A 576,716-nucleotide genomic window follows, 5' to 3' on the forward strand; every position below is an offset into this window, starting at 1 on the left:
TAAACCTGGGTATGAAAGAAAGGTTAGCCAAACAAGGTCAATATTGACAGTAATATTAAGTTATTAAATTCAAATGGGAAGTCAAGAAAGTAGAGAAACTACCTGTATTAGATAGTTAAAATTTTAGAAATGTATTGTACCAATTAAGGCATTTTTGTACCAAAGTTGAAATTTTGTAAATGAGTTGTTTTTAATAATAATAGAACAAATAAACTTCAATATATTAATAAAAAAAGGAATTTCCACAGACTTCTGAGGGAGGGAAATCCCAACCACTCCATGATAACTGCTTTTTCTTTCCCAAGCCTTTTCTCACCCCACAATGTCAATCATAATCTCTGAAGATGTCAGTTAGCATTCTTTGGTCTCTCTCTTTCTGCGAGTAATAAAACATGAATTAAAATAATTGGGGATTTTTTTTGTCTCCCCCTCTGTCTTTTGCCCAATTATGCAAACTTTTTGATATGCCCTGTAAGGCCAAGTTCAGACATTATTTGCTAAAACTAACTCCAGTGAAGATTTTTCATATTATTCTAGTAGCTTCTGGTAAGCCTTGAAAAAACACATCATCTCAAATGAAAGTCAGTCACATATTACTTAACTGCCAAATGGTTGCTGCAAGCTGTGACCAACTCTCAAATCATTGTTGTGGCAACCTGTGCTTAAAAATTTCATAACAGTGCTTCCAGTAGCCTTCGGCTTAATTCTAGTAGCTAAAATATACCAGTAGCAGTTTTCCTGCTCCAATGGGAAACAGCAAGTGATAAAAGCTATTCATATTGTGCTTAATTTATCTGCAGCTCCAACAATGTCCGTTTAATATGTCCCACACGCCTACTCTTTGTATCAAAAGTTTAAACTTTTACTTGTAAGTTAACCTCTAGTGCAATGTTTTGTATCGGTCTCTTCTATTTTGCTTAAACTTTGTGGAAAATGGAAATACAAACTTTTCTTTTGGCTGTTAACAGAAATGAAGGTAACTATGGAGAGAAAAAAACCTGGAAGTCCAGCAGTTACTCTTCAAATTGAAGACCCAACCTCCCTTATATCAGTAGATATCATTCTTGCTTTGGAAATGGAGGGTACAACCTTGTGGGACCATAAAGTGAATAGACAAGATATTAAAAATTGGCTTGGAATCCACGAATATGACAAGCTACGGATGCAGCGACGGTGTCTTGTGCCCAAGAATGCTAAAGTGGAAGGACACTTCAAAGGTATTACAAAAAATTTTTTTAAAAAAAATTTGGCTTAGTACGCAATCACCCCTTATACAATTTTCCATCTTAAAGGGCTTGAAATTTGATCACAGCAAGTTTTGGAGGTAGTCAAATCCCTTCCAGCTTGTGAACTAAATATTCCAAAAATTTTGAAATCAAGGGGTATGTTTTTCAGCCTCCCCCACCTCCTGCAACTGAGGTCTTGGAAAAAAGTGAAATATGCAATAATTCTTTTCTTCTCAAACCTAAATTCATTTTACTGTTTTAACAACGCAAAAGGAATATTTAGAACAGGGGTAGGGAACCTGAGGCTCGAGAGCCGCATGCGGCTCTTCTGCCCTTGCACTGTGGCTCCACGAGCCGAGCCGCCGGCCCCATCCTTGCCCGCCCTGCAGGCAGCAGGACGGGCGCACCAACTGCCCATGGCCGGCTGGGCTGCGCCACGGGCTTCCCCTCTCGCCCGCCCCGTTGGAGGCCTGGCTACGCTTTTCCTCGAGGGGCGGCAAAGGTCGAGAGCAGCCGGCTTCATCCTTGCCCGCCCTGCAGGCAGCAGGGCAGGCACATCCATGCGCTTCTCAGAATGAGCGGAGTAAAAGGTAAACCCCCCCCCCCCCAATATATATAGTGTTATCTTTATTTTAAATGTCAAAAATTATTTGCGGCTCCAAGTGTTTTCTTTTCCCGTGGAAAACGGGTCCAAATGGCTCTTTGAGTGTTAAAGGTTCCCTACCCCTGATTTAGAAGTTTGTAAGCTTTTTCTGTGCTCGTGGCATATTTATAGAACGTAACATCTAAATTACTTGAAATGCCATCCTAACAGTTACACCCATCAAAGTTCATACTAGATAGAAAGTTGAAGACGTCATATATTGTTTTTCAAATTGTTTTTAATTCTACTGACAGGACCAGGTAGACAGGCACAGAGTAGGGGGTCTCAATGAGTGAATGAGAAAGTGGTGCTGAAAGGGTTCAGATTGGTTATACACAACTTGGACCGCATTTTGAGCCCCACTCAGAAGATTACTGTTTGGCTCAGTGACTAAACCCTTGATCTCACTCTTCATATTTCACGGCACCCCATGGGCCTCTGCCACTTCCACCTTCCCCTCCCAGTGCCCCTGCTTGCCACCTCCCCAGAGGCGCATCTAAGGAAAATGGAACCTGGAGCAAAATCTGAGTGCCCCCCAGAACGATGGGCTTTAGTGGGGCTGTAGCAGATCCTACATCCCTTTCTCATGGCACAACACTTACCTGGTTCTATGTCTGTGGCTCGGGGGTCAGAGAAGTGTGGTTTCAGGTAAGTTGGAATGTGAGGATAGGGGAGAGTGGGGAGGAGGGACTGGGGATGGCAGGAGGGTGGAAAGGGAAGGCTTGGGAAGGCAGACTGGGAGAGGGTAGAACAGAGAGGGGGAGGGTGGGGGAGGGTGGAAAGGTGAGGGGTTTGGTAGGGCAGGGTGGCAAGGTGAGGCTTGGGATGGGGGAGAAAAAAGGTAAAGGTTTAAATGGGATGGGGAGGGTTGGCAGGTGAGAATTAGGGCGGGAGGAGGATTAGAAGGTGTGGGTAGGAGTGAGGAAGGGTGAAATTTAGATGATTGGGGTGGGAGGGAGAGGCAGGGAGGCTTTGCCAGGCCTATGGATGACCTGACTGGAGTTTTGGGGGTGGGGGAAGGGGCTTGCTGGGTATCCGGGGGTGGAGGCCAGCCCTGAACCCTCATCATTGCTGGATGCCAGCAGGATGCAGGGGGGCGGGGCCATCTGGAGCCATTGGGGGAGACCTGGGCACAATTTCGAGGAGGCTGTGAACCCACCAACCTCTGAGGATGGGGCTGGATGGTCAAGTTAGCCAGGAAGTGCCACAGCCACCACGGAATGGCATGGAGCTGGCCCAGGGGCAAAGTCGTGGAGCTGGCCCAGGGGATAGACATAAGAACATAAGAACATGAGAACAAGCCAGCTGGATCAGACCAGAGTCCATCTAGTCCAGCTCAGCTCTCTGCTACTTGCAGTGGCCCACCAGGTGCCATTGGGAGCTCACATGCAGGATGTGAAAGTCATATATTGTGAAAGTCATATAGACCCTGCCACAAGGTCATCAGCCACTTCCCCTTGAACCTCAAATAGGAGATTGTTGACCTACTATCTTGAATATTTAACTCGCCACTAAAATCATCCACTGTACCAGAAGACTGGAGAGCAACAACTGTTAAAACTGATTTTTATAAAGGGATCCAGAGGGGAATCCTGAAATTACAGGACAGTTAGTGTAAAATCTGTCCCAAACCCATTGGTAGAAACTGCAATCACAGACAGAATTATTAGATACATAGAGGAATAAAGCCCGCTGAGAGAAAATCAGCATGACCTCTGCAAAAGGAAGTCCTGCCTCACCAACCTTTAGGAGTTTTTTGAGAAATGAACAATCATGTAGATAACCAATGACCCAGTGGACATTGTACACTTGGATTTTCAAAAGGCTTTTGATGAGGTACCTCACCAAAAACTCCCGAGCAAGCTTAACAGTCATGGGACAAGAGAATGGTCCCTCTTTCCCAAGGAAAAAAAAGTCTTCCCCTGAAATCTTGCAGCTTTTTTCTGCAGCCCTTTATCACTTTTCTTCACCATGTCAGAGAGCTAGAATAATTGGACGAAGGTGCTTGTGTGCTCACCCTACCCTCAAAAGGTGAGAAGGGCAGATTAAAAAGCAGAGAAACTCAAATAATGCATTAGATATTCCAACAATATATGATTAATTATCACAAGGAATAATAATACCATGCAATTCCCCCTTTCAAAACTGATAACTTTTTATTAAAAATAAAAGCATTGGGAAACCCAGAGTAGATTTCGTTCTAGTTGCTTAGGGGTAAAATAATGTAAAATACTATAACTGGGGGATATAGTCTGTGGTGTGAACTTTACATCACAGTAGGCAAAACGGTAGACAATTAAGAAAGGAAATAGTGAACTAGGCAATCATCCTGGCTTCATATCTACTTCAATATGCCTTAGGGTGCCTTAGCATCCTTTGTATTGTCAACTTGGAAGCACACCTGTGAGGAATGGCAGAATCAAGGTTAATGGTAGCATGAGGGGCAGTAATGGCATCTTTTCACTCCAGTTCCTTACTCGGTAGTTCTAGGGAGTTGTCCCCTAAGCTGCCAATGTCAGATATTTAATCTATGATTTAAAAAAAAACACCGGATGCAAGAATGAGTTCTGCAATAAAAGGCTGTGCCTTTTCTTATTTTTCAAACTTAGATACATGGAGATTCTCTCTTTTTCACTTGCTGAGAAAAACTATCATCAAAGTATCATGGCAAATCAACAAAAGACATTGCTGTGAAACTTCGTGGAAAACAATGCTGCAGGTTTGTATTTTAAAATTAGTTTTCCGTTTTCCAAGTTTTCTGTAGCGATTGTATAGTCTAAAAAATAGAGCAAGAATGTACTGGTTACATAATTCAGCCTATTTCTGCTACTACACTAAAATGGAAGAATAAAGTTAGTGAGATGCCAAAAATGTAGATCGTGCAGAGGTGCAAATCAAGAATGGCTCCTCTCTGATACAATCTTGTATTTCTAACACTAGCCAAATTCTTCCCAGAAAGCTTAGTGAAATGTGCATAAAATAGGGATCTTTCATAATTTGTAATCACCAATAAATGCATGTTTTAACAGTGAAAGTTTTAACTCATGGCTCCCTGATGACAGTCCACAGAAAGGGGTGGGGAAAACAGGCACCTTCCATGAATTCAAGGCAGAGGCATAGCTCCAAGAGAGGCGGAGGACGCACCAGTGCATCGGGCGCTTTCCCCCCTTGCTACGCCTCTGATCCCAGGCTTCACAGTGAGTCAACAACTCCAGCAACACTCACCAATCAGGGAGCAGTGCCCCGTTGACATTCCTGTGAGTTGCAGCCACTGGTCATCAGTGTGGCCATGGCATCCTCATATAACAGGCAGAGTTCCAGAAAAGACCTAGCAACAGCCCAAGTGCATCAGTGGCCTGTGGGAGGAGCCCCAGGTGCATGTATGTTTCCCAAGTGGGGGAGGGGGAACTCCAGACATCAGGTGACAACCTTGCACAGTACCTCCAGTGAGAGCTTCTCCATCCACCGCACAGCTCACCAGACAAAGGTCTCCATGTATTAAATGGGTCGGAGGGGTTTGAGGGGAGGCAAAGTCCACACTTTGTGTTGCAAGACAAGGCAAAGGCCATGCTCAAACATGCCTCTTGCAGTATAGATTAGTGCCCTAAGCATTCCACTACAGTTCTGATGCCACCACTGGCTATATGGAGCCAGACAGGGAATAAAGCAAACAAAGAGGTGGCCCAGGGAGAGCAAGCAGGGCAAGGTCCCCGTGTTTGAGCCCCACATGGAGCATAGCCCAAGGTAGTCCAGCCATACAGTCAGAGTTTTGCCACTACAAACCACATCATCAGGAACAGGATGACCCTGCTAATGGACCTCCCCAGGTAAGCATTATTTTAACTGGTAGCCAAAATGGAAAGTGTCCCTGAGTGAGAGAGCCCTGTGTTGCATTCCCTATCATCTGCGTGATGTTTCAGGAAGCAGCTGATCTGTTGCTTCACCATAAGAAACATTTGTATGTTCTGAAAGTTGTTCGTTTGAATCTGTCAAGCTCATTAGTCATAGGCAAGCCACTCCTGCAAAACAGGTATAATACAAGCAAGACACAAATGAGGTGCTGAATTTGTATTGATCAAGGAATCAATACAGGGATCTTTCAGGAGCGGGGGTTTCTTTTTTTTTTTGGTTATTGCTCAGGGAAGAGATCAGGGACATAGGTATTTTTTATGGGGGGGTTCGGGGGCAGGACCATGCCCCCACCCACCACTGGGGGTGTGGCCACGCCTCCCCAAGCCCTGCCCTTGACCTCAGTACTTATAAAAGCAGCTCTCTGAAGCCGGGGACAGTAGACTCCCCTGCCATGCCCTGCCTCGCCCCCCACCAGCTGGGCTCCCAGCCAGCAGTCGGCAGCCCCTTCTGCCCTTCCCTCTGGGCAGAGGCGTAGCTAGGGAAAATGGAGCCTGGAATCCATGCCCAAACAGCATCACTTTCAATGGTGTTTAAGCTAGGGAGCCCAAATTCTCCTTTTAAATCCACCTTAAAGAGAGAATCTGGGGTCCCCAGTTAAAACAACATTGAAAGTGGATGCTGTTTTGGGGTGGATTATCCCCCACCCTGAAACAGCATCACGTTCAATGTTTCAACTGGGGACTTCAGATGCTCCCTTTAAATCCATGCCGAAGGGGGTGGGTTTAAAAGGAGAATCTGGGGAAATTTGGGGTGTGTGTGCCTGCTGTCAGGGGTGCAATTGTTAAGCTAGCAGCACCAAACTTTCACGGCATCGTTAGGAGGCTCTCCTAATGATACCACCCAGGTTTGGTGAAGTTTGGTTCAGGGGGTCCAACGTTATGGACCTTCAAAGGTGTAGCCCCCATCTTCTATTAGCTCCAATTGGAAACAATAGGGGATGGGGCACCCCTTATGGGAGTCCATAGCTTTGAACCCCCTGGACCAAACTTCACAAAACCTGGGTGGTATCAGTAAGATAATAAACTGATGATACCTCCCAGGTTTGGTGAAGTTTGGTTCAGGGGGTCCAAAGTTATGGAACCCTCAAAGGTGTAGCCCCTATTTTCTGTTAGCTCCCATTGGAAACAATGGAGGATGGGGGCACCCTCTTTGGTAGTCCATAGCTTTGGACCCCCTGAACTAAACTTCACAAAACCTGGGTGGTATCAGTAAGTGACTAACCTGATGATACCCCCCCCCCCCCAGGTTTGGTGAAGTTTGGTTCAGGGGGTCAAAGTTATGGACCCGCAAAGGTGTAGCCCCCATCTTCTATTTGCTCCCATTGGAATCTGGACTCCCCTTTGGGTAAAAAACAGGACTTCCCTTTGGGAGTCCATAACTTTGGACCCCCTGAATCAAACCTCACCAATCCTGGGTAGTATCATAAGGAGAGTCTCTCAAAATATTCCTGAAATTTTGGTGCTTCTAGAATCTAGCCTAAAAACTGCGCCCCCTGCAGGCCAAAAACCAGAAAACACTAAAAATTACAAAAAAACCCACAAACGGGGGGCAGAGCTTTGGAGATGTAATGGGGGGGGGTTGAACCCAAGAACCCCCCTTACCTATGTCCTTGGAAGAGATACCTTAGAATTACACGCAGAGTGCACAGAGGCAAAGCACAGTGGAACATCCCCCAAGCATGCATGTGTGATTGGCATAAAGAAAAGTCGGAGTCATTCTTAGTTTCTAAACTAATAAGAGGAGTATTTATTAGTGAACTCCATTAAGGATAGAAAAGTGGAGAGATAGGTTCTCTAACCTAATCTATCTGACTAGATGGGGATGGATGCACATGGCATCCCTCTGCATGCATGATGCAAGATGGATGGGGTTCAGGAAAAGAAGGGTGAACAGGAAGAAGGATAGAAGTACCTTGAGAGTATCTGTCTACATATCAAAGGGATAGTGTCAGCATGATAGAGAAAAGGTGTCAGTGTCTTGACCTTCTCTAGCTATCTGATTCAGTGGTAAAAAAAACCCTCTATGTTTGAGGCAGGAAACAGCATATGGTCCTTCAGCTACAACATTTTTTAGAACAGGCCGAAGTCAGATCCTAGACAAAAGACTAACAGAGGTGTCCCTTGGTAGGGGCGGGAACACATTACCCACCACCACAGCTGCACTACTGACATCATGTCTGGATTCAGAGGTGTCCCTTGGATTCAGAGGTGTCCCACCAAAGTACTAACCAGCTTAGCTTCTGAGTTCTGGCAAGATCATGCTAGTCGGGCCACCCAGGCCAGAGTGTGCACACTAGATCCTGGAATATAACCATCCTCTAAAACTAAAGATGGCAGAAGAGAGTGAGAGCAGAGAGAGAGTGAGAGCTTTTATGCACATCTCTATTGACAAAGAGCTGCTTTCTACAGTTGTATAAATCAAACATTCCACTTAATTTAACTTCTTGTAAGGATTTTCTGATACAAAGTTATGAATTTCACACTGTTTGCATTATTTCCCAACAGGAAAGACTGCCTTAAGCTTTTGAAGTTTCTTCTGGAGCAGCTTAAAACAAAACATAATGAACTGAACAAATTCTGTTCTTACCATGCCAAAACTGCCTTTTTCCATACATGTACCATGTGGCCCACTGATGAAGAATGGCAGCCTAAACATTTGGAAGAATGTTTTGAAAGACTTTTGGGTTACTTTGTAGACTGCCTCAAAAAGGCTGAGCTGAAACATTTTTTTATTCCTGAATGCAACTTGTTCGGCCCTGATTTCAAATGTAGTAAACTTGTCGAAGCAATTGAAAGAGAACGAGATAGATTCCCAATATTGAGATCCACAGGTGTGGCTACCAGGGGGCTGGTGTGTGCGCGTTACACTGGGCACACGCCTGCAGGAGGGTGCAAAAAATTCAGGTTGGTTTGTATTTTTTGTGTGTTTTGTTGTGTTTTTTCAGTTTTTGGCCTGCAGGGGGTGCAGTTTTTTGGCTAGCAGCACCAAAATTGCAGGTATTTTTAAGAAGACTCTCATGATACCACTCAGGTTTGGTTCAGGGGGTCCAAAGTTATGGACTCCCAAAGGGGGTGCCCCATCCCCCATTGTTTCCAATGGGAGCTAATATGAAATGGGGGCTACACCTTTGAGGGTCCATAACTTTGGACCCCCTGAACCAAACTTCACCAAACCTGTGTGGCATCATCAGGAGAGTCTCCAAAAAATACCCTGAAAGTTTGGTGCTGCTAGCTTAACAATTGCACCCCTGACAGCAGGCACCCCCTAAATTTCCCCAGTCTCTCCTTTTAAATCCAACCCTTTGGCATGGATTTAAAGGGAGAATCTGGGTTCCCCAGTTTAAACACCATTGAAAGTTATGCTGTTTGGGGTGGATTCCAGCATCACAGTGGCCGCCCAATGGGGCCGCCCCCCTGCAAAACTCAGATTTTGCACCGGGCTCCATTTTCCCCAGCTATGCCTCTGTTCAAATCAACATGATCTAGCTCCGTGATGGTGAACCTATGGCACGGGTGCCCAAGGCAGCACTCAAAGCCCTCTCTGTGGGCACGTGTGCCATCATCTCCCCCTCCCCCTTTGCCCAGCCAGAGGTGGCTGCCAGCAAATGCATAAGGAGTCACGCTGCACAGGGTGGCCGTGCACAAGGCACTCTGCCGGCTGGGGCTGAGCTTCAGGGAGGTCCTCTTGAGTCGACCTGATTTGCTGTAAGTACCATCTATCGCCCCACAAGTACCCCCCTCCCCCACAAAGCTTGGGAGACTGGAGGCTGGCACGCTTTTCTTGGTGTGTAACTTTTGGGACCAAACTAAAACTTTGTGGATAGGATTAAAAAGCAGCCCTCTGGGTGAGGGGCTTCTGTTGGGAGGAGTGTGTCTGCCAAGAGCAGGGCAGGCACAGTGGTGGGATTCAGGCGTTCGCCCCGATTGGACTGAACTGTTTGTTAGGGGACCCCCTCCCCTGGGAGAGAGAGTGATGAGGCTTTTAGTGCCTGGGAGCCCAGGGCTGGGAGGAGAGATCTTGCAAGGTCCCTAGGCTCACAACGACAATCCCGTTCCCACAGGATCAAAGCAAAAGTACAAAAGACAAAAGGCATTTCACACCAATAAAGAATTGACTAGCAGGAAAGGGAAAGGAGCATCCTTTACCGTCCTGAGAATCCCTTCCCCACCCCCTTGTCAGAATTAGGGCCATTCTAACAGAGGCAAATGTGGGACAGAGAGGTCCATTTCAAAATATTCTCCATGCTTTTACTTTTCTGTTCCTGTTGCATTTTGTGGGAAGTCAAGTGCTGTGATGACATGTGAAGGAAAAACGACAGATCAGATGGCTGCTCCACCAATTTAGCTTTCCTGAAGTTATCCCACCCCTCTCCTGATGCTGTCACCCAGGTTTGGTGAGGTTTGGCTCAGGGAGTCCAAATTTATGGACTTCCAAAGGGGGTGCCCCATCCCCCATTGTTTCCAATAGGAGCTAATAGGAGATGGGGGCTACACCTTTGAGGGTCCATAACTTTGGACCCCCTAAACCAAACTTCACCAAACCTGGGAGGTATTATCAGGAGAGTATCCACTGCAGGGGTCAGCCACCTCATCACACCCTCAGTTCTCTTACATGTGTGAACCAAATCTTGGAGATCAATGGATTATTTTCTATTGAGCCAACATGGTGTAGTGGTTAAGAACTGGGTTAGATTCTTAATTCTTCCATATGAAACTTGCTGGTTGACCTTGGACCAGTAACAGTTCTCTCAGAACTCTCTCAGTCCCACCTGCCTCTCAAAGTGCCTTTTGTGGGGAGAGTAAGGGAAGGTGATTGTAAGTCACTTTGAAACTCCTTAGGGTGAAGAAAAACACGGTATAAAAACCAACTCTTCCTCAGAATCAGGTGCAGCCAAACAGAAAGACAAGCTATTTTCCTGTTCTCTAACATCTTCTACTTACATAACCATAGTGCAGTGTTACTGGCAAAGTTCCTCCACTAATGGAACAATTATGACTTTGGCACATGTGATGGCTTCTATATAAGAGGGTGCCACAGAAGCTGTTCTTTCCCTCTTTTCTCTTAAGCTTTACTGCCTGCTAAGGATGCCTAGAGGCCTGGAGAAAAGGCTTAATGTGTAGAAATGGGCAGCTGGAGCTTTTTTATGACATGGAAATAATTAATGGTGAATAATATCCTATGAAGCCTTTATTAAAGGGGCAGGCCTTTTTTTTAAAGGCAGTTGGTAACTACTCTGTGCCTTCCGCTGATACCAATGGACTGCTACTGTAAGTGCTGCAGGTGAAACAAGAGAGCCATAGTGGTGTAATGTTTAAGAGCAGGTGGATTCTAATCTGGAGAACCAGGTTTGATTCCCCACTCCTCCACCTGAGTGGCAGAGGCTTATCTGATGAACCAGATGTGTTTCTGCACTCCTACATTCCTCCTGGGTGACCTTAGGTTAGTCACAGTTCTTCGGAACTCTCTCAGCCCCACCTACCTCACAGGGTGTTTGTTGGGGGGGGGGAAGGGAAAGGAGATTGTAAGTCACCTTGAGTCTCCTTACAGGAGAGAAAGGTGGGGTATAAATCCAAACTCCTCCTCCTCCTTCTGCTCCTCTTCCTCTTTAGACTGAGGTAGGAGAAGAAAGATCGAACTTATAAACCGTTAGTTATACTGGAGTTTGATCCATTGAGGCACTGCCAGATAGAGCTCCCAACTGTCTAGAGAAAAACAAATGTCTTGCTGCTTTAATAGAAACTTAATTGATTGTATTTACTTTTATGGGGGTGTTACCATACCGCCCTGGCATAGCAGAGGGGGGGAATGCTTATTCATAGGCCCTCTTGCCAGCGTAAAGGTGATGCTGGTGTTGCAGAGATCAGGAGCCCATTATCTGGCAATAGCCAGGTCTACCTAAAAGAAATATCCAGGAATTGTTTTCCTGTTGTCATGCTTTCAGGTTGCTTGTCATATCGGCACATGTTCAGCTCCACAGCCCAAGAAGAATGTGTTCTCAATACGATACAGTATCCCTGCTGAATGGATACTCATTTCCAGCCACAAGAAACTCCTGATGTCATTGCATCCCCAGATACTCCCTTCTATAACTAACTTCTTCTGACCACCTTGCCATGCACTCTATTGTTTCTCAAATAACCCATCTGGACACCTCCCAGAGGTTGTACTAACATCCTCCAAAGGTTGTCCTGATACCGCCTTCACCCTATAAATATCCTGCCCTCCAAAGGGCCAATTGCTCAGTGCCACTGTTGCCCCCTGGAACCAAGCGCTGGTTGTTTGGCTCTGAACCCTGGATCTTCTTCACATTGTGATCAGGTTTTATTACCCATATATCCCTTACCCTTTTCTATTTTCCAACCAATCTGTATCTTAGGAACTTTGTGTGTGTGTGTGTGCTGCATTGAACCAAGTGACTGTAAAAACCTTATCCATACAATAAAGATTGTTAAATTTGCATTACATTCCTCCCTGTGGATTTTCTTCTAAGAGCTGATCTTCGAATAAAGATTCCTTACACAGCCTCTCGCAACATTAATAAGCAGTCTGCTCTAAGCTAATATTCCCCACATTATTGAGAGACTGTGTCTCCATCATGTAAGGGGGGGGGGGGGTTTCCTCAGATTTTCAATGGGAGCCAATAGAAGATGAAGGCTACATCTTTGAGGGTCCATAACTTTGGACATCCTGAACCAAACTTCACCAAACCTGGGATGTACTATCAGGAGAGTCTCTTATTGATACCACCCAGGTTTTGTGAAGTTTGGTCCAGGGAGTCCAAAGCTATGGACTCCCAAAGGGGGTGCCCCCATCCCCCATTGTTTCCAATGGGAGCTAATAGGAGATGGGGGCTACACCTTTGAGGGTCCATAATTTTGGACCCCCTGAACCAAACTTCACCAAACCTGGGTGGTATCATTAGGAGAGACTCCTAAAGATACCCTGAAAGTTTGGTGCTTCTAGCTTAACAATTGCACCCCTGACAGCAGGCACCCCACCAAATTTCCCCAAATTCTCCTTTTAAATCCACCCCCTTTGGCATGGATTTAAAGGGAGAATCTGAGGTCCTCAGTTTAGAAGAAGAAGAGTTTGGATTTATATCCCCCCTTTCTCTCCTATAGGAGACTCAAAGGGGCTTATAATCTCCTTGCCCTTGCTCCCTCACAACAAACACCCTGTAAGGTGGGTGGGGCTGAGAGAGCTCCGAAAAGCTGTGACTAGCCCAAGGTCACCCAGCTGGCATGTGTGGGAGTGCACAGGCTAATCTGAATTCCCCAGATAAGCCTCCACAGCTCAAGTGGCAGAGCAGGGAATCAAACCCTGTTCCTCCAGATTAGAATGCACCTGCTCTTAACCACTACGCCACACTGGGGGATAATCCACCCCAAAACAGCATCACTTTCAATGTTGTTTAACTAGAGACCCCAGATTCTCCCTTTAAGGTGAATTTAAAAGGAGAATTTGGGCTCTCTAGTTTAAACACCATTGAAAGTGATGCTGTTTGGGGATGGATTCCAGCATCACAGCAGCTCACTGGCAGACCTGCCTAGGGACAAAGGGTACTCTTTGTCCCCGGGCGCACCAATTTTTGTCACGTGTTTGGTCACGTGGGGGCGCCAGCAAACCTGTGCAGAGAAAGCAGCAGATCTTTGCAGAGAAAGCAGTGGACCAGATTGTTTTCCTGTTTCCTGCCTTATCCCCGCCCACTTCAGACGGTGGCCCACTGGGCCAGTTCCACCTCTCAGCCCAAGCAAGCAAGCAAGCCACCAGAGCAGGACGGGGAGCTCCGCCTCCCTTTGCCCCAGCATGCTTGCCTCCTCCCCTGCTGACTTGGGGCAAGGAGGGAAGGGAAGAGCAGGCCTGGGAGGAAGCAGCAGCAGGCAGGCAGCACAGGCACGTGGGGAAAGAAGCGGGCTCCGGCTTTTGCCTCCAAATCCTGCTGCCAGCAGCCCTGTCCCTCGCAGCCGCCTCGTCACAAGAGGAGAGAGAGAGGTTTGTTTTCGCCGGCCCTGCCCATTGCTCCCCTTCCCTCCTTGCCCCAAGTTGAGCCATCGCTGCTCAGTGGCTTGAAAAGGTTTTTTTTAAAACCCTTCCTGAGACGAGACTCCCGAGTCCCAGTCTCCCTCCATGGCTGGCACACTGCAGCTTGAAAAAGTAAAAAAGTTAAAAGGGGGGGGGTTTGCAAGATTTCCTCTCCCTAAGCAGCTTGAAAAAGAAAAAAAAAACCAAACCGGAGACGTCAGGATACTCTCTGCTGCAGCATGAGGCTTGAAAAGGTTGTTGTTTTTTTTTTAAAAAGGGAAGGGGGAAACCCAAGATCTCCGCTCTCTGCTGGATGCAGAGCAGCTTGAAAAAGTTTTTAAAAGGAGGAACAAAATGAGATCCCAATTCCCAAACACCCCCACCCAAAGGAAAATAGAAAAAACCCCGCCCCTGGGATTCTCTTCCCTTACCCCCTGGGGTTGCCTCCCCCCCTTGCATTTCTGCCTCTGTTGGGGGGGGGGGCTCTGTTGTGATGGGGGAAGCAGGAAAGATGTGTGGGAGTAAAGGAAAAGGACCTTTCGCCCACCTTGATTTTCCCGCACCTAGATCCTCCTTACAGGAGAGAAAGGAGGGGAGGAGGCATTACAAACTGCTTAACCAACAGACTGTCTCCCTCTGAAGGAGCCCAGGCCTTGGATCAGCAAGCATCAGCAAAGACAGGTTCCCTCTGCATAGGTTGAGATAAAATTCTTTAGTTTTAAAAACTAAAGAATCCTACCCCAAGAATCCCCTCTCCCCCCCAATGCTAGTATTTACCCTGCATTGCCGTATGTGCTTGGCAGCCTCTCTGATGTTGGGGGGCCAGCAAAGGTGTGGGGGAGGAAAGGAAAGGAGCTTTTAGCCACCTTACAAGAGAGAATGTGATTGGGGGTAGAGAGCCATTCCAAATCTTCTTGTTCTGTTTGTTTGAGTTGGCTTCAGGTCTGATTCCATTGTTTTGTAAATTTGTGGCCAGCCCAGAAGGACAGAGGAGGAGGGAACAAACTAAATTAAACCGTTATTTGCATCTTTCCAGAGAGGTTTGTTCCTTTTAAGTATATGAGAGCTGAAAACAGGCATTCCTGCCTTTTGCAGCGAAGGCCAACGGGGGTGGGGTGGGATCCAGAGGTGGGATCCAGCAGGTTCTCACCAGTTCCCGAGAGTGGGTTACTAATTATTTGTGTGTGCCGAGAGGGGGTTACTAATTGGGTCCGCTTTTCCATCTCCCCGAGAGGCATACTGCCTTTGAATGTGAAGGTTCCATATAGCAATTGCGACTAATAATGTAACTCCCTGAACTGGGTTAATCCCTTTCAGGTACTGCAGTTCATTGATTCTCAGCCTTTCGTACCTTTTATCTCACCAGTCTCTATCAAAGAACCGGTGTGTTTCACCATTGCTGTGTTCAGATTTGTGAGTTGGGGCATTTTCTATAATGTGATGATGATTTAGAAATGACCTGGTGCAAAAAATATTTTGGGGTCGTGGTGGGGTGGGTGCCCATGGGGGGGCATCCAACTCAGGTTTTGCCCAGGGCTCAGGTTTGCCTAGGTATGCCTCTGCCCCCTTTGCTGAGGGGGAGCTGGCGAGGGAACCTGTTACTAAAAATTTTGGATCCCACCACTGGTGGGATCTCTTTATATTATTCAATTATTCTTAAAACTAAAATCCTTAATAAAGAGGATGTAAAATCTTAGCTAAGGTATAACTCAGTAGACTTAAAACTACTTTCTGAACTATGTGTTCACATAACTTCAGAACTTTTCTTATTGCAAGGAAAATTTACCATTGACATCTTATTTTACAAAACAAAATTTATTTTGTATTGTCAAAGGCTTCCTGGTTGGATTCAACTGGTTGTTGTGGGTTTTCCGGACTGTGTGGCCGTGGTCTGGTAGATCTTGTTCCTAACGTTTCACCTGCATCTGTGGCTGGCATCTTCAGAGAGAGAAGTGTGTTACACACTGCGCCCAGTATTGTGGTTTCATAATTTTACCTTCTTCTGTTAGTTTAGGTTTGAAATTTCTATATAGGTGTCTCCCAGTTTGTCCCCCCACCCCTGCTTTGTGGCTAGGCTAACTAACTTGCTAACTTGCTTTGGTTCTACTTTTAAGTTTGTTGTCTTAGCTTTTTAAAAAAGAAAACAACCTTTTCTTTAGAAGTGGTTTGTTTTCCTGTAGTTCTTGCTGTGCCCTGGGCAGATCTGTGGGTCTCCCCACTTCAGTTTTTTTTTGGGGGGGGGGTTGTGTTTCTGCAGCTGTGAAGTAGTGCTGTGTGGCTTTGGTAGGAGATTCAGGGCTTGCAAATGTGCCCCCCCCCCCTTGATGTGCGTAGTTCATTAGGTGTTGTTGTAGAGTGGCTTCATTTTAAAAGGGAGGTGTGTGGAAGGCAGTAGGGAAGGGTGTGTGTGCCTCTGTTCTTCTGGAGGGGAAAATGCTGCTATTCTCCTCTATTTGAAGCAGTGAGAGGTGTGGGATTGGGTGAGGCTTGCTGTTATGCCAAGCTGTCTCTGTGGTAGAGATTTCAATGGCAGTGCTCTGCTGGGGGTCTTGCTCTGCGTAGAGGCACCAAATTTACTTCAGGGCTGCTGCTGAGTGTCCTGAAAGGAACCAGTCAACTTTACTGAAGTGTGCTTTGGAGGGGCAAATGCTAAGGGGGCACCCAGTTGAAGGTGAAGCTGCTGCCCACAGAATGAGTGCCCAGACATCCAAACTTCAGCAAAGCTGGCTGGTTCTATCTCTACAATGGAATAGTTCTGAACTGAGCTTCTTAGATAATCTGGGGTGCCTTCTTAGTGTCATAGATGAGTTTCTTACCTTCTAGGTTTTAAACATATTTCAGAGGAAAAAGCAGTTGTTCAAGGTTATTCCAAGACTATGTTTTCTAAGTTAAGTTATTTTCAGAAGACTGTGAGTTCATGTCAGTAAGTGCCTTTGTCAGTATTAAAATCCAATGTGTGCAACTACTGTGGAAAACATGACTTGAAATTTGTCTCTGTCCTCTCCCTCTCTCTCTTCCTCCCAGCACTATGCTGTGTTTCCAATGCTGGGGTCAATTGGGGGTGCTGGATATAACAGCGTAAACGTTTTCACAGCAGTGATAAAACATTTTGAAAGCATTTTGAAAAAAAAATGCCTAAATGTTTGATTTCTGCTGAGAGTGGTATGGACTATTGCTGTTGAGGCATGTCTCTATAAATGTGATGGTGATTAGAAATGACCTGGTGCAAAAAGCAATCACTTCATTTGGTCGCGGAAGTGATGGGAGGGGGGTCACTTCCATGGGGGGGGGGGGAGCTTCAAGCTCAAGATTTTGTCCCTGGGCTAAGCAGCTTCTCTGTTTGCCTATAGGTGTAGCCCCTGCAGCAGCTTTGCCGGGGGGGGGCGAAAACTCAGATTTCCTGCACCAGGCTCCATTCTTCCCTATGCACTCTGCCCAGAGGGGCAGGGGATGCAGGATGGTAACGGAGCAGGGGAGTGTCGCTATCCCCAACCTCAGAGAGCTGCTTTTATAAGCTTATGTGAGGGGCGGGCCTGGGGAGGCATTGTACATGCCACAGGGGCTTCCAGTGGGGTGTGTGGCCCCCCCGAACCCTCCCATAAAAATCTATACCTACGTCCCTGGTCTCCATCCTGAGTAACGGGGTGGGGTTCAGATGCTCATCTGTCCTTATTAAATCTATTAAATATGAAAGATTGGGAGTGTTCTTAACTCCTGTGTATTAATATCATATTTTTATATGTTTGTAAGCCACCCCAAGCCCAACTGCGGTCAAGAATCGGGCTGATATCAATGCAATAAAATAAATAGATAGCACTTTTTCCCCCTGGCAGTGGCAGCCCTAATTATTGCAAGCTAGGTTCATTAAAATGATGCTGTAATCTTTAAAGTGCCATAAGACTGGCTGCTACAAACTAGTAAGGCTACCACTTTTTTCATTTCCCTCACAGATATATGGTCATAAAAATAACAAGATCGGTCCAGTAGCCAAGCCTAAACCTGCCTTTGGGGAAGGAGAGAGTGGCTATAGAAGGATTTCCACGAACTTACTTCTCCTTATGCAGTGGTTTCGTTTCTCTTAGAGAAAAGCCCCCTCCCGCAGTTCAGTGCATTTAAGCGAGACGGGAAGCGCTTAGGCCAGCTATCCGGGGTGGGATTTTCAAGGCAAGAGAGAGAGAGAGACATTCAGGAGCTTGTTTGCCGTCGCCTGCCTTTGGGTGGAGCCACCGGACCTCGGTGGCAGGTCTGCCAGCAGCCGGGATTAAAGCCATCACGATCGGACCCTGCCCAGTTTTCCCCAAGAAGATCAGGGCTGGCCTGCCAGGGTCGTTCAGGTTGTAGTCATTTATTTTTTGTCGAGAAAAAGTTACTCCCATGGAGCGGAGAGCAGCCGGGAGAGGAAAAAGCGCGAGGAAAACCATCGCGGCACCACCAGCCCCGGAGGAAGAGGCGGCCAAGGCTGCTCCAGCCCCCAGGGTGCAAAACCCTTCTTGCAAGCGCCCCGTCAAAGCCAAGGCGTCGCTCTCGGAGGGAGGGAGCAGATCCGGTCAAGCGGGGAAAGAAACTGCCCCGAGACCAAAAACGTCCCTGGAGAAAAGCACCCCCAACGCCCAGAAACGCGACCTGGCAGGAAAAAGCGACGGGCCTTCGCCAGAGAAGGAGGAGCTTCACGTCGAGGCGAAGGCGGCTGTGGAGGAGACGGCAAAATCTCCCCCTCGAGGGCGAAAGGCGTCCCAGAAGAAATGCGACCCCAAAGCGAAGGAGCCCGACCAGAAAAAAGCCTCCGAAGCGCTCCCCCCGCGAGTGCCGCCCCCTGCCCGGAGGAGCTTCCTGAGGGAGGTCGTGGAAAACCTCAAGCTGCCCAAGAGGAAGATTTCGGAAGCGTCTCAGCGGGTGAACTGGGTGAGAACCCGGCTGGTAAACGCGATCCGAAAGAAGACGTGCTTCAGCACTGTTGAGATATTAGGCACCGGCAGCTACTACGAGCAGCTCAAGGTAAAGGGCGGGGGGGGGGGGGGCGGGGGCGCACCGCGGATTTCCTTCAGCCGTTTAGCTGCGTCCTTCGCTGCTTAGTGCAGTTGCTGTGGCGGAGTGACCTTCCCCTAAATCTATTGCTAAATCCTGACTCCTGACAGCGAACTATGACTGGCAGCCCTTTGCCTTTCTGTTCCCAGCGGAATTAATAACACCTTAGGCGGGGCAGGCTTTGTATACTTCAAATAGCCCATCAATTTTTTGTCTCTAAAGTAGCTCATGGATTTTCATCTGCTAAATTGGAGCCTCCGACGCACAGCCTGCCAACTCTAAAATTTACTTTAATAGTTATTTCATCCCAGATGCTGAGATTAAGGACTGATTCCCACTCCTTCAGCAAATACTTCTGCACAGTAGGGTTTGTTTAATTAATGACACATTTACACTACACCTCTCCAAATTGGTTTACAGTTATTTTTACACACAGTGAAATGTTTTCAATTAAACAAGCATCATTCTCAGTAATACACATTAAGATAACAAAAAGCAGTGGAGAAACTGGGTATCTTGTTGTCAGGATGGTGATGCTGGACACATTTCTAGTGTTCTTGGAAAGAGACTCTGGTACACCACTACGCACACATCTTTAGTCATCTCCACAGAAAGACACTAGTACAGGGTTCACCAGTGTGATTTCCATGGGTGCTAGTTGGGGCACCAGCCAGTACTACTCCCGACACCCAGCCAGTTTTTCTAAAAGTGCGTGAAGCCATTGGAAGGCAGGGCAGTTACCAGCAGCTGTAATTCAAATAAAAGAGTTTTCTAGGGTTGCAATAGCAGCTGCAAACACTGGAGGATCAGGAGAACTAGTAAGTACAGAGGCTTCTGGTTCTATTCCTCCTTCAGAGTTTCCATCTGTTTATCCCTCTGCTTTTTGTGTGTCCCCTTCCAGCTTTCTTTCTTCCTTTTTTAAAAAAAATCCCCTTTCCATGATTAATTTGCAAAATAAAGATGTTGTCATGTTTGACTCTGCATCCTGTAGCAGCCATTTGGGGTTGATGCTGACCATCCCCTCTTAGAATTCCAAAGGTGCCTGCAAGCTCAGTAAGGCTGAAGGCCTTAGTAGACTGGAGTCAGAAAAGGTGAAATCATGAACATATTCTTGGTTTTAGTGATTGTCCTGGGTTTCAAGGTTCTTAATAATCAATGCTGTTCGTAGTAAAACATCTCTTTCAGCCTTTAATGCTCAAGCAGATTTTGAGGACTGTCATGCCCCCACAGAGCCTTTGTTTATTTCCCCTTTAGTTTCCCCAACAGATAGTATGGGTTTAGCTATGTTTTGTACAGTATTCAGTGGGAGGGAACCGAATTTAGTTCTGTCCCTTTAAGAAGCCCTAGGGCTGGTGTTCTACGGCAGTTATTACCCAGCAACCTGTCTGATTTGGCAGTTAGGGGCCAACGGAAGCTGGGTGACAGTGGCAGTTAGGTGCCAACGGAAGCTGGGTGACAGCAACAAGTTAGACAGTCCAAGATGTTTTAGACTCTCAGTATTTAACAGTCAAAGATGTTATAGATTCACAGTATTTAAGTTAAACAGTTATAGATGTTATAGTCTCACAGTATTTACAATAAATTCCAGACTCCAGAAAGTTTCTGCAACAAAGTAACCTTTATTTAGATTAGAAGCCCGGGAGGATCCTCAGGGGTCTGTCAACATTGTTACAATTAAAGCTTTAAGTATTGAACTGTTAACTGAGTCAGTGAGTCTTACATTCTGCTTTGGCCGGGTGCAGGCACCTAAATAACCACCTGGGGAGCAGAACAAGGACCAGATGTACTCACACAGTCCATTCTATCCCATCTAGAGAGCTAGTTGTGTATAGTACCTTCTCTGTCCTAGATTGACAGGGACAGGACTAGGTGGACCTCTTACATGGGTAATTTTTGTGCTTTGGGCTTAGAAATGAGGAGATCTGCAAGATAACCATGTTTTTTCCAAGGTCTTTCCCCCACCCCAATTTTTTCCTCAATATAAACATGAGGAACTTTTGGGAAGTTCTAGAAGGATCTATGATATATTGGAATGAATGAATGTTATAAGATAGCATGGTTGCAGCAGTTGGCCATTCTCTATAATTTTGTATTAGGTACATTTAAAATTTTGTTAGTAGAAAATGAACTTTTTAACTTACGTGTTTAAATTCCATGAATATACAAAGTAATATAATTTCATATGCTAATCAATGACTTTCCCGCATTCTCATTTTCCTCATAAATTCTTGCTTCTGTTTTTTCCCCATTTTGCATGTCTCTTGCTCCCTCTAGTGATTGATTTGATATCACACAGGCTAATGTTTGGCATAAAAACCGTCTGCTTAAATCTCTAGGGCTGTGATGGCGAACCTTTTTGAGACCGAGTGCCCAAATTGGAACCCAAAACCCACTTATTTATCGCAAAGTGCCAACACGGCAATTTAACTTGAATACTTAGGTTTTAGTTTAGAAAAAATGGTTGGCTCCGAGGCACGCATTACTCAGGAGTAAGCTTGGTGGTAGTTGGTGGCTTTGCTTTGAAGCAACCGTGCAACTCTTCCAACGGGTGAATCATGACCCTAGGAGGGTTTACTCAGAAGCAAGCCCCATTGCCAGCAACCGAGCTTACTCCCAGGTAAAGGATTGTGCTTTAGTTCTTCGCATGAAAATCAGTGGGGTGCTTAACAGTGTTTAACAGGGTTACCTACACTGCTTTCCCAAAACTAGGTCTTAGGTTAAAAGCTAATAATCGAGCCCAGTGGCCCAGGCCAGCCTATAGGTGTGGAGGGGCACTCTGTTTGCACGTGCCCACAGAAAGGGCTCTGAGTGCCACCTCTGGCACCCGTGCCATAGGTTCGCCACCACTGCTCTAGGGAGACAGGTCACATATAAACCTGTGTGATACTGAATCAACTACTAAAGGGAGCAAAACACATGTGGAACTAACCCCCCTCCTCAGGAGAAAAAGGAATTGCCAACCAGGAAAATGAGAATGCAGAAAAACCCTAACAGCACAATCAAAGGGGTGTGTGTTTCCAAACATGCTCAGAGAGCAGACTGAGCATTACACAGGTGTACATATGAGATAACAGTTACACTGGTGCAGGACCCAGCACTGCTTGGCTGGGGCACTGGTACAGCTCCATAGCAGTAGCTTACCAGCACAACTGAGATGCAGTTGTGAGGCATGGCCAGCAGAGTTGGCTCCTTAAGTACTTTCAATCCAGAAACATCCTCTGATAGAGGCACAAAGTTCTGCTTTCCAAAAACACGAGTAGCTCTTCAAGAATTTATCAGCTTGTCAGCATGGCCAATTGGCCATGCTGGTAGGGGCTGATGGGAATTGTAGTTCCTGAACATCTGGAGAGCCGCAGGTTCCCTACCCCTGCCATAGGTAAATGGAAGAAGCTAACATGTAGTGTGTTTCTTCAAAATGAGAGGTAAGTTGTAGAAGGATGTGGGGTGAAAGGGGGTGAGAGATCGAGGTGATTGGTTGACACTGAAGAGTGACTTTGAAGAGACTGTGCTGAAATGAAAAAGAGTCAGAGTGTGTATGAAACCTGGGGGAGAGACTGCTGTGCTGGAGATTGATAGGGAGTCAGTCTGAGCTAAACTGAGTCAGATTGTGTAGAAACACTGAGAGACCAGAACTAGAGTCAAATCCTAGTAAGGTCTAAGATATGTAAAGGAGTGAGAGAGTGGATTAATGTAAAGTCAAATTCACCTGCAGATGTTGTTGCTTCAGTTTGCTTTATTTATTGTAAATTATTTCTTGAAATGTTTCAGCTAAAGAACATACATAAATAAAATTTTAATGTTTTAAATGTGAGCTGGAATCCCACATTAGTAATTTCCCCCCAAATCATGTAGCCCTTCAAAACTGCTTTAAAGCTTGGACACACTACTTCAGGAGAAATTATAAAGGATTTTGGAATTTAATTCCTAGTGGCAGCAAAATTTAGATTGAGAAAGAGAGAAATAAATAAACATTATTTTGCACTATTATATTTATTTATAAAGAAATAAGTGGGCATCACACTCTTTCTGCAGTGGCCATGCACATGAGGCACAGGTAGTTCAAGGTAACAACTTATGACACAACCAATTTTCTCTCCACTGTGGCAGCCAAGCCTCCTCCCCAGCAACCAATCGCAATTCCTCCCAAGCCTGGAAACAAAACCCCATCAGGATTCCTCACAACTCTCAAGCTCAGGCACTTACTACAGGATGCCGTCTAATAGCTCTTCGGTGTGTGGACTTAGAGCAAGTAGCAAGGCATTCTGAAGATGGGGAAAGCACAGAACAGGCCACCTAGCAGTATTAGATGAGCACTTTGCACCCACACCTAAAGGGAAGAACAAGTCCACACTCTGTGGTTGACCTCTCCCATTCCAGAACTTAATAGGTACCCGATCTCCTAAAGGAATGACCACACACTAACAGATAAGAACAGGTGTCTTTCCCGAACCTTATTCCCTGTTCCTCTTGCTTGTGGCCAGAACACAGGCTACACATAAAAAAATTAGTGAACTGTTCCAAAGATCTCAGACACTGGTGATAACAATCTTTGTTAATGATCAACACAGGACTGTGGGCCTATCAACCTATGTGGCCCTCCTTAGTGGTCATATATACACGACAAAATTATTAAAGAAATACATCCAGAAATACACCTTACAGGTATTTTTATTTTGAAGCTGGAAACACTTTGATCTTATGTGGCCTGATGTTGGCTGTTAACATATTACTAATGGCTTTGGGTGCATGTAACATCAACCAGTGATAAAACTTACTGGCTGATGTTAGACGTGTCCTGAAACATTGATAATTATACATCAGATATCAGTGTGAGCTAATTTTGGTGGTAAAAGACCCATGTTTTGTGTTTATAGGTAACATCAGGCCACATAAAAGGATTTCCCATTTTCTGGTAAAATACCTGTAAGGTGAATTTCTGAATGTGTATTAATTCTGAAGGTGTCTTAATTTTCATTAATTATTTTGTTTTCTATATGCGGCCACTGAGTATGTGCTTTCTGTAATAATATAAGCACTGATTACATTTCAATTTTTTCCTAAACCTACCAGGCCCCACTCACCCCCCCCCCAAAACACTTGGGGTGCACCATAAAAAGTGTAGGAGGGTGCCGTGGCACCCATGGCAGCACATTCGGGTCTCCTGGTGTAGTTTGTTCAGTAGTTCATGTTGGTTGCGCTGGTGAAGTTCCAGAGTTGAGATAGCTGAGCCACTGGCACTTCCTGGATGTCACTTCATGTGAGATTGTGTGAAAGGAAAAAATGGCTCACCATTATCTGCGGGGCACCCGTTCACTGCCATCTGATCCAGAGTATAAGCATCAGGGAGCTGCCATCTGCCTTTCCCATGTGCATATAAAGGGGTTGTAAAAGTGTTTACTGCCACACAGGTAAAGCAGGCAGGAACAGATTCCTTGTTCATAGCTTGGGCTGTCAACTCACTTGGAAAATTCCTAGTCATTTAGGCCTAGAGCCTGAGGAGGTTGGGGCTAGGGGTTGTGAGGAACCTCAGCTGGTTATAATCCAAGTCCACCCTCCAAAGCAGCCATTTTGCCTAGAGTAACTTGTCTATTTTCCTTGGAGAGACCCTGTGTCACCTGGGTACTAGCCCTGAGGAGAAGAGGTCTCCTGGGTACTAGGAAGCAAGTCCAGACAAGTGAATCCATGTGTAGGGTCTGGCCCCCACTACTCAACCAAAAAGTGTTGAAACTCAGTGGATAGGTCTTTGAAAAGGTGCTGTATTGTGTCTCAAAGTGTCTTTCAACATACTCTTTGGGGGAATTGCAACAGTTAAACTGCAAAACAGCCATACAGATTTCTCTTTCTCATCCATAAAGCAGTATCTTGTCTCAGTCAGAACTGAAAAAGCAGGTTCTGAGTTTTTTGCTAGGTTCCCCACTCATTTTGAGAAGTGAGGAAAACAGAAAAAAAATTAAATGTGTAGTTTCTTGCCCCCTCCCCAAATTCCCTTCATACTCTTCCCAGGTGCTTCTGCTTGGGAGTAAAACAAGACAAAGGATGGGGGTCAAAGAAGTTAAAGAAGAAGTTTGGATTTATATCCCACCTTTCTCTCCTGTAAGGAGACCCAAGGTGGCTTTCAAGCTCCTTTCCCTTCCTCTCCCCACAACAGACACATTGTGAGGCAGGTGGGGCTGAGAGAGTTCCGAAGAACTGTGACTCGCTCAAGGTCACCCATCAGGAATGTAGGAGTGAGGAAACAAATGCAGTTCAACAGATAAGAGTCTGCTGTTCATGTGGAAGAGTGGGGAATCAAGCCTGGTTCTCCAGATTAGAATCCACCTGCTCTTAATCATTATACCACGCTGGCTCTCCAGGTCAGCCAGACAGAAAAGGCTCTCTTTCATGTGCCGAAACAAACACCAAGTAAAAATCCACATTAAAAGAAACACCAAGTCCAATATGCCACATGAAGTGAGTTTTGGTGCATGCAAAAGTGTGTCCTCTTGGGGTATGTTTTGGGGGTCCCGTTCTAGATCCTTTCCTTCTTGGCGAACAGGGTGACAGAACAGAGACTTGTTACCAGAAGTGTTTGAGGTATGAACTCTCTATCTCCACAGAAAATTATACTTTTGTAACTTCTAATGGTTGTCTTACAGATAAATAAACCAGATGAATTTGACATTATGCTTAAAGTGCCATCTGCAAGACTTCAGCTGGTGCCCGAGAATGACAGTGATTACAACGGTGCTCATTATTTTGTAATACTGAAAAGGAATCCTAAATTAAAGCAACTAGAAGAATTTGTAGATGGGGAATATCTTTCTGCTTCCAAAATGCTTTCTGAAATGAGGACCATTATAACAGATGAAGTAAAGACTATAAAGGGTAGGTATTAATTTCTTGTGGATAAAAAAGATACTACTCATAACCAGTTCTCAAGTCCTATTTTAATCAACAGGCTCAAAGTACAAGTTAAAATCACATAACTCTTTATAACAGTGTTGGTCCCACAGAACAGAAACTGCAAGGCTTGAGTGATCAGAAATTTTAAAAATTAACTAGTGCTCCAAATAGTATGTGAGCATCTGAATTAGTATGCATTCAGACATTAAAATAAAATAGTTTATAAACCATGGCTGGTTCAGTGTGATGACAGAATGCAGGTTTTCTGCTTGAGTCAGAAAAGAGACAAACAACAGACTATATACTCTGTTCCACAAAAAGATGACAGTAGGGTTGTATATTCATTCCCTACCTGCTGGACCTCCTGTTGTAGAATGCTCTACCTGGGTCCTAGTGCCTACCTAGCCCTGTTGTCTCTCTCCCCTCCCTCGTTTGACAGTAAAAATACATTTTGGCAGTGGCGTTCCTGCCTAGGGACAGGGGGTACCCTATACAATGTCTGAAGCCTTCCCCCATTTGGTCATGTGGAAGGCAGCATTCAGGTGCGTTTGTGTGTTTTAAACGTTTTAAGTGTTTTTTTTCACGTTCGGCCTGCAGGGGGGGCGCATTTTTTAAGGCTAGCGGCACCAAGAATTTCAGGATACCATCCAGAGACTGTCCTGATGATTCCACCCAGGTTTGGTGATGTTTGGTTCAGGGGGAGCAAGTTATATGGACCCCCAAAGAGGGTGCCCCATCCCCATTGTTTTCAATGGGAGCTAACAGGAGATGGGGGCTACCCATTTGAGGGACCATAACGATGGTCCCCCCCCTGAACCTCTCAACACTTGGAGATCGATCATCAGAATAGTTAACAGATGATACACTGAAATTTTGGTGTCACTGCCATCACCCCTTCGACACCACTAAGGAAATTTGCCCTTAAGATTCTTTGTTTTGCAGTGATTTTATGCTCCATTGCTTGGCAATAGAGTCAACGTTTTAAGTGTTTTTTTCACGTTCCCGGCCTGCAGGGGCGCATTTTTTTAAGAGCTAGCGGCGCAAAGTTCAGGGTACCATCCAGGGCATATGCGATGATACCACCCAAGGTTGTTGAAGTTATGTTCAGGGGACCAAAGTTATGGTCCCTCAAATGGGTAGCCCCATCACCAGGTTAGCTCCCTTTGAAAACGAAAATGAGGGATGGGGGCGTTCCATTTGAGGAGTCCATGGCTTTGGCTACCTGAACCTGGCTTTATCCTGAAATTTGGGTAGTATCCTCAAGGCAGTCTCTGGATGATGCTCTGAAATCATGGTGCCACTAACTTTAAAAGCAGCTCCTGCAAACGCTTTCTAAAAACACCAAATACCCCAAAACCCAAATACCTTGCATTAGCATTTGTTCATGTTTGGGCAGGACATGGTGGACATTTTTGTCGAATGTCAGATATTGCCCAATTTACTTTAGAAATCACTGTTTGTTTTCATCTGAGATCTCAACCCTCAAAAGTGATGCTGTTTCCAGGGTGAGGGAGAATCTGCCCAAACAGCATCACTTTTCAATTTTGTTTTAACGAGGATTTAAAGAAGAATCTGAGCTCTAGTTTAAACACCATTGAAAGTGATGCTGTTGAAGTGGAGGTGTTTTGTGAGAGATGATGCTGACATTTGTTTTGGTAAATGTTTGCTGGAGGTGATTTGTAGAGAGATTTACATGCTTAATACCCACTTGCACTGGCTTAAGGTTGTTTCTCAGGCTAACAACCTACCTCATAGGGTTGTTGTGACTAGGAGAAATTAGGAAAGGGTTGGTGGGGAGAGAGCCATGTATGTTTGATAGAGTGGGAGGTGTTTTGTGAGCTGGTACAAAAAATCATTGTTTGGTCATGGTGGGGTGGCTTCCCATAAGCTGGTGAGGGGGGGGGGGGGGGGCAAAAGCGCGGGTTTTGTCCCCAGGCGCCAGTTTGCCTAGAGTACACCCTGCATTTTGGCATTCCGGTTTAATTATATAATCACCCAATGGTGCCCAAACACTTACACCATAATCCTGGTCTCCTGCTGAACAGCTGCCAAAGAGCAGTGAGCTGCAAACCTCCTTATCCAGATCCCATTTGCGGCCATTGAGCAGCTGCCATACAGACCCACAACCAGCTGCACCAGGCAGGGGCCTACCTGTCTGCTTCCCCCACAACTTGTTGGTAAGAAAAGCTGTCACCTTGGTGTTTTTCATAACTCTCTTCACTCTCAGAGGAATCACTGTCAGAATCTGACCCCAAATAGATCTTTAGTGGGGACATTTCATTGTTTTCTTGGAGGAAGTCAAGATCCCAAAATTGCCTCTCCTTTTTGATCAGATGTTGGACAAAACTGGTCCATATCTTGGGAGTTGCTGCACACACCCCTTCCTTGAATATTTTCAATGTCATCCAGTTTAAAGGTGGCATTATTTATTGTCGCATGTCCTTTTATCTGACTCCATACTAACTCAGTAGAGGTTTAGTGCATGTGGGGGGAGAAGCGCGATACTTAGTGACAGCTGCCATTTCTTCTGTTTGAAATCGAATAAATCTGTGCTTTTGAACCAGAAGAACAAGCTCAGGCTTAACTGGCTCTGGCTACCCAGAGATCCTTTTTGGATGCAGTTGTTGGGATCTTCTCAGACCTCACAGAGTGATAAGAGGCATTATCCATGATGATTACACTTTTGGCAGCAACTTAGTGTTTTGAAGTTGTCTCCCTCATTTCCTGATGGTAATGGCCTGTTGTTTTAGGCTGAAAAAGCAATGCATTCTCCACAAACCCTTACTTGCTCCCACAGTGAGCAAATCAAATAATTCCCTTTCGACTGCAGGAAGCCAGTGTAGCCATAGTGGTTAAGAGTAGGTGCACTCTAATCTGGAGAACTGGGTTTGATTCCCTATATTGCCCACTTGAACTGTGGAGGCTTATCTGGTGAACTAGACTAGCTTGTGCACTCCAGCATTCCAGGTGGGTGACCTTGGGCTAGCCACAGTTCTTTGGAGCTCTCTCAGCCACAACCATCAGTGTGTGGGGGGGGGAGGGAAGGTGTAATCCCGTTGAGTCTCCTTACTGGGACAGAAGGGGAGATATAAATCAAGCTCTTCTTCCCAGATGGCCCCTCAAGAATGCCTCCTTAACGGTAGAATGACATGCTTTCAAGCAGCATCAAGGTTAAGAAAAAAAAGAGTTAAAAGTGACAGGAGGTACTTGAGAGAAATGTCAGAATTTGAGGAGAATCACTCATGAAACAACATATATTAATGGGTGAGGTAGGAAATAATCACTTAGACACAGTTCAGTGACAGAACAGGTTAAAAAGTGTGTGCCAAAATGGATGCAACCCGTTCAAGGGGAACTGACCTTCCAGTAGTGGGAAACATTACACATTATGGATAAAAAACATAAATTTACTACATGCCAACTGTTGAAAGAAAACTGGTATAAGATGCTTTACAAATGGTACATAATTCCAGAAGATATTAGAAGAATGGATAAAAAAAAAAGGTAAGGGGTATGTTCACGATATCTGGAAAAAAAATTGGATCTATTACATGTGGTGGTTTTGCAAAAAGGCAAAAAAAAGGATAACAATCCCCACAGAAATGCAAAAAATACTAAAAATTAAATTTCAAATGGACTCAAAAATTACGTTGTTCAGAATTGTCCCGGTAAACCTACCAAAACAATATCATGAATTATTTCTATATTTATTATTGCATCTAACTGGAAAAATAGAATATCCTGTTCAAGAAAACTGGGAAGATGAGAGAATACTTTATTATGACCAAACTGACAAACCTTGTTAATAGAAAGCCAGAGTGTGAATTTAAAGAAAAATGAAAGCCTTATTCGATTACGGTATATATTGTGAAATTTTATTTAAGCATATGTGTTGATATCAGGACACCAAAGTTTGTGTTTATCTAAGTGGAAGTTTTCCTTCAATATACTGATTATTGCAGATCCAGTCATTTTTCTTCTTCTAAATCTGTTCCTTTTCTTATTTTTTTGTGAAAAAAAAATATATATATAAAGGAGAAAAGGTGTGGAAGGGGGCCAAAAACCATCACCCACCTTCTCAGTCAGAGAGCAGCCATGCTGCTGAAGAAGGGATGAAGGCATGTCCTCTCACAGTCCTGCTTTCTCATTTTTCTCAAGTTTTTCTTTTGACAATATTAATGTTAACATAATATATTATAAATAAAGGAAACCAAAGGGCAGAAAACTTCTAAACCTTTCACTTAAAAAAAGAAAAAAAGAAAAACTCCTTAACCAACTTGACAATAATTTGAATTGCACAGCAAGAAAAACTGCAACAGTTTGCATTGCTTTTTTTTTTTTTTTGCCTTAAATATGTGAGGTCATTTCTTGCCTGGCTTCCCAAGAATTCTGCCTACTGTGTGCCATTGCTTCCTTGCCCTGTGGATGGGCATAGGAGACACGCTGGTCAACCTTGAGGTTTCTGCAACAGCTTAGGCTCAGCTGATCTTCCCGAATGTGTGAATATACGTTCAGGACAAGTTGTTGGGTCTGATTTCAAATTGTCTGCTCTTTGCGATTGGATTTAAAATAACAGTGAAGAGAATTCTCTCCAGAAGTAGACGTCCACGCAGTTTGCAAAAGGCAACTATTGGTGATAGTTGTTCAATAAACTATAAGTACTCTTGTATCAAAGAACCATGTTCAATAATGCACAAAATAATGGTTTTGACAAAGGCAGCACAGAAATTGAATAATAACTCTCCTATTCATTCAATACTATATTCTAATGCAGAAGCAGACTATATTATCGACCGCAGCACCTCATCTGACTGCACTATCTTTCTGTGGAACAGAGTATAATAGGGAGTTATGAACAAACTATGTTCTGTTAAGTATGCCTGGAAGAATAACCAAAGTTTTTGCAACCAGCTGTGGTTTAAGCCTTAATTTATTATATCTTGTTTCTGCATGTTCTAGCTTTTAGAAGATCATGAAATATTGCTATTTTAAAATGTTTTCACACTATTTACTTTGTACACGTAAGGAGACACAATTTGGAATTTCCACAGAAACAGCTGTATTCCAAGTTTGAGCAATGGATTAATAGATCTAGATAAAAGATAAGAGATAAGGAGAAGGTAAATATGGAAAGAGGAAGATTGGAGATTTAATCCATTATTTATTTAAACCTGGGTATGAAAGAAAGGTTAGCCAAACAAGGTCAATATTGACAGTAATATTAAGTTATTAAATTCAAATGGGAAGTCAAGAAAGTAGAGAAACTACCTGTATTAGATAGTTAAAATTTTAGAAATGTATTGTACCAATTAAGGCATTTTTGTACCAAAGTTGAAATTTTGTAAATGAGTTGTTTTTAATAATAATAGAACAAATAAACTTCAATATATTAATAAAAAAAGGAATTTCCACAGACTGCAATTTAACCACTCCATGATAACTGCTTTTTCTTTCCCAAGCCTTTTCTCACCCCACAATGTCAATCATAATCTCTGAAGATGTCAGTTAGCATTCTTTGGTCTCTCTCTTTCTGTGAGTAATAAAACATGAATTAAAATAATTGGGGATTTTTTTTGTCTCCCCCTCTGTCTTTTGCCCAATTATGCAAACTTTTTGATATGCCCTGTAAGGCCAAGTTCAGACATTATTTGCTAAAACTAACTCCAGTGAAGATTTTTCATATTATTCTAGTAGTTTGGTAAGCCTTGAAAAACACATCTCAAATGAAAGTCAGTCACATATTACTTAACTGAAATGGTTGCTGCAAGCTGTGACCAACTCTCAAATCATTGTTGGCAACCTGTGCTTAAAAATTTCATACAGTGCTTCCAGTAGCCTTCGCTTAATTCTGTAGCTAAAATATACCAGTAGCAGTTTTCTGCTCCAATGAAACAGCAAGTGATAAAGCTATTATTGTGCTTAATTTATCTGCAGCTCAACAATGTCAGTTGAATATGTCCCACAAGCCTACTCTTTGTATCAAAAGTTTAAACTTTTACTTGTAAGTTAACCTCTAGTGCAATGTTTTGTATCGGTCTCTTCTATTTTGCTTAAACTTTGTGGAAAATGGAAATACAAACTTTTCTTTTGGCTGTTAACAGAAATGAAGGTAACTATGGAGAGAAAAAAACCTGGAAGTCCAGCAGTTACTCTTCAAATTGAAGACCCAACCTCCCTTATATCAGTAGATATCATTCTTGCTTTGGAAATGGAGGGTACAACCTTGTGGGACCATAAAGTGAATAGACAAGATATTAAAAATTGGCTTGGAATCCACGAACATAACAAGCTACGGATGCAGCGACGGTGTCTTGTGCCCAAGAATGCTAAAGTGGAAGCACACTTCAAAGGTATTACAAATAAAAATAACTTTTAAGAAATTTGGCTTAGTACGCAAATAAAAATTTTCACCTTAGAAGGCTTGAAATTTGATCACAGCAAGTTTTGGAGGTAGTCAAATCCCTTCCAGCTGGTGAGCTAAATATTCTAGAAATTTTGAAATCACGGGTTGTGTTTTTCAGCCCCCCCGGCAGTTTTGGAAAAAACAGAAATATGGAATAATTATTTTCCTCTCAAATCTAAATTCATTTTACTGGTTTAACAACACAAAAGGAATATTTAGAAGTTTGTAAGCTTTTCTATGCTTTCGGCATACTTAAGGAACGTAACATATAAATTACTTGAAATGCAATCCTGGGACAAGCAGAACCTGTACATTATAGAGAGGCTTCACTTGGACAAAAGAGGAGACATACTGCGCTACTTGTGCTCAATATCAAAAAGGTGGCAGAATTCAAACTAATACTGGGGAAAGGTGACAAGAGCTGGGAAGTTTCCAGTTCAGCACAACTCAATCCAAATGACTGTTCAGAATGAAATTGGCTGGAGCACAACAGAAACAGGGTAGGATGAGAAGGTGTTGTATATCAGAGGGCATAGAGTCAAATAATTTAGAAAACACTAGGAACTGAGATATTGGGCTTTGGGGTTCAAGATGAAGTCCAAGATGTAGATGTACTAGCTGGGAGAAGTCACCACTGCATCCATATTAATGGGAAGTTACCCCTAAAGTCCAAAACAGTAATGTTTGATTTAAGAAGAGGGGACTTTTTTTCATAAAAATCAAGAGGACTAATTAGATGAAAATGAAACACAGGAGATTCAGACCTGCAGAAGATACTTTGGAAGGTATTTAAAAACATCCTAATTGAACCAGTTTCCCAGATTAGGAGAGGTACTGCTAAGTCTGAAAGGATGTTGCATGGTTAACTACCCATGTCCAGAAAGCAGGGACGTAGGTATAGATTTTTTATGGGAGGGGTTCGAGATGGGGCCACACCCCACCCGCCCCTAGGGCATGGCCACACCTCCTCACGCCCCGCCCCTGGCCTAGCACTTATAAAAACAACTCTCCAAGGCTGGGGACGGCAGACTCTCCTGACCTGCCCTCCCCTGCCCCCACCAGCTGGGCTCCCAGCTGGCAGCCATCAGTTCCTTCTGCCCTCCCCTCTGTGCAGAGGCATAGAGGGAAAATGAAGCCTGGTGCAAAATCTGAGTTTTGTGCCCCCCTCCCCCCCGGGAAGTCACTGTGATGCTGGAATCCACCCCCAAACAGCATCACTTTCAATGGTATTTAAACTAGAGAGACCAAATTCTCCTTTTAAATCCATCTTAAAGGGAGAATCTGGGGTCCCCAGTTAAACAACATTGCAAGTGATGCTGTTTTGGGGTGGATTATCCCCCACCCAGAAACAGCATCACTTTCAATGTGGTGTAGTGGTTAAGAGCAGGTGCATTCTAATCGGGAGGAACCGGGTTTGATTCCCTGCTCTGCCACTTGAGCTGTGGAGGCTTATCTGGGGAATTCAGATTAGCCTGTGCACTCCCACACACGCCAGCTGGGTGACCTTGGGCTAGTCACAGCTTTTCGGAGCTCTCTCAGCCCCAACCACCTCACAGTGTGTTTGTTGTGCGGGAGGAAGGGCAAGGAGATTGTAAGCTCCTTTGAGTCTGGTACAGGAGAGAAAGGGGGGATATAAATCCAAACTCTTCTTCTTCTAAACTGAGGACCTCAGATTCTCCCTTTAAATCCATGCTGAAGGGGGTGGATTTAAAAGGAGAATCTGGGGAAATTTAGTGCCCTGCCGTCAGGGGTGCTATTGTTAAGCTTTAGAAGCATTTCATTCAGGGTATCTTTTAGGAGACTCTCCTAATGATACTACCACCCAGGTTTGGTGAAGTTTATCTTAGGGTCCAAAGTTATGGACCCTCAAAGCCGTAGTTCGCCGATCTTCCTATTGGCTCCCATTGGAAACAATGGGGGATGGGGGCACCCTGTTTGGAAGTCCATAGCTTTGGACCCCCTGGATCAAACTTCAAAAACCTGGGTGGTATCAATAAGAGACTCTCCTGATGATACATTCCAGGTTTGGTGAAGTTTGGTTCAGGGTGTCCAAAGTTATGGGCCCTCAAAGATGTAGCCCCCATCTTCTATTAGCTCCCGTTGGAAACAATGGAGGATGGGGGCACTCCCTTTGGGAGTCCATAGCTTTGGACCCCCTGAACCAAACCTCACCGAAAATGGGTAGTGTCATCAGGAGAGTCCCCCAAACAATCCCTGAAAGTTTGGTGCTGCTAGCCCAAACAATGTGCCCCCTGCAGACCAAAAACAAAAAAAACACTAAACATGTTTTTAAAATCCACAAACGGAGGGACGGAGCTTCGGACACGAATGGGGAGGTTTGAACCCGAGAAATCCCCCTTACCTACGTCCTTGCCAGAAAGCCATAAAAGGCTAAAAAGCATCTTTTTTTAACAAAATGCAAGGTTTGCCCCAGTGAAGTGAACAGAAGCAAACATGCATAAATTATTTGGGGAGTGCCTTGCTAAAAGCATCAAGACAAAAAAAAAGCATTTCTTTAAATGCATCATCAGCAGGAAACCAACCAGAAAAGCATTTTGACGTTTGCTTGCTAAAGAAAGGGCGATAGAGACGCTAAACAAATTGTTAGAAGAAGAGCTGGATTTATATCCCCCCTTTCTCTTCTGTAAGGAGACTCAAAGAGGCCGACAATCTCCCCCCCACAACAAACACCCTGAGAAGTAGGTGGGGCTGAGAGAGCTAAGAACTGTGACTAGCCTAAGGTCACCCAGCTGGCATGTGTTGGAGTGCACAGGCTAATCTGAATTCCCCAGGTAAGCCTCCACAGCTCAAGAAGCAGAGTGGGGGATCAAACCTGGTTCCTCCAGATTAGAGTACACCCGTTCTTAACCACTACACCACTGCAGCATCTAGGAGCTATTAGGAGCTGTGGTCACAGGTAGATAATTCAAGGTTTTAAAATTTGTGGGATATGTTTCTACTATTTTCAGGAAGAGTATCAGAAGAACTAAATCAATTGTGATGAGAGATGAAGTTCTAGACCCATTGGGGAAATCAAAAATCAAGAACGTTCTTAGGGAACTCAAATAAGAGATTGTTGACTACTATCTTGAATATTTAACTCGCCACTAAAATCATCCACTGTACCAGAAGACTGGAGAGCAACAACTGTTAAAACTGATTTTTATAAAGGGATCCAGAGGGGAATCCTGAAATTACAGGACAGTTAGTGTAAAATCTGTCCCAAACCCATTGGTAGAAACTGCAATCACAGACAGAATTATTAGGATAAAGCATGCCAGAGGAATAAAGCCCGGGCTTGAGAGAAAATCCAAAGTATGACTCCTGCAAAAGCAAGTCCCTGCCTCACCAACCTTTAGGAGTTTTTTGGAGAAATGAAATAATCATGTAGATAAATTCAAATGACCCAGAGTGACATTGTACACTTCCGATTTTCAAAAGGCTTTCGATGAGGTACCTCCACCAAAAACTCCCTTGCAAGTTTTAACAGTCAAGTGGGATTAAGAGAATGGACCCTCTTTCCCCAGGAAAAAAAGTCTTCCCCTGAAATCTTGCAGCTTTTTTCTGCAGCCCTTTATCACTTTTCTTCACCATGTCAGAGAGCTAGAATAATTGGACGAAGGTGCTTGTGTGCTCACCCTACCCTCAAAAGGTGAGAAGGGCAGATTAAAAAGCAGAGAAACTCAAATAATGCATTAGATATTCCAACAATATATGATTAATTATCACAAGGAATAATAAATACCATGCAATTCCCCCTTTCAAAACTGATAACTTTTTATTAAAAATAAAAGCATTGGGAAACCCAGAGTAGATTTCGTTCTAGTTGCTTAGGGTAAAATAATGTAAAATACTATAACTGGGAGATATAGTCTGTAGTGTGAACTTTACATCACAGTAGGCAAAACGGTAGACAATTAAGAAAGGAAATAGTGAACTAGGCAATCATCCTGGCTTCATATCTACTTCAATATGCCTTAGGGTGCCTTAGCATCCTTGTATTGTCCAGCACACCTGTGAGGAATGGCAGAATCAAGGTTAATGGTAGCATGAGGGCAGTAATGGCATCTTTTCACTCCAGTTCTTACTGCAGTTCTAGGGAGTTGTCCCCTAAGCTGCCAATGTCAGATATTTAATCTATGATTTAAAAAAAAACACCGGATGCAAGAATGAGTTCTGCAATAAAAGGCTGTGCCTTTTCTTATTTTTCAAACTTAGATACATGGAGACTCTCTTTTTCACTTGCTGAGAAAACTATCATCAAGTATCATGGCAACACAAAGACATGCTGTGAAACTCGTGGAAAACAATGCTGCAGGTTTGTATTTTAAAATTAGTTTTCCGTTTTCCAAGTTTTCTGTAGCGATTGTATAGTCTAAAAAATAGAGCAAGAATGTACTGGTTACATAATTCAGCCTATTTCTGCTACTACACTAAAATGGAAGAATAAAGTTAGTGAGATGCCAAAAATGTAGATCGTGCAGAGGTGCAAATCAAGAATGGCTCCTCTCTGATACAATCTTGTATTTCTAACACTAGCCCAATTCTTCCCAGAAAGCTTAGTGAAATGTGCATAAAATAGGGATCTTTCATAATTTGTAATCACCAATAAATGCAAGTTTTAACAGTGAATGTTTTAACTTCTGGATAGTGAAATCCTGAAACTCCCCTGCTGCAATATAGCTACACTGAGGGGACTCTTTTGACATTGGCTCCCTAATGACATTCCACAGAAAGGGGTGGGGAAAACAGGCACCCTCCATGAATCCCAGGTTTCACAGTGAGTGTGCTGGAGTTTTCAGCAACTCCAGCAACACGCACCAATCAGGGAGCAGTGCCCCGTTGACATTCCTGTGAGTTGCAGCCACTGGTCATCAGTGTGGCCATGGCATCCTCATCTCCTCATAACAGGCAGAGTTCCAGAAAAGACCTAGCAACAGCCCAAGTGGCCTGTGGGAGGAACCCCAGGTGCATGTATGTTTCCCAAGTGAGGGAGGGGGGAACTCCAGACATCAGGTGACAACCTTGCAGAGCACCTCCAGTGAGAGCTTCTCCATCCACCCCACAGCTCACCAGACAAAGGTCTCCATGTATTAAATGGGTCGGAGGGGTTTGAGGGGAGGCAAAATCCACACTTTGTGTTGCAAGACAAGGCAAAGGCCATGCTCAAACATGCCTCTTGCAGTATAGATTAGTGCCCTAAGCATTCCACTGCGGTTCTGATGCCACCACTGGCTATATGGAGCCAGATAGGGAATAAAGCAAACAAAGAGGTGGCCCAGGGAGAGCAAGCAGAGCAAGGTCCCCTGGTTTGAGCCCTACATGGAGAATAGCCCAAGGTAGTCCAGCCATACAGTCAGAGTTTTGCCACTACAAACCACATCATCAGGAACAGGATGACCCTGCTAATGGACCTCCCCAGGTAAGCATTATTTTAACTGGCAGCCAAAATGAAAAGTGTCCCTGAGTGAGAGAACCCTGTGTTGCATTCCCTATCAACTGAGTCATGTTTCAGGAAGCAACCAATCTGTTACTTCACAAGAAGAAGAGGAAGAAAAAAAGGAAGAGGAAGAAGAAGAGTAGTAGTAGTTTGGATTTATATCCCCCCTTTCTCTCCTGTAGGAGACTCAAAGGGTCTTACAATCTCCTTGCCCTTCCCCCCTCACAACAAACACCCTGTGAGGTGGGTGGGGCTGAGAGAGCTCCGAAAAGCTGTGACTAGCCCAAGGTCACCCAGTTGGTGTGTGTGGTTGTGCATAGGCTAATCTGAACTCCCCAGATAAGTCTCCACAGTTTAGGTGGCAGAGCGGGGAATCAAACCCGGTTCATCCAGATTAGAATGCACCTGCTCTTAACCTACCACGCCACATTCGTGTGTTCAGAAAGTTGGTTTGAATCTGTCAAGCTCATTAGCCATAGGCAAGGCACTCCTGCAAAACAGGTATAATACAAGCAAGACACAAATGAGGAGTTGAATTTATATTGATCAAGGAATACGTACAGGGATCTTTCAGGAGCTGGGTTTTTTTTGAAGAACAGGCCAAAGTCAGATCCTAGACAAAAGACTAACAGAGGTGGTGTCCCTTGGTAATCTCCAACCTTACTAACCAGGGTTGACCCAGCTTAGCTTCTGAGATCTGACAAGATCATGCTAGTCTGGCCATCCAGGCCAGAGTATGCACACTAGATCCTGGAATATACCGGTAACCATCCTCTAAAACTAAAGAAGGCAGAAGAGAGTGAGAGCAGGTATTGCTTTTATGCACATCTCTATTGACAAAGAGCTGCTTTCTACAGTTGTATAAATCAAACATTCCACTTAAATTAACTTCTTGTAAGGATTTTCTGATACAAAGTTATGAATTTCACACTGTTTGCATTATTTCCCAACAGGAAAGACTGCCTTAAGCTTTTGAAGTTTCTTCTGGAGCAGCTTAAAACAAAACATAATCAACTGAACAAATTCTGTTCTTACCATGCCAAAACTGCCTTTTTCCATACATGTACCATGTGGCCCACTGATGAAGAATGGCAGCCTATAAATTTGGAAGAATGTTTTGAAAGACTTTTGGGTTACTTTATTCATTGCCTCAAAAAGGCTGAGCTGAAACATTTTTTTATTCCTGAATGCAACTTGTTCGGCCCCGATTTGAAATGTAGTATACTTGTAAAAATAATTGAAAGTGAACGAACCCATGGATTCCCAATATTGAAGTCAGCATGATCTAGGTAAATTCATAAAAGGATGTAAACCTCATTGGAAGCTTTCTTCAAAACTTAACAAACAGTAAACTAAAATAACAAACAAAATGGATATTTGTAAAAGGGTGAGGGGCTACAGCAGCAGGAAAAACGTTTTTGATTCCTCTTTTTGTCTCCTACCTTCACTGTACAAGTCACCAGTTTTTGTGTTGTGAACAAAAGGAAAGGCAGAATGCATCTTTCCTCTCTCTCCTGACACCATTGATGCATGTGTATACACATGCTTCAATCATCTTTTAGCAGGTCCCAGAAGCCACTGCAGGGGCATACCTAGGCAAACTGGAGCCCTGAGCAAAACCTGAGTTTGATGCCCCTCCCCCATGGGCGGCCAACCTCTCCCACAGTAACCAAACAATGATTTTTCCACCAGGTTGTTTCAAAAGTCACCATCACATTATAGAACATGTCCCACCTCACAAATCTGAACACAGCAGAAATATTTTTTGAAAACATTTTCAAAATGCTTTCGAAATGTTTTATTACTGCTATGAAAACATTTTATGGTGTTGTATCCAGTCCCCCCAATTGGGGGAAACAGCATAACTTTCAATGTTATTTAAACAGGGGACCCCAGATTCTCCCTTTAAGGTGGATTTAAAAGGAGAATCTGGGCTCCCTAGTTTAAACAAGTGATGCTGGAATCCACCCCCAAACAGAATTATTTTCAATGGTGTTTAAACTAGGGAGCCCAGATTCTCCTTTTAAATCCACCTTAAAGGGAGAATCTGGGGTCCCCAGTTTAAGCGACATTGAAAGTGATGCTGTTTTGGGGTGGATTCTCCCCCACCCTGAAACAGCATCACTTTCAATGTTTAAACTGGAGAATCTGGGGAAATTTAGGGGGTGCCTGCTGTCAGGGGTGCAATTATTAAGATACAGCACCAAAATTTCTGAGTATCTTCGTGAGACCCTACTGATGATACCACCCAGGTTTGGTGAAGTTTGGTTCAGGGGGTCCAAAGTTATGGACCCTCAAAGGTGTAGCCCCCATCTATTAGCTCCCATTGGAAACAATGGGGGTTGGGGGCACTCCCTTTGGGAGTCCATAACTTTGGATTCCCTAAACCAAACCACACCAAACCTGGGTGATATCATCAGGAGAGTCTCCTGAAGAATCCCTGAAATGTTGGTGCTGCTAGTTTAAAACTGCGCCCCCTGCAGGCCAAAAACAGAAAACACTGAAAATACAAAAAATCCCACAAACGAACCTACATCCCCCCACAAGGCTGCGCCCTGGGCAACTGCCCACTTTTCCCAATGGGAGGAACGCCTCTGCGCCACTGTTCCAGTAGCACCAATGAAGCTAAGAAATCTGGGTCTTTAGCAGGTGGGATAGTAAGCAGTCCAGCATCTGGACATGGCCCACCCACTGTAGCTGAGAGGGGAGGGAGGGGTGGCATGCAAGGGAGGGGAGGCAGGAGGCCCGGCATTTGGACATGGCCCACCCACCCTAGTGGAGGGAGGGGGGCATGCAAGGGAAGGGAGTGAGGGGTGGTCCCCCTCCCCTTCCCTCTGTTGGTCAAAATGGAACTTTCATTTTTTTAATGGTGGCTGCAGCCTTTGCACAGGTTCCCCATTGAGAAAGAAAATGCCAGTTCCCACCCTAGGAAAAAAACTAGCCAAAGCTATTCAAGGACTACCCTGTAGGCTTCGACAAAGCTCAGCTATCAGAGAAGTCGAATTCACCTCTGCTCATCACAGCAGCAAAGGAAAATCTGGAGGAAGAAAGTGCGCCAGCGTGGTGTAGTGGTTAAGAGCAGGTGGATTCTAATCTGGAGAACTGGGTTTGATTCCCACTCCTCCACCTGAGTGGTGGAGGCTTATCTGGTGAACCAGATGTGTTTCTGCACTCCTGCAGGAGCCTGAATAAATGCAATGAGAAGTTTAGCAATCTCAGGTAGGGGTGGGAACACATTACCCACCACCAAAGTTGTGCTACTGACATCATGTCTGGATTCAGAAGTGTACAAAGCCCACAATGAGACCAGCTGTGCTTCTCTTGAAGCATTTTTCTAAAAACCGTTTTATGAAGAGTTTAACAGCTTACTGCCTGTTAATTCAGCTAGGAACTAGACTACCAACTAATTAGAATAGACTTGAATAGGATAAGCTCAGTTTATTCCAATGCAAGAAATCAGAACTGAGCTTCAGACAGTTGAATGTTGATGGCTCCCTCCTTTCCTGCTGAATTTGTAGGTTCCTAATATGAAAGCCAATTTGTTTTATTGTTCCTTGCTCCAAACTGCTGTGATTTTTTTGGTTTCTGGGCTTAGCTTTAATGTACTCCTCTCTCTCTATATATATATGTGTGTGTATGTATAAATTTGTATAAAGACTCTTAACATTGGTATAACATAGATCTTCCTTGCTGGCTGCTATTTAAATTATAGTTTTTTTCATATTAATTTGCCATTAATTTATTGCAAGGTGCCCTGAGCATTTAAAAGAATAAAATACAAGAAGCACTGTGATTCATATTTGATTTCTTAGTAAGCTGGAAGTGTGTTTCATTGGTGATACTGATAATTTGCTTTGCTCCCAATCAACCCTACTCCTACCTGCAACCTGGAAATTTCATACCTAATCTAATCGAGCACAGCAGAGAGAATGCTCAGATGTTGTGTGTAAAGTGCCATCAAGTTGCAACTGACTCATGGCAGTCTGTAAGGTTTTCAAAGCAAGAGACTGACAGTGGTTTGCCACTGCTGCCTTCTGCATAGGCAGGATCTCCAGGATTCCTTGGTGGTCTCCCATCCCATCCTTCATCAGAGCAGACCCTGCTTAGCTTCCGAGGTTTGATGAGATTGTGCTAGCCTAGGGAATCCAGATCAGGGATTCCAGAAGTTAGTTATGAAAAATGTTAACTTGAATGAAAAAGCATTCATAAAAATGTCATAGAGATGCAAACCTATCTCTACAGCTCACCATTTTAATAAGTATAAAGAAAAGACACAGAAAGGGGAATGTTACTGAAAACACTTCCTTCATCAAAACGTGTATTGTCAGACAGGATACTGTTACAAACAATCTACTCTATAGAGTTTATTTGGCATGGTAATAATTATGTTTGGACATTCTACCAATGAAAACACAATAAGGCTAATTGTAAAATAAAATGAGGGTGGAGAAACCTGTTATTTCTTTTGAATTCGACAGAACTTTTGTTGACATTCTGTGAAACATATTTCTCCCTTAAAACTACAAATCAGGAAACAAGAATTAACATTCTTTCTTTACAACAGTGAAAATTACTAGTTTTTTAAATCTTAACCAAAGCCTGAAACGAAACAATACGTCTGTTATAGTACTATATTAAAATATTCTAATGTAAATCGAGACATTTCAAAAATAATTAGAAGCAGGCATAATTTTGAATATTTCTGAACTTTGCTGATCAAGATGTTAATGGAAAGCTGACAAACTATCAAATTGTATACAAGTTTCCTCCCTGAACATGAGAAGACATAATCCACGTATTGTCTGTCAATCAGCCCTATTCTATATTCTACTGAGGCCCTTATTCTCAAACTACTTAGAGAAGTTGCAATTGGCACTTTACTGTGCATATATAATATGCATTCATGTCAAATCTGGAAATATGTTTAGTTTCTGCAAATTGTGGAGTTTCAAAATGTAAGCTTTATGAAAATTTTACTGAAAATATAGCCTTTACTGAAGTTGTTACTAACATTTCTAAAGACACAGTGCTTACGATCTCCAGCTGCATTACATATTTTTCCATGATCTCCCACGAGGCTTTCCACAATCCTTTTCCATTTCTTTTTTCAACTGAAATTGCTTGTATCTCTGAGCCATTGAAATTAGCTCTTCGGGAATTACCTGATAATTGGACAACCATGTAAAAAAACCCATTCAGTCATCCATTCAATGCTATTTAAATTTATATCATAAACATTTCATCTCAGTATACTGTAAACTACTAGCTAATGATTTTGTATTAGAGTATATTAGGCTCAGCTCTGAAAACTGCTAACAAAAATATGCAGGATGTCTACTTTTAAAATCTGATTTAGCTACATTATTTACATCCCATATTACAGTGATGGCGAACCTATGGCACGGGTGCCAGAGGTGGCACTCAGAGCCCTCTCTGTGGGCACGCACACACAGAGCCCCCCCCCCCCACACATCTAGGCTGGCCTGGGCCGCTGAGCTCAATTATTAGCATTAAACCGAAGACCTAATTTTGGGGAAGCAGTGTAGGTAACCCTGTTAAGCGCTGTTAAACCCCACTGATTTTCATGCGAAGAATTAAAGCGCAATCCTTTACCTGGGAGTAAGCTCGCTTGCTGGCAACGGGGCTTGCTTCTGAGTAAACCCTCCTAGGGTCGTGATTCACCCATCGGAAGAGTTGCACAGTTGTTTCAAAGCAAAGCCACTGACTACCACCAAGTTTACTCCCGAGTAACGCACGCCTCGGAGCCAAACACTTTTTCTAAACTAAAACCTCAGTATTCAGGTTAAATTGCCGTATCGGCACTTTGCAATAAATAAATGGGTTTTGGGTTGCAATTTGGGCACCCGGTCTCAAAAAGGTTCGCCATCACTGCCATATTATCTCCAAAGATGGCTAGGCATTATTAAAACAGAACAGTTAAAAAGTGATGCCACATACCATTTTAATATTTTTCCATAAACTCATATTTGGAGAACTTATATTGCATAATTAATAGTCACTTTAGTTGATTACACTATGTTTATGTTTAAGTTATTCATCATAACATTATTACATCATAAAGCTTAAACGTAGAAGAGGGAATGCATGAAGACTTGTGGGGAGGGGAAATTCCATTCACTTTGCCAGTCTACTATTGCTCTGGTTCTACTTTCCCCTTCAGCAGTCTGGATCCACTCCCCACATTCTCTCACTCTTTTCTTTCCCTCCTTGCCTAATTGTCCCACTTATTTGTTGGTTGAGTATGCAATATATAAGCTGTGGTACTAGGGCTTATACCACTTCACCCTTTTCCATGCTTTCAAAGCATACACCTTGAAATTCAACCACCACTTATTACATTGGATAGCTCAGAGAACTCAGAAGAACAATTTAGGTGCCACTTGACAAGCAAGGGACAGAATGATCACTTATCACTCTCCCACACATCAAAAATTAAGCTATCTATGATTACAACACACTTGTTTTCTCCTCCTCCTCTATATATATACATAGAAGGATGTATTAAATGGAGCCCCTTCTCCTGAATTCTATATCTGGGACAAATCTTATTACTAGGAGGGAGATATACTATCTGGTAAAGCAGCCGGAAAAGGAGATTATTCAGCAGCTGAGATTTACCTTGGCCGCCACTGCTGCCCAGGGGTAGGCAGTGGTGTAACTAGGCAAACTGGAGTCCTGGGCAAAACCTGAGTTTGATGCCCCCCCCGGCGCGTGCCCCCCCGGCCCCCCTGTAGCTACGCCCAGTGGTGCATATAGGCAAATTGGAGTTTGCCCCCCTCCCCCATGGGCAGCCGCCCTCCCCCACCGTGACCAAGCAATTATTTTTTCCACCAGGTCGTTTCAAAGTCACCATCACATTATAGAACATGCCCCAACTCACAAATCTGAACACAGCAATAAGCCATGCCACACAGCAGAACTAATTTTTTGAAAACATTTTCAAAATGCTTTCAAAATGTTTTATTACTGCTATGAAAACATTTTATGGTGTTGTATCCAGTCCCCCCAATTGGGGGAAACAGCATCACTTTCATAAGAACATAAGAACTAGCCTGCTAGATCAGACCAGAGTCCATCTAGTCCACCAGGTGCCTTTGGGAGTTCACAGGCAGGATGTGAAAGCAATGGCCTGCTGCTGCTGCTGCTCCTGAGCACCTGGTCTGCTAAGGCATTTGAGATCAAGGAGGATCAAGATTGGTAGCCATAGATCGACTTCTCCTCCATAAATCTGTCCAAGCCCTTTTTAAAGCTATCCAGGTTAGTGACCATCACCACCGTTTGAGGCAGCATATTCCAAACACCAATCACACGTTGCGTGAAGAAGTGTTTCCTTTTATTAGTCCTAATTCTTCCCCCCAGCATTTTCAATGAATGCCCCCTGGTTCTAGTATTGTGAGAAAGAGAGAAAAATTTCTCTCTGTCAACATTTTCTACCCCATGCATAATTTTATAGACGTCAATCATATCCCCCCTCAGACGTCTCCTCTCCAAACTAAAGCTTCCTGCACACTATCCTCCTCATCTTTGAGAAATTTCCCTTTCTGAAGGCAAATGTGACTACATTAGTAGTTGTCACTTGTTCGCATGCAGAGATACTGAATCTGACAGAATAGTAGTCGCTGTTCTCTATCGGCTCAACAACACTGACTTCCCGCACCAGGCCCTGGGTCCCACATAGAATTAGATCTAGGATCACATCTCCCCTGGTTGGTTCTACAACCATCTGCTGCAAGCCACAGTCATTTAGCATATCCAAGAATGTTCTCTCCTTACTATGACCTGAACATGCATTTTTCCAGTTTATATGGGGATATTTAAAATCGCCCATTACCACTACATTTTTGCTGTTGTTGGCCTCTTTAATTTCTTTTTTCATCTCAGAATCCTCTTGTGCGCTTTGGTCAGGGGGACGATAATATATTCCTAATGTTAAACTATGCTTCACTCCTGGTATTGATATCCACAGTGCTTCTGTAGAGGAATCAGCTCCCCCTGCATTTAAACAAGTGATGCTGGAATCCACCCCCAAACAGCATCATTTTCAATGGTGTTTAAACTAGGGAGCCCAGATTCTCCTTCTAAATCTACCTTAAGGGGAGAATCTGGGGGTTCCCAGTTTAAACAACATTAAAAGTGATGCTATTTTGGGGTTGATTCTCCCTCACCCTGAAACAGCATCACTTTCAATGTTTAAATTAGGGACCTCAGATTCTCCCTTTAAATCCATGCCAAAAGGAGGGGGATTTAAAGGAAAATCTGGAGAAATTTGGGAGGGTTGCCTACTGTCAGGGGTGCAATTGTTAAGCTAGCAGCACCAAACTTTCAGGATATCTTTAGGAGACTCTCCTAATGATACCACCCAGGTATAGTGAAGTTTGGTTCAGGGGGTCCAAAATTATCGACCCTCAAATGTGTAGCCCCCATCTCCTATTAGCTCCCATTGGAAACAATGGGGGATGGGGCATCCCCTTTGGGAGTCCATAACTTTGAACTCCCGGAACCAAACCTCACCACACCTGGGTGATAGCATCAGGAGAGCCTCCTGAAACATCCCTGAAATTTTGGTGCTGCTAGCCTAAAAACCGCGCCCCCTGCAGGCCAAAAACTTAAAACCCACTAAAATATCAAAAAACCCACAAACAAACCTGCATTTTTGGTGCCCGCCTCAAGGGGGCGCCCTGGCAACTGTCCACTCTGCCCAATGGGCATTACGCCACTGGGGGTAGGGCAGGGAGAGGGGCAGGCTCAGCGCCGACATCCAGCTCAGCATGGGGCTTGGCTGCCCAGCTTCCAGCATGTGATGTGCCTGGAGGAGGCAGGGCCGTGGCCTTATATGGGCCGGCTGGGCCTTCCCGCGGCTCTTCTCACCCAAGCGCCAACCACTCAATAGGTTTACCTGGGTGTTTTGTTAGATATCGTTCAGGGCATTCCTTGCCTGCCAAGGGATAAGTTGGATACCGTACATTCGCTCCTCCAGGACCTCTTGGGCAAGAAAAAATTAATTCTTTGGGAGTTGAGGGTGGTCTTCCAGCATCTGAACTTTGCGGCTAGGGTTGTGGCACCTGGGTGGGCATTCTGTGCGTGATTGTCCAGGGCTACCTCAGGGGCCTCCTCCCTACACAATTTCATCAGATTGGGCAAGGGTTTAAAATTGCATTTGGCTGTGTGGCTGGAATTCCTCAACCATTACGATGGCGTCTCACTTTGGCAGACGCTGCTCAACACTGCAGCATACCTGGATTTGCCTGAGGAGCAGATCTGCACCATCAGGTGCTGGAGCTCCCTGGCATACAAGGGATATGTTCGCCCCTGTCTTGAGAACGAATGTTTCTTCTCTTTCAGTCCTTTCTGGCCATCGCAAGACTATCTGGTTTGTTGGCCACAGCACTGTTCATTAGACTGCCTAGTATGTCTCATCTTCTGGTTGGGGGAAACCTTAGCCTTGCCAGCTGCGCAACCATATTTTATAATGGACAGAGAGGGATGCGTTGGGAAGCCTTGCTGCCAATACTGGATGGAGCAGTTGCAAGGGACGGACCTCATGCCTTGATCATCCAGCTGGGAAAAAATGATCTGCTCACAGAAAAGTGTGAGTTGCTGGCTCGCCGCCTGGTGTTGGACTTGGAATTCATGGTGCGCTGGTTGCCAGGAACTATTTTCTGGTCACGCCTATTGGAGAGTCAAATATGGCATGGGGCATTGGCCCCGGAGAAAGTGGACCTGGCCAGACACAGGACCAATAGGGCAGTGGCACGCCTTGTGCAATCACTGGGGGGCAGGTGCGTCACCCACCTAGACATTTTGTTTTCCCTTCCAGTGCTGTATTGGAATGACGGGATCCATCTGTCGGAACGGAGTATGGACCTTTGGCTGCACAACATCAGATCTGATTTGTGTGATTGGTGAGGTGGCCTTGCTCTTTGGTGGGTTGCGCATGGGGATTGATCCATTCAGGGGAGGAGAAGCCTGTGTGCCGGCCCTCCCCATTTGGTGGGGGCCTCCATAAGAGGCCTGGGGAGTGGAGCAAGCCGTGAACCACATGCCCAGGCAGGGACTGCTGGGGGCTTGCGCCCCTGGAAGCAAGGGGAGTTCATTCAGAGGCCAGCATCCAGATGGCTTCCACTATCTTGCTGCTCTGGGGGTTGGTGCTTTTGCCATGCATCGGGCTGGGGAAAAGTTATTACTGGGGGACTGCAGACATGCTGCCCAGTGCTGGGTCCATTCCCTATGCTGCACATCTGCTTCTTTTTGCCAGCACACCAATAAAATGGCTATGGCCAAATTTTATCCACACAATGGGGTTTCTGTGTCTCCTTCTGCACCCTCAGACTGCTTCCTCCCCTCCTCAAGGGGCAACTAATGTTAAAGGGAATGACAGTGACAGCTAGTAACTTTGTTATGAAATAATGGTTTTCACATACAGATCTCTTTTTGTAGGTGTCATCTCATACAGGGTACCAAGATTCCCAAAGGGACATACTAATACTTAATTCTGGAAGAGATAAAATCCAGTCCCATCTTTGACATATATAGCATTTAGACTGTATTTGGTAGTTTTGAAGTGAAGGAAATGTCTTTTGAACAGATACTATATTAATCTGGTCTTGTTGAACCTTGATGAAGTGCTTGAAAAGGTCTGAGACAGTGTATTGTAAGTTGGGCTATGAGCAACGAAGATTCCTGGAAGCATTCTTCCAATGTGACAGTAACAGTTCAAAAAGGCAAAAAACAGTGATGGCAGAACAAATCCAACAACAAAAAAGAAAAGATACTGGATCTCTTCTAGATGGAGAGCAAAGGAAAATGCTAAAAACAAAGTTGAACTTATCTATAACTATTGTTCATTGAGTGTCTTCACAGGACTGAGCAGGCAGGTTGGTCACAGCGAAGTGACCAGAAGGCTTCCAGAAGCTTCAGAGCATTCCTCCCTCCCATCTGGAGCTGAGAGCTGGTTGGTTTCCTGCCCAAATGATCATGAGAAGGGGGCAGGGAGAGCATTCCTCCCTCTGTTCTCCCAGCCTCTGTGAAAGAGCACCAACCAAGCAAACTGCAGCTCATAGTGGGGAAAAGAGAGAGGGATGCGTGCCAGCACAGAACACATTTGAACAACAGTTACAAGTAACTGCAACTTTGCTGCCATTGCTGTGTCTTCAGTGCAGTCCCTGCATAGGAAAGCAGCAAGTAGGTAGGTGTGGGCTTCCATGAAGGTAGGTGTGGGCTTGTCAATGAAACATTGACTGTAAAACTTCTCTTCCAACAGCTACAGAGTGGGCCAGGTTTCTCCCATATTGATGTCTAAGAGATTATCCCTGTCACAGAAAACAGCTGAAGGGCTTGGGCCCTGGTGAAATGAGCCCTAACTGGAAGTGAACAATGCACTTTGGCACTGCTATGTGTTAGCTTAACGGCAAAAACTACCCACCAAGAAATAATGGTTTGGAAAGAAGCTTTGTCTGTTAAGACACTTAAAGCAAACAAAACTACTTAAATAAAAACTTTCTGATACCAAATGTGTAGAGTGATTGATGAGGGCTGAGGATTGGGAAAAATACAGGCAATATGTCTTGTGACATATAGACCTGGGGATACCATTTAGGCTTAAATTCTAAACTGGGACATAGGACTACTTTATCAGGATGGAATCTGGTGAAAGGGGAGTCAATCCAGAAATATGACAGCACTTCTACTCTCCTGGCTGAGAAAGGGATCAGAAAGGCAACCATATATGACAAAAATGACAAATCAGACCTTAGTGGCTCAAAGGTTTAGGCATAATTTGAAAGTTTACAACATTTGGAATCCATATTAGACCTTATTTTCCTAAGAAACCTATTTTGCAAACATCTGACGGTAAACTTCGCTTGGGGGACTACTGAAGTAATGGAAGCCATCAACCCAAGGAGTTTCTGGATGTGGTTGGCCTTCAAAACCTGTTAAAAATAGTGAACAAGGACTGAATGCCCTTAAACTATTTGTAAAATGGCATTAAAAACTGCCCCAATAAACTGTAAGCAGGACTTTTCTAAGGCTCATTCCGCACATGCAAAATAATGCACTTTCAAGCTGCTTTCAGGGCTCTTTGAAGCTGTGCGGAATGGCAAAAACAGTTGTGAAAGCAGCTTGAAAGTGCATTATTTTGCGTGTGCGGAATGAGCCTATGTTAATTACCAGCCCCAGATTGCTTAATGTCTCAGAAACGAAAGCCAGGATTTACTCCACAGTTTGGAAGGAGTGACAGCCAGTGGTGTAGGTAGGGATACATTACATAGCCTTTTGATATTAGGAAGGCAATTTTAGCTGACATGCATTTTGTGAAAATATAAGGAGTGGTAGCCAAATCAAATAGTAGCACCTTATATTCATACAGGTTACCTCCATACTGAATTCTTAAAAACTTCTTATAGGATTTGTGGATGGAAATATGATAATACACATCCTTCAGGTCTAGGACTGCAATCCAGATGTCTCCAAATAACAAGGGAATTATGTCAAAAAGAGACAGCATTCTAAATCTGGGTATGTTTAAATACTTCTTGAGAAGCCTGAGGTCCAGTTTGGGCCTCTTACCACCACCCTTCTTATCAATGAGGAAATCCCTAGAGCAGGGGTAGGGAACCTGCGGCTCTCCAGATGTTCAGGAACTACAATTCCCATCAGCCCCTTCCTGCATGGCCAATTGGCCATGCAGGAAGGGGCTGATGGGAATTGTAGTTCCTGAACATCTGGAGAGCCGCAGGTTCCCTCCCCCTGCCCTAGAGTAAAAACCCCTTCCACAGAAAGGCAGACATAGTTGACTAATGGCACCAGCTACTATTAGAGGTGAATGCAGAAGAACAGTGGTGGAGATAGACAGGTAGGAATAGATTTAAAGTGTAAACAGTAAACATACTTTATTACAGAAAGGACCCAGTGGCCTTGGGTAATCAACCATTGTAAAACTCTGTCAAGAAAAGGGCATTCAGTCTCCTGTAGTCATGTCACCTGTTTCTCTCTGGATGGTGGGTCCCTAGGGGACTGCCCCCCCCCCCCCCCCCAATCTACCCTTTGCCTGTACTGGGAATGCCACGCTGTTGTTGGAGAACAGATTGAGACTTGAACCCCTGGAGATGAAAGGATTCTTGGTAGCAATATGATTTGTCAGAATAAGTCTGATCAGAATAATGAGGGAAGTACCTCTTTTAAACCCTCAGTGTATTATGTTCTTTAAATTCAACTAAAGTATTGCTTCAATGTAAGTGTAAATAAGAGCATATGTCAGATTAACAGATATACATTAATCATCTAGAATGTATAAAAATGGCATCTGGCAGACATCCAGTCTCAGAAGGGGCATATTCCTTATCTATCTCGAGACAGAATACTTCTATGGCACCTGCTGTACAGATGCATCAACTAAACCACAGTATTTTTTCCCTTAAAAACTGTTTATTCATATGAAACTATAATAAATTAAAGTACACAAGTAGACCAAGATTTCTTTAGACAACTGCTTTGATACCCAAGCCATAAAAAAATCACCATCTTCAAGCAAAAACGTATTCATATTGAATATAAATTAGCATTAATATAAAAGCCTTTGTCACTAAGGTGCTTTTCTGTAAAGCCAAAATTTTTGGGGAAAAACAAGAAAAAAATAGAACATATACTTACTTGGCTTCCTCTTTCTAAAATTTCAATCAGTTCAGATGCAATTCGCCAATCATTCCTAGTCACTAGAGTTACAGCTTCACCTGTGCGGCTATAAAGAAGGTGGGTGGTTGAGATAACATATTTTGAAACTGTACGAAACAGCATTTTGTTCCAGTGGTCTGCTTGTGCAAGATCACAGATCTTCGCTATTTTCCCCACCTCCAGCCCCTATTTTTGATCCCTAAGAAGTTCTGAGACTTGTGTAGAATAACAACCATGTGGGTCAGATAGGAGAGACAATGAGGTGAAATTGTTTTTTCCTCCACATCAGTCAACATGGCTCTAATGACCCAAAAGGTGGGAAGAACAAGCATCATCTTCTTTCTTCATTCCATTGACCTGTTTGATTATAATTCCACAAAGGTACCATGACTCTGGGAACATTCTGAATGCAAGTAAAAACCTTTGCATTACACTCTAAAGCAGCTTTTACTATTTTGGACGCTCCTACTAATTGGTCCAACTGAAACAAGGTGAGTAATTCAGTGAGCTGGTATATTATGCTGTGCTGAAGAAAGTGATCTGTGTTTCATAAGCTATGGTAAAAAAACTTTCTATACAAATTCCTAGCAAGTGTTAGCTTTCTCAAGGACAATTAAGTCTGAAATTATGGAGAAAATACAATTTGTAACCCAACAAAGTGGCAATTCCAAATAACTGTACGTAAACTTGACTTCTCTTGTATTTGTTCCAATTCACTATTCAATATGTAAGTTTAGACGTAATACCAAACCACAATTCGGGGCTACATGATCAAGTCTTGTGCTCACATATTCGTTCCCCTTTGAATGTCGCTATTCCCCTTCCTCCAAAATCATAAGGAGTGGAGAAGAAGAGTGAAGGATCTGGGAGGATCCTGAAATAGGGACGTGAAACCAGTAGTTCTTCTATGAAGGAAACAGCTCCTAGGAAAGAGGAGTGATTTCTGTCAATGTCAAAGATGCAAAATTGGGACCCATGTGAATAGTTCAGCCTTCATGGACTTCAGCAATTTTGTGTCAGAAAAGTTTGTGCCTGTCTACCTAAAAAGTGACAGTCAAGTGATCTTTCCCAATAGTTATGAACACCTGTCTGTAGAACAAAACAGTTACACTTTTAATGACAAACTATCTATTGCATATGGTTGTACAGAATTTCCCTGATTCCTGTTGCCTTTTCACCTGCCAAGTTTAAAACTGAAACTTCTCCGACAGTCTGATTTGACCAGTTCTCTGTAAAAGTGAAATAAAACAGTTTGTGTAATGAATTTTTATCAGCCTGATGTGTACTATATTCAGGCATATACCAAAAAGGGTTTTCAGTGCCTCAGCATGTTGAGCTGAGTCAGAATATATATAAAGATTTTAACATTTGGCCCTGCCATATTTTGTCATCCCTGGCAGTGCCCCATATTGGTTCTATCTTGGGCGCTGCCAGCCCCTTCTGGCCTGAAGACCAGGTGCCACCAACATGGGGTTCAGACTGTTGTTATTTGATTTGTTATGCTGCACTTTGAATTTTAAATGTTTAGAAGTGTTTTTAAGTATTTATTGGATGTTTCAGTGTATTGTGAACCACCTAGAGCCTGTTGGGGATGAGGTGGTATATGAAATAAAATAAATAAATAAAATAAGTGACTCTAAGTATATGAGTAAAGGCCATGACTGGTCATGTAGTGCTAAATCATATTTGGCATTACACCTAAACCAATTTAATAGATCCATCTTTCAGAAGCTGTCCATGTAGGATTTGCTGGAAAACAGTGTTCAACTCAATAGCATGGTAACATCCTAGAACTCAATGCAATATGTAATATTTACCATATATACTTGTGTATAAGTCGACCTGCATATAAGTCGAGGCACCTAATTTTACCACAAAAACTGGGAAAACTTATTGACTCAAGGTGACAAGTTGAGGGTGTTAAATGCAGCAGCTTACTGATAAACTTCAAAAATAAAAATAGATATCAATAACATTACATTAATTGAGGCATCAGTAGGTTAAATGTTTTTGAATATTTATTTCAAAGAAAAACAGTAAACTATTCCTATAGTTTCTCCTGATTCTCCCTTCCACTCGGGTAGGTGGGGTGATTTAAAGGGAGAATCTGGGGAAAATCTGAGGGTGCCTGTCAGGGGAGTAATGTTTATGTTAGCAGTACCCAAACATTTCAGAGTATCTTTAGGAGACCCTCCTGATGATAAATACCAGCCAGGTTTGCGAGTTTGGTTCTAGGGGGGTCCAAAAGTTATGGACCCTCAAAAGAGCAGCCCCATCTACTATTACCCTCCATTGGTTAACACTGGGGATGGGAGCACTCCATCTCTTGGGATCCATAACTTTGGACCTCTGAATCCAACATCACCAAACCTGGCTGGTAATTTCAGCAAGAGATTATCCTGATGCTATCACCCAGGTTTAGTGAAGTTTGGTTCAAGGGTCCAAAGTTATGGACCCTCAAAATGTAGTCCCATCTACTATTAGCTCCCATTGGAAACAATGGGGGATGGGGGCACCCCCTTTGGGTATAAATTCCCCTTGGGGGGGTTTATGCAATTTTGGATCCCCTTGAACCAAACTTCAATTAAATCCTGGCTGGCATCACTGTGGAGTGTCACCTTGATAATACCCTGAAATTTTGGTGTCGCTTAACTGATTTCACTCTGGGGCCTACAAAGTAAAAAAACTCCTAAAATATTTTTTTTTTTTGTAATATTACCTCACTCAAGCAGATAAGTTCGATGTAGGGCTTTTTCCAGCACAAAAAATGTGCTGGAAAATTCAACTTATATGCGAGTATATACTAATCTCTACTCCAGCTCTCTAATTGTGCACGGGCTCCACTCCTATGAACATATTCTCTTCAATGTCATGTAGGGAAGCCTCAAAATTAAACACACATGAGTGATGTCAGTACATCTAACCCTAATTTTAGAGGCTAAGTCTGTTGCTATCAGTATACGAACTCTTCCTAAAATTAACACATGGAAAAATAAGAAGCAACTCAGAAAAATGTATAAAAATTATTTACTTCACTAGAATTTATTTAAAATATTTATGCTGCCTTTCCATCCAACCTAGGGTCTACAAAGGGAATTTAATGGAATATACATTCTAGGAAATACATCGTAACTGTATGATTAAGCGGATTTTTCTGTGAAGCATTTCAATATTGGCTGAAATACAGGCAGACAATTCAGCATTCTAGATGCTGTCTTTCCAGTATTTTACAGGATGCTTGAAACAATACTATCTTGCATCTGCCCATTTCCAACAGCATCCTATATCCACCTATCCAAATAAACAGTTTTCTAACTTTATTTACATTTGAGTGCAACTACATACTCTCCCTACAAAGATATTACAATTAGTAAGGTTAATACAACGTCTTATGCTGCAACTCCAACCTATCACAAGCTTACCTTTCTTGAAGTCGTCCAAAGCTTGTTCACGATCACACTGTTCTCTATTGCCATGTAAAGACTGAACCGGAATTCCTTGAAGACCAAAATCACTGGATAGGTCATCAGCACTGATTTTAAAAAAGTTACATAAAAATAGTTGGGTTTTTACAACAACAGTTAATTAACAATGATCTTTACATACACTTAATAATATAAACCCAATGTCTGGCACTCTCCTATGTATATCCAAGGATGCTCATTTCCAAATAAATGTATTTCTCCACATTAAAGAAAACTTATCTTATGGTAGAAGAAAATATCCACACTTCACACACTGAGGGAAGCTGAACCTCTATAAAGACACATAATGTGTATGGTTCAACTGGTATATAATTCTGATCTCAATGTCTGAACAAAAAAGTCATTCCTGGACTGATGTCTCAACATATGCACAATACTTAAGTTCTTCCAGCTCTAAACCTAAAGCTTCAACAGAAGATTATGAAAAATAATGGTTATGAAGGACAGAGCAGAACAAGACTCTGGGAGAACTCTTTCACTATAGATCTAGTGAACAATTTGTGATGTCCATTTCCACTCACAGTACTGTCTGATGACTTCCTGGCATTAACCAAGACCTCAATCAGTGCCTTTGATTGGTTGGATCCTCCAAGTCACAAGGCACAGGGTGGAACGATAGTAGGCAGGTAGACATAAGTTTGGACAGCTGAAAGGCCTTCGAGAACCATGGCTAGAATGGCTAATATGGTGTGAACAGGAGGTCTCCAAATAACTCATTTTTATCTTATAACCTCCACTACAAAAGAGATAGGAAGGAAATCACAGAACAGACAATCCAACTATGTCTGCTAGAAAGCATCTCCTAGGGACAGGCAAACAGCACCTACTGACAAGCAGCATCAACAACACTGGAGTTGTCGAATGCAGCAAAGAGGTTGACCTCTAGGTAGTCCCAATACCAAAGCATCAGATTCAGTTAGGTGTCTATGCTTCACAGTGCCCTAACAACTGACAGCATTCATTTGGATGTTATCTTCCCCTGTAAAATGCAGTGACTGAAGCAGTGTTGTACTTATCCATCTTCCCCACAGATAGCACACAAGGCTGTTCAGGGTATAAGCTGCTGTACCATGCTGCTTGTTGACAGTACATAGCAGTTGTGTTGTCAGTGGCAACCTGTACCACCAGACAGAGAAAGACAAAATACTTGTGCACTGCTGGAGGCTCCAGATGACTGATGCAGAACTTCTACTCTTGGATACACAGAGCTTGCTGATTGAATCTGTGTTGCAGTGGGTAATCCAAATGGAAAAGATGTTGCTATTGTAAAATTAGAAAATTAGATACAAAGTAGGAGATGTAAAAGGATCAGTCCCGTCTAGATTGTCCATCATCTACAATCTGTAATACTCTTCCTCATGCAAGAAGCAGTCACAGGATGGAAAGGATAGAAAAATCAAAGTTGCAGAGGATTCATATGCAGTCTGGCAAAATAGATCATAGAGATGGTGGCTGCCCCAAGACCCAGAAGGCACTGGATATGGAGAGCTAGTTGCAAGGTGCAAAAGATGACAATCAAAGTAACGCTCATGAGGACAGTTCTACCTGGAGGCAGGCATGCCATCCAGGGATTATGCAGAATAGCAGCACAACGTCTCCCCAGTCACCACGAGATCCAAGGAGTTCATTTTACGCAATGGAATAGGGAAAAACAAGAGGATGCTTTTCAGGACTTTCATTTTATACATACACACACATTTTCTATGCCCTCCTCTGCTCCTTCAAACAATAATAGTTGATAATGACTTAGAATATTTTGGAATATTTAACATTGCAATAAAGTTGCTTTCATAATTTGCTCCAAAGTCACAGAAAGTAATAAACACCAAGCTTACTCACTACAATTTTTATAAGGTGTGGATCAAGTGAACAACTTGGTTAACAATTGTAGCACTGTATCAACCAGGATGGATAAAAACTAATAATTTTTAATAATAAATAAAAATTTAAAATTTAAACTGGATTTTTTAAAAATAAAAGGCCTTTTGAGGGAAAAAATCTAGCTGAAGATAATTTAAATAACTTTCAATTTAAGATATATTATTTAAATCAAATCCACCCTAGTATCAACTGTTAACATTTATGCATTTCTTACTTAGGATGGCATCTTAAAACAAGTTGAAAGTAGCAACTCCACTTTATCCCCTTTTAGAAGAACTTTCCTCTACTGATGCCATCAAATTTACCTGTCCAAGTCTACTCCATTGCCCTCAGAAAGCAACTACTTCCAGTCTTCAGTTTGTGGACACTCAGTGCTTGTGTTCAAGATCAAATGATAGCTCTGTGATCAGGTCTAATGAAGGAATTCCTGAGTATGCCTTCAAGCTTATTGGAAGAGCAGAATGAGAAGTACTAGCTTTTTGTAGCTTTTGCTTCGGCTTCACCAGTGTCTGAGACTTATTTTTTGTATGTATGTTTGTTTTGCCTTTGGAAAGATGCCTTTGAGTTTAAGGGAAGTTCTTCAGGACAGAAATAAGGGTCAGGAAAAGTATGCTGATGAAGATACCTCCACTGTATTCTGAAATGATGCAGCACAGCCCAAAAACATAATTCCTTCTCATTGATTAGTAATAATTTGGTGGTGTCTGCAGGAATTACCTCTGTGAAATTCTCCAAGACACAACAAACATCATACCCATACCCATTCAAAGAAGAAACTTCCCCTCAATGTGACCCACACCTTTTAAATATGGTGTGTGCCTTAGTGGTCTGGACATTTATTCTATTGGTTCTAAACTGTTAGTGTGTTAACTGAGATGTGCAAGCCACCTTAAGCCAGAAGGAAAGGTGGGACAGAAATATTTAATAAAAATATTACTCATGTACAGTCTAAGGCTGCATCTTCTAAGGCTACATTTCTGAGGCATTTCATGCCTAAAAGTTCTTTCTATACATTTCTGAATTCCAATGCTGAGCAGCTGCTAAACCCTGTATGATGCACACAGACGCTATATCCTAAGAATAATTAAGGTCCTAAATTCCAGTGTTGGGCTGTCACAACCCACGTTACTTTGTTCAAATTGTGTAGACTAAATAAGAATTGACCAGTCCCTGTAGACCCGAACATGCCAGATAGGACAGTCAGCTGCACACAGGTTCATAACTGCTTCCAGTAAGATCTTTATACGTTTCTTGGCTCACAAGGGATCCTGGTTTTGGAATTCACTTCAAGCTGACTTCTAGGATATTGGGATGGGGGGTTACTGTCACCTTGAAGGCAACGTAATAACCAAGACCTTTAGTCAATAACCAGTGGTGACTAAGGGCGGTGGTATCACTTTTCAGAACACCAGATGAACATCTGGTTATATCCACATACCTTAGTGGAATCATCAACAGATTTAGGGACAATGTCCGTGCAAGGTCTGAAAATCAGTATTTTCTTTCTGAGTATGGGAAAGACTAAAATTTTGTACCAAGTCTCTATTACTTTGTGCCAATTAGGTGAAGTACTTGATTTCTGTGAGCAGGTAGCCTCTGCCAAATTGGCAGAACTCCTGTAGCTCTATAATTTCTAGATTCTTTTATCTATGTGCTTGGCAAAAAAACTTATCTGTATAGTATAAAAATTGGTAGGATAGTTAACCTTCAATGAGGGAAGATGGGCTCCTAGAGTAAGGAATTTACTTTAGAGTAAGTTCAGTTCACATCTACTGTTTATATACTGCTCTGAGCATTTGGTTCAACCTTTAGCATTCTTAACACAAATATGAGTCTCTTTGTTAATTAAAGGTGGGAACTTCTTGTGGCTGTGCATGCCATAGACACAGGAGCGACCTATATCTCCAGAGGGGTTAGGAATTGTTAATTCTCCCATCAGCCCCTGCTGATTGGCCATGCTGGCAGGGGCTGATGGGAATTGTAGTCCATAACATCTGGAGTGCCAAAGGTTCGCCACCATGGCCGTAGTAGGAGGGAGGAGGCAATTATGCTTAAGAATGACATTGATTCCCAGATTACTACTGTAAGGAGAGAAAAGCAAAGCAAAGAGGAAGATATTTGCTGATGATACTTTAGGAAAAAAGTATTAAGATCACAGCTTAAAGCCAGGAGACTTTAGACATATTTTGCTACATGCCTCTGATTTGTATTCTGTATTTTAGTTATAAATGTGGTAAAAAAGTTAAGCAAAGCTCAACTTATCAGTACCACATGGACTGAATGTGTTTTAATTAAAGGTGATTAACAAGTATTAAGCCAAGTATTTGTATTAGATTTCAGCTACATACGTAACCTTCTTTCCCACAAAAATGAGGACCTTGTCTTCAGACTTCATAGAATCAATGAAGTAACGTGTAAAAGCTCTTTTTTCTTCTTCTGGAATAACAACCACCTTCTGCTCCACTGTATTTACTGCCTGTAAGATCAAGTTCAGCAAGATCTTTTATTTCACAACACCTTCAAAGACTAACATGAGTATAACATGCAGTGAGTTATTAACAGGATGTATTCAACCATTGCCATGTGCCTAGAAGCAGTGGTGAGATGGTTAAAGCAAAGTAGTTTGAAACTGAATCCATCAAAGAAAGAGGTCCTGGGATGGGTCAGGAAGGTTTAGGCAAAGGAGGCTGACTCCTGATTCTTGTTGGAGTTCAACATACACCAGCTTCTTCAGTCAGGAGTCTGGGGATGATTTGAATGCCTCCCTTTTGTTGGAGGCCTAAATCACAAATAAAGGCAGGAGGGCATTTTTCCATCTTCACCAAGCTTGGCACTTGGCATCCTACTTGTCCTACCAGATCCAGCAACAGTGATCCACACAATAGTCAACTCCAGATTAGGCTAATGAAAATGGCTGTATGCAGAACTGCCCCTGAGGATTCTCTGGAAATTACAACCGATCAAAAATGCACCACAAACCCATGGAAAGCACATTCATAACTTTTGCTACGCCAGCTGCACATTACAGAGGATGAAATGTGGAGCATGACTACAGATCATTGGCTGGTGGGAGCAGCTTCCTCTATGACTAGCTTACTAGATTCCTGTAAGGGACACTGGAAACTCATTTCTTCTTGAAAATGCAAATTAGAACAGGTAAGGCCTGCCTAACCTCCTGGTGACAACACTATAGATTCTAGAGTTCAGGATCCATTGCCCCAGGTCCTGATGACTGAGCCACATGCCCTTAAAAGTAGAAAGCAATGTGGTATGGGACTTCGCTTAGAGGAGTGGTTAGGAAAGCTTTTGCTGAACTGTTTGTGACTGTGTTCTCTTAAAATGTGTTATGTGTCTGTCCAGCCTTAGCAGAGGATTGCCAAGTGGATGGCTTCCTGCTCCAAGTGATATATGGAGACTATCTAGCATTCTCCTTTGAATTAATAACTACTAGAACATTCCTTAGACCATCAGCAGTGACTCATGACATACTGGAACTTGAGGAGGGTGAACGATGGCTGATCATCTGAGTTGGGCTAAAGTATATGGGTTACACACTTCAGGTGCATGGACTGTTTCAATACCATGTCCAAGCATGGGGGTCTGACAAGTCTCAAACACTGGGCAGGCATGCCCAGTGAGTGCAATGGCATCATTACTCTCTCACCATACATATGGAAAAGGTAGGAGAAATTACTGATTTTTCCATTCAAGAAAGATAGTCACTTTTCTTTGCAGCCACAATATTTTAAAAGTCTTTATTTCCAGAAAAAATGTACTAAGAAACTAAAAATAACCGTACTGATAATCTCATTATGCTTAAAACTTCGATGGAATAGGAAGAAACAAATTTACCATGATGTAAGTTAAACTTAAATAAATGCTTGCTTCAGGACTTATATAACTTGTGTATTTTGCACTTTATAGAAAAATCTCCATTTTAACACATTAGTGGCTGATGTAGCCTGATCATGTCAGATCACAGAAGCTGTGAAAAATATTAGAGGTGTATTACCCAGTCTGTGGAAATAAATATATTCTGTGGGAAGAAAACAAATTTATTTTTCGTTTTCAAAGCCACATTTTAGGGCTTAATGAGGAACTTGATTTCAGCTGCTCATTTCTTGTGAGTATGAACTGTGTTAATATATAAGAAGAAGAAGAAGAAGAGAAGAAGAGTTTTGGATTTATATCCCCCCTTTCTCTCCTGCAGGAGACTCAAAGGGGCTTACAATCTCCTTGCCCTTCCCCCCTCACAACAAACACCCTGTGAGGTGGGTGGGGCTGAGAGAGCTCCGAGAAGCTGTGACTAGCCCAAGGTCACCCAGCTGGCGTGTGTGGGAGTGCACAGGCTAATCTGAATTCCCCAGATAAGCCTCCACAGCTCAGGCGGCAGAGCTGGGAATCAAACCCGGTTCCTCCAGATTAGATACACAAGCTCTTAACCTCCTACGCCACTGCTGCTCCCACAATAAGAACATTGTTGTTTAATTTATAAAATTGTTCTGATGACAAATATATATTACTATAGGAAAACTTCAAACATGGCAGTTAAAAATTATTCCTTGAAGAAGACTTACATTGAAAATGCTATTACGCGAAGGCGTTTGGATTCCTTGACAGGACATTGACGGAGATTCCCCTTTGAAGCGGAGCGCATTTTTACGGGAACTCTGTTCTGTGCCCATTTACTACAAATCTATTTACTTGTGGAGATTGTCCATGTATGAGCTTTTTGCTGTGCTCATTCATTCATGAACTCCAGAAAAATTTCATTAAAAGCTGTATAATGAAATGTTATGAAATGTGTACATAAAAAAAGTTTTTTGATTTATGAATGACTGAACATCAGGATGTGAACAACACGAATGTGTTTTTGATTTTGTGAATGAAACTATCATTAGATATATATAGAAACTGTTTAAGCAATTATTGTCCATTGAGATATTATATTTTGTGACTTATTTTGCCAGTCTGTGTACTATGCGTTCTCTTTCATATCAGATCACAGAAGCTAAAAAGGTTTGGTAATTGGAAGGGAAACACCACCACCCCAGAAAAACTCTGCAAAGGGAGACAACAGCAAACCACCACTGCTTCTTTCTTGTCTTGAAAGCCCCTTGCTGGGGTCACCATAAGTTGGCTGCAAATTGGCACACATACTTTTATATTATGCCTATATTTTCAAATATAGTATAGTGTCCTATATAAATGGACTAGACTGCTGTCACATGTGTCTATTAAGTGCCATCAAGTTATATGAATCCTATGAATTAATGACCTCCAAAACGTCCTATCCTTAACAGTCTTGTTCAGGTACTGCAAACTGAGGGCAGTGGCTCCCTTCTTGGAGTCAATTCATTTCATATTGGGTGTTTTTCTTTTCTTGTTGCTTTCAACTTTTCCTAGCGTTATTGTCTTTTCCAGTGATTTATCTTTTCATAATGTGACCAAAGTACAATAATCTCAGTTTAGTCATTTTGCCTTTTAGGGACAGTTCCGGCTTGATTTAATCCAGAACACACTTATTTGTCTATTTGATGATCTATACAGTTTCTGTAAAACTCTCCTCCAACATCACATTTCAAAGGAATCTACTTTCTTCCTGTCAACTTTATTCACTGTCCAACTTTCAACCCATACATAGTAATGGGGAATACTATGGCATGAATTAACTTGGTCACAAGTTCTAAACCTTTTCTAGCTCCTTCATGGCTGCCCTTTCCAGTTTTAATCTCCTTCTGGTTTCTTTTGGTTGATAATGATGCCAAGGAATAGAAAATCTTGAACAATTCCCATTTCTTCATCAGCTTGAATTCTGCCTTGGCACCTTTAACCTACATCAATCTTCATTACTTTCTGCCAGTAATGTGATATCATCTGCATATTATTAATGATCATTCCACCAATTTTCACTCTACCTTCATCTAAATTTAATCCATGTTTCCTTATTATATGTTCTGTGTACAGATCAAAGACACAGGGAAATAAAATACATCCTTGTCTGACACCCTTGCCAACTGGAAACCATTCTGCTTCTCCATACTCTGTACTAGCAGTAACTTCTTGTCCAGAGTACAAGTTGCACATCAAAACAATGTTACAGCACAGTCACTTTTAAAACCAACCATAGCCTTTGATGATACACCCAGGCAAAAGCTTTACTCTCACATATATTGACTGATTATTGTAAAACACAACCACCCTTAAAATTACAATAGCCCAAACATGTACAAAAAACGTACTGCTAAATCAAGAGTACCAACATAAACGATCATTGGATCTTTCAAATATGATTTTGCAAGGCGACGGACACCATCTGGCCATGTAGCACTGGTGGGAACAAAAGGAAGAAATAATTTTGAAAAACTTAAATCCAATTCTCTTCCAACCGTCTAGTAGTTTCCATTTTCTGCATCAATATGGTGAGTAGTTTGGAACAACAAAAACGGCATCTTTTAGCAACTGTTTAATTATGTTTGTTGGTCAGCTATCAGTATAAGGATGCCCAGAGCAGCACACAATCAAAACCCATACACATGTAAAAATGAGGTATAGTATCGAAATACTGTATTTTTCTACAAAATGTCTTTATGTGAAACTAAAAATCACTGAAAGATACACTTACCTAGTCATAATTGTTTGTCTATCAGGACGCACATCTAATAAAATCTTCATTATTTGAGGCTCAAATCCCATATCTAGCATCCGATCAGCTTCATCCAACACCTGTGAAAAGCAACCAACTTCAAAGTTATACATAGCAGGTTCCCAAACCATGACAAAATATTACATTTTTACTGTGCACTTATCTCAAGTGTGTGTGTTTATAATTATATTCTTATTGATATGGCTCTCAGAGTTTCAACATTATACCTCTAGTACTATCATTCCACTCTTAATTCAGCTATCTTAATTCTGTAGATAGGCACATTAACCCTATGTATGAACCAAAACAAGATATTATGTGAGGACATGTTTTTGTTTTAGAGGGCAATGGTTCATGCTTATCCAGAAACAAGGACTACAATCCAAAGCGCTATGCCTCCCCCAAAATAAATTTCACCATCTTTCTTCATGTGCAATCAAAAGCACCATCTGTTCATACACAGATGCTGGGCTAGATCCCAATAGTGAACAGAGCTCTTTTCTCAATGACTGCTTAGAAAGGTAACACACTAAATGTTCAAATATGCATTCCAGTAAAAGATACCAGATTTGAACAAAATCTTGTTGTTAAATACAAGGACTGCGGCTAACAAGCAACTTTTCTGTTAGGGCACCCATTAACATGTTTTTCTTTTCCATCTTCTAACAAACCATTTAATAGCTTTCAAACAAATGGGTATGTATGTGCCATCGAGTTGCAACTGATTTTAGCAAGATACTTTCCATCCCAGCCAAGATGCTTTCAAAACAAATGAGAACCAAAGGTGGTTTACCACTGCCTGCCTTCTTCTGCAGTCTTCCTTCCATCTAAGTACCAATGTCCTTAGCTTTTGAGATCTGACAAGATGGAGATGCATCATATCACCTTCCTCCAGCTTTTAAATGTGGTGGGGGAAAGTGCTATCAAGTCCCAGCTAACTTATGGCGACCCTGAAGTGTTTGCAAGGCAAGAGATGTTCAGAGGTGGTTTGTCACTGACCACCTCCAGCTCACAACCCTGATATTCCTTGGAGGTCTCCCATCCAAATACCAGCCTGGGCTGACCCTGCTTAGCTTCTAAGATCTGATGAGACTAGGCTAGCATTGGTTATCCAAGTCAGGGCAGTTTTCAAATACAGCTATATATTTTTGACAGTGGCTTCTCGTACTCATAACAGATCAGTGGGCTAATTCTTATCAGCTGCCGGGGGGTGGGTGGTTGTCATTTGCTCTACTTATTGAGATGGACTATCCCATCTATCCCACCTCTGGGCCTGCTAGATAGCAAAGACTGGTTTGTTTAAGTGTTGCTATGAAAAAAATCTAAAGCTCATACACAAACTATATAAAATCACCCTACATCTCTGATAAGTCGTCAGAACTAGTCACTACCGGACATAGCTTCACATTCAAATTATTCTCATTTGCCTCTGTAAAATTTTATCTCCAACAGCTGGGAACAGGACTGGAAATTTACTACTACTCCCTCCCCACACACACATATACTTAAACATAATTAAATTTCACAAGACATTCCCAGACTTATACAATATGTTAACTACTTGCCAAGTATGTTATGCTCCTCAAGTTTATGAAGTTGTTCATTTGAAGATCATTCAGTCTACCAGGAGTAGCAATAACGATGTCTACACCTTTCGTAACCACACTGATTTGCCCCTTCCGATCTCCACCGCCATATATGCAAATACTAAAGACAGTTTTTGCTCAGTATTTAGTTTTTGTAATTGAAACTATAACATACAGCAGGTTTTGCACATGCCATACAGATGCCAACTGCATATAAACTTATTTTCAAATATCAGGAAACCTTTTACAGAAACTTACATGTACATCTGTCACCCTGTTATATTTTTGTCATAAAGTATACTTTATGGGTTTTTTAAATTATTCTATTTATTTGCTAGCTTTTGAAGGTTTTCTCCTTACAGTTTTCTCCTGTTTTTTGGAAGAAAAAAAGAAAATATTACCTTTTAATTCCTTTATAAGAATATTTTGAGCATTCAGCCTCAACCTGAAGAGCCAGTTCTCGAGTTGGAGTGAGAACTAACATGCCTGGTCCACCACGTTTTTCTCTAGGACTGAAAAGAATGTCAGCATCATTTTAAATAGTAATTCTACAGAAAACAAATAATATAACGATTTGGCTACAAGAAGGCTTTCTAGAATTAGCCATCTGTAAGAGATGTTTTGTTCTTGTAGAAAGTTTGTAAGAAAATGATATGTTTTTATTTTCTTAAGAAAATATGTAGGGATTTCTTTAAATATGGTGAGGATTGAGTTTTCCAACGTTAGTCTTTGATTGAGGTGTTTCCTTAAGATCGCGTTAGACATGGTTTTTCTCAGACATTTCATCACTATATCCCTTAGTGTCTTGTGCGGTTTGGCGTAACTTGAATTAATTATATAAATTTGATCAATTTCTTTAGATATTTCATGGTAGGGGATGTCCCAAAATGTTTGATAAAAGTGGAGTAAGTCTTCGTAGGTTTTCGTTTGATGTTTCATGAAGTCCTCTTATTCATTTTTAGTTCTTAACAGCAGCCTGCAGATCTCACTTCAAAACCACAGTAATTCATATACATATCACAGGTGGTTAGAGGCCATTCTAAGAAAAGATTACACCTCTTGGATGTGGAAAAGCATCTGATATTGGATGCCATCTGCTAATTTGCCCTCCTGATAGTAGACAATAAATATCATGCATGGGACTTCATACTAGTGCATCATGTTAACAAATCCCTGGGAAGACATTAAAAAAGAACAAATCTAAACTGTTCCAGCTCTCAAAGACATCACAGACTTGTAATGTGTTTTGATCACAATACATTGCATATTAGAAATAACTGCTTCTTATTGTTGACTGTGGCCCTTTCCGCACATGCACAATAATACACTTTCAATCCACTTTCACAATTGTTTGCAACTGGATTTTGCTATTCCGCACAGTAAAATCCATCTGCAAAGTGCATTGAAAGTGGATTGAAAGTGCATCATTCTGCATGTGCGGAAGGGGCCGTCAAGTTTCTTACATTGACAGACACCCATGCAGTAATTTGTACCAGGATTACAGAAGTCAAAGCTGCACAAACTAGCCCAGGCCTGAGGACTGGAAGTTTTAATGCATGGGGTAGGGTAACTTCCACACTGACTGTTTGTAGAGACTCCCACATTGATGCCCATTATTAGTTAATATATTTGCATAACATGTGCAATATGCTAGATCTAAGAATGTGAACCATCAGAGAAACAGTGGAAGAGGACAAAAAGCATAGTGAAAGAATTGCCTACAACTCTCATGGACTTACAGCCCACGCTGAATTCTATAATCTTCTTTCTAACTCAACTTTAATTAAATAAACATGAACCCTATCACACAGACTCCAAGTTTTATACCATCTAGTTCTTACATTGGCTGTAAATCCAAGTGAATGAATCCTGGCATCAGATAAGCCAATGTTTTTCCCGTACCAGTCTGTGCTATTCCAATGAGATCGAATCCTTTAAGTATTATTGGCCAGGCCTGTGACTAAAATAAGCAATAAAAAGCATTTTAAAGTTCTGTTTGATTTCCATGCTAGTTCATAAATATTGATTAGAAATTAAACAGACAAGTTTTGATTTTTTAACAAATAAAACTGATACCTGAATAGGTGTAGGCTTCTGAAAGCCAACTTTCCTTATATTTGCCATAATATCAGGATAGTGCTGAAAAGCATCTTCAAATTCACAGACAGGATTGGGAATATGACGTTTTTCACCATTTTTCAAGTCATCACATGTGATATTATTGTTCTCTTTTCTTTAAAGAGCATCAAGAAATAACATTATACCATCTATTTTAGAATTATACAAAATATCCAGCAAAATTAACCACTCATTTTAGTAGTTCCATACCTAACCTGATACTGTGGTAGACCAAAAAAAAAAAAAAGCTTCAGCAAATTCTACACATGTATGCCACACAATAATTTGTAACTTTACAGCTTAATATTAAATCACTGACAGGGTGCACTGTGCTGAGGTATTTCAGAAAGTCATCAAAAAGGTTCTTGATTTGGCAATAATTTCATAATATCAGTTATGACAACAAGTCCCACAAGCATAACACCACTATAGACCAATTAAGGACTTTTAAACATATTACCTGACAGCAGATCTGGACATCCAACAATCAACAATTTTATCAAAATGCATTTGCACAATAAATTTGCTTCCCAACACACACACCTGAAAATACAGCATGTGAATGACAGGGAATTTACATTTATGAAAATTTCCTGAACTAGTCCCAAGTTTGTAGGAGCTTCTGTATCTTGCAAGCTATGCAGCTGTGCATTCTAATACCCCACAATGAATCAGGTTCAGTGTCCATACATATACCACTTGACCCAATATTCCTGTGTGAAGGATTCAGTATGGTTTTATGGTATTCATTTTAGTTACTTATAGGAAGTGTGACTGGAACACACTTATGCTCTTAAAAGATTACAGTGTCAAAGCTTGGGTATGCAATCCATCCTACCCGACTTCACAATATTACTTAGTTTACTTTATATTATTACGTATTATGTAGTAGACATCACCAAATCCGACTGCAAATATATATACAACCGTAGCCATAGCACTACTAACCAAACTTACTACAGAGCTAAAAAATTATAATTCTCACCTGTTCCTATCGATTTCCTCCTGTGACATAGAAGCAATCTTTGTTGACTCTTTGTAAAATATTTTTTCAATTGGAGGTAAATCTGGCAAAATTAAAAGGAAGATTAGAAAGCAAATCATTGTCAAAATGAGAATACAAATGAGTATTCATTTAGAATGAAAACAGCAATAAAGATTTTGAAAGAAAGCCCAAATCTGTTCCTTTCCCACCCAAGGGTGCTGAGTACATTTAGCAACCATGTAATCATTTTAAATAGGATTGCCAGGGATTGAAGCCAAAACAAATGCTTCACCATGATCCCACACCTGAATCTTACACCTTGACTCCACGTGGACTTTCCCCCTAGGGCTGAGTAAGCAGTTCTGCGATGTAGAGCTCATTTTCTCTTGAAGTAGGCAGTTCTGTTAGTGCAATTCCACTAGCTAAAAATGACTGGTTAAAGAGGAAGTGAGCAAAGGTATAGGATCCAAACCAATACCTTTAGAAAAATCAAGAGGTGGTCACTTGTTCCCCATACAATTAGAAGAATAATTTTCAAGAAATTAGACAGCTTTTATAGACAGAAAAATATTTATGCTGTGAAGGTCAACAACCTATTATTTCCTTAATAATCTGTTATACTAACCGGCCCATTTCATAGCTTCATATTTAGCTTTATTTTCTCGGAGAGAAGTCCAATTAATGGCCTGCTTCGGATTATTATTTACTGATGTCAAAGCTCCAGTATGATTGGCATGGTAATGACTGATCCCAATATGCTGATGCTTGAAGGAATCTGTTAAAACAAGAATAAGCTATGAAATGTTCTAGTAACTTATCAAATTACTGTGAAGTTTAAGCCAGTTTTTTATGTATGGGTGGTGGTGGTATTGAGGTAAAAATATTAAGTCTCAATAGTGTCACTAGCTAATTTTAGCTAAACATCTCACTCTAAACAGAACTCCAAGAAGTGGTTCAAAAAGCCACATCAAGGGCATATACACAGAGGTGGGGAATTCATCTGCAAATCCAGCATACCCCATGACTGAAGAAAAATCTGAAGGTTTTAAAGAAGTTTGTTCTTCAAACTAGAGAGCTAATGTATGTACTGTACAGACCTCAGAACTCCAATGAAAAATCCAGATCATGATCACAGTCAGCATTATACCAGAGATTAAAAAAAAAACCTTGAAGAAGAAAGAAAGAGGGACAGAAGAAGGACAAGGACAGGGAATGGCTAAAGGCTGGCGGGGGAGGAATGTGAAGGACATGGCAGAAGCCGCAACACATGGAGTAATTTACTGAATCAGCTAGACATGGATGGGAACCACTTCCAGCTGTTCCGGGGGTGGGGTGGGGGGCTCAGAAGGCCTAACCTACCCCCTTTCCTTATATATGATTAATGATGACAGCAGAGGCTTAAAGGAAAAAGAACAGAATATTTTCAGCTTCAACACTCCTCCTCTTAGATGCCCAGTTGATTTGGGGCTGATCTGATCTGGCAGAAAGGATGGAGAGGGAGAAATAGGGGATGCAGGACCTCAGTGGGAAAGTGACAAGTGGGGAGTAGGAGTAAAGACAGTATAAATTGGAATTTCTACTCCCCCAGAGTCTCCTGGGCTCCTGCTTGCAGTATCCCATGTCTCTGAACGCATGCCGTTTCGTCACGTGGGGGGTCCTGGGAACGGCAGGAGCTGGCCTGCAGGGAGGCGGGGCTTGGCGGTGGGCAGCCCAGGAGCCGGCCTGCTGCTGCGGCACCAGTCCGAGCTCTGCCCCCCCCCCCGCTGGCTTCCCGGCTCCCGTAAGTGGGGTGGGGGGCATGTGGGGAAGCTGTCATGACCCCGGGTGCAGTTTAGCCCCAGTATGGCACTTATTCTTGTAACTATCTACAGAAAAACTATGTTTATATATTCTCATTTTTAAACACTTTACAAAGTGGGGGTTGGGCGGTATATAAGTTGAAAAAATAAATAAATATAAAACAGATCTGAAGTTTTAATTTGTTACCTTTTCCATACTTTTCTTCTGCATTGCTTTGACCACACCTCTCAATAAGGTCATCAATCAACATTTTGGCTTTTGTCTGCTTATCATTACCACCAAATATCTTTACTTCAGCTTCACAATTTCCTCTTACAACCTAAAGATAATATTTTATTTATTTATTTATTTAAACTTAATACCCCGCTCTTCCTAGTCTAATGGCCAGGCTCAGAGCGGCTAACAAATCATAACATATCAATAAAACAATTAACAAGTTAAAACAATATCCAAACATTAAAATTCTATATCAATTAAGATCCTTCTATCCCACTTTAGTTATATTTGTACCAGATTGAAGGTGAGGAGGAGAATTTATGACTTATAACTAGCTACTTATAACTAGTTTCTCTCCCTGAAAATGGCTCGCAGAGGAGTGGAAAATGCTCTACAACAACAGCCCTGTGAAGTAGGCTAAAACCAGGGAGGGAATTAGCCCAAGGTCAAGCAGCGGGGATTCAAATCCGGTTCTTAGTGAAGGCCAGCATTCTAACCACTTGGCAGCACAGCCTGCCTCATTTGGGCAAGGGCTGAGGGCCGCCAAAGATTAGACCAGCATGTGATACTGTAATGACCTCGAGTTTTGCTTTTTGATCTATTAACATTTCTTAGCTCATTTCTGTACTTTCCTCAGATAACTCAAAATCCACATCCCAGACTTCTACTCTTCACTGGCTAATTATGTATGTGTTTGCTGCTCTGTGGGGGTGAATGTTCGTCGCAGCGAGATTTCTTGTATGGATGTATTTCTTTAAGCCCCGCTTTCACTTTTCATTGTAACAAGCAAGATGACTTCTAGCACAAATTTAATTTTGCCTCACTGCCAGAGCAGGAAATTTTGCCAGCGAGTACAGCTTTGCCCCAGACATGTTCTCTCCACCCACAACCAGACCTCCCATAACCTCATACAGCTTTGCATGCCTTCCCCTTGCCCCCCCCCCCCTCCATGCTGCTGGCTACTTCCCGCCTCTCTAAATGTGCCTAAGTGCACATATACAAAGAATGATATCTGGATCTCTTGATATAAAATAACAACAGAGAAGGCTTTTGAGAGGCACAGTACGAGCACCCCAGCTCTGCTTCTGCCCTCCTAATGATCGGGAGGGTTTTAAAACCCTGCTCTTAACCACTGAGTGAGTGAAAGATGTAGAAGGTGCAGGTTCAAATCTCCATTATGCTATGAAGCTTGTGGATATCTTTGGTTCATCTCTCTCCCAGCCCAACATACCTCACAGGGTGATTGTATGGGTACAAAAACATTTAATGTATTTTATTTATTTACAAATTATTACCTCGCCTTTCTGCTCCCATAGGGCTATCAAAGAGGCTAACAAATTCATTCATTCATTCATTTTTAGATTTATACCCCGCCATCTTAAAACCAACATGAAAGTAAGTCATTATAAGTTAAAATCGAACCTTAAAATAAATACAAAAGATAAAAAAACATAAGAAAGGGGGGATCACTATAGGAATGCCAAGGAAAACAAAAAAGTCTTTTCCTGGCAACAGAAGGGCACAGGCAAATCTCTCTAAGGAATGGGTTCCAGAGTTTAGTATCATGACTGAGAAGGCCTCTCCTGGGCTGTCACTTGATTAGTCTCAAAAAGTGTGTGAGGCACCCAAAGTGAGACCTCTGAAAAACATTGCAGTGGTAAGGTAGGTTCTAAGGGAGTAGGCAGTCGTTCAGGTATTTGTTCCCAAATTATACAGGACTTTAAATGTCAGCACAGCACCTTGAATTGTGCCTGGTAACAAGTGGAGGGAAGAGAACAGGAGACCAACATATGTTACCCTGAGCTCCTTGAAGGAACTATTATAAACTAATACAGACTTGGGCATTTGGATGATGCTTATCAAGGGCTACACCAGCACATTGATGTCTAACTATAAATATTTGGGGCTGAAACATTAATTATTTTAGGAAAATCTCTATTTTGAAATTATAAATATGCAGCAATATTTTTGTTTAAAATTCAGGGAAATGTTAATAAATTGAAAAAACTACACAAGAATGATAGAAGTTCCCTTTCCAAGTTCTATGAAATGACTTCTGTAGATACAAAAAAATAGAGATCTCACAAATAGGCAATCTTTTGTAACAGAATAAATCATAAATTTGAGGAAAGCATTACATATAAAATATTTTAAAATAAACAATTCACCTGTATTTTACAACCTGAAGATTCTTCAAGTTCTTTTATTTTAGCTCCACCTCGACCTGTTGTAAAAGTTAGCACATTTGCATACATCACCACTTTTGCAAAAGTAGCTGCAAAATTATAACTATTTACGTCACAAATCTAGCTAATGACTGCTATCAATATGCTGCTAAACAGGTCACTTGACCATATCAAATCAGTCAATTGTACAATCTGCACATGACAGATGTTATCTTTGTACAGCAAAAATGTCACAACGCACAAGCGAAGCTTTCCTAACTAAAATACTTGAATTGTTAGCTCTATTTATGTTATTCTGGTGATTTGTTTATATTCTTTTGCTGCCTCTTTTTACGAATTTCGACTACAGACCAGCAGCCCCATATTTCAATATTGTAAGATGCCTCCGATGAGCAGAGTCTGGAAGAGCAGACACAAATCTGCAGCCAAGCGCTCTCCTGCGCTTGCCTTCATAATAGCTGAGAAGAGTGTGTGAGTGTGCGTCCCGATGTATATGGGCGTCTCAAACTCATGCCAAGCGGCGCCTCCAGTTGCTTTCCTTTGAATTACTGGCAGCGGAATGCAGGAACAGAGAGGGCAGGAGAGTTCGAATGATTCCGCACAGCCTGTTTATAACGAGTTGCACTCAAAAATGAGTTCATCTATAATGAATGCAACTCGTTATAAACATGCTGTGAGGAATCACCCGAAGACAGCCTTCGAAACTGCATCAGTGCGCTTAGAAGGGCGTGGTCCGTTCCACGCCCACCAGAGACCCCCACGCCAGTGCTACCTATGAGGGTGCCGACCAGGGCGTTATCCAGGTGGAAGCAGAGCGGAGTCGCTCTTCCTGCAGGGGAGCCGCGAGCCCGATACTCCGAGGGCCCCGACTGCCACGGCTCACGACTGTCAGGAACCTTCCGCGAGCCCCCTTGCCAACCGTCGCCCCTTTCCTTTTTGTCTCCGACTGAGGAGCGCTTCTCACAGATAGCCGGAGGAGCTGTTTCTGTAACCGGACACCATGAAGGTAACGCCCGAGAAGGTTTAGGGGTGGCTCTGCAGGGTCCCTCTTCCTCCTCGTCGTCCGCCTCCCAGTCAGACATGACCAAGACGCGATAACTCCGCGAAGAAAGCCCTCCGCAAGCCTATAAAGAACTGACGGAACTAATACCCAACGGCCACCCTCGCGCGAGCGAACTGCCTGGCGCGTGCTGCGCTAAAACCGCCAGATCGTGGCAGCCTCTCTGATTGGCTGGCGCGTTCCTTCGGTGTCTAGGAGGTGATTGGTTGAAAGGCTTATTGGGCTCCGTTGGAACGCTGAAGAAAAAAGGAGACATTAGTAAGAGTTAAATGTACTCGTCGTTCAAGTTTTTTCCCTCCAGTCGCCGTTTCAACTCATAACTCGTGTGTTTTTTTTTTTAAAGAGACATATTTATCGCGATGTGAAATTAACAAAAGGCGTATGTTTGGAGAAGAAAACTAGTGCCGCCCTTACAGGCATGCTTCAGGACAGCTAAACGGCCGTTTTAGGATGGGCAGTTCTTAAAAAAGGACTAAGTAGTTGAAGCTCAACATAGCCCTTCCAAACGCTATTCATTTTCAGTGTGTACTACAGGGGGTAGTGCAAGTGGTCTTCGGTTTTAGTAGATTTCTAGAAAAGTGGTCATTTTAAGGCGGTAGCGCTTTTTGTGTCTGACCCGAGTGGCATTTAATCCCGAATAATTATTCATAAAAAGAGTTCCCTTGCTTGAGGAGAAGCCATGACTGTTAGGTGACCCGTTCCTGATTTTTGGCTTGTTCTTTCCTCAGGGTGATATATATGCTCATGCCCACCCCCTTTTTTCACAACATCCAAAAGGAAAGAATGGGCCGGAGTAATTGGGGCTTTAGTGCTGAAAGGGAATTTGAATCCGGATCCAACAGGCCACTCGCCACTGCAACACCTTTGTGAAATGACAAGTGAACGCAAGTCGTTCTGGACTGAAATGGTAAAAAAATATATCAGGCAGGAATTCTGATACCGCCCCCCCTCCACACCCATCCCTGTTTGTTTCAGTCAAATGCATTCATCAGAGAAAGTAGGATTTTAAAAAACTTGTTAAAGCTTCCCCCTCCTTTAACAGAAGAATAATTAGCAAATGGTATAGGAGATTAATTCAAAAGTAGTGTCGAATGACAACTTTCTTAATCACATTTGCTAAACCTCAGATAAGCAGACATTACAGGTTTAAATATTTTCAGATACTCAGTGGAATTATGCACAAGATTGTTCCTGTTGCAGTTCTGCATAAAGGCTTCTTAAATCCCTTAAGTTTTATGGACTGCTGTGCTCTGAGGGTTTATTTTTCCTTTTATGAAAAACCTTTGCTCAACCAGCTGCTATCATGAAAACCAAACTCAGGTGGTAAAAATATACATAAATTTTAACATACACAATTCTGCAGTGCATTTTAAGCACATGCTCATAATATATAATACACAAGCAAGTTTCCTGTCTTAACATGTGAGAGTATGTGTTCTGCACGCTTAACCCTAGCCCCTGTGAATATTTCCTAGAGCCTGACAGATGGTTTCCGGATCTCCAGTGAAGATGCAGAGTATATGATGGGCTCAATTTTGCAAGACCTCCGAGTTTGTCCATATTATTAGAGGGGACAAAACCTGGTAGGAGAGTAGATAGAAAAGGAGAACTTTAAATGTAAAGGGAAGGTTCTAGGGTGGGGAGCCTGTTTTGCTTAGTCTACAGGTACATTTTTAATTTTGAAAAAGGGTAGTGGATGCCACTAAAAAAGGCTGACACAGGGCCAATCATAAAACTACTGCCAATGGTAAAAAAATATATCACAAAATATAGGGAGGGTACCCGCCTGTGATGGATGGACCTGTTTCTGAATGGGTGCTCTCAAAGGTGATATCTCCTGGGGGTCTTCCTGCTCCAGTGAGGTGGAAGAAAGTGAAAACTTGATCTTTGCTTTGGGGAATAAGGAGGTGGTGCCAGGAAACTGGCAGGCACCATGGCACCCATGGATAGCAGGCCTCAGTGATGTATGGCCAATAAAGGATACTCCAGCACAGGTACCAGATGCAGAGGAAAGTGGATGTTACATAAAACCTGTTGTGCTGAATCCTTGTTGTTCAGAGGTTGTTCAGGTTTTTCAGATTGACATAATATTGACTTTTGTAACACACTGCACAAATATTTCTTCAGGTAAAAAAACATGTCACAGTTATTTTAAACAATTTTATTAACAACAATATGGATTAAATTTAGCATGAAATTACAATTAACATTTAGTGTCACTGGAAATGTCCCTTATATTTTTCCTTTATTGTCATACATCCAATGTTTCAGCATTTCTCTCTCCAATTTGGGCCAGCACTAAGATTGTATAACGCTCCCATTGGCAGAAGATGTTTTTGTTCATGGAAGTATCCCATATCTATCTGAAAGACTGGAAGGTTTACAAAACCTATTAAAACAATTCAAATACTATAGCAATCCAGACATTTCGATCAGTTTGTACAATGGTTGATAGTGGGGAGAGTAAAGCAAAAATATGAACCATTTTCCTTCTAAAATTTGTTTTATTTAGCCCTACTGAAATAAGAAAACATTCCGTTAAGGAGAATAAAAAAATGGCTCAGAAGAGCAAATTAAGTTCTTCTGTTGGCAAGTCTAGTGAAATCAGTAGAAACATAAGGGAAAGATTTGGTCTCTTATGCTAATTTAACCAGTCCTAAACATGGTCAGTCTATCAACATCCAAAATGTTTTTAGAAAGACAAGGACTGCAATTCTAACCACACATAGAGCCCAAAGTACACATTAACACAAGTATGTGTAATGCAGACCCTGGAACTCTTCCTTTTAAAATGAAAACTATTTTGAGAGTGGTGAAGATCGACCCCATCCAAAGAGGGAGAATCACTGTTGACATGTCATATGGCCTTGCACTGACGTCTTTGCCCCCTCTGCTGGAATAAGGGACATCCCTGTTGGCAGAGAGGGCAAGGATGCCAGCATCTGGCTGCCCCTCAGCTCTATGGTGGCAAAAGCCAGAAATAGTTGCTGCTACAGAGCTATGCTGGCATCTGATTGAACATCAGCATGGGCGATGCAGGCCAGGTCATTCATTGGTGGAGCTGATGTTAGTCAGCTTCCACCCAGGCTTTGCAGACCAGTATGTTTCAACCCAGGGCTTGGAGTTATGCATAACTCCATTTAGCTCTATGTAGGACTTTTTGGTGGTGAGGTTTTTCATTTTCTCTGCTTTCTGTGCCACTGAAAAGCCATCTGGAGGCAGGGGGGTGGCACAAAAGCAGCACCATCCCTGGCTGCCCTGGGCTGTGGATCGGCTTTCTGGCAGTGCAAGGAAGCAGAAAATGCAACCCCCACCCCCTACTGCCAAAAAGCCTTCCATGGAGCTAAATGGACTTTGGTGTAATGCTTTCCAAGCATTACAGCCCTGGGCCACACGTAACTGCCTGTGAACCCAGGGTGGAAGCCAATTAATGTCAGCTCCTCCATCCCTGGAAACACCCCATCCTCTCCCCGCCCCCCTGCGCTGGCGTCTAATCAGATGCTAGTGCAGCTCCACAGCGGCCCAAACTTCCAGGTGTCACTGTGTGAAGCTGAGGGACAGCCAGCTGCCAGCTTTGCCCCCTTCGCTGGCAGGAGTGCCCTTCGGCCAATGGAGGGAGCAAACGCATTGGCGCAGCCCCATGCTGGTTCCATGATACAATTTGGCTCCCCCATAGTATTGGGCTGTAAGACTGGAAAACAGGTAGGCAAATTTATATGCTACCTCTTCTCTTCCCTGTTGCTTCTGCTTACAAAACAGTTTTTTCCTTAAATAGGTGGGTGGAGGGGATGGGTTTCCAATACATGTCTTTACATATATGTGGTTTGAGATTTATGAGGATTAAGTCCCATTGGATTCTGGTTTAATTTTGAGTAAACATGCTTTGGATTGCACTGCACATTGCTTTTGTAACGTTTGTTTTATGTATTTTCTGCTAATTCTTTGTTCTGTGCTTTATAAAAACATCCCTTTTTCTTTTAGCATTTTGTGCATTAATTTTTAGAGTCAATGTGACAAAAAGATTACTTTATCCTAAGCATTAATGTAATCTGGAAAAAATGGAGTCATGTCACTTCAAACAAATGTCTAGTAACAGTGCACACTTGTGCAGTTTAACTTGGAGGACACTTCTGTTGAGGTAAGTTAACAGGAGTTTGTATTAAGTAAGGACTGCAAGCCCAACCCTGTGGACAATGCAGTTTATAAAATGTTCAAAATGACCTGACTGGTTCAGAAGTATAAAAGTATCTGTCACTCTATTTAATGACAGCAGTCAATTTTAAGTAAGTTTATCTCATACAAGATATGTAAGATTTTTGGGCATTGTGAGAAATTGTATGTTCTTTACCATACTGAATTCTAGGTTACAACATTATATTCATATTTAAATATAAATATATCTTTTGAGCCAAATGAAATATATATATTTCTAAATATACTATCATTACATTTTTTCTTTTCTGTTCTTTCTTCATCCAAGCATTACAGACATTCAGGTCACAAACTAATGATTTGTTTCATCCCTCAAAACTGTTCAGAAGAGTCAAATTATTTCCTGTTTTTTATGGCTTTCATAAGTTTTAATACAAAGTAAATAATAACTTCAATAAATAACTATCATAATATCTACTTTGTTCCCCACCATACCACACATTCATTGTGATGAATTCAGTAGTATTAAACATAAAAATAAACTACCCATGCAAATGGTGATATAATTGGGGGCTCAAGAGAGATTGGGTATGAACATTTAATTTTACTAATGACTTTAGTAAGAAAAACCATGATCCACAGCTTATGTTGTGGTATAAGAATTCCCATTGAGGCAATGTGGAAAACACCATTCTTAAACATTCAAACCAGATTTTAAAACCTTTACATACACATTCTTTAAAAATAAACATGTTTTATAGTAAGAAAAATCTTAATTCTTGTTTAATCTTTGTAAATGTGCACCATTACAAAGAAGGAAGGGCATACAATTTTAACTATAATTTTGAAAAAGTATTTCTAATTTGTCTGAAGTTTTTAATGTAACTTTCTTTTACATCATTATGTGCATAAGTAACATTTTGAGGACTCAAAGCGTATCCTTTAATTAAGGCAAAAATAGCAATTTCTGGTAGGTAAATCATGTAAGCTAAGAGAAGTAACTTGCTGCCTTGTAGTAGCAACTTGTTCTGCCTACAGTTTGAAATTGAGCTTAGCTTCAGTGCCATTGTTCAAAAAGACATTTGACAGGATGATACCTTGTGTTCATATTTTATAGGAAAATATGTCTCCTTTTGGTATAGTTGTTGTGGGTCCTGTACCTTGTTTTAGCTCCTCTATAGGCTTAAATGCAGAGTTAAGAGGTTTCACATAAAGCAAAAAAGGCACTATAAAACATTCAATAAATAAAAGATAGGAATATCTTTTGTAGGCAATGTACATTTTTTTTAATTTATAAAAAACAAATTGGATAATCTGGACAAATTGCTGAGATCCAGATAAGCAAATGTGTAAGTCTCTGACCAGGAACCAGTATTGTCAGAGAGCAGCTTTTACATGGACTGAGTAGTTGCTCCAAATCACATTTCCCCCTTCTGCCATGGCCTGCCATGGATGCAGTTCATCTGCACTCCTTTTGGGTTGGCAGCTGGATAACAGATATCATTTGTTGGGTATTCAGAACAGGAGTCTCTAAATGGTGTACCTAATGTGAATTCTGAGCTATACAGGGGGAAAAAAACTGTTTAACTTCACAAAAGATACCGTAGCAGTCGGCTTTCAGCAAAATTATACAGCACGCTACAGAAGATTGTAAAAAATATAATGCACAAGTTTAAATGGCAAGTGAAAGACAGCCATATGTTTGAAGGTGCTTCGTCTCAGAATGTTTCACTTGAGCTTTGACCAAGCAAAAGGTAGAGAAGAATATTGGTCATCTGCAGGTTTCATGTGAATGACAAAGTATAAACACTGCACAGTTTCTGTGTACTTTCACATAATGTTATAATGTAACATCCAGAAAATTCTTCTGTGTAAAAAAGAACGATGGCAGAAATTACTATGAATGTACAGTTCAAACTGCTTGCAGTACAATCTGCAGCATTTAAGGATGCTTAAGACTGTTGTACTTTAAATATATAACATTCTCAGCACAGCTGGCTCATAATCATGCTCCAAGTGAGCTTGGCATGGCACTCTTTAATATGTGGAATGCATTTAGAATCTTTAATGGACAGGTTTGAGCTCAGAACATCCTGGTTATTAACAAACGCAGGGGAGATATTTTGGGGAGACATCATAATTGCAATATTGGTTACTGATAGGAAGTGGGATTGGAATGTGCTTATGCTTTTAAACTATTTCATCGGCAAAGCTTGGATATGGAAGTATTTACTGGTATTGTTGAACAAGTCACTCCTAATGAAAATAAGAGGAGCTATTATAGAAAAAAAAATCCTGAAGGTTGCATATTACAAACAACTCATTTTTTGTTGACAAGATGTGGAGACACACACCATCCTGAAACATATCCTCAAATGAGATATGAGTTTCCAGGTTCCTATTTTCAAAACAGTTAGGAGTGGGTACCTGCAGCTTTGCCATCTGGTGGCTGCTTTTTAACAATTTGATTAGGTGTATATCCTTGGAAATATGGTACTAGGGGAGAATCTCTCTGTTTCCACTGTTTTTTACCTCCTGTTCTTGTGCACACTCCTTTGAAAAAATATTTTCTTTATGTCTTTTTATTCAATTTCCTGTACATTCTTTTCCTCTTAATTTGTGGGATTTGATCTTTACTACTTTACCTGATATTGTCTTTTCTCAGACTTCTGATTGTGCTATCATTCAACTTCAGAATATAGTTATAAAAACTGATTAAGGGAAAAAATTCTAAATTTACAACCAAGTTTTTTTGTTTTTTCCTTGCAGAGATTGCTGCCAAAACATTTCTGATCTACAAGGAGACCAACAACGAATTAGGACACTTTGAGATAGAAGGGGAAAATCAGATCAACCCTAATATTGTGGAATATTGGACATGTTTATAGCAAATGAAATAAAATGAAAATAAAAAGTTCTGTTAGTTACCTAAAAGTACTGTGCAAAATATTTTGTCTCAATCTTGTATCTCTGATACAGAATTCAACAAAAATAGCTGATGATAGCTTGCAACTAGCAGCCATTTCTAATCTCATATTATGGGTTTCCTTGCTAGCAGCTGTAGATAATTTTTTGTTGTTGTGAACATATATAATCTAATTTAGGAAATATATAATCTGAAGCAAAGTGCTTTTCTTTACCATAGATTTGCTTCTAAATGTTCAGATCGTTTCTTGTTTAATGAACCTGCAGCATCAGTTTTGTAGATTGCTCATTTATACCTATTATACTAAACAAAACTACAGATGTACTGTAGGTATAACTTTGAATTTTATCCATCACCTAAACATGCATTTTCATGCAGTTAAAAGATATGGGCTCATATAACTGCCTTTCTTATTGATTCATTTAATTTTTAAAAAATTCATCAAAAGGGTTTTAAAAATAGTCCATGCTCTGATATGAAGATTGAAGTGATTACTTAATATGAGAACAAAAATTATGCTATTTAAGTTTGACATGAGGCAGGTTGAGAGCATCTGTACCGTCTCCTGGTTTGCAAATGCTTTGAGATGATTTTGACATTCCAGTCCTCAGAGAGTTGGTAGAGAGAGTTGTTTCCACTAGCGGGTGGGAAATGGCTTCAAAAGTCTCTGTTTCTCTCTCTGCTTCCAAATCTTCATCGGTTATAAATAATTTTGATTCCCTCCATTTGCCATATAATTCTTGGCTACCTCTTGAGCTACTTGTGTCACTACCAGAAATCTGAACATTCAGTTCTTCTGCTGTTGACTGTATAAGATTTTGTACAGATAGCGATTTCCCTAAATCCATTTGCACTATCGGTTTCACTGAGACCAGGGGTTCCCCTTCAGTATCAAGGCTTTTCCCCCATGAAAGATCCTTTGTCACATTGGACTGTGCAATTTTTCCATTATCCTTTGAAGTAACAAGGCAAGCGGTGACCTCAGAAGTATTTTCTTGCGTGCTCACAGGAATAATATGAATAGGTTCCAATCTATTGATATGCTTTATTGATGAAAAGGGGGGTATTTGTAATGTTGTAGGTGTTGTTGGTTTAGATGCCTGATTTATTTGGTTTAGTGCATTGTTAGCTGTTAGTGTTGTAGTTCCATCATTTTGCACCTGTGCGGCTTGACTATGCACAGTTGGACTAAAAGCATAGTAAGCTTGAGGGCTAAATTCATTTGGTGACAGGATAAGTTGCAGGCCACACGGCATGTTGACACTGGCTGATCTGGATATACATCCACTAGTCTGGGCAGAACTAGTAAAATCTTTACTATCTACAGGACTTTGATAATCAGAAGTCTGATCACATTCAAAAGGTGGCATTTGAAATGAAGCCAAAGTCAATGCAGATACAGATCCTTTCTTCAAGACTTGTTGGTAGATATCTAGCAATGAGTCTAATTTCGACTCTATAGATTGGACCTGGGGGGGGGGGAAATGTAAAAAACAGTCTTAAGTGAAAATTAATTATTAGAAAGAATAATGCTGTTAACAGACATACATTATACAAATTATATGCAAAGTGAGCTATTTGACACATATTTTCAAAGACTAAGAGAGTAGGTCTTCTCAGAAGCCTAACCTGGTGTATAGAATGGGCTTTACTCCTAGGAATAATGTTCCTAGGGTTGTACTGTTAATGTCTTAAACCTTTGTTGAGAAACAAACATGTTGTTAATTAAAGGTACAACATTCAGGCAGCAAGCCACTAAGTATCCCCAGTGGAGTTCCACTGAAATCAATGGAAATATTTCTTGAAGCAACAAAGCTGTGGCTTGCAGCTTTCCAGACAGACTCTCTTTACATAGATCCACTGACAAAGTGGCTTAACAAAAATGTAAGTGGCAGTATACACCCCAAGCCACATCCTAATTTTGTAGGAAAAAATGGTCTTTGTATAGACACTGAAGAAAATTATTTTAATCTTATAAGTATCAAATATTTGTCATTACGTACTAACCAATAACAAGGAAGAAAACATGACATAAATAATGTTACCTGTTTTTCCACTTTGACTACACGTCCTAACATGCTGAAGTCATCAGCTGTTTCATTCTCTACCATATTCTTGTCTCGATTTTTTTTATCAGATGTTATTTGTCCTCTTCCAAGAATTTGGTCAACCCTGAAAAATACAAAATAGACTGGTTTTACTGGTAATAAGTATAATATTTTATAAGTGTCATCAACTTGTATACAAGCTTTCAAAAGTGAAATTTACAAGAAAGTTAAATATCTTATATTTCTAGGAAACATATTTCCTTTCTTTGTCTTTCTTCCATCCTTTCCCACTTTTATTCTCCTCTGTCTTGAGTTGGGAGGAAGCCTTGGCTTCTGGCTGGGTTGTTAGAGCATCTCAAAATGTCATCCAAAGTCTTCAAGGTGACCTTCAGAGACTTTTGACACCAATATGGGCTGTTGTAGCAACCTAACAGATGTCGAGGAATGTAATTTTTTGCTGTGCCATTAGAGAACAGTGCCATTGGCCAAGCCTCCCATGATGCCAAGTATTTAGCAAAAAACACTGTGTTGCACAATGAAATCTTATAGCATAACTGAAACACAAGGGGGAATCAGATGACATCTTCCTTCCTTGGTCTTCTACTGGCTCAGTTTCTGATGATACAAAAGTCTCTTTCAACCCATGAGGGAAGTGTATGTGGGATTTAATACTACCTGATACCTCTTCTTCACAGCAGCCTCTTGTGTCCTGCTGTCATTTTCTCCATGGAGTTTCCATGACATGAAGCACCAGCTGTTTGAGGGTCTCAGGAACATAAAAGCCCTGCTGGATCAGACCAGTGGTCCATCTAGTCCAGCATCCCATCTCACAGTGGTCAACCAGTTATTCTGGAGGGCCAACAACAGAACATAGTGGCTAAGAGTTTACCCTGATGTTGCCTCTTGGCACTGGTATTTAGAGGCTTACACCTCAGAATGTGAAATTTCTCTTGAGTCACCATGGCTAGCAACCATAAACCGACCTATCCTCCATAACAGGAGGCTAATTGGGAAAGGCAATGGCATATCTAGGGGAGCCAGGGGCAGATGACCCAGACGCCATTCACCTGAGTCACATGGGGGTGCATTTTGACCAACTGCCCGTGCCCTCCCTCATGCAACCAGCCCTCAGCCAAACTCCCCCCACTGTGCCCCCACAAAATTCAACAAACCACTGGTTCCAGGTTCTGCTCATTTGGCCCTTCTGCTCCAACTGCTCTGTTCCCAACAGGAGTCCCGCTGCTTGGCCAAGGCATCCAGAACTCACTGGAGCTCTGGATCCCAAAAGGCATGCTCCAAAGGGCCACCAGCACTGCGCCTGCCCGGCAGAGGCCATACCTTCTGCACCCATGCGCAGGAGTCCCGGTACCACATGAGAATTGGACAGTGTGCACACCAGCACCTGGACTCCTGCGAACTGCAGTGGAAGGTTCCACTTCTGGCATGTGTGGGGCCGGGATAGTGGTATGCCACTGGGGAAAGGGAGAGATCCCTGGCCATTAGCTCCTTCCATTTGCAGTTCAGCCCTGTGTCTGTATCTAAGAAATAAAATGAAAAATGAGGTTTCTTTACTGTTGTTTAAGAAACTTGCTGAACTATATCCTTCCAGAAATGTAAAAGCTTCATGTTTTGGCAGTGAAAACTCAGATTCCAAAATGGGAACAGTGGCGTTCAGCCCTAGGGACATGGGGTAACTCATATCCCTGGGTGAACACCTTTTGGTCATGTGGGGGCACCAAACGTCCCCCCCACATGACCAAACGGTTTGAGACTTTTGCCGGAGGTGAGGAGCTGAGCTTGGCACACAGCCTGCAGCCGGCTCCCCATCCCTAGGAGCTGGCTGAAGACAGCGGTACCTGGTGCCATGCTCAGCTCCTTGCCTCCATCCAGAGGCGCAAAACTGAGCTGGTTGCTGGAGCACCCAGTCCTGCCTTCCCCAGCTGCAGAGAGAAAGACTGGGAACCCCTTTCTCCCTGACAGGCGTGCTGGTGGGGAAGAGGCCTCACGCACTGCAGGAGGTCTCTCCTCACTGGTGCAACGGGCCGCGGACGGGGGGCCTCTGATGGGTGGAGGTAGGGGAAGTCTTGCCTCCCCAGTCCTGCCTTCACCGGCTGGGGAGGGAAGGATTGGGAGCCCCTGCAGCCCCGGTGGCTGGCTCAGCTTCTTGCCTTCAGCCAGAGGTGAGAAGATGAGCCGGCCACTGGAGCGCCCAGTCCTGTCTTCCCCTGCTGGGGAGGGAAGGACTGGGAGCCCCTGCAGCCCAGGCGGCTGGCTCAGCTTCTTGCCTCTGGGTGCAGCGGTATGCAGAGACGGGGAGAGAAGCCTGCAGGCTTCTCTTCCCCTCACCCGCAGCTTCTCTGGCACCACGGGTGCAGGGACGAGCTTCTCTTCCCATCCCTGCACCTGAAGTGCCAGGGAAGCCGCGGGTGCAGCGGTGTGCAGAGCTAACAGAGAGAAAAGTCTGCAGACTTCTCTTCCCCTCACCCGTAGCTTCCCAGGTGCCATGGGTGCAGGGACAGATTGCATGGGGGGAGGGAGCCTGGGGGAAGTTTTGCCTCCAGGCACAATCTGGGCCCCGTACGCCTCTGAATGGGAATTATTTGCATCTGTTCTTTTAATTAATTGGGGGAACAGCCCAGCAATACAAGATAGACGCCACCAGTGTATACAGCGACCTTTCTCCTAAGAAATCCACTCAAAGACCAGAATTGAGGCAAGAAAGGGTACAACTTTATTAGAGGATGAAAAATAGTAAAAAAAAATACACAGACTTTAAGAACCCTAGGAAATAAAGAGATGAGAGATAGCAAGAACAGGTGAGAGTATTGAGAAGGCTATATTTGCCATTCCAGAAATGAAGAGGTCCAATGGGAGCAAGAGAGGAATGGAGGATGTTTTTCACAGAGAACAACGTTGGGAGGAAATTCAAATGCAAAGAGCCATGGATTTTGGGGGTCCAGTTATAGGAAAAATTTACCCTCTGGCAATGATAAGGACAATTCTCCTGGGACAATGCAAAGTTCCATTCCCAGGCAAGGACAATGAAATTGGAAATGATTTGATGGGATTAAAACCTGGGAGAACCCAAGGCTGGATAAGTTTTGGGCAGTGCTAATTAAATTAAAACAGGGACATTCCAAGTCTTGATGAACTTGGACTGTTGTGATGAAATTAAAACGAAGAAACTCTGGGTGTATGACAACCCTTAATAGTTAGACAGGAGGTTTCTGAGATTAAGTTAATGTTAGGGGAAAAGGGCGCAGGGCAATACAGCAGGTTCACTCATGAGATCAGGGTGGACATTTGCAAATTCACTGTGGAACCTGAGCCAGGTGTGCCATCTCAAGGCTGGGCTGTTGTTAACCAGATCCGTGTGGCTGTGCCCTTAGGAGGGCCATAGTCTGAAGTTCTACATACCTAATTAGTACTAGCAGTAATGTCTGTTTGATGAATGATATGCAGACTTGTCAGGTGAAAAAAATAGATGTGTGTAGCATGGATGGTTTAAGGTTCATCCATAGGAACTTCACATGCAGCAAGCAGCGTGTCCTTCTTAGTTCAGCAGAGTATTCTTGGCTGAAGTGATATTCTTATAGAGTGTGGTTTGAAAGCTCCGTGTGTGTGTGTGTGTGTGTGCGTGTGTGTGTGCGTGCGTGTGTGTGTGTGTGCGCCGTCAAGTTGCAACCAACTTATGGTGATCCCAGCAAGGGGGTTTCAAGGCAAGATAAAAGCAGAAGTGGTTTGCTCTTGCTTTCATCTTCAGGATTTTCTATCCATGTACTGACCCAGTTTTAGCTTCAAAAATCTGACAAGATCGAGCTACCTTTCCCCCAAAGCTTCAAATACTTCAGACAAATAGATTTTTCCCAGAGTTAGAGAATGAAGTAGGAAAATTATGGGAAAGTTATAGAACCATAAAGTGAGATAATGGCAACATGGGATCTCTTGGGAACCATGAATGGTAGAGACATGTATTCAGAAGGATTTTATTGTTAAAGGAATTTCTTTTCCTTACCGTGACTGAAGGCTTTTAATTCTGCACAACATATCCAGATGACCAGCTGAATACTGTTCAATGACATCTTTAACATCATAAGGGCGCAAAGTTTCTTTAAATTTTCTCTTGGCAACATGAAATTTCATGATTCTGTGCAAGAAATATTATCCCAATTAATTAATCTGTATACATGTGGTATAATAAAATGAAACTTTAATATTGAATCACAATAGCAGTACCACTAAATCAGTTTAATTTAAAATTGATAAACAGTTACAATGTACTTTTTTTTGCTGTGATGCATGAACTATTAAGATGAAATTGGGCCTTTTAAAATGGAAACTATGATGTAACAAAAACAAAAATGTGTTTATTCAAATTAAAATCAAAATAGCCTAGTTAAAGGCCCTAAATAGGCTTCCAAACATCCAAAAATCACAACACATAAAGTCTTATGCAACACATTTAGATCCAAATGCGTTTTAGCCCATTGGCTTTCTTCAATGGTAAAAAATAATGTTACAGAATATATCTGACAAAAATGTAATAATATTGACAAAAAATGTCTTATAAATGACTGCGGTAAGTATCTGGAAAGCAGAAAATGATTAACTAATTGTATATGTCAGTGATGGCGAACCTTTTCGAGACCGAGTGCCCAAATTAAAACCCAAAACCCACTTATTTATCGCAAAGTGCCAACACGGCAATTTATCCTGAATACTGAGGTTTTAGTTTAGAAAAAACAGTTGGCTCCAAGGCGCACGTTACTCGGTCGTAAGCTTGGTGAAGCAACTGTACAACACTTCGAATGGGTGAATCACGACCCTGGGAGGGTTTACTCAGAAGCAAGCCCCATTGCCAGCAACCGAGTTTACTCCCAGGTAAAGGATTGTGACCAGGCTAGCCTAAATGTATGTGTGTGTGTGTGTGTGGGGGGATTTTCTGCCCCCCACATGATGAACTCTGTGCACGTGTGCCCACAGAAAGGGCTCTGAGTGCCACCTCTGGCACCTGTGCCATAGGTTCGCCACCACTGGTATATGTAATCATAAAAACAAATGAGTAATAATAATTTTTACAATTACTGAAAAGTTTAACATCATTTATTCGCTATGGAACCATTGTTCACTCAAGAGGTATGAAATGGTGTGCCAATATTTTCAATCAGGCTCAATTCTTTAAAAAAAAGACATTCGAATAAACTATAAAACTATTTTGTTTAAATCTTTCCTGAAAAACCTAAATGTTAAAATAAATACCTGGTATACAGGTGTCCTATAGTACCTCAACCATGTAGAGTTTTAAGGCAGAAATAATGATTGTAGGTGTAATACAATTAGCTGCTTGCTGAATAAAATTTTCAAAAAAGAAAAAAGGGTTGCTGACTCACAGCAATGATGCAATTTGGCAAATGCCCGAATGTGAGGGAGAGATCAGTTAAAAACTTACAGGAACATCTGGATAGCTGTGGCAAAAAACGTAAAAGAGAACTACAGAGCAAAGATGGTGTCAATGAAATAAGAAATTAGATATTTATCCTGTACAGAACCAGTCTATTTCTTCATTCAATCCAGAAGGAACTAACGTTCCTAATGTGTGGATCCAAAAGATTATCTAGTCTTCAGCTTTTGTAGCATATTGGCAGAGATAGCAGTAACTTTCTTAATAATCAAAAAACACAGATCTGTGTCTTTATGGTTCAAGGCTGAGAAGTGGTTAACTAGTAGAATTTTCTTTCTGCCCAGCCTTATGCAACTTCTGTGTTCACGAGTTCTGCATTTGGCTACTCTAGTCATAACACCAATATACAGAAACCCAAAGGGACATTGAATTGCATAGATAACACTTTCTGAACTGCAATTAACAAATGATTTAATAGAGTAACTCTGTTGTCTCTGTGCATCCTGCAAGTTATCAGTGCGAAGACTATGAGGGCACACTACACATCTAACAAAAGGAAAATTCCCAACAGGCCTCTCATGCCCAAGATTATATCTGAAGATGGTCTCAGTCTACTTTTAACCAATACATCTCTGAGGTTCTTAAAATTTTGTGTGTGTGAATAATGGGGTCTCCTGACATCTGGGAATATTGGACAAGAGATGACAATGTTTCACTATACTGGTTTTAATTTGTGTATACTTAGGTCAGTTCTGCATGGGCCCCCTCACATGAATATGCCCTCAAGCACATTCATATATGTTGAGGTGGTTCTCGGCCCTTCAAGTATCACTGAGAGGTGCTTAGTGGTCTCAGAGCTGCCAAGAGTTCACGGAAGCACCTCCACACAGAGGCGCCTTCATTAAGTTTCCCCACACTTACCTTCTCTCCCTGCGGACCTCTGCAGGGAGAGAAGGTAGGTGTGGGAAAACAAAACAGAGGGGCCTAAAAGTGGCGCCTCCAACCCGGTTTTTCACAGTGCCATTTGCACAGCGCTGGCTGGGAAATGCTATTTCCCAGGAAAATAGCGTTTCTCCGCCGGTTGCGGGGGGAAAGCACGGCACTGCCTTGTTGCAGAGGTGGCAGCTGTGCGAACAGCTCTCTTGGAACGGTGTTTTTACTGTTCCAAGGGCGCTGTTTTTGGCCCTTTCAGAGTGGACCTTAGTGCCATAAGTTAACAGAATCACCGTCCTGTTATGAGTTGTCTTTGTAGCCTTTGGAACTAATAGAGAATGTCAGTGTTTCTGGCTTTTTTTAAAAAAGCATTTTTCACCATTCTAGGTAAATATCCTCTTTTTAAAAAACTGCCTCATCAAACTGTTGGCTTGATATAGAAAATTGTTGTCCATTACAGTTCCTATGAATTCTCAACATCTGAGAATATGGAAAATTCATTTTTAGATTTGGGGGTTCGAAGCTAGCAGATCTAAAAAGAAATTAACATCAGTGGTTTTCTGTGAGTATCTTTTTGAATAAGTGTGCCAACTCTTTTAACTTCAATATCCAATAAATAAACACATTTGTATTTTTGTTACATAGCAGTTTCCATTTTAAAAGGCCCATTTTCATCTTGATCTGTTGGTTCTTTTCTCTGGTATTGAGATTCAGCTTTTGTCCCTTTTTTTGTGTCGGCATTTTGCACAAATTGTTACCATAGTGTCCTATTCACTATTGCAAAATACCTGTTTTGAAGGATGAATATGTTCAGCTGACTGATTATGTAATTGTATGTAATTTTTGAAATCAGATTTTTTTTATTGAAGTCAGAAAGTTCACAAATGCCTCACAACTAATGGGCAAATCACTATTATTTGAAACTCCCTGCATAAGGGCTGTTAAAGACTGAATCACCCTTAACAATTGTGCTAGGCAAGAGCTAGCAGATGCAATATTGGCCACATAAAAATCTTTTTTAGCAGCCTTCATTGCCATTTCATAGGCTTTCATAAATGTCCTATAACAGTGGTGGTGAACCTATGGCACAGGTGCCAGAGGTGGCACTCAGAGCCCTCTCTGTGGGCACTTGCAAGCAGAGTGCCCCCCCCCTCCCCCACATCTAGGCTGGCCTGGGCCACTGGGCTCAATTATTAGCATTAAACCTAAGAGCTAGTTTTGGGGAAGCAGTGTAGGTAACCCTGTTAAGCGCTGTTAAACCCCACTGATTTTCATGTGAACTAAAGCGCGATCTTTTACCTGGGAGTAAGCTCAGTTGCTGGCAATGGACCTTGCTTCTGAGTAAACCCTCCTAGGTTGGAAGAGTTGCACGGTTGCTTCAAAGCAAAGCCACCGACTACCACCAAGCTTACTCCTGAGTAATGCACGCCTCGGAGCTAACCGTTTTTTCTAAACTAAAACCTCAGTATTCAGGTTAAATTGCCGTGTTGGCACTTTGCGATAAATAAGTGGGTTTTGGGTTGCAATTTGGGCACTCAGTCTCGAAAAGGTTCACCATCACTGCCCTATAAGATGTTCTTACTCCTTTGTCATCAGTTATTTGTCAGACTCGCTTTAGTTGTCTTAGCTCCCACTTCATCCTCTGTAGCTCCCAGGTATACCAAAGAGCTAGTGTGGGACTGGAGGAAAGAGGTTATTGGGGGGGGGGGGTGATGATCTTGCCAATGGCTTCAAAAAGATGGCTATGCCAATCTTTCACCAGCTCATCTCATGAGTCACCTGAAGACATCAGATGCTGCAGAGCATTCTGGAAACCAATTAGATCCACGAGTCTCCCGGGTGAGTATAAATGTGCTTACTGGCTCTATAGGGAAGGGTCTGGATACCTAACTGGGCATTCAGGGCATGATGGTCCAACAATGGCAGTCTATCACTAGAGATTGGCCCAATCTCCACCTCAATCCCAAAGATCAAATCTAGGGTGTGAGCTGCATGGTGTGTGGTATGTGAAACAACTTGGGAGAGTCCCAGTGTTGCCATGGTTGACACTAGGTCCATAACCCGACTGGACACAGCATCATCAGCATGGATGTTAAAATCCCTAGCACAATCAGCCTAGAAAACACCAAGGCCCAGCCTGCCACCACATCTGGGCCAGGCTGATTTATTCGGTGGACAATGCTGATGGTAAAATTATACCCGAAAACTCTTTATTTCTTGGCTGATACCCAAGAGTTTATTGACAATTAACTGAGTTCTCAGAGTTGTGGTCCATAAGTGGCTTAGTGGGTCATGAACTGCATAAACCTGATATAGATTAAGACACAAAATAAAAAATGAACATAAGGGTTTGCAGATTTATAAAAATGTAGCTGTCTTATTACCTTCTGAGTAAAACTATTCATTTAATTGCTTTTATATAACAGCTTTCCCAACAATGGATAGCTGCAAATCTCTAAGATAAATGTTGAGTACATTGGAGAACAAGTAGCTGATATCACAGTGACTCAAGGGCACTGTCACTCTTTTTGCAAGATTATTGCTTCCTGTACTCTCTGTACTGATCTTGTTTGCACTAAGTATTGCAGGTCAGTGCAGTCAATGTTAGGCTTGTAGATATTTGATATGATGAGCTGGTGTCAGCATGTTGATTAGCCACAAAAGTATTGCAGTTGTTAGGAAGGTTAGCTTCTGAAACTTACCACAGAAACCTGCTCAATCAAAAATATTAGAATCTGATAACAGGACACAGTGCTAGGTTTTTGACAAATGTAAAAGTAACATATACTAGTAAATGTATGTTTCATTTTTCTGCTATACATATATTCCTGTGTGTCATCAGAACCCACCCCTCAGAGGATTAATAAAAGATCTCAATGGATGTGAGGGACTTGATATTGATGGCTTGTACCATTTAGATCTGAATGAATGCTACTCCACATTTGCTTCCCAATCTGAAGCTGGTCCAAGAGAATAGGGAACTCCATTATAATTGTATGGCCTATCATTCTCTGAGAGTTAATTATACATGCTTTCAAGTAAAGGCATTACATGCCCATTTCTTTTCAAAGTTCAGTACTGTCCTCATTTGAGTAACACACATTCCTTCTTTGTCTTATAGATTATAATACTGGTAATCAACTAATGGAGCATTCCATCACCTTTTGAAGGGCAAGAAAATCCAAACTTAGTTCAAGCATAACATCCTTCAACTTGTGATGTAATAAAGCTGTCTTTAGGCAGACCATCTGTCCAGAAAGTTTCAAGAGGTGTTTTTTTCCCCTACTAGTATATTTTTCATTTACCTGATTGCTCGGATAACCGTTTTAAGTGCTGGGGTGAGATCTTCTATGGATACATCACACTGGCATCCTCTTTCATCATAAATCTCATCTGTACCAATGCTGGCATCAGCTGTAAGAGAGAAACATCAAATAAATCCAAATCCATCCTGTAAGTTTAATAACTCACTGTAATTGTTTGATAAATGCAAATTTAAGGTTTTAAGTGCAGCACTAAAGCATGAAAAGGTTTCATCATAGTTGTGTTGTTGTATAGTTCTGTTTCAGTTCAATGCTTTTAACATTTTCTGGATCAAATCCAACTATTTCAGAAATGGGGAATTGTCCCTGTGCATGTTCCTTTAGGAATAGTAGACTAAATCAATTTGCTCATGGGACTAAACTACACATTCAGCAACAGTAGACTGCTGCTGAGCAACTAAGTGTGATGTTGAAAGATGGGTAGATGAATAATTTCAAGCAGGTTGAGTCCCTCCTCTGCTTAACATTTCTTTTCTGCCTAATTTTTTCCTAGCTGGACTCAAACCCAGAAGTTACCTCAGAAGGATAGAAATTTTAATATATTCAGCAACTACCCGGGGTGTATATATTCATTTCCTTTTATGGTTGTTCTGTGCAGCCTGGTTAAATGGAAGAGTGTGGAGCCTTACACGTAGCAGGCACATGTAATGAAGGGGCAAGGTGAAAGCAAGGGTCACCATCTGGAATTTGGTTTCTTGGTTTCTATGTAAAAGTTGATGCCCCTGAGATAGAGCATGGGGCAGGAACTTCCATCCCATGGGCAATATCAAGAATATAAATCAAGGCCCTTTGGGAGATAGATATGAGTTCTTTTTGCCTCTTTTTAAAGGAGGGAGTTCATCTGATGGAGAACGGGGACAGGTGGAGTAGACAGAAATACTCTGGATGAAGGAAGATAGTGAACTTGATTGCATATCCTAGGCTTATGATGGCCAAGATCCAGTAGTTGGATGTCATTGCTCCCCCCTCCCAAGCTAGAGTATGTTGATGCAGATAGATGAATGGAGAGAAGACACACACATACAACGGTGCGTTTTGTCTAGTTCAGGAGTCGGCAACCTTTACCACCCAAAGAGCCATTTGGATCCGTTTTCCATGGCCCCGAAGATCTACCGAGCTGGAGAGTTCAGCCCCTCCAGCGCTGGGAGGCGGAGGCGCCGGGCAGGGAAACGGCCTCTGCCAAATGCAGCAGGCAGCCGCCTGCTCCGTGGGGCAGAGAGGAGATTGTGGCTGCGGCCCGCCCAGTGCTGCTGCCTCTCAAACTGCGGGAGGCAGCAGTGCCGGGCAGGGAAACCCCCTCTGTCCGACGGAGCAGGCAGCCACCTGCTCCGTGGGGTAGAGAGGGGATGGCGGCTGTGGCCTGCCCAGTGCCCCCGCCTCTCGCGCTGCGGGAGGCAGTGGCGCCGGGCAGGGAAACCCCTTCTGCCCGACAGAGCAGGCAGCCGCCTGCTCCGTGGGGCAGAGTGGGGGATGGCGGCTGGGGGGATGGCAGAGGGGGGATGGCGGCTGCTCTGGAGGGACACGCCCATGCTACCCTCCAACCTCCAGGGGTTTGAGGGCAGCGTGGGCGTGTTCCCCCAGCCCTCCAGATCAGTGCTGAAAGGAGAGGTGAGTGGAGGGGACGCAAAAAGCAGTGCCCTCACGCACGGAGCCGCCTCCGGTTCGGCCCCTCCACTCACATTTCCTTCCAGTGGTGCTCTGGAGGGCTGGAGGGACATGCCCATGCTACCCTCCAACCTCCAGGCCACGCGGAGCTGCAGTATAAGGGTGAAAGAGCTGTATGCAGCTCTGGAGCCATGGGTTGCCGACCCCTGGTCTAGTTAGATGACAGCTGTGGCCTGCCCACTGCCATTTCGGTGCCACTGCCTCTCGTGCTGCGGGATGCAGCGGCGCTGGGCAGAGAAACCCCCTCAGCCCCACGGAGCAGGCAACCCTCCGACCTACCTTTCTAAAATTACCTCCTAATGCTACCCTCCGACCTCCAGGCCACGCAGAGCCGCAGTATAAGCCTGAAAGAGCCACATGCAGCTCCATAATTACAATGGAGAATCTGATGAGGAAGAGATTGCTACTGAGGATGTCAGGCAGATAGAAACCAAATGATGGATCTTGCTGTCGAGGAGACTGAGATAGGTGCTGAGAAGAGATATTGTAGAACTGGCTGGTCACATTGGGGCACTGGCATCAAAAAGAGACCTCCAGTCAACAAACTGGGGAATTGGACTGTGGATTCGATGGTGACTAGTGCCAGGGTTGGAAAACCAGGAGCTTGATCCGAGAGGTAATTTTAACCTTGTTTTTGGCTTTTTTAACAGGCAATTCTAAAGCAGCCCTTGAGCCCAGTAAAGCCACATCAGATGTCTGCCCAGATGGAATGGTATTGTCATGGCCCAGGCTCCCAGAAAGCAGAAGTCAAGAAAGCAGTCCAGTGCTTCATTGTTTACTGGAGTTTAGTCCAAGGCAAGGATCAACATAAGCAAAGGCTCAAAACAACATTGCTGCCATACTGCAGCCTTATTCCTACAGCCTTATATACAGAATGGTCTTCCCACTAATTGCCAACCTCCCCTAGCTGCACTCCCTTAGCTTGGCTCCAGCAAGGACTCTGTGTTTCTCCTTGCTTGCTCTAAAGCTGCCAACCTGCTGCTGTGCCTCCGCTCCTGTAGGTGGCCCTGCAGCTGCCTTTGTTGTTGTTCCCAGGGTTCAGGTTACCTGGGGGTGTAGGAGTTGACAGGCTGTCCCCTGACTAAACTTATTTTCAATAATATTTTCTCTTATTTATTTTAGACACCTCCAACTCTGCCCCACTGACTTCACACCCCTGCCTACTCTAGTAATGGTTATCAGATTTGCTACAGAACCCCAAATATGACACCCAGAATCTGGTGATGTTGCATCATAAGATCTTGAGGTACTTGCGGAGAGTACTCCTCCATTGGAAGGGATTTTAACTCCCTTCTTATTTAACTTGGGAATTTTCTGCAACCTTTGGTGTTTCCCAGGCCATTTCATGTTATTAGCTCAGAAGTGGGTCACCAGATGCTGGATCTGTGTCCTGTACTTGCACTGGTGCTCCTACAATTGTATGCAGTAAAAGCTCTAGCCTCTTCTCCAAATCACTGTGGTCTGTTGTTTATTTTTTCCCTTCACCCTCTCTCTTGCAAAACCATTCTTGCTTTGGTCCAACAGCCATGGTGTCTCCTGGGTTTCGCATGCCACAGTGTTACCAGACAAACCCATGGAGAGGAAGGGGCTGTCTGTACGACTACAGTGCCTCTACGTATCCTGAAAACCAGTGGAGTATTTGCCTAGGGACAATGGGTACCCCTTGTCTCTGGGTGCCACTCTTCTGGTCACATGGGGGATGCAAAATTGGCCCCCCACATGATCAGGAGATAGCAGTGGGGGGCGGAGCTGGGTGCCCTCAATCCTGCCCATGTTGATGACACATGGGTGGGATCAAGGGCACTTGGAGACGAGGCAGCAGGACTTCCTGCTGCCTCATCATCTCCGGGTGCCCCTGACCCCACTCCTGCTGATGACACATGGGCGGGGTCAAGGGTGCTCAAAGATGCCGAGGCAGCAGGGGGGAGGGCGTCTGGAGACAATTTGTCTCTTGGCGCCATTTACCTGCGGTGCGCCTCTGCCGCCAATCTTAGGGATGGCCTGGGAATGCAGTGCCAAGATGGATGCTATCCTCTGCACTGGCTCCGTAACAGCCATAAAGACAAAAAACCTGCCTGGACAAGCCTTCCACCAACATTAACTTGCAGAACAACTCACCCCACCATTTCCTAAAGTGATTAGGAAAAGACAACGCCTTAAGCCTGGCAAGACAGCTTCCCTCCCAGCCTCAACTTATCTGCTCCCATGAAACAAAGGGTATGCTAAAATGATGTCATCAAGAATTCCTGCCAGCTACTCTTATACACACGCATCTCATTTTCTAGTTTCTGACTAATCCTTCACAAAGACCACCCTCATTTACATTGGCATTATCCTGTTATTGTTATTGAATCACTTTTTGCACTTTGCTTGACTCCAAATTGACTCCAAATTGAATTATTTATTGGAAAGGCTGGAAGAAGTGCGAACAACAGCAGTAGAAACATTTCATTTAGCAACAACTAATAAGGGTGCCTTAACCACTATGAAAATTGGAGGATTTGGAAAATAAAAATGTGATGATAAAAATAAACTGATGGAATTACAGAACAAAGATGTAATAATATTCACATCTTTGGAATAGAGGAGCAGGAAGGGAAAGATGGTTTGTCTGACTTCACAGCTGAATGGTTTATCTTCCCAATTACCAAATACTCCTGGTCTTGTAGCTGATTTTGAAGACGTCCACAGAGCTATAGGATAAAAAACCTTTAAAAATGAAAATACAAGTCGTCGAAATATTATTTTTTAAATGGTCTTACTTTCTGGCATTGGCTTTGGCTGTGAACTCTTCAAACGCAGGGAAGGTCTGAAGCGAGTTCTGTCATTGAAACTCCAGCTCTTCTGCACTTTTGTTGGGCTGCCCTCTGCAGTAATGTCCGTACTTGGAGATCTTCGGTCTCCAACTGAAGGTTGTCGATTCTTGATACTTTGTCCTCTTGGGCTAGCCATTCGCACACGTTCCTTAAAGCTCAATTTCTGACTGTGAAAGGAAAACGAGTATTTTATTTCAGTCCAACCCACCGTCATCTTTGTATCATGTCAGCCAGGTACACATAGCGGCCCTGATTGACAGATCAGCGTGCAATCAAATATGCACTGTGTATAATTTTGAGTCCCTCCATTAAAATCAGAATACTCCTGAGTGGCACTAGAAGCTTCTATGCCTGGAATGAATCCCTAGATCAAGTGATGTGCCCAAAGCATATACATGGCTCTCTGTGTGCATTCTCCAACTTTATAGATCGACTCTGAAGAAAGAAAACACATGGCTATCTTTCTCTTGCTATTGCCTCTCATAGCAAGATGTACTCTGCAAGGAGATTTGGCCTTTAAGGAATCATGCCTGCACTTTTCTGTCACAAGGACAATGGCTCTCCTGTAGTTCCTACTGCCTACATCAGCTGCTGAGAAATTTTTTTTGTTATGCACTGTATTACAATAAAAATAAAACAAAATGCAATTGAACATAACCTTAGCAAAGCTTAGATTTTAACAGATTGTTATATCTTATGTTTTCAGGCTGCACAGCATAGGTCAGTGAGTTTCTAATAATCTGTATAGGAATAATATTTCTGAGGTGCTATTATTTTTGCATGCTACTTGCTAGAGTTAAGCAGGCAAGATTAATGTTGTTACTCATGCATTTTCCAAGTCATGACATCTTTAAACAATTCACAAACAGTATTGGCAGACAGTAGACTTCAGATTCCTTGTTACTCACAACACTCATTTGGGCATGACAAAAAACCAAAGAAGTCTAAAGAAATTTTAAACAATTAATAGAATATCCAACAAATATTGTCAGTGAAATGAGAAATTAACAGAAATGTGACATAACACTGAGTGACTTTCTGGTCCTGATTAGCAGCAGAACACACTGGGATTGAAAACCTAGTTTGTGATTGTATTGTCGATGTTTGTTATTGCTTGGTGGATCACATGGCACAGAACTTGAAATTTCAGACACAAACTGAAAACATCAAAGATGCAGACTGCTTATCTGTGGATGATATTTCCAGATTGATTGTTAACATATAAGTTGTTTAGAAATTCATAAAGTACAGCATGCTTAATAGGTTTTGTTAACATTTTTAAGCTTTCTGTAACTACTTACTCACCAAGAAAAATTGTATATTACAATATTAGCAGTATTCATAATTACTATTATATGGATATGATAGAAATAGAGATTATATGTTTGAGTATTTATAGTAAGGAGGAGGGAATTGTCTTGAGGTTTATGGATTAAACTTTTGTCATTGCACTGGAAAGATTTTCTTGCATGGAGAGAAGGTATTCAGATATTTAACTTACAAATATCTAATACTAGACTCGATGTTACTGGTTCCTGTGCTGGAGAGACAGTGTTTTTGTAGGAGCAAATCTTTTGGGACCATTAAATTGCACGTGACAAAGATTATCTGCCAGTTGCTATAGCCGCTAATCAAGTTGATGCCTTGTTTGTTCCACTTCTGTCATGGTCCTTGTATTTTAGTGCAGCATGACAATACGAAACATTTAAAATGGAAATGTATTCTACAATTATTACGAAACTAATAAAAATGTTCTGTTCCCTGCCTAACTGCCTAACCAGCTGCAATCTAAAAAGAAAATTTTACTCTTATACAATTATATGAAATGGAATGAAAAAAATAGGACGCTGTGGTTATGAAACATTTTGATAATCAGAAGACCTTTGTACATGCAGCCTAGTACATATTATTCAAATTCAAGCATAGCTCAGGCAGGGTACAGGATACCATACAGAGTAAATCAAGCACATGCTGAGCAGCTTCTAATGGTCATCTTAAACATAATAGCAAATCAAATAAACTATCAGAGAAATTATGTTTGAAGACATAAGTACAGAAAGTACCTGTTTGTGTAATATTCTCAATTTAATCTTCCTTAATCACAAAAAGTATGCATTTATGTATGCAATAGGTCTTTAAATGTTTATTTCTATATTTAGCAATCTTTTTCCTACATGTGAAGCATTTATTCAAAGAATTAGACTAGTTTTTCTACTGGTGAATAGGGGGAAAGTGTGTCCATTTTGACATTAAAATGTTACTGTATGATTGTATATGTTTTGTATGATATGAATGCGAGTGTAACATATATATGTTTTCCTCACATTTCCTAGCCAGTAAAAGCACTCATTGTTAAAGGTTAAATGATTGGGGATCTTTTGGGGGAATGTATTTAATTCTTGTGTTAACTGAAATGCAGTCAGGAAGAACAAACTGCTGCCTAATGGATTACAGTCTGATTATCTTAATATGCATATGAGCTACCGGTATATTTTAATTAATACAGTAGATGCAACAAAAAAAATATGGAATTGTGTATAACATTCCTACTAAATATGCAACCACATTTACAAATGAAAACAACTATTTTATTTACTTGTAGGGGTTTCCACATACTCCGCCAGCTCCCACCAGGTGTGCTGTCCATCCTTTCCTTCTCCCAGCAGTGGGCAATCTGTTCTGGCTCTTGATGGCTGGGGAGTTGCTGTTTAAGTGGCCTGGGACACGGGTTTGGGTCCTGGCAGCTAGCAGTCCCTGAATGTAGCCCACAGGCCTCTGGCAAGAGTAGGCAGCTAGGGCCTTGGTACGTGCCTTCCTCTCCAATCCTCTAAATCCTCTCTGCTCTGTCTGTCTTCGGAGATGTCTCCTTTTTCTCTGTCCCTCTCTCTCTTATTTGTGATTTCTCTTCTCCTGCTTCTCTTTTATCCTTTCCTCCATCCTACTCCTTTCTGCTGTGAACAGCACTGGGGCCTTGGGCCTGTGTGGAGGAGAGAATTCTCACCAAGAAGGGCAACCTTGGTGTGCTGAAGGCCTGTACGCCTTCCGATCCCCTGGCACTGTCACATTCTGCTCTTCCCTGACAGCCTCTTGACCCACCCAGCCTTCCCTCCCCCCAGTGGTGAATGGGTCTCTGCTGGGCCCATGGCTTGGTGTCTCTGAACTGGGCTGCCTAGGAGCTTGCAGTTAGTGAGGATGTGTGTGTGTATGGAGAAGCCGCAGGTGGTGGTGGCAAACCCCAAGGCTGCAGTGGAGTCCAGAGTGGCAGTTCAGCCATCCCTGAACATTACTGATTGTACTGTGACTTAATTTTAATTAGAGAAGGATGAATTTTATCATATTGAGGTATATGGGGCAAAGGTTTACAATAGGGAGAACAGTGGACACTGAGAGCTGTTTACAGGTTTCTTGAATCATGTCAAAATGGGAGACGTATAAACCAAGATGTTAAGAATGTTGAAGTTCCCCTGGAGATTCTGGAGAAAGCTGTAGGCAAGCACATAGGGAAACCAGAGATGTCGACTACCGGCACTCTGCTTATGTCCGCTTATTTTATCTGTCTTTTATTGACTTATTGATCTTTTGCCTGAATTATCAGGGACAACTGTACGAAGGCAGCCAGTGGTTCCTGCTTCCCTGTAGGCTTACTTATAACACCCTTCAGAGCTCCAGAATGTTCAACAAGCAGAGTCTGACTAGGGCCAATAAACCCGGGCTAACCAAGGTATAAAATTCATGTGGGGGTGGGGGAACTTTGCACGGATCCTGCTCCTAATGCAAGTCCACCCCGTGTTCCCCCCAACCTGTTTTTTTCAAGAATCGCACTATCAGCAATTCTTCAGTTGTAATGCAGATTTTTAAAGGTCTTCCCCACACAGCTGCACAGCATGAGAGATGAGAGGTTTTTCTTTTTAAAAAAGATGCTCCTGCGTGCGTAGGTGCGAAGCTCTGTTTCTTGCCTGCACAGAGGCATTTGAATGGGACAGCAGGAGAGCGGGCTACTTTATCCTGCCTGCTCTCCCAGTGCTGTGTAGAAGGGGCCTGACACATGACTATATTTGACATGTGACTAGTTTGAATTGTCACATTCAATTGATCCTTTCTAGACTGGATTATATCTACAACAGGGTGCAATGAGAAACAAGATTCTCATATCAAAGGCCAAGTGAACAGTACTGTTTCCTAAATCAGTATGTATATTTAGCTCTGAATAGATAGCATAGAATTCTTTGGTATGCTCTTAAATATGCAATTGCTTTGGTATGCTCTTAAATATGATAGATATTTATTATTACGGCCTTTTGGCCAGCCAATAGTTTAAAATCAGAGTACATGTGAATACATAGCACTCCACTTATACAAAAATATAATATAAATTAAAATCCATTATAAAATCTATTAATAAATAACATTCGCTTTTGGCTCTTAAATATGCAATTGCTTGTCACAGTTAAATTTTAACCCTTACTCAGGCCATTTTTGCTGGGAATAAGGAAAGAGGAAATGTTGTTACAGTTGCTAGGCAAATATGGGACAAGCTTCTGACTCAGCGGAATTTACAGGTGGGCAGGGACTGAAGCTTATACAAGTGAAGTAATGCTGACAATCAGAAATTAAAGTTGATAAGTGCCTATGATTAAGTTCATGGAATGTCAAAGCTGAGTCAGATCCCTTCTCCAGATCCCTTCAATGCCATGGTCCATGGTACACGTTTCACTCATTACAAGGATGCAGTGATGGCAGCCAGGATTCATGGATCACTTCCCATCCAGGGTAAGCTCTAACAGAACAGCACCTGCCCGTAGATCAGCAACAGAGCATCCATCAGGTGATGGCAGGGGCTTGCTCCCAGACATGCCCTACTAAGCTGAGGGAGGTATATAGCCCATCTAGAACCAGTAGATGGATTATGATTTCAGAGTGCCTAAATGACAAAAGTAACGTTTTCTAAACTCTGTACAACAACAATTCTAGCAGACTGTGTAAAATGATGTAATATATGCCTATATTATTAAGGATGCATAGTTATAGCCCTCTGTCTAATGGAAGCAAAGTCAAGGAAACCAGGCTAGATATTTAATATAAACATTTATTCAGATTCCAATTTTAAATGAACAAGAAAAACAAAACCATTTAGTATACTTCATATCCCATGCTTTAAGCTTGAAGAGTACACTAGAGGATTGTTTTGTAAACAGTAAAATATATATCAAATGTATGCATTTGCTAATTAGTACATGTGCGAAAGAACTAAGGAGTTCATTAAATTATCTGATAAATGTGAGCAGCCAAATAATTCTTTTCAATTTTCAGCTAATCAAGAAAGATCAACATTCAAACATGGCATAGACTGGAAAAAGATGGAGGATTTGAGAAGTCAGATGACTTAGAATTTGGGTTGAAATTAACTGAGTAAGAATGAGCTCAAAACTCTTCTAATAAGGCATTTGTTTCTTATCTTTTATAAGATAGGTACATCATAGGTATATATACACTTTTCTTTAGTGATTGTATTTTTCTGACTTGTTTATATCTCCTTGATGCACTAGATGTCACTGTGGAACCATTTCAGGGCTACAAAGAAAAATTTCCCTGACACCATTAGTTTCTTGGAATTATAACCCATATTTGAGGAATATGAGGTTGACGAAAGAAGTAGCCTTAGATCTGATTCCCACACTGAAAAGGCAACTTTATGAACGTTTCACAGTAATTCTATCAACCTTTTCACCTGTGATTCACAGACTGGAAAAAAGGAAGAAAGAGATTGACTACAATGGCATGGGGAAAACTACTGGCACCAAATGGGGACCTCTTTCACACCATTGGTTTGCTATGTGGAGCATCACCCACAAAATTGTTTTTTGGAGTACATGTGATCATCATTACATTTCAGGATGGAATCTGTTGAGTGTTCATCATGTTCAGAGCATATTCATGGGCCTAACAGAGGAATATCAGAGAGCAACTTTTGTCTTTAATCACTTCATTCTTATACATTTTTACCCATGGTAACTAATGTGCCTATATTAAGGCTGTAAAGAATTAGAATATCCCACATTATTTTTGCTTAACGTTAAAAAGGTAACAGTACAGTTTTATGAATTAAAAATACATTTTGTTTTGTTTTTCAGACTCAGAAAATTTGATGCAACTACTTTTGTGCAGAAAACAAGGAATTTTCCCCAGGAGATTCCACATAGTGGAATTAATATTTTTAGAAAATGACAAAGAGGTCAATATATTCCAACTGAAGAAAATAATTGTTTTAGCATATGCAGTTCTATACACTAAAACTGGCCTACTACAATTCTCACAAAGTGGGGAAGTGCAATAGTTCATTACTGTCTTCATATGTAGCATATAATTCTGCATAATTTAAGAGGCAAATATCATAAACATCATTACTGCAACTATCTTCCTGAACTTAGGAAAATATAGTTATTTAAAACCTCTGTATCTCTTTCTTAGCTTAAGCATTTCAGTCAGAACAACACAGCTAATATCAAACAAACCAAGGTGCACTAAAACATTGCAATTATGCCACTGCATGGATAGTTTAGGTACTGACACAAAATTCGTAAGAACTTTTTTTTTCTATTTTGGTATAAAATTGCAGGCAGCAAGCACAAAGGAAAATTACAAGCACTTGTGGCAAAGAAGGGTAGGGGATCCAGCCCAAATCATGAAAGGGCCCTTTGAGGAGTAAAAACTGTAAAGCATTAGGAAGGGAAATAAACTCTTCATGCACCTTATGTTAGTTGGCATTCCCAAATATCATGTGTTAGACAGGATGCTGGATACCTATGTTTCCGAGAGGTGTACATCCTGAAGAGCTTCTGTTTATTACTATAAAGCTTACTAGGAGTGAGGGGAAATAGAGGATCATATTACTAAGCATTATATAAGGAAAGGGTTAGGTTTTCCACGTAAGCCAAGAGAGGCCTCTACCAATTTTCTACAATGGTTCACTCATATAAAACAGAAAGCCAATTGTTAAAATTGAGGTTTTCCTTGACAAACAGAAGTCAACTGAGACTATGATAACCTTTATCTGGAAAAGAGAGTCAAAGCACTGGCCTTTCCCTTACATTTATCTTAGACAAAATCCCTGCAATTTGTAATAGGAGCTTCTGGAGTACAACATCAGGATAAAAAAGTATTACTTTATTGTAAGTGGATGGTGAAAGCCTACTTCACTAAAATTCATTTCTCTACTGTAGATCTTGAATTACAACCTCAGCATTAATCTTAAATGTGATATATCATACTAGATTCCTGTGAAGAATTAATTTTACCCAGGATGTTTAGAAATAGGACATAAAATACAAGAAATATACAGAAATTTGGTTTCATCGAAAGAAGTTTTAAACCTGTTCTCTCAGTCCTATTTTTCAAATAAACAACTAAGTGGAGGAAAGCTAAAACATTTTTTGTTATGGACATCACCGTGGACATCTGAACAAGCTGTTCATGTTTCAGTTTAATGAAAGTGACTTTTGTTCATACTGTGCATTGTTTGACTATGACAAACTTCTCAAGACATAGCTGCTATTGTAACGGGTGTATTAAAAGCAAGCTGCTGTGTGTAAAAGGTCTTCCCATGAGAATGTTCCTTCCGCATGATTTTCCTCTATACTACAAGAAGCCAACATCAGCAGGAATGCCAAAGGGTGACATGGGTATGTATCACACGCAAGGGACTTAAAGTTTAATCCTAAGTCTAAGGCCACTGATTTCAATGTGCTCAGAATGGAGTAACTCTTCTTAGGATTGCACTGTCAGTCACATGGACTGCTGATATACAGGAAAGAAATCTGCAGCTGCCCTGCAAACCCCCTATGCATCCCAATGGCTGCCGTTTTGCCAGAGTAAGCCCATGCCAGCAAAAGTGGGTGCTACTGGGCCAAAAGGCCACAGGAAGCTGACTAAAGTCAACTCCACTCCTGGGAATGCCCAGAGGAGTGCCAGCATTGAGGTTTCCACTGGGCGTTGTGCTGCCGCTTGCCTCCTCTATGCCAGCTGAAGTGCCCCTGTGTTGGCATCCATTTCTGTTTTGCCAGAGCAAGTGAAACTGATGCTGGCACATGGGTCACGCGGCTTCAAGTGTGGCTTTGCACCCCCTCCCCCTTTGGATTGTACTTTAAGTCACGAGCCACTGTATGATGGACCTGTTGAGAAAAGCAGCTTTGTCCATTGTAATTGAAAAAGTAAAGAGAGAGTGTATTTAAATAATTAAATCATCTACATTAGATATTGATCTCCTCAATGAAATTAGAAAAAAGGACAATATAAATAAAAATACAGCCTTTAATAGATTCCTTGTCCTTTTGGAGGTTTCAACTGCTTGGCTGGTTAATGTAAATTTCACATTTTAAATAAACAATGAACAACCCAGCCTTAGCATAAAAATAGTACAAAAACAGTCTTCATAATCTACTTTTTGGGCTAGAAATAGGTTGTAAATTTTTTAAAGAGATTAATCTTAGTTAAAAGTCTGGTTAAAAAGATGTATTTTGGCAGAGCACCTAAAGGAGAGTATGACAGACATCAGCCAAACTTCACCTCTGCAGGCTGGGACACAGAAAGCAAGACTGGTGTAAAAGATCTTAATTGGTGGAATGGAGACAGGTAGAACAACTAACAAATATGGTCTCCTGCTTTTCACAAACACAAGTTAGTTTTGTTCAGCATATCAAATATTTGATTTCATTCTGAGTACTAAATTAAATTTCCCATTTATACTCACTATGCAGCTTTGGGTAAATGATAGTTCCTGGACTAACCCCACAAGATTGTTGTAAGTATAAATGAGAAAATAAGTGTGAGGAATTTACATGCTGAAATGCTCTTTACAAGAGATAAATAATATTAAAGTCCAATATACTGATTTTAAAAAGAGTGTTTAAAAAGTTTGAAATTGAATTTGGAGTATAGCCTGAAGCTGCACTGGTTTTAAACAATGACAAATCATGCAAATTAGGCAAGACTAGTGGATGCAGCATAAGTGTTAAGTTAGACTATCACGTATGAAAAACAGCAATTTATACGGATGTTAGAAGGAAGAGGCGAAACTCCAGTTCCAAACTCATTTTCAGCCCCATCAAACAGGCTGGCCACCCACCTGTGGCATTGCAGCCTCACTGGCCTTCAGCTCCCAAGAAGGCTTCCTGATGGCGTGTGGAGGCTACCAACACAAAAAAGCCTGCTCACCACCAGAAACCCCCCTTGGGCTTAATAGACTTCTGCTCTTCAAAAGGTGGCATAAGTCCACAACCCCGACCACCAGTGCAGCAGGGGCGATGGCTAGCTGGGAGCCAACTAGTGTCACTTCTCCCCTGTCCACGCCCTGGACTACCCCCACTAAACTGGCGGCGGGGAGCACAGGAACACTGGTGTGGCTCTAAGTGCCGTATCCACTGCCGGGCAGATCTGCTGTGGCTTCCCACCAGCAAATCCACCCCTTTGCTAGTGCAAGTGCCCCAGGGAGGGAAATTCCACCATTGTGGCCTCACACTGCTCCCAACAGCAGATTCCCCCCTCCTTTGGATGGGGCTGTAACTGTAATACAGGGTACTGATAGGATTCCTATTGCTGGAGATGGAACAACTGGAAGGTTTTTTTTTCTTTTTTTTGAGCAAGCCATGTTATCCTGCTATATCATCTACCTTCTGGCTTTTCTTCTGCTTCACTTCACTGCAGTCCCTTAGAGCCTCTATTTTCCCTGCCATACCACTGGAAGACTTGTTTTTGTTTTGTTTTGTTTTGATAATTGTAACATCAGTATGCTTATAAAGTTTTATTGCCAATATGCTGCAATTTAAATCTGCTGGAGATGGGCTGGACTTAAGCAAGTGTGATATCAAATTGGCCACTAGCAGAAGAAAAATACATGCAGAACTGAAAAAAATCCTGAAGAAACATGAATGAGTGAGAAAAGTGAGAAAAAAGAGAATGAGAAAAAGGCCCAGGTCCATAAGTGTTGCTAAGCTATAAAACCATAACGCTTCTGGTGATTCCTAGAGCTACCCTACATCACAACTCGGTTTCCTCTGGTGACAAAATAGCTGGAAAGACAGTGCTGGCATTTTTTTTCTCCAGCTGCCACTTGGACTGTTGATGGACTGAAAGGGCAGCTGCTATGAGGTCTCCTGCCCTAGAGGGAGTCCTAGCAACCCTATGGCAGAGGCAGAGCAAGGGGAAACTGTGCTCGGGGCACGCATTTGCCCACCCCAGAATGCCCCTGCCATGTCCCCCCCACGCCTCCTCTGTGGCTCCACCCGGGGCATTGTGCCCCCCACCCTGTGGGCACTATGCCACTGCCCTAAGGTCTCCTTTATTGGCTAACTCATGTAAGAGGGATGGAGTGACTTGGCTCCCTCCTTCCCTGCAGCCTTCTGCCCCTTCATGAGGGTCCTGAAACCCTGGGAATAATGTTTCCCAGAGATGGAAATACCTGCTTCCTGGAGAAAAGAACTAGTATCCAATTCAATGGGTGTTCTCTTTTTTGAGCTGTCATGTCACAGCTGACTTATGATGACCCTATAAGGTTTTCAAGGCAGGAGAGTTTGCAGATGGTTTGGCACTCCCTGCCTCTATGTTTCAGCACTGGTGTTCCTTGGAGGTTGCCCATCCAAATACTCACTATGGTCAATCCTGCTTAGCTTCTGAGATCTCATTAGATCAGGGGTCTGCAACCTGCAGCTCTCCAGATGTTCATGGACTACAATTCCCATCAGCCCCTGCCACCATGGCCAATTGGAGAGCCGCAGGTTGCAGACCCCCTGCGTTAGATCAAGCTAGCCTGACGCTATCCAGGTCAGAACTCTCTTATCATTCCAAGGGTAATTGTGTGCTTAAAATGAAGGTACTGTAGGGTTGCCAACTCATGGTTGGGAAATCCTTAGAAATTTAAGGATGGAGCCTGGGGAGGGTGAGAACCTAAGATGGATATAATGCCAAAGAAGTCACCCTTCAAAGCAGACATTTTCTCCAGGTAAGTTGATGTCTGTCCTCTGGAGTTCAGTTGTAATCTGGGGAGATCTCCAGGCTCCACTGACAGAATGGCAACCCTCTTTAGCCAAAATGAGACAGTATGACTGTTCTTTCTAAGGAATTCGGTTTCAGGTAAGGGATGGTATGATAGTCATAATATACTTCCTCTGCGAGTTTAGATAGGAATCAATGTACAAAGCATAGAATGCACATGTATCATAGAGGAAGGCACAAGTTAATCATGTGCTAGAAAAATAGAAACTATAAGATGAAGATTTAACCAAGATGAAGATTTAACCTATTTTCAGTCAACCACGATTCAGTCAGCTACAGTCTCAATGATTTCAAAGTTCTTATATACCACTGAAATGTAAGGATATTATAAAGTTGTAACAACTCTTGTCTGTAGCTATGCTTTGGATGGCTAATTCTTAGTTTAGATTATAATTCAATTCCCACAGTTGCCTTCTAAGTAGGAAGAATTCTGTTCTTTTTTTCATTTTCATTGAAGTAGTTATAGTTACCTGGTTTCTGAGGAGCAAACGAAGGGTTATCAAATCATCTCAGAAATGTATATTAAAAACACTAAAACTAGCACATCAATGGGAGAGAGACTGTACTATGAGTTCTTTCAAACAATCTTACTTTTCCTAGACCCCCATATCTGTCCTTTCCAGTACAGAAAATGTAATTTGGGGTAGGATGTGGTTGTGGAAACAAATGTAGAAAAATAACAGAATAGTTATTGTAGCAGTGGAATCAAGTATCATATTCTTGGTGGTGATAGAAAGCAGTGGCGTATCTGTCCAGGGACAAGGGGTACCCCTTGTCCTCAGGTGCCACTAATCTGGTCACGTGGGGGGTGCAAAATTAGCCCCCCAAGTGACTAGGTCCGGTGCAAAGACAACGAGGCAGCAGGAAGTCCTGCTGCTTTGTTGTCTTCAGGTTTCCTCGGCACTGCCCAAGTTGTCATTGACATGGGTGAGGTAAAGGACACTCGAGGACTCCACCCCATCCCCCGGCCCTCCCCCGGGAGCCTGGCTTTTGCCCTCCCCTTTGGGAGCTTGGGGGCATGGCCCTACCCTGGGTGCGGGGAGGGGGGCATTGCCACACACCCCTGAGCTCTGCCTCCAGCCTCAGTGCTTATAAAAGTACCTCTCAGAGGATGGCAGTCTCTTCTGCTCTCCCCAGAGGGGAGGGCAGAAGCTGGGCTGCCAGCTGCCAGGCTCTGGGAGCCTGGGGGAGGGGAGGTGCAGCTAGAGGGAGGGGGGTGGAGCCCTGCCCCCTGGCACAGTGTGGGGGATGCCTGGAGACAATTTGTCTCTTGCTGCCATTTCCCCCGATACGCCTCTGATAGAAAGTGCCATCAAAACAAAGCTGACTTATGACAACCCTATACGGTTGTGAGGAACAAGACATTCAGAGACGGTCTGCCATTGCCTGCCTCTGTGTCAGTACTGTGGAATTTCTGGGAGGTCTCCAACCCAAAACTAGCCAGGGCCAACTCTGTTGAGCTTTCAAGATTGGGCTAGTCTGAGTTATCCAGGTTTTAGGCTGCTTTAAAAGAATTTTCACCTGCAATATTACAGTTTCCATTAACACTGATTAGCAAGTATGTCATATCTGTAATATCTGTGCCCTTTCCAAATCTAACAAGACACTCTCTAAATGTAATTAGCATATATTGAACTAGATACTGATCTTATTTTTGAACATAAAAGCATACCTTATTTTAAAAAGGGGGCCAGAATTCATGGTGATACATTTTTAAAAAGATGGCATTCTGTAATTTGGGGACAGCACATCCAGGAATTTCAATTTATGAACTCTGTAATACATGTGGGAAGACCAGTTCATTTATCTCATGAATAAAATGTTAATTTAAACATCTCAGTTGCCTGTAATGAGGAAGAATAAGCCTTGAAAGCTGCATCTCGTGTTCAACTGGCTGCCGTTTTATTTATCATAAGAAAAGACTTCAATAGCCAAAGGCTTAATCAAATCCTTATATAAGTAACTACCAGTATTTAGTGGTAGGCTACAAGTTGTTTTAGAATGCAATGTATAAATGATATTGAATAGAATTCTGTTTCCCTGACAATAAGAATTTTATACAAATCAGAATCCCAATGATTTTTCCCCTTTCCTGTAATTGTACTAAGCGTGACCTTTATTCATGCAGCACTGTGTGAGTATATTTTGATCCTGCACTACCAAATACGAACACATATTTCCAAATAATATTTTAGTGTTGTTTTTTAAAAATGAAACAAACATCACAAACCTGCTGGATGCGTCCCCTTGTTCTTTCCTTCAGATGTCAAAGAATGGGAGAAGGGGATGTGGAGGAAAAGAAATTTGTTATGCTAGCCGTCATCATCACATGGTTACAAAGTTAGATCAATATTAAATTACGGATGGATGTGTTAATTAAATTAATATGATTAATCATTAATATTCTATGAAGCAAATACAAAACATTCAAGCGGAAACTGATAATTACTGTGATATTAGGAAAAAAAAAAACCAAATGGTATCTCAAATGTTCAAGATGCTTAGTACATACCACCACAGAGTAAGTTGGCAAAGCATTCATTTAAGCAAAATGCAGTGCTTAAACAGATAACAGAAAGCTGTAGGCTTGTTATTAGATCAGTGTATAAAAAATAATGAATAAGGTTTGATTTGATTTTTAGGACTAGAATTTTCACATCAAAAGTTTGATGCCACATAATTTTACATAGTTTAAAACAGCATTATAATTTCTTTTCAATAGACTGTGGTTGTTTACATAACCAAAATAATTTATGAATAAAATATACTGAAGTATAAATGTCTGTTTGGGAAGACAACAATATAAATAAATGAATTTTTATACAATAAATCATGTTTACAATAAAATACTTGTTATCTTGGAGTTTGACATTTGCTCGCAGCAAAGTGCCATTATGAACTTGTTTGGGTCACCTTTTGAAATGTACTAGTCAGCTTTTGGTATCTGCCGAAATAGAGGGATGCTGATTGGAAAGAATGAGGTTTTGGAGAGACCTGTGCTGCCCATCTTTTATCACTATTAGTCACAGTTACTTAGGAGTTTTGTTAGATCCAGCTCTTTTTCTTGACAAAAACAGTTAAACAGGGTGGTAGAAGGGCCTTTTTTCAGTTTCCTAGAAGTTATCTCCCTTTTTAGACGATGGGCGATTCCTCACGGGTGATTTTGTGTGATATTCACGTGATCAATCACGCTTTTAATAAGAACTCCCCACCGCTCAAGTGCCAAACACAGATTCATCAAGATTCTGGTGCACGTTCCCCCCCTCATCACACGTTTTTTCAGAACCTGGATTGAAGTGCACCTTTTAGCCAATCAAGCGCCAAAGCTGTTTCGGTAGAGAGAAATGGGACAGATGTGTCTTACTGTTCCTGCCCTTGGAGCCTTCCAGCCAATCAGAGTGCAATGGGCTGTGCGCCAAGCGTGCACAGCTTTTTTTTTTTGCTGGGTGCTGGGCGTAATAACGTTGCTACGAGACGATTTGTAAAATTGTTCATATGGGCCTACTTAGCAACATAAAAACAAAAATAAGAATACGCATTTTCAATCAGGGGCAGAGTAATGTTCCTGCTCTGACCCAATAGCCAATCAAATTCCACCAACACAGCTACGTAGTGATGTAGTTATGTAGATGCGCATGAAAAAACAAAGCAAAAATAGGTCTCACCCCAATGCGACAGCCAATCAGAATGAGGAACAACACACCCACTGAGCAGATCACGTGTTCGTGGGGAGTGTTACAATGCTTGAATCCTTAATAAACATCAAAGTCTTCAGTGGAGTGGGGAGGGAGAATGTGTGATGAAAAGGTACTGTTTCTTTTGAAACCTGGATGTATCCGCCTTTAATTTCTCAGTCGGGACTCGCCCATAGTGAGATAGACCTACTAATCCAATTTGCACTACTGTAATGCCCTGTACATAGGACTGCCCATGAAGACAATGTAGAAGCTTCTGTTGGTGCAGAATGTATATCAAGATTGCTGCCTGATTAAGCATTCCATGTGTTACCCCAAGTTTATGATCACTGTACTGGCTTACAACTTGCTTCTGTGTTCAACTCAAGATGGTGGTCATCCACTTAGGGAAGTTCCAGTCACTAGACCAGGGATTATTATCTGTACTGGCTTACAATTTGCTTCTGTGTTCAACTCAAGATGGTGGTCATCCACTTAGGGAAGTTCCAGTCACTAGACCAGGGATTATTATCTGTACCTTCGCTTAGAGAAATAACAACTGTATCTGCATTGGCTTAATCCTTCTTGGCAAATGTTCCTGTTCTAGGAACTGTCTTCCTGAGGATACAAGAAAGGTGACAGTCTTGCGAAGGTGTAAGCAGAGCTCTTAGAAAATACTTGCAGTGGCTTGTATTTTCTGTCTTTTCCAAAGCAATTGACAACAGGGGCTGAAAGTGCTATGGAAATGGGGCGACCATGGTGCCAGAACATTTGCACTGATGCAGGGGCCTCCTTTGGGGGCACATTAGGGTCACCCCTCCCTTCACCCTTTGCCTAGCCCTGGCCGTTCCCTGATCCTGGGCTGCCTCTGCATTTAGCTTCTCCCCTGTTCTTCCATGTCCCTGCTGTCTGTTATTTGTCAATAAAGATCCCTGTCCCACCCGCTCTATGCGGGTGCTCCTGAGCCACACCCCCTTTCCTCATCTCTGCCTTTTTTTGGTTCTTTTCTGGTGCTTGGCGTGGTGCAGTGGCCCTCTTAGGAGACATCCCTGGGTATGGCACAGTTCCCTCCCCCTGGATTGCACTGCTCAACTAAATTGTATTTCTGTACCTATGCACAGATAACTGGCCCGCTCATCTCAGATGAATACCTTGCTTCCGTGTACTGATTTATATTAATAGTAATGACCATCTTTTGTTGACAATAGTATCCTCCCCCATGCAGAAGTGTTCTGATATTTTCTGTGAGAAGTAATATTGTTTTTTGCAGCACAACCCCCACCCCCCAAAATTTCTAAGCATGAAAACCTCCAGCTCAGAATCTATTCATTTTTTAGCCTTTCCTGTTTTTTTAGCCTTTCCATGTGGGTAGGTGACATTTTAAAAAAAATATGGCAATGGTTATGATGTATTAAAAATTAGAATGTTTCACTTCTGGCAAATTGCTCAGGTTACCAGGCAAGAAATCACTCACTCTATCCCTCTATCTATCCCTCTATCTATCCCTCTATCTATCCCCCTATCCCTCCCTCCCTCCCTCCCTCCCTCCCTCTCTCTCTCTCTCTCTCTATCCATCTATCTATCACTCTATCCTACCCACCCTAGACAGAGCTAGGATTACAGCAGCTAACATACATATTAAAATCACAATAAATATATAATTTTCATAAACGTAATTTAAAACAAGCACTTTCTCCAGTTGGCAGTAAATCAACATTGGCCTTAAAACTCATACTAGCACCTAAGGGGGAAATTATCAGAGCCAGCATGTCTCTACAAATCTTGTATGGCTTTAATTGTAAGCCTGGTGGAACACTTTGGTCTTTACATACTCTCTGGAACTGATGTCCTGGAGAGCTTTGATGTCTTCCAGCAAGGCAGGTACCATGTAGGAGCCAGGGCCAAAAAAGCCCTGGCTGTAGTAGAAGTCAGCCATATGTCTCTGGGGCCAGGGACCACTAATCGGCTACTATTGGAGGAACGTAGGTTCCTTGGCGGGCAGTATGAGGAGATGCGGTCCAGAAGATAAAAGTGGTCCCAGACCACTCAAGGCCTTAAAGGTTAACACCAAAACATTGAAAATGATCTGGAACTCAACTGGTAACCAGTGCAGGCAGTGAGGATAGATCTTACATGTCCCTTCACCAATGTTCTGAGTACTCCCGCCACCACAATCTGGACCAATTGCAGTTTCTGGAGAAGTCTCAGGGGTAGGCCAACGTAGAGCAAGTTACAGTAATCTAGCCTGGAGGTGACCGACACATGGATCACTGTGGCTTGGTCTGAGAAAGACAAATAAGGGCCAACTGGCTAGCCTGGTAGGGTTGGAAGAAAGTCAGTGTGGTTGTATGTGTGACCTGGGCCTCCATAGACAAGGAGGACTCCAGGATCACACCCAGGCTTTCTGCAGAGGAGGCAAGTGTTAAAGTTTCACCATCTAAATTTGGCAGTTGGAACCCCTGTTCTAGTATACCTCATCCCTGCTACTGTGGGGCAGCTATATAGAACAGTTCTTGATGTCTTGATGTCCTACTTTAATATGTATTTCTTTCCAATTTTATTGTTGACATAACCTGTACAAGCAAGCCTAACTTATTATATGCATTTTAAATTGAAATTTGATTATACTTAATGTGAAATTTTGATAAAATCCTGTGGGATCTGCTCAACTAGGGCAATGAGCTTGTTTACTTTGATCAAATTCTGCTCTCAGATGTGTAGGGGCTGCCTCTTTGTTGAGGATACATGTTTACAGTTAAGTATATCTGAAGTGATATTAGGGACCGAAAACAAGCATTATTTAGAATATTTTGTTTTGCTGGCTGGATTTCCAAGTGTTCTGCTTCTTTACTTCAGAGCAGTCATAGAAAGTTACTAATTTGACTGGAGAAACAGAACTGATATATGTGTGTGTGTGTGTATTTGACCCCCCCCCCCCCCCCCGGATGTTGTTTACTTGTGGAAAAAAATAGGTACTTGTAGGATGCCTATAAGTTTTTCCTCAGAGTGGGACAGTAGCAAATTTGGTGTAGGCAGGTGGAGAGATTTCAATTGGGAAATCACAGGGAGAAATATTAATCCTCCCCCAGCACAACTGCTCTAATAAAGAGGAATGCCGCCATTACTACTTTTAAATTAAAAAGAATGGGAAATCCAAACATAGTCTCCTGTCTTGGCTGTTTTCCTAAAATATATGCATTTTCAATAGCATAATCGTTTCACTACAACATCCCCTCTCACTGAAAAGGGATGTTTTTCCATGAATCATATCGGTACAACATCGCTAATGAGAATAAAGTGTTGTCCCTGCATGATGTTTATTGCTAGCATTTGCTTACTCAGGTTTCTTTCATGAAGAGAAATACATATGGCTCCAACTGACGATAAGGACAACAAGCTTCTATAGAAAATAGATTTCTGTATTGAGAACTAAAAGCACCAGTAACTTGTTTGTAGTGAATTAACCAACTGTTTGTGTTTTCTAATCTCAGGGCCCTATGTCTTTTCTGGTCTTAAGGCCATTGTTAATAAAATTATTTTAGTCCATTGATCTGAGTGTTCAAAGTACTAATTTATACAGCCAAGGATTCTTAAGTTCCAAGATTGAGGGAAACTTTTTATTCTCTCCATAAGCATTATTAGTATGAATTATGAAACAAAGATCCAATGAAATCAGCAGGTGTAAGCTTCTATAAATGTACAATGACTGTGCTCCAAACCGTGTGAAATAGAATGAATTAGCATTAATTGAGTCAAACAGGTGATATTTTGCCTAGATGGTATTAGAAGATGAATTTTTGGCAGGTTTTTGAGGTCTTGGTGGGGGGGGGGGACATTTTATGTCTTTACTGTTACATTGTCTGAGAAGCACAGAACCTAGGAATTATATTGGTCCTATGTTTGAATGAGTATAATAATGAAGGGAATTAAATGGAAACAGGCAGGGGCTGGAGAAAAAGAGAGAAAGAAAGCAACAGAACAAGACACACCAAACACTGATTTTAATAAGTTCAAACAGACATTGAGAACAGCACCAGCTGCCAATTTTTTTTACCTACTTTGTAGGGCTACAGGTATGCAAGGCCTTCAAATGAGGCTTCCAGGTAGCAATGGAAACCGATTTCTCATCAGCCGCATAACTACGCCATACACACTACGTGCAGGATATATGATAAAGAAAAAAGGCAAGAGGGAGCAGGGGATAAAACAAAAATGGAAAAGCATATTAGTAACCCAATACAAGTCATGGCTTTTTGTATCATTCATAGCACTGATACATGCCTGAGGGATGGAAGGATACTTTCATAATATCGCCAGGTGGCTGTCAGGTTTGTTCGTCTGGAATCAGTAGAATAAAACCGCCAAGCTGCCTGGTGTAAGAAAACAACAGAAAGCACAAAGGAACCAACAATATATGAAATGAAAGGAGCACTAATACTACTGTGGAAAATTTGGATTTTGTTCTAGGTGGAAGCAATACATGTTATGCTGGTTCAAATATTTAGTTCAATAAGTGTTATGCCAGCAATGAACAATGAAGATTGGGTTGTATTAAACTAAAAATTAAACTAATTTGAAAATAAACTGGGTTATCATATATCATTTATGGGGAGCAGGTTACTCATTAATATGAAGTAACACAACTGTGATGACTTTAAGGAAGCATTTTGCCATTCTGTCATTGATGCATGCAACTGGCTCTAGGTGTTTCTGTTCATGTACGCAATACATGTGTGGGGAGAAAATTTGAACTGGGGACTTCTCTCTGCTTGCTCTTAATCATCACAGTATACCGATTAGCATATTATAGAATCCACAATAATAAGTAATAGCATGAACATTCCATTCTCACATCTATCATGAGTTTGGCTAATCCTACAGTTCTACAATATAAAGCAAGACCCAAGTTCAGAAACCCTCCCCTGCTGTTTCATCAGTGGATGTCTTATGCAGTTGTATTAAGATAAGCACTAATGAATATTAATGAGTGCTCTAATGATCCTTCCATATGACCGTGCCTGTTACAGTTAAAAACCTCTTAGGGAACTTTCTCTTTGCATTCATCTACCAAGAATCCTGAGCTATAGTCACTCTAGTGGGTAACTCTAGTGTGCATACTCTACTTTTTACATATTCTAGGATGTCTGCATTATGTACAGTACATGTACCTCCTGGCTTCTAGTTGGAAGTACTAATTACAAATTAGTGGAGACAAAGTGAATTTGTGTCCTTTATTCTTATATCTGGCTATCAAACGATGATTAAAAAAACTCCTCTGCACACGGGTACAACTACACCTAGAATAAAGTCTTCTTCATATGCAAGGGAACTGCCAGCTTTGCAGAAAAATCTGTTTTTAGGGGTAAATGGGTTTCAAGAGCAATGTCTGAGTATGCTCAGATATAATAAAAAATCTTACTTTGGGCTGCCATAGCCACTTAAAATGGTGACTGTTATGGGAGCAATCTGGCCACAACTAGAAGGAGAGGAGTGCTGCAGAAGAGGAACTTTGATAGGGGATGAAAGAAGAGATTACCTGGGGTGGAGGAGTGGAAAAGCAGAAGCCACGAAAACCAGACAAGAAGGAAGTAGATCAAGAGACAGTAGAAAGAGAGGGAGAAAAATAGGAGTTTAAGACTTTGGGGGATATGGAGGCAGGGGCAGGGCTCGACAGTGGGCACCCGTGACACCTGCCTGGGCCACCCGCCGCTGCCAAGCCCCACCCCTGCCCCCTATGCAGGCCAGCTTTTGGCCGCCCCAGGCCCTGCTGGCCTGCATGGAGGCTGGGGGTGGCGCTTGGCCTATACGAAGGCCAGAGGTGGGGCTCAGGGGTGGGTGGCCCTGCCTCCTGCATGCCTCCAGCCTCCATGCAGGCCAGCAGGGCCTGGGGAGGCCAAAAGCTGGCCTTCATGGAAACCGGGGGGACAGGGCTTGGCCTGCATGGAGGCCTGGGGGCAGGGCTCAGGGGTGGGCACGCCTTGGAGCATGTGGTACACAGGGACGCTTGGAGAATGGGATGTCTCTGGGCACCATTTTCCCTGGATCAGAGCAAGAAAAAAAGAGTTGGGCAAGTGTGAGGGGAAACGCGTGAGACAGCAGCAGGGGGACAGAAGAGCCAGTGTGAAAATGCCACAAGGGGAGTGGGATTACCTATTCCCACAAGTCTTCTGGGAGGAGTTTACCCTTGTAGATTTTTAGAGAACAATATATGTTTCTTCTTTGAATTAATGCTAGTAATCTAAAAAAGATTCTTAAAATGGTCCAAGTTTGTACACTGCAACTGTCAATGTTAAGCTTGTTCAGTGGCCCTGTGACGGTTTGTTCTGCCATGCTTGCTTTTTTCCCAGCTATCATTCTGTTTTGTGAGTGGGGATACTCTGACTGCTCAATTCTTCCCTTCAAGACAAGCATAAATGACAAGTTGGGGAGTATGCACATGCTCTTCCATGTGTCACATGAACCCAGGTTAATGGGTTACTCACTAGCGTGACTATAGCTCAGGATACATTTTGCAGTTGAACAAGAGTATAATCCAGAATAATTCTGGAATACTGCTGCTAGAACACTTTAGAGAAGATTTGATTTAGTTTTCCTATCCATAAAAGAGGGAAGCATAATAAAAACCATGAGAATAATTTTGGGTCCATATAAATATATATAGAATAGAGCTCTTCGGGCAACATACAGGATGTTCATATTTTAACCACATGTACAAAGTCTAGAGAATTGCACAGATAACATTTCATTCACATTAACATGGTCTAATCGACTGCACTGAAATAAAAGGTAATTAAACAATTTAAAATTTCAAACAAGTTAGCAGTCTGATTTACTTTGATTCCTTCTACACATTGGTGTCACCATTATTTTTCATCCTTCAAGCTGTTGTATTCAATTGTATTAAAAACATTCTTTGGACATAGCTCTCTTCATTTGACATGGAAATATTAGCCTTGACACACTGTCAGAGTTCTATTGCTAAAAATTAATTGAATGTGGGCGAGTATGTTATGCTGTCATTTCTGTCATTTTTTGTATGAGTTTTGTGTTTTTTTTTAGAAAACTGTATTGTAAAGTGTGCCATACAAATATCCTGCAATCTATAGTCATCTAGTTCTTTTGGAATGATTACTTGCTGAAAGTATATCAATGCATCAACCAAACACTGGAGTACTGAGCAGAAAACTGATCAAACATGGTCTTCATTATTACTATGAATGCAGAGGCATGTCTGTTGGCAATGGAGCTTGTGGGAGGTTCTGGGCATTAGCTTCTGTCTTTTCCTCTACCTCTTTGTCCCACTCATGCTCCAGAGCAAATCAGAGTACTAGAGTACTGTCTCATTGCTGCCTTTTTTGTTCTTTTCTTCATATATGTGCTATAATGGTTTTAAGTTACTATAGCACTATAATGCCGTGGCAATTACCTATTTTTTAACAAAAACCCTCAAAAAACCTTTGATGGTACAGCAGGGGAAAAAACATTAGGAAAGTGGTATCTGAGAGGGGCTGACAAAAGAACAGAGCTGATATGGGCAGGGTTTTTGCAGCAGGAAAATACATATGTATTGTTGAAGGCTTTCACATCCGGAATCACTGGGGTATAGTGTGGTTTCCAGGTTGTATGGCTGTGTTCTAATAGCATTTTCTCCTGACGTTTCGCCTGCATCTGTGGCTGGCATCCTCAGAGGATCTGATGGTAGATCCTCTGAAGATCCTACCATCAGATCCTCTGAAGTTGCCCGCCACAGATGCAGGCGAAACATCAGGAGAAAATGCTACTAGAACATGACCATACAGCCCAGAAATCACACAACACCCCAAAATACATATGATTTCTTCCAGATTATATATCAGCATACTTGGACTGTGTTATTTCAAATACGATCACAGTAAAACTAGTTTGGGAAAGATCATATTAAGGATGAGGAAAACTGTGCAACGGGACAATTGCAAAATGACATTGTGTGGAAGGTTTGAAAAGTGTTCCTGTTGGGAAGGAAAATCACCACATGGAAGCAGGAAAATACGTGTAATTCAGTTCTGTTGAAATCAATAGAGGTTTTTAATACTTATGTTAGTTGGAATATACCCAAAGGCCACAATCCAATAAAACACATCTAGATTTTGGGCCACAAGTACTTTGTGAAAAAAATAGAAATTACATAAGTCAATTGTATAGTGATAAGGTAGGAACACAATGGAAAAAAACCCAGTCCCCAATAGCTGAATGGCATAAGTTCAACTTTTTAAAATAATGGGACATGTGTTTATTTAGAACATTTTTATTCAGTCCTTCCTCTAAGGAGATTACAGTTGAATACATTGGTTTGTATCATTGTTGGATACATTTTATGGTCACAACAACCCTGTGAGATAGATTAGGCTGAGAGTGACTATCCCTTGAATCATAAACAAGTTTGAGTAAAAAAAGAGGTAGATGCATAATGAAATTAAAGTGGTAAGCTGCCACCTAAACATCACATTCTTAGCCCCATGGAATATTAGATAATATTTGGCCAGTTGACTAGCATGCCAACCATTGTATTTCCTGAACATGCTGTATCATGAAAAATCTTGCAAATTATTTCTATATTCCCCTTAATCTCTACATGACAGAAGTTGTAAAAATTCCCTAAAGTTATTTTTTGGTTTACTACTTACTTGAATTAAACTGGCAGCAGGATTCCTTCTTTTCTCAAAATGTTTCTGACGATGCTGTTCTTGTACTTTTAATGCAAATCCTGACCCAAGAATGCCCTGAAAGAACAGGGTGGCAGATGGTCATGGGTCAGGACAATCATTTTGGTAAAGGCTAAAAATACTGAGTTCCAGAATTATGACAAAAATGTAGTTTCATCTGTGACTATAAGTAATACAGTAAGTATAATTATATGGGAAATATAATTTTGCAGTTATTTACATGTAATGACACACTGATACAATTTGAAGAGAAACAATCACATTTAAGGGTCAAAGAAGAAATGGCCCATGCTGACTCCTGTGGTTTTGTTTCCTATGAAGCATGGATAAGAACATAAGAACTAGCCTGCTGGATCAGACCAGAGTCCATCTAGTCCAGCATTCTGCTACTCGCAGTGGCCCACCAGGTGCCTTTGGGAGCTCACATGCAGGATGTGAAAGCAATGGCCTGCTGCTGCTGCTGCTCCTGAGCACCTGGTCTGCTAAGGCATTTGCAATCTGAGATCAAGGAGGATCAAGATTGGTAGCCATAGATCGACTTCTCCTCCATAAATCTGTCCAAGCCCTTTTTAAAGCTATCCAGGTTAAAGTGGCCATCACCACCTCCTGTGGCAGCATATTCCAAACAATTCAATCAACAGCCGCTATGTGAAGCAAGTGTTTCCTTTTATTAGTCCTGAATTCTTTCCCCCAGCATTTCTTTCAATGAATGCCCCTGGTTCCTAGTGTATTGTGAGAAAGAGAAGAAAAATTTCTCTCTGTCAACATTTTCTACCCCATGCACTTAATTTTATAGACTTCAATCATATCCCCCCTCAGCCGTCCTCCTCTCCAAACTAAAGAGTCCCAAATGCTGCAGCTCTCTCCTCATATAAGTAAGGAAGGCTCCAATCCTTCAATCATCCTCGTTGGGTTCTCTTCTCTGTAATCACTTTTTCTATCTCTTCGATATCCTTTTTGGAGATGTGGCGCACCAGAACTGGACACTAGTACTCCAAGTCGCGCGCTCGCTTTCACCACTGCTTTATATAAGGAGCTAAGACAATCCCGTTGCAGTTTTATTATCCCAACTCACTTTCCTAATTATCCCCAGCATAGAGTTTGCCTTTTTCACAGTTGCTGCCATGCATTGAGTTGACATTCCCATGGAACTATCAACTAAGACGCCCAAATCCCGTTTCCTGGTCTGTGACTGATAGCACTGGACCCCTGTAGCGTGTATGTGAAGTTTGGATTTTTTGCCCCTATGTGCACTTTCAATTTTTACATTTTGCTACATTGAACTGGATTTGCCATTTCCTGGGCTCCACACTCCAATGGCTTAATTTATCAAGGGTCATTGCTTTGGAGCTCTTCAGAATCCTTTGTGGTTCTCTACCCACCCTACATAATTTGGGCTATCATCTGCAAACTTGGCCACCACGCTTACCCACCCCTACTTCCAGGTCATTTTATGAATAAGTTAAAGAGCACTGGTCCCAATCCCCGGATCCTTGGGGACAATTCCACTCCCTACATCTCTCCATTGTGAGAACTTCCCATTTATACCCACCTCTTTGTTTCCTGTTCCTCAACCAGTTTTTTAATCCATAGGGAGGACTTCCTCTTATTCCTTCTTTCATTGCTGAGTTTTCTCTAACAGTTCTCTGGATGAGTGAACTTTGTCAAAAAAGCCTTTTTTTTGAAATCCAAGAGTAGACAGTGTCCACTGGATTCCCCCCTTATCCATGCATGCTCTGCTTCATTACACCCTCAAAGAACTCTAGTAAGTTTGTAAGACAGGACTTGCCTCTACAAAAGCCATGCTGAGCTTTCTTCCTCAAGCAGGTCTTGCTTTTCTACATGTTTAATAATTTCTTATCTTTAATGATAGATTCTACTAATTCTACCAGGAACAGGATGTCAAACTGACTGGCCTGTAATTTCCTGGATCCCCCCTAGACCCTTTCTTTTAAAGATTGCGTGTGACATTGGCCATCTTCCAGTCTTCAGGGATGGAGCCTGATTTCTGTGTGGGATAAGTTGCATATTAAAGTGAGAGAAGATCAGCAATTTCATAGCTTGGAGCTCTTTAAGAACTCTTTGGATGAATGCAATCTGGGCCAGGGATTTGAAGTAGCATTTAGTTTATCAATGGCTGCCAGAACTTCTTCGCTTTGTCTACCACTATCTTCGCTAGTTCTCTCTGGATTCACCTCCTAAGAAGCTTGGTTCAGGTGCAGGAATTTTCCTCACCTCCTCTTGGGTGAAGACAGATGCAAAGAATTCATTCAGCTTCTCTGCAATCTCCCTGTCATCTTTTAGCACACCTTTTGTTCCTTCATCATCTAACGGGCCTACCGCTTCCCTAGCTGGCTTCCTACTTTTGATGTACTTGAAAAACTGTTTGTTGCTAGTCTTGATGTTCGCAGCCATGCGTTCCTCATAATCCTTTTTTGCTTCCCTTACAGCTAACTTGCTTCTCTTTTGCCACCATACAATTTAAAGCACAGTCAGGCTGGACAGCAAGAGTCATACCGTAGTAAACCCTTTACCACACTCACTTCACTGAATCCTGTTTTCCCAGTCATTTTTTTTCTCATGGGGGTTTCTTCTGGTCAGAGTTTCCCACTGGGAGGAAAACAACTCTGAAAAGCCAAGCTAGCATCATAGGAATTTTCAAACCATCCAATTCTAACACAGAAGTCTACAGCAGTTTTTTAAATACCTAATTTTTTAATTGTGATTGATTTTCTTAGAGCAGTGAACAATATTATGTTTCATACATCATTGTGATGTACTAGATCATGACCTTTTGGTCCACCGCCTCACCAATATCTGAGTTAGGGGGTCAGCCTTGTGCTGGCTGGCCTCATTCCTCCGAGACTGGGGACAGCAGGTGTCATTGAGGGGAGAGAACTCCAGGCGTCACCCCATAACATGTGGGGTGCCACAGGGGGCAATCCTCTCCCCTATGGTTTTTAATATCTACATGCTCCCCCTGGCAAGCTTGGTCCAGAGTTTTGGGCTATATCACTTAGATCTTCACTGAAGGTACTCTTATACAGTCAGCCTATATAGAATGTTCCTGGACACAACAGGGCTAAAATAGAGTCTGACTTCAATTTTCCTCCATATATACCACATAAGATTTTTTTCCCTTTCTGTTGGTATTTGGCAAGTGCCAGTCACACAATCCAGTAATGGAGCTAATGTTGTGCATGCTAATTAGTGAGGTCAGAAGTCATGATATGGCCCGGAGTTGCTGTGGCTGGGTCACGGGGAGCGACTGGTAGACTTTTGCCTGCCTACACTGGACGGCGAGGCATTGCACTGTCAAAAGCCTGGGCATGATCCTGGACCCGGTGTTGTCCCTTGAGGCCCAGGTCGCTCAAACAGCTTGGGTTGTGTTCCATCATTTACAGCAGGCGTGGCAACTGGCCCTGTACCTATCTTCCAACCTATTTATATCTTAGGAATTTTGTGTGTGTGTGTGTTTGCTGCATCGAACCAAGTGCTTGTGAACCTATTATCCCTACAGTAAAGATTGTCAAATTTGCCTTTTACTCCTCTCTGTGGATCTTCTTCCAAGAGCTGACCTTCGTATACCCTGGTATTAAAGATTCCCTACCCAGCCTCTAGGGGCTGTGATTCCCTACCCAGCTCTAGGGGCTGTGAACCCTCCCCTTCCTTCTTGTGATTACCCACACTGAAATGGACCTTTAATGGGGCAGGATGTTAGAAAGTGTCGCTGATGTTGAAGACAACTGTGGCTCTTAGTTTTGTTGCTGTTTGATCAAATGTTTTGTGTATTTTGTAATATATTTATTTATTTATTTATTTATTGTTTCGATTTATAAACCGCCCCATCCCCTGGGGGCTCTGGGCGGTGAACAACATTCACATATACAATTAATTAAATCGATAACAACAATATAATACTAAAAACCATTAAAAGCTACTTAAAAACAGCGGTTAGCATCATAATAGGTGCCCTATTATGGCCAATTCAATTTAGATCACCCCAGTAAAAGAAAAGGGAGGGGTCAGGTTCCTCTCTGGGAGGATAATAGGTGGTAAAGTGCAACAGATGGTATGTGCAAGAAGATGCGGGGGAAGGAGAGGAGGCGCCACTCAGCGACTGGACACTCCAAAGGCCCGGTGGAACAACTCGGTCTTACAGGCCCTGCGGAACTCATCAAGGTCCCGCAGGGCCCGGACAGCTGGAGGAAGAGTGTTCCACCAGGCTGGGGCCAGGGCCGTAAAGGTCCTGGCCCGTGTGGAGGCCAGCCGCATCATCGAGGGGCCAGGAACCACCAGTAAATTGGCCTCTGCTGATTGCAGAGGCCGAGTAGGGGCATATGGGGTAATGCGGTCTCTCAGATACAAGGGTCCCAGGCCGCGTAAGGCCTTAAAGGTTAAAACCCACACCTTGAAGATGATTCGGAATTCCACTGGAAGCCAGTGCAGCTGGCGCAGCACAGGTTGAATATGATCACAGAAGGCGCCCCCTGTGAGCAAACGCGCCGCTGCATGTTGGACCAGTTTCAGTTTCCGAATCAGGCGCAAGGGAAGGCCCGCGTAGAGCGAGTTACAATAGTCAAGCCTGGAGGTGACCGTTGCATGTATCACAGTGGCCAGGTCTGCCTGAGCGTCAGCAAGAAAAGCAGGTTATCAAAAAAGAAAATAAATAAGTAACTATTTTTGAGTTTCTCACCTTTATTGATGATGCCATCCTGGGAAAAACTGCTATTCAATAAGTCAGTAATCCTGAATCAGAAATTATGACACATATTTTAAAAGCCTTCTGCTTTTGACGGAATCGGATATCCTAATTAAACTTTGCAATATAAAATGTATAGATAAATAATTCTAGAAATCAGTAATGTTGATGGTCTTTATGTCCCATAAGTGTGAGACATTTCTTAGGTTTAAAAAACTGTAAAAATACTCACAGCAGGTAGTGCAAAGAACGAAATGCCAAGCAGTGCAAATCCCGCAGAAAGCAGCCTTCCTAGCCATGTGAGGGGAGTTTTATCTCCATAGCCAATTGTAGTCAATGTGATCTGAAAGAAATGAATACAAGTCAACATAAGCAAAAAGCAGACAGGTAAGTGTTAAAAAACAATGAAAAGATGACATGAACTGGTATTTGAACAACCTGGGCTGTAAATCTGCATTTGGCAGGTTGAGTAAAACTGGACAGTCACAGGTACAAAATGATTACACTGCAGCAAAGCAGTGATTAATTTCTGCTAGGTATATGCAAAGTAAGTGTCACATACATGACTGTAGCCTTATGACAGAATTACATTCTAAGAAGAAAACATGGGATTCCCAATTTCCTATGTCATAGTTCATGAGGTAGGACACTTGAATTGAGAATTAATGAGTGAGAAGTTGCTTAACCCGTCCCCTTCTCAGCAATTCTTCTCTATAAATCCCATCTTGCTGATTTTAATTGTTTTTATATCAACTATGCTCCAAAACTGGAAGCAAGTCTTACAGGCAGAAATATTTGCATGTGGAATTTGCAAAAATCAGTCAGTTTAGGCAGATGACTCTTCTGCCAGCTTGTTTCCTCCCACTTGCATTTACTTTACTTCAGCAAACATGGATTCGGAAATTCATACTTGCTTAAGTAACATGCAGCTTACCAATTCTTTAAACAACAGACTAAGAAACCTTTGAAACAACTACTGTGTAAACCTTGAGATATTAGTCACATTTAGGTTAGAATTCATTGAGAAATTGAAATTGAAACAAGTAGAGGGGGAGTAATAAAATGTTATCACTTGGAGGGATTTGAACATTAGATTGGGAAATTAAGGTGACCTGGACAGCCCTCCCTTTAGTTTGACACACTGTTATCAAATATTTATGCAAGGCAAATTCATGAACAAGGGATCTTTGCTTTATGCACATTCACCTGAAACGGCCTAAAAACATATAAAACGAAACCATGACTTAATAGTTATAGCTTATAAATATAGCAAGACAGATTGTTAGGCATATTCTGCCAACCAAGTGAAGAATACTCATTTTGGAAGTAATGAGGGGACATTAAAACGCGGCCTAGTTACAGTTCAGGGGAAAAACTGCCTGAGGAACTACAGTTCCCAGGAGATCTTGGGGCTCACAAGGTCTCCTGGGAAGTATAGTTCGTCAGGCAACTTTCTCCTTGAACTGTAAATAGGCAGCGTTTTTCAGCCTTAAAAAGTACTACAAAAAGAAAAGGAACGTAGGTAAGTATGGGAAGGGTGGTGGTGGTGTGTGTGTGTGCTGCGGGGGGGGGGGGGGCCACAGGGGGGGCAGAGGGGCAGAAAAAACACTCTGCACACCAGGCGCAGTTTGGCCCAGCTACTCCTCTGCCTTGGGGCGGAGTCATAGGGGGAATGGGACAAGGTGCCACTTGAGGAGGCAGGTTGGAAGATCCCAAGGGATTTGGCTATGAGCCTGTCCTGACAAAGGCCCTGTATTGAGACAGGGTGAAAGGAGTGAAGCCATGTATTGTGCCGCATGACCATACTGGATGCTACTGCTCTAGCAGAGCCATCTGCAATATGTTTGGCTGCATTCATTTGAGTTTTAGCTAATTTTAAACCCTTTTGCCTACAGTGGTGAATGACTCGGGGACACATGCTAGAAAAGGTGCCAACATTATGCCATCATTACAGAGTAATTCACAACCTGGAGCATTATTGCTCCTGAGAATAAATACGATGCCCCAGAGCATCCTATTTCCTCTCTTCCTTGCCCAAAGGTGCCAGCACCATTACAGACTTGGACATAGCAGGCATCGCCTTCACCAGCATGAGTTGGGGAAGGATGGAGGTAGATAAAATCGGAGTTCAAATCATGTAGCTTGTACAGATTTTCAGTCTCTTTGGTGGACGGTGACCCCAAAGCAGTCTTCTCCCAGATATCTGGTGCTATTCACAGGATACCATTTACGATCAGTATCTGGCCCTGATCTACCTTGCTGATAATGTCCATGACAGGGTCTATAGCCTTTGGGACATTGTGGATATAGGTAATGTTCAGTGCCTTCACCATACAGCTCAGTTGATCCACTTAGTTTTTGAGGGCTTTGGTTGAGGCTGATTGCCCCAGGGAGTCACCATGCATTGTACTGGAATCAGAGTCCCTGGAACATCTTTCTGATTGGATGAAATACAGAGTGGCTGCAGGTGCAGATCTTGAGTAGGGTGAGTGAGATCAGTTGGGCTTCCAAGCTGCACTGAAGGCCACCACTTCCCCTTGTGGAATTGAGAAAGGCCTTCAACTGTCAGCTATGTGGCATAGTGTATTGCCAAGGAACCCCCTGCGACAGACACCCCCCCCCCCCATTTAACCTTCTGCATCACAAAGGCAGGGAAACCACTCACTCTTATACTTCCCACCTTTTCCCTTTAGGGACTGAGGTATTTCAGAAATAAGGAAGCATTAGTTTGAAAGCACTTTCCCTCAACCCTGTTGTCATACACCAGAAGGTGAAGGACATCGCCAAGTCATGCCAAGTGAGAGCATGGTCATTTTCCACTCCTCCCCTGCAAGGAGGAGGCTAAATGAGCTGTTGTGCCTGAGGAATGGTGGGATTGCTGCACAAGCTAGTGTCCCCATTAGCCCTCCTAAGCTGATCCTTCTCCGGGAAAGGTGACCTTCAATGATGAGTAGGCATTGAAACCCTACTGGGTGAAGGTGATTTAGCCTGCCTTGAGGAAGTCTTTTCCTCTGGTGGAGATGACCATCAGGTGTCTAGGTGAGCAAGGTCCCTGATGAGGAGAAGGGCCTCTTCCAGAAGGGGAGAAATACAATTCTTAGAGGCAGCCACCAAATGTTATGCCTTTAATGTAGACTCGTTAGAGAGAAGTGCTCTCAAAAAAGTAGTAAGAGGTGGTTACTCAGCTGCCATGTCCCAGGACAAACTTTCCCCATCATTAATTCCACACCATAGATGGCTGTCCTGAGGTTGGCAGCCTGATTCTGTCTTGCCATAAGAGAGAAAAGGGCACAAACCTGGCAGGAGGAAATAGCACATCCTTTGCACAGGCAAAGTAAACAGTCAGAATGCTAATTCAGATGAGACATTTTCGTGCTACAAAAAAAGGCAAAACTTAAAGTGCGCCATTTTATATAGATGCAGCAGCAGTCTTTCAAGTACTGAACTAACCCCAAAAATAAAATAAATTATAAAAACCAAGTTTAAGTTAGCTAAACTGGAAAGAAATAATACTGACTAATATTAGAAAAAGGCTAACTAGAAACAAAAACATGGCAATGAAAGTCTGAGGTAAAAAAACAAGCTCAGCTAACTAGACATGCTTCTGTTCAATGAGGAAGTAAAGAGAAAGTTGGAGGGATAGTATACCCCTTCCCCCTAGTCACGTGACCCTGGGCAGGAAGAGCAGCTAGCCCAGGGTCACGTGACTGGAGGGAGGGGAGCACTTGCTTCATGGCTAACACTCTTTTAAAGCTAACTAAAATGCTCCCCATGTGGGACTGCAGAGAGGTCATGACTCTGAACAAATACTGTTATTTTGCCAGTTTCTCAAACTTTTTTCCTCAGTAAATTGGCATCGGCCTGTTTTATCAAGAAAGAACCTGACTAATCTGATCTTCATCCAGATTGCTACTACTGCCAGACACTGGAGAATATGGTAATGAAAAGAAGAGGAATTTATTAGCAGAATAGAGTCAACTGTCATTTATCTTTAACAACAGTGAAGGCTCATAGTCACTGCAGCAAAAAAAAAAAAGTACTAGAAGCCCTGTAGATGTTTTTATAATTGAGAGCCTTAGAAAGAAAGAACAGGAACACCTCTCAAAAAACAACATTCAAACTGTTATTTCACACACTGCAAAGGTTCTCAAACCCCAGTAAGAACATTGCACTCAGTGTGTCAGAGACTCTTTACTTCCTTTTAATTATGTTACTTTTCAGCAGTACAGTAGACAATACAAAGACATCACATATCTACTTTCCAAGAGTACTAAGGATGCTTTCCCCTTGGCATTTTAATGTTTTGTGCATCCAGAGCTAATTTAGGTGGTAAACTTTTAATTGAGGGCCAAACTGAAACACTAGTTGCTTTAATACTACTGTTACAGTTTGATGTGACTGTAAATATGTAGCAGGTTTTTCTCCTGCTTCCATAAAACATTGCAGCATTTGTTCACTTTCCAGCATTTCCATATCTTTGCTGCAATCTTTTCAAAATCTGATGTATAAGGCAAGATTATAGCAAAGTTGTGTGAACAGGAAAGTGTGGGTCTTTCCCAGCTATGCCTATGTTTGTACTATTTTCCCTGCCCTACTCCCCCACACCTGCCATCTGAACTACCAGAGAGTTTTTCCCTTAATCCAATTAGCTAGTTATACCTAAAAGGACTCTTTTAAAATTTGTGCTGAAGTGGGTATGACTATGGAATAGGGACAAATTCAGGGTTTTTGTTTTGTGTGTGCCAGAACTGTGTGTGCTTTGACCTCTATCAAATCAGTAGCTGTGGAGAAAGGTGGAACAGAACACATGACCCTCAGTTCTTTAAAAATGACAATATCCCTTTGACTCTAGCACAGACTTGTGCTGCATGATTATTACTGAATAGCATTAGAAAGACTAATGGGCTGGAGATGGACAATCTTGTTCTGCTTGCCTCATATAGGATGCCACTGATGATGTTTCATGAAAACAGAAATTTCTGCCTAAGAAGCTACCGGAGAAATTAGATACAAAACTTTGATTTTACATATTCATGTTGTGTACTCAGATGCTCAAAGGCTGAATTATGAGTGCATTCTTGCAGTGGTAATATCTTATGTATAGACTTTATCACAACAGTATGTATAGACTTTATCACAACAGTTTCATATGGGGAGGCTATGAAGCTTCCCCAGATGTGTAGCTGCCACAAGGCGGGGGGCACTGGGCCCAGGTGTGCACCATTGGGGTCATGTGGGGGGGTGGAAAATCACCCCATGCCCCTCCCTCTTCCCCCCTCATCCTGCCTCGCCAGGCCTGGTAGAAGCCGCTGCTGGGCCAGCCTTGCTCTTGCAGCTGGCTGAACTAAGGTAAGTGGGATTGTTGGGGAAAGGTGCCCTGTGGGGGAGCGTGGGGGACTGTCTCCCACCCTGCCCCCCACTTACCTTAGTTCAGCCAGCGGCCTTGTCATGCTGTTTCTTCAGCTGGCTGCTCTTTGCAGTGGGGTGGAGGTGGGGGTGGGGAGCACAAGGGGGCTGTGGGGGCAGGGCCCCACGGGGGGGAGGGTGCCATTTTGCCCCGGGCACCATTCCTCCCCTATGTCACTGCGCTCCCCCCTTTTTACTTTGCAGAATGGCTCCTTTTTCTTCTTTTTTCTGTCTGTCCCTAAGATATTAAACTGGACATAGATATTTCCTTCCTCAGTCTAAGATACTGTGAACTGAAAAAACCCTTTGTCAGTATATGCTTTGAATATGGCACACAACAGATTGATAAGAATTCACAACACATAAACTGTTTTTATTCCACTGTTATGAGAAATAAGTCAGCTTGTCAGGGTGGTTTTCAGTTTTAAACTTGGCAGGTAAAAAGGCAGCAGGAATAATGGAAACTTCATATAGCTTATATACAGTAGATAGTTTGATGCAAAAATGTTGCAGCTTTTATCTCCTTTCATAGAAGTTATTTATCTCAGGGAAGGACGGGAAGTTCCACTTCTCTATTTCAGGATATTCTCCGATCCTTCACTGCTCTCAGCTCCTCCCACCTTCCATACCAACTGACACTATCAACTGACTCCCTCAGATCAACTGTAGAATTCTTTTGAATCCACTGTCAAGGTTCTCGAACCGGTATAATGCACTGGCAGTTAGCTGTCTATCACAGAGGCATTTAACTGAAATTGTTCTCAAGTGAACATTGCACAATTATCTTCTGATAAAGGTGACTCTAGATACCAATACATGTGCAATGAAATGGCATGGTAATTGCTTTCCTGTGGTTGCATCTCATGCAGCTCTAATAATATTTTGAAAAAGTGAATCACATGGGATAGTACATCATATACCGGCTCGCTGAGGAACTGAAATGGAAATGCCCATGTGTTTTCCCATAGTTTACCAGAGTACTGTGAGACACAGCCATAGGGAAATTTGAGTAACATCTGCATAGAGATAAACAACCATGATTAAACATTTTGGGAACCTCACTAATTACTTTTCTTCACTGAAAAGAACTCTTTTCTTATCTTTGTGGATTTGCCTGTCTTTATGTATGTCAATGTATATATGGCGGCAGCTATATAGCTATGGCAAAAATAACAAGCGGATCAAAATATTGTGCATGTGAATAATTCTGAAGAATTTTAAACGTTTCTTCTTTATTAAACGTCTCTTCTTTATTATCACTAATGGTTACATCTGAAACTACTGTAGTCAATGAGCTATTCATTCCCTAGATATATTATTTAATGAAGCAATGCATTATAATTATTTCTTGATGAAGCAGACATTTCAAAAATTATTTAAATATAATATATGAAATTTATACATTTTTATTACAATATGGTCAACATTTTATTTTATTACAATGCAGCTGAAATCCAATTCTTAATGAAACCATTAAAAAGAGGTGTCTCTGGTATCCAAGTACCCTTCTACCTTGCAGAAGTTTTAGAATTTCAAAACTTAATTCACCTGCCACTATATGTGTAATGATTTTAATGTGCGTGTATGTGTGTGACTTTAAACTTAGAGCTGTTGGAGAGAAAAAGGGGGGGAGTTAGAAGAAGAAGAAGAGGGTGATATGATTGGTTGGTTCTAGAGTGTGCATGTAGGAGGGCTGTGCTGGATTGGCAGAAGGTATCAGAGAGTCAGAGAGGACAGAAGGTGACGGGTTTTCAGAGTGAAAGGACTGGGAGAATCAAAACTCTAGTCAGTTATAGCTCTGTGTGAGCATGGCAGACTGTGTTAGGGCTTCCAAGTGAAAAGGCCCAGTGTTGATAGAATTAGTGTGTCAAGATTATACAGAGAAAGTCAGAGCCTCAAGAAACTATTGGGCAAAATAAAGACAAAGAGTATGAGAGAACTATGAGAGAGAAGCTGTCAGAACATGTCAGAGTGAATTTATGTTTAGTAAAGTCCTCAAAGTATTTGTTGCCTCAGTTTTATTTTATTTTGTAAATATTTTGCTTGAAGCCTTGAAGTTACCTATCAGTTATAAATAAAATCTTACTTTGTTTGAAGAAACATTGGAATCCTACCCCATTTCCCTTTGCATGTACACCCTACCAGAAGGAGATAAAGTTTTTATTTATAGGTGAATTTATATTCCTGGTACCAGCTCCTATATGGGGAAGAATTAAGGGAAAAAATATTAGTTGGTGCTTTATATTTATTTATAAAGAAAAAAAGAGTGGACATAGCTTTTGGTGGCTATGGGTGGAAGCGTCATCGCCATACGACTCGAGACCTAATCTTATGGCTGTCTCTATCATCACCTGAGATGCAGTCAAGATGGGTCACTATTATGGCAATGCCAGCATATCACTACCTGATATCATGCACTGAAGTTGGAAGTCCTTTCACATAACAGTTTGAAGAATTACATTATGCTGGTAAAAGACACGATTGCCATGAGCTACAGAGCTATAAAGTGGCATCTGAGGGAGTATGAGGGGTGTAACTTGATTTAGGATGGCACAGTTAATTGTCTTGTGACAATTAGATAATTAGATATTTGTGCAACTGCCTTAAGATAAACAACAGTAGTTCCAACAATTATTAAAAGGGCATATGTATTAGTTTTGTGAGTGTAATTTATAAAATACTGTACAGTGTAAGTATAAATGACATAGGTATAGATTTTTTTATGGGGTGGGTTTGGTGTCCCCAGTAGTCATTAGGGAGGAAAGTGAAAGGGAAACCACTCGCACCGCTATTCTGGTCAAGAGGGGCTGCCAAATCGGCCCCCCATGTGACCAGGAAGATAGCAGGGGGTGGAGCTGGGTGTCCTCGACCCTGCCCATGTCGATGATGACAAGGGCGGAGTCAAGGGAGCTCGAAGACTACGAGGCAGCAGGACTTCCTGCTGCCTCGTTGTCTTCAAGTACCCTCGACCCCGCCCATGTCATCGTCATCGACATGGGTAGGGTCGAGGGCACCTGGCTTTGCCCCCTAGCTGCCACTGCCCCCTGCCAGCTGGGTTGGCAGCCGGCAGTCCTTTCTGCCCTCCCCTCTGGGGAGTTCAAAAGAGACTGCCATCCCAGCCTCGAAGACCTGCTTTTATAATCACAGAGGTTGGGGGTGGGGCTTGGGGAGGCATGGCCATGCCCCCAGGGGCAGGTGGGGGCATGGCCCTGCTCCCTGAGCCCCATTCCCAGCCTTTGTGCTTATAAAGGCAGCTCTCCAAGGTTGGGGACGGCAGCCTCTTCTGAACTTTCTGGAGGGGAGGGCAGAAGGGACTGGCTGCCAGCTGGGAGGGGAAGGAAGGGGAGGGGGGCAGAGCCCCATCTCCAGGCAGGTGCTGGTGGGGGCAGAGCCTTGCTCTACCCAGGGGGGCGCCTGGAGATAATTTGTCTCTGGGCATCATTTACCCCCCCAACACCTCTGCTTTCAAGCACGCCCGACATGTAATGGGGGTGTGTGGTTTGAACTCGGGAACCCACCCCTTACCTACATCCTTGAAAAGTATGATGTTAATTTCTTGAACAGTAATAAACTAATACTATTAAAAATACAAGCCTAAAGTCACTGAATATGATATAAACATTAAATCATACATGGTGTACTTACTGTGCCCCACCACAGAGCATCTGCATATGTAGAAAATTGATTATTTTCATCTTTTTCCACCAGGTAGACGAGGAAAGATGAAAAAATGAGCACTAAAAATCCTATGTACCAGGCTGTGATTAATTCCTATAGGACAAAAATAAGAATTAAAAAGTCAGTATGGCAGCTTAGGTAGAAATCAGTAGTACATTTACAGGAATATTTACACGGTATGTTTTATAAACATTTTATCAGTTAAAACATAAAAAACCTCCTTGAGTGCTCAAATTCAAAAGAATCATGCTGCTTCAGGGCTTACATTTTAAAATCCTACATTTTAAAGCCCTCATCAAAGTTCTACTTTAGGCATGCCCTAGAGCTTGGATGGGCCCAGTGAAAATGTATAACTTTTTAATCCAAACAGTAAACAAACCTCAATGCCAGGCCAGAAACCTCTTCTGAAACTCTTTTCAGCGCCCAAAGAGACTTACTTTGCAGCATGGGAGCTGCTATTCAAAAAAACACAAGGTCAAAACCTCCAGGCGGAGGAAAGATGGCATGGTATAACCTGATCTCATCAAGTCTTGGACGTTTAGTGGGGGTGGTATGTAGGAGACCACCAAAGAAGAATCTGCGGAAGAAGGGAATGGCAAACCTCTCACTTGCCTTGAAAGTCCCTTGCTGGGGTTGCCATACGTCAGCTGTGACTTGACAACACTTACATATGTAAAGCTCCCTGGAGTGTGCATAAGCAGTTGAATAGTTCTTTTACTCCTGGTCTTAGAATAGTTAAAATATATATAACCAATTATGAAAGTTCTAAGTAATGTTCTGAATAATTTTAAAAAGTGTAGGAAATTTTAACTCTTCATTGGAATCGTCTGTTTTCTATCTTAGTATAAATCACAATGCGAGACATTCAAATGGACAACACATGGATGGGTACCTACTTTGCTATGTGCATAAACCACTGAACCTAACAATTTCCAAGTTCCTCCTCTTCGGTCCATGCGCACCATACGAAGGATCTGTAGGAAACGAAGACTTCTCAGTGCTGATGTTGCAAAAATGTTACCCTGAGTTTTTGCAGAAACAACTGCTATTGAAGCGATGAGTACAATTATGTCTGAAAGAAATACATTACAAAATATATTAATGTAAAACTGATCAGTAATATACTGTGTGAAGACACTTAAAATTCTGAAAACACACAAATCTGTGTTTATTTGGAATGCATGTCTAGCACTAAAGGAAGAAAGCAGGTCACTTTCTAAGGACTCGAGCAAGTTTTGTACCTAATCCGGGAAAATAAACTGTAATACTGAATCGTGGAATTAACATTTAAGCGATGCAGTTAAAACACTTTTTAAAGTTTTTTTTAAAAAACCCAAAGAACCTTGAAAAACAATAATGCCATAAGAAGTATCCTGTATGGATAAAGCTTTCAAGAGAAATGGAAAAATTTAAGTATCTGAAAAGCAAAGCAAATGGATTTAAGAATATCCTTACATGTTAGGAAAAAAGTATCAGTTAACCAACACTAAACCCTGTCAAAGCAAATGCCCTTCCATCCAATGTTGGTAGAATAGTTTGCCTGCAAAAGGACTTCTATTAAGCACTGTTTAACATGCATTTAAAGACTTGTACAATAGGGCACTCATCTGATTTGTATATGCCAGCTTCCAGAGACCAAACTGGAAACAATTGTTTAAATCAAAATTATAGGCAATTCAGGCTATTGTCATATATATATTCTTGGGGTGTGGGGAAGATTAAGTACAGAGTGTGATTCTTGGTTGGTCTTTCTGTTTCTCCCCCACATCACTATTTCTATGGTTCTCCCTCTCCAAAACACCTCCTGTTACTCTTCCCCTCCAGTGTTATACTGCCACAAAACGCCACCCCCAAATTCCTCTGCCCCCACCACCACGCCGCAGCTCCTGCAACCCCCACAACAAATCTTTTCCTCCTCAGAGGCCCCTTCTGCACAGTACATGTACAGCGGGTCGCAGTTGGAATAAAGTAACCCACTTTCCTGTCTACGCATTCACGTGTCTCCGTGCCGTGGGCTCTGTGCACATCGGAGCCCACGGAATCAATGCGCGCTGCCATCGTGCCTTTGCATGGAAGGCAAATATATTTTTTAATTTACCTCCCACAGATGCGTAGCTATGCAGGCATGCATGAGTGAACCCCCGCAGCCATGCTGTCTCATGATACGACCCTTTGCTCCTGCGTGGCTATGCTGATGTAATCCGGGAAATAATTTTTTAAAAGGAACGCGCAGCCAAATAAAGCATCTCCCTGCCTGGCTTTCTGTTTTGATCTATGAAAGTACAGCAAACAACAATTATAATAATAAAAAGTATCAGTTAATGATTCAAACCTTAAATTAACAGCAGACAAAAATACCCACTGACTTTGAAAAAAGATAAAAATAGCAAATTATACTTTAATATAAATTATAATAGCAAAATATAATTTAATCTTTAACATTCTCAAGAGAGAATCTTATCTAGACACAATTGCGTACAACATAAAAATTGAAAACCTGACAGAAATGTTTTCATCTGGCACCTGAAACACAGATACCAGAATGATAAACAGTTTCACAGACAGCATGTTACCATTAAAAGGGGCCTATCCTTTATGATTGATCACCCACCTCACCTCTGCAAAAGATGACATCCTCAACAAGGCCACTAATTTAATTGGCATGATTACATATATTTGATAGTAGAATTGAGTTAATTTTATGCCTATTAAAGGTTAATAAAGATAAAGATAAAGAATTGAGTTAATATTATTACTGAGATTTTCCAGATTTTCCTTGCTGCTGGTGTAGATGACAAAAGATGACATTAATACATCATTAGTGGATGCCTGGCCAATTCATCTTGGTTTTGAAAAAAAGAAGCACACATACGCATATCCCTTGATAAATGAGCTAATGTCTGAAGTGGTAAAAACATATCGTTTGGGATAAGAAAAGGTTTGTTCAGCTCACAAACTGTTTCTGCACACAGACAGGCAAGTTTTCCCCCACCTACTGATAAACTCTTATGATTCTTTTGTAACCAGTCCTATTTAAGGCAACCTTTTTGGCTGAAGTACTGAAACACATGCAACATCTACCTATGATGATGTTGGTGGGCTGGCAAACAAAGGCAGGGAGAAGGATTGTACTTGACCAGATATGCTTGGAGCAAGCCACTGCTGCCAGTATCTCAGGGATTCGCCTTGCATTTGACTGGCGATGGTGCAGTTCTTGGACAGGCAGAAGGCATGCCTGCTGTTTATTCAGCACTGCTGGCTGAAACAGTGCTGCCAAAGTGTTGGTTGCTTGAGTGGAGATCTGACCTTGAGTGTCAAACAATATGGTGTAATATAGTGCTAGGATGCGTCCTGGGGATTGCCTGTCTGCTGTAAGATTCAGCAGACTTCCACTGCATCAAATGGAAATTTGTGTGACTGAAAGATTTAAATACTCCTACAATATGAAAAGTTGGTCTAATAAAGGATATGTTTTTGTGTTACTTTGCATCTTGTATTCGCTGAGACTGATATAATCTTATTCCAACCAAATACTGAATTGATTTTGAGCCATATAATGGAATTTATGCAAATGTTCACACCATTCTTGGTAACAAGTCAGGAATCCCTCTTTTATTAACCAGAAATAACCACATAATTTTTAATAAACAAGTGAGAAGAATGTGAACTTTTACAAACCACCTTTAAACTTTTCACATACAAGTGCGTATACAAATCAGTTTAACTCTCTTCCTCACTCAACTGTTGCCATTAAACCACCATTCTATTGACCTTTCTACCTTTCTGTTTTGGCAGCCATCTTTTCTCTACCAATCATATGAGACTCAGCCAGTAAGTCATCCCTAAAATAAGACAGCCAGAACAAAAGGGGGAAGATCAGTTGTAATGCCACAAAATCTCATTATGCTCACTGGTAACAATGGTAGAGAGAAATGTACTCTCTATTTAGCTCCCAGACTATTAATAAGAGCTTTTCAGTAATTAATCAAAGGGGTACTTTAGTACAAAAGTTCTGGCAGCCTTAATGTTCAAGCCGTAAAATCAAGTTACCATCATAAATCTCAGTTCAATTGTCTCCAACGCACCTCCTCCCCCAGTCGTCCCTTATTTGGAAATGTTCCAGTTCTTAACAATTTTTTCTTTTCACCTATAGAAAATCAAGGAGCAGCCTGGTAAATAAGAATTCTGTGTTCCTTCGAATAGCTAGCTCTACAATGAAAGTTAGAATGAAACTCCAAGTTGAACCTTTGCCCACCAAAGACTAACACTGGCCTTTTCCACACATGTTGTTTATCTTGCACCAGATGCTACATTTTTTCTTTTAAACCTTTGTTTAGTTCTGAAAACACTTTCCTTTCATTTTGCCTCTGTTGTTTTCTGGAGCACTTTTACCACAATGTTTTTTTTTAATCTGTTTGTGAGCCAGCTTCCCTCATTAAACCAGTCTTTATTTCTTCACCATCAATCATCTGGCCCTTAGCCATGCCCCTGTGTAGTCCCAACCTCCCCTTCACCCATTTCCTCCTCCCCCTTGTCCTCCGTTTTCAAAGGAATTTTTGCGTGTGTGTCTTTGTCATATCACATTAGCAATGTAATGTCAGGGCATAGACACAAGCCAGATTGACAGTGTGTATCAGTTTTTCCAATTTCATCTCAAATTAGTAATGTAACATTAACAATGCAATCCACTTGGTAGGGAGTGCTGGGCGGCTGGAGATGGCATGACAAAGGCAACCCTATGCTTCCTGCAAAGGGGCTTTGGGTGGTGCAGAAAGGAGGGAAAACATAAAAACCTCCCACTTCCCAAACTGCCCCATGGGCAACATGGGCTTACACTGCACTTTTGTGTGGCATAAGTCTGTAGCTCCTGGGGTCAACATTCCCAGGCTGGAACACTGATGAAAGCCAATTAAACATTGGCTCCACCCCCAGGAACATCCTGGCCCATGTTCCCCCATTCTGACTTCCAAGCAGATGCCTCCACTGCTCTGCGATGGTCCCGACTTCCGGGTTTCACTGCCATAGAGCTAAGGGACAGTCAGCCACTGATGCCTTTGCTCCGTCCACCAGTGGGGTTGTCCATTGTGGCTGTGGATGGGACAAATGTGTTGATGTGACCCTTCGCTGCTCCCCTATGTGCCTTCTGACGGAACCAATACAGTTGTCGAAGGGGGTTAAGAAGGGATGCCTGCTAGCCCCTTTCTTGTTCAACTTCTTTATAAGCTATTGTGTGCAGTGGTTGGAAGACCCAGCTTTTTTCCCACCAGTTCTTGAAGGGAGGTAGATCCCAATACTCCTGTATGCCGATGACATGGCTGTGATGTCTATAACAAAAATTGATGAAAAGAATGCTATCTAGTTTAGCAGAGTATTGTAAGACCAACAAATTAAAAATTAACTGCAGCAACAAAAATCATTGTCTTTGGCAGTAGGAGAAAGAAATATAATTGGCATATAGTGGACCTAGATAGCGTATAAATCTTTTGCCTTTTATACGAATATAGTGTATAAATCTTTCGCCTTTTACTATTTAAATATTTAGGAGTAATACTTCAGGATACTTTATCATGGAAGGCCCAAATAAATTTAACAATGACGCTTTACAAGACGAAAAAAACGTGGTCACCCTGAAATACTCCCCATGGTTTTCTAAGGTTAAAAAGAACAAAAGTTTTGCTTGATACCTCACAAATCTTACAAATGCTAACTTAAGAAAATCATTTACAAGCCTGAGATTTCAAACATTTAAGTCAGAATATTTATTGGGGAGATATGTTAAAAGTTCAAACAAGTCACAATTATGTAGCTTAAATCAGAGTGAGGATTTAATGCACATTGTCCCTTCTATACATTGTCCCTACATTGTCCCTTCTATACATTTATTCAAGCCGAATATCTCAATGACATCTTGATGGGCCTGACAGGCAGTGATGGGGACAAAGTTGGCTTCCTTATGGCTGATGTGTTTGCTGAGGTTACAACCAAAGTAGCCACTTTTATGTTTCTAGCAGCAAAAGTCAGAAATAACTTAACTAAAGCTCCTATTTAAAAAGCGAAGCTGTAAAACTGTCGGTCAATACATACCCATTTGGGTATGCATAATTTTATTTATTTATTTATTTATTGTTTCAGCTTTTATACCGCCCCATCCCCGAGGGGCTCTGGGAATAATAGGATTTTATGCCCGGTTTTGGTAATTGTGATTTTTTTTTGGATTACATGTTTTCAGAGAGTCTTATGTTATTAATTTTAAGAAATTATAATAGCATCCCCTCCTACAAAACATAAGTGAAATAAGGTTGATTTTCATAGTCCCTTTTTGTATGAATAATTGGATTTTAAATCAGGTATATGTAATTTTATTTTTCAAATTCTAGCTTTCAGGTTTTTAATGTGTTATATGTTGTTATAAATACTAACAGTTAAATGAATTACTATTTTAAAAGTAAAATTGTGATTAGATTTAGATTATATCATGTGCTTATGTATTTAGCATTTTAAACCTTTTAGGTCAAATGTTTCTTGGGCTATCGTATGCGTATAAGGCTTTAAGCTAATAAACAATATTGGACTGGTATATTGGTTTGGTATATTGCTATGTGCATTCGCTGTAAGGCAAAGATGCACTATGTCTATTATTAGGAGCAAGTGAAATTGACAAGGAAACTTGTCTTTGCAGGATGAAATAGACAAGGGACTACAATATATTATTGCAGCACTAATTTGGCCAAAAATTTTGGTTCTTTTGTGTGCGTGAGTGCGTGAGTGCGTGAGTGTGTGTGTGTGCGTGTGCGTGTATGTACTAGGTGTTTCTCCTCCTTCAAGTAATGGTGCCTTCTCTAGTTGTTTTAGCTCCCATTTTGGGTTGGTAGTTTTCATTAGTAGAAATGGAGGTTGAGACATTTTTGAATTGCTGCTTTAAAATGAAACTGTGCAGTAACACTAGAGCACCTGCACAAAATTTTTAAAAAGTTGGGGAGGGTTGTTCTTCTGTGTCACAGATCAGGAATAATATGATTTCAGTAGAGTGAATGCAACTGAAGAGACAGGAGGGAAAATGACGAAAGGAATGGAGGTGTGTGGAATGATTTCACAGGAAACATTTCTAAGACAGAAGGGCCCATTATGAATGGAACACTTGTCTCTGGCCCTCTCTGCTCAGTGGGCTTGTAGTGGGCTCTCCTCATGTTTGTCTGTTGATATGCAAGGAGGCACCTAGGACTCCTTCCCCCTCTCTGGCCCCCCTCATGACGCCTATGTTTGTCATACAAATCTGTATTACACCTATGTTGGTCATACAAATCTTTATTACAGTTGTATTTCCATTATGTAATCCCATGTGGCTGCAGGTTAATGATTTGACCTTGTGGCATGGGTCTCTGCTATGTAATTGACAGTCTAGGTACCAACTTCATGAGAGAAATCCATGTGATTATGTCACTCATATACAGGCATCAATTACTTGGGACTGCATTGTGGAAAATGGGATCCAACATGACTGCAGCTCCTGGGAAGCAGAGCTGTAGGGAATTGCGCCCACGGCACGTGTGTGCCTGTGCCCCTGCCACACCTACACCCGCTCCCGCCCGCCACACCACGTCCCCGCACCAGCATACCCCCTGGGCAAGATGCCCCCTGTCCCCTGGGTGCTACACCACTGCTGGGAAACTTTCTGGAGACAGAGAAACTGAACTGAAGTTGCCTGAGAGTCACAATCTAGGACCACCAGAACAATCTGAGAAAAGGGTGCCGACCATAAACAATTGTGCAAATCTATCCTAAGTTCAACTTTAGCAGATCCAAAACACTTCTTTTCCCTTACTGGTAACATTAAGTTGTAAAAAAACAACAATTATATTGGGGAAAAATTATAATTTCTCTCATTTTTCCTCCTTCATGAGAATGCTAATATAGCTAACATGGCGGCTTTGCTGGGTTTGGGAAATGTTTACATTGGTATTCACTAAGGATATGATATATGCTAGTCCACAATTAATCTTATGGCACTTAAAGGAGAAAATCGTCAGTCTTTTTTTTTGATGGCTTATTTTTAAAATGTTTTGCAAGAGATCTAATTTTAACTCTGCTGGTTTGTGTGCCAGCTTTTCATCCTTTAGAAATGCTGTTTGCTTGAAAATATGATGGCATGTTCTAAGTGAGGCTATTTGATACACTTTTTTAAAAGTAGGGTTTTTAATACACCATTATTAAGTTTTATTTTTTGTGGTTTCATTCTACCTTCTGTTCAGCATGAAGTCTACAAAACATGGACAGGCATTTTAATCAGTTTCATAAAAGGTATGTAGGTGGGTAGCAGACCTAGCATCCTTGTTCCTGCTCCACATATATTTGAGTTGTTTTCACTCTGGATACATCATCTGAACATGGCTACAATGTGATAATGTTAGGTCTCATGAATTATGCTTGATCAGGATTCATCAATGTGGCACCCTCCAGTGCTTCCCTTGGCAGCTAGCCAAGCTTTTCAGAACGTGAGTGGGATATCTGCAAAGCTGGACTTGTTATTAGCAGTTCTCATTCAAATGAGAGGATCTTCCATGGTTGCAATAGTAGCAGCAACCAGTGGAGGATCAAATGAACTTGGAAACATCCAGGTTTGTCCTTTCATTTCCTCTGTAGGTTTTCCTTTTATTCCCCTTCTCTTTGTCCCTTCCTTCCCACAATTATTTTGAAAAATAAAGAGGGAAATATTACATTTGGTGCTACCCAGAGGCGGAGCTTCCATGGGGACATCTGGGGACAAATGCCCCGGGCGGCCATTGTTCCATCACGTGGGGGGGGCAGAAAATTGCCCCCACACCCCTCCTCCTTGACTTGGGGTGCTTAGCACAACCTGGACTAGCAGTAAATGGCAAGTGAGGAAAAAAGTAAGTCTCAGCTTGCCCCATGCCTTTTAGGCCCTGCTCTCTGCCTTCCGCCCTTGTCACTGCCTGGAGAGCCCCACACTGCGCCCTGCCAGGCAAGCCCTCCCCACCTTCCCCCACCCCTGCAAGCCCTCTCTGCCTCTCCACCACTCTCAGCAAGCCAGCAGGCCCTTCCCTGCCTCCCCCCACCCCTGCGAAGAAGCCTGGGCCCTCCCACCCCCACCCTAACCTACAGCTTCCCACCCTGCCACCCCCAAGTCTCATTTTCTAACCTTCCCCACCCTTAACCTCACTTTGCCTCCCCCACCCCAATACTAACTCCTCACCCTCATACACATCTACCAACTCCCCAGTCACTTTCTACCCTTCCCACCCAATCCTAATCTTTCCACCCTTCCCCACCCCTAGTCACACCTTCCAATCCTCCCCACCCAAGCCTTACCTTGTCAACCCTCCTACCCCCAGCCCTCACTTTGCCACTCTCCCCCACCCCAATACTAACCTGACAACCCTCCCTACCTTCATACTCATCTACCAACCCTCCCCTCCCCTAGCCACACCTTCCAATCCTCCCACCAACCAATGCCTTACCTTTCAACTCTTCCCCACCCCAACACTAACCTGCTAACCCTACCCACCTTCATGCTCTCCTACAACCATCCCTCACTCCTAGTCACACCTGCTTGCTGTGCCAGCAATTTGGGAGTGGGGCTCACCACCAGCTCTCAACATTCCAAAGGTACTAGATGGCTGTCAATGGTTAAATGTTACTTGGAAAAAAGGAGAACGGGACAGATGACACTTGCTTGGTGTAAAAATTCCACAGTATTTAAGGAGTTTAGTTTTATTACAGGTTTAGTGCAAATAGCTATACTGTGTAGGAACATTGTCTCATACTGGAAGATCAGTCTTTCATACTGACTAAGTTAAACTGGAGGACAATAAGGCTACACTGAATCTGGATTAGAACTGCTCCAATCTTTGATGTACAAGAATTATTAGAAAACATGCAGCAGACTTTTAAACTTTGCATTCCATGTATTTAATATAATCTACTATCAGCCCTACTATAATATAGAAGATCACTAACTGTTACTAGAGAGCTTAAAAATGCTAAAGTAGATTATTTTGCAACCATTTTTACAATTAAAACATTTGTTACTATTTTTTATATAATTTTATGGCATAATTATTGCCACAGCTGTTCATTAAGAACTGTAGTTTGCATTCGCTTGCTCAATGAGCTGATATTATTTATTTTTCTATTACAATAACCAGCAAGATGTGCAAGATCAGCAGTGACATCATAATAAAGCATTGAAGTAAAATTCTTTACTAGAATTTTGTGATGTACCAGACTTAAGTTGATTTTTTTTCGTCTGACCTTCACTTGAATTAACCCTGCTGAAATACAACAGTTCCTAAAAAAGAGAGTTCTCATAATGGGAAAGTAAGAAGATGAAAGGTCAAAAAAATGCTCTTGCCTTGGTTACCTGACCTGTCTGCATTTATTTCAGAGAAGAAAAAAGGAAAATGCTTGGCCGTGCTGCAAAACATATCGCCGAACTAGCACACCTTTACAAGCCTTTCTTCACAGGTCGCTATCTTATCATTACCAATACAGTGAGCGCTGGTTTTTTACTTGGAACTGCAGATGTACTTCGGCAATGTTTGGAGAGAAGAGAAAAGCCCAAAAAAACCTGGGACGCTGTCCGTACAGCTCACATGTTTATAACAGGATGTTCTATAGGCCCACTGTTTCATTACTGGTATTCCTGGATAGACAAAATAAACCCTGGAAGAGGAGCTAAAGGTATTAAAGTTGTCATCATAAAGGTAGTAATTGATCAGGCCTTTGCTCCGTTTTTTGCATGTTGGTATTTCATGGAAATGGGGTTGCTCCAAGGTCAAGGTGTGACCAAAAGCTGGAATGAATTCAAAGAGAAATTCTGGGACTATTATTCGGCAGAACTCTGTTTGTGGCCAGCAGCTCAGATGATCAACTTTCTGTTTCTCCATCCCAAATACCGAGTTTTATTTGTGAATGTAGTAACATTGGGATGGAATGTCTATCTTTCATACCTCAAACACAGAACCAAAGAAGACTGAAGAAGTGAAAGACAGATCAATTTAATTTAAATAATTAGGATGGATGCAAATATATATGGAACTGAAGATATATCCATCAAATTCTTTCTTCCATTCTCTTTGGATTAATAATCTCCTGATTCTCCTGATTAATAATAATTGAATATGAAGTATCTCCTGCCCTGAGGGATGCTGTACTATTAGACAAGATGAGGTACATGATCGCAAAAGAATAGTAAACGATATACATTATTTAAGTTATTATTGAATTTTTACTGTTTTGGTGTGCCATTTGGAGTTTTCTATTTCTGTTTAGATATAATTAGTGGGGCCCGGCCACACGTTGCTGTGGCAACTGTCCTTCTCATCACAGTCCGCAACCCACACAGATGTCCATGCAGGTCCAATGATCCACAGCATAGCCTTTTGGGGTGGTCAAATGGAATCCCTCTTTCCCTTTTCAATTCACATTATTATATAGTGGTGTCTTGGTTTTTTTGTATAAGGTAAACCCTTCCCATTCCGCTGTCCATGAGGCTGGTTGACACGCACAGTCCTGACTTGGGTAAGGCAGAACTGGGGCCAGGAGGCTATCCCAGTCAGGCAGCAGAGGCAGGGTGGTGAGGCACTCAGATCGAGGCCAGCTCCCTGGGTTCTTAAAGGGCCATGTGCAAAAGAAGCGGAGCCAGTAGTGTTGGTTCACCCCCACCCCGTGGATTTTCTTAGAAGAAAAAGGCAAACTCCAGCTTGCTTTTAGTAAAAGAGAGCTGTGGCGAATATGGGTGATGAAGTGGATAAGTGGTGGTTGAATGTGAGGGAGGGCAGAGTGAAGTGTGTGAGGATGAGCTGGATGTGTATGAGAGTATGTGTGTTGTGTGGTAGCAGTGGGTGAGGCACAAAGAGTGAAAGGTACCTGTGTATGGGGGGGAACCCCACCTGATGTCTCACACAGCAAAGTGTGTATGTGTTTCACTTCCACACATATTACCTAACAGTATTACCTATTTACTGTTTTCAATGCTCATCTCTGGCCATCTGCACGAACATTCTAAGGGCATACCAACCCCTCAGGCCACAGACATGCTGCACGAACAGTCGAAGGGTGACGGTTAAATACAGCCAGCTTCATGGCCTGGTGTGCCAGGAAAAAGATGCTTTACCTGGCTCAGGTATGGACTTTCAGGGATTTGAAGGTCCGATTACCTACCCACAACAGGGAGGACCGTCATGTGAAAATTTGGGGGCAATCCGTTCAGCCGTTTCAGCATTAGGGCATGACTAACAAAGTCACTGTTATCTTTTTATATATATAGATTAATCAATTAAGAGAAATTTTATGCCATCTCTCCAGCAAATTGCCTATGTGGTTTACAATTTTTTTAAAAAAAGAATTAATTAACATATAGCAATAAAAACATAGATCACAGTCTCATGGAATAGCTTAAAATAATATCCAGACTAAAATAGTATTAAAAGATTAAACTCTTGATTAGTAGCCTGGGTGACCATTTTGACCTGGCACCTTAAAGAAAGCATATGCACCTCAAGTGAAGGGCATTCCATTAGCAATCATCCACTATTGAAAAATTCCAGTCTCTGGTTCCCATCTGCCTCACCTCTGATTGTGAGATAGATCTTAACCAGTGGGTTGGACAACATGGGAGGAAGCAATCTTTGCTCATATCATAAGGAAAACAAACAATCCACGATTTCTTCAAGATGAGAACAGATTTTGGAATTCCTTAGGTTTCCATACTTTCACCCTATTCCCCTTATGTGCTGACTGAAGGCTCTTGATTTAGAACTAACCACAATTTCTTATGACAACTGAATTAAACATTTGAACAAACTGCAGTTTATTTTACAGATATAAACCATGATTCCAAACTATTTCTTAATCTTAATTTCAGACCCCAGTTTGTAGGCAAGAAACAAACTGCAGATTGAAAAAGCACTGGATTTGGATATCACAACAAACTGCAATTACCGGTAGTTCTAAATTAGAAAGGCTTCCATGGAATACAAGTAAAATGGGGACAGGGAATGTGAGCTAGAGGACTTTATGGCTTTTGTTGTTGTTATAAGCAAATAATGACTTGTTTATGACTTCTGAATGCAGTCTCAGGCTGTTTCCGCACGGGTGGAATACAGCGTCCCAGGGACGCTAAAAACAGCGTCCCTGGGGAGGGGTTTGCACAGCCGTCGGCCTCGCAACCCCCGAGTGGTGCGAAGCCACTGTTTCCGAACTTCGCTACCTGAGCAAGGTATTTTGGAAACAGCAGCTTCCAACCGCTGCCGTGCGAACAGCAGCGGCTGGAAGGCGCCATTTCCTCCCCCCCTTTCCCGAACACCTACCTTGTCTCCTGGCTTCCGACTTGTCGCAGAGGCCAGGGGACACGCCCCCCTGGCCTGTGACTCCAGAGCCATCACTCCAGGCTGCGGGTGTGTGTCCCCTGGCTTCTGCGACGAGCTGGAAGCCAGGAGACAAGGTAGGCGTTCGGCGACAGCGCAGCCTGTGCGAAAGCTGTGCTACTACCTGCCGCCCTCCCGGGACTGTCCATGTGAACGGTCCTGGGGTGTGTGTGTGTGTTGCATTGTTTATGCCGACACCCCCCCCCCCCACACACACACACACCGTTGCAGTGTGGAAAGGGCCTCTGCTTCAACATCAAAATACTTTAGACCATTTTGTCTATGCCTGTTTAATGCGTTATTATAAGCTGGTGAGAGCAATGTAGTTGCTTGTGATCTTCTCCAGTTCACTACCCGGCCATTTTAGTAGAACTTGCTCTGTGTTTGTTCTTTCCAACTGGAATATTAATGAAATGTAGGGAACTTATGCATGGTGTACATAATAATATTATTTTTATTTATTTAAAATATTGATATGCCTTACTGTCTAACTTGGGCCCTCCACAAGACAAAAAGTTAAAAGACATTAAATATCAACTTTTTAAATGGTGCATAAGTAAAAACACAATTAATACAAACAGCAGAGTCAGTAAGTGAATTACACATTTTGTACACATTTTTATTAATCCAATGCTGTTTAATAATTTACCCATCAAAAACAGTCAAGAAAAGTATTTATTTTAAAGCAGAACCTTCGTATGTCTTCCCTCCCACATTGTGGGAGTTAGGGGTGCAGCACTCCCTGCAATGAGGAAAACCACAATAAATTGTTTTTGCCATCTCCAATCCTTTTCCCTGCTTCCAGCTCAAGCCCTACCCCTGGGGCTGGGCTCTTCCTCCCTCTGGCCCTCCCTTACACCCTTTGACCCCTTAATGACACTAGGTTGCATCACACCTGCCTCTGGTGGCTCCTGATGGCAGCCTGCTGCCTCCTCCGCCTCTCTCCTGCCCTGGGTCTCCAGGTAAATGTAGTTCAGGAGTTGTATTGGGCAGCAACTTCTGCAGTCAGTCAAAATCATGATGTGGCAAGTGACGATGTGGGAGGCATGACTGTATGTTCCCCCTATGCTCCGTCATGGCAGTTTTACTCCTCTGAAGAGGGCCTTCTGCAGGTGCCATTGCTTTGGCTTCTATCATATGGAATGGGATGCATGAAAAGGTCAGGAAGGCTCACATTCTCCTGGCTTTTCATAAACTATGAAAAACCGAATGATTAAAGAATGCTTTTCTATGTGTGTAATAAGGTTGCACTTTAGGATCAGACTATATAATTTTGAATCATTTAATGCATCATGTTAATATTTATGCTGTGCCTCCATTCAGGTTTTGGATTTCTAGTTGGTCTACCAGCCTAATCCTATTGCATTATTTATTGAATGTCCCACCCTATTGATTGTATTGACTCACTCTGTGTAATCCACCTTCAATCCCAGTGAGAAAGGCAGACTATAAACAAACAAACAAACATTAATTAGCAGGGAATGAGTTGCTTTGAAAATGTCACTGCTATATTTTCCTACAGCACATGCCCCATTGATTTTCCTAATTTCAAATATTGTCACAGCTGGTATGTGGATAGGAAGCAATTCTTTTATCCCATACTCATAATCCAGAAACAAACTACAGGCCTTTTCCACACAGGTTATTTCCAACACATCTTGCAGCCAAATGATATATTTTTATTTTAATTCCATATCCCCCCTCCCCCATTTGGGTCAGGAAATTTTTTCCCTTCATTTTTTCCCTATTGAGCACTTTTACCACAATGTTTTTTTTATCTGTTTCCAACTCATATTAAAACAGTCTTTATTTCTCCACTCTACCAAACACCTGGCCCTTATCCACTCCCCTGTGTAATTGCCCAACCTCCCCTACAGCCATTTTCTCCTTGCCCTCCATTTTCAAAAGTAAATTTTATTTTTTTTCTCTATTGCATTAGTGATGCAATGTCAGAGCATAGACACAAGCCAGCTCAATAGTCTGTATCTGCTTTGTTAATTTCATCCTGAAGGAGTGATGTCATAGTAAGGTGAAGATACAATATGTCCAAAGTTAGGATCAAGTGAAATTGAATGGCAAGTTGTTTCTGCAGGAGGAAATTGACAAGAGACAAATGCAGTAAAGCGCCATTGTTACTGTGGCAGTTCCTTGTCAATTTCCCTCTGCAAAAGCAACTTTCCCTGTCAATTTCACTTGCTCCTAACTGAAGACACATTGTATCTTTGCCTTATTGTGATTTTATTCATTTGGGATGAAACTAACAAAGCTGATATAATTGACCTGGCCCATGCTTGTGCCCTTATGTTACATTGATAATACAATAGATCTTTTAAAAATAACCTTTCAAAAAAGGAGGATTAGGGAGAGGAGGAAATGGCTGTATGGTAGGGTTATTCTTTTGTGTCACAGATGACATCTCACCACCATTGGGAATAATAGGTTTTCAGCAGTAGAACGTAGAATAAATTCAACTGAAGTGACAAAGGGAAAATAACAGAGGGAACAGAGGAGTGCAGAATGATTTCACAGAAAACATTTCCAAGACACAAGGGCCCATTCTACACAGCAAATTTAAAATGGGTTGCAGTCATGATAAAGGAACCTGTTTTCCTATTTTCACGTTCACATACGTGAAATTGAAGGCCACGGAAACAATCTGGGTTGCTGTTGTGTCTTCCCACAGAGATTATTCTCTTTTTAAAAATTACTTGCCACAAATGCGTAGCTATGCAGGCATGCACGAACGAACCCCCACAGCATGATATCCCATGATACGACCAGCTGCACCTGCATAGCTGTACAGATGCAAACCACAAATTTTTTTAAGAGGAAAAGGGGCCTCCTTGCCAGGCCATTTGCTAGGGAGTGGCTCCAACTTGGGATTTTTCAAAAGGATTGCTTGTTTAGTGATTTTCAAAAAAATCAGGAATGGGGAAAACACGGGCAGACTTGTTTTGGGGGCGAGACCTGTGCAAAGTCTCCCCCCACCCCAACGGGTTATATAGTGCCCTGCACTCTTGTTTCTTGGCCTGTGCAGAATGGGCCATGGTCCGACCACTGGGAAAGTCTGTGATAAGTTGTGCATGTAGAAAAGGCCATAGTAAGAGATTAACAGGCTTTTCCAGACCAGGCAAGAATTAAGTTGTAGACCTCTCCTTCCTTGCCAGTTCTGGACTACTAATCCAATCTCTTGCCTCTACCCCATGCACATAGCTGTTTTAAAAGTAAATTTAAAGAGATGCCAGATCTGATCATGGATCTCCAAAGTCTCATAAAGTTTGAATCTGAAACTTAAAGATGACAGTTAGAATTTATCTAACATATCAATATTATAGGGGTGAACTGAGTTTTGTTATACTGGACAACTGAGTTTTGTTATATTGTTATACTGTTATCCTCTGCCATGTTTCAATCTAAAGTCCACCTTCATTACTCAATCACATTGTATATTGCAGACAAACAACCAAAAAAAGAGCCTTCACACAACCTGACTGCTCACAAAAATATCCAATTTCCTTGAAATTCCTCCCTAAATCTGCACTCACAGGTCTCAACAGAATCTCTTTTCCACTATGCCCTTTAGGATTCCCCCCCCCCCCTCCTTAAAGGTGAGCAAGGATTCTTTTTCACTGTTGTTCTCATCAAAGTCCTAATGGGCCTAAGAAATCCTTATAAAACTAACACCTCTTTTAGGTCTAGATGTGAGAGGCCTACAGAAGGGGAAGCATGCTTCTGGAAGATTAAAGCCAGGGTAAAATAAAATGCTACAAGGGATGCTAGTATAGAAAAACCATCAATCATTCTGATGAAAAACAGCAACAAGTAGACATTCAGGTAAACAGAAGCTACAACAAGGACACAGGCTCTCAATCTCACCTTTAAAAAGGAAAAGACATGCAACCTTCTTTGCCATCAGTGGCATTTTCTAGTCAGTAAATCAGATGCATATGATATATTCTAGACAAGTATAAATCTTTTCCTTTCTAGAAAGATTATGGAAAATCCATGTACTTATCAAGATCATAGCCATTTACAGTTGATTTCTGACACATACAATAATGATGGCAGGTAGAATTTTACTCTTCAGGTTTTCACCCAAGCATGAGACAGATGATTTTGTTGTCATTTATAATGAAGTTAGCCTCAGCTGAATACTTACCAATTACACAGAATGGTTTCCTTGCAAATCGCAGCCTTCCTTGCCATCCACGGTATCGACAACAGCAACCAGCAGACCAGATGCGTATGATAAATTCGAATCCAAAGACAACAATCATGACAGACTCCTAAAAGGGACAAATAAGAAACACAGCTGGTGAAGTCAACAGCGTAAAAAACAGAAGCAAATGCTTGTCAGTACTGGCTAATTAATCTCAAGCAGCTGGAATGTAAATGGCACACTGTAATAAAAATGAAATGACATACAATCAGAACTTAAAAACCTACATCTCCACATAATATTTATGTAGTGTACAAGACTGCAGGTGTCAAAAATTTTAGAGTCTCCCTTGATATAAAAAATAAGAATATCAGAAAAAGAGATAGATTTGAACCTTAGTCCTTGACAAGCTTTAATTTTTAATTGGCAGTCTTTTACGGCAGTAAAGGTAACAGTTTATGTGAGAAAATATTAATAAATGTCATCCCATATTCAATCTATAATGGTATATTCTAGAATATCCTCTATCATTCATGTATAATTTAGTTCCGAGTTATGGAAATTTCAAATTATCTTAGTCTATAACCTGAATTCAGGCAGCTTGTGCTTCAAAACAGATTCTTTTAGAGCAATAAATATTGCATGATTCTAAGCCATCATTACTAGCACTATGATCACACCTTTTTTGTCCTCCTGTCTCCAACAGTGTAACCCGGAGGGAGGAGGGAAGGGAACTGCTGAGGGGGCAGCATGACCCCTGTGCCAACATAAATACTATTTATGCCAGCATAAGGAGTATTTACACTGGCTCAGGGGCATTTATCTGATTCTGGGGAGCCGCATGGCAGGACAACACCAGGTGCAAACACAGTCATGGCACCAGCACTCCTCCAGTATAGGAGCTTGTGCCAGTGCCAAAGGGGGCATTCCCCAGGGGTGGAGTCAGCTTTAGTCATCTTCTTGTGCCCTTTTGGCCCAAGAACCACAACCCAACACCCCCCCCCCCCATTGCCTGCTCAGAGTTATTCTGGCAAAAACATAGGCACATTGTGCTACATAGAGGAATTTCACAGAAGTCAAGAACCGTCTTTGGAGGCATCCACAACCACACCACAACTACCATCCCTTTGCATTGCACTGCCCATTTTGCAAGTTTTGGAATGTTTTCAAAAACTTGAAAAATTGTTTGACCAAAGAGATTAGTTGGACAAATTCACTAGTGTTGTTTCGACTCTATCATTCCGCAGAATGAGGGAGTCAAGCATCAGATCTTGGGACACCACTGAATGTTGATATGGTTCACTATTTTGTTCATTATGTTTTTGTTGCATAGAAAACGAAAATTGGATTTTCTGCATTAGAAACACAAAACATCTTGGGTCATCCAGGAAGTAATACACATCTTCAAGGATCAACATTATGCACCATTTGAATCATTCTAAAGCTCTCTTCAATCCCAGTGTCTATTTTTTTTAATGATTTGTCTTTCTCTGAGGTTTCTCAATAGACATCCAAATAATAGAAATCAAACTAGTAACCAAGACAAGAATAGGTGGGGTGTCTCAATACCACAGAAAATCAACTTTCAAGGAATTGCTGTTATGTGTATTATTTTGAAATGAATAAGAACCCATAAGCTAAATGCAGCACAGACTAAATTGCTAGTAAAAATCCTATTAAGTAGTCTATCAAATAAAAATTAACTTTTTATTTGGCAGGTAATAAAAATATTTTCCAGTCCAAGAAAAAGCTGCTCTGTGTCAGATGACTAATCTATTATCCTTACAGGATGGTATGAAATTTGTAAGACAGTGTTAAAAATAAATTAAACACATGATCCACTTTTGATTTTTTGCTAATAAATCACTCATGTTTTTACTCTGTAAGAAACCATACTTCCTAAACAAGTTAATTTTACAGAATACCTGTAGATTAATAATCTACTGTTCACCAGCATGCTATAATTGCCTATTTGTTGTTTTAGACTGCAATAATGCTCTACTAATTTATTTAATAATACCTCAGCTCCAAGTATAGCACTGTTCATTGTATGCAAGTTAGTGCAGAATGCTGTATCAGTGGCCAGCTACAGGGAGCATATATACCCAAGGTCGGACACATGCTGCTGCACGGTACCTTCTATAATGACCTTAGATACATATTTATTACTTCTACCCTCCAAAAAAATCTAGGGAACATCAGAGGAATTTTATACTTTCTTTCTTCTTATTTCTTTTAACATTTAATCTGAAACCTTAGATAAAGTTGCCAGATTCTGTGCAACTCCCAGAATCTTGCTGAGATTCAGGGATGTGTACTGGCTTTTTAATATAGATTTTAATGTGTATGTATATATGTGTGTGTGTGTGAGTGCATGTATGTGTGTGTGTGACTGTGCATGTTCATGCCTATGCACATGTGTGTGCGCATACACACAAACAGAAGTCTTGTAGCCACTTGGTTCACATATGTTTTATTTGGCTAGTCTATGGTTGTAATAAATGACTGACTGTCTTACATATGTCCTCAGTAATTACACTGATCCAATTTTGAGCCCAGTTCATGGTGTTGATGTTGACTTGAAAGCTCTACAGGGTTGGGAACCAGAGTATTTGAGAAATCATCTTCTCCCATATGTTCCTGCCAGGAATCAAGATTGCAGAGACATGCTATCCTGACTGTCCCATTAATTAAAGATGCTCAGTTGGTGGATAAATGAGAGAGGGCCTTTTCCATGGCAGCTCCACAATTAAGTAATAGCCTCCCCAGGCAGGAGTCCCTTTCCACCTCACTATTGATCTTCAGGAGGCAGTTGAAGACAGTTTTATATAGAACTGCATTTTATTATTGGTTCATTATTGGTTTTATAATTGGTCCTTGAGTTCTGCAAAGGATAAAGTGGCTAATAAATGTTTTAAATAAATAAGCCTACTTTATATATTTTATGACTCTGACAGTGAAGTCACATTGGTTGGATACATTGCCATGAACAATCAAGTTCATCAACTTCCAAACTACCTAGAAAGCAGTGTTTGTGTAGGAGATGTACCTGTGCAAGACAGGTTTTAAGGACTGGGAAGGACTGTATGCTAGGGAGAGACAGGAGTTCGAAGGAGTCTGGCCAATTAAAGGGATAACAGAAAGAAGGAAATAAAAGCAGATAACAAGAACTGGGGTGATGGAGAGATAGGCAAAGAAAGGCAAAGCTGAGGGGAAAATAGGAATAAGAAGGAAGTTCACATGAAGAGGAGGTTGGAGTGGGATCTATTGGCAAAAAGAAGACTGGAGGTTTAGGAGAGTGCCAGGATGCCAGCAGTTTATGCTAGGGCTGGGTCTAGTGGATATCAAAGGGGAGCAGCTGCCCCAGGCACCGGGCAGAGAAGGGGCAGCAGACAGCCTAACTGCTGGGCATACTGCTGCTCAGGCCACAGCAAACTTTTCCTTGCATCTTGCTGTCAGCCAGCACCACCCCAAATCTCACATCTATCATTCTCCTTCTGGCATTCTGCAACCTGGTTCAGAGAATGTAATGGGACACGCCAGTGGGAGTGTGGAGCAAGGAGAGGGCAGAATGGCCTTGCAGCTGAGAGCTCCTTGGATATTCCTCCTGTTCCTCTCATAACTGAGGATGGAAGGATAAGCTTGAGCCACATGCACAGGGAGGAGGAGGAGGAGGAGGAGGAGGAAGAGACATGTGAAAGAAGCTTTGGTGAATTGCAAGAGGCATTCCAACAAAGTGCCGGGCAGCCCAGCCTAGCCCTTCCCTTTCACCAGCATGCCTACAGTAAGTTGGGAATATGGCATAGTGAGCAAACAAGGCTAGCCCGCCAGGCAATAAAGCTTCCATATTTCCCCTGAGCCACTACCTGGTTACGACCTTGTCTTGGCTGCTGTTCAGAGGAGCCTCTGGCTTGCTTGACCCAGGTGCTGCCACATTCCTTCTTAGCAGCTCTGCCTTGCTGGAGCATGTGAGCCACTTGAGACTCATCCCCACATAGGGCAGCCTGGTCTTGCACCAGCTGGGAGAAAACGTCCAGCCAGGTGCAGGGGGCTATAAGTACTGAAATCCTGGGGCAGTGACTGCCAGCTTGTCATGTGCTGGGGGACCAACCTTTAGTGAAGTATTCATCCATAGATGATATGGAATCAAAGAATTCCAATTCACATCCACAACGCATGATTGAGGCAAGTGAAATAGTGATACAGTATTAGTCCACTGATGAAGGCTTCAGTTGAAAATACCAGCTAGTACCGTGAAGCATGTTTTGGATTTTTTGTGGATGTGGCAGTAAATTGGAATTCTTTGTTTCCATATCATCTCTTCTCAACTGGAGAGTCACCACAACAATCTCATTGGGGAGAACGTATACATCAGGATTGTGCTTTAGGAAACTCTACTGGCTGAATTAAAAGACAGCAGCAGTGGAGAGGTGGAAAGGATTCAACCACAGATTGAAAGTATATGTATTCTGATTATACCTCAAGTGGACTAATTTATATATGTGTTATCTGTGCTTCTATCATTATCATGATATAGTAATTTGGTATATATCTTTGGTATTTATAAATAAAACACCTTTGTACTTTTGCGCATTTTTTTGTACTTTATAATTATTTTTAAATTGCACTATCAACAGTTCGGTATGTGGTTCAGTACATCACATTTTAGTGCACCAGCAATTACTAAAATTGATCTTTATCTAATGACTTAATCAATGTTAAGCTTATTTAACACTGATTTAAAATAGGAAACACCTCTACTGAAATAGTAATTAAAACTTCAACTTTGGCAGGAATATGTAGGAAAGGATATTAAAAACAAGGCATATAATCCAGTGGCAGTGAAATGCACCAAACAACAAAACTGACACAAGATATTTTACTGGAGTCCTAACACAGCACAGTTGCTGTCCGAGGGCAGGATCACCCTTGGTCGGAGTGTTTGATCCAATAATCACACTACACTCCTAGCTGGGGTAAATATTTGACCATAGTCATAAATTTATTATACAATCAGAAGCGTGAGGCGCAGCATGGGATTTGATCTGTTCTGTGATATGGCCCTGGAGCTCCAGCGGGCGGGCAGCCTCTTACTAGAGCTATGTTCTGCTGTGAAGCTCCACTGGGTGGTTGGCCACTTGCAAGAGCATCCCGCTGACGTAATGCTCAGCTGGGCAGTTGGCCTCTTGCCACAGCATTCCCCTTCAGCAGGGGTACTCCCAAGCTCCCCCCCTTCGGCCCTTTCATGCGCCAAACCGCAAATGGTTATGACAAGAATCATGCATTAACAGAAATCCAAAGTATTATAGGGAGAGGCGGGCGGGCAAGTCGCTGGCCGGCCTGAGCACATGACCAGCACAAAGGTTGACCTGTGCCTTTATAGGCTTGGTCCAATATCTTTTTTGGTGACGTTGTGGGACAAGCGCCCCAACACCTGTCTGTCCCTTTCCGCCCTTACTGGGACTGGGCTTTGGGACTTTTTCCTGCCCCCACCCCGAGCAGCAACTTCAGTCGTGCGGATTCCCAACCGCTCTTTGGTTCTTAAAGCAAAGAGTTCCAGAGAATAATACAAGTATCATCTTAGCAGCAAGAGGTGGGGGGCAAGGAGGAAAGGGAAAAGATTCCTCTCTCTAACTATACTTATAGAAAATTTCTGGCCATAAACTCCTTGATCAATCATTGAGAAACTTTCCAGGGAGAGTGAGTTCTTCATCCCATACCAGAGTCGCAGCTGAACTGTGTGAGTTAATTAACAGACCTGAGAAGACAGCCTTGATGATAAATCCACCAGTTGGTGTGTGTGTGTGTGTGTGTGCGTGCGTGCGCCTAACACCTTCAGAAAATCAGAGAATAGTGAGTTTAGCTGGAACCAACTGGAAAATTCCTCTGCTGTTATCTTGATAATAGTATCTCCTTATCTGTTCAATCAATTTGTGGAATTTATTGTAAGGATAGCTGAATTAGATTTAGATGAAGGTGGATTGAAGATTGGTGGAAGGATCATTAATTTGAGATATGTAGATGGCCCCACATTACTGGCCGAAAACACAGAAAACACAGAAACAATCACTGGTGGAGATTAAAACAGAAAAGCAGGATTATGGCAGAAAATCAAGGGGAAAAAAGGTATGACTACTGGAGAATTGCACAACTTTAAGCTGACAAAGAAATGGAAATTTTACATGATTTTCTGTTCCTTGGCTCCATCATCCGAAAGGGAAGCTGTAACCAACAAACCAGAAAGGATCTTGAGACTATAAAGGATAGCCATAAAGGAATTAGTAAAGATTCTTAAGTGTAAGGATGTGTCACTGGTGACTACAATCAAGATAATTCATACCATAATATTCTCCATTACTATGTATGTGTGTGAAAGTTGGATAAAGAAGAAGAGTGATAGGAAAAAAGTTGATTCATTTGAAATGTGGTGGTGGAGGAAAGTTTTCTGGATACGTTGGACCACCAGAAAAACAAATCTGTGGGTTCTAGGCTAAATCATCCTGAACTCTCCCTAGAAGCTAAAATGACCAAATTGAGATAATCATACTTTTGACATCCTACAAGAAGACAAGAGTCACTGGAAAAGACAATAATGCTAGGAAATGTTGAAGACTGACAGCAGGAAAAGAGGAAAACACCAACAGAAGATGGAATGATTCGGTGAAGGAAACTATGACCCTCAGTTTGCAAGACTTGAGCAAGGCAGCTAACAATAGGACATTAGGAGATCATTAAGTCATAGTCACTATAAATTGGAAGTGACTTGACACTTAACACACACTTGTTAATGGTGGTGCTCATGTAATTTGTTAAATTACTTAAAAAAAACAATAGCGATCATTTTAGGTGGCAGGTTCATGATATAGGGGGGAAAACATGTCCACAAAAAGCTTTTGTTGCTATATCATGAATTCAATAGAATTTAGAATTCATTTTGGTTAAGAAACCAAAATGAATTCTAAAAAACAATGGACACAATAGATTATGATTTTTTTTAAGAGTTCCACCAGTTTAGCAGTTACTAAAACACATCAAGAAGATTCCTACTTAGGTTCTGGAGAATATGGCACCTTGACTGGTTTGAGTTTCTGCTAGCTCCCTGCAGCACTTTACTGAAAGGGGCAATAAGCCAACATTAATGAAGACTGTCCAGCGCTTGCTTCTCCAGAAGCTCTGGAGACATTCAATTCAACAAGTACACTAATTTGAGTTCATTTTTAACCCACTAGTCTTGGTAAGATTGAGGATCAGAAAGTGAAAGCTTGCCTTTGGCAAAAAAAGCTCCTTGTCCACCTCTCTTCCCCCCCCCCCCCCCCGCCTTTCAGTATATTACTTTTGTTTTCTTTGTCTGTCTTACTGGCTCTGCAACAAGATTTCTAAAGCACTGAAGGATTATTAAAACAACTTTATCAGAACTATTCTTTGGATTGGATTTGAACAATGTGAAGTTGACAATGAGACTTTTAGTATTCTAAATGGATTACAGATTACAAAACTCTTTTCTTGGATTTATAAACACTCAGGATGGACAATAATCTCATTAGAAGGCTGACAATAAACAAGTTGATTTACTCACATGGCAGAGAAAGGTATGTGGAACTCTTTCTGACTTTGAGCTGTGGTGATAAGAGGATCTCAGGCGGATTCCGTACGGGCCAAAAACAGTGGTCTGAAAACGGCGTAAAATGGTTTAAAACGGTGTTAAAGGGTTTACACTGTTTTCACACCGTTTTCACACTGCTGTTTTTGGCCCATGCGGAATCCACCTTAGTGTGATTTATGGGCAGCCAAAGGACCTTCTGTAAAAGTATATGACTGTGGAAAAATCTGCAAGTGAAACTTCATACCATTTTAATAAGTACATTTTCTATGGACTGTGGGAATAAAAGTCTGTCCTGATCTCAAATTCCACTTCTTAACATAATCAAAAAAATTTCTCAGCCTTCTTGGAATCCTGCATGTTTATTCTATATACTGCTGCCACCTTGTGGAACTTTAGAACTCTAGAAATTGCATCTGGATACAAACTGCATCAGTTAAAAAGGTCAAAGAACTGGGAATTATTTAATATTCTGCCTTTATTATTGGGATTAAGTACTACTCTGGTCCCGCCCCCCTCTTTTTGATCTCCTTATTTTGGGGCAAAAATTTCTAAAATGTTTTAATTGATTATGCAACTTCAGTGTTACATACATACATATGCTAAAATGGGTGGCTTCAAAATACACTTGCAAATTGCACCCCATGCAAAATGCAAATGGTTCTTTCTCCCACCCTGAACATTCCACAGGTATATATACTCCACTTGCTTTACTACCGTCAGATCCTCTGAAGATGCCAGCCACAGATGCAGTTGAAATGTTAGGAGAAAATGCTACTGGAACATAGCCATACAACCCAGAAAACCAGCAACACTCTAGATGAATTAGTTATATGAGTATGATAATGTGAAGGAGTCATCAGACCCATTTACTAAGCTTTTTAAAAAACTATATTATGGCTGTGTCTGCACGGGCCAAAAACAGCACCCTAGGGATGGTAAAAACACTATCCCTGGGGCACTGTTCACACAGATGCCGCTGCTGCAGTGCAGCAGCACTGTGCTCTCCCCCCACAAACGGTGGGAAAACGCTGCTTTCAAAACTTGCCCAATGAGTGAGTTTTTTTGGAAAGTGGCATCTGCCCGCAAGTGCTGTGCGAAGGGCACTGACGTGAGGGCACCGCTTCCAGGCGCTGCCTGTTTTGTGTGGTTTGTTTACCTTGTCTTCCCTTTGAGGCTCTGGAGGGAGAAAGGACACGCCCACGCTGCCCTCTGACCCCCGTGGGTTAGAGGGCAGCGTGGGCATATCACTTCCTCCTTCCAGAGCCTCGGAGGGAAGAAAAGGTAAATAAACCACGCAGACTGGAGGTGGCTCCATGCAGAGCCACCTCTGCGGTTTGAAGCAGCTTCGTGGCCATCCTCACGGGACCGTGCGAACGGTCCCGTGGCTCCACTGGCATAAATTATACTGGTGGCTAGCCGCTTCTGCCACAGTGCAGAAACAGTCTTTGAATTGTAATTGGTACTTCTTTAGCAAGGGTAGGGAACCTGTGGCTCTCCAGATGTTCAGGAACTACAATTCCCATCAGTCCCTACCAGCATGGCCAATTGGCCATGCTGACAGAGGCTGATGGGAATTGTAGTTCCTGAACATCTGGAGAGCCGCAGGTTCCCTACCCCTGTTCTTTAGTATAATTAGTAAAACCTTAAAGATCTATCAACTAGAAGATATCAAGGGAATGGAGTAAAAACACAAGAGTATATGTAGGAAATGTTAAGAAAAATGTTTTTTCTTTTTTCACACACATGCACAAACATGATTTGTAAAGAGATGAAAATTTCTGGATATTAATTTAGGCTGAAATGCAAAAAAAAATCAACAAAGATCAAATTTTAAATGGGTCCTAAATTAATTGGTGTTATGGTGTAATTAGACTACCAGGTATTTTCTTCCAAAGAAGAAAACTTATCAAAACAACAAATAAGAATTAATTCAATACTTATCAACTAATGCAAAGGTTAATGGAAATTAAAAAGAGTTCCTATGTAGAAGAACTGAGAAAATACTTTTGTAGGGTAGAATCAATTATTTCTTTAAATGGAAGACCAGAATATAAATGTAAAGCTATCTGGAACTTTTATTTCAATTATATGTTTTGTTAACATGATTTTAAAGTATAACAGCATTAATCAATGTTTACTTTCTTAATATATATACATAATGACAAACAATTCTGCATGAATCAATTATGTGAGCATGATAATATGAAGTTGTTAAAATTATGCTTTAAGCTTTCTACTTCTTTTTCTTTTCTCTTGTTATCACACTGAATTGTAATCAGTGTCTCTTTAGTATAACCAGATATGAATGTAGATCCAAATATTGCTTTCTTTTTTCCTCTTTTTCTGTATTATGTTATTTTTTGTAGAAAATTAATAAAATTTAATTTAAGTTAACTAAAAAAGAAAGAAGATTCCAAATTATAAACTAAACAAAAAAATGGAATAACATTTGCAATGGAATCTTTTTAAAGGAATGACTCAGCAGTTTATGACCTGCCAAATGATCTTCCCAGAAATATGATGGATAATGATGAAAAAGAAACAAATATGTTATCATTGGGAAAGTGACAATTAATGATGCATTTTCTGTTTAGAGTCAACCTCTATAATATCAAAACAGAAAGACCTTCTAAATTAAAATGCTCTTAACTCCAAGTAAACTATTTGTTGTTAAAATTGATATTAGCAAAGAATACCTGAATTACCACTGCAAACCAAGTTCTCACTGTCAACGTGTACCCGTTGATTCAGAACCACATGTGCATTGTGATATATGTGTAAGGTTCCCATATCAACAAATTTTCCTATTGATGTCAGTGGAAAAGGCAGCTTTGAATAGTTATAACTTTGCATAAGCAAAGTGGGTTCTCCCTTGAGAAAAGGAATCAGGAAGCTCTTGCAAAGAAAGGACCTTTGGGTATGTATTGGAGTGCCTGTATCTCCCAAGAAACAGCTGGAAGAAGGAGATGGAGTGTGAAGCTGCATGTAAAAGACTGAGGCTGTTTCTGCACGGGTGCTTGGTGCTCGTGCAGAAAGGGCCTGAGATTGAGTATGAAGCTGCATGTAAAAGACTCCTCCATATCACTTTGGCTTAAATTATCACACTAATACCTTCTTCTTGTAAATATGTTTATTAATACACTCTTTTTGTAAATATATATTTTGTAGCCTGAGTTTTTATATTTAGAACTTTATTAAAACTCCTTTTTATATAACTCTGCTGCGTTGTCTCTGCTAAAGAACTGGGTAGTTTCAGTTCTTCTATCAGATATGATAGTAACGTTAGCACCTTCTTTCTTGCTAAGTACCATTCCTTGTCTGTCTTCAGATTGCTATACTTAGGGCAATATGCTGCTTTTTAGCAGAGGTTCCACAGGCAGCCTTTCTGCTTCCACAGTCAGATATATCTCTGTTTAGGATTGCAGTGGTAGAACTGTAGTTTTTATCTTGTCTTGAGCATCATGGCTTGGGGGAAGATGAAATAAAGTATGGACTTTAAAATATCAAGTATAGCTTCTGAAGTGACAAAACTTAGCACTGTCCCCCCTTGTATCAACTCAGGTGTAAGGGAACATGAAATATCTTGTCCCACATCAAATACTTCAGGTCCTGCATGTGCCCAAATAAGATCTGGAAGAGCAGACCATAAAACAGCTGGCCGAACACATCTCCGGAGATAGAATTTTCATGAGCAGTAGGTATGATATAATGGAATTATTTTAACTTCTTTACTGAGACCAATAATGGATAAATATACTTTCTTTACACATGACACAAGAGTCACAATGTGAAAATATGGGGAAGACATGAGTGGAAGCTTAGAAGAGTATTTCAGGAATAGCACAATCACTTTGTATCTCCTTCTGAATCATAGGTGACACAACATCTAGATCAGGGGTAGGGAACCTGCGGCTCTCCAGATGTTCAGGAACTACAATTCCCATCAGCCCCTACCAGCATGGCCAATGCTGACAGAGGCTGATGGGAATTGTAGTTCCTGAACATCTGGAGAGCCGCAGGTTCCCTACCCCTGATCTAGATGAAAATTTGTCAACTTGATCTCATATTCAGCATCAACTTTTCAGATTTAAATGTTTCCTATTCAGAGATTCTGTTTATTTATGCTGAAGGTGTGCTAACTTACGTAAGGCCAATAGTTAAATAGTATGCATATGAACAATTTGACACCTACTGATTTCAGGAAACAAAAAGCGTATTTCTAATGTTCCTGTGGCTCTTTTATACATGAATAAGTCATACTTGCAGTGCTAAAGGAAGCTGTGAGATTGCAAATAGTGGGAAAAGTTTGCTTTAATTATGATGGCAAGTAATGTGGTAATTGCAATTAAAGAGATGGTCCAAGATCTTGCAGAACAGAGGCACTGAAGAATGTGCTTTTACTCTTCTACTGAAATCCATGGAACTTTAAACTGCTAACTTCGGCTGAATTGTGACATTGTTTTTATTATTTTTGTTAGATTCTACTAGGACTTGGCGTATTTAAATTGCCTTGCTTCTTTGTTGGTTTCAGCAATAAGTGGTTTCTTTTACTAGAGCATTAAAATGACTAAAACTGTTGTTATTGTAGTTTACTCATTAATTAACACCAGTAATCATTAAAACTCTAAATAACCTTTGGGTAATTTGCAGAGTACATGCTGTGGCCATCAAATTCCCATGGTTCTAGTCTGTTATTGTAAAGAATCAAACAGCATTTCAGTAAAAGGAGAAAACAAGAACATACATTCTGGGTAAGTCTCAAAAGAATCAGATCTAATTTGCTATGCAAAAATAAACCTAGCAATGGGATGGAAAAAAGATTAAAGCAATCAATCTTCTGTTATCTTACTTACATTCTTTGCTTTTATTATAGGGCATTTAGGGTTGCCAACTAGTTTAAACACATCTAGCTGATGAATCATATTGGTCTGAATAACTAATGTATTAATTAATCGATTACGTTTAAGTAAATCTACATATTACCAAAATCGATCCTTTATAGGTACTTGCAGAAAGAAGTATGAACCAACAGACAATTTTATAAAGCCAAAGACATTATCCAAGAAATATATTCTATTTAATATTTTCCCAACTTTTCTAAATTTAATTTAATTTTTATTTTCAAAGAGGAACATTCCAAAAGTCAATTCTTATGTATTTAAATGGGTGTTGCTTACAGGGTTCTCAACATTACATCTTTGAACCCACCATTCATACCTGTGTAGGTGCCAATACCTTGTTTATGCGGAAAGGGTTGCATACATCCATCAGGTTTAGCCCACCATCATTTCCAGGTGATTATCACTGCCAAAAGTGACCATGTTGATAATCCCTTGGTCAATTATTTATTTACTTTATGAAACCATTTATATCCTTGTGGTTAAATTTAAAACCAAAAATAAAATAAAAAAAATATATTCTCCCATTCAGTCCCCATAAAAACCCTGGCAAACAGGCAGTCCCTGCAGAGCTCTTGAAGATCTTCAAGGAGGGGGCCTCTCACATCTTCAGGGAACCCATACCGCAAAGCTGGAGCCACAGTGTAAAAAGGCCCTGGCTCTGGTTGATACCAGATGGGTCACCTTAAGGTAGCCAACAGATGGCTGCATGACAATTGCAGTTGATACACGGGAACCTATAAAAGATGGTCCTTCAACTTAGATATGCGTATAAGCACACCAACAGCCCTTGTTTCCTACGTGTCTCTGGATTGGATTCTCTGATTCTTTGGATGTTTTATGTGAAGATAATTGTTGGATTCATTTATACAGACACTGAGCTCGTATAGTAGGCCAAAGGAAGGATTCCAGCTCCCACCACTGAGCACTGCTGAAAAAGGAAGGTGATGAGGTGCTGTGATGGACAGGGGAATGTCCTGACCCTGAAGGGAACAAATCAGCCACTCAGATGATCAGAAAGTTTCACAGACTATTATCCAAGTGTGTGTGGAGGAGGATATAAAAATATAGGCCTCACCAGTGTTGGTGAGTTTCCAAAAGAGGATCATGTGACAGACAAGAGGCTATCCCGCCCTGTGGCTTGCTGTTGTAATAAATTGTGACAAATGGGTTTTGTACATAAAATATGTACTTTTCAAGGCCAAGATAAAGTGATCCTCAGATATCAGAGTACATTCTTATTTTTTTTGCTCCCACCACAACCTACAAAATTTATCTGATATGAAAAACGAAAGGGCTGAAAAAAGAAATGTACACACCATGATTAACAAATAGTTCTACAAATACCTCTGACTTGACCCCTACCACTTATAATCGGTCTGTAGCCAGTTTCTAATCAAATATTTACACCTATATAAATTGATGAATTTGCATACTCAATAGCATTGGAAAAGCTTAAAAAGAAAAATAAAGTTGCAAAGGAAAGCAGAATATTTTATCTATGGGGAAGATCCCAAAATAAAGAACTCTCTTCTCATATATATGCCAATAGTCTTTCTTGCAGTGAGTTTAGATGCTCCACTGTGTACTGAACAATGTTATCACAGATATTTTCATTTGCTTGGTTTTAAAAGTCTTTATTAAAAAGTTCAGAATACCAGTGAGGTTTTACCTGTTTCCTGTTCATTAAGAGGGTGATTAATATGCTGTATTATATACACTTCACATGACAACTTTAAAACTTACAAAATAAATGTTGAATCCTTTCCAACTGGATTTGTAACAGTAGGAAAACTGAGTAATAAATTTAAAAGGAGATTTTTTAAATGGAATATAAATCACTACCAATGAATTCCAGAACCTCGCAATAAAATACTTCATAAATGGTTGCAATCTGATCTTGTGTTTATACTCAAAAGTAAGTCCATTGGGTTTTTCAGTGGGAAAACCTCCAAATAAGTTAGCTTTGGTTTTTAGCCTGCAAAACAAACACCACACAGGACAACATACTCATTCTCAATCTGCAATCCTTTTCCGCAGTTCTTGCATTTCCTGCATTTAACAGCCACTGAAAGATTCAGTAGAAATGCAGGGAATGAATTGAATCAGTCAAAGGAATGTTGCTTATTTCAATCTTATCCCCTCCTTTGCATAAGGTGACCAGATGGTCACCTTTGTGAACCGGGACGGGAGAGTAGGCAGCTGTGTGTGCGCGCGCGCAGCCGCAGGAGCGCACTGCCTTCTGGGGCTTGCCGTTTCCTGCCCTGTGACAGAGGCGGGACAACGGCAAACTAATCTTGCTCCTAATGGCGGCGATGCGAGATCGGCTACGCCGCACTATGAAACCCCCCAGAAGGCAGTCGCGGCAGCCTCTCCAATCAGAGACGAATTTGGTTAAGAAGACCCGCGGAGACTGGCGGGACAAAAATTGTTTAAAGGCGGGACTGTCCCACCAAAAGTGGAATGTCTGGTCAGCCTACCTTTGCAGCATGTCACCAACATTTCTTTATTATGTTATGCGTTATTTTTCTAACCTCTTTCACTCTGATGAGTTGGAAACCCAGAGCTTAGTGTTAGACTCTCTTGAATTGACTGACTGGCCTCGTGTCTCAGTACCGGAAATTGCTGTTTTGACCAATTTATGGCTACCAATTTTTGACAAAGTTCCTCACCAGAGACTGTTGAGAAAACTCAGCAATGAAGGAATAAGAGGGGAAGTCCTCCTATGGATTAAAAACTGGTTGAGAAACAGGAAACAAAGAGTGGGTGTAAATGGGAAGTTCTCACAATGGAGAGATGTCGGGAGTGGTGTCCCCAGAGGATCCGTTTGGGACCAGTGCTCTTTAACCTATTCATAAATGACCTGGAAGTAGGGGTGGGTAAGCGTGGTGAAAGCCAAGATTTGCAGATGATACCAAATTATGTAGCAGGTGGTGAGAGAACCACAAAGGGATTCTTGAAGAGCTCCAAGCGGACCTTGATAAATTAAGGTGAGTGGGCTCCAGAAATGGCAAATGCAGTTCAATGTAGCAAAATGTAAGAAGTGATGCACATGGGGCAAAAAATCCAAACTTCACATACATGCTACAGGGGGCAGTGCTATCAGTCACAGACCAGGAAAGGGATTTAAGGCATCTTAGTTGATAGTTCCATGGGAATGTCAACTCAATGCATGGCAGCTGTGAAAAAGGCAAGCTACTATGCTGGGGATCATTAGAAAAGTAATGGAGAATAAAGCTGCAAAGATTGTCATGCCCTTATATATAAAAGCAGTGAAGTAGCGGCGCGCGCTTGGAGTACTGTGTCCAGTTCTGGTGCCGCATCTCAAAAGGATATTGAGGAGATAAGAAAAGAGAGAGGTGCAGAGAGAGAAGGGCAGCAAAACAAGGATGATTGAGGGACTGGAGCACCTTCCCTATGAGGAGGCTGCAGCGTTTGGGACTCTTTAGTTTGGAGAGGAAGTGGCTGAGGGGGGATATGATTGAAGTCACTACAAAAATTATGCATGGGGTAGAAAATGTTGACGAGAGAGAAATTTTTCTCTCTTTCTCCTGGCACAATACTAGAACCAGGGGCATTCATTGAAAATGCTGGGGGAAGACTTAGGACTAATAAAAGGAAACACTTCTTCACGCAACATGTGATTGGTGTTTGGAATATGCTGCCACAGGAGGTGGTGATGGCCACTAACCTGGATAGCTTTAAAAGGGGCTTGGACAGATTTATGGAGGAGAAGTCGATTTATGGCTACCAATCTTGATCCTCTTTGATCTGAGATTGCAAATGCCTTAACAGACCAGGTGATCAGGAGCAACAGCCGCAGAAGGCCATTGCGTTCACATCCTACATGTGAGCTCCCAAAGGCACCTGGTGGGCCACTGCGAGTAGCAGAGAGCTGGACTAGATGGACTTTGGTCTGATCCAGCTGGCTTGTTCTTATGTTCTTATGTTCTTATGATAGCTAGTTTAAAAAATGGAAAAGCAACTGGATCATTTTGGCCCAACTTTTTCCCCACAGAAGATACCAAACCAGCTTACATTATTCTTCTCTCCTCCTTTTTATCCTCACAACAGGCCTGTGAAATAGGTAAGGCTAAGTGTGAGTGACCTGCTGAAGATCAGCCAGTGAGCACCATGGCAGAGTGAGAATTTGAATCCAGATTTCCCTGACCCTATTATGAAGCTCTAATCACTATACCACACTGGTGTAGATGTTGAATAGTATCAAGCAGCCAGGCCTAGATGAACTATGCATCAGAGGTTTTCAAGTCATCCAGTGATTACTGACCTGCCTGGTCCTTCCTCAGAAGACTAAATAGCTCTGAAAAGGACTCTTGACTGTTCCCCCTGCCTTTCACTGACAGAAATCAAAACCAGAATTCTGTAGTTGCCAAGTGCAACACATTGCACTCCTGTACAAAGACAAAGACCCAGCAAGGGGGAGTGTGAAGTGGGTGGATGTTTGATAGCACACACACAAGCCCTTTAGGAAAAAATCCTATCAGAAAAATAAGCTGCCACCAATTCTGAGGAAAAAATGGAGGCTTTTAAGAGATAAAACAAAACTAAATTTTATTTACAACCTTTCTTCTCAATTTGATGTCACAGAGAGGTTTTTAAGCGTTTCTGGTTCTTTAGGCAGATATTACTAGTTGTTACAGATCAAATGCAATTTCACTTAAATGGCTGTTTCTGTTTCAAGACAGAGCTTCATACACACACAGGTATCTCTGTTTAGGGTAAACCTTTCCAACACGATCCTGAACACTCTCCTAAAACACCCACCCTTAACTCACACTGGCTTGGGACAGAGTAAGTTCTGAGGTTTCTCTAAACCCTCACTTAACGCTGCCCGTTAAGCTAGCACACTCTCATGAACTCTCCGATCCAGTATCTTGGTGTGGTCTCCTCATGAGACAATAGCCAAGCCCTCTGTGTGGTGTTAGAAGTGTCCCGTGAAACAAGTTTTCCTCTAGTCTTCCACCAACACCAAGCCTCCTACCTGCTGGTGAAAACAAGGATCTTTCCTCTCAGTCTTTGAGATTTCTGACCTGATTTTTGCATTCCCTAATCACCCTCCCTTAGTCTCTGTGGTTCTCTCTGTCTTTAGACAATATCTCTTGGCTGGATCTGTGGACTAACACAATCTGTGTCACACTCTCTCTGTGACAGGCTCAATTTCTGTGTCACATAATCTTCCAAAACTCCCGATTTCCTAATCTGAAAGGCTGTCTTTGCTTTTTATATTAAGGCGAGCACACCCTCTCCGTGGCTTCTAGCTACTGGATCTCAGGATCTGGTTAACTGTTTTGTTGAAGGTTTTCACGGCCGGATTCAACAGGTTGTTGTGGGCTTTCCGGGTTCCGGGCTATTTGGCCATGGTCTGGTGGATTTTGTTCCTAATGTTTCGCCTGCATCTGTGGCTGGCATCTTCAGAGATGTATCACAGAGAGAAGTGTGTTAAACACTGTGTCCAGTGAGAAGGGAATGTTTAATGGGGTATATTGTATGTATCCCAGGGTGGAGAATCAATCAGTAAGTATTTGTGTGGAACTTGCTATGCAAAGGTGTGGTTGACTGCATTGTAATGCGGGTGGGGTTTTCAGTCCATTTACATTCGTATTCACATTTGCATTCCCTGCAGCAGCAACAGTGTTAGTAAATGCAGATCCTATGTCTGGGTGGAGTTCATTGTCCATGAACCTAGCATGCCCTTGGCCTTTGATTCTGGTGTTTTTAAGTACTGGTAGCCAAGTTTTCTTAATTCTCAGAGTCTCTTCCTTCTTGTTGAAATTGTCTTGGTGTTTGTGGATTTCAATAGCCTCTCTATGTAGTCTGACATAGTAACCATCCGAGTTGTCCAGAATTTCAGTGTTTTCAAATAAAATGTTATGTCCAGTTTTGTTTAGAGCATGCTCTGCTACTACAGATTTTTCGGGATGGTTAAGCCAACAGTGTCTTTCATGCTCTTTAATACAAGTCTGAATGCTGCATTTTGTAGTTTCTCTGTAGACCTTTCGAAAGCTGCAGAGTATGCAATAGATTCCTTTGCTGAGCATAGCATTTGCTGAATTTTCCTAGTAGATTTGAAGATTGTTTGTAGGTTATGTTTTTTCATCGGTGTCCCTATTTGACTTGTGATTTCCTTGATGTATGGTAGAAATATTCCCCAAGGTTCCAGTGAAGGACACACTCATACACATCAACTGGATTTTTCCCAACAATATCACAGCTTTGTTTCAACACTGCCTAACAGCCAGCAACTTACAAAGGGACAATTATTATGATGAACAGACAGATGGGGTAGCCGTGGGAAAACCCCTCAGTCCAGTGATAGCCAATTTTTACATGGAACGTTTCAAGAAATAAGCCCTATAACCAGCACCCAGAAAACCCACAACTTGGTTCCAATTTGTGGATGATACTTTTACAATCTGTAACCATGGCAACAAAGAACTGCTGAATTTTCTGGACCACTTTAACGGCATCCATCCAAACATCCAATTTACCATGGAAATGGAAAAAGAACTGCCTTTTTTCGATGTCTTGATCTTTCGCAAAACCCAATCATCAACTGGGCCACACATTATACAGAAAACCAACACACACAGACCAGTATCTACATAAAAATTCCAACCACCACCCACACCAAAAAAGGGGTATAATCAAAACTTTGACAGATCGTGCAAAACGAATCTGTGAACCTCACCTCCTCCCTGATGAAATCAATAATCTAGACTGGGTTCTGCAGGAAAATGGCTACTCCACAACAGAAATCAAAAGAGCTTTAAGACCAAGAAAAACTCAGAGGACTGAGGAGAAACAGCCCCCCAAAGGAAAGCCCAGAAAGCCCACAACAACCACTTTGGTTAACTCTTGGTGCTTCTGCTCAAGCTGAACTGCACCTTTTAAAATTAACCATTTTAAACCCTAATCCATCACACCAAGCAACTCCCGCTGAGGGCTTCCCCTTTCATAAAATACTGCAGGTGTTCTTTTTATAATAGGTGTATTCTACATAGCACAAATATGACATCTTTAAGATGTTATATAAAGCATTTTGGAGAGGAACTTCTCATAGGCCTCTTCCTCAAAATGAGTTCATCCTGTTACATTTCTCTCAACTCAGGTTTTTCAAAATCACAAAACTAGCAACCTCTCCCCCCACCCCCAACAGAGGTTGAAAATGATTCTGGCCCGCTGAGTGCTAGCTGACAGAAACACTTTATTCCCACCCCCCAAACCTCATACTTTCATTTTCACTGCCCTTACCCAGCATTTTGTGTGCTGCAGTAGATTCTCCATGGAGATCCCCCAAGGAGCTTTCCTGTGCTTGCAGCTCATCCATTTGCTATTTCGATTTCAAAAGTAGATGAATAAAGTTTGTTTAGCCTAGCGATCCCATGCACTTGTAATTTTTGCTCTTTTTTGGTTTGAGGGGGACATCTGCAAAGCTGTGTCAATATGATTAGAGAAGCTGCAATATGTGCACATTTGTGTTGACACAGCTTTGCAGAAATCCCCCTTAAACCAACAAAAAAGCAAAAAAATTGTTTTATCTTTTAATATCTTTTGATTTCTCTTTTGCTCTCACCAGTAGGTTTTGCTCTTTGCCTTCTTTGGTGGATTCCATGCAGGGCAAATATAAAAGATGGAGGATGCAATTCAAACTTGGGGGGGGGGGGAGACTTCAAACAGGTCCCATCATCCAAATGAGTCTGCCCCGCTTTTTTTGCCTCAACCTGGGATTTCGGAAAATTGCTAAACCAGCGATTCTTTTGCAAAATCCTGCATTGGAGCCTCTCCCACGTGAACAGCCAGGCAGGAGGCACGTTATTTCCCTCCCTTCCACCGTGCCATCCATAGTTGGAAGGAATCCATCTGCCACAGTAATACGTTCATTAGTGCCCTACCATTGCAGACAGGCCCCTTTTTCTTTTTACATTTTGTGTGTTGCACATTCGCAGTTATGCAGGTTCAGCTGATCGTATTTTGTGGGTTCAGTACTATGTCTGTGGGGGTTCATTTCCCAGCATTCATTTCCCAGCTTGGCTGTGGGGGTTCATTTCTGTATGGCTTTGCAGCTATGCGTGTGTTGTAGGAAATTAAAAAAAGAGAGAAGTGTCTCTGTGCAAAAGAGCAAAAGTAACCCTGATTGTTTCCATGGGCTCCAATAGCGGCCTGCACAGCACGCATGTGAATGGGGAAAAGAAAAATGGTTTCCTTTTTAATGACTGCAACATTTGCTGTGCGGAATTTACCCTTATACAAAGGAGCCTGTACCTCTAAAAATGTTCATACCAAGCTCATTTTCAAATGAAAATCAAGAGATGTTATTTCTTTTAAGATTTCCTGCCTTGTCTTAACTTTGGATTATGTAACTACCCTTGGCTGAAGATAAAGAAGTGCAGAAAATTTGGTGGAAAATTTCTGCTTATGATTTCAGGAGTGTTACAGAGATGGCAGTAAGAAACCAACAGAAGTAAATGTGAAGAGAAAAACCACTCATCTGCGCAAATACTGCTGATGCTTGCAGGTTCTGGAAAGGGTTTTCATTCTTGCCATCTCAGCAATTGTCTTGCTGCTGTATGGAAGTGTTCTCTTTTGATATTTTACCTCAGAATCTTGGGGGTTAGTGCAAATTGTGAATTCTCTCCCTTTACAATAATTTGACTGTGTACCCAATCTGTTGATGCTTCTGTTCTGTGACTGATGCCATCTGTCACAATGCTTTGCAATTCTCTCTGTGACTTTATGTGTTTAGGCTTCACAGAAAACTCACTCCCCAAAATTAATTGACATAGTACTTTCCTTTGAAAATTATAAGCATACAAGGTACTTTGCTCACTTAAGTGGGTAGCTAACAGTGTCAAGGCTGTATGTGGACTGTGTGGAAGGATACCAGCCTGTTAGAACCCAAAGTCATCATGAATCCATTAGCCAGTAACATCTAACTGAACCATCTTAATGTAAAAATGGAACCACCTTAAAGTAAAGAACTTTATTAAGCTTGAATTAAGAACTGTGCCTGTGCCAAAACTGATATGTGTATATGGTTATCTCTTGCTTGAATAGTTATCTCTTGCCTGATTTCCATCCCTTTGAAATATCTCTTGGTCCCACCTTGTTTGTTCAATAAATTTTACTTCTTTTTGTTGAACTTGCTTCAGTTCTCTGGTGCCTTGAAAAGGGAAATTTACAATTAGGGAAAAAACAAGCTCCCTTCACCTTTCTGGAGTTCTTACGGCTAAGCAGATCAATTTTAAACACCTCATATGCTACCATCCAAACAGCTCAGCCAGAAAAAAATGCGGGAAAAGCTGCCCCAAATAATTTGGAGGCTGTCTGAGTCTGCCACAAATAGTTAGGAGGGTGTAGGGGACTGTCACAGCCTCAGTTATGTATTTTAGCTTGTAGGGATAGTTCAGACTTGATTTGATCTAGAACCCATAGATGTATCTTTTTGTTGATCAATGGTATCTGCAAAACTCTTCTCCAAGACCACATTTCAAAGGAATCTTTCTTCCTGCCAGCTTTCTTCATTGGTCAACTTTCACAATCATACATAGTTATAGAGAATACAGTGGCATGAATTAAAAATTGATCTTTGTTGTCAGTGACACAACCCTACAATTTTTTTCTATCTTCTTCATGGCTGCTCTTCTCCGCCTCAGTCTCTGATTTCTTGGCTGAAATCTCCCTTTTGGTTGCTGCTGCTGCTGCCAAGGAACAATGTCAATTTCTTTATCAACCTTAAAGTTATGTAATTCTCCAGTAATCATTTTCAGCTGTAATCCTGATTTGGCACTTTCTGCTTTAAATTTCACCAGCAGTTGTTTCAAGTCTTTGCTATTTTCTGCTAGAAATGTAGTTGCTATATCTCAAATTGTTAATAGTTAATGAATGCCTTTTACTTTTGCTTCTATCTTTAGCAACTTTAAGTTTCCGCAGTTATCCATTAAAGTTTTACATTTCTTTTGGCTATGTAAATAATATTAGCACATGACTTGATTGTAAACACTGTAAGATTGAAAATTATCAGAATGAGGTTCTTGGAATTTAGAGACCGTCCGTGTTGGTTTTAATGATCCCTGCTTAGAGTGTTGGCCAGGGTGTTGTCTTGACTAGTGATATGAATGACCAAGAAGGACATGAGATGTTGTATTGCCCAATGCGAAATGCTGCAAGCCCCCTTGCAGAGAGTAACAGAGTGGGAAGATTCTCTAGCTCCAAGTTGTAGACATTTCTGGAAGCTTCGAAAATCAGATCTCCATGGCTGGCCAGTGTCTGTGTTGTCCCCATGTGGGACTACACAGGGACCACAAAGATGAAATGGTGGTTTTACTAAGGGAAGAAAGGAATTGGCAGAGACTAAGTGGTGGTTGGATTGTTAGCTGAGATTTAATGGCATGTTTTCTTTTCCATCGATTTGTATCTGGACTTTAGAGATAAGAGAAGTAAGAGTGTGTCCCTGTCCTTTTGGTAGCATGCAGAGATATATATAACAATATTAGAATGACTGGAGCTCTGTATTTTTATTTATTTAAAACATTTGTATGCCACCTTTCCCACCAAAATAGAGTTGCCAAGGCAGTGAACATCAAAACATGTCAAATATTAGAACAGCATTTAAAATGTATATCATTACATATAAAACGTATTGATAAAATAGTTAAACTTAAAATATTCAGCAATTTAATGACCATCTTTATTTATTTATTGATTTAGATATTTAGATCGCACTTTTCTATACAGTTCAAGATATTTTATATTCTTGTGGGTGTCAATTCTGGTGATCCTAGCAAGGGGCTTTCAAGGTACCAGTAAGTGAAAAGCAGAGATGATTTGCCATTGCCTTCCTCAGCACAGTCTTCCTTGGTGGTCTCCCTTCCGAGTACTCATTATAATAACAGCAAAAGACTATGCAAACCCACAATCATAACAACAAAGAATGCATACTAGTGAAAATATAGCAAAATAGGCAAATAAGCCATTCAGAGAAAACCACTTCTACCCCCCCACCCCCACCCCCACCCCCACCCCCCAATCAAGTGACAGAAGACTTGTTGGAAAAGGACTATCTTGCAAACTTTTCTACAAGCTATTTGCAAAGCTACTCTGCAATCTGCAAAATGTAGGCAGATTGCCAGTTACACAGAGAAGTGGCATACTCACTGATTAAAAATAAAGTTAAATGTTTATTAGGAAAATGCTTTTCAGATCGGAAAGCTGAGAGACAGGGATTGCCTTCCGCTACCTTGCTAGCTAGGGAAGGAGGGGGAAGACACTTCTGAGAAAGAGGAAATTCAACCTGAGATTATCAATCTAAAGACTGACAAGATGGGACACAAATGAATGGAAGGTTCTCTTTTGCCTTATAGCCCTATCCAGCTGACCATCTGCCCACCCTTTTCTGGGTCTTCTTCTCATTTCCTTCACATGCTAGATATTGTCCCACAAAGTTGCCATGGCTCTGAAGGACCATCTCAAAAAAGCAAACTCAGTTTTTTGGTTTACTGAAGAGCTGGGAGCAATGAAATAGATAATAAGACAATTTGAGCTCAAGTGTGAGAAAGCTTCCATGAACATAGTACGTTATGACTTGAAGGACATTTTCATGTTTATTCTGTGACACACACTGATGGTTGTGAAAGGAGGTCACTTCTATGCCAACACTTTGTCTGCATGAAAGAGCCGGCTGAGATATTCTGGGTTGGTGAGGGGGCTTTTACTGATGATTTTGACACAGAACTTGCTGTAACTCACTGTGACATTTTTGCAAGGCATTTTGCAGATTAAAATCACTCACATCTGCCATGAATTAGACTCCATAGTTCTATGTCAGAATGTTCTATAGTTCTATCTAAAAATGTTTCCAGGAGCCCATCTAAATTTTGATTGCTGGGACTGATTTCAGTTATTGTGGCCTGAGGATGCAGAAAAGCTTCTTAGAAGACTCTGATCAACACCTTCAGTGTTTAATTTTTGCCTATTTTAGCTTATTAATGCTGGACAGGATTAATCTGATGGAATCAGGAGACAGTGAATGTTTCCTTAAAGGGGATGTAATGCCAACGGCAATGGAAAAGGCAATTGTAAAACTCCTTCTGGAAAAAAAAATCATTCCTGGATCCTAAATAACTATCACTTTAACATTTTTTTAAAAAAGGTGATTGAGTGAGTGGAAGCTGGACATGTCCAGGGTTTCAGCAAACATGGTTTCATTCAACAAGGTATCTTTCTATATTGATTGGCAGAAATAAACACCATGGTAATTGTGCTTCAATGATTCCATACTGTCTGGCTGCTAACCTATACTAAAAGATAATACTGGAAGATAACTGCTCAGGTCTGTAACACTTGTGCTGTGGGATTCAGATTGTTCTGTCTTATCCCTTGTGGTTTTTATAAGAAACAACTGAGCATGCATGAACTGGAGTGATGTATCATCAATATTTGGATGACACCCAATTTATTTACCCATTTCAGCTGATTTAGATCAGGCATTGAATATTCTGAACTATGTTCTGGAGAGCTAATAAACTGAAACTAAATCCTGATAAAACAAAAATACTGTTGGTCAGTAATAGGATTCATGACTTGGAGTGCTGTCTTTGTCTGCAAATCTCCTACCTAGAACATAGCTCATTTCACCAGATTGGGAGGTGCAATGACTGTGGACCTTCCTTGAGAGGCAACATTCTTTGATCACATAACATTGATTACTGTAGGACACTATCTCTGCGCCTATGACAGCTTGGAAGCTTCAGCTGGATCCAACTGGAGCGGCTACACCGCTAACCAGCACTTCCTCTAGATATCTTATGAATCGTTAAACAACTGAATTGGTGGTTGATTCACTTCTGGACCTGATATAAAGTGTTGTTAATTACTCCAAACACTTAAATTTCTTTGTATCAGGATATCTGAGGAACTCCTTGCTACCATTCATATCTGCTTATCAGTTTTGTTCTTTGGAGGCCCTTCTCTGTTTCCATTCTTTATCTATGGTAATGCAGACTGATCCTAAAAGCAGAGTCTTTTTAGTTGTAGCACCTCAAACATGAAAACTCTCTCCTTCAGCTGTTTGCTTGGCACTGAGTCTTCTGTTTGACTACCTATGTCTTTTGCCAATGTTCTTCTCCCTCTAGGAAAGTATGCTGATTTGCTTTTAGTATTTTAAGTGTCTTATTTTTATGAAATACTATATTATCTAATGTTTTAAACCATTTTGTTTATGTAATTATTTAATTTTATGTTATAATTTGGTTTACAATTGTTTTTCTGTACTATTATTTTTGCTTATTTCTTGTAAGCAGCCACAAAAACCTATTAGTTGAGGTGCCAAGGTAAAATTTATTAAAATAAAATATTATAATATTACAATATTAATGGCCCAATCCTATGAGGGGTCAAATTGAGTCATGGAGCTGGTGAGGAGGGGCACCTCTGCTGGTAGTCAGCCACCTCTCAGCTTGATGGTGGTGAAACCTGGAAATTGGAGCTGACATGGAGTTGCACTGGTGTCCAATTTGATGCCAATTGGACACAAGGGAAAGGGGTCAGGTGTCCAGGGCATTCCCAGGGGTGGAGATACCACTGCCTAACCTTGACAGTCCATGACTGATGACTACAATGGCCCCTCCCTGGCCTACCCCATCCCCTGACACTGTCATCTTTGTAAACTGCCTTTCAGCAATAGCTCATAGAGGGGGATTGTGAGTAGCTGGAGTCAACTACCTGGAGAAATCACTGGAGGGTCTGTCTTTTACCATCAGTAGGGCCTCTGGTTTCATGGAGGATTTGTTCAACATTACATGGGGTGTCACCAGTGGTGGGATCCAGCAGGTTTGCACCACTTTGGCAGAGCTGGTTGTTAAAATGGTGCTTGTAAACAACCAGTTGTTAAATTATTTGAATCCCGCCACTGGGTGTCACTGAGGAAAAAGTATAGATGGAGAGGATCTTGGATGAGTTGTTTTGCTCCCTGTGGGATTCTACTGCTGGGGCAACTGTAATCCTGTTGACATCAATCCTTGTCCTGTCCACAGGGGCCACCCTTGCCAATATGTGTGCTCCCTGGGCTGTTGGGGTCACAATTGACACCATTTCAATCCCCCTACGTCCCCCAGTGTTTTGGGGCTGGCTGCCCACTCCTGAGTGCTCTCCTACCCTGCATTCTGCTGCCTTCTTTCAGGAACAAATGGGAGCAACCTCTCCCACCTTGGCCTCATCCCATCCCTCCCTTCATGGCCATGCTCCTGTGCCACTGTCCCTTTTATCCAGCCTCTCTTTTTTAAGTGTCACCTCAGGGCAGGACGCAACATGGCACTCTGCTTAGGAGACAGCTCAGCTGTGCCGATGCTATGCCATGCCAGCTACAGAGCAGCTACTCCTCTGGATTGTTCTGCCCAGAATAAATACACAACTATCTATGGATTAAGAAATCACTAAAAACAATTCAGACTCAAAATGGAAGACATATTTTGAGAGATAGTTTGTTAAGAGTATAGTTGCAGAAGTAGAACAAGCCCACCAACTTAACCATTGATATCTCCAGTTGATATTTACTAGGTTAACAGCACAAAGGAGACAATTAATTACATAATTTATGAAAATATGATAGACAATCTAGGAAATCTGAAACCCTGGCAAACAGTAAAAGATGAAGAAAACAATATTCTGCGGCTATTATATCACCAAATGGTATCAAAATTGAGTCACAAATAGCCAATTAAGAAGAAAGATGTTTTCCAAACAATTAATCATTGGAGGTTCGAGACATTTATTAGGTAAAAATATAGACTGTTATTGCAATAAGATACTGAAACAGAGCAAGTAAAAGATTGCATAATAAAATGGATGTAAAATTTTGGAGAAAACATACACATAAGTCAATGGGAAAATCTCTTAAGAAATTAAGTTTATAGAATGTTAAATATTAAGAAATAATTGGTATACAATGTTCTTCAGACAATATATCACAGCTAAAGATATAGCTAAAGCTAACAAAGATTGTAATGGAAAATGTTGGAAATATCAGACTACAATATTTTGTCAAGTGTGGCAAACATGTAAGAATGCATGAATATACTGAATAGAAATTTATGATGAAATGCAAAAGATGAATCTGAAAAACATGCTACTAAATATTGTGCCAAATAATATTCCAAAAATATATAGTAAATTATTCAAGTACATGGTGATGGTGGCAAGAGTAAGATATGCATCAAAACGGAACTTAATTTTTATTGAAATATTTTAAATTCCATTTCAGCAATAAAAGCAAACTTAAAAGCCCTTCTTATATGGTGAGAGAAGGATTATCTTTCCAATAAATAATTAAAATTAAATTCCATGTTGTAGGTGGGGTTAGTTCTTAGGCTGAATGTTTGAGAAAAACTGTAGCCAATACTCTAGATAATTTGAGTGCCCTTTTGATTATGCCAGTGGTATAATAAGTTTGAATGACAAGGGCACACGGCAAAGTGTCCCCTACCTGATCATTGCTCCCCAGTTATGGAAATGCTTTCTTGTTATGAATTTGTCAAAAGTTGAATTTTTCAGATTATGCCAGAAACTCCAAAGAAAAGCTCAATATTTTAGGGGGTATCAGAGTTAGAAGGTAGTATTTAGTGATACATCTTATTAGACTTGCCACTTTGTGGCTGTGATTCAGTAACAAGGGTGTGGTTTATGTTTATATAAATATTTTTTACATGACTCCCCAGGAAAAGCCAGGACAGATGTTTAAAACAAATTAATCAATAATATAAGGTTGTCCATATGTCTTATTAGCTGCTATTTAGCTGCTATTATTAGCTGCTATTTAGCTGTCGGTTGTTATTCTAGCAACTTTTAATAACTGGCAAATAGCAGTACATAATTTTGAAATATAGAGCTCAGTGCAAGATATAAAAATGAGGAGATGAATACAGACTAGCAAAAACTCTTAAATTCAGTCTTGGCAGAAATTGGTTTTAATATCCTATGCTTCATACAATATAAACTTACTCATCCTTCACACATCACCATCCTTTCCCACATAGTTCCACATTTCACTTGCTGATCATTTTATTTACTGCAATGTCATATCCTTTTTTCTGTTAGCCAGGCTTCTTCTGGTGCAGAGGTGGTCCTCCTCCACAAACACTTATGCCACAATAAATCTGTTAACCCTCCTTGTTGTTGTTTTCTGCAACAGGCTAACATAGCTACTGCTTTGGAATCTGGTCTCCAGATCCAACAATTCATCAAAAAATATTATCTCCACTTGCTCTTCTAAAATTAAGAAACATTTCTATAAGAGAGAGCTTCTCTTCTTGATTTCCAAACCAGTACCACTGCTATAGGGAACCAGTGTTATGGGACTTCCAAAGACAGAAGCATCATGACAGTCTATGTAAAGCAGAGAATCTAAAAGAATCCAGGCATCAAACCAGCCAATAGCATTTGCCTGCCTAAGGAACACTTAAAAAGAGCAGGATATGAATTACCTCCGACAGCTCTTTTGGGGTACAGAGGAGAGATGCAATGACTGCACAAGATAGTGCTACCTTCCACCATTTCATGTCTCTTGCCTCTTCGAAGAGCAAATCCATTATTACACAACAGATCACGAGAAAGAGAGAGCACTCAGGCACTTCTTAGGTGCTTTACAGCACAATCCAGAGCTGAGACAGATGGGGATGGCACCAACTGAACTGTTCCACCCACTCCACAGAGTTTTCTCATGGTGTGAGGAAACCCCCCAAAGTTTTTTTTTAATCCTCCAACTCCTCCATAGGGGAGAATAGAGATATGCCTGGAAAAAATAGCGGCATATCTCCACCAGCACCTCCACCGGTATATCAGGGTCGAGAGGAGTTTCCATCCCTGGAACACTGGCATAGGTGGGGCAGTGTGCAAGTGCCAGCTTGAGGTGAGATGTTGTGGCTGTGTGTTGCAGAACGCCCCAGCTGCTGGACACTAGTGCATTTGCCCCTCCACAAGTGTAAGTGCCCCGGATAGGGCATTTATGTCAGCAGAATCCTGTGCTGCATCCAGAGGGAGATTCATACCTCCTGGATTGTGTTGCCCGCCAAGTCCCCCAAAGTGTCTCCATTGGCAATTTCCACTTTTTCTCCCTTCCCCTTCTATTGATTCTCACTTTCCACTGTAGACCTTCCTCATTTCAAGTTCCATTCTGCCAGTGGAAAATTTAGCTTGGATCCAACACTCCCTCCCTTTCAATATTTCAATTGCACCTTCTTGCTACACAGTTCACCTCTTTTAAGGTCTGGTGGGCAGCTGAATGAAATCAATCAGCATTCAAGACACATTAAAAGGGATGTCCTGTGGTTACGACACATTCCTTGATCATGAGCCCCAATGATTAGATACCAAACCCAAAATAATACACACAGTAAAATGACAGGAACATAATTTGACCTGTTTTGGAATTTATGAAGCATACTTGACAATCTCAGAAATTTTATTTTGTTAATAAAATCCACTTACCAGAATGAAGAGGCAATTAGTGGCAAGCCACGTATGCTCAGGAATTGTAGAAAATACTGACAAAATCAAGCAACCAAACACAAGGAGAAAACTGAAAAACAAAAGAATATTAAAAATAGTGAGGTCACACAAAAATGTAGAACTTCAAATATTTGAACTTCAAGTTATCTGGATACTTCTTGTTCCAAAAGCAGCATGATATTAATGGCACCTTACATACCGTATGTAGTAAAAGGTCCCATTCACTTAAATGTATAGTATCTTTATAAAAATAGGTTATATCATGTAAAAAATCAATAGGTACAACTTAGAGCCATGCATATCAATAAACTGGGAGTTAACTTCTTTTCAATGAGAACTTCATATGTTCACAACAAACAGCAGTACAAAACTGCATAATTTCATAGCTTTTATCTAACACTATTTTTCCAATGAAAACTACTTGTATGAGATAATGAAATAAGAACTCTTTGGTTTTTCCTATCATAGATGTTAGATGATGGGTAACAAATCCTTTTAAAAACACATGTAGACACAGTAATTTTGACCTTTTCAATGTGCAGTTCTTTGCTCTTGCAGTTTTCAAAATTGTTTCTTTTGAAGCTGCTCTGAAATGCTATAAATCGTTTTTGATTTCTCATTTTAAATGCTTTTTAATTAACTATTTGTATTCAGCAATTAATTACTGTTGCAGAATAAACTCATACAAGCACAAAAGGCTCTTGACATGGTTCTCTGGCAGGTATTACAAATGTTCAAGACAGAGGCAATTTGTTGTAGTGCCAGTGCTAAATACAGGGAGGAACTGATTGATAGCATTACTATACCGCCCTGGCATAGAGGGGGCAGTGCTTATTCACAGGTATCCCTGCCTGCGTGCCAGTCTAAAGGGTGATGCTGGCATTGAAGAGATGGGGGGCCAATCTCTGGCAATAGCCAGGTCTACAAGGAACTTCCAGGAATTTTTTTCATGCTCTCAGCTTGCCTGCTTTAGCAGCACATTTTCAGCTCCACAGCCAAAGAAGAATGTGTCCTTGATACAATAGCCCTGCTGAATGGATACTCATTCCAGCCACAAGAAGACCCCTGATGACATTGCCCCTCGTTATGTTAACCCAGATACTCCCTTCTGTAACTAACTTCTCCTGACCACCTTATAATGCACTCTATTGTTTCTCAAACAATCTATCCGAACACCTCCCAGACGTTGTCCTAGCACCTCCCAAAGGTTGTCCTGGCACCCACCAAAGGTGGTCCTTTACCCTATAAATATCCTATCCTCCAAAGGGCCAATCATCCAGTGCCACTGACACCTTTCCATCTTTGTCACTGTGCCCAAAGCATTGCCGTGTGGAACTAGATGCTGGCCATTTGGTTCTGAACCATGGATCTTCTTCATGTCACAATCAGATTGTATTACCCATATATATATCCCATATCCAGAGATGCAGCTCCAGGGTGGCCGTGACGCACCAGGCACATGCCCTGTGGGGGTATGGTGAGGGTCTGGCAGGGGCATGGTGTTCCAGGGCATGACGGGGGCATAGGACGCACCAGTGCACCAGGCACTTCCCCCCCTTGCCACACCTCTGCCCATACCCCTTTCTATTCCTAACCTATTTTCCAACCTATTTATATCTTAGGAACTCTGCGTGTTTGTGTGGTCATTGTATTGAATCAAGTGCTTGTGAACCCCTTATCCCTATAATAAAGACTGTCAAATTTGCATTATAGTCCTCTCTGTCCATTATAGTCCATTGGTATTAAAGTTTCCCTACCCAGCCTCTTGCAATATTAATAAGCAGTCTGCTCTGAGCTAATTTCCCCCCACATCATTGAGACGCTGTGTCTCCATCCCGGGTAACAATAGGAGATGTTACAACAGATTTGTTGAATGTTGGGCCAAAACCTTGCAAGTAGAGCTGTCTGTAACATGCCACTTATACTGTGGGCAACTACACAATATGCCAGTGCTTTGTGAAGCACAATATCTAGAGTTTCAGTTAAGTTTGAATAAAAGGTCTAAAATCAAAATGCCAGGCTCAGTTTTGTTTCAAGATGAGGTAGCACCAAGATGCTCAAAGGAAGTAGTGGTTTAAGTGGTACACTATGATTAGGAAGATCTGGATTCAAATTCCCACTCAGCTATGAAGTTCACTGGGTGACCTTGGGCTAATCACTGTCTCTCAGAGTTGTTACCTGGATAGAACAGGATAAGAGACCTGTTGAATCTATCAAATGTTTATCTTCTCCTCCCTGCAAGAAGCTGAGGGTAGACTACATGGTTTTCCATGTAGTTTGCCATCAGCTTCTTGCAGGCAGAAGATAAAAATTTGATATGTTCAACAGGTCTTCCATTATTACTCAAGTTTGGTTCAAGGGGTCCAAAGTTATGGACCCTCAAAATGTAGCCCCATCTACTATAAGCTCCTATTGGAAACAGTGGGGGATAGGGGCATCCCCTTTGGGGGTCCATAACCTTGGGCCCCTGAACCAAACTTTACCAAACCTGGCTGGTATCATCAGGAGTGTCACCTGATGATAGCCTGAAATTCTGGTGCTGCTAGCCTAAAAACTGTGCTCCTTGGAGGCCGACAAAGTAAAAAACCTAAAATATTTTTTAAAATACACCTCACTCACGTATAAGTCGATGGGGGCTTCTTCAGCACAAAAAATGTCGACTATAGTCGACTTATATGCGACTATATATGGTAGTAGTCGAGAAGAGAAAAATTAAATTGTGATGCATTCTCTAATAATGTTTTTCTAACTTTGGAACTGTTGATTATTTTCTTGAAGATTTTCAAACACAATGTCACAAATAGTCCAGTGCTTGTCTTTAATTAGTGGATATACTGTTTTACTACTGATCATTAACATGGTCACTTGCTTATCAAATAAATACCGGATAGGTGACAATCCCAATTAGTTTCAGTTTAGAAATGTTCTGTACTGCGACATGTCCCTTTAAAAGGAATTTTCAAAGATAATGCTCTGGTGACACGGTGGAAAATAATACAGTTTTGATAATGAAAGCCATGTGGATTAAATTTTACATCATTTATAGCTTCTATGTGACTTGTTTATGCAAGGAAAATGAGATATGACAAAAGTTATTACAATGTGTTTAAAATGTCTGACAAAAACTGTATAGAGCAGAAGCATTCTTCCATTGAAGGAGGACTGTAAATTTATACTGTAAACATTCATATGAAATGACTTGCTATTTAGCCCTTTCTATGAATTTAGCAGCATGACCTTCAAGGTCAAGACCTGATGAAAGCAAGCAACGTCCACATTAGGAAGTTTAGTAAGAACAGTCTCTTTAAACATTGGAAGAGTACAACCACTGAAGAGTTCTCAAGATTGTAGCAGTTGTCTTTAACAGTTTATTTTTCTTATTAACTGACCTTTGCAGTTGGAAAAATAAACATCTGAGAGCATTCAACCGTTTTCAAATCACAAGATTTTGTTCCCGTTTTAATTCAGTGTTATGCATATGGTAAATGCTGATGCTTTTATTTTGTTAGCCTCTACACTTTTGTGTATTGTGTCTTTTCTGGTATATCAATATTAGCCTGGTTTCAAAGAACTGCAGGAATAGTTCCACATAACTAAAAGAACTTTGGAGTTCTAATTCTTAAATGACAGACTTTTCCTAACCTTTTTTGAAACCAAGCACAGTTTCAAAAGCAATTTTTGATATGACATAAGGATCTGCTGTTCAAAGATGTTTTTAAAAATTCATGCTGTATGCCTGCCTGAACTCTTCAGCACATCAAAGTTGTTCTTTAGATCTCAGCCATAATTATTAAATGTTGGACTCTAAACATAAAATAGCATAACTCATACAAGATAAAAGACTGATGTTAGTGATTTCCTCTTCTGTATAAAACCTGGTATCAGTTAAGAGGAGGAAAACTGATTTTGTTGTGTGTGTGTGTGTGTGTGTGGGGATTATAGGAAACATATGACCTTTTAGGAAGGACAGCTCAATGCAAATTGGGGTAGGCAGAATGGCCATAGGAGGTGCTGTGGGTTTGCACCAATGCGTTTGCCCTCCTAGCCTGCATACGTCACACTAACTTGTAGGTCTGCACATCTGGGGGCATCCCAGGGGCATTCCCAGAGGCAGAACAAAAATTATTCGGCTCCCACCAGGCTTTCACTCCAGGAATGTCGATGGTGGGGAAGACAGACTTGTGTCACCTTTTGGGTAGTGTAACTTTGTTTTCCCCTATGGAGGGCTTTTGGGCTGCCAGGGAGGCTTTTTTCCTACCTCACTGTGCCATCTAAAAGGCCTCTGGAGGAGATGGGGCACAGTGGGAGTGGCCCCATCCTCACCTGCATCCAGGATCTGGATTGCGCTGTAAGACATTTAAAATTTTATTGATTGATTGATTGATTGATTGATTGATTGATTGATTGATTGATTGATTGATTGTTTAAACTTTTATACCGCCCCATCCCCTAGGGGCTCTGGGCGGTGTACAACATAAAACATAATAAATAAATTATTAAAATCATTAAAACAGCGGTTACATAACACTAATAATAATAATAATGGGAAGGCGTCCGACCAACCCCGTTTTTCGTTAAAATTCTCCTGACGTTTTGCCTACATCTGTGGCTGGCATCTTCAGAAGATCTGATGTTAGTAAAGCAAGTGGAGTATATATACCTGTAGAATGTCCAAGGTGGGAGAAAGAACCATTTGCCTGTTATGGGCACCATGTCGATGGTGGGGAAGACAGACTTGTGTCACCTTTTGGGTAGTGTAACTTTGTTTTCCCCTATGGAGGGCTTTTGGGCTGCCAGGGAGGCTTTTTTCCTACCTCACTGTGCCATCTAAAAGGCCTCTGGAGGAGATGGGGCACAGTGGGAGTGGAGTGGGAGTGGGAGTGGGAGTGGAGGGTGGCGAGCCACATTAGATGGTAGCCGAGATGACAGGCCGGCTGGGGCACCATTTCAGCGGCTGGTCCCTCCAAAGGCCCGGCGGAACAACTCCGTTTTACAGGCCCTGCGGAACTCGTTAAGGTCCCGCAGGGCCCAAACAGCCGGAGGAAGGGTGTTCCACCAGGCCGGGGCCAGAGCCGTAAAGGCCGGGGCCAGAGCCGTAAAATTAATCTTTGAGAGTAAAAGGCTTGCACCATGTCATCACATGCAAACAAAAATTAAAATATAGTAAAAAACAGTAAACAGTAAAACCCACAGCACTCCAGTCTTCAGTTTCTGTTAGTAACAGGCAAATGGTTCTTTCTCCCACCTTGGACATTCTACAGGTATATATACTCCACTTGCTTTACTAACATCAGATCTTCTGAAGATGCCAGCCACAGATGTAGGCAAAACGTCAGGAGAAAATGTTACTAGAATATGGCTATACAGCCCGGAAACCACACAATGCCCAAGTGATTCCGGCTATGAAAGCCTTCGACAATACATTGATACAGCGCATAGTGTGCTAAGCCACAAAGTGCTAGCAGGTGGTACTCTTTCAGACATATGTGCCATAGGTTTGAGAACTGTTTCCCAAATTGTAAGCAATGAAGTCATACATGTATTCTGTTTCCTTTCAGTTAAAACTATGTTCCAAGGTTCCTTGGCTCCAGCCTGGTCAAACACTCTGCTTCCAACCATCCGGGCCCTGCAGGACCTGGAGCAGTTCCACAGGGCCTGTAAAACAGAGCTGTTCTGTTGGACGTTCGGGGGAGACAACTGCTGATGTGTGTGCCATTCCCTATATTGTGGGGAATGTGGTTTTTGACTGCCCCTGGGAAGTAGAACTGTTTTGCGATCTGAAAATTTGTTTTAGGTTTATATGATTTGTTTTTAAGGTTTTTATGATGTATTTTATTTGATATATTTGATTGTAAACCGCCCAGAGCCCTTTGGGGCTGGGCAGTTTAATAAATCTGAAGTATAAATAAATAAACTATATTCTAAGCCTGGAAACACAAATCTATACATATTTATTTAGTGGTAACTATCACTGAAGGACCATTCACATACACACATAACTTTGAGTACAGGAGCCACATCCCCATGATGAAATCCTGGGCTTTCTGGGAGTATATGTGAATAACTTCAGAGTTATGCCTGTTACACTCAAACAGCATCTTCCTGGCAGATTGCTGGAAAGACCCTTAGAGTTGGGCCCAACTATGTGACTGATTTTAATTTTTTTTTTTACATATACTGCCCATCAACAAAGGACTGAACAATTTAGAAATTGTCTCTGTGCTGCTGTATATAAATATGTGTACATTATGAAGGATGAATGAATTAAACAGGACTTACTCCCAAACAAGCATAAAGCCTTTATGGAATTTAAGAAAGCTCAGGGCAGGCAGTAAGATTATTGCCATTAATCTGTATTTTCTTTTCACATAGTCATTTATTATGATATTTGTTATCATGCGTTTCCAGGTTTGATGTGGCTTACAAAATTAAAAACATCATAAAATAAGACAACATGTCACAGTTAAAAATAATAAAATTGTAACAGTCCAGTCAAGAAGATGAGAAAATGAGCAGGCCTTAGAGTTCTTTTCCAAATGTTAAAGGAAAGGCCTCTCCTCTGGCAGCTGTGAGGAATCTGCTGTAAAAGCCCTGCTACCTTTTCCAACTGTTGCGATTTCTTTGCTGAAGTATTTCTAAGAATGGACCCCTCAACACAATTTTCTATGCTTTTTACATTTGAAAGCAATAAAAACTTAGCAATATAACTTATGAAATTTTTCACATGTACTTTTTATTCACTGTAGTGCCACATTTAACTTTTCCATGCCAGCATACTCTGTCACAGGAATTTAAATTTATTATCTAATTAATGAAAATTTATCTTTAAGATCTGATGTGACATCATAACATTAGTCCATTAACCAGGCATGCCTCAGTTGCCATCTGGCCTGGAGAAAAATGTCCTGTCCCTTTACTTACTGTTAAGAACATATGGACTTTTAAGAGAGAATTTTTGCTCAGCCCTTTAATAAATCCTTAATGTGTGGGGACAAACATTTTCCTGACAGCCTCTCCAGGTCAGTTGGCAACTGCTTTGCAGTCACAATACTTGACACACACTATGTTTAATTGGCTTAACCCCATTTAAGCTTCTAAATGTGCAACGAAAACATGTTTTAGTTTGCCAAGTTAAGCACAGTTCCAATGAATATACATAACAAGACCAGAAAGAACAAAACAAAGAGACTAGATAAGCTGCCTTAATATTTTGCAGTGGCATCTGCAGAATGCCCTTCATGTAGAATTAAGCAATGAAATCATTGTGTATACACTTTATCAACAAAGTTAAGAAATATTTATTTAGCTATTCATATTCCACTTTTCTCCCCCAATGGGAACCCAAAATATATTACATTCTCTCTTCCTCCATGTTACCTCACAACAACCTGGTAAGGTAGGTTAGGCTGATTATCCCAAGGTCACCTAGTGAACTCCACGGCAGAAACTGAGCTTTGAACACAGTGAAGATATTATTTCCCATGCAGATTAAAGCCTTGGCCCTGCTCTATTTACAAACTACCCATTGATATATTGTCGAAAGCTTTCACGGCCGGAATCACTGGGGTGCTGTGTGGTTTCCAGGCTGTATGGCCGTGTTCTAGCAGCATTCTCTCCTGACATTTCGCCTGCATCAGTGGCTGGCATCTTCAGAGGATCATCTGAAGATGCCAGCTACACATTGATAGCCCTCGCCTTTGCTGCAACCAGAAAACTGCAACCTAGAACTTTTATTCTCCTCCACAATATGAACTACTCCAAGTTTCCCCTTTATCTTTCCTGCAGCTATTCAAAACACAAGGGATTTTTTGTAATAAAGTTGATGGAGTAGAGTGAAGGATATAAATCTTTCAAAATAAATGCCAGGAGTTATTTTTTTAAAAGGAAAGGGTTACGGGTCCTTATGCAGAAATCCCTGGGCTCAGCATGTGCTTGGAGAGAACCTGCTCCTGAATTCTCTGTGTGCAGAGTGGCAGGAGACTGTGGGCAATCTCTAGGGATGAAGGAAAAGCTATTATATTCTCAGAAATGCTTTGCTTTACCATATCGTGGGACTGAAGTATGGTACTAAAAGAAGACTGTTGGGCTCAGCCCAAATGAGTCTTAGCACAGATTAGAACCTTGGGGACAGAGGATGGATATCTTGCTTATTCTAGCAGGGCACAGTTTTTCTTTATAAAAACAACTTATTAGTTTGGTAGACAGTGGTGGATTCCGCACAGGGAAAATATAATGGATGTAGGATGGAATGCAAACTGTTTTTTGGGTGAGACTTTGCACAGGTTCCGACTCCAAATGTGTCTACCTTGTTTTATATCCCTCAACTTGGGATTTTTGAAAATTGCTAAGCCAGCAATCCTTTTGCAAAATCCTGGGTTGGAGCCACTCTCCCACGAAAAGCCAGACAGGAGGCACTTTATTGCCCTCCCTTCCACCGCACTGTCCACAGTCAGGGAGACTCCGCCTGCCACTGCCCTGCCATTGAAGGGAGGCCCCTGTTTTTATTTATTTATTTATTTATTTATTTATTTATTTATTTATTATTAGATTTTTATACCGCCCTATCCCCGAGGGGCTCCGGGCGGTGCACAACAATAAACATAATATAACATAAAATGGCTAAATCTTTAAAAGCAGTGATAAAACAGTAAAAGCTAAATCTTATAAATACAATACAATAAAATACAATAAAAATACAATAATAAATATAAATGGCGTCCAGCAGCTCCATATTCAAAATCCTCTCCCCAAGAGGGAGGATTTCTTTTATGTTGCGTGTTGCACGTGCACAGCTATGTAAGTGCAGCCAATTGTATTGAGGGACGATCAGCATGGTTGCAGTGGTTCATTTCTATATGCCTGTGGTTCATTTCTATATGCAGCTACACATGTGTTGCAGGAAATTTCTATAAGTGGTTCATTTCTATATGCAGCTACACATGTGTTGCAGGAAATAATAAAAAAGAGAAGCATCTCTATGAGAAGGTGCAAAAGCAACCCAGATTGTGTTTATGGGCTTCAATCGCTGCCTGCCCAGCATGCATGTGAACGGGAAAAAGGAAAATGGGATCCTTTATAAAGTCTGCAACCTGTTATACATTTGCTGTACAGAATCAACCAGTGACAGTTTTTCATTTTTTAATGTTTGCCATTAGCTGGTGTAATTAACCAGTACTGAAGGACTGGACCTGTCTACCATTTCCTCTAGTTTTAAAATACAGTGGAATACTTTAAATAAATATCAAGAAAGCAGAACTATATATATGTCTTTTGTGATTCATCATTTCTAGGCTTTGCCAATGGAGATAGATACAGAGGTGGTATCCAACCAGTTCTCACCACTTCTCTAGAAGTGGTTACTAATTTTTTCTGAGTGCCGAGAAGGGGTTACTAAAGCAACCTCCCTGCCCAATAGGAACTGGAGGTGCGTGTGTGCGGCAACGGCACTGTTTGAATCCCACCACCATTGGAATCTGTTATTAAAATTTTTTGATCCCACCACTGGATAGATAACATAGGCGGCAACCATTGGGAGATGCTCTCTCTGTGTGTGTGTGTTTGTGTGTGTGTGTGTGTTGATATCAGAATGCTGGGACAATACTCTAGGAATCACCTGAAACTTTGTGGTTTTACCACCACAAAGCTGTGAGAATGGCAGAGCCTGGGAGAGGTGGCCACCCTAAATATAGTATATATGCAAAAGAAACAGAAATGCAAACTACAGTGACTGGAACACGTAGTTTTCAATGGTACAGGTTTGTGAAAGCAGTGAACATGGGCAGAAATTGGGACAGTTGGGGGGTAAGACATCCATACAAAGAATGACTAGCACATTGTCATGCAGCATGCTATCATTAAAATACATTTAACAAAACCTTTTGGCACCTACTTAACTGCTTACACTTTAAAGTCATTAGGCAATTATTGTTGCTCATCCAGGCAATACTTTCACTTGAAAGTTCATTTTCTAAAGGAAAAAATAAATAAAACTACTCTCTTGTACCACAAAGCCTATCTATTTATTCAGGAAATGGAGACAAATTAGAGGAAATGGAATGAGTGCCTGACAAGAACACTAGCAAATGTTCTCGCTTCTGCTTGTGCTAAAAGCTGAAAGATAAGTTTAGGAAATTAGACAACAGGTAGTATTTGCTGTAATAGCTATAATGCATCATTTTACATTATGTAAAAATGGCTCTATGCAAAGAGGTGTTTTACTAGTGCCTTCAAGTTTAACAAATAGCAAGCAATTTATATAATCTCTAGTTTCAGAATGATTAGAGGGAAGCATATGATCTTGTACAAAGTCTTTAAACTTAATAAAATAATAAAAATCCAGTTTTCTTACATGTGTTGTATTCATGTATTCAGTATTTCAGTTTAAAGGAACTTTTTCTCCCAAGCGCTGCAGTTTTTTCCAAATACAATGCAATTGTTTCTCCCAAGAATCTAATCCATGTTTTCCTTCTTGCCACAATACTGATTTCCCCCTTCCAAGCTCGATAAGTACTACCAGTTTAAACTGGCTATATCATTTGAAAGGAATGGGAGGAGACTCAAAGAATCAGGAATCTTCTACTACCATTTCTTGCTTCCCCATGAAATTGCTGTCTATGAATACTGCATCAGTAATGATATTTCTGTTTCAGTAATGAGTTACCTTATTAAATGTTAAGTTGATTAGTAAACATGTTCTTGATAAATGGGCATGTTAATTTTAATTATTATAAATCAATGACAGTTGCTGTAAGTCTTAAACCTAAAAAGGAAGATCCAACTTCTGTGATCAAAATTAATTTATACAGCCATTTGGATGTGATGAAAGATTAGATGGAAAGATGCGGTAGATGAAGAACTAAAGGAAATATTTGCCAGCCACCAAGAACACAATAATGGAGGCAATAAGATCCTTAAAGAATCCTCGGATGTGGGTGGATACTAGCACCAAAGATAACAGCAAAGAAGTACTTAACTTGTCCAGTAGTACCACGGCATGGCAATACTGTGGCATATAAGTTGTGTCTTGGTGGCCTTTATCTGTAGATGAAGGTCAAAAAGGAGGAAAAGGAAGACATGGCAGGAAAAATGCCTCAAGGGTTTCAGTAAAAGGCAAAGCTGAGAGATGAGACCAAAATTTTCTAGATTTGCATTATCCTGAATGGTCTATCTGTTCTACACACATAGTACACCTCTGTGGTCCATTCAATATATTAATGCAAGCAATGTGTTTGGTTTATGAATAATTAGATGTCATGCTTAAAAGGTTAACGAAAAACAAAGGAGAACAATATCCTATTACAACATAAGAACATAAGAACAAGCCAGCTGAATCAGACCAGAGTCCATCTAGTCCAGCTCTCTGCTACTCACAGTGGCCCACCAGGTGCCTTTGGGAACTCACATGCAGGATGTGAAAGCAATGGCCTTCTGCGGCTGTTGCTCCTGAGCACCTGGGCTGTTAAGGCATTTGCAATCTCAGATCAAAGAGGAACAAGATTGGTAGCCATAAATCAACTTCTCCTCCATAAATCTGTCCAAGCCCCTTTTAAAGCTATCCAGGTTAGTGGCCATCACCACCTCCTGTTAAGGCATTTGCAATCTCAGATCAAAGAGGAACAAGATTGGTAGCCATAAATCAACTTCTCCTCCATAAATCTGTCCAAGCCCCTTTTAAAGCTATCCAGGTTAGCGGCCATCACCACCTCCTGTGGCAGCATATTCCAAACACCAATCACACATTGCGTGAAGAAGTGTTTCCTTTTATTAGTCCTAATTCTTCTCGCCAACATGGTTCTAGTATTGTGAGAAAGAGAGAAAAATTTCTCTCTGTCAACATTTTCTACCCCATGCATAATTTTATAGACTTCAATCATATCCCCCCTCAGAAGTCTCCTCTCCAAACTAAAGAGTCCCAAACGCTGCAGCCTCTCCTCGTAAGGAAGGTGGTCCAATCCTTCAATCATCCTCGTTGCCCTTCTCTGCACTTTTTCTATCTCTTCAATATCCTTTTTGAGATGTGGCGACCAGAACTGAGCACAGTACTCCAAGTGCAGTCACACCACTGCTTTATATAAGGGCATGACAATCTTTGCAGTTTTATTATCAATTCCTTTCCTAATGATCCCCAGCATAGAGTTTGCCTTTTTCACAGCTGCCATGCATTGAGTTGACATTTCCATGGAACTATCAACTACTTATCCCTTTTTAAATAGCTGTCTTTAAGCCCAAATTTCTATGATTTTATTGTTGTCAAAGGCATAAGCTAAGAGACTTTTCATAGGAAAATAGGGAAAAGAAATCCAGTTCTTCCCAAATTGATACAAATATTAAGTTAGCAGGATCCCGATTAAAATATTGTAATATTTGCATTGACAAAAAGTTTCCTTCAGTGTTGATTTGCAGATAACACATGCCACTTAAAAGCTCAACATAATGTTCTCTTAAACAAACATGTATAACAATATTACTATGATAGTGAAGTCAACTGTCAAAACATTTTTTGTACTGCCTTTTTATGCAGGGATATGCAATTTATATATATAAAAATCTAACAGTGTGTTTGTCCCTGATGGTCTCCCTCAGAAGCTGCTGGACGGATCACCCCCAAATTTTCACAGGATGTCCCTCCCTGTTGCGGGCAGGTAATCGGACCTTCACATCGCCAAAAGTCCATACCTGAGCCAGGTAAAATGTCTTTTTCCTGGTGCACCAGGCCATGAAGCTGTTTGTGTTCAACTGTCACCCTTAGAATGTTTGTGCAGCATGTCTGTCTGTGGCCTGAGTGCTTAGAATGTTCGCGCAGATGGGCAGAGATGAGCAGTGAAAACAGTAAATAGGTAATACTGTTAGGTAATACGAGTGGAAGTGAAACACATACACACTTTGCCATGTGAGACGTCAGGTGGGGTCCCCCCCCCATACACATGCAGGTAACTTTCACTCTCTGTGCCTCACCCACTACCACACAACACACATCCAGCTCATCCTCACACACCTCACTCTGCCCTCCCTCACATCCAACCACTTCTTACCCACTTCCTCACCCATATTCGCCACAGCTCTCTTTTACTAAAAGCGAGCTGGAGTTTGCCTTTTTCTTCTAAGAAAATCCGCGCCGGGGGGGGGGGGGGGAACCAACACTACCGGCTCCGCTTCTTTTGCACATGGCTCTTTAAGAACCCAGAGAGCTAGTCTCGATCTGAGCGCCTCACCACCCTGCCTCTGCTGCCTGACTGGGATAGCCTCCTTGCCCCAGTTCTGCCTTACCCAAGCCAGGACTGTGCATGGCAACTAGCCTCATGGACAGTGGGATTCGCACTCTGGACAGTTCCGCTGTGGAATGGAAATGGTTACCTTATACTAAAAAAACAAGACAGCACCATATAATGATGTGCATTGAAAAGGGAAAGAGGGATTCCATTTGACCACCCCAAAAGGCTATGCTGGGGATCATTGGACCTGCATGGACATCTGTGTGGGTTGCGGACTGTGATGAGAAGGACAATTGCCACAGCAAAGCGTGGCCGGGCCCGCTAGTACTTTTAATAAAATATACTTTTTAGCAGGTTTAAACAGTGGTACCTTCTATATGGGTTTGCAGTCTTGCTAAACAGAAATGTTTTGAGATTTTTGTCCTCTGGAAGAAGGTTAAACAAAGAAAACTTTGAACAATGGAGATGAGTTTATAATAGTGGAGCTGCAATAATGCAACCATAATATGAATTCTCTTTCTTTTCAATTGAAGACACTATTCTAAATTGGCCCTGGCTGATCTTTCCTATTTAAAACTTTAAGGACATGTACTTAGCCAAACCAAACCAAAGAAGGAGGAAAAACAGCCCTGACTACTCCATAAAAAAGGCTCTTCTACTGTTAATAAACTATAAAGTGATGCTCTCATAAGTTACAAGTTATTGTTATTCATAGTTTAAACAATTTTTCAGTCATTCCTTTCCATAAAAAGTCCTAAATAGCACCACATTGTATTTTCAGTATGAATTCTTCCAAGTGTTGTTCAGATCAGAAGGATTGTATTGCAAACTTTCAAACTTAGTTATTCTCAAGGATTTTATAGAGTTATCAGCGGACATGAAGAAATATTAATACGTTATATTTAAGTGCTGCCTTCTTCCTTTCTGCCATTGAGAAAATCATGGTGGTTTATATTAAATATTGAGAACATTTTCCATCCAAGCACTGGACAAAGACATTCCTGCTGAGCTTCAGAAGGGTTGCTGGATTTCTCCAACCACAATCACACAGCCAACGGGCACAGTAGTTTGGGAAGTATTTCCCGATAGAACCTTCTGTATGGGATTCACAGCTCTATCCAAAGTGGACTGGCGGTGCCCGGTCTTCTCCAAAGGGCTTTCCACAGTGCGGGAAGCCCAAAAAACCAAACACCCCCCCCCCCAGAATTCCCTGTGGGGGATAACAGACATATGCCACAGGAAACATGGCGTATCTCTGCAGCTGACTTCGCTGGTGCACAGGGGCTGGGTGAGCAATGGACAAAGGTTGCCTCCATCCCCTGGCCTATCCCTGGTAACACCAGTGCAGCTTTCTGTGCTGGTGGGTCTGGGCAGCCTAGCTATATAAGATAGGACCATATCTACACCTGCCCCAATTATCAAATCCAGAGTGTGGTTTCCTTGATGAGTGGGGCCCTTGATGTTCATAAGGGAGAGATCTAGCATTGCCATGGATGACACTAGATCCACTAGACCCTACTAGATCCACAGCCACTGAAGATGAAGTCAACATGGACATTGAAGTCCCGCAATACAATAAGTTTGGGAAACCTCAATGCCCATTCTGACACAACCTCCAGGAGCTGTGGTAGGCTGTCAGTTGATACCGACAAGACAGCCAGTCTCCCCTCCAAGTTCCAATGGAGGCCTATACATTCTATACTGGTGATCGGAGGGTCGCTCGAAAGGGGATGGAATCCCATATGAGTATCACCATACCCCTAGCCCTGTGTTCATGAAGTGGGGGATGAGTTCACTGAGGGCAACAGTTTCCCCTTCCCTCACCCAGGTCTCCATGATACATGGCAGGTCCATCTGCTGTTCCTCGAGGAAATCCTGGAAAACAGCGGTTTTATTATTGACGGACCTGGCATTTATCAACACCAGTGATGGAGAAGGTTATTAAGTCCCATTCTGCCACCCACATGCTGTGCGATAGGGTGCAGGTCAGACAGAGAGCAAGCATTACCACATCTCACTCTCTGTTTACAATCTGGCCTGACCCTACTGTTATATCTACCCTGACCTATAATCACTGAGATCACAGATCCCATCCTGGCCTCCATGTGGGGAATATACATAGCTCAAACCAATATTACAGATGTCCCTCTGCGCACACTCTGATGATTTAAAACCTATTATTTAAATCCCTGGAGCAGCTCATTCACCCCACTCCCACCTGCTCCACCTGCAGCACACAGTCTTTACTAGATCCCTCTGCTAACAACAAGAAAAGATACCCTTCCCCAAACCCTGCTGTTGTGACTGAAGTAGCTGCCAGGCCCCATCCCTCGCAGGTGTTTCCACTGAGGTGGGACGGACTGCTGCTCCCTCTGGCTGCAGACTCCAGCTCACCAGGTGCTGCTCTCAGTTCTCCTGGTAGCACAAGGCAGAGTGGTCTAGCAGGCAAACTGGCTTCACTCCAGGCAGGACTGATACATTAGCAGCAGTGGCTTGCCCACCCCTACCTCTTTTGCTGTTGCAGTGACAGTTCATCTCCTTCTCCCTGCAGCTTTGCCCTTTGAAGCTTTACTGGCTTCTCCACTGGTCTTTTCAATGGTTTACCTGGTGACCTCTCCCACTAATGCTGCCAGGCACACTCTGGCTCCCAGCCACTCCTCCTTCACTAATGCTAATACTGCGGGACATGCTGCAGCTCCTGACCACTAACACCAATGCTGCTGGGTATGCCTCAGTTCCTGACCCCACCCACTCGCACTAACACCAATTCTGCCAGGCCTGCTGCAGCTCCTGGCAACTCCCCCAATAACACTGATGCTGCTGGCCCTACCGCAACTTCTCCGTTTCCCCTCCATGACAGTAGCAGTTGCTGGGACTGCAGCAGCTCTAGCCCGCCTTCCACACATTGTTCCCACTAACGATGTTGACCCCAGGAGCAGGAAAAGGTATAGGTGTTATCTGCACATGCTTAGATGACACTTTAATTTTGGGGGGATTTAACACGCACACAACCTGAAAATTTTTCAGATTTTCCTGGAAACTTGGGGAGTTTCCCAAGTTTGGATAAAAATATTCCTTCTTTCCAAGTGGGCTCAATCAGCAGATATAAGCATCCCTAGATTAACTTATATGTGGCTACTAAATATATAGATGTTGGGCAGCAGGACTCCACCTGACCTTACCAGCTGCAGCAATGCAAGCCCCTCTGGGACTTATCCATAGAGAATGATTTAAAGCATTTTACAGTACAACCCTTGATAACTATCTCTGCCTCCAGACATCTCAGCAGAATGGCATTGCCACCATACCCAAGCTGCTGATAGATCCAATAAAAATAACAAAGAAACACAACAATTGTCTACATACAAAACACCAATTCCATCTCCACCACATAGTTCAGTTTGAAACTCAGTTAAAAGATATCTGAAGCAGATATGTCACCCCAGGAGACCTGGAGCTGCTTTGCTACCACTCTTGTAGTTATCTTGTCTAGGAAGGGTAGATTAGAGACTGAACGATAAGAGACAAAGTCAAATAATTTCATTTAGCCAATGAGGAAAAATGCCATCATGGGCTCACAAATCTGCTTCTTAAAGGATTTCAGTAACCAGGGCCGGTTTTGCGCGGCACAATTACATTGGGGTTGAACCGGGATCATATATACTGGAGCTATTTTATCCCAGTTTCTGCCTACGCATGGCTCCCTGCTTCTGCCCAGGAACAGATCTAGGGCCAGTAGGAAATGCTCTAATTTACTCTGCATGACGCGGACTTCTGTATTTACTTCGGAAGCATGTCTGAGCTTGGCCAGCATACTGCATTCTGATTTGCTGTTGTTTTTGAGTGGCAGCTTGAATGAACATGAGGTGGGAAATCAGGCAGCTGGGTGGGGAAATTAACTTGGTCTGCTCCCAATTAGTGTTGTTGTGTATGTGCTGTGGGAACAGAAGAAATTGATCCGTGTTTTTAATGGTTCAAAATAAGATTTTGCTGTCAGAAGGAGAAAACTAGTGAATAGTGAATAGTTTGTACTGAGGAAAACAGACCAAGTGATTGTTCTGATTGGCTGTTGCTTTTGAGTGGCAGCTTGAATGAACATCAGGCGGGGAGATCAGGCACTGGGCTGGAAAAATAAACTAGTCCTGCTCATGATTGGTTTTTGCACGGTACAGGCACAAGCAGGGTCACACTGGGACTTTTTAAAAGAATCTCCAAAGTGGTGATTTTTGAAAATCTCGGACTAAGGTAAATATCGCGGGACAACTCTGGGGCAGACCCTGTGCAGCTTTGGGAACCATGCAGAATTCCCAGCTGCACAGGGATATTTTCCGTGCTCACCCTGGGATATTTTGACCATGCAAAAACGGCCCAGGATGGACAGGAGCCAAACTACATGATGGCTTTTACAATCCTGAAGATCAACATACCTCATGGTAACCAAGCTGAAATGATCCATAAACAGATCTGATGGTACAACCAGTGCCCAAGTGGGAGTGTATTATTCTGTTGGGAAAAAACTTTGTAAAAGTGTCACAATTAATAGTTAATACCTAAAAAAATTAGGGACTCAGATATACAAATCAGCAGGTTCCAAATTACTATCCTTCCAAGGCTCAGTGCAAAAGATAAGTCCAAGATAAGTCCTTTTTACTGGCTTGGACCTTCTGCAGCCTGAGTGAAACCCATGAAGGACATGGAGGCTATGAAATCCTGAACCAGCCTTGGAATGAGCGTTGAGGTTGTGCAGAACAATCAACAGGGGTGTCCAGAGTGAAGCCCAAGAGCATGTTTGCCAATTCAGAGACAGTGTCTACTGATGAACTAGGTGACTGGTGAACCGGTAAAATACCTAGTTTGTTCCTGCAACCTGACTATATATGATTAATGTTGTTAAAAGAAAGCTTCATGGAAATTGATAGGCACTCCCCTTCATATTCCACCCATTCAGGGCTGATGGTGGACCTCATAATCAGGTGGAGTTAACTGAGGCAGATTCTCCACATCTGAATCTCAGTCACACAAGCCAGATTAATCTTGTTCTCCTTCAATAACCTAGACAGAAGTACAGTCTTATTCCTCACCAGTAGCAGTGCACAACATTGTGGACGAAACAGATGAAACAGAGACACTGAGCACTTCATCACTGGCCATGCCTGGAAGATTCCCACCTCCTGCTGTATCTCTCAGATTATACCTACATTGATGAAGCAGCCTTACCTAGTATCCTGCCCCAATCATAAGCCAAAGAGACAGAGAACCTGACATCCTGCCAGACCCAAAGTCACCAGGACAGCATTCTGGAGGTTTAATGGGGGACACTGAGGTCGATGTTGTCCAGAGAGTGTGACCATGGGGCATTCACAGACTAGTGCTGTACCGGGCATTCAGGTGTACAATGGATGTTTCTGTCTCACTTTACCAGCAGGTTTTCTTCTCAGCTACTATAGCAGCCCCGGAGACCCAGGTTATGAGCTCCAGGCCAAAAATCCTTTGACTCCTGCCTCTGGTCCCAGCATTGGATTTAGAAGGGGAAGTTAGAATCATGAAATGTGGGAGCATTTGGAAAGTAGAGGAGGACGGGGGGAACCAGGCAGACATTCAGCAACACAAATCCTAATCCACAAAACTGTATGGAGTTTGAAGCTTGGCTAGCCACTAACAAGCTTCCCCCCACCCCGCCCTGCTCCCCAGCCACAGCCTTGGATTTTAAAGTACTTTCTCACACGGTTATTTTGTATATTAATGGCGTGATTCATTGTTAATGCACTTCTTTATATTTTCAAAATGAGACAGTCAGATTTAAACAGCCAGATTCTTCCAATTATAGCCTAAGGTTCAAAAGAAATTAAAAAGTGCTGAATTAAAAAAAACACACCTCTATGTACAGCAGTGAAAATACATATTGTGTCAAGGCAGTCAGGAGGTTTCTAGGAATCTCGTACAAAGTTTCTGAAATATTAGTATTTTGCCAGAATATATTTTGGGATGAGTGCTGGAAAAATGAATATATTACAAGCTGAAGCATTAATATTTATATTTTGGCACCATGTTTGACAATTATAGTGGAGATTAATGTTAGAGTTTAGAAGTTGTACAAGGATGTTTGCCCTTGTCCTATTCTTTTTATTTTAAACTTCTAGGAAAACAATAGATAAGCAGGCTTAAATTCTATAAAAGGAAAGAAATGCAACTATCAAAGCAAGCTTCCCAGCTGTAACAATGAAAGACTTTAGATGATCATTCCTGACTGTCAAGTCACAAAACAATGAGACAAATTGATTTCATAGCCATGAACTTAAACAATACAAAAGGCTCCTGGGTCAGAATTACATGTGGGCAGAAGCCTGGTTTTGTTCCTTCATCCCCAGCTTAGTTACCATCCCAGGCTGCAAACGTATTCATGTGAGTTCACTCATTCACACATTACAAGCCCTTCTGCAGGACTGCCTCAAAGTTTTTTGTCACTTCAAACATGGCACATTTCCCTCTTCCCTATGGGTTAGTTCAAAAGCAGCAACATTGCTTTCATAGTTTCTTCTCCCTTGTGTGTGTGTGTGTGTGTGTGTGTGTGTATTAAATATACGGACATCAATCTACCAGAGTTTTCTGTGGTTGCAAGGATTTTTCTACACAGAGCATCTTTCTCATCTTAGTTTTCCTGTGGCAGTTCCAAATGCTCTCACATTTCATGATTCTAAATTGTGTTAGTATCATCATGAAGGCCTAACATTAAAGGGGTATATAGAGTTCCCACTTGGGAACTACAGTTATGAAGTTCTTGGCTTCAGTTGTACTCACAGAAGAATTGTCTACAACTGTCCAGATAGTCATTCCATGGTGTGTATGTGTGTTTGTGTGTGTGTGGGGGGGGGAGGGAAACATGAGCAATGATGAAAGACAGATCTGCCCCTGTTGCTATGGCACCCCAAATGGTTTTTTGTGAACACAGCCAGCACTGCAACTGAGACCTTCTGGGTACAAGGGTTTTTTTTTTTAATGGTCTGCTCTCCTCTGAGGTCTGTTTTATGGATAGTGTTATACTGTGTATATCCCATGGCTTCTTTTAATGGTTTTTAAAAATATTGTCAGCTTATTGATTTTAACTGAAAGCTGCATCAAGCAGGACTCTGATGAGGTGGCATACAAATGTGTGTGTGTGTGTATTTATTTCAATGGAATTTAAACACAGAATCTTTGTCCTTCATTTTGTTTTGTGTTTGTTACACAGTTTGTATATGGATTGTGCTTATTTGTGTTAGGCTGGTATAATATATGTATGTCAAAAGAGAGGAAAATGGATGGTGCTTCATCATTCAAAAAAGAGAGGGGAAGGCTTCATCTGTGGAAGAGAGAAAGAAATACAAAAGGATTTGGTATAGAATCTGAGATCACTCAGTCATATTTTTTTCTGCATGCCTAACATTTTAACACTGCAGTTCAAGGATCCTCACAATGGTCCCAATGGGCACCATGGTGCACACTGCCACCTTTTTGTGGTGCCTGCCAAGTGTTTTTCAGAAGTGTGTGGGGCCAGGTAGCAAGATTTCTGATTGACTACTGGAGATTTGATTGGCTGTGCACATTTTTTAAAAAATGTTATTTTGGCAGAAGCTGCCACTACAGCACAAGAATTTACATTGTGTTACTGAAGTTGAACTGCAGCAATCATTTTGTGGCTGGCTTCACCTCCTGCAGCAGTCATTTTAGGCAGCCATTTTATTGCTGTGCCCACCATACTGTATCAGAATTCCAAATGCGCCCATAGGTTCTAAAAGATTGGGGGACCTCTGACCTAATCTTTCCCAATTAATCTGTTCTTTGTAGTGCTGCACCAGAACATTTTTCTGAAGAGGAATGTGCTATTTCAGGTTTTTTCTGAGCCGTACTCAGTTGCAATATTCAATATTATCTTGGTTCATAAATGCCACAAGATGTTATTGTTATGATGCTGTTGAGAAATGTCCGTCATTAACTATTCCATTAATATGGAAGTTACTCTTTCTGACTGAGAATGTGTGTGAGACTGATAGAGTTGGCTCACTTTCTAAAGTAATCTACTTTCCATGTCTTTTGTTTTCTGTGCTACAGATTCTCAGATCGGCTTGTAATTGTGCTCAGCTATTTGTAGTTCTTGCTTTCTGTTTGTGCATGTATTTGATGCTAAGGGAACTTAAATGGTATGCCCAACTAAGGAGCAGAGTTGGCAGTCATGTGAAATCCCTAGGTCTCATCCCATGAGGCTTTTGGATACCAGAAGTCTGACAACTTGGTATGTTGGAAAGCAGAGATGGAAAGAAAGGGAGAACTGGTGAGACGCAAGAGGCACATGGATGGCTAAAGTGCCACAATCATTTTGGCTGAGGAGCTGCCAATTTATCTCCTATAAATGTGGTTAGGAGATGGGAATAGAGGGAGTGGGTACACATGTCATTGGTTCTACCCTTTTACAGCATCTATATCAGATTCAGAACAACAGGAAGGAACCAACATAAGAACATAAGAACATAAGAACTAGCCTGCTGGATCAGACCAGAGTCCATCTAGTCCAGCATTCTGCTACTCGCAGTGGCCCACCAGGTGCCTTTGGGAGCTCACATGCAGGATGTGAACGCAATGGCCTTCTGCTGCTGCTGCTCCTGAGCACCTGGTCTGCTAAGGCATTAGCAATCTGGGAGATCAAGGAGGGATCAAGATTGAGTAGCCATAGATTGACTTCTCACTCCATAAATCTGTCCAAAGCCCTTTTTAAAGCTATCCAGGTTAGTGGCCATCACCACCCACTCCTGTGGCAGCAGCATATTCCAAACACCAATCACCACGTTAGCGTGAAGGAAGTGTTTCCTTTTATTGAGTCCTAATTCTTCCCCAGCATTTTTCAATGAATGCCCCTGGTTCTGCGTATTGGCGTGAGAAAGAGAAAAATTTCTCTCTGTCAACATTTTCACTACCCCATGCATGAATTTTATAGACTTCAATCATATCCCCCCCTCAGGCGTCTCCTCTCCAAACTAAAAGAGTCCCAAAGCGCTGCAGCCTCTCCTCACTAAGGAAGGTGCTTAATCCAATCCTTCAATCATCCTGCGTTGCCCTTCTCTGCACTTTTTTCTATCCTCTTCCGATATCCTTTTTTTTGAAGAGATGTGGCGACCAGAACTGAACACAGTACTCCAAGTGCGGTCGCACCACGGCTTTATATAAGGGCATGACAATCTTTGCAGTTTTATTCTCAATTCCTTTCCTAATTATCAACCATCATGCAAAGAGACTTCCTCCAGCCAAAGGAGCCTTCCTCCAACTGAAGACCCAGATAATTTGGAGGAAGCCTGCTTATATTGGCAGCGCCAAAAGAAAAGGTGGAGTACAAATTTTTCAATAAATAATTCAGTGGAATGGAAGGAAAGGTAGGATGCAGCCAACTAAACATAGCACATTTACTTAAAATGTAAGATGAAACCCTCTTTAAAAATGTTAGGTACACAGAAAAATATGGCTGCATGTAACTTAAGCTTGTATGTAAATATTTCGATAACTCTCTCTGTGTGTCTCTTTGATGGCATACCTGGAAGAAAACCTAGTCTTGCATGCAAGTAAAAACTGTATTCTTCTTTTGACATTTCCTGGCAAAAGCATTTTCACAATGTGATGTACAGCTTGCTTTATGGTCTATATCAGGGGTAGGGAACCTGCGGCTCTCCAGATGTTCAGGAACTACAATTCCCATCAGCCCCTACCAGCATGGCCAATTGGCCATGCTGACAGAGGCTGATGGGAATTGTAGTTCCTGAACATCTGGAGAGCCGCAGGTTCCCTACCCCTGGTCTATATAAACTCTTAATTATTGCAGCCATATTCATCAACATAGTATCCAGCCTTTCAGTTAAAACTTGTTTGTATAAGCAGTTTCTTTTCTCATACACTCTGTATTAATTGCCCTGTTAGAATAGGTTCAGGTACAGTTTAGTCAAGCACTGTTGAAGCTGAAGATACTTTCTTCTTATACCACAAGTAAGCCTTCTGTTCCCTGCTGGAGTGACTGAAAAAAATACAGAGGATTTAATACTTTAAGTACCATGGCCCCAAGCTGTTGAAAGCCTTAAAGGTAAGAATCAGCACTTTGGTATCCAGAAACAGATGAGCAACTGGTGCAGTTCTTTCAGCACTGGGGTAGTATGATCCCTGTATACTATCTCTGATAGTACTTTGGCTACCTCATTGTAAACCAAGTGACATTTCTGGACCATTTTCAAAGGAAATTTATTTTAAAAATGCATCCTTTTGCCCTAATTCAATAACAGCAATAACAGTTGAGGAACTCTCTATCAGTTTCATCAGTTCCACATACCCAACACAGTTCTGCAATGACCTGAACAACAGAACATCTCCCAATGGATGCTGAATTGTGGAAAGTTATGCCATAATAAATTCAGTAAGCCTTTAAGGTACCACAAGATGTTAACATTCATGAAAATTATGTTAAAAATATGTTGCTATTGCCTGGTGTTTCAAGTATGATTTGCAAGCATTGTATCAAGGTCAAGGAGAAAATAGCTTGTGCCAATTACTGCCTCTGATGTGGAGGCATAAAACAGTTTCCATTGTGCTTTAATAAACAGACTTTTTATATACTGTTATATAGTTATATACTGATGCAGTATTATTGCAAAGATTGCAATGCAATCTTAGCCAATTGAAAACAATGCAAACTGAAGTGATCCTGCAAAGTTTCACCTCATTTTGTACAATTATGCTATCCAACAGCATGCTCACAATATTATTTTTATTAATACCAGAGCTATGAACAACAATTTTGAACTTCAGATGTCAGTTCCACAACAAGGACAAAAGTTTTAATATTCCACTCACATCAATGTTCCAACATCTGAGGATGTCAAATCAAGAGAGAAAATTGATTCATGTATAAAACAGCTTAAGATAGTGACATCTGTCGTTACTGTTTCAAATGAGCTGAGACAGCACTGAATGTATGCTACATGTAATGCACCCTCCCAGAAGATTTTTAAAAGGAAAAAAAACTACGTTCAAATAGCAACCTTGGCTAGTGTCTCAGTAAAAATTAAGCAGTGCTTGTCTTACCGCTTCTGACTCTCTTGAATATAAAGGTAAGAATTTAAAATAAATGTTCAATGTGATGTGACATTACCCTTTGGGTCACTAATAACCCAGAGTTTGTACAGGAGGCTACCTTTATCTTTTATAAATGTAAATTAAAGCAATAAAACTTTCATCTAATTTATTAAGAGAAATGATTTGTCACGTTTGAAATTGTACAATCATGTTATCTCACTTATTTTAGTTGCTGAAGAAGAAGAAGAAGAAGAAGAAGAAGAAGAAGAAGAAGAAGAAGAAGAAGAAGAAGAAGAAGAAGAAGAAGAAAGTAGCACCTTTACTTCAAAATGTAATACACTGTAACTATGGAAGACAGCAAATAGGAAATTTGCAAATTTTATTTTGCAAATTTATATCAATTTATATGCAATTTTATTTGCAATTTTATTTATTTATATCAAATTATATGCACATTTTATATGCAAATTTTATTTTCAAATTTAATTTGCAAATTTATATCAAAAGGTCTATGTTTTCATCTAAGCAGAATATTCCATAGAACATCTTTACGGTGCTCATCAGAATTATAATTGCAAGTGAAGAAACTGCTCTAAAAGACTATTAGTTAAATGTACACCTAGCCACAGCTTCACACTTTGCAGCAGTTGAAGGAAGCACCTGGGTAACCCTGGAGTTTGTCTGCAATACGTAATGTATGGATATCCCAAAGATCTTTAAATACTATGATCTCTGGGAAATCTGTCTGGGCTTTAAGACTCTCTTGTAGTTAGAAGTGGAACAAAAAAATGCTTCCACAAATGTATAGTCCTAGCTTGTTGACAATTAATCAATACAAAATATTTGTGTCTATATATTAATCCACAACAGATTTCTATGGAGACAGATTTACTCTTAATATGACACACAGTCCAGCTCAAAACAGTTCCTGAACTGGAAGACTGACTAAATGTTCCTTCCCTCCACGTGATTCTCCATCTGCAGTCTAATGCTTGTGAAAATTAGGCCTTTAAGTCACTGTAAACTTCCATCTATCCTCTTACAGAATTTTAGCTCAGTTTAATAGAACAGATTTCATTTTTAAAAAAACAAATAGCTATCAGATTATGGGTCAGTCCTTCCATCAAATAACAGAACAGAAACTCTACTTATTGCAGGTCCATTTGTGCAAGGCATTGCTCAAGAGCTACTCTAAGATCTGGTGCTGATTTCTGATCAGTGCTGCTGTGAACAAAAATCAAATAGCTGTTCAACTGACTCATTACAGACCAATTTGGAAGTGCAATATAATTAGGGATGCCAGCCTCCATGTGGGGATTGGGGATCTCCTGGAATTACAGCTCACCTCTAGACTACAGAGTTCAGTTCCCCTCGAAAAAATGGTTGCTTTGGAGGGTGGACTCTAAGGCATTGTGTCCCACTGAAATCCCTGCCCTCCCCAGGCCCCATCGCCAAATCTCCAGGACTTTCTCAACCTGGATCTGGCTACCCTACCCCTCATCCCTTGTCAGTGACCGAGGAGCCTAAATGTGATTAGATCAAAGAAGGCGGGATATATACCCCATACTATGTCTTGAACAAGTGCAAATCAAGCTGAGTTCAAGGGCTACTTTGTTATGTTTAGGGTTGCCAACTAGGTAGGGCCTGGAGATTTTCAGGTATTACAACTGAACGCCAGATGACAGAGATCAGTTCCTCTGGAGAAAATGGCTGGTATGGAAAGTGGATCCTGTGGCACTGTACCCCTCTTCCCCTCCCCAAATCTCACCCTCCCCAGGCTGCACCCCACATCTCAAACCAGAGTTGGCAACCCTAGATGTATTACAGCTTGCACAAGAGCTCTTGAGTGAGTAGCAGTGTTTAGTAGAATCCAACCCCATGTAAAACAATTTTTAATTATTGATTATTATACAGAGTCAGTCATAAAATATTCTGGGTTTAAAAATATTATATGTTCCTCTTTTTCCTTGATAACCTAATCGGGTAACGATTGTTCAGTATTGTAGCATAACTGATCCACAGTTTCCTATTATCAAAGATATCTAGAAGCTTCCTATTTATTTTTAATGATGCCATGATTATAAGCTTGTCCAACATTATTGTCTTAAATCTCACTCCAGCTCCAATACCACAGAAGCAAAATAATTTAAGCAGGAAATATGCTCGTAATGACCAACTTGGCACATAGCACATTGATACTCCAGAGATAAAACATAGCTTAGTATGGCAGGTCTAGAACTTGCATTATCTGGGCTGCACCCATTTTTGCCACCATGGCACTATTTACATAAACACAAACCACTGCACCTTATAACTGATTTTATACTCTGACAATAAGAAAACAATTAACCTAGGATAATGATAATGCAAACTGAACACACCTGTATTTGAACTATGATAAAAATCTTAAAGTGCTCTTGCTATTCTCCAATCTGCTATAAATATATATTCTAAAAGTAATCCACAAATGTCTAAAATTTTATTTTTATAAAATTAATTTTTAGCTGTCAAAGTTGTGGAGAAAATCTGAAAACGGGAAGACTATGTATTGTCGAAGGCTTTCACGGCCGGAATCACTTGGGTGCTGTGTGGTTTCTGGGCTGTATGGCCGTGTTCTAGCAGCATTCTCTCCTGACGTTTCGCCTGCATCTGTGGCTGGCATCTTCAGAGGATCTGGATCTGGATCTTCAGAGGATCTGGATCTTCAGATCCTCTGAAGATGCCAGCCACAAATGGCAAGCCAGCAACGTCAGGAGCCTGCTTAAGCCATACAACCCTTAATACAACAGAAGCTCCACAACGGAAGACTATGGCTGGAAATGCTGACAAGATCAGGACAGGTCGCAGCGTTACAACTTTCTTTATCACCTTGCTTCCTGCCTCCTTCACTAGGCAGATGTGACAGAATCAATTTTCTCTTCTGCCAGTCCTTTTGTTTCACTAGTCAACTTGGATAGGTAAGGCTAGTAGGCATTCAGGGATCCCACCTAGCAAGTACTGCTTGGCGTTTTATAAATTTGTGACTGAACTAGAAGATAGTATGTATAAATTTACATAATATAACCCATGAATATTCAAACTAATATATGTAATAATAGCTTAAGATGAAGCAGCCCTGTGTTTAATTAGGACATATTTCTAGCAGTCCATATGCACAAAAATCTTTATGTGATTTTAGAAAGTTCAGGTAGAAATCATGAATCCCACAAGCCTTTGTCTGCTTGGTCATTTTTTAAATGTACAACAGGCCCCTTCTGCACATGCAGAATAATGCACTTTCAATCCACTTTCACAATTGTTTGCAAGTGGATTTTGCTATTTTACACTGTAAAATCCAATGGCAAAGTACATTGAAAGTGGATTGAAAGTGCATTATTCTGCATGTGTGGAAGGAGCTAAGTGGCAACACCTCACTGTCAACTCAGGAGTAGTTTCCTCCTGACAGGCTCCCAACTGTCTGCAGAAGTGGAGGTTCTCCAAATAATGGGACCACTTTTCCACAGGAAAATGGGGGCCGTGTCAAGGAATTTATCATGCACAGCCATTGTAGGGTAAATGCTCTACCTTTACTCCCAATAGTATTACTGTCAGTCATCCTCAACAGCTAGTTGCATGTGCCTGCATTGCTTGCTGAAGGCAAAAGCACTGCTTGCTTCCACCAGTCCACCCAGTATGGATGGCTCATCCAGCACTGTCAGCATACAGCCCTTGCTAGAGGCTAGTCTTGGTTCAGCCCCATTCCCACTCTCTGTGGAGGCATTCACCTCCTTTGTGAGTGCTGAGCCAGGCCAAGGAGGACCCACTGTCTCATAGGAGTCCCTGAATGCTGCCTGGATAGGATATAAGAAAGCCTATAAGATTAATTCTATCATCTAGCACGAATGCATTCCCCCCTCTTTCCTTCCACAGTTGTTTCAGATTCATCACTCACCTGTTGCTAAAACATTCTCCAGTGCTTCTGGGGGGAAACATCCCATTACCTCGATAGGCCCTGCGGATTCCAGACAGCCATATGTTGTGTGGCATAAGAGAACTGGCTTCCAGAATCTCCATATCTGTTGACTCTGTTCATCTTCTATAGCTGCTAGGATGGAACATGGAGGGCTTTTTATTTTTACATTGCTAATTTCCAATGCTTGGTAAATAAAATGTTTATTCTGGACTTCTCACTTATGTGTCTACTGAAGGGGGTAGCACACCAAACTCATAGTTCACCTAGGATGCCAACAAAACTTGGGCTGGCCCAGAAAAAAAAATTAAAGCATGGTCTCTTGTACAAACAAGCCTGCATTTCTTTTCATCAGTTGATTACAGTTGCATACAATACCAACTTAGAATTTGGGGCTGGTGGAACTTTCCATTTTAGGGTATCACTAAGTTTTGAAAAAAATTAGATAATATTTTAATTAAAATAAATTCACTTTTTAATAATAAAAGGTATTAGCAATAATTTAAATGATGCTATAAAAATGTCTTGTTATAATGTATTTACTTTACATAACATATTATATTGGCTATTTTTTTAATTAGATGATTAGAAGACTTACATATTTCATTTGCGGCAGTGAAGAATGAAAACAAGATTTCACTAACTATAGCCAAGAGGAACGATGATCTGTGCAATTCGATTATTAGAAGACTGACATATTGACAAGTCGAAAGTTATGATTTTTGCAAAATCTAGATGTAAACATAGTTGGAAAGTGAACAATCATGTTTTGGAGCAAGTAAACCAATTTAGATACTTAGGGCTCCTATTCCACTACAATCTATCTGGGCTCCCCATTGTAAACTAATGAAGAACAAAGCTAAGGTGAACGCGGAGGTGATTCTCCGATTTTTCTATTCTAAAGGGCATCAGTGTAAGGCTGAACACACTCAAACGAACTGAGAATTTTTAATGCTAAGTTCACACCTCAGTTATTACATGGGGCTCTAATATGGATCACCCAAATCAAGTCATCTTTCGAGTCTGCACAGTCATATTTCTTATGAAGAATTCTGGGGTTGCCACCTTATGTCGAGAAACTGGGCAAAATAATATGGAACTGATGGCATGGACAAGAGCTTTCAGATACTGGTCTCGAATTCATTTCAAGACCAGTCCTACTAGCCTTTTATATCAACTTTTGTCAGAATCTGTGTCTGTAAAATGGCTAGCAGACATAGACAAGAAGCTCAACAACATCGGTCTAACAACTGACCAATTCTAAAACATGTCTGCCACCAGAATCTATAATGAAATCAAATCTGCATTAATAGAACAAGGGAAACAGGGAATGATGCGGGGGGGGGGGGGGAACTGCTCTCCACAGTCTTCGGGAATTGACTGGACAGATTATTGTGCCAATTATTTATATATCCTGAGCGATCCCAAACAATGCAGAGCATACTCACTAGCTCGTTTCAATTATATGCCTAATGCTATGACATTTGGCAGATATAATAATATCCCCTATGAGAATAGACTATGCCAGTGAAAAATGATTGTTGCTGAGACTGTCCAACATGTACTTTTAGAGTGTCCTATATATGATTTCTACACTCAATGTATATTCATCCCTTGATAGAGAGGTTAACTATTGACATGTCATCATCTGTTATGAACTTTCTACTCAATGGTCCTTGTGACCTTATCTGTGAAAATGTTGCGAGCTTTCTGAAGCATTACCTGGCTAAGCGTAATTATTTTCTACAAAGCAGTCATGGTTAATTTATTTTTCTACGTGTTTTATATATAGGGTCTGTATGTAGATACTTAATGCATATTTTAATGTATTTCAACGGGTTCAGTTAATGGATAAACGTTCCTTTTTGAATACTGTAATTTATAATGCTCAATAAAGGCTTCTGTCTGTCACTGACTTACATATTTAGTTTATGGCAGTGAAAAATGAAAACAAGATTTCACTAACTACAGCCAAGAAGAAAGATGATCTGTGCAATGCTTTAAAACCCAGAACCCAGCAGTATAGGTGCCAGAGAAACAATGTATTCTTAATGCTGAAAGAAAACAAAATTAAAACCTGAAGTCAGCCACTAGTCCCATTTTATTTTACCTGGCCCAGAACACCCTGGTGAAAATTACATATTTCAAAGGAGGATATTTCTATCATATGAAACATTAATGGTAGCTGTTAGAGATGTGATTCTCAAACTTTAGCCACCTGAGACCTATTTAAGCTAAAAAGAAAAGCAGATTCTTCACCAGCACACATCACGTATTGGAAAGCTCCTTTACAAAGCCACATATGCCTCAGGTTGCCAAACTCCAGATAGGGCCTGGAGATCTTCCAGAATTACAACTTTTTTCCTGGTTTCTGAGGAAATGGCTGCTTTGGAAGGTGGACTCTATGGTATTGTATCTCCCCAAGGTTCATCCCCTGCCCAGCCCTGCTCTTCCCAGGCTCTACCCCCACCCCCCAAACCTCCAGGAGTTTCCTAGCACAGATTTTTTTTTTAAGAATTGGGAACCCTGCATATGCCCCACAGAATTTTACTTCTCATATAATCAAAACAATACAGTGAAACCTTTTCAACTAAATGTTAGAAGCCAGTTTAAGGAAAAAAAGGTTTTATTCTGTCTCTCTCTTACTTTCTTCCCTCCTCCCCTAAAATAAATTGCTTTAAAAACAGAGCAAAATCCAGTTTAATTTTATACCTTATATTAAGTATAACGACTATATTTGCACTGTATCTTTTTGGTGCTATGCAACCAGTTAGAATTCCTAGGGTTGAGCTACTGGTTCCCAGCAGCCAGTCAATAAATTTCCTGGTTCGTGTTCTGGAAGGCGAAAACAGCTCTATGAGCTCCCAATCTTTTGAAAGTGTAGGGAATCCATTCTTTCTCCAGCCTCACCATAACTAGCCTGTACTTCCTTTCTTTGGAAAGAAAGCTAAACACGATTTAGGCTGGAATGGGTCATGGTCCTTTTCTCTGATCACTGATTCATGCCCCAGAGCACAAACACATTGGGCACATAGGGAACCCACTACCTCACCAATTCCTTTGGCTGCCCAAATTAATATCCTACTGCTCCACACTGCCTCTGGTAAGCATCTGCACTATGTTTCTGGAGACACCTGACATTGGCCTCATCTATCTCCCATGCTGGGCTGTGGTGAGCAGAACGTGCAGTACACACCATTGGGATTTTTGTGCTATGAACCAGCCTTTGTGTCCTACCAAGCCTTGCCCCTGGCTCTTTTTGTTGTTGTTCTACAACTTTGTCAGTGTGTCCCTTCCAACAAAAACAGAACAAAGACAAAGTGGCAATAATGAAAGATTTATTCTGAGAACAGGAAAGTAATGCCAATAGCATCAAGCAAATATGAATATAATGAAGAGGACTGGGCTGGGTTTAGCAGATACACATTTAAAGGGACAGCTTGGCAATAATAAAAATCCTTCATAAGGCTTTTCTTTGAGATCATTTGACTGAATGAGAGAATTACCTGTACTGTGTAAAATGAAGAGCTCATTTTAACCAATTCAAGTGCTGATTGTGTAACTATGTACTGCATGGTTGCTGTTAAAGAAACCGGTAACCAGTGCCTGGAGGCAGTTTTCAAGTGATTGTGGGCTAATGAACAGAAGCTTAATCCCAACAGATGCAAGCGCTGCTGCTGAACATAAACTCTGACAAGGGAATTTTGTTGGGGAAATTGCTTCCCTGTTTGGAAAAATTAGCAGAGTAAAATAAGAGACCAAGAGACTTCTGCTGTGATTATAAAAAGAAGATAAAACTTTACTTAACTAAATCAGGGTAGGGATACATGGAGTTTAAAACAATAAATCTTCACTATTCTAGCACAAACTTGGTTACAGGACTTAGGCCCAGGTGAACTCACATGTGGCCTAGGCATTCACCTCTTAAGGTGAATCCATGTTACAGATACAAAAGAAAAACATCAAGTGCTCTCTGGCTGTGTGCTCTCTCTGAGTGAGACAAAGAAGATCAATTAACTTTATAACCTCTGACCCACATGCTCTGTCTCACACAGGTGATGTCGGACTAACTGCCCAATGACTAATCAATGAACTGGTCGCAAGACACTGACCTCACTAGCTAATTAACATGCACACAGTTAACCCTTTCTTGTCAGGATTGTGACAGACACTTACAATTCCTAACAAATTTGAGTGTCACTTCTTCTGTATGGGGTTGCAGAATTTGTGTTTGAATATGATGCCTACTACCATGTGATGCCACCCTTGATTTTGTACATACTGATGCCTAACAAACTAAGGGGCCTTCTGAACTGCTCAAAATGTTTTAAATCAATTAATCTAAACAACTGACCAACTAAACACTGCAGCCCTAGAATAAAAATGATACAACTTTGCAATGGAGACATGTCCTATGTATTTTAGCTACCAGAATCTTTTCTGAATCAATAAGTTAAAAGCATTGTATAAAACAGATAGTTCTGAATTAGATAGTTCTGAAAATGTAACATCCAGACAGTTATTAGCACACACGTATTGTCAAAATAATCACTTCCAAGGTGCTTTTGAAAGTGGTCAGACATGTTACTCCTTCCTTAAATAGTGACTGGCTTCGGGTTTCATCTGGATAAGAATAAACTGAAAGCCACTTCAAGTAGATTGCATTGCTTCAAACGTAATAGATCTCCTGCTCAGTCTAAGGCAGATTGAAATTAATCACCTTCCTGAATTGTACAATTGTTTTGATCCATTGCAAAGTTCTAGACATTCATCAGTAGGATGAAGTGAAACAGCTGGTTGACCAGCTTCCTGTCAAGCACTTGGAGACCTTTGAAAGGCCTTGAGGAAATTAAATTAAGGTGATTGTTGTTTATGGATCCCAGGCTGTATCAACAACATCTATCTAGACAAGAGCTGATTAATTTTACTGAGAAGACTTTGGAAATAGACTTTTTGGTTTTCAATTAAGTAGCTCGAATGGTTTTTGTTGTTGATGCTGCTGCATATGTCCCCACTACAAATTGCAAATAACTCTCTCTCAATCTCTTCCTGTTTGACTTTCTCTGTTATTTTAACAATCAGATCCTAGAGCAGAATCGAATACCTTTTTTGGGGGGATTATTACTGAAACTGCTGCCTAGACTCCAACTTGGTAATCTTACCAAAAGATCCCTTCTACAACACTTAACCTTTGGGTTTGTGTAGGTCAGATTGGATCTTTAGAGCTCAGAACGCTATAAACTATCCTAGATGATATCCCCAGACAGAAAAATATAATTAATAACCCCCTTCATACTCTTGGCTGTCCCTTCTCTTTGCTCAGCATCTTTCATACTTTTCTCTCTCAGATAAGCTTTTCAAAGTGTGCATAAATATATTGCATACGCTTGAATTGGAAATGATGTCAATGGTTTAGTATTACTGTATACAGTTATATTACTGAGACTCAGAGTTGCCAAGTTCAGATTGGGCAAATTCCAGGAGATTTGAAGGCGGAACCTAGGAAGGAGAGGAAACTCAACGGGGGACAATATCAGAGAATCCCTCCCCCAAAGATGCCATTTTTTCAGGTGCCATTTTCAGGTGCCATTTTAGCTGCCATTTTCCTATCCTTGGAGCTGATCTCCAGGCGCCACCTGAAGGTTGGCAACCCTACCATGACTGTGTGCTTGTATCTTGGTATGAGTCTTCTCCATCACTGGTCCCACCCCCTGCCTTCAGTCATCACACTCTTTCACTCCTCAGGGTCTTCTTAGGCCGGGGTCAGAATGGAAAAGGGGGGAAGGTTGTATCACCCAAGTCCACCCTCTCTCTCTTGGAGTGTTGCCCTTATCCAGGTAGTACAATGCTTTATCTCTGGTTGTGGTTCTGCCTGGTCTGGTTGTGGTGCTGCCATTTAAGTTCCTTCTTTGCCCTCAACCAATCAGCCTCAAATTGCAAGTCCTTCCCCTTTCTCTCACTGGTTGGTTCCTATGGAAGACTTTCAGCCAAGCCCACCCTGTCTAGATTCTTCCAGGATCTTATATGGCTGGGTGCCTTCCATGCTCCACCCAGGACACTACGGTTGGACATCTCTTGGCTGCTGCCTTTGTTGTCCTGGTGCTGGGAGATGATGTCATCAGATGGTGCTGAGGTCCAGGAAGGAGATGGTGAGGCCTACTCCGGTTTCTGTGGCTACCTGCCTCCCAGGGCCTCATCCTGGGAATTCTGACTGAGTCAATAAAAGCTACCTAAGATATGAGCATGGGTTCTGCTTGGTTCCTGCAGTGTTGGGGAAGTTCCCAACTTTGCTGCAGGAATCTCAGCCAAGAATGGGCCAGGCACTTGCCCTAGACACCTGATTTCTCTCAGTAAACTTGGTCTGATCATTCCACTAAATTCCCAGCTATCATTGTTTCAAGTTTACATTGGAGCCTGACACTATGTCAAAATGATTTATAGAGTGTGGTGGTATGACTATGTTTTGAGGCATATTTCCCTCTAGTCAGGAAGCTTCTCCTAAGGAAAGAAGCAACAGACAATGACTCTGGGAAGCAGACTATGGTGATTTCTACACAGTAGAAATAAAATGTCCTGCAGATGTTTTAAAATGTTCTGCAGATGTTTGCAGGTCATCCACGTGGATTTCTGTGTAAAAGTAAATGATTAAAGTTTGTTTTGCCTAGCATCCCATGCACATGTTGTTTTTCCTTTTTTTTGCTTTGAGGGGATGCCTGCGAAGCTATGGTGACACAAGTAGCAACATATTGAAGCTTCTCTAATTGTGTCGCAGTAGTTTCACAGGCATCCCCCTCAAAACAAAAAAAGAAGAAAAACAACATGTATGGGATTGCTAGGCAAAACAAACTTTATTCATCTACTTTTTTACATGGAAAAAGTAGATAAGTTGCAAGCAGAGGAAACCTCGGTGTGGAACCTTCAGAGAATCTTGGCTGCAGCTTAGAAAATGGCAGGCATGAGCAGCATAAATGAAAGTAAGAGATTTGGGGGGGAGAAATAAAGCATTTCCTGCCTGCTTTTGTTCATTGAGCAGGCAGAAACCCAGGTTGAGAGAAACAGAACATTTTGAAGATGTTTTGGGGAAGAGAGCTGTGAATGTTTCCTCAAAGTGGGTTTTAAAACATCCTAAAGATGTTTTATTTCTGCTGTGCAGACTTCACCTTTGTGACAGACAAAATAAGATGTTGCTTCCTTTCCTCCCCTTTCAACACATACTAGTCAGATTTGAAATGCTGAATGGAATGCTAACATGGGGAAAATAAAGCTGAGGTGGTTTAACATCCAGCAACAAACTGGAAAAGTGAGGTTGGATTTTGGAGGGAGAATGGACAAGAGTTATCCTGTAATAGGCAGAGAGTCCAATAGGACTCTCCTTTTCTCACCCCTTTTGTTACCAGAAATGGTGGGAGTCTGTACCTTTTAGAGTGGGGAATTAGTGAGAGCAGACTCATGGCTTAGCAAAAGGTCAGTCAAGATCAAGACCTTTGTTGCCTAGGGTCAATTCCCCACTCACAGAGTTGCCCAAGGTTCACCCTAGGTACTCCCCACAGCTGCTGAGTTCGACGTGGGTTCGTCCCAGCTTCGCTCCCTCTCACCGTCAAATTTCCAAATCCACCAGGGAGGGACAACTTTTTCGGCGAACCTAGGTAGAACTCACGTCGAAGCCAGTAAAGTGGGGAGTCATCCTTGTTGCGACTCTGCAGCCAATCATAGTTCAGTATTTTGGGCATGCGCAGAACGGGAGACTCATGGTGGGAAAAAGTGCGCCTTTTCAAAAATCCTTCTTGTATACGAAGCGACTACCATACATATAAACAGCGCACATTTACATGCTACTTTTAGCTACGTAGAGCACTGCTTTGTGGCTATGTTGCTGTTATGTTAAAAACAAAAAACAAAAAAGAACGCACATACACATTCCCCCCTGTAGAACAGCAGTCAATCGGGAACAAGCAGCGAAGAGGCGGTGAGGTGATCCTGCCCTCTGTACACAATAATCAAAGCAACGGAATACACACACACACACACACAGTTCTAGGATGTAAGCAATGTTGGGGAAAAGATTTGGAATATCTAGCTGAAACACATACAGACCACAAGTGGTCAGAATGGTGGGGTTTTGTTGTAGGTCTTAATAAGAATATAATAAAGGCAACAGTGATAATATAACACTGTATTATATACTTCACATATTTCCTGCAATGCTAAATTCTGGATTGATGCCATGTTGCAGTTTGAAAAAATGTGTGGCTTGGTATATCTCTTCACATAAATTGCAACAGACTCTCCCAGAGAATGAACCAAAGTTGGCAGAAGATCATGTTCTGCACTTAAGCAAAATATATTCTTTATTATCCATTTTCCAAAGTTCCAGCCAAGAATGTTGGGAAGCCCTCTTCTCTATTTCAGTTCCCTTCCCCCTTCCCCCTTATACATTGCTACTTTTGCTCTTTCTTTTCTTTCTGTCTCACTGTAGATCTTATCTCTTCTGACTCCTGAAACTGCTGTTGCACAAATGCCCCCTTAGTCCCCTATTAGTTTTCGTATACTAACTCTTAACCGCATAATCTTTTAATTTATTTCTTCCTTCCTTACTGGGCAGGCTGACTTTAGTCAAATACTTTCCAAAACTCTTTACTGTCTGTAAAGTTTGTAGTCAACACAATCCTTGACTTTCAACGTCAACTTGTCTTACCTTAAACACAGCAAAAGTAGTGATAAAAGCCATAAATTACTGGCTTACATCCAAGTCTGTCATGATAATTTCCCCCAAAATAGCCATGGCTCATTCCGCACATGCAGAATAATGCACTTTCAAACTGCTTTCAATGCTCTTTGAAGCTGTGCGGAATGGCAAGATCAACTTGCAAACAGTTGTGAAAGTAGTTTGAAAATGCATTATTTTGCGTGTGCGGAAGGGGCCCATGTTGCATTAAGTACAAACCCTGAGAATTTCTGGATGAAACCATATTTCATTGGACTTCACCAATTTAGTTTAAAATAAATGATAGGAAACATTTTATTTTGAAATGTATGTTGTCAGTAAGAACATGCATGCAGAACTTTATCCGTGCCTCTACAATTTCTTATTATGACATATGTCAGAATATTTTATCATGTCAGTTTGAGTCACCCAAAAGAAAACCATCCATTCTACCTTTCCAACTATTTTGGACATTTCTTCTGTGATTCTTATTTGCATTCCCTTATACTCCTATCAACAAACAGGTTCCCAAATTTTTAAAAGCAATTTTGTTTGCATACTTACTTAAGCATCTTTAATGATGACTCGCAGTGCACATAAGTAGATACTCTGAAGATATTGTAAATAAATAAGGTTTATTTACAAAGATATTATAAATAAATAAGGTAAATAAATAAGGATCAATCAGAACAATTGTTGAAAGAGATGATGATCGGAGAAAAAATGGTTCTGAACACAACTGAGGTACCCCCTTTCATTTTGCTCTTAATAATAATATAATTCTATTGGCTTCTTGGAGAGTCAGGAATTATAATGGTAATATCAAGAAATTGGCCCTGCATTTCTGACAGGCTAACTTTATATTGCAGTACAGAAAAAAGCTCAAATCACTGTCCAAATGATGACATTCTAAAAGCTGTAAGGCAATGCTGCAAGTAGAGTTATGGCATGAAATAGCTGAGTCAGTGCCAGCATTCCATCGGCCTCAGCAAAATGAAACTCTTGAAGCCAAGAACTGTCATGATGTGCTGCTTTAAATAGATCATCATGAAAGCTTTTAAGGATATCTAGCCAAAAATAATATTATAAGAAAACTCATGGAGACCCTTGTACAGGAGGCTCACCTAAAAAACAAACAAACCCCTTTCTCCACAGTAGTCTGTGCTTACTGATCCCTTGATAACAAGCTTGGAAAGAAGAAAGATGTCTAGGAACACAAATCCAAGGTATATTTTTATCAATGTGTTGGGAGGGGAGAAGGGACAAAGTGAAAAAGGGAAGTTTGGGGAAATCAAGAGTTAGGGTCCAGGAAGGCTTTTTCAAAAGTGCCTTATGGCTGCCTCCTTCAAGGTGGTCAGAACTGCCTCCTGGATGATCCTGTCTCTCCCCTCCGGCAAGCTGTAACAAGTCAAGATGGACCAAAAACCTAGTAAGACAAACCAGGCAACATTTTACAGGTCTCATCCACTGGAATCACTCTGTACTTTAAAAATATTCTGATGTTTGAACAAAATCTATGGACTCTACTTTTTTTCATTTTTCCCATTCTTGTTCTTCTGTTTCCTTTCATGCTACTATGAATATCTTGAAAAGGGTCAGAATTAGCATTATGACCTATGGATGGAACAAGTTAGGAATACTCACTCTACTGTGGGGTATAATAGTCTATTCTGCACAGCACAAATAAGAGTCTGGGGGATGCTTTAAAAAGACGCTACTTTTTTTTTGTTTGGACAGCATAAATAAGACATCCTGGAAACACCTTTAAAAAGTCACCTATCATCTTTTGTCTGGACACCACATGTGATTGTTAAGCTCTTTGGTCAGTTTCCTCTTCTGTCTGTGCCTGACATTTCGTGTGCTGTTGAACGGATTCTCCCTACTCCATTTGTTGAAGTTTGCCCAGGATGTTTGCTCTCCAGGCTGATACTGGGCACCATTTCAACCTGAAAAGTGTTCAGTTTGTCCTGCCAATTAAAAATTTTTTTCAATGAGTTGTCTGCGAAGCAATGCAGACATGCTATGAGAATCTCAGCCACTTGAAGGACTGGTTTACACCCCAGAGATACATTGGATATACCTGCCTTTTGTGGTCCCAATGCTTTTCAATGAACAGTAGACCAGTCCTCCGAGTGGCTAAGATTCTAATAGTCTGTGGCCCTTTCCGCACGGACCTTTAACAGCGCCCTGGGGACGGCAAAAACGCCATCCCCAGGGAGCTGTTCACATGGGGGGCGCAGCTGCATCGCAGCCGTGCCGCCCTCGCACCTCCCCAGTGGTGTGAAGCCACTGTTTCCCGAGCTTGCTTCCCCAGCGAGGTTTTTGGGAAACAGCAGCTTTCAGCTGCTGTCGTGTGAATGGCAGCGGCTGGAAGGCGCCATTCCCCCTCCCGTTTCCCAGATGCCTTACTGTGTCCTCCAGCCCTCCCGGTGTTTCGCATTGTGCCAGGGGACTGCCTCTGTGATGCCTTGCATTGTAATCCGCAGCTTCCCGGAAGCCAGACAGGCCAGGGGGGGACGTGTCCCCTGCGCTCCGCTGCTGACTTGCGCCAGGGCAGGCTCCCCAACACGCCTTCTTACGGCATCCCTGGGGACGGCGCAGCCTGTGCAGATGCTGCACCGTCCTCCCTGTCGCAACCGGGACCGTTTGTCGGAATGGTCCCGGGGGGGTTGAGTAGGCGTCATGTACACCGGCCCAACTCCCATCGTGGCCGTGCGGAAGCGGCCTGCATTGCTTTGCAGACAACTCATCCAAAATAAAATAATAGGAAAACTATATATTGCTGGAATTGGCAGGATGAGCTGCATACAACTATGTATGTTTCAGGATAAAACAGCTCCCAGGATCAGAGTCTGCAGAGCGAATGTCCTGGGACAACTTTTAACAAATGGAGGCAGGGAGAATCTCTTCAGCAGCCCACAAACTGTCAAGTATAAGCTGAGGAGGAGACTGATCAAAGAACTTAATGGTTGGTCGTAAAAAATAAGATGCCTCCTGAACTCCTGATGTCTGCACAACCAGGCAGGAGACACCTTGCAGACAACTTGAGGGAGAAAAAATCCACCTTTTAGCTTCTTGAAAATAAGATGGCCTAGGCTGAAATAAGACATCTTGAGGAAGTCTTTTTTAAAAATTAAGTATCTTTACTTATACAAAAAAAGAAAAAATAAGATAAGAAATAAGTATTACAAATCAGTAATTATTTAAAATAGAAAAATTACAATTCAGAACCATATTATTATTACATCATCAAAAACCTCTTTTTTCTTTAAACATTAAAAAATTAAAATACAGAGACTATCTCTGTAAAGAAGAAAGACAGAAAGACAGAAAAATACAGAGAGAAATTATTTATATAAAGAATAATGTTTCTTTATATCTTAGATACTTTTATGTTATGTTTTATGTTATTTTCTTATATCTAACTTCCAGCTGACTACAGCATTAATTCTATCTATTACAACTTATAATATATACTCTAATACTCGTCTTATTATTCTATATTACTGATTTATCACTTATACTATATTCTGAAGATGACTTATCCTCTGTTTACTTTTTAGTTTATAATTTACATATATTCCAAATCTGTTCCAATTTATTTTCACTTGAGGAAGTCTTGAGGGAAAAGGCTGTGGAGTTCCTTCCCAAGATGCTTTTTTTTTGCATCCTCAGGATTTTTGCATGCAGAGGATTTGCTCTTGTTTGCTGTGGCTTTAAAGCAAAACATTGAATACTGGCAAACATTTAGAGATGAAACAAATGTGCTATGCAGTGTATTAGCAAAACATCTTATTATACCAATGCATAGCACTTAATAGGAATGTCAGACTCTAGGTGTCAGACTCTAGGGATCCCCCAGAATCTTATCTCCAGACTACAGTCAATTTCAATAACCTTAACCTTACGTTCAACAAAAATTCTACTGACAGGGTTCCTTCCTCATTTGCAAAGTGCTACAGTACCTATTCAACCCCTTGACTAAATTATTGCAATCAGCAGGATAGTAATCCCACCCCAGAGGCGCATTTGACTAGGGATGAGGGGTACCCTCTGTCCCCGGGCGCCACTAATCTGGTCACGTGGAAGGTGCAAAATCGTCCCTCCATGTGACCAGGAAGACGGAGTCTTTGGGTGCCCTTGACCAAGCTCATGTCATCATCAACATGGGTGGGGCCAAGGAAGCCCAAGGACAATGATCCACCAGCACTGCCCCCCTTCCAGCTCACAGCTGGCAGTCACTTCTGCCCTCCCCTCTGGGGACAGCAGAAGTGACTGCCATCTCCTGTCAGTTGCTTTTATAAGCACTTAGGCTGAGGGCAGGGCTGGGGCGCATGGCCATGCCCCTGAGGTGGGTTGCATGGCCACACCCCAAGCTCCCACCCCCTGGCCTCAGTGCTTATAAAAACAGCTGACGGGGGATGGCAATCACTTCTGCTCTCCCCAGAGTACTGATGTGCTACTGGTGATGGTTCAAGGCTAGGACAACTACAGGAATGAGGATAAATCCACTTTTAGATTCTTAGAAAGACCGTCAGTTTACGGAAATTGAATAATCCCAGGACATCATTTTATTTGAAGGTCTACAACTTGTTCTTTTTAACAATATTATTGAGAGTGTTAAGCTGACCTGAAAGAAACCCCAAGGCAGGAAAACAGCAAAATAATGTTGAAGATCTTAGAAGATCAATATAAACAACAGAATAGGTAGCCATAAAACAAAAATAGCTCATGAGACTCATAAAATACTCTCTCAGGTCACTGAGATGTAACTAAAAGAATGATGAATGTACAACTTCAGCTTCAGAACAAGAATTTTTACTAGTTCAGTGTTTCAAAGGAAATACCTCAGAAAAACTGTTTCCATTAAGGACAGAGCTATTTCCACCAGCTCTGTACCTCCTCTCCAATATGCGGATTAGTTTCTGGAAGGCAGGAAGAGTTGTTGTTTAACTGTTGTTGTATTTCTGTTGGTTATTGTTTGACACTATACACTTGATTTGAGTCCTTGTTAAGTGAAAAAAGGGCGGGCAGGCGGGCGAATTAAAATTGGCCGAATAAATAAACAACTTACATTAAATTACCTATCAAATGAGGGTGAGGAAAATTAAAAAATAAGACTGGGACAGCAGACTAACATAAAAATATGCACAGTTGACATAATACTATCCCTCAACCTAGAGCTCCAGAATTGTAATCTAAATCAATATATGTGGCCAAATTTAAGAATACTTAAACCCAGAGGCTAGGACCATGAACAGACAAGACAGAGCTTTCTACAAACCTGAGGAAAAAAAAACAGATTTGTAGAAAAACTTGAAATGTTAAAAAAGATACTGGGGGGTTTGGAATGTACCAAAAAACCAGAAACAGCACCTGTAAGTTTAAGTAAAAAACTCATTTGTGGTTGTTGCTAGGGAACCACAACTGTATTGCCAGTTGAAGTTCTAGTTTATGTCAGTAAAAGTCAGGGGGATAGAGATGGGTCTTTTGAAGGGCTGCTTTGGTCTTGAAGGAAGACTCATGGGGGCCAGGGCTGGCAGCAACTACAGGGCACCTTGATACTGTGCAACTTCTATGACTTATTCAGGCCCAGCTGCTCACTACTGTTCAACAGCAACAACCACAAAAAAAAAAACCCAAGTGTTGCATAGTAGAGTTTCAAACTAGGATCAGGGAAACCCAGGTTCAGATCCTCATTCTGACATAGAAGCTCAGTCATTTTGTACCAGTCACTCTCATTTAGCCCAGTGGTGGGAAGAGTGAAAAATGAGAGTATAGGGGTTTGCCATGAGGTGGGAACGGGAGGGAGAACCAGCATGGTGTAACTGTTAAGAACAGGTGAATTCTAATCTGGAGAACCGAGTTTGATTCCCTATTCCTCCACATGAGTGGCGGATTCTTACCTGGTGAACCAGACTTGTTTACCCACTCCTACATTTCTGCTGGGTGACCTTGGGCTAGTCATAGTTCACTCAGAACTCTCTTAGCCACACCTACCTCAGAACATTTATATTGCAGAGAAAGGAAGGGATGGAGTTTGTAAGCTGCCTTGTATATCAATCCAAACTCTTCTTCTACCTCACGGGGTTGTTTGTAAGGATAAAATGAGTTGAATTATATAAGCTGCTTTGGGTCTGCATTGTTGAGGAAGGTGGGAATTAATTGAATAAGTAATAAATATAGCTGAAGCTGAAGGTGGTGGCAGATAAAAGGTTGATTGATTGGTTGATTGGAAAGGTGAAAAGTGACACTAAAGGGGTTTGTCACGAGGAAGGAAAGGGATACAGGGGGGAAATATGGTGCCCAACAAGTCTCCGTAGAACCCCAACTGCAAACTGGCTTAGCCTTGAGGCTAGTACCTTGCAACTGGATCTTAGGCCCTTTCCGCACGGGCCTAATACAGCACCCTGGGGACGGCAAAAACGGCGTCCCCAGGGAGCTGTTCGCATGGGGGGCGCAGTTGCTTCACAGCGGTGCGAAGCCGCCGGTTTTCCCACCTCACTTCCCAAGCGAGGTTTACGGAAAACGGAGGCTTCCAGCTGCTGCCGTGCGAACGGCAGCGGCTGGAAGGCGCCTTCCCTCCCCCCCGTGCTTGGTCGACCTACCTGCTCTGTGACTGTCCGGCGTGTCGCTGAGGCCTGGGGACACGCCCCCTGCCCTGCGACGCCGGAGCGGTCGCGCAGGGCAGGGGGCGTGTCTTCTGGCCTCGGCGACGTGCCAGATGGTCACAGAGCAGGTAGGTTGATCGGACGATGGCACTCTGCGGCGCCGTCTTCCCCACCGCAACCGGGACCGTTTGTGCGAACGGTCCCGGGGGGGTTGGGTTGGCATGTACGCCGACCCAACCCCTATCGTGGCCATGCAGAAATGGCCTTCGTTTTCCTGGACAGAGTCACCATGGGAAGGGAAAAGGGGAAAGCTGAAGATGGGGCTGGGGGCAGATAAAGGTAAGTTGGCTGGTTGGTGTGAAGGAGAGAAGAAGCAGGAAAAGAGGAACAGATACAGGGACTTTCAGGGAAGGGAAAGGAGGAAATAATGGGGAAGGGGGAAATGAGATGTCCCTGCAAATCCTTTTCGGTCATCTGCTTTTATAACTCCTTGGTCACAGTAGGCTGTTATGGGGAACTGGTGAATGATGGTGCAAAGGATGAGCTAATAGAAGAGTGATACTTGATTAATGAAAGCCCAGTAGAGTGTGCAAGACAGATAAGGAGGGGCAGAGTTAGTGCAGTTACAAAACTTTTTGTGCTAAAAAACTCAACTTGTTTTGTCCAATATGCAAGAAATTGCCATAATACGTGCATGGACTTTAGTCTGACATACCTCCTAATGTAATGCATAGTACCCTCTAAATAATTTGTTCTTTTTTGTGATGTTCAGTTCAAAAATAAGAGTCAAATTGAGTCATTGTTTAATTCCAAGAGAACCGAATATAGTGTAACCCAGTATACCTATTAGCTTTTATCTGCTAGGCAAATTGAAACACAGTGTCATATAATAGGATTGCTATCCCTGAGATTTAGAATAACAAGGAAACACACCATTTTAAAACTATATAATATATGCAATATATGCTTATTAAGTCCTTCAGATGCTCAATGATACTGAAAATAGTTGTATTTGCTAGAGACATAATTGTTCAAGCCAATACCTTGTGTCTGCACTCTGAAGTTCTGTGCATGAGAAGGAGGATGACCTGAATTTTTCAGGTTCATTTAAAATGCAGTAAGCTAACAATGCAACTCCCACTAAGATCATTGGAAATGTAATTACACACTAAAATGGCTGCTAATATGGATGAAGCAGAAAATGCATTTAGGCTATTACCAAGCCTGTTAAAGACACTGCACACACTGCCACGTTTAGTAATAAATCACATCTTAATTTTGGAGAAGTATGATGTAAGTAGTTCTTTTGGAAGAATCTATACAGACACACAGACCATTGAAATGATGACTGCTACAAAGGACTGATTAGATGGACATGAAATACTTATACAGTAGAACATATAGAAGTGAAATTGAGATTTCCAGTACTTTAGATATTTATTTACTTAATTTATCTCCTTCTGCCCAGGGGGACCCAAGGCAGCTTATGTAATTCTCCTTTCCTCCATTTTATCCTCAGAGCATTCATGTGAGGTTTGTTAGGATGAGTGTGTGTGCGACTAAGTTCACCCAGAACTAAGTTCACCCAGAACTTGCCTAAGTTCACCCAGAAAGTATCCATGGCAGCATAGGGATTTCAATCTGGATCTCCCAGTCCCTAGTCCAATGCTCTACCCCACTATACCCCACTGGCTTTTAATAAGACATGCAGAACCAAATATCCTGATTTATTTAAATCCCCATCATAAATCCTAGTTCTAAAGCCCTATTGTAGCACATCCCAGAGTTATTCTGGTGTCACTGTTGAAGTGATACTGGCATGTATGAGAATGTGCCAGCAGTGAGTCTGTTACACTGATGAAGAATGGGGCAGTGTTGAGGGAACAATAAAGGCAGAACAGGATTTAGTTGTATTTAAATGCTGGTACAAAATTATGCCAGAAAGAACACTGCTGTAGCATATACAGTCCCAAGTAAGGGAAAGAAAAAGGATACTCCATACACTTCCCTTCCCCTTCCTCTAGCACTAGAGCAGTTTAAGATGCTAAGTCTATAGCCATTCATAGCCCTCCCCAGCAGACAGTCATGTGTCTCCATAGTAGTCAGCCCTAGTCAGGACACCCACAGCTCAGATGACAGGGCATATGGCAAACAGTTACATCTTTCTTGTCATCATGTGCACACTTTAGAGCAAGAGCCTTGTCTGCCATGTTGCTGGCCAAACTCTAATGATATCTATTACATGAGGCTGCCTCAGCGGTTATCCTGCAACTCTGCAAGGGATGGATAAGTGTAGGATCAATGTCTTCCAACAGCCCAGCATCATATACGGAACTCTGGAGGTCACCTGCTCCTTGCTAACATTGCCCTTGTGTCTTTTTGGTCTCTGTGCATCAAGAGAAGAGAAGATTTTGGAATATGATGCCAATCATACCTGCCAACAGGGTAGGAACAAGGGGGAAATGCACCCGGGGCATGTGTGCCCAGTGCATCGTGCATCCCTCTCCCTTGGAACTACGCCACTGCCTGCCAAGCCTATAGAACAATCTAAATCTACAGTGACCAGTGTGGATCCTGCTGTGGAGTTACCAAATCTCTTGTTCCAGCCCAATTATCACACTATTCAGAGCTTCTCAGACAGCTGTTTGACCACAGTAGGCATCCATCTCATTGGCATACAGTAATTTGGACAGTTCTATCTGTGGTCTGTCAGTGAAGCTTACAAAGTCCCAGTAGATTTACTAGACGAAACTTGGCAATCTCATTTTTGGCTCCAGTTTTTCATATGCAGTTATGTATGATGGAAAAAGCAATGAGGCCTGTGTGGAGGCAGCCAATTAGCATGAGTGGCCCATTCTACATAATTTAGTTCCATGCAGTAAAATATTAGCAGGGATTAGGACTCTGGCCAGACTATCTCAGGCTATACCCATCAGAGGCCTGAAACAGGGCCCTTGGACATGCTACACTTGTGCCTTTTTTCCAGTACACCCTACCCTATTCAGGCAATGGCTTTTTCCACAAGTCAATGAAAATGTTTGCAAAATGTTTTCAATTTCCCCCCTCTCCCGTTTGTTTGTACTCACTCCCTCAAAATGATTCCTGGCCACTATTTTGTGCTTGTTCCATTATTTTTTAAACTTCTCCATGGATCTTGATGCTTCAAAGCCTCATACTGCAATTCCTCATAGGTCATGCACCTGAAGCTTCAAAGATATCACCCCCCACCCCAAATAAAAAATCTGAAAAAAAAAATAAACAGGTGAGATGGTGGAACAAGCTCAGAAAATGGCACCGAGGAGGAAATCCAGGGACTGCAGAGAGGCATGGGAAATGTTTTAAAGAGAAAAATATACAAGGCAAGCGAAATGTTTTGAAAATGTTTCAACAAAAGAATTGCTAAAATCGAGGTTGTATTTAAAATGTTTTCAAGTTGGAAATAAAAACGTTTTGGGCTAAAAATGCTGCAGAACTCCTTGGAGTTTTAATTTCCTGCCTCAAAACGTTTTATTTTGGTTGTGTGGAAAAGACCTATGTCAAGTTTTCAGAGGTATTCTTAATGTTCTCTGCTTTGCCTTGTTTCTTCGTGTCCAGTTGAGTGAATGGGTAGAGATTTTTTTCTCTCCTGGCCGCAGGACAGGAATCCAACCAACAAAACTCCCTGACCTCTGGAAGTATAGGAGTTGTCTTCCCTATCTTCTGGTGATCTGTGTCTGGGCAGTGGCAGCCCACATCAGGGAGACATGGCAGAATTGGCAGCTGATGGATGGCTGCCATTCATGAAAGCATTAATGGCACATATCACACCCTGATTGGTGGGTGTCACCAGGGTTTGGAACATTCACTTTATAGCTGATACCTAGGAAAAAGTGTGATGTTGAATATAGTGTGAGAATCAGAAGAAAAGAACAGACTATATACTTTCATAGAAAGTAAAGTTTAAATTTTCATACTTAATAGCTGATCATTTAACTTGGTACTCAGATGCATCAAAATGAATGGAAGTTTTGCAAGTAATTCCAACATAGTTCCATTCATTATGTAATAGGCCAATAACCCCACTTAGTTTAGTTTAGTCCCAAAATGTCTTAGCTTGGATTCTGGGCAGAGTTTATTACTAAATAGCAATTGAATGTTATTATATGAACAATAGTGCTTTGAATGTACATCTACAAATCTCATGCTGCTTTGTAAATGTGAATAAACTTAATCTTAAATGAAAACATGATAAATTGATATGCTTTCTGTGCTTAAACCTCTGAATACAACCATTTTTAATGAAAAATAGTTCTTTGCTTCATTAGATTGTTCTAATCTACTTTTCCTTTCATTTTCTTTGGTCTATGTTTATTTATGCAGGATAACTAGCATGGATAGAACTATTACCATAGAAAAGGTAGTGGTGCAAAACACAGGGATTTTGAAGTGTAGGTGGAGGGAAGGTGGCATGCTGTAGATCGATCTTGTCATATCTTGGAAGTCAAACAGGATAAGTACCTGGACAGGAGACCACCAGGGTGGGTTCTGCAGTGAAAGACACTGGTAAACTGCCTCAGCTTTTCACTTGCCTTGAAAGCCCTGTAACCCTGCCCTGTATATCCTGGCTTAGGAAATATTGGATTTCATATTTCTCATATTGTTTCTTATGCTATATGCTGCAACATGCCAGTTTCCTTGTTTGTATGGGTGTTAGCAGAGTGTCCAAGCTGAAAGCAGGCCACAGGCAAAAAGTCTGCTTTACAAAATCTAATCAAGTGGATGAGTTACTTCTGCATAACCTTTCGGAGGTCTCTATTCTTTGTTTTTGGGCATGATCTTGGATTACCACAATCTTTGCAAAAGATACTGTTAAGACAAAGAATATGGAAAGCCACTTTTAGCTATCAAATACTGCATTTCCTATCTCTTCCGGGAACCCAGGTCAGCAAACAAATAGTTACTTCTCTGCATTTCCTTCCCTTTGTAATGACTCTCCTAAAACCACTTATCCCATCCTGAATCAATCAGCCTCATTCAAATCTGAATGCTGAAGGCAGAGACTGTAAGAGTTACTGTGCATAAAGCCATTAAGAGCAATTGGCCCCATTGTCATGGGTTTAGCAGTAGATGAGATGACTAACGACCTCAGCACCCCCAAACACAGCATGGGAAATTCCAGAGAATTTAGAAAAAGGAAACGCCTTAAAACTCACACTTGAAGGTTCCGCCTTCTTCCCTGGGCAAAAGAGTATAAGAGGTCAGTTCACCCCAACACATGTGCTCATTAGCTAGCCTGTACTCTCTCTTGGTCTGGTCAATAGTTTGAGACATCGAGTATCGTCCTTCGCTTTGGATTCAGATGCTGGTCATTTGAAATCCTCCTTTTTGGCCTTCTACAAGATCTCTTCTTCTAGCTGAATTTCTAGGTAACGATTTCCCCTTGAAAACCCTCCATTTCTATCATCCAAATCTATCTTTTAAAACCTTTTTTATATCTTAGGAACTTGAATGTATGTGCTCTTGTGTCTCACTGTGTGTTTGTATTTTTAAACAAATTTATATAAATATTTTAAACTCAATTTGGACTCTTGCTTCTCTGTGGAATATCAATTGCCAGAATTCCTTCCCCGTAGATACAGTCTAAAAGATCCCCTCTCGGCCCCTCTCGCTGCCAACGTGAGAGCTCATTCCCCTTTGCTACTTTTGTGCTGTTATATTTTTAGCAGCTGGTGGAGAATCCCTTTAATAAAATCCTTACCCCTGTTAAGGCCGTAACAGCCCCTTGCTGGGGTTGCCAAAAGTCAATTGTAACTTGGTGACACTTTAAAATGTATGTTTCTTCCATTTATGTTTAGTACTAAAAAAAAAAAACCCCTGCCATATGTAAAGATCTCAGCGGTGCTGATTCTCTTCACAGTCGTTTGGCCTTGACTGAATTCCTTGGCACGGGCGACGGGCCAGAATCCGCTGCAACCACACTGTTAGAGGGCTTATCTTATGGTGCAAGATGAGCATTCCATTCCGTTCCCATGAGAATGAGACTGGGACTGGAGACACCGGGAGGGGGATGGACAGGGATGTTATAACCTTTCGTAGTTTAGGCGCGGGAGGTCCCATTCTGTCATGTCGCGGTGTGTGTGTTTTCCAGGATGTGTCTGAATAAACGGACTTTATAATCAAAAGCCTTTTTATTTCTAGCTCTTTGGGAATTCTCTTTACATTATGACAGGAATCAATCTTTAATACTCTCTTTAAAACCAGTGGATCTCTTCTCGTGGGTGTTTTAACATGCAGAGATTGAACATTCTTGAAACTGTGGAAGGCACGGGTAGCTCCCCATATGAGTGGGTCTTCCTCCGGTGCCTTCCTCCCAGAATCTGAGGAACCGAGTGGGGAAAACGGGTCTCACTCCTTGGTAACTCTCTCCCGCCCCGTCGCCCAGCACGAAGCCTTCTCCCTACTCCGCTGGGATGAGCGATGCGATGCGATCATGTGGAGTTGCATGAATCGCTTTGGGGGGCGCTGGCTATGGATCGAAGCTGCCTGTTGATCGGATCTCTACCCGCTTCTCCGTGGTGGATTATAAAACCCCAAATGCAACCAGTCTCTGAGGAAATGGGTCTGGACTCACGCTTCATGCTGATACCTCGTGGAGTCAATTGAACGCATTCCTTGACTCGTACTTCGGATGATGCTCCTGGGCTGATCAACAGTGGCATAGTACTGGGGCCCGGCCCCAAATCCACAGCTGAAAAAAAAAAACCGGGACTATGACGAGATTGGGATCGATGATCGGAAGGGTTTCCGTGCCAGTTCCCGATCCGGGATTCCAGCCCCCGGACAGGGAGTTTTGGATGAAAGGCGGAGACACTTCTGAGCCATCGGGGACAAGAGGAGTTGCTCTTCCTCGGAGAGGAGTGAACTGGTGAAGATCTGACTCCCCATCCAAATTCGCTTCCGCTTCCGTCCAAAAGAAAGTTGGGGACGACGAGCAGTGGCTTGAAGCTGCGCCGATGCCAAAGAAGCTATGGGACCGTGGAGCCGCAGGCTCTGGGAAGAGATGAAGCCGCTGCAGGGTCTGCAAAGGGACCGTGAACAACAACGCGAAAGACGCCCAACTCGAAGCTGGAACCGGGCCAAGTGAAGCTACTGCAACGGGCAGTAGTCAGCAGCGAATTTGAACGCATCCATGACAAAGTACTGGATCACTTCAAGATGGATTTGGAACGCCAGCGCCAAAGCATTAGGGGCCATACAAAACGCAGAGTGAGCTGACTGCGCCATACAACCGGGATGAGTTTCTGAAGCTAAATTGATCGCGGATAGGCGCTGCTTTGCATGCGCATCTTCAGGACGCCTTTTAACACGCTAAGGAAAGGGAGTTGGCTTCGCACCTGGAACAGGATTTGGAAAAAGGCATGCTGATACAACGGCATCTAACTCCAGGTCGCGTGCGCCCACACCTTTTGTAGCCACACGCACCTACTACCGCTTCCCCTTGCCGCGCGAGGGCCAGCACTGTGCAAAGCGTCCTTACTTCAACTCCCTCTCCTCGGGCACCTCCGCTGCTGCCTTCCTTTCTCGCCACGTGGAGGGATTCGACGGCAAAAGTGCGAGGTCTCCGCTTCCACCCCTCAACCTGGGGAGCACTCCTCAACCGTCCCTGGCTCCCCCAGCCCCCGCCGCCCTCACCCGCTGGGTAACCTCAAATCCCCAACGGGTTCCAAGAGCTGCTTGAGAGAGGATATTACAGACCCCCCATTCCAGCCTTCGCTTTTGACGCGGGACCGCCTCTAAGCTCCCCTACTTCATCCTGCAACTTGATGCGCATATGCAGTGGACTTCGATGATTTTATATCGCTCTGAATCCTGAAAAAAATATACGGGACATAGGGTCAGTTCCTTTGGATGGGGTGGCTGCCGAATGGTTTTGTAAACCTCTCTACCTTAATTACAAGCTGACGAATAACTCGCACAGTGGCAGGATTTTCTCCAAGCTTTGGCGCGGTCCGGGCTTCCAGGATCCGATGTCGAAAACGCAGGCCATTCTGCATAATAAAACCTTCATTCAGCAGTGGCAACCGCTCTTTTGCCGAATTTGCCTGCGTGGAATTTTGTATGCGCTGCTAGGTAAACTCTCTCCCGACTGGCCTTTGAACGCGATGAAGTGTGAATACTTCTTCGAGGCTATGGATGTCAAAACTTCGTGAAACAGTGATCCTTTCATCCCCGCGATCCCGCCAAGCGACCATCGCAGGAGAATGGATCGATCTGGGATCGCAAGTGGCGGCCCGCCTTTGACTACGCTGTGCTGGGGGATCGCCCATCGGCCCGGCCCAAAACCCACTACCACGCCACCCCAGCTACTGCGCAAATCAAGCCCGGCCGCCTCCACCGAAACCATCATCCGGTCGTCAGCCGCTTAGGATTATGCCTTTATTGCGGGTGGTCCTGGCCATTCTGGCTGCCAATTGCCCGTTCAAAAAACAGAAACTCCACTGCTCCGCCCCATACCGCACTCTCTGCCAAGCCTCTCCACGGAAGTCCGGGTCCCTCCTCCATCAGGTTCGCCCAAAGCTGCTATCGGCAAGCGGGACTTCGAGGAGAGGGAAGTGGCAGTTTGTTCCTCTCTTCAGCGCCCATGGACATTATGGGTCCTGCTCCAGATTCGGTGAGTGAAGGCAGCGCCGCCCATTACTATTCAAGCTCTCTTTAGCCAACCCCTGCTAAGCATACGCAAGACAGATTCCTCGCTTCACTGCTGGACCTCGCTGCTCCCACTGCTTCTAATGCGGCCGCGAGGTGGCTGAGGAGCTTGGCTTAGACCGAGTCCCCTAGTGAAGCCCATCCCGCTCACTCAAATGGATGGCAGCCCACTCAGAGCTGAAGGCCCGGCCCGATTTAAAACGCAACCCGTTAGCTTCTCCGCTGCGCTGACCATGGGGAGAAGATTAGCTTCATACTTGCTTCCGTAGCCAAACCCTCCATTGTCCTCGGCATGCCATGGTTGTTATTACACGAGCCAAGCATCCTTGGGAGCGAGCGAAGTCTAGAAGGCACTGAGCCCCCCTGCGGGGAGCACATGAAGTGGGGGGAAATCCCTCCTCCAAATGACACTGAACCACTAGTTTCCACAGCTTTGCACACCTCAGTGAATTCCAATTCCACAAATATTCCGCAAGCTTACCGAGACTTGGCCAGGGTGTTTCAGGAACAGGAGTGTGATCAATTACCCCCCCCCCCATAGGGATACCGATTGCAAAATCATACTCCAGCCCGGAGCTCGGCTGCCCAAGGGTAGAATCTCCCGCATGAGCCCCACCGAAGAGAAGGAGCTCCGTGCCTTCTTAGATAAGAACCTGGCTCGCGGATTCATACGGCGAGCCACCAAGCACACCCACGCCGCCCCTGTTCTGTTTGTAAAAAAGAAAGACGGCTCCTTGAGACTTTGTACTGATTACCGTGGATTAAATGCTGTTTCCATGTCCAATAAATACCCTTTGCCCTTAATCAAAGATCTTTTGGATGCACTAGGCAAGGGACGGATTTTTACCAAGTTAGATTTGAGAGAGGCTTATTACAGGGTCCGGATTGCAGAGGGCTACGAACATTTAACAGCATTTAATACTAAATTCGGACAATATGAATACTTAATAATGCCATTCGGATTAGCTGGAGCGCCCGGAGCTTTCATGGCCTTTATCAACGAAATTTTGCAAGATTTATTGTATAAGGGGGTAGTCGTGTACTTGGATGATGTGTTGATTTATTCGCAAACGATGGAGGAGCATGAAAGCCTGGTTCGGGAGGTATTGCAACGCTTACTTGACAACTCCCTCTTCGCAAAATTATCAAAATGCTGTTTTCATCAGTCCTCCGTAGACTATCTAGGCTATCGGATCTCACCCGATGGCTTGGAGATGGATCCAGCAAAAATAGCCGCAGTCCTTCAATGGCCTGCTCCCACCAATAGAAAAGAATTGCAATCCTTCCTTGGTTTTGCTAATTTCTACCGTGACTTTATACCCCAATTTGCTGAACTGGCCCTTCCACTCACAGACCTCTTACGCACCAAAGGCAAGGATTTACAAGCCACCAAGCCCGGAGCTCCCCTCCCTTGGTCTCAGGAATGCCAATCGGCGTTCCAACGTTTGAAATCAGCTTTCACTACCGAACCCATTTTGAAACACCCCGACCTCCCTTTCGTTGTTCACGTGGATGCGTCGGACAAGGCGCTCGGCGCAGCCCTCTTGCAGAAAAATAAAGATGGTAGACTTGTTCCGTGTGCTTACTTATCCAAAAAGTTTCTGGCCCTGAGCTCAACTGGACCGTGGGGGATAAGGAGACTGCTGCTATCAAGGTGGCTCTATGCACCTGGCGCCACTGGCTTGAGGGGGCCAAACACCCCTTCCAGGTTTGGTCGGATCACAAGAACTTGGCCGCCCTTCCACCCCCCTCAAAATGTCCGCTAAACAACTACGCTGGGCTGATTTTTTTCTCCGCTTCTCCTTCACAGTTCATTTTTTCCCTGGAAAAACCAATAAACTGGCTGATGCGCTGTCTCGCCTTCCCGGGGAGGGGATGTTTCTTCGCTATGCAGTGGATATCCCGCCGCACCGCGTTTCCCTCCCAGCTGGGTTTGTCTGTCACCGGTCTCAGACCTCCGCGATCTCCTCCCCTTCGCCTGCTCAGAGTATTGTCTCCCCTTCCTACGGGAACTCGGGGAGGCGGCTCCGGAGAACTGCCTGGCGGAGGAAGGAGATCCCCAGCTACGCTTGGAGGGTGGCGTTTGGAAACGTGGGGGGTGTTGGTACGTGCCTCCCCCCCTTCGCAGGCAGGTTCTCGAAGCCTGCCATGATGCCCGGTCGGCAGGACATTTTGGCTTCCTCAAGACGCTACATCTGGCCCGTCGCCAGTTCTGGTGGCGCTCCATGCGCAAAGACATTGAGGCTTATATCAAGGGGTGTTCCGTCTGCGCAGAGGCCAAATCCATTCCGAAAACCCCTTGGACTTTTAAAACCTCTCCCAGTTGCTTCCCGGCCCTGGGAGGTTATTTCGATGGATTTTATTACAGACTTGCCGGACAGTCAGGGGAACACAGTTTTATGGGTGGTGGTGGACCTGTTCTCCAAACAAGCACATTTTATTCCCTGCACCACCATTCCATCGGCTCCTAAATTGGCACGAATGTTTATCCAACATATCTATCGCCTACACTCCTCCCCCGACAAGGTGGTATCCGTAATCATGGGGCCCCAATTCATCTCTAAATTTTGGAAGGCTTCTGGACTTGTTGGGAACCACCCCGGCGGTTAAGCCTACCACGTTCAAAGTGACGGTGAATCAGAGAGGACGAACAGAACACTAGAGCAGTACTTACGTTGTTACACTAATTACCATCAAGACAATTGGTGCGAATTAATCCCATTTGCGGAGTACGCTTACAACAATGCCGTTCATAGTAGCACACAGAAGACCCCCTTTGAAATTGTGTCTGGGCGTTCTTTCCCACCACTGCCCCAACTGCCCACAGAGGCGCTACATCCTCCAGAATTCCAGCAGTGGATTTCATCCCTGGCTGAGGGGTGGAAGACAGTCCAGACTGCCTTAAAGCAAGCCAAGGACTCACAAAAGTTTCAGGCGGATAAACATCGTTCTGATTTCCCTTTACGTGTGGGGGCTTGGGTTTATTTGTCTACTAAAAACCTTAGAGACGTACACAAATATTCAAAACTGGGCAAGAAATTCGTGGGTCCTTTTAGGATTACAAAAGTGATCAATGATGTTACTGCCCGTTTAGAACTGCCTAACTCCTTAAGTAATATTCATCCCGTCTTTCATTCCAGTTTGCTCAAGGAGGCTCCCGTTTCCGATGCCTGGCACGACCCTCCGGAGATACCCCCACCGACTATAATTGATGGACACAAGCACTATGAAATAGACGCTATTCTGGACTCTCGCTTTAATCGCAATCGTTTGCAATATTTGGTTTCTTGGGTGGGGTATTCCTCCGGTTATAATCAATGGGTGTATTCAGAAAACATCGATGCCCCCTCCCTTATTTCTGCGTTTCATCATGCCTTTCCGCTGAAACCGGGGGGGAAGGGTTTTCTGTTAGGAGAAGCAGAATGTAAAGATCTCAGCGGTGCTGATTCTCTTCACAGTCGTTTGGCCTTGACTGAATTCCTTGGCACGGGCGACGGGCCAGAATCCGCTGCAACCACACTGTTAGAGGGCTTATCTTATGGTGCAAGATGAGCATTCCATTCCGTTCCCATGAGAATGAGACTGGGACTGGAGACACCGGGAGGGGGATGGGACAGGGGATGTTATAACCTGTAGTTTAGGCGGGAGGTCCCATTCCTGTCATGTCGTGTGTGTGTGCTTTCCAGGATGTCTGAATAAACAGACTTATAATCAAAAGCCTTTTTATTTCTGCTCTTTGGAATTCCTTACACCATTGTAGTGCTGCTGTGCTTTATTTCAAACCAACATACCACAGCAGTTATACAAACCAGCACAGCAGCTTTGTTTTTGGCAACTAATTAATCATCATTTAATATGCCAAAAGGCTGCTACTGATGTTTCTGCCTTCCCTCCTACTGATGTCCATGAAAAGTTTCAGTTATCTGACAAGCCCATCTAATCTGTGTTTATACTGTGGAGTTTGCACATAAATTCTGAAAAGAAGGGGGGAAAGTACGGGGGAAAGGTTATGAGAACAAAAATTAGCGAAGTACTTGGTACACTGCAAGTACTTACCCTGTTTGGTTGGATTCAGAGGCAGGAGAAGCCTAGGAACAGGAGAAACCACCTGATTATGACTTCCTGCACTCTGATTGGTCATGTAGCTGCACAGTGCAGGGGTGGGAGGAGGAGGATATCTTCCTTGTTGCAACAAGCTGAGGGGCTTTTGATTTGAATCATTCCTGCTGTTAAGAACTGTCTGTCTTAACTGAGTTAAAACTAAACTTTGAGGGGAGTAGATCAGCCAGAGTGATTGATTCTACTGGTTATCAGCCTCAATTCAAGAAGTCATACACAGACACTGTATACTGATGGGGTTTATTGAAGGGCCAGGTGAAGGCTTAATAAACCAGGGTAAGGAGTTCTCTTACAGAGCGGGGAGTTCTAGTATATCAGTTTGTCAGGGGTGTGGGAATTTGCTGTAAGTTTACTTCAGTAAGAGTTTATGTTTTGTTTTAAGGGTTTTACCTAACTTGGAAGGCTGTGTGTGTACGTACTAAGTGAATGTACCTAGTCTATGTTGGAACCCTGTGAAAAACCATTAGCCAGAACATCTACGCAAAGGAACTGTACCATATTATGAAACAATATCACTAACATCTAAGCTTAACTGAACCAAATAATCTTAAATCTCTGTGCCAGGCTCTCCTGTGTAGTTAATGCAAATATATTCCTCTTGCCTCTGCCTTATTTGCCTCATCCACATCCTACTCCAAATTTGATATTCTTACCTTCATCATCTCCTCTGCCTGTTAAATAAATCTGTAACTTGTTTAAGTTTACTTCTGCCTCAGTATTTTCATTTTAGTGCGCCTAAGAGAAGGGAGTACATGGAAAGGGAAAAATAAAAGTCTTCAGGCATCCCTCGCCTCCTGGGGTGCGATAATAGGACTGAGGGAAAGTGCTTTCAACCAAACACTATCTTATTTCTGAAGCACCTCAGTCCCTGAAGGGAAAAGGAGGAAAATAAGAGCGAGTGGTTTCCCTGCCTTGGCAATATAGGAGGTTGAAGAGGGTGTCTGTTGCACATAGTAAAGAGGTTTGTCTGTTCACATATCAGGTTAGTTATTTCCGAATATTAATCTAACATGCTAAATCTCACTTGGGGCGTAATGCCCATTGGGCATGGTAGGCAGCTGCCCAGGGCACCACCTTGTGGGGGGCATCAAAATGCAGGGTTCATTTTGGGGTATTTTTAGTGGTTTTCCATTTTTGGCCTGCAGGGGGCGCATTTTAGGCTAGCAGCACCAAAATTTAAGCATATCATCAGGATACTGTCCTTATGCTACCCCCCAAGTTTGGTGAGGTTTGGTTCAGGGAGTCCAAAGTTATGGACTCCCAAAGGGGATGTCCCTATCCCCCACTGTTTCCAATGGGAGCTAATAGGAGATGGGGGCTACAGTTTTGAGGGTCCATAACTTTGGCCCCCCTGAACCAAACTGCACCAAACCTGGGGGGTATCATTAGGGCAGTCTCTTGATGAGACCATGAAAGTTTTGAGACTGTGCCTTCAGAAATGTGCCCCCCCAGCCTGCAACCCCCATTGACAGCAATGCGGAAAACTCAATGCAGATCAATGATTCTTGGGCAAATTTTGGGATGTTCCTGCAGGGAGGGCATTCGTGGACGTATCAGCACCAAAATAACAAAAAGTTATGGACTGTCAAAAGGGTAGCCCCCATCTCTTTAGCAAAGAATGGGGGATGGGGCACCCCCTTTGAGGGTCCATAACTTTGGACCCCCTAAACCAAACTGCACCAAACTTGGGAGGTCCCATCAGGACAGTTTCCAGATTATACCCTGAAATTTTGGTGCTGATACATCAAAAAATGCGCCCCCTGCAGGAACATCCCAGAAATTTGCCCAAGAATCATTGTTCTGCATTGAGTTTTCTGTATTGCTGTCAATGGGGGTTGCAGGCTGGGGGGGCCCACATTTCTGAAGGCACAGTCTCAAAACTTTCAGGGTATCATCAGGAGACTACCCTCCAGGTTTGGTACAGTTTGGTTCGGGGGGGGCAAAGTTATGGACCCTCAAAACTGTAGCCCCCATCTCCTATTAGCTCCCATGGGAAACAATGGGAGATGGGGCACCCCCTTTGGGAGTCCATAACTTTGGACTCCTTGAACGAAACCTCACCAAACCTGGGGGGTAGCTTAAGGACAGTCTCCTGATGATACGCTGAAATTTTGATGCTGATATGTCTAAAAGTGCACCCCCTGCATGCACCAATGTCCTGGTGCAAAAAAAAATTTGGTCAAGGTGGAGTGGCCGCCCATTGGGGGGGGGGCATCCAACTCAGGTTTTGCCCAGGGCTACAGTTTGCCTCATTATGCCCCTGATCTCAATTCAGAGTTGTTTTCATAAAATAAAATAATTGATATGTTTTATTAACAGATTATTTTCTCAGTTATTTCATTCATCAAAACCCCAAATACAGAATCATTGTACCATTTTTGAAGAAATTTTCAAAGAGCTTCCAGTTTGCTGTAAATCTGTCCAACAGTCTTTCATTAATACTGCTAATTTATCTAGTTCTCAATATTCCTTAGACATTATTTACTACTTAGTATTTTTACATTTTTCTAGTACTTGGTATAAAGAATCCTTGCTGCTGTAATCTTACCAATAATAAAGCACTAAGGGAGGGAATGTCTGACAATGAACCCTCCACCAATAAGAGAACAGGACTCCAAAAGGCCCTCCGCCTTCCCCCCCAGCAAGACCTCCCACCCTTTCCCACCCTGGGGCATGGTGACTTGCTGCTGCTGCTCCAGGGCTCCAAAAGCCCCCTTGTCTCCTTCCCCACCCTCAGCAAGCCCACCTACCCTCTCCCTCCTCTGCCATGGAGCAGTGACACCTTGCTGCATCAGGATTCCAAAAGCCACCTTGACTTCCCTCCCACCCCCAGCAAGCCCTCCCACCCTCTCCCACCCCTGCCCTGGGGCAGCAGCACCTTGCAGCTGCTGCTCTAGGGCTCCAAAAGCCCCCTTGCCTTCCCCCAACAAGCCCTCCCACTTTCTCTGGTCTCTGCCCCAGGGCAGTGGCACCTTACCACTGCTGCTAAAAGTCCCCTTGCCTCCCCCCCCCAGAAAGCCCTTCTGGCCTCCCTTCCTCACCAAAAACCCGGGCCCATGGATCAGCTGATCCATGGGTCAGCAAGCCCTCCCCCAGAGCAGCAAGGTGCCACTGCCCAGCCACTCTCACCCCCCCAAGACAAGGCAGACTGAGCATGCCACGAGTCTTCACATCCCTCTGCCCACCCTCTCTCACACCACAAAGACAACCTGGGAAAACCCAGTCCCCTACCTGCCCTTACCCCCCACCCTATCTAGGCCCAGTGTATTGCTTACCCTACAGCGGGCTTTACTGCTAGTCATGTAATATTCTTCATTGCCTCTTAGGTTGATTCCGCATGGGCCAAAAACAGTGGTATGAAAATGGTGTGAAAACAGTATAAACCCTTTTACACCATTTAAAACCCCTTTACACCATTTTCACACCTCTGTTTTTGGCCCATGTGGAATCAGTCTTAGTTTCAGGATCTAAGATGTTAACTAAGTGCAATTTTGGGTTTTAAAGTTAATTTTCATGATTTTTCTTACATTTTCATGAATCTGTATAGCATTTCTTTGCTTCTTGGTATGTCTACCACACGATTTCCCCCCCAGAAAGGGAGGTGGCTGGCATCTGGACATGGCCCACTCACCCTAGCGGAGGGGGAGGGAGGGGCGGCATGTAAGGGAAGGGGAGGGAGGGTGGCATGCAAGGGAGGGGGCCCTCCGGCATCTGGACATGGCCCACCCACCCTAGTGAAGAGATGGGGAGGGAGGGGTGGCATGCAAGGGAGGGGGAGGGAGGGGTATCATGCTAGGGAGGGGGAGGGAGGGGTGGCATAAAAGGGAGGAGAGGGTTGCCACTAGGGTGGGTGGGTCAGGTTCAGGTGATGGGCCCCCTCCTCTCCCTCCCTCCCTTCCCTTGCATGCCATCCCTCCCTATATGACAAAAACATGGTAAAGTGAGCCAAGGATAAATGGCAGTTCTTTAGAGCCTAGTCTCATAGTGAACATAAACACATTTATCTGGTTCATACATTAGAAGGTACAAAATCCATCTCTTCTACTTGTAACTGTACCTGCTAAAACTAATGTGTGAAGCAAAGTTATATCTTTAAACCTAATCATATTACTCACTAAAAGTCCAGGTTAGACTATTAGATTTTCAAGAAGTATTAGGTTGGCTGTTCTAGTATGGCAAAATGTGTTTGTGTGTGTGTGTGTGGGGGGGCAGTTTTCAATGAATGTTTTTCTAATACACAAGAAATTATTAAAACTACCTGCTAAATGAAGCCATTAGCTTAGATTGTTCATTCAACAGGTGTCAGCTTTAACTGAGGGGAACAATGTCTATGCATTTGCCATGGTGAAATATAACAGCCTTAGTGAGAATTCTTTAGAAGAATGATTTGTAGGAGCACTGTAAGTGGAAGTCTCCCACAGAGCAACAAGGGCTTCTGCCACATGGACTATAATTAGCTGAGTGAAGTTTTCTGAAGGTAAAGTTCCACAAACGTTTGTGACAGAATTATGGGCACTGTTATTATTTGAGCTGTGTGCTGTCAGTTCCTGCATCATTAACTTTCCATTTACTGTCAAAATCATAATGTTTTTGGAAATATCTCTTCTGCCTTTGCCTTCAGTGTCTATTTCTCATCTCACACCTGCACATATTTTATTAAAAAAACACCCTATACTGTGCAGAAGAAAGCTAAATTACTGCACATCATGCCTTGATTCTTGTTAATTTAAAAAAAGTGGAGACAAAACTAATACAAATAAATATCAGTCTAGCTTTTTGTGGTGGAGTTGGGAGAAGTGTTTTATTCCACTATATTTTTTATAAGCCAAGAGCCACCTGACTCTGAAAAAGCCTCTCACAGGTAACATTTGCACCACAAAGACAGAGAAGTAGCTTTACCTCATTGGGGCCAAATGAAATAAATTATGTAAAAATATCCCGATGGCCCTTTTAAAACAAGAATTGTTGCTTCCAAAGCTTTTTCAGAATCAGAAAAACAGTGTGTGTGTGTGTGTGGGGGGGGGTATAATTAAACCTTTCTCTGCCTGATGTTGTTATGTTGAGAATGTCCTCATGGGACTTCTCCAAATTTGGGATTCCAAAAGCATACACAATAGATCTTTACATTTTGCAGTTTCACTTATATGTGGTCTGCAGCCTGGCAACAGATTGCTGCTATCCTTGAACACATTATTTGTTCGGCACATTGGGAAAATGAGCATGAACATATTTGCCCCACCCCAGTGGTGGGATCCAAAAAATTTAGTAACAGGTTCCCTCATCAGCCCCCCCTCAGCAAAGGGGGCAGAGGCGTACCTAGGCAAACCTGAGCCCTGGGCAGAACCTGAGTTGGATGCCCCCCCCATGGGCAGCCACCCCACCACAACCCCCCAATTTTTTTTTGCACCAGGTCATTTCTAAATCATCATCACATTATAGAAAAGGCCCCAACTCACAAATCTGAACACAGCAATGGTGAAACACACAGGCTCTTTGATGGAGACTGGTGAGATAAAAGGTGCGAAAGGCTGAGAATCCATGAATTGCAGTACCTGAAAGGGATTAACCCAGTTCAGGGAGTGACATTATTAGTCGCAATTGCTACATGGAACCTTCACGTTCAAAGGCAGGATGTCTCTCGGGGAGGCGAGGGCGTGGAGATGGCAAAAGCGGACCCCATTAGTAACCCCCTCTCGGCACACACAAATAATTAGTAACCCACTCTCAGGAACTGGTGAGAACCTGCTGGATCTCACGTCTGCCCCACCCCCTGATCTTTGCATGGCTGCAGCATTGCTGCTACTTGTCCAGGCTGGGTATGCAAGGTAGTCACTACTGGGCGACCCGCTCAGAGATGCTGCATCCAACTTGGCCACTATGTGCAACTTTCCTAGACTGTTCCTTCCTCCATGAGGGGGCATGTGAGACAGAGAGCAGGCAAGAAGGCCATTTTGTTATCTCCAGTTCACTCCAGCATACACCTCTGCCTTCCAATATTCACACATTTTAATGTTTTCAGTGATTCCAGGAATTGAACTATATTTAAAAGTGTATATAATATTCACAAATGATCCCTCATTATGGTCGAACCCCAACTACCATCTTAGCCAGGTTTCAGAACACAAACTAACCAGGTTTGAGGGACGACCTCCCTGGTCCAATCCCCACTACCGTCTTAGCCAGGTTTCAGAACACAAATGACTGTTAGTTTGTGTTCTGAAACCTGGCTAAGACGGTACTGGAGATTCGACCTATATTATTCACTATTATTAAGGGCATGTGGCATCATTTCTCCTTTCTGTGCCACCTTCTATGCCAGGTGATTTCTCTTCTCTCTCCCCTCCCCTGTCTTCCAATGTCTACCCTTTTTGCTTATGCTACCTCCTGTCCTTCACTTTGCCCTGAGCTGTACAAGCGGTATAAAACACACAACCTAGAGTGTTTCTGCGAGCAATGATGGTGGTAAGAAGGACCCCTCAGGCTCTCAAACAGCCAATCATATTCTGACCAAGAGTGATGCTGCCAGTGTTTCATGAGGCCCCATGAGGAGAAACCCCTTTCCACTTACCTACATTAGGTCAGAAGAATTATGACACAGACTAAGGATTCCCTAGAAGAGATTCTGTTTTGGAATATGTTAAAATGTCACGAAGAAACAGATTTCACAGAGGCTTCTTCCACACAGGCAAAGTACAATGGGTTGCATGATTAAGAAACCCGCATTGCCATTGGAGCATTCACATGTCTCCGTGCAAGCAGTGGATGGAGATCAAGGAAGCAATGCGGGTTACTGTCGCGCCTTTGCACGGAGGCACTTTTTTAAAAAATCACCTCCTCCACTGTGTAGCTACACATGCAAACAGGCATGGACCCCTGAAGTCATGCCAACAACCCTGTGTCCCTGTGTGGCTATGTAGCTGCCAAGCAGGACCTTGGAAAAAGAAGGGAAGCGCGGCTGCTGAAAGCGCTTTCCTGCCAGCCCTTTGCTTGGGAGTGGCTGCAAGCTGTCTTAAAACAAAATAATCAATGATAGTGTGATTCTTGAAAAACCCAGGCTGGGGGGAACCATGGAGCAGACTCATGTTAGGAGTGGGATCCGTGTGAAGTTCCCCCCCAAACGGGTTTCATACCATTATTAGCCCACATTTATTGGCCTGTGTGGAAGGGGCCAGAGTAGATTTTTAGTAGGCTGCCTTATGCTTACATTGACTAAAAGGTTCATGTCCTTTTAAAGATAAAATATCATTAGAAATCTAATGGGGCCTAAAGGCCTTGGGATTTTCACCTTAAATCCAAAATGAAGCAGAAAAACATACACCCCTCCCCCAAATTTGACCAATCAGTTATTTCTATAAATATCTCTGCAGATATTTTTAAAATAAAAGCCAGCACAAATGAAAACAATTGCCCTTTCCACACAGCACAAATAATACATCCTGAGGATGGAAGAAAAAGCGTTTTTGGGAAGAACTGCACATAGCTTTTTCCCCAATGCAACTTCAGGATGGTTTATTTCTGCTCAACACAGGTTTCTCATAAAATGCTATATTAACAATTATTTTCTCCCAAGATGGAAACAAGTCATTTCCATTGGACAGAACAAGGGGACAGAACAAGGGGCATTTTATTTTGCCCACCTGAGTTTAAATAGCTCTCACTTTTGGTTTCTCCACAGCTCAAGCCTGCCATTTTCGTCCCTCACCAGGAGGCTCTATGATGCTGCCATTCGCAGAATGTTCCCATGGAGTTTACTCTGCTTGCAGCTAATCCGCGTGTTAATTCAGTGTGTAAAGTGCATTAATAAAGTGTCACAATATAAGAATTGCAACTGATTCTCATATCATGATGTCGTAGCTTCAAAGATATCTCATTTAAAACAATTTATTTTAAAAAATGATACATGCACTGGATTGCCAGGAAAATCTAACTTTATTAATGGACTTTATACACTGAAATGATGCATGGATGAGCTGCAAACAGAGGAAACTCCATGGGAACTTTCTGCAAATGGCAGGAGCACAGAAACTCCTGAAGAAAGAAGAGAATGGCAGGCACGAGCTGTGGAGAACCAAAAGTGAGAGCTGGTGGGGGGAGGCAGGGAATAAAGCACCTTCCCTGCCAATGCTTTATTTGGATCAAAATGGATCTTTTTAAAGCGTCTGCAGGACATTTTATTTGTACTGTGCAGAAAGGGCCACAATCTCTAATCCCATTCCTTATTACATGTACCACCACAAACCTAACTCAGGTTTTTTTTGCAAGCTCTTTAAACCAATATTAGCATAAATGGCTTTTTTAAAAGGTTCAGACAAATTGACTCTTGCCTAGGGATGCTGGAACACCTGCCAGTTCATTTAACTTTCTACTTGCCAGTAATACTCATACTAGTGGTAGGGTATGCTATCAAGTGGTAGGGTATGCTATCCATTTTGTCGTATAATAAACTGTTTAAAGTTTGTCTAATATCCCACAGTTGAACATTAAAATTAAAGTAAAAAACTGATTTTATTGTGAGCCGGAGCAGTACTTCTCAGGACTGACTATAACTTTATTATGTACACAGATTCAGATTATCACAATATAATTGAACATATGGCCATTCCTCACATTTATATCAAATCACTTTTAAAACATTGGATGAAGTATCATAATTAATCAACTGAATTTTTACTGTCATACAATAATTTGTTTATTGCTAAAGTTAGTAACTCCATAAGATAATAACCTCTGATTCTTATACTGTAATCAACTTTTTTGTGTACATATGAACTAAGAGTTGATTCACACAACCTTGTATATTATACAAGGTTTGCATTGAAGCCATTTACCAGATTATTCCTATTTACATGAAGGCTGCATCTGTGACAGAAGACTAGGTGATACAAGCAAGCCCTTAAATTGACTTTTTGAGAATTATATCTTCAGTTAGTGAGTTAATTCAAATTATAAAGATACCTCATACTGGCTCTCAGCAAAGGAATAGTTCACAAGGAAGGCTGAAGAGCATTTAATTCACAAGAACAAAATGTCTCTTATCATTAGTCTTGTCTCTAAAGACAACTCCCAAAAGGATGACTTTAAATAATGTCAACAGAAGCCTCTTGCCTAATTTCTGAGTTCATTAGGGAATTGTTAGAGACAAAGGTGAATATTTAAATAAGAAGTTTTCCTTTCATTCCAACATTCCCCTTTTCTACTTCTTGAGATTGCTGTGGCAATAATGTAGGATGGATGTTGAACTTATATTTCATTAAGTAAAGTTTTCTCAGCCTATTATCAGTGTTAACGCAATTCACTGTAACAAAGTTTGCCTTTTATTTTCCAAACTATACTTTTTTCCACACTTAGGTTTTTTGTTTACAATATGGATACACCCCATGTCAACTATGTAGGAATACTGCCCTGGGAAGTTACCTAAATAATTCTTTGCAGTCATATAACTGAATTTGGTCATTGCAAATTAAAAATAATTATCCCCTTAATTTTTGGGGACTGCTTTTCCCAATATATCATGATGGGGTAGGTATACATAAAGAAGGCATGAATCTTCTTTCAAAAAGATTATAATCAAATGCAAATAATTTTGAATTTCACTAGTACTCCACAAGCAATTACAGCATTGCTAGCCTGAAACAATACCTGATTTTATTATTATAAACAGACGTACAGGTAATGTATGACTATGTTATAAAATGTAAAACCGAGGAGAATAATCTTATTATAAGAATTTACTGACAAAATGGTTTGGATCATGAAACAATCCTGTCTAATATTTTGGCTTGCACACTCCCTTTCTGACTGCTCAACAGTACTGAGGACTTTTACATCTTATCCCATTTTGTACTATATTGCAGCACAGAGGACACATGGTTTATAATTGTATGTGCTAGTCTTCATCTGGTTGTTGTATGGTGTATGTCATATGCTCCTTGCTAAATATGTTGGTTCTGTATTTTTGTTTCTGTACATTCTAGTTTGATTGTTCATTCTAGTTTGATAGTTCATTCTAGTTTGATTGATTGTTCATTTATTAAGCATTGCATAAACAATTCAACACTCTTCAGTGTGTTATGTGATTGCCTGTGGCTTGGTGTAGAAGGTTTTGCTTGTGTTATAGATTTTCGTCTGCTACATCTTCTGTTTTTGTTTAGTGGGTTTGGCTATTGGTTAGTCAACATGAAAACTGGATGGTCATATGAAACACTTAAGATAATTTCTTTGTACTTTGGAATTTATCCTTGATATGTAAGCCTTTTTACCAATACATAAGAATGTTAACATGTTGATTGTATTCAGTCCTATTTTTTCACTGTTGATGAGACTGAGATCATCAGTCTCCAAGAATCATTTAAAGGTAAATTTCAGATACATTTATTAAGCATGGGGTCCATTGATTGGGGGAGAAGGGTTATTATCCCTTCCATCCTGCAACTTTCACCAATTTAAACTGCCTCATTCTTACGTTTGTTCGTTTTCCTTTCTACTTTTATAATTTTTAAAAATTGTATTATTTTTATTGTTATGTTTATAAATGGTTACATATTTCTTTTAATCTTTCTTCCTTTCCTGTAATCTTTTTTGTTGGCAAAATTTTAAAAAGTTGCTTAAAAGATTCAGAAATTATATTAAAAGTTAATAGAAAACAAAACAAAACACAAATGTCTGGTAAACAGCAAGGCTTTAGCTAGCATGAAAAACTTAACAGGCTGGGTTCCTGCTTAACTGCTGTAGGGAGCATATTCCCTCACTTTTTAAATTTTTAAAAAATCTGTTGCTTTGTAACCCACCCTTCCCTACAGAGCTCATGGTGAACAACAATCAAGATCTAACAACAGCCGAGGTTCTTTTGCAGCCACGTATCTAGCTTCAGATAATGGAGCACAAGCAATGGGATATCCAAAGATGATTTCAGTTACAGGTTTGTTTGAAACCAGGCAGTCCTTCAAGTGCCCTGGTGCCCAATATAGGGTTTTAACGACGATAACTAGCACTTACATTATTTTCTCATTACTAATATAAACTATATTACCAAAAATACACAAAGCTTTCTGGCACAGTAAATACTATCCATGAATCCAAATAAATGGTCCCTACCATTTTGTCTCAGTATGGTAACCCTCACAAGATTCTATCCCCAAGTTTCCAAGAACTTCCCTACCCAGGGTAGGCAACTCTATGGTCCTTTCTGCATGGCCAGCTGAGCGGGGTGCATCGACATACTTTATGCCAATGCACCCCCCGGAACCATTTCCATGGACAGTGCCGCTGGCTGCACCACTCCTAATTGGCTCTTACTTTCTGCCACCTTCTGTCGCATTGTGGAGGCCAAGGGACATGCCCCCATGGTCAGAGCAGGAGGCCAGGAGGCATGTCCCCTGGCCTCCACAAAGTCATGGCAGAAGGTGAGAGCTATTTTGGAGGCTCACGGGGAAAATGCCGGCTTCCACTTGGTGCCGTTCACTCAACACTGAATGGAAGCCGGTGTTTTCCAAAAACCTCGCTCCCCAAGCGAGGGTAAAAAACGCCATTTCAGGTGGGGGAGAGAGCACTGCTGCATCAATTTGGCAGTGCCTGTGTGAAGGCTCCCCCCCCCCAAACAGTGTTTTATCGGGCCAAAATAGTTGATTTTGGCCTTTTCAGAAACAGCCTATATCCGTGGTGGCGAGCCTATAGCACTCCAGATGTTCATGGACTACAATTCCCAGCAGCCCTGCCAGCATGGCCAATTGGAGTGAACATCTGGAGTGCCATAGGTTCGTCACCACTGGCCTATATATACAATAAGGGACTGGGAGGAGTTGCACACATCCTTTCGGCAACAAGCGAAACTTATGTACATGCTTAATCCAGATTTACAGTGATGTCTGAATACAGACATAAGCTTCTCAATACGACCCCATCTGTTGAGTATCATCAATGGCTCCCTTGAGCAAGGAGTCTTCCCGGATGGGTTGAAGGAGGCAGTGGTCCGCCCACTCTTAAAAAGACCATCGTTAGATCCGAGAGATCTGGCCAATTACCGCCCTGTCTCGAATCTTTCGTTTCTGGGGAAGGTAATTGAGAGAGTGGTGTTGGAGCAGCTTCAAGGTTTCCTGGATGACGCATCGGCCTTCGATCCCTTCCAGTCCGGCTTCCATGCTGGGCATGGGACGGAGACTGTTCTCGTCGCTGTCACAGATACGCTCCGTATTCAGCTCGACCGAGGCGGATCGGCGCTGCTGGTATTATTAGATCTCACCGCAGCATTTGATGTGGTCGACCATGACCTTTTGACTTACCGCCTGGCCGCCTCCGGGGTGCGGGGCACTGTCCTTCAATGGATTGCCTCGTTTCTCCGGGGTCGAAGTCAGCAAGTGAGGTGCGGGGATCAGGCCTCCCGGAAGTGCCCGCTTAACTGCGGTGTACCCCAGGGGGCTTTATTATCCCCGCTGCTATTTAATATCTATATGCGACCCCTTGGTACTGAATTTTGGGCTGACCTGTCATCAGTATGCTGATGACACTCAGCTCATTCTGTTGATGGAGGGGGGAGCGGTCGCCGCCCCTGTGGCTCTCCAGCACTGTTTGGAGGCGGTTGCTGGTTGGTTACAGCAGAGCAGGTTAAAACTGAATCCTTCGAAGACGGAGATCCTCTGGCTTGGCCGGATTTCCAGCCGCCGGTGTGGGAGGGGGTCATATTGGCGCCGACCCCCTCCGTGCGCAGCCTGGGGGTCCACCTGGATTTGTCTCTTTCAATGGAGACCCAGGTGGCCCATATAACCCGGGTTGCCTTTTTCCATCTCCGTCAGGCCCGACGGCTGGCTCCTTTCCTCTCCCAAGCGGACCTGGCCACTGTGATCCATGCAACGGTCACCTCCAGATTAGACTATTGTAACTCGCTCTACGCGGGCCTCCCCTTGCGTTTGATCCGGAGATTAAAGCTGGTCCAGCATGCAGCAGCGCGCCTACTTACAGGCAGCGCCACCTATGATCACATTCAGCCTGTTTTGCGCCAGCTGCATTGGCTCCCAGTAGAGTTCCGGATCATCTTCAAGGTACTAGTGTTGACCTTCAAGGCCTTACGCGGCCTGGGACCCTCGTATCTTCGGGACCGCATCACCCCATATGTCCCTGCACGGCCTCTACGTTCAGTGGAGGCTAACTTATTAGTGGTCCCTGGCCCCTCAATGATGCTGCTAGCCTCCACGCGGGCCAGGGCCTTTACGGCTCTGGCCCCGGCCTGGTGGAACACTCTCCCACCAGCTGTTCGGGCCCTGCGGGACCTTGGTGAGTTCCGCAGGGCCTGTAAAACGGAGTTGTTCCGCCGGGCCTTCGGAGAAACCAGTCGCTGAAATGGTGCCCCCTGCTGGCCCTTCCATCTGGGTCTACCATCCACTATGACTCGCCGTCCTCCCCCCTCTGTCCCGGGGAGAATTTTAAAAGTTGGGCTTCGGACGCCTCTATTATTATCTATTATTGTCATTGTTATTGTTATCGCTGTTTTAAAGGTTTTAATGCTTATGTTTATATTTTTATGTTGTACACCGCCCAGAGCCCCTCGGGGATGGGGCGGTATAAAAATCCGAAAATAAATAAATAAATAAATAAACAGAAACATAGACCTTTAACGGCATTCAAATCAAGTGCCAGCCAAAATGAACCTCCTTGCATTTAAAACAATCTCAGTATTAAGTTATTGTAGTTATACCAAACTATAATTGTTCTGACTGCTGCATTAGCCATGAAACTGATCGTCATTTTAATAATCATCTGTTGGTTTCAAAATATTCCAGATGAGCTCTTTCAATCAGTATAATGGCCAAAAAAGAGCCACTCAGGATGCCGTCTTCTCATTTTTATCAGACAGAAGAATTTGAATAAGTGATCTGCCTGAACTTCTCTTCCTTTTGGTAATTAAAGACCCAATTAGAAGGATGTAAGATTCTTTGTGGAGTGAACAATATGTAATATTGCATCTGGTAACTCAATGCTACAGAGCATAGCCTCTCCTGGAATGGGATATGATGAAATCTTCCAGTTGTCACAGTGGAAGGGAAGGCATTTAACCTCACTAAGGAAAATGCTATTGGTTGAAACTGAGTGATTAGTGAAGGCAGATACTTTGCTCATGTTCCATACTGTACTGATATGCTCAGGGTGCACAGTGAACAAATCCTTGGCATGTATAGCAGCATCTCCTGCCTTTCATGGTCAAGAAGTCTTTGTCTGATTGTTTGAAAAACATACTATTCACCACTGGTTGCCAGGTTGACCAAGGCTATTCCCAATCTGTCAATTTTACTGAGGATTATTTCAGTCCATCCAGTGATTTTGGGTCTTCTTACATGTATGTTATGAGATTGTCCCCATTGGACCTATAATGCATCTTTTGTCAGTATCTGATTGTTGTAATCCATCATTTTGTTTCCTATAATTGTTGCCCAGATTCTGCACAAAAAGTCATATGGTTGACACATTTGGAAACACTAATAATTTATCTTAAAAGGCTGACTTGGACTTGTTCTAGATCTCTGTGATGTGTTTGTGCCCAGACCTGGATGCTGTAGAATAGTCGGGAGGTAACCTTGGCATCAGACATAATGTTTTTGGGCATCTGCTAAACTGTTGCTTCACAGCTTGTGGTTATTTAAATAGCATATTTCATGAAAGACTTCTCATTCAAATTGATAGACTGTTGGTTGAAGTGGTTCTTGAGGATTGCTGTATGTATACCGCATTCTAATGAAAAAGTTTATTTATGTGAACATTTGTGACATTGCATGCAGATTTTATACATTTAAGTTTGTCATATAACTCTGATTCCACTCTCTACATTAGATGCCTTCTTTTGTCATGCTCGCCATGCTGATTTGGGACCGCTGTTGGTATGTAAGATGTTGCTTAAAATAATGGTGGAAGTCTTTTTTAAAAAAAGATAGTAGTTGTGATGCTTGTAATTCTCCTCCACAACGCTCCCCCCCCCTTTCTCTAATGACCATCAAGAACATTATTGCTGGGCTGTCATTTGAATCACTGGCTTTCTACCCAATAAAGTCCAATGCCACAATTGGTAGTAATCACAAGCTTTTATTGCTTTGACAATTATCATAGCTACAGTGCTTTGTCACACACAATTTTCCCAACCATTCTTTTGAATGCACTATATTTGCATTAAAGGCTAACACATAGATTTATCCAACCATCTGGGAAATGTGAGGAACATTGAAAGATGAACTCCTGTCTAGTAGCAATTTTGTGAATGTAAGAAAATATTTGCTGTATAAAAAATAAAAGTTCTATTTATACCATAATTCTCTCTCCAATTATGGCTGGGATAAACATCAAGGCTTCAATTCTATGTCCAAAGTATAACTATCTACTGTTAGTAATCAGAACAAAGTCCATTCTGTGTTTAACAGCCATTACAATATAGATCTATTATACATGGATATGTCCTCCATCAATGTATATGCTGTTAGTCATCATCAATGATGGTAATGAATGGTAATGGTAATGAATGAATTACATGATATGAAGAAGTGGTTTTCTTTGTTGGTGTGAATCTAATGTGAATCAATTTCATTGGATGATTTCATACTGAAGTGTCATGAAAGAAAGTGAATATTTTTTCATTTTTTCTCCATTATTCTTTATGCCCTATATAAGTGCAATAATTGTGCACCATCAAGTTGCAATTGACTCATGGTGTCACCAGGACCATGGGGCAAAAGATGAGAATAGGTGGGTTTACCATTGCCTTCCTCTGCATATCAACCTACTCTTCCCATTCAAGTACTAGCCATGGGCAACCCTACTTATCTTCCAAGTTCTAACTATTCAAGGCTATTCATGCTGCTCTTAGGAAAATGGTAATCCAGAGAGATCTTCTTTGTGATGGAACCAAAATATATGATGCAAAGTTGATCTCAAAGTAGCACTCAGCACATCATTATACAGAAAATCAAGATTAGTTCCAACAGAAAAGAGATGTGAGATTTCTTTTGGCACATATTTTAAGCTTTTTTAGATTTTGAAAAATGGTTTACAGTTCAAAACAAAAAAAGATATGCCATATGTGTGGCATGCTGCTTCTCTTTTTGTGGCATTCCCTGAGATGTGGTAGGTTGAGGTAAGCTTATCTGACCTCCTTTCAGTGCATCCTCAGTCTTGCTCTGTAGCCAACAAACAGGAGGTCATAATAGCTTCATTAACAGGTGTTGTTTATGTTTCCAAACATGAGAGCCCACTGACTCCTTGATAACTCCAACACACACATCAAAAAAGAGTGTACACATCCCTTGCCCCACATATAGGACATTGGTGATGTCCCCTCCACCCATACAAATGAAGGGGAATGACTTTTGTAGAGTTACTTAAAACTAAACACACACTGTCCTCTTCATATACTTCATAGTTTCTTGGATTGGGGGAAGGTTGATTTTTATATGCAATTAAAATGTTTAGAAAATATAAACAGTATTTCTAATAATTTTATATGAATGTATTAGTCTTTCTTTAGACAGCTTTTTTTATTTTTATTATATTAAATATAAGACAGTTCCTGAGCCTTACTCACATGTCTAAACTGCTCGGGAACATCCTAATAAACTCAAGGTCATCAGCTGGCATTAGACCAATAGGAACACAAGCCTAATTTCCTCCAAAGCACACATCCAAACCACTTAGAAAGCTCAAATTTACCACAAATGCACAAAGGCCAAAATGCTATGATTACTAGAATCCCTATTATCACATGGTAAGAACTGTACCTAAAAGTGGATATTTTCAAATCCACCCATAAAGCTGAAATTAAGTGCACACATAATCCGAAACATACTGATTACTATACAAATCTGAAAATTGAATAATGAACCACCCAAACTTGGCTTATTATATTTACCTCATTAATAGATGACAGCATTGTATCACAGTGCAATTCAAGATGCACATGCAATAGAATGTTGAGCTGTGTTGCCACTGGGCACATGTTAATCATACTACAATTTGGGATGAGAGGAGAGGGACTTCCAGTAGCAGCTAAGAGCAAGCATTTTTGTTTAAAGAATGTAAGCTTCATTGCTTGTGTCTATTAAATTCTAGGGTTGCTAGGTCCCTTCAGCTTGCCAATTAGGTGAGTGTTGGCGAGCAGTGGCAGGAATTGGATGGTGATTGCCCACCATTAGGAGATACCTGGGAGCCCTAATTAAATTTGTCAGAAAAGTTAGGGACAAAAGAAATGCCAAACAGTATGAAATCATATTTACAATATAACAAACATCTAATTAAAGTTCTTATTCCATCAAAGCACAAAACAGCGTAATTCTCTGAGTCTTTGGATATTTAAAATTCTCCCAGTTACAGGAACTAATAATTTTCACCATTGCTCCCAACATTACAGATTAAAGTTAAACATGCAAACATTTTTTGAAGTAGAAGCCCTAAAATCTTTTCTGGCAATTAAGGAGATTAAGCCTGTTTACTGAAGAAATGATTAATCTCCTATCACATGAGTTTCAGTTTTTAGTATCTTGTGATATTTAGTATCTGTGTTATTGTTGAGTGATGCTGTAAGCAGCTAAGGTTGTTAACCTCTAGGTGGGACTTGGAGATTACCCAGAATTATAACTGATCTGCAGTTATGGACATCAGTTCCCCTAGGGTTGCCACATATCCCCTGGCCACTGCAAGGCATAGGAATTGGGTTGCCAGTTCCATGTTGAGAAATCCTTAGAGATTTGGGTGTGGAGCCTGAGTAGACAGGGACCTTATTACGGTACAATGTCATAGAGTCCACACTCCAAAGCATCCATTTTCTCCAGGAAAACTGATCTCTGTGGTTTGAAGATGAGCTGTAATTTCAGGTGATCCCCAGGTTCCACCTGGAGGCTAGCATTTCTATTCTCCTGAAGAAAATGACTGCTTTCCCTCATTAAACCCTGCCCTCCCTAAGCTCCACCCCCCAAGAACTCTAAGAATTTTCCAACCCAGATTTGGTAACCCTAACAACAGCACCTAATATCAGGGGCATTTCTACAGGGCTCGGGGCAAGCAGTGAAATTGCCTCCCCAGCAGAGCACCACTGAGCCCAGGGGCAGGCAGTGCATCCATCACTTGCCTGCCTTCTCACCCCCTGCCTTCTTGGGGTCCAGAAGTCTGCCCCAAACAGGACAGGTGGCCAGAGGCACCAGAGGCCTGGAGGCTCCAAATCTGCGACCGCCACTCCCTCAATTGCCATGGAAGGTGGGCCAGAGAGCCCCTGCACCTGGAAGAATCAAGGCAGAGGTACCACCATTTACCTCCCAGCTCCCACGATGCTCTGCTTGTCTTCTCTGCATCTATCCAGCCAATAATGCCCCACCCCACCCATCATTGGGGAAATCACATGGCCTGTCCCCACTCCCTGCTCTGCTGGTCCAGCTGGGGGGGTGCCTGTGGCTTGCCCACCCACATACTCTCTCTTGTGGCTTGCCTGCTCCGTCTTTCACTGGCCCGGCCTGCTTGCCCAACCAGGTCCAACACAGGGCAATGCTCAGCTCTGGGGCAAGCTACCTTCCTGGCCTGCCGGGGAGGGGAGAGGGAGAGGGGAAGGGAGGGGGCAAGTGGCCAAACATATCCCCACATGACCCAGGCAAGTGGCACGAGGGGAGAGAGCCCTCTCTCACCCCAAGATCCATTTCTGCCTAATATTCCATAATGTTCAGATAACTTATAAATTGAATATCATTTCCACAAGAAGTTCTTTAAAATGCAAAAGGTGTTTTTACCCATATGCGGAATGCACTTGAAGTATTTAATTAGCTCTGTCTGAGCTATATTTCATGTCTAGCAATTAAGTTAAAAATAGATCTAAACTGAAAGTATGGTCTGTGCATTTGTAGACCTTTTAACATTTTTAATTAAATTAGAATTCTTGCAAAATTAGATTTTTCATAAGTGTTCTCTCCTCATCATCTAATTCACAACCTGACCCCATGTATGGATCCTAAAATCCAGACTGAAGTGCCATCAAGTTGCAACTTACTTATGGTGATCCCAGCGAGGGGTTTTCAAGGTAAGTGAGAAACAAATGTAGTTTTCCCAGTGCCTTCCTTTGTAAAGTCATTCTGGGTGGTGCCCCATCCAAACACCGACTTTGCTTATCTTCCGAGATCTGATGAGATCAGGCTATACTGGGCCACTTCCCCTCCCCTTGGGAATAGTTAATACCCTCCAAAATAATAGAAACAGCACCTGTAGCTTTAAGAAATGAATGATTCCAGTAAACGTTACTAGGTTGCCGCTCAGTATTGCCAGTCTTCAACACTTGGATTCTGCCAGTAAATAGGAGGGGAGGAGACAGGGTTCTTGTTTTGGTCTTTGACAAAGAATTCATCAGGACCAGGCCTGCTGGGCCTAACAATTTGCCACTACACAACCACCAGGCCAGGAAGTTTGCTACTTCATAACTCACCCAGGACTGTCTGCTTGCTACTATTTAACAATAGCTACCCCAGAAAAGCCAGTGTAGTGTCAGAGTTTCAAACTAAGGTCTGAAAGACATTGGTTCAAATCACCACTTTGCCATGATAGTTCAGTGTGTCACCTTGGGCCAGTTATATTGCCTAATTTACTTCATAAGATTGCTATGAATATAAAATGGAGGAGATAAGAATAATTTAAGCTGTTTTGACTCTCCACTGTGAAGAAAAGAGGGAGATAAATTAAATAATAAATATAACTGAATATGCAGGGGAGATAAAAGGTAGTTTGGTTGGTGAGTAGAAAAGACAGCAGAGAGAAAGATGATAAGGGAGTTGCCATGAGGAAGGAAAAAAGAGATAGTGTGTTGCAAGGGATCCAGGAAAAATGAGGTACCCTCTGCAAGTTGGGTTTTCCACCATGAAATTGGGCCCCACCTGGCAGCTAGTACACACAGCCATTTGTATTTACCATGCAGACTTTTCCCACCAAGAGGTTCCCAGGTGAAAGGAAGGAGGGGAAATGGAAGTTGGGGGAGGGGAAGGTAAAGATAGGTTGACTGGTGAGTGCGAAAAAGTGAAGGAAGTAGGAAAAGAAGAGAAGCTATAGGGGCTTTCAGAGAAAAAAGAAGTGTGGAGGGGGGGATAAGATGTCTCCCTGCAAGTTCTTGCAGGTCCCCATCTTGTAACTCATAATTAGGAACTGAAATCAGAATCCATCTCTTAACTGAGTTAATCAAGAGTTGTCCAGTATTAGTGGGTAGTCACAGTGTTGAATAACAGTAATGACAACGGGCGAATTCCCACTGCCTCCTTAGCACGGTTTCGGGCCACTTACTAACACGGTTTCATCGACGTCCTCCCCATGACTTCTGTGGCAGCAACCGTTTCTGACGCTCGTTCGCCCTGTTAATCCGCATTCTGGCAGAACCTGGATGCAAGTGGTTCAGGCCCCGTTATCACAGTTTACGGCTGTTCCGAGGGGAGGAACAAGGTTTGGAACCTGGAGTTGTTCCCCGCCCCAGAGCGTGACGTGCATTTCGCGCAGCCAATCAGATTGATTTGACCCTTGCGCAGTCTACTTCCGGGTTGATGGAACGATCACGTTTCTGAGCATGTGCAATACAAGTAAACGGTCGCCTGGTAACCGATTTAACGGTAAAACTTTCAGAAAATAGTTGTTTTACTGTAAATGACAAGTATTCATAGTGGTTGCACTTCAGCGTTCGCACAGGTTTTTTAATGGGTAAAAATGGGTAGTGTTTCTGAAGTGGCTAACAGGTCCCGCCCAACTGAACACCGACCAATCAGATTAGGGCAATGAAGCGCGATCACATGGCTGTGGGGATTGCAACGATGCCTGCACCCGGGAGTGTCTGCTGTGTGCTCGCTGTGGTGGGAAGGGAGAAACTGCGATGAGGAGAACACGGATTCACAAGGAACAGGTTTGGATCCGCTTGCAATTTCAAGTGGGGATTCGCCCAAGATGGGAGCCTGTGAAGACTCATGAGAGGGATCTTACTTCTCCCTCCAGTGATCCCTTCACCACTGTTGCCTTTCTTTCTCTCCCTGGAAGTTCCTGGAGTGCTCTCCTCTTCTTCTGCCCCTTCCCATCCACCTTTCTGACTCAACCCCAGTTTTCAACTTTTTATCCTTCCCTCACAGGGTTGTCAGCAGCCAGCCAAATCAGGAAGGAGAAGGTTCTTTTTTGGCATCCTGGTGTCACTTCTGGTAAAAACTGGAAATGAAATTGCAGAAAGGATATGTGGACAAAAAAGCCAAAATGGTTCTTTTTAAAATGTCTGCTGGACATTTTATTTGTGTTGTGAGGAATGGGCCATTATCTCCCCCACCAAACACATTTAAGTTTTTCCTCCTTCCCTCCCTATGGCAGTTCCTGCAACCATTTCTGTTTTCTTCCCTCCTTCCCTATTCATCAAGTTAACTACCTAGATTTTCTGTTACTTTCCTTCCTTTAGGTTTACATTTCTCTCTGGTTTCTGCTTTTGATTCTTTCTGATTTTTCACCTTCTTCAGTTCTCATTCTATCTCTCTCCCTCTCCTTCTTCAGCTGGCAATACCAGAGGCAAGGAAACTTTGGCTAACTAAACATGCCAAGCAACCCTTACTCTAGTCACCAAAAATCTCATCACATAGTTTCACAAGATTTTGGGAAGCGTTAATTTTTAAAAAGTACAAACACTGCTTTTATAATTTAGTTATAATTTTCTTTTATAATATAATTATAATTTAGTTCCTATACACTCCATATTTTTAAAGATTTCAGATTTTTATTCAAATCCAGGCCTTTTCTCATATTTATACAAACATTGCTACCTGTTCCTCACCTTTATGGGCATGCATGTTTTATCAGCATTTTAGGGCCAGGTTCAGAAATAAATATATATATTTTGAGCTGCACAATAATAAGATCACTAATAATATAGACTGGAAAGTCAAACTGAATCCCACAATCCAAATTGAACTGTTAGCTCTGTACCAGGTTCTGTTCTTTAACGTTTGAGAACATCAATGGAAGAGTGTCAGAGTGAATCCCAAGGAACAGAGAGATTAACAATGTAATCCAGAGCAGAGTTACTTCAGTCTCTAAACCAATTAAAGTCAACGGGCTTAGACTGGGGTAACTCTTCTAAATTTCACTGTAAATCTTGAATGGGGACAATGCTAGAGGATCATCCCTAGAATAGGCACATCAGTCACATCCTGTCATTTCTGCTGTAATAATTCATTTTGATGAATACAAATTAAGATATATTAAAAATGAGATTTCTTTCCCCAGATGTTGTGTTCTTAAAAGAACCTTTCAGATTGGCCTCCTTTAAAAGCACTTAACATTAACATTTTTGGCAAACTGTCAATATCTAATTTCTTACTCAAATTTTCTGTCATTTTGTGACATTTAATGGTCACTGAATAAATTATCATGCCAAACTGTAATAACATGATGTTGGAATAAATCTTATATATGAAGCAGCAGCTAGGAAACACATCTGGATTGGGCAGCTTGTTGGTTTAAGCAAGTGTCAGCTCTTCAGTCATGAAAGAGTTAATGAGGCTGTTTGTTAGTAAACATTAACTAGATTAGCCTAGCCAGTGAAGCATCGAGTAACTGGTTACCTGCATTAATGAAGTGATCCATTAATTGTCATTGGCTAATGGATATATTGCCATAGACTATGTCTTTGCAAGAACATAGGCATTTGAGAGGAATTTGTAAACTTCTTTGTTCTAAGTCAGTTTGTGTCACACCTTCTCACAAAGTAGATGCAGCATGCAACTCAGATTAGACAGGACTGTTTTTGTTATTTTCTACTATGTTACCCTTCCCTTCTATTTTTCTTAGTAAAGTTTACTTAAGCTAACTGACAGCAACTGTGATTCTTTACTCTGCTAACTATTTTATATTTTACACCAACACAGCTGATTAAAGGTTCAAACACAAAATAATGTCTTTATAAATAACTAATGCAAACAAGAAAAAAAACCTAAAAAGGGATGTCATTGTATCACAAGATTTCTGAATTTATTTAGCATACACAGAAGCCATATGTACCAAGTTTGTGTGAGCGTGAAAGAGAGTGACAGAAGCAAAATCAGAATTAGTTATACAAATATTGTTCCATAATATAAATTTACTATCAGTGATAAATAAATTAATTTGGATTGTTTTACTATTTTACTATTTCTATCACACTATGGATTAGATCCACCCCCCCTTGCATTAATAGAACGGTATGTCCACTCACTCAACTAAAGGTCCGCTTCCCAGTCATATCTCATGGCACCGCCTTCTGCCATCATCCCCTCCTCACATCCCATGCCTAGACTCTCTAGCACAGTGTTTCCCAACCTTTTTGAGGTCAGGGTACCCTTGACCTCACTCTTCATATCTCACGGTACCCCTGCCGCCACCCTCCACCTTCTCCTCCCATTGCCCCTGCTTGCCACACCCCCCACCTTCCCCTCCCAGGGTGAAGGGTAGCACTGGTGGTGGTGGTGGCTGCTGACCTTGTGGCAGGCCCTACACATGGGCCAGCTCCATGTCCTTGCTGGCGCCGGTGGGAGACACCACAAAAATGAGGGGTGGCGGTAGTGTTGCTGCGGTACCCCTGGGACATGCTCATGGCACCCCAGGGTACCAGGGAACCCTGGTGGAGAATGGCTGCTCTAGCATAAAGTCTACACAAGTTCACAGGGATCAAACAAACAAACATCCCCTCCTCAAATCCCATCCCTAGACTCTCTGGCATAAAGTCTACATGAGTTCACAGGGACCAAACAAACAAACATATCAAAGATTTGTCCCATGAGCAGAGCATTGCTTGCATTTCTCTGGATCCAAGTCAGTGCAAAATATAACATATGACTTTAGCATTTTGCTTTTAAAGCACCATGACATTGGAGATACGCAGTCTAAGTATCTTGTCTTTTTTTGTCTTTTTCTATCAACCAGAAGAATTAAGCATATTTTCACTCTTATCTCTGTGTGTTCAAAGTGATATTTTCCCAGGTAGGAAAATGCATATGTGAAGGGGTTCTTTAAAGCTTGTTAAGTTAAAGTTCAAAGTGATATTTCCCCATGTAGGAAAATGCATATGTGAAGGGATTCTTTAAAGCTTGTTAAGTTAAACACATGAACAGCATTGCGCTTACATTTGTGACAGTGGCTCATCGAGTGGAGTTCTGTACAGGCCTGCCTTTCAAGAATATAAAGCTTATTTCTGTTCTGTCAGTTTAAGTTCACTTGCTTCCCCTCCCTTCATTCAGATGGAAACTTTCCTGCCTTAATGTACCATGTTAAAAGGGAGGGGACAGAATCCGTCTTTCAGTTTTCCTACTGCCACCACAACTACATACTTGATGCAGAGAGTTGTGGTGGTTAAATCACAGCCCACAGCGGGTAGGAGGGATGGCATGTGAGCCTGCACAGAGGTCCACTTAACCACTGATACACAAGAAAATGGAACACTGTTCTTCATTATTTGTGGAGCTTTTGTGGAGGGCATGAGGCTACCAGTTAAACATCAACTGTAGGACTGCTCTCCTAATCATTGCTTCTCTTCTGGAGCTGACAGGTGTCATCTACAGCTTCTCTGGATGCCCAGGCAGTGGAAGCAGCTTGAGTGCCTGGAGGAGTGCACACAGAGAACTAATGGGTAGTCCACACCAGCAGCAACATAGGCACCTTTAGAGCAACACAGCTGAAGACTACGCTTGGAGCTAGCTGAGGTAAGAAGGAGGAGGAGGAGGAGGAGGAGCCCTCACAACAAACATCCTGTGAGGTGTGTGGGGCTGAGAGAGCTCTGAAAAGCTATGACTAGCCCAAGGTCACCCAGCTGGTGTGTGTGGGGGTGCACAGGCTAATCTGAATTCCCCAGATAAGCCTCCACAGCTCAAGCGACAGAGCGGGGAAGGACATCTTTGTTAATCAGGTAATTTCTGTCTGTACTTGCAGAACACCAGAAATTAAGCACAGCTGCTGGAATAATTCTATCATGCTGTGTTATCTTTTAATAACAAATGTATGAAATTATATTTCTATCAGTATCTTACAAATATTCTGCTACATTCAATCAATCCAAGTGGCTAGTTGGAAAAGGTCTGGTGGAACAGCCCTGCAGAATTGACATAAGTCCCACAGGGCTCTGACATCACCAGGTAGCTTGTTGCACCAGGTTGGGGCCAGGGCCGTAAAAGCCCTGGCTTTCGTTGAAGCCAGCCGGATATCTCTCAGACCGGGGGTTCACCAGGAGGGGCAGTACATTATGATGCTGTTGATGAATTATGCTGTTGATCTGTTTGTGATTTTCTTTCTTTCTTTCTTTCTTTCTTTCTTTCTTTCTTTCTTTCTTTCTTTCTTTCTTTCTTTCTTTCTTTCTTTCTTTCTTTCTTTCTTTCTTTCTTTCTTTCTTTCTTTCTTTCTTGTTCTTTCTTGTCAGACTATTGAGAAATGGCAGGGGCTGCAAGGCTGCCAGAATAGCCTGAGTCTATCTAGGAATTTTTTAAAAAGCTGTCAAAAGTAGTTGCAGCAGTATTTTACATGCTGTGGACAACAGAGACATTTAAATTTCTATACTGAGTCCTGGCTCATATGTTTGATTGCAGAGCCACCAGAAACTCAAATGCCTCAACTTCCTGATTTCTCTTTGAGGAGGAACATATAGTCACCTGGAGCCCCACTTAGAACATTACTCTAATTTTAGGCAATTAAACTGTGAGAGGCAAAAAGCTTTGGAAAATCATGTAGTTCAAATAATGTATGAATTGGCTTCTGGGGTTCATTCATGTGGTCATTTGAGTCTGTTTTTCCTGTGCATTTTCATTTTTTAAATCATCTGCCAAGGACTAAACTGGATGTATGACTGCCAGCTGATACTGCCCATTATGTGCTTTCGGCTTCTGATGGCAATTTTTACAGCAGCTGCAAATGAGTGCAAAAATTAAATCCAAGCTCAGATAAATGACTGCTTTATAATATTTCAAGCCTATCTTTCTATTCAAGCATTCACAACATTCAACACACAACCATAAAGTAAAACAATAAAATTTAAAATATCTAAAAATAAACAATTTAGATAACAGCAGTAAAATTGTAATAAAAACTACATTGTTTCTGATATGCCAAATTTTAGATACCAGGTGAAAACTCTCGCTTTTGCTCATGCATTCCGTTTGTTTTGTGCCTTCATGTTTTATGGCTGCCATATTATTTTATCTGCTGCCTTTACTTTCTATTTTATTGATGTTTGTGCTTTTATTGTTTTTAATGTTATCACTGTTTTATGGTGTGAGATTTTTTAATACCATATGCCTACTTTATAGGCAAAAATTAAACGCATCTTAAACTATGGAATGTAATCACAATAGAACAAGTTTTGCTTTTCTTAATCCTGCCCACTGTGGCAACAGCTGTTCGTTGTCAAAGAAACACCTGAACTAAGGCTGGGAACAGAGAATGAAAGCAGGCCTATAGTTAGAAATTTTATCTTGAGGGGGCATGGAAAGGCAGTAGAGTATAAGGCTATTTATTATGTATTCTTTTATTGAAACTACACTGAGTTTAAATAAGGGAATAAAGAAAAGGTGGTATAAAAATTTCATAATAAATAAATAAATAATAGAAGATAACATTCAAAACTGTAGTGGGGAAATAGGAAGATGGCAATTTAAATTACTATAATGAAAGGCCTCTGACTTACACATTCAGGCAAATCCATCTGGAAATTCATCCTCTAACTAGCGGGGCCCGGCCACGCGTTGCTGTGGCAATTGTCCTTCTCATCACAGTCTGCAACCCACACAGATGTCCATGCAGGTCCAATGATCCGCAGGATAGCCTTTTGGGGTGGTCAAATGGAATCCCTCTTTCCCTTTTCAATTCACATTGTTATATGGTGGTGTCTTTTTTTTTAGTATAAGGTAACCCTTTCCATTCCACAACGGAACTGTCCAGAGTGCGAATCCCGCTGTCCATGAGGCTGGTTGACACGCAGAGTCCTGGCTTGGGTAAGGCAGAACTGGGGCAAGGAGGCTATCCCAGTCAGGTAGGAGAAGCAGGGTGTGAGGCGCTCAGATCGAGGCCAGCTCCTTGGGTTCTTAAAGGGCCATGTGCAAAAGAAGTGGAGCCAGTAGTGTTGGTTCTCTCCCACCCCGCGGATTTTCTTAGAAGAAAAAGGCAAACTCCAGCTCGCTTTTAGTAAAAGAGAGCTGTGGCGAATATGGGTGAGGAAGTGGGTAAGTGGTGGTTGGATGTGAGGGAGGGCAGAGTGAGGTGTGTGAGGATGAGCTGGATATGTATGAAAGTATGTGTGTTATGTGGTAGCAGTGGGTGAGGCACAGAGAGTGAAAGTTACCTGTGTGTGTGTGTGGGGGGGGGAACCCCACCTGGTGTCTCACACGGCAAAGTATGTATGTGTTTCACTTCCACTCGTATTACCTAACAGTGTTACCTATTTACTGTTTTCAATGCTCATCTTTGCCCATCTGCGCGAACATTCTAAGCCCTCATCCCAAGCCCTTAGGCCACAGACAGACAGGCTGCATGAACATTCTAAGGGTGACAGTTAAACACAAACAGCTTCATGGCCTGGTGCGCCAGGAAAAAGATGTTTTACTTGGCTCAGGTATGGACTTTCGGCGATTCGAAAGTCCGATTACCTGCCCGCAACAGGGAGGAACGTCATGTGAAAATTTTGGGGTGATCCGTCCAGCCATTTCGGCATTAGGGAGTGACTAACAAAGTCACTGTTAGCTTTTTATATATACAGATGTCATGTAGGTAGGTGTGATTAGTTACAGTATAATGAGAGATATGGCCCAAGTCAAAGGGGTGGTGGTGACTGCCACTTGGATACAGCATGGGGACACCCCCACTGGTGGAGAGGGCAAGGACACTGGCCACCCCACAGCTCTGAAGTGAAACCCAGAAGCGGGTGCTGCCACAGAGCTATGATGCCATCCAATTGGACCCAAGTGTGGTGTGGGTGGTGGACCGGGGTGCAGCTGATTTTAGTCAGCTTCCAAGCAGGCTTTGGTGCCAGGAATGCCTGTTGTGCAGGCCTCAGAGTTCTGCCACCCTTTTGGGTGGAGTAAATCCATTTCAGGCAATGGAGGGCTTTTCAGGAGGTCAGGGAATACTTCCTTTTTTCCTGCCCCACCACCACACCTGAAGCCTTCTAAAGGCAGCATGGCAACAGCACCATCCCTGGCCATTTTTGATGTGGCTGGGGGGCACTCTGCACATGTGTAAGGTATTTACAGCCATGACATACACTTATTTAAAGGTTTAATGGTTGCAGTTCACAAATATTTGGAACATTTTTCACGTTATCAAATAAAACAAATAAAATCCACCGGAAGTTGTGGAGGTTGGGCAGGGGGAAGAGGAAAAAATAGTGAGAGGAGGGTGAGATGACATAAGTGTCATAGGACACTGTTGTGATGGGGGGAAAAGGAGCAGAGGGGAGGGAGGAAGAACCCCAAAGGAGGCATTGTGAAAAAAGTTTGGTTTTCCCTATACTTGCAAAATGTGGGGCTTCCCCTTAAAAAAAGCAGAGCCTGCTGTAATGGTGTCATTTACTACATGAGATGTATTTCTACTTTTTCTTAGCACCAGATGCCAGTTTTATTAAACGTTATTTTAATATTACTCACAGCTGTATTCAGTACTAAAATGCACTATTAAGTAATAATGTTGAGGTTAAATTCGCAACAGCCTTGTACAAAAATGTGATGTGTTTAAATTGTGGACACATTCAAATAATCTACTTTATGATCTATGGAAAATTCCTTATATCTGAAACTGCAGTTTAAATGTCATTTTATACACAATAATCTAGAACACACTTTATTCTCTATTATTACACCCAAAATATTTTTTACATTCCTCACTGGCTGCTATTTTAAGCGCAAGCTTTAAAACTGTGCTAATATTAATACTGTCTACATCAATATAAACTCTAAATATAAGAAAGGACTGGTTATTCACTATTGTAAAGGCATAGCTTTCAAAACAAATTTTCTTAATTTGGTTTGTAATAAATTTTGTATTTAAGGAATGCTTTCCTTTTCTGCACTGATACTTTACATACTGTTTTCAGAACAAGTGAAAGCCACATGAATTAAGTCTTACACTGATTTAGATTTTGTAAGTACACATGTTAGAATGAATAGATAATTCATTTTTCTTTATTCATTTACATTCATTTATTTTCCATGATTGGAACATCCATGGTCATAATTTCTTCATTCTCTCTCTCTCTCTCTCTCTCTCTCTCTCACACACACACACACACACACACACACACACACACACACACACACACACACACACACACAGAGAGAGAGAGAGAGAGAGAGAGCGCCTTGCTTGGCATATAATCAGGCTGATTTATTGCGAGCGCCCTCATTAAGAAATTTGATGTGAACAGTGAAAGTGCATATTTTAGCTACAGTAGATGTAACTAAAAAGGAAAATTTTCAGAAAAACCGAACTGTTGATTGAATGCATTCTACAGTCTATTTAAGTGTTATCTAGTTTTGTAAGCCAGTTTTGTTGCACTGTTTGTTGTGTTCACATAATAATGTGGTCACATTATAATGCAGTATACAGTGAGCAAGCAAGCAAATAAATAAATAAGAAAGTACATCAGAACTATTAAACTTTCGTACTTGCATCAGGAATATATTATCTGCTGAGCAAATCTTACCTCAGATTATTACTAAGCAGTAGGATAGTTAACCGCCATATACACAATCCTCTCAATTTCCAGGCACAATTCAAAGTCCTGTCTTACCTTTAAGGCCCTAGATGGCTAAGGGCTGGCATACTTCAAGGGCCACCTCCTCCATATTCTTCAGGCTACCAGTTAAGATCATTTTTTAAAGCCATGCTATCTGTACCCTCACCAGCATAGGTGAGACAGGCACCTGGCTTGTTCAATACTGGTTCCCTTGCCTTTGGAATCCTCCCCTCCCCCCCCCCGTCTAGGTTAACCTGTCACCTGCCTTGCTTTCTTTTCAGCATCAGACCAAAGCATTTATTTTATCATAGGTTTTAAACTAAGGGATTTCATTGTTTAACCTATTTATAAAGCCTGTTTCTAGCCTGAGGACTGCTTTAAGAATTATTTTTATGGTGCGTTTTGCAGCTTAATGTCCTGATTTTTATTTTCAATGGCTGGTTTGATACCTGCTTATTAGTGATCATTTTATGTATTTTTACGACTTCTTGGATTGTTTTACTTCGTGAGCTGCCTTGAGCACCTCTCTGGGGAAAAGTCACAAAAATGCTTTAAATAAATGAAAAAGTATTTTGGATAGGATTTACAACATGAAGTGTCACAACCTTGACAGAATATGAGAAAGGATAAAAACAATTTTTATGCACAGCTGCTGATCAATTGTGGGATTTAACTAGCTTCCAGTTATATTTACTGTGATATGCAGAGTATAATACAAAAGCTACAGTCAAATGCGAGTTTCTGGGGAAATGATGCCTTGATCTAGGAGCCTTGGAAGTCAGCTCCTAGCTATTTTTCACGGAGGGGGGCAGCTTGGATGAGTTTCCACCTCCATTTAGCCTCTCTGAAGAATTAAGAGATCTGGAGATTATAAGTGGAGGGCGGGGACTTGCTAGATTCCCTCCCCTGACAACATCAAGGTAAATGGAGGAAGAAGTAAATGATGTAGATTACTCTGAGCTCCTTGGAGAACAAGAAGGATAAAAATGTATTTTTTTAGATGTCTTCCTGTTGTTACAGTTGAAGGAAGCACATTGCACCTTGCCAAAGAGACAGCTCTTTGCTGTTTTATAAGTAAATAGCTGCTGCATATTTTTAGAGTGAGTCTGAGCTGAATGTACACTACCTATTTTTTTAATTAATCAGTAAATGTTGATGTTTATCTTTAAGTTGAGTTTCTTGAATACAGATAATATCTACTTGTTTTTGTAATTGATTAATTTTTTGTATCTTTTTGAAGGGGAATTTAGTCCATTTACCCTCACAACAACAGTGTGGGGTAAGCTTACCAGGTCTCCCACAGAAGCGGGGGGGGGGTTGCTAGATTCCCTCCCCTGACTTCCCCCCATTCACTCATTCTCCCCATGCTGCTCAGAAGGACGGTGAGGGAGGAGCAGTGAGAATGTTTTTTTTACATTGCTTCCAGCAATGCATTGATGTGACATGCTAAGCTTGCCCCCCCCCCCCCCCCAGCTCTGTAGTAAAAACTATGGAGTTTTGGAAGGGGCCTTAAATTGTCACTAACACAATGACATCATTGCCAGGTTTTCTCCAGAAATAATGACACAGGAAGTGCCAACCCTGCCCTTCTCTCTCCTGCTGGACCTTAGTGTGTGGTAGGTGAGAGTGACTGGCCCAAGTTCACACAGTAAGGTCTCCCAGAACCTAGTAAAGTACTCTAACTACTGTACACCGTCTGTTAAACATTTGTTTCACATTTCAGTTATTATGGACAAAGCGACAGCATCCTGTGAACTAGCAGCAGTAATTATAGCAGTTTCTCATGGCCTCTCTTTACTTTACCTATAGCCGTTATTACTTAGAAATTATAATTTGCATTGTATGAGGGAAAGAACCCCTCCTACTCTAATGAAAAGCAGAACAATGTTTTATGTTTTTTTAATTTTAGGATTGTATGTTTCAATGGCGCTTTTAACCCCATTATGTAAGGACTTCGGTGCAGGGCGAGGTATAAATGGAATAAATAAATGAATAAATAAATAAATAAATAAATAAATAAATAAATAAATAAATAAATAAATATACAATTAAAAAAATTAAAATTGTGGTAAGATGCTCTGTCACTGATTGAGAATCAAAATATTTGTTTGCCCTCCTCAACAGAGATACTTAAAATGGAGAGTGAAAGCCAAGAAAAAAATATGGCTCTGAGAAGACAACTGAAGCACACAGAGGAAAGAGTACAAAGACCCATATGAGCCTCTATGAGTGGATCTTAGTCTACAGGCAGAGGAAGTGCAACACAACAGTTTCATTGATATAAGCTCTGTGGATGGGCAAAGAAGATAAAGGTTTTATATCAACAAGAATAGCAGAGGAATCCCAAGGAAGCCCCACTGAACAGATCTGAGTAGGACTCTAAGTAGACCTATTTGGGATTGCTTTTACAGTCTCTTCATACAGCAAAATGCTCCTTCTTGCTTTAAATATATATGTCATGCCCCCACAGAAGCTTTTGTTATTTTCTTATTAAGTATCCATTTCCCTATAGCTAGCATGGGTTTAGTTCTTTGCATAATGTGCTAAGGGAGGGAATTTTAGTTGGACTTTCTTGAAAGGAGCCAAGAAAAATAATAATAATAATAATAATAGTAGTAGTAGTAGTAGTAGTAGTAGTAGTAGTAGTAGTAGTAGTAGTAGTAGTAGTAGTTGTTGTTGTTGTTGTAGATTTCACAGCTGCCAGCTCTTTAGCTGGTTGTTGGCCTCCATTACAATTCGAGTCTCACCCAGAGGCCTAGGAAGTTGTTGACACGAGTTGACAGCGTAGGCGCAACTGAGCATATACAGAGTGCGGCAATATCCACTGGAGCCAGGGAGTTCACGCAAAGAAAGAATGTATTGGCATTGATACAATATATACAGTTTAAACGGACAGAGCCTTCGGCTTAGGTCCTGTCCCCAGCAAGGAACATGCTTAACTGAGTTAGCTTACTTATATACGCTATAATACATTAATTAGCCTATGGCTAGTACAGTCAAAGGTCACATGACTCTTATATATAGCTGATGCAATCATGCTTAGTCATTCCCTTTGGCTGACTGCCAACAGGTTACTGTAGTTAGTCCTTCAGCAGGCAATTAAGGCAATCAAGGGTTTTGCCATGCAGCTGTTATACCTTCAGCTCCTGACACCCCTTCCCAGATGCTTGGCAAAACCTACATCACATTTTTTGTTTATCACATTAACAGTTACATTTACACATATATCAATTCACTGTATGTTTTACATTCCAAAACATGGCTGACTTATTTCAGAGATGCATCAGTTATACCCAACAACTCTGCGCCTCTTTCATGTTTTATAGAGGTTAATGGCTTGGTCAGGATGTCTGCCTTATTGTCCTGTGAAGGTAGGAAGCTTGCCTCTATGAGTCCTGTTTGAATCATCTGTCTGATGTTTTGATAAGCGTGCTCCTATATACTTTGTTCTGGTCTTAACAGATTAAGCCTTTAAGAGACTGTATATAACTTTGAGCGTCATTGACTTATATGCTTGGTTTTCGTACCTTTAGACCTAGTTTTTTAGCTAATTCAGACACCCATTGCACATGTCCAAAGCGCAACTATTCACAGCTGTATTGACCTCACAGCTGCTTTGTGCTACTAGTTTTTGCTTAAATGATGCCCATAAAATGGGTACACCCTCGTGAAGGTTATCACATACCGGTATAAGACATATTGTTCTCTTCATTCGCAAAACTGCAAATTCGCAAACTATGTTGGTAGTTTGGTCTGGACACAGCAGTAAACCTTTAGACATAGTTGCATTAAGGTATTTCAATTGCCCTTTTACCCCAGTCCAGTCTGTTTCAGTTGGTTGTTGGCATCGTCTACTGAATGCGTTGACAGCATGTGAAATATCTGGTCTGCTAATGGAAGCAATATACTGCAAAGATCCGATTACACTTCTGTAGAGACCAGAGTCATCACATTCTTGTGTCCTGTCTAGTTCTTGGAAACCTACTACCATGGGAGTTTGCTTGCTGGAGTGGAGTTAACCATTTGTGTTCTCTCCAAGAGCTCTTTTATTTTACTCTCTTGGTGCAGTAATAAACCCTCAGCAGTTTGTACAAATTTTATACTTAGGTCGGATTTTATTTCACCTAGATCAAGCACTTTAATGTGTTTTGTAAAGTCCTGAAACACTTTGTTCAGTTCCTTTTCGGTTTCTGTTAGGATTATGATGTCATCGACCACACTACTAGGAGCGTTTCAGCACCTGGTTTCCCTGTTTTATAGACACAGGAATCAGTGGCACAACTTTGAAAACCCTCTTTCACCAACAGGTCATCTAAATGGTTTTCCACATATGTGCTGATTGTTTTAAACCATAAAGAGCACGTTTCAGTAACCAAACCTTATTTGTTTTACACCTGTAACCAGGTGGTGGTCTCATATATATCTCCTCATCCACCTTTGCATTCAGGTAGGCGGTACACACATCTAATGGCTTGGCGACCTACCCCCTTTGTTTAGCAATAGCCCAAACACAACCTGATGGATTCATACCCTAGCTGTAGCAGCATACGTTTCAGTAAAGTCACTCCAGGAAAATTTTGTTTGAAACCTCTAGCTACTAATCTGGCTTTTAAAAGCGTTTCACCATTCGCTAAAAGCTTTCTTTTATAGACCCATCTGGAGTCCAACAGAGTTCTTCCTTTTGGCATATCAACCTCAGTGAAAACATCTAGGTCGATTAAAGATTTGAACTCTGAGTTCATAGCCTCAAACCATCGCTTTTGCTCAACTTCATCCCTGTGCAAAACCTCTTGATAATTGTTTGGTTCAAACCATTCATCAGTATTTGTTTGTAAAACATTCACCGCTCCATTCTCTGTTTTCATTTTGTGTTGTGTGTCATACCCAAACCTCTGGGGTGGTTTCCCTTTAATCACACGTGCAGACCTTTTGGGAATTGGTTCTTTCTCCTTTTCACTTTCTGAGTCTGATTCAGCTTTAACAGGAACACTAGACTTGTGCCTTTCACACTCTACCTCAGAAGAACTTTCAGTTACAGTTCTTTGTCTCATTCTCTCAATATGCTTATCAGCATATGGCAGAATGACAGATGGACTTTCTTGCTTAGACAGCAGGGAGTCTAAATTGCTATGCAGCCGGGACCAACCAGAATGCTTCTCAAACTCAGCACTTCTGGAAAATAGTACCTGACCATTTGGTAATAGGAACCTGAAAGCCTTCATACCCACTTGGACACCCACAAACTGAAGCCTTTGTGAGTGCACCTTTTGTTTTCTTTTCTGTGGTGGCAACAGAACATTGGCATATGAACCAAAAGTATGAAGGTGGTCTAACTTAGGTGCCTTACCATAGAGCTTCCTATACAGGATGTCACTGAGTGCTTCGCTGAATAATCTGTTCATGGCGATGCGCATTACAGTAAGCCCATGCCTCCGCCCAGAGACTATCCTTTGCATTTGCGTCTAGCATGGCACAGCGCACCATTTGTTTCAGTACACCAATCTTTCTCTCTGCTAAACCATTTTCAGAATGCACATAGGCATTAGACACTCGTCTATCTATTCCTCGTTTGTTTAGCCACTCAGTAAATTGGTTACTTAGAAATTCTCCGGCACCATCAATCTGGATTGTTTTCACATCACATCCAAATTGTTTACAGATCCTTGTATGCCATAATTTAAATACATGGAAGGCTTCACTCTTCTTTTTTTAAGAAATAGGAGAAAGTGAAGCGTGTGGCATCGTCCACAATTACAAACACATATTTGGCACCCCCGATGGAAACACCATACGATTGTGCTATATCGCAGTGCACCAAAGCGAAAGGGTCCTTAGTTACCCTTGGGCTTTGTCTTGGCACTGGATCGCGTTTTCACTTTCCCACTCAAACACACTTTGCACTCTAGAAAACAATCACATTTGGCGAACTGCACACCACACATTTGTGCTGTTTGTTTGAGTACTTTGAAGCTCACATGCCCACATTTCCTGTGGAAGTTGTGCACACAATTAGCTGGGTGCAGTGGGTCATTTACCCCACACACAGTAGTTGGAACATCACATGTCACAGGGGTGTTACTGTCCACAGTCAATTTATAAAGTCTGTTACTTAATACACCCTGTGCCACAATGTCCCCATCCCTGGCTATGGAGCACCCTGTCCCAGTAAAAGTACATACATACCCATCCAGTGCCAACCTGGACACGCTTAATAGATTATGCGCCATACTTGGTATGTGTAACACGTTCTGCAGGGTAATCCCCATTGCTTGTAAAAACACTTCTCCTTGGGACTGTACAACAGCTGCAGAGCTGTCAGCAAGAGTCACTTCTCCAATATCCGGTGTCCTCTTCTTCTGCAGCGAACTTGCCCTTGCTACTATATGTTCTGTAGACCGGGTGTCCAAAAGCCACGTAGATTTTGGTGCTTGGGTGCGTTGCACCAGAAAGGCTTCCTTTCGGTCCTCTGCACAGCCTGTTGCTGGCGTCTAGGTGGCTATTAAGCCCTCGCTGGCAATTCCTCGCGAGGCGGTTGGTTGATCCACAGGTGTAACATCTGTAAACAGCATTAGCGTCTGCAAATTTGTCACCTCGGTCCTTGCTGATGCTGTTGTTCACTGGAGGCTGAGGGTAGGGCGTAAATCCCTTTGCCCCTTCCATTCCAAAAGCCTCCTGGACACATAGTCCAAAGTTAAATCATCCTCTGGCACACTTTGTAAACCATCCACTAATGGGTCCCATTGTGTGCCAAGAGAAGAGAGCAAAATCAAAGCTTGCAGATTATTATCAAAAGCCAAACCTCTATCGGACAAATCAGCAAAGAGTGCTCTCATTTGTTGCAGATGGGAAATCACATTGCCTTCATGCAACTTGAGATTAAAGTCCTACGCTTACCAGAATCAGCTTGGAGCCAGCTGTTGTCCTCTGGTACAACTCTTTCAGGGCAGTCCAACACCCCAAAGCTGTTGTTTTATCTCAGCAGGAACACCAATTGGCTGTTTTCCACTGCTGCAGAACAATGGCTGCTCTGGCTTTCTCATCAGCCTCCACCTCATCATCATCGTCCATATCTGGAGCTTTCTGTGCAGCTGTCCAGAGTCCTTCCGGATGAGGAAGCATTTCATTTTCTCTGCCCATGAGGCGTGGTGGACTCATTGAGCCTTTCAAACAGCAGCCCATGAGTAGGACCCGCCATGACTTCACGCCACACTCTTCGCTCCACCCACTGGGCAATGTTACTCACCAGTGGGTTTATGCGGCCTAGCAGCCCAACTGGGCCCATAACCTGACACGCGAGTTGACAGCGTGAAGCAACTGGAGCATATACAGAGTGCGGCAATAACCACTGGAGCCAGGGAGTTCACGCAAAGAAAGAATGTATTGGCATTGATACAATATATACAGTTTAAACGGACAGAGCCTTCGGCTTAGGTCCTGTCCCCAGCAAGGAACATGCTTAACTGAGTTAGCTTACTTATATACGCTATAATACATTAATTAGCCTATGGCTAGTACAGTCAAAGGTCACATGACTCTTATATATAGCTGATGCAATCATGCTTAGTCATTCCCTTTGGCTGACTGCCAACAGGTTACTGTAGTTAGTCCTTCAGCAGGCAATTAAGGCAATCAAGGGTTTTGCCATGCAGCTGTTATACCTTCAGCTCCTGACAGTTGTAATGTATCGGCGTAGCATTCGTGCGGATCCCAACAGAGCTGCCTTTTGAATTTTACCATTGTTAATTTTGTCAATTCAAAGATGTTTCAAATGCTGCCCTAGTGTTTTCAGGATGGTGCCCAGCGTTCCGATTACCACTGGGACGACCTCAGCTAGTTTGTGCCAGAGGCGCTAAAGCTCGATTTTCAAATCGTGGTATATAGTGACCTTCTTGTGTTCTTTTTCAATGACCCTGCTGTCACCGGGGACTGCTATGTCGATGATGCTCACTTTCTTGTCCTCAATCATGGTGATGTCTGGTGTATTGTGTTTCAACACTTTGTCTGCTTGAATTCGAAAGTCCCACAGGATCTTGATCTTCTCATTTTCCATTACATTCTCTGGACAATGTTCCCACCAGTTCTTAGCTGTTCTTATGTCGTAATTCTTGCATGAATTCCAATGGATCACCTTGGCCATTGAGTTGTGTCTCTGTTTGTAGTCAGTCTGGGCAATCTTTGTGCAGCAACTGAGGACATGATCTACAGTTTCATCAGCTTCTTTGCACAATCTGCATTTTGCATCGTCCAAGGATTTTTCGATTTTGCCCTTGATCGAATTTGAGCAGCTAAAATCAGGGATTCAGTTTCCTTTTTCAGAGTACCAGTTGTTAACCACAGCCAGGTTGTCCACCTTGTCCTTGATTTTCTCCAGAAATTGGCCATGCAGTGCTTTGTTGTGCCAGCTTTCAGTCCTCATTTTAATCACATTTTTCCTGTATTCTTGTTTGGTTTTTTGGGTCTTCAGCAAATGTCTGTTCTTCACTTCAATTAATGCCTGTTCTTGACTTTCCTTCACATAATCGGCCAGTGCATGCTTCTCTTCCACTGTTTGCTGTACTTGCAGTAAGCCTCTGCCACCAGACCTCCGGGGAAGGTATAATCTATCAGTATCACTGCGTGGGTGTAAAGCATGGTGTACTGTCATAAGCTTCCGAGTTTTTCTATCCAATGCATCCAACTCAGCCTGTGTCTAGTTGATGATTCCAGCAGTGTACCCAATGACGGGTATGGTCCAGGTGTTGATGGCCTTGATGGTATTCCCACCGTTTAATTTAGATTACAAAATTTTCCTGACCCTCTGGGTGTACTCTCTGCTGACAACAGTCTTCACTTGCCCATGCTTGATGTTATCCAGCTGCAAAATGCCCAAGTATCTATAAACTGCCTCTTGGTTGCACTTGATGAGTTGGCGATCAGGCATTTCAATCCCATCACTCTCGGTGATCTTGCCCCTCTTTATTGCCACAGTAGCACACTTTATTGCCACAGTAGCGCAACAGCAGCAGCAGCAGCAACAACAACAACAACAAACAACAACAACAACCCCAGTGACAGCAGGGTCATTGAAAAAGAACACGAGAAGGTCACTAGATACCACGATTTGAAAATTGAGCTTCAGCATCTATGGCACAAACCAGCTGAGGTCGTCCCAGTGGTAATCGGCATGCTGGGCGCCATCCCAAAAACACTAGGGCAGCATTTGAAACATCTTCGAATTGACAAAATTAACATTGGTCAAATTCAGAAGGCAGCCCTGCTGGGATCCGCATGAATACTACACCGATACTGGCCAACAACCAGCTAAAGATCTGGCAGCTTTGAAATCTACAACAACAACAACAACAACAACAACAACAACAACAACAACAACAACAATAATAATAATAGACCACCATACCCCCAAAGGGCTCAGGGCGGTGTAGAATAAACCAACAACAAGTAATGATAAAACATAATACAACAATATAAATCAAAAGTGCATTAAAATCCATTAAAACAGTAGCAGCATCATAACTCAGATAAACCATATTGGGGATGGCGTCCAAACCCCAAACTCTCTACCTCCTGCCCCCATGGGAGGGGATTGGCAAATCGCTGCAGATGGAAACCAAATGATACATGGGGCATCTGGGAAGCCTGAACGCCGCACCACACTTGCTGACTCTGTCCCCAGAGAAACGAGACAATCCACTGAAGGACAGTGCCCCGCACCCCAGAGACAGCCAGGCGGTGGGTCAAAAGAACGTGGTCAACCACATCAAATGCTGCAGTAAGATCTAGTAATACCAGCAGCGCCAATCCGCCCTGGTCAAGTTGCATGCAGAGTGTATCTGTGACGGCGACGAGGACGGTCTCCGTCCCATGCTCAGCATGGAAGCCGGACGGGAAGGGATCGAGCACAAATGTGTCCTCCAGAAAGCTGCTCCAACACCACTCTCTCAATTACCTTCCCCAGGAACAAATGATTCGAAACGGGCCAGTAATTGGCCAGATCACTAGGATCTAAGGATGGTCTTTTCAAGAGTGGGCGGATCACTGCCTCCAGTTTCAATTTCAAACACTGTCCTCCAATTAGGCAGTTCACAGTCCAGTAGTAGTTCACTGGATGAGTCAGACCCAGTCAGAAACTCTTGAATCTCCTCACCCCTCATAGATGATTCAAGTGGGGTTATGATCTTCTTGAGCCCCACAATTAATCCAGGGGTCGCAGCTGTTGCCACCGCCGAGATCTCACTAGTTGTGCTGTGTGTCCTGGCAGCCTTGTAGCTCATTCCAGCAGCCCAACAGACAGCCCTGGCAGCTCTTCCCTTGGCATACTCAGCCTCCTCAGCGCTCCCCCAAGGATCGCCCCCACACTTCAGGGCCCTTGCACCTCCAGTAATGTATCTGGTGAGTAGGGCTGGGGGCTGAATTTGAATTGGGACGGGAGACTGCTGCCACCAACCTCCGCTGCCCAGTTTGTAGGCAGAAACTCCTTGCATGGGGGAAGGAAGCCACCCCCTCCACCAGCTTTGGGGCTGAGGAGTCCTGCCGAGCCGAACGTATACAAGCCGGGTACATACAAACCGAGGGAGAGGAAAGATTCAAACGCCTCATACCGGTACCACCACGCCGATTCAACTTCACGGTTCACTAAAAGGGCTAACAACTAACAATAGCAGGTAAAAATAACCTATTCCTCAGGCTAAAAAAGGCTAAAAATCTCCTTTACCAGAGCTCTGCTACTAAAGCTCCGTGTTGGGAAAAACAATAAGAATAAAAGTCTACAGCTTCAAGTTTGTTCACCAGTCAAGCAAGTACCTTATCTTGGGCCGTTTCCGCATGGCCGTGGAGGCGCCTCCACGCCAGCAGAATTCTTGCCGGCGTGGAGGCGGAGGCCGTTCGCATGGAAGCATGCGGGCGGCCTCCAGAGAGGCCGGCAGACGGCAGGAGGCTCCGCACGGAGCCGCCTCTTCCTCCTTCCCCGTTCGACTCACCGTGTCGCCGTCGTTGGCCTGCTGGCCATCGAAGCCCCACCCACACTGCCCTCCGACCTCCAGGGGTCAGAGGACGAGTGTAAGGGCGAACTCGGCTCTGCGTCAGCAGGCACGGCACGACAGGAACAAAGGTGAGTCAATCTGGAAGGGAAACAGCGTGTTCCCGGCGGTGCTGTTCGCACCGCGCCGCCGGGAACATGCTGTCTGGGGAAAAACAACCCTTTAAAGGGTTGTTTTTCAGGGCGGCCTGATGCTGCCCTGGGGGAGGGGGAGCGACGCCAGGTTGGCGCTGCTGCTTAGCAGCAGCGCCGCCTGTGCGAATGGCTCCCTGGGAACGGCGTTTTTACCGTTCCCAGGGCGCCATTAATAGGCCGTGCGGAAACGGCCTTAGTCAGATCCTGGGAGGAGTTAGGGTCTCAATTCTTCCAACCAATAAGCCTTGTTTTTGAACTGTTACACCTTGCTTGTGTGTCTCCCACTCTGTTCCACCCAAGAACAGGGCACGTTTAGATTGTTTTACTTGGGAACAGAACAATATAATTGTACTTGGTAGCAGTTATGGGCTGAATAAGGATAGTCCTGAAATAGAACTACCAGGAAACTGGAAAAGTGAATGAATGTGGAGTACAAGTACCAGTAAAAAGAAAGAGTGTCTTGTGATACTATTGCTATTCTTCTTTGTACATATAGTCACCATAAGATGTGCATAATTCCTAGTTCTGGTACACACAGTTAGAAATCCAGGTGTTGGGAGTGATTCATTTATACATTGCTGCATTCACACAAAATGATGACCATGCTCAGAGGGACTGTAGGTAGCACAGTCCTTTGTTATCTTTAGCATGTGATATGTGCTGCATCCTTGGTATATGTCAACACAGTCCTAAAATAATCCACAAAATTAGAAACTAGAGACCTTCTTTGAGCAGATCTCTAGAGAGGCAACACATACATTTTCTAAGCAAAAAGCTATATGAATAAATAAAATGTTATTTTTTTCAGGGTTTAGGCAAATACGTGAGATAAACAAACTTGATTGTTTCATTTCTGTATTGTGAAGGACAGCAACTGGGAAATAAAAAGTGCAATTTTGTCTAAACACTGGAGCAGATCCTCTACATATTTGATGGTACAATATATCACACAATATATTTTAAATTTCATCAGAATGTTGAAATGTGTTTAGTGTTCAAGATGCTCGCCACTAATCAGACAATTCTGTGTCAAGAGATTACTTGAAGCACTTATTGAAGACTGCTGAATTTGCTCTGGCAACACTGATGTAATAAAAAAGTCACTGTCAAATAACAATGTGATTCAGTGTTTTTGCAAACTCAATTAGGATTTTCGTTAATCACATACATTAAAAAACTTATTAATAAACTGAGTATAAATATATTTCCGTCATCAAAATCTTAACACAAGTATCTTTTTGAAATTTTAAAGTGAATGTAATACCATTTTTTAAAACACATTATGGAGTATACAGATTAAGCCAGTGTGTTCTATATGTGATGCAGGCGTCCCTCAATTCCTGTGCACGTCAGGCATGAGTGGGATCACAACTATGGTGTGTGTGCAAAAGGAGCTTCAACTTCCCCTGTACACAGCATTTTCTCAATATGGAATGGTCACAGCAGACATCATATACTCGAAGGTTTCTGCAGTGGACCAAATAGAATCCCCAGGACAGTTGGAGGTTGGGAAACTGTTACGGAGGGAGAGGCTAAAGAAAGCTCTGTGCATGCCATGGTCATGATCTGTATTGGGCACAACATGCACAAAAATTGTGGACAACCCACAACTTGAATCTGCCGGCTATATTCAGGACCCAGCCCGTGTACTTTGTAATGTTTAAAGTAGTGAGGACTACATACAATTTAATGAATGGAAACTCACTTTAGAAATCCATTAAAAATAAATGTACACTTTAATTTTACTACCATACTTAACAGGCCTGCAAGTTGAGCTGGCGTTCAAATATCTAACAACGAACTATGTCAAAATCAAGTGTTGACAAGACAAAAAAATGTTTAAGGGAAATATTACATTACAGGGTGCCACAAGAAAATGGCATGAGGGCTTAGCAGGTATTTCATTTTGAAATGTAGAGTTGTTTTCTGTGAAATTTCATCATTATCTCAGCGTTCAAGCAATTCCTAAATTATCTAAAACTGCAATCTCAATTAGACCTCGGTTAAAATTTTCTCTCTTACTGATAATCACCTTAAACTCTTAACAGGCTAATGTATTAACCTGAATTCTACATAATAATACAATAATAAAAGCCTAATAAAAGTCTGTAGTGCTACTAATATACATGGGGACACTAAAATTTAACATACCGTATATACTCATGTATAAGTCGAATTTTTCAGCACATTTTTAATGCTGAAAAAGCTCCCCTCAACTTATATTCGGGTCTTTAAAATTTTTTGTGTGTTTTTACTTTGCCAACCAGCAGGGGGCGCAGTTTTTATGCTAGCGGCACCAAAATTTCAGGGTACCCTCAGAGGACACTCCGGATGATACCAGCCAAGTTTGGTAATATTTGGTTCAGGGGGTCCAAAGTTATGGACCCCCAAAGGAGGCGCCATCATTCCCCATTGTTTTCAATGAGAGCTATTAGTAGATGAGGCTACCCTTTTGAGGGTCCATAACTTTGGACCCTCTGAACCAAACTTCATCAAACCTGGCTGGTCTCATCAGGAGAGTCTCTTTATGATATCAGCCAGTTTTGATGAAGTTTGCTTCAGGGCTCCAAAGTTATTGATCCCCAAAAGGGTGCCCCATCCCCCATTGTTTACAATGGAAGCTAATAGTAGATTTTCCATTTCTGATAATATCCCTCTTAAAATTTAAGTTGGGTTACATTTGGACATACAGATGATGATGAGGAATCCAGTTTTGAAGGATTTTAACTCTTGTGTTTTAGCTTGGTTGCTGATTGAGCTAAGGTTTTTGTACTTTTAAAGTTATTGTTGAGACCATATTGTTCTTGTTGACCCTCTTTTCCACTTACAGAGCCAGTTTACTGTTTTTCTTTGAAATAAATATTCAAAAACATTTAACCTACTGATGCCTCAATTGATGTAATTTTATTGGTATCTATTTTTATTTTTGAAATTTACCAGCAGCTGCTGCATTTCCCACCCTCGACTTATACGCGAGTCAATAAGTTTTCCCAGTTTTTTGTGGTAAAATTAAGTGCCTCGACTTATATGCGGGTCAACTTATACGCGAGTATATACGGTATAATGGTATCTCCCTGTTTCCCGCTTCTCATCATGCATCTGTTATGCAGCAAAAATCTTTTTCTTCAGTGTTCTGCAGTGTAGGTGTAGTGGCAGCCTACTCTGTTACAGACAAGAATCCACACACTGATGCTCAGAAAAAAGTGGATGTTTTGTTTTGCAGGTTTATGAAAACAACACTCTTCAATCTGTTTTGGCATGCAGCTGAATGTTTCTTTCAAGCTCTTTTATATGTGAGAATGACTGTTGAGTACAGCAAAGAACAAATCATGCTGAATGTCACTCATGGAATCTGTTAACAATTGAACAAGGAACGTATTTACATTGCTTAATAAGATGGGTACATCTGAGTTTGAAGAGAGCCACAGCTACTGTAGAACTGAGAACTAACACCCCACAGTGAGTCAGCCTTCAGCCAAAGCATGGGACATTGCAATTTGACAACAGTGCCTGCTCATATATCACTGCTTCAGTGCACAATGAGAAGATATCCTCTTGGAATACTAACATACTGACTGCGGGAAGGCAAAAGCACACTCTGCACAGCCAGTCCTGATTTTAAAAAATTGCTCTCTATCATTCATAGGGATTGACAAACACTCCTAGAATGTGCCAAGTGAGCAGATGATACTGAACAAATGTAAGTGTATACTCTCTCCTAACATTCATAAAGAGCAGATATGCTCTTGGATGATACTCAGATTTCAATACAGGGTTGAAATGTTGACATTATACTCAACAGACAGTAGATTAGCTATGGGGGAAATCTTGGGAGAGGGAGAATTAATCCACTCCACCAACAAGAAGCTTGGGTAGGGCTAGGCTCCAAGGTGAGATGTTAGGAGAAAAGCAGGACATCCACTTATGGATGTCTAATTCAAAGTGCTGTGAGAAGCAGGTGGAAGGACACAGCCTGTGCATAGTACCAGTGTGAGTTTAAAACACTGGAGGAAGTAGCTAGGGATAAAGTCTCACCCCTTGTCTCCTGAACAGAATGAATCACACTGAGTAAGGGACAGAAGCATCGGGGTGCTGCCTAAACCTATTTCCTCCCTGTTTTGAGGCCCACAGAGTATGGATAATGGATCCCCAACTGTATTAGGAAGATATGCCTCCATCTTTGCAAAAGATGCGAGTGAGCAATAACACAATGTGAGTAGTTCTATATGAGTAGTTCTGAATGACTGCAATTATGTTATAAGCAATGCTGTTTGCTGATTATTTCTGCCAGCACACAGCAAGAAAAACATTCTGTCTAAAATCCATTGCATCATTGTGACCTCTGTACACTTATATATCGAGAGTATGGTGTCTGTCAGTGCATTGGCAGTACTGCAGCAGTAGTAGTTTTAAAATTAAAGTCAGAAGAATTGGGCTCCCTGGTCACTAAAAAAATATATTATTTGTGTAAATGTGGTAGGGCAGAAGGAGGAGAGCTTTTTTTTTTTTTAAACCACTTCATTCTGCCTGGCTCAGTGTTGACAATGTACTGTTGGGAAACAGTTTCTGGAAGAAATGCAGAAGTAAATCCAGAAACAACTACGTATCTTACTGTAAACACATCTTAGCTCTTGAATCCTTTTTAAGAGATCAAAATTTGGCTTAAGCCAAAAGAAAAAAAAATCAAAGCTAAGGAAGATTTTTCTAATCCAGCCCTGGATACAATTACTCTTCCTCATTTTTTTCATATCTTAGTGTCAAAACAGAATATATTTATTTTGGAAAGTTACTTACATGATCTAGCATCCTCTGCCCTATGCAGAGCTTATTTGTTCTGTGTTTCCAAACCATTGCCCACTCAACATCTTGAGGACCTGCCAAGTATATCAGAATATCAGCAAGAGGAAGAGCCTTGCATTTGTAGAATTCAGGTGAATGTCTATCCTCAGTCTATCTTTGTGGGGGATATTAGAGAACCCCATGGCAGTCAAAATAGTATTTTCTGGGAGATTATCTGGACTTTCCTAAGTCAGTTAATAGTGTCTTACATATAACTAGGGGAGCTGGTGATGTAGGATCTAAGTACAGGCTCTGTCAGAAACTTTAGTCAGAAACTTCTACCATAATTGCACCACTGCCCAAAACAATTGAGTGGTGGACAGCTGTCACCTGTGTAATGTTTAGTTTGGTGACAACATCCTGTACTTTGTCAGTTTTTATTTATAATGTCAGATTTGATTCTGAGGCTGTTAATTTCAATAAACTCAGCAGATCTGTGTCTGGTGGATGAGTGGAGGCGGAAAAGACAGGCATTCAACAGAATGCCTCATGTGCCGAAGAGGTTCTTTAAGGCCCAGGCACTCAAATGGCACACAGTTTGCAGTTAGGTGGTTGGGGCCAAAAGTTGACTACAGATTTGGTAGCTCAACCCTTTAAGTCGCCAGCCTACATTCAGCTAAAATCAATAACAATCAGTGACTTCTGATGATAGGTTAGGAGATTAAATCCTTCACATTGAATCAAAATATCTTATTGTTTAACTAAGGGCCTTTCCCCACTTACCTTAAGCCCTGCGCTACTCCAGGAGAGTAGCGCGGGGTCCCTTGGCACTCCCCACTGAGAGGGGCGGCGACAGCGCAGCCGCCCCGAAGCTGCTGCTGTCGCGCCCCTCAGCGCGCAGCATCCCAGGCGCTCTTCTTAACGGCGCCTTTTGATGGCCCCATGCAGAGTGCGGGGTTGTGGGGATGGCCGGGCGTGCGCCTGGGATGCTGCGGGCTGAGAGCAGCGCGCGGCATAGAGGGGAACGACGAGAGTGGGGAAAGGCCCATAGTTTACATGAAACTACATTAAATCATTCTGTCCAATTCAGTTCAATTTTATTGTATTGGGCCAAAGGCCATTCTGAAGAATTGACAATAGAAAATAAATACAATAAAGCTGGATTAAGATACTATACTATCACATTTTAAAACAATTCAAAAACTCATTTGAAAAGAGAGAGGGGCTCCCAGAAGTAGCATCATGATGCTTAATAAGCAGACTATGTTTATGAGGTGATTTGCCATTGATTTCCCCAGTAATCTACATTTTACCCCCAGGAAGCTGGATGTTAATTTTACTGACCTTGAAAGAATGGAAGTCTGAAACAACCTTGAGCCAGTTACCTGAACCCGACTTCTGTTGGGATTGAACTCTGGTTGTAAGCAGTGCTTCAGCTGCAGTACTGCATCTTAACACTATGGCCCATGGGGCTCTTATGTATGTATGTATGTATGTATGTATGTATGTATGTATGTATGTGTGTGTGTGTGTGTGTGTGTGTGTGTGTGTGTGTGTGTGTATGTATAAATTAGACTTATAAACTGCCCTACCCTGGGAGGGCTCAGAGTGGTGAACAACAAAAGTAAACAATAATTGAAAGATAAAATCAACAACTATTAAAACCAATCAAGATAAAACTGTACTCAAAAATATTATAAAATAGCAGCATTTCTACAGTGGATGGTGCCAAACCCTCTGCCCCCTTCAGTGGCCACAATTAATTTGTATCAGGATGAAAATTTGGTTCCTGATATGACTTTCCTTGTCTAGAGCAGCATCATGCATATAAATTTACGCCTTACAGTTAAAATCGGTCTGAAAAGTCGCTTGGACAACATCTGGCAGATTATACATTTGAAGAATTTTATAATTGGATATCCATATGGGGTCTTCTTGGCTTATAGTAAGAGAGATGCTTGAAAGATGGCTTGCTGGCGCTCTCTTCAATTTATGCCAATTTTTTTAAAAAAGCTTTGTATACGCTTGCCCAAAGAGAAGGAAGGCCTGAATCAGCTCTCAGCAAAGCAGCTGCAGGAGTTGGAGGTAGTACTAATATCCTTTCCAAGAAAAGATTTTGGATTCCCTCCAGATTTGCAATCAGGGCATCATTCCATCCCTGACCCCCATGCTATAGAGGAGTTAGGCAATTATTTTGCTCTGAAAGAACTTTATGGCTGGGTCTATCAGGAAACCCGCTTTGGAATGGTAGAATAGCCCCCACTGACAGGAAGGCTGTTGTTTTTATTTCTTGATTTGCCTTCCAAGAGAGTGTACCACTAAAAGTGATTCCCAGATATTTATAAATTTCTAGATATACTCATTCTGTGGGCACATAAAAAGTTTAAGAAACAATGTGATATTTGCCACTATGTGCATCAAGTATATAATGCTTACAGCCCCTGCAGACCTTTCACTCCCTTTTGAGAAAACAAGAGTACAAGAATCAGGATCTCTATCATGGACAATATGTGTGCTGAATATAAATCACAAAGGAAAGAGCTTTATGTGTGGCATACTTGTCTGCAATTCCAGTCAACTGCATAGAGCAGTGATGGCGAACCTTTTCGAGACTGAGTGCCCAAATTGCAACCCAAAACCCACTTATTTATCGCAAAGTGCCAACACGTCAATTTAACCTGAATACTGAGGTTTTAGCTTAGAAAAAATGGTTGGCTCCGAGGAGTGCGTTACTCGGGAGTAAGTTGGTGGAAGTCGGTGGCTTTGCTTTGAAGCAACCGTGCAACTCTTCCAATGGGTGAATCATGACCCTAGGAGGGTTTACTCAGAAGCAAGCCCCATTGCTAGCAACTGAGCTTACTACCTAGTAAAGAATCACGCTTTAGTTCTTCGCATGAAAATCAGTGGGGTTTAAAGCGCTTAACAGGGTTACCTACACTGCTTCCCCAAAACTAGAGGCCTTTCCCCACTTCTCCTGCTGCCGCCGTCGCTGCGCAATGCTCTGAGCGCACAGCATCCCTGGCGTGCGTCCGGGCGTCCCCACACTCTGCGCGCGGTCATCCAAAGGTGCCGTTTTTACCAGCGCCAGGGATGCCGCGCGCTGAGGGGGCGCAAGAGCGGCAGCGTCGTGGCGGCTGCACTGTTGCCGCCTTTGACATGGGGAGTGCAGTGGGACCCCGCGCTACTTGCGGAGAGTAGCACAGGGCTTAAGGTAAGTGGGGAAAGGGCCTAGGTCTTAAGTTTGATGCTAATAATTGAGCTCAGTGGCCCAGGCCAGCCTAGATGTGGGGGGGGGGACTCTGTTTGTGCGTGCCCACAGAGAGGGCTCTGAGTGTCACCTCTGGCACCCGTGCCATAGGTTCGCCACCACTGGCATAGAGAATCTTTCAATTCAAATTTGATGAAAAGAGCTTTTACTTTCATAAGCTGATATCGTTGACATCTTGTTGGTCGTGCTCTTCTACAGCAGACCAACATGGCTACACATCTGAAACTATCCAAACTCCCCCTTTTATGAAAACATGTTCTAAATTAAATTTATAACATTTCCAGTGCTATCTCATCACAACAACATATACTGTGATGTGAGTGAGGGAAACAAAGCAGACATTATGGGCAGTTTCTCCACATGGTTTATTGCTCTCCAGTTTGTTCATTTTGTTATGATTTACAACGTTATAACTTTCATCATTTCTTTTTCTAGAGATTCCTCTTCAACAGCATAATCCACTACATTTAATTTTCTCACACTCTCTCTCTTAAGTCAGCAGTGTTATGACATAAAAAAACATTACAGAAGTCTTTGGACTTATATTTTCCACAGGTTCTCTTTATAGGTTATCATTCTAATACTATACAGAAATACCTTCATTACCAAGCGAAGTCTGAACTATGCAAAGCCTTCTAATTAGCTAATTGATCGTGACCAACAAAATTTTTGAAAATGGTGAATGTTGTTAATATCTATGGTCAGCTAGCCTGATCTCATCTCGCAGAAACTAAGCAGGGTCAACCGTGTAAAGCATTTGAATGAGAGTCCTCTTGGAATATCAGGGTCGTGATGTGGAGGCAGGCAATGGTAAATCATCTTTGAACATCTCTTGCCATGAAAACCCCACAAGGAACTATTATAAGTCATATGTGACTTGATTAAAAAATGGTTCCTCGTGACATGTATTTTTATTTTTGATTCTATTATATGCTTTTTTGCCATCAAATGACAGCTGCCTTATGGTGATCCCAGAGGGTTTTCAAGGCAAGAGCTGTTCAGAGGTAGTTTGTCATTGCCTGCCTCACGTTATGGCCCTGTTATTCCTTGGAGATCTTTCATCCAAATACTTTTCAGAGTCAAGGCTAAGAGTGTGTGGCTGGCCCAAAGTCACCCATCAAGTTTCCGTGGCAAAGTGAAGATTTGAACCTGGGTTTCCCAGATCCTAGTCCAACACTTTAGCCAGTACACCACACTAGCTCTCCGTTATATAGTTGCATCTCAGTAATATATTCCTGGGAACAAGTACTGAAGAATATTTAAAGTTACTTTGTTTGGTAAGGAAGCTGATCTCAAACATAATTCATAGTGTCATATATAGTTTATACAAACTGATTATTTCCTCCTTATAATTAATACACCAAAAATATCAAAATAAACAACCAGTATCAAAACTTTCCACCCTCAATCACACCCATTAATCTTATCGAACTGTTGAGTCCACTCTTGACTTCTCACAGGTCCTAAATACCTTCTAGCACCATAACCCTCTAACCAAATGCTGTGCTGGCAGGCTTGTAGCTGCTTGGTCCCACTCCTGGAGCAAGGCAAGATTTGTCTTCCGGCTAAGGAACACAGAGGGCATTCTTTTCTTTCACATTCAGATTCACCTGCTTTAATTAAACTTTGAGAGTTCTGATTTGGAACAAAACTTGAGAGACACAAACTGTGTGGTAGAACACTGACAGAAATAAATATCTGTTTGAGGGATAATGTATACATAGAAAGAGAAACTGTTGAGCAATAAGAAACAGCAGTCATAAAAAGCTAGTCAAATTAGTGTTACCTTCAGTTAGCAGAGAAATCTATACCTAAAACTACAAAGAAGAAAAGAGAGGAATGGTGTTAAGGTACTCTGGCTGTGTGAATTGGAGATTTCACAGCCCTGAAAAATCAATTTCTTAGAAATATGCAATATGTTGGGCAAACCTCCCAACCCACATGAAAAGACACTGAACATTAACAGGTTCCTTTTAAAATACAAAGGAGTTCTAGAATATCTCAAAGATCTGTTAATGTATATTCTAGCATAACCTTTCATCAGATACATTGTAGTAGGTCAAAGAAAAAATTTAAAGCTGCCTCCAGATGGCGACTGTTTTATGCATAGGAGTAACACCTCAAAATAACGAGCTCTCTGTACCATGAACAGCAACACAGTGTGGCAACTGGAAGGATTAGGAAGAATGGCAGCAGGCAGGGAGAAAGCCCAGCTGAGAAGCAGAGGTCATGAACAGCAGTTGTGGAGGCTGCCCCAGGTAGAAATTAAAACACAACTCCAGTTTTTTAAGAGGGGTAAATACCATATCCCATTGATCACTTAACTGTGAGAATTATAAGTGGGGTTTGAAAGATATAGCACCAACAAATGGAAATAGGAAATGACATCTATGGGAAATGGTCATGAGATTTGATTGATACCCTTTACATGAAAGTATAATTTAAGTGAAAAATACATTATTGTATCTACAGAACCAGCTGGTACTCAAGTTCCATCACAGCACTTGTTCTTCTGGCAAAAGATAATTGTTTATATTAAATACATCACGGGGCTGGTACGTCTGTTGCTTAAAACAAAATAATGCATAGGGCATACATATTGCGCTTGTTGGTTGAATTATAAATGATTTTAAAGGAATTAATGCATCAGTTCCCCCTAGATTTATTTTAAAGAATGAAAGAATATAATAAGTTATGGAAAAATTGAGGGGAAAAAGACAATATTCTAGAATAGATCAAAATCCTTTATGGGTAGGAGGCTTTGATGCCTGTGAATGGTAACTATTTCAGAAGAGATGAAAGATGGAAAGCTGAAAAGTCCTAACTTCATACACAGTTCTGAGTATATTAAGAAAGCAAATTCAAGGCCATTCAGGAATGGGTCAGAAAGAACCATAAAATCTTTCACATACTCACAAATGAGAAAATATCAGAATGCTGAGGCTAAAGACTCTCTTTTCAGGAGCAATAATATTTTTATGATTCTACACTGTCACCAGTGCAGAGTTCTTGTTTTAAATCTTGTTTTAAATAACTACCTCCTTTCTTCTAACCTTTTTTCAACTTATTTGAGCGATGTTCAATCAATAAGCAGTAGGTTTTGTCCCTTTCCAAATGAAACAGGCAGGTTAAACAGTTCCACAACATCAGGCCGTGGTGATGAACCTATGGCACTCCAGATGTTCATGGACTACAATTCCCATCAGCCCTGCCAGCATGGCATGGGAATTGTAGTCCATGAACATCTGAAGTGCCACAGGTTCGCCACCACCTAGTACATGATCTTTGAAGAACCTAAGCTTGAGAAATGGTTGAATACATTTGCTGCATGGCTACCACATGAAAGGTAGTCCAAGTATCCTTGTAACCATAGCTTACTGTTAAGGTTGCCTGTCATTAGCCATCAATAAGAGTCCAGAAATTATAATGGCAGTCTTTATTAACATTCTATGCAAGGCAATAATCATAATTCTCCATAGCCAGATCTGAAGAACCTTGCAAGGATACAGTTAGATATAGGCAGCAGAAACCCTTCCCTTTTCCTCCTCGCAGCTAGGGAGAGAAGAGGAGAAACATTAGAATGTTTATGTTAGAGAGCTTCCTGGGTCTCACAGGAAAGCTTCCTTATCACCAACTGGAATGAAGTTGGGAGGAAAGAAAGGGAAGAAGCTGAGAAAGAGAAGCTAAGAGCAAAACAAGTCTGACAGCAGCCTAAGAACAATATGATGTCACCAAACCATCGGGTCCCAGACTTCCAGCTGGAGGTCAGTAGCAGGCTCATCAGGGGGCAATTATTAGCAGCAGTACAGGACAACTGAGGACATGACACCTACAAATGCACTTCAAAAACATGGCTTGAATCTCCAGTTTCACGTGTTGTAATGCTTGGCATTGGTGCACATGTAAACAAAAACATGATTGATGGGGAAAAAATAGGGATTCAGAAAGAGGAGAAGGGAAGCTTGATATCACAAGCTTGGCTACTCGCTTGTTAATCATGATTTGCACAGAGACAGAGCTAGAACTATTTCTGATGAGTTGTCAAACAAATATTACTCCTCTTCACATCCTCAAGAAAGAAAGAATTTCTCTAAGGCACAGGTGTCAAATTCGTGGCCCTCCAGATGTTATGGACTACAATTCCCATCATCCCATGCCAGCATGATGCTGGCTGGGGATGATGGGAACTGTAGTCCATAACATCTGGAAGGCTGCAAGTTTGACACCTATGATCTAAAGGATTAAAAAATGGTAGAATGATAACTTAACAGAGATTTAATTCTCACAAGAATTAAGATTTTTACTCCATATGTCTACATGTCTACATATTTTTCCTCAGCAGATTATGGAGCATATTTCATTGTCCATTTACCCTTATGGTGTCCCTCCTCCAGCTCCAACATAGGTGGTCAGTTTCTCCAATGGTACTAAAGAGCAAGTGGACAGATAATGACCCTGTTCGCTTGCAGCCCATGAGGAGAGAAGGTTGAAACAGATGTAATCACACCAGTCACTTCTAATTCAGTAAAAAGGACTGATGGCTAATTTTAGAATTTCCTAATTACAAGTCTTTCCTCCTATGGTGTTTTAAAAGGCAAGTAATCTCAGGAGGTCTAATAACTATGCTGAAAACGGGCTTTTAGCAATAAGCAATGTGCAGCAAAGAGAATATCAACCAAGCAGGATATTCTTGTTTCTCTTTCCAAGCCTTTTATTTAGTTACAATAAATGGAGAGTAAACATCCTTTACAGCTATGAAATGGTGCAAACTTTAAGCATGTTAAAGACCCCCTCAATGCTCTTGCTGACTTGCTTTACCAGCAAAAAGTGGTTCCTAAGTGACCAATAGTTATTAGATGAAAAGGTCACATTCTACTGCACGTTCCACCATCAGCAATCAGAAAGTCAGCAATCAAATGTTATGATTCATAATATGCTCACAGAGATAATTAAACAGCCAGGGTGAAAAAAAGGCTGAACAAAAATGATGCTGAATGAGCAATAATATACTGAACCCCACGAACAAAAGCCACGTCATACTTTATTATCTGAACCAAACAAAATGACTTGAAACAGTTTTGTGCACGTTTTTTGTGTTCTCCGGAGCTCTTCATCAGGCTGAATGTTGAAAAAACAAAGGGAGGTGGGAGAGATGTTCTAGGTTCTTTGTCTAGAACTCATCTGCACATTTACTTCATTTATACACCACTGTTCACTCCAATGGAAAGCCAAAGCAGCTTAGGATATTCTCCTCTCCTCTATATTATCCTCTCATTTACCATGTGATAGCATGTGACTGGTCCAAAGTCATTGACCCAAGAAAGCTTCCATGGCAGACAGGATTCAGATCTGCGTTTTCCAGATCCTAGTTGGACTCACTAACCACTACCGTACTGGGAGGAGAAGAAAGTATCAAAGTGTACCTTTTTGCCTTTTGTGAAAAAGAAAATCCAATGGAGATAATTAAATGTCTTTCTGACATTAAATGAAAATTCAGGTTCTTTAAAAGGCTAGGAGCCGATTCAGTTTAGATAATGTATTATGTAAAGAGCAAATGGAAACTAAATTGTGTGCCATTACCTAGCTGGGCGGCAGCGGGTGGGGTAAACCACATAAGTAATTTTCTTCAATTTACTTCACCTGAGTTATAGTAGAAAGTTTGTAAATAAGAAAATATGTGAAGAGCAGAGACCAATCACCTCCTGGGCATGGTACCCACATGTAGATTCGAGAGCTAAATAGTGCCACTTTTCCCCTTCCTTTTTTAGAGTGCATGCATGCAGGGAGTGCATCAGGCTTTATGAGAAATGGGTGACATTTCTTTGCCCCCTCCATATTCCCACCAAGTCTTGATTCCATATGTAATATATGTCACTACTGCCATTTTTATTTCTATGTATTGGTGAATGCAGTGAACACATCCCCCCAATTAATATTAATGAACAGATTGCAAAAGCTACTTCAGACTCTCGATACATATTTTGTTACTAAAAATAATGCTCTGGCTACCTGTGCATGTGTCTTTTTTTCTCTTAAAACAACATCTTATGAGAAGGTGTATATTGTCAAAACAGGAAAGAAATCTCAAAGAGCAAAGTAGACTGCATATTTGTGTAACTCCATAACAATCACAAAAGCCCTGGATTCATCACATGTCTGTGTAGGAAACAAACATACTGACTGTCATAATGTGAGCCATTTTATCTTACTCTATGCCTAACAACAACAACAACAACAACAATGAGGCTCGAATTGTAATGAAGGCCAACAACCAGCTAAAGATCTGGCATCTGTAAAATCTACAATAATAATAATAACGTGAACCTTCCTTTAGACCAACATAAAATGTTATATATGAGAAAGACAGAAAGTGTAAGTAGTTTCCAAAATACAGCTTCCTTCCTTCGCAGTAAGATGTGAGAGCTTCCAATGCAGGAACAGTTTGCACATCTGACCCTTGAGATAGATTCCCAAGATGCCTGTGCTTTTGAGTTCCGCAGAGGAAAGGCAGGATATGAAATGCAAGTATGAAATAGATATCTAAAAGGCATGATAACAAGAATCTGGCACTTCCTCTTCTTGTCTTCTATTATGTAACCCCAAGAACCATTAATAGTGCATTTAACAGAATTTAACGATGATATATATAATTAATCGCAGCAAGACACCTTTTTTTAGCCTTGGGGATTTTTTTCTTTGAGATATAAATAGTTACACAATGTCAACCACTTCTTAAAGGATGATAGCGACTGTAAGTTTAGCGTTATGCAATAGTAATTATAGTACATGTTGGCTTTAATTCAGAGGACTACATAGCTTGTTTTCAGTTATTTATGCAAGTCAGCCAGCTGAGAGCTGCTATCATGGAAAAAGTCTGTGAACAGCTTGGACTGTATACAGGGGTATTTTCCACATTGCCTTTGGGAGACTCTTTAAGAAAATTACAAAAAAATCCCCAAATTCTGTCTTTCTCCTTCTTCAGCCACCAAACCCAGGAGCTAGGAAGAATCAGCACAGGTTTCACTTTAGGAGCTGTTTTTCACCTTCTCTCTGGTTTACCATAAAAAGCTGGCTCATAACAGTTACTTTTGATTGTATTTCCACCCCCATCTTGCCATATACATCAACAGAATATTGATCAATGGATTCTTATGTCATTATAGTTCTAGTCTATACTTCACTTAACACTCCTTTTTCTTAGGTTTTTAGGTGATCCAATGCCATATTTATTCACCCTGTTTTATTTCTGTCTTATTGTGGATATCCACTGCCTTGTTACCAGATCGACCCATGGTGGGTGGGTGGGGTCTCTGTTTTAAGATCAGTGTTTCTACCCATCCTTGGATGCCTAGCAGTGCAGTGCCAAAATGGGCAGTCCATTCTCTGCATTGGCTCTGCAAGGACACGGTAAAATCCTGTCTGGAGTTGTCTTCACCCACATCTGCCTCGCAAATAGCTACTGCACCTTTTATTAAGGGATTAAGAAAACATAAAGGGATTAAGAGCCTCTGCCTTAGAAGCTGTTGATTCCCATCTCCAGCTCTGGACTATCCATCCTGCTAAGACAAAGGTGTGGTTAATGTATTTGCCCCAAGTATTCTTGCCAGTGCTGTATTAACTCAATACTTCTTCCTCTGACTAATCTTTCTCCAATGACCACCTCATTTACATTGTCATTGTTAAACAAACTGTAATTTAATCAGTTTTCTCCCACCTTCAGACAGTTCCAAGCTTGGCCCATCAAGCTAATGCCTCAACTATTTGATTAATGACTCAAACCATTAAGGTTACAACAACAACAACCTTTATTAGGCATTTAAAATAGGCTCTAGATCGTTACCAGATATTTATGAAGTAGGTTGATGACTGTCTCTTGTCCTTTCCCTGAAAGGCCGGACTCGTCTTTGACCTGGGAGATTAACCCTGAGAGTTCCTTTTTCCCTATAAGAAGACTCCTCTCCCAGCAGTCAGTGTTTAATATCTCTGGACACCTCTCTGTTAATATTGTCCCTCAATGCATTGTTCTTTCTTTTACCAGAGCTAAACACAGGTCACTCAGATCTGTTCATTCAGTGGCGTACGTAAGCAAACTAGAGCCCTGGGCAAAACCTGAGTTTGATGCTCCCCCATGGGCAGCCAACCTCCCCCACCGTGACCAAACAATGATTTTTTCCACCAAGTTGTTTCAAAATCACCATCATATTATAGAACATGCCCCAACTCACAAATCTGAACACAGCAGAAATATTTTTTGAAAACATTTTCAAAATTCTTTCAAAATGTTTTATTACTGCTATGAAAACATTTTATGGTGTTGTATCCAGTCCCCCCCCCAAATGGGGGAAATAGCATCACTTTCAATGTTATTTAAACTGGGGACCCCAGATTCTTCCTTTAAGGTGGATTTAAAAGGAGAATCTGGGCTCCCTAGTTTAAACAAGTGATGCTGGAATCCACCCCCAAACAGCATTATTTTCAATGTTTTTTGAACTAGGGAACCCAGATTCTCCTTTTAAATCCACCTTAAAGGGAGAATCTGGAGTCCCCAGTTTAAGCTACATTGAAAGTTATGCTGTTTTGGGGTGGAATCTCCCCCACCCTGAAACAGCATCACTTTCAATGTTTAAACTGGGGACCTCAGAGTCTCCCTTTAAATCCATGCCGAAGGGGGTGGATTTAATAATAATAATAATAATAATAATAATAATAATAATAATAATAATAATAATAATAATAATAATAATAATAATAATAATAATAATAATACACTTTATTAGGCATTGAGAGAATAAAAGAAAGAAAGAAAACAAGCATTGGCAGGAAGAGCGTGGATTTAAAAGGAGAATCTGGGGAAATTTAGGGGGTTCCTGCTGTCAGGGGTGCAATTATTAAGATAACAGTACCAAAATTTCAGAGAATCTTTGTGAGACCCTACTGATAATACCACCCAAGTCTGGTAAAGTTTGGTTCAGGGGGTCTAAAGTTATGGATCCTCAAAAGTGTAGCCCCCATCTCCTATTAGCTCCCATTGGAAACAATGGGGGATGGGGCACTCCCTTTAGGAGTCCATAACTTTGGACTCCCTAAACCAAACCTCACCAAACCAGGGTATTATCCTCAGGAGAGTCTCCAGAAACATTCCTGAAATTTTGGTGCTGCTAGCCTAAAAACTGCACCCCCTGCAGGCCAAAAACTGCACCCCCTGCAGGCCAAAAACAGAAAAAACACTGAAAATACAAAAAATTCCCACAAACAAAAATGAATTTTGGTGCCCGCCACAAGGGGCACTCTGGGCAACAGCCCACTTTACCCAATGGGAGGAATGCCTCTGTGTTCATTGGACCATTCGGTTCCAACACCAGGTGACTATAACTGATATTCCATCAATTCCCAACCTATCCGCTCAACGCTGCTTGTATCATAGGACTGTGTGTGTGTTCTGTTGCTTTGATTGAGTGCTTGTGTCTATTATCCCTTAATAAAATTGTTAACTTTATTTTGCTCTCCTGCGGAACTTCTTGCAAAAAGCTGATCTTTGTATACATAGGTAACAATGATCTCGAGCTTGCCTGACCTTTTGCTAAGCCAAGAGTCTGCTTTTGCTAATTCCCCTACTCTAAAAGGGACAGACTCCCATCATTTCAGGTAACAGCCTCTGCTTGGCTAAAAGGATGCATCTCAGGATCTGGATAACCACTGATCTTGAATTTGGTGTGGTTCCCAGCCCCAGCAACTTATGTATATATTTAAGAGCAATTTAAAAAGAAAGAAGACTTACATTTCTAATTGTTTCTTTTGAAGAAGTGAACTGGTTCTGACTCATAATGATTTTAATGCTGGCCTAGTTGTGCATATTTGAGTAGCAGTGTGGCAAAGTAGTTAAAGTATCAGATTAAGATGTGGGGAACCCCACTCAGCCATGGCCAATCACATACTCTCAACCTTGGCCCTGATAAATATTTAAATAGAGGATCTCCAAGGAATACCGGGGCATGAGACAGAGGCAAACAATGGCAAACTACCTCTGAATGTCTCTTGCCTTTGAAAACCCTATGGGTTTGCCATAAGTCAGCTGTGACTTGATGGCAAAAAAGAGTTGTGGATCTGAGTATAGGCAGAAGCAGCAAAATAGAAGAACCAGAAAGATGACAGTGATCAGCTTACATAATTTAGGCAGCAATTCACATCTGCCTGTAAAACCAGAAATCAAATGTTCAACATTCTACCTTCTCCTGGAATTCTGCCCAATTCTATATTTGCCACTCTATTACATTGTTACTAACTAGTAGCTGCAGTGATGAAAGTTGTAGGTATGCCAATGGTCATCCTTAGCGAACTAGGACAGATTAATATGTGAAAAAGGTTTGAAGCCACTAATTCCTTGCAAGTTTGCAAATTTCATACTTGGTAATTCCCCATTCACTGAGCACTATATGAACCATCTCTGCCAAATATTTAAAAGCAACTTCTTAACAAAATTGTTACTCTGGCTCTGATAATTCACTTGGAAAACTGCCATTCATTTGAAACAAAGGCTGGCATTCAGAAGACCCTGTACAAACTTTCCAGTACTAATATTCCAGGAGGCTTCCCCTTCATCTAATGTATCTAAATTGATCTTTGAATTCCTATTTTCAAAATTACCTTGATGACTTGGTCCAAGAATTTTCAAAGGAAAAAACTACTCGTGTGTACATTATTTCCACCTAATTTTCCATTTAAAAATTTCTCATGTCTGATTGGTACATTTCAAAAAGTAGACTGAAAAATTTGTGCAGAAAAGGACTAATAACGGATCAAGCTCTCACCATTCACCAAAAGTCACAGCCTAGAGTTTGTTCATTTGATTTTTTTTGTCAAAAATATACATAAACATACTGTAGAAAATGCTGAAACATGACCATAAAAATCCATTGTAGCTTTCCATACTTAAGGGTCATTAACACAGGATAGCAAAACTGTAGCCCACTAAAGCCTAGTTGTTAGATCAAGTGTTCAGTGAACTGAGAGAGTTCACCCTTTGAAACTGCATGCAACCCGTTCCTCCCCCAGCCACTACTGAGGGTCAGAGGATGCTCTAGAACAATATGCATCAAAAAGAAATAATTAGAAACCTTGTTAAGGCATATACTTTTGTTACCTTGATGAAATTGAAGGGAAAGGAATTTTTGCCAATTGCCTGCCCCCGCCCCTGCAGCTCCATACTGTACTGAATACTGGCTTGAATGACCACCTCCAACCTCAGCAGTGGTTTGGGGGCAGGAAGCTGCAGAAAGAACAGGCAGCAAAACTCATTTGATTCTTTTGCTGTATTTGCAGAAGACTGAGAGGTAACCCTATGAGATCAAGAGTGCTTAAAAGTATTTAAACCTTCATCGTATCGTAAAACCTGCCAAAAACTTTTTTAATTACACAGGCTTTGTTTTAATACGTTTTCCTGTTAAGCTAATCTGAATGTTTACAAAAACCAGCTGAAAACATTTGATGGTCATGACGAAAACTGCCTTCGAACTGCAGGTAAGTCCATTATCATAAAAAACACTTTCTCACCTCTGCTAGCCTTGTTTCCAGTACTTTACTGATCTGTCTATAGTCTATTTACACTTTCACACCATTTTTTGCTGTAGTAAGAAGTAATAATGGTGTACTATTGCACTATTCACGAGTCTTTTGAAAAATCCAGGATTACAGCAGCTTGTGAGTGAACAGACGGGGCAGGAGGCGTCTTATTCTGATGCGCTTTCCTTTTTAAAAAAATGCCTGGCTTGCACCAGCATGGCTAAATGATGGTATTGTGAGACATCAGCATGGCTGTGGGGACTCACTTGTGTGTGCCTGCATAGCTACGCATCGGTGGGAGGTAAATTTTAAAAAATAGATGTGCCTCCGTGCGAAGGGGCGACAGCCACCTGCATTGTTTCTGTGGGCTCCAATCACGAATGCATGCGAATGTGAAAACCGGAAAGCGGGTTACTTTATCCCGACTGCAACCCACTATACATTCGCTGTGCAGAAAGGGCCTAAAATTAGCTCTCTCAGCAGGGCCAAAAAGAGGCAATTAAACAGTAAACAAACACTTTGTTCTAGTGTAGCCACACACAATGTTGCTAATGACAAGGGGTAGTTTTAAACTCATACTGAATATATCACGCTGAATACATCTAAAACTACCAAAGATCTTCACAATGGACTTCTTGTGGATTTCAAGCTCCTTGCCCCCCCTCCGCTTTGCTATCCAAAGCTCCCCACTTGTATGCCAGTTTAAGAAACCTTAGCAGTCTTTCTCCCCCCACCCGCTCTTTGAAGTAAATAAGAGTTTCCATTGCTTCTTATTCACTTGCAAAGGCAGGGATCATGCAGGTCCAATCACAGCTCAAAATTTATGAATGCCTTTCTCTCAAGCGTACCATTCATTGGGTGTAAAATTAGGGAGCTATTGCACAGAATCAGCAGGATATTCTAAACTTCAACCTATAAAACCATGAAAAAAGCAACGCTCAGGAAAAATGGTTTGCTCTCTTTCTGGGAAAAGTTGCAAAGTGAAATATCACTACTGAGTCCTCCACCTCAGCTAGAAAATATTTAACATATTCTTTCATACTAGACAGGCTTTTGTTTCTTCATACCTTGTATTACCAACCTCAATTTTCAACATCTATAATCCCAGCAGGTTAACAATATTTGTGAAGTGAGAGTTTATCCTAAGGTGTCTCTTCCCTAATGGACTTGATGCATGGAAAGAATGATGCTCTCTCATTCATTAGTGGAATCTGCAACATAAGAGAGCCTGCAGGGCTCAAGTTGTTTAAATAGATTTGTCAGACTAAATGCAGCATCTTGAACAATATTTGGAAGGATATCAGGTCCACTGTGGATCCTGCATTGTTGCAATGTAACATACCCCAAGTGAGCCAACAAGAGGCAACAGGACATCAAGTCCACAAATACTATGATAATGTCAGCTTTGAATAATTTTCAGTGTCACCCTCATTTTTTCGATTCTGAAGTGAATAGAACAAATGTGAGGCTGTTAAAATATACAGGTTTTATTGCTGCTGTGCGCTCACCATGCACACTCCACTCCATGTAGCTAATGCTAAAGGAGGCCTAGAAGTCAGCCTGCCTGTAATTTGCTCATAATGGAAGAAAATGTTTCCTTACATCATAATGTAGTGAAATAAGCACAACCCTTTTGGCTCAGTAACTGTGCAAGTCTGTGCAAGCCTCCAGTCTAACTAACCCCATAAATTTCATTGTTCTTAGACTGGTGTAATTCTTTACAGAATTGCACAGTAAGTGGTTTACAAGTATCAATCACTGCACAAACCCAGTTAAACCTGCTCTAACCCTACTGAGGTTTTGCTTTTAGAACGTTTCCCAGGTCTTTGTTAAATGTACACTTCAATGTGGAGTTGACCTGAGGAATCAGGCAGGAGGTTTTCATTCTCTCTCCAATCAGTTTCTCTCTAATGCACACAACCAGGGCCACCAAGAGAGGGTGGCTGCAGAAACTGCCAGGGCCCAAAGACAACTTGAGGGCCCGGAGCTGGAGCTCTTTGAGAGCTAGTGTTGCCAGTTCTAGTTTGGGAAATACCAGGCAATTTGGCATGGTGGATTGTGAGAAGATGGGGTTGCAGAGCAGAACTTCAGTGGGGTATAATATCATACAGTCCACCTTCCAAAGTGGCTGTTTTCTCCAGGGAACTGATCTCCATCACCTGAAGATCAGTTGCAATCCCAGGAGATCTTCAACCACCACCTGGAGGCTGGCAACCCTACTGACAGAAAGCAGAATACAGTTTAGCTTTGCTGGAATGCCTCTGCTCTGCCCTTTTGGCTGAGAGCTCTCTTTCTCACTCACTCACTCTCTCTCACACACATTCGCACAAAGACCTGCTTCCTCCTACAATGATCTGTACAGCAGCAACAAATCTCTTGCTGTCCTCCTCCTTCTTGCATCTGCCTTGGGCAAAAAGCCCATTGTTTGTTGCTCATTCCCTGACCCATTTCTTCAGCTGCATAGAAAAGCTTCTTCTCCCCAAGAACAAGATTGTCATGAGCCCCTAGCTGGAGACAGTGGAAGACATGTGGGGGGGGGGGGAATTCTCAATTATCTTATGCTCCAAAAAGACTTTGGTGGAAGGGACCTCACACTGTAATGCAGGGGATGAAAAAAATATATTCCAGGCACTTGTTTAGAGGAAACAGGTAAGTGTCTAAAAAGCAGCAAGAGTTCCAAATAAGGCTGACAACCAACCCTCAAAAGGCTTGGTTTATTCCTCTGTTTTTGATGGAAGCCCAACCTGCAGAAATCACCAAGTGAGACTTCTCATAAAACATAGTAGATGCTTATTACTGGCTCATTCATGCAGTTCAAGCAGCTGTGAGAGGCACAGGAATAGGAGCCAGTAAGAAAAATGTTGGCAACCCCTAGATTTTGGTCAGGATAATTGCAGGGAAGTGTGGGGAGTATTTGGTGCTGGTGAAGGGAAAGGGATGGATCTGGTGGTGAGCAAATCAGGGAGAAGAAGTGAGGAAGGGAATTTATACTTTGCTTGAGTCACAATTAATCAAAATAACATTCAGTGATATGCTTGCGAGCTTAAAATAAGGCACGCATTGGATTGTTCTAGTGATTATTGCTGAGACAAAGCAAGGAATTCAGTACCTCATGAGGTTGAAAAAGAATGTTTGATGAGGTTGTTCTCCCTCTGAGGCAGGAGGACAGTTTGAATGGATGCTTCACACCCCTTTCTTCAAGCAGGCAAGAACTAAAATTTTTGAATTCCCTGTCTCCTCTGGTGAGAGTTAACCATTTCCAGTTTTTTACCTGCCTCAGTCAGGAAGAACAGCTTTTGGAGTAGGCTCTGATTGCTACTCTAATTTCAGACCTATTTTTCTGTAATAATATACTGACTAGCTATTAGAGCTCTTATAATTGTTCAAATATTGAAAATAACTGATAACCATAGAGACGAAGAAAAGACTTGCCTCTAGTTTCAGCCCAGTATGGCACTGTGACCTTTGAGAGCCAGCGTGGTGTAGTGGTTAAGAGCACGTGAATTCTAATCTGGAGAACCGTGTTTGATTCCCCACTCCTCCACCTGAGTGGCAGAGGCTTCTCTGGTGAGCCAGATGTGCTTCTCCACTTCTACATTCCTGCTGGGTGACCTTGGGCGAGTCACAGTTCTTTGGAACTCTGTCACCTATCTCACAAGGTGTCTGTTGTGGGGAAAGGAAGGGAAAGTATAAATTGGTAAGCTACAGAGAGAGGGAGAGGTCAGCATCCTTCAGCTGTGACACCCTTTGTGCTATAAGTCAGGCCATATGTACCACCACTTTGTATGACTGAGCTGATCCATGGATGTGGAACTCACAGATACAAGTTCAGCTCTTTCACAAGGTAAAGTGAGGCAGTTACCTCAGCTCCACCCTCCCATTGCTCTCAGGAGCAACAGGAGCTACTCTCTTCCTCTCTTACACCCCTTTCCACAAACGAACAGCAAAGCTGGACATGTCCCACAGTTTCCTGAATGCTCCCAACACTCTTTCCTCTCACAACAGCTTGATGATAATGTGGGTTGCTCTGGCACAATTCTGCTTAATCTTCAAACCGTCACTAGAAGAAGCAATCTTGCAAGAGTTCAGGAAAACAACTGTCTCTGACTGTTCCTTGTGTCGTCTTGGGTTGGTGAGCTGGGTTTGTGAGCTGTGGGAATGCACTGACATATAAGGCCTGAATGGTTTCCTGCAATGGTTTTACATAAGTGTGTGGAGCAAATAACGAGCAACGAACAATCATTTCTCTGACTTCTGGAGGATGAGTAAGGTTGGGGAAATGATGGTGGTTTCAAGGCAACAAAATGCCCTGACTTGCCACTCAGAGTTCTAGCTTCTTATGGCAAAGAGAATCACAATAGCTCTTTGCTAAAACAAAGTTTATACCTTGGGGCAAACATCATGAAATCATAAACCTTTTTACCAATGATACATCGTATCACAATAAGGGACCAGGGTAGCCAGCTCAGGATTGGGAAATTCCTGGAGATTTTGGAGGTGGAGCCTGAGGGTGGGGTTTGGGGAAGGGAAGGACCTCAGTGGGGTATAATGCCATAGAGTCCACCCTGTAAAGCAGCCATTTTCCTCCAGGGGAACTGTTCTTGATGGCTTGGAGATCAGTTCTAATAGCAGGATATGTCCAGGTGCCACCAGGAAGTTAGCAATCCTGCAAGGAAAACCTCAATGTAGTTTATTGTTCTGTTTACTAGAATTATCCCATTGCCACTGAGTCATGAACTAAATTTCCATCAACTTCAGTAGGATCGGACAGGATAATTTCAAATGGTTTTTGTTCACACAAATAACTTACAGCAAAGGATACCATGCAGCTATTTTTAAACACTCAAGTTATTTTATTTCTCCTTTCCTTTCAACCAGAATGAATGGCTCTTTGAAAGGCCAATTTGAAATTCAGTGTATTGAAGGGTAATAAATACTGGAAACAACTCTAATCCTAATAATATATGAAGAATTTGCATTCCTTCATGGAATCATTAACATTTCTTTTGTTTTCCCTCACAGTAATGCAAACCTTAACATAAAGATAGATCTTCTTGCTTTTGGAGCATTTGTGAAAGTAGTGATAAGAAAATGCAAGACATTAATAATAATACCACTCCAACAGTCAATCTCTCTCCACAATGGCACTCCCTCTGGCAACCAATATAAAAGGAAATACAAACAATACTCTCTCATACCAGGCTGAAATAAACACATACAGTTGAGTTTCAAAATATAATACTAAATATACTTCCAATAAACATTTACAGTGTGTACTTGATAATGAAATTGTACTGGATGGCTTGCATTGGTATGTGGTTTCTCCAGTCATTTAGAATCCATTAATAACTGTAATTGAAGCAAACAACATCTGCAATGTATATCTCTAAAATCTCTTCTTGAAATAATATTTTGTATCGGAGGAATTATCATGTGAATTTTTCCAGCTGAAAAGTAATACAGTGACATTCTGCTGGGTCTAGCTCCCTATGCAAATAAGGACTCATAAAGAAACTTGTCATGATCTCTTCTGAATTGCCCTTCTCATAAATCTGAACTGTGGAACCATGGGACTTACAAAGATAAATTGTTCTTTCACAAATAAATATCCAATAACTAACATTTAGTAAAAATACTGCATGTCATGCCCCCACAGAAGCCTTTATTATTTTCATTGTTAAGTATAAGTTTCCCATAGATAGTATGGGTCTAGTCCTCTGTATAGTCTCCAAAGGGAGGGAATTTTAGTTAGCCCCTGTCCCTTTAAGAAGTTTCTCAAGAGGCAGTCTTTATGTTATCTCCCAGCAATGCCCTGTTTAACTCAGTTCAGTTCAGTACAGGTGCCCAAGGAGTTAGGAGGCAGCAGTATTTTGTCATGTCAAAGGTGTACAGAGAGCCAAAGTTGAGGTTTATAGAGAATAGTAGCCAGATAAAGGTTCAAGGAACTTAAAGAAGTCGACTTTTCTGGAAGCAGTCAAGGAAAGAACAAAAGTCTATAGCTTCTATTGTCCAGTCAAGCAAGTACTTTATTTTAAGCAGGCCCTGGGAGGAGTTAGGGTCTCCACTCTTCTAAATATTAAACCTTTTATTTGAACGGTTAAACCTTGCTTGTGACTCTCCCGCTCTGTTCTGGCCAGGCACAGGGCATCAGAAGCAGTTTTGCTTGGGGAAACAGAACACTGCAAGATTCAATTTAGGGTCCTGACTAAAAATTATCGCCATGGTAATACTACCCCCTCCTGGAAACTATGGCAATGCTGGCATGGGGAGAGGCTGTAGTATACACTCTTTTTATACAACTTGGTGATTCTGACAAAAGTCCTTTTTCATATGAGAAAAGACCAGGCTGCAGCAAGTGTCTAGGCACAAACCTAAAGCATATTAATGCTGCAATTTTAAAGTGCAATTTTTGGTGCAAAATGGTGCAATTTTTAAAGCAGAGTTACATCCTGCTAAATCTGTGGAAAGGTGTACTTCTATTAAGGGTTGCTCTGCCAGTATCAAACCATAGTCCTAATATACTGGCCTGGACCATCCTGAGGATTTGTTTTGGAAAGATAGGAGCATTTTCTGGGTAAGGCAGTACTTCATGACAACAAAATGTAGGTGAAGATTTTCTTATGTAAATCTTGGGTCCTATCTGTTCATTTTTTTCTTTGCAGTCCCCTTGCAGTTCACTATAGACTTGTATTGAAATCCATATTACCTTCTGTGGCAGAGCAACATAGATCATTTTTGGTACTGCTTAATTGTAATTATTGTACATTCATTTTTTACATGTTTATAGGATCCAGGTGGTATTCTTTGAAACTGTAGTTCTGTTACTGAAATAACACCTCTTCTGAACACACAGTCAAAGACAGATCCCTGTCATTAAAACTGATTATTTTATGCAAGTATTTCTAAAATTTGTGCCTGGAATGCACCTTCCTGAAAAATGAACTTGTGTCTCTGTCTTTACTGCATCAGTTATAAGCTATACCAACATTTCCATCAAGATAAAAACAAGAAATTTCCACATGTGTTCATGTTCTCTGTCAGACAATATATCCATTGCAATCCCTCAGATAGCTCATCTATTTCAAATGTAATGTTGTGTGGAATGGAACTGTAAAATGCAGTAAGTACCTACGAGGGTTTGGCTATGACAGTGCTAATGGCAATAGAATTTAACTCCTGTTTTCAAAAATTTCATTTCCTTTAGAGCCTAAGCACTGTTGTTATCAGTCGATAACAAGGGGATGCATTTGTTCTTTCGAAAAGTGACAAACCCTAGGAATATTACCCATCTCACACAAAAGCACACTTCAATGCTTTTCCATTCCATCAGTTTTTCATTTAAAAATTGTTATGCAGTTCTTTGAAGATTGTGTCTTTCTTGCCCATCTCCTGTTCTAGAACACAGAATTGTCCCCTTTCCCCCTAAATGCAGCTAACAGAGATATATCTACCCCGTCACAATGTTATCCTCCATCCATTACATGGTTATAAGGTATTATGCATGAGATTTGGGTTAAGACTGGTGTAAATATGACACTAACTGGAAGAAATCTGGTTTTATAATCATTCTGAAACTTAACTGTATTTAATTTAAAAATAATTCCATGCACAAAAACATGAAGGGTGTTATATCTAGCCATTACTCACTGTTGTGGTATTCCTCCCATTAAAATTCATAAAGAAATTTAAGTAAAAATATTTTTGTAACCCTAGGCTTCTTATTATTGTTCAGTCTCAATGAAAAACTATGCTATTAATCAAATAAGTTATGAAATAACAAATCTGTGTCCATTGTAACTATTTTGCCATATCCAGTGTGTTTTCTTTAGATGAAAATGTCTAATAGATTTTGTTTAATTAGGTTGGGCCCAGTTAATCTGTCACTGGTTAATATTAATTTGTCAGAAAAGGTGATATTTTTGGAATAGCATCAAAAACAGCAGAAAAGGGTTTATAAAGTAAAGTGCTTTTAAAAAACCATTATGATTGACAGTTAAAAAGCCCTTCAACCTTCCAAAATCTGTCTACCTATTTATTATTAGACTTAGTGACTACAACACCGAACCATACAGCTGAGAAAAGCAGAAAGCTTCCTGCTTAACAATAACAAAAATGGTAGCTACTGGATCACTATGTCTCCTCTAGAAAATTTAATCACTCATTACTTCCATCAGTAGCAAAAATGACACAGAACATTAATCAGACCATTTTACAGAAAAACCATAGCCCTTCAAAAACCAGCATTTTAATTTTTATTACCAGGGCAGGCAAACATCAATTTTCTCCAGTTGGGGAATTAAAGCAGTACACTGAGACAATTGCAGTTAACAAGGAAAGCATGTTCATTCATCAGAATTCTGACCTTAGGACACACAGCCTATTTGTGACTAATAACTGATTCATAATTACTATGGTAGAGGGTTTATAGTGATCTGATCAGTGATCTGATCAGTGATCTTACAGTGATATGAGGAACCTCCTAGTATCCTTGACAGAGAGAGAGGGTGTGTCTTTCATACACTACAAGTGTCTGCCAACTGCCTGTGCCCTGAGGGAAATTTTTCCATCCAAAATCTCTAAATGATAGAACAGCTCTGACTGAGGAACTTTTTATTGCCAGAACAAAAATTTTAGTAACATGGAGAGGATGTTTCAGAGTTCATACTTCTCTTTCAGTTTTCACACATATTTTTTTTCCTAAGAAATCATCTAAATAGTCTTTAACTGTTCTTCCAAGGCACTTGTCTGTTAGGCAGGGCAATATCTCTGAAATAAAAATAAAATAACCTGTTCTCTTTCTATCATGAACTAAATAAAAAATTATGCCAGAGGCTTGTAAAGTTGAGACCAGAAATTGAAAGATTTTATTTAAGGAACAAGTTTAAAACAGCTAAACTAGCAAAGGATTAAGTAGAAATATATATAGGTACAAAGGAAGCTGATTTTAGAAAGGTTACCATGTGCAAGATTTTGTTTAGTAACTTTTCAGTCGATACAATTACAGACAGGATCTTTGTGCCTTCCTGATGATACTGTCACTTTGACCCAAGACAAAATAAATCTGTTACTTCAATATAGTTGATGGGGAGTTCTGTTTGGCTATCTAGCCCTTTAAAAAAAAACCTTACTTTTCACCCTCAGATAAGTATTGCCCATACACAATTCTTTGGACCCCAATACTAAGACAAATTAGATGGCCACCCTCCTTGAGTAAGCTCCAGTCCTCTCTATATAACTCTATTATATAACTCCATTATCTCAGATGCTTCATTATCTCAGAAGCTCCATTATCTCAGAAGCTTCACTGCTTCATATCTGAGTGGGGTTCTCCTCAGAAAAAAAAATAACCAAGCCGCTAGTGTGATTAATCAGTGTAACTGAATTATGTTTAACTCCAGTAACTCTAACTCTGCCCTTCCTGGCACTTAATTCAGAGAAGCTCAACCCACTCTGAACTGGCCCTATGCTTCCAGAGAACAGAGCTACCTCAGATCTACCATTTACTCTTGTTCTCACAACAGAAGTTTTTTTTTTCAAAAATCCCAGTCCTCGGGCTTTATGCAGCTCCTACAGCCAACCCTATGGAGTTCTAAATTAACTCATCAGGCTATGAACATTCGATTGACTGTATAAGGCTAAGTGTATGCATATGTTACAGCTACCATTGGAAACACTGACAAAATCTGAACAGAAATAAACCTACGATGCATTGGCATGAACCAAAACTAGGACCATTAGGGATGTAAATGAATGTGAGTGAATTCAAAGTGAACACAGAATCATACATAACCAAACAATGCAATAACAAAAATAAGTAAGCTTGCATGAGATGGTAATGGATGTTCTTATACCCTTAATAAATAATATAACATTACTAAAACCATATATAAAGAAGTGAAATTCCACCAAAAATGTGTAATATAGCAACTCCTTTGATAATAGATAAATTAGCTTGCTCTCATACTCTTGATTAATAAACAGCATAATAGCAATATATAAAGACTAGCGTGGCCCGGCCACGCGTTGCTGTGGGTTATTGTGGTGAAATGGGAAAGGAACAGTAGCAGCAAATCAATTGCAGAGGCCAGCAGTACGTGCTCATGCAAACACGCAGCCTGATACTGTGCAATGTCATTGATGTGTGTGCCCACATTCCTTGGGAGGGGAATGGAAAGGCACCCCTCCCACACATCTAGGCTGGCTGGTCATGATCCTTTACCTGGGAGTAAGTTTGGTTGGTGGCAATGGGTGTCGCTTCTGAGGAAACCCTCTGAGGGGCGCGACGCAGCCATTCAAAGTATGCCACAGTTGCTGTACCGAAGCTTACTTCCCCTGAGTAATGGCCATGCCTACCGGTTTTCTTTAACTGTAACTGCAGTATTCCAGGGAATCTAGGATGCCTGGCCCTCCTCCCATCCCTTTGCATGCTACACCCCTCACTCTCTTCCCTCCCTCACTTCTCTTCCCTTGCATGCCACCCCTCCCCCTCCTTCCCTTCCCTTTCCCTCTGCTAGGGTGGGTGGGTCATATCAAGATGCTGGGCCCCCTCCCTCCGCTCCCTTGCATGCCACCCCTCACTGTCTCCTCTCTCTCACTTCTCTTCCCTTGCATGCCTCCCACTCCATCCCTTTCCTCTCCCTCCCTCTCTTCCCTTGCATGCCACCCTTCCCTCTCCTTCGTGTGTATGTGTGTGTTTGTGTTTCACTTCCACTCGAGTTACTGCCTATGTACTGTTTCCACTGCTCATATCTGGCTGTCTGAGTGAACATTCTAAGCAGCACGAACATTCTAAGGATGACAGTTACACACAGGCAGCTGCATGTCCTTCACCAGGGAGTGCCAGGAAAAAGGTGTTTTACCTGGACCAGGTGTGAAATTTCAGGTATGTGAACATCTAAAAACACTCTCGCCTGGCTGACTATAGTGGCTGGGAAGTTTCAGAGGAATTGGCCCAGCAGTTACTGAGGTATACTGTCATCAACAAAAACACTGTTAGCTTTTTATATATATAGATATAAAATGTGGCCATTTGAAATGTAAATTGAATACTGTCAAATGTATCAATAGTTACAAATTAGATATTGACATAGATCACAAAAATATACCTCATATAAATCACATGCGCAAAATATAGCAAACTTGTCAATTTTCCTTAATGCTATGAAGCTAAGGTTATATTCAGACCGTCTTCTATGTCACTTGGAATACAAAAGAATAAACAGTAACTTATATAATTATCCATAGTAATAAATTATGAGCAGCTGGAGCAAATATCGCATAGGCTAAAAACTCATAGACTTGATTTCTTTTACAGATCCTGAAAATACTTGTGAAAACCCCTTGACACTGCCACACCAGGGAATGTTTAAAACAAAATAATGTACAAATAAAGTATGTTAGTTTATAGTTGCACCAATTTCAATTAAGAAAAAGGAAATATCAATTATCTAACAATCTTTAATGAGCAAATGATTACTTTACAATATCTGACATACCACTTAGTCCTGTGCAAGTTTATTTGAAAGTCCCAAGGCATTCAGTGTGTTTAGGTTTTTGGCTGTGCAGCTTAATCCTAGATGTATTTACTATGAAGAAAATCCATATGTATTCAGGGGAACTTTCACCCTAGTAAGTGTAAGTCATCTAGGACCTATATGAGACAGACCATTATTATTTCCATTTTCTAGATAGTAAACAGAGGTTGCATGGTAAGAGAATGATTTATTTGCTGAAAATCACTCAACACATCCCAGTCTGAGTTAGAATATGAACCCTGGCTTCTCATTTGCAACAAATCCCAAAGGAGTGTTCAGTAGATGAAGTTAAAGAAATCAGAATCAACAAACACATCTAAGGCTTCCATTGTACCTATTTCCTTTGTGAAGTAAATTTTCCTTACAGACATCTATTCAAAATGCATTAGAGCTACTTTTTGTCTCCAATTTTTATATTTACTATTGGTGAATGCTATTGTTTTACTACCTTTTTTCCAGAAAGACAAAGGTACAATGTAAAATCAACTCCACCTAGCAACTATTGAACTTGAGGATCATTTGATGCCCCCTCCCCCATCCTTTATAAGTTCCAGCATAATGAGTAATTACGGAAATCCCAAAACCCTGTGTACTCTTTTTCCTGTCATTTTGTTGGTCTTAATAAAAGAAACATTGTTTTGTTTCCTGAGTAACCACAAAGAGATTATATTCCTACCACTTTTATAGGTTTTCTAGATTATCTGGTTTTATCCTCATGTGGTGGAAGGTACATTTATCATATCAGAACAATATCTGTTCCTCACTGGCAACAGCTTTCATTGTTTTAAATAAGAAGCCAAATTGTGGCATTATCACAGAGTTTTGGTCTTTCACAGTTCCTAGAGTGTTGTAGTAAAAACAGGGACTTCCAGGATGGGTTTTTTTAAAATGTATCTGGTCTCTCACAAAGAAGTTTGTACCACAAGACCTCAGCCATTTTGAACTTTACCTTGTATAGAGTATAAGTAAATACTCTACATGTCCACTCTGGTCTGCCAACAAACTGCACTTCTAATATAGGGCCCTTCTGCACAGGACAAATAAAACGTCTCAAGGGCATGAAGCTTTACAGAGCTCTCCACCTCCATGTCCTCAGGACATTTTATTTCAGCTCAACCGGGGTTTTTTTTTAAAAAATGCTGAACTAGCAATCTTTTTCTAAAATTGGTTTAAAAACATATCCTGCTTACTGTGTGGAGCTCAGGAGATGACTTATTTCTCCCACCCAATCATAGTAGCTCTGACTTTTGACTTCTCTCTTTCTCATGCCCACCATTTTTTGCCAGTTAACTCTTCTGTGCCACCTGTCATTTGCTAAGCACCAGAACATTTGCTCTGCAGGCATCACTACTAGCCACCTTTTTAGCTTATAAAGTACATGATTCAGTGTTTCCTATCAATTCTGGCAATATATAGTTTTCCCAGTTTTTTAAATTTTCTGATGAAGAGTCTTTGAAGACAGGAACACAATATGAAAATCGGATGCAATTCTCATATTTTGTGTTCATGTCTTCAAAGACACCTCATCAAAAATAACACCCTTCAAAAACTATATATTGCTGGAATCGTCTGCAAACTCTGAGTTAAATCATATACATAAAAGCTAAAAAGGCAGCCAGCAGTGATGCCTGCACGGCAAACATCCCAGGACAACTTTAGCAAAGTGCAGTCAGAGTACACTGGCAGAAAACTATGTGTGCAAGGAAGAGAGAAACTGAAAGTGGGCGGGAAAGCTTCTGTCTCTCTGATGATCTTTTTTGTCCATGCTAGATGGACAAAAATGAGAAGATGAGCTTTTTTTAAGACATCCCCAGGACATTTTATTTTAATTGTGAAGAAAGGACCATATAAGTAGAGTAATGAAAAAGAGCTATTCTTGAGTTCCTGCTTAATATGTATGTCTTTAATACAACCTAATCTCAGACTGGGATTAATCTTTTTTTTACAGAGGAACAGTGTGAGAAAGACAAAAATTTATCCAAATGCCACGGTGGTGAGTAGGAAAAAAAAGAGGAAAATCTAAGGCAGCTAAATAAAGCTCTCGATGAAGGGGAGAAAAAGCAAACATGAGCATTGCAGAGTATTGTACAGAAGCTGCAGCAGGAACAGAAAGGATTCATTACTTCTCTCAGAGGCAAATGACTGTTGAATAAATCTGATTTCAGCAGAGAAGGCAGCTGGGTGTGCTTCTTCAGGAGATTTGAAAAATACATAGTGGCTTCTAAATTACACAAAACTCTCAAAAATACCTAGTGAATGCCTTAATATTTGCCATGGGACATGTTGGTGATGATATGTGTCCCTATCCCTTAGGAGGAAAAGAAAAAAACTACATAAAATTTATGGAGACTTTGGATGCCCACTTTATTGGAAGGCACAACGTTATATATGAAACAGCCAAATTTAACTAAAAGTACATGGAACAACAGCAGAAATGTATTGTCGAAGGTTTCTGAAGATGCCAGCCACAGATGCAGCCGAAACGTCAGAAGAAAATGCTGCTAGAATTGTCTTGATAGGCACCCCAATCCAAAAGGATGAGTGGATCCACAGTGGCCAGAAACAGCACCACCGTGACACAGCTGCACCACCTCTTAAGAGTTTCAGACAGTGCAGGGAGCTCAAAAAACAAAAACTTCCCTGGCCAACCTGAAACTATTACTGTTGACCAATGTGCTATGCCACACTGGCCATGGCATATGTCACCTGGTGGTGTAGGGGGCATTCCTGGGTGGAAAGCTCAGTGAAAGTAAACTAAAAGCACTCCCCCAACTTGGGAACACCCCTAAAAACAGATAACCCTACTATTGTCATGATGAGAAGGAGAAGTCCTGTCTATGTAAAAGGACAAAGGGTGAAAGGGTGAGCAAACATAGAAAAAGAGTCAAATCCAACATAAAATGCAGAGAATGCAGAAAGGTGAACTTTAATGGAGGCACAGAAAGGCTGAAGTCTGATAGGTTCAGCAAATAGTCAGGGAGCAGGAACAATACCCTTTAATCAGACCAGCAAACAAACCTGTCCTACTTATAGGAATATGACCTATGGATAGATGGTTTATGACAATAAAATTGCCCAGTGCCAAATCAGGATAGCTTCTCGACACAGCTGAGTAGAAGTTGTTCCCCCTTTCCTGTCCAGATAATACTTTACAATGGTATTGTCCATTGTGACTTGCACACTTCTCCTGACCAGGAGATCTGAAAAGGAAATGAGACCAAATCTTATAGCTCTTAAATGCAGGAAGTTTATATGCAGGGACTGCTCATAAGATGACCAAGTTCCTTGTACATAAAGACTGCTCCAATACCCCCCGGCAACTTAACAAAGAAGCATCAGTTAAAACCTGCATCTCAAAACAGAGTATTCCCACAGGCACATCCTGGAGTTGATTATCTACCAAAATAAAGGCTGGAGAACCACCCTAGGGACAAAGAGTTTCTTGCCCAGACTATCCCTTCTAGGGTCAAAACTGTGAGCAAACCAGCAGGGGCCTTATGAACAACCGGGAGTGCAGAACCACTGCTGTGGTCGAAGCCATGAGGCCCAGTAGGTGCAGGATAACTTTAGCTGTCTGCAATTTCAAAGCCTGGAAAGTATGAACCATTGTACAGATGGAAACTACTTGAGGGCAAAAAAGCTCTAAATGCAACCGAGTCTAACTGTGCACTTATGAACTCCACCAACTGTACGGGTTGGAGTCTAGATTTATCCCAGTTTAATCAAAAACCCAAGTCATGCAAAAGATAATGCAAAAGAGACCTGAGATTGCAACAGGATTTCTGAGTGTGCTGTGAAATGCCAGTCATCAAGGTATGGAAAGATCATACATCCATGTTTTGCCACGTAAGCAACCACCGTCATACACTTGGTTAAGGTCCTTGGGCCAGTAGCCAAACTGAATGGCAGCACAGTATACTCATGGGCCTTTGGAGCACAACAAAAGCATAGGAACTTATGAAGACTGGAGTGGATAGAGATGTGAAAATCTAGTATTGCACCTTGGGAGTAAGAGGGGGAAACCTTAGTCAGTGTTAGCATGTGGAACTTATGCACATGCAAATGTTTGAGTGGTTGCAGATCTAGGTTAGGATGCTTATCACCATCCTTTTAAACCACAAAAAAGTAACATGTATACATATGATACTTGGTCTGAGGACACATCAGCAATTGCTTCTTTACAGAAAAGTGAGTCAATTTCCCGCCCCCCCCCCCCCAAAAAAGGAGAGTGCGGAGGAGACGCATATAGCAGAATCAGAGAATATGGAACAGAATGAAGTTCCAGCAGATAACTAACCTTTATTATATTCAGCACCCAAGTGTTCCTTGTGATAGAGGACCAAGCAACAGAAAAACAGGCCAGATGATTCAGGAATATCCTGGGCATAGTGAGAAACCTCCAGATTTTGGCTTTTGTTGCCCCCTGTTGGGGGAGCAATTAGCTCTATTATCCCTGTCCTGCAGATTAAACTGCTTTGATTGCTTTGAAGGAGCGTATGAGGAGCAGCCAGGCCTGGATTGGGATGAGGTGTATGGATAGTGCTGTGTAAACTGGTGGGAGGAGAAAACCTGCTAGAGAAATACCTAGGTCTATAGGTACAGAACTGGGGAGAACTAATCCCACAGACTTAGTAGTAGCAATTAAGGCAAGTCCTCAATTTGATTTTTAGTGTCAACCAGTAGACCAGAGGATCTCAGCCAGGCATGATACCTGATGGCAATGGAAGAGGCAGTCACCTTTGTGGCAATATCAATCAGGTGATGAGTCCCATTAATTTGCTGCTTTCCAAGCCTCCTCTTCTCCTGTTGCATGTTCTAAAGTATGAGCTTGTGCTCCTCAGGGAGGTGATCAGCAACAGAAGGCAGACAGTCCCACAGGTGACATAACGACTATAAGATTGGCCACTCCCATGTCAAGAGCAGCCAATTAATAGTGTTTACGTCCCACCCAATCCAATTTCTGCCCCTCTTTATCCTCAGGAGAAGAACACGAAGTCCCTTTAGAGGGGACAGTTTTTACTATCATTGAGTTGAGCTGGGAATGGGCAAACAAGAAATCATAGCTCTTTCTCAAGAGAGAAAGGTTCTCAAGTCTTCTATTGTAGGAGAAGACAGGTAGGAGAAGAATTAGTATGCGCAATGTCCAGAAATGTTTTTGGCATGGGTAATCAGTAATGGGATCAACAGTGTCTTGGGTGCAGCACAAAAAGTCAGACTCGAGGCCTTTGCCACTCAAATCAACTGCTCTGAAAACTTGTGGAGGTCATTAGTAGGTGACACTGCTAGAAGTTTATCTAGGACTCAGAGGAAGAAGGGAGAGGTTCACCCCCAGAGGCCTAAAATCAGGAGAAAGCACTGATGACACCACCATCTCAAAGTCAAAGGGTCACATCAGCCCCAAGGTGAAGCAGATGGAGATCATGATGGCCTGGAAGAAACTTGCAGGGATCTTGATGCTGAGAATGATTATGAGGAGAACTGAGTCTCAATGACATCTCAGCAGAGCAGGATCCTTGACACCAAAGAGAACAAAAATGGCGATCTTGTGATCACATAGCTGCCTTAGATGTACGGGCAGCTGAGCAATCATCGTGTCCCCAGGAGTCATAGGGACACACTGAGCAACTTCTTGAAAAACATCAAGTAGTGCATTGATGCTTAGATAGAGGGGAAGCAGTATGAGATGATGAATGCCTCTGACATCAAGAATGCCTCAATGCCCATGTCTACACTGATCTTAGTGCCAAGGCAGAGATCAAGAGGAGACCAATGAATCAGAGAGGTGGTCTACCAGGCAATTTGCCCCAATTCCACCAAAGATCAGGGGGAGCTGCATGAAGGGGAACTATAATATGAATACTGGTACCAAGGGGCCACTGTTGCCACAGAGGAGGTCAATGGTGCCAAGGAAGTCGATGGTTGGACCACTTGCCTTGAAAACTCCTTGCTGGGGTCATCAGAAGTTGGCTGCAAGTTAATGGTACTTTACATACACAGAGTAGTTGATTGCTTTTCTAAATACATAGACTTGGTCCTGTAATGGGAGGCCATATCTACACAGATAATTCAGAACTAAACTCCATGTTTAGATGGCACAGAATAAGCAAGATACTGCCTTCTAACAATGACCCTGAATTTACCTCTGCTATATGAACTGAATTAATTGGAAGACTTTAGTGAAAACAATTTATTTCTTAAAATGTTACTTTGTTGTAATATTAGATATTAGGTCTGTTTATTTAAAAGATTTGGAGTGTTCATAGGGTTTTGGTCCTTCAAAATACCTAGAATGTCATAGGGAAGGACTTTCAAGTTAGTGGTCCACTTCTGAGTTTGTGTCTCAGGTATAATAGTGTGTGCCTTCAACACAATACAAACAATATCTTACTTATTCCAGTGCATGGTAATTACATTGCCATGTCAAAGACTAACATGTGAATTCAACTTTGCTTGAAGGAGTGTTTACATTTATTTTTAGTGCAACATCCATCTCCAGTTTAAAAGTGACAAACCACAAAAATTCAAAACCAATTTTGTTCCTCATCCCTAAAATATCAATAAAATAGAAAAGGATGATCAGTTACATAATAGTGCAGGGTTCCTGGACCCTGAATAGTCAGTCATGTAAAAAAAGTTACTATATTAAGTGTAGCTTTTCTTACTTGACGAGCTGCAGCTGCCAAAGATTTTGCTGGATGAGCTGCAGCTGCCAAAGATTCTTCTGCTATACAGTTATACAGAAGCCCTGTTCCTCTCTGTTCAGCAAATTATCCAAGATCCTCAGAATTACATTCCAATAAACAGGAATCTTGTGGCAACATAAAGACTGACAAATTTTTATTCTAGCAGAAACTTTCATGGACTAGAGCTAATTTTGCCACATGCATGTAGTGGCCACTAAGCAGACGTGTTTCCTATCCCAAGCTGTAAACAGCAGGATTAAAGGGCCCTGAAAGAACAAGATGAGATGTAGTTATTTAAAATTTAAATCGAATAAAATAAAGTACAGAGACCATTCACAATAGCAGTATTTGGCTGTAACACAATTTCTGTATGCTATTCTAGTCTAGTTAACACCCATAATGACTGAGGAACCACAGGTACTTGTTAAGTCTTTGGGAAATCATATCACATTTGTTAATGAATTCAGCAGTCTCACACTATGTTCTCCATTTGAAATTCTTTTTCTGGAAAACAGGACTTGAGCAGGAATAAATGTGTCCTGAGAGACTGAAATGTTCTCCCACTGGACTCTGAATAGTGCCATTTTTAGTATCAGATTTGAGTATTCTTTTGCATAAGAACTAGTGTGGCTTATATAGAAAAATAAATACACACTATAATATATCACCGGAAAAAAATGTCTTACTGTTCACACAGTAACAAACATTTTATATATGCAGTAAGTATTATAAAAAGATCACTACATAACATCTGCTGTAGGGAAAAAAACCCCTTGGCTTTAATAAAGATCTCCCTGGCTGTGGGCTTCAGCAAAACACATACCTAGCAGAGTATTAGTCAAAAGGTGAATGCCTACCAAAGCCGAAACAAATATTGTGGCTTTCAAAGGGCAAATATGTAGTAACACAATCTCTTCCACAAAAGGTTCACTTAGGGTATGTGACAAGGAATCTTTTACAAGCTGTTCATTCAGAAATCAGGATTAGCATACATCCATGCAACTCAGAGGAACAGTGAATTCAACAAATCTCCTAATGCTACATATTTATTCTTTGTAATCCAGCCTCTCTACTAAAGCTTCTCTGGCTGAGAACAATCTCATTACAGACCACTGAATAAGAATTCTCCTCCACCCACCCCCATTACTGCTTCTGGCATTTTAATTTTATTTTAATACCTGCTCCATCACACAGTTTTATATCATTAGAACTCAAGTAACTTATTACTGAATTTACTGTTGATTTTCTATTCAATACCCTTCTCTGAAATAACTGACAGTAGTGTGGTATGAAAGTTCTCCATTAACACAGTGTTTACTTGCTTTTTAAAGCATGAGTTATTTTCCTAATCACCCTAGCTACAGGCAGTTCCAACATCGCTGCCTATAAGCTTGTTAACAGCAAAAATGGAACGGAACAAAGTAAATCAAAAGCACCAATATAAGCTAGATTCTGTCTTTCTATTTCAGATATCTGCAGCGTAACTACATTTTAAGGCTTTCCTAGTGATATGTTTATCTCATAATAATCTGAAATGCAATTATATCATATCAGTGCAAGTGATCTGAAGTTTGTGCCACAGATAGGTAGATTCTATTATTTTTAAGCTTTGAATAAAAATGAGTTTAATGTTTTCAAGTATTTGTTTTATTAAAAAAAGGGAAAGCTTACAGAAAATAGAATTCCAAGCACTTTTAATCATAAGTAACTATTGTTTTCTATAAACCTGGCCTAATATGAGAAATCAAGGATACTGGAAGTTTATGATTATGACAGAAAGTTCCAGTTGTTTTGTTTGACTTTAAAGAAGAGCATGGGTGGAAGTGGGTGAAAGTTCTAAATTTGATCAGATCAGCAATATTACTGCTCGGGTCTGTATCCATAGGCTCTTTCTCAGCAAGTTGTCTCTGAAACTCTGAAATTTTATGTGCATATATCATTTTTTCTGTCTGATACAATTGCCATCAAGTTAAACCTTATTTCGCCTTCACTATACTTTTGTATTCTTTTTTATATGACAGATCTGACAGCACTGATCCAGTCATCTTGATTACATGCTTCCAATTGAGCCTAGTCATCTTGAATGATTAAAATCATCTTGATTAAAATCACTGCTCGCAGTGGTACCCCAGGGTCGGACACGACTGAAGGGGAAACTTTACCTTTACATCTTGATTACATGCTCCCTTAGACCATCAAGTTCATATAACCTCCCATTTATAGGAATATAACTGACAAAATGGAAAGCATTTTCTTCTTCAGTTGTTGACTTTGCATCAAACTCAAACATTTGTTGTCTGGCAAAACTGTTATGGGTTTGCCGAATCGGAGTTACTTAATGCTTGGCCCTTCATTGCTGCATCAAAGCTTTGTGAAAGTTCTTTAAATTCTGACAGTGTTTCTCCTAAGTGGACATCTTGACAGGTACAGTTCATTAGCACACTTATCATGGCTTGAATTGCAAATGCATTATTTATTACCTGTTTATCAAAAAATACTGTATCTAATCTAGAATCCTGAATGACAGAACCAGCTGGTTCTTTACCTGATTGCCACGAATAGAAAAATCAACCCATAGACTAGCTTTAGCTTTTCAAAGTTTTCTGGCTCCAGAATCCATATTTCTTCAACCTGTGTGCCCCTACAACTGAACACCTTGATCAGCTCCATGAAGACCACCGGGTCACTCTCCATGAGGCACCATTTGCCGGCTCTGCCTCCTCCCGCTGTAGCGTTGCACCAGCTGTGGCCTCCTTAGTGACCATGCACAGGGTTGACTTTTCCTCATCAACAGCCAGCTGCCTTGCGCCACCCACGTGACGCTTCGCCTGCCCCACACCCAGATCAGCAATAACGGGGAGTGAGGTAATGATCATCATGTTGATTTCATGGTGTCACTATATGTTCTTCTTCACTGTTTGTTGAGAGTATTTAGTGTCAGCAAAAAACCCTACTCCTGCAATCTTTATTGACAGCATTTTTTGTCATGCGTTGCTTTTCAAAGCACCCTATGCTCCAAAGAAACTGTGAGCTACTTGTAGTTGTTTTAAAATGAAAACAACAGGGAATCTGATCATACAAATCCTACTAAGTATAAGATGGTCCCCGGGAGAGAAGTCTTGGGACACAATCGTCATTTCCGCACAGACCATTTAAAATGCATGGGAAACATTTTTAAATGAACTGTTTGGTTTTTTTCCGCACACACAGTGTGGGAAAATAAAGCATTTCAGGCAAAACCAATTCTTTTTTCCTGCATGCCACTGACTGTAAGAGCTCTCACTTTCGGTTTGTTGCAGCCACCATTTTGTGCGGCTTGTGATTTTCCATGCCAGCCACCATTTGCAAAGTTTTCCCCAGGGACATTAAAGCTGCCTCCCTGAAAACAAATAAGGGAAAGAGACAGGTTGCCAAAATCAGAGGGCAAAGCTGAGTTGATTCATGTACTTAAAGCAGTAAAAGATTACCCAGCAGTGATGCCAGCAGTAGAAATGTCTCTGGGGAAAACTCTTCAAATGGCAGGTGGCACAGAGAATCACAAGTGGCACAAAATGGGGGGACAACAAAATGAAAGTGAGAGCACTTACAAATAAAACAATTCCTGCTCTTCGAGCAGGAAACGTTAAAAAAAGTTCCAGGGAGAAGTCGCCAGTTTAGCGTTTTCAAAATAAAACATTTTGAAGAAAAATAATATGTTTTCTAAACTTTTGAGCAAAAGCAGGAAACATTTTATTTTCAGATCTCAAAACAAGGGGAAGGTGTACTAGAAATAAATTTATTTTATGTATGTTTGTATGTATTTATTTATTTATCTGGATTTGTCATATTATAAGGATGTAAATATATGAACTGTAACTTAAAATGTAACTTAAAATGTAACTTAAATGTATGTTAATTGTGATACGTTTTGAAAATTTTTAAATAAAAATTATTTAGCAAAAAAACCATTTTATTTGTGTTGTGCGGAATGGACCAATCATGGCCAAGTTCTTTTCATTTCAGTTGAAATTCTATTGCTTAATATGGTTTACAACTGTTTCACTTGGGATGGATCGTGAACTTAGGATTTTAAACACATTACCCTTTTGAAAGTCCTGCCTATAGTTAGAACACTTTCAAGGATCTCAGCATTGCTGGGCTTTACCATTTTTCATTTTGTAGTAGCAATTCCAATCTGGAGATCATTAAAAAAGATTATGAATAGTGTTTTAGGAAAGTTCTATAAATATCCTATATATTAAAGTGACTGTAGCATATTTCCTTAGAGCCACTCATTGTAGGTGAAAACTCAAATCTTACAAAAAGGTTAATTCTGGTAGCTTGGCCATACTCCAATTTTTTTGGAGTAGTGTGTCTTATCTACACCTACTAGCTGATGTGAATACTACATCAAATCTGATGCTTTACTGTCTAAAAGTTTTTTAGAATATCTTTCAGAACAGAGAAGTTGTAATTGGCTACAAGATTGCTAATATCTTCCTTTTAAAATATATTCATGACTGCCACAAATGTGCTACTTTTCTGTCTCTTCTCAAACAGTGCTTATGTACTAATGAATTGATAATTATGAATTCATTTTGAATAAAGCAAAGTCAGTGGATATGTGTTAGAATTTTTCCAGAAAAAGGTTTTTTGACCTATGGTATATAGCTAAAACAAGTAGAATGGTGTCATTTTAGTAACCTTTAGCTCAATCGGGAGTCTATGAATGATTCCTTTATGTCAGACATTCATAGCCAGTATTCATCCAAAGAGGTCACTGGGCTGTTTCCTGCAGGTTTTCCTCTATTTAAAGCAAAAAGAAGAAATGCATCCAGATATGTCCTACCTGGTTTGGAAACAGTATAATTTAATGTTTTCTTTTCATCTGTTATTCAAGAATTCTAGTACTTTAATAGCTCAACACAATACTTGAAGAATCCATTTTGTACAGACCACTAATATATATAGCTATTTGTATGGCTTAGGAATGGTAGGTTTGATGGTTTTGTAGCTGTGTGACATTTAGTTCAGTATTTGTTTAGATAAAGAAAACTTAAGTTGTTAGCCTGGTACAACAAGCCCCGTATTTATTAATAAGAAATGTCATACATCCTTACTGAGTATCTTGGGTAATTTACCAGTATATTTCTCAGAAATGGTAAGACATTGTTTACAGGAAGGGATGAAACAAAGGCAAGTTCCCAATCTGACAGCAACCACTGACCTGAAATTAACTTGAACATTTAAAAAAAACAGATCACTTCAGCTGGTCTTATTTGTGGTAAATAATAGGCTTTAAAGAACTTATATACAACCCTGCTTTTCTACATTTTGAAATATTTAATTAAATTGTGGAAGTCTACAAACGTTCAATGGACTAACGTGAACTAGTAAAGGAGAGCTTTAATTTCAACTAGAGGACCTTGATTCTACATTTTGAAATATTTAATTAAATTGTGGACATCTACAAACATTAGATAGACTAACATGAACTAGCACAGGAGGGCTTAAATTTCAACTAGAGGACCTTGATTTTTAATGAACAAAGTTATGGAAATCAGTTACACTTTTCAAATATTTAAATGAAGACGGAAAGAACATTATGACAACAAGGATATGATAGCCAGAAATTCATACCTTCAAATCCACCACTTTCCCACCATACACCTTACATATGTCCCATTTTTTGCTGACAAATCAAGTTGACCTATGGCAATCACATAGGTTTTTCAAGGCAAGAAATGGTCAGAAGTGGTTTGCCATTGTCTGCCTCTGTGTTACACCCCTGGTATTCCTTGGAGGTTGCCCATCCAAATACTATCTTTCACCATGTAATCCATACATACACTGATATGATCCTCTGCTATGAGCATAAGGCTCTGATAATCACACGGCTCTACTTTACCAGCTAAGTCTCATTCACATCAACAGAACCTGGATCCCGAGGATCTAACTGTGGTTTTTTCAGGAGTGGGCGGACCACTGCCTCTTTAAGCTGACCCAGGAAAACTCCTTGCTCAAGGGAGTTGTTGACAGTGTTCAACAGGTGGCTCCGTAGCTCCTCCCTGCCAGCTTTCACCAACCAGGAAGGGAACGGGTCAAAAGGACAAATGGTAGATCATACAGCATCCAGTGTCCTGTCCACATCCATCAGGTCGATTGGGCTGAAGTGGTCCAAACAAGGACCCAGAGACGGCCAAGGGGCCTCCAGTTCACTCACTGTATCAATTGTAGCGGGAAGGGATTGGCAGAGAGTCAGGACTTTGTGTGTGAAGTAGTCCACAAATGCCTCACAGCTTAATGCCAATTCATTTCTTTTGGGACCCACTGATGAGGTCGTAAGCGTCTGAATCACACTGAACAATTGCGCCGGGCACAAACTAGCCATCACGATAGTGGAAGTAAAATATGACTGCTTTGCATCCTTCACAGCACTCTTGTAAGATCTCATGAAGGATAGATCCGAGTGTTGTGACTCCTTGTCAATTGCCCGCTGCCACCTTCACTCTAGCCATCTCAGATCCCACTTCATCCTTCTCAGCTCCTCGGTGTACCAAGGGGCTGAATTGGTATGGGTACGGAGAGAGTGCCTTGGGCATCTTATGGCCTCATCCAAATTGGAGGGCAAATCCACCCATGGGAGTGGCGCACAGGAGGGGTGAAATTGCTGGCATGTGGTCACTACTGCCCTCCCTGGTGATGGGATGCAGAATGCTGAGGTCATGTCCCTGCACCTCCGCCACCACTGGGGCGGTCTGAGGATGTGACTGGGAGAGGGGCCGATTTTAGTCGGCTCGCTCCTGGACATTCACTGTCTCACACTGGCCGTGGTTGGTTTAGACTTAAGCTACTGAAAAGGCAGCGTAAATATATACATCTCCATAGAAGCTTCTCAGTAGCAGAGAGGCATTTTCTCTTTGTAGGCTTCCTTACATTAAGAACATAAGAACATAAGAACAAGCCAACTGGATCAGACCAAAGTCCATCTAGTCCAGCTCTCTGCTACTCGCAGTGGCCCACCAGGTGCCTTTGGGAGCTCACATGTAGGATGTGAACGCAATGGCCTTCTCATGCATGCTGTTGCTCCCGATCACCTGGTCTGTTAAAGGTGCATTTGCAAATCTCAGATCAAAGAGGATCAAGATTGGTAGCCATAAATCGACTTCTACTCCATAAATCTGTCCAAGCCCCTTTTAAAGATATCCAGGTTAGTGGCCATCACTCACCTCCTTGGCAGCATATTTCCAGAACACCAATCCCACACGTTCGCCAGTGAAGAAGTGTTTTCCTTTTATTAGTCCTAATTCTTCCCCCCAGCATTTTCAATGGAGATGCCCCCTGGTTTTCTATAGTATTGTGAGAAAGAGAGAAAAATTTCTCTCTGTCAGCATTTTCTACCTCACCATGCACATGTAATTTTTTACTTAGTAGACTTCAATCCATATCCCCCCCTCAGCCCGTCTCCTCTCCAAACTAAAAGAGAGGAGTCCCAAACGCTGCACGGCAGCCTCTCTCCTCCATAGGGAAGGGGTGCTCCAGTCCCTCAAATCATCCCAACATTGTTGCCCTTCCTCTGCACTTTTTCTATCCTCCTCAATATCCTTTTTGAGATCGCGGCTGACCTAAGAGACTGGACCACAGTACTCCAAGTCTGCGGCTCGCACTCACTGCACTTTATATAAGGGCATGACAATCTTTGCAGTTTTATTAGCTTATCTAATTCCTTTTCTAATGATCCCCAGCAGCATAGGAGTTTGCCTTTTTTCACAGCTGCCATTGCATTGGAGTTGACATTTCCCAGCCGGAACTATCCAACTAAAGACGCCCTAAATCCGCTTTTCTCCTGGTCTGCTGACTGATAAGGCTTTTTTATTGACCCCCCCTGTAAGCGATGCATATGTGAAGTTTGGATTTTTTGTTGCCCTATGTGCATCACTTTTACATTTTGCTACGATTTCTGAACTGCATTTTACCATTTCTGGAGCCCACTCCACCCTAGATTTATCAAGGTCCGGCTTGGAGGCTCTTCACTTAATCGATTGGTGGATTTCCTCACCTTGCCCTACATAATTTGGTATCATCCTGCAAAACTTGGCCACCAACACGCTACCCACCCCCCTACTTCCAGGTCATTTACTTGAATAGGATTTAAAGAGCACTTGGTCCCAAAAAAGCGGATCCTTGGGGGACCACCACTCCCGACATCTCTCCATTGTGAGACTTTGACTTCCCATTTACACTCCACCCTTTTGTTTCCTGTTTCTCAACCCAGTTTTTTTTAATCCATGGGAGGACTTCCCCTCTTATTCCTTCATTTGCTGAGTTTTTCCTCAACAGTCTCTGAGTGAGGAACTTTGCAATCAAAACCTGTTTGGAAATCCAAGTAGAACCAATGTCCACCCGGTTCACTCCCTGTCCCACACATGCCTGTTTACACCCCTCAAAAGGGAACTCTAAAAGTAAGTTTGTAAGACCAGGATTTGCCTCTACACCAAAGAAACCCACGCTGACTCTTTCTCAGCAGGTCTTGCTCTTTCTACATAGTTTATAATAATTTTATCTTTAATGACCAGATTCTACTAAAAAGTTTACCAGGAACAGATGCTCAAACTGAAGCTGGCCTGTAATTTCCCGGGTCCCCCCTAAGATCCTTTCTTAAAGAGATTGGTGTGAGCATTGGCCATCTCTCCAGTCTTCTAAGGGGATGGAGCCCTGATTTCCAAGGGGATAAAGTTGCATAATTAAAGTGAGAAGATCAGCAATTTCATGCCATTGAGCTCTTTAAGAACTCTTGGGTGAATGCAATCTGGGCCAGGGGATTTGGTAACATTTAGTTTATCAATGGCTGTCAGAACTTCTTCCTTGTCTACCACTATCTTCGCTAGTTCCTCGGATTCGCCTCCTAAGAAGCTTGGTTCAGGTGCAGGAATGTTCCTCACCTCCTCTTGGGTGAAGACAGATGCAAAGAATTCATTCAGCTTCTCTGCAATCTCCCTGCCATCTTTTAGCACACCCTTTGTTCCTTTGTCATCTAACGGGCCTACCGCTTCCCTTGCTGGCTTCCTGCTTTTGATGTACTTGAAGAACTGTTTGTTGCTGGTCTTGATGTTCGCAGCCATGCGTTCCTCATAATCCTTTTTTGCCTTCCTTACAGCTAACTTGCTTCTCTTTTGCCACTATTTGTGTTCCCTCTCATATTCTTCATCAGCCAAACTGGACTTCCATTTTCTAAAAGACATTTTCTTTTTTCTGATAATTTCCTCAACCTCTATTGTTAACCTTGGTGGCTTTCTTTTGGACTGGGTGCTGCCTTTTCTAACCTGTGGAACACATTCCAGCTGAGCTTTTATTACTGTGTTTTTAAATAACCTCCAAGCATCCTGGACAGTTTTGACTCTCTTGATTTTCCCTTTCAGCTTCCTGCATACTATCCCCCTCATCTTTGAGAAATTTCCCTTTCTGAAGGCGAATGTAACTACTCTAGTAGTTGCCACTTGTTCGCATGTTGAGATACTGAATCTGACAGCATTGTGGTCGCTGTTCCCTATCGGCTCAACAACACTGACTTCCTGCACCAGGTCCTGGGTCCCACATAGAATTAGATCTAGGATCACCTCTCCCCTGGTTGGTTCCACAACCATCTGCTCTAAGCCACAGTCATTTAGCATATCCAGGAATGCTCTCTCCATTATGACGTGAACATGCATTTTTCCAGTTTATATGGGGATAGTTAAAATCGCTCATTACCACGACATGTTTGCTGGTGTTGGCCTCTCTAATTTCTTTTTCCATCTCAGAATCCTCTTGTGCACTTTGGTCAGGGGGACGATAATATATTCCTAATATTAAACTGTCCTTCACACCTGGTATTGATATCCACAGTGATTCTGTAGGGGAACCAGCTCCCCTTGCATTGTCTATTTTATGTGATACTATGCTCTCTTTGATGTAAAGGACAACTCCACCCCCAACGCGCCCTGTCCTATCCTTCCTATAGAGCCTGTAGCCTGGTATAACAGCATCCCACTGGTTCTCCTCATTCCACCATGTCTCTGTAATGCCCACTATATCAAAGTCCTCCTTCAAAACTCTGTACTCTAGCTCCCCCATTTTAGGTCGAATGCTTCTACTATTAGCATAGAGACACCTGTATACCCTGTCTCTGTCCTTAACCTGGGATTTATGTGCTTTACCCTCAAGTCTTTTGTAGACACTATCCCTTGTCACATGCACATTGCTATGTTCCTCGCTTGTATGTGGTTGATTTAGAAAAACCTCCCTCTCTGTCTGCATCCCCATAGATACTGTATTCCGAACCGAAGTCACCTCAGCTCCTGTCGGCTTTCCCCCCAGTGATCAGTTTAAAAGCTGTTCTGCCACCTTTTTAATGTTGAGCGCCAGCAGCCTGGTTCCTCTTTGGTTAAGATGAAGCCCGTCCCGTTTGTACAGGCCTACCTTGTCCCAAAAGGTTCCCCAGTTCCTGACAAATCTGAAACCCTCTGCCTTACACCACCTTCTCATCCACGCATTGAGACCCTGTATCTCCGCTTGCCTAGCTCGCCCTGCGTGTGGAACGGGTAGCATTTCTGAGAATGCCACCTTGGAGGTCCTGGACTTCAACCTTTTTCCTAGCAGCCTAAATTTAGCTTCCAGAACCTCCCGGCTACATTTCCCAATGTTGTTGGTGCCAATGTGGACCACAACTGCTGACTCCACCCCAGCACTGTCTAAAAGCCTATCTAGATGAGGCGTGACATCCGCAACCTTCTGCACTCAGCGCAGGCAAGTCACCATCGCGGTCATCAGCAGCCTCTCACAAACCCAACTCTCTACATTTCTAATGATCCAAATCACCCACTACAAGGAGACCCCCCACCTCCCGAGGGTATCCTCAGTGCGAGAGGATAGCTGATCACCAGTTAAGGAAGGGATCCCATCTAAGGGAGCATCTTCCCCCACCTCAGACTGGCACCCTCCATCCCCAAGGCCTTCATTCTCCATGACATCTGAAGAGATGTCACCTTGGGAGTGGGACCCGGCTGTTAGGTCCCTGAAAGCCTCGTCTGTCACCCTCTCTGCCTCTTTCAGCTTCTCCAGGTCTGCCACCTTGGCTTCAGGAGAACGCACACGTTCCTTGAGTGCCAGGAGCTCATTGCAGCGAGGGCACACCCACGACTTCTGTCCTAGTGGCAGATAGTCATACATGTGACACTCAGTGCAAAACACTGGAAAGCCCCCACCCCCCTGCTGGCTTTCTGCTTTCATATCTGATTTGTTTAGATATTTAAATATTAAGCTTTTAGTCACTGCCCCCCTGGAGCTATCTGCACGTACTATCTGTCAAATATGTCCTTATTAATTAAAAAAAAACCCCAAAACAAATTAAATTAAAATTGACCGCTGGTTCCAGAGACTGAACTAAAGCCCCACCTCTCAGGACAAAAGCCCCACCTCTAGGACAAAGAGGAACAAGAGATGAACGCTGTTAACCCCTGTTAAGCCCCACCTTCCAGATTCAGCAGCCTTACAAGGAGAAAAAGAGATAACCCCTGTTAAAATAACACTGTTTTAAAAGCTGTGGCTTTGAGAAAAGCCCTCCAAAATGAACACCAGCAGGTCACTCTGCTCTTCCTGGCCAAGTCTCTTCTGCTGCTACTCCTCTCTGCTGGTTCCAGAGACTGAACTAAAGCCCCACCTCTCAGGACAAAAGCCCCACCTCTAGGACAAAGAGGAACAAGAGATGAACTCTGTTAACCCCTGTTAAGCCCCACCTTCCAGATTCAGCAGCCTTACAAGGAGAAAAAGAGATAACCCCTGTTAAAATACACTGTTTTAAAAGCTGTGGCTTTGAGAAAAGCCCTCCAAAATGAACACCAGCAGGTCACTCTGCTCTTCCTGGCCAAGTCTCTTCTGCTGCTACTCCTCTCTGCTGGTTCCAGAGACTGAACTGCCAGAAAGCTTTTCTGGGAGAAGTATGGGGGTGCAGCAGTAACTCTGCAGCTGGCAGGCTGGCCAGTTGGATGGCGCTGTAAGCTGGTAACTATTGCTGTCAATTGGAATAGCAGAATACTTCACAAATCTTCTGAATTATCATATGAGCCAGAAAATTGGTGAATAGGTGGAGAGTCACTTGGGAAAGGACAAAATGTTAATGCCCTAAATATGCACAATGTGAAATCATTGTGTTACTACCATTTTTTTTTAAATCCAGAAAACGCCACCTTTTCTATTTGCTAAGCGATTCAGCTTCTTTGTGGTCTCAAAGCTAATTTTCTTTCTGCTGATCTCATGGGAAAACAGATGGTTAATCAAAGATCGCCATTTGGAATGCTCTCTCATTTACATCCCACCTTTCCCATTGCTCAAGGCATTTACTAACAAGAGCAAACTGAAACAAATTTCATTACTATCAAAAACTATCATATTAAAAAAAAAGACAAAATATCAAATCATCACGAAGTAGCAAAGGGTTAACAGTCTTTTCATATACTTAAAAAATTAGGCTTCCCCTTCCTATAACAAACAGTTATATTCAAGGGTTCCTTTCTGTTCTGTGAAGAACCTTCAAATGGAGGATGGACTCCTGTTAGATTGACACAATCTTCCACAAGCAGCTCTCTTACCTTCTAGAAAGAAACTACTAGATTCAACCCACAGAGGATAGTTTACATTGATAGTTTAAGACTGCACCAGTCATGTCTAATTGCACGTGACTATAGCTGGACTATAACAAGCTTTTTTTTATGAGATCAGCTTTGCAGGAAGGACAGGATAAAAATGTACTAAACAAATGAAATTTTGGCTCAGTTCCATTCAACTCCCCCTTAAGTAATTGGAAATTACAGTTGGGCACTGTCTCAGATACCTTGGCCATGTGCCTGGGGCTAAAGCAGAGTCATTTGAAATTGAATCAGTCAAAGACAGAGGTTCTGGGGCTTGGTCAGGGAGACCCAGGAGAGGGAAATCAGCTCCCAACTCTAGTGTTCAACTTATACTAGCTTCCTCTATCAAGAATCTGGTTGTGATTCTCCTCCATTTCTTTGCTGCCAAGACCGTGCTGCTAAGACGGTGTTTTTCATCTTCACCAAGTCAAGCAACTGATATATTACCTGTCCTGTCCTAATCTAGCCACAATAATTCATACAATGATCATCTCCAGATTAGACTACTGTAACTTGCTCTAAGCAGAACTACTCTTGAAGCTGCTCTGGAAACAACAACTGGTCCAGACACAGTGCTGTTGATCTTTATGAGGACACTGTGTAGAACACGTATACAAACAGTGTTCTGCCAGCTTCACTGGCTTCAGATTGAATATTGTATCAGGCTCAAAGTTCTGGTATTGACTTTTAAAGCTCTAAATGGTCTAGGAAAATCATATCTGTGGGACTGCGAGACTGCCTCATCCAAAGAGCGCTGCCCTCATCTAGAAATAACTTCCTAGTGGTCCCCAGCCCAAGAAATATTTGTCCTCAACCAGAGTCAAAGTTATTTTGGCCCTGGCTCCTTCCTGATAGAATTCTTCTATGGAATAAGACCCAGGCCCTGCAGGTCCTGACTTAGTTCCACTGTAAGATGGAAATGTTCTGCAATGGATTTACATCAGCTTGCCTCCCCTCTTTCCCCTTTGCCCTTCTTGTTCCCTTCCCCTTTCTATTTTTTCCTCTTCCTCTTCCTCTTCCCCTTTCCTTTCTTTTCTTATCCCTGTTCCTTTTCATGCAAGACCCCATAGGAATTTTATACTTCACTCTGTTGTTGGTTATGTCTCCCTGTTTTTGCTCCTGAAAAAAACAATTACCCAAATTAAGATGATTCTCCTTTTAGATAGGGTTAAATGATATAAATGAGGGAATTCATTGTTAGGGCACCATCTATAGCTAGTTAGGTTTTAAATGTTTTAACATTAGTGCACATGCATATAATTTATGGTTCATATTTTATTTGTGGATTAACTGTATATGATTCTATTGTGATTAGCCGCCCTGAGCCTGACTTTGCCGGGAAAAGATGGGATAGGGATCAAATTAAATAATGAATAAAGAAATTTTTTTGGATCATATTTGCAATACTTTTGTTTGCCAGATTGTAATGGATAAAGTTGGATCGAAATGATTGTAGGTTTGTGTGGCTTGAAACTGAGTGCTGAATATGAGAGTGAGGGAGTGGCCATAAAAAGGTAGGTAAGCTGTGACTGGGTTTTGTGAGGAGTGCCTGGAAGAAAAAAAGAAAGAATATAAAAGGGGGTGGAGACAGAGAGAGTCAGGAGATTGCGAGATCTGTGTGTGTGAATGGGGTGAAGCTGTGCGAGACGAATTTTGGCTGTGAGGTTTTTACAAGGAGAGAGGGAAAATTGAAGTTAGTTTTGAGATGTATTAATCTGTGAGGAATACAGAAACCAGTAGCAGAGCAACAAGGGGGGTGCGCCATGCACTAGGCGCATGCCTGGGGGTGAAAAATCGCCCCAGGCCTCTCCCCCTCCCCCTGCGGCACCCCCTTGTGGCGCCCCCCCTACCTTCCCACACTTGCCTTAGTTCATTTCCTTTTCCTAGAACTTTTTCAGGCTGAAAAAAAGGCCTGTTCACAGTACAGGTCAAAAATGGCCTGAGGAACTAGAGTTCCCAGAAGACCATTGACTTCTTTTCTATGAGCTCATTTCTATGCTTTTCAGAGTAATGCCATATTTTTTGGAGGGAAAAACCCAGGGCAGCTGACAGTTTGTTTAAAAAAATGTAGTTATTGTTCAAACACAGCATCAACATAAATAAGAGGGCACACCAGGAAATAATGGAAATTTACAAACTACCAGGAAAGAATATGAAAAGAGATGAGAGTATGTGGGAGAAAGAAGAAAACGGGTTCTTGAACCTGTAATTGTAACTCCCACACTATTTCTTCAAACTGTCTACGAGTGACAGTGTTTACAATACTTCATCCCCTAGAGGATAACACATCTTTACAGCAAGCTGTGCATTACAAATAAAGCAATATGGTATTAGTATATGTAAATGAAGTATATAAACTACTTTGCTCCTAAATTAATGAACACAAGGGACTTTTTCTGAATGAAAAGAACATTGACATGGAGTAAAGAAAAATCTACTAAAACTAAACAACATGAGTGCACTAATAATTCTATTCCAATGAAAAACATAATTTTAGTGCACTAAAAACCATAAATCTGCAAATATGTCATTCATTCCCAATGCTCTTACTAGATGCTGTTGTTAGATTTCTTTGTAATAGAGAAGAAATATATCTGCTTTTCAGATTTATATTCTGATACCTCCTAAAATACATTCTGCTACCTCTTTTCTGCAGTCACTAATCTACAGTGACAATTTTGACTTGGATCCAAGTTTATCAATGTGCAAGTGGAAGGGTACTTCCTTTCATGAAAGGGGTAGGTGCAATTCCTGCCAATATCTCCTTCTCACTTCTTCTATGTGTTTATCCCAACAGTCCTACAACTCTCAGAAACACCTTTATAAGCAGCAATTATAGACACAAAAGGGAGTGGAAGACAAGAAAGCCACAGTTAATGAAGAGAGGTCCACAAGTGATATGGTGAATTCCATTAAAGCCATTCTATTAATAGGGAAACTATTTCCAATCCAAATTTCAAATCTCAGTAACTCAGTAATTACAAGATCTTTGAACTGGCTGTCAATAACTGTAAAACTCACCGTTGCAGAATATTTGGTGGTTGCTCTAAAACTGAAGCCCCTCAAGCCTTCTCTTCCTACCGAAACCTGTAACTTGTTTTAATTAACAATGTATAATTTTAGTCTATTTAATATTAATTCTATTATTTATTTTACATATTTGAATTTAATATGAGATCATGATGGTATAATGTACATACCAATAAAGGTTATTATTATAAACATCTGTAAAACAAACAATTAGTATTAATATTTTAAAATGATCAAAGTGGAAAATCCCTCCAAAGGTGCAGGAGAATCCAAAGCTAGTAATAACATTCATCAATTAATATAAACTGGAAATCTGCAACCAAACATTTAGGTAGCTATTTAATTCATTGGATGAAAATCTGACATCCTCCAAGGAGATTTCTTCCAGCCGAAAAAGTTGTCCTTGAGACTTAGTAGAGTAAAAAGTCAGGCGTACGATCCACCCCACTGTGTTTAGTCCCAGGCACCCAGACCCCAAATCATGTATTTGACTTCCCTCGTCACTTACATTGCAATTCTATGCAGTTATTGGACTACATCTGTCTAAAATTGCATTGATAGTCTTCACAGATTCTTTTCCTACATATGCTTTATCTGCTGTGAAGATTCAGTCTTCCAACCCTAAGAGATATGTAAGGGTGATGCTTTGTTATCTTTTAAAGGCTCTACTTTGACAATCTTCATTGTCAAATCTTTTTTTCCCTTGGGAAGCTTTCTTTAGGCCCTTGCTTTTTTCCCCTCAGGCTTCCTGTAGCCACTCCAATTCCTATTCTCCACTCAGTTTCTCTGGCTGACAGCAGTAGGGATGCCAAGTCCTCAATGGTGGTGGGGAATTCTTCATCTGCTGGTCCTATTGTGAGATGGTGTTGCCATAGTTTCTGGTGATTCCTAGAACTATCTTGTAACTTCCTGTGTCAACATCCAGTAAGGCTGTGTTCTTTTTTTAAAAAAAGTTATCCCAATATGCAATACTCTTCTACAACTCTACTACCCATGTTGTTCCAAAAATAAAAAAGGTTCTTATATCAATTTTTGCTCCAAAAGATGCGTTAGGGCTTATTTTCAGGGAATGTCTTTTTTCCCATGATTTTGCACCCCCGACGTGACCAGATCAGCTATGCTGGGGAATCTGTAACTAGGGCTTATTTTTGGAGTAGGGTTTTGGAGTAGGGCATCCTCCAAAAATCCTGAAAAATCATGTTAGGGCTTATTTTCGGGAAAACGGTACCAGTTGCTAGGCACTGTTTGGTAATGCTGACCAGCACTGGACGTTGTTTTTTCATAAAACATGTGAATAGGATTGCCAACCTGCAGGCAAGACCTGGACTTACAACCGATCTCAAGACTACAGAGATTAGTTCCCCTAGAGAAAATAGCAGCTTTAGAAGGTAGACTATATGGCACCACACCCCTGTAGAGCTCCCTCCCCTCCACAAAATCTGCCTTCCCCAGCCTCCAGCCCAGATCTCCAGCAATTGGCAACTCTAGCATACAGCCTCTCCAAACCCCCAAGCTTTGTGAGTTTTACTTCAATCCCTCTTTCCTATTGTCTTTTCCTTACCATCAATTCCCCACCCCCACAAACCTTTGTTCTCTCTATCAGTGCTGGCCTCAGATTCCTGTTCCTCAGTGCATCCCTAATCTGAAGTGAACCTTCCGTCAAACTCCCTGCCCCTGGAATTTTTCCCTTCAAGTATCCCAACCTCCTAGCTTGCATTCTCATTTAATTAACTTGCCGACAACTTCCTTCCCAGTTCTATACTCCTATCGCATCTTCTATTTCATGATTACAACATCTTTTTCCTCTAGAAGACATTGATATGCACAAATTCATGCTAAAATATCTCAAAACTTTTTCTTATCCTCAGAAGAAGAAAAATAATCAAATTTGAAAAATTAAGGAAATATGAGGTCTAAGACCTTATCTGAGTATGATATGTATCTACACAGTACACTCTCTGTACTTAAAAATGTTCAACAGGATGGCACTAAAAATAAAAAAGGAGATGATGACAGGAAGAACCCAGATGGTATTTTGTTCCTACATAATTACAAAGCATTTATTTTATGAAAATGTTATTAAGCCTTAATCAATGTGCCATAGAAACTAATTACCATACCATTCATGAATTTGTTATGTCAATTAAAGCATAAGAAAAATCCCCTCTCTCTTTAATTAAAAAGGAAAGAAAGAATTACTATCTTTGGTTGCCAAACAAACCAGTAACACTTGCAAATTCAGTGGCATATGAAGAAAAAAAATACATCAGAAAGTGTATTCAGCATCCTACGTTAAGAACCAAAATAGATGGGAATAGGGACTGCAACCTAATATTTATTCACACTGAGATAACATACGGTAAATATTTTCTACATTAATGGCTTGTGAGATTTTTTTTACACTGTGCAAGTTTTTTTTTACAGGTGACCTGTGTTCATCTGCATTGCAAAGTATTAAATATTAAAGAATCTGTCAATCAAATTGCAGGAAGCAATCACAGTGTACATTCAGGTAAAGTCAGATCAGCTAGAGTTTCTATTCTGTCTAAGTATGAACTCATCTGGCCCAGGAACAATTATTATTCTAGTCCAGCTCTTTTGCAGATGTCTCCATCTAATTGATTAAGGAAATTCACAGCTCTCATCCATTTGGCTGAAATACAACAAATCTGTTTAATAGACTGATAAGTCTGATACAAAATAAATAGAAATAGCCAAAACTATATTTTCAAAAGAAGCTTGGGTCAGGCTTTCAGATCTGATGTAAGGAAGAAACACTGTATTAAAATAAAATTTTTATTTTTATTTAAAACTTATTTTATGATATAGGAACAGGCTCCCAGTCTCAAGAGTTTGATAGTCATACTATTGGTACCACTTTTGAGCCCCCAATAATACATGTTATATAGTCTTGTCTGGAAGATTATGAGTCACATCTTATCTCTTGAGTGTTTTTCTGTGATTAAGGCTGACTCAACGGCCAGCACTACACAAAGCCACACATTTGTTATTACTATGCTATTATAACTAACTTGTTTCTATTTTAATATCAGACAGTATGTTTTACTCTGCAAGGTTTGAAATCTCTATGGGGAAAAAGTGCTGTTAATTTGAATTAGGGAGTTCTTCAAGCTATAATTAGCACAACTCTCTTGGAATTGCTATGTTGTTAATCACAATTCCCACCTGGAAAATGTCTTTTTCTTTGGAACAATTCATATAACCAAAACAGGGTCTCACAAAGATGAGTATGTATATATCAGAACATAATATATGTGGATTGAATGGCATAGTAAATGTATCCTAAATTGAGCAGCCAGAGATCTTAAAACTTGACATCTGTATATCATTTGAAAACAATGTGGTTCCCTAGACAATAACTCATATAAAACCTCTGCCAAGATATCTACATCTAGGTAATCATTTCCAGGGCCAAGGATCTCCAGCAGGTTGTTTCCAGTAGGGATTATCCGTGGATTCTATTATAACTTTATGGGGTCTTTATGCATGTGTAAAATATCATCAAGTTGCAGACACCTTATGGTGATCCCACAGGGTTTTCAATGCAAGATATATTAAGAGGTGGTTTGCCACCTCTTTATGTTGCAACTCTTGGTAGTCTCTGTGATAAGCTTTCCTATCCCAGACCAATAAAAGCCTTGAGTCAGTCTGTGCCCTATCAACTATCTTTGCCCTATCAACCCCCAGGTGACCTTTGTAAGACAATCAGTTGAACTTGCCCTACCCAAAAAGCTGCAAACTTTTCCTCAGAGACTCTCTGTATAGCTTGCCTTCCTTAAACATGAATCTGACAGAGTGTTCTATGAACACTTCTAGCTAGTTATAGTAAATCTAGTTATAGTTATAGTAAGTCTTTTAAAGTTTCATCAGCTTTCTGTTCTGCAAGCAGAACACTATGTAGTGTATTCTGCTCCACCAGCCAGTATGGTTCCCTAGGCAATGCTTGTTCATACACTTCTGTGTTTCAATTTCCATCTTCCTCTGAGAAGTTTTCTGTGACTGCAGGCCTAGTTGCTGACTTTTTATTCAATATTTTTCTGGTCATTACATTGACCTGTTTGACATATCTAGCCAAATCATTGCTAATCATAAGGAGACATGGGATTTCTCCACACACCTCCATCTCCATCTCCCATTCTCCTGACCAAATTTTGTATGTCATCTGCATGTTAGCTAAGGGTACATTCAAATGAAGTCCTCCTACTCCTTTTGTTGCCGTTTGCTTTCCAGGTAAATACTGATCAGGCTTCCCTAGCTCTCGGTTTATTAGAGTCACTTGAGCTCCTGAAACTCTCCAGTCAGATTTCAGTTAAACTGGTTCCATCTGTAATCTCTTCAGGAACTTTCCATACACTTGGTACATGAGAAGTCTCTACTTCAGGGGGATTTGCTGTTTCTGTCCCCTGAGTGTTTTCCCAATTTGCAATCACCACATGGAGATTGTAAATGAGGTTAGCTGGCTCATCCCAATCCCCTCTGCATGTGGAGGACCTTCAAATGGAGGGAGGACCATCAGGGGCCTGTTTGAGTGTGGCTGGGACCATGCTTGGACTGAAGCTGGCTGATGTAGAGCACCTAGCTTTAAACTCCACCCCCAAGCTTAACCTTCAGTCAGGTGGAGCTTGGGAGACGCAGCTAACGATATAAAAATAGAGGGATCAAGAGTAGTCAGCTTCAGTCTGAGTTTGGCTGAGGTCTGGCTTGGATCTAGCTCCAAGCTGCAGGCTTTTGCTGCTTCCATCTCCATGTGGAGATTGGGTGTGACACACCTGACCTCCTTGTGGAGATGGGGGCGAGATGAGCCCTGCTGATCCTTTTCACAGTCTCCACATGGAGACTGCAAATGGCATGAACCCCACTCACCAGCTTTCAACTGAGCTCCAGAACAGGAAGTTCCTGACCGGGGCACAGTTGGGGAGTGGGGTACGACCATAGCATGCACCCCCCAAAAAAGTGGCACCTGGGCCTTGAGACCCCCTTGCCCCCTAGATTTGCTACTGCTTTGGATTGCTGCTGATAGGTAAGTTTTGTGGGGTACGAGATTATTGAGACAACTGAGGCTGGACAACTAAGAAGATTTATTCACAGGTTGGTTTTAAAGGAAAAAAACAAGCAGCTGATTTTCCCTTCAGGGGGCAGGACAGCCTCCCATACATCACAGTCTCTTATCTAAATACTGACCAGGACTGACCCTACTTAGTTTCCAAGTTCTCACAAGATTGGGCTAGTCAGAACTACCCAAGTCAGGGCAAATTCCTGTAAGGGATATATAACCTACTCTGCAGCTGCTGATGAGCTACTGCTTGCTCATGAGCCACCTATTAGATATGCCTGCAACACAGTAGAGTAAAATAAAAATCTGACAGCATTCTGTGAGGAAAATAGTTTTTTCTAATTTAAGCCTGTAGAATGTGTTCAATACATTTGGCAATGAGTGAAAAATGATGTTAGAAAACTTTTGGGTATTAATAATGTAGAATATGATTAAAAACTTGATTCTTATAATAGCTCACCAAGAATACAAGTAACATAATTTTTAGTAACTGTGCTCATTTGTTTATGACCTTTAGCAGCACATTTGCTTTTAGGGTATAATTATCAGAAGCATAATGATCCAGGAACAGAAAGAGAGATCAGAATATTGTAATAATGTACAGATTATACAGCCTGGAAAACCCACCAGAACCAATTTATAGAATTATTTGGGGAAAGTTGTATTATTTGTTGGCAGTTTTCTGGTCTCACACTTCACTAGGCTCCTAAATCCTTGGAGATTTATTGTTCTAGGTCTTCATGCCCTTTGTCCTTGAGTATATTTTCAATGCCTCCATTTCAGAACATATGTATTTTAACAATGTCCTCCGGGACATGATTCGTGTTTATGTTGCTGAATATATGAATGGTTATCAAAGTTCATTAACAGATTTATGTGAAGTCCAAGGATCCGGACAGACCTTTTCCACTGCAGTCTTGTGTCAGACTGTCTTCAATGTCTAGACTTTTAAATCATTTTCCCTTGACTGTGATATCAGTTACTCAGTGATAACTCAACAGGTTAAGCTGGCTAGTATTTTTCCACTTCAATTTCACTGACTCATCCATTGTTTTAATTATTTCCTGCAATAATTTCCTCAAAAAATGTTTTTAATCATACTTTCAGAAAAAGAAAGAACAACAATGTCTTACAACAGTTAGAACATTTAACTTTAATGTTGTTTAATCAATCTTTCTTTAATGGCTTGAGATTAGTTTTTCAAACTTTAGTGAAAACTAGCCTTGCTGCTGTCAATAAATACAAAGTTATAATCTGATATTGCTCAGGAATATAGTATAATTAAGTAAAGTGAATTCAATTGTTTTTGTCACAGTTACTTGAAACACTGCCAGGACTCACCCACGCCTCCAGTTGCAGTTCCAGAGGGAAGGGAGGCAAGAGGAAGAAGATGTGGCTGACTGCTGCATGATGTCCTCTGGGCAGCCATGGTAGGGGGTGGTCCAGCACGCACACAGCCTGCAACATAAGCTGGAGAGGATGCAGCCAGGGGATGAAACTGCGAAGCCTCTAGGGGCTCACTCCTTCCAAAAACGTCAGCTTGCTCACCCACCCTCACTGTTTCTCACTGTTTTTTTTAAATTATATTTGTGGGGTTTTGTTGTTCTTATGTTGTTATCTTTTTTTCATGGTTTGTAGGGTTGGGCATCAGGATGGATCATTTTTTGGGGGGAGGCTGTGCCTGCGCACTTACCTCCCTATATTTTGGGGGGGGGCAATAAGGGATCTTGGGCCATGCACTCAGACACATGCCCAGGTGGGGGCAAATGACCTGCCTTCATCACTAGGTAGCAAAGGGACCATGGAGAGGCCAACACCCAGTTCCTTGCCATTCAATAGGTTTTATCCAACAGGTGAGCCGGGGAGGGTTTCATTGGGAAGCAGGCCAGTCACTTGATGTCAGGATCCTTCCCTATGAAGCACCTCTGCTGTCTCCCAGATTTAATAAACAAGCTACAGCCAGCGAATTTGACCAAAGAGAATAGGTTTGTGTGCTTCTTTTTTCCCCTGTGCCTTACTACCTACACTCCTCTAGCCTGCAAAAGAAGATGGCATTTATGTGACTACCATATCCCAAAAGAACTTTGCCCTATCACAGCACCACTACATAGGGGGAAAGTTAGCACTAGGCTGTTGTTAAAACCAAAAATAATTGCTACTGTTCCCATAAGGCACCGCTTATGCAACATTGTACAAATGTTTTCTCTAAACAGAGTTGAAATTGAGAAGGAAAAGCCACAAGAGAACAAGTAAGACCAAACACTTGAGTCAACATTATATCTCACAGCTTTCTTCCACTTTTTAGCATAACTTGAAATACAATTACTAAATTTTTCAAGTATACAAGCATAGCAAACTCATATAATTTTTCGTTTATAAAACCATACATCTACAGATACTGAAATAGTGAAGTTACCAGGTTGACTTTCTGTATCATGTAACACAATTACATTATCTTCCATTAATTCATAGAATTAATTTCACAACCATGCAACACCTACACGGCTGCCGTATCCAACTAATTTTAAACTTAATCCCAAAACAGTTGAAGCCAGGAGAAACAAGGGAGGAGCCACTCTCCTTTGCTATTTGTCCCAAGTTAACAAACTAGCATCAATCATTACAGACTTATATAAATAAAACCTGACTCTTTTGGTGTTCTTTTAAAAAAAACCGTAATAGTTTTGTCTTTTAGTACAGTTTGTATTAATTTGCCTGAGACAGATGTCAGGCTAACAGGCCCATAATTTCCTGGCTCCCTTTAGACCCCCTATCTAAAAAACAGTGTAACATTTATTACTTTCCAGTCTTATGGTACAGTGGATGATTTTAGTGACAAATTACATTTGCTGGTTAGTAGATCAACAAATTCTTATTTAAGTTTCCCTAAGAACCCTCCAGTGTATGTCTTCAGGATGTAGATAACTGCTGGTTTTTAATGCTCTCATCTCAATTTAATGTCATCACCTCAGTTTGACTCAGTGGCTATGACCTGAGAGCATGCCCCACACCTTCCACAGTGAACATAGAAGCAAAGGGGAGAAGAGCAAATTAAGATTTATCCTGAGATACCAGCAAAGTGTTTACAGGAGTGTGATTCATTCTCCACATCTCCACTGCATTCCTACAACAATCCTGTAAAATAATTAGGCAAGACAGACTGATTGCCCAAGTTTCATGGCACAGTAGGGTCAGATATGATCCTGGATCTTCTAAATTTTAGTCCACCATGCTAGCCATACACCATTCTCAAGATACACAGATAAAAGGAGGCAGTTTTGAGGTTGAAAGGAAGTAGAGTTAAATGTGTATGGAAAGTGTGCAGGTATGATATCCATCCATTCAGAAAATTACCTCCTTTTACTCTATATTAAACCCCACATTACAAAATACTCTACTAGGGATGTTCGTTTATATTTCAGTCCTTCTGCATTCAAAGGTCTGAAGACTCTAAATTGTCTTGAAAAGTAGCAGGAAGGCTATTACATCTGCAATGGAAGAAACGTATTTGGATTATTATTTCCTTGGCAGCAGCTGAGATGTTTTTCCTTCAGTTTTTCTTCTCTGTTGCATCAGATTCATCTATGGTTCTTCCTTCTGTAGACATGTACACATGTATTGATTTTTTTCCCCTCAGCTGTCTCCAGAACTGAGCTAAAAGCTGCCTGAGGGTCATTTATAGGCAAGAGTACTGAACATAGGAGAAGTTTAACTCCTTTGCTAGTAAACCATTTGGCACCTTCTGACTGAATCATTGAAGTGCCCAAGGAAGGTATGTTGCCTGGTTGGATCTGAGATAGAATACATTATGGACTACCAATAAAGGAGGCAGATCAGTTGCTTATGAAAACATTTTGTACATTCTGCCATAGTTCTACATTCCAGTCTGTAGCCAATACAAGTCATGGACTTCTGGTGGTGGGGGGGGGGGAGTATTCAACTGAAGTCATGTGTAGTGTGTCTTTAAAATGTAGTGTGTCTTTAAAATGAACAAATTGAAAATAATAGTTAAAGAACTGACTTAATCTTCTGTATTGGAACATGTTGAAGAAAATGAGATTGTTTCTCAAAATGTTGCCATGTGATGTTACTGAACTGATTTCTACTGAAATTAAAATAAAATGAAAAATGAAAAAAGAATAATTATTTTAGGATATCAGTGACAATGGAAAATGAGCACTTGAATAGATTTCCTAAGATTCTGCTAGACAGTATGTAGGAGATCTGTAACTGTATCTCATGCTTTTTCTTTTCTTTTTTAAAAATTTAACTGCAGATTTGCAATGAAATCTGTCAGCTCAGACTGGAATAATTAGACATAGAATTGGTACTAGTGAACTGCAAATGCAACCTAAAATGTTAATTAACCACATAGAAGATTTTAAAAAATCATAGTATTGTCAGATGTAGGTTTACTAGGATAATCTTTATATTATATAGCAGTTTAGATTTCTTTTATTTAATTTATGAAATAATATTTTCTGCATACCTGGAGAGCCCATAAAGTAGTCAGAAACCCTTATTTTGTTTGCAAGTAACCTCCTTGTGCATCTCTCATAGTCCACACAGTGGACAACACATTTACTGACAAATTTGATATTTTAGAAAAAAACAATTTGTTTTAAAAGTTTTAATTACCGGCTGTGACTATTAATCACTGCTATAACTCCAGCTGCTAAGCAGCTATTAGACAAGGCAATATAGTAAATTGCAATGGCTAGCAGTCATATTCAGAGACAATATACTTCTAATATTTGTTTCTATAGACCAGCGGTTCTCAATCTGTGGGTTGCGACCCCTTTGGGGGTCGAACAACCCTTTCACAGGGGTCGCCTAAGACTTTCTGCATCAGTGTTCTCCATCTGTAAAATGGATAAATGTTAGGGTTGGGGGTCCTCACAACATGAGGAACTGTATTAAAGGGTTGCAGCATTAGGAAGGTTGAGAACTACAATAACCGGGGGGGGGGGGGCAGGGCCACCACATCTTGTTTGCTCACATTCTATGGCATCTGGTTGTATACTGTGGGCAACAGAATAGTGAAGTAAAAAGGCTTTTGTTAGGAACCAAAAGGAGCTCACATAAATGTAAAGAGCAGAAGGCGCACAGTACTTTGGAGAGGATGAAGCTTTTATCAATATATACAATTGATCTTATAAAATTACACAGATGAAGCATAATAATAAGCTTTTATGAATATAATCTTCAAATTCCTGTTCACCACCATCTTATAAAAATAAAATCTTCACACCTTAACTAGGCTGTCAGTTTGGCTGCAGTGGTTCCAGGAATTCAGTGCCATTTAGGTGCACCTAAAGCAGTGGAATCTTCAGTTTTGCACATCATTATTAAATAAGAACTAGAGAATCACTTCTGTGAGGCTGTCAAGGTTTGTATGAGTGGAACTGTCACTTGCTACCTCTTTCTCGTCACCCCCTCCCCAACACACACTACAGTGGTTAAGATTAGTTGCTACTAGTCTCTATGGTCTGTTCTGCACAGCACAGATAAAACATCCTGAGGACTTTAAAACTGGTGTCTTGGGAAGGCATTCCACACAGGTTTTTTTCCCCAAGACATCATCAGGACACCTTATTTAAGCTCCAGGCATCTTTTTTTTTTTAAAAAAAAAACACAATTGGTTTTTTCCCCCTTAAGGTGCCTGCAAAACATCTCCTGCCTGGCTGTGCAGAATGCAGAGCTCAGGAGTCATATTATTTTTCTCATCTGACCATTTTTCTGTGTGGTCAGTTTCATCCTCCACTTGTGCCCAACATCTTGTGTGCTGCTGGAGGGGTTCTCCCTGCCTCCATTTGTTAAAATTTGCCCCAGGACATTTGTTCTGCAGGCTCTAATCTTGGGCACCTTTTCCATCCCAAAAGTACAAAGTTGTACTCAGCTTGTCCTGCCAAGTCCGGCAATATATAGGGTTTTTAAAAACGAACTATCTTTGCAGCTGTGCAGACATGCATAAGAGAATCTTAGTTGCTGAGAGGACTGTTTTACTTCCCATTGAGAAGCAGTGAGTAGACCTGCCCTTTGTGGACTGTCCTAATGTTTTCCTATTGTACAGTGTTTTCTTATTGCACAGTCCGTGGAGGTCAGGTCTACCCAATGCTTCTCAATGACAGGTAAAGCAGTCCTATGAGGGATGAAGATTCTCTCATGCATGTCTGCATAGCTACAAAGATAGATTCTCATTTTTTTTTAAAAAAAAAGCAGGAACACTACATAGTGCTGGAATCAGCAGAACGAGCCAAGTACAACTATGTACTTTTGGGGCTAAAAAGGTACCCAATATCGGAGCCTGCAGAAAAATTGGAGGCACACAAAATGTTGGGTGGCAACAGAGGGTGAAACTGACCACAGAGAGAAATGGTCAGGCAGCAGGAATCCTCTTTTCCCCTCTGGCGCCTTTGCTGTTTGGAACAAATCAGCAGCCATCTCTTTTTACGAAATCTCCCACATTTCCACAGTGTGTGGAGCGAAAAGAAGCAGTTGCCTCTTTTTAAGATTTCCCACAGGTATAATTTTTTGGGCTGCACAGAACAGACCTATGCTAACAACCGTAAGGGCCAACATTCCATCCAGTCTCTAAGACTGCTTTCTACAGTGAAAGCAAAACTCCAAAATATGAGTCTACAATAGAACTAGATAATCTATGCATATGCTTCTGTGCGTGCCTATCTATGTCCAATTACACTCAAGTAGGACTGGATTTTCTTTAAGATAGGTTGGCATTGTAATACACCTTCCATATTCTACTAATCTTTAAAAATCAACATGTCCCTATATACATGAAATGTTATTAGGAAAAGTTCATGAATGTTTCATTCAACTATAGTCTGGCATTTTTGGAATACAATTTTTTAAAAGAAAAATCCCAGACTATTCCTTGCAGGATATTCTCTTCAAAAGCCTATACTACTTCAATAAAACTGCTGGAAATCTTGAATTTTTCTTTTCTTTTTCACAACAGAACCATCCCACAGTAAACTCAGACTTGCATCACCTGCATGGTATTCAACTTTTCCCTATCTAAATTATCAGGAATTACTACATGAATTCTAATCAAACCTACTTGGGTTAGCCAGACCCCAATGACCAGCTGTTGCTAAGAAACAACTGACAGCCAACCCTCACAGCCAGAAAGGAAAGATTGAATGGATGTTATGTGGAAAGCAAAACCAAACAGGAAGAATAGACCTTAAAATTGTATGGGCAAATTAAATTACTTAAATCATTGAACTGTATCTGTATGGCACATGCCAGTTAGATCCTTTTCTAGCTACCAATGCGTATACTTGTATAGGATTTAAAACCAATATCTCTATAGCTGTCTCTGTAAAAACAACAAAACAAAGCATACTGAATCACAAAAACAATGTTTTCTTTTACTCTGAAATACAATGTAATGAGAAAAACAAGATTGCTCAGGAAAGGGTTCGCCAAAAAGAACCTTCAAATTGAAACCATGTTGAAATACATGATACATCTGTGCACATGAATATATAGCCATTTATACACAACTTCAAAGTAAATATAACTGTGTTAGGCATCAATACTCATCTTTGCATCATTAACATTACTGTAAAAATAAAACTGCACTGTAAAAAGCAAAAGCCATGATTACATATGTAATTTGCAGTATATTCTCAGTTATACCCTTCTGAGACTTGTCTTAAAATGGTGTAACCCTGTTAAGGATTAGTGTTTGTAATTAATAACACTCACAGTTAAATGGCCATCAAACCAGTACTCACAGTCACACAAATTACCAAAACATTTAATACTATAAAATGACCAAAGGATTTGTGTCTTATTTTGCCTCCTTTCAATGCTTACCATGTGGCTAGTCCAAATGGAGGGGGATCTATGTATGTAATAATATTCAGACCTCTTCCAAACAAACAAGATACTTCTCAGATAAAAAGATGTGTTATGCAATTCATAATGATCTATAAGAATTTGGTCAAGAAGGCCTGCAAATTCAGCTACAAAACAGCTTTGGAGTTTATAAGACTTTTAATGAGGATATTATCAAAATATTGTCATTTGGCAACAAAGCTGCCCAGCAAGCTTGAATGCTGATTTTATATGCACAAAATTTGATTTTACATTTAGAACATGAGAAAATGGGTGAATATTGCATTTAATTAATGATATAGTGAATATTATGAACTGGATGAACTGACATTCTGAGCCCAGTCATTGCAATCTTTGTTGACTTATATACTGTGATGCTGCCAAATTTAGGGAAATAACAACAAAGAAAAAAACATTATTTTGTAAACTTGGACTGTGTGTACATAATAGGTTTTGCCAAGAGCCCCCAAAGCAGATAGTGCATTCTGTCCAATAGTATATCTCATTAGCATTCCACCTCTGAGTTTTCTAAATTGAAAACAAACATTTCATTTCAAAAGAAACTCCTGTTCTCAACTATGTTGTCAACAATTATTGCACAATAATGTTTAAAATAACGTAGTATTAAAAAGTTTGATCTTTTCAATGTTACAAAGTTTAATTAATACTGCTAATCTTAATATGCTGCTGATCTTAATGTGACTATACAAGCCTTTTTTTGTCCAAATTATACACTTGCTTTTGTTTACTATAAGACTTGCATTTTATGATTTCAACTTTTATTTTACCTACCTTTTGAAAGGCAAAAGCTAAAATATACGTGGTAAGATGGCAGATGGTGCAGCATTCTTGTAGCATAGCATCCTATTACGGTATATACAAGGCTAGCCAGGGTTGCAACAATTCACTTCCAGCCAATCACCATGCACACACAGCTTGGGAGCAAGGCTTACACAGAACAGGTTAAAAAAACACAGTGGGATTTTACAGATGGATAACATTAAGCATGGGCAACTGAAGACTGTGGTTAGCAGAGAATACACCCAGAGGGTCTGGAAATTTTTGAAATCCAAATTAAATTGCGGGAATACCATTAAAGCCATCAACACCTGAGCCACACCTATCATCAGGTACACCACCAGAATCATAAACTGGACACAGGCTGATTTGGATGCTCTGAATAGAAAAACTTGGAATCTTATGACAGTACATTATGCCCTACACCCATGTAGTGATATTGATAGATTATACCTCCCTGGAGATCTGCTGGCAGAGGCTTACAGCAAGTAAAGCAAACAGTGGAAGAGGAGAAACATGTGTTTGCCGATTATGTGAATGAAAGTCAAGAACAGGCATTGATTGAAGAACAGACATTTACTGAAAGCCCAGAAAACCAAACAAGAATACAGAAAAAATGAGATTAAAACAGGGACTGAATGTGATTAAAATGTGATTAAAACAAGCTGGCACAACAAAGCATTGCACAGCCAAATTCTGGAGAAGATCAAGGACAACATGGACAACAAAAAGACCTGGCTGTGGTCAACAATTGAAACTCTGAAAAAAGAAACCGAATCACTGATTTTAGCTGCTCAAGAGCAGGCCATTATGATGAAGGCAGGAATTGAAAAATCCCCAGATGATGCAAGGTACAGATTGTGCAAGGAAGCCGGCAAAACTGTAAATCATTTACTCAGCTGCTGCAAAAATCTGAGAAACAGGTGACAGGGCAAGCACAATCAGAATGTGTTATTACCTAGCACATATAACAAAACAAAAACAACAAACAAGACAACCAACATTCATGATGTTCTAGTTTACAACTGTCTAGAACATTTTATCTACTACCTCTTGCACCATTATATAATTATCTGTCAAAATTTTCATATATGTCTTAATGGGATGATAAATAATCTACTTGCTCAGACTATCAAAATAAGACTCCATTTTTGTTTCATTTGAATGATTAGCCCACCTGTCATATACTATTAGTACTTGCTAAGATCAAGAGACATCAAGATTTATTTCCTTCGAAAATAACCAGCTAAAAGGTTGAGAGCAAATTAAATTTGTGGGTATGTAATCCAATTTGCAAATTTCTTCCACTGTTTCATTAGCTACATTCTTAAGATGAGCCTTCTTGGTCCATCAGTTTTCTGGAGTGACAGGAGAATATAAATATCACGTTCCTTTATTTGAAGTGTTCTCTTGTAATTATCATCATCTGCAGGAGCCAGAAAATAAGTGAATTTGTACAGGAAATTAAAGGTATTGAAAAACAGACAGAATGGTCCTGATCCGAAGGCCCTATTCATGCTTAAATGCCCTGAAGTAAAATTTAGTAGCTGATTTGTTACATGGTTGTCAATACAGACCACGGCTCATGCAAAAAGAATCTGTTTTATATGCATCCCTAGAATTTCCAGTTACAAGGGAATGCAAAAGATGTCTCTTTGAGATGCTGAAGAAGCACCACCAGTCAGCATAAACTATTCTGATTTGGATAGATTTAATATAAGGCAGCTTCGTGTGGCTTTAATTACACCTCTCTGGATTAGAGTAGTTATCTTAAATTTACATTGGTGTAAATAGATGTAAATAGAATGGATTTCTTTATTTATGGACCACTGTGTCCTGCTCCTGAAGGAAAAAAGAGCCACTCAGCTCAGCCTACAGGTGTGCTGCTACAGCATCCAAATGTCATTCAGAAGAGCATTTAAATGTTGAAAGAAAGAGAACAGGAAAAGGGAGTTCAGGTCTGCCTCAGGAAAAGAGCAGTAATAGTTCAGGTCAGATTCAGAGCAAAGTGCCATCCCCCCCCCACGCCTAGTAGTGTAGCCAGTGACATGGAGGGGGGGGGAATGGCACCCAGGGCAAAATGGCGCCTGGCCCCCTCGCCCCACCCCCCACTTACCTTAGTTCTTAGATCTTTCAGCTGGGTTAGTTCTCTGCAGCCAGCTGAAAAAGCAGCCTGATGGGAACTATACTTCCCAGGAGGCCTTGCAAGCCCCAACTCATGCAGAGGCCTCCCATGGGGGCTTGCAAGGTCTCCTGGGAAGTGTAGTTCCCACCAGGCTGCTTTTTCGGCCAGCTACAGAGAACTAAGCCGGCTGAAAGAACTAAGAACTAAGTGGGGGAGGGGTTGGGGAGGCAATTTTCTGCCCCCATGTGACCCCAATGGCATGTGCCCAGGGCACGGCACCCTCTTCACCCTGTTGAAGCTATGCGACTGCATGTCGCAGAGTAGTTTAACTCCTAAATGACCCCCAAATCATAGGAAGTTATGTGGGTTCCCTCAGTTGGTAGGAAGAACCTATCCCAAACAAACAGTAACTACAATTAAAAATTCAAAAACACTAAATGAAATAGCAGCAACAATAAAACAACTGAATGAAATAAGTAGCAGCAGTGTCAAAGTTTCATAAAATATAACTTATAATCAGGGTAAGAACTATTCAGTAAATCCAGTTTCAGCAGACGAAGATAAAAAGCCTACATTAAAAACAGTATGTGGGATCTTAGAAACCATCATGAAAAATTTGGTAGTGGTGGGAGAAGTGGTGGGATTCAGCAGGTTTGCACCACTTCGGCAGAACTGGTTGTTAAAATGGTGCTTGTAAACAACCAGTTGTTAAATTATTTGAATCCCACCACCAGAACCGGTTGTTAAATAATACCCAGTGTATTCTATGCTCCCTTTTGTTTGCAGATCTTGACAAAGTGGTTAGGAAAATGTACTTCCATGGATCATTCACTAGGTCTATTTCAATTACAAATTTTCAGTATTTCAAGAATAAGTCAAAGTTTTAACAGAGTTATTGTTTCAGTTTCTCGCAGAATGCTCTCTGCAATGTCTGGTATGCTAAATAAATTCATCCCTCCAACTTTCTTGCTACAAGAAAAGGATGCAGAGATCTTAATTTCTACTCATGTCTGATGAAGAGAGTTTTGACTTGTGAAAACTTACACCCTGAAATTCCTGTTGGTTTCTAAAGTACGACTGTACTCATATCTAACTATAAAAAAATAATGATAACCAGCAAAATAGAACTGCCATAAAAATTAGATGGAGTCAGCTACTTTACTGGAAGGTGATGCTAAGCTTGACCCCAGGTTGTTTAAAAAACTAGGGGGACTCTTAGAAGCACAAGACAATTCTATAATTGATTCCAGTGTGCCCTGTGTTCTATAGCATCCTGAAGTACTAAGATATAATTTAATTTGAGCATATTCAGGGTTACTGAAAGAGCACAATATTCTCAAACAATTTTATTTTAATCTTAGCTTATTTTGAAAGCAATATTCAGTTTTCACTGTAACAGTTCTCATGAACTCTTGTGAGAGCAACTCCCTGTTTACTGATTTTCAAGATGATTATGACTATTACAATGATGACTACTAGCAGAGATACATATAATTACTAGTGGTGTATAAAACAATAGTTCTGTTTATTTTTGACCATAAGAAAGGCAACAATTACCTAACCATAAAAGGTCTAAAATACTGTGCCGTGAGAGATAATTTATTCTGAAAAGTTTCTGCTACAAAAGAAACTGGCAAAAGGAATATAGGAGAACCTTCACCAGTGTAATACTAGTATAATAATGATTGGGTTCCAACAACGATTCTTGCGATGAAAACAAAGGGTTTTACAAGCACGTCAATTTTTTCATTTGTGACATGTTGGTGATAATGGCAGCTCCTTATTCTTTTTAGCAAGAGACTTGATTTCAGGCCCCTTCTTTCTTCCAATAGTCAATATAGACTGAATCACTGTTGTCAGATTATCAATTTGGAATCTTTTCATTTAAGTATTTTTTTTTATGGCTATTCAATATAATCTCCTTTGTTCAGTTAGTAATAGATATGATTATGTGCAGCTAACCCAAACAGTGAATGACTAATACAGTACTCAGCCCAGGCTACAAAGCCAAATACAGTTTTGTCTTTAACCCTGTTCTGTGAAGAAACTTTCATATTTTAAATACATAACCATTCTTTCCATTTGAAATTGTGAAACTGTATCAAATCAGGGAAGTGAATTATGCATCTAGATATATAAAGCAACTTTCAGTTAATTTAAGATATTTGAAAGCTCCTATTATCCGTTCTTTAAAGTTATTTGCCCCGTGGTGGAAAAACGTTTATATCAATCCTTTGTAATTAATAAACAAAAAACCTGGTACTTCACAGTCTACCTATGAATCTAGTGCCATAGTCTACATATACTAAACGCTGATGTGAGAAGAAACCATGTATACAAAGAAAATACTACTGATCTGTCAACACACTATAATTGCCCACTTTATCAATCATATTCCATCAAATTCCCTAAACACACACACAGAGAGATATACATGCGCAGATACATTGAAAAAACAAGGCAAACAATGTGGTTAAAATGGTATGAAATTCTGTGACATTTCCAAACTTAGAAATATTGAAATACAGAGATCAACCACATACTTATAACTGTCAGCCAATGCACTCTTATCTATTTTGGTAACAACATCAACAACAACAAACAAACAAAAAGATAATCCAGTGAAACTTAAATATAAATAAATAAAAATTAAGGACAATAATCTTTATGGAATTTTGAAGACTATTTGTGGCAGAACAATTTTTATTTAAAAATAATTTACAAAATATATGTGGAACTATTTAAGACCAGTGTTTCATATAACCCACCATTCTGTTTCACAAAATGTTTCACGTTGAGACCCACTGTGCATGAAGTGCTTTCTATGGGGCTCCTAGTCCTGCAGGCCCTCCACAGAGGGGTCTCCTCGCATTTCGCTGTTCAAATGCAAGGAGCTGCCCCAATGTTTGCTGGGCTTTCTCACTATGGCTTTCTTAGATAGTATTCCACAACTAATTATCTCTTAAGTGCAGAAGTGCATCTTTTTTGACCTGAATCTATTGCCCATCAACTTCATTGGGTGCTGCCCAAGTTCCAGTGTTATTGGAGAGAGAGAAATATTCTGTCATCCACTTTCTCCACCCATGTATAATTTTCAAAACTTTTATCAAACCTCCTTAGTCACCTTTTCTCTAATCCAGGGGTAGGGAACCTGTGGCTCGAGAGCCGCATGCGGCTCTTCTGCCCTTGCACTGTGGCTCCACGAGCTAAGCCGTGGGCTGGGCCGTGCCGCGGGCTTCCCCTCTCGCCCGCCCCATTGGAGCAGGACAGGTGCTTTCCCGGCGGCCGGCAAGGCCGAGCCGCCGGCTTCATCCTTGCCCGCCCTGCAGGCAGCAGGGTGGGCGCATCCATGCACTTCTCAGAATGAGCGGAGTAAAAGGTAAAAAAACCCTATATATATAGTGTTATCTTTATTTTAAATGTCAAAAATTATTTGCGGCTCCAAGTGTTTTCTTTTCCTGTGAAAAACAGGTCCAAATGGCTCTTTGAGTGTTAAAGCTTCCCTACCCCTGCTCTAATCTGAAAAGTCCCTGTCTGTCTAACCTTTAAGAGATGTGATTCAAGCTCCTCAATCATTTGACTGTCGTTTTTCAGCTTAGCGATGCCTTCTTTGGAGATACTATAACCAGAATTATTCATAGTAAGTGGATTCAACACAACCTTCCTCCTTTTAAACGAAGTCTTCTTGCCTTTTATGACTTTCTTCACTTAAGTTGTTAACCTTGCTATTAGACTTGGTAGTAGCTTTTTAAAAATGAGGTGTGTATTAATGTTCTTTTAAACAGATTCCAAACATCCTGGAGGGATTTGATTGTCCCTTTCAGCTTCCATTTGATGAGTGTCCTAATTTTTATTAAGTTCCCTCTTTTGAAATCAAATATAATTATTCTGTATTTTGGGGCAACTTTCCATGGGTATAAGTGATGAGTTTTAATTGGTCACATGCCTTTCTTTCTGACTTCCTGTCTTTCTTTCTTTCTTTCTTTCTTTCTTTCTTTCTTTCTTTCTTTCTTTCTTTCTTTCTTTCTTTCTTTCTTTCTTTCTTTCTTTCTTTCTTTCTTTCTTTCTTTCTTTCTTTCTTTCTTTCTTTCTGACTTATACAAGGTTACTGTGATTCATGATAATTCTACCACAATATCTGAAACACAGGATTAAAAAGCGATGTGATTGTTTGTAAAAATTTGTAAAGACAAGCTGGGAAAGTGGGTGGATAGAAATTATTTTAAAACCACAGTCTTTCTTTTTCAGAATTAAAAAATAGACTTCTAAGCATGAAAATAATATACCCCATAATTAGCAAATGCTGTAGAAAGGTTACAGCTTTCTGTTATTTAAAAAGTGGTTTGAAATTAAAATTTGTGGCTTCATAAAAATTAGACTTTCCAGTTGGAGACAACAGTTATATCTGCAACACATCTATAGAAATGTATTAAGCATATGCATAAATATATGGGCACTGAAGTAGCTTACATATGCATGCCTTAGTGCTTAACAGCACTGCTGTAAGTCTGGAGGGCTAAATGCAAGCTTTCTCTACCTTTCCCTAATGAGACTGGAGGCCAAAAGAGAGTGTTGCTTTAATAAAGTTGAAAGAATTGATCATCTGTTAGCATTAAGCATGAAATTACTAATTCAGTGTCAGGGATCATAGCTTAAGCACAAGATCAACAGACCCAGTGCAAGAGAACCACATATATAAAGTATCTTCTACTGTTCACTAAAGTCTGTTTCCACATGCACATAGCTCTTGCTGGGTAAAAGTTCTTTAGAAGACTCATATTACCCTACTGTGTTATATTTAAGGACACGGTTCATAAATAGTTGAGGAAAATGTGGCTTTCTTCAGTGATGTAATGAAGAACCTTATATTTAGCTTGATAAAGGGATTCACTGGTAAGTCAGTCCCAGATAATGACAGAAGCACAATGGAAAAGATTTCACAATAAAAACAATAAACCTTCTCTCTCTAACTATATAACAAACAAAATGCTTTAGCTGTTCTTAATTCATTAGCAAAGAATCCAACTTCAGTCTGTCCTCCAATGCACATAATGGTGATGTATGTGCAAAGGTGATTCCCCCCTGAATAAATGTAGCAAGAATATTTTATCCTTGATAGAAGTGTTGCTGCAACAGATATTTAAGTCTTGACAGCATATCATGACTTCTGCATTGCTTTGTACACAAGTCTGTCCTTGGAGACCACTCTGAAATTTCATTTGGTCCATAACATGATACCTGCTTACAGATTGAAACAGGTCCCTCAGTACATGTTTTTGTGTGTTAAACGCTGTCCAGTAACTTCCAACCTCCAAACTGTCCTACCTGAGCCTTGCTCAGGTCTTGCAAACTGAGGGTCATTGCTTCCTTGATTGAATCAATCCAACTGATGTGAGTCTTCCTCTTTTCTTGCTGCCTTCAACTTTTCCTATCATTGTATTTTTCAGTGACTCCTCCTTTCTCATAATATGACCAAAGTATGATAGTTTTGGTTTAGTCATTTTAGCTTCTCAGGACAGCTGAAGTTTGATTTTATCTAGAACTCACTTATTGGTCTTTCTGACGGTCCCCTCCCTTGTATGCCACCTCTCACTCACTCCCCTCCCTCACTCCCCTTCTTTTGCATGCCACCCCTCCCCATCCCTCCTCTAGGGTGGGTGGGCAATGTTCAGATGCCAGGCCCCCTCCCTCCCCTTTCTTGCATGCCACCCCTCCCTCCCCTTCCCTTCCCTTGCATGCCAACCCTCCCTCCCCTCCCCCTTTCTCCACTAGGATGGGTGGGCCATGTCCAGATGCCAGGCCCCCTCCCACTCCCTCCCCTCCCTTGCATGCCACCCCTCACTTCACATCCATGCCTAGTAATGGGAAATACTATGGCATGAATTCTTGATCTTGGTTGTCAGTGACACATCAGCCCTTTCTGCATGGCACAAATAAGACTCCTGAAGATGGGGGTGCGTGGGAAAGGCATCTTTGAGAGGAAATCCACATAGCTTTTCCCCGTGACATTCTTAGGATGTTTTATTTTTGCTCAAGCTGCCTTATTTTAAAGTCATTAAAACATGGAGTTTTTATACACAAGTCGTTTTCAAGATGTCTCCTGCTTGGCTGTGGGAACACAGGAGATGTTTTATTTTTCTCTCCTTCCACCCCACCCCCTCTGTTTGAGAACACTTTCATTTTTGCAGCAGCTTTGCGCCTACCATTTTCTGCTGCTTGAGAGTCTCCCTGCTGCCACCATTTGCTGCATTTTAAATTAGCAGTCAGTCAGTAGCTTTTATTAGCATAAAATTTTAAATTAACATAGGTTTCCTCTGCTTGCAGTTCATCCAATTGCTATTTGTTTTTCCTGGTGATCCCACACACGTGTTCTTTTTTCTTTTTTTGTTTAGCAGGATGTGTCTTTGTAGCTGCACAAATACCATCTGAGAATTGCAGCCATTCAGAGGACCAGTCTACCATCCATTAAGACTCTGAACAGTAGTATGAAGGAAGGATGAGGGCATAGAAAAGGCATCTCCAATGGACAAAGGATTGATCCCCACTGCAGCGCAAAACATGCAAGCCTCACTTGTTGCCCTGATTGTGAAGAAGTCAGTTTGCAGGATGCCCCACGTTTCGAAGACAGGCAGAAGGTATTAATTCTGGATGGATTATTTGCAGTTTGTTTGATAGTTCCTGCTCAACCTGCTCGCTATATGGATGGTTTTGAGCAAAATTTTGCTGTTTTGAGCAAAATTTGATTGTTTTAAGTGGTATGTTGGTTTAAAATCATTTCTCAAGCATTTGGCACCTCTGTAACAGGAGGCTCTTCTGCTCTGAAGGAAAAATCAGTCACCTGATGAGCCCATAGGAGTGCTGCTCCAGTATCTAATCATCTTCAAGAACGGGAATGAGATGTTGGAGGAAACACTGGCTAAGGGGAAGTGGAATTCTGCCTCAGGGAGAAAGCAGTGTTTGCTCAAGTCTGGCTCAGGAAAAACAGGTGAAGTGAAGGGTAGCTCTGCTTGGTAGTGCAGCAGACTGGATTAGTGCTATTACTGGGAGAGAAGAAAGTATTTGATTGTTAAACCTGCTTCTGGTGATGAGCAGACCTTATTCAATTTAGTCTGATTCTGGGGAAAGAATAGGCTGGTGTGGGTGAGATCCTGTGCGTGAGAGAAGATCTAACCTAGTGGCTAGTCAAAGTTTGTTTCTGCCTGAAAACATTATAGAAAAGTCTAACTACCGTACTCTCTGAAGTCATAACCTTTTTAATTTTTGTGCTTCAGCCAGCCTTCTACTTAGTGTCCCTGTGCTGCTATTTTGTTCCTTTAAAACCAACCTGTAAATAAATAAATCTTAGTTGTTTATGTATTAATTAATCCAGACTCCGTGATCTCAATAATCTCCTTGTGCACCACAAAATTCACCTCACAACAGCAAATTCAAAAAAATACACTTGCTACAGTTGTTTATTCGTGTTTTAATAAAGATTTATGCTGTTTTAATGCGGTTGTTATTGTTTTCCTGCTTCTACATTAATGGTTTTAATTTAGCTATGTGAGAGTGATGTGGAAGCTCGTGCTTAAATGAAGGACTGCATAAATAACAAATAAATAAGTTTAAGTGACCAGGGTAGATGTTTTATAGATAGCACTGAAGTCTATTGTCACGCTCCTGTATTCCTCATGGTTTTGTATGTCAGTTCCCTAACTCATCTCGATATTGGGATTTCTAAAGTATTCAGTTTAATGCCAGGGTAAATGGGTGGGCAGGAGACAAGTTGTACTGGAAAAAATGGAAGGATAGTAAATACTTCTGTGGCAAGTCCCTTCACCCTCCTAACTATTTGTGGCAGGCTCAGGCAACCTCCTAATTATGCTGGACAGTTTTCCCACCTTTTTCTATGACTAAGCTGTTTTGATGGTAGTATTCGAGGTGTTTTGTGCTTCTGTGCTCAGCTTTAGGAACTCCAGAAAGGTGAAGGAAACCTTTTTTCCCTTATGGTAAAGCCCCCTTTCAAGGCACCAGAGAAACAGAAGTAAAAATTATTAAACAAACTAGATGGGAACAGGAGATATTTATGTAGCTGGAAATCTGGCAAGAGATAACTAAGTACAAAATATCAGTTCTGGCACAGACACAGTTCCTAATCAAGCTTTATGAGTTTCTTCAGTTGCATGGATTTAATGAAAGGTTCTTTAAGATGGTTCAGATAGATGCAGAGGAGTAGCTGGGCCAAACTGCGCCTGATGCACATTCTATATTTCCCCCCCCCCCAGACCCTGCCCCATGGCGTCCCCCTTCCCCCCTTAATTTAGTTCCTTTCCTTTTTCTAGAAATTTCTCAGGCTGCAAAAGGCCTGTTCACAGTAAAAACGGCCTGATGGGAACTATACTTCCCAGGAGATCTTGGAGCCCCAAGGTCTCCTGGGAACTGTAGTTCCTCAGGCCGTTTTTACTGTGAACAGACCTTTTGCAGCCTGAAAAAGTTCAAGAAAAAGGAAAGGAACTAAGGTAAGTGTGGGAAGGGGGGTGGGGTGGGGGCACCGTGGGGGTGGGGTGGGGGAAAGGGGGAAGGGCCTGGAGGCGATTTTCTGTGCCCCCCAGGCATGTGCCCGGTACACAGCGCACCCCCTGTCCCCTTGTAGCTCCGCCACTGGATAGAGGTTACTGGCTAATGGATTCACAGTGACTTGGGGTTTCAAAAGGCCGGTCCCCTTTCACATAGGACACTTACAGCCTTGACACTGCTAGTTATGCACGTCACATAAATCTCCCTCCTGAGATAACTTTAGCAGAATTCTAATACTCCAAACTGAGAATCTACTAGGTATAATTTCCATTCTAACTGGTTCAGAAATTCTTCTCCACCCAGAAGATGTATTCCCTTCCAAGTTATTTATGGTTACCTGTGGAAAGTCTCACTGCTATTCCACCTTCAGCTTAGACCACTAAATTCTCAGTATTCTCCTGTCTGTGTATTGTCTGCTTTCAACACACACTGAAGTCATGCAGTTCAGAACAGATGCAGATCCACTCCCTGACTGAAATTCCCTCAGAGTAGATATTTAACAGCATTGTTCAGGTACTTGAGGTTAACTCAGAGGAATTCACATGCAAAAGCCTACAAAAGTTTTCCTTTCAGAGAGATACCTCCTCCCTCTCTGGGTCAGCTGGTTGCTCCACCAAACAGTGCAGGTCAGCTAAACCAATCAGGATGCTTTCTCATCCCTAGGAAGTTTTTTTCCTACTCTGTTGTGATAGCACCTTGTTCCACTGACTGACTTGCACTTTTAAACTTTTATTTTATTGTGTAGTCTGCCATAACTGCAGATAAAAGTTTAGAAAAAATGGTGAAAAAATCTATACCACAAGAATTAATGTTGATATACGTTTTGAAATTGTATTCACTATGTTCACAGCCTTTCTGCTTCTGCAACAGAGGTGTAGCTTGGGAAAATGGAGCAAAATCTGAGTTTTCTGGAGGGGGGGGATATGGGCGACTGCCCTCCCTCACCACAACCAAACAATATACTAGCAGCAAAGCCCATTGCTGGAGTAATACAATAGACCCTAGAAATAGGTAAAAGAGGAAGGACCTCCCCAGCAATGGGCTTAAGTGAAGCGATAGCAGCCCCCCCACCCTTGCTCAAGGTGTGACACTTACCTGGGTGTGCATCTGGGGCTTAGGAGTGGGACAGGTTGAAGAGTATGACTTCAGGTAGGAAGGAAGGTGAGGATAGGTGAGGATGGAGATGAGTTGGCTGGTGAGGGCTGGAATGGAAGAGGATGGAACAGAGTGGGTTGGGGTGGAGGGAAGGTTGAGAGTGAGTTGGGGTGGGGTGGAGTGGGTTGGGGTGGGGTGGGGTGGAGGGAAGGCTTGGGGTGGCAGATGGAGAGAGGGTTGAATGGGAGGCTTCAGGTGGGGGAAGTGAGAAAGTTGAGGGTTCTGGTGAGGCAGGGTGGCAAGGTGAGGCATGGGGAAAGGTTGAAAGGTAAGGCTTAGGGTGAGGGTGGAAGGTGTGGCTAGAGGTGGGGAATGGTTGTAGGAGAGCATGAGGGTAGATAGGGTTAGGTTAGTGTTGGAGTTGGGCAGGGTGGCAAGGTGAGGGTTAGGTGGGGGAGGATTGAAAGAAAAGGCTTTGGGTGTTGGGAGGGTTGGACGATGTGGCTAGGGGAGGGTAGGGTTGATAGGTGAGTATGAAGGTGGGGAGGGTTGGTAGATTAGTATTGGGAGAGTGGCAAGGTGAGGGCTGAGGAGTTGGAAGGTTGGCAATATGAGGCTTGGGGCAGGGGAGCGTTAGAAGGTAAAGCTTGGGGTGGGGAGGATTAGAAGGTGTGACTAGGGCACGGGTTGGCAACCTGTGGCTCGCGAGCCGCAAACACTCTCTCCCCCTTGTGGCACGGCTCCCGGCGTGGCTGCCCCTGTCTGGGGAGCATGGGGAACCCCCCTCCCTGCAGTAAGGGGGGAGAAAAAGTGGTGCCCGGCTCAGGCCGAGCCGCTGGCTGCACACTCCCCATTCATGCGGGAGCATGAGGAATCCGGGGGGGGGGAGAAAAAGTGGTTTGGGAAGGCTGCCAGGCCTAGGTGGTGGAAATAATTCTAGACCAGTGTCCAGGGGCGGCCCGGAGGCCCCTTTCCAGACTTGAAGGGGCGACGACGGGCGATGGCCCAGCCACGCGGCTGCGCACCCTGGCAGCAGCGTCGGGCCCCGATCAGCCCACACAGCCCCGAGCCCCAGCGGCAGTCCCTAGCCCGGTCCCAGCCTCCAGGGCGACAAAATGAGCGCTGCAGGGGTGGGCTGGCGAGCGGGATGCGGCGGCACCACCTCGCTCGGGGCTGATCTCCTTGCCGGCAGGCCCAGAGAGGCAGGGGCGGGACACCAGGAGGCAGGAGGAGGGAGAAAACATGCTGCAGCTGGCTGGCTGCAGCATGAAAACGAGGCCCCAGGACGAGGCCAGGAATGCCCCAGAAGGCAGTGGGGCCACTTTTAAGGAGGGGTGGGGTGGATGAGCAAGGCCCCGGACAGAAGGGAGAGGCTGGGGAAGGTAGAGCGTGGAACGGAGAGTGGAGGCGCTTAAGAGGGGAGAGAAGATTGTGAAAGAGGGACAAGAGATAGAGGCAGAAAGAGAGGAGACAGAGAGCTGGATAAAAGCCCCAGGGAGGGGAAGAACAGCAGGAAAGGATGCTGAACGCCAGGGAAAACTCCCAGAGGGGGGAAGAACTGAGAAGGGAACAGAAAGCTGGATGGAAATAGTAGAGTTCGAACAAGAAGGAAAGGAGGAAATAGACTGGGGAAAAGGCCCAAGGAGTGAGCAAGAAATGGACCCTGAAGAGAAGGGGAAAGCAAAGGAAAGTGGAGAGTTGTCCTGGGGGGGAAGACTAGCCTGTGGCTTAGGTCTTTGATGTTTTCCAGGCCCCCTAAGACCGAGGCCGCAGACGGGGATAACAACACCCCAGAAAGGGAAGGTGGGACAGATTGTCAAGCCCTGCCACTGGAGGGAGAGGGGAAACGCCATAACCAACTTCTGACAGAACTCTGGCACCTCATACTCCTTAGTGACCTACCTGTCACCACACAGCATAACTATCACATGCTGCCTTAATGGTTTGTGCCCTGAGTCTGACTGTGCAGAACTGATTTCCTTGCAGTCTGTAGAACTTAAAACTAAAATGACTACATCCACATTCCAGCTTAATGCATTTATCAACAACCCAATTTGTCCCTCAGATTAGGTAGAAAATATTAATACTGGTATCCTTTTATTGCACCAACTATCACCTCTCTCTCTCTCTGATCTTCCGCTTGCCACCACTTGGCAGGATGGCAGGGGGAAAATTATCTGAAAATCCAGGATCAATGATATAATGTTATTCCCAGGGTGAGCCCAAAAGTGACATCATTGTGTTGATCCAATGCTGTAGGATTCATCAGAAACACTATTCTAAAATACTAGAATATAAATTTGAAGACCCAAAGGCAATATAAGGATTTGAAAGAGACCCTCAACTCAATGTTTTTTTTGTTATTTTTAAGAGTTCAAAATATTAAAAATGTGTTCTTTACATAAGTAAAATATATTTTTCTCTGTAGCACTTCATGGATTTCATAAGTAACACACTATAATTGTTTTATACAAAGCGTAAAGGTAAAAAACCAAAATACACAGTGTTATCTTCATTTTAAATGGCAAAAAGTATTTGCAGCTCCATGAGTTTTCTTTTCCGTAGAAAATGGGTCCAAATGGCTCTGAGTGTAAAAGGTTGCTGACCCATGGACTAGGGGTAGGAGGAGGGTGGAAAGATTAGGATTGGGGTGAGGGAGGGTGGATAGTGGATGGGGAGTTGGTAGGTGAGCATGAGGGTGCGGAGGATTAGGAGTTAATTCTGGGGTGGGAGAGGGAGGCAAAGTGAGGGTAGGGGTGGGGGAAGGTTAGAAAATGAGGCTTGAGTGGGGGTGAGGGTGGGAAGCTGTAGGTTAGGGTGGGGGTGGCAGTACCCGGGCTTCTTCACAAGGGTGAGGGAAGGGCCTGTAGGCTTGATGGGGTGGGGGGAGGCCAGAAGGGCTTGGGGGGAAAAGGCAGGGAGGGCTTGCCTGGCAGGGCATAGCGCAGGATTCTCTAGGTGGTGGCGGGGGTGGCGGGCATAGAGTAGGGCCTGTCGGGGGCAAGTCGAGCCTTACCTCTTTCCTCACTCGCTCACTGTGTACTGCTGGGCCTGTCTGTGCCGAGCACCCCAAGCCAAGCAGGACTGCAATGGGGATGGAAGAGAGGTGTGGGGGGCAATTTTCCATCCTTAAGTCACCAAATGGCAGGCGCTTGGGGACATATGACCCCATATGTCCCAGTGGGTGCTCTGCCCCTGGTGAAATGCATTTATCTTACAGACATTTTATAAACAGGTGAATTCACAATTAGTAAGCATCTCAATGAATTAAGGCATTTTTAATCAGTGGGAATTTCAGTTCCACATTCTAAAAAGAGCAACATATCTAAGAATAGAATGAAGACAAAATAAAGCAGAGAAAGAAAACCCCTTTGCACTTCATTTATTGTGAAGGAAAAGATCTACTAAAGTGGTAACAGCTTCCCTTCATTTTAATGAGCTTAATTAGAATTGCTAAAACATATTCCAGGCCTGCATTTTTCTTAATCATGGCAATTCTATGGATGATTGTTAATCACTTTAATATTCGAGTATAATTTTTATTAGAAAATAATTGGAAGAGATGGGAACAGTATTACATACTTCTAAGTAATCTGTGAGAGGAACTTTATTATGAATAACTTATTAAAATACATCTGTGTTTATATTAATAAATCCCAGTAATGTTTTAGGCCAGTTAAAATGACCCCTGGCACCATCCAGTCAAACACACACACTTTTAATCCTAATTTATTTATTTTTAATGGGATAGTTTTAAAAAGATTTTTTTAAAGTTAACTCTGGCTAGTTTGGTCCTCCACTTGCAATTTTTAATAGGATAGTTTTAACAGGATTTAAAACATAGCGTGTTTTTTTAAAAGTTAAGTTTGACTAGATTGGTCCTTCACTTGCAAATGACCAATACTACATAAACACTGTTTAATGAGGAATAGTGCTATGTTGTAAGAGGGGGGAGGGGAAATGATCATTTGAATCCATTCTAACCTAAATAACCACATTTTAGTGGTTCAGAGCTGTGCTTTATAGCACAATCCTAAGAATGCTTTCCTGGGAGCATGCTTCACTGAGTAGACTTGAATAGTGCAGGTTTCCTTTAGATTGCCCTCTTAAAGTGTCTTTATGCCTTCATCATATTTCTATGCTATAAATCAGTGTAGATGCACATGCAGTGAATGTGATAAGCAAATTCTAAAATTCATGAGAGCCATGTCAGGGAAAATTCAAAATGTTCTATTTCATATGCATTTTTGTATATGTACTATATACTATGAAAGCTTAAACATATGAAAACAGAGATGCAAGAATCTCAAAGAACATTCTACTTTATTAAATTACCTGACAATCAGCAATTTTATCTGCCATTAACATACACATTCTGTTAATATTATAATGCAAATAAGATATTAGCAATTGAGATAGAGGTCCATTCCACACAAAGCAATTAAAACATGTGCAAAATGTTTTCAATCATTGTTTTCTGTGGGTTTTGTCTGCATGCTGCTTTTTAAAATGATCTGCAAATGTTTTATCTCATCAGTATGAACCATTTTAGTTCATTCACACAGAAAACATTTTCCCGTTCCTGTTTAGAAATGTCAGCCATAGAGTCAATGCAAAGGTTTTAATTTTTTTTCTCATGCATGCATAGATTCAATACCTTTATGATCTGAATATTCAAAGACATGCTGATTTTGCTGCCATCTGATTGGTTATTGGAGGCATTCATAGCATCTACAAATTATCAGTCCTAATAAGAAATGGTAAAAAAAAGTGGGGGGAGGCAAATTGATCACAATGTTTACGTTTATTGAACAGGGTTACTGTAGCTCGGTGAGAGAAATAGCATACAGCCGTGTTGGCAGAGGAAAACTGAGTGAATCAAGAAACTATTTTATAACCTCATCAGACTTGCAAAGCAAATCCTATGTCTAGATATTTGTTAGTATTTGACCCCAAAAAGGGGAAAATCAAACTAGGCTGACTATTGATATGCCAGTTCTAGATGCTATGTTCTGAATGCTACAGGACTGGGTCTAAAAAATATTACCATGTAAACTGCTGTGAGGAGCTCACTACTTATGCTGCATGCCCTGAATGAGCTGGCTATTTGTATGCAGTACCAGCTCATGATATAGCTCAAGATATAGCTGGTTACTTTGTCCATTTCTTTCATTTAATTGTTGCCAGTGAAGCCTGATTGTGAGCCAACATTCTAGCTACTCTGGACACGTAGCTGGCTCTCCTCCTCTTCCTTCCTCCTCCCTGCTCAGGTAAGTGTAAGTTCTTCTCTTTTGGAGGAAATTTAAACCCCTTTTGGGTTTGTTTTTTCATATTTTTTAAAGACCTGGGAGGTTCTCCAGGTTTATAAAAAGAATTATCTCTCTCTGTACCAGGCTCAGTTGTCTTCATGTATCAGTATACACACTGATATACCAGAATTAAATACGATGGTATCTTCTGGTGGCCACAATCTGGTGGCCACAATCCTAAGTGTGAAGGACCAGTATAATCTATGTTGTTCTTTTTTGCAGCCCTTCATGGCATAGGCTGGCTCTAGGAAGATACTTTAAGGCATGTAGGTGGCTGCAGGAGAAACTAGAAATTGTTATTTATTTGAATGATTATTATCCCATCCATCCTCTAAGAAGATCAGGCTGGCATGCATAGTTTCTTCTTGTCTACTTTGGCTGTGGAAAGTGCCATCCATCACAGCTGACTTATGGCAGCCCCATATGGTTTTCAAGGCAAGAGAAGTTTGGGGGTGATTTGCCATTGTCAGCCGCTGCCTGGGCTGAGAGAATTTTCAGAGAACTGTTACTGGCCCAAAGTCACCCAGGAGGCTTAATGTGAAAGAGTGGGGAATCAAACCTGGTTCTCCAGCTTAGAGTCTGCCACTCTTAACCACTACACCAGGGGTAGGGAACCTGCGGCTCGAGAGCCGCATGCGGCTCTTCTGCCCTTGCACTGCGGCTCCACGAGCCCAGCCGCTGGCCCCACCTTTGCCCACCCTGCAGGCAGCAGGGCGGGCGCACCAACTGCCCGCGGCGGGCTGGGCCGCACCGCGGGCTTCCCCTCTTGCCTGCCCCGTTGGAGCAGGGCGGGCGCTTTCCCGGTGGCTGGCGAGGCCGAGCCGCTGGCCCCATCCTTGCCGCATCCATGTGCTTCTCAGAATGAGCGGAGTAAAAGGTAAAAACCCCCAATATATAGTGTTATCTTTATTTTACATGTCAAAAATTATCTGCGGCTCCAAGTGTTTTCTTTTCCCATGGAAAACGGGTCCAAATGGCTCTTTGAGTGTTAAAGGTTCCCTACCCCTGCACTACACCATGCTGGCTCTATTTTACGCTCACAATAGATTGTGTTGAGAAAGAATGAGTAAGCTTTATGGCAGAGTGTAGATTAAACAACTTAGGTCTCCCTAGTCATAGTTCAACATGCTTAAATACTATGCACATAGGTGACCAAAGCAGCATACCTAACTTCTTCTGCTCATGTACAGTAGGATCCAACCACTTGCACACTCTAAATGAAACTTGTGTCTGCTGTATTTTTTAAAAATTCAAATGAGACTGGAAAAGTTTACTATCAAGATACTTACTCTTTTTCAAATCAAAACTCAACATAATAATTTTTTTAATACAATGAATAAGCTGAAGTGTTAAAATGTGCAAATTCAGTGGAGGTATCTGAATGACAAAATCCAACAACAGACCCCCCCTCCCCCCAAAAAGCTGAATTACAGCTACTCACAGGACAAAGGGAAACATTCCTTGGTTTTAGCTCTATGCAATTTGTTTTTAATCATTCAAATGTACTAAGATTTTCATTTTTAAAACAATTGGTTGTAGGGTCAAAGCAGGAAAACAATCCTTGAGATTTCTACCATAATCAGTGAATGAATGGATGTATTTTAACTATTCAAATTAAGTTGGCATCAATTGTTTATAATGTTCATTTAATAAAGTTAGTGTAAGTGAAGAAAACAAAATCAAAAGAAACTCTGGATTGGGCACATAAGATGATATTCTATATACAAAACAGTTGTGAGGAAGGGGAAGGAAACACTTCCTTTGCCTAGAATGACACAAATATCCTATAATTGCCCTGATCATGTCAATCAATAGACTTTGATCTGGTCTATGACTAAACTTTGTTCAAGTTTATTTCTACTTTAGTAGAAAAAATATATTTCACTGTATGGTAATTTTTCTTCTCATAATGTGTGCATTGTGTATGTGTGTTTGTGTATGTATGATCTGTGTATGTGCATATTAGAGCTTGTTTGGAGGTTCTAGTGGGTTCTATTGTATACCCTTGACCGAAGAATGGTACACTCCTATCTTGGATGGTCAACTTCTTCCACCGAGTGTGCAGCTTCAGGAGGGATGTACAAGGAGTGCTGAGAGAAGTAGGGGACACTGCCTAGCCAGCCAGATTAGCTGAATCAACCCTGGCGATCAGTGGAGTGACAGATGTTGCAGCCAGATTGCCCTCATATCTGTATGTGTATATTAACCAAGTATCATTACTTTGAACATTTCACAATAATTTTGTTCAGTTTTGTTTCCAAAAGTATTATCTAAAATATGTGTGTCTTATGAACAAAAAGAACATCCCAGGAGAAGATAAAAATCCAAGCTGCAAAACTTTTTTAAAAAAATCCTACTCTCACTTTCTGCGATATGAAGATATGTTTGCCAGCCACCATGCGAGTCCTGAAAACCTTCCAGAATTATAACTAATTACAACTACAGAGATCAGTTCCCATGAAGAAAATAGCTGCTTCAGTGGGTGGACTCCATGACATCACTTCACAACTGAGCTTCTTCCCATCCCAAATGTAAAACACTCTCCAGAAACCCCTGCACACACACAGACACAAGTCGCCGCCGCCACCACACATACACACACTTGAGGAAAAAGCAGAATGCAAAGAACAACTAGTGTCCAAGTCCCAGTTAGTAATACAGGAAATTTATCAGTTTCATAATTGAATGGTCAATAATATTTTTAAAAGATAAAAGTTATACAAAAAAGAGGGGAGAGTAAAAAAAACCCCACATAAATAATCTTGGGCCCTTTCCGCACAGGCCAAAGGGCGCCCCTGCAACAGCAAGAATTCTGGTGGAGGGATGGGGGCCGTTCGTACGGGAGCGTGCGAGCGGCCCCCAGTGAGGCCGGCGCAAGAGAGGCGGCTCCGCACGGAGCTGCCTCTTCCCCGTCCCTCTCCCACTCACCTCGTCGCCTTTATCGCCCTGCTGGCCTCCTAAGACCCGCCCACGCTGCCCTCCGACCTCCAGGGGTCGGAGGACAGTGAGGGAGGGTCTTAGGAGGCCAGCAGGGCGACAAAGGCTACGAGGTGAGTGGGAGAGGGACAGGGGGGGAAACAGCGTGATCCTGGCAGTGCCGTTTGCACCGCGCCGCCGGGAATGCGCTGTTTTCCAAACGCCGCCCTGGGGGAGGGGGAGGGGAGCCAGGTCGGCGCTGCTGCATTTTTGCAGCGTCGCCTGTGCGAACGGCTCCCTGGGGACGGTGTTTTTGCCGTCCCCAGGGCGCCGTAAATAGCCCGTGCAGAAAGGGCCTAACAGTGCTGTGCAAATCCAACTTTTCTTCAAACAGAAAAAAATCCATCTAATTCTCCACAATGATGGGGAACATTGCTCCTGTTTGTGGAAAAGCCAGACTTGCATAGCACTACAGATCAAATATGAAGCAAGGTTTCCCTTAACCTGCTTTTCAGGGCACAGCAATGCACAATACTGACTGATTAGCCTTTGTGTCTATCATGAAGCAACTTTCCCCCTTTTCAGAGCAGAGTTCTAAACAGATATCATTTGAGGCAGATACTTCTTCTCCTTCTCCCTCAAGTCTTAGAATCATAAAATAAACAAGAAGGGTTTACAATAAAGTCTTTGATCAATTAAACATGCACATATTTTAGAAAAGCACTCCAAAGAACTCCAAAAAAAGAACTCCCAGACTTAAATATGGGGAAAGGGAGGGGGAACCTGAATATCAGAAAAATTACTTACGCCATACTGATGATTTCACAACAACTACGGAAGTCCACTGGAGCATGTAGTTAAGCCTATAGAGAGTTATGAGAATTCAAGAAATGTGTGTTGGGGGCAGTGGAAAGGTTATTTGTTGAACTTTTTAGTATATTGTGTCATTTTGCAAAGTTTTTTCCCCTCTGGGTTACAGTCATGTTGAGTGCTTTGAGAAACACCACAATATACTAAAAACAGTACTCACCGGGACCTTTGTCTTCTGGCTCCAAGTTTGAGTGGATTTCCAAAGTTGGTGTGATATTACCAGCAAAGACCATGCGATATACACTTAAATCATTTACGTCAAACCATTTATGTGGATATCCATAGAAGGACTGAAGAGGCCAGGACCTATGAAGAAAATTGAAAAGGCATATTTCAAACCAATAGTGAATTAACTAATCCTCATTAGCTCTTTTGGAGAGACATTTTTTGTATGTGTTTTGGACCAAACTCAATGTGGCCCTTTATATACAGCTAGGTTTGTTGTGCCAGATAGAGTCATATTACCAGGCATACTCAGGTGTTGAAAATGGGAAGTAGAAATAGAAACATGATACAAGACCAGCCATAATGGGATCTCTGAACACATTCTATCACCTCAGAAAATGGGTATTTCAAAAATCAGCAGTTTAAAGAAAATGGTTACTTTAAACTATTAGAAGCCTCCTCAGAGAGGGTCCTAAAGTCTCTTGAGAATCTAGGAATTTGCTAGTATTGTGTATAGAACCATCGTATCTGCACAAAAAACACTACTACAAAGCAATAGCTGGACATATTTTAACAAAGATCAACAGCAACCTCTTCTACTCCATCCCCATCAAAACTCTTAATGGCCTTTTTAAATAATATCAACTCTCCTTAAATAATGCTGCTTCATATTTACTCTACAAATAAGAACCCACACGGCCACAAATGCTAGCTCCTGGATCATCCGGCTGTCGCTTATTATTTCATTGGCTTGTTAACACATTGCAGATGGCTCCCTCTAAACGTTATCTTGCTAATGATAATGACAGCCATGCTGACCGTTATATTTTGAAATTTTGTATTTCTAGCTGCTTACATCCCTTTTCTTCATTTATTACAAAGTACAAATGAGTAACCCAAAATGTTGTTTACAGAATAACACTCTTTCCCACACTCATGGATAAAGCAGGTTAAAAGCATTACATCTGCATTGTTTCACAGATTAAATTATCTTTACAAAAAAGCAGCATTCTTGCAGTGCAATCCTAGAGTTAGACTCTTCAGGCAACCCAATTGGGGGAGGGGGGCAGGCGGGTGGAGGAATGGGATCTTGGAGCCAGCAAGGCATGTTTTCCCACTCTGCCAGCGTAAGTAACAGGAAGGTGCATGAATGCAGCGGAGCTCGGCAGTGTCTGACCTAGAAGAGCCTGCACCTCACAGAGCTGCACTGGCCTAAAGTCAGATGCCAACACAGCTGAGAGTGGGTTTTGGTCTGGGAACAACCCTGGTGCAGGAGTTTTGCCTATGGAGGGCTTTAGGTGATGGGGGTTTCTCAGCTTTTGCTGCCTCCCTGTGCCACCTGGAAACCCTCTGGAGGCAGTGCAGTGGCATGGCAGTGGTGCTGTCCCCAACGAACACAGCCTCTGGATTGGGCTGTAAGTCCATTGCAATCAATGTCTTTAGAAGGGGCCATCACTTCTTAAAATGGTACCATAAATCAGGGTAGGTAGATGTCAGGCAGTGGTAGCAAGCGATCAACCAGTCAATAATGTAGTTTACTGAACTAGTTCAAATGATACCCTCACAGTCAGAAGTGTTCTTACAGAAGAATCAGAAAACCACTGAACTATAAGTAGAGATGTAATCCCCCCACCCCTGATCATACATGTAAATCCAACTACAGAAGACTTGGGGAGTATGAAGTGCCATCAAGTCTCAGGCAACTTATGGCAACCCAATAGGCTTTTCATGGCAAAGGACTAACAGAAGTGGTTTCCATTGACTTCTTCTGCACAACTATCCTGGTATTCCTTGATGGTCTTCTGTCTAAGTACTAGCTAGGACTGACCCTGCTTAGCTTATAATTTGATGAGATCAAGATAGCCTGGGCCATCCAAGTCAGGAAACTTTGCTGGGCAGCTTTACCACTCTAGGAGGTTCCTTCCTTTCTTTTGCAGCACAATTATGTCACTACCTTTCCATTTCAACTTTCATCTTTAGTTGCAGATCTGTTGTTGTCTATTATATGGGGAAGAAAAAAGCTCTTATTGATTTCAGCTCAGATCTTATTGTTTTCCATTTACAGTGCAATCCTATACAGTGTTACTCCAGTGTAAGTCTACTGAAAAGAATGGGCTTAGACACAGTTAACTCTCCCTAGGATTGTACAGTTTGAACATTTCTGCATGTACTACTTACCCTGTGGCTGTTTGATTCACGGTGGGGTTTCCCCATGATTTTTTGTTTGCACAGGGATTGTCTGCTGCGAAGTGTCCCAAGATGAGCCACCATTTTGCCTGCCCCCAGCTTCCTTGTTGCTTCCATGTAACTTCTACTGTTTCCCCCCTTTCTGTCGTCTTTGGTCTAGTGTTAGTTTTCTAGAGCATGTCTATGTCTTGTTAATTTAACTGAAAATAAAAAAGAAAGCATTTCTGATCCTTCTGAAATAGTAGCCCAAAGGTGGGACAGACTGCTTTGGTATGAGAGGGGAAAGGCCAGGAGGAGTTCGAAAACCTGGAGAAAGCTAAATGCATGCTACTGCTGAAGAAGGAAGAGGGAAAAGTCATACTTTCAGATGGTTCTGGTGAGTTTTCCAGGCTGGGTGGCCGTGGTCTGATGGATCTTGTTCCTAACGTTTCGCCTGCATCTGTGGCTGGCATCTTCAGAGGTGTATCACAGAGAAAAGTCTGTTTCACACTGTGTCTAGTGAGAAGGGAAAGTTTCGCCTTCTCACTAGACAATACATACTTTCAGAGCTTTTGGAAACTGAAGGGGTTCTCGGATCTGAAGGCAGGATGACTGTAATGAGGGAGAAACGTATGCATAACCAAGAATCAAACCCAATGGAAATGTACACTCAATGTGAAAGAGACCAGAAAGGCATGAATGCCCCTTGTGCCTCTTTCTCTGAAGCAGCACTAGTCACATGGGTTTCTATTCAAAGTGTCTCTGAACAAATTAGAATCCCTAAATAGTTAATTGGTTTAATGACAGGCATGTAATCTGTAGACCCCACTACTCATTCAGTTATTGTTGTGAAGTGGAATGGTTTTGTTTTTTAAATATCAAGACAAAACTATAAAAACATACATATACTCTATTATGGAATGGTTATTAAAATACTGGGTGGATAGTATTTAATTCACAACATTGTTTCAATTTATCAGGCTGGAAGTCACATCCTCTCTTCTGGAAACTCTGTTCCCTGAGCCCAGATGTGCAGTGCTGGCTATGGTAGGGAACACACTGTATGCAAGCTCATTGGAGAGCTATCCTGGTTTTGCAGGTTTGAATTCTAAAGGTAAAGCAATCTAAAGAGACACAAGCAGTTGCTAGAGATAACATATGCTTCTTACTGTCAGTACCTAGAACAATTCTGCCACCACCTTCCCAATTGGCCTTCGTGGAGAAATGAATGCAAATGTATGCACTTCCGCTGTTCCTAAATTATCTCTGGTCCTTGTTTGGATATGGCATATGCATCTGTTTTGTTTGTTTTTTGTGCTCTCATGTTGGGTTTTTTGCACTACCTGCTTGTATTTGTTTTTTAAAATGTATGTATTTATGATGTTTTAAATGTTTTATATATTTATGGTATTTATGGTATTTATTGTACTGTTTTTATTGTCACCTGCCTTAAGTCTTTGGAGATATGGTGGGATATAAATGCAATAAATAAATAAATAACTGGAGGTTTCCCAACTTGTTAACTAGATCAACAATATTAAGATGTATAATTCTACTGTTTTGTGCTTTTTATTTCCTGTGTTTCAATCAGGGACCTTAAACACTCGGCATTCAGCACAATGGGGCAACTGGGAGTGAGGCTAAGTAGCATAACATACACTTTGCATATAGAAAGGTTTAATTCCCACTTATGGGATCTCATGATGTTGTAAAAACTAGCAATGGACAAAAACAACATTTTCCCCTTTCTTTGGGATCTATAATCCTTTGGCTTTTGCTACTTTTAAAAACTGCTAATTTAGTTAGCCTCATGAAGGCAAATAATGCTTTCATTTCTACACATTAGTTAAAACTTGAGGCTATCAGTCAATTTATATGGTCATCCAAAGTGGCAAAGCTGGGGAGAGGAAGAGAAAGGCGTTTGTAAGCCCCTTTGAGCAGGGGGACATATGAAGAAGACGAGGAGGAGGAGGAGGAGGAGGAGGAGGAGGAGGGGTTTGGATTTATATCCCACCTTTCTTTCCTGTAAAGAGACTCAAGCTGACTTTCCCTTTCCCTTTCTCTTGCCACAACAGACACCTTGTGACGTAGGTGGGGCTGAGAGAGTTTTGAAGAACTGTGACCCAAGGTCACCCAGCAAAAATGTAGGAGTGTGGAAACACATCTGGTTCACCAGATAAGCCTCCGCCACTCAGGTGGAGGAGTGGGGAATCAAACCCGGTTCTCCAGATTAGAATCCACCTAACCACTACACAATGCTGACTCTCAATATATATGGGGTCATATGTCCCCAGGCGATCGCCATTTTGTCACATGGGGTGGCAAATTGCCCCCCCCCCATCTAGACTGGGCTGCCTTTGCGCTGGGTGGCTATGCTGGCCATCGAGGAAGGAGTCCCTTCCACTGCTGCCACAGAGTCCCCCTCCCTGCAGGGTTCCTTGGCAGGCTGAAATCCAGCTCCAGGGGGACCTACTGCCAGCTGCTCTTCCTGGGCCAGCCCTGGGAAACCTTCCCACCAGCGCTGAAGGCCGTGCCTGTCCACTCTCCAGCTAGGTGGCAGCACAGTCCCTTGCAAGCCCCCACCCTGCAAAGTCTGAGCCTGCAGGGCTGTCTCAGTGGGCATCATGTTGGGCCCCACCTTAGACCCTCTTGAATTTCAAGACGAGGATTCCCCATTCATTGTCAGCCTTGTATAACATGCTCATAAAACAAATTATCCCTGGGGATGGGCTTACTTTACCTAATGCCTTATCTAATTGGTTTCTTCATAGAGTCCATGCAGCCATCATCATCAGCCCTCACACAGTCTTATCCTCTGTCCCAGAGGGTAGGCAGCAGCAAATTTCCAATCCCAGCATTACAGCTAGACAGAACTTAAACCTTTGAAGTAGGAAGACTGTTGGAAATGCAACTACATGCCCTTGCCTTATCCTCACCAGTTCCAGGGGAAACTATAACCTTGATTTCCATCTAGTTCAGCGTTCATTTTTTACAGTGGCCAACCAGATGCTTTTGCATACATCGTATCCTACTATGAATCCCAAGCAAGTAACATTCCAAATGGCACAGTCTCTAAATATGAGGGATACATTCCAGCCTTTGACCACTTTCTTCTCCATTACTATATTTAGTCTACTTTAAGATTCTGTGAAACTTGTTCTTGTAACTATCATGACACATTTTACGTGATTCTTTGCCAATCAATATATATATATATACAGTGAAGAAAAAATATCAACTAATGTATGACATAGAAGATGCTGCTTCCAGGGCAAAACCTTGGTTTCTAAAGCACAGGTCAAAACTTTGCCTCAGATTAAGGACTGAAGTTGATTCTTCTGGAAGTCACTTCACACTTTTTGATTTCCCTACAGAAATATTATTCTACATAGGAAAATGTGTGTATCTATAATTTGCATTCAAATGTCATGTTTTGCTTACCGAGATAGCACAATTGGTTGCATTCATCACATGTGACTGGATTTTTTCTCTCTACAAAGTAGAAATATTTAATGCAGATAAATCACATAAAATGGTCTAGTTTTCAACCTCAGCACAGTGCACGGGGCACAGAATAGAATGAATAGAATAGAATAGAATAGAATCTTTATTGGCCAAGTGTGATTGGACACACAAGGAATTTGTCTCCGGTGCATATGCTCTCAGTGTACATAAAAGAAAATACATTTGTCAAGAATCATAAGGTACAGCACTTAATGATTGTCATATAGGTCTAGTAAGCAATCAGGAAACAATCAATAGTAATAAAAACATAAAATGTAATGTCAGCACAGGCTATAGTCATACAGTCATAATTGGGAGGAGATGGGTAATAGGAATGATGAAAAAAGTAGTGCAGTAATTATATAATAAATATATAATAAATAGTTTGACATTATCGAGGGAATTATTTGTTTAACAGAGTGATGGCATTCGGGAAAAAACTGTTCTTATGTCTAGTTGTTCCTTGGTGCAGTGCTCTGTAGCGACGCTTAGAGGGTAGTAAGAGTTGAAACAGTTTATGTCCAGGGATGCGAGGGGTCAGTAACATTTTCACAGCCCTTTTTTTGACCCGTGCAGTATACAGGTCCTCAATGGAAGGCAGGTTAGCAGCAATTGTTTTTTCTGCAGTTCTGATTATTCTCTGAAGTCTGTGTCGATCTTGTTGGGTTGCAGAACCAAACCACACAGTTATAGAGGTGCAGATGACAGACTCAATGATTACTCTGTAGAACTGTATCAGCAGCTCCTTGGGCAGTTTCTGAGCTCCTGAGCTGCTTAGGAAAGAACATTCTTTGTTGTGCTTTTTTGATGACATTTTTGATATTAGGTGACCATTTTAGGCTACAAGCTGGCTACAAGCTGTGAAAGCTCTCCTAGTTTCCATCTAAACTTAGAAGATAGACTTTTTACCATTGGGTAAGAATTACTATGTACGAGAGGGAAGACGCTTCTTAACTGCTTTTCTCTCAAAACTGCTTAATGCTGAACATTATAACACCTTTAACCACTTCCTGAGTGACTAAAGTATAGACTTTCATCAGTGACTGTGTTGTGATAAGAGAAAAGATTTAATCCACACATTACTGACTGTGAGAGTAGGAAATTAAGAGGTCTCCTTTACAGCAACCAGTTGATCCATAAACATGTCACTCGAGGTAGAGCCAGGTTAGAACAAAGAGTCTTTTCTTCCAAGCAGAGAGTTCATATTATGCCGCCTCAGGTCAACTACCTGAGAGCAGGTCATCTCTGTCATCTCTGCCAGTTGGGCTAGGGAGGAATTTGAGGAAGTCCATGCGGGAAGGGGATTTGCAAATCTGAAGGTGATAAGGGGTTGGCAAAAAGGAGTGCAACACATCATTTATCTCCTACAGGAGGTAGAAGGCAATAATATGCTACAGTTGAGTGAGCAACTGTAGTTTGGTTGCTAAGGAGCAGTACCAAGCTGGAGCTCACATATGCACACAACTCATTCTATCCTCCTCTAGTTTTTCCTCTAGTTAAACAGCTCACACTTTCTTTCCAGCTTTTTTTTTCTGCTCCCAGTCCCTACTGTGTAGTTTTTGGATAGTTTTAGGGCAGGGGAGGCAAGAGTATGAAAAATTGGCAAATGGGATGAAGAGAGAAAAAGAGTGATGCAAAAGGCAGTGGTGGCCATTAGGGAGGGCTGGCCTGCAATCCACTTTCAGAAGCTTCGCCACCTACTTCTGGGTCCACAACCCACAGGTTAAGAAACACTGATCTAATTCAATCCACTGCATTTGGGGGGGGGGGGTGCTATCTGATAATATGGCCACAAGAAATGACAGCCAGCTGCAATCAGTGTAGTGCAAATCCTTTCAGAGTTCTATCCCTTAATAATTTTAGGGTTTGCTCCCTTGATATTTCACATTTAAACAACTTCTTCTCTGTAATTTAGCTCTTTATTTAGCTCACAAAGTAAGCATTATGCTCTAAGTAGGTAGAGTATTCATCTTTTGGAGTCAGTCCCGGTTGCCCATAGCAACCAACATTTGAAAGAAAACTTTTATTTTCACTTGGCAATTCTGTGTAGGTCCAAGAGGTCAGTTTTATGGTTGTTATAGAATGAGTTTTAAACTTGCCAAATATTCAGAAGTCCTCTTTCATTTAAATAATTCAAATTAAAAATTGCACTTACATTTAAAATAATACTTTCCTTTTCACTATCCATAGGTTATAAATAATTTCTCACAAGCATTTATTTATTTATTTATTTATTTATTTACTTACTTACTTACTTACACACACACACAAAACAAACAAACAAACAAACAAACAAACAAACAAACAAACAAACAAACATACATACATACATACATACATACATACATACATACATACATACATACATACATACATACATACATACATACATACTTTAAACTTATAGGCCCCCTTCCCCGGAGGGCTTATGTACATCTCCACCTGAGGAATCTGAAGATGATTTCATAGTCATCAGATATACGAGGGGAGAAGAATCCTCTACATTTCCCCACCAACCAGCACTTGAACCATGTTGGTAGTATAATTAGAAAATCAAAGCTAGCACTCTTGAATGTTACATAATGATTTAAAATTCAGTATTATTTTATTTAAAACATAGTTTTGAGATTACAATAATTATTGGACAGCCTAAGTATAGTCTGTTAAACAGAGAAGGATGAACACTCCCAAATCGCTCTTTAGCTATGGATAAATAGGATGGTCTCAGTAACAATGCTTTTTCATTATCTGTAAAATGGGAATACAGCCTTTCAGCTCTGGAAAGACATTACACAACTTCATACATTACAAGCAGTATAGATATCAATGACTTAAATCCAAAGTTGGTGTTTCACTAATGAAAGGCACTTCTGTCTGCACAATGTAACTTTCTGGCCTTTGCCCCCCTCCCTTAGCAGCCAACTGAGCTCCCCAATATGGTAATCCATGCTGGAGACCCTCAGGGTTAGGATGAAGGGTGAATTGGGAGCGCCTGTAATGACGGGGGGAAATCAGCTAAAATCACAACCTTCTGTACTGTAAGAAAGTGACTTGGATCTAGCCTGTCACTAACAAAGGTGAACAGAAGCTGCGGATTACGACACTCAACTGTGCACTCCCAGCTATTTATGTTGATGAGCAAAGCAATTCAGAAAATACTAATATTATAAAACTGTTTTTATAGGCAATTATCCAAAGAATAAATTAACATTAAGACCAATCCTAACCAACAGCATTTATTGCCAAGTAATGTATTTAGTGGGAGGAAAGGCAGCATGATATAGTAGCCCAATCCCATCAGATATTGGAAGATAAGCAGGGTCAGTACTTGGAAGAGAGACAAGGAACCAGGAAGACTCTGCAGATGAAGGCAATGGCAAAGCACATCTGCTTTTTACTTGCCTTGAAAGGCCCTTGCTGGGATTGCAATAAGTTGGTTTATTCATAATGTATTTATAATAAGGATGTATATTTATTCTGATTGGCAGAAGACACATAACATTAAATAAAATGACTTTCATGTTTATGATCCCTGCGGTATCAAAATGTGAATTGTACAGTATCATACTTTTGCTTGGGAGCAGCAGTGGCGTAGGAGGTTAAGAGCTCATGTATCTAATCTGGAGGAACTGGGTTTGATGGGGGAAGGGCAAGGAGATTGTAAGCCCCTTTGAGTCTCCTACAGGGGGGAAAGAGGGGATATAAATCCAAATTCTTCTTCTTCTTTTCACTTGGCCTCACAACTAGCCTTCACAATGAGTGCCAGCATGGTGTAGTGGTTAAGAGCAGGTGCACTCTAATCTGGGGAACTGAGTTTGATTCCCCGCTCTGCCACTTGAGCTGTGGAGGCTTATCTGGTGAACTAGATTAGCTTGTGCACTCCAACACATGCCAGCTGGGTGACCTTGGGCTAGTCACAGTTCTTCAAAGCTCTCTCAGCCCACATCACAGGGTATTTGCGGGGGGGGGAAGGAATTTGTAAGCCCCCTTGAGTCTCCTTACAGGAGAGAAAAGGGGGATATAAATCTAACTCTTCCTTCTCCTGAGACTAGATGCAAAGTGGGGGAGGCAAGAGAACAGGACAATTTTGATTGGGTTAAATAGATTATATTATTGCTGCTGCCACTTGATTAGTTGCCCAAATCCTGCTGAGGTACACTCTACTGATGCTACAAAAGTTTGTGAACAAAATGTGGTCTAAAGTATCCTGTCTATCATGTGTTGTATATGTGATATAGTGTTATTACTAGACTGTTTATTATAACAGCATATGCACAATTCCCACAGTATTTGGTAATACTGAATATTTGAATTCATCCTAAAAATCTGGCACCACCAATATGCAAAAAGTTAAGCTTTATAATGAATTAGGTGCTCATAAAATCTTTCAAATAGGGGTGTGTATCCTTTTTTTTTTTTTTTGAGGGAGTCCAGCTTTAAAATACCCAGAAATGGTTGGAAAAGGCTGAAAAACCTCCCATGCTGGCTTTTTAAAAAAAATTTCAGGTCTTTTAAAATTTATCTCAAAAAATTCTGAGCCACAGAACAGAACCAGAGGTGGTATCCAATCAGTTCTCGCCACTTCTCTAGAAGTGGTTACTAATTTTTTCAGAGTGCCGAGAAGGGGTTACTAAAGCAACCTCCCTGTCCAATAGGGACTTGGAGGTGCATGTGTGCAGCGGCGTCACTGTTTGAATCCCACCACCATCGGAACCTGTTATTAAAATGTTTGGATCCCACCACTGAACAGAACACAGGTATTGGCTGAGCTGACCCTTACACTCAGGCCTACTAGTTTTCCCACTGCCTCTAGCACACTTGGGCTTAGGCTTGGTGTGGAGAGAGCTGCATGCAGAAATCGGCTGAGCTAATCTCTGCACTCAGCTCTCCTGGCTGCCCCGCCACCTCTGAAGCTTGCTGAAATGCTTTTTTTAAAAAAAAACTTGGGCTTTATCCAGATAGCCATTTTTTAAATTCAGATGAAAAAAAAATGAAAAGTCAAAATGGCAGTGAGTGTCTATATCTGGATGCAAATTAATACGTTCCAAATTAATACTATGAAATCATTAATCTGTCAGAAATGACTAGTGCACTAATTTCCACAAATTCCTTCTCCTTCAGGATTTGGGAAAGCCACCCCAGGTGCCAGTTCCAGTGAGTTCCATTACTCATCCTGAACCAATTTTATGTTATTGAGAAAAAGAGCACTGTCCTACAGTTTGTAAGCTAAATAGTCACATCATGGCTCTGCTAAGTTTTGTGATGAACGCTGTTCATATTTTGACTAGTGCTTCAGTAGTATGACTGGGCAACTTTGTAAAAAAACAAAAACCCTCTGTATTATTACACAAATTGTAATGTGTAGACTTATGTCAAACAAGAGAAAGAAATTGGCTTGACCTGGAGAATTAATCTTCTTAACTGAGAAGCGCTGTAATGATAGGTTGTTCATGCATAGTTGGAAATGTGTCAACAAAATCATTAAATAGCAATTTCATATAAGTGATCGAACATTCAGGGCATTCAGGAATTTATTTCTCAAAGGAAAAGGATCATAGCCTTATCCTAGCTAGGTTTTTGAATTTCTTGCTGTCAAGTCACAGTTGACTTAGGCAACCCCACAGAGTTTTCAAGAAAAGAGGTGTTCAGAGGTGGTTTCCTATTGGCTGCTTCCATGTACTTGTCCAGGGTTGAGGCTAATCGTGTGTGACTGGCTCAAAATCACCCAGCAAGTTTCCACTGCAAAGTGGGGATGCAAGCTGCGGGTTTCCAGATCCTGGTCTGACACTTTAATCACTACACCGCACCGGCTCCTTTGCACACTTGTGACGTTTGTGTACCTAACAATATATACTCTATTAAGGACTAGAGATGCAATATTTCCAGACAGTTTGAAACTCCTGGGAAAAATGTTTTCCTCACACTTTGTCGAAGGAATGAGACAGAAAACAAAACAAAAAATGGGAGAAAAATATATTGCAAAGTTTTTGTATCAAACCTAAAATTAGTTTATTACATCAAGATCATGAAATGTGTACTTAACACATAACATTATATATTCATTGAATGGGGAATGGCCATGAAATTTTAAAACACAAATATCTCAATTTTATTCAAAAATGTATCCACAGTGAGTGTTGGAAGTTCAAGTTGCTGCACAACAAGGGATCACTGTCTGCGCCTGCTTGGAGGAGATAAAATAAAAGTTGAAGTCCAAACCATCAATGTTGTTGTAAACAAGTTTTATTACTTGAGCTTACAAAACAAAGTTACTCTAGTCTAAGCCCATTAATCTCAGTGAACTTAGACTGGAATTACTCTGCACTGAATTGCACTGAAAGAAACAGTGGGTAGTCTGCAGCATTATCATGCAGTATTAAAAGAATTTTTCATATTTAGAGGAAAAACTCAAAAAATAAGTACCCTGAATAATTAAGGAGAATAAATGAATTGAGATAATAGTGTAAACCAGTGGTTCCCAACCTTTTTTTCACTCCCATACTGTCAGGATGCTCTTGTTGGGAAGGGGGAAATGTCTGGAAGTATTTTTGCAGGTGCATTGCTATCAACAGTTCTGGCCGTGGAGTTCTGCAGCTGGGAAAGGCCTCCAGACTGGACACTTCTGACTCTCTCTGTTCCTATGTGGGGGTGGGGACTATGCTATTCATATTATCAACTGCCTGGCACCTTTTCGCCAGAACTGTCTTCTTCTGTCTCTCATATGTCTTCAATAAAATCCTTGAAGACCTACAAGTGTTTTATTGTCTGAGCAGGGAACTTTTTTAAATGTATGAAAATAGGCAGTTAAAGCTTTTAATTGCATGGAGCTAAATACTATTTCATTAAACCTTTGCTAAAAGACTAGGCCACTTTTCTTCAGGTTTTTGGCTACTCTATTTACTCTTGTTTTTTACATTTTAACTCACATTGAGGTGTGCATTAAATGCCATCAAACTGCTTTGTACTTATGGCGACCCTATGCATTAATGATCTCTAAGATATCCTATTATTAACAGCCTTGTTTATGTCTTGCAAACTGAGGGCCATGGCTTCCTTGAGTGAGTCACACAGCAATTCCATTTTTAAATGGAAAACAAAAGAATAGAATTACCTATCCTGAACTACACTAACTAGTTACAAAAATTTTGAAAGAAAAAAACTAAATAACTTTCTTGCCAAAGAAAAGTAAAGAGGAAAATATGTCTAAATGAACTTCTCTATAGTGATCAAAAGGCAACAGGCCTTGAAAAGGGAGAGAAACTGAGGCCCCTTCCACACATACAAAATAATGCACTTTCAATCCATTTTCAGTGCTGGTTGTGTGGGTTTTCTGGGCTGTGTGGCCATGGTCTGGTGGATCTTGTTCCTAAAGTTTCGCCTGCATTAGGAACACGATCACGTTCCACCAGATCACGGCCACACAGCCCAGAAAACCCACCACAACCAGTTGAATCCGACCGTGAAAGCCTTCGACAATACATTTTCAGTTCACTTTGCAGTTGGATTTTACTGTACAAAATAGCAAAATCCACTTGCAAAAAATTGTGAAAGTGGATTGAAAGTGCATTATTCTGCATGTGCAGAAGGGTCCTGAGTTTAAAAAGCAGAAGAATCTGCCCTTTTCTCATGGGTATAGACAGTTCTGCACAAGGCTTAAGTATACAGATTCCGTAAGCCAGACTGCATAGAGGCCACAATAAAGAAACATGGTTTATTTCCCACAGATTGAAACAAAGCACTTGTTGTTAAATCAACTGTAATTGTGTATAGTTTACTTCAAGAAGGCTGCTTTAAAATATTATTTTAAGAAATGAAAGGGTTTGCAATGTTCAAATTCAAACTCTGAATCCAGTACAAATATAAATAAATACCATAATTGTCCATTCATCATTTCAGTCGCCTGTGATGGGGGAAGAGTGGCTCATTGGTAGACCACATGCCTTACTTGCAGAAGGGCCCAGATTTAAACTATGTGATTTCTAATCAAATGATAGCAGGTAACAAGAGAGGCCTTCCTTGGCCTGAGACTAATGAGCTGCCAGGGTAAAAAGCTGCTCCATATGCACCGACCATAAAAATTAAGCAACATCTCAGTTTCAAGAAGGGTTACCATGAAACAAATCTCATTTTTTCCAGCTTTAACATAACCTGGTAAATTCATACAGTGGCTGTTCTTAAATTTCATGACAAATATTCTTTGATATAAAAACACATTTCCCCTATCCAGCTGAAGTCTCGTTCATTTCTCAACGTCTTTATCTTCCCTAAATAGTACAACTTCCACAGTTAAATCTTAAATAACTTCCAGCACTAAATTCTACTGTTACATGCAACTGATAATACCCACCACCTGTTAAAGAAGTTATGTTTCTTTACTAAAGGTTTAATAGAGTTTTGTTTAGCAGGTGATTAACTGAATTGAATGATTAAAAATAAATATAGCAGATTATGTTATTTATTTCCATAACATGAAAACTTCCATCTTTACTTTTCCACACCTTATACCTCCAACAAACAGACAGATATTTTTCTCCAGCCTAGTGGCAATCCCATACACTCAAAAAATAAAATCCACATAACAAAGGTTCATGTGGGGTGGACTAAAACATATTCGGCAAGACAGTGGTCATCAACTTTTTTGAAATTTGAGAGTGCTACCACAAAATGATTGCCATTGCAGGGAGTGCAATTAATCACAAAATGGCTGGAAAATTCAACAGAATGTTCCGAGGCTCCAAGTCAAGTGGAATTCTATGATGAAGGCAGATATTTTCAAATGGATGCTCCCTGGAAACATAAATGCAGTGACGTATCTTGGGAGGGCAAGCGGGACATTTGACCATTTGCCTGGGTGACATGGGGCACATTTTGGCCACCTGCCCAACTCCTTCCCCCCCAGGCCAGGAAGGCCCTTGTTGACTGGGCATGTGTAGTGCAAAGGCTCCAGCCCCACTCTGGTGAGCCAGGCAGTACTGTAGAAAGCAGCTCCGAGCACAGGAGAAGTGATGTCTGATTCCTTTCCCCAAGCCAGTGAGTTCTGTTTAGCTGAGGCTTCATATCCTTCCCCCTCCATCGCAAAGCCACACCATTGAATTCATCTATGCACAGGTGATGCTCCCTCAGCATGGCAACAGCAGCCCTCTACAATGCTGCCACATTTGGCAGGAGCCATAAAGGACAGGTGAGGAAAATTTGTTTCAGTGGTGGCAGATGTCCTGGAGGACCCTGATATGAGCATTGCCTGATGAGGGGAGGTAAATAGATGTCGAAGGGCTGTGCATTGCTCTCCTAGCCAGCCAGGGTGAACTGGGGAGGATATGCTAAAAATAGCAGCAGGGGAGGGAGGAGCAGAGAGACAGCTGATTCAGGAAATGCTTCCTACTGACACTGGGAGGAGAGACAGTGGAAGGGGCCAGAGATGGAAGCACACAAGCAGTGACGTAAGTATAGATTTTTTATGTCATATATATTTTTATGCCATATATCATGTCATATATTTCGAAACTCATAGTTATATTTCTCCACTACTGCAACATCTGAATCGGAGAGGGAAGTCAGTAAGAAGGGAATCCATTTTTCCAGTCAAGTTTATTAGAGCTGGATTTATTTTGCTATGTTTGAAACAGGCTTTCATTGACAGGCACCAACTTAGTAGTCAGAGGTAGTTGGTGTTCCTCCACAGGTTTGTTGGGCTCCACTATGTTCACTCAGTGCCTTATGCTCCAGGCAGAGAAAGGCAGCAGCTCCATTTGCTAGGCATTGGGAAACAGCATCTGCATTGCTGTGCCACTTCATCAGCTAGCATTCTTGCTACCCTATCAGCTCTACTCCCACCCCAGGCAGTAGGAGCCAAGGCCTTCAGGTGACGCTGAGCTCTGTGATGGAATCTTCAGACACGGATGCCTTTTATTTATTTGTTTGTTTGTTTGTTTGTTTCCTACCTTTATTTCTGGCTTGAAAAGACTTACTAGTACAGATTCAAAACCCAAAATACTACACAAACACACTGCTGTGTATGTAAAGCTCTTTGAACACACCATAGGTGCCATAAATGCAATTATTTAGTATATGCAATTATTGAGAATTTCCTTCCTCATTGAAAAAATGTGAAAAACTATTTGGGGAAATTGCTACACAAGCAAATTGCAAAGAACAAAATTAGCGGTACTGGCCACCATAATGATGTGAAAAACATGATTGTGTGACTCTTCTGTAGAAAAACTCTTTTAGCAGGCACCCTTCCTTTGGGTTTGGGCATTATTTTTTACCAATGATAGGCCTCACATGGCTTTTCTAGTTTAATCCAGCTATCAGGCTGACTCTTGGTTACCAGGGCAACCTACCTGATTCTCAGGTGTCCTCACTCAGTGTGTCCTCAGGAAAACTACTGTCATAACAACATTTATTTTTGTTTATATCTGGAAGTAATGATTCATTAAATCAATGTTTTGCTCTTTACTCACTTCTGTGAAGAACAATAGATGCTTTACATTACACTGATTCTTGAACTCTGGGATATTCTTCAGAGAGCAAATTACAAAACTGAGAGCATAACATGTAAAAGTTCTTAGATCCGCTGCTAAAAATAGCTATCAGAGAGATGCCAGCAAACAAATCCTTCTTAATATGAAGCAACTGTAGTCACTACAGAAATAAATTGCTGAGTTTGCAGACTGGGCAAAACAGTTATGCAAAGTTTAAAATCATCCATTCATATTAGGATCATGAGCAATCTAATGGAGTCAGCATCCATGCTTCAACACGGTGGACTATTTCATTGGTCTTAAAAGTGGACATGCCGTTTATTGTGTAATGAAGATTTGTGAAGATTTCTTCATAAAATAAGGAAAGCAAAGATTAACTCACAGATCTGTGAGAAAGAAGGCTGCAAGAAATTGCAATCAAGTTTAAAAGGCATTTCAGCAACCTACCACAATATTCCATGAGGAATACAGATAAGTACCATGATTCTATCCTATCTTCCTGAAGCAGAAACCAAATCATGTCACAAGGGCTTCGGGGAACTCGAAGAGAGGACTGCTGCTGCTCCTGGGATCTTGCCTTGAATTCTAATATTCACAAAAACAGATCCATGAGTTCTTAAGCCCCCAGTGTGCACCCACTGGTTGTTAAGATGAAGGTAGTTTTGTGTTCAGAGTTTGTAGGTTTTTCCCTTATTGGAACTGCTGAACTTTCCTGTCTGACTTCAGGGCTGTCAACTCCCAGAATCATAACGGATTTCCAGATTACACAGTAGGGTTGCCAGGTCTGTCCTGGTAACCAAGTGAGGGCTTACTGTCAGCAACATAAGCCCTAAGCTGGTGTCTCAGAAATGTCACCAACAGCATCACTCACAGCACATACCAGAAGTGATATAGTCACACTGCTGGAAACATGGGAACACTCTGGTATTTGGGCAAAACCTCTGTGGCAGAAGCCATTTTATCATAGAATTTTTGACCAATGCCAGAGTATCCCACATCAGCAGCAATGGTGATGATGTCACTTCCGGTGACATAATCAACCAGCTGACTGGCAGTGGGAGTGGAACTCAGAGGTGGGGAATCCCCTCACTCCCACCAGGGGGCCTGACAGTCCTACTATAGAGATCAGATTCCTGGAGAAAATGGCTGCTTTGGACGGTGAACTCTATTGCACTATAACCATTATACCCAACACAGAACTGATACTCTTATCTGAACTACTTTGTTTTGTTCCAGAGAATAACTACCTTGGCTTCCATTGATCTCAAGAAGACCACTGTAAACTGCACTTTAATAATACACTGAAAAACATGAGAACAAATTATTACTTCACCTTTAAAATCAGTTGTCAATTCAGTTTCTTATAATGATGTGAAAACAATTGATGTGAAAACTGATCCCCCGAATTGATGTGAAAACAATCCCCCAAAGTCACACTGGGAATGTAATTTCTTTTTAATTAATCTATTACTTCATAAACATACTTTGCTCTCTAGAATTATTCAGTATTAAAATATAGTTTAATACATTCTATAGGTCTTAGAGGTATAAAACCAAGTTAGACCCTTCATCACTAACTTCAATGGACTTAGAAGGATCTAAGGCCCCTTCCGCACACACAAAATAATGCGTTTTCAAACCACTTTAACAAATGTTTGCAAGTGGATTTTGCTATTCCGTACAGCTTCAAAGAGTACTGAAAGCAGTTTGAAAGTACATTATTCTGCATGTGCGGAATGAGCCTAAGTCTTTTTAGGACTGCACTGTTAGTTTCTCAGGCTTTTTATTTCTTATGATTCTCATAAATTTCATATCACATGCCATTTTTTTCCAGTAAATATATGATTAATGCAGTGGTGGGATTCAAAAATGTTAGTAACAGGTTCCGATGGTGGTGGGATTCAAACAGTGGCGTAGCACCAATGGGGCTGGGCAGGGCACGACGGGGGTTGGACCAGGCATTCTGGGGGCGGGGTATTCCACTTGAAAGAAAACTAACAGAGGGAGAGATCCAAATTCCTTAATCTAAGAGAGTAATTTAAACTCCTTTCTTTCCAATATAAATTTCAAGGGGAAAAAAGAAAATGAAAAATCTTTACCTATAATACTTTCCCAACATTTATACCAATGAACAAAAAAAAAGATTACTATATATTGTATTATTTCATACAGTTCATACATACGTGGGGAGGGTGCCATGAGGGGCAGGGGGAACACAGGGGGCCCTGGGGGGGGGCGATTTTGCCCCACTTGATGAGATTTGTTGTACCCAGGGACAGAGATTACCCCCTTGTCCCTAGTGGAGTTAATCATTAATAACCGGTTCTCCGAACTGAGAAAATTTTAGTAACCGGTTCTACCGAATAGGTGCGAATAGGCTGCATCCCACCTCAGGCTTAATGGCAATAATACCAACTGTATTTTTTTTATTCACTGACATTCAAAGGAAAAAGTATTGGTATTCTATGTCTTTAAAATATCATCAGGACAAATTACCAGACTGTTTGATCATTATCTTTAATGTAAATATATAATTTAGCAAGTTCTGAACTAAGATAAATCTGGGAATCTATTCATTATTGTTTCCCTGTATTTATATCATTCTTTTAAACATTATTATGCAATTGACATAAGTGGCTCTTCACAAGCCAACAGAGGCTAAAGACAGAAAACTGGAAGTGTGGGAAATATCCCTGGTATCTTTCCCCGGGGTCATACACATACCAAGTCAGCTATATGGGCCGGCTGGGATCCTTGCAAGATCATGCACCCAAAGATGTGCACTGAATTAGAAGCAATAAAATACTTATTCAGCATGCAGATAAGACCACATGATCTGGCCTCCAGTCATAAATTTTAAATGCCACCTATGAACTCTGCGCTACTAAATATGTGAAAAATCAACTGCATTTCTAACAAAACTAACAGAATGGGGTTTTTTTTTGATGATTTTGAATTTTAAGTTACCATAAGACTGACAGAACATCAAGGTTAAGACATTTATAGTTTGCCTTGATATGCTGTCAATAGTGTGATACATCTTTTGCACTGATGAATTTGCATATCAACTCCAAATTCATAATTGTAGACAGTAATATGTATGGGCAAATTATATGTTTTTATTGTGCACAATGGGACCTGAACATACTGTCTAGAATATAACATTCTCTGAAAGCCAGCCTGACATAGCCCTAGAAAAGCAAAAACTAATCAACCATAAAGCAAAAACTAATCAATCATTAACACAAAGTTTAGTATTGAACACATTTTCTGCAGTTAGGATTTTCTAGAATATTCATTTGCCTTCCCTGATAATTAACACCTCTGGTGCAGACACATGGTATTGTGACCAACCAGAGGTTTATGTTGTTGGTGTGCAGTGGCGTAACTAGGCAAACTGGAGCCCTGGGCAAAACCTGAGTTTGATGCCCCCCAGGCGCGTGCCCAGCGCAACATGCACCCCCCCATCCCCTTGTAGCTACACCCAGTGGCGTATCTAGGCAAACTGGACTTTGGCCCCTCCATGGGCAGCCACCCTTCCCCATCGTGACCAAACAATGATTTTTTACACCAGGTCGTTTTAAAGTCACCATCACATTATAGAACATGCCCCAACTCACAAATCTAAACACAGCAATAGGCCATGCCACACAGCAGAAATACTCTTTTTGAAAACATTTTCAAAATGCTTTCAAAATGTTTTATTACTACTATGAAAACATTTTATGGTGTTGTATCCAGTCCCCCCAATTGGGGGAAACAGCATCACTTTCAATGCTTTTTAAACTGGGAACCCCCGATTCTCCCTTTAAGGTGGATTTAAAAGGAGAATCTGGGCTCCCTAATTTAAACAAGTGATGCTAGAATCCACCCCCAAACAGCAATGGTGTTTAAACTAGGGAGCCCAGATTCTCCTTTTAAATCCACCTTAAAGGGAGAATCTGGGGTTCCCAGTTTAAACAACATTGAAAGTGAGGCTATTTTGGGGGTTGATTCTCCTCCACCCTGAAACAGCATCACTTTCAATGTTTAAACTGGGGACCCCAGATTCTCCCTTTAGATCCATGACAAAGGGGGGGGGATTTAAAAGGAAAATCTGGGGAAATTTGGGGGGTGCTTGCTGTCAGGGGTGCAATTGTTAAGCTAGCAGCACCAAACTTTCAGGGTATCTTTAGGAGACTCTCACAATTCCAATTCCAAAGCCTTTATTGGCATTATAAATAACAGAGTTAGTAAAAAGGGGCATTTATCTATTGACTAAAACATTAAAATACATTAAAATCTACTTTAAATATTCACAACCACACCTTGTAAACCGCACACATAAAATAAATTAGCCATTATTACTTTGTAGGCAATGATTGCACCTGACCAGATAGTGCCTAAAAACTTGTGACATTCTCAAATACAAAATCACAGGAACCGTTGAGTAGAAAATCCACAACAGATGGTAGCCTGACAGCTTTTGAGCTCTCTATCAATGGATAAATATACATAGAGCGTAACGACTCGTATTTAGGACATTCCAAGAGTACATGTTGAACAGTCTCAACAACGGCCATATTACATTGACATAACCTGTTCTCATGTGGAGTGTTATTATACCTGCCAAGGGTTACAGCATTAGGCAGAGAGTTAAAACGAGCCAAAGTGTAAGCTCTGCGTTGTTTGGAATTGCACAGAATGTACAGATAGTTGGCACAATAATCTTACCGGACAATTCCCAAGGACTGTGGAGAGCAACTTTCCCCCCCTCCTGCAACATTTCCAGTTTCTCTCATTCTACTAAAACAGATTTCATTTCGTTATGAATTCTAATGGCAGACATAGTTTGGAATTGGTCAGCTGTTAAACCTATGTTGTTAAGCTTCTTATCTATGTCTGCCAACCATTTCACAGATGCAGATTTTGATAAGAGTTGACGTATAAAGCTATTGGGTCTGGACTCAAAATGAATTTGGGTCCAGTACTTAAATGCTCTTATCCATGCCATCAGTTCCATACTATTTTGTCCAGTTTCTCTACCTTGGTGACCCCAGAATTCTTCGCAAAAAGTATGCCTGTACCGACTTGAAAGATGATTGAATTTGGGTGATCCATATTGGGGCTCCATATAATAGCTGAGGAATTATCTTTGCATTAAAGATTCTCAGTGCAGCGGGGACAAATTGGTGTCCTTTAGAGTAGAAAAATCGGAGAATCGCTGCAGCATTCACCTTAGCTTTGTTCGCTACTTGTTTACTGTGGGGAGCCCAAGATAGATTGTAGCTGAATAGGAGCCCTAAATATCTAAACTGGTTTACTTGCTCTAGGACATGATTGTTCACTTTCCAGCTACTTTTACACCTAGATTTTGCAAAAATCATAACTTTCGACTTGTCGTAATTAAGAGTCAGCTTATTAGCATGACAGTAATCAACACTGCAGTTTAGTAGGCGTTTTAAGCCTACTTGGGAAGATGACAAAAGAACAGCGTCGTCTGCATAGAGCAGGGTAGATATATGTAGGGAACCTAAATGTGGAGGATGGCCATCAATTTTAGTTAAGGTTGCAGGGAAGTTGTGGAGAAATAGGCAAAATAAACTAGGTGCCAGTGGGCAACCTTGTTTAACCCCTTTGTTAACCTACTCTCATAATGATACCACCCAAGTTTGGTGAAGTTTGGTTCAGGGGGTCCAAAGTTATGGACCCTCAAAGGTGTAGCTCCCATCTTCTATTAGCTCCCATTGGAAACAATGGGTGATGGGGCATTCCCTTTGGGAGTCCGTAGCTTTGGACCCCTTGGACCAAACTTCACGAAACCTGGCTGGTATCAGTAAAAGACTCTCCTGATAGTACCTCCCAGGTTTGGTGAAGTTTGGTTCAGGGAGTCCAAAGTTATGGACCCTCAAACATGTAGCCCCCATCTTCTATTAGCTCCCATTGGAAACAATGGGAGATGGGGCACCCCCTTTGGGGGTCCATAACTTTGTACTCCCTGAACCAAACTTCACCAAACCTGGGTGTTAGCATCAGAGAGAAAATCCTGGAAATTTTGGTGCTGCTAGCCTAAAAACTGTGCCCCCTGCAGGCCAAAAACAGAAAACCCACTAAAATACCAAAAAACCCCACAAACAAACCCTGCATTTTTGCCGCCTGCCACAAGGGGGCGCCCTAGGCAACTGCCCACTTTGCCCAATGGGCATTATATCCCTATTGGTGTGTACTCTGAAAAGAGTTCCTGACACACCTCTCCAAATGGGGGCATTTGCTTTCCGTCACCAGGAATGACTATGACAGCCCAATCCAGAGGTGGGGGGAAGTGTGATCTGGAAGCAGTATGGGCTTGCTCCAATGCATTTCCCTATCCCACAGGCATAAGTGGCACCCTTGCTGGCAGGGAGGCAAACAGAATGGCTGGTAAACACCACACAGCTCCACAGTAATTAATCTGGAAAAGGCTTCCTGCCCCAGAGCCATACCTGCCTAACTGAGGACACTGGTGCAACTGGGTGTGGGCTAGGGGCATTCCTGAGGGTGGAGCCAAGGTTAGTTTCTCTTGGGCTTTTGGTTCAGGAACACCCCTGGTGCAGCCCGCAGACTTACAGAACAGTAGGCCAGGGATTAGCCGTTTTTTGCTGTCTTCCCATACCACCTGGAAGCCCTCTGGAGGCAGCATGGCAGTGCAGCAGCAGCACCACCACCCCTGACTACTGCAGCCTCTGGATTGGGCTGTGCAAGTCTTTGAAATCTTTACTTGTTTTGATACCTGGCTCCCAAATCCCAAAATGCAATATCCTAATCCCAGACTCTGCTCCGGCTCTACGTTCTCACTGTCTTGGTTGTTGCTTTATGACTGCTTATATTTCAGCCCCAATACTTGGCTACCTCAATGTAATTTGGCAATAGGGAAATGTAATTTGGCAATAGGGAAATTTTTTGCAGCCAGAAAGGCTAATGCATTTTGCAAAGAAAAATTATATTTTTGTTTACAACTTTCTGAGCTATGGGACTCTGGGCATCTTGTTCATCATCAGATCTTTTCCAATTACTCCAATATCTATGGGATGCAATAACTCCCCTAAAGATATCATTATTTCCCTATACCTGGAATAACTTCCAGGATTGTGAAAAAAAATTGAATGGTAAACAAAAAGCAACTAATTTCTGAGTTAAAATACCTCCAGCATAAAATCAATGGGAATTAAAAAAAAACTTTGCCAAAAAAACCCCTGGAGGTTGCTATGGCAACCTAAAGTGTCCCATGCCATCATGGTAGTGATTGATTTGCCACCACTAGCAGGAAGAGGTGAAGAGGAGAGGGGGAATGCTACTCTCCTTCATATATCTTTGCTATTCCATTCTTGTCCTCTTCTATTGCTTGTTGTCCCATACACAAGTACAGTTCCAAAAGTATGTAAGAGAGGAACATTTAGTGTTATGTTTTGGGGTAAATAGTATCATGTAACTCTTATTGTGATTAGCAAAATATAAACATATTGAATAAACAAGAGAGTTTCTGATTCAGACTTCTTAGCTGAATTGGCCCTTTTGGGTAACACAAAGTTATTTTGGAACATCCATGGAATTCCAAATGCCAGAATAGATTTAAAGCCTTCAGTTAATAATTGCTAAAGACAGTAAGTAACTTGAACTTTAGATCATATATCGGACTCTAAGTAAGATTCATCTGGGCCAAACAAAGGATATGACCAGAGTGAGAAAGATATCTGTTCATAGCAGCAAATATCCTATGAACATGATTTTTTGCAACCAGGACAGTTAACAACCATTGCTGCCTGTGGAGACAATCTATATTCAGACTGTAAACATTTTCAAGATTCTTGAACTTTTCCCTTAAAAACTACACAGCATGGCATAGTGATTAAGAGTGAAGGACCCTAATCTGGAGAACAGGGTTTGATTTCCCACTCCTCCACATGAGCAGCAGACTTTCATCTGGTGAACTGGGTTTGTTTTCCCTGTTCCTCCACAAGAATGACCTTGGGATAGGCACAGTTCTCTTCAAACTCTCTCAGCCCCACCTACCTCACAAGCTGCCTCCTGTGGAAAGGGAAAGTAAAGGTTATTATAAGTTGCTTTGAGACTCCTTACTGAGAAAAGTAGGGTATAAAAACCAGCTCTTTTTCTATTTCTTTATTTCACTAAATGAAAACAATAACTACCATTCTATCATACAGCTGTTCAATACTGTTTCTCTAAACTTATGTTGACCTTGCGGACCTCTTCCTGTAACCTCAACCAAGTAGGCATATTTCATATAAAGTTATTTCTTGATAGCAATAAAGTTGGCTGCTATGGCTGAGCTAGTAACAACTGAATTCCTTTAAATGTTTTAAGTATTTATTATTATTATTATTATTATTATTATTATTATTATTATTATTATTATTAGTAGTAGTAGTAGTAGTAGTAGTAGTAGTAGTAGTAGTAGTAGTAGTAGTAGTTGTTTAATTTATTATAACCGCCCACCCCCAAAGGGCTCTGGTGGAGATATATTCATTGGTGGTAAACATGGGATTCATCATTACCATGAAACTGTACCACAGTAAACCTTCATCTCAGCCTTAAGACATTAAAAACAACAGATTTTATTTCCAAGTAAATGTGGTTATGATTGCAGCCTTGGAGTGGGTTCACTGTTTCAGCACCTTCTTCCAGTGTCATGTGCAACATGTATGTTGGCAAGATAGGACACATAAAATGATCCTCTTTGTAGAATAATTTTGCAAAAGGAGCTAGGGGATGCCAATTCACAAAAGTTTATGCTAGAATTAAAAAGTTGTCAGTTTTTAAGGTGCCACAAGACTTCACAACAGACTAACATAATACATGAAGTAAATGGATTAACAGACAAGAAGAACATACGGTAGTTGAAACTGAGTTCAGTAACTCTTTTGCCCACATCATAGCCTACAGAATTATGTGGATCTGTGGTGCATAGAATGGATGCACAATTATGAGAAAACTCACAAGGAATAATATGAAATAATTAATCAAAAAACTGATGTATTGATTGTTTGGAAAGGCACCCAAGAATTTAAAATGATCTCAGTGACAGACACTCCAGACAACAACAGACTGAGACTTTTTGAAAGTGGAGAAATGTAACGTGTTCTAGTATGTGAAAAAATAGAACTAAGCAACAAGAATTGGATTTGATAAACAGTATCTTCTCTTTTTGTGATTTAAATTGTCTCATTCTGAAGCTTTTTTTACCAGTGAATTCTCCTGTATAGTCATTTTTTCAAATAGTAATTGTGTAAGTAGCCATGTATTCCAAGAAACAAAATACATTAAATTATTAGCCCAATCCTGTGCAGAAATAGCAGTTGCCTCCCATCCACTCCCTTTCCCTTTACTGTTGCCTTGCGCTTTCACAATGCTTCTTTTTTCTCCCCTAATTTGTCCAACAGTGGAGAAGACTATATCTTATCTATCTACTCTTAACTGTTCAAGACCAAATGCACAGTCAGAACTTGTATGAATATAGAATTTGGATCCACTCTCATCTCACTTAACTGAAAAGGGCCGAAAATACAATCTTTGGAGCTTTAAGAACACTCCTCTGGTTGTTCTTCAGTTGGAATAAGCAAACATAAAAGTACATCACTGTGTTTCAAATTATTAGACAAGGCCTTTTTTGGGGGAAAGCTGCTATATAGCTTAAATGCTGTCTCCAATAACACTGTTCTCTCAGTCTACTGAAGGAGTCTTCTGGCTATATAAGACTCAGCAGTTCTAGTAGTATGACTTTTCACACAAGATGAGTTTTGGTAAGAATTCATTACAATATTGAAAGGCACGCAGATCTTATAGGAGATCTATAATGTTTACAACTTCACAAATCAATTTTAGAAAAGCGAATTCTGCAGATTTAAAATGCTTTCCCTAATTACCATTGGGCAAATGAAAGACCTGTTTTAGTTTTTCAGATTTTTTCCATCCTTTAACAACCATCAATATTTAATAGACCTTCACTTAATTAAAACTGGATATTTCCCCATCACGTCACTTTCTTAAGTACCTTAAAAGGAATGGTAAAATACTCATGATATCTTATTTGAAATATTTGGACCCTGTAAAAGTGTAAGCCAGATATTGAACTACAGTGTAAATCTCTGGCCTGGTTTTGATAGATACTCTTATAATCAGACTTTCATATATGCCGGTGTGCAGTCGCTGCAGGGGGCCGTGTAGAACAGGGCTATGTGAGGGGGCAGTAGGGAGGCAGCACTTTAGGAAAAATATAGCAGGGGGAAAGGGACTTACCCCTTGCAATCTGAAAGTATTTTCAACTTACCTTAATTATTTTAGCCAATAATGTTTTTGCTAAATAATATGCCTTTTTATACGTCAGTCCTAGACTAGGGCTGATTTTTTTAAAAAAAATATTCAAAGGAAACATTACATGAGCAAATCCTGCTTTGTCTTTTTCCCACTTCAGCCAGCTCCCATTCTCCAATGGAAAGCGGAGGCAAGGCAAGCTCCATTCACTGGTGCTCAACTCACCCCTGCCTTGAGTTCAGGGCTGGGGCACAGCCATGGATGGGGTGCAGTGCCAGGGTTAAGCTGGGCTCAATTGTATAAAGCTATACCCCTGGAGCCACAGCTTTTTCAGGCCTGCCACTGGTCTGGTAAAACTCATACCTGCAAGACTTGGCTCAACTTCACAGAGCTGATAAGATGGAGATGTTCTACTAGGCATAGCATGTATATCAGTTAGCCCCCTCCCCTGTTTTCTCCCTTGATGGGTCTCAGAGGCATATCAGGGGGAACGGCACCCGGAGACAACCCCTTCTCCAAGGACCCCCCACCCCCACCTCCCCATGCTTGGAGGCTGAGGGGGGTGGGGGCATGTGGGGGCAGGGCCACCCGCTGACAATCCCAGCGCCTGGTCTCCGTGCAGGCTGAGCCCTGTCCCCATCCTCCATGCAGACCAGCAGGCCTTGGGGAGGCTAAAAGCCAGCCTGCATGGAGGCCAGGGGGTGGGGATCAGAAGGTGGGCCACATGGGGAGCTACCCCCAGCCTCCATGCAGGCTGAGCCCCACCCCCGGCCTCCGTGCAGCCCAGCTTTTGGTCTTCCCAGGCTCTGCAGTAGGCTGGGGGTGGGGATCAGTGGCGGGCATTGTATATGAGAACCAATTATAGCTAGGGCACCATCTCTTTAGTTAGATTAGGTTTTAAGACTTTAATAGTAAAGATGGTGTATATTTATTATGGTTTATATCCTTGTGGATGTTAATTACTGTGTATAATTGTGCTGTTATTAGCTAATCTAACCTTAGGCCCCTTCCACACATGCAGAATAATGTACTTTCAATACACTTTATGTATTATGTGCACAGAATTGGAGAAATGAAAAAAATACCAACAAAGGAAGACTGAATATTGAAAGTCACACAATATTCAGAAGCAGAAAAATTAACAACTTTATATTAAGTGACAGTAATACAGAGAAGTATTACTGGAAACTTTTATGGATTATCTATTGAAAAAATATGGTGGAAGAGAAATAATTGCAAGATTTGAGTTCTAAAAGAAAACAGCAGAACAATTAAAATATTGGTAATGATAAAGTGTATAAGTGATAAATAGCTTCATTTTTAATAGATGTATGAATCTAGAATGGATTAGAATTCAACAATGACATAGCAGGAAGTCATTATATAGTTTTATGGCGTTTAGTTCAGCAGTTATAATAGGCTGTGTTTAGTTATTGTAAAATTTATGCTTCAATTTTTTCTTGACTGGGAGATATCAAAGAGTTCTGTTGAATGAGAGACATTGTAATTGCCCTTTAAATGCTCTCGATACAATTCAACATATCATATTGGACTATCATTTTCATACTGGCTCACGTTATATTCATATACTGCCTTTATTTCAATCCAGAAATTGGAACACCAATACTTTAATTTAAATTATCAATTGCCTGAGATTACTGATTCAGTGGCTGAATGCCTGGCCGAAGTGTTAGAATCAAAATACAAATTCTGAAATAAACTTATTTTATATATTTCTGTTGCCTTAATATCTTATACACTGCCTATTATTGTAAGTTTTAATAGGATAGGTACACAAAACATTCATAACCAAATTTTAAATGTTATATACTTTATATCTTATGTAATATGTTTTATAACCAAATGTTAAATGTCATGTATTTTGTATTGATCTTTATGTATCTTAAATGCTATGTAATATTCTCTTTTAGAAATGCTTTTATAATGTTACCGTGAGAGAATTTTTACATATCCTATGGTTCTGTTTTGAAAGAAGATATTTAATGCCTAACAAAGGTTTTGGATTGAAGAAGTTCAAGGATCAGGATCTTCTCCATTTAGCTTGAGACTTTTGGGGCTTCAGGAAGGGTAAGGGAATGTGATATTGCCTGGTTCCATTTCCATTATTGTAGCTGCCAACACCAAGCAGCATTTTGTCCACCAGTGTCCTGCAACTCTGCAGGGGTTTTTCAGAGCATACATGGGAGCAGGTTGGGGAAGAGGCAGGCAGGGAAGATTTTGCTGCTCAAGCACATTGTGCTTGTACAACTACACAATCCAGTTTTATAAACTCAGGTCTGTGGTTTTGATTGCACCAAAGCATCAAAACTCTCTCAGCAAGCAGTAATCAGTCAAGAGGAAGCAAATTATAGACTGAGGATAGCCAACAGTATGTACTTACAATTTACGCCCACTTGCTGGGAGGCTTTCATCTAAAAATCAGATAAATGTTCGTTATCAAAGGTTTTCTTTTTTAAAAAAACAGCCTTTAACATCTTGGACGATACTGGAGCCATCTCTCTATTTGTACTTACCTGTAAAATTCAGCAATTACAGGACCAAGATCCTTTCTGCCCTGTATATACTGTGTTCCTTTTTAGACATTTGTAATAAAAAACCAAAATGCAAAGGAAAGTCCTGTAAAAATTACACTGAAAATCCAACCTCTCTTCTTTTCAAAAATTTCTATTTGGTATTATATTTTTAAACACACACAAACACAAAGATCAGTCCAGTTGTGCTTGTATTTCATTAGTATGCTAATGAAGGCAACTGGTGAGATAGTACATAGTTACCAGGTGGTTCTTGTCATTTAGAGAACATGTTTAAACAATCACTATAACACTTTTTTTTTGTCAAATCACAGCTGACTTACAGCATTGGCAACTTGATAGGGTTTTCAAGGCATTCTGAGATGCTTTGCCATAACCAGAATCTGGATCATGACCTTGGTATTCCTTGGAAGTATCTCCTCCAAATACCACTCAGGGCTAACCCTGCTCAGCCTCTAAGATTTGACAAAATCAGGCTTGCTTATGGCTATCCAGGTCAGGGCATTGCAACACTATATTTATATATTAATATTTTAGGGTCGTTTAAAAAGGCGGGTGCTGTGACACCACTGATGATCCAAACACCCTCCCATGACAATCCTCATTACTTAAGGCATGTGCATAAGAAAATAACTCACTCCACAACAGTGAAAGTGGACAGGAAGAGCAGACATGGGGAAGAACTACACCCAAACCAATTTGGTTGGCAGATTGACTGCCAAGAAATCATGAGTAAATCCCTTGCGCAGAAAAGGTCTTGAAAAGCGATGGTTACACTTGATATATTGCTACCACTTAAAGCAACCCCTTTAAAGGATGCTGTCTGCAACAATATACAAACATTTAAGAGAGAGGAAGGATCAGTCTTGAGATTATCTTTACAAGTTTTGCTGCCACCACTTCAAGAGTTGCAATTTGTAGTGTAATGACAACTGACACTGGTTAGAAAAGAAGAAATTAGGATTCAACAGTCTTCCCCCTTCCTCTTACTTTCCAAAGGAGTGGGAAAGATTCCAGTTTCTTAGCAACAGCAGGGGTAAACTGGCCATTTAATTTACAGGGAAAGTTCCTGGTGGGGTGCTGCCATGGCAGCCAGTAACAATTAGAACCAAGCACCAACAGGTCCTGCTGGTGCCACAGGACATACTTGGCTCTGACCTTTCAAACAGAAACAATGAGCAATATCAACTCACCAGCTGCCTCCTCCTGCCCTACTGGCTATGCAATAAGAGGTAACAAGTGAAGCAACATCCACTGTAAGTGCTACTTGCCAAGTCTGAGATAAAGGGCCCCTGTATTTTTGCGGCTTATAGTGCTTCAGAGGCTGCTAAGCTTGGTGTGCTCTTAGGCCATTTTAATTTGACGGTCTGCCCCTGAGTAAGACATATTGTTCGTTTAACAATAATATTTCAGAAAAAACCTCTGTGCTCCTTCAAATATCATACTTTGCTACAAAAATAATAAACACATAAACATTCAATTCAGCTCTACCAGATAGCTTGAAAATATACTCTTAAAATGTTTCCTATGTTGCAAATAATCTAATACCTCTTAAATGAAAGTAGAGTGCACTCACACTTGGCTGGATAAATTATGTAACTATCATTACATACAGTAAATACTTTATTCATACAGATTCAGAGTTGGCACATTATTTACATCCCTGCTGTTATGAAAATTCAGTAGCTCTAACATTATCTTTTTCTAATATTACAGAACCCAAATATAGATGTTCCAACTGGGCTGGTATGCTATTACTGACATGGCAGTGACCCGGTTTACATTGCCTATTTCTGCTATATGTGGATTGGCAACCCTCAAGAGCATTGGGAGGCGGAAACATCTTGGAAGTCAGTTTCTGCTTTGGAACAAGAAGTGACAGTATGGCACTCTAGGAAGTGGCACCATGGCAGTCTATGGGTTTCAAAAACTCTTCAGAAAAATTATAAAGGTTTTTTTAATTCCAAGAGAGTCATGACATCACTGATATGATGACACTATAGGAATTACAGAAATCTCTATGACTGTACCACAGAGAAAGTTCTATGTCATAACATCACTTCCTGGTCTGAAACTGTAAGTGATTTCCACATGCTGTATTTCCATCCCATTCCACCTCCATTTTTCCCACCAAGGGCAGAGATCAGGGAGCATCACTGGGAGGTCCCTCCACATTACTGGGTAAACACCAACCCTATACATATGCCAGAAGATGACAATTATCTCCCCAATACTGCCATGATACTATTTATCCCATTGCAATACCCTTTGTATTTCAGGGAATCAGCCAGCTTATCTGCATGAACCTGGAAATGATAATTAAGGCAATATGACAAGTTGTTGATGGGCACATTTTCATTGGATAAAATCTATCATGTAGCAAAACAGATTTTGTTCTTCTGGAAACATTAGCTAATTTGTAGCCACACAATGCAGGCTAAACACAGATGAATGCTAAATCTTTATGCTCTGATTTAAAGAAGTAATCATACAGCAGCTAAAACTCCATCTGTGCAATTCTTACAAAAAAGTTCAAATCTCTCTGATAAGATGTTTGGTGAGCAAATTAGCACTGAATGCAGCCACTCACCCCTTCTTGTCACGAGCAGCTGATAGGTAGAAATTGAACTATTTTGCAAAGGTTGTGCATATGCAGCCCAGCTGCTGAATCTGAGAGAGCTCTGGGTGCAGGACAAATTTCTGCATGCATTATATCATCCTGCTGGAATGTTCATGTGAACTTGATTCAAAGCATGGGTGAGTACTGAACTTAAATTGTGCTGGAAGATCATGCACAATAGTGCTGGCCACAATGCAGAAAGCTACACAATTAGTTATTTGCATTCAGCTGGCCTTGGACTTGCATTCCTAAAAAACAGTCGTTGTTGTTGTCTGCCCCCTGGCAAAAAATTTTTTTCAATGGGAGAATTTTTAAAGTGTTTCAGAATATGCAGGTGCTTGTGGAGGGCAATTCTGCTGTCTTGTGCAGGAAAAATATATAAAAAGCATCACTGGGTGTGCAGAAGCACTCAGGCATTCATTAAAAGGAGCAGCAGTGGCATAGTAGTTAAGAGCAGGTACATTCTAATCTGGAGGAACCAGGTTTGATTCCCCGCTCTGCCGCTTGAGCTGCGGAGGCTTATCTGGGGAATTCAGATTAGCCTGTGCACTCCCACACATGCCAGCTGGGTGACCTTGGGCTAGTCACATCTTTTCGGAACTCTCTCAGCCCCACCCACCTCACAGGGTGTTTGTTGTGAGGGAGGAATGGCAAGGAGATTGTAAGCCCCTTTGAGTCTCCTACAGGAGAGAAAGAGAGAATATAAATCCAAACTCCTGCTCCTGCTCCTGCTCCTCCTCTTCTTCTCCTTCTCCTTCTTCTCCTTCTCCTTCTTCTTCTTCTTCCAAAAACTTTTATTTCACTATGGTATTAGGCTGTGCACAGATGATTTCAAAAACTTGCATAAAAAGCAGCTGATTCAACAGAAGTGGCTGTTTTGCATGCTGATTTGCAGAGCTTCCCTTGCCCCAAGAATACAACACAACTTTTTGTTGGAATAAAATTTTGGCCACAGCCCTTTTATTAAGTAACACAGAAGCTGGGTGAGCATAACGAAGCACATTCTAGCCACTGGGCAGTCTGCTGCTGAACCAGGCACCGTCTTCAATCCCTATTGGGGAATTGAGACAAAAAGTTACTAGGTGCCACCTGAGCATATGCCCATTTACAGCCCTTCCTGCCAGGGGTAGCGAGCTCTTGCAAAGCCTCCGCAGCTTGCATTGGGGAGCACGCCCCACCCCCAGGCCTCTTATGGAGACCCCCAACAGTGGGGAGGTCGACCACACAAGCATGGCCTCCCCCAAAAGGATGTGCTCCTATGCCCATACCCATCACAGAGCTGGCCTTTCAGTTCCCATCCAGCTTCCTAAGCCCTTAGCCATTGCAGCAGTGTATAACATCCTGAATGCAGTCAGACATCCAAACCCCAGTCAGACAAATGCACTCCATCAGTGCAAAAAAAAAAATGCCATTCGATAATGGGAGATGTCATTGTGTGGGATAACCTCTCTGTCATTGTGTGGGATAACCTCTCTGTCCAATTCCCATACCACCTTGGCCTTGCACACCTTCCTCCGGGCTCGGTCCACCTTCCCTGGGCCCTGAGCCACCTGACATGCCTGCCTCCTCAACAGGCAGGACCAAAAGCATTTTGCTCCTGGTAGCCGCATCCCCAGGGCCTGGGGAGGGCAAAAGCCAGTCTGCACGGAGACCGGGGTGGGACTTGACAGTGGCCGGGGTGGGGCTTGACCCTCCAAGAACATATTTAATTATTTACTTTGTTAATAGCTAGCCTTCCTCACTAAGACTCAAGGTGAATCATAAAATATAAGAACAAAGCAAACAGAAAGCATCAGACATATAATGAATAATGGACAAAAGTCATCTTCTCCCTCTTCAATGAGCAGAAGAGGGAATTGATTTCCATCAACTAGAAGACATCACACTATGGATTAATAGGATTGAAGGAAATAAGGAAAGGATGACACTGAATACAGAGCAGATAGTAAAGGAAAAGATACTAAGGCAGAGAAAGATGGTAGGAACTCGTGGAGGGGAGGAGATGGCAGTGATAGTGTAGAGTCCCAAATTTTGGGGAACACTGTACATTCCAATCCCAAATCTATTTTTGTTAGGGCCATGGTGCCTCTGAGACTTCCACCCACCTACTGCAAGCCCTCCATCATCATTCTCAACTTATGAGTAGCTTCAGGTTTGAAAAATAGTTAGCATTCAGGCATAAAGAAAGCACACTACATTCCAATGCTTCCCATTTCACCTACATAGTACTGTATACAATTGTGTCAAGCTTTGAAATAAAAAAGCCCTCTCAACCATCTCCTTGCCATAGTTACTTTGAAGAAAGAGATGTGGAAACAGGGAAAGCTGGCAATAAACGTTAGTTTCAACAAGGTCTCTATGCCATGCTTGTACTTCTGATCAGAGGCATATGGCCTATAGGAAAATGGGCGCACCCATGCACCTGGGCGCACGCCTTTCTGACATGTGGGGAGGTGCCAGGTGTCAGGCGCCCCCATGTGATGAAACTGACCCCTGCCCCCCGAAGAGAGTCGGGGGTGGGGCTCAAGAGTGGGTGGCCCCTGCACCCACCTGGGCTGCCTGCCACCGCCAAGCCCCACGGCAGCCTCCATGCAGGCTGGCTTTTGCCCTCCCCAGGCTTTGGGGATGGCAGAGGTGGCCTGCAGAGAGGCAGCGACAGGGCTTGGTCGGGGGGTGGGTGGGGGGACACCCGGAGGAGGTGTTGCCCTGGCCGCCATTTTCCCTTGATATGCTTCTGCTTACATCATTACGAATGTGGAAGGAATTTAAAAGGACACTAGGAATGTGAAATTTGCTCTGTTCATTTCAAATATTTAGAAACAGCCTATTTATGACAACACGCCCTCCCCACAACTATCTGGCATCTCACAAACAAGAAAAAAGAACTAATGTTAGAACTGGAAGTAGTCTAAGGTAAGAAGTCTCCCAGTAAAGCAGGAGACTTGACAGCCCCAATGTTGGACATAATTGCCCAGCCTCTCCTGCCCCGCACCCACATTTTCTTTTCTTGGACACAATAAGTGCTCCAGCTTATGGCTGCTAGTTGGACTTGAAAAAGAGAGCAGCAGTTTTAGCTGTTATTGTCCACATTATGCAGAATCAGAAAATAAAATCATCAGAACCAAAACACTGACCATGGCTGACAGATAAACCTAAGCAATCTTTCAATTGTGCCAGATTTTCTTAATTTTCAGAAATTAGTGGGAGTACTGTTGAGTTTTTAAAATATATTTTTGCAGAAAAATTTGTTACAGCAACTGAGTTGAGCTACAATTTGCCTAATTTAATTTGCTTTCTGAATTTGCTTTCATGTTGTTTTCTGAAGTCAAGTTAAAAATACATTCATTTTATTTCTTATTCCTATTCCTAAACATTCCTTCTATTCCTTCTACTTTAAAACACTCTTTATAGTGTAATGCTACAAGGCTGTGCCTAATTATACTGGGGATCCAGAAATAGGTATATATGACTCAGAATTTCTGTGTACTCAGCCAGCCTATCAGACCACAAGAAATATACCAGCTACAGTTAAATTAAGCAATAAGATATAACAGGCTACGGCTTGTGACATATATCAGCACACCTCATTGTAAAGAGGATCTATAGAACAGAAAGAAAACACACATTTAAAGCAGAAACTCCAACACTACATCTGATCAGAGTGAATAGAATTGTTGATCATGACAATGAAGAACAGAAAGCAAAGATCAATGATTTTATGAACTGTTTTAGTTTATTGACCTAGGTTATGGCAATATAACTTTTCTTGTATGGCTTCAGTTTATAACTGAGAATATAGAATCTCGTGCAAAAACCTGTTCCTAATTTTAACCCCCTTAGTCTTACTTAATTACGTTCAAGAAGCTATGTAATTTGCAATGCAATTCTATGTATTTACTTTAATCTAAATCCATTTAAATCAATGTGGCTTCTACATATGCCTCACAGCAGTGGACTTTAATCTGGAAAAACAAGTTTGATTCCGCCTTCCTCCACATGTGCAGCAGACTCTAATCTGATGAACTATGTTTGTTTCCCCATGCCCAGACATGAAGCCTGCTGGGTGATCTTGGGCTAGTCACAGTTCTCCCCAAACTCTCTCAGCCCCACCTGCCTCACAAGGTGTCTGTTGTGAGGAGGGAAAGGAAGAAAAGGGGATTCTAAGCCACTCTGAGGCTCCTTAAAAATAGAGAAAAGTGGGGTACAAAAATCAACTCTTCTTTTGTTCATAAAATAGATCACTGTATTGTGTCCCACTGAAGCAGAAAACACACTTAAAGTAAATTTTTAAAAAACTGAAATATTTCAATTGGTTTTTGGAACAAGAACATATCCAGGGTTTCCACTCTTTTGAGAATGTCAATTATATTGCTTAAATAAGAAAGCTTATAAAATTGTGAAAAAAGAATACATGAAGTTATAACACAAGCAGAATATACTTTTACAGAAGTTACAGAACTCCCCCCCACCCCGCCACAAAGCAAGCAAAGGGACATTTCTTTTTTGCAGGAGTGGGAATTATTTTTGCCTATTGCCACTTCCCATTGTCAATTTCTATGTTGTACCTGGAATTGTTCTAAAAGGCAGGGATGAGGCAATGGGAGGCAGCACCTACTCACGCTCTATGAAGAGCTTCATTCACATTCCTCTGGATCCAACCTTTATTTTTCACATGAATATTCTACCCTTCTTCCAAGGAGCTCAGAGCAGTGGATATTCCACATTTTATTTTCATGGTAAGTTTTATTCTCACATGATGAGCTATTAGGCTAAAAGACAGCAACTGGCCCAGTATCACCAAATTTCTTGGCTGAGATGCAAACTACTCTCTCTGCTCATAGTCCAACACTTTGACTATTTTTGTGCTGCTTCAGATCTGAGCACACTGATCTGATATCAAAAAAGATCTTAGGTTACAGCCCACTGAATACATACATGCATATAGGGAAATTGCTCTCTCCTTCCACAACCTTACACCTACATGCTGTTCCAGAGGAGGGGGGATCCCTTGTTTTGCACTGAAGCAGCAGTATGAGTGTGTGTGAGAGAGGAAATCAGAAAATCCTACCACATAGTAAACTGAAATTGAATCTAAGCTCGTAATGATAATATTAATCAAACAAATATTAATTTTATTCTGCATTTAACATATGGAATCATCTTTGCCTGTCCCATTTACACACATACTTACTTCATTGGAACTTGCTTAACATCTGTAACCCTAATGATAAGGAAATCCTTTAAAATCCCTTACTTATTTATTTGTTTTTTGATTGATTGATTGATTGAAATGTAAGGCTTAAATGGTTTCCTTTATATTAATAATTAGATTAGATTTATACCCTGTCTTTCCCAATGTAACAGTAATTGCAATTATGTAAAGGTAGTTAATCACACTGCTGGACAGTACCTACAAATGTGACCATCAGGCTCCACTGGAGAAGCATAGAACAGAAAATAAGCAGCCAAGTCAATGCAATGCCTTTCTGGTATAGCCCTGGTAACAGTCCCACTACACCAGTGCAGAGGCCAGAAACATGGTTCAAGTATGTCAGAGAAAAAGCAACACTTTGTCAGCATTCCAATGTCTCTACTCAGGGTCTCATCAGCAAAGCATTATGCCAGAAAAAAGGTGACATCTGTCTAAACACTCCTGTTGGACTCAATGTGAAGAAAAAACAGCAGCTTTCCTAACTGCCATCAACTCCTCCTTCACAGTGTCAGTGTAACTAGTTCCTCATCCAATTACAATCAATCTAAGTGGTTCCTAAACCTTTTCAGGTCGCTGCCCCCTTGGTTCCATAAACTCATCCCCAATGCCTCTTACCCTACCCTATAAAAAAGCAGCAATCAGAATAGTGGTTTGTGCAACCCACTAAGAAGATAATAAAATTCAAAACAGTAACAAATAATTGCACAATGAATCAAATCCAATTAAAACTTTTTAGCTTAATTTATTCAACAAAATTGGTGAACTTGAGCCAGTGGTACCAGCTTTTCAAAGTCTGACAGTCATTTAACAAGAATCTTTGACATCACATTCAGTAACTACTTCACTGATCAGTAAATTTTAATGTGATGGATGGCTTCCCAATGTCTATTTAAAGTCACTTAGGAGGAGTTTCAAATCACCAAGTTTAATCATCTATAGTCAATTTCTTTGGTTGCAGATGACAGGAATAAAATTTGTTCAACCAATACAATTTTGGAAATGCAACAAGGAACTTCTTAGGGGTCCATTACTCATGGAACACTTACCTCGGGCCTTTTGTGTAGAGGGACTGAAGTGTGGTCTCCTCGCATTTCTCTGTTTACATGCAAGGAGGCAGCTTGGTTTTCTCCCACAGCTAGTCTCAACAAGCCTCTGTTTCCTGATTCTCTTAACTGCGCCCTTCTTAAAGACACAGATCCCATAACACTCAGTAGTTCCAATACTATAGAGCTGATATTCTCCCCTCCTCTATTCCCATCCTCTCTCTCTCTCTCTCTCTCTCTCTCTCTCTCTGCTGCCATGGGAGAAAGACTTGTTTTTTAAAAAGGCTTGTCTGGGTAAAAGTTTTTTAAAACCCTCGATCATCAGGAAGGCCAGAAGCAGAGCAGGGGAGGTGGGCTGTTCGTGCTGTTCCTTGCAAAAGCCAACTCTGTATATCGATATATCAATTGAGCATTAGAGAAGCAGCATGGAATGGGGCAAGGGGAAAGGCATGGACAGTAGTATGAGGAATGGGGAAGGTGGAATAAGGCATGCTGGCCATGGGCAGAGGGAAGAGATCCAAAGCAAAGCAACTAACTGAAAAATCTCTCCACTCTGACAGAAAATAAAAATTAAATTCATGGTTTCACTTGCAGTGGGGAGACTAGAAAATGAAAGCGGGGCATTTGGAAATATGTCCGTACAAGAAATCTTGCTGAGACAGACATTTACCCCCGTTGTGCAGCAGCTGCCTTATGCATAATTGACCAAGCACTGACCACAGTGCAGGATAGAGATCAGAAATTTACTTCTGTAGAAAAAATTATTTGTATGATTTCTTAAACTTTGGCTTCATCTCAATGTCATTTTGTAGGTCAAATGATTCTTCTTCCACTACCCCAACTTCCTTTGAAAGAACTTCCTTTGAAAGAACTTCCTTCTTCCACTACCTTAACTTCTTCTACTACCCCAACTTCCTTCTGAAAATGAATATATCACCAATCTGGAATATCCATTGAAAGAAGATCCTCAAATCACTCAGGCGCATCCTCAGATCATCTTGCAGATCACCATCCTGTATCCCAATTTTCTCTTCCAGCTCAGACAAATTCTGAAACTGGTGTCACTTGCAACAGCCTATACTCATTTGAACAGTGTTAATTTTGAAATCAATGTAGAGACCATAGATTTGGCCTTAATAAGACTGATCTCATTTCCTTGCAACTGCAAATTAATGTCATGGAACTCTGCATGTAGTTCTTACACGTAAGCCAATCTCTTTGAGTTTATCACTGACTAAAGCATTAGTCTTAAAAAAAACCTTCACAATAGCATCAAAAAATTTGAAAAAGCATCTCACAGTTTCCTTCTGATAGCCAGTAAACTTCTAAAGCCGGAAACATTCAAAATCTTCATAATTCTCACCACAGAGCTGCTGGAATAGTTGATCACTGAAAGCACAGGCTTTAATTGTATTAACTGCAGTAATGACAATGTGTTATGATTGTGCAGACAATCACTAAGGTTTTTTTTAAAAAAAATTATATGCTGGCAATGAATGACACAGGCATTTGAAACTGGTTTATTCAAGTAAGCAACATACATAGTAGCAACCAGCCATTGATGGTGCCCCAACAGTTGGGCAAGCAAGAATGAAAGGCCGTTTTCCAGACGTTCGTTTATATTTCGGGTGAATCGTAAAACGCTTGTTCCCGGGGAGCCATTAAATTGCAGGCGGGCGCTTTGCTGCCAGCTATAGCTAGCGAAACCTGGCGTCATCTCTCCCAGGGTGGCGTCAAGAAGTCCGCCCTGAAAACAACCTTCTTTAAAGGGGTTGTTTTCCTCAACAGCGATGTTCAGTACGGCGACGCTGTGCGCTTAACAGCACCACCGGAACACGGCGCTATTGTTTCCGATCCGACTCACCTTGTCCCGGTCGCTGCCGCTTGCACTGGACGTCAAAGCTTTTCGCCCATTTCGTCCTCCTCCGACCCCTGGAGGTCCAGGAGGGCTGGCGATGAATGGGCTGACACGGCACAGCCAGCAGGCCGACGATGGGGACAAGGTGAGTCGGACGGGGAGGGGGGAAGAGGCGGCTCCATGCGGAGCCGCCTGCCGTCTGCCAGCCTCTCCAGAGGCCATCCGCATGCTTGCATGCGAACGGCCTCCGCCTCCACGCCAGCAGAATTCTTGCCGGCGTGGAGGCGCCTGGGGGGCCGTGCAGAAACGGCCTTAGTAAATTGAATTTTCTTGTCTGATCAACTCAGCAACATGAAATATTTTAGTATTTCTTCTTAGTTGCCTTGCAAATAATGAGTCTTGAACCAAAGTTCCATCTTTTATAAAGCACACATGAGCAAGAAACAAAGGCCCCTTCCGCACAGGCAAAATAATGCATTTTCAAACCACTTTCACAACTGTTTGCAAGTAGATTTTGCTATTCCGCACTGCTTCAAAGAGCACTGAAAGCAGTTTGAAAGTGCATTATTCTGCATGTGCAGAATGAGCCAAAGATTCATAGCCTGATAAAGTTGACTCGTCCAGCGGTACAGCAAATTCTGTTGCCCCTGGTATGGTGCACAGTGTATCTTCTATTTAATCTATGTATCTTTGCACTTAATTGTTGCCAAGAGAAATCATCTCTCAGGGCTTACCTGCTAAAACTTGAAAATGACAAAACAAAAACACACACGATGACAACAGTTTCTCAAAATGTGGTATACTGGTCTGACACAGCTCTACTGGTATATTTACTAAAAATTCCAATACCAAATTTCAGCACTATGCAGAGGCAGAAAAATGGAGTGCCATTCGCCAGCATAGTATCATGGTGTGGTCAATCGAAAATAAGTGCACAACATGGTCGAGGAGGTTAAGAACATAAGAACATAAGAACAAGCCAGCTGGATCAGACCAAAGTCCATCTAGTCCAGCTCTCTGCTACTCGCAGTGGCCCACCAGGTGCCTTTGGGAGCTCACATGTAGGATGTGAACGCAATGGCCTTCTGCGGCTGTTGCTCCCGATCACCCTGGTCTCTGTTAAAGGCATTTGCAATCTCAGATCAAAGAGGGATCAAGATTGCAGTAGCCATGTAAATCGATTCTCTCTTCTCATCCATAAATCTGTCCAAAGCCCCCCTTTTAAAGCTATGGTAAAGGGTTTCAGTGGCCATCACCACCTCCTGTGGCAGCATATTCCAAACACCAATCACACGTTGCGTGAAGAAGTGTTTCCTTTTATTGAGTCCCTAATTTTTTCCCCCCAGCATTTTTCTAATGAATGCCCCTGAGGACACAGTATTGTGAGAAAGAGTAGAAAAATTTCTCTCTGTCAACATTTTCTACCCCATGCATACAATTTTGGCCAGACTTCAATCCCTATCCCCCCCTCAGCCAGCCTCCCCTCTCCAAAATCTAAGGGGAGTCCCAAACGCTGCAGGCCTCTCCTCATAGGGAAGGTGCTCCAGTCCCTCAATCATCCCTTGTTGCCCTTCTCTGCACTTTTTCTATCTCCTCAATATCCCCTTTTGAGATCGCGGCGACCAGAACTGGACTTACAGTATCTATGCAAGTGCGGTCGCACCACTGCTTTATATAAGGGCATGACAATCTTTGGGCGGTTTTATTGTATCAATTCAGCTTTTCTAATGATCCCCAGCATAGAGTTTGCCTTTTTCACGAAGCTGCCATGCATTGAGTTGAACATTCCCAGCTAGGAACTATCAACTAAGATCGCCTAAATCCCTTTCCTGGTCTGTGACTGATGGTACACTGACCCCCTTGTAGATATTATTATGTGAAGTTTGGATTTTTTTTGCCCCTATGTGCATCACACTTCTTACATTTTGCTACATTGAACTGCATTTGCCATTTCTGAAGCCCACTCATCATCCCTGAATTTATCAAGGGTCAGCTTGGAATTGCTCAAGTAATCCAACTTTGTGGTTCTTACTCAATCTTCCATACATAATTTGATGTATCATCTGCAAACTTGGCCACCACACGCTACCCACCCCTACTTCCCCAGGTCATTTATGGAATAGGTTAAAGAGCACTGGTCCCAAAACGGATCCTTGGGGGACCACCACTCCCTGACATCTCTCCATTGTGAGGAACTTCCACATTTTACACCCACTCTTTGTTTCCTGTTTCGTCAACCAGTTTTTAATCCATAGGAGGACTTCCCCTCTTATTCCTTCATTGCTGAGTTTTCTCAACAGTCTCTGGTGAGGAACTTTGTCAAAAGCCTTTTGGAAATCCAAGTAGACAATTGTCCACTGGTTCACCCCTGTCTGCATGCCTGTTTACACCCTCAAAGGAACTCTTAGTAGAAGTTTCAGGGTAAGGCACAGGATTTGCCTCCTTGCAAAAGCCATGCTTAATTCACCTTTTCTCTGCAGGATGCTTGCTTTTCTACATGTTTTATAATTTTATCTTTAATGAGTAGATTCTACTAATTTTACACCAGGAACAGATGTCAAACTGACTGGCCTGTAATTTCCAGGGTCCTCCCTAGATCCTTCACACCTTTAAAGATTAGGTGTGACATTGGCCATCTTCCAGTCTTCAGAGGATGGAGCCTGATTTCGTGGGATAAGTTGCCAAAATTAAAGTGAGAAGATCCAGCAATTTCATGCTTGATGCTCTTTTAAGAACTCTTTGTAAGTGTGAAATGCAATCTAAGGGCCAGAGGATTTGGTAACTTATTTAGTTTATCAATGGCTGCCAGAACTCTCTTCCTTTGTCTACCACTATCTTTGCTAGTTCCTCAGATTCTACTCCACTAAGAAGCTTTAGCAGTTCAAAAGGTGCCAGGGAATGGAACCTCACCTCCTCTTAGGTGAAGACAGATGCAAAGAATTGTTCAGCTTCTCCTGCCAATCTCCACCTGCCATCTTTACCGCTTACACCCTTTGTTCCCTTTTGTCATCTAACGGGCCTACCGCTTCTCTTGCTGGCTTCCTGCTTTTTTGATGTACTTGAAGGAACTTGTTTGTTGCTGGTCTTGATGTTTCCATAGCCATGCGTGCCTCATAACTATATTAATTGCCTCCCCTTACAGCTTAATCTTTGCTTCTCTTTTGCCACCATTTGTGTTTCCCCTCTCATGATAATCTTCTACATCAGCCAGAACTGGACTTCCATTTTCTAAAAAGACATTTTCTTTTTTCTGATAATTTCCCTCTAACCTCTCTTGTTAACCAGGATTTGGCTTTTCTTTTTGGACTAGATTGCTGCCTTTTCCCACAACCTGTGGAACCACATTCCAGCTGAGCTTTTATTACTGTGTTTTTTAAATAACCTCCAAGCATCCCTGGATAGTTTTGACTCTCTTGATTTTTTCCTTTTCCAGCTTCCTGGCAGCACTATCCCCCCTCATCTTTGAGAAATTTCCCTTTCTGAAGGCCAAAATGTAACTTACATTAGTAGTTGCCACTGGTCTCGCTATAAGCTGAGATACTGAATCCCCTGGACAGCATTGTGGTGTCGCTGTTCCCTATCGGCTCCAAAACAACACTTTGACTCTCCTGCACCAGGTCCCTGCTGGGTCCCCACATAGAATTAGATCTAGGATCACCTCTCTCCTGGATTTGGTTCCACAACCATCTGCTCTTAAACCACAGTCATTTAGCATATCCAGGAATCGCTTACTCTCCTTACTATGACCTGAACATGCATTTTTTTCCAGTTTATATGGGGATAATAGTTAAAGATCACCTATTACCACTACATTTTTGTTTTGCTGTTGGCCTCTCTAATTTCTTTTCCATCTCAGAATCCTACTTATTGCACTTTGGTCAGGGGGGGGATGTGATAATATATTCTAATATTAAACTGTCCTTCACACCTGGTATTGATATCCACCACAGCAATTGATTCTGTAGGGGAACCAGCTCCCCTTGCATTGTCTATTATCCTATCGTGATACTATGCTCTCTTTGATGTAAAGGACAGCGCTCCACCTCTAACCATGCGGCTCTTAATCCTAATAATCCTTCCTATAGAGCCTGTAGCCTGGGTATAACAGCATCCCACTGGTTTATCTCCCTCATTCCACCATGTCTCTGTAATGTACCCACTATATCAAAGGTCACTCCTTCAAAACTCTGTTCATTTCTAGTTCTCCCCCATTTTAGGGCTCGATAAGCTTCTATTTTATTAGGCATGAGAGACAATTCCTGTATGCACTCTGGGTCTCTGTATCCCTTAACCTGGGATTTATGTGCTTTACCCCTCAAGTCTTTTGTAGACACTATCCCCTTGTCACATGCACATTGCTATGTTCCTTCGCTTGTATGTAGGATTTGGATTTGAAGAAAAAACCTCCTCTCTGTCTGCACCATCCCCACTTAAGATACTGTATTCCAGAACCGAGAGTCACCCTCAGCTCCTCTGGCTCGGCTTTCCCCAGTGAGTCAGCTTTCTTGAAACAGCTTTGTTCTGCCACCTTTTAATAGCGTTGAAGCCAGCAGCCTGGTTCCTCTTTGGTGGTAAGATGAAGCCTCCGTCCCACGGCTTTGTACAGACCTACCTTTACGTCCCAAAAGGTTCCCCAGTTCCTAGGACAAAATCTAAGAAACCCTCCTGCCTTACACCTCACCTTCTCCTCATCCCACGACATTGAAGGACCGCAATGTATTCTCCGCTACTAGCCTGGCTCTTCGCCCTCTTAAGTGCTGCGATGGAACGTGGTGGTAGCATTTCTGAGAATGCCACCTTGGAGGTCCTGGACTTCAACCTGTTTCCTAGCAGCCTAAATTTAGCTTCCCAGAACCCTCCCCGCTACATTTCCCAACGTCGTTGGTGCCAATGTTAATGGGATCAAGCAACTACTGGCTGACTCCACCCTTCATTTTACACTGTCTAAAAGCCTTCATCTAGATCGTAAGCGTGACATCCGCAACGCTTCTCGCACTAGGCAGGGTGCGAAGTCACCATGCGGTCATCCGCGCCTCCTCACAAAACCCAACTCCCCTCTACATTTCCTAATGATCGAGATCACCCACTACAAGGAGCCCCACTCCTCCCCGAGGTATCCTCCAGTGCTGTAGAGGATAGCTGATCACCAGTTAAGGAGAGGGATCCCACATCTAAAGGGAGCATCTTCCCCCACCTCAGACTTGGTACCCTCCATCCTCCAAGGCCCCTTCATTCTCCATGACATCCCTGAAGAGATCGCCACCTTGGGAGTGGGATCTTCTTGGGCTGTTAGGAGTCCCTGAAAGCCCTCGTCTGTCACTGCCTCTCTTGCCTCTTTCAGCTTCTCCCAGGTTCAAGTGCCACGCTTTGGCTTCAGAGAGAACGCCCACCACGTTCCTTGAGGTGCCAGGAGCTCACTGCAGCGAGGGCACACCTTAATGTACTCTCCTGGTCCTCTAGTGGCAGATAATCATACATGTGACACTCCAAGAGGCAAAACACACTGAGAAAGCCCCATCCCCCCTGCTTGGCTTTCTGCCTTCATATCTTGATTTGTTTAGATATTTAGATATTAAGCTTTTAGTCACTGCCCCTGGAGCTATCTGCACGCATCTACGTCTTACCAATATATAACTTCCTTATTAAATTTTTTTTTTTTTTTAAAAAAAATTAGAATTAAAACACTGGTTCCAGATTTGAACCCTGATGATTGAAGCCCCACCTCTCTGGGACAAAAGCCCCACCTCTTAGGACAAAGGGAACAAGAGATGAACCCTTGTTAGCCCACCGTTAGAAGCCCCACCTTCCAGATTCAGCAGCCTACAAGGAGAGGAGAAAGAGATAACCCTGTTAAAAATACACTGTTTTAAAAAAGCTGTGGCTTTGGGAAAAGCCCTCAAAATGAACATAACAGGTCACTCTGCTCTCTTCCTGGCTGAGTCTCTTGCTTGCTGCCTACTCCCTCTCTACTGGTTCCAGAGACTGAATTAAAAGCTCCCACCTCTCAGGACAAAGAAGCCCCAACCTCTTGGGACAAAGAGGAAGAATGAGATGAACTCCCTTGTGCAGCCCTGTTCAGCCCCTGCTTCCAGATTCCAGCAGCTCATACACAAGGGAGAGATAGCCCCCCCTGTTCAAAATGCACTGTTTTAAAGAGCTGGCCAAGAGCTTGAGGAAAAACCCTCCCAAAATGGAACAAACACCCAACAGGTCACTCTACTCTTCCTGGCCACAATGAAGTCCCTTCTTCTGCTACTCCTCTCTACTGGTTCCAGGGGGGCCAGATTAAAGCCCCCACCTCTCAGGACAAAGAAGCCCCACCTCTCAGGACAAAGGGGGGGAACAAGAGAGATGAACTCCTGTTAACCCCTGTTAAGCCAAAGCCCCACCTTTAAGATTCCAGCACGCCTTACAAGGAGAGAAAGAGATAACCCTATGTTAAAATATACTGTTTTAAAAGCTGTGGCTTTGAGAAAGAAGCCACAAAGTGGGCACCATGGTTAAAACTAGCCTTCCATGGCCAGTCTCTTCGCTCCTACTCCTCTCTGCTGGGACAGAGACTGAATTAAAAGCCCACCTCTCTCAGGACAAAAGTCCCACCCTCTCAGGACAAAGAGGAACAAAGAGATGTAAACTCCTGTTAAGCCCTATTTAAGCTTCCCTGCTTCCAGATTCAACAGCCTTACAAAGGAGGGAGAAAGGATGCCAACCCCTGTTAAAATAACACTGTTTTTTTAAAAAAACTGTGGCTTTTTGAGAAATAGCCTCAAAATGAACACCAACCCAGGTCACCTTCCTCTTACAGCTATTAAGTCTCTTCTGCTGCTACTCCCTCTCTGCTGGTTCCAGAGACTGGAATTAAAAGCCCCACCTCCTCAGGGACAAAAAAGCCCCACCTCTTAGGACAAAAGAGGAACAAGAGATGAACCCTGTTAACCCCTCTTAGGCCCCCGCTTCCAGATTAAGCAGCCTTACAAGGAGAAAAAGAGATAACCCCTGTTAAAAATACACTGTTTTAAAAAAGCCGTGGTTGCCTTTGAGAAAAAGCTCCTCCAAAATGAACAATTCAGCAGGTCACTTGCTCTTTTCCCTGGCCAAGTCTCTTTCTGCTGCTACCTCTGCTGGTTCCAGAGACTGAATTAAAGCCCCACCTCCTGTGGACAAAGCTCCCACCTCTTAGGACAAAGAGGAAGCAGAGATGAACTCTGTTAACCCCTGCTAAGCCCTGCCTCCCAGATTCAGCAGCCTTACAAAGGAGAGAGAAAAGAGATAACCCCTGTTAAAATACACTGTTTTTGCTGCTGGCTTTGAGAAAAAGCCTCCAAAATGAAGACACCAGCAGTGCCTCCTGCTCTTCACCAGCCAAGTCTCTTCTGCTACTCCTCCTCTCTGCTGGTTCCAGAGACTGGGAATTAAAGCCCCACCTCTCAGGACACAAAAGCCCCACCTCCTCAGGATCAAAGAGGAACAAGAGATGAACTCTGTTAACCCCTGTTAAAGAAGCCCACCTTCCAGATATCCAGTGCAGCCTTTTCAAGGAGAAAAAGAGATAACCCCTGTTAAAATTTATACTGTTTTTTTTTTTAAAAAGCTGTGGCTTTGAGAAAAGCTCCTCCCAAAATGAACACCAGCAAGGTCACTCTCTGCTTTTCCTATTGCCAAGTCTCTTTCTGCCATGCCCCTCTGCTGGTTCCAGAGACTGAACAAAAGCCCCACCTCTCAGGACAAAAGTCCCACCTCTCGTGGACAGCAGAGGAACAAGAGATGAACTCTGTGAACCCCGGTTAAGCCCCCACCTTCCAGATTCAGCAGCCTTACAAGGAGAAAAAAGAGATAACCCCTGTTAAAATATACATCATCGTTTTAGGTGCTGTGGCTTGAGAAAAGCCCTCCAAATGGTCACCAGCAGGTCACTCTGCTTTCTTCCTGGCCAAGCCTCTTTCTGCTGCTACTCCTCTCTGCTGGTTCCTAGAGACTGAATTACAAGCCCCACCTCTCAGGACACAAAAAAGCCCCACCTCTCAGGACAAAGAGGAACAAGAGATGAACTCCCCATAAGCCCTGTTGCTCCTTTTCCACCTTCCAGATTCACAGCAGCCTTGTATAAGGAGAAAAAAGAGATAACCCCTGTTAAAATACAATTTAAAAGCTGTGGCTTTGGAGAAAGCCCTCCAAAATGAACACCAGCAGGTCACTTGCTCTTCCCACAAGTCTCTTGCTGCTACCTCTTGCTGGTTCCAGAGACTTGAAATTAAAAGCCCCACCTCTTAGGACAAAGAGGAACAGATAAACTCTCATTAAGCCCTTGTTAAGCCCCACCTTCCAGACTCCAGCAGCCTTACAAGGAGAAAAGAGATGCCCCCCACAAAAAATAACACTGTTTTAAAAGCTGTGGCTTTATGAGAAAAGCCCTCAAAATGAACACCAAGCAGAGTCCACTCTGCTCTTCCTAGTAAGTCTCTTCTGCTGCCTACTCCCTCTCCTGCTGGTTCCAGAGACTGAATTAAAGCCCCACCTCTCAGGACAAAAGCCCCACCTCTCAGGACAAAGAGGAACAAGAGATGAACTCTGTTAAGCCCTGTTAAGCCCCACCTTCCAGATTCAGCAGCCTTACAAGGAGAAAAAGAGATAACCCCTGTTAAAATAACACTGTTTTAAAAGCTGTGGCTTTGAGAAAAGCCCTCCAAAATGAACACCAGCAGGTCACTCTGCTCTTCCTGGCCAAGTCTCCTGGCCAAGGTTCACTTCCAGGATCCCTCTACCACCCCTTGCCTCTTAGCATCCCTTAGTCAATTGCACCCTCCCAGAAGGCAGTTTGGTAACCACTGATCTAAGCTGTATATAAATCCAACCAGGGCACCTACATTTCAAGTGATTGGGATTTGGGGCTACACCTTTCTGGAGTCCCTGTTTCTCTCTTGACTCTTTTTAGTCAGTTACTGAAACCTACAAGCAAGATTAGTAACTGCAGAGACCAATGTTCACCTAGATACTCTGTAGTGGCCAACTCTTGTTCTAGCCTGGCTCTTGGACTAGGGCTGTTGCTTGGTTTCTAGATTCCTTTGAACTTTGGGTTTTCATATCCCTTTTTTCTTTTCTTAGGGAAGCACAAAGTACTAACTAACTGTACTGGATTGTGACAACATCAGCAGCTTGGTAATAGAACAGGCTTCCTACTTTTTGTTTTTTAAGCAGATTGTAACTTTTTAAATCTTTAGGACTTATTTTGGACATTTTATTCCAGATATCTTTCATAATTGTAAGTGCTAGAAATATACTTCTGTCACTCAAGAGATTCTAGTAATAAGGTGTATGATAAAATTATAAGAGCTGCCGACACTAATCCTTTTCAATTGCTTTGATAATTACACCTTCATAGCAAGCTCCCTTTCAAAAGTCTGCCCTCTTCAAAACAGAGTTTCAAATAAGGTTCAAAATAGTATCTCTGATTATCATTTCTTCCACAAGATTATTTCTTCTTCTGTTTGCAAGCCCTGGGGAAAATGGTGATTGTCTATTAGAATAAAATATTATCTTTTCACCCAAAACGTAGCAAGGAATTGATATTCTGAAGCTACGCAAATAACAGTGTGGTTCTATGTAAAATAGTTTAAAATTTTAATTCAGTGGCCCAGTTCAGAACTAATATCAAACTATGGTATGACTGCAAACACTCCCATGAACATGGGGGGGGGGGGGGGCCCTTTCTTCCACTCACTTTTAAACCTCTGTTTCCTGTTTTTTTCCTAATTGGTATGCTCTGACACTTGCCATTATGGCTAATACTTTGCATATGAGTAAGTTCTGCAAATCTACTTCCTACAATGGCCCTTTCTGCACAGCACAAATATAACATCTTGCAGACATTAAAAAAACACAACATTTGACCTTTTTTTGGTCCACATAACATGGACCAAAAAAGTGTTGCCTGGGAAAGCGTTCCCCCCCTCCCACAGCTCTCACTTGAATATGCCATTTTCTCTCACTTGTAATTCTCCTTCCTATCATTTCTCCCTTTTTTGCTGTCTTGAGGGAGATGTCTTTGAAGCTACGACAACACAATATGAGCACATTTCAATATGAGCCTCCTTTCCTTTTTATCATCTGTGGTCTTTTACATCTTGGGCCTTTCCGTTCCCTCCACAGAGGGACCTTTAGATTGCCGGACGTGATGTTTTATACACTGTTTTAAATGGTTTTAATGTGAGATTTACAGTTCTAATTTTATTATATTGTATGTATTTATTGAATGTGCTCTTCTTGTTATTTTAGATTATATTAGTTGTTGTACACCGCCCAGAGCCCTCAGGGGGTGGGCGGTATAAAAGTCGAATGAATGAATGAATGAATGAATGAATGAATGAATGAATGAATGAATGAATGAATGAATGAATGAATGAATGAATGAATGAAGTTATTGGAGCTTTGAAGACACCAACTTCAAAAAAAAAGAAAGAACAACAAATACATAGGATCACCAGTCCAAACTGACTTTATTCATTTACTTTATACAGTGAAATTACACACTGATAAGCAACAAGCAGAAGAAAGCTCTGTTGCAAACCTTCGGCAAATGGCAGGTGGGATGAAGAAACACACGTCTTACAAAATCGCAGGCACAAATAAAAGTAGCAGAGCTTTGAAACAGGACAGGAATAATAAGATATTCTTGCTCTCTGCAAAGCAGGCAGGAAACATCTTGAACCTGTCTTGGGAGGAAAAGATTGTTAATTTAGTGTTGTTGTTTTTTTAAAAAAAACCTGGGTTGAACAGAAATAAAACATCCTGAAGATGTTTTGAATAAAACCTGTGTGGAGTTCTTCCCCAAAATGCTTTTTTAACAATCTCAAGAAGTTTTATTTGTGCTGTGCAGAAAGGGCCACTGTTTCAAAGCATAGTTTAGATGAAAAGCACAAACCGTATTCAGAAATTCAACAAACTATGATTTGGGAAAGCAAGCAGGAGTGACAGAACCCATGCATATGAGCAGACAGAAAGGAAAGGCAGGAGGAGTAGGTATAAGTCTGAAAGCTCAACTGGATTCTCTCAAAGAACTGTTTTCGTGTGCCAGCAAAATGTGAATATCTGTAATCATTGACATTTTTATAATTCATATATCAGGACAACAGCCCTTCAGACAGTTCCACAGGGCACTGTTTGACATAAGGAATACATTAAATTCTAACTAGTTGACCAAAATGGAAGCATTTTAGCAGTATTTTACAGTAAACCTTGCTCACCACTGGCATTCTATTCCTTCTCCAGTTCTATCACTATTCTTTTTAAAAAGTCTCCTTGTTTTTAAAACACTTCTGGAAAACACACCACAGCTTTAATTACTAGTGACATTTCACTGAGGTAAGTCAGTATGTCCACCTCACAAATCTTTACGGACAACAATTTACTGCATAAATCAATATCATTTCCATCTCACATAGAAAGCACTGCTGAGGTTGGCAAATAAAAAGCCACAATATCCTTTCTGATTTTTAACAAGAGGTTTTTGCTTCTTCTTCTTTTTGCACTTTTAGATATAAATACTCCTGATTTTTCTAACATAGCAGGTCATGTATTACTTGTAAAAAGTTTCTTCCAAATTCATATTTATTCAAAGTATACAGTACCTACTTTCATTAGGGTATGCTGTGGATACACACAATTTAGCAATTTTGCTGAAGATAAGCAGGTCTGTGCTTGGTCAGTACCAGGAATGACTGCCTGGGAACTCTATGTACGCCAGTTTGAGTAACACAAAAGTCAGAATATAAATGTAATAGATAAAATAAATACTTCATAGGCTTATAGAAGATGAGATAATTTCTATTAAATGGAAACACTATTTGGCATGCACATACCTGATTTCTTTATTATTATTTATGATGGTAAAAACACACTGTAAAAACTACATGACCAAAAGGTTTGTACATTTCCACAATTTGTTTCGAATCTATATTGGGCAGGTTGTTTTTGAGTCTATATTGCACAGTTTTTATTTCAGACTGAGCTATCCAGCAATCTGAGGTTTTCTATAGAAATATTTAAGTTGTTAAGCATGATAGTGTTTTGTTTAACTATTTTAATAAGATCCATAATATGTAAGGAGTGCCTGTAAAGAAGCAGCTAAGCCTGCAGGTGCCTGCCTGGGCACTGAGATCACAAGGGAGGCTCTTCTGGAGGTACCTCCACCAACTGAGGGGGTGGGGCCATGCAGGAGGGCTTTTTCCATGATTGCCCACATGCTCTAGAATAATCTCCCCTCAGAGATTCACCAGTGGGTACCATTTATGGATTTAGGCACATTGTGAAGACCTTCCTCTTCACCCAGGAATTTGGTTAGATGCCCTGGAAACCCCCTTTAAGCTGATGGTCTGAGAGCACGGGCTAGGGTCATTTTAATATGATTTTTATTACTGTTTTCTCATATATTATTCAACCTTTTTATTTCGGTTTTTATTGTTTATAACCTTTGTAAGCCACCTAGAGCTGATAGTATGAGGTGGGATATAAATATCATGAATAAATAATTTTCAGCCATGTGTAGGTGTGCATGCTGTTACACACTCCAAAAGATCCAAGTAATAATTTCTATCACAAGGACTATAAAGTACTTCAATCTTCAAAGAATCCTCCCTTTGATAAGAGAACAACTTCATACCCTATATGGTTGCCACCCACCAGGTAGGAACTAGAGAGTTCTTAGAATTACTGTTGAGCTCCAGACTACAGAGATCAGTTCCTCTTGAGAAAATGGCACCTTTGGAAGGTGGACTCTATAGCATTATATCCCACTAAGGTCTCTTTCTTCCCCAAACCTTGCCCTTCCCAAAGTTAAATCTCCGCATACTTCCCAACCTGCAGCTGGCAGCCCTGGTGTTCACTTAGGCCCTTTCTGCACGGGCGTTTTATGGCGGCCTGGGGACGGCAAAAATTCCGTCCCCAGGGAGCCATTTGCACAGGGGGCGCAGCTGATGCGCAGCCGCGCCGCCCTCGCGCCGCCCGACCAGTGCGAAGCCGGCATTTCCCAACCTCGCTTGGGGAGCGAGGTTGTTGGGAAACGCCGGCTTGGAGCTGCTGCCGGGCGAACGGCAGCGGCTCCAAGGCGCCCTCCCCCCCACTCCCCCCTTCACTTACCTGGTCTCCGGCCCTCCGGCGTGTCGCTGAGGCCTGGGGACACGCCCCCCTGCCCTGCGACGCTGAAGCAGGCGCACAGGGCCGGGGGGCGTGTCTCCAGGCCTTGGTGACGCGCCGGAGGGCCAGGGACAGGCCGGTGCCATCGTCCCGGCTGTTTCTGGGACCATTCATGCGAATGGTCCCGGGGGGGGTCGGCGCGGAATGCGCCGACCCAACCCCCAACAACGCCGTGCAGAAACAGCCATAGTTTTGTGGATACATTCTGTCAAGAGAGTATCTATCTTGGAGGAATTGTAGGAATCAGCTACACTGTGCATAGGACTCTTATAAGTAGTTAGTAAGTTAGATTTGTTATTTTCTTTGCATCCTGTCATTACCAAACTCTGTGTGTGTGTGTGTGGGGGGGATTAAACACCTTTCTAAGGCCCCCTTCCGGACATGCAAAATAATGCGTTTTCAAACCACTTTCACAACTGTTTGCAAGTAGATTTTGCCATTCCGCACAGCTTCGAAGAGCACTGAAAGCAGTTTGAAAGTTAATTATTCCGCATGTGTGGAATGAGCCTAAGATTCCACATGGGCCAAAAACAGTGAAAACAGTGTAAAATGGTTCAAAACAGTGTAAAAGGGTTTACACCATTTTCACACTGTTTTCACACCACTGTTTTTGGCCCATATGGAATCCGCCCTATTCTCTCTAAATAAAAGCTTTAATTTCCTTATAATTTGGTGTGACCAAACACAGAAGCGCTTGGTTATATTACTGTATAGTGACTGACCTGCTGCTATGCATGCTGCTCAGAACAAGTTCAGCAGAGCTGAGCTGAGCCTTCTGGAGTTACAAGGCTGTCTAGATAACTGTTTATTCTTTGTACTTGTAAGTACGGCATCCTGATCCACACAAAAAATTGTATGTTAAAGGCATAATCTTAGGTATTATATGTAAGCTTTGATGCACCTGAAATTTAATCCTTCCTGAATAAGTCATTTTGTTGATTAGCCTGGGGTCATATAAATTGCCAAGCCTTGCCTGTTAATTGAGACATACTAAAATTTTACAAAACAAAGGAACAGATAGGACAAGTTAGGGTACTGATAAATTTACATCAGCTTCTGCTTATTTGCATATACTAAGTGGCTTATTTCCATGTAAATGTAAAGGGGAGGATAGGGTGGTGGCAGCTAACCATCTCTAAAATGAAACTTACTAACACATGCAGACTGATTGTACGCAAATATATGATCTGTGCAGTACTGCATTGTATTGGTAAATTCTACATATATTAGAAAGATTTTCTCCTAACTAAGACTGAAACCCCCCGAATATTTTTCCTGGGAGAAAGCCCCCACTGAGTAAAATGAGATTTAGTTTAAGTAGACCTGATTAGGATTGTTCTCTAAAAGCCCTATCCAAAGGGGGAGAGGTGAATCCACTCTTGGGAGTGGTGCACCAGGCGCCTGGCTCTTGGATGGGGCTGTAAATGTCTAAGGTCACTCATGAGTATTTTTTTAAAAAACACTAAGAATAATTCTGAAGGGGACAAGCAAGCATATGCAATGCAGTTTCTGCTCCATCCCTTATGGTTCTTCATCAGAAAATGAGTGTAGTATGTAAATAAAACATGTATGGGATACCCAATAATCTGTGTGACCTTACTTCTTACCTTTCCTACTTTTCATATTCAAACCGCACATGAATTCTTTTAATGATGGGGTGGATATTTCCATTTCAACAATATATTCGCTAATTTGATTCAGCAGCAGATAATCTATGAGAAATGTCATTTACAAAACAAGAAGCAAAAATATCTATTTTGCAGTGACAGGTAAATATGGATGGGACAACTAGGTTGCCACTTTACAACTATCCAAACTGGAGTAAAATAGCATGCAAATTGGTATGTAGTAACAAGTCTTGAACACATATACATCAAATAGATATCTAATTCAAACTACTGGTTTGGCCATTCTCAGACACAGTACTAAAGTTGTCAGTGCAACAGCACAGTTATGCAGACCGATGCAAGGCTAAAATTGTTAGATTTATTTTCATATATATAAATCTGGTAATTTAGCAGAGTGCTCAAAGCTACACAACACCCATCTACTCTTTGTGTGCCAGGAACAAAATTACTCAAAGCCTTTTATCTATTCCAAGTGATATACTTGATTTATTATAGAGATTACATTTCTGGGTATGATAGAGGAAAATGTAGTTTCCTAATCTAGTCTACCTAAGAAAGATGGAGGAGATACAGAACCTGTGTCCTGCCCTCATGGTTGCAAGATCAAGAAGAGGGTGTGCATGTGAGTGGAGGTGCAAAAAATGAGGAGAATGTATCCTGAAAATAGCAATCTACACATCAAAGGTGTCAGAGCAGTAGAGAAAGAATCCCTAGTGCCTTGGCAGAGGAGTCAAGGTCACCTTCTCCTCTGATGTCTGAGGTTAAGAGACAGCAGGAAGTCCTTCTCTTCTAAAATAAATTGGTGAACTCTACATATAGCAGGATTATATCATGCATTTTTAAAAGCTTTTAGCCAAGTTAGGTATAATCAGCCCATTTCCTAACACAGGTTATATTTTAACCAATCAGACTGGAAAGTTGTGCTGTACAAGCAAAGGATAGAAGTTGAGGCAAAATAAATATCCAGCATGAATAAAAATGACAGATATAGGCTGGTTATTTTTTATTCCTAATGAAAAGAATACATGAATCATGACATTAAATAAGTTCCATCTGGTTTTTAATTGTTCTTTGCAGTGCAACAGGATTGTTTTGTTTTAGATACACAAGGAAGTGCACATGTTCTGAACCTCTACAGAATTCAGGATACTGCTTTGCACCAGTACTAGGAAAGATACGGTTAATGTTTTTTCATGATCAAGAGCCCCAGTTCTTCACTGACCCTATTACAATGTAAGTATTATTAATTTTTCTGTACAAACACATATTTACTTTATAAATACAAAATTATTAATATCTTTCCACATTGGCACTGTGGGTCAGTATTGGACTGGTATTATTAGTAAAATGCTCCTCCATGCATATTACAGTTGGCGCCCAAAAAAAGTTACCATACATGTTTCTGGAGAAAAGTAAATCTTACTTGGCTGAAGTCAGGAAACTGAAGATATATATAATGACCACCTCTATTGAAGGTCTGGATTGCAAAGACTTGTAAACCATTTGTGAACATGTGGTCTCCTTTGAATAGAGTGTACATTCCATTTGGGTTTGATTTTCAGTTACACATGTGTTTCCCCCTCTTCAGAACTCACCTTGCCACAGATCAGAGAAGCTCTGTGGTTTGTGAAACCAGGAAAAATGTGCCCCCCCCCCCACCTACACAGGGAAAACGATCCCCTGCCAGTGATTCCAGGGTATCAATATGGCTTTTTTTTTTACCTTTTTTTAAAAAACAGACAGCAAACTACTTTCTGACCCGGGAGCAGAGGGCAGGCAAAATGGCACCTAGGCTCAGTGGAAGCAGTCACTAGGCTCAGAAGAAGCAGAAGAGCATTCCATGATGTGTAAACAAAGAAATGCAGGGAGAGCCCACAGCAGAGGCATAGCTGGGCCAAACTGCACCCAGGGTGGACTCTGTGTTTTCCAACTCCTCCCCTTCCCCTTCCCCCCCACCTTGCCCCCCATGGTGGCACCCTCGCCCCACTTACCTTAGTTCAGTCTAAAAAAGTTCTGGCTGAAAAGTGCCTGTTCAGTTCAGATTGCAAAAATCGTCCTGGTGGGAACTATACTTCCCAGGAGACCTTGGGGCTTTCAAGGACTCCTGGGTAGTGTAGCTCCTACCAGGGCACTTTTTGCAGCCCGAACTGAATAGGTTGGTTTCTCAGCCGGAACTTTTTCAGGTTGAACTAAGGGGGGGGGGAGTGGGGCACCCTGGGAGGGGAAGGGAGAGGGGTGATTTTCTGGCCCCCAGAAATGTACCCAGTGTGTGGCACTCCCCACCCTTTTATAGCTTTGCCACTGGCCCACGGCGAAGTACATACAACCACATGCAGATTGCAGCTAAGGCAAGTGAAGCAAGTATAATTCAGGATCTGTAAGCATATTTTGCAAGATCATATTTTAGCTATGACATGATCAAAAAACTCATGAGCTTCTATTACCTAACAGGTGCAAACCAACTGTGAAATACTTTAAATACTGGGAGAGTTAAGCCTGTGCTTAACTAGAGAGGATTATACTCATTATTTATTTGTACCTAATAATTTATAAAACATAATTTTAGAACTATCATTAATTACATGGTATTACTAAATCTGAAATTATGTCTAGGTAGAATCTCCAAAGTGCCATATACATAAACCACAAAGAGGAGCAGTATCTTATAACATACATTGCAAGTTACCTCTTGCAGGGATAAATGTTTTTTTTAAAGCCACTATTGTGACTAGGCATAATTTCAGTAGCTACCAAAACAAAGGATGAAAAATTCCCAGAAATTTCCAGGAAAAATGCCATGTTGTAATCTTGTGGTTAAATGGTATGTTAATAACATTTGCCAATAATATCACATATTTGAATTAAGCTACTCTAGTTAGGTTTGGCTGGCAGAGATCCTGGTGTGCATGTAATGATCCACCATCATCACAAAATGTGGTTTGTCTGCTTTTTCCCTATGCTGCAGCTTACTGAGCACTGGAGACCAAGCTCCAGGCTGAGGGACCAGGGATTGTTTTGTCTAGAAAAGAGGGGGGCAGGCACATGGTTGTTCTCTTTAAGTATTTGAAAGGCTGCCATTTGGAGGAAGATGGGGAGCTCACCGTGGCATCTGCTTTGTATGCAGAAGGTCCAAGGTTAAAATCAGTAGGGCTTAAATTGTGATTAGCACATTATTGAGTTCAATAGAACTTAACTGGCTAACTTCCTCTAAAAAACAAGTTGGATGAAAAATGATTCTTCTGTAAAAATAGGTAATATGCAATAGTCTCACCCCCACAATGTATCTATTGAGTTCTTAGTGGGAAATAATATAGTTTTTGCTTGCCTGATTATGGCCATTGTTAAATCAACAATGTTGTCTTTGCATTGAATTTCATTATTGAATACTGTTTATAAAATATTTATATAGTTTTATAGATTAAAAATTGTGTTACTGGATGTTATTCATAAAGACCAATGTTTGTTTGTTTTTTACTTAAAAGACAACTGTAAGGAACCTCAAAAGGACTCGAAACAAAAGCTAAACCTGGAAGTTCAGTTCGGTTTTATTCCATAAACTTCAGTGATCACACATACATGCGCCAATCGCTGATTCTGGACCTTCCCAGACTTCAGGCGTGTCGCTTTTATGGACACGGCGGCCCCCTCCCCGAACTCCCAAGCACAGTTCCTGGCCAATAGAGCCAGAAACAAGCTTCAAGAAGATCTTCGAAGCTGAAAATTCTTACATGATAAGCGTAGCAATGCAAAGGCAGTAACCATCCTGGGCGCACAGCCCGGATTGAGGAATGCGCCAAGGCCAGGATGGTGGAGTTAAGAACACATCATCAACCTCCATCTCTCACTGGCCGCCTCTCCCACGAAAAAAGCTCCCTCCCCACCTGGTTTCAGAGGGAAACAATTTATGGAGATGCAGCGATCAAGGGACTCAATATTCTCAACATATACCCATTAGATTATGGCCAGAAGGGATAAGCCCACACCCAGTGTGAAAACCAAATATTGCAAACGTTTCTTGAACATAGCGGGAGGAGTCCAGAATGGCATCTATTTCATAATGCTTGTGGCCGGTCACAAATCGATCACTGGAGTGGGGAACCTCCGTTGGGTCGTGCTGCATCTGGAATGCTGGAGCCCCTCTTGAGTAAGCTAGAGATGAAACACAGGATGAATGGCATTACTGAGCCTGAATGTGACAATTCCTAGGATCGAAAGCACGTCACCCCTGTTGATCACCCGTGTGTGATCCGAAACAGGACCTATGAATTTGCTTTGGGCCTATTAATTTGGAATAATTTCAGCACATCCCTAAGGTTTCAGGTGGACAAATAGACTCCACGTACGCTCACTTTGCAAAGGAAGAATCCATTTCTACGCTTGTCCGCCTTGGATTTTCTAAGCACTCCTCGCATACGTGAGCAGCGAAGGAGGAGGAATAGCTTTCTCACCCCATCGCGGGACTGAATCCAATTGCCTAAAATTAAAGTCCGCTGGAGAGCGCGCATGATCGAGAGTTGGGGCAATGGGGAAAGCGACCCGGCGAGGAGACCACCTCGAAGAGGCGTTTTATTGAAAGCTAACTACGCCGAACCGCGTTGTTATAAAGCTACGTACTGCGATGAAGGGAAGTAGGTCAACCCAGTTATGCTTGATGCGTATGATTTGGGGTAGCATAGCGTAAGTACTGCTCATAGCTCTTAGTTGGTCCATTCGGTCTGGCCGTCGGCTTTTGCCGCCACGTGGTACGGGGCAGCGGCAGCTGAGTGCGCGTTCCCAACATCTCCAGGAACGGCTTTCCAGAGACTTAGATACTTGAATTGTGGGTCACGGTCGGAGATCCTACTCTCAATCCACGAGGAAAGCAAACGGCGTAGACATGTTGAATAAACACGGCCAACTTTGGGTGCTGAGGGTGATGGTGGGACACGGAATAAAGTGCACCTGTTTGGAGAAGAGGTCCACTACCACCCATAAAACTGTATTCCCGTGGCTCTCGGGGAGGTCAGTAATGAAATCCCATGGATATCACTTGCCAAGGAGTTTGCCGCTGAGGGAATGGGATGTAGAAGGTCCATGGGGCTTGCACCAGGGATAGCCAACTAGCCCTCTGGCGCTAAAGTTGGGCGCCAGCACTTTTAATGGTCGCGTTTCAATGTCAGCCTTGCGCATGATACGCCACCAAAACTATCTCCTATAAGCAGAGTGGAAGCCGTTTTTTAAAAATCCCAAATGTCCCGCTTTGATCGAGTGTCATGGCTCCGGCTTAGAAGAGAACCTTGTTTCGTAATTTGCGCCAGTGGGATTCCGCATCCAGCAGTCGCACCTTCAATAACGCCAGACTCCTCCTTTCAAATTTTGCAGGAGGGGGTCGGATTCCTCTTTTGGAGGACCCTCCTGTTGTCCCGCCTCCTCTAAAGTGGCGTAGAAATGGAGGAATACTTCACGTCCAGAACAAAGATTCATTTAGAGGGGCTACGGGGACGCTTAGCTGTCCTTCAGGATACGGGCTACCGCCTTGACCCAATTATTGCTGACGCTAAGGATAAAGTATGGGGCATGGCGCGTAGAGAGGTATCCGCCCCTTTTGGCAAGCGCGATAAGGCATCAGCCAGCTTGTTACTATTACCGGGGGAAAAATGTACAGTGAAGTTGAATCTGGAAAAGAAATCAGCCCATCTCAATTGCTTGGCCGACATTTTTAGCGGGGTAGACAAGGCTGCCAGGTTTTTATGGTCAGACCAGACTTGGAAGGGACGGGCAGCCCCTTCCAACCAACAAGCGTAGCGCCATGTATCTCAGGGCGCACCTCCTTGATCGCAGATGGCGTTTATTTTATCACGCCAACTCATCGAGCTAAGTTCCGAAACTGATGGAGTTTTTTGGACAAATAGTTAAGCACACGGCACAAGTTTATTATTTTATATTTTTCTCTGCAGGAGGGCTTATCCCTGGAAAACTTTATCCGAGAAAAGTCGACGTGAACGATAGAAGGGCAAGTCTGGATCTGGATGTGTCCAAGAAATGGGTTCTGTAGTAAAAGTTGATTTATGGGTTTGGAAGGAATTTTATTGACACTCTAGAGGACCAGAAGGAAGCCCCGGGTTTGGATGCCTGAGGACCTTTCCCCTTGGTGCGCAGCAAGTCAGTGAGTGGTAGGGCAATTTTGGCAAATTGGGGGATGAAATCTCTATAGAAATTGGCAAACCCCAAAAAGGACTGAAGTTCCTATGCGGCGGTGAGTAGGGCACGGGCCAATTCACCACCGCTGCTACTTCTTAACTGGATCCATTTCCGGAGCCTTCTGGAGAGATCCGATAGCCAAGATAATCCAAGAGGGTCTGATGAGGATGCGCATTTGGACAGTTTTGCAAATAAGGGAGATTATCAAATTAAGGCGTTGCCAAAACTGCCCTGACCAGCCCCTCATGCTCTTCCACAGTTTGAGAATAAATAAGAACATCGTCCAAAAATAAAACCACCACCCCTTCCGGTGAACAGAAATTCTTGTACGGGGACGTCAAGTTTATAACCGACATGAAAGCCCCTGGGGCTCCGGATAAATCCGAAAGGGCATTACATTGTATTCATATTGACCAAATTTTGTACGGTGAAGGCAGTTAAATTGTTTTCAAACCCCTTCCAGCGATCCGCGACTCGATGTCAAGCTTCCCGTAAATCCAATTTGTGAAGATACGTCCCTTCCCAATGCATGGCGCCAGTTAGTAGTCTTTGATTCAAGGGGCAAGGGGTACTTATTTCAAGAGAGAGATACAGCTGTTTAAAACCTCGGTGAATCAGTGGCAGAGTCGGAGGAAGTCCCATCTTTCTTTTTCATGGAGACAAAACTGGAAGCGGCGATGGGTGTCTTGGTGGCCCAGCGAATAAATGTCTGCCGAGCCAGATTTTTATCGAGGAAGGCACGGCTCCTTCTCCTCAGCTAAGGCCCCATCCGGTATATTACTACCTTTAGGAAGTTGCACCCCTGGGACCAAGAGGATCTTACAGTCTCACCAATGTCCCTATGGGAGTTGATCGCATTCTTGTTCTCTGAAAGACTTTAAGCTAAGATCCCAGCATTGTTTGGGAACTCCCGACCAACTCCAGAACTTAGGGGCGATGGCGGCACACATTTGATGCAGGGCTCATTAAGGGTTTTCTATCAGTCTCGGCCGGTGGATTTCCCCCTCGTGCATGTGACCCCCCACAAGGGGATCCCGGTGAAACGTAAAGCGCTATGCGCTGTCCCCAGAAATGGTGGGTTCAGCCGTGAGGAAAGAAGCCAGAATACCCCAGCACTCATGGGATGCTTTGGCTGACTGGAGCTCCGGATGAAGCTAAATCTTTCCCAATCTATTCAAAACGCGCATGCGGAAGAGTTCAATGGTTGGGTTTCTTTAGAACCTACCGGGCGAACCCAGCCATCCGATTACCCAGGGGACTGCCAATCCATTTTAGGTAAAGGGAATGGGTTTAGCCTAATGCTATCACGTTCAGAGCCCTAACCGCTCCGCCACCTGAGGTTTCATAAGGCAGTGGGAGTAACCCGGTCCACTGGCAAGCGCTCAGCGCTAAAATATGAGTATGCTTCTGGACGTATTGGTCAGAGTGGTCATAATGGTCGTATTATGGGGGCTCATACCTACCTTCGACTCAATCGCGATCAGGGTGCAGTGGTAACTCTCTTCTGCGGGCCGATGAGAGGCTCCAACCCCTTCAGGTTCGAAGTCATCGGTTTCTCTGCTCATCTTCACAGACGGCTTCGCGCAGTTCCTTTGGGGTCCCCTGCGTCGGGTCCCTGGCTTCCGGTGGGGTTCGCGCGCGTCATTACTCCATGCGAGGAGCGGTAGGTAAGCGCTTTTTGCTTTAGGGCAATTGGTCGCCATGTGGCCGGGGCCTCCGCATATAGTGGTGGCATAATCCGGATAGTGGCGGCGGCTATCAGAGGCGGATTCTGTCAGCCTGTGGTCCTGCAATCGCCTTCATCGGCGGGGCGGCAGCCACTGCTGCCGGGTTTAGTGGGGGGCTTGCTGGGTGCGCGTTTTCCCCGCCTCTGGAACGTAGTGAGTCGGGCTGCAAATCAGGTTACAGCCGGGTTGTAATCGGCATTCCGCAATGGTTTAGAGGTTCAAGGGTAATCATTATTGGTAGGCCCAGGTGCAAATTTCCTTCAATCGCATCGCGATCGCGGGAAGTATTCACACTTCATGCGCGTCAGGCCAGTCCAGGAGTTTGCTTGCGGCCAGCCGGAATTCTCGGGCAAATTCCGCGAAAGGTCTTGCTTCGCCCTGCTTTGAGTGTTTTAATAGTCTCTTTGATGGCTTTGTTCACTTCCTCAGGATCCTGAAAGTATAGGTCGCGAGACCTTTGGAGCAAGGCCGCCACGCTTTTGAAGTTCAGGGCCCCTCTAGTTCATATGTAACTCCACAAAACCATTCTGCCGCCTCTCCGTCCAGCACGGGATCCGGATGTCTCGCGACTTTCTCAGCCTCCGGATCTATAGAGATCGCCAAATTCGACCATATGTGCGTCTAATTGTAAGATGAAATATGGCAGTCGGGCAGCCGCCCCATCAAAACGCGCGGGATGTGAGGGCTTAGATAATCCCTCTTTCCCGCCAACGGCGCCCCTCGTGGAGCCGGGGCTTGTTGGACGGGGTGGCTGGGCCACTGGAGGCGGCTAATTCGGCAGTAGAACTCCTACGTATGCGGCAAAGCTGAGCCGCCGGGTTAAGCTGAGATGGGTAACGACATCAGGAATGATGGGCGGTGAGCTGCAGCGTAAAGTTGGTTAGGGTCGCTGAGTTGTTCAGCTCCCTCTGGAGCAACGCTTCCCTTGCCACCAGCTCCCTTTCCCGCTGAAGGAGTAGAGCGTCTCCTCATCACGCTAGCAGTTTTTCGCGGTCCCTGCGTTGCATTGCCGCTTTCTCGACTGCACTTTGGTTTTCTAGGCGCTTCGCACTCACGCTGCTACTTGGAGTTCCAATCTGGAGTGTTCCCAAGACATGATCACGTGAGGTGAGGTCTTTGAGATATTGGTCTCTAAGAACACCCTTCTCATGGGACAATTCCGCTTCCACAGCTCGGCGTTGATGTTCGCGTTCCCGTTCGAAAGCCAATCGTTCACTTTGTAAGGCTTCCCGTTCCTGCTCCCGCCAAGCTCTATGGCTCAAGGCCTTTCGATGGGTACCTTCCGCTCCTGCTCCCCAGTCACGCTTTGGACCTTCAAGGGCTTTGAGTTGCTCCCATAGGATCCGGACATGGTGGGGTGTTGTAATGGCAGACAGAGCAGGTAGTTCCTCCTTAATATTCATGCGCTTCTAATTCAAGTAGGCCGGCTTACCGCAGGTAGCCCCCTCGAAGTTCTGCTAAGTCTGGGGGTTCGCTGGCGCTGGAATCCTCCGCTGTGCAGAGCCTGACTCGAACTTTTAGGTATTTCCACCAACATCCTCCTCCTCGCTCCTGGGTGTTAGAGGATCGAGCCCTTAGGATCGCACTGGTGCTCTGCCAGTGATCCTCGGGAGGTGTGCGGGTCTTCGGAGGTATTGGTCCAGAAATCTCGCTTTAGGGATTCCTGGCATTCTCCATGGGATGGTGGATACCCGGAATTCTTTTCCTCCACTCTACGCGATCACCGGGTTTGTAATCCATATGGTGTCGCGGTAGGTAAAGTCGCCGCTCCAGGGGCACGGTCCATCGACAATCTCCCGCCACCAGGATCGTGAGAAATCCTGACGCGACTTCTAAGGCCCAGTCGAAACCGCGGCGTACTGAAATATCAGGGGACTTCTCCACTTTGCTCTGCAGTTGAGAAAGGCTAAGCCCTCGCTGAGCCGGGGTTTGGAGAGGGTCACCAGGAGACTGGTTCCACTGGCTCCTCCAGAGAGGTCTGTCGTGAGGAAGGAAGACAGGGAGCCCTCTTTGGGGGCTACCACTGTCTTTTCGCCTCCAGTTGCGATGACCTCGGGATCTCAACTCCTTTCGCACGTTGGTGGACATCAGGGATCTTCAGCAAAATGGATGAAGGATGGTACTTGACCAGGCTTAGTCCGGGAAGATAAGGTTAGTGCGAGAATCCGCGTAATGTAAGGAACCCTCAAAAGGACTCGAAAACAAAGCAATTGAGTTCAGTTGCTTATTTCACAAACTTCAACGCATCAAGCAATACACGCTAATGCGGATTCTCTGGACCTTTCCCATGACTTTAGCTGCGGTCGCTTTTATGGACACGGCGGCCCCCTCCCCAAACTCCCAAGCATAGTTCCCACAATAGAGCAAAAACAAGCTTCAAAGACTCAAGCTGAAATCATACATGATAAGCGTAGCAATGCAAAGGCAGTAACCATCCTGGGCGCACAGCCCAGATTGAGGAATGCGCCAAGGCCAGGATGGTGGAGTGGAAACACACATCAACCTCCACCCTTACACAACTGAGTGGCAGGACTCTGCTAGATGTATTGGAGTATTTGGGGAAACATAATGAAAAACAAGCAGCCTTGATATTTCTGGATGCAGAGAAATGTTTTGAGCTACGTATATACTTGCATATAAGTCGTGAGTGAGGTGTATTTTAAAAATATTTTAGGGTTTTTACGTTGTCGACTGCCAGGGGGCACAGTTTTTAGGCTAGCAGCACCAAAATTTCAGGGTATCATCAGGTGACACTCCCAATGGGAGCTAATAGTAGATGGGGCTACATTTTGAGGGTCCATAACTTTGGACACCTTAAACCAAATTTCACTAAACCTGGGTGGTATCATCAGGATAATCTCTTGCTGATACCAGCCAGGTTTGGTGATGTTTGGTTCAGGGGATCCAAAGTTATGAATCCCCAAAGTGGGTGCCTCATCCTTCATTGTTTCCAATGGAAGCTAATAGTAGATGGGGCTACCCTTTTGAGGGTCCATAACTTTGGGATCCTAGCATGAACCAAATTTCACCAAACTCTGCAGTGGTATCATCAGGAGGGTCTCCTAAAGATACTCTGAGATGTTGGTGCTGCTAACATAAACATTCTTCCCCTGATGACAGGCACCTCATTTCCTTGAGATTCTGCTCTTTAAATCACCTCCACCCCTTCTGAGTGGGATTTCCCCTAAAGGAGAATCGGGGTTTACAGCGGTACTAGCTTGCACTGTTTTTTCTTTCTTTGAAATAAATATTCAAAAACATTTAACCTACTGATGCCTCAATTAATGTAGTTTTATTGGTATCTATTTTTATTTTTGAAATTTACCAGTAGCTGCTGCATTTCCCACCCTCGACTTATACGTGAGTCAATAAGTTTTCCCAGTTTTTTGTGGTAAAATTAGGTGCCTCAACTTATATGCAGGTCAACTTATACATGAATATATGGTAGTTCTTTCTGTTGAAGGTGTTTGAAAATATGGATTTTGGAGAGAAACGTATGAAACTCATTTATACATTACAAACAGCACAAATAATTGGGGTGCTGTGTGGTTTCCGGGCTTTATGGCCGTGTTCTAACAGCATTCTCTCCTGACGTTTCGCCTGCATCTGTGGCTGGCATCTTCAGAGGATCTTCTCGTGGCCCTCCAGATGCCAGCATCATGCTGGCAGGGGATGATGGGAACTGTAGTCCATTACATCTGGAGGGCTGCGAGTTTGACACCTGTGTATTACACCAACTTCACACTGGACATCAGAGTGTTACAAAAAGCATAAGACTCACACTGCTTTCAGTATGGTGGCCACGAATTGGCTGAGATCTCATGTTCTTCATACAAAAGTGTGAAATGTTATCACACACAAACCTTCTCAAAATAAAGAACCTTCATTACCTACTTCTTTACTTTTTAGATCCTAGGAAAGGGTTGATACAGATGTTTCTACACTTCATGACCACAACTATTTAGTTTTTGCTTACTACTTTTCCAGATATCTGGAAATAACGTCCATGACAGACATGTCAACTCCCACAGTCAATACCTGTTTGAAAAACATATTCACTTGATGGAGTTTCCCAGATGTGCTAATGACTGACAACACACCTCAGTTTGCAGGGATACATTGGCAGAGTTTGCAGACACATACCAGTTTGAACATGTCACAGATAGTTCACACTTTCCACAGTCAAATGGAAAAGTAGAGAGGGCTTCACAAACTACAAAACAAATTATAAAATAAGATGGTCCCTATCTAGCTTTATTAACTTAACATGCTTTTCCTATAAACGCTACTGGTTACACAGTTGGTAATGAGCTGTCAACTCTGAACTTTACTTCCTACTTTAGAGGCAGTCCTATATCCTCAGTGTCCTAATTTGCAGGTAGCACTAAAAACCAGAAAGCTAAAACAGCATACAAAAGACACTATGATCAGCCCTATGCTATTCAACCATTGCCACCACTTCCAACAGGATCATAAGTAAGAGTGAAACTTGATGATGACAAAGAATGGTCCAACCCTGTGGTAGTCATGGAATAGAGTCAATCATCACAATGACCGCAAAGACTTTGTAAAGACCAACATCAGGGTTCTTCAAAGAAACAGGAAACATCTACAGTTAGTTTCTACAGAGAGTCCTGAGTTACCTTCACCTTAACTCCAGAATCAGATTATCAGACCAGATTTGAAGCTCCCATGCTAGATCCAGTTCAGACATAGCCTACAGCTATGCTTATTTCTTCTCCACTTCCAAACACAGAGACAGTGACTTCGAGAGGCAAAGAAAACCTGCACACTATAGAAACTAATACTATTTTATAGTTAACAATAGCAACCTAACATGGGCAGAATATTTCTCCATGTGCTATTGGGGGGGATGATAGTCAACTCATTGCCTCAAGTTAGGAAAGTGGTGGCGAACCTATGGCGCAGGTGCCAGAGGTGGCACTCAGAGCCCTCTCTCTCTGTGGGCATGCACAGAGTCGCTCCCACCCCTCCACACACACATCTAAGCTGACCTGGGCCGCTGAGCTCGATTATTAGCATTAAACCTAAGACCTAGTTTTGGGGAAGCAGTGTAGGTAACCCTGTTAAACCCCACTAATTTTCATGCGAAGAACTGAAGCGCAATCCTTTACCTGGGAGTAAGCTCGATTGCTGGCAATGGCGCTTGCTTCTGAGTAAACCCTTCTAGGGTCGTGATTCACCTGTTGGAAGAGTTGCACGGTTGCTTCAAAGCAGAGCCACTAACTAGCATGAAGCTTACTCCCCAGTAACGCACGCCTCGGAGCCAACCGTTTTTTCCAAAACTAAAACCTTAGTATTCAGGTTAAATTGCCATGTGGGCACTTTGCGATAAACAAGTGGGTTTTGGGTTACAATTTGGGCACTTGGTCTCGAAAAGGTTCGCCATCACTGAGTTAAGATGTTTCAGCAATATACATTTATAGCAATTATTTGTGAATTCAAGAGGGGAAAGATGTGGTGAAATGTGTGTATATATATATATAAAGGAGAAGATGTGCCAGAACTAGCAGAAACAGGGAGAGGGGCAACAGTAGCAGCTGAGACTAGGGACCATTAGGAAGCTGTTCATGTTGCCTTTGTTGTTAGGTTTAATAAATAACCTTGTTTCAGCCATGCCTAGAGTCCTGGCATTTATCATGACAGTTGCCATTTATGAAGGGAAGGAGAAAGTGAACAGGGAGAGAATTGGATTAATGGAAGAAGGCAATGAATGGGAGGGAGGGTGAAGCGAAAATAGAAATAGGTAGAATGGTAGTGGCAGGGGTGAGCAGACGTTCTTAGGAAAGGGGAAGGGAAAGATCCAGGTTCAATCCCTTATCCAGATCTTTTCAATAGTTTTAAAGAAAAATGGGAGGAGGAATGGCCTGAAAGGTCCCTTTTCCTTATTATCCCTCCAAGCTCAATTTCACCCTTACTTAACAGAGCTCCTCTGCTTGAATTAGCACTTCCTGATCCAAGCAAGGAGGCTGCAGTAATTGTCTCCAGAGTCAGTTACATGAAACTATAAAGCTTACAAACTAGACATAATGAAAGTACCTGCCTTTTTCCCTTGTAAAGCTAATAACATCTTCAGGGAGGAATTTACATTGGGAAAATGTTTCCGGCACAGCTTCCTCAGTTGTGGAAGGTTGCTAATTAGTCCTTAAAATAAAACTAATAGGAGATCTCAACCACTGATATCCCCCATTTGTCCTGCAACACTCCTGCGGGTGTTTTGGGTGTCTATACTTCAACATATATTAATATACATTTACTGAAAATGCATTTTTCCTCATTTCAGACTTTTTTAGCAGCAGCTCAGATATGTTTTAGACATACAGAACATAAAGCATTCTGAATCTATTAAACAAAATGGCAGAATTTACAGTAAATGCTGTAGGAAAGAAAATTAGTCCCAGCAGGTAAAATTAAAATAATTTTAAAATTAAATATTGTGCTTGTTTCTTTTTCATATTTCTTGATAAATATACAAAATATAGAACATAAATATGTAAAATATTCTTAGGCTATTTCTCCAGCAAAATGACTCCCAACAATAAAAAAAATGTAACTCCCTGTCAAACAATGAAAAAGAAAAAATTTTAGACCCTGTCTCTGCTATATCTTTGTCTGTTTTATTAATAGAATCATATTTTGTGTCTGTTTTATTTATAGAATCATAGAATCAGAAGAGACCACAAGGGCCATGCAGGAACACACAATCAAAGCACTCTTGGCCTCTGTTTAAAAACCTCTAAAAACTCCATCATCCTCCAAGGCAACGTACTCTACTGTTAAACAGCCCTTACCATCAGGAAGCTCTTCCTAAATACTTAGGTGGAATCTCTTTTCTCATTCTTGCCTCCGAAGTAGCAGAAAACAAGCTTGCTCCATCTTCAACAGGACATCCCTCCAAATATTTAAATATGGCTATCATGTCACCCCTTAACCTTTTCTACTCCAGACATAACATACCCAGCTCCCTAACTCTCTCTTCATAGGGCACAGATTTCAGACCTTTTACCATTTTGGTCAACCTCCCCCGGGACATGCTCCAGTTGTCAATATCCTTCTTGAATTGTGGTGCCCAGAACTGGACAAGGTATTCCAGGCGACATCTGACCAACGCAGAGTAGTCTGGTTTTCTTAACTGCCACATCTCACTACTGACTCATGTTCAGCTTGTGGTCTACTCAAACTCCCAGATACATTCTGCACGGAACAAATCAGATGTCATGAGGACCTTAAAAAGGCATCTTGGGAAGCAATTCTGCATAGCTTTTTTCCCCAAGATGTCCTCAAGACAGCCTTATTTCAGCTCAAGGAAACCTTTTTTTGAAAACGCTTCAAAGTGCACCTTTTTCCCCCTTAAGGCACCTGCAAGTCATCTCCTGGCTGGCTGTGTGGAATGCAGAGCTCAGGAAGAATCTTATTTTCCCTGCCCAACCATTTCACTCTCTGGTCAGTTTCACCCTCTGCTTGTGTCTGACATTTTGTGTGTAGCTGAAAGGATTCTCTCTGCCTCCATTTGTTGAAAGATGCCCTAGAACATTGGAGACTCTGCGCAGACTATGATCCTGGGTGACTTTTCAGTCCAAACAGTACATAGTTGTATTAAGATCTTGCTGCCAATTTTGGCAATGTATTATGGGAACAGGAAAATAGGCTTGAATATTGTATTTGATATAAAAAAATAAGGGATCTATATAAATTGAAAATCAAGGAGTCTCTCAGTAGTAAAAGTAACTGGTCAGCAAGTTACAAAGCAGGGAAAATCTTATATCACTAAGGAATTTATAACATCCCGGTATTGGACTAAAGAGAAGAGATAGAGCATGTCTTATAGACCTAAAGGCATCCTCAGCTAGATAAGAGGGACTAAGTTAATAAACACAGAAATGAAGATGTCAAAGGTTACAGGAGAGATAAATCTGATGTGATAATTAAAATGTGTTTTTCTATATTTTAATGAACTCTGAAATGATAGTGAAATATATGACAGGTATGCATAAGATGTATTCTAGGGAAACCACATATCATAAAATAATTGTTACAATCATTTTGACCTTTTTAGTAAATAAGATGTATGTGAAATCATGTTATCCTGGAGAAGTTAAGTGGTATTGATGTCACACTGACTGGCCAGTAATTGTTTAGGACTTCTATTTGCTTGGAATTCCTATTTGCCTTTTTTGGGCACAAGGAATATTTTAAATTTTTTGTTAGTATGACTTATAAATCAGTAAACCAAAAACAAATGGTTTACTTTAGTAAAGCAGGATAGCCAGCCTCCAAGTAATACAACTGATTCATGGCTACTGAGTTACCTACACAGCCTCCTATCTCCCTACACACCTTCGCTCAAATCTGTAGGAATTTCCTAAACCAGATTTGGCAGCTCTAAAATAAAGTCTGTTATGGGTGGGGGACAGATTTCTTTAGTGTAAGAATATTAATAAACGAATGATAACAGAAATAAGTATTTTTACCTATGAAATTACCTATTAAATTGGAAATATACTTGAGTATCATGAAAAGAAGGCAATGTTCTGATATTATATACAGATACTTTGTCTTATAGTATAAAACATTTTCCCTTTTTATGAGCTAACTTTATGAAAATGAATGTGGATTTTAAAAAATAAGGAAAAGGGTATAAAAGTTCTGGTTCATGTGATATTATATTTAATTATTTGTTTCCCAACTCCCTGTCTTATAACATGATACTGAAGTCACAAAGTGAGCAATATCCACTCAATTGAATGTTCCAAGTTTATTTGAACAATGATAATCTCTGTTTGCGCATTAAATATTCATCTCCCCTGTCCACCCACTCCTCAGATAAACAATCCATATAACATCCAGGCACAAAAAAAATTCAGTAATACCTTAATCATGGTGTATTATTTGTATGAAAGGCCAGAATAATATTTTACCATGCATTTTAATTATTTAATTATTATTTTATTATATTTATATGGATATATGCCAGCTGTGGGACCCTAGTAAAGACCCACACTGCTGCATTCTGCACCAGTTCGAGCTTCTGAGGTAAGCCCAAGGGCAGCTCTGCATAGAGCAAGTTGCAATAGTCCAAGCTAGAGATGATCGTTCCATAGATCCCTATAGTTAAGTCAGTTTGGGACAAGCAGGCCGCCAATAATTTCACCTGGCACAGATAATGGGAAGACTGGTGAGCCACATGTGTGACTTGAGCCTCCATTAATAGGGAGGTATCAACTATCACACCAAGACTCTTGACAGTCAGGGCAGGTGTTAGCTGCACACCATCAAGAGTTGGTAATTGGCAAACCTATCCACCTCTCCCTGGCTCAACCACATTAAGCATTAAAGTGAACAAGAAACATGTGTTTGAAAAAAAACATAGTTGACTATAAGTTTCTGGTGAGTTTTTCGGCTGTGTAATGGGAAAGAGGATCTTGTTTTGATCGTTGCCAGAGCCTGCATCTGTGGCTGGCATCTTCAGAGGTGTACAGACTTTCCTCAGTGATACACCTCTGAAGATGCCAGCCACAGATGCAGGCGAAATGTTAGGAACAAGATCCACCAGACCACAGCCACACAGCCTGGAAAATCCACCAGAACCAGTTGAATCCGGCTGTGAACGCCTTCGACAATATACTATGTTTGCTTGTGTTAGTAGAATAAATGCCAATAAAGGTAATTTGATTGATTAGATAAAAATAAACCATAAACATAAACGACTAGATAAAAATAAACCATTTTCCACTTAGCTTTCTGAGCTTTTGTTATTAGCAAACTTAGATTATACAGGCTTTTCCTATGATTGGGCTAGAGCTTACTCATTCCCCACACTGGGGGAGAGACAGATGGAGGAGATAAAGTGGCCATCGCCAGCATGTTTGCGTAGGGTTACAGCAAGGCCACAGCACACTGGCAGAGGGAAGAATCTTTGCTGTTAGTGGTCTTCATATTCATTTAAAAAGATTTAGATATGTGCTCGGTTTTGCCATGCTGCTGAAGTTTGATATAGATTTCAATTCATCACTGGGACAGGGGGACTGGAAGGATTTGGGTACCATATTATCATCTGCATCCTGATTCTTTAAGAACAAGTCCATTCTTTCCCCGGTAGTTTAGTGATATTGTAACAACAAATGCAACAACCAGTGCTTTTCTTCTTTGTGCAGTGTGGGCTGGAGTATTCTACAATAAGATGGCAAATTGTGTTTCTCCCACAGTGCCTTTAATGTTATTTTTAAAAACATAAATGTGATTAATAGTTTAAAAAAATAAATAGTGGAAGGATTACTCAGAACAAAATAACTATTGTCATTTCTTGAATAAATAAAGGATCGTGCTATTGTTGGGACTGCATTTATCTATCCTCTCTGCAAACTAGATCTATCTATTTACTTGCCTGAGTTCATACAGAGTAGTTAATACATAGTCTATTCATTCAATAACACCACCCCCTTGAAAAGAACAAAAATATACACTGAAGAATAGGAGAAAGCTGACAGTTATGATTTTGAACTCTGTTCTAAGCCACTGCCTCTTAAGTAATGTTTTCGTTCTTTGTCTCACAGGGTGGAGTGAGGTGGACAAACCCAGGTTCCCGCTGGATATGTAATTTGCTGAGCAGCCAACATGTCCAACTCAGCAGAGGTTTTAAAGGCCTCTGGGTAAAGTTTCATGAAGCAGTTCAATGCCAAAATCAATAAGGAGGAGAAAACAGTATTCACACCTAGAAAGATGGCATAAGAGTATCATATCTTGAACATGAGAATACCCATTTTCAAAAATTCACCAACAGCTAGAGCAGAGCTGCACACAGTCTTTTTACTTACATTTACTTACATTTACTTACATTTACTTACTTACATGAAAACTGCCATTATGAATTAGGACTGTCACTTATGAAAACCCCCTTAAAAAGTTATATCCCATTTATGAGCTAAAATACAATTCCAATTACCAATTGAGGCTGTTCCATATTTATAAATGCACGAGAAGCCCTTTTGTTTCTTCTATCACATGAAATTACATAGCAAGTCATATATTTGCCTGCACCTAAAAAAAGTTTCCAGTGCATTTCAAAAAGCAAACATGAATGGACTTTTTAATTGCAATTGAATAAATATCCAAAATAGGGTTGCCAATCTCCAAGTAGTAGCTGGAGATCCCCTGCTATTACAACTGGTCTCCAGGTGACAGAGGCCGAAACCCCACTGAGAAATTCAATCTGAATAAAACCAAGTTTCAAAATAAACTGCACCTTTTCATCGAGGTTTCAACCTCCCCACCGCAGCATGTTTCTAGTGAAGACATCTAGGCCTATCTCAGATTCAAGAAATGTAACAATCCCCCCTCACCCGATCGGCTTGGCGGGTCTATCCTGATCGGCTGTCATGCTGTGTTGGGGTAGGAACTTTTTTTTTGTCACAAAAAAGTGCTCACATTAGCATGTCAGCATGTACATACAGCATCCCCCCCAAAGCATCTTTCTTCTGATTTGTTATCGTGCTGTCGTGAGACTTGTGCATGCGTAAAATGCATGCGTTCCAGCCATTTCAAGATAAATATTTGCCTGCCATTAGAAAACAAGTTTGTGTTAGCAAATGTGCAAAGTTTGTGCACGTTTGAGCGTTTCCCATTCTCCCGTGCACATGTTAGAGCTGTTCTCGTTCCCTCGTGCACATGTTCACTGAAACACAAAATGAAAACAAAACACAAAAAAGGCTGTGCACACATTGCGCACAGCCCACTGCATGCTGATTGGCTGGAAGGCATTTGCGTCACACTCTACAGCGGGAAAAGTGAACCCGCATTAGACCCCCGATCCTCCCCTCCGATCTGGTTTGGAGACGTGTTTTTTTTAAAAAGTTCACATTCAAGCAGGTTCGGGGGAAACACTGGATAAGGGGGGGGGGCGCCAGAACTGGGATGAATCTGTGTTCGGGGGTTTGGCTGTGGGAAGATCTCAATGAAACCTGGATATTTTGGGTGAGAATCATGGGATTAATTGTCAGATATAAGTTCTTCTGGAGAAAATGGCTGCTTTGGAAGGGGAACTCTGTAGCATTATACCCCATTGAAGTCCCTCCCCTCCCCAAATGCTGCCTCCCACAGGCTCCGCCCCCAAATCTTCAGTTATTTCCCAATCTGGAGCTGGAAACCCTAATTAAAAAAACAGCAACCAAGCTGTATTCTTCTATCTTTCCAAAGACCACTTTTAATACTGTAAAAGTTTAACAAAGCATTTACAAATAATTGCATTCAATAAGTATATGGAACCTCAGACAAAAAAACACAGTGACAGTACCACAGAAGTGCTCTAACTGGCTTTAAGAAGGGGGGTATCCTGTGAATTCATGAATCTGAGCTGAATGTTAGTTACAAAAGCAGCTTTTTAAAAAAAAACTGATTGAAATTATATTTGGTTGCAGCATAGACAATTGCAATATTTATATCCTCTTCAAAATATCAACCAACAATATTTGTGGTACTTTATAATTGATTAAGTACCCAATTTGCATTGCATAACATATCAATATTCAGTACACCTCTTGGTCTATAAAAAAAATACAGAGACCTGAACAGAAACCCTTTAACATAATTAAAACAGATAGGCATATTGGGGGTTAGATTCTGCGGCTCTCTTCTGCTAAATGAATAAAACCTTCCTCCCCAAGAGCATAACGCAGTTGCAGGATCCAATCTATGATTTCTAGTACAGCGCGACAAAGCTTTTACCCCACAAAATTGGGATCGAGCCATGCAATTCACAAGATTCACAGGAATACTGACAGGTGTTTCATACTTTAAAGTATTCCTAGCTAGTAGCCATGACAAGTGAATGTAATTGTCACTAGATTTTATATAAATGCGTCAAGAGTGCTACAATATACAGTACATCTATATGAGAGGAAAATGTTAGAAACAGCATTTTATGCCAGGCAAACCTAAGAGTTTTACCCCATTTTTAAATGCAACATTAAAAAATATGTTTGAACCATAATTATGTGGTTTAGGCCATGTGACCTAGAAAGAACTTGGAGATAATAATCCTGATTTGATGATTCCATGAAATCAATCCTCTCAGAGTTATCTAATTTCCCTTGATTCAGTGTCCCCTCAAATCCCTTAGCTCAGGGGTTTTTTTTAAAAAAAAAATCTTAATTTAAGGTTATGGAGAAATAACAACACAGTGAAATCTTTTTACATATTTAGGGTATTAACTAGTCATGAATGAATGAAGCTAAATATCTCCATTTAAAGGCTGGAGTCTTATGATAATTTTTCAGACAGGTGGAGTGAATGTGAAGAACCACAGATGGAGATGTATATGATGAGCCACTACACAGGTATAGTAGTTTAAGTGTGGGATAGGATCTGGCAGAATCGGTTTGAATATTTACTCTGCCATGGACACTTGCTGGGTGATCTTGGACCATGCACACTCTTTCAGCCTGACCTGCCTTACAGGGCTATTTTGATAAGAATTAAGAAGGCCAAAGTTGTAAGCCACTACAATCCCCAGTGGAGCAAAAAGTAGAACCTTGTAGCTTTAAAAGGGGCTTGGACAGATTTATGGAGGAGAAGTCGATCTATGGCTACCAATTTTGATCCTCCTTGATCTGAGACTGCAAATGCCTTAGCAGACCAGGTGCTCAGGAGCAGCAGCAGCAGCAGAAGGCCATTGTGTTCACATCCTACATGTGAGCTCCCAAAGGCACCTGGTGGGCCACTGCGAGTAGCAGAGTGCTGGACTAGATGGACTCTGGTCTGATCCAGCAGGCTCTTTCTTATGTTCTTATGTTCGTAACCACTCTATAAATTAAGTAAATACTTTAGATAATTCAAAATATTGCTGATTATGACATGTATCCGACTTTTATTGATGATAAAATAATTTGCATAATTTTAAAACTTATAAAATTCCTGACTATAGGTGATGGGGAACACAAGACTAATGTGTCAGTAGTTCTCTTTGAACCAGAGGAAAGCACTGCTGTTGGTGGAATTAATCTATTAGAATCCAACCCTGAGTTCAGTTTACAGTAAAACAAGTTATAGATATTTAATAACTAACATAATACACAAAACCAACTCAGATCATTTGCAGACTCAGGTATAAGATGCTGACTGATTAGTGTGTCTATGTGTCTGTGTGTGCGTGCTGTCAAAACACTTCCAACTCACGGCAATCCTATAAATCAATTTCCTTCAAAAGACTAATCCTGCACAGTGGCCAATGAGACATTTGCTGTAATACAACAATAAATTTGATCAATAAACTCTCAATCACAACATATTTTCAGATATAATTCTCCAAATATTGTGTAATGTTTAATTAAAAAGTTAGCAAATACTAATTTAGAATTCCAAAAAATGTACTCTGAATCTACACAAATTGAGCTACTTGACTGTACAGTATTTCAACAAATTTAATGCAAAATACCATAACCAGCAATATTTTAATAAAACAAAGCACCAAATTAAAGTTATTACCAGCATAGTGGTTATATTCATAAAATGAGATGCATTGGAACAAATGAATACGACTGTATTCCAACAATACTTCAGAAACTTGCACACAGGTTTGCTAAGGAAAAATATAGTACATTGGTATTTCCAGCAGCCAAAATTGCCATTTGCAATTAAAATTTAAAATTGGCCTTCATTCTATTCAAGCAATTATCTAAACACAGCTGGCAGGCTTCACTGTTTACAGTGCTGCTGTGTCATGACTTCACTCAATCTGGAAATGTATATTTTAATAGATTGAACATTGTCAAATTTATTTTCAGCTTGGATCATATTTTGATCACACCATCAAACAGTAATTGCAAAAATCCTGATTTCTAGGTATATCAAAACAGTTCTCCCTTACATTATATCCTTCGTCTAAGCCACTAGAACAGTGGTTCTCAACCTTCCTAATGCCGTGACCCTTTAATACAGTTCCTAATGTTGTGGTGACCCCCAACCATAAAATTATTTGTGTGTCAGTTCCTAAGACCATCAGAAATATGTGTTTTCTGATGGTCTTAGGTGACCCCTGGGAAAGGGTCATTCGATCCCCAAAGGGGTCGTGACCCACAGGTTAAGAACTGCTGCACTAGAACTAACCATCTCTGTTCTGAGCTACTCTTTCAGCTATGCTTAAGGGAGACCAAATCCAAGTTACATAAAATGAAGGTTATGCTGGTTGCTAGGGTTGACATCCTGGAGGGTATAGCTCTCCAGTGTGGTGTAGTGGTTAAGAGCAGGTAGACTCTAATCTGGAGAACCATGTTTAATTTCCCACTCCTCCACATGAGAAGCGGAGTCTTATCTGGTGAACCAGATTTGTTTCCCCACTCCTACATTCCTGGTGGTTGACCTTGGACTAGTTACAGTTCTTTGGACCTCTCTCAACCGCATCTACTTCACAAGCTGTCTGTTGTGAGAAGAAGAAGGGAAAGGAGTTTGTAAGCCCCTTTGAGTCTCCTTACAGGAGAGAGGGGGGTATAAATCCAAACTCTTGTACTCTTCTTTTTCCATACTTTGACGGGGTACCATTATCTTTGGCCACCTTATCTGTTAGACAGGAAACTGAAAAGGATGTATCTAGAAACAGACAATCTGGCCATGCTAATTTGTGTTGTAGCAACCTTTAGGTTGGCTACTGTAAACACTCTACATGGGGCTGCACTTTAAGTTGATCCAGAATTGTCAGCTGTTACAAGCTATTTTGGCTAATTTAATTAGTGAAGTTAGTTGCAATTTACATATTCACTAGTGCTGAAGCCATTGTTTTGATTGCCTATAGTTTCTAGTTCCTGTTCAAGGTCTAGTTATAATCTATAAAGCCCTTCATGGCATTTATATCCACATATCGATAGGATCATTTCTTCAAATGTACTATTAGGTGGCAACTTTGTGCATCAGGTCTACTATATGTTATACAGGCAAATTATCTTCTTGCACCAGACCTTCCTCATATACGGCTCCTTTGCAGCGGAATCACATTTCTCAAAAGGTATGACAGGTCTCCATAGTATTAGCATTTGAACAGCAGCATAATCAAATTACTTACACCTTTCAGTAGATAAAAGTTGCCTGAAACTGTTTTAATATGTGATACTTCTAGATTTAAACTGCTTGCCTTGATTGACTACATTTTTTTTAAATCTTTGTAACCTACCTTGAGTACTTTTGGGGAGACAGGAGTACTAAAATGTATCTCAGAAAAACAAATATGTATATGGTCAGACTGTATATGTGCTTAACTTCCTCTAGATTATGAGTAACCAGTGTGCTTCTAGAAATCCCTCTGGGTTCAAGGGAACTTATAACCATGAAGACTTACAACAAAGCTGGCATCCTAAGCCAAACTTAAGCCTTCAATTTTATTAGTAAAATTACCACAAGTTTCTTCTTAAGAAATAGTATTCACAATATAAATGAACAATCTTCTGTTCCTCCAAACTTAATCCATCCAAATTGCAAATTCTGTATTTTGACCACAACAGTACAATATGCAGGAATTTACCTTTCAATAAATTATCCAGGTTCTATATACATTTCTTGTATAGTATTAGAAAACTTTTCAGCAAATGTCAAGATTATCATTTTTAGAAGAAAATTTTTTTACATTATTCTTAATTGGTACTATATATATCATCCTATGAATCTGCAGCACACAGTTAAAGAAAGATTATTTGGATAACCTGCTTCCTATTGAAACAAGTGTGAAATCTCTCATTTATTTTCATAGGATTTAAAGAAAAAGGGTAAGGTGGGGCAAGCCCAGGCCCCTTTGGTCTCAGCTAGAATGGCATTACGTCTACCATGTTACTTTTGTTCCTGGCTCCCTCCCTGGCCCTAGAATCCCTCTCTTCTGAACTTTCCGCTTTCCCTGTTTTCTACATTCAGTTTTTCGTTTGTCATGTTCATTTCCTAGCTCTCTATCCTTATTTATGAGTAGATCCATCCTCATTAATAGGTCTTTGCTCATGAGCACCATATTACTTGTGAGGAGGCAATCATCTGTCTCCAGGCAGCTGACTAGGAGAGCTTATTGCTCCTTATTCTCTGGCAGGCTGCTGCTTCCCCTATGGCTCTCCTCTCTGTTGAACAGTTCATCTTTCTTGCCTCACCCCCACCCCCACCCCCACCCCCACCCCCACCCCCCCATGCCTGCCGTGCACCTCACACCTTATTGAGGGGTTTCAAAGTAAGAACTTCTACAAGGACTGGATTATTATGTAATCCTTTAAGCAATCACACAGAAAGTGTTTTACTATCACTTTTTGTAAGCTACCTATTCTAAAGAGCCAAATAAGTATCTCTAAATGGAACTGAACACCACATCTGAACCTATATGTCCGCAAATATTCATTGTTCACATCTGTTCACTATGTTCAGCTACCTGTTCAGCTGCTGGATCACTGTAATAGGAATACAACATTTCACAAAGGAATAAAATATTGGCAAATTTAAACTATCGGGGGAAAACATTAATGAAAATTTTTATTGACATCAGTGATCAAATATACATTTAGAATTCTTAGCAAATCAAAAACATATTTGCAGCACAGTGCAAAACTCATATCATTTCCAAAGAAGCTTCCAACAGAACTGTCCTTTAGAAACATTAATATTTGTTAGTGCAGAATAATACAAATTTCTTAGCTATCTTAAAATGTACTTGTTAAGTGCAATAGATTTGATAAAACATTACAATAGATCTGAGTTTATTAACAACTACTACTGGAGGTAAATTTATAAAATATGAATGAAATCTATATGTCTACTAAAGCAGCTTTCTGATGATGAAAGCTGTACCTGAATCCACCATCAAGAAAATTCTTTAAAATGCACAGCTGGGTACATATAGGGAACAGTCAGTAGTAATTAATTACTGAGTACTAATTTGCAAATATCATCAAATATCATATTAGATGGTTTCAGTATGTTTAAGACATAAGTCTACAATTCTTTAAAAAGTCACAAACCATTAACAGTTCTAATATACAGCCTATCTAAATTTTCCATCTGTTCCTATCAATAATTTCAAAAAAAATTGAATATCAGTTTCCAGGGAAGATCTATTCCTTCACTGAGGTATGCAACTGATGTTGGCAAACACCATAAATCAAAGCTACTGTAATGAGGAACAGAAAATCACAGAATCACAGTTGGAAGAGGCCACAAGGGCCATCAAGTTTATCCCCCTGCCAGGCAAGAGGAATACACAATCAAAGCACTCCTGACAGATGGCCATCTAGCCTCTGTTTAAAACCTCCAAAGAAGACAGCATATTCCACTGTCGAGAAGTCCTTATTGTCAAAAAGTTCTTCCTAATATTTCAGTGAAATCTCTTTTCTTGCACCTTGAATCCATTATTCCTTGTCCTAGTCTCTGGAGCAGCAGAAAACAAGTTTGTTCCATCTTCAACATGACTTCAACACGAGAATCTTAAAAATATGATTGCTACCTACTTAGTTCCCCAGCAAAAGTATCTACTGATTTCAGTATATATTCATTGAGAAGCCATAAATAAAACATCTAAAAACAACCCAGGAGACATATCTGAATAACCAACTGAGAGAGGTAAAAAGCAAGCAAAGGACACAAAGAAGGAATAGATGCTATTGCAGAGATCAGTAGTAACCTGTTACCATTCACAGATACTTAAAGCCTGAGGGAGGAGAAAAAGCCATTTGCTTCCAATCATTATTTCATTGGGCCTCTTCTCCTTTTACCACTTTCCTTTTTGTCCTACAGAAGATATAAAACCAGACTTCATGAAATGGATTGTGGAATGAAACAGTGAAAAATGAGCCTGCTAATTTTCAGAGCATGGATTGGTTTCACAATGTTTTTCAACATGTGCCTTTGACATATTCCTGAAATTGCAACTGCTCGGGAAAACAACTTTATTGATACTCTAAACATAATTAGCTTCTGGCTGAGTAGCTTCTATCACAGCTACTCAGCCAGTTCTTCTTCTGAGAGAAGATAACACACTTGGTGTCTACATTAAATTAGAATAGCCAAGTTCAAATTCCTGGCCACTAGAAACAAATTAAATCTTCAGTTTGCTCTTAGAAATTTAAATGAATATCTAGAAAAAGTCCACTATGCCATTATTCTTTTGCTACCCTGATTTCAAATATAACAGGGTGGTTCAAGTATGTGGAAGAATAAATTTAAAGGTTCTGAACATTCACCCCAGCAACTCTAAACATTTAAAGCAAATACAATTCATCCTGATATTCACTTATGCGTAGTTATTAATTGTTACTTTGGGTAAGATTTCGAGAGAGCTCATCATCAGAGTGAACTTATAACATGGAATGACAAAAAAATGTCATGAACTAACAAAGAAGAATGTAATGGCTAAGGCAGCTGTCCATATAGCACTGAATGGCCAGCATTATGATCACTCCATCAACGTGCAGCGCTTTACAGAATTCAAGAAACTGGATTTCTGTTTCAAACAGCATAAAATCTAAACTGTGATACAAGGGCAGTAACTAGGAATGGGGAAAGAGGTGCAGGTAAGGTTAAATGATACGCAATAAGACAGACTAGAAGAAGCAATTATCATGTGAAACAACACATCCGGTCAGTACAAAGAATAACAATAATCTTTTACAATATCTGTACACATTTTATTCCTATTTTTGTTGCTGGCTTATGGTGCTCCTTTGATTGTGTATTATTCTTCACAAGTTCGTAGGAAAACAATTAATCTCTGAGCATCATGGGAAAACGATCAGACTTTGTGTATTTTTTTTAAAAAGCAACCCCACGGAGTTAAATCCTCTGGGTTACTCCATCTTTTTGTGGCCTTCTAGGCAGATCTAGATGAACTCACAAACATACAAGGCATATCACTACAGTCCTATACATAATTTGTGAGCAAGCTTGTCTCTGGAAAATGTCAGAAATGCTGGAAGGGCCATGGAAGAACCTAAACAGATAGTAATGACTATAGTGCATATTTTATTAATCATTCATAGCTGCATTGTAGAAGGGGAGTAGGTTAGATTTACATTTTAGTATTTTTGTTGCACTTCCTGTTAATGTTTTGGCATAAGGGGCTGATTTGAAATAATTACTGGAAGAAAGTCACAGGCATCAGATACATCACTACAAGTGTTTCACCTGTAGCTGTTAATTTGCAATGAGAATGACAGACACAGTCATTTCTAAGAAACAGTGCTTCAGTACTTTTTAACCTTGAAGTTAAAAGCGCTTAACTTTTAGATGGATTATAAACATTGTTAATGGACAAAGTTTAAGTACAATCCAGCTAATTTTAATCCTTACAGATTGCAGTAAATCAACTAACTGAAATCAATGTGCTGAACTTTCTTGGTCTGAAATCAGTGGAACTTAATTGTGCTTTGAAATGTGGCCTCAGTACTTAAATGTTACTTGGAATGGCATCAAATATAAATGTAGTATACAATGTGTCAATTAAAATATGCCAAGTGATGTTTCACTTCCCAAAAGTAAACATCCTTCTCATAGGTTCTACAACTATTTCACATCTGCGCAGCTTACTGCTCCACAAGCGTTCCATTTATTCAGGAGCCACCAAAGTTGCTAAATATATAGATGCTTCTGAAATGTTGAAAAAGCACAGTTGTACCACTGCAAAATAGATCAGATGGGATCAATAACAAAATGGCTAGGGGATGTTCTAAACCAGTGTTCGTAGGCTCTAAACCACACGTCCTCCTGTGATGAAGGCACCTGTTTCCAAGTGGATGGTCCCAGTTGACACAAAGGCGATAACTCCTGGGGTCTTCTGAATCACCTCCTGCTCCAATAGGATGAAGGGATGCAAGGGCTGGCCCTTTACTTTGGGGGAAAACATGGTTTGGGGAGAAGGGAGTGGGCAATGGGAAACATACTGGAAGGCACCATAGGGGGTCAGCATTAACTAGTGATGGCATTTCTTAAAAACCCTTCTTCATTTCAACCACTCTTTGCTATCTACAGACTTACTGGGCTGCTTTGCTGCCTCAGCTCATAGCAGCTCTCCTTTCCTTCCTCACCACAGGAAATTAATCCCATCCATCCAATTTCAAGGAAGCAAGTTCTCAAGAAAGAGGATCACCTCACAACTCTGGAGTGGTACTCATCAAAAAGGAAGAGCCAGAACACCTTTCCATCAACTAGCATATGCCAATCCAGCCCTCTTTTCTTCCTGCCACTGAACCTGGCAATGACAGACAGGACTGCTCTATGTTCCATATTTTAAACCACAACATATGTTATATCACACTCTCAAAGATCATGTCAATCATCTAGAAGTCTGTTTCACCCTTTGCAATCATGAAAGTGAAAATTACAAGTATAACATAGAGGTAAGATTTTTAAGGACACTTTCAAACATAACATGCGATTTATGATCCTGGGTATATTTAACCTGGAAGTCAATAAACTAGTTGTAGGATTGCTGCCAGGCCAGTGTACACAGGATTGCATCTCTTTAAAAAGTGGCGGGATTCCCTCCTTTTGTTAGACAGTTCACAGTACACCCAGTTTTAATGGCTTTCCCCTCCCCGTATTCTCCCTCTCATGAACCAAACATACAAATGTGCGCAAGTAGCTCAATGGCGCGTCTGGTGCCACAATGTGTGAAAATGCCCTTTGGATGGGTAACTGATCCACGCAAAGTGTTCAGGGGGCACGGGCCTCACTCCAGGACATCATCACAGCACACAAGAGACGCCGGCTTGCAGAGCATCTCAGTGGCGATTCAGTGAGCTTTTGCACCTGTGTGCCCCTTTCCCTCAATGTAGCCACTCGACGGCCAGGACGGTGTTCCTCCCATCCCACCCAAGTAGCAAATATCACCAGAAAAAGAGATGCAAACGTGGAGGGCGCGCGCGGCTGTACTCACACAAACGCGTGGTAGATGAACGCCCACCCTCTGGGTCTTTCCAGCACGTTGTAAAGATAGTTTTGCAGCCTCCTGTACTTGGCGTTCCGCCGGTGGGTCGGGTTGCTGCTGTAGGAGAGCGGCTTCCCCAGCAGGCTCATCCGGGCAGCTCCTCCTTGCTTGCTTCTCCGGGTCTCCCGCAAGCCGAGCCCGCCGCCCAAGAGGAGCAAGCCGTCCCCTCGCGGGGGTGCCGAGTTCAGGAGCGCCCTGCTCCGGCCGGACTCCACATCCTTCATGCCGCTGCCGCCGCGGCGCCCCGCCGAGCTGCTGCTCTTCAGCCAGAGCCCGGCGGAGCCGCCCTCGTCATCTCCTCGGCTGTGGCTGCGGGGCATGGCATCACGGCGGCGGCAGGAGCAGCGAAGGGCGCGGGCAGCCGCTTGGTGGGAGGCTGGAGGCGAGCGGCCACCTCCAGGCGCTGAGGGCAGAAGGAAGGCAGAGAAAAGAGACGGGGGCAGCAGCAGCAGCAGCAGGCGCCTCTCGCTTTCCCCGCAGCTCCCGCCGAGCAGGAACCGGGGCGGGTGAGCCGGAGGGGCCACCTTGTTAACTCCCAGCCAGGAGTCTGAGGGGCTTTTGTGCGGGGAAGAGGCGGGCAGGAAGAGGCGACGGCTCTCTCCAGAGGAGTTCCAGTCCGGGGATTGCCCTGAGGGGCTCCGGGCCCTCGCACGTCCTCAGTTTCCTTCTTTTTATGTCAAAACTTCGGAGGAACAACAACCGAGTCTGCCGCCCTCGCTATAAACGCGCGCTAGAGCGAGGTCCAGAGACATCCACAGACGACAAGAGGAGGGCGAGTGGCTGCGGGGTGGGGCGACGGGGCAGGGAGGGGAAAGAGAAGAGGGCTGCCTTGATGTATAGAAAACGTTTTTTAAATGGGGGGGGGGGGAGAGCCGAGGAAAGACATAAACGGCTTCTGAAGGCTGCTGTCCTTAGGCTGTCAGTATATTTTGCTCTGGAAAAGACAGGCACTTCCCAACCAGGCGAGCAAGCTGTTGCTTTGCGTCCCAATGCAAGAGAAAGTCTCCGCCACCCAATAAAATGCGCCTGAAGAGAAGCAAGGCGGGGGGAAGAGGCGGAGGAGGATGCACCCAGGCGTCTTCGCTCTCCGTGCCAAGGAGCGGCAAAAGGCGCGCCAGCGGCTCCCAGGATGGGGATGTGAGAAGTCCTTCAAGCTACTGCCTCAAGTCTGGCAGCCGCCAGCAGCTCCTTCTGTGCAAACGGGAGGAAAACTCTGAAAAGAGGCGCGCGCAGTTATTTTTTAATCGTTGCTGTTCAGGTTTTTTATGGGCTTTGCCCAACGGTACTGGTTACACGACACAAACACCCGCCTGTCTCCCTGTTATTACTGGCTGGGTACGTTTTGCTGAGACCCCCGAGAGAGCCTAAGAAAACTGCCTTGACGTTGCCCCCGTGACCCGACAGCCAAATCACTTGGGTGGACAGGACGCTCTTCTTTTGGCGCGAACGAACTCCGGGCAAGTCCCAGGAAGTTTTGCCCAAGCTTGGATACGAGCAAAGGCGCAGATGGATGAGGACGGCTCTTCGGAAGCAATCCTTCCCTTCTGCGGAGACAGCCCGCCCGGCCCTTCTTCCCAGCGCCCGAAACCCAGCCTGGTGGGAAGAACAGAGCCGCTAGCCCGCTCGAGCGTCTCTCATCGCGGCACGTCTGGAAGAAAGCAGGTGGCGGCGACGCGGGGTCGGAGGCATGCCCCCTCTCCCTTCCTTGACATTTGCGGCCGCCCTCGCTCCCTCCAGGCCGCTCCAGCGGTCCACCCCGCCCGGCGCCCGGCAAACACCACCAGCTCTCCCCTTTTCTCTGGAGCAATGTGCTTTTCAGCTAGCTGGAGCTCGCTTCCCACGTGACTGACAGCCGCTCTAGGCGAGGGAATCCACGGCGGTGGCCAAGTTGGGGGTCCTCCTCGCCGCCACAGATCCTCCCGCAAGGGTGGGGGGGGGGAAGGCGTTGACCTGCGAAGAAGCCAGATATGACTTTTCAAGCCACTTCGCCCGGTAGGTAAAGAAACGCCAGGGGTCATTTAGGATTCTCAACCTGCTGATGGGTTTACCTTTCTTTCACAGCAGCTGTGTTTCTCTAGGAAAAGCAGAAGCCATCACTTCCTGTTGCTTGGATCTTGCTGCCTTTTTTTTTTTGCATATTGCGGTTAAAAGCCCAGCGTGACATTAATTTCCTAATGTCAACTGCACCCAGCCTGGCCATCCACAGGCAGGCAAACTCCTTTGAAAAGAAATCAGGTCAGGCTGTGATGCTTTGACAACAAGTGCAATAAAGAAGAGGCTTTCGTTGTCCTGCTACCGCTTAAAGCCCCTCAAGGTTCAGGGTTAACTTCGAATTTTCTTGCCAAAGTCATAAAAACACTCAAGCATAATGTGATAAAAATATTCATATGTACCCTTTAAATATGACTTGACTTTTCCATTATGGAGAGTACTTTATTAGCTGATCTATTATGTTATTTGTATATACTGCTCTGCTGTCCCCTGACTGGGTAGGAAAAAAACTAACATCTTTTGAATCCCCATGCAGTCCAGTCCAGTGCACATTTACTTAGAAATGACTCCAACTGTGTTCAGTGATGTTTGCCCCCAATGCATGGTGCATAGGATTGGTTTCTTAAGCAAATAAATTATTTTTATTTATGTATTTATTTTGTGGAATGTATACCCTGCCCTTTACAGAAGTCTCAGGGCAGCTTATAAAAGTAAAAACAAATTTAAAAAACCCCATATACAACAATCCTAAAAACCATATATCTACCACATATTCTCCCCTACTTCAGACTGGATGGACATTAAGGGGTCAAAGGTCAAAGGTCTGGGTGAACAGGTCTAGACACAGTGAGAAACAGACTTTTGGGGTGCTGTGTGGTTTCTGGGCTGTATGGCCGTGTTCTAGGATCAGATTCTCTGAAGATGCCAGCCACAGATGCAGGCAAAACGTCAGGAGAGAATGCTGTTAGAACACGGCCATACAGCCCGGAAACCACACAGCACCCCAGTGATTCTGGCCGTGAAAGCCTTCAACAATAAACACACTACCCTCTGTGATACACCTCTGAAGATGCCAGCCACAGATGCAGGTGAAACGTTAGGAACAAGATCCACCAGACTACGGCCACACAGCCCGGAAAACCCACCAGAACCAGCTGAATCTGGCAGTGAAAGTCTTCGACAATTTCATTTAAGTTTTATGTGAGAGCCAGTGTGGTGTAGTGGTTAGAATGTTGGATTATATTCAGACCCCCACTTGCACCATGGTAGCTTGCTGGGTGACCTTGGGCCAGTCACACTCTGTCAGCCTTGACCCTGGCTAATGTTTGTATGGGAGATCGCCAAGGAAAACCAGGATTGTGATGTCAAGGCAGGCAATGGCAAACCATCTTCAGAGTCTTCCTTGGCACCATTCCTTTCAAGTACCATCTCTGCTTAGCTTCTGAAATCTAAGGAGATCAGTCTATGTACTACAGTAGTGGTCCCCAATCTTTTAGAGTATATGGACCACATTTGGAATTCTGATATAGCCTGGTGGATGAAACAACAAAATAGTTGCCACAAAAGTGTGTCTGCAGGAGGCGCAGCTAGTCACATAATGATCGCCATAGCTTAACTTCAGTAACATAATGTAGATCTTTGTGCTGTGGTGGCAGCTCCGCCAAAGAAACTTTTAAAAAAATCTGCATAGCCAATCAAATCTCCAGTGGCTAGTCCGAAGCCTTGCTGGGCAAAACCTCTACCTGGCACACCAACTTCCTAAAACACTTTTGCAGGCACCAAATAAGGTTCAGTGGGCACCCCTAGGCACCACATTGTAGACCCTTATACTAGAGAATAGACTACCCGTTCAAGGTAAGAAAACCTATCCTTTCTAAGAGAATTACAGCCTCGCTATAGGAAAGAATTATTAAGCAGACTTGCCACAACTGAGTAGAAGCATTATCAAATGTACAATTCTGTGCTAAAAGAAATGTCAGTTGCCATACATTAAACAGCATTTACACATTCAAGATAGTATGAATACAATTTGTGTGCCAGCAGATGGGACAATCTATAACTTGTTTCCAAATCTGCCAGCCTGAGTTGCAGAAAGCAGGCATTCAAAAGTTTAAAAAAACAACAACGGGCCTTTCCCCACTTACCAATTGTTGCGGGCCAATCTGGCAAAATGACCCGGGGTTCTGCAGTGCTCCCCACGGCACCAGCGATGGCAATGCGGCCACCCCGATTCTGGTGCTTTTCCGCCACCTTAGCACGCGTTATTTTTGGACCGGTTGGAAGAGCAACGTTTTGGAGTACCCCGCACTGAGCAGGGTTGTGGGGAACATCGGCAGTGGAAAGCGAAACTAAATTTCGCGCCGTTCCCGGTGACGTTCCCTTTCCATCCAATCAGGCCGTGGCAGGGCGGTGTGTGCGCGTTGCGCATGCGCAAATTTTCTTTTCTATTTCCGCCATTTCCATTTACAAAATCGTTGTTGTCTGAACGTCTAGTCGAGCACACGTAAATACAAAATTGTGAATCAACAACTCCACGTCCTTCCGTTATGGATATCTCAAGTGGTGCCTCCGCTGCAATATCAGCAATTTCCAGTAAACGCTCTGGGCGAGGTGTGGCATGGCGTGAGGAAGAAACCATTTGGGGGGAGCAGGCGGTCCAGAGCGCCTTGCATAGCAAGCACAGAAATATAGATGTCTTTGAAAAGGTGGCTTCAGAGATGCATGGACAGGGCCACAGCAGATCAGCAACTGAGTGTCCGACCTCCCAAACGGCGTGCCAGCCTATCAAAACAGAGCCCCGCCCTCTGGTGGCTGTGATCGCAGCAGAACATGTGCTCTTGGGAACGCTGCAATTCTGACCCCGCATTATTTAGGGAAGATTTCCCAAAGAGCAAAATGATATGGGGAACAACTTCTCCGTTCTCAAAAGTTGCGGAGTCTAACAAATGTGGGGTAGATGCCCTTTGGCCCACAACAATTGGTAAGTGGGGAAAGGCCCAACAACACGATCCATTTCTGGGTATCTACATTTTAGGCAAATGGGATTCTGAGATTTAGCAAGCAGGGGTTCAGCCAAGTTATACATAGTGTTGCCAAGAGACCTGGAGAAAAAAAAGTCCTGTCTCTTTAATAGCAGCATAACTGGATGTTGTTTACAGATGATCTTATTTACCTCCATACTATGGAAAGCTTCAGCTGCCCAATTGCACACATTAAACCTCTATTAAAGGGATAGCACATTGGTGGCAGCCTTAGATATAAATCTGACCGGCAAACAACAGTAATGATAGCAGTCTCTTGTCAATGTACCTGAGATAAGAATCATGGAGACAATCAGAGCAGAAGGCACATCAGGTCCTAGCAGCTTCTAAAGATTACAGCCTCTGTATCCTCTGCAGTAGCTGACCTTTGAAACTCAGTCCTTAAAGTAAGAAAAGTTGGCTCACAGGGTTATGTGTTTTCTGGACCGCTTTATTAATAGATCCTTATGGAAGTTTCTCTTTCCATAAAACCATAAAAGGGGTTATGTAGGTTTCAGCCTCCACAAAGCCTCCAGGTTGGCTTCTCCTGCCAACTGACCACAATAAAATTTTCCATGACATGCATGTTGCAACTCATGTGTTCTATATCTAATTGCTTTTCCTTTAATTATTGCAATGTACATGTTTGCAGGCAAGACCTTGCCTGCTTTCAAACCGCCCTTATAATTTGAGAAACAAGTTGTTAATTATATATACATATACATATATACATATACATACATATATAAGACGCAGCCATTTTGGCTTCTGGCTGCTGACAGATTTTTAAAAACTCTTCCAGAGCAATCATCTTGTCCCATTGGCATGGCAGGGTTCAGCCCATTTTCAGGTTTTCCTTGCACTTTTGAATCACTGCAGCGTACTATTTAAAATATCTGGATTAGGCTTGGTGATTCAATAAACCTGAATCAGAGAAAAAACCTGAAAAAAGCTGTAAGCTTTTTTTGAGGGGGGTGTCTTTAACCGACCCCCCCCCCCCCGGTGTATTTGAAAAGCCTAATTCAGTAAACCTGAATCAGAGAAAAAAAAATGAAAAAAGCCATATTGGTTTTTGGGGTTTTTTCTTTAACTGACCCAAACCTCTAGGTGTATATGAAAAGTTTTTTCTCTCTCTCCCCTTGGAAACCAGCAAAGGAGGGGAAAAGAGGTAGATCCTGTATGTTGGGCAGAACTAGCTCAACCCAACATGCAAGATCCATGCCCTTCCAGCTTGGGTAGAAGAGGAGTAAGGAGAACAGCTCCAGACTTCCATGTGGGGCTCAGAACACACACACACCCCTCCCCCGCTTTACTATCTAAGCCTAGGCTTGAAGGGCATGGGGTGGGGGCAGAGATCTGACAGATCTTGCATATCAGGCTGAGCAAGCTCAGTCCAACATGCAAGATCCACACCTCAGACATGGAGGTGGTGAAGATCTGACAGATCCTGTGTGACAGGCTGAGAGGAAGAGAAAGTCATGAGGAGAACAGCCCAGAAGTGCCAGAGAGGGCAGTTCTAATTTCAGGTTCGTTTTTAAAAATCCATATATTTTCAGTAAGAGCCGAATAGAGTCAAATGGATATTGACTCTATTCGGCCTTACCAGGTAAAAAACACCTGAACCTGAAATTTACTGATATTTTCTATTGGTGCTCAAGGCTAGTCTGGAATGCTTAAGAAAGGACCACTTTTTCTGCCTTTTTAAGCAATATGTTATTTTTCAGCTTTTTATAAAATGTTCAAAAAGTAATGCAATAGCACTATAGCATCATAGCAATCCAGTGGATTTGAATGCTGATGAATAGCAATAGTGCTATAGCACTAATCTTATAATGTTTTTAAAAAGCCAAAAAAGAATATGATGCAAAAAAGGAGCAGAGCACAGAACTGTTTGAAATGGTCAGAGCACTCCAGAATGTTTTAGGGACAGCTCATAGATGGATTGAAATGAACAGTATAAAACACCTATCCCAGTATCACCTTACTCAAAATAAGGCCAACAACTGATAGGGGGTATATCTACAGAAAATGGCACCTGGAGCAAGCTTCAAATTGTGTCCTCTCCCCAGCATGGCCAGCATTCTCCCTAATAGAGAAAACTTGCTTCCCAGGGGAGGCACTAGACTTCTCCTGTCCCCTCATGGCCATCTCACTTGCCTCCAAGAAGCTCCTTCTGATGTGGCACATTCACCTGCCACTTTGTTATTGGAACTCTGTGAAGTGGACCATAAAGAAGTGCCCTTAGGCCTACTGGCTTGTGAGATGGGCACATCTCTGGCATGTTCTTTTTGCCCTGAAGATGAGCTTCAGGCCTCCATGCCATCCCCTGAGGGCAGAGACACAACAGGGGGTAGAGAAGCAGGGCCACTGGCGCAACATGGGGAGGCTGGCAACATGGGGAGGCTGGGACAGGCAGGGGTAGAAGTGCAGCAGCAAAGATGCCCAAAAGATGCTGGAGCCCCCAAACTGGCAGAAGGGTGAGCAAGTAGAGCTGGCAAGTGGCATCCAGTGCCAGGCCACACTTTGCACTCCTCGCCAGCCAAGTTGGTGGCACCCAGCAGAGCATGTGCAGCTCAAGAAGTAAGTGGAACATTTCCCAAAATTTCATGTCCCTATCAGGAAAAACGGCAACTGTTGTGTTTTTATTGTCATGTAACTCTGAAAAACACAAAATTTTTGCTGGAGAAAAAGTGGAAAACCATGAGGAAATGAGAGTGTTTATGTTAAAAGAGACAGCCACAATCCTAACTTTTATTTATTTGTCCAGTGAGAATTTGATACTGTTTCTTGTAAACAACATCAGCATATTACTAGCAAACTCTATGTATTTTAAAATCATGAATGTACCAGTTCTGCTGCCGATACAGGTCTTTACACATAAAGTTAATCATGGTTTGGAAACCTGTTTATGAGAATGGCATCATCCATAGTGTGTGGTGAACATAATGACAAATTCTGGTTAACCATGAATCTGGAAGTTTTCTCTTAGAGTGGCATGCACAAGCTGGATGGGAAACCACCACATAAAACTGGAGATTTTTTTTCAGTCATTAATGTGGTTTGGCTATTAAATCTGAAGTATTCATCTGAAGGCCTAATGTGATAGACAGAATGATCTTAAAGCTAGGCTTCCTTGAAGATCTTAAAGAGCAGCAAGACTTAAGGGGTGAAAACTTTCTTGAAGGTATGGAGGATGCAAGCCACACTAGACTTTCAAGGTTATAATGATGGACACACTTCATCTGGAATCAGAAATGGTTCACCAACTCCAGTGGCACTGGCACCTATAGATTCTCAGAAAAAAGCATGACTTTTGCCAAGATTTCTAAAGTGGTTCTTATTTTTAAAATAATAATAAACATAACATACAGTTGATTCTTATTTTCTAAATAATAATAAACATAACAGATTTAAGAGTAGTCAAACTCAGACATTCTATCTGTTCTTTGAATATTTTAATTCATTTTTAGGACCTCACTGGTACAATTGCATGGTAGTAAACATCTAAAATACATCTTAAACACTGTGTTTCTACTTTAACATAAATATTTTGGGTGAATTATTATAAACAATCCCTATATTCCTGTGCTCTTCGCTATTTCTTCGCTATTTTACTTTTTCAAAGGAAAAAACCTCACGTAATATTCTTTATATATTTCATGAGTAGAAAGACTGCTCTCAGGTTGAGCTACAGGGTGCAATCATACATCAAGATGAGTACTTTCAAGCATACTTCCATATTCATAACTTGTCTTGCACCTTGAATCTTGTCTATGACATAACAGAAAGGCAGAACAAATTTAGGATCACTATAGCAGGAAGAATTTTCTTCTATTTATCCCTGCCAGAAAGTGTGCAACTGCATTTTTCATAAGTTGGATCTTCTGGGCAGAACATAATGTACAATGCAATAACTAGTGTGAAGGATTACCGAAGCAAGTGGAATAGTGGCACGACCTTATTCTCCAGGAAAGGTCTCAACTGGTATATCAGCTCTAACTAATACATGGAGTCCTTTGCTAGAAGATATACTTGAAAATTTAGAAGCTGGTTAAGGAATTCTCCAGGTTGTGAGCCTGTTCTCTCAGAATGTAGATTTTCTTTGCATGCAACATCAGTACATGATCTGAATCCTAGAAACTTGCATAATTTTGCAGGAAAATTCCCCATTGGTACAGCAATAATTTTCTGATATTACCTTCTACAAGTACCAAACCAGACAGAAGTCAAAACTATATAAGAAGAAGAGTTGGATTTATGTCCCCCCTTTTTCTCCTGTAGGAGACTCAAAGGGGCTTCCAAACTCCTTCCCCTTCTCTCCTCCCAACAAACACCCTGTGAGGTAGGTGGGGCTGAGAAAGCTCAGAAGAACTGTGACTAGCGCAAGGTCACCCAGCTGACATGGGTTGGAATGTACAGGCTAATCTGGATTCTCCAGATAAGCCTCCACAGCTCAAGCGACAGAGCGGGGAATCAAACCCGGTTCCTCCACTGGACACTCCCACCATAGGCAAAGAAAAAAAAATCATCCATCAGACCAACAAAGTCATGTTCAGCCTAGTTTGAAACTCACTTCATGCAGCAAATCCCTTTCATCCAGAAACAATATATTTTATCATTTTATTTGAAATATAGTAAATGATGCACCAGCCATCAGTGATAGGTGTAGGGGGCAAGGATGGGCAGACTTACTGAAAAATTATCTACCCTATCTGAATAGGAATAGCATTGTTTATGTTTGGGAAGACAGAGCTTATTCCCCCTCTCCAAATCTTTTGTGACCTTTCTCCTAATATTTTTTCTACAGCCCCATCTGGTACCTGCTGACAAATGTAAAATATCTTCTTGATTCAACATATTGATTTTGGTTTAGGATGATCTGAAAGGGGCATGTGTGCTTTTGGCAAACATCCCCAACAGGGTCAACATCGTTTACCTACTCTGGAAGCATCAAACTGGCTAGGTTTGTCCACAGAGATATCAGCATGTTGCCAAACCAAATTGGATATATAGCATCATTTCATCAGCACAGTTAGAATGTGATTCTTGGATGGCTGGAATTCCCTGTTTGATTAATAATAAAATACAATCTATATATATAAAAAGCTAACCGTGTATGTGTTGATGACAGGGTACCTCAGTAACTGCTGGGCCAATTCCTCTGAAAATTCCCAGCCACTATAGTCAGTCAGGCGAGAGTGTTTTCAGATGTTCACATACCTGAAATTTCATACCTGGCCCAGGTAAAAACGCCTTTTTCCTGGCGCTCCCTGGTGAAGGACAGGGAGGGGCCTGTGTGTAACTGTCACTCTTAGAATGTTCGTGCCCTTAGAATGTTCACTCAGATGGCCAAAGATGAGCAGTGGAAACAGCACATAGGCAGTAACTCGAGTGGAAGTGAAACACATATACACACATACACACGAGGGAGAGGGGAGGAGGAGGAGGAGAGGAAGAGGAAGAGGAGGAGGAGGAGTTTGGATTTATATCCCCCCTTTCTCTCCTGTAGGAGACTCAAAGGGGCTGACAATCTCCTTGCCCTTCCCCCCTCACAACAAACACCCTGTGAGGTAGGTGGGACTGAGAGAGCTCCGAGAAGCTGTGACTAGCCCAAGGTCACCCAGCTGGCGTGTGTGGGAGTGTACTGGCTACTCTGAATTCCCCAGATAAGCCTCCACAGCTCAGGCAGCAGAACAGAGAATCAAACCCGGTTACTTCAGATTAGATACACGAGCTCTTAACCTCCACTGCCACTGAGAGGGAGGGGTGGCATCAGAGATGGGATTCAGCAGTTTCTCACAGGTTCCCGAGAGTAGGTTACTAATTATTTGTGTGTGCCGAGAGGGGGTTACTAATTGGTGATTTTGTCACGTGATTTTTGCCTCAGTTACGCCCCTTCTCTCAGAAGTAGCGCGCAGAACTTGAAGCAGTCTAGCAGGAGGTGCACTAGAAGCTGCTGAGTGGCAAGGTGCCTCGGCTTCAAGGCATTCGTTTCCCACCCAAGAACCGGCACAGCGGCTGCGTCCTTGCCACAGCCCCGCCCAGTAATGCCCCACCCCTGGAATGGCCGGCCACGCCCGCCGTCGTGCCCCGGCCCAGGCCCCATTGGCGCTTAACGCCACAGTTTCGGAATCCCGCCAGCATGGGAACCTGTTACTAAAATTTTTGGATCCCACCACTGGGTGGCATGCAAGGGAAGAGAGGGAGGGAGAGGAAAAGGACGGTGGGGGAGGCATGCAAGGAAAGAGAAGTGAGAGAGGGAAGAGAGTGAGGGGTGGCATGCAAGGGAGGGGAGGCAGGGGCCCAGCATCTTGATATGACTCCACCCACCCTAGCGGAGGGAAAGGGAAGGCGAGGGAGGGGGAGGGGTGGCATGCAAAGGAAGAGAAGGGAGGAGGGAAGAGAGTGAGGGGCTTACCTGCAAGTGGACGGGAGGGAGGGGCCAGGCACCCTAGATTCCCTGAATACTGCAGTTACAGTTAAGAAAAACCAGGCACGCATTACTCAGGAGTAAGCTCAGTACAGCAACCATGACATACTTCTTGGAATGGTCATGCGCTGCACTCCATCAGAGGGTTTCCTCAGAAGCGACACCCATTGCCACCAACCAAACTTACTCCCAGGTAAAGGATCATGACCAGCCAGCCTAGATGTGTGGGAGGGGTGCCTTTCCATTCCCGCCCCCAAGGAATGCGGGCACACACATCACTGACATCGCACAGTATCAGGCTGCATGTTTGCATGAGCATGTATTGCTGGCCTCTGCAATTGATTTGCTGCTACTGTTCCTTTCCCATTTCACCACAATAAGTCACAGCAACGCGTGGCCGGGCCACACTAGTATGGTTATAAGAAAGGAAATAATATAATGGAAACAGTTGCAGATGAAACAACAGCAGAAAGCAAGGATTGAGAAAAGATTAGTATTCTTACAATTTATTGCTTTTCAGGAAATATTTTTGCTCCTGCGTTTAACCAATTTAGCCCTGGTCTTTTGTATTCCAACAATGGTTGCATCACTATTCCCTTGAGCATAGAAGTTGACTTGTACTCATTTGGGAAACTTTCATGACTGATCTTACCATTCCATTGTATGCCATTTTACTCATGAAATGGGAACTGGGTAAGCATATAGATGGTATAGAACCCTCAGATAACAACTAAAATTGTGTGTATGTGCCATCACATTGCAGCCGACTTATGGTGATCCCAGCAAGGGCTTTCAAGGCAAATGAGAAGCAGAGGTGGTTTGCCATTGTTTTCCTCTCAGAGATTTCCTTCCCTTCCAAGTACTCACCAGGGCTGACTCTGCTTGGCAGTTGAGATCGGATGAGAAATGGGCTATACCTTTCTAAGAACCAGCACTGGTCCATGCAAATGGAATCCAGAAAGTCAAGCTCCTGAAAACCCTTAATTCAGATATTGCTGTTAACAGAAGCATTTTGATTAATTTTAGTTATGAAGGACTTAATAGAATTTTCACAGGAGGCCTGACAATAGAAAGTAGGTTGCAAAAATTGCTCCATGCATGTAATGGTTACAGAGAAGTATTCTTCTTTCACTGCTATGGCCCCTATAGCACAGCAAATGTATAGCGGGTTGCAGTCAGGATAAAGTAACCCTTTTTCCTATTTTTGTGTTCATATGCATGCGTGCAGGCTGCAATTGGAGCCCACAGAAACGATCTGGGTTGCTGTCATGTCTTCACATGTGGACATGTCCCTTTTAAAAAATTTACTTCCCACCGATACATAGCTATGCAGAAATGTACAAATGAACCCCCACATCCATGCTGATGTCTCACGATACGACCATCTGCCCTTGAGTGGGTATGCAGATGTAAGCCATGAAATTTTATAAAAAGGAAAAACGGAGGTGAATAAAGCTCCTCCTGCCCAGCCAATCGCTCGCAAGTGGCTGCAACCTGGGATTTTAGAAAAAACTCACAAATAGCATGATTATCAAAAAATCCAGTTTGGGGGGAATAACATGGGGCAGACTTGTCTTAGGGGTGGGATCTGTGCGAAGCCCAACTAAAAAAATGGGGTTTTTAACCATCCTAAACCTGTGTTTATTGACCCATGCGGAGTGGGCCTATCAGTTGCACAGAATAGTCCTTAATACACATGCTATTTCTTGCTTTGTAAAGTTGTGTAGTTATCCTGCTGCTGTTTGCACACAATTCTCAAATAAATTGCAAGATTGGAAGAGGAAACTAGAAACTAGGGCTTCTGGAAGTAGTGTTGTCAATGGCCCCTCACAATAAAAAGCTTCTGTTTAGGAATTACAGCACTGAAAATCTAGGAACCCTATGGCATGTTCTGACTAAAACTAATCTGGAGAACTAGGTTCAATTCTCCGCTCTTCCAAATGAGTGGTGGGCTGTAATCTGGAGAGCCAGGTTTGTTTCCCTGCTCTTCCACACGAAGCCTGCTGGGTGACTTTGGGTCAGTCACAGTTCTCTCAGAACTCTCTTAGCCCCACCTACCGCATAAGGTGCCTTGGGGTAGGGGAAGGAATTGCATGCTGCTTTGAAATTCCTTAAAGGTAGACAAAAGCATGGTATAAAAACCAACTTTTTTTCTTCTAAGCATGACATCTTTCCAACCTGTAGTGCCTCGTCTTTCAAGATGAAGCAGAAATATTGCTGCTGGTTTGACTGTTTCTGTAAACTGCTTTAAACAGCAGAAAAGGTGGCATTTAATATTTGAAATAAATAATTAATAAATAGCCTTCCCATGCTTATTTGTGTGTGTGTGGGGGGGGGGGTTGCTTTGATTTAACCATGCTGCTGTTTTGCCTTCCCCAGCCCCGCAAAACAACAACAAAAACCCCTGACTATGTGAGCATAGTGAGTGAAGGTTTATGAAGGAAAAGGTTTTATTTCTCGTTGCTAATTGTATCTCTAAGGATATTCAAAAAGTGCCTGTGACACATGGAGGCACAAATAACACAGCAGTAATGAATATGCCAGGGGAAGATCTGCATTTTGTCCAAGTCTAGAATCCTGGATTATACCAGACTGACCATTAGAGAAATGGCGGGATTTCCACTCATAAGCAGGATATTATTTATTTATTTATTTATTTATTTATTTATTTATTTATTTATTTTTCAGGATTTCTCTTTTGAGCCGCCCCATCCCCTAGGGGGCTCTGAAGTGACAACAGCCTGGCGTAACCTGACCGTGGTACAGCCAAAAAAAACAACTAAAACCTTTAAAAGCCGCAGTAAAATAGGAAACTAACTATAATAGTTATAAATATATCAGGACAAAAGAGTTGCCTTATTGTTCAGGACTTTGATGGCACAATATGTGGTGGATATTGGCAATACCACTCCTCTCTGTTGACCTCCCCATGCCGCAATGCATATTGTCTTGGAGCATTCCCAATTTTCAGGAATGACTTTTCACATTGCAGAGGCCTATAGCAGGAAGGATGCATAAAAGTCCTATTGTAAAAGTGGAACTCTTCTAGCAGTTCTTTGGATACAGGTCATTCTGCTTTGAGTACATGTAAAATACAGCACCAAGGATATACAACCTTAAGAACTAATAATAAGTGCACATTAGCTGCCAAAAACATCACAGTGGAGAAAGGATTAAATGTGAAGCCTTTTAAAATCTCTTTGTAGTCAAAATTCTACCCAGTCATGCTAGATGACTACAAATGGATGGGTTTGCAGAATTGGGACAAAACATACAAAGAAACTCATTTGACAAACATTTCAAACACAGCAGTTGATATATTTTGTGTGTTATCAAGAAAAAAATACTGTAAGAATTTTGTGCCCTCTAGTGGTAGTTAGATTTACACATAAAGATATATTTAGAAAGATGAGCAACAGTAGGGAAAATATACTGTAACTTTATCAAATAGCTATTGAAATTATAAATATATCAGGACAAAAGAGTTGCCTTATTGTTCAGGACTTTGATGGCACAATATGTGGTGGATATGGGGAACATTCAAATGTCCTTGAACATGTAAATGTTAGCAGAAAATCTGTGCCAAGAGGAAAACCATGACCCTTAATAGAGATATAAATGTGCAGTAAAAATTCTTTTGCTATCTATTTGAGGCAGTGCTCCTCTATTTTGTAAACCAATCTATTACAACATAATATTACAAATTGTGCAGTTCCTTTGCCTATATCATCATCTTTTTATTTCACTCTATTATGCATGTTCCATTTTTCAACTACTCCATTTCTCTTCCAGATAACAGCCTTGGCTGAATAACCTTTCTGTGTGATGAGTAACCCTGGAGGCAACCTATGAATCCTTACCAGACAACTCTACTATTCTTTTATTGATTTTCTGTGAACTCTCTTCTGCATTGCCACCCATGACTTGCTCATCATGCCAAACTCCCTCCTTTCTTTCCATTGAAAGAAGGATGAGGGGAATAAAAGATCTGGTATGAATTCCCAAGTACACCACAATATTATCTTGTTCCCATTCTCTACCTTTTTACACGGGCTCATTAAAACATTCCACCTGCAATATTAGAACACATTCTTAAAGCACGTTCAAATATTTTTCATCTTTTATTCTTTCTCTCCATCTAGCCTTTTCAAACTCCTTGTATGTGGTTTGTATTATAAATATTGACTTTGTTCCATTATAGAGGGGGTTGAGACCATGCTCAGCATATCAGCAATTCTATGCTTTTTTTATAACAAGGGCCATCAATTCGTACCTGCAGCATTAAAAGTTTTCAACACCAAGGTGTCAATTACTATATGGAGCCCCACTTTGGATAGGCTCCTGGTCCAGCACAGTCGAGCGTGTACAATCTTGCTTTTTATTTAAACTTTTGGGCATTCCTCACTGCATGCCTTATGCCACTTTGTGCCTCGAAACTGGGCAACATCTTTTAGAGACAAGACCATGGCTTGACACACTCAAATTCTGGCTGCGCATCTATTTTAATCATGATGCCACCTCCTTGTCCTATAAAGCCCTTCAGACCTTTTCCCATTCTGAATGGTGGGGCATTATAGAAACAAAAATTAAAAAACTAGGCTATTCTTTGGACTATCTGGCCATGCTAACATCCAAAGAGATTTTTCTGCTTCTGAAGAGAAGGCTGTTTGACCAGGAACACCAGATCCTACTTGAAAAGGCTTCCAGGACTTGCTCTCCGTTAACTCTGGGCATCACTTACACTGGTAATATCTGCACTGGCTCAATATCTGCACCAAATAACCGTGACCGTCTCTGTAGAGCAATGATGTTGGCCTGTTGCGACCCTCCCATCAGCTGTATCAACAGGAAGATTTATTAAAACCCCTTACCACCAAAGGCTATGCAATGCAACAGGAATTATGTAGATTCTATAGACCATATTTAACTTTATTGTCCACTTTACGCCATACCCAGAGTCAAATATTTGTCATCCCTGGTACTCAAAAAAGAAGATGCATCTGGAGTTTGGGGAGGGGAGGGACTTCAGTAGGGGACAATGCCATGCTGTCCACCTTCCAAAGTGTCACACAATGAATATACAAAGTGGGAGATACAGAGAACTTAGACTGCAAACACTTTTGACACTGAGGTACACTTTGAATACACTACTGTTGCTTTAAGCAATGGAAGAGTTCATAATACAAGGAAACTCCTTTCCTTTCCTTTTAGCATATTATTTGGATGTTTGATCATTTGGCACAACTAGCTCGGCTGCTCCGGTAACACTTCCTGATCTTTTAAGTTCTAATGCTTGTTAATTTCAGTTCACTACTTGTGTTTTTTACTTGCAGTTTTTTAACTTTAAAATTTAGGAACAGTTCTGTTGGTTTGATTACTAAGTCAAAAGCAACTGAATGACTTTAAAATTTAGGTATACCTTCCAAAGCAGGCATTTTCTGTTGCGTGTAGATCAGTTGTAACAGTGGGAGATATCCAGCTACCATCCAGAGGTTGACAATCCTACCTATTAGAAGGAGGAGGAGGAGGAGGAGAGTTTGGATTTATATTCCCCCCTTTCTCTCCTGTAGGAGACTCAAAGGGGCTTACAACCTTCTTGCCCTTCCCCCCTCACAACAAACACCCTGTGATGTGGGTGGGGCAGAGAGAGCTCCGAAAAGCTGTTTACTATGTATGGGTTTGAAAGTTGAACAATGAAAAAAGCTTTCAGAAAGAAAATAGATTCCCTTGAAATGCATTGTTGAAGGAGAATTTTATGGATACCATAGACTGTGGGGATGTGCGCCTTTAAGACTCTGCATTAATGGGCAAAGTTAAGAGATCTAGGGAAAGCAATTGTAGCTGAGATTTAGAGGAGTCCAGACTGAGAGCTTCTGTGTAAACGTTTATATTTCTAACTAGTCTTATTAGCTGCAAATGCCAAAGTCGCCTCGAGATTGCTTAATGGTGTCCCAATTTGAATTCAAGCTGTTAATCATTCTTTGAATTCCCTTCATTCAATCCATTTTTTTCATAAGATAACTGGATTCCCGAATTGTGTGCTCTACACAGCCCTTTGTCTGGAGTTAGGTCAGAACTCCTTGGAATCAGCCGCTTGGTTCAGGGCTTTTAGATTCTGGCTGCAAATTCATTTTCTCTCAGACTGTAATTCCCTGGTCCGCCGCCTGCTCTCTGACACCCATTCCAACCCCTGGTTTTCCATAATCAAAGAAAAAATTACTTCTATTGGACTGTCAGTGGATTCACTCTGCCTTTTGTCCTATTCAGAAGCTTATACAAAATTAGAAGGTCAACTATTGGATAGTAGAGAGTTCTCTACCCTAATTACTGCAGCCAAGAAAACATGCTCCCCCCTGTATTTTTCTATCCCATTTGAACAGGGCCACTTGGCACACTATTTATGCTATGATACTCCAAGCAGAGCAGATTTTCAACTCCTTCACCTTTGCAATAGAAGGGGATAAGGATAACTTTGAACTAGTCCTGGGAAAATTTAAAAAAATATCTTGTATCCAAATACAACCTTATCCATGAAAGAGTTTGTTTATTACCTGAGGAAGCAGCAGCCTGGTGAATCTGCAAAAGCTTATATAAGGTGTTTGCCTAAACAAGCAGACATTTGTGATTTTGGGACTAACAAAAGTGAAAATATTAGAGACCAATTAGTTGTGGGTATTTCAGACATGTCAACTCCCACAATCATCATTTGACTGAAAAACACATTTGCCAGATGGTGTTGTCCAGGTGTACTGATGACCAACAACATACCTCAGTTTGCAGGAAGAGAGTTTGCCAAGGCATACCAGCTTGAACGCATCAAAGCCAGTCCACACTTCCCACAGTCAAATGGGGATGCAGAGATTGCTGTGCAAACGGCAAAGAAAATCCTAAATCAAGAAGATTCCTAGCTTTACTGGCCTACCATGCTACTCCAGTAACTATAAACAATACAGTTCTGCACAACTAATAATTAACCACCAAATCCAGAAACCGCTTCCTACCTTAGAATCAGCTTTGTATTCTCAAAAACCAAATCTGAAGATTGTTCAAATTAATGACCAGAAAGCCAAAGCAGGATACAAAAAACATTATGACCAGGATCATGGAGTTCACATATTACCCATTGCTGCCAAGAGTATCACAAATAAGAGTAAAGCTGGATGACGAAAAAGAATAGTCCAACCCTCCAATAGTTGTGGAACAATTCCAAATGCCACAAACATACCTTGTTAAAATCAATGCTGGAACTATTTGAAGAAACAGAACATACCTCCAGTTAGTTCCAGAACCAGACTCCAGAACCAGAAACTCTCAACCAGATTCTCCAACCAGCATTGAATCTCCTATACCACATCCAGTTCAAGCTCAGCCTGTAATAATGACCACTTCCTCTCCTTTATCAACCACAGAGAGAGTAACTTCAAGAGTCAGAGTAATTGAAAAAAACCTGCATGATATAAAGACTGATGTGTAGATTGTACTAACAATATAATATGCGGCAGAATAATCTCCAGGTGCTATTGAGGTACATGATAGTCTACTCATCACTTCAAGTTAGGATGTTAACCTGTATATATAATTATTATTTTATTGTTATTCAGATAATTCTGTAATTTAATATAAGATGTGGTGATCTGTGCCTTTAAGACTTTGAATTAATGGGTGGGATTAAGAGACCCGGGCAAAACAGTTGTAGCTGAGACTTAGGGGAATCCAAACTGAGAGCTTCTGTGTAGTTCTTCATAGTTCTAACTTCTCATATTGTTAGCTGTAAATAAATCTGTGTTGGACCATCCTGTCATCCTTCACAACATGGACCACCAAAAATACAAATCAGTGGGTTCTAGATCAAACCAAGCCTGAACTGTCCCTAGAAATGAAAATTAAACTGAGACTAAACTAAGGCTATCTACTTTGATCACATTATGAAAAGCCAAGTGTTACTGGAAAACACAATAATACTGTGAAAATTGGAAAGCAGCAAGAAAAGATCCAACATGAGATGCACTGACACTGTAAGGAAGTTACAGCCTTCAACTTGCAAGACCTGAGCGAGGCTTTTAATGATAGGTTGTTTTGGAGGACACTGATTTATAAAGTTGCCATGAGTTAAAAGTGGCTTGATGGCACATAACACAAAACATACATCACCTTAAAAACAAATTTCAGAAGTATTTCTCAGAGTAGAAGTACACTGTAAAAATTAGTACACTGTAATAAATTACTCCTCCCTTTACCTGTAGGTAAAAATTAATGTTTTTAATCTGGTGCCTAAAAGATAGGATAAGTGCCAGGGGGACAACTTTCTACAGGTGAGGAGAAAATCCCTGTCCCTGGCTGCAGAGGGGCCAGTGGGCAGGAATTGTGAAGAAAACTGGCAGCCTGAACAATAAACTTCTCAGTTCACCCCATAAGAGGTCTTGTAGTAGAGGTTTCATTACCAATCCTTGCATTGGCACTTCATTCCCTGATCTTCAAAGCAGCTGCCTGGGATTTGTTAGCCTTTTAACACCCCCCTCCCCCACACCAACTTTCTCATAAATCTTTAGCATCGATCTGTTTTGGCCTCAAGTGCTTGTAGAAGGGAAGGGATCTTAGTGCTTTATTGGGCACCTATATCTCTGTTGGCACTGAATAAATATGTATCATAGCAGCTCATATTCTCCTGGAAGTAAAGATGATGATGCACAAAGAACTGGACTATCAGTTGCAAATTAAAAACAAACAACAGTGTTTCAATGTTTCAAAGAAGGATTGTTAGGACAATATAGGCTCTTTGTTGATGTCTGTTTTTCCCTGGTAACCATTCTTCACAGCAGAGGCCTCCGTTATGGTACTTGTGGGTACAAAGGTGTTCTTTCCAGGTGCCCATCAAATGTTTTTAGAAAGTATCTGGGGCCAGGTGGTGCTTTTGCCCAGCAAGGCTTCTGATTGGTCATTTAACTGGCTGTACAGATTTTTTTTCAACTGGTTTGGCAGCAGCTGATATCAGAGCTCAAGCATCTTTACCATGTGACTGAAAGTAACCTGTGGCAGTCATTGTGTGGTTAGCTCTGACTCCTGTGGCAGCCATTTTATGACAGCCATTTTGTGATGTGCCCAGTACACTGTGGGACTTTCCCCACTACAGAAGGGAGCTAAGGTTGACTCGGTTCCCGTCAGTGGAGGGCGATTCCAGGCTGTCCCCACAGCAACTGAGTTAGCCCCCTGGAACCGAGCTAAGTGGGCGGGATCATCTTGGTGCCTGTTTCGCTCCTCGATCGTGATTGGCGCTTGTGTTACCGCAGGAAACGGGAGTGTTCTTTTTTTTTTACAGTTTTCAGTTACATGCGCTTTCTGCCTGCCACGACTCTCCCGTTCTACACATGCCACAAAAGCGGCTCGTGATTGGTTGAACGGATGAGGTGTAGTTTCGATGCTTCCCCACTTCGAAGCTTCAAAGCGCTATCGACCTTGTTCTGACAGAAAAGTGTAGTTCATAACTGCGACAAGGATGTCGCAGTTCTGAGGGGAGGGGGGAACTGAGACAAAACAATGTTGAGCTCAGTGGCAGTGGGGGTTCACTGAGGCAAACCTAGGTAGAAACCAGTTCAACTCTGTCAGTGGGGAAAGCCCCTGTGTCAACATTCTAGAAGTACCCACAGGCTCAAAAGCTTTGGGGACCTCGGTTTCACAGTTTTCGTTTTTATCTTGGCTGTCTATCTATGTGCTTCAGTTTTAAGGTTGCCAGGTTGCAGCTTGCAACCCCTGGGAGAAATTGGGAAGCAGGTCCTGGTGTGCTTGTATTATGCCAGTGCACTGACATCATGTTTGGGGAAAAAAAGAAAAATTATGCCATTAGCACTCTAGAATTTATGGTTTTACACAAGTTCTTTTAAATTCTAGAGCCTCCTCATCACTTTTAGTTTTTACCTGAAGTGATGTCAGCACACTGCCATGATACCTTGGCTTCCTCGTGGCACCTGAGGTGCCTCTGGTCTCAACTGCAGGATGCAAGAAATCTCCCACTGTAGCAAAAAAGCCTAGCATTCCTGTCCAGTCTTTTCATCCAGCTGAAAATAAATTAAATTAAATATTGCATTTATTTCATGCAAGACACTTAGGGAACAATACATGAGGTCCTTGTTTGAAACAAATTCCATTTTATTTAGTGGGATTTACCCATAAGAATGTGCTCTGAGCACTGTCACCATAGTCTTCCATCAAGAAGCTAAACCCTGGAAGATTAAATACTAGTGTATTGTGTAAAATCTGTCCTGGTTGATCTGATGTGTTGTTACTAAAACAACAACACTAATGTCTGTCTTTACAATAGCAAAGAACAGAGGTTGCCTTCAAACAGGAGCTTTAGGACTTGATTTTAATGACAGATTCTTTACAAACTGGATTTCAAAACTGTTTGTGATAGAAGTTATGTTCAAAATATGCTCTAGGGAAAGAATTTGCCAGAAAATAAAATATTTAAGTTAGAATGCTATGATGTACAGTTCTGTTGAAAGATATTTGTTAGCAAAAAAGAAATGACTAGGAAATTTTGACATAGTAGAAGTTAACACTCAATAACATTACAAGGAGTAGGTTATGGGTTTACCTAATTACAAATTACTACCATTTATTTGATGAAGATGAATACATTTTTATGCCTTTCACTGTAATGTCAAGAAACTGAGGTAACTAATTTGTTATCTCTGAAATCCTGACTACCAACTATTCATGTTGCACATTAATGTAATTGTAAAGACTTATGGTTCATTTATGTTATAAATACTCAGCTCGGCAGCAAATTGTAGTACTGTACTGTAGCTGTCAAATTCTTCTTCCTACAAATGAGATCATTAATCAAAAGGTTAAAATACATTCTACCATCATAAGAATTTTTGACAAATAAGTAGTATCTCTTAATTATTTAAATATACTTAAAATAAAAAATCCCCTAATTAGCACACAACTTCTGCAAATTAATTATCCTTTGAGATGGTCTTATTTTAGGGTTGCCAACTTTCTGTTCTCTTAATAGAGCCTTAATACATGTTATTTACCTCCATGCCAGCAAAAGCTTCAGCTACCCATTTCCACTTATTAACCCTCTATTAAAGGGACAGGACATTTTTCTCCAGGCCTGTTGGCAATCCTAGCTCACTTAGATTTGCTGGTCATATTCTAGTACAGATTAAGACCATCGGAGCATGTTGAGTTCAGTGGCTGTAAATGTGCCAAATTATGTGTTAAGACTGCATGATGTTTCTCCTTTAGGGGACCTAATAGAAACACACCATATTTAAATTGTTATACCCACTGAAAATAATTCTGTAGGATTGTCAAAAAAAATTTACCATTTCCGAGGCAACTTCAGTATTTCTAATTGAGGAGTGGAACAGGAGAGTTTTATCCTAGAAGGGCATACCTTCCAACTCTCTCTCCTTGAAGCCAAGCAAGAACAATGTTATATACTAGTTAACTCACACCCTTTTGCTCAATCTACCTATTCAACCATTTCCTCTAACTCCTTTCCTCCAGGGAGTCATACTTATCTCCCCCATTTGTCCTCGCAACAACACTATGAAGTAGAACTGACTGAAAAGTGATGATTGGCCCAAAATCAACCAAAGAGCTTCATTGAACAGAGTTGGAATTTAAATCCAAGTCTTCTGACACTTTGGTCTGTTCTGCACAGCTGAAATAAGATGTTCTGAGGATGCAAAAAAAAAAAGACATCCTTCCTGGCGGTTTGATGGTAAGGAATGAGATGCCTTTAAACATGATACAGTTTTAACGTCCAGTTTAATTTGTTGAATTTTAAGTAGGGTTTTACAGATACCACTTACAATGGTGACTAATTTTTAATCTATGTATTAATTAATGTAAAAACTATATTGGTGGTGATGATTGACTGTAAGGTTAGTTTTTATACTGGTCGTAAATAAATTATTCACAAGGCATCCTGGAAAGGCACTCTGCAAAGTCTTTTTCCCAAGACATCCTTAGGATGGCAGGATGGAGAGTGAGAGGCAGAGAAGAAAGGGGAGAACAGAAGAAAAAAAGGTGAGAGCAATGTTCAGTTCCCACTTGCTTGAGTCCATTTTTTTCACACAACAGGCTCCCCAACTTCACAGGCACCTGCTGACTCTCCCCTTTACAAAGGTGGGATCCAGCTTTTCAAATGGGGGGGGGGGGTGCCTATGGAGTTCTCTCCATCTTCACAGGCAGTCTTCTGCTCCTCCTTAGGAAAGATATGATGTCTGAAGGGTTGCAATTTCATGGTTTGTGTGGGCACAATTTCTTGTAGATATACCTCATCCATCTCTGTGGCCCTGGAAGGATTAGTTTTCTACAGTCTTTTGATATTTTTTTTGCACAATGGACTTTTATTCCTTGTTCATTAAAATATCTCCTTTATTAATTCCTCCCCATCACTTTCTCAGTTTTTACTTCTCTCTTTACAAAAGTTTGTATCATATTTTTGTACTTTTTGTATTTGGAAAGATGTTCTATAAACAGTTAATACAAAATCTTATTTTCCCCAAAAAGTTGAGTGCTGATACTCAAAATACTTTTTCTTTTTTTAAAAAAAAATGCAAGTTTTGTGCTCAAAAGGCATTCAAAATCACTAGTCAGTTTTGAAAAGGTTGGCCTAATTTTAAATCTCTGCATAATGGAAAATTAAATGCAAACTGCTGAAGCGTTCAGACCATCTCCTCTAGTATGATTTTTTGGCATTATGCAAATTATATATAAAAATTAAAATGCCAACTCTTTTTACATAAAAATAAAAAAGTTCTCAAAATTATGTTTTGGCAATTAAATGTGAAGTTACAGATAACTTGCAGAGCAACATTTTAGAATATTCCTTGTGTATGTAGGGCTTTGATATTTGTTCATACAGTTCCACTTGATTTTTGACCAGACAAAGTATTAATTTCAGTAAACATTGATCTGTATTGTCAAAGGCTTTCTCTGGGGTGTTGTGTGGACCGGAATCACTGAGGTGTTGTGTGGTTTCTGGGCTGTATGGCTGTGTTCTAGTAGCATTTTCTCTTAACATTTTGCCTGCATCTGTGGGTGGCATCTTCAGAGGATCTGAAGATGTCAGCCACAGATGTAGGCAAAACGTCAGGAGAAAATGCTACTAGAACACGGCCATACAGCCCGGAAACCACACAGCACCCCAAACATTGATCTGTTTAAAATTATGTAAAGAATCCCTCCTGGATATTCAATTGTTCACTTATACTGGGGCTATGAACAGGAGCTTGTATTTGTCTTCACATCTCATCTGAACTGAGATGTTCATGGTTTTGAGGATGAGAGACTGCTCTGCCCAATCAGTAGAACTGTAGGAATCTCAGCCAACTCTACTGCTTGCTGTTCTTGTAAAGTTCTCTTGCAGCCACTGACATTTTTTCTATTTTCAAGTGCCAGACGTACAAGGATCAAATTAATTAGATTAATAATGCTTTACAACAGCATTTATTTTATAAAACAGTTCTATCACTGCAGTGAGAATTTGGTCCGTTGTGTGTCTTTCTGATCTTAACTAGCAGCTGTGTGGGCCAAAATTGGCTCAGGACAACAGTACGCATGGGGGGAAGGGAAATCACCATTTATATCTGCACTGTTAGCCCAGTCTGAAGCATCTGTGGAGATGTTGCTTCACTTATTTGATGAAACATACAGGCCACATACACAGTGGCATGGCACCAAGGAGGAGGGGTGTGTGTGCACGACACACCAGGTGCATGCCGATGCAGGGGTGTGGCAGGGGCATTCCAGGTAGGGGGAGTGGCAGGGGTGCAGGATGCATGCGTGCATTGGGCACAGTTCCCCCTTGCTCCACCCCTGCACATACATGTGTGTGTTTTCCACAAATGGGGCAAATAGACTTGTACAATTATTTAATATCAGGACAACAGCATGAGAGAAAGGATTAAATTCTTCTTATTCCCCATCCTCATGCTGAAGTCTCCTGGCAAACTGGAGGACTGCGTGGCTGGTATTTTCAAAGAAATAAAAACTTGGGATATCCAAAAGAACAGCTGCATAGCAGGCAGGCATATAAAACTCCTGTGCGCCTCTGTGTGTGTGCATGTGTGGTCAAGTCAGAACTGACTTATGGCAACCTCATACAATAGTTTTTAAGGGAAGAGACACTGGGAGTGGTTTGCCATTGCCTCTGCGTGGCCTAAGAGAATTCTGAGAGAATTGTGACTGGCTAAAGGTCACCCAGCAGGCTTCATGTAGAGAAGTGGGGAATTGAACCTAGTTCTCCAGATAACAGTCCACCACTCTTAACCACTACACCACTCTGGCTCTACTGCATATGCATGCTGGGGATAATTAGGAAAGGAGTTGATAATAAAACTGCAAAGATTATCATGCCCTTGTATAAAGCTGTGGTGCAACCGCACTTGGAGTACTGTGTTCAGTTCTGGTCGCCACATCTCCAAAAGGATATCAAAGAGATAGAAAAAGTGCAGAGAAGGGCAACGAGGATGATTGACGGATTGGAGCACCTTCCTTATGAAGAGAGGCTAAAGCGTTTGGGACTCTTTAGTTTGGAGAGGAGACGTCTGAGGGGGAATATGATTGAAGCCTATAAAATTATGCATGGGGTAGAAAATGTTGACAGAAATAAATTTTTTATCTTTTTCTCACAATACTAGAACCAGGGGGCATTCATTGAAAATGCTGGGGGAAATAATTAGGACTAATAAAAGGAAATACTTCTTCACGCAACGTGTGATGGGTGTTTGGAATATGCTGCGACAGGAGGTGGTGATGGCCACTAACCTGGATAGCTTTAAAAAGGGCTTGGACAGTATTATGGAGGAAAGTTGATCTATGGCTACCAATCTTGATCCTCCTTGATCTCAGATTGCAAATGCCTTAGCAGACCAGGTGCTCGGGAGCAGCAGCAGCAGAAGGCCATTGATTTCACAACCTGCATGTGAGCTCCCAAAGGCACCTGGTGGGCCACTGCGAGTAGCAGAGTGCTGGACTAGATGGACTCTGGTCTGATCCAGCAGGCTAGTTCTTATGTTCTTATGAGTGTGCATTCATTCGTTCTTTGGAAATTGTTTCATTGATTTTGTTTAATTTCCTTTAGGTAACTGCCTTTAGAATAACAAACACATGCATTTTAGTGCTAAAAACCTGTGGGGTTCCATCTTGTCATCCATACTATTTAACAACTGTATGAAACCAGTGGAAGATCTATGGGGATTTAAAGTGAGGTATCACCAAGTATGTGGATGACACCGACCTCTGTTTCTCCTTTAAAGCTAAGCCATGGGAACTGGTGGAAGTCTTGAACAGGTTCTTGTACAAAGTAATTGGATGGATGAGAGTCAATAAACTGAAGCTCACTAGGTGGAGACACAGTTGGTCAATGTATAAAGAGGTAAAGAATAATTCCTGAAGTCCTGAATAATTTAGTATTACCTAGTTTCCTCATGCCAGGTACATGGAATCCTTCCTTATCTCCTCAGGCAAACCAATCGAAAGGCAGGGCAACAATGGAGAATGCATGTGTAGTGTTTGATTTTGCCCATTTGTAGGGTGGCATCTGCAGAGGGTGCACTTGAGTGGGGCTGACATGGCAGAGCAGAGTGTGAGAGGTGGTTCTGGAGATACGAGGGATCAGTACCATGAAGGGCTTTGTATATGAATATCAGTAACTGATCGGCAGTCAATGGAGTAACTGTAGAATGGGAGTAATGTGGATTCTTCACCTAGCTCCTGATTATGACCAAGCTGCAGCATTCTGCACCAATTAGAATCTCTGAGTTGCATACAGGCAATGGCTATCAAAGCCACCAGGACTATCTGTTCATAGCTCGGTCTGAAGGCAGACTGAAAAGAGTCCAGCACAGATGAGTTATCCAGGAGGACCTGGAACTAGTATGCTGCTGTTCTGCCCAGACAATGAATCCTGGCTAGCATGACCCATTTTTCTGAGGAAGGCAGTAGCTGCTACCTTTGAACATTTCTATAGTGCCATAGTGTGGCAGGTAGCAAAATACAGAGGGTTTACGCTTACAGGAAGCAATCATAAGCAAGTTTACTCAAAAGTAAATTCCTCAGAAAATTCTGTTAGGATTGCACTGAAAATGAATTTTTGTCCATAATATCCATCAGTTAAAGCTGAAATAAATGAACTCAAAGAAACTCACACTAAAGTGAATGTTAGACCTCACCTGGAATATTGTGTACAGTTCTGGGTACCGCAATTCAGGAAGGACACTGACAAGTTGGAATGGGTCCAGAAGAGGGCATTTGAAAAGCCAAGCAGTATGCTTAAGGGGTTGTTTCCACCCCCACTTTGTCAACAGAAAGTATCTGTATTCCTGTATATTGGTGGCATGGTTCTCTTATTGAGTTTGTCTCATGAGAATGTAGCATAGGCTTAGCAACATTGTAAAGAAGAATCATTATGCATCAACTACTCTAAGGCTAAGGTGATGATATTTAGGATTTTTAAAAAACATTCTAGTAATATATTATAGTAGATACTATCCCAATAGATCACTGTAGTAATTTCAGTTACCTCTGAGTAATATTCTCTAAACCCTTTTCTAGAAGACCCATATAGCTATAACAGAAGCATCAGGCACCTGAACAAGTGGGACACTTTTTAAAGATCTATAATTCAAAGGTAATTTCCTATGGATCCTGACTTGAGAGGCAGAACTCTCTTCATCAGATGCATTGAAGTGTTCATCCATTACGTGGAAGTCTACTCAGAGCTTCAGGTAACAGTGAAGCTGACAGATTTGAACGTAAATCCTTCCATGTTACTGATGAAAACTTCTTTCATTTAATGAAGTGACTTCTGACTTAGAACAGCTTCTGCTAAAATAAATGTTGATAGTCTTTGGCTGATTATGTACAACGTGTCTTTTGCGTGGTAGGGACAAATGTCCATCAAGCAAGATTTCTTGTATGGACCTGTTTCCTTGACCCACACTTTCACTTTCCATTCTATCTGTTATAAACAAGACGACTTTCAGCACAATTTCAATTTACATTGCTGCCAGAGGGGAACAGATTTGCCAGTGAGCACAGTTTTGCCTGGGACCTCTTTACTCTGCCCACAGCCAACCCTTCCCACTCGCTCACACGCTTCTCCCCTTTCCCCTTTGTTATTACTTCTTTTGTTATTACATCTTTTTTGTTATTTATCATATTCAAAAACAGATATATTGATACAGAGAAGCACTTAAAATCACTCTCTTTGTTTCATTTGAAAGCCAGGGAATGTTTGTGTGAGTCAGTGATGAAGGGAGGGGAAACTGTGCCCAAAACTGCCTTCGCACCCCCGGCCCTCGAAACATCCCCCACCCCCAAAACGCCCCTGCCCTTGACAGGCCCCTGCCCCTGCCCTCCAATACATGACTGCAATGGCAATGCCCGGGGTGAGCCACCCAGGATGTCCCCATTGCATCTCCACCTCTGGTGTGTGTGTGGGTGGGTGGGTGGGTGGGTGTGAATTGCTTTGCCTTATTTTTTGGGAAGGGAGTGTGTGGGACTGAAAACTGCTGAGGTTAAAACACCCAACTGGTGGAGCCCTCTTGCTATCTCCACAAAGTGAAATACAAACAGAAGGGGCTCCTCTTCTTCACCCCCCAGCTCTGTCCAATGCCTGTGCAGCCACACAATGCAATCCAGGTGTGCTTCAATGTGCAAAGGGTGAAGCAAGCAGGTATACCTGCAAGGGGCAGTGTGCCTTGCAGACCCCCTGCACACTCCTCTCCTCCCTGTTCAGTGCCTATTCCAAAGAACAGCTCTCCTCTGAAGAGACTGGAAAGAGGGTCAGGTGGGGAAGAGACCAACAGGATTTTAAAGATATGAGAGCATTTTTCTCCACAGCTCATACCCTCCCCCCTGGGTGTGATGAGATCTGTGCCTTTTAGGTGATGAATAGAGCTAAGACAGGGGTCTGCAACCTGCCGCTCTCCAGATGTTCATGGACTACAATTCCCACCAGCCCCTGCCACCATGGCCAATTGGCAGGAAGCAGCTGCACAATATTCCATGGAGTGACTCCTCATGTGTAAACAGATAGATGAAAAAAAACCCACACTACAGCCCCACTGCACAGCTAACAGCCCCGAGGTAAATGTTCCATGTGTAATTGGCCATTAAGATATCACTGGTCTCCTGTCATATTTTCCTGCTACAGATGGCATAGGACTAGTAATCTGGGACTGTTGATGCATGCCTTTGTCTGAAAGATCATTTTTCATTAAACTGCTCATAAACTATGATTTTTTAAAAATAGCTCTGCCATTAATTTTAGAATTTAGAGAGTTCTACTCATTTTGCCTTATAAAGTCTTCTTGGCAAACTGTTATCCCCAATGACTGGAATATTATGCGACATAAGCCCTGCCAATGAGCTCTCAGCAGTGCAAAGAAAAAAAATACAAAAAATAAAACAAAACCACTTCTTCAGCAGTTTTACTTGGAGAATTCCAATGCAAGCAAGTATTAATGGGACAACTCTCTTATTTGGGGGGAAAGAGGCTTAATCATAGCCTGTCTTGAAAGAATATTGTGTAATATTCATTACTAAAACTAGATATTTCATATACACAGCACCAAGTAAATACATACTTTTATTACTGAATGTTAGTACAGAATATTTCTACAGAATCCAGAATATTTTATGCAATAGAGAACAACACACAATAGGGTGCACATATAAGGACATCAGTAGTGGGAGAAGCTGAATATAACAGATATAATCCCTATATTGGACCCAGCTGATGGGGGGCATTTGATGTTCAGCATAGATGCTAGAGCATACTATATTGGCTTTCCAGTGTTGAGTGGAGATTTTGGATTTTTGTACATCTGGTTGTGCACTGAAATGCCAAATGGAAGAACAAGGGAAGCTGCTAGGTGGAAATGGTGCTTCAAGATTTTTCCAAATGACACAGGTGACACAGGACTGAACCTTGAAAGTATGTCAAAGGTAAAGCTGAAGGTAGAAACTTGCATCTCCAGGGTTAATGCATGTTTATTAATTGCAGTGTGCACCTTTGGCAAAAGCAATATCATGCACACCAACAGAACAAATGGATAATCTTAAATGTAATTTTGTGTCAATACAAAAGAGAAGATTTATTATCAGGAGAAATCAGTTTTCTTAATCACAATAACAGATAATCAACAGGATTTTCCAAACTGCCAGGAACCCACATGGGGACAGGGTTGTCAAGTTTGGTTCTGCTAATATAGCCCAGTGGAAAGTGGGCTTCTGTACACCAATACTTTAAAAAAATTGATTTAACATTGTAGCAAAATATGTATCAGGTTCTCTAAATTCTTAGATTTCATTTTAAAAAATAAGTCTCTAGCTCATTTTGTTGCAGAGATACTTTTTTCTATGAATCTGGAAGAAAAAAGGATAGAGACTTACTTTTAAAAAAATGAAAGCTAGAGAACCTGATGCATATTTTACCATATGGCATAAAGATGTAACGCTAGTAAATTACTGTTGAAGCAAGCAAACAAACTCTGTAGTTGAGTTAAGAAGTGGCTACCACAATGGAAATAGCTGCTGTGTAGATAGTATGAGAAAAATCCAAATTCCCACCTCTCCCACGAGATAAGTGAATGCATTGTGTGTGATGTGATAAGGAAGCTGAAAAATAAAAAAAACCCCTTCCCAATAGCATTGAAGTTGAGTCAAAGACCCTGTGTAGAAGATTATCCTATGAATCTCTGAGGAACTTTATTTATTTATTTATTCATTCATTCATTCATTCATTCATTCATTCATTCATTCATTCATTCATTCATTCATTCATTCATTCATTCATTCATTCGATTTTTATACTGCTTGATCCCCAAAGGGCTTGAGGCCAATTCATCCTCCAAGGAACAGGAGCACCAAGTGCAAGGAGCTCCCATAGTGGAAGCTGTGAAAGCCACAAGACACAGCAGGAAATACAACTGGACCCAGTGGAAAGGGTTTGATCTAACACCACAAGTTGTTGGCTACCATTACAGGTATGACAATAGTGCCTGAGTTGGTGCCTGCACCTTGGGATGACCGTAGCAGCAGGGCCCTTGTGCTGGGGGACCTATGGGTGGGTGGCTTTGAGGTGCGCATCCATCTTCGCCAGTCCAAGACAGATTAGCATGAACATGGGACAACAGAGGTCCTTGGGGCTTTCCTCTCAGGATTGCCCTGTCCAGTCAGAGACACACTGCAGCTCTGGGAGCCATGCAGAATTCTCGACTGCACAGGTATATTTCCTGTGCTCACACCGGATCAATTTTACTGTGCAAAAATGGCCCATGTTGTCTTTCTGCATCCTCAAGCTCATTCTCCCCTCCTCAGGTGGCAACCAATTCCTCAACAAGATGTTCAGCTGCCCAACAGACCTACCATTGCTTGCCACTAGAGAAGAGCACTTGCCCCTGCCCTGAAACATGCCATGATGTTGCCATTTGCCAATAGCATCTCCCACAGTCTTATCTGGTGTCTTCATATAAATGGTAAAAATCCTAGTAGTGAACACTGATCTTTAAGGTATATCGCAAGCAGGCTTCTATCCACAGAAACAATCCACACAAACAGCATTCTATTTGCTTGCCATGAAATGGGAATAGAATTACCATAATGATGCCTCCATTTCCCATATTTTTCAACTGACCCATTTTGATACAATACTGAAGCCACTAAGTCTAGGAAAACCAGCTGGTTCATACTTCTTCCATCTACATAGTGATAGAAGTCATCGACCAGAACTATCAAGGCAGAATCATGGCTGGTCCCAAAATTAAACCTAATTAAGGGCATAAACAAAAATGATAAAGTTTTAAAAAACATATATTGCATCTGTATGCAGCTGCAATAATCAAACTATTAAAAACAAATAACTTTTCCTGAAGAATGTTAGTTTTGAAAGGGTTTCTATACCTGTTTTTTAAAATTCAGGTTGCTGAGGAGTGCAGTTATGTTCTTTAGCAATTTAAAAACAAACAAAACTAGCTTTATATTCTGAACAGTGGCATATTTCCCTAGGGACAGGGAATACCCTCTGTCCCTGAGCCCCACTGATCTGGTAATGTGGGGGGCACAAAATCGGCCCCCCACGTGACCAGGAAGATGGCAAGGCAGCAGGAAGTCCTGCTGCCTTGTCTTCTGGTGCCCTCGGCCCCACCCATATTGTCATCGACATGAGCTGGACCAAAGAAGCCAGAGGACCCCCCCAAGCCTCACCCTTCTCCTGGCTGCTAGGTCCCCCAAGCTCTATCCCCTTCCCGGCTTCCGGCTTGGAGCTGGCAGCCAGCAGTCCCTTCTGCCCTCCCCTCTGGGCAACTGGAAGGTTCCGTGCTGGGGCCTTTGCTTTTATAAGCTTGGAGCTATGGGCCAGAGGAGAGGGCAGAAGGGACTGCCGGCTCAGAGGCAGCAGCTGGGAGGGGGCACCTGGACAACTGCGTAGTGGGGGGAGGTGCCTGGAGAGCAGATGTCTCCAGACGCCATTTCCCCCAGGTACACCTCTAGTTTCGAATGTCTTAAAATTAAAAATGTCTTTCATTTCGTGTAGAATTGGATCTAGCAATTGGTAAGTGAATTTGTAAATAGATAGTTCTGTTCTTTCTTTATCTCAGTTTCTCAACTTTGCTTGGACAATGTCTTCAATTGGACATTGAGGTGTCAAACCCCCCTCCCCGCATTCCACTTACAAAAGGATATTTGTACATGCAGAAACCTTCCAATAAGTTCAAGTCAAGTGTAGTTGCAAATGGCCGGGGGGGGGGGGGTTGAGAGGGGGAAGGGATGATGTGTTTTATTGAAGTGCTGCTCTATTACATTTTCATTTACTATTGTATGGTGTGTTTGAATGTGAATGTATTTGAATAGCTTGAATCTGTTTAAGTTGTGTAAAGAGATGATTGCAAAATTAGATACTCATTTCCCTCACTGTTATATCTGATGCTCCAACCTTCAGTTGTTAATCAATCAATCAATTGTTAAAATGTACACTGTTAAAAGCAAAAAAAGTTTGACATTTTGAAGGATACATACTTTCTTTTTGAGTATCTGAGAAGATTTATGTTTCTCAGTATGTAGATGCTGTAAGCTGCAACTCACTTTGGGCTTTTAATCCTTGACCTTTGTAATTTGTCGAAGTGACCTTTGTTTCCTTACTGTTCCAGTTTATTGCTACTGTTTTTCTTTGGCTGGATTTCATGCTTTGCTGATTGTGGAATTATCTGCATGATTTTTATGTTGGCCTAGTGCACAGCGGAAGGACTAGGTGCCAACTCACCCTTGCTAGAACAGGAGGTAACTGCTTGCAGTATAAGAAAAAGAAACACTCAGACAGTAGATTTAGTTCCAACAGGAATACTTTATCTCTTGTTTCTCAAAGGAACAAAAATAACAATAACTATCCACTCTCTACTCTGACAACAATTCGAGTCTCAACTCCGAAGGCAGGTGAAGGAGAGGTACTGAATTGGGTATGCAGTCTTTATAGTTTTATTCAGCAAATCATTAGCTAGATAAGATCTAATCATCCTGGCCTGTGACCTTCATACTTCTGCTGACTGTTACATGCCAATCACTGCAGACCCAGACAGAGGTAGGTTCGGACCTTTACAATTCCTGCTGACTGTTTGGCATGCCACCACTGTAGACCCAGACAGAGAGGTCTCTGACCTTTTACAATTCTGTTGACTGTTACATTCCAGTCATTCTAGACCAGCATATGACCACCTTTGCAATTTTCAATATCCTGACACCCCTTCTCATATCTGGTTGAATGTTGCCTCATTACATAATATTTACAAACAAGTACTGGTAAACAAAAGCATTCACATTATTTACACTCATTACATAGTTAGTACATAAATAAAATAACAGAGTTACTTATTTCACTCAATTTTGTACAGAGTCTTGCCAACAGGGAAGACTGCTAAACCCAAACCAAACACCAAGTCATTATGTTTTTGTATTGGTAATGGCTTTGTTAAGATGTTGGCTATGTTTGCAGATGATTCACAGTACTGCAACTTAACTGGTATTTGACTGCACAGCCACATTTGGAATTTCACAGCTAATGTTTAAAGTACTTAATTTTTGCTTTCGGTCTCTGGCATGGCTATACATGTCTGTGAGTCTTCTAAAACTGTTATAGGTTGTTCTACATTTTCACCCCAGGTCTTTTAGCAAACTGCATAACCCATTGTAGCCTTACTGTACTGCCCCCATTATGAGCCGATACTCTGGCCTCTAGTAGTTGAAGTGGCGGAACCAAGTTGTTTGTTTCCTCAGATCTCCAACAAATCGGATGGCTGCCATATTGCATACACAACCACTCACCGGACTTACATCCCGAGTCCTCTGCAAATGAGCTGTCCGCATACACCACTCAAGTCCCTGTTGTTTTGCTAGAAAAGCAAACCATAAAGTTGGGCAGTCTCTCTCAAGTAACTAATTACTCTTTAGCCCCGCCAGTCTTCTTTCTCAGTAGGTTTTGCAACTGTTCCCACTTAATAAACCCACAGCAAAGCCATGTCTGGTCTCTGTCCAGTTAGCAATGTGCAGCAGGCCGCCACCAAGGAACGCATATAGGTCTCTTGCCTTCAAATGCTTTGTTGTTATCCTTGCTTCATGCAACTGAAGCCACCATTGGGGTTTGTGCCACTTGGCATCTTGCAGACCAGCTTTTTGTATGACACCCCTATCTTTACTTTTTGTGTCAGAAACACATCCTCCTCTTCAGATTTACCACTCGAATACCCAGGTATTGCTTTAGATACCCCAAGTCTTCAGCTTAAAGTGTTTACTCAACCTAAAGTGTAAAGTTGTTTGATTTTGTTGTCTGTTTTGCAACCACACAGAGATCATCAACATAAATAATCAAATGATACATTCATCACCAGTACCTCTGGTATATATACAGGCATCGGCCACACTTTACCAAATTACCATAATGCTTTCAGGTATGCACCTGTTCCAACATTCATTGACTGTTTCAGTCCGCATAAAGCTTTGTTGAGCTTATAAACTTTATCAACTTGTTCATGCTCATAACCTGGTGCTTGCTTCATGTATATGGTCTCTTGCAAATTCCCAGATGCAACAGCTGCTCAAACCAAAGTGCTCCTCATTTTAAAGTCTCTTTGTTCGCCAGCCAGAGTAACAATTCGCTCTTTGCAGGTAGTATGTTCGATCATAACTGTCAAACTTTTGTTTGAGAGAAACCTTGTGCGACTATCTTGCTTTATATTTGCAAGTCCCATCGGGCATAGGTTTACGTACTGTATACCCATCTTGCACCTATGATCGGCTTATCAGTAGGTTTATCAACAATGTTAAACACTTTTAAGTTCACCATAATTCAAACTCATTGTCCATAGCCTGATTCCATTTTTTCCTGTTCCTCAGGTGGACATTTCAACATATCATGGAAACCTTTGTGGTTCTGTCCCTAATAATTTCACCTCTCTTGTACCATAAACCTTTTGGTGGTATGCCTTATTTGCTCTTTCTGATCTTCATGCGGTATAGCTATTTCTCCCAGTTTGCTCAGCCCCTCCTGGCTTCCTTCCGATCACTATCACTGTTCTTAGCAGCACATACCCTGGCGGATGTGTGACCTTGGAACAGGGAGTGGTTGTGTGCTGTCAACAGGTACCAGGTCAGTACTTACTGGTGGTAAGAACACTTCAGAGTTTGATGCACATGTTCTCAACCTGTACAAGCTTTTCAAAGTTGGTACCATGCGGAGATAGCAATTCTTTCCATGACCCAATGAAAATCTATAGCTCCTTTATATTCTTACATATCCCACAAAAAACGCGGCAGTTCTGCCACATTTCGTCCTTTTTTTCCGCTAAGGTTCAAAATGAGGACTAGCAAACTCCCAAATATTCTAAGGTGTTTCAGGAAGGCCTTTGCCAAACATCTTGAAAAATGGCGTTTCATTGATACTTGAACTCCACAACCTGTTACATGTGTGGTGTTAAGACAGCCTCCTCCCAGAAATGGAATGGAACCTTGGCATCATTTATCATGCAACTCAAGTATTGTTTGAAGAATGCCTAGTTCTCAGCCACCTATATTTTCAGTCGGGTTGAACGGATTTGTTCTCCTGTGGCTAATACCTTCTGTGTCGTTGCTGTTTAAATTTGTTCCTCTAAGAACTTCACCGCCTTGTCAGATTGTGGTAAGCCACCTTGTGAGGGAACCTCCGCTCAATCGTTGAGACCCATTCTTAAACCCTTGTAAAGCAATATCCCATTCTAAATAGCAAGCAGTAAGAATATTATCTGCTATAATCATCAATCAGTAGAAATATATATTTGCACCCCTTCGCTTGATTTGGAAAGGAATCCAGCTAAGTCTGCAGCTGACTAGTTCAAATGGTCTCTTCCATTTGTCTGTAGCTCTTTTAGATTGATAGATTTCACCTTAACCTTAACACTACAGACTGAACAGTCTAGGAATGTTTCTGCAAGGTTTTTACACCTAAATCAATATACTTTGCCAACTGCTTCGATGGTGGCAAACTTGCATGTCCTAGGACTCTGCAAGATAGCACACAAATCATGCATAGGCTTATTAGTTGGGACTTGGTGCCACCATATTACATTTTCTATTTTTGCCTTATCAGTCATAACATACATTTTTATCGCAGAGGTACCCTTTTTTGCACACTCTGTATGTCATTCTTGCCATACTGTACAACCTGTCTATCAAATATGGCTTGTTCCTTGTTCAGCAACCGGGACGCCACAAAAATCCAGTCCAGGAACACCACACAACACATTTTGCAACTTTTTTTCCCTAGGGCATGGTATAGCAGTTCCTTACCAGCCGCAACAGCAGTTGGTGATCCATCGGCCAAGCTGACATGCTTCACACTTGCCTTGGACTCTCAGTCAATAGAGAGATGAGCATTTACCGATAGATGCTTGAGTTAGCAGAGTCCAAGAGCCAGATGGGTTGTATTCTGGACATCGGTTCAAAGCAACGTCACGTATGCAAGGCTCCTCTCTTCCCGCTTGTCCTTTGCCCTCTCCTCTGCGGGTATTCTCGAGAAGCATTATTAGGTAGAGCCACAACGAAACAAACGGCCAACTGCATATGACCCTGGCCAGTTCAGGGAAAAGTTGGTTTCACTTCGCCTCTGGAAACAGCAGGTTTCGGTTGTGGTTTCAAGGCAAACCTTTGTTTCTGATTCCCAGTCAGTGCAGTCACATAGCGTCTAGAGTCAAATCATTCTCCTATGCTCTGTACAATTATAGAATATCAAACACCAGCTGTCATCTATAAAGATAAAATAACAGGTCTCCATGCTGCCTCAGGAAAAGCTCATGCCCCGTCTTCCAGCTCGACGGTAATAGTGTACTCAGCTGTTGACATGGTTGGCCACATTTTCACCTCCTTTCAGCTTCAAATTGTATAGCCCACGGCATCACCTTGGAACCAGCAGTTCATGCCTGGTACAGGTCCTTCACACCTTCCTAGCAGTCAGCTCTCAGCAGCCCGTAGATAGATTATTAGCTGAAAGCTTTCCACAGCCAACATATGGACTTTGGCTTTGGCATCTCGCCCCTGCCTCTGCTGCTGTGCCTGTTCGTGGGTCTCAACTACAGCCCATAAATCCTCACGTATGAGAAAGCTCCTTGCATTTTCACACCCATGCTGATAGTTCCCGTAGTCAGTCGCTCAAAAGGCAACTGCACATGGTGGATGTCATCGTGTCACACTGCCTCGACACTCTCTAGCTTCAGTGGTTAGATACTGGGCTCATAACCAAAATGGAGCTGGTCTAGTGCACATGGAAGGACTAGGTGCCAACTCACCTTGCTAGAACAGGAGGTAAACGTTGCATAAGAAAAGAAACACTCAGACAGTAGATTTAGTTCCAACAGGAATACTTTATTCCCTGTTTCTCAGCACACAACTATCCACCTCTACTCTGACAACAATTCGGAGCTCCCAACCTGAAGGTGAAGGAGAGGTACTGAATTGGGTATGTAGTCTCTTTGTATATATAAGTTTTGTCCAGCAAATCTATTAGTTGGGATGATCTAATCATCCTGGCTCAGACCTTTTCTCACTTCTATGACTGTTACATGCCAAATCACTGCAGACCTGCACAGAGAGGTTCACCTTACAATTCTGCTGACTGTTACATGCCACCAACAGACCCAGATGAGAGTAATTCAACCCTTTACAATTCTGCTGACTGTTACATTCCAGTCATTCTAGACCAGCATATGACCACCTTGCAATTTTCAATATCCTGACATTTTAAAAATTCAATGTGAATTAAAGTTTTGCTCTTGCAAATCCCAGACTCTGAAAACCCTCCAAAATTTATTTTTCCCCTTGAAGCTTTATATGCAGTTGAGGACATCTTTTCCCAATTGCTGTAGAAATTACCATCTTCTTAACCATCTCTTGGGTAATAACAGAAACATCATTCTTACAGTTGCCAAATATATATCTACAAGCAGGAACCTACAAGAATTTGTGAGGGGCATCCCATTTTCCTCCTCCCCTTCTATTTCCTCTTTCCATTTCCAAAAAGCCCTCATAGCCTTTCTTCTTTTCCTTCTTCCTTTCCTCTTTTCCACCCAATAGCTGACACACCTTTATCTACCCCTCTGTCTTCAAGTTCCCCAGCCCAAAAAACCTTTACCTGGAAGAATTATGACTGGGTCAGCCTCACTTGCATGGGAGGTTACCCTCAAGGACTTGGGAAAGGGATATACTTCATTTATATCACATTTTTTTCCACAGTGGAGACGAAATCCACATCTAGTGGAAACAAAGTTACTTTATTCTCCTTGCCTCATTTTTATTCTCACAGTACCCTGTCGGGTAGGTTAGGTTGAAAGCATGTGACTGACCCAAAATGCGCAGCGAGTTTCCATAGCAGGATAGGGGATTTGAACCTGAGTCTCCCACACCCTACTCTGAAACTCTAACCATAAGTCACACTAGTTTTCATAGGTGGCTGCTGTTGAACAGTAGCATTTATGCCTAGTTGTGTCATTTAAATCAGGTGGTATCAAATCACCCAGTGGTTGTTGCTAGGCCCAGAGTTCCAATCTCCAGATGGAATCTGGAGATTTCTTGGCATTACAACTGAACTCCAGGTGACAGAGAACTATCTCCCTGGAGAAAATTATTTATTTGGAGAGGTATGGTACTATATCTGGTGGTGGACCCTCTCCTCCCGAAATCCTCCCCTCCCCAGTCTGTGCCTAAAGTTGCCAACTTCCAGGTGGTAGGTGGAGATTTTCTACTATTACAACTACTCTCCAGATGGCAGAGATCAATTCACCTGGAGAAAATGGTACACCTATATTTGGAAGGTGGACTGCATGGCAATGTACCATACTGAACTCCATCTACAAGCTCTGCCCTTTTCAGACTGCATCCCCAAAATCTCTGGTTATTTCTTAACCTAGGCCCCTCCGCACATGCAAAATAATGCGTTTTCAAACCACTTTCACAACTGTTTGCAAGTGGATTTTGCCATTCTGCACAGCTTCAAAGAGCACTGAAAGCAGTTTGAAAGTGCATTATTCTGCATGTGCGGAATGAGCCCTAGATATGGCAACCCTAACTCCACCACAAAACTTCCAGGGATTTCCCAGCCTGGAACTGGCAACCCTAGTCATTGGACCTGGCCCCAATGAGTCCTCCCTCAAAGACCCTGTTCTTTCCCCCCACTTTTTTACTCACAGAAACCCAACCTTGGAAAGCTATTCTTGCCTTACTTGAGATGTCTCTAATTTTTTAGCTTTGTTGGTTATTCATAAATTTATTTTAATTTTAGAGAATGCCAGTGTGTTTAGTGTGGGGATCTTGGTTTTACATTTTGTTTTATTCAAAATCATGCACTGTATACATAATTTTGTTTTGACTAAAATTTTGTTTTGACTAATTTTGTTTTGACAATGCGTTTTACATACAAACCTGTTAATAAATACATATAAATGTAACTTATTTACCAAGTCAGTAGCTGCCAGTGCCCCTGGAGCACAGGCAGCTGCTGCACAAATGTAAACTTACGTGGCGTGGGGCTCAAGTCAAAAGTCAAACAAGATAGAAACAAGTTTGCAAAAGGTATGTAAAAATGAGAAGTGTTGGTAGTGTTTGCATCCAGGTTCTTAACTTCACTGAAAAGAATATTTTTTCTTGCACAAAATGTTATTTATTCATTTAAATTCTACTTTGTTACCAGACTTTGGATGGCTAAGGCAGCACAATTTCATTGGCTCTTGGCTGCTAACCAGAGTTAGGACTGATTAGTATTTGGACAGGAGACTAGCAAGGAAACCCAGGGTCACTATGGCCCTTTCCACACGGGCGTTTCATGGTGCCCTGGGGACGGCAAAAACGCAGTCCCCAGGGAGCCATTTACACAGGGGGCGCAGCTGCTTCGCAGCCGCGCCACCCTTGCATCGCCCGACCAGCGCGAAGTCGGCATTTCCCAACCTTGCTCTGGGAGCGAGGTTGTTGGGCAATGCCGGCTTGGAGCCGCTGCCGTGCGAACGGCAGCGGCTCCAAGGCGCCCTCCCCCCCGTTCCCACCCGTCACTTACCTGGTCCCTGGCCCTCCGTGCAAAAGCTGCTAAGTGCCTGGGGACACGCCCCCCCGCTCCCTGGGCGACGCTGAAGCAGGCGCAGTAGGTCGGGGCATGTCTCCAGGCCCTCGGGCGACGCGCCGGGAGGGCCAGGGACAAGCCAGGTCGGGTCGGGCTTAATAGCACTTCCACGGCGCTCAGTCAGTTCTTCAGCCGGTTCTGGGACCGTCCATGTGGATTACGCCGACCCAACCCCTTCGGCCTCCGTGCGGAAGGGGCCTATGAAGACAGGAAATGGCAAATCACCTCTGAACATTTCTTGCCTTGAAAACCCTATGGGGTCACCACAAGTCAGGTGTGATTTGACAGCACTTTACACCACCACCAGGGAAAAACAGGAGTGGAACTGACATAAAAAAGGAACCCAGGAATAAGGGAGGGAAACCGAGGAAACAATCTCCTTAGCCCTTTCTGGCCCTGAGTACGTGTAAACCCTTGCTCTGTAATGGGAAGTGTTAAAATAACCCCCTGAAATCATATCAGTTGTCTGTAGAATGGCCTTAGCAATGCAGACATTGTTTAGTTAACACTAACTGCTCTCTTTTTCCAGGGCTTCCATTTAGGTCCTTCTTGTACTGGAAATTCTGTTCATTACTTGCTGCTTCTTTGTCTTTATTGATGGGTTCCAGACTCCAAATAATTTCTACCTTTCACCTAGTTTAATGACACTCCTCAAACTCAGAGATACAATGGAACACCTACCTGTTGCTGAAGCAGTTAAGCCACTGTTTCCTCTGTCACTGTATCATAGAACCTCTGATGCTTTCTTCCTGGCTGAAGGCAGCTTGGCCAGCCCAGTAGTCCCTCCTGAGAGGCTGCCAATTCTACAGTTTCTCCCTTTTCTTTTCTTTTCTTTTCTTTTCTTTTCTTTTCTTTTCTTTTCTTTTTATTTATTTATTTATTTATTTATTACATTTATATACCGCCCTCCCCGAAGGGCTTTTACCTACAATTGCCAAGGAAATGAGCAAATCATGAGAAGAAGGAACAATTGGAGCTGTTGCCACTGGCTACTCATTTGCCTGTTCCCTCCAAAAGGCAAAAGTAGGCAGTGGTCTGGGTGATGGTGAGATCTGCCGGAAAGCTAGCCTTGGCAGGAATTAACTCATCTCAGCCACTGACAGTGGACCACACCTTACTAATGTCTACCTTCCTGCCTTTTTTCAACTTAAAGGGTTCTTCTATTGAAGGAAATGTCAGTTAAGTCAGAGGAAGGTTCCTTGGGCTGGAGGAAGGCTTCACATTTTGCTCAGTGGAGTGATAGGCCATTGTCACTTATAAATAAAATATTGAGTGTGGCAGTTGTGTGTATGTTTATTGACATTGAACCCATTAACATGTTTAAAATAGATCAGTGGTTCTCAACCTGGGGGTTGGGACCCCTTTGGGGGTCGAACGACCCTTTCACAGGGGTCGCCTAAGACTATCTGCATCAGTATTCTCCATCTGTAAAATGGATAAATGTTAGGGTTGGGGGTCACCACAACATGAGGAACTGTATTAAAGGGTCGTGGCATTAGGAAGGTTGAGAACCACTGAAATAGATATTTCCAAACTAACAAATAGCCATGCATATAATTTATACAGCTTATTATAAATTATATAGTTCTTATTTTTCCTAACATCATAATCAGTCTTCTCAAAAAAGATATGGCTTTCTTCTGTATGACAATGTTTATATGTTATTTATATATTGTTATTATCGAATAGTAAGTAGTATGTTGAACTCTTCCAATAGTATTATTGTACATACTTATTGTATAAATTGTTTATAATTACATTGCTTACATTCGAAGGTCACGATCAGTTACAAAGGGGGGGATACAGAATTTCATTAAATGTACATGATTATATGTCATTTACAAAATACAATAAAATATGTTTTTTAAAAAAGAAATATTCCAGATAAGAATGTTTCTGTCAATTAAGATTAACATGTTCTTACAGCGAAACAAATGAAGATAGCACAGATCACTATATATCATGTACCTAGCAGCAGACTTTTAAACCCCCCACCCCCCACCCCCCACCCCACCCCCATGAATTGAATATATTCTACTGACAAACCCTGTGAATGCATTCTAATCCTCCTCAGGGCATAACTATTGAGCAAAAAAACTTTTTTTAATGTGAAGGGAAATAGGAAGGCTTTACTTTATCTAGTGTCCGCTGCTATGGAAAAGATTAGTGAGAAGGGCAACACTGGATTCTTGTTCAAATCATAATGGAAACACATGAATACCAAATATGGTGGCTAATTGCTGGCACCCAGTAATGAATGTACCATGCCCACAAACACCATGCTTTTCATTATTGCTTTTCATGTTCCAGCACTTGTTCTAGAATAAAAGATAATGCTGGATTTAAAACTTGGCAAATCATACTGAATTTGCACAACTGTCTGTCACAGAAACTCCACCCATGACTCAAAATATATGCCACAAAAGCTATGATTTTTCATTTAAAAATCTGATCATTTTGAAAATAATGTGTCTTCTTTCCTTCAGTCACAGGAACGGCAATGCTTCTAAAATTAACAATAAGGTTTTGGTTTCCCTAGCTGTCCTCATCTGACTCTAAGAATAATTTTGTCTCACATTACTTATGAATCCTGTAATGGTGGTATACTTCCTCTTTTCCTGTGTATCCTTTACAGTTTGCTTCTAAAGATACACAGTGTACCTTGAGCACAGTGAGTAAATACTATGAATCTTTATCATCTGTTCATTCCCTTCACTTCTTAGTCAGTAAGATGTCCTTGTATTGCCATGCGGATATCTGTTCCATCCCAACCATCTGCTTGTTTAATTCCAGACACTTATATAGCTATTGAAAGCTTAGGATTCTCCTGACATTGGCTCCTGGGGAGAGTGAAAACTAATCTCTCTTTTTTAAAAAAATGCATTAATTTCTGTGTGATGCTAGCAGTAACTTGGCTTTCCTTACAATGGCTGAAGCATGGGAAACAGATGCCACCTGGAGGCCATTTTAAAATGATAGCAACCAATTCCACATGGCAAACAGTGGCTATCCATGTCAATGGGAGTTTTCTCCATGTTATTATTTGTTTGAAGAAGAAGGAGATTTGTGGTAGTATGGAACTATCCTCTGATGATCTGTCTGGTGTTTGCTACTGCACAGAGACTTACTCCAGGCAACAGTTAATAGGAGCCTCTACATATAAGCTGTTCTGTGTTCATCAACCCAGGTCTCAGAATGGGAAGTGTCTTTCTCACCATCCTACACTCCATCAATAATCTGCTCTTTTTATTTGCCTATTACATGAAACAAAAGATTTTCATGCCTCTGTTCTATCAGACCTGATCTGCTGCCAGGACTGTCCAGACTTGCTGTGAAATAAGGTTTCCTGTCACATTAAGGATCAGCTGTCATCTTTTCTTAACCCTACAAGTTGTAAACAAGTGCTTGCTGGCAGAGGATCATAAACAGAGCTATAATCTATGTGCCTCAATTTTCCACATGTCTCGCCAAGAAAGGTATCTCTCCATGACATCATTCCATCTCATCCATTTCCCTGTCTCCCTCAGCCTTTACAAAGCTTTTATCCTTCGTTTTTATTTCTTCCACATCCATTTTCCCTGCATCCTTTTGAATCATTTCTGTGTGCTGCTGTGGTTACTGAAGCCCAGATATGAGTCATGGAAACTCCTTAAGACTAGTCTCTCTCTATTTATTCTGCCAGCCATATCCTGTTATTTGTCTGCCTCTGAAGCCTTCTTGTAACTGGACACTTTCTACTTGCCTTTGCAACATTGCTTTGGTTGCCTGACTCTTCCCCCTTCAAGTTTACTGGACTTCTCTTTGCATCTCTGGAATTCCTCAACCCCTCAATTTTCTGGTCAATTAACAGAGAAAGGTCCCTTTTGGCAAAGTGATAAACAGTAGAAATGAAACCCTCTACTTACTGCTTTACCTCCTAACGATTAAAAGTGTAATCATATTAGGATAGCTTTGTTAGTTTGCTTACCAGTCCAATGTAGTTACAATAAAATGGTCTTCTGGGTAAAATCGTATCTCCAGTTCTCAAAATATTGTTTTCTGAATAAATGCCACTTTACTACGTCAGAAAACAATATTTTTAGAAATGGAGCAATTAAAGAAATTAATTTTGATCATCAGGAAGAGTGTTCTCTATATAGCAGAGGTTTTACAGTTGAGGATGTCAGACTAGGATCTGGAAAACCCAGAGCTGAATCCGCACTTTGCCCTGGAAGCTCACTGGTGACGATGGCCCAGTGTTGTTCTTTCAGCCTTGCATGTATCACAGGAGACCATTTTAAAAGTTGTTGTGAGTCCCTATCGGGGAGAGAAATGGAGCATAAATATTTAGGTAAAATAAAAAAAGGAAAGCAGCCTCAGGAAACAACAGTTTTCTGCATTGAAGGAGGAGGAACTTTGGCATTCTTGTCATTTGCACCTCATTGATGCTCAGTCACTTGGGCCCCTTCCGCACACACAAAATAATGCGTTTTCAAACCACTTTCACAACTGTTTGCAAGTGGATTTTGCTATTCCGCACTGAAAGCAGTTTGAAAGTGCATTATTCTGCATGTGTGGAATGAGCCTTGGTCTCTGGCCTGTGTGGTTTTGCAAGGTTTCATCTTATTCCCTAAGTCCTTTGACATCTACATGAAACCGCTGGGTGAGGTCATCCAAAGATAGGGGCTGAGTTGTCACCAATAGACACTCAGCTCTGTCTTGCACTCCTGGCTGATCCTGGGGATCATGTAGAAACATGTACGGGTACCTGGCAGCAGTTTTGGAGTGGATGCAGTTTAATAAATTGAAACTTAACCCTAACAAGACAAAACTGCTTTTAATGAGTAGAAAATATGACCCAGAATTTAAGGTGTCACCTACCATTATTGTAAGCTACCTTGAACCAAGAGGTAAGGGGTGAAATTGTTATAATAAATTAATGAATACATGAATACATTTTAGATGCACTTCTCTTAAAAGGACAGGGGGTAATCTTGAAACCAGGTGTATTACTGGATGATCAAAGAGGGAAATAAATTTCCAGTGGTTGGAAGCAAGTCTGCAGATTCCAGCCTGTAATGGTGAAAACATGCTGCCAGTCATCTCTTTTTGCATGTTCCTCTTTTTTCTCTTCTGTAAATGAAGGAGGCATTGATGGGATGTGGGTGGGTGGTGGATTATTTGTGTACAGCAACATTATCTATTCAATAAAAATGAAACATTTAAGGAAAAAAAGTTGTGATGGATCCAGTCCTAATATTGCAATTGTGCATGATGTGAGGGGTAGATATTTTGGTGTGATCTAAGTCTTTTGCCACCTTTCTAGAGACCTGAACATTTGACATCAATGTTTTATTCACACTGTAAATCAGTCCTGGCACATCCATTAAAATGCACAGCGAGACTATCTGTTCTGTTTCCTGGTAGTATGACCCTTTCAGTCACTTGGCAGGGTCATGGAAAAAAACCTTTTCACTATTAGCTGAAAAAACACAAGCTGGTGTTTCAGAGCTTTGATTTAGTCCCAGAAGGAAAACATATAATACATGAGTGAAGGAAACTTATGAAAACAAAATGGGCTATTAGTGAAATTGGCACTGCATCTCCCCTCCTTATACTGCTCCACAAAGGTTTCAGAGTGGGTATGAAGAACTTAATTGTGTCTTTGAAATGGCTTCAACGGACTCTGCTGCCAGCTAATCAAAAGGAACCAGAATTTCAAATGGAAAATCACAAAGTATAGCAAAACCTATGGATAGCTTGCCTTTGGATTTATTCATGTTGTTTTTCTACACAAGGAGAATGGAACATTAAACATCCTTCAAATCCTTGTAGTGGTAATGAACATAGAAAACTTGGTTTAACATTCTTTCTACAAGGCTACACATAAGAATTGTCCTCAACAGATCTGAATCATTCTTCATCTCTCTTGTCCTATCAAAATCCTATTCTTCAGCTTACAGTGGCAATGCATAGTACATTTTCCAGGACTTATTCCAGGGATTATGCAATGGGTCTCCTTCCCACCTTGTCTAGCAAAAGTGTTACAGAATAATTTATTTTATCTCCCTTTGTATTCAGCCTATAAACAGAACACATAATGAAAGCTGGATTAGAGTCAGGTGAAGGTGGACTGAAAATTGGTAAAAGGAATCTAATATATCTAATTCTCAAGTGTGTCCCCTTCTGCAAATACCTTAATCTGCAGATTAAGGGGACACACTGACCCCAGAAAAATGTTTCTTCAAACTCGAGTATTCCGGAAAAAAACAAACAAGGGAAGGTTGAACCCCACCCCCCCACCCCAAAATAATTCCTCAGGCTGTCCATGCAGTGCTGGTATGGGGCCATGCTAGAACCAGTAGCTGTCTCAAAAGCTCCTGTCAGGACCCTTGTTGTGCCCACTTGGAGTAGTCCAAGGGCGTTTTCCCACTTACCTTTTGCTGCGCCAAAGCAGTAGGCCATCGGGGGGGGCCCCAAGGCCTCCCTACTGCAGAAGCGGTGACAACGCCAACACTTCCCGATGCTGCCAGGCTGTCGCCATACCCCTCAGCTGTAGCCCCGCGTCATTGCAGGCGCTCTGATGACCACAGAGCACGGGGTCATGGGGAAGCCAGGGCGCGCACCACAAATGACACACTCTGGGAGAAGCGCGCAGCAAGGCGGAGGCGAGGTAAGTGGGAAAACGCCCAAAGTGAGTTTCTAAGAGAGGGGAATAGAGCTGTCCAAGCAAGCTTCAGAGAAACACAATTAAAATGTCTTCAGGATGGAAATAAATTGTTTGGGGGAGGAATTCTGTGCATCTCCCCCCCCCAAAATGTCTTGAAAACATTGTATTTCCTCCTCAAAACATTTTATTTGCTTCCACTAAATTAGCTATATTTTTCACCTGAACATTTTGAAAATGTTTCCTGCTTGCAGCGTGGAGAGCAGGAAACGTTTTATTTCTTCCACCTGATTTGGATGCTCTCACTTTTGTTTTCTTTGCTGCTTCCTATCACCATTTTCTGCAACCTCAGTGATTTTTCCATAATGTCCACCATTTGCTGAAGTTTCCAAGGGATATTTATCTGGCTGCCTGCCTTTTCCATCATGAATGTACATTAATAAACTCAGTACTGCCTGCTGATTATGCGAATGTGTCATTTTTCTTTTTAAATTTTTGTGAGGTATATTCAAAGCTAAGGAGACAAAATATGAGAATCAGCAATATGCACAGATTTCAAGCTTCCATAGCTTCAAAAATACCTCAGAGAAAATTTTTGACAAGCAGACGGAACCATTTTCATTGGAAAAGAACTGTTTTTCCGCACTATGCAGACAAAAAAAAAGCCAAAGAGGTTCTTTTTAAAATGTTTGCAAAATCTTTTAAACATTCCGTGCAGAGAAAGCCTGGTAGAGCAGGGGGAACCTTTAGATTGCCTACCCAGACTGTTCCTGGGAGAGTGGGGGAAAGCCTCAGTGTGCTGACCAGACTGCTCCCAGCGAACTGGCTATGTGAGAGGAAAGCCTGCAGTGAAATGGACTGGGGTAAGGGAAGGAAGTGAAGGGGGCAAAATTAAATGGCTACTTCTCCAGGTTCCCAATTGTGTTAGCAATTTGAGACAGGCAGACTCCACATTACTGGCACAAAATAGCAAAAACCTGAAAGAACTAATGCTGAATATTAAAGCAGAAAGTAACAAAGAAGGATTACAGTTGAACATAAAGAAGTCAAAAGTAGTGGCTGCTAAAGAAATTACACAATGCAAAACTTGATGATGAAATTGTTAAAAATCATCATCAAAAAGGGAGACTGCAACCAAGAATTCAGAAGGAGATTGAGACTGGGAAAGGCAGTCATGAATGTGCTAGAAAAGATTATTATTATTATTTTAAATTTTCATGTAATCTTTTCAATCATTACAATAAACTCATTAAATTCATTCTTTTCATTCTTTTCAATTGTTATAGTAAACTCATTAAATTCTACACAATCAAATCAGTATATCTTAATGTACAGTATGTAGAGTTAATACATATATGAATTATATACATAAATTATAAATGCATTAGTGGGAACAGGATTGAAACGAAGTAAATCAAATGAAGGAGACATCTAGAAAAGATTCTTAAGTGTAAGTGTCACTGATCAAGGTAATTCATACTATAGTACTCCCCATCACTCTGTATGGCTGTGAAATTTGGACTGTGAAGAAAGCTGATTAATTTAACATGCGGTGTTGGAGGAGAGTTTTATGAATGCCACAGACCTCTAAAAAGATAAATAAGTGGGATCAAATCAAGCCTGAATTCTCCCTAGAAGCCAAACTGAGGCATTGTTGTAAACCGCCCTGAGCCCTTCGAGGAAGGGCGGTATAAAAGTAGAATAATAAATAAATAAATAAATAAATAAATTTTTACTTTGGTCATGTAATGAGATGACAAGAGCCACTGGAAAAGAAAATAATGCTAGGAAAAGTTCAAGGAGCAGGAAAAGCAGAAGACCCAACATACGATGGATTTGGCTCACAGCTGTTGAGCCAGGCTGTAAACAATAAGATATTTTGGAGGTCATTAATTCATCAGGTCACCAACAGTCTAAAGTGTCTTGACAGCACTTCCCTCTCCCTCCCCCTCTCTCACACACAGAGGCTCATTCCGCACATGCAGAATAATGCACTTTCAAACTGCTTTCAGTGCTCTTTGAAGCTGTGCGGAATAGCAAAATCCACTTGCAAACAGTTGTGAAAGTGGTTTGAAAACGCATTGTTTTGCGTGTGCGGAAGGGGCCAGAGAGTTTTCCACTACTCTATTCTACCAGCCCTTTACCCATCTATTCCACCGTTACGATACATTTTTTAGTTTTGAAATTTGTGCTCAGCAGCTCCAGATTGAGCAATCTGCAGTCTCCATCAAAATGCAGGGCACAGTCTTCTTTATTGCATTACAACTCACCCCAAAGGAGGGTGATTTGATGGACTGTCTGTGAAATAAAGAGGAAGGGTTTTTTCCTAGAACCTATGAAAATTCACTAGAAAATGAGCTGTAGGGAACAATATAACAAAATCCTAGAAACATTTTCCTGGGACTAAGCCCCATTGAGTAGACCGTAGCTGGATTCTGAGCAGTAAAATGTTAGAGATATATATCATCACAACCAAAAAGAAAAGCTTTAGACACTGAAAATGAACCGATACAAAAGGGACAGAATCACTTCACATTTTCTTTTCATTATGATACGAAGTGCTGCTTTATAATTCTGTGCAGTATAGTCTTCACCCATTCAAGAATAAAATACACTTTTAAATAAGTTCTTTAAATCCAGTGGAGCATGGAGGGATACAATTGTCAAAGCAATGAGGTAATAGGTAGTATCTAATAATACAAATAATAATCACCAGACAATGAGGTTTCACATCTTTTGGCAATCAAGAATAGTTAGAGAAAAGCACAAAATACGGACACTGAACCATGGTTTTAAAATCATGTCTTTTAGATCAAGCCTTTTAGATCTAGATTTTTCTGACACATTTTCTCATTTGTGTATTTTCATTCTGTTCTGCTTTCTACACAGACCATGTCATTTTGTTCTATCTTCTTATTCTCTCAATAATCACTTTGATCTATTCCGACTTCTGCCTGGCAGTGTATCCCAATGTCCTTTGAGGTTGTCGAGTTGTTCTGTAAAAGATTTACCAGTGGAGCTGTATTATTTATTTATTTACTATTCTTACAGCTCACCTATCTCTTTGTGACTCAAAGAGGTTTACAAGATTAAAATGAAGTAAAGAAATGAAAATGAAAGCAAGAAAACAGAATGTGATAACAAAAGTTGAAACCATTGTAGTAGAAACTGGATAATTCATTCAGCAAATGGAGTAATAAAGTACACCCCATTCTCTCTATGAAAATGTTTTCCTAACAAATTTCAACCCTAGTTCTTTAACAAAAATGTCCCAATGGAATCTCCTGACTTCCTCAAGAAGACCATTCAACAAAGTGAGAATCACTACCAAGAATGCTCAGGTAAGGAAAGCTGTTTGCAGGGTGGCACTTTCAGAAGACCTTGCTCAGATGAAAGCAGCTGTTGCAGCATGAACACATCAGGAGAGAGGAGCCACACTTTAAGTATGTGGCTCCTGGGCCACCATGACCTTTAAAAGTGGTAGCTAACACTTTGAATTGACCCTGGGAATGCAAGACCCATGAATGATCTCTTCCAGGGACTTTATATAGAGCATGAGAGATAGAATTGAGCCTTGAGAAATATTACAAATTGGTCTCTGGGTCCAGTCTATAAGGAATTAGATTTAAACCATCCTACAGCATGTCCAACAATATTTATTTCTACCTCAAATGTCTCAGCAGCATGGCATGAGCCACTATTAGACGGTTGATCAATCCAAAAACAACAAATAGGTATAACCAACTGCCACCAGTGCTACTTTTGTCCTTTAGCCAAACCTGAAGCCTGATTGAAAGGGGTTTCTGTTATGGTATGTGAAAAAAAGAGGGTTCATCTCCTAGGTCGCAGATAGCTGGGTCAGCAACAGAGCCTGAGCCAGAGAGTCTGCAGCAACTTGTGATAGTCGACCTTTAACATGATTGGTGCAAGAGACTGGGCCTCTGTTCCTATGGAAGACTGTTGCTGGGCAAAGTGCTAGCTTGAACACTATAAAGGCAGTGTATAGAACTTTATATGTATCTTTAGGCTTCTTACTTATCTTAGTGCTTAGTCCTATGTAGCTTAAGAACTTTGTATAGTGTTTGTATGCTGCAACTATCAAGAAAAGCCTTCCTATGGAAAGAACAGCTTTGTGAAGTGTTTCTTATTCCTAAGTGGAGGGAGGCTGAGTGTAAGCAGTTGGACCACTTGACCTCCTTGTCTACTATGGGTAGCTCCGCTCTACTCTGCTGATAGTTTCCAGTAGACAAGCTATCCAGAAAGGTCTAAAATTTCTCTGCCACCACATTTTCAATCAATTTGCCCAGGAAAGGCAGATTAGAAACTGGACAAAACTTAACCATCTCTCCAATGATGATTTTTTGATTTATGGGAAAAAACCATGCACGTAGGTAAGGGGGGTTCTCGGGTTTGAAACCCCCCCCCCCATTCATGTCCGCAGCTCCGTCCCTCTGTTTGTGGGTTTTAAAAACATTTTAGTGCTTTTTTGGTTTTTGGCCTGCAGGGGGCGCACTGTTTGGGCTAGCAGCACCAAACTTTCAGGGATTGTTTGGGGAACTCTCCTGATGATACCTGCCAGGTTTGGTGAGGTTTGGTCCAGGGGGTCCAAAGTTATGGACTTCCAATGGGAGCTAATAGAAGATGGGGGCTACACTTGGAGAGTCCATAACCTTATACCCCCTGAACCAAACTTCACCAAACCTGGGATATATTATCAGGAGAGTCTCTTGTTGATACCACCCAGGTTTTGTGAAATTTGGTTCAGGGGGTCCAAAGCTATGGACTCCCAAAGGGAGTGCCCCATCCTTTATTGTTTTCAATGGGAGCAAATATGAAGGCTATATCTTTGAGGGTCCATACCTTTGGACATCCTGAACCAAACTTCACCAAACCTGGGATGTATTATTAGGAGAGTCTCTTATTGATACCACCCAGGTTTAGTGAAGTTTGGTCTAGGGAGTCCAAAGCTATGGACTCCCAAAGGGGGTGCCCCCATCCCCATTGTTTCCAATGGGAGCTAATAGGAGATGGGGGCTACACCTTTGAGGATCCATAACTTTAGACCCCCTGAACCAAACTTCACCAAACCTGGGTGGTATCATTAGGAGAGACCCCTAAAGATACCCTGAAAGTTTGGTGCTTCTAGTTTAACAATTACATCCCTGACCGCAGGCACCCCCCAAATTTCCCCAGATTCTCCTTTTAAATCCACCCCCTTTGGCATGGATTTAAAGGGAGAATCTGAGATCCTCAGTTTAGAAGAAGAAGAAGAGTTTGAATTTATATCCCCCTTTCTCTCCTGCAGGAGACTCAAAGGGGCTTACAATTTCCTTGCCCTTCCCCCCTCACAACAAACACCCTGTGAGTTGGGTGGGGCTGAGAGAGCTCCGAAAAGCTGTGACTAGCCCAAGGTCACCCAGCTGGCATGTGTGGGAGTGCACAGGCTAATCTGAATTCCCCAGATAAGCCTCCACAGCTCAAGTGGCAGAGCAGGGAATCAAACCCGGTTCCTCCAGATTTTAGAATGCACCTGTTCTTACCCACTACGCCACATTGAAAGTAATGCTGTTTCAGGGTGGGGAATAATCCACCCCAAAACAGCATCACTTTCAATGTTGTTTAACTAGGGACCCCAGATTCTCCCTTTAAGGTGGATTTAAAAGGAGAATTTGGGCTCTCTATTTTAAACACCATTGAAAGTGATGCTGTTTGGGGGTGGATTCCAGCATCACAGCGGCTGCCCGGGGGGGCGCAAAACTCAGATTTTGCACCAGGCTCCATTTTCCCTCTATGCCTCTGCCCAGAGGGGAGGGGTAGGGGAGGGCAGGGCAGGGCAGGGGAGTCTGCCATCCCAGACCTCGGAGAGCTGCTTTTATAAGCGCTAGGCCAGGGGCGGGGCTTGGGGAGGCCATGCCCTAGGGGCGGGTGGGGGTGTGGCCCCACCCCCGAACCCCCCCATAAAAATCTATACCTACATCCCTGGAAAAAACCCTGCCTCCTTTGTAATTTACAAATTTACTGCTGCCTCTTCTTCAGTTGTGATAATTTTGGAGACAAGCTGCTTACACTTCAGCAGCCAGTGGGAAGGTTCTTTAACTGTGGAAGTTAAATGAACAAAGAACATCTTCAGTCTTTGCTTGCAGAGGTGAATGTATACATTTCACACATCCCTACTTTTAGCAGCCTTTGCTGTAATGCCAATAATTTGCTTAAACTTCCAGATTTTGCACAAAGACTGCAAGCCATGTATGCTTGTGGGAGCTGAAACAGACAAAATTCTTCCCTTACCTCTGCATCAGCATACTGAAGTCACTTTATTTTTCGTTTTTAAGGTTCCACTGTCACGAAAAGCCTTCTGTTGTTGCTGCTGCTGCTGTTTTTGGACCAAACAACTCCTTTTTGTTACTGCTGCTGCTGTTTAGCTGCAAGATGAACACAGGCTATCACCACATAAATTCATTTTAAGGGTGAACTTGACAGCTCAGAGTTAACTTTACCTCTGCATGGAAAGGTCTTCTCCATACTGAGATGTAAAGGATAGGAATAGTCTAATCAATTTCATGCCTCTGCACACACTTCTCAGTGTTTAAGCAGAATCTTACACTTTCAATTACAGCTATTTCTCCCCTGATAGTTATGCACTAGAATTTGTACACCTGACTGCTGAAAATATGGCAATCTAACAATAGAGGATCACCATCAAGTTACTTTATCCTCACAGCTTTTTAATCACATCATATAAAGAGATAAAACAGCAGGAACAGGAAAAAATGGATACATACACATGGACTGGATGCTTATACAAGTGACATTACAGGGAGAAAATTCTAAAAGAACAGAGATTTGAGATTTACTCAACCATAGTAATAAATATACCACATGAAAATGAACACACAAATAACACTACCACATGAAAATGAACACTTCCACATGTTACCACAGGAGCAGGGTACAGACCCAGAGGCTAATAAGCCAAACCGACAACAGGAAAAAATTAAAGAAATAATTTTATTCAACCCAACGAGGGCTTTGCTAGCATCAGGAGAGACGCAATCAAATGGCCAAAACCAAGGTTTATAAAGGGTAAAGACAGAATACATCAAAAGGGAAATGACTGATATATGGGAAAAGAGTTACAACATAAGTAAAACAATTAAGTCATCAATATGTCATGAGATGGTCTTAATGTTCCCAAAACATTCAGAGATTTAGATACATTGTTGACTTGTATTAACACATTTCACACTATTGACATCCTGTTCCAAGGATGTTTCTACCTTCTTATCTGAGGGGCTTTCTGCACTACAGAAGGGAGCTAAGGTCGACTCGGTTCCCTTCAGTGGGAGGCGATTCCAGGCTGTCCACACAGCAACTTACTTGGTCCCCTGGAACCGAGCGAAGTGGGCAGGATCATCTTGGTGCCTGTTTCGCTCCTCGATCGTGATTGGAGCACGGGAAACGGGAGCGTTCTTTTCTCTTTTTTTTACAGTTTTTACAGTTTACAGTTACATGCCCGCCATGACTCTCCCGTTCTGCACATGCCACAAAAGCAGCTCCTGATTGGTTGAACTGATAAGGTGTCGTTTCGATGCATCCGCACTTCGAAGATTCGAAGCGGTATCGACCTTGTTCCAGCAGAAAGGTGCAGTTGATAACTGCGACAGGGATGTCGCAGTTCTGGGGGGGGGGGGCTGAGACAAAACAACGTTGAGCTCAGTTGCAGTGCGGATACACTGAGGTGAACCTAGATAGAAACCAGTACAACTCTGTCAGTGCGGAAAGCCCCTGAGTGAGTCTTTATGGCCGGGACTTAATCTAAACAAAAGAAACTAACTGCTGACACTTCCCTGGTGTATCTCAGAACCTTGGTGCCAGAGAGGGATTCTCTCAGGACAGAAGAGAGGAGTTTCCCTTTATCATTGGGATTTTTAACTTTTTTACATTTTTACATTTTAACATATTAGCACATGACCAAGACAAAGGAGGTTAAACTAATCTAATGTATATACAGCTTCCTTATCACAAATTCTACCACATCAATTCGTATGGAACAATATATATTTATATATCCAAACTGGTAGGCATTCAATAACCAATAGACCATAAACATGGTTCATCAAATATAAAATAAGTGTTCATGTCTTCAATGTGCTCTCATATCAATACGAACATCATCCATATCAGTAATAAAGTCAATCTCTCATCCATTTCAGTAATGTTTTATAAAGGCAATCTCAAACGCCTCACGCTTTCAAAAAGTGTTTTCATAGATATCTTCCTCAGGAGAAGAGTGATTTCTTTCTTTTTCTTTTTCACTTTTTCACATTTCTTAACTGCCATATACAAGTTTTTCTACAAAATATAAATAAGCAACATTTTAAGCCTCTTTCAAATCATAAATCAGTTATGGAAAATTTGTACTCACCATTTTTAACTTTTTTACATTTTTACATTTTAACATATTAGCCATATAATTCTTAGACAATATTAATGAATCGTTTTACATAAACCATATTCATATTCATACATTAACCATCATGTGCAAATTTGTCTACAAATTATAAATACATTGTAACTAAACATATTTATGAAATTGTATATTTTTAACATTTTTAATATTTTTATCCATTTTAACTATTTATAAGTTCTTAACTAATATTTATCATTTTACTTGTCTCTCCTCAGAGCTGAGTAAAAACCTAATCCGGCTTCATCATCTCTGAAAAATGCTACGGAGGATCCCAGGAATATAGCAACTGCTAATTGCTATCAGCTGTATGCTATCAAAATCTCTTGCAGCTGTAACATAACATCTAATTTTCACCGTACAGGCAAATTTTTCATATGGTATGATCTCATCAGAAGTTTACTGCACAGTGACAAGTTGCCATCTACAAGGCAACATTAAGAGGACCACTGACTTCTACAAGGTGGGATATTCCAGTGAGCCATTTAAAAGTTTGTTCAAATATGAATAACCTCAGTATAACTCCTAAAGAGCTTACAAGTGTTTTCTTCCAGTTTATTTTCTACACTGGTATAAATGCATCAGGCACTACTGACAAATCCATTTAAACAATATAACCATTATTTAAGCAGCTAAAATAATTAACTGGGACATTTCACACAGTCAGCCAAACATCCTAAGCCAGAGATGAGTCTATCTCTGAATACTCATATTAGACATCAATATTAAGTCCTGCATCCTGTATTTTTCATCTTGCTTCACTGCTTCTGTGATAAAGTGGTCTCTGGAATGCATCAAGTTATTGTGCTTGGCTATGGGGAAAGTAATGAAGCAGGGTGTAAAGAAGATTAGTGAGTTGAAAGGAATTATTTTTTATAACTGTTCTCTAAATATATAGCTGCTATTAAAGGGTCATATCATTCACCATGCAGTGATTTTGGTTTGTTACATGCTAAAGTAAACATGGGATTCGATAATAAACTTGGTGTGACTTTGCATTGTCGAAGGCTTGGTGTGACTTTCTCTGGAGAAAAATTAAAATCTAAATGAAATTTCATTTGAGTGCAAATCTGATTTAGTTCTTTGATGGTGAATTAAGAATATAGTATCAAATGTTTATCACATTATCACCCGTACAAACGGTATCATTTTCAATTAAATAAAGTATCTAAGCAGCCAATTAGGACAGAGTTGCAATGCTTTCTTGTGGAATTTATCAAATAGGTTTTCATTACACTAGTTGACTTTGACTTCCACTTTGTATCTTGGGCTATTTCCTCACGGGCAGAATGCAGCACCCCAGAGATGCTAAAAACTGCGTCCCTGTGGGAGGGAGTTGAACACACGGCCGTCGCTGCTGCATTGCAGGAGCATCATGGACTCTCGCTTGACCCTAGTAGATGGCCACAAGAAGCTGCTTCCGAACCACGCAAGCCCGGAGCGAGGTTTTTCGGAAGCAGCGTATTCCAACCACTGCCATGCGAATGGCAGTGGCTGGAAGGCACCATTCCCCCCCCCCACCGTCCCTGAACGCTGTACCTTGTCTCCTGGCTTCCGGTGCGTCGCAGAGGCCAGGGGACATGCCCCCTGGCCTGCAACTCTAGAGCCTGTCGGGGGGGGGTCCCCTGGCCTCTGCAACGCACCGGAAGCCAGAAGATGGAGGTGCGGCGTTCAGGGATTGCACAGCCTGTGCGAAGGCTGCGCTGCCGCCTGCAGCCCTACCAGGACACAAATTTTGTGTCTTGCATACTTGCTTCCCCCCTCCCTCAATTGCTTCAAAAGCTTAAATATCATGTTGTCTCATAAATTTGTTTGCCTATAATTAGGATGATTCTGGATATTGTCTGATGAGAAAACCTATTTGACATTATTTGTTTTATTTACTACTTACTTCTTGCAGGCCTAAACTTATTTTTACTGCCAACATCTCATTATGGTAGTGATAAGGTTTGGCACATGCTGGAACTGTAACATCAAGGAAGGCCATCATTAGTATTATGTGAGCATTTCTACCATTTCATTTATTGTGATAAATCCATGGAGATTTTCTTGGAGACATTTTGTAACTATAGGAAAGAAGTGAGCAATATGCGAATTACAAATATCATCCCTATCAAACTTCAGTCAAGTCATATTCAACCTCAGACTCCAAAATGCCTTTAATTATGAAATTATTTTTCTGAACAAAATTTTAAAACAACAAAACAGATCTCTCTTTCGGTCTATCTCACTCACACAAACACATACACATTTGTTGTAATCTCCTGTGATGAGTCATTGTGTTCCATTTCCAAGAGTCAGAATATGTGAAGGAATCCAACTCTCATGGGTACCCCTACCATGCCAAATGTTTTTCATTACCAGAAAAGCATGAGAAGCTACCAGAAAAGCATGAGAAGCCAGCACAAAATGCAGTATATCATATGGCATTCTTAGTAACATTTCAGAGTCATTGAGGCCCCTTGTGTTCCTTCATCTTGGCATTTATTGGGATCAAGTTGTTTTAAGGAAAATTATTCCACTTCTTTGTTGTGTATACTGCTCAAAAAATTTTTTAAGGCCACTTTAATTGCCTGCCAGTTTTTCATCATTGGAAAAGGGATTGAAGGCTGTGCATAATTTTTATTTACTTTTTTTATATTTTGCTCTTCCAAAAAAAGCTCAAACTAACAACACAAAATTTTAAACCATTAAATTCACTCACAGTAAAACTGAATAAAGCATAGCCCCTGAATGAACCTCAACAATTTAGATGTTTTACCACTCAAATAGCAACTGCTCAGTGTACATTCATCATTAGACAACTGTTAGCAAATGAGGCATTCCCAGCTTGTAACTCAAGCATTAGTTTGCCCCAGTCCATTCTGAATGAAACACAAGGCTAGATTGGCTATAGGTCAAAAGTTGCCACCCAATGGGTAACCAGTTGTGGACCCATCCTCTGTCCCTTGGGTTTCACAGGATTAGCTGGATGTCAGTATTTTGGGGGCTTCTTCTCTGATTGACTATTGGGGGATGCCTTTTTTTGCCTGTTTGGTGATGTTCAGGCTGGACAGTTATTAATAGCTTAACTATTCCTGAGCATTGGCAATAAATAGTTTGGCAGGGATAGGGCAGGTTGCTTATTGGTAGGTGAGGAGAAGTTGCAAGCAACCTGAGCCATCAGACAGTGAGATGGGGCATGTGAAGGAGCGCCTTTCATGATCAGCACCGTCTTTCTGTACCTGGCAGTGATTTCATGGATCATTAAGGACAGGAGCTAGGGGTGAACACCTCTTTGCACAATATGTGTGTGCAATGACAACAAGGCCTGTAGCAGCCAGGGTTTGGAACCAGGTTGGCTTTGTCAAAACAAAAGGCAGCAGTCAAAACAAAAGACAGCTCACCCTCCATTAAACATTATGGTTAACTGATGGTGCAGATTTTAAATAAACTAGTCAAACACATACTTTGGTCTGTTGTCTTTATAGGATACCGGGGCAACAGGCTCTGGAATATTCAGGTCTACTTGCATTTTTGAAGGCCAAGAGGACTGGGATTTGATGATTCATTATTTTTTAAGGCAGTAGCTACAGAACAAGCCACATCTTTCATCCTGGTCAGTTGTACTCCCCAAGGAAAATGAATAATCAGGAGATATTGCTGGACTGTTCACAGGCCTGTACCAGGATAAGTGGTCCTCAGATCCTGAAGTACTCCAAAAGTAATAACCAGCACCTTGGACTGAACATGGAAACAAACTGGAAGCACAGATCAACCTGCCCCAGTAAGCAGATGAGCACAGGTGTTTTGAATCAGTTGAAGTTTCCTAGTTTTTATGGCATAGAGTGCATTACAATAATCAAGTCTTGATTAGTATGGCAGACAGGACAAGAATAGATTATTAGACAATTTCTTAACCAAATGTAGCTGGAAAAACAGTTGTTATCTTGCAGACCTCTAAAGAATGGTGAATTCTTTGAGTCCCTTATCAAAACATTATTGTCCATCCCAGGAGCTCTGATTAAAACCAGAAGAACAAAGCTAAACTAAAACCTATCTTTATTGACTATCTACAAGTATTTGTAAGGCAATTCATTCTTTTCTTCCAGGCTTTCATTCATATGATTTGTGACACAGTCAATTCTGGGTGCAGATGGCGAGAGAGATGCATAAAATTTTAAAGAATAAAGTTGGTATAATATTTCGGCTCTGCTCTGACACATTTAAAGCACGTGATAGAGGTCGTTTCCCCACTTCAGAAGTGAAAGTGGAGGAAGACCGGCTAGTAAGAGCCCAGTGTTATTGAGTGCGGGTTAATGCTCCCCACCGCCGCCACCGCCAGGGTGAGGAGGCGGCGGATGCCCCCCCCCCAGACTCCAGCAGCAGCTGCTGCACTTCCCTTTTTTGTTGCTGCACCGGCAGCCCCCAAACCTCCCGCAACAGGCGAGGCGAACCTGAGGCGAACCGGCCCTCCTTCACATCCCCCCCCCGCCGCCACCCATTTTCCCGGAAAAGGTGCAACTTCTCCCCAGCTCTCCCTAAGCCAGTTGAGCCGGGGTGCGCGGGGGGGGGGGCGATGTTTTCCTCTGCAGTGCTCGGGCTTCACAAAGGGCAGAGCAACAAGGATTTGGGGAGGAGGATAGCGAGCTGTGGCTGGGGAGCCACCCAGATGAGCAGCTGCCTGTCCAGCTGCCTTACCTGCTGCTACTCCGGCGCCCGGGTGGGAAGTCACAGGGGCGGGAAACTCAAACCCCGAATTCACCCCCCGGACTTCCCCACTGCCCCGCGCTCCACGCAGGGTTTTTCAAAAGGTGCTCTTCAGTCCAGGATCTTAAATGACGTGCACTGAGGGGGTAGGGTAGCGGCAGAATCGGGGTGGCTGCGTTGTTGCCGCTGGTGTAGTAGGGAGTACAGCCGGACGCCGGGTTATTTGCCGCCAGTAACCCGCAACAAATGGTGAGTGGGGAAACGACCAGACTCTGCTAAAATCCTTCTCAGCTGTACAATAAAATTTCAGTCCTTCTTTTGCAGGTTGTACTGAACCCTTTTCTGTCCTCTTGCACATTTGTTCCAAAGGCTTGCTCTTCTGAGAACGATAGAGACCTGAAAGATGTGCGTACAGGCAAATTGCTCCTTATAAATCCCTGGATAAAAACAAAAAAGTACCCAAATAAAGATTGTGGGTAGGTATAAAGCAAAGTGCCTTTTAATGAAAGATTTTGTCCCTGCAGTTCAGCTTACGAAGAATCAATCCAACACGTGATATTACACTGCCCGTTACACAGTTTAGCCAGGAATAAATATCTAAACCCGTGGTTAAAACCCCCCATTGATAATATTAATCTATCAATTGTGGTAACGATGTTGGATTGTGGTTCTGCAAGTGTATTGAAGGCTATTAACCTCTTTTTTTTTTTTTGTGCTCTCTATTACCAGTAAACGGTTATAAACTGTAATTGGGAGATTGTATCATTACACTGAGGTCGCCATTTTTCTGGTATATTGCTGCTGTTTTAATTATGCCATTAAAGGTTTATATATATATATATAAAGCAAAAGTGCCTTTTAATGAAAGATTTTGTCCCTGCAGTTCAGCTTACGAAGAATCAATCCAACACGTGATATTACACTGCCCGTTACACAGTTTAGCCAGGAATAAATATCTAAACCGTTCCAAAACCCCATTAGTCAATATTAATCTATCAATTGTAGCGATGTTGGATTAATGGTTCTAAAGTGTATTGGAAAGCTGGCTAACTTTTTTGTGCTCTGTCATCAACATGATTTATAACTTTATGCGGAGATTTGTATGGTACAGGGTAGCCGTTTTGACATTTGGCGCGTTAAAGGTTTGAAATGGAAGGATATAGAATTAGGCATGGAAAATGTCCCACATGCATATAAAATGATCACAAAGGAGTTTCAGAAAATTCTAAAGTAGAAAAATCTTCTTTTCCCCTTCAACCAGTGAATCTGCATTTTTTGCAGTTGCTGGGTGTGGAGGAAGGTTTAAGCTCCTCTCACCATTCTGAAACTGACAAGCAGTTAGAGGTCGATTCCCCAGGAAATTCTATCTGGATTGCATCCAGATAGAAATAAAACTGCATTTTTCCATCCCGATTTCTCTCTACCCACTGCACAATTTTCCCTTGTGGAAATGTGCATTGACCACAAATTCTGGCAACATGACCTTCCCCACTAATCCAGGAACTGCTCAGCCGCTCTGCCCTAATTGGCTGCTGTGCTGAGACGGGGCAGGATTTTTTGTTACCGGAGGCACGTTGGCATGCACATGCATGCAATGGAGTGATGTGGAAACGGGGATAACTCCAAGCCCCGTTTCCATATGGTCTCGGCCGCATGTGCACACGCCGTTTAGTTGCCCTGCAGACTGTTTTGTTCCCCGCAAATCCCCTTGGAGCAAAAAAAAGGGCTGGGCGCACATTGCGCACAGCCCGCCGTGCTCCCATTGACTGGGAGTCGCTGGAATCCCCTACATCACTGCCTATGGTGGGAAAACAACTCTGGTTTCAACCTCTGAGATTCTTCACCAGCCTGCTTTGATGCTTGATTTTTGAAAAAGTTGCATAAACAAGCAGGTTATGGGAAAACACGGGAGAAGGTGGAGAACGAGTGCCCGAACCTGCTTGACTGGTCGTTTGGAGACCTGGCCGTGGGTAATTTGTAATAAAAATGTGTTTCTTTGTGCGAGTAGCACGCAATTTATGATCCGTGTGAAAACGACCAGAGAGGACAAACCTGATGCTGGAGCAGTACCTCAGTTGTTAGCAATTACCACCAGGATGACTGGGTAGCCTTTCACAGAGTATGCCTTCAATAACTCTGTACATCAGGGTTTCACTCAATCCCTGAAGTATCTCAAATATTGGGCTCACCAAGAAATATCATTTTTATTGTAATCATTTCCAGCAGTTATTTATTTAGGAACACATTAGTAACCTGCCTTTCTTGCAGGTTATTGTGGCAGCTGAGATGGTTTACAACATTAGCTGAGACAGCAACAACATTAAAACCAGAACCTTACAACCAAAACCAGACAAATATAATGACAAATAAAACATCCAGACACTTCATCAAATTCCTCATATTCATCCCAATATTAGTAATGTGGGAAAAGAAAACCCTTCCCTGATCTCTACTATACCAAGCCGCATCACCTCAGACCTGTCTGTATTCAGCTTTAGTTTGTTTGTTCTCAGTTGCTTGAAAACAGGCACTGAACCAGAAATTAGGCAGCTGTTTCTGGAGGCTTTTGCAACGAAATAGTGACCTGCGTAGTATCAGCATATTGATGACATCCACGTCCACTGATTTCATTCAAAGACCTAGAATACATTTTGTGCAACATAGACAAAACGGTTAAACTCTGAGGAACACCATAGGATAAATCCCATGCCTCACAATGAAAGCTGTTGACAATGATTTTCTGGAAGATCCACAAGGAAGAGACAAAACAATTTTTGCTTTGTTTCATTCATGCCTATTCTGATCTGTAGGCATCTGGCATCTCAATAATGTAGTGTTACTAGACTTGGATCTTGCTCAATATTATAGAGTGGTCAATTTTGTCAGAAGCTGGCAGGAGATTTAACAAAATCAAAAGAGACATATTTCACTCATCTTGCTGCAATTTAAAGGAACAAGCATAGTTTCAATCTCAATCCAATCCTAAAGGCAGAATTAAACAAGTCAAGAAATACCAGCATTGCTGCAATACCACCATCCAAGAATGAGCCATCCAAGCATGAGCCATCCAAGTAATACATTGCTCTACCAGCACTCTTTTCTTTACCTTGCTCAGGAATTAAACATAGACTGATAATTAGCCATAATCTACTTGCCCAGTAGGGTTGCCAGAACCCTTCCAGTGGCAGAAGATCCCCTACTTTGGGGACTCTACCCCAGCACCATTCAGCTAGTTGGTGGGAAGGACTTACCAGCAACAAACTACCACAGGCAATGTATTGATGGTCACTTCCATTGCTCACCAAAGTGACTTTGTTATGTCACTGGTGATGTAGAGAAACTCTATTTTGAAAATGACTTCCACCATAGAGTTTTCCCCCAAATACCAGAATATTTCCATGACACCATGATGTGTCACCAGTAATAGAGGCCTACAACTTAGTTTACTCCCAGTAAGTTCCCTCCATCTCCCCATTCCTTACCAGGGGTTACCTGGCAACTTTACTGCCCAAAGTGGGGCTTTCCAGTAAAAGGCAAATTAGAATGTCTTTAAATGTTCAGGAAACATAACCTAGTTAGATAGGAACTGAAGATGTTTTACTATGGAAACGTCATGCTTTCAGCTCAAGTTTAAGCAACCAAGTAAAGCATTTGCTAAAACTGCATGATTTTATCTTCACAGCCCCTCAGATCTTGTCAACATCACTCAGAGAGGCCAAAATTATTTATAGAAAATTAACTTCACATCAAATGCTTCTACTACTTGATCTGTTAAACTGGAGTCCAAGTTAGATCATACAGGAGAGATTTTATCAACAGGGAACTCACAAAATAACGTTTCTCAATACATAATGAATGCTTTACTGTGATGAAATGTGATCTAAAGTTGTATCTGTTAAGATAAGGCTTCATAACTTATATTTTTTCACAATCACAAACTGTGAAATAATGCACAGTGTTCCATCTCACATGATGAATTCATGGCAGATGGACTCACTGATGCCAAAAGACACATCTAAGGGCAGCTGGAAAAAGGAAGAAGAAAGGCCAGGAAAGGCTCTGCTTGTCTGTTTGACAGCTTGGGGTTCCTCCAGGGAGCTCCTTTAACTATGTAGCCAGAAGCAGCTTCCCAGCCTCTTCCTGTCAGCCACCTCTAGTGGCCATGGCTACTGCCCATCCAAAATAGCATATCTATAGTCTCAAAGTTATAAATATCTTGCCTCAAGTCAACCTCTGGAAAGTTTGCTCTGGCTTTTTCAATGGCTTTCTCCTTGTTATATCATTACATGGGGGGAAACAGGAAGTAGCAGGTTTCATGTTAGAATTAAAAGTGATTATGAAGTTTAATTTTACTGTGGAAACCTAATCCCTTTTAGGACCACTGAAGTCAATGACATTAGAATGGGGTAAATCTAATCTCAAAATTCAGTACAATGAGGTGGTTAGTATTTTGGATTACTCTTCCATGATGTGTGCTAATCTTAAACCAGTCACTCTTGATTCAACCTAACCTAGCTTTTGTTGTTATGAGTATAAAATGGAACAGGGCAGAATAATGTACACCACCTGGAGGTCCTTGGAGGAAGGACAGATTAAAAATATAATAAATAATAATGAGAATAAAAGTGATGATGAGGATGATAATTTTGATCATGTCATGTATGGCAATATTAAATACTTCATTCCCTTTTTAATTAACATTTGAAAGACTTTTCAATTAAAATGTTTTATTAGATTTATATCAGCTCCCCTATACATAATTCATGAAATATAAAACTTCAGGTGCCCTTACAAGTATGACTGACCTGTATGTAAAATAAAGGTTTGCTAGTCTGAATCTTGGTTGCCTGGCAACTGACATTGCTTTTCCCTCTGAAAAAAAAATTCTGGCTATAAAACAAGAATAACTGAAACTATTAATTTACTAAAGTTCAGGCAATTTAGATTCCCTAATGATGCTATGCATATAATATTCTTAAATTAGAATAATATTATTTGGCATGGGAAAATGCCAACAATGCCCAAAGAAGGATAGTTCTAGAAATGTTTATCTTTGCAGGGCTGCCCAGAATATGAATGCTTTTGCAGACATGGTGAAGAAATTGCCTTGCAATCCTCTAATGGACTTCATCCTGACCGATTAATTATAATAGATAAATGAGATCGTAAGGCTATAATTCTATTTCTATTTGCTTAGGAGTAAGCTCCACTGAATACTGTTTTCAAGTAAACAGTCATAGGATCTGGCAGAATAGCTGATCTTCAAGAGATGTAATTCCCAAATTGGTAAGTTTCCAACAGTGCCATCCTAACACAGAGTTACACCTTTTTACATCCACGGAAGTTAATAGACTTAGAAGGGTGTAGCTCTAGTTAGGAAGGCATTGCTAGTTATATGCCAACATTTGCTACACTGAAACAAATGTATGTACATCCTATTCCCTGATTTGCTTTGGGCATGACCCTACAAATAGAAATAAACTTACATGATGTTTATGATTTTTCTCTCAATCTTTTAAATTTCTTCAACAGTTCATTTTAACCAGCTTTTGTGAAGTATTCCCATAATTTCAAACATTTTCTGAAAATATTTCCCTTTTCAATATTGGGGGGGGGGTGTTTTTGTTTTGTGAAGGTTAACATAATTATGGCCCCAGTATCAGAGTCTTGTTTTGCCACTTCCCTTTGGTTGCATGTTAAATTTCAGTAACGTCATATATCATGGCTTCATGCCACACAAGTTCCAGCACAGTACTTAGCAATACTGAGTTTATTTAGGTAATTTGGGTTGTTGTTCAGTTCATTTCTGAAGGCTCAAAATAGGTTACAATAACAACAAACCATAAAAATAACCCCAAAGCAACAAACTCTAAAAATAGATGTTTTGATGTAGCAAGTACAATCTGCATGTGGATTGCTTCCCAGGTGCCAGTCCACATATGCAAAAGAAGGCTATGATGCACACAGAAAAAATATTAGACAGAAATTCATTTATTTGGGAACTTCATCTTTGTTGCACCAGCTCAAAATTGACCAGAAACATCACTGGCAGGATTCAGGAATGGTGAGGCATAGAATTCTATGCACCCCTTTTTAAAACTCTAGCTGGTACAGTGGTTCCACTCATTTCTCCAGAGTCAGGGACAGAGGGTGCAGTCAGTGAGAGTGCATCCATGGTGCATCCAATCGTGTCCCTTTTCTGTGCTGGCCAATATCTCTCTCCAGCACATAATTGTGGCCTTTAACCCTATAAATACCCTAGCCAGGACATCCCACATCTCAGTAGTTAAGGTACATGGCATGGAACATCATCTGAAGCTCCCTACTGCGTGCATTTAGAGGAAGCAGCAAGGCACCTCAGTGGTGGGGAAAGCACAGAGAGGAAACTTAGCATTACTAGGGAAGCAGTTTGCACCAACCCTCCAGTGCTCACACTCTGAGCCTTAATTGGTAATCCAATTCATCAGCCAGGACCCAGAGGGGTGACCATGCATGGACATGTAAGCAGAAGAGCTTGATCTTGCTTAAGTAACCCAAAATGTAATAAGGCAATCTCAGAGCCTGGCATTTTGAAACCATTTACATTTTATTTATTCCTTCTTTTTTAATTTGATTTTTTGTCCCTGCAGACTTGCAGGCTCCCTCAGATTTGTAGAAAATTCTTACCTTTATGTACATACCTAGCCCCATTGTATGTATTCTAGAACCATGTTGCATAAACCATGTTGCAAAAAAGCTACAAAGAAGAACAAGAGTTTGGCTTTATACTCTGCTTTTCTCAACCATAAGAAGTCTCAAAGAGGCTTACAAACTCCTTCCCTTCCTCTCCCCAGAACAGACATCTTGCAGGAGTACAAGTGGGGAAGCAAACCTGATTCACCAGATTAGAGTCCACTGCTCTTAACAGCTATACCATGCTGGTTTTAGATGAAGGACAAATATCCAAAGATATAAATGTATCTGTGACAGGGGGATGCTATCTAGATAATTGAGATACATTCCCAGAACCTTGCAACTGCTTAAAATAACAAATTACTGCTCTAGAAAGATGTATCTAACCAGCTTGCTAAATGTATCCATTGGCATCTGTGCATTCTTTCCTTGATCTTTACTTTATGGCTTCATATGCTTGGTAGACAAATATGCTTCCCCTGGTACCTCTGTCCCATGGGAACTGTATTACATCCGTTCTCTCATAGGGTAGGAAGCCAAATGGCTTTTTCTTGCTATCTGCCACGGACCTTGGGGCGCCTTAGCTTCAAAGACTGTTTTTCACAAATGGTAGCATTGTCATGGTGCCCCTGGGAGGTGCTGACAGCACCCCAGGGTACCGGGAAACCCTGGTTGGGAATCGCTATACTAGACCATGGAGGCTTGTTGTTCAGCTATGTTGAGAACATAAGAACAAGCCTGCTGGATCAGACCAGAATCCATCTAGTCCTGCACTCTGCTACTCGCAGTGGCCCGCAAGGTGCCTTTGGGAGCTCACAGGCAGGATGTGAAAGCAATGGTCTTGTGCTGCTGCTGCTCCCCACATCCCACTAAAATTTTAAAATGGCATCCCTGTTAGATGAGTTAGGCTTAAGGATTTCTTGGCTCAAATTAATAGTCTTCTGCCTACTGATCTGAAGGCAATTCTTATTCTCCTGCATCAAAGCAAACATTTATGTCACTAAAGGCCTGTGGAGGTTATGCACTACTGTCCAATTTGTGACTACTCACGAGGTCATGATACAGATACTTCCCAAAGGGATGTGTGACACGATAGATTGGCTGTCCTAAACAGGCTACTTTCTGAAAAGGAGTTTCCATAGCAACCCTAGCATATAAAGGTCCCTTATTTCTGTAGCATCATTTTTAAGACTTGGCTGCAGTTGCCATAACAGCAAATTCAGCGTAAACATTTTATTGAAGTTCAGCACTGGTATTGCAAATACAGAATCCCACAATGTTTCCATTACACACAGTATCTGCAGAGCAGAATAAGTGATAAAGACCTGCCAAAAAGTAGTTTGACAAAATCTAAATTAGGCTACAGCTTAATAAACCTTAGTCTATTTTTCTTCATCTGAATAGCAATACATACAAACTAGCAAATGTTCCAGCGTTGACTTGAGATGAAGAGATATTTTAATAAAAACATGGGACTGTATGAGTGAACATAGTGTTTCCAATTCAATATGGGATACAGCCAGGGGTGGGATTCAGCAGGCTCGCACCACTTCGGCAGAACCGGTTGTTAAAAAGGTGCTTGTAAATAACCAGTTTGTTAAATTATTTGAATCCCACCTCCGGAACCAGTTGTTAAATTATTTGAATCTCACCACTAGATACAGCCTCTGTGGAATGCAATTGTGGTGGTACTTTTTTTAAAAAAAGAAACAGGTATATGCAAGCAGGAGGTTGGCTAGAACTGAAAAAGAGATTTCTAAAGTTGTTTCAGTCTGTAATCTGGATTCAGTTCTGGTCTTAAGACTGAAACATCCTTTGTCTTCGTGATAATCTTCATCAGTTCCTTTCCTTATTCTAATCACAGCTCAGTGTACATCTCCAAAATGAAGATAGCCACTTTGAATGACTATATGCAATGGATGGCAATGCTAGTTTAATACATTTTGCGGCCAGATGCCACTCACCACTGCTTCTACCTGGAAGCCAGAGCAGCTGATTCTCAGAAGTGGCAGGCACCATATTTCAGTTATTCTATACCTACTCAGTAGACTGGTGTTTGGCCTGTGGCAATTTATGGGGTCCAGGGTTCTGTCCTCCATTCTGTTTAACATCTGCATGCAACTGTGGGGAGAGAAGGCTAGGAGATTAGGAGGGATGTGCCACCAATATAGGAAAAACTCTCTCATCCAATGGACTTATGAAGATCTTGAACAAATTCTTCCTAAGATAATAGGATGGATGCAAGAGCAGGTTCATAATTTGAAAGTGCTGCTGGAACCTGACCAACAGTTAAATGCTCAGGTGTCCTTGTTGGCAAGTAGGGCCTATTACCAGCTTTGACTGATAAGCAGCAATGGTCATTCCTTGTAAAGTTCATTCTTTCTTTTTATGAATTTAAAATTACAGTGGTCTGTCTACACTTACAGTGAACGTGATTGCACATGCAACAGCAAATGCAACTGGAAGTGAACTTCACACAGACACATGCAAATGTAACTCCTTCCCCCAACCGGGAGGTGGACAAAATATATACCCCACCATCCAGTCACTCCTCAATGTGCCACAGAGGCCCTTTTACACATGCAGAATAATGCACATTCAATCCACTTTCACAATTGTTTGCAAGTGGGTTTTGCTATTCCGCACAGTAAATTCCAGCTGCAAAGTGCATTGAATGTGAATTGAAAGTGCCTTATTCTGCATGTGTGGAAGAGGCCAGAGAGAAACACATCTGGGCCTGACATACAGCTAAAGATGCCAGCTATAGATGCAGGTGAAACATTAAGAGCAAAAACTACCAAACCATGGCAACGTAGCCTGGAAAAACAACAGCTAGTCTATCCACTCTGTCCAGAAAATGAACTAACATTTTTATTAGAACCTAAGCTAGGAATTCTTCTTTTCCTAACAGATAATCCCCCTCTATGACTAGAATATGACCCCTTTCCCCCAATATCTTCTCCCTGGGAACACCACAGGTAGAAATGTCTGGTCACTCTGGATCTCAGAGTTCAAACCCTCAAATTCTTGTCAGAATCTCTGACTGCCTTCATAACTCCACCTACTTCCAGCCTGTCACTCACACACTCAGGCTCTGTGAAGGATTAACACTTTACAATCAGGATTTTTTGCCTCTGCATGCTGCTTAGATTCATCACACTATCGTAATAGGAAGTGTGGAAACTGGGAAGTGACAATTCCCTGCTATCTTCTTCTGACATAATAAGAACATAAGAAAGAGCCTGCTGGATCAGACCAGAGTCCATCTAGTCCAGCACTCAGCTGCTCACAGTGGCCCACCAGGAGAGCAGAGATGCAGTCCTCTTCTTCCTTCTCTCTTTTAAGTTCCAGTACAAGCAAATTCTATTCCTATTTAATAGCAACCCTGCTTTTTCTTATTTCTAAGTAGAGTTACATGAAAGTCATTAACTGCAACTGACGCAGAAGGGTATAACTTTAATTAGGATTGCAGAGTCATACCATTGCAGAGTTATACGCTACAGCACAGTCACTGTAATGTTGCAATCCTAAGAATATTTTCTTGGGAGTTAGTCTCATGAAATAAATTGAATTGAATGAAATGGGACTTTCTTCTGAGTAGACCTGCTCAATATTGCTCCCAAACCTTTCATGTTTCTTAATAGTAGCCAGGACCTGCCATTTATGCAGATATTTGAGGGGTGAATTGCTAGCAGGAATTCCTGTGATATTTGCTAAAATGAACAAATCATGACAAAAGGTGTGGTTACAGCTATGGTGTTCCAAAATATGGTTCCGGAAAGGCAAGCTGAACATTTTATTCTAATTTGATTATTCTAGTTAAAATGACTAGAACTACTTGATCTTAGCCGATTTGCAGAAGATCATCTTTTTATTAAATAATACCAGCAGCGAGGTAACAGATCCAGTAGCCAGATTTCTTGACCTATATATAATCCAGAAATCCAAGGGTTAACTTGCCTAATTTCTTTCTCCCCCATTCCCCCTTGTTTTAGCTTTCAATTTATATATTGATATTTGTTCATTATTTTATTTTCATTACCTGTTTGGTGACTGAATTCTCTGTTGATAGAATTATATTATTATGCCAATAAAGGTTGTTGAAGTTGAACTAGAACAGTGGTTCTCAATCTGGGGGTCGGGACCCCTTTGGGAGTCGAACGACCCTTTCACAGGGGTCGCCTACGACTCTCTGCATCAGTGTTCTCCATCTGTAAAATGGATAAATGTTAGGGTTGGGGGTCACCACAACATGAGGAACAGTATTAAAGGGTTGCGGCATTAGGAAGGTTGAGAACCACTGAACTAGAACTATATAGTTTCTGTATTCCCCCCTTAGCATATTTAAGTATATCAAATCATTATAAGTATACTCATTTTTCTTGCATGTCTATATTATTTTCCACTTACAAATAAGAAAAGTATCATAATAAAAAGTGTGTATGTATTATAGTCCCATAAATAGTAGCAATTTATGTCCCACATTGGAGTAATAATATTCCAAATCATGGAGCCACTTAAATAGCAAAGGAAAGTATTTTATTAGCTATGCTAACTGCACAAAGCCTGTTCTAATGAGATCTCTAAAGATTTGGTCACTAGTAAGAAGGCTCATTACTGATTTTAGACTTTAAATCTCATTTTAACTACAATTAGCTTTCTACTTGTCTCCGTACTTGCTGACTGCCTAGCTGATCAATTCAATCCATTGCCAATTTTTTCAGTATCATCCATACAGAAGGAAGAATGTCATCAAGCACTCTGTATCCCAGTACTATTTAGGCCTGCAATCTGGCTTATAATAAAAAGTGTCAGCGGAGGTTAAAAGTGGGGAAGTGCATTGTTTACTTAGTATATTTCTACTCACTATTTGTAGCATGATTATTTAGCTGGTTCTAAAGCTGCTGACCCTATAATGTAATGCATGTCTTGTCTTTGTAATAAATATGTCATTCCAGATTACGATAGCCTCTGCCTCCCTGCAGTGTTTTGAATAGTTATTTATAACAGATATATTTCATTGTGAAGCTACATCTAGACTGGATTCTAAAAGCAGTTTAAAACTTAGAAATGCTTTTCTCAATTTTTTTTCATTTTGGCAATGGATTTCATTTTGTGTTTTTTATGTTTTGCAGTATTTATGATACTTTTCTGTCTTGTATTTGTTTTAGTTGCCTTGATGCTGGCAAAATAGAAATATTTCAAATAAATAAAACACTGCTTATTCTTCTTTAAAGGTGTCTTATGTGAAGATAAACAGTGAATCTTTCGTTGGCCAAAGTGAGGAATCAGTGATAGCAGACTCTTGGCTTAGCAAAAGGTCGGGCAGGCTTGGAATCTTGATTGCCTATTTATATGGAAGTCAGCTTTTGCAAGAAACTCACAGGAGAATGAATAAAGTTTAACAATTTTTGTTAAGGGATAATAGGGGTACACAAGCACACAATAATCAAAGCATAAGAACACAAACACAACCCTAAAATATACGCAATTGTGAGGGGACAGATCTGGAATAGATGAGGGAACTGGGGAATAAGGGATACAGTCACCTGATCTTGGCGCAAAATGGTTTGATGAATAGAACTGAGCAACCTGTGCTTAGCTCTGGAAGAACAACATGTTGTGTAGCAGTATACAGACAGAGAGGTGTCCACAGATATTGAACATTGGCTACTGGGTGAGGGACCTTCTTGTAGGGAAAAGGGAGTCCTCAGGGTTATACAGTGACCCTTAATCTACCAGGACAAAGAAGAGTCCTGCCTTTCTGAGGAAAGACAAGAGACAGCCATTAACCTTAATGGTTGGGTTGTTGATCTAATGGGTTTAGCTTGATGTTTCAAGTTCAGGAATGCCTGCAAAGGGGGAAGGTAGCTGATAAAATTACATCGAACAATGACAATGCAAATGATGCAGTTGTTAAAGGTATTAGTCCAAGGAAGGAACATTGGGTTAATACATCACTGGAGCAGGAAAGCACATTAACACATCCATTGTCTTCACAGGGGTGTATGGATCAGGGCTGGAGATGGGAATGATTTCCAGGGCAAGGGCATTGTGTTCACTTAATCCAGTCAAGATGGGTGTGAGACAGGCATTATGAAAGGCTGATTTGGAGGGGGCAAGTTCAGACAAAGTTTTTACTTGCTGTATGTCCTTTTGGGTACACTGAGCCAATGCAGAGAATGGGCTCACCATTTTGGCATTGCATTGCTAAGGACCCCAATGATTGGTAGAGATGGGTAGAAACACCATTGTCTTTAAAACAGTTTCTCCAGCCTACCATAGGTTGGTCTGGCAACATTTTGAGATAGCATCCTTATATTGCAGCAGGTTTTGAAGTTTGTAAGTATTATGTACAACCACTCCTTGTTTTCTGAAATGAAATCCTGCATTTGTATTGGATATTTTACTGTTATACTGCACAGTAAAGAAATATGTTCTTAGACATGGCTGAAGCTTTCTTAAAGGAGAAAGTATGCTCACATAAGTACTAAAGCTACCTATTAAAATGGAAGACATTGTGCTAAAAAAAATCAAACTGCAATAGCAGACCAACGGCAAGGAAATTTAGCTGGAAAAATAACAAAGGGCTAGGAAAGCATGTTCAGTTTCACAGATGGTACAGAAGCACCAGTTTCCTCAGGTGATGTTTTCCTGTCATGTTGCTGCACTGATGAAAAAAGCCAGATCAGATAGATTCTTTTTCATGAATACTGTTTTTTTAAAAATCAATATGAATTGTATTATCCAGTGGTTTAACAAAACAGAGTACAGAAAAGATGACCACAAATTGCAGAGTAAACCTTACACTATCCTGTGTTCCACATCCCCCAATCCTTTCCACCTTTTCTATACTTCAGCAGCAATCATTCAAGCCATGCTCATATATTACATTATATAAAGATAATTTGAAAGAAAGAAGAAAGAAAGAAAGAAAGAAAGAAAGAAAGAAAGAAAGAAAGAAAGAAAGAAAGAAAGAAAGAAAGAAAGAAAGAAAGAAAGAAAGAAAGAAAGAAAGAAAGAAAGAAATCTGAATGAAGTGAAGAGGAACCCATTTTCAACTAGCCTTCAGAAATATCACTTGAAGTAGAAGCTGAAGTCATTGTTGTGTAGAAATTCAGTCAAGTACTACTTAAACTGCCATGTACTAAGAAAGGTATCAGTTAAGCTATACTTGGTAAAATTCCTCCCTTTTGCAGCTTAAATGTACAGAAGTAATTTCAGAGTTCTGGAAATGGCCAAGTAAAAAAAGAAAAAGAACTTTAAGCCAAACAATACTCTTCATTTTAATGTCACTTTGAATTTAAAAAAAAACACAAAACCCATCTATGCAGCATTTCTGTGACATAAACAACCCTGGGGCAGCAGACATGCTACTTTCCCAGAGGACCTGCACAGGAGCTTTTCAGCAGCTTGAGCCTAGGTACCTGACTTTTAAAAATACAAGATTTCAAGTGGGGACCCACAAGGACTAGTCGCAGGGGTAGGGAACCTGCGGCTCTCCAGATGTTCAGGAACTACAATTTCCATCAGCCCCGACCAGCATGGCCAATTGGCCATGCTGACAGAGGCTGATGGGAATTGTAGTTCCTGAACATCTGGAGAGCCGCAGGTTCCCTACCCCTGGACTAGTGGGAAGCATCTCATTTTCCCTCCATCACAATTTCCTCTTTCCCTTTCCTGAAAACCTCCATAACCTGTTCCCTTTTGTTGCTTCTGTCTCCCTCCCACCTAACAGCCAGCCTACATTTATCACCACTCTGTCTTAAGATTTCTTAAGATTTCCCTCCCCCTGCCAGGTAGCCTCATCTAGGAAAACTATTGTCCAGTTATGTGGTGTAGGCCATTAGGCCAGATGCACTTGCATGATAGGGAACCATCAAGGCACTGGGAGGTTATCTTCTGTTGTATTACACACACCCCACACAGACACACAATTTCCTCTTTTCTTGCTCCTGACAACCCCCGTATTCTCTGCTCTTTCCTTGCCTCACTCACTCCTAAACCATCCACAAGCCTACCTTTTATCTGTCTCCCATCTTCAATTTTATTTATCATTTATGCACTTAATTTGTATTCCACCTTTCTCCATAGTTGAAACCGAAGCAGCTTACATTAATCTCCTCACCTCATTTTTATCTGCACAGCAACTCTGAGAGGTCAGTTAGGCTGAAAGTTAAGTGACTGGTCCAAATTCACTCAGGGAGAGTCTTCAGCTTTAGAATCGGCAAATATACACTATTACATCGTTGACCTTAGTTTAGATCTACTAAACTAAAAAAAAAAATCATGGTTGGGAAGAATTGCAACTGTTAAGAAGAGTTGAACCTCCTGTTCCAAATGCTTCCAATCTATGAAATGATAAAACTTGGCTAGGTGGTCATAGGTTTGGCATTTTGGGGTGCAAAAATGAAGAATGGTCTTGAATCATCACCACCAGTCCTTGACAAAACACACACACAGAGCTTCAAGGCTCACCACAGTGAGCTAATAGCTAATAAGTAAAACAGTTGCATAATAAGTTAACATGATAAATATTCAAATAATATATAAATGGAATAACTTTTTCTTAATGTCTTTGAAGAATAATAATACCTTGTGTTCTAAGCAGATACTGCTAATTTACATTAGTACTACCTATGTTTCAAAAGCTTAGGCTATGAACAATGAGGACTGAATTTGGGGCAACTATGTGATGTTCTGTAGCAGACCTGAAAATGCTTGATGTATCATAGAAAAAGGGAAAGGAGCCAGTTGCTGGGATGACAGTCCATGACAGCAAGAACCCACAGAGAGGCATTAGTATTAATTTGGAAGGCTGTTTGAAACTATCACACTTGCCAGAAGGAAGTTGCCGAGAGAGATATATTTTAAGATCTTGATACTGAATCTTTCATGATGTGCCATTTATGGCTGATATACGCTTTAAGTCTAGCAGTCATCTGTTCTGTGAAAATACTTAGTGTAAAGTCTGCTTATTTGATTAACTTTTCTTCTTTTATCTCCAAGAAGGTCTCACAGAACTCTAAATTGTGCCAGCAATAGTACTGCAACAATATGCCGCTTCATGCTAGCTAGGTGTGGCTGAGTGCACTGGTACATTGATCTGTAGCTTTAGCTTTGCTTTACTTGGACAGCTTCTGTCTTTGCTGTGTGAGATAGAAAATATCAATTTCTGGATGTCGTCAACTCATATACATGCTAGAAGTTGCTCTAGAATCTAATTTCACCTTCTATTACAAGCTGTTTCACTTTATGCAATATGGTAGCCGCTTCTTATTGAAGAAAAGCTATACTATTGTTTCGTGAAAGTTGCAAAAATTGCTTTTAATTTATCATCTATAATGGATCCATAGGACAGGTTACAAAGTACTAAACCAAATAAACCAACGTAGGTGGATTCCGCATGGGCCAAAAACAGTAGCGTGAAAATGGTGTAAACTCTTTTACACTGTTTTAAACCATTTTACACCATTTTCACACCACTGTTTTTGGCCCATGCAGAATCCACCATAGAATTGTAGTAAAACATCAACAAGCTGGCCCTGTAGGATTTTTGATGTAGAACATGGCACTGGATGGATGTGCCTGGCTTTGCTCTATTTTTGCCAGGCAATGAAACTCAAGTGTGCAGTTCTGAAAAATCTGCAAAAGCCCCTCCAGATGATGGCGAGGGCCAGAGAAGCTGCTTGTACTCCTGAGTTCAGAAGCTGGAGATAGTGGTAATCATCATCTTTTACAACTTGACCTATCAACCCCACTGAGGAGGAAACATTGACGTCATGTATCCATTACCGATGGAATTAAAATACAAAGAGATTGGAAGAGGGGTCCATATCTTGCTGCTGATAAGCATGACAGTTTGCAGGTTGCCAAACTAGAAAAGAAAGAACTTTACTGACATGTGAGTAACCAGAGAGGAGGAATCTGGGACCTGCATAAAACTACTGAAAACTTTGGGAAACTGTGAAAACAGTTACATCTAGTGGACATGGCATCTAGAAGAAAAGGTAAGTGCCCCTTGAAATATCCAAGATGTTCACAAATCTTGAGAGTATACTGCCAGTAATCTAAGTCTCAGGGCAGAAACTGATTCATAGAAAGACTGTCAATAACAACATACCAAACATGATGTCAGGGATCATCAAGGATAATAAAAAGATGAAGACTGAATTTCAAAAAGTAGTACAAATTGATGAGAAGCTGGAAAAGACTAGAGAGGAAGTAAAATCTTTAAAGCAAGATGTGGACTCTATACAATTGGAAGTTAAAATACATGATTTGACTATTTTTCTGGAATATCAAATCAAAGAAAAGGCCTTAAAACTGAGAAAGGTACTAGAGGATCTAAATCCAGCAAAAGAGAAGTTAAACAAGAAAATTGCCTCAGTCCTGGGAAATCATTTAGAGATTAAAAAAGAAGAAATTGTGTCATAGATTGAAAAAAAATTATAGAGCTACATCAAATAATCAAAAAATGAAAGGACTGTGTAGAGACATTGTTGTTTAGTTCCACTCTAAAAAAATGGCAGATCAAATTCTGGAAATACAGAAGAAATTAACAATCAAGATAGAAGAAAAAGACATCATCATCACGAGGGAGATACCTTTAAGGAAAGATTATACATTTCTGGTGGACATTTGTAAGAAAAACCCTGATAAGATTTTCGTGGCTCTGGTGGGAAGGAGTTTTCTCATAGACAAGGGACAGCAACACAGAATTACTTCAATAACGAGTGCCAAAGCAATCTTCAAGGAGATTTTAAAAGCCCTTAATTAAAAAAGTTCTGTAAAATCAAGCAATGATTCAGCAAAAGGGAAAGTAAATGGGCATATTGGAAACTAATGATAACTAAGTTAGGAGAGTAAATTCAGATATATGGTTAAGTGGGAAAGGAAGGGGAGGAAGAATTTATGTTAAAAATCTTTGGCTACGGGAAGTTAGGTTAGGAGGATAAGATGTTGGATTTTTTAATTTGTTATAAATTGCCTCAAATTGTATGTTGATATGTTAGAAAAGATTTAAGAAAACACTGGAACTTAGGTTGGGCTAAAAACAATGAATAACTGTGATGGATAAGATCAATAGCAGGGTATGGGTGGGAAGTCATTTAAGTATATGTAGTATGTCTGTGTAGCATTAACCTTTGTTGTGTAAATAGAATAGGGTGGCTGGATCATTGGTGTAATTCTTCTCCTATGTTTTTCTTTGTTGTTGTTGTAGATGTTAAAAAACTAATTTTTTTTTTAAAAAAGCAGGCACTGTATAAGCAACAGCAGTAGAATCAGCATCAAATTACAGTCAATAATCTATTAAAAGATTCCATCAATTCACAGCATCAATTGAAATTCAGCAGCAAATAAAACCAGTATTAAAACCAGTTCTGACCATTACGCAGCAGTATAAAATACAAAAATGTAAACTTCTGCACTTTGCCACATCATTCTTAGATAACTATCACTTCCTTCTTCATGCATTCATTCCTCAGTCTGCTGGTATAATTTTAACACTTTAGCTAAGCCTCTTGCACAGCTGGGTCTAGTTTCCCATTGAATCACACTTCAAGAGTTGGCACAGCCAGCCCATTCCTCTCACTGGTTTCCTCCTCCTCCATCTAACATTCAGTTTTCTTCCTGACTGGTAGGCTCAACATTTTACCATGCAGTATCAAAGCAGCTGGAAAGCTGGCACATGCTATGTGGATATAATTCACTGACACTGGTTTGTTTCTGAAGCTGTTCTTTAAAAATGATGGAATTTCTACACAAATTTCTCTTAGGAATATGTTTCTTTATTAGCCAATATTGCATAAGACTGGATTGTCATTTTTTCTCCATGTCTTTCTATCTTTTTTGGTCAGTCATCTATGCAATTGTAGCTATGCAATGAGCTATGCAATTGGTCATTCCTAGAGTCTGAGAAAGGGTTTTCCATGTTGCCACCATTTTCTTTCAGTTAAAGACGTTATTAATAATTCTGTGATGCATTCCACTTGGAAATAGGTTTCAAGCAGCCCAGTTCAATGGATTTGGTGCCCTGCCTACTGCTCTCAAGGAGGCTTGCTAGTGGCGTGGGGAAGCTTAAAACACAAAAAAGCTTCCCTGCCACATTTTTGGTGGTGTAAATCCAAAGCCAGCACGAAGGCGGCAATGGCCCTCAGGAAGCCAACTAATGTTGGCCATGCCCATGGACTACCCCTGCCACACTGGTAGGAGCAGTGGGGGTGCAGAAATGCTGGCACATTATCCAGCACTACATCCCACCACTGTGGATGGCCACAGTAGCCACCAGTTGGCAAATTCACCCCTTTGCCAGGACTAGTGCCCCAGAGAGGGCAAATCTGCCTACACGGCCTCACACTGCTTCCACCAGCAGATTCTCCCTCTTTCAAATGGGGCTGTTAAGCTAGCGCAGGCTTTAACAGCACATCTCCAGAAGCATATAACATGAGCTTCAGCAATGACACTGCAATGCTTCTGGCCAAAACAAAATGCCGACTTTGACATACTATATTGTGTCTCATTGCAATTTTAGTTACTGAGATGAATTACTGTTTTTGCGGCCTTCTTGACAATTATGTAGCAGCTTTCATCAAACAGCAAGTTTCTTTCCACAAAGTTCTTTCTATAGGACTATTCTGTTTAAATTAGTTTTTAGAGACCAGCCCCATGCTAGGAGATGAAAAGTTTTTGGGAGAGAGGACTTGCTCTCAGTGGCCACTTCCACACATGCAGAATAATGCACTTTTCAATCCACTTTTAATGCACTTTGAATTTTACTGTGCGGAATAGCAAAATCCACTTTCAAACAATTGTGAAAGTGGATTGAATGTGCATTATTCTGCAAATGCTGAAGGGGCCAATGTGGACCAAGTCTATGCTTCCACTACTATATCTAAACTTCTCATTCTTGTCTCAGCTTCCATTCCATTGTATTTATTATTTTCCCTTTTCCTGAAAACCTTACCTTCTAATTCCCTTCTTCTCTTCCAAGATTTATCTGTCTTCTTCCTGTGTGGATCTAGTGATGAGGACAGTTGCCCTCCAATCTGTTCAATGAACATGCTGAATCTCAATTGTTACATCTGATTGTCTTCAATCAAACTTTTTTATATGACATATTTTAAAGCTATTAAATGCATATGTTTAGGCTGTGTTGCAATCCAGCCTAATGACATTTATATAAATATTTTGTAGTTACTGTATGGTGCTTGTTGTTGGGTCTCTCTGAAGTCATCAGATCTTTTTGGTTTTCACATTTTTCAAAATCTAATATTTTTCCCTGCCCCTTTGTCATTAAATCAGTGAAATTGTTGCACACCAATCTACTAAAACCTTTCTGCAATTCACTTGGCATTTGAAACCAGTGAAATTGGAAGAACCAAATGTTAGAGATCAAATTTTAGAGATTCCCCCACTCCCTGAACATATTTCACCTGGGAGAAAGTCAACACTGTTCAAAGCATTCATTACAAATAACAATCAGCAAAATGTTCTGTATTCTGATCCAGAAGCATGGATCAATCTCATTATCATCTACTTCTCTATGATTTCCTAGGCTGCTAGGACTGGAAACTTTCACTTAGCTACTTACATTCTCTCTTCTACTAGAGACAAATCTATTCAGTTGAATGTTACTGGAATGAAAACTGGAGTGATTGAATAACAGGATTACAGAGAGTTGTAAACTCTTGACCTAATTGCATAATTATCCATATACAAGACACCTCAAAAATGAGCCTCTTCAGTCACATTATGGTATGGCATACACTGGCAAGCTGTGTGGGAACAAGTCATAGCTTGGAACAGCCTTCGCTTTACATGGAAAAGTGTGCTATTATTGACTGATGATCATTTTTGGGAATTTTTTAAATTAATACTTTAAGACATACATAAAGATGGAAAAAACCCCCCACAAAACCCAAAAACCTAACAGGCAAAAAGAAAAAGGTATACAAAAAATACATAAAAATACAAAATTTCTGAGGTCTATCCTACAGCTCCCAAATAACATCTCTAATGCTGCATTGTGAATAGAGACTGGACTAATATCAGTACAGGCAAAATTATGGACACTCTATACTATATTGGCTCAGACTATGCTAGTGCCAGAGGGGCCTTGCAAGACTTCTCTTGCTTGACACATTTATTCCCCCATAGCTTAGAGCAGTACTACAGAAACTACCATACTATGGACTTTCCCAACAACTAATCACAAGTATGTACTACGACAGAGCTAGGGATCTTGTCAAACTCAGAATTATAGATGTTGAGAGGCAACACGACCTCAATAAACTTAAAAATCCAATTTTTAGTAAACTAAAGCTAAATAGGCTCTCAATAATGCCTTATCTTACTTCTCTGTTTAATGCTAACTATCGTAGAGCCTACAGCCTACTTCGTTATAATGCCCTTTCGCCTTACCACACCAATGGAATTTATAATAAAGTACCAATTGAGGGCAGAATTTGCAGCTGTCAAATAGGAGGCATTGAAAATACAGAACATATACTATTTGAATGCTCATATTATGATGATATACATTGGATGCTTCTTCCCCATGACCAGGCAAACTCCTTTTTGGCTAAGAAAGAAAAGACTAAAATACTGCTACCTGATACAAATAAACATCTAACACTCTGTTGTCAAGTTTGCCTGGATATCTAGTAAAATCAGGAAGGCCCGACATTGCTCCACTGGCTCTGCCAGCTAATTTTTATTTATTATTAGCTGGACATTCTATTCATTAATTTGTGCTTATGTCTTGAATTTTCTGATGCCTATTAGCTGTATTTTATTATCTGTTTTAATTTGTATTTTGTAATTTTTGCATTTTTTGTGATTTTAATTCTTTTGTACCTTGCTGGTCAATGACTGTAAATAAATCATTGATTGATACATAAAAAACAAAAACAAAAAACATAAAAGACTCCCAATTTCATCTGCACCAAATGTAAAAACACTTGATTTACTACTTGCTCCCTAACTACAATTATAACATCAATTCTTAATTATTCTTACTAATAAGGTTCATACTTTTCTTTATTGTATCTATTTTCTTGTTCTTGTAATTCCTCAAATCTACAGATCATGAAGTCATTTTTTTCTTACACAAAAAGTCTATCATGGTTTCCAATTATCAATGAATCTAGATAAGTTCTTTTCCCTGAACAAAGATCATTTACATACTCATGGTCTCCTTTTCATTGAATGTACATTCCCTTTGGATTACATTCTCCATGATGTACACTTTCCCAACTCTTTTGAACTCATGGCCCTTCAGTTCAGAGAATCTCCACCATTTCCCTAACTTCTGAGAGTGCAACTTTTACTTTCCCTTCCCAGGGAAAGCAGAGAGGGTCTTCCCAGCCATTCCCTGCCTACCTACCAGCAGTTCCTCCCACTCTTTGGGCCAACAATTCAGAGTGATCAGAAGAGTTAGCTACCTACCTACCTACCTACCTACCTACCTACCTACCTACCTACCTACCTACCTACCTACCTACCTACCTACCTACCTTCCTTCCTTCCTTCCTTCCTACCTACCTACCTACCTACCTACCTACCTACCTACCTACCTACCTACCTACCTACCTACTTACTTACCTACCTCCTTCCTTCCTTCCTTCCTTCCTTCCTTCCTTCCTTCCTTCCTTCCTTCCTTCCTTCCTTCCTTCCTTCCTTCCTTCCTTCCTTCCTTCCTTCCTTCCTTCCTCCCTCCCTCCCTCCCTCCCTCCCTCCCTCCCTCCCTCCCTTTTTATCTTTCTATATTCAACTTAGGTACATAGGGATAAGGAAAAAATTAAATAACAAAACTTAATGGACTTGCACATGGGTGTAACAAATTGGGTGTTAATTGGGTGTTAAAGGAATCATCTGTTGGATAGGAGCTAGTGATGCAAAATGCTTCTATAAAAAAGCAAATACAATTTTCTATCTGATTAGCAGTTACATCTTTGAATCAGAAAATAATTATGGCAGATCCACTGGAGAGGCCTCATTTAAACTTACAGCATCCAGTTTTGAAGATCTTTAAGAACAATGTGGACAAATTGGAAGTGTTCAAAGGAAAGGAGTGAAATTGCAAAAAAAAAAGGTTGGGGCTAAAATAACAAAACTTTGAAGAAAATGAAAATGTTTAGCTTAGAGAAGAGATTGCAGTGATATGTGTGGGACATTAACACCAGACCTGAATACAAACGTATGTATATAAAAGTCTCCTATAGTTTATTGGTTATTAGGAGTGGGAATCTACACAAAGATTAGGCAATGGAGCAAGTAACAGAGAGTGTTGTTGACATTCAGCAGTTCAAATTAGATTAAAATTCTCACATCAAGAAGACTTATTTAAAGTTGTGATCTAGAATTATCATGGGAGTAGCTTTTATTCAGCACCCCAACCCCTACATGGTTGAGTAATTTCTCCTCAATTTATAATGAACTCATAGGTTAAATTCTAGGCCAGAGTCCAAAGAAATACCTAATGTATCCCTAAGAACTAGTGTTTATCCAACAGTATTTTGGACTCGTCCTCTACTCACACCATAAACTCTCACAAAAGGGTTTTGTAGTTTTTTTGGATTTTCGTTAGAGACACATGAGCTCAATGCTCTTGGAATTTATTGTGACTCAGTGTACAGTTGTTTAGATGTCCACTTTAGTTTTTCCAGTTTCTCATTTTTATTCATTTATTATATTTATTTATTTTAACCACCTCTCCCCCCAGTTGATCAGTATTGTTAAGGTTCATTTTTCTAATTAAAAAATTGGTGTACAATTGCTTAACGGTGCAATCCAGTTTGGGGGTTAGCACTGTGGTGGCTTAAGGCAGTGCTGCGAAGGTGCTACTGAACAACCTTCAAAGTGGCTTTGGGATGTGCAGAAGGGAGAAAAACTCAAAATTCTTCCCACAACCATTGGCTGGGGTTCCCGGGCTGGAATTCTGATAGAAGCCGACTAACAATGGCTTCACCCTAGGAATGCCCCAGCTTGCCTCCCCATGTGCTAGCATCCATGTGGATGCTGGTGTTACTCCATGGCTCAATGGAGTAATGGTTTCACCACCACAGAACTGGATGGGGTGACTGGCTGTCAGTGCCACGGCCCCCTCCACTGGTAGGGGTGACTCTCACATTGAGGGGGAAATGCATTGGTACAGCTCTCTGCAGCTCCCTATAGCATTCGGTCTCCCCCTCTGGACTGGGTTGTAACTCTAACAATATGTACTGCCTATGATACAGATTAAGATCAGAATGTAATTACTGATCTTATATCAGTATGTAATTACTGATAGTTATAAATCAGTATGGAATTAGTTATAGATAACTATTATTATATCTTTGCACTATGTTCTGTCCCTTGACTACTGATCTGTTCGCCTTTTAATAATATCCTCTGGATGTTCATATGGAGAAAAGTCATAATGATTGTAATAACTTTTAAAAACAAGAATAAAGAGTTCTAGATCTAAAACAATGCAGAAATATTAGGATAGTTTGTTTACTGTGTGCTTTACATTGCTGATATCACAATTGTGCAGAGATGGGGCTACCAGGGGCGGGGGGTGCGCAACACACCGGGTGCATGGTTTTGAGTCACGTGGGGGGTGCAAAATTTCCCCTGACCCCTCCCCCTTCCCCAGACTCCTCTTCCCAACCCCCGCAGTGCCCCCCACGGCGCCCCCCTGCGGCGTCCCCCTTCCCACACTTACTTTAGTTCCTTTCCATTTCCTATTACTTTTTTCAGGCTGAAAAAAAGGCCTGTTCACAGTACAGGCTAAAAATGGCCTGAGGAACTACAGCTCCCAGGAGAGCTTGCGGCTCACAAGGTCTCCTGGGAAGTATAATTCCCATCAGGCCATTTTTAAGCCTGAACTGTGAATAGGCCTTTTTTTCAGCCTGAAAAAGTTATAGGAAAAGGAAAGGAACTAAGGTAAGTTAGGGAAGGGGGAAGGGCAGAAGGTCAGAAGGGAGGCACTGTGGGGGGCATGGGGGGTGGAAAATATAGACTGTGCACCAGGCGCTGTTTGGCCCAGCTACACCTTTGCAATTGTGTTCCATCTTTTGTTGCCTTAACAGTCTGCTGAATACTTAAGGGTCTGTTAAGCCTGCCTTGGTGCAATTATGTAACCAAGCAATTATGTTACCAATTATGTGCCCGAGCAACACAACATAAAACAAAAGAAGAATTTACTGGAGAAATTCTAGAAAATATATTTAAAATAAGACATATAATTCAGTGTCAGTAAAATGCACAAACCAACTTCATGGTTAACTTGACATTGTTCAGTTATCTTAATTATAATTCTTTCTTTTAAATGACACATTAAGGCTAATTCATACCTACTATTGCTTTTAAAATAATAATATATGTCATCATTCTCTTTACGGTCAATTATTTCATTCTTTTTATGATCAATTATTTCAAGTTTTGATTCATTGTAATTTGCTCATTTATAAATATAGCAGTGCATTTCAAACATTTAAGTTTGATCCAGTTTTGTAGGGATGAGCCGCTGACCCAGCAGCACCGTAAGTAGAGCGCCGGGATGCCGGCGCTCCTACGATCTTCTGGTCGCATCGTTCCCCCGCCCCTCACCCCCCCGATGAGTCATGGGTCATGAACTGCCTGGCTCACAACCACCAGGTGTCTCGTACAAAGGGACAATGGGCCCTTGCCCCCGGGTCAGGATTAGACCCAGACGCTGATGCTTCCTCCCGCACGTACCAGCCAGGTGAGATCATGCATCACATGATGATCTCTCAGTCTCCCGCTCTCCCGCTCTCCCGGTTTCCCCCCGGACCGCCCTTTCACACGCCCCCACTAGAACCCTAATAAAAGGTGCCAGGTGCTAGCACGCGGTAGAGTCGCCAGGACCACGGACCCCCGCGATCCCGCTGCTGGCGCTCTCCACCAGATGATATCTCCGCGTCTCGTCTCGTTCTTACGCTGACTCCGCGGGCACGACTACAAGTTTTTTGTTGTTGAAGAGCTACAACTGATCATTACTTGGTTCTGGCTTACCTGGCTGAAAAATATTGTAACACTCCACAGTAAAAATTACTTATAATGTTCTTAGACCTTAACATTGCATTCAGTATCATACCCAGAGAAGCCTTATGGAACAAACTTGCCCAGACAGATATGGACCGCCATCCACTTATTCTTTTGCTCAGTCTGCATTTATAAACTTCTTGTCAAGACAATCAGTCCTTTTCTAATTATCTTTTGACCCCCATGATTCCAACAAACAAAGGAGTCAAGCAAGGCTGTGTTCTAACTCTACACCTATTCAACTAGTTTATCTATGACAGGCAGCCCAATCCAGAAGGAGGGAATCCCCCTCTAGAAGTGGCATGGGCCTATGCCAGTGGAAATGCCCTCCACAGGACACTTACCTCAGCAGAGGGACAAATCCGCTGCTACCCAGTTGCTGCAATGCCATGCAACAGCCAATCGCAGCGCCTGGCTTCATTTGGAGCTCCTGTACCATCCCCAGCTGCATTGACATGGAAGGGGTCAGAGTCATTCCTGGGGGTAGAGTTGACCTTACTCTCCTTTCACTCTGAGTGAATGGGAAAGAGGAAAAGTTCTTGGCTTGCAGCTTTGGTACCATGATGGACAAGCCTTTCCTTTTGCTACAACTCTGACTTATAAGGAAGGCGTTTGGCCTTCTAAACCTAATCCATTGGGGGAAAAGATAAATTTAAAGCAACCACACAAACAAGGCCTGTGTGCATTAATGCACCATCTTTGTTTTGTCCCTGTCCTTTACATTCTTTTTTTTTTCATTAACTCCATTAATTATGTGGCAAGGTGCTTCCTTAACTACCAGCAATGAATGCTTTGCCATTTCACTATAAATAGTTCAATTTCATTAAGAATGACTAACAGAGATGCAGTTGTTCTCCCCCATCATTGTTGAAGCTTCCACCTACACTTCAGTTTTTCTCCTCGCTTTCTAAACTGCTTACACAGAACTTTCCCCTCTCATATCATTAAGCTGCTTATTGCACTTTTTCAGCCAAGCTGAGCTCCTGGCACTTGGAAATGCTAGCTATATTCTAACTGTAGGGTATATTTTCTGCTTTTTTGTTTTCTTGACAAGAAGGGTGTGCTCCTGATTAGAGTAAATTTTATTGTAGCAATTTTTAATTGTCCTCCTTGTATATTATATTAAACATTATTCCTTCATCTCATTTTTTAAAAAAATTAATGAAAGAAATGAGCAGTATTTTCTGATAGGGCTTTCTCTTAATATAATCAGCTCTGGGGTGCTGTGTGGTTTCTGGGCTGTATGGCCGTGTTCTAGCAGCATTCTCTCCTGATGTTTCGCCTGCATCTGTGGCTGGCATCTTCAGAGGATTCCGGTTGTGAAAGCCTTCGATAATCAGCTCTCTCTAACAAACACATAACAAAACTAAGATACAGAATAAAATATTTGTTGTGCTCTGCTGAAACAGCTGAATAGGTTTTATGTTTTTGGTCTCTTACAAAGAAGCATGTACCACAAGGCCTCAGTAATGTAGCACCAACTTTTTTATTCAGCCATTTTGAACATAACAGAGAGTAAATACTCTATTGCTGCATCCGGATTACCAACAAACTATTATATAGAGCAATCTGGAGTAATTAAGATCAATCATAAGATTATATATCACGATGTAAAAAGAGCTATGCTAGCAGTCTGGTCACGCACATATGCAAAAACAGTGAACTAGAATTGCCAGCTCCTGCTGGGAAATTCCTAAATATTTGAGGATAGAGTTGTTAAAGTGGGGTGGGGGTTGTGGAATGGAAATAGGGTTTGTGAAGGCAGGGACATAATGCCATATGTTCACACACACACACACACACACACCCCCAATCAACCATTTTCCTCGAAGGAGACTGATCTCTATAGTATGGAGATCAACTGTAATTCTGGGCGTTCTCCAGCACCACCTGAAAGTTGGCAATCCTAAATGGATTCAGATTCGTTATTTGAGAGTCTGTTTATACGACAGTCCTTGAGGCAAGAACTACTTCTCCACTGGAATCTTCCCATATTGTGAGTCCCCTGCCATATTTCGCCATCCTCGGCAATGCCTTTTCCACCTTTTGGCACTGCTGCCCACTCCTGACCTTAGGAACGGGCGCCACTACCAACATGGGATTTTTAAGCTGTTTCTGTTTAGAGACTGATACGCTGCTTAATGAATTTTAAGGGTTTTTAATTTTTGTTTTAATTATTGATTATTCATGTTGTTGTAAACCGCCTAGAGCCCTTCGGAGATGAGGTGGTCTATGAAATCCAAACAAACAAACAAACAACAACAACAACAATATTTCCATAGTGATATATCTAAGTGTAGAAAAATATGAATAGGCCAAATAGGATGATACTTCTTCAGTGGACTGCAGCCCTCCCCCCCTAACTGCACAAATATCAACTGGAAAATACCATGTTATCAATCCTAATCTCTTTTAAATATTAATTGCAGTTGTAATGGGAAAAAAGCCATAGGGAAACAATTCCCATGTCATGGCAATAAATGAAGAGGCCATTGCCATCAATGGAACAAACCCATCTTAAATTGAAGAACTCCATATTAACTACTTTGCTGACTGGTTAGTTCATATCTGAATTATAAATCTAGTATATTTATATCCAGAATTTTTCCTCACTTCCCATGCTCCCAAAAATGCTGAAGCACAGGATGAATGAAAATAGACTTGCCATCCATCAGACTGGATGCCACCTGCAAAAGGTATAACTCTTAGTAGGATTCATTTTTTAGAGAAAGTCAGTAATATGACAAATATTGATCTGTTGCATAGCTAGAAATCATTCACACATCAGGACATATAAGGGCACACGAATGATTTTGGATCAAATGTATATGGATACTCACATGTATGTTCCATATCATGTATTAGATTCCCACTCCTCACCTCATATGCAAGATTCCTAGCAGTGATACTGTTAGTTGGCCCCTTGTTCTTGAAAATCATTTTTTATTCAGAAAGAGAATCTATAGGAACAGTGATTTCCTAATATTTTATTGTATCTGATGACAAAAAGGGAAACATTTTTATCTACTAAAACATCTTTTAGAAAAGGGCACCATCTTTCATAATTACGAAGCACTGACAAATAGATAATGGTTCTTTCTGTGAGTTTAGGATGTGTTAATTTATATCAAAGCTAAGATGGCAAAAATAATGCCTTTACTCTTTTGAAATAATGTTTCTGGAACATTTTGGAAGCAAGGCTGTCATTTACAGCACCACAATGTGAAGTCTTAGTACCAGCAGCAATACCTGGCACTCCTATAATATGCTGCACTATTGAAAAACCAAATAAACCTATTTTGGCAAAAACACAAAAGCAGAGCCTTAACCTGTTGTGTTCTGTGATGCAGCAATATTTTGCTGAGTCATCTGAAACGTATTAAAGTAGCAGAATGCAAAATTAAAGATATGTTAAGTGGACAGGATATTACAAATTATCTAGTAATAATTTATTTACTGTACTTTATTGGAGTTGTGCAAATGCTTCATTACAGTTTCATATTAATTCATGTTTAATTTAATTTCCCAACTGAAATTAAATTTTCAGGAACTGTATCATTTTTGCAACCAATTTTTCGAAAAAAGGCCCCAGTGTTACATTACAATTCTTGCATGGCACAGTGAGGAACAAATTTTGTAGCATTTCAAGAAAACAGGGAGCAGCCCAGAAAGAGAAAAGCTGGCATTTGGGAGGATGTTAGGCAAACTGCTGCCTTGGCCAAACAGCCCAATATACCTGATGTGTCTATTCATAGGCGTACAAATGGATTTGCAATCAGGCATACATTGGGGAAACACTCTTTAGAGAGTGCTAGTTTGCCTGGCACTTTAAGGCACAGGTGTCAAACTCGTGGCCCTCCAGATGTTATGGACTACAGTTCCCATCATCCCCTGCCGGCATGATGCTGGCAGGGGATTATGGGAGCTGTAGTCCACAACATCTGGAGGACCACGTGTTTGACACCTATGCTTTAAGGGATGCTGCCAGGTGGGGAAGGAGCTTCTGGTTTTCCTCTCAATTTTGCCCGTGGAAAGGGCAGTGGCAGTACTTTTAACCCCTTTTATCTGGTTCCACATCTACTCTGGGCTACAGAAGAAAAAGTCAGCTGTGTCTCTTTTGACTTGGCTTCTATGAATCTGAACTGTAAACTCTATACAAAAATAGTTCGCCGTAACACAAAAAAATGAAACAAATCCTATCGTTCATGAACTGGGTTCCCCATTTGTTTACATTGAGCAGGTAGTAGAAACAAAATGTGGATGTTAAAAAATTAAAAAGGAATGCATTTCCACAGTAAGTATTGGAATTGTCATAAATATTTAGCTCCTTCACTCAAGACCTGAGTTCTTCTTAACACTACTGGCACCACAGTGTACAGATCATATTAGCTGCTCGCAATAGAAATTTATATTAACACATTTCATATATATTTTTTTAAAAATAATAACAGTAGAGAACTCAATACGGTTCACCTCCAGAAAGACACTCTACATTTAGCATTATTCATTTATTGTATTAATGGGTTTTTGTAAGGAAATTCAAATAGTAGAGAATAATAAGTCATACGTCCCTCATACCTGTAATTGACATTTATATAGCTAGCTCAGGGGTAGGGAACCTGCGGCTCTCCAGATGTTCAGGAACTACAATTCCCATCAGCCCCTACCAGCATGGCCAATTGGCCAATTGGCCATGCTGATAGAAAACTGATAGAATTAGTTCAGGCTGCCCCTGAGCTTCCTGGGATTCTGAAGCACTAACCTAAAACATCATCAGGTTTGCATGGTTAAAGTATGTGTGGAGATTTTCATGTCTTTCCCCAACTCCATTTTCCTCCACACTCATCCTCCTCTCCACTACTTCTGAGGTTATTGTTAGCGCCAGGTCTTTTTTTTGTCCAGAGCAGACTCTACCATTCCACTTCTTTGGCCTCAAGTGTTAAGGGAAGTAAAGAGCCCATTCTCTTCAGAAACTCAAAGCTACACATGAAGAATGGAAGTGAAAAGAAATGTTCCAACTCCTTCTGCTTTGGAAAATGATATTGTTCCATCCTGCAATTCTGGAGATTCCATCAACAGATGAATTGATCCTTTCTATTTGTAGCCTATTTGTAGCCTGTATTGATTCTTTCTATTTGTAGCCTATTTAGTGCTCTGTGTATGTGTTAAGTGCATCAAGTTGCTTATCTTCTCATAATGGTGGTTTCTGTACAGCACACTAATAACACATTATTAATGAACCTGGTTTCCCCTGTTTGCCTTCATACTGGAGATTTCACCCCTTCAGGAAGCGATTGCAAACTGTCCTGGCTGCTGTGGCTCCTTTGGTTTCTCCAAAAGATTGCTAGTTTAGTGATTTTTGGAAATATGATGGGCTGAACCCAATTTGAGGAAGAGCCCTCTGCAAAGTTCTTCCCCAAAATGGGACAAATAATTTCCTTAGCCTGTTACATTTGAGCTGTGCAGAAACCAAAGTACAATAGCCTCAGTTTAGTTCTCTTCACTTCTAGAAATTCTTCAAGGGTAGCTATTAAGCAGCAGCAGTAATGGAAGGTGACACTAGTGTCACTTCAGCTAACCCTGGTCAGCACTGCACAAAAAAAGTCATTATAAACGACTTCTGATCAACTCTTATCTCTAAAACCCTATAATGAGACAATTTAGTGCTAGGGTAGGCTAAAAGTCCTCTTGAGGACCCTCCAATGCAGGTTTTGATGAGTAAAACAGACTTGTTTTTGTAGACTCACTTAAAGGCATACATATATATTGACTGCATGGACTACCATAGCCTCACCATTTATATTTAATATATTTTAAATCTTATGGAGGAGATTTTTGTTCTTGCAGCTAGAAAATCAGCATAGGAAGCAGATAAGTGGAAACCTTTCTTCCTGCTACACTAGATTTTTATTTGGATTTTTTAAAGAGTGGGAATATGCCACCTGCAGTTTGAAATGGTACAGTTTGTTCTACCACCTCAAAATCTCTGTTCACTCATCACCACTCCATTTTCTTATATTTGATTCTGAAGTAGACGGGAATGGAAAGTTGGAAGAGCCTGACAGATAGGATACCAGGAACAAGTTAAACATGATAATGATAGGTAGACAAGAGAGGGACAGATGCAGACATATAAGTAGAAAATCAGACAGAAAATCAGACAAAATCACAAAAATGTCATCATTGGGACTTTATACAGATCCCCCCTCCAACATATCCACTGCAGGTAAAACAAATTAATAATACTACTACAATACTGACAGTGAATGTTTAAAATAATATGTCAAACAATGATTAGTTACGTCTAACTGCCATTTTAAAATTGATATTTCATTCCCTGAGGGAATTTAACTGAACATTCATACAAAATTTGCTGAGCACATAATTTTTAATTATGCATTTCTAACCTAGCACATTCTGCCAGATGCCCTGTAGTGGCGCTGAAAGAGCTTTCTTTAACTGAAAACATTTTAAAATTATTATTATAAAAGAACAGATCTTAATTTGAAGTCATTTTTTTGTATAGACTGGTGAAATAAATTGCCAAATGTTTGAGAGGAAAAGCTAAGATTGGCAAGAGAAATAAACTGCAATATATCTATCTTAGGGCCAAACTAGACATCATAGCAGCCAAGGGTCATACCACTGGCTGTTAATAGCATGTTAAAAACAAACTCAGACATTTAAAAATGCCTGTAGCCACAGGGGAAAGAAGGGATCTTTCCCCCAGCATTTTAAAGTGCCAAAAGAGACATAGGAAACTGTTTCAACACTTGAAAGGGGGTGTGGCAGGGAACAAGATCCCCTGTTCCCACTGTACTATGGGCCCAGTCAGGATTTGGCAGTATTTTTAAATGGCATCAGCAGCTAATTAAACACTGATACCTTTATTTTAAATTAAATATTGAATGCCTATGCCACAAAATTGTCTAGCATCTTGGCTGTGCTTCCATTTGAACTAGGGCTTCTTTGTTTAAGTGGGAAAGGGGGAATCTTTTAGTAAAATAAATGGGGAAGTTCTCCTGGTCTGATGACGTCTGAAAGTAAATCACAGCTTTTGTACCTGGAAGGAGTTAGGACTTTGGACAAAACCAAATAGTTACAGAGTTGCTCCATTTTTGGAATACAAGCATTTTGCAGGGGTGTCAAACTCAGGTCCTCCAGATGTTCATGGAACATTCGCCATACTGGCAAGGGCTGATGGGAATTGTAGTTCATGAACATCTGGAGGGCTTGAGTTTGACATCTGTGTTAGAGCCACTAAAGATCACTTATAGTAGCACTACAGTAAGGATCTTGGATCCTATAGTTTTAGCCAGGAGTTAAAAACCATGATTAACTTGCTTTCTTAGGCCTATTTTTCTTAAGACATTGCTCTGGAAATAAAGAACAATCTGGCTGATACCCATGCAGGCCCTGCAAATAAGAAACTAGCATACACCCTTGTCTCCTGTGCTGCATTCAAAGCTGTTGTGAATCCAGGGGGAAAAAAACTTTCTGAACTGTTTCAGTTCTGGCAGCTTCCTTATGGTGACACAGCATGCTGGCAAAAAGCTATTTACTATCCTGGATGAAAGAGATGACTACTGGCAAGTGGCCCTAAATAAAAGTCTGAAGAATTGCATGCTTTCAAAACCCCATGTGGGAGATACCACTTCAACTGGTTGTCCTTTGCTGGAGTGGGGATCATAGCTGGTAGAGTTGCATCATTGTTGCTGCTTGGGGAGAGTCCATTTGCCTGGGTCTGACTGCTTGCCCTGCCCTCTGCTGGTTGAGCCTTGAACTGTTAGGCTCCTTCTTCGTAGAGTCAGTTGGGCTTTGATAAGGAGCAGGAAAGAGCTTCTGGACTGTTGATTGTGGCTGCTTGAGGACCATGATTGCTGGTTGGGGATGGTGTGTTTGGCTGGGGCTGATTGCTGACCCCACCCCCTGCTGGGTAAATATACATTGTTTTATTCCCTGAGGACAAGGTGGAGTTTGCTTGTCAAAATAGTAAACTGACAGGGCTCTTGGAAGAAAAGGGTTGGAGCCTGGATGAAAGAATCACTACCCGTCTTTAGGATCAAGGAAGGGGAAGATTTCAGTATAGCATGATTATTGCAGCATCTACCAAAGAGCAACATGCTGAAATGCTTCAGCAGGTCCTTGAGAGAGCACGAAAAAGGGGAGTCAGTTCCACAAGACAAATTCCAGTCCCTGTCCAAGGCAGAACAAACTATACATACGGTAAATGGAAAAGGAGCTTCTGGCAATTGTCTTTGCAGTGTCCAAGCTCCTTCAGTTTTTCTGCCCAAATGATAGCCTAAACTGACCATAAGCCATCATGAGCTATTTTTGCTGGACCAATTGGAACAGCCCCAGCAAGACAGCAAAAAATATTAGAGGTGCAGAAGAATGATCTTTAGATTCAATATGTGAAAGGAAAAGATGTGTTTATAGCTGCCATACTTTCAAGGGCCACTATAGACTCCGCTCCTGCTGATGTGGAATCCTTGATGGAAGAATTTATGTTCCTGTGCAGTATAACTCCTCAGGGATCACGTGGCTGAACAGCTGCAGAATTCCATTACAGCAGATATAGACCTGCTAGTCCTAAAAACCTTTTATTGCCTTAGAAGCTCATTAATCTGCAAATCTTAAACAGCAGAAAATTCTTATTCATTATGATTTTGATGCAAGGGATAAAAGGACAGAAACAAAGTACTACCAAAGTAATCTTAGGATCATTAAACAAATTAGAGTGTCCAAGGCACAGGAAAATAATTGGCCAATAATAAATGCCTTGATACAAACATCCCTACAGGTTATTTTTAAAGGCATCCAAGCAAGACACATGACAATGGCAATGATGATGATGAAAATGGAGGAGGAGTTTGTATTTATTCCTCACTTTTATCAACTGTAAGGAGTCTCAAAGTGACTTACAAACTCCTTCCCTTCCCTCCTCACAACAAAGACTTTGTGAGGTAGGTGAAGCTGTGAGATTTCTGTGAGAATTGACTAGCTGAAGGCCACCCGACAGGCTTCATGTGTAGGAGTGGGAAAACAAATGGGGCTCATCAGATTAGAGTCTGGTACTCATGTGGAGTGGTTAAGAGCAGGTGCACTCTAATCAGGAGGAACTGGGTTTGATTCCCCGCTCTGCTGTCTGAGCTATGGAGGCTTATCTGGGGAATTCAGATTAGCCTGTGCACTCCCACACATGCTAGCTGGGTGACCTTGGGCTAGTCACAGCTTTTCGGAGCTCTCTCAGCCCCACCCACCTCACAGGGTGTTTGTTGTGAGGGGGGAAGGGCAAGGAGGTTGTACGCTCCTTTGAGTCTCCTGCAGGAGAGAAAGGGGGGATATAAATCCAAACTCCTCTTCTTCTTCTAATCTGCAAAATATTTGGTTGATTAAGCTACCGATTAAATCAATGATTATAATCCTGATTTCATGTGTGTGATTTAAAAGCTGTCAGACAAAAATATGTTATTTTTCTTCCCTTTAAAAAAAAGTCAAGTATTGCTGATTTTCTTATTCTTAAAAGCTCACCACAATTTACCAGTGTGCTGAAGCTTTCAAACATCCCCTGACTGCAGAACTTGCACAATTAATTAGCAGGAGAGGTTGGTTCGGGCACTCAAATCCAAGATCTTCAGTTATAAAAGCAAGAGTATGTCACTGATCTACAGGGAGTTCTCGATTAGCTTTGGCCAGCAGGCTCTCTATTATCCTTAACCCAGATTTTGTGAAAATCCATTTCCTTTTGTACTTTGCCAGTGACAAACTCCTTGATACTGAAAAGGCAGTCAGATGTAAGAAGAGGGAAGTTGCTAGAAGATGAAGAGGAAAATAAGCTGATCAGGACTGAGAAGCCCACAGAGCCTACTACTCTCTTTCTCACTGAATGTAAGACTGAAAACAGAATGTTTAAGTGTCTCAGTGGAGTCACTGAATAGAACTAATTTAACTTAGTATGCAAACCACCTAGCCAATTGGCTCTCATTAGAGATCCATAGATCAATGAGAATCCACAGAGTAATTGCAGCAGATCCTAGGAGAGATGACTAGCCATATGGTTGAAACTGTTCTCCCTGCATCCATCTGCTAAAATCTCATCACCAGATATGTACATAAGCATATCAGCACTTGCTTTGTCCCCAACCCCCAAGTAAACAATTAGTTTGTTGCCACTAGGATGACACTAGCCAGCAAATGTGGAAGAAGGAAGGATCTGTAACATAAAATGCAAATCCTAAAACCAACAGACACATAATGATAAGAAGAGAAGAAGTGTTTTTAAATTAGGAAGCTGATATAGAATATGTTCTGCCTAAATCACTTTTTTTTTTAAAAAAAGGTTAAATTCATCATTTTTTTGCAGTGCATCTGATTTTACAAAATAAACAAATGGAGGGAAGTACATGTATTTTGCAAAAATAATCAATTGTGCCTAAATATTTTCCTTCATTGTAGTTAACAACCTCCTTCTTTAGATGTTTTTAAATAGAGGCTGGATTGCCATCCCTTGGGAGTTCTTTGATTTTGTGTTCCTGTATGACAGGGCGTTGAACTGGATGGCCCTTGTGGTCTCTTCCAACTTTATGAATCTATGAGACCCCCCCCCCCCCAAAAAAAAATCTATAGAGACTGTGTGTGGAGAGTAGAGATGCTTCAAACTCAAAACTGAGCATGCTGAATAGTTCAGTTTCAGTAGCCACATTCTCATGAGTCGAACATCCTGTTTGCCTGAATATGGTCTGTCCTGAACAGCTGTAGGACAGCTATACACTAATAGTGGTGCTGGAGTTTTCCTTCCTCACTTGCAGAACATTTTGCATCTGTACAGTAAGTGATATCATTCTGCCCAAGGTCTCTGATGGTCATATCAGGTAATTAAATAAGGTGGGGGCAGTGGCAAACGGTATTTCCCGTAGAACAAAAATAACATGCACAAAAGAATGTTGATAATGTGGAGCTCCACAAGCACCAAATGGTGAGACTTATTTACAAGTACAGACTGACTAATTAATTTGCTTACTTTTTTAGACAGTTGGCTGCTAAGCACAGTGACAACAGGTCAGTGTGGAACAGGGATGGTTGGAAGTGGGACTTCCATTGGGCTGTGTAGGACTGCATGTGTGAAACACTGCTGATTACACTAAGGTATACTGGGTGAATGTGTGAAAAGTAATTTGATAATCAGGTTCCAACTGCTCAGAACCCAACAAACTGATAAGTGAAAATTGGCTGCTTGTTTGTGACTGGCAAACAGACATTGGGCTGAACAAGTGATGGTTTGAGCATCCCAAGTGAATAACGTTAAGTTAAACGGGTTCATCTCTCTTATTTGCTTTGGGTAAGTAACTTTTTCTAAACCTCAACTCTGTTTAAAAATCCTTATTTCACAGGACCATTTTGAGAATAGATGAAATTTGCATAGAATATTACAGCTTAGACAAACTTTATTTAGCAACATCAACAGCCAAAGTTCACAGCACAAGAATATGTTGCTCAAGACAAACGGAATAAATGTATACAAACAGAAAGATATAACCAAACATCACAGATTTTGTCAAAAGACCATAATTACAGCAAATGACTGCAATTATGTCTTACTTACCATTTGTTTTGGCTTTTGGTATATCGAAAAAGTTATGTAAATGATTATTATCACACCATGGAATAGTTAGTGAGAATACTGTAGTAAGTCAACTCACAACAATTGCAATAAAAGATCTTGTTGCAAGTGCAGAAACACGCTTTTCCTGAAAAATAAAGCAATAGGTTATAGGTTGTAACAGTAAGATATCTGTTTCTTTTAAAATATCCTGATTTTTTTTAGGCTTTTAAGTCACACCCAACATTGCTTAATGGCAGGTTTATTATTTTCCATGGACATTCATGGAACAATACGTAGACACATTTCATTAAGGGCAACCATATCTTTCTTTATTTAGTGGAGGAAGCTAAATATAAACTGTTACTGAGAGAGTAAATTATTACAGAATGGTATTCTTTATAGAAAGAGTTTTCCATGATGCTGTCAGAGTCAAGAGTAACCTGCCATTTTTGGTCTGAAGATCTTTAGCCTGAGATCCCTCTCGTCAATGGCTTGAACTGAAATCTGGGAGCATATCACGTGGAAAGTGCTGTTCTGTTGAGCAGGCAAAGGTAGGAAAATTCAAAACAGGATTATACCTCACAGGGTTGTTGTCAGGACAAAATGAGTGAGCACCCTTTTTTGTTTTTGCTTCAGCAAAATTTGGATTCAGCATTAAAAGATGTGAAAAATATGAGTAACATGCTAGGACATAGGTAAGGGGGGGTTCTCGGGTTCAACCCCCCTATTACATGTCCGAAGCTCCGCCTCCTGTTTGTGGGTTTTTTGTATTTTTAGTGTTTTTTTTTCATTTTTTGGCCTTCAGGGGGTGCTGGTTTTAGGCTAGCAGCACCAAAATTTCAGGGATTTGTTGGGAGACTCTACTGATGATACCACCCAAGTTTGGTGAGGTTTGGCTCAGGGGGTTATGGACTCCCAAAGGGGGTGCCCCCATCCCCTATTGTTTCCAATGGGAGCTAATAGGAGATGGGGGCTACACATTTGAGGGTCCATAACTTTGGCTCCCATGAACCAAACCTCTCCAAACCTGGGCAGTACCATCAGGAGAGTCTCCTATTGATACCACCTAGGTTTTGTGAAGTTTGGTCTAGGGGGTCCAAGGCTATGGATGCCCAAAGGGGGTGCCCCCATCCCCCATTGTTTCCAATGGGAGCTAATAGGAGTTGAGGGCTACACCTTTGAGAGTCCATAGCTTTGGCCCCCATGAACCAAACTTCGCCAAACCTGGGTGGTATAAACAGGAGGGTCTCCTAAAGATACTCTGAAATTTTGGTGCTGCTATCTTAACAATTGCACCCCTGACAGCAGGCACCCCCCAGATTCTCCTTTTAAATCCACCCCCTTCGGCATGGATTTAAAGGGAGAATCTGAGGCCCCCAGTTTAAACATTGAAAGTGATGCTGTTTAAGGGTGGGAGATAATCCACCCCAAAACAGCATCACTTTAAATTTTGTTTTAACTGGGGATCCCAGATTCTCCCTTTAAGGTGGATTTAAAAGGAGAATCTGGGCTCCCTGGTTTAAACACCATTGAAAGTGATGCTGTTTGGGGGTGGATTCCAGCATCACAGCAGCCACCCATTGGGGGGTTTTTGCACCAGGCTCCACCAATCTGAGTTTTGCACCAGGCTCCACTTTCCCTAGCTATGCCTCTGCCCAGCCGGTGGAGGGGCGGGGAGGAGGAGGGGAGTCTGCTGCCCCTGGCCTTGGAGAGCTGCTTTTATAAGCACTGAGGCTAGGGGGCGGGGCTTGGGGAGGCATGGTCACGCCCCCAGGGGTGGGTGGTGGCATGGCCACATCCCCAAACCCCCCCATAAAAAATCTATACCTACGTCCTTGGTAAAATGGAAAAAAGCTGATACAGTGTACTGGCTTTATCTGTTTTTTCCACAATTGTTCGTTGCTGAATTTGAATAGTAAGCCTCGCAAAGTTAAATGCCACGATGAAGGGCTTTGCTTGCTGATGAGCCCAAAACTGCAGCAATTACATCAGGATTATACACTATAGTACAAATATTATTATGGTTTTGGAAATTTTATTATTGTATTATATATGGTTATCTATATATTTATCTCCATATATATCTGCACTTATATATTGATGCTCTCTCTTGAGCTGGTCACAAAGCTGGACTGACGCCAGAAGCCTGGCAACTTCTCTTCTCAGCCCTTGAAGTTTTAATCCTGGAATGTGGCAGGTTGGAATCGCAAGGCAAATAATCCAGATTTTTCCGGATACCTTGCTCAGTTTGACATCATACTACTACAAGAGACTTGGTCTCTATCCCCCCCTGCACTTCGTGGTTACAATACTTACTTACTTCCTGCCTACAGGACATGCACAATGGGATGCCATAAAGCCGGTCTGGCCACACTAATCCATTCCAGTCTGGGAATATCAGTTAAAACTCTCCCACCCTGTGAAAACCTAGCGCAAGCACTTATTTTGAATTGGGACTCCTTTAATCTAATGGTGTTAAATGTGTATTTTTCCGTCTGTTTTCGACGCGAGCTATGTGATCATTACCTGTCTCAACTGACAAATTTCATCACTACCCTGAAACAGTCCTGGCATCCCAGTGCACTGCTCATAGCTGGTGATTTCAATGCAAGGATAGGCAAGGATGAATATACCTTCCAGTCTCTGGCCAACCTGGAGGCAGAATTCCTTCCCTGGCACTTTTGCCTTCCCAGAGCACTAAGGCATAGTTCAATCAACTGTGCTGGTGTCAATATCGCCAGGCTCTGCCTTCAGTTTGATCTTGTATTGCTGAATGGTCTGACTCATCTTGGTAATTCTGGTGACTATACCTATATTTCCCCTCGCGGCTGTAGCACCTTAGACTACATTATGATTTCCCAATCTTGCTATGTCAATACTAAAGCTCTCCAGATAGACTTTCAGCCCTGGAGCGACCATCTGCCTCTCCTAATGTGTTTTGACTGGGAGAAGCCAAGTTTAACTTCAGATCTTCCAATCCCCTCATTTACCCCAAAAAATCAGTGGAATGATTCAATCAGAAAAAAAGCAAGTGCATTGCTCTCTGGGTCTATCCTCTCTGAAATGAGAACCAAACTATTAGGAATGTCTCCTTCCAAAGAGTGTGTTAACAAATTCGAGGTACTATCCCAAGGGATTATTGAGAAGCTAGCAGTCAGCCCCAAAAACCTTCTTCCCTGTAGGGCGAGCAAGGTAGATAAGACCTTTACAAAAGACTGTAGGCTTCTCAAAAGACAAATGAGACAGATCTTTGCCAATTCCAGAAACAGCGATCTGTCTCGCTTACCTAAAAACTATTTCACTCTGAAACAAAACTTAATGCAAGTTCTTCAAGCAAATCAGAAAAAAACCATTGAATCCAACTGGGAATCTCTCATTCAGACTGTTCTGAAAAATGACTCAGGGGTTTTTTGGTCAATCGTGGCCAGTGGTATGCGTACCTCTCCCACGCCAACAACTACTATAGACCAACGTCTATGGTTTACTTATTTTCAAGAGGTGTTTGGCGACAATAGTAGACAATAGTAGAAATCTTGCTCCTGACACCTTACCCCCCATTCCCACCTTTCCTATCTGGCCACCTGTGCTTGCCAAAGAAATCAAACCACTGATTGAGCAATTGAAGTCCCACAAAGCTCCAGGCCCAGACACTCTTCCGCCTGATATATTTAAAACATTTATCGACTGGTGGTCCCCACTTTTAGCTCAACTATTTACCTCAATTAACAATACTGGCATAGTCCCTTCTTCGTGGACCAATGCCATAGTAACACCAATATTTTAAAAAGGAGACCCTACTCTTCCAGTCAACTACAGGCCCGTTAGCCTCCTATCAATAACCGGTAAGCTCTACGCTAAATTTTTGCTTTAAAAACTTCTATCCTGGATTGATAGCAACAGGATTTTGGGTCCAGAACAAATTGGCTTCAAAAAAGGGCACTCCACCTTAGATCACTGCATGGTCTTAAACATGGTCATTTCCAAATACATCAAGAGAGGCAAAGTCAACCTCTTCATGGCCTTTATCGATCTTAAAGGGGCCTTTGACTCAGTTTCAAGAGAGCTCCTATGGCAGAAACTTGAGACCCTGGAAATTGATCCCAGACTCTTAGTGCTCATAAAAGCTTTGCACACCAGCAACACCTGCCAAGTGAAATGGCCGCCCTTTGGCCTGTTGACCCCTAAAATTAGAGTAACCAAAGGAGTTAAACAAGGATGCGTTATGGCTCCTTTCCTGTTCAATCTATTTCTAAATGACCTTGCCCCTACCTTGAGAACAATTGACTCACACTGCCCTACCTTAGGGAATGTGTCGCTGCCAATTCTGCTCTACGCCGATGATGCACTTTTACTATTACTATTTACTAGCCTAATTTCATCCTTTTTTTATACTGACCCATGACATGGACAATATATGCAAAGACTAAGAAATCCAGGGCATTATATGCTGCATTGTTTAAAAATGGAGACAGTTTGAGAGATATTGACAACCTTTGGAAGCCAAAGGAACCATAACTTACCCAGCAGCTTTACCAGGTGGATTATACCTCTGAAGAGGTACAATACAATTGCCACTTGAGCAGCCCTTGTCTCCTCTGAAGGACAATGTGTAATCACACATACAGAGTCAGCTTTCTCCCTCATTGGGACACATTTAAACTCTGTGTATGCAGACAAATAATCCATTCAATGTTTGACTTCCAGGATAACTGCTTGTGAGCACCAGTAATTGAGTGTCCCTGCTCCTAATGCCATGGGAAAGATAATGAGAGGAAAAAATCTAAGGGATGTATTCATTAAAAAATGTAACATAGAAGTACGAAGTGGCCAGCTGCTAATCCAGCTATTATGGATCCATTGTTCTATTTATTTATTTATTTATTTATTTATTTATTTATTTATTTATTTATTTGGTTTATAGACCGCCCTCCCCCGGAGGGCTCAGGGCGGTGAACAATATAAAGAGCACAATCAATTAAAATACAATATAAATATAAATTAGGATGGCTCTGATAAAAATAAACCTTACTCTATTAAAATGCAGCATTAATAATTTAGTTCAGATGGCGCCTACTATCATTCCCACAGAAGCCCCAGAGTGGGGGTTTATATGTCTTCATGATGTCCAAAGAGAACAGAAGGGATCCTTCTATTTATTTATTTATTTATTTATTTATTTATTTCATTTATTTATTTATTTATTTATAGACCTCGAGGGCTCAGGGCGGTGAACAATATAAAGAGCACAATCAATTAAAATACAATATAAATATAAATTAGGATGGCTCTGATAAAAATAAACCTTACTCTATTAAAATGCAGCATTAATAATTTAGTTCCAGATGGCGCCTACTATCATTCCCACAGAAGCCCCAGAGTGGGGGTTTATAGGTCTTCATGATGTCAAAGAAGAACAAGAAGGGATCCTTCTAGATCCTCCAGTGTTGCTATGCGATTTAGCCTAAGTATGAGTCAATGATACGTTGTCTCTTCATGGTGTGAAGAGAAATTCTCTTAATTCTTTTTTTCTGAAACTGCTTCTTTTTTCCCCTGATTATAGTAAGATAAGAGAGCAATCCTAAACAGGACTACTCATCTCAGTTCAGTGGGATTTACCCACAGGGAAGTGTTTAGGATTGCACTGTAAATTATGTAATAACCTATATGTTCAGACTGTTAAATTAGTCAGAATTTAGCCATTATCCTTTTCCTACAAAATCTTCTTGTGCAACTTTTCAATATGACATTTTCATCACTTCTTTGAAAATGCCTGAGTCTAATGACAAAAAGTCAAGCTGTAAATCAAGGGAAGTGGTAATTGGATTATTTGGAGTAATATATATGACTGCAGATATTTTAAGATAAATGAAGTTTATGGTGTACATAGTGATGGATGTTGTGTTCTTAACATTGAATAAAATAGTGTTTTACAATTTTCCCTTAATACATTTGGATGGAATGAGAAAAATAATAAAAGGATATAAAATAAATTTGGTTTCTGAGAAGGAAAAGAAACCAAACCTAGAAAATAACAATACTGCTGTGTTGCCTAGAGGATGAGGTGGGTCTGAGTGGAGCAGTGTTGAGATGGTTCCCATCTTTCCTATGAGATCACAGGTTGCAATGAGAAATGTTAAATCATGCTGTGCTACACTTTCTTAGTTCCCGTGTTGTTTAACATCTATGTAAGTACATTTAATAAGATTGCAGTTTTGGAGTAGGTTCTTTTCAACATACTGATGTCACCTACTTATCTATTACTCTGAATAACCAACCAGTTTTCTCTGTTCTGTTTTCTCTGTTCTGGTCCAGTATCTCAACATGATGGTCAAGTGATTGAAAAATAACAAATTGAAACTGAATCTAGATAAGGTAGAAGTGATGCCCATGCTTTAGACCAGACCTGGGCATTATACGGCCTGCGGGCCACATCCGGCCCGCCGGATGACCCGACTGGCCCCCTGCCTTGCTGGGGAGCGAGGCACCTTTGAAAGCCCTGCAGAAGCCAGTTGCCTTGGCTGGGAGTATAAAGTAAAGTAGTCGGATTTACTATTACATTAATAATATGTTTGTATCGCTGTTTTAAAGATTTTAGTAATTCATTTTATTTATGCTTGTGCTGTACACCGCCCAGAGCCCCTTGGGGATGGGGCGGTATAAAAGCCGAAACAATAAATAAAAATAAATAAATAAATAAAAGCACCTCGCCCCCCTGCCTTTTGGCCCGGCCCTCCACAATATTTTCTGTTTCTTATGCAGCCCCATGGAAAAAATAATTGCCCACCCCTGCTTTAGACTCTATGTTCTTCCAACTATTGATGGTGGGCTGTTTTTACTGAAACATTCTGTTAGGAGCTTTGGAATCTTTCTGGATACTGAACTTCTGTTGGATAGCAAAACTATTTTTTCCAGCTGCATCCACTTTAAAAGCTAGCTCGCTATTTGCAGATGCCTGATTGGGCCATGTTGATCCATGTTTCAGTTACCTCAAGGCTAGGTTAATATAACATATTCTACATGGGTTTGCCTTGAAGACATTCTGGGAGCTGCCACTGGTACAAAATATAACTGCTCAACTGTAAGCTAGGGGTAACTGCTTGGACCATATTATTCCTATTCTAAAATCCCTTCATTGGATGAGGGTTGTAATTTAATTATGATCACAGATCAGTTTCTGGGTCCCACATACCTGCGTCCCACATACTTGAAGCACTGTCTCTTTATGCAGTTCCTGTATAACACTTTCACTAAGGTCTATGATCATTTCCTCAGTTGTTTAAGGCAAGTTCTGCCATGGCCTGAGCTAAGGCTTTTTCACTGACTGCCCCAAGACTAGAACAGTCTCCTGGAAGAAATCTGGGGGGCGGGGTACCCTCTTGGCTGGATGCAAGATTGGGTTTTGGGGTAGCCTGGAAAGCTAAACCAAGAAAAAAATGGCAAATAATTTGCAGGGGGTGGGGAGGATGTTGTTCTTTTAATTTTGTTTCTATCATATTGTTTTAATGTTTGTTTTATTACTTTAATATTGAGTTTCTCACAATTGTAAAAAAAATCAGTTTAGAAGTACATTAAGAATGTGTCTTGCTGTGGGCCTGCAACCAGACTCAACTCCCTCAGTCCCTTTAGCCACAAAACTGAAGTAAGCCTACTTACTGGGCCTGATGTCCTCTCAGGAGGAATGGATGCCATGCATCCTGAAGGTTGCAGCCACAAGCCCAGTGCGACCTTCACCACTAATCAGGAGCAAGTTGCTCTGGGTTTGGTACTGCCTCCAAAACTGGAATGCCATCTGGCAGCATGGAGCCTATTTGTGCTTTTGTCCAAAATCAAGTTGTCTCTATTGGAGCTAGTCCAGGGTTCTGAATGGCAGCCAGCCCTCCCAACAAGATGTGGAGGTGAGAGCAGGCACCAGTGGAAGTCATCAAGTGGAGCTGTTTCCTGGTCCTGACTGATGATGTCATTGGCCAGTACTGGGAAATTAGCACCTGACTTCAGTCACTCTGGAGAATCTCACAGGGTCAGTCAGGAGAGAGCTAGGGCTAGACATGCAGCCCAGGAAGGCCAAAGCCAAGGGGTAGGGAAAATGGGCAAATGAAGAAGGGACTATGATTGGTCTGAGGAGGAAGAAAGGAAGGATTCTGAACCGGCAGGAAGAATACCGGAAGGGTTTTTCAGGAAGACTGAAATTGAAAGGGAGGTACATGGAGACTGATGGATGGGTAGAATGGTCCCCAAGGAGAAAAGAAAGGGAGAACCTTGGGGTGCAGGAACCCATGTCTTCTCAAACCTCTAATTCTGAGGGCTGAAGTGAAACCTGCCTAGCTGGACACAACAGTGGAAAGACTGAGCATCAAGCCAATGGAAAGAGGGTGCTTACAGAATGTCATATTTAATAAGTACTGCTCTTGTTTTAAAAATTACTTTTATGATGATTTGATCATTTATTTCTATGCTACATAGATTGCATGATGCTGTACTTTTCTGATGCTGGTATGTATATATTTATCGTTGCGTGTTCTACAGTGTATTTCATTTTAAATTACATGGGTTTTTTTCCATTGTTTGATGCCCTGGATTTTTTTTTAATGTGGGATGTAACCATTTTAAATATGGGTTTGGCCACTGTAGAGCTGTGCAGAGCCAGATGCCAGTGCGTTTTCTCTTTTGGCCAGCATGGGTGCTTCACATGCCGATGGAGGGGGGGAATGCAGTGGTGGGACCCTCTATTTCTCCCAAACATCATTTCAGCCCCCACATCAAGATAGGGCCCTATGTGCCCCTCCTTTTCAGTACTTAAACATTCTTCTTCCCTCTGCCTCTCCTCCAAGACAAATGTATCCATAGCAGTCATGGGATAGCATCCATCCTCCTCCTAAAGTTTTAAAGGCACCTATGACAGTCCTAACCTTTTGCAGAAAGAAATGAGCTGCTGCTCTTGAAAGGTTCTGGCTTGAGCCAAATAAAAAGGTTAAAGGTAAATACTAATATTCTTTTTGTTTTCCTCATATTGCCTAATCTGCTTATGTGAGTGCTTTTTGTCCTAGACATGATTTATAGCCCTATACTGTAGTTTCAATAGTGTTAAAGCATCCATTCATCATGTATCATATTGAAATAACATGAAGTGTGTTATTTGTCTGTATTTTTCATATATTTTCCCATTTTGAGCCAGAGCGTCAATATTTGCCTCGATTTCCTGTATGAGTTATTGTCAACATTAATCTCACAACTATCTCCGTAGAAAACATAAATCTCCCCACAGTTAGGGTAAAGCAGATATGTGAAGAAAATCGTAGGTTACAAAATCTCTGTTGACATCAATGTAAATGTAAGTTATTCACATTTTGGTTGAAGAAGACTCTAAGGGACTAAAGTGAATGTTTTTTTAAAAAAATATGCACGCAGCAGTAACAGCAGCAAATATTTTTTGTGCTGAAGTGATCATATCCCACATATGGTAATATCTGTGGTTTTCTTACCTCACTGTCAGTTAAGAGTTGCAGGGTGTGTGTGTGTGTGTGTGTGTGTGTGTGTGTGTGTGTGTGTGTGTGTGTGTGTGTGTGTGTGTGTGTGTGTGTGTGTGTGTGTGTGGTTTCCAGCTTCATACTTGGGATGTACATGTTTGCCTTTTTCCCCATTTCTTTTTCTTTTTGTACGTTCTCATTGTGTGTCTTTCTCTTTCACCCTTGTTTTGTTTATGGAATTGTATGCTATTCTACCATTTTTATATCATTTGTACACCACCATTTATATGATGTATTTATGCCATTTACAAGCTCCTGTGGAAAAAATAATAATATTCACTATGTGAATGTTATGTCAAGTAGAAGGTGCTGCCAGAAGTTAACAGAAGGTATGTGGAAAATTCACCACAAGGATAACATTTTCGGTAACTGGCTGAATGAGTAACTTGCTGTTAGTGTCAATGTCACATGAGCAGCCCAATCCAGATAGGTGCCAGGGAGCATGCCTCCTCCTATCAGCTTCCCTAACAGCACAAGCAGGAGGAAAACTGAATCCTCCTGCCCAGTGGTGGGATTCAAATAATTTAACAACTGGTTGTTTACAAGCACCATTTTAACAACCAGTTCTGCTGAAGTGGTGCGCACCTGCTGAATCCCACCACTGCCCCTGCCCCTGGGAAACCCCATAGGGATCAGGAACTTACACCATGAAAATCGTGGCACAAGTTCAGGGCGGGTGGAATCAGCATACAGGGGCTGAAAGCCGGGTAGAAGCTTCCTGCAGTTGGCTCCACATCTGGGCCTGGGCCTGTCTCCAAAATGCCTCCTTCCCCATCCGCACGCAATTCCATGGCAGATAGACAACACAGTCACCTGCACTTCTGGATGCAGGCACCATGGGGCTCTGTGGCACCCCAGAGAGGCCTGGATGTTCTCACCACTGGCGGGGGTAGCCCTTATGCTGGCAGGGTGGGCACCTCCATTGGTGCAAGCCCGCATTGCATCCAATGGGGGATTCACTCCCCACGCTCTGGATTTGACTCTAAGGCTGTCCTTGTTTTAGTCCTGTCTCAGAAATTACAAATAAGTATAGCAAAAAAAAATAATAAAGTTGGTCTCCAGACATTTTTCTTTTACCCAGCAATTGTTTATTTAGTTCATCTTGCTCAATGTTTAATCTACTCAACAACGACTGCCAGCTAGTGTCCACCAGTATGCCAAATGCCATAATAGCCTTCTCAAATGCTAAATGGTGCGTCATCACAACTATAACTGCTAAACATATTTCCAGCCCACAGGTTTGTTGTCTGATGGATTTCTCTGGATAATTCCATTTTAGCTTACCTTTCTAGCTTTCATCAAAACCTAGTGATACTCTGTGCATTCTCTGGTGATATTTTCAAAGCATTGCAAACCGATAGGTCTAAGCATAAGATTATCATTCTGCTGGGCTAAATTATGGCTGTTGGCTTAGTGAGTATTTGACAGGCAGTACCAATACTTCAAGTGCAAAGAAAGAATATATCCCCCCCACTCTTATACATACAGGACTGCATCAGCTATATCTGCAAGCATAATTCCTCCCTGAGCCTTTAGTGGACTGTATGCTACTGCTTATACAGAGTGACAGCTCCCAAGCATGCCTTATGTCATTTTAGTTCTTTGGTACAATGAGCTCTGGTTACCTATTTTACTTGGGCCTGATACAAAACAAGCTACATGTCTTTGATGATAGGATGTGTGTTTACTGTTCTCCTAGGAGACTGGAGGAAGCTGGGCAATGTCTTTAAACTTCTTTGGCCTTTGCAAAATAAATGATAAACAGTAGGATGTGTTTGTCTCATATGTGGTTCAAGATGGAGGTTGGTAGAAGAATATGTGCAAGGTACATTAGCATTATGGCTAAAGAGAATTAAAATGCTGTGTAATTGAAATGAAAATCCATGAGGACAGCAGAGAGATGCCTGAGAGCGTTCCATCTGCAATGAGAGTACTTGTTAGTATGTATGCAGCTGTTAAAAATTGCCTTTGGCAGTTCCCAAATACCATTTCTCTGGGCAATTGCAAAACTGGTTGTCAAGATGGGTTGAAAAAAGGAAGTTAAGATCCAGGATGGTTCCCAGTTCTCTAGTCATGGTTTTTAATACTCTTAAAAAGATGAGCATGCAGGTGACTATCCAATATTAATGGTTTATTTGAAATATGCTGTAAGGAGGTTTATTCACAGAGATAACTGATAGCAGAGTATCTAAATTAAAAATCAAGATAAAGGCCTAAAAATGTTATCATGATTCAATATCTTTCTGCACAATAATGTGGACAGGTACTAGAGCAAATTAAAGTGAAAAACTATCACACATTCAAATTGATTTATTTTACTTTATTTCCCACCTTTCTCCCCAATTAGGACCCAAAATGGCCTCTACTGTTCTCCTCTTGTCCACCTTATTCTCACAACCACCTTGGTCTAAAGTCACCCAGCAAGCTTGCATGGTAAAGTGATGGTTTGAACCTGGGTCTTCCAGATCCTAATCTACACTAATCTCTACACTAACTGGCTCTTTAATGGGATTATCTAGAGTAATTAATCAACGTGTCTTGGTCAAGGACAAGTTCAAACAGGATGTGCTGTATAACAACCACAGTGTCTTTGTGATTGAGTATAACTAGATACAAAAAGGAGTTTCTCTTGTCCAATAGTCTCTCTGCATTGCTACACAATCATAGTCTCTGCTTTCTTTTGGTCACATTTCTGTCTATGGCTATGATGCAATGACTGGAAGCTTAAGAGTGTGGAAAATAATATTGAAAAGACTAAATATGAACTTGTATGCATAGCAAAGTATATGTGCCTTTTTGACTTAAACATGATTTTTAATATAAATGTACAGGAAAGAAGCTAAAGTCCATATTGGCTGGGATCCAGGATGCAAAGGTCATCTGGCTGCAACATTTATCACCCAGAGGCATACAGCACTAGGGACAAGGGCAGTGGCATGCAAAATCGGCCTCCCACATGACCAGGAAGTCCTGCTGTCTCGTCGTTTTCGCGTGGCCCGACCCCATCCAAGGCACACAAAAAATGACGAGGCAGCAGGACTTCCTGCTGTCTCCAAGAACCCTCAACCCCACCCTGGACTCCCCCCTCCCTTCCTCCCCCCCTGCCTGCTGGGCTCTCAGTCTGCAGTCTCTTCTGATCTCCCCTCCGGGCAGGCCAGTAGAGACTGCAGTCCCAGCCTCAGAGATCTTCTTTTATAAGCACTGAGGCCGGGGGTGGGGCTTGGGGAGCAGGAAGTCCCACCCCTTCCCACTCCCCAAGCCCCACACCCTGGCCTCAGTGCTTATAAAAGAAGGTCTCCGAGGCCGGGACTGCAGTCTCTACTGGCCTGCCCGGAGGGGAGGTCAGAAGAGACTGCAGGCTGCCGGCTGGGAGCCTAGCCGGCAGAGGGAATCTGGGGGGGGCACCCTAGACCTTGCCCATGTCCATGGTGACATGGGCGGGATCGAGGGCAGTGGGGGTGGAGCCTGGGGTCATCAGAGGGTGCAGCTGGGGGGCAGAGCCTGGGGGGCATCCTGGAGATAATTTGTCTCCGGGCATCATTTACCCCTGGTACACTTCTGGACAAGGGATATCCCATGACCCCATGGCGCACACCTTTTGGTCATGTGGGGGGCACCAAACGGCCTCCCCCACATGACCAAATGATTTGCGCTTTTGACCAAAGGCAAGGAGGTGATCCGGGCATGCGCCCTGCAGCCGGCTCCCAGTCCCTAGGAGCTGGCTGCAGACCGCAGTGCCCGGCGCCCTGTTCAGCTCCTCGCCTCCAGTCGAAGGCCCAAAGCTACACCAGAGATGAGCCGCTGGAGCTCCCAGTCATGCTTTCCCTGATCAGCTTTTCATCTCTGGCTGGAGGCGCAAATCTGAGCCAGCTGCCAGGGCTCCCAGTACTGCCTTCCCCAGCTGGGGAGGACAGGATTGGAAGCCCCTGCCTCCCTGACAGGTGCATCAGTGGGGGGGGGGCTAAAATGGGAGGAGGTGGGGGGAGTCTTGTCCCCCCAGTCCTGCCTTCCCTGGCTGGGGAGGGAAGGACTGGGAGCTCTGGGAGCCCTGGAGCTGGCTCAGCTTCTTGTCTCCTGCCGGACGTGAGAAGCTGAGCTGCACCTAGTCCTGTCTTCCCCAGCTGGGGAGGAAAGGACTGGGAGCCCCAGCAGCCCTGGTGCTGTCTTAGGTTCTTGCCTCTGGCTGGAGGCGAGAAGCTGAGCCAGCTGCCTGGGCTCCCAGTCCTGCCTTCCCTGGCGGGGGGGGGGGGGGCTCTGACAGGCGGAGGTCGGGGGCACCCGGAGCAAGTGTTGTCTCCAGGTGCCATTTCCCCCCCCCCCACCCTCTGCTGTCACCCCATTGATCTCAGGGTTGTCTATAATTGCACAGAAATGTGTATGACCCAAATATAGAAATAATTTTTATATATATAATTGAAGTACGTATTCCATATAAACGAAGCCAGGGATAGACCTCATTAAGTCACAGCATGTTTCAAGGGAGCGAAAACTCACTAGTAATACAATTTCAAGTCATGCTTGAGAAAAACTTGAGGTGAATGCATGAATTTGTCAACTTTGGCCTTTGAATATAAATATGAAAGAGTACTTGTAGATAAAAAGAAAAAGGATTACACATAGCACTTTAATTTTATAGTGCCTATAATAATACAAAACTTGATACATGGAACATTCTCATTCAATCAGTCCTATGACCCTGCTGTCTTTAAACTGTCAACAAGGTCTTAGTCTAAATATTATGGTATGAAATCCTTGCACATTATTTTTTGGTAATGGACTAGTAGAGACATAATGTTTCTGGTCTCTTAAACATGCTAAAGAGATTGTCAACTGGCCAGAGATTCATGTATTCCTTTCACCTCCTCATTTGCCTTTGTTATATGAATTCTCCTTCTCCCTTGTCACTGTTATTATCAGTGATTTTGCATCATGTCACCGTGAACTTTAACCAGGGTTTGTATATCAGACTTGAATGATGAATTCAAACACTTGATCAAGGGTTTCCCGGATGAGTGTAAGTCATTATTGGTGTTTGTGCAATCATAACAATAAGATATAATCAGGAATGGAAGAAGGGAGTTAGTTCGCGAGAGTGGAGAGTATGATTCTACAGCCCACTCCAAGCTTTCAATTTTGGAAAGTCCCCAGTAGCAAGAAGTAAAAACCATGGCTTATTTGCAGAAGTTTGTCAAATGCTGAACTTTTAAGTTTGTTGAGGCAATCTTATCCCTAAAACATTAAAGTTAGGTTAATTCCGCATAGCATAATAATAACAGGTTATATATCCAGGTCTATTTTATTCCATTTTTTCCCTTCACATGGGTGCCTGTTTTCTGTGAAGGAAATAATCCATTTTCTTTCTGCATCTTCACATGAACTCACTATTTTTTTTTACAATGCAAATGCGCAGGCATGAACATCCCATTGTACTTGTGTTCTGATTGGCTGTTCCACCATCACAGTCTCCCTTCTGCCTGCTCCCACCCTCTGCAAAGTAAATGCTTCTGATTGGTAGAGAATGTACAGAAACCATGGGAACCCAAGCATTTCTCCAGCATGGAAAAAAAGTTTTGGGCTTTGAAACCAAGACACATGTAAACATGGAGCATGCAACACTCCCCCCCCCCCAGTTGTGATATACAAAATAATAAAATCTGTTGAAAAAGGAAGCAAAGCAAAATGTCCCACCCACATCAAAAAGTGTGCATCTGCTAGCTATGTGCTCTGAGCACCCAAAAAATAAAAAGAAATGGGGTCATTGCTCTCAATGCCCCCATGTGTTTTGAATCCGTTGCTGTACACATTTGGGTGAAATGGTGCTCACAGTCACTGCCAAGGGGAGCAAACATTGTTGGGGATGTTTCTGAAATGGCAGGCTATCACACCGGTCAACAGCTCAGCAGAAACAAAACTGACATAATGTAAAGCAGGCGAAGGGGCTGCAGGGTCGGAAAAATAAAGTAGTTTGGCACCTGTGCTGATCCCACGGAAGCAGGTTCAATCTGGGAATTTTTTAAAAAAGATTGCGATTTTGATGTTTTTTGAAAAACCCAGATTGAGGGAAATATTGCGAGTCAATTCCATTTTGGGGAAGGGACCCATGCGAAATTCTTACCCAAACCAGAATATTTCCCTTCATCAACCCATTATTTTTGTACCATACAGAATCGACCTTAGATAGCCAACATACTTTCCTTCTGATGGGGCACTTTTTCTCCTGAATGATTTCCTTTATGTAAAATAAAGATGACCAAGTACTAGCATTGTTTAAAAAATCCATTAACTGCGTATTCTGGCATGAAGAATGAAAGAAGAGAACACTGAAACTCCCAGTTATAATGAAAGTTATTGACTCAAACTGTACCTGCTATTTTATTAAAATATCTTTAAGGGTTCTAAAGGTACATGGTAGAAAAAATAGAGAGTATAAAATGTAACAGCAACAATTAAACTGATTCCAGTTGATTATCATTTACACAGGAAGCTATGTAATGTAGTTCAGTCTAAACTTCTGGAGTTTCTATATTCAGCATTAAAGGAGAACATGTTTTACTTTAGCACCAGCATTTTGGTTACATTCAGCACTATTCATTGATGTCTAAAGAGGAATCCATTTTTTAAGAGTTCAGGGACAACTGTGGATTCTGTCTTCTTTTAGCTTTTAGTCATTATCAAGCTCTTAGAACATAAAAAATGAGCACCTGCTAAGAAGGTTGGATAGGGAATAATTACTCAGTACAGGCAGTTCTATGTACCCGCATTTGTCAACGTGTTCTTGGAAAGTTTTCACTTTCAATAGTTGTAGTACTGTTTGGAGATTTCATCATCTCCTTTCCCCTTTCCAGTACTGCATGCCCCTTCTTGGGAATAATGTTCTTCTTGGAACTGCAAAATGGTGTAAGTTTCTTCTTCATAAACGCAAAATATTCACTCTTTACATATAACTAGTGCCTTCCAGCCTTCCAACTACTGCCCATTTTCCCATCTTTCTTTCCTAAGTAAGGTAGTTGAGAGTGAGACAGTGGATGTGGAGCAGCTCCAGACCTTTCTGGAGGAAACCTTGCCCTTGGAAACCTATTCTAATCTTGTTTCCACGCTGGCCATGGCAGTCGTGGAGCTACAAGGGGATGGGGGGTGCGCCGTGCACCGGGCGCACACCTGAAGGTGCAGAAAATTGCCCCAGGCCCCTCCCCTTTCCCCCTTTCCCCCTTTCCCCCTTTCCCCCTTGGCGCCCCCACCCCCCTTCCCACACTTACCATAGTTCCTTTCCTTTTCTTGAACTTTTTCAGGCTGCAAAAGGCCTGTTCACAGTAAAACCGGTCTGATGGGAACTATACTTCCCAGGAGACCTTGGGGTTCTTTGCTGTGGCAATTGTCCTTCTCATCACAGTTCGCAACCCACACAGATGTCCATGCAGGTCCAATGATTCCCAGCATAGCCTTTTGGGGTGGTCAAATGGAATCCCTCTTTCCCTTTTCAATGCAGATCGTTATATGGTGCTGTCTTCAGGCCACAGACAGACAGGCTGCACGAACATTCTAAGGGTGACAGTTAAACAGAGGCAGCTTCATGGCCTGGTGCGCCAGGAAAAAGACATTTTACCTGGCTCAGGTATGGATTCTCGGTGGTTTGAAGGTCCGAGTACCTGCCAGCAACAGGGAGGGATGTCATGTGAAAATTTGGGGGTGATCCGTCCAGCAGCTTCTGAGGGAGACCATCAGGGACAAACAAACTGTTAGATTTTTATATATATAGATTATTATTATTGTTGTTGTTGTTGTTATGCATTTTATTGTCTGTTTCCTCAGTTGACTTTTTCTCAACTACATACTTTTCCACATTAGTTAATGTCTACTTTTTAATTTTTTCTTTCTTTTTTTGAATAGGTGTTAGAGTGGTCTGTCTGTAACCATCTGAAAGCTGAGCCTGGCCCATGTCAACAGATGAACGCAGAGATGGTAGATGCTTTCTTGCATCTGACAGACATATTTCTAATTCATATTCTGAATATGAAAAGGAATCCTATCTGGTAGGAGATGGTGGAATAAAGTTCCACAAGTGATATACTCATTTGTATACTAATAGCCAAGTCTACCAAATTTGAGGATTCTTAAATTGAATGGCTAGAGCTGTGATTAGGCAGGAGATATCTTTCTACAAACCTGAAAAAGGGTCAAGGTTTGCATAAAAATATAAACTATTTAAAAATATGAAAGTCGTTTAAAACCCCACAATGATTAACAGAGCACTTAGCATTAAGCAACTGATTCCCTCAGTGGCTGTTGTACAGTGCAGCCATAGAATCCGGGCTTGGTTATGTTAGTAAAAGGTGGAGAAGAGAGCAGAGCTCTATCCAAGCCTGTTTTGATAGGGAAATTCCTAGAGATTTTGTGGTAGAGTCTGGGAAGTACAGGATTGGGGGAGGGGAAAAGACCTCAACGAAATACAATGCCATACAGTCCACACTCCAAAGCAACCATTTTCTCCAAGGGGTTAGATCTCCTTCATCTGGACTTCAGTTGTAATTCTGGAATGTCTCTAGCTCCCACCTGGAGGCTGGCAACTCTAGGTCAGGCAGCATCCTCTCAATAACTTAATACTACCTGACTTGCATGACACCTGGCTGCTTACTACTGTTCAACAGCATTTACCTTGTGAAAATCACTACAGTATAGCACTCAGAACTGTAGAGCAGGGTCTGAAAGAGTCAGGTTCAAATTCTCATCTAACTGTGGAGGTTAATGGGGAACTTGAGGCCGAGCACATACTTTCAGCCTAACCTATCTCACAGACAAAAACAGGATGATAATGTAAGCTGCACCCACTGTGGAGAAAGGTAGGATGAAAATGAAGTAAATAAATAATAAATATCACTGAACATGGTAAGCAGTTAAGAGGTAAGTTGATTAATGGTTGATCAGAGAATGAGCCAGGAGAAGGAGATAGAATATTGGGATTGTCAGAAGGAAGGAAAGGAGAAATAGTGTGGAAAGGGGTAGAGGTGAAACTGGAGTGTCTCCCACAAGTCCTTGAAGGGTCCCATTCATGCAAGTAGATCTGGCCCAGTGGCCAGCTCTACAAAACTGGGCTACAGTTTTCCTAGGTAAGTATGCTGGAGTGGGGAAGAGGGAAAGTTTAGACAGGGAGGCAAATAAAGGTGTGTTGACTGTTTGGGAAGGAGATAGAATTGTCAGTGTCAGGTAAGGACATTCCTGGGGATTTGTGGGGTGGAGCCTCGGGAAGATGGGGTTTGAGAAGGGAAATAATCTCTGAAGGGTATAATGCCATAGGCTACACCCTCCAAAGCAAGTATTTCCTCAATGGAAATTTCCAACCTCCAGGTGTAGGCTGGAGATCAACCAGAATTACAATTGCTACCCAGATGACAGACTCCCTGGAGAAAATGGCTACTTTGAGTGTGGTGGACTATATGTCATTATATCCTTCTAAGGTACCTTCCTTATCTAAATCTTGCCTCCCAAAGCTTCATCCAGAAATCTCAAGAAATTTCCCAATCTGGAGCTGAAATTCTAAAGGGGAACATCAGTGGGGGCTTTCAGGAGAGAGGAAATAGAAGGGATGGGAAGGATGAAATGCCTCCTGCAGGGTTTTGCTGGTTTGCACTTGTTAGGATCTAATTGCTTGAAATCTAGGCCAGCTGAGTTAATGCTCAGATAGAATGAGATGCCAGCAGAGCCCAGTTTTTCACAGCATGCAGAATCCCTCTCTCTGGAATGGCTGTTACCCCCTCCCCCTCTCTTGCATGCCACCCCTCCCCTTCCCCTCCCTCTGTTAGGGTGAGTGGGCCATGTCCAGATGCCGGGGCCCCTTCCCCTCCCTTGCATGCCACTCCTCACTCCCTCCCCTCACTCCCCTCCCTCAGATTTGATAGGAGTAATGAATCTGCTGCACTCTAGGCGTGTCTTTTCCCCTCTATTTTGTGCTTTGCTTGGATATTTATTTGTAAAGCAAATACTACAAAAACATAATAGTCCAGTGTGCCCTCTTCCAAAGGCAGCCAATCCATGTAGTGTTGCTCCATGAATTTCCTGTTGACCTGGAATGCATGGAGAATATAGCAAAATCGTTTTCATACAATTGCTTCCTTTGTGTTGTGTCTGGTTGTACTTACGGCAAGTTACCACTTCCTAGTTACAGTGATTTGGAAATGTAAGTTATCAGACATCCATGATGGAAACTGAAAACAGTGAGGACAACATTTCCCAAATTAATCACAACACAGCCAGTGCTCTAGTGAGTTCACTATAACAATGCCAGTCTTGTCTCCTGTACAAAGCAGAACATTGCATTCTTTAGAATGGTGAATGATGAATGGGTGGCTCATTAGATGGACAGTAATAAAACAGGCTGAACATTACAGCCTGTTCTAAATGAAGAATCAAATAAGGAATTAAAAATGGTTGAATGTTTCATAAATGCTAAATTGGGACCTATTATCAATCTGCTTTGTTTACCAGATGTGTGGTTCAATTCAGCTCTAGGTCTCCAAAATGTACATTATGCTGTGCACATATGCCGCAGTTATGTTATTCTGTCCCCCAAATTCACAATGAATCCTTAACATAATTTTTTTATTTCCTTAAAGATATTCAAATTCTTTTGGGAATTTTGAATATATGATGCAAAAATTGCACATTTCTTAGAGTGCTGAAAATCAAAGCACTCTCTGCATAGCCATGTGTTTGTGGATGATTTAAAGGTGCTTCATTTGTTTTGTTACCTGAGCCCCACTTCCCAAGAGGCATGAAGTTCCAGGACAGTGCTGCTGGGTTAATTTCCTGTGAAGGTGAGAGCAATGGAGATTTCAGCTGTTGTAACACTTGCTAATTTACAATTATAAAAGGATATCATAAATGGAAGGAAAGAGGCTCTTGAAGAAAGCAGAACATCTACCGCCCACATCAGGTCCCAGGAGGAGGTTCTTCTCTCTCTCTCTCTCTCTCTCTCTCTCTCTCTCTCTCTCTCTCTCTCTCTCATATCTTTCTGCCTCTCACCATTCAGATCTGCAGAATGTATAACTGCAGCTTCTCACACAGAATCTGCCAAGATCCTGGTATATATATTTTTGCATGTTAATTGGTCATTCTAGGGACACTGGCAGACATTAAAGGAATATTATGTTTAAACTGTGACCCTTAAAGACAAATCAGACAGCAGAACTTTTGCTGTCTTCTTCATGTCATGGAAGGATAATGTGAGGTTTACTATGTGCTTTGCATGTAATGGAAGCCCTGTAAATCCACTCACTGTAAGGGTGGAAAAACAACTGCATAATTGGCAGTTTATAATGGGAAAATAGGAGAGCTTTGCTGTTTTCCCCATATACTGTTCTCCAGGTCCGTATTGTTCCCACCCACCCAAATTGCTCCATCCCATCCTGAGGTTCAAAATGCATACATATGCATGTTTTGAACTCCTAAGAGTGCGAAAGCCCCTTAGAAGGGCAAAATAGATGAGGAAAGGTGGGTGAAGAAAGAGTTGTTGGACTATTCTATAAAAATATTGGGGTGGATCCAACTGTACTCCTTCCTGCACCCTAAGAAGCCTTCTTCCTACTTATGGATATTCCTCCAGTGGAGAATCCACCTCAGTAGGAGAAAGGAACCTTAGAATGGAGGAAGGAATTAAACTTTTCTCAGTAGAGTGGTCAGATGGGGTAGAAAACAACACACTCTCTCTCAAGGAATACCAGATTTAGAGTTGCTTGACACAAACTGTGGGTTCATCTAAAACACAGGTGTCACACTCACGGTCCTCCAGATGTTATGGACTACAGTTCTCATCATCCCCTGCCAGCATGCTCCTGGCAGGGGATGATGGGAACTGTAGTCCATAACATCTGGAGGGCCGCGAGTTTGACACCTATGATCTAAACCATCAGACAAAATTGTGTGTGTAACGTGCTTCCAAGTCACAGTTGACTCATGACATTCTCAGCAAGCAAGGGGCTTTTACGGCAAGTGAGAAGCAGAGGTAGTTATCAGTGCCTTCCTTTGCAGAATCTTCCTTGGAGGTTTCCCTTCCAAGTACTGACACTGCTTAGCTTCTGAGATCTGATGAACTTGGACTATACCATCCTGCCTTCCCTCCCCAGACATAACTAAGATTGAACTAAAATGGGCCTCCCATTTTCATCTTCATGGAGACCATTATGGTGCATGAAAGAGACTGACTTTTGACTTTTATGACAATAGCTAGTCCTGGGATATTTCCTCTTTACTAGCATAATATGAGAACAGGCAGTTTTGTAGATCAGGAATATAGAATAGATAGCCACATAACAACCTTATACAGAGCAGTACCATGGTTGCTAATCAGTGATTTTCCAATAGGCTTTTTAAATAGATGCAACACTTGAGGGTGGCACACATATCACAATTCCTTGGTTCGTCTTGAGATAACCTAAGTAGCTGCAATACTCTCCTGTCATCACTTAGAGGTGACTGACACTGCCCATCCACTCAATGGGTTATTGATTGCTACTTTAATGAAAGTCATCTGACTCACTCAAATCTGCTCACTCACCATCCCACTCTTCTTATCATGATTGGATATACCCTTGGATTGATTCTTTGAAAAACAGGGTGACTCAAACTCACTCTAAAATCAGATGTGGGCAAAGCTGGCAAAGCTGATTTTGTGCACCCTCACAAGACAACAAAACATTCTTTTACTTAACTCACCTGCCTTTTTTTTAAAAAAAAATCCTCAAAGGTCTTTTTTCCTGAGCAAAATAATCACCTGTTCAAGCATTGTGTCAAATGAAGGACAGGTGTTAAAACATTTTTTAAAATTTTCAGAACAAGTAACAAACAGAAAGCGGCTTATAGTGTAACATCAAAATGAAACAGACAATTATAATTCTAAATCATTTTTAAAAAAAGGTTAAAAAGACAACAGCACATAACCCAGTAGTTCCACTTTCAGGGCTAGCCGTTGTCAGAACCAAAATCAAACAGCTAACAAAGTCAATAGTCAAGTCAAAAATCAATCTAAACAGAAAGGTCTAAAACTGCAAGGGATAATACCAACCAAATCTCACAGAGAATCCAATATTCAGCAGTGAAAATATCCAAACTAACAATGCAGTGGCACAGAAAGTTTCGCTATCTGACCTCCCAGGCCATATTGACTCATACTAGACAACTACTTAGGGCTCTTATGGTCAAAACCAACACTTTTAATGAATCTTGAAAACAAACCAGTAACCAACAGAGCTGGATCAAAATTGTTATGACATAATCCTACTGTTGAGCTGAGTAGCCATATTTGGATTATTTTTGAGGCAGTTGAACATACAGTATGTTACAGTAGCTCAGTCTGAAAGTTACCAGGGCATGTGTGCTGGGAAACATGCATCCTTAAAAGTGATATCATCGCAGTCGCTACGTGATCCCTGATTGGCTGGGATTACATCCTGAGGGACAAGGAAATGGTACCAGACAAGGAGAACTGAGAGGATGGCGGTGAATGAAATTCATGGGGGAAATCTCATCTCTTCCCTTCCCCACCTCCCAGCCTGGCTGCAGCAGGGTCCTGCCATCCTAAATAGTTCTCCTGGTGCAGCTCCAAGTAAGCCTGCCAACCCCACCACACTCACCACAAAGTGGCTTGCCTTCCGCAGCTTTGAATAGCCTCCACCTAGCCCCACAGACACCACAAGTCACTTGCCCAGAGCAGTTCCAAGCAAGGACAGTTAATGCCTTATTTAATTTCAGGAGAATGTAATTCTCTGATGGATTTAAAAAAACACATTTTTTATTTTTCGGCAGGCCTAGGGGGTCCTTCTAGTCTGCTGAAAACCTGTTGGTTTTAAATCTGTGGATTTAAATATCTGCAGGTGTAACCCCCATGCCCAGAATGGATTGGCCCAGAATGGGTTGACCCAGTAAGGGGGTGGAGACTCAGAGCAGCAGAAAGGCTGAAAGAGCTCTTTGCAGAAGACAAGGGTACCAGACTCGGACCTTGATTTCTATAAGCCCTTAACACCTTGTTAAGGTAATTGCAATATTGTTGGGAACTACTGGGAAGGTAGTTGTTGTTTTTGCTATGTTGTAAATGTTGGAGTTTATTGTTTCAGGGTTTTCTTTTTGTGGTTGTAATGGGTGGGGGAGAGTTCTCCTGGAGACCCTTCATCATGTTGCAACCTGTTCATCAAGCCCTTGGAGTCTCTTCAGGAGCCAGTCCAACTTGCAAAGCTAAGAAGAATTCTTGGACTCTTGGCAATATCAGTAGACTGTAAATAGAAGGACTTGAAATGCAACCTGAACAGGACCTTGAATTGTAACGTTAAATGTTGATGTTTTAAAAGTGTTAATTGTAAAGAAAAGTAAAACATTTTGTTGTTTAAAAATTGTTGTTGCAACTCCTTCCAAGTACTGCCCCACAGAACCCACAGTAGAGGTTACACAGGCAGTGGGCACATGTGGGAATTAGATATATAGATATAAAGTGGCTTTAACCAACCATGAAAAAGTGAAGAAGTTATATTGGGGGGGGAGGGGGCAAATATTATTGTCCTGAAACCTTTTCTACTCAAATATGGGTAGTCTTAGTGTCTCTTTGATTCCTTTATATTGACACTGGCAGTGAGCTTTTAGCAGCTTCATGACATACAGAAATTTAAGAATTTCTTTTAGAAAATGGAATTCCAGCTTGACTGATGAAGAATATGAAAAGGAACACAAATGGTGGCAAAAGAGAAGCAAGTTAGTTGTAAGGGAGGCAAAAAAAGGATTATGAGGAACGCATGGCTGCAGCAACAAACAGTTCTTCAAATACATCAAAAGTAGTAAGCCAGCTAGGGAAGCAGTAGGCCCATTAGATGACGAAGGAACAAAAGGATGACAGGGAGATCCAAATCCCCTGGCCCAGATTGCATTCACCCAAGAATTCACTTAAAGAGCTCAAGCATGAAATTGCTGATCTTCTCACTTTAATATGCAACTTATCCTTGAAATCAGCCTCCATCCCTAAAGACTGGAAGATGACCAAAGTCACACCAATCTTTAAGAATGGATCTAGGAGGGACCCGGGAAATTACAGGCCAGTCAGTTTGACATCTATTCCTGGTAAATTAGTAGAATCTATCATTAAAGATAAAATTACAAAACATGTAGAGAAGCAAGACCTGCTGAAGAAAAGTCAGCATGGCTTTTGCAGAGGCAAGTCCTTTCTTACAAACTTACTAGAATTCTTTGAGGGTGTAAACAGGCATGTGGATAAGGGGGAACCAGTGGACATTGTCTACTTGGATTTCCAAAAGGCTTTTGACAAAGTTCCTCATCTTAGACTATTGAGAAAACTCAGCAATGAAGGAATAAGAGGGGAAGTCCTTCTATGGATTAAAAACTGGTTGAGAAACCGGAAGCAAAGGGTGCGTGTAAATGGGAAGTTCTCACAATGGAGAGATGTAGGGAGTGGTGTCCCCCAAGGATCCATTTTGGGACCAGTGCTTTTTAACCTATTCATAAATGACCTGGAAGTAGGGGTGGGTAGCGTGGTGGCTGAGTTTGCAGATGATACCAAATTATGTAGGGTGGTGAGAACCACAAAGGATTGCGAAGAGCTCCAAGTGGACCTTGATAAATTAGGTGAGTGGGCTAAGAAATGGCAAGTGCAGTTCAATGTAGCAAAATGTAAAGTGATGCACATAGGGGCAAAAATTCCAAACTTCACATACACGCTACAGGGGTCAGTGCTATCAGTCACAAACCAGGAAGGGATTTAGGCGTCTTAGTTGATAGCTTCTTTTTATTTATCTATTTATTTATTAAACTTTTATCCCCCCCCATCCTCCAGTGGCTCTGGTACAGCATAAAAACATGGTAAAACAAGGTCACTAAAATCTTTAAAACAGCTGTAACAAACATTAATAGTAATCCATTGAAGAATAGCTTTAAAACCTCATAAAACAGCAAAAAACCATAATACATAATAAAAGGCGTCCGACCCCAATTCTAGTAAAACCCAACCCCCATGAGGGGGGATGGGCAGACCCCACCTCAATATGGAGGGGACCCTGATGTAACTGCCTCTAGTTCCATGGGAATGTCAACTCAATGCATGGCAGCTGTGAAAAAAGGGCAAACTCTATGCTGCTGGGGATAATTAGGAAAGGAGTTGATAATAAAACTGCAAGGGATTTGTCATGCCCTTATATACAAAAGCAGTGGATGCTGACCCGCACTTGAGTAATAACTGTGTTCAAGGTTCTGGTCGCCACATCTCGTAAAAAGGATATCAAAGAGATAGAAAAAAGTGCAGAGAAGGGCAACGAGGATGATTGAAGGATTGGAGCACCTTCCTTATGAGGAGAGGCTGCAGCGTTTGGGACTCTTTAGTTTGGAGAGGAGACGTCTGAGGGGGGATATGATTGAAGTCTATAAAATTATGCATGGGGTAGAAAATGTTGACAGAGAGAAATTTTTCTCTCTTTCTCACAATACTAGAACCAGGGGGCATTCATTGAACATGCTGGGGGGAAGAATTAGGACTAATAAAAAGAAACACTTCTTCACACAGCGTGTGATTGATGTTTGGAATATGCTGTCACAGAAGGTGGTGATGGCCACTAACCTGGATAGCTTTAAAAAGGGCTTGGACAGATTTATGGAGGAGAAGTCGATCTATGGCTACCAATCTTGATCCTCCTTGATCTCAGATTGCAAATGCCTTAGCAGACCAGGTGCTCAGGAGCAGCAGCAGCAGCAGAAGGCCATTACTTTCACCTCCTGCATGTGAGCTCCCAAAGGCACCTGGTGGGCCACTGCGAGTAGCAGAGTGCTGGACCAGATGGACTCTGGTCTGATCCAGCAGGCTCTCTCTTATGTTCTTATGTTCTTAAGAAACAGTGATCCAATGAATGCCTTACTGGCTCAATTTCTATCTTCCCTGGGAATACAGGAAAAAGAAAAGGTTTTAATCATAGTTTTGGAATCTGGTTTCTTTGCTACTGCAGCTTTGAATGTGTGACTATAGATATTTTCCTTAGCATTTATGAAGAAAGAGGAGTTGTTTACTGTGATACATCTTCCTTACCAGTTGTCCAAGCGCCCACATTACTTTGGCTTGTCAGTGGGCCAAAACTGCTTAGAGTCATTGCTCATCCATTTTGTGTTAATAAATCATTTTTCTCCCTTACATGTTGCCATTGCTTCAGAAACCTAAGCTCACATTTGAATTGTAATTTTCCATGAACAAGCTGGTCCATGGTCTAAATATTTTCCAGGCATTTGTTTCTTCAAGCCATGATATTTTCCCTTCCTACCACCTCTGAAATTCACTCAGAATTTTCATGTCCTGTAGGCAATGTATCTATCCAAATTCTAGTATACAGCAGTTTCCTAGCAACCAACACCTAGGTACACACAGAAAAAACCCTCCTATAAACGGAATAAACAAAAACACATCTTAGAGTTTCACCCCTCTTCATTTTGAAAAACCTGGAAATCTATTAAAAATAAATGGCACAAAGAAAGAATGTCAGAGCTGCTCATTTCCCATTGAAGAGGTTTGTGAGAGAGATTTACGTCACCAACAAAGAATTGCAAGAGCACTTTTGCCCTCTCCCAGTTCCAGAAATTAGACCAAAGTTAGTTTACCTCAAAGTGATCAGCTCCTGTAATACCAAAAGTCAGGATTTTGCCAGCAGAGAATTTTTTTCCTATTCAGATCCCTCATAGATATTACCTCAATCCTGAGCACACACTAAATAGTTGCATGAGATTCATTTGACTGTTCAAATCTATCTCTACTTATGAGAATTTTGTTTTGTGTATTATTTAAATTCTCCAACTTT

At 41.6% G+C, this 576,716-nt stretch overlaps 4 protein-coding genes and 1 pseudogene across 5 annotated transcripts in view; 2 read left to right on the top strand and 3 right to left on the bottom strand.

Moving 5' to 3' along the window:
• Positions 1–8,727, top strand: part of LOC125437822 (cyclic GMP-AMP synthase-like) — a gene marked incomplete at its 3' end in the record, with an annotated part of 19,205 nt that extends 10,478 nt beyond the window's left edge. Inside the window, 4 exon segments of the mRNA XM_048505832.1 lie at positions 969–1,217; positions 4,479–4,570; positions 4,572–4,588; positions 8,286–8,727. Of these exon segments, the coding sequence (XP_048361789.1) occupies positions 969–1,217; positions 4,479–4,570; positions 4,572–4,588; positions 8,286–8,727 (800 nt within the window).
• A 9,267-nt stretch (positions 8,728–17,994) lies between these two features.
• LOC125432413 (cyclic GMP-AMP synthase-like) lies at positions 17,995–39,251 on the top strand. Its single transcript, XM_048495904.1, has 5 exons — positions 17,995–18,798; positions 25,464–25,692; positions 31,812–32,060; positions 36,332–36,431; positions 38,507–39,251. Exons 1-5 carry the CDS (start codon positions 18,178–18,180, stop codon positions 38,835–38,837), a joined length of 1,530 nt encoding a protein of 509 aa, XP_048351861.1. The 5' UTR covers positions 17,995–18,177; the 3' UTR covers positions 38,838–39,251.
• Positions 39,252–41,904: 2,653 nt separating this feature from the next.
• DDX43 (DEAD-box helicase 43) lies at positions 41,905–73,230 on the bottom strand. Its single transcript, XM_048505843.1, has 16 exons — positions 72,921–73,230; positions 72,131–72,186; positions 69,933–70,065; positions 68,572–68,721; positions 67,947–68,028; positions 66,920–67,076; positions 66,685–66,803; positions 65,245–65,355; positions 64,823–64,964; positions 63,237–63,337; positions 62,854–62,941; positions 58,960–59,087; positions 54,668–54,777; positions 54,142–54,216; positions 51,225–51,382; positions 41,905–42,715 (listed from the first exon to the last, which is right to left on the bottom strand). Exons 1-16 carry the CDS (start codon positions 73,228–73,230, stop codon positions 42,602–42,604), a joined length of 2,034 nt encoding a protein of 677 aa, XP_048361800.1. The 3' UTR covers positions 41,905–42,601.
• Positions 73,231–75,354: 2,124 nt separating this feature from the next.
• Positions 75,355–451,466, bottom strand: KCNQ5 (potassium voltage-gated channel subfamily Q member 5). 2 transcript variants are annotated; one of them, XM_048495882.1, is made up of 14 exons: positions 451,096–451,466; positions 181,225–181,315; positions 151,225–151,351; positions 134,577–134,752; positions 133,648–133,773; positions 124,829–124,939; positions 119,856–119,951; positions 115,251–115,345; positions 109,749–109,775; positions 96,419–96,639; positions 91,974–92,082; positions 86,350–86,481; positions 82,332–82,458; positions 75,355–81,755 (listed from the first exon to the last, which is right to left on the bottom strand). In XM_048495882.1, exons 1-14 carry the CDS (start codon positions 451,464–451,466, stop codon positions 80,805–80,807), a joined length of 2,760 nt encoding a protein of 919 aa, XP_048351839.1. In that variant the 3' UTR covers positions 75,355–80,804. The 2 variants fall into 2 exon arrangements, with proteins under 2 accessions (XP_048351839.1, XP_048351849.1); XM_048495892.1 differs by lacking the exon at positions 109,749–109,775.
• Positions 316,158–368,722, bottom strand: LOC125442548 (annotated as a pseudogene).
• Positions 451,467–576,716: the final 125,250 nt, after the last annotated feature.

This window comes from Sphaerodactylus townsendi, linkage group LG01 (genome assembly GCF_021028975.2).
Source record: "Sphaerodactylus townsendi isolate TG3544 linkage group LG01, MPM_Stown_v2.3, whole genome shotgun sequence".
In the NCBI taxonomy this organism is placed as follows: Eukaryota; Metazoa; Chordata; class Lepidosauria; order Squamata; family Sphaerodactylidae; genus Sphaerodactylus; species Sphaerodactylus townsendi.

Excerpts from the sequence above, each read along its gene's own strand:
- LOC125432413 (XM_048495904.1), top strand. The coding sequence starts at position 18,178 with ATGGAGCGGAGAGCAGCCGGGAGAGGAAAAAGCGCGAGGAAAACCATC. Across the intron at positions 25,693-31,811 it reads TGAAGTAAAGACTATAAAGG|AAATGAAGGTAACTATGGAG; the intron begins GTAGGTATTAAT and ends GGCTGTTAACAG. Across the intron at positions 36,432-38,506 it reads CGTGGAAAACAATGCTGCAG|GAAAGACTGCCTTAAGCTTT; the intron begins GTTTGTATTTTA and ends ATTTCCCAACAG.
- DDX43 (XM_048505843.1), bottom strand. The coding sequence starts at position 73,230 with ATGTCTGACTGGGAGGCGGACGACGAGGAGGAAGAGGGACCCTGCAGA. Across the intron at positions 63,338-64,822 it reads TGAGGAGCATAACATACTTG|GTGTTGGATGAAGCTGATCG; the intron begins GCAAGTAGTTAA and ends TGCTTTTCACAG. Across the intron at positions 62,942-63,236 it reads AGACAAACAATTATGACTAG|TGCTACATGGCCAGATGGTG; the intron begins GTAAGTGTATCT and ends TGTTCCCACCAG.
- KCNQ5 (XM_048495882.1), bottom strand. The coding sequence starts at position 451,466 with ATGCCCCGCAGCCACAGCCGAGGAGATGACGAGGGCGGCTCCGCCGGG. Across the intron at positions 151,352-181,224 it reads CTAATTGCCTCTTCATTCTG|GAGTCTGTCATGATTGTTGT; the intron begins GTAAGTGGATTT and ends TGTCCCTTTTAG. Across the intron at positions 82,459-86,349 it reads ATTAAAAGCCTTCAGTCACG|GGTTGACCAAATTCTTGGAA; the intron begins GTAAGGAAAAGA and ends TGTATTTTTCAG.